General features: G+C 47.9%; 15 protein-coding genes and 2 long non-coding RNA genes across 65 annotated transcripts; 8 read left to right on the forward strand and 9 right to left on the reverse strand.

The window, feature by feature from the left end:
• Positions 1-7,714: 7,714 nt before the first annotated feature.
• DCP1A (decapping mRNA 1A) lies at positions 7,715-46,603 on the forward strand. The gene is made up of 10 exons (XM_063347521.1): positions 7,715-8,504; positions 9,511-9,551; positions 11,369-11,496; positions 20,806-20,872; positions 27,192-27,330; positions 31,556-31,675; positions 35,547-36,311; positions 38,830-38,895; positions 40,868-41,086; positions 42,680-46,603. Exons 1-10 carry the CDS (start codon positions 7,848-7,850, stop codon positions 42,758-42,760), a joined length of 2,283 nt encoding a protein of 760 aa, XP_063203591.1. The 5' UTR covers positions 7,715-7,847; the 3' UTR covers positions 42,761-46,603.
• LOC134521309 (uncharacterized) lies at positions 12,263-56,479 on the reverse strand. Of its 3 annotated transcripts, none has more exons than XR_010072712.1 (5): positions 56,393-56,479; positions 34,659-34,759; positions 24,963-25,082; positions 15,996-16,129; positions 12,263-13,673 (listed from the first exon to the last, which is right to left on the reverse strand). It is a non-coding gene; the product is annotated as an uncharacterized LOC134521309 (long non-coding RNA). The 3 variants fall into 3 exon arrangements; XR_010072710.1 differs by having other exon boundaries at positions 15,996-16,132; XR_010072711.1 differs by lacking the exon at positions 12,263-13,673 and adding an exon at positions 14,978-15,110 and having other exon boundaries at positions 15,996-16,132.
• Positions 56,480-56,594: 115 nt separating this feature from the next.
• On the forward strand, positions 56,595-81,534 carry TKT (transketolase). Its single transcript, XM_063347522.1, has 14 exons — positions 56,595-56,838; positions 62,159-62,276; positions 63,841-63,954; positions 64,804-64,901; positions 66,555-66,746; positions 67,580-67,698; positions 69,388-69,581; positions 70,189-70,353; positions 71,597-71,753; positions 74,915-75,045; positions 76,429-76,512; positions 76,680-76,773; positions 78,431-78,553; positions 81,229-81,534. Exons 1-14 carry the CDS (start codon positions 56,732-56,734, stop codon positions 81,414-81,416), a joined length of 1,884 nt encoding a protein of 627 aa, XP_063203592.1. The 5' UTR covers positions 56,595-56,731; the 3' UTR covers positions 81,417-81,534.
• Positions 81,535-81,645: 111 nt separating this feature from the next.
• On the reverse strand, positions 81,646-113,947 carry TMEM40 (transmembrane protein 40). 26 transcript variants are annotated; one of them, XM_063347543.1, is made up of 16 exons: positions 107,750-113,947; positions 107,085-107,149; positions 106,529-106,606; positions 105,369-105,476; positions 103,788-103,974; positions 95,487-103,276; positions 92,785-92,841; positions 92,067-92,206; positions 91,304-91,457; positions 90,099-90,206; positions 89,674-89,727; positions 88,747-88,782; positions 87,255-87,290; positions 85,779-85,844; positions 85,372-85,443; positions 84,810-85,289 (listed from the first exon to the last, which is right to left on the reverse strand). In XM_063347543.1, the coding sequence occupies exons 7-16, from the start codon at positions 92,831-92,833 to the stop codon at positions 85,087-85,089; spliced, it is 918 nt and encodes a 305-aa protein (XP_063203613.1). In that variant the 5' UTR covers positions 92,834-92,841; positions 95,487-103,276; positions 103,788-103,974; positions 105,369-105,476; positions 106,529-106,606; positions 107,085-107,149; positions 107,750-113,947; the 3' UTR covers positions 84,810-85,086. The 26 variants fall into 26 exon arrangements, with proteins under 26 accessions (XP_063203620.1, XP_063203619.1, XP_063203613.1 ...); XM_063347539.1 differs by having other exon boundaries at positions 107,596-113,947; XM_063347550.1 differs by adding exons at positions 81,646-82,267; positions 84,385-84,447 and having other exon boundaries at positions 85,215-85,289; positions 105,369-113,947.
• Positions 113,948-114,104: 157 nt separating this feature from the next.
• Positions 114,105-114,692, reverse strand: BRK1 (BRICK1 subunit of SCAR/WAVE actin nucleating complex). The gene is made up of 3 exons (XM_063347551.1): positions 114,531-114,692; positions 114,367-114,449; positions 114,105-114,247 (listed from the first exon to the last, which is right to left on the reverse strand). The coding sequence occupies exons 1-3, from the start codon at positions 114,646-114,648 to the stop codon at positions 114,221-114,223; spliced, it is 228 nt and encodes a 75-aa protein (XP_063203621.1). The 5' UTR covers positions 114,649-114,692; the 3' UTR covers positions 114,105-114,220.
• Positions 114,693-114,723: 31 nt separating this feature from the next.
• On the reverse strand, positions 114,724-167,116 carry FANCD2 (FA complementation group D2). Of its 4 annotated transcripts, none has more exons than XM_063347555.1 (44): positions 167,052-167,116; positions 165,625-165,714; positions 164,735-164,866; positions 164,053-164,120; positions 163,109-163,212; positions 162,499-162,562; positions 160,795-160,847; positions 159,537-159,615; positions 158,653-158,777; positions 156,698-156,785; positions 155,609-155,713; positions 154,314-154,414; positions 153,702-153,810; positions 152,942-152,977; positions 152,427-152,570; positions 151,190-151,324; positions 149,954-150,085; positions 147,828-147,935; positions 144,593-144,702; positions 143,070-143,130; positions 142,231-142,356; positions 140,888-140,961; positions 140,654-140,794; positions 139,372-139,472; positions 138,956-139,071; positions 137,496-137,604; positions 135,870-135,968; positions 134,709-134,818; positions 131,803-131,949; positions 130,633-130,749; positions 129,643-129,771; positions 129,330-129,445; positions 128,083-128,196; positions 127,409-127,536; positions 125,915-126,014; positions 123,427-123,549; positions 122,772-122,865; positions 122,143-122,214; positions 120,570-120,608; positions 119,867-119,941; positions 118,662-118,736; positions 115,543-115,689; positions 114,939-115,019; positions 114,724-114,837 (listed from the first exon to the last, which is right to left on the reverse strand). In XM_063347555.1, the coding sequence occupies exons 2-44, from the start codon at positions 165,689-165,691 to the stop codon at positions 114,766-114,768; spliced, it is 4,326 nt and encodes a 1,441-aa protein (XP_063203625.1). In that variant the 5' UTR covers positions 165,692-165,714; positions 167,052-167,116; the 3' UTR covers positions 114,724-114,765. The 4 variants fall into 4 exon arrangements, 3 of the variants coding, with proteins under 3 accessions (XP_063203625.1, XP_063203624.1, XP_063203623.1); XM_063347554.1 differs by having other exon boundaries at positions 165,613-165,714; XM_063347553.1 differs by having other exon boundaries at positions 114,749-115,019; positions 165,613-165,714.
• Positions 167,117-167,152: 36 nt separating this feature from the next.
• Positions 167,153-172,910, forward strand: EMC3 (ER membrane protein complex subunit 3). 2 transcript variants are annotated; one of them, XM_063348310.1, is made up of 8 exons: positions 167,153-167,403; positions 167,567-167,624; positions 168,529-168,622; positions 169,349-169,453; positions 170,130-170,211; positions 170,363-170,442; positions 171,036-171,118; positions 171,651-172,643. In XM_063348310.1, exons 1-8 carry the CDS (start codon positions 167,249-167,251, stop codon positions 171,951-171,953), a joined length of 960 nt encoding a protein of 319 aa, XP_063204380.1. In that variant the 5' UTR covers positions 167,153-167,248; the 3' UTR covers positions 171,954-172,643. The 2 variants fall into 2 exon arrangements, with proteins under 2 accessions (XP_063204380.1, XP_063204381.1); XM_063348311.1 differs by lacking the exon at positions 171,651-172,643 and adding an exon at positions 172,664-172,910 and having other exon boundaries at positions 167,157-167,403.
• Positions 172,911-177,023: 4,113 nt separating this feature from the next.
• On the reverse strand, positions 177,024-223,138 carry USP4 (ubiquitin specific peptidase 4). 10 transcript variants are annotated; one of them, XM_063348454.1, is made up of 22 exons: positions 222,946-223,138; positions 222,686-222,813; positions 222,281-222,411; positions 218,548-218,674; positions 217,226-217,371; positions 216,979-217,040; positions 206,996-207,139; positions 206,229-206,346; positions 203,267-203,440; positions 201,447-201,605; positions 198,946-199,170; positions 196,107-196,190; positions 195,244-195,338; positions 183,569-183,760; positions 182,920-183,002; positions 181,750-181,965; positions 181,600-181,670; positions 180,910-181,025; positions 179,908-180,057; positions 179,112-179,215; positions 177,473-177,561; positions 177,024-177,349 (listed from the first exon to the last, which is right to left on the reverse strand). In XM_063348454.1, exons 1-22 carry the CDS (start codon positions 223,098-223,100, stop codon positions 177,248-177,250), a joined length of 2,871 nt encoding a protein of 956 aa, XP_063204524.1. In that variant the 5' UTR covers positions 223,101-223,138; the 3' UTR covers positions 177,024-177,247. The 10 variants fall into 10 exon arrangements, 6 of the variants coding, with proteins under 6 accessions (XP_063204524.1, XP_063204526.1, XP_063204529.1 ...); XM_063348456.1 differs by lacking the exon at positions 206,996-207,139; XR_010072846.1 differs by lacking the exons at positions 177,024-177,349; positions 177,473-177,561; positions 179,112-179,215; ... (3 more) ...; positions 181,750-181,965; positions 182,920-183,002 and adding an exon at positions 187,111-187,242 and having other exon boundaries at positions 183,623-183,760.
• A 4,584-nt stretch (positions 223,139-227,722) lies between these two features.
• GPX1 (glutathione peroxidase 1) lies at positions 227,723-228,737 on the reverse strand. Its single transcript, XM_063347880.1, has 2 exons — positions 228,465-228,737; positions 227,723-228,356 (listed from the first exon to the last, which is right to left on the reverse strand). The coding sequence occupies exons 1-2, from the start codon at positions 228,699-228,701 to the stop codon at positions 227,991-227,993; spliced, it is 603 nt and encodes a 200-aa protein (XP_063203950.1). The 5' UTR covers positions 228,702-228,737; the 3' UTR covers positions 227,723-227,990.
• A 4,254-nt stretch (positions 228,738-232,991) lies between these two features.
• Positions 232,992-260,502, reverse strand: RHOA (ras homolog family member A). The gene is made up of 5 exons (XM_063348461.1): positions 260,302-260,502; positions 241,338-241,495; positions 238,641-238,761; positions 235,214-235,344; positions 232,992-234,259 (listed from the first exon to the last, which is right to left on the reverse strand). The coding sequence occupies exons 2-5, from the start codon at positions 241,491-241,493 to the stop codon at positions 234,086-234,088; spliced, it is 582 nt and encodes a 193-aa protein (XP_063204531.1). The 5' UTR covers positions 241,494-241,495; positions 260,302-260,502; the 3' UTR covers positions 232,992-234,085.
• Positions 260,503-260,593: 91 nt separating this feature from the next.
• On the forward strand, positions 260,594-270,114 carry LOC134521710 (uncharacterized). Of its 2 annotated transcripts, XR_010072850.1 has the most exons (4): positions 260,594-260,897; positions 262,025-262,098; positions 263,608-263,736; positions 265,332-270,114. It is a non-coding gene; the product is annotated as an uncharacterized LOC134521710 (long non-coding RNA). The 2 variants fall into 2 exon arrangements; XR_010072851.1 differs by lacking the exon at positions 262,025-262,098.
• Positions 270,115-273,584: 3,470 nt separating this feature from the next.
• On the forward strand, positions 273,585-317,086 carry TEX264 (testis expressed 264, ER-phagy receptor). Its single transcript, XM_063348107.1, has 6 exons — positions 273,585-273,700; positions 274,726-274,793; positions 275,968-276,259; positions 282,823-283,044; positions 308,559-308,730; positions 316,234-317,086. The coding sequence occupies exons 3-6, from the start codon at positions 276,002-276,004 to the stop codon at positions 316,545-316,547; spliced, it is 966 nt and encodes a 321-aa protein (XP_063204177.1). The 5' UTR covers positions 273,585-273,700; positions 274,726-274,793; positions 275,968-276,001; the 3' UTR covers positions 316,548-317,086.
• Positions 317,087-319,522: 2,436 nt separating this feature from the next.
• Positions 319,523-331,234, forward strand: GRM2 (glutamate metabotropic receptor 2). The gene is made up of 6 exons (XM_063348118.1): positions 319,523-319,659; positions 322,696-323,311; positions 325,585-326,422; positions 327,164-328,227; positions 329,082-329,256; positions 329,805-331,234. The coding sequence occupies exons 2-6, from the start codon at positions 322,853-322,855 to the stop codon at positions 329,876-329,878; spliced, it is 2,610 nt and encodes an 869-aa protein (XP_063204188.1). The 5' UTR covers positions 319,523-319,659; positions 322,696-322,852; the 3' UTR covers positions 329,879-331,234.
• A 10-nt stretch (positions 331,235-331,244) lies between these two features.
• RRP9 (ribosomal RNA processing 9, U3 small nucleolar RNA binding protein) lies at positions 331,245-334,946 on the reverse strand. Its single transcript, XM_063348119.1, has 15 exons — positions 334,844-334,946; positions 334,622-334,704; positions 334,424-334,542; positions 334,253-334,335; positions 334,104-334,145; positions 333,750-333,876; positions 333,413-333,537; positions 333,071-333,163; positions 332,836-332,936; positions 332,610-332,744; positions 332,368-332,430; positions 332,146-332,291; positions 331,960-332,039; positions 331,763-331,836; positions 331,245-331,668 (listed from the first exon to the last, which is right to left on the reverse strand). The coding sequence occupies exons 1-15, from the start codon at positions 334,913-334,915 to the stop codon at positions 331,563-331,565; spliced, it is 1,449 nt and encodes a 482-aa protein (XP_063204189.1). The 5' UTR covers positions 334,916-334,946; the 3' UTR covers positions 331,245-331,562.
• A 14,288-nt stretch (positions 334,947-349,234) lies between these two features.
• On the forward strand, positions 349,235-352,578 carry NAA80 (N-alpha-acetyltransferase 80, NatH catalytic subunit). The gene is made up of 3 exons (XM_063348013.1): positions 349,235-349,550; positions 350,608-351,355; positions 352,462-352,578. The coding sequence occupies exons 1-2, from the start codon at positions 349,235-349,237 to the stop codon at positions 351,333-351,335; spliced, it is 1,044 nt and encodes a 347-aa protein (XP_063204083.1). The 3' UTR covers positions 351,336-351,355; positions 352,462-352,578.
• LOC134521489 (hyaluronidase-3-like) lies at positions 352,330-356,555 on the forward strand. 7 transcript variants are annotated; one of them, XM_063348006.1, is made up of 6 exons: positions 352,330-353,391; positions 353,479-353,568; positions 354,531-354,645; positions 355,843-355,986; positions 356,070-356,279; positions 356,370-356,555. In XM_063348006.1, exons 1-6 carry the CDS (start codon positions 352,330-352,332, stop codon positions 356,504-356,506), a joined length of 1,758 nt encoding a protein of 585 aa, XP_063204076.1. In that variant the 3' UTR covers positions 356,507-356,555. The 7 variants fall into 7 exon arrangements, 6 of the variants coding, with proteins under 6 accessions (XP_063204076.1, XP_063204078.1, XP_063204074.1 ...); XM_063348008.1 differs by having other exon boundaries at positions 355,846-355,986; XM_063348004.1 differs by having other exon boundaries at positions 356,070-356,555.
• Positions 356,556-357,114: 559 nt separating this feature from the next.
• Positions 357,115-360,874, reverse strand: IFRD2 (interferon related developmental regulator 2). 2 transcript variants are annotated; one of them, XM_063348011.1, is made up of 12 exons: positions 360,784-360,874; positions 360,324-360,440; positions 360,099-360,183; positions 359,841-359,965; positions 359,600-359,757; positions 359,319-359,369; positions 358,836-359,005; positions 358,616-358,721; positions 358,221-358,358; positions 357,942-358,070; positions 357,773-357,868; positions 357,115-357,627 (listed from the first exon to the last, which is right to left on the reverse strand). In XM_063348011.1, exons 1-12 carry the CDS (start codon positions 360,809-360,811, stop codon positions 357,547-357,549), a joined length of 1,284 nt encoding a protein of 427 aa, XP_063204081.1. In that variant the 5' UTR covers positions 360,812-360,874; the 3' UTR covers positions 357,115-357,546. The 2 variants fall into 2 exon arrangements, with proteins under 2 accessions (XP_063204081.1, XP_063204082.1); XM_063348012.1 differs by lacking the exon at positions 359,319-359,369.
• Between the last annotated feature and the right edge of the window lie 79,856 nt (positions 360,875-440,730).

Here is a 440,730-nt window from a genome sequence, read left to right on the forward strand (position 1 = left end):
ATGCTAAGCTCTCTGCTAGTTTGGTTGCAGATTTCCACAGCATTGCCTGTTAATGCCTTCCCCTTGAACCACCCTTCCTACGCCACTCCTCACGTATCTTAACCGCAGGGCTCCCCAGAGGATCTTCATCAGACAGCTTTATGGCTCTCTTCTGAGAGACTACAGCAAAGGAATTCTCCATCAGCCAGAACTTAATTGATGAAAAGAAGCCAAATAAGAGGTTAGGATCCCATCCAGTTTATTTACTTAGTCATGATGTAATTGAGCTTCCCTTTTCGCCAGTATGGTGACTCCTTGCCCCTTTCCTTAGCCTGCCTTCCTTACCCCCTGGAGGAAGGCCACCACATCCCAGGCTGGCTGGGTCTGGGTCTGCGCCAGCATTTCAGTTCAAAGCAGAAACACATTATGTATTCCTGACCGCAGCAATTAGGGGCAGAATCTAGCACACAACAGACATTAAATCCACCTGGTTATGTCGCTCTTGGACATGATGCATCCTGGAGAAAGCTGACAAAGCAAACAACAAGAGATACATGTGCTTACACCAAGAATTAACCGGTGCTGCGTCTGGCTACACGTGCGTATCGTTCAGTTTGCAGCCCAGCCCCAGGAGGCAGATGAGCACCCAGGGAAGGCGTCAGGTGGCAGCGAGGGGCCTGAGGAAACCCACTGTGTGTTCCTGAACCTATTCCTTTGTCACCTGCGGTGTGAGGGTGGCAGCAGTCAATGCAGGTGCTGCCCTCCCCTTCAAACAAGGTCCTGTGATTGATCAGCAATCCGCCAGCCCTACCCTGCCTGAGTGAAACATCGTCACAATGACTTCTGTGGATATTACTCCCCAAAAAAGTATTTCAATGAAATTTATAATGATGAGTAAACACATTGTACTCATTTTATGCCTGGGAAAACAAAGGTACAGAGAGCTGAAGTGGTTTAATAACCTATGAAATGAATGCAGATTTACTGATTCCCATTCCTCTGACACTGGACAACCTAACAAGCACCAAAAGCAGACGAAATTGCCTGGCTGTTTTACATAATATTTGTTCCCAGCCATGCCTGAAAAGTTCTAGAAGCTATTAAGCTATTTACTCTCAGAATTGTGTTGCATCCTCTTCATTAGTGCTGTACCACATCAAGAAAAGCCTATTGAAAAATATACATGTGGTCATAAAAAATTTATCTAAGATGATTGCTATGATATGCATATTTTGCAAGAAGACCAGCTAAAAACATTAAAAAGGAATTCTGAGTTGCTATTTTACAGCAAGGTTTCAGAGATAAAGCAGCATATAAACCCACATTATAAAATTTATGTAATAATCTCAATATGTAAAGGGATAGATAAATAAAAGCATTGAAAGTGGCTCAGGAACCTTAAAAGACAGAAAAGGATGCTTACAAGAAAATAAAAATATATGCACACAATAATGCCTTAAGACTGACATGGTATATTTAAGGTAGATAAAACAAGCATTAAAAATTGTCTGAGTTAAAAACTGCCGTAGTTCTACTAAAGTAGCTTTCTCAAGGTGTCTACTACTGATGCACAATTATTCCTGATGTATTTCTCAGTTCTGTTCAGAGCAGAACCTTGCTAATCTAATTGTCGTTTTTTTTTATCTCTGCAGTCTATAATCCGTACCAGGAGAACAGGCTACTCTGCCTTGTGATAGTAATTGCATATTGGTTTTCCTACTGTTACTGTACCAATAAAACAGAAACTAAATGTAAAATGAAACAAGCAATAGGGAATCCTTGATGGCGCACCTTTGCTTCTGCAGTATTTTGTCCAATTGCTAATTTGCCACAATAGAGATTTGCAATAGACTACATCTCCAGAAATGAAATTAGTACAGTTCTAATATATTCAGTAGCAGGCGTTGCAACTACTGTTGGATAAAATATGAGAAAACTGGCTAAAGATATATGTTCAAAGCCCTGTATGTTACATTAAGTATATAAATCAATAAAAGTCAGGCTGTACACCTACGTCTTAATGTACTTACAGAGGCTGCAATCACTGAAAGGCTTGTATTCAAAAATAAGTTGCATTTAAATTTTTGCCCAAATTTAGCCAGGAAAAACACATTACTGGATATTTATGAAAAATGCACAGTCCCAGGAATAACGTTTTCTCTCTAGTTCTGATTTATGTCAATAATAAACTTCCCTCTTTACTCTGTTCAGTGACAGATTATAACTAAGGGTGAACATGACATAACTGCTGAGCCAAACCTCTGTGCTTTAGTTAAAGAAAGTTAATTTTACCTCTCTAATTCCACTACATACCGTTGTCAGAGAAGAGCTGTCATATTTTGATGCAAATTCCAGCAATTTACATGTTTCAAGCTGGCAGGCAATGTCTTCCTAGGAAAAATTGCCACCCTTCCACAATCCCCTGTGAAACGGCAAACCAGGTTAGAAAGATAGAGCAGATTGGATTACCTGTCTGCGCCAGATCATTGTTTCTAGGAGATAATCCATAAATGATTAATCCTTCTAATGTTCTTGAGCAATGTAAGGAGGGCTGCCTGTGACCTATTTCAACCTTTTGCACTGTTTTTGTGGGAACAGCTTTACTGTATAAATCAAATTGAGTATTTTCAGTCTCTTGGTTTTATTGAATTTTAAGTGTAATTTAATGCCTTTTCTTTGTTCAGTAGTTTTTTAGCATCTCTTAGAAGGACCACAACTGTTAGTAATACTCATGTCCAAAATTGCAGTGAACACATAGATGGCTAAATGTTTTTTTATGTCATTTTCCTCGTACGTTATTAAATTACATTATTTCAGTAATTCACTATTGTTTTTAATGCTTCCTGCTTCACATTTTCTAGAACATTTTGCCAGTTGTACAAGGAGAAAAAAAAAAGAAAAAGTCATCCATTCCTGTTACAGCATCACGACTGCAACTATTACATGAAAAAATGAGACCAAAGTAATTTATCGTTAAATTCAGATTTCAGTATTGCAACATCTGAGAAACTCAGATACTCTGCAAAGTAGTTATGTATTATCTCTGTTTAGGTACAGTACAGAAATAGGAAAAAAATCCCATACCTACAGCTGGGTAAGTCATCAGTCCCAGAACTAGTTTCCTATACCTCGTCACTTCAATGTGATGACCCTCCGAAACCAGGAGTTGCTTTATGCACCAACCTATCCCACGGAGCTTAATTGTTTAGATTACCACCGCTCTGTAACCATTTGGACTGTACACGCTCAAAAAAACCCCAACCCTGTTGACAAAACCCAGGCCAGAAATTGTCGCCTTTGGTGTGAAGAACTGTAGAAACACATAGTTGGCTTATTTCATAATTCTGACTTAAATAATTGACTTGGCAGAAGTGAAGTGGTGCCGCTCTCCTGAGAAAGGTGAGAGAGAAATGATACAACAGTGTAATGGAATAATTACCTGAACTAAAAGGCTCTGCACAGAGGTCAGAACAAGTATCTAAAGGTCGCCCCGACACATATCGTATCACCTGATCCTAAAAAACAACAGGGAAGGAGACACCGTAACGTCCTTCAGTAACTTGTTGTATTGCTTAACAATTCCTACTGATCAGGATTGTTAGGATCCAGCCTAATTACTTTTGCTGCACATTAACCTGATTTCATTTTGTCCCTTTGCCAGCAAGTGTGGAGAACCAATTTCTCTAACAACCTTTTACACATCAAATGTGTACACTGACATGTTCTTTTTTTTTTCTTTCATTTCTCTTTCTTTTGACCCAGCAACACAATAATTTCTTTTGTTTTCTCTTGCAAGGTATGTGATCTACATCTTTTGCCATTCCTCTAGCTTTTTCCCTGGAGTCTCCTCAGTTTGCATACAATTCCTATTTAGTGTATCACTAAGTAGCACATTATTAATTGACAAATTTATCATGGAACTAATTACTAAAAAAACGAAGAAAATTATAGTGGTTGTACATCTGGTGGTATTTTATCCTGATGGCAACGAACAAGTGTTTTAACAAATTTAGTTTTGTAGCCAGGCGAAGACGGATAAAAGGAAACTGATTTGGTGACCAACAGGTACTGCAGAGTATCCAAATTCTAACAGCTCTCAGTTAAAAAGGAAAAATGTTGCTGCCCTATAGCACTGTGATGTATAACAATTTAGAAAACTTTAATTTAAAGGTGGAAAAAGTTTTTACAGCTAAAAATATATATCTGTCACCATGAATATGCAATAAGGTACTTGCGGATGCAGCATTAGTGTGGAAAGAGCATACAGCGAGTTGGAAGACCTATGAAAGGCTTATGATCCACTTGGCACTCCAAAAGAGGAGAATAATTGCCAGGGAAGGTAACTTTCCTTTATGTACATAAATATGGTATAAACTGATGTTGAGTAGCATACAAGGCCATTTTGGTGCTATCCTCAAAAGGTGAGATTTTTACAAATCTCACAAAGAGATGGGTCATAATCTCTAACTGTAGCAGTTTTCAGTTATCCTTCATCAGCCTGGAGACTCACCACAGGAAGAACTAGTTGTACGGTGAAGTACAGCGAGGAGACTCAGTATCAGGAACTGTCAGCCTCACCAATAGCAAAGATCAAATGTGCATCCACAGTAGAGCAAAGAATATGACAAAAGTAAACACTGTAATAAATAATAAGCAAATAAAAATGCTCAAGTAATGCCTCCTGTGAAATAAAATGATTTTTCAAACAAAATGTCAACCCTTGCAAAATTCTAGCATCCCCACAGACACACCCTTGTTGTTTTAACCACTTCAAAATAACAGACAAATCAGCCTCTCATAAAAAAGACAGGCTAAAGATTTGCAGGCTTGCTCAGAGAATTAAAATGCAAAATAACAGTTCATTAAGTTATTGAATAAGGAAGTTTATCATCAGGACAATTTGCCCTAGCTAGGACTAAGCCCAAATAAACAGTCTGTAGAATTACAGCCATTCTTATTGAAATCTAAGGTATAGCTAAAAATGCAATTACTAATAAATAGCCCAAGAATTGCCTGCTATTACAATTCAAGGAAAAACATCCGTAAGCAAACCAATAAAAAGTGTGAAATTTGCAAAACATGTCATGAAACCAGAAACTTCTGACAATTGTTTAAAGTGGAAAACAGCAAAGATAGAATATGAGCTCTATGAGTCACTCAGATTTCCTGGACTCCACTGGACCCGAATTCAACTTTTAGTAATAACAGAAAATGCACTGACTGGGAATGCTTACTGCACTTCTCCATCATCCTAACAGCAGCAATATATTCTTTCCTGATGATATTCAGCTAACAAGGGAAAAGCAAGAAACTGCAGACTAAAGAAGACTATTTCTGTATGAAGTCTGAAAGGAGTGACTGCAGCCCAAACAAACTGTGGGAACAGGTAAGTAATCTGCAGTGTGAAAAACAGGGGCCAGAATACGAGTTTGTATAACGTAACTGCAAACAGCAGAGCAGACATCAACAGACAGACCCAGCCATGCTGTCACAAGCGACTGAAGGCGTAAAAGAGGGTCTTTATTACTTCACCTACCTTAATACTAACATATATCAAGTAGATAATAGTACTTAGGGTAATAAATCATCATATCCCATCTATAAAACCCCATATGAATAACTGAAATATAGAACATAATGTTCTCTTCACTTGTTGAAACACAAATGGAATTTTTCCCACTCGCGGAGAAAACACCAAAAGAGCATTATGCACATCAACCCACTTCTGCCTGGTTCAGTGCAAGAATCAGCAATGGAAGGCGATAGATGAACATTTCCCCAGCAGTAACTGCTGTGTAGGTTCAAGGGAGGACAAAGAGACTTGCAATATACAATAATCACAGAACAAGCCTGAATGGATACAACCAACATTTCAGTTTACACTGAGGTCACAGCTTGTGTCTAAGTATACTATATACTTTGGTGTGCTTCAAGGTGGAGGAAGCAGATGGCAGGCCATATGACTCATTTCTGATATAAAATATTTTATTCCAAGGCAACAACAGCGAAGAAGGGCAGGGAGAACAAATTCACTAAAATGCAGGACTGGAATTAGCAGATGAAGGAGGAAAACAATCCATAACCAGAAACCACCGCTTCTCTTTTTTATCGATGCTCCTCATGTTTCACTTTTAATTCAAGATGAAGTCAAGGAGTTTTCACACTTGAGAAGATCTTGCACAGGAGAAGGCTGTCCTTTGCCAATAAGTTTTTTACTGTGAAAGATACTTTTGCTTTACAGCAATCTCGCAGAAAGGAGCGGTTTGGTGCAGATGTTTAAGATGTCATTTAAAACCAGCTCTTAAAAAAGTTTTTTCTTTCTGTTTCATTTGAGTCCTTACAATGTCAATTGTCTCCTTAGAAAAGATTCTTTTCAAAGTTTACCTTCGTTACGCTATTTTTTCCTAATCTAGAGTGTTACTGAATAATAACTAGACATTTTACATCACAGTATTTTTGGCATCATACTGTCATTCTTTGCCCTTGATGGGAAGTTTTATGTACTTTACTAACAGAAACAGTGAAAACCCAAATTTTATGGATTAGATTGGGCCCTCCTGTGGCATAATCATTAGAAGGGGATGGAAGATTTACAGACCTCTAAGACATTCTCTATTTTTTTATTTATTTTTTTTTACTGATCCTTAGGTCCTGGGATTCAGGGTTGAGTTACCAGGATGAAGTACACAGGAATTTTGTGTCCGGATTACTTTTTTTTTCCTAATAAATGTCTTTGTACTAGAACTGTTTGTCACCAAAACAGGTAAATTAATATTTTTTCCAAAAAGTTTTGCTTTGATAATTTAAAAAATTATATTAAACTTGAACTTTCTGACTGCTGGTCAGAAAGATGTTTTATGGAACCACACAACTGCTGGATCCTTCCTTATGGCTTGTGCATTAAACGTCTGCCATTGTGGGTGAGGACTGTACCCTAAAGCTGTATTAAAATCAGAAGTATGTCCACCTGCGATGGAGAAGAACATGACCTGTGGTAAGACAGAGCTTAGAGGAAATTCTTTATGTTCTCAGAAGGGTCACAAGCTTGTCACAAACATGGTTTTGTTTAGAAATTTACAATCCTGTTTTTTTCCTGTCAGGTAGCACAAAATGCTACAAAGATAATTGAATCTCAGTGATGTTATCTTGGAAATTATTCATGCCTTGGTCCTAATAAATATTCTATACTTTTCCTGTTCTGAAAATCCACTAACGATTAAAAAAAATTGCAGGAAGAAGGCGCAGTGCACTGCATGTTACCCTGTTCTTGTTCCAGCAAACTTAACTATGTACTACATAGAACAGTTGGTATGTTTACGATACCTGAGAAAAATAAAGTATTTAGTTCTAAAATTCTTTAAAAATATTGAAAATTCCACATCCCACTGCAGACTGTGAAATAGTCATATACCAGATAACGATGAACATGTGAACAAACCACATCCCCGCCGAAGTACTGGAAGATAATCCCTCCAGCCTGTGCACTGCACTTCATATGCCGGCCTGCAGTAAACTCAGAGCCTTTGTATTACTAATGTCAGTAAATAAATAATAACAATAAAAATAATGACCTCTTACGGTGTAAACAATACACAGATCTTTAGCTGAATCTGTTCCATTGAAATGAAGCTATTTCTCTTCATGACATGCCTGGATGTGAAGAGACAACTCAGAAGTCAAGCCAGGGTGCCCAGGGCGTAGGTACAGGGCATGGAGCTGGGTAGAGCGGCTGGTGGGGTCCCTTCTTCAACAAAGGACTAGGAGTCCTCTCCTCACGGCATTGTGAGAGCTGAACCGAGGGACAACGTGTCTGACAGAACCCTCCTGGATGGAGCTACACCGGCTGAAGCAGAGGGCAAGCGGCAGAGATGGAGCACAGCGTGGGGGGTATGGCAATGGTCGGGGTCTTTGGATGTTTAGCAGCATGGGAGCGTGGAGGCCATCGCTCGGCTCTGACAGAGCTTGGCCAAACCTTGCAGCTGATGGAGGCACAGCCACTGTCGGTGCCTGGCAGCACCGGGGGACACTCCACAGCCCGGCTGCCACGCGTCCAGTTGAACCCCGTAAAGCTGTTTTTCTGCCCAGCCGCTGGTCTGTGGCTCACGACCCTGTGCCACAAGGCCACTGACCCCTCTGCGGCGGTGGTGCCTGACCGCCACCCCTCAGCCCTGGGACACGCGTGTCGGCAGGGGCCGGGGGCCGCCTCGGGCACCCCAGGGCCGGGGGGCACCGCCAAGGCTCCCCGGCCCAGCCAGGCCCCGGCAGCCTCTGCCGCGGGCGGAACGGCAGGCGCGGGGCTCGGGATTCCGGCCGGCGGCGGGGATGGGTGCGCCGGTGACACGGCGCGGCTGCTTCTTGCCCTCCCCCGCCGGTGGCCGCCGGGATCCAAGATGGAGTCGGTGAGCAGAGCGGGGCAGGAGATCAGCCTGGCGGCCTTGAAGCAGCACGACCCGTACATCACCAGCATCGCCGACGTGACCGGCCAGGTAGCGCTCTACAGCTTCAGCCCGAAGGACAACGAGTGGGTAAGTCCGGAGGAGCGGGTCCGGCTCTACCCGCAGCCGGGCCGGCCCGGCGGGCGGTGCGGCCCCCGGGCGGACCGTTCGCGCCGGGGCCGGGGCCGGGGCCGGGGCCGAGGCGCCGCGCCCCAGCGGCCGCCTGTCCCGGCGCCTCCGCGGGGGGCTGCGGCGCGGGCTGCCCTCGCCCGAGGGGAGCTTTGGGGGCTGGGTGCCTTCCCCCCGCCGAGCTCCGGCCACGGGGGGCGCCTGTGCCGGAGGGGAGGGGAAGAAAGGAGAGGAGAGGACCGGCCCTTGGCGGCCGTGGCTGAGTTGACTTTGTTGGATTATTTTTTTCTGAATTGTAATTTGTGGTTGCTCATGCGTGTGGAAGAGCCCTAAGTGAGGAGGAGTGGGATTTAAGAAGTGTTAGTATTCATCATTGCATTAAAACACAGTTTATGGTCGACAGCCGGTTTTATCGTGAAACTATAAAAACGGAAATAATGTGGAAGTTCTTGTCGAATGCCGTGCTGGGACCGCACACAACTCTGTGCTGGTCACACACACATGGGAAAGGCTGCTTGGAAAATGGAAGTATGAAACAGCTGTGGTCCATGGTTAAATTGTTTTGTCATTGGCTGTGCTGACGTTGCCATCGTGAAATAACAGCTGGGGGAGACAACCCGACTGATGTTTGCCGAGACATGGACTAGCTATATGCAAAATACGGAGCTGTGAGAAAGCTGTTTGGATCTGACTGGTGAGGTTCAGCATAGGAAAGTTATAGAATGCTGTATATCACATCATCAGATTGATAGCATGGGCAGTATCTTCTGGAAATTGATTTAATTACCTTATCTTACTAAGTAAAAATAGATGGTCTCCAAAAATAAGAGATCATCTTTTTAGTTCTATGATGTCAAGCCTCATGGAAAGATAAGGTTATGGTAAATCTCTAGTTAAAGTGCTATGCAGAAGCTACGTAACTGTGTGAACAATTATATCCTTTAAATGCAATTGCTGTCTTTTGTAGGAGAAAACCGACATAGAAGGGACCTTATTTGTATACAAAAGGTAAGGGGTTTCTTGTGGTTTTTTTTCCTTTTTCCTTCCTTAAGAAAACAAACCTCAGGTGGCTTCATGTGTAGCTTTCATACTGGATTTCCTGCATCCATTAAACTCATAATTACTTATTTGTGCAGCTGTTAATGTCTGTGTACTCATTTGAAAAAGAATAAACTCCACACATAGGTGAATAACTCTGTCAAAAGCACTTAAAAGTACTGCTGAAAAATGATAAAACTTGATGAATGCTGCACATGTATCCACACAAAAATCTAATTTATCAAGCTTATTTTGTTAATCCAATAGTTTTTGTTAATATACTGAGTCTATTAAATGCTGTCTTCCTTTGTCTCTGAAAATCCATAAAGTTGATTATGAAAACAATACAGATGACGAATTAAATAATCTGTCCTAACTTAATTTCTGCTGTTTCCTGACAGTTTTGTAAATGGACAAAGTTGCCTAAAAGCTGGAGATCTGTTAGTGCATAGTTTTGAGTGCTACTTGATTTCTTCATCAAATCCATGAAAGAAATTTCCAATTATATTGGATGAGGGAAAAGGGTGTGGGGGAAAACCAGCACATAAAACCAATCATGGATTTAAGTTTTAAATTACAGGAAAATAGATAATTTAGCCATGAAATAATGCTCTGTTGAATGTAAAAAATATAAATAATGCAGACTTAACCCGTCCTGAAACAGACTGTCATAGACTAGGTGATTACAATATTTCATCCTGGCACTGCAAAGGGAATACTAGTAACCAGTTCCTGTCTACTTCGCTTAGCTTCAAGCTTGGAAATACTTAGCATAAGAAAACCCACCAAGCTAAAGCCCAAAAAAACTAAGTGAAAAGCGTTCTTGTGATTAGCTGATTATTTCAAACAAGTTCTGATAGGTACATTAAAAGACTAACTCGTGATGGTAAGGATTGTTTGCCTGCTCCTTAGAAGCTCTTGACAGATTTTGTTGTTGATCATTCGGTAAAGATGTTACAGAATTGTTACTGAAATCTTAACGCTAGTTGATTATATCTGATTTTTTACCCTGCCTTTATCGTGCTGCTGAGTTGATTATATGACTGCTTTCAGGCACAGCTGAGTATGTTGACATGACGTTCATGCACCAAGAGAAAACAGATCTAAAACTATCTTGAACTCTCAGTGCTTGCTTGCCTGATGTTTTGTTTTTCCACCTGGTGTCTAGCAAAAATCTAGGTAATAAAAATTGTTTCACTAAGCAATACAATTCTGAATAATTTAATAGCTAATTTGAGGACACTGGGTTAAGTCTGTATTTTAAGAGTCTCCCTTTAGGAAGAAATTACTGCTTCTGGTTCCCCTATAAGTGTATTTCATGTTATTTAAACTAACATCTCTTTTTATTGCTGCACCTATTTACAGTAAGTTAAATGTTGCTTCGTAAACGGTTTGGTTTTTTTCTCCTCTAATAAAAGATTCTGAAATGCCTCAAAACTATCTCATGTGAAGTGTAGAATGCACTTGCATTTTAATCCTGGACCTGCCCCAGGTTTTCTTTAATAGATTTTTTTTTTTTTGGAGGTATATCTTTGATTCAGCAGTTTAGCAGTGTAGAACTGTAATGTTTATCCTAATCCTACTTTGAGTTAAGTATAGTTTTAAATTGAAATTAGTTGACATGCCAAGAAATGGTGTAGAAGAACAACTACTAGAGCTTCAGGACTGCTAAAGCTTCAGCTAATAAAGCAGTGGGGACTTGAAGATTAATTCATAACTCTGTGTCAGAAAATTGTATACATTGATCAAGGTATTAATCCTTGTCTTTGTTTTAATTGAAACAATAGGTCAGCTTCTCCTTATCATGGTTTTACGATAGTGAATCGACTGAACATGCACAACTTGGTAGAACCAGTAAATAAAGATTTGGAGTTTCAGCTCCATGAACCTTTTCTTCTCTACAGAAATGCTAGCTGTGAGTATGACTTTCTTTAATCCATAGAAACTTCATGTTCTGTTTTGGAACCTAGACCACTTCTGATTACCGTGACGTCTATTTCAAGTATACTGTAATGGGACAGGTTCCAATGAAATGTTTGATGATGTTTTCTGTCTACAGTGCTAGGTTTACTTAAATAGTTGTATTATATTATGATGATCACCTGCTTTCAATAGAAAGAGGATATACTAACAAAGTTCAATATTGCTATGGTTTTTTTTTAATTAAATATCTGATAGGTTTAATCTAAACACATACACAGTGCTATTGCATTAATAAAAAAACTATGAAAGAATAGTGAAGACTGATAGATTTTGAAAGTATTTACCACCAAGAATAGTTCTAAGGACTTCCTCTTTTGCAAATGGGAAAATTAAATATTAATCATTAGCTGCCTGAAGAAGTTGAAAATTGCTCAGCTCTAGGTTGAAGGTTTCTTTCTCCACAGTGGGTTTTGGACTCAGGAGATAGATGTCTACACTAAATTTCCTGGAGTCTAGACTCCAGCAAGTCTGGCTGTTGGGATAATTGTTATACACAGTAGTGAAATAGTAGGCAGTATTTTCTTGCTGCTTTTTGAATTCTAGTAGTGTTTTGGGTCGTCCGTTGAGCTTCAGAGTCCCAGTGTACTGTGTTCCAATTAGGTACATGCTAAAAATCCTGTTACTCCAAAGAGCTCAAAATATAAATTACATAGATCTTAAAAAGAGGAGGAGGAAGTATAAGTGTATATGAAATTCACATTAGGTTAAGTTCGTAAAAAAAGGGTGCCCCACAGATCAGAGGGTCCTTCTGGTACAAAGGCATAATTTTCGTGTCCTCTTTTCTCGGGGAAAGTACTTGAAACTAGTTTGCTGCTGTCTAGTGACAGGTTCCCCTTACTGAATTACTTGGAGGACCTGTGTGCTGTCTGGATACTCCGTCAACACCGTGTCATCTTCCTATCAGAATGTCCCCTTGAATTACAGATTGGAACACTGCTTTGGCTATGCTTCAGTGTACCTAAAAGAACAGTCAAATGTTAATCCTTTCCTGTTTCCCCCTTGGAAAGCCTCTAGGATCTGTGGGGAGTAGGATAGATTCCATTATGGTGACAAAGAACAGCTTAAGGTAGGTGGTCTCCTCTGTTTAATAGTCTTAGCAATCCTTCTGTAAGTGCCATCCAGAGGAAAAAGTCAAAATTTGTCAGTAAGTTGAGAAGTCAAGGAGATTAGGGAAGTAAATAACTGGCAAGAAATTGGGAGAGAGGAAAAATACTGCATTGAGTTGGATGTTTAAGCAGGTTGCTTGGTTTGGAAGAGGAGCTGTAGATGATGGTGGTAGGGGGAGGATGGCTGATGAGGTGGCAACAGAGGAAAGAATTGCAATTGTGAGACTGGTGACATAAGGGAAGCAGGAAGTTGATTCATTCGTTTGTTGGAACTGCTGGTGGTATCAGGAAGCAGGAGCTGCTGTGGAATCACCATGGTGTATTCTAGTGGGAGTGACTAGAGGATTACTTGAAGGAAGCAATCAGAGAAGGCAGGCTGTGTGTGAGTTCATGAGAAACCCCTAGAGCTAATTATATGCCTTTCTCTCATTGATAAAAGCTGCTCTTTTCCTATGGGACACTATTGTGTAAGATCTGCGGGAGGCTCATGGGGCTTAGGATAGAGATGACATAGAAAAGTATGAGGAAGGAATTCATACAAAGGTGAGTGAGGAAAACATTGTAGACTGGATACAGGAAATAATTGTGTTCTGAAGTAATCAAGAAGTGTTGTTTTTTTCCTCTTATATCTTCCCTATTGTCATTTTAAAATACTTTGGTCAGAAACTATAATTTATTTCATCACTCTGTCCTGTCTCCTGGAAGAAGGTGGTAGCATGTCCAGAAACAGTCTACCCTGATTGCAAATTGAAAATGTGCAATGTAGTTGTTAAGTCATTAGTTATTTCCCAGAGTGCCACAAATAAGCAGCAGATCAGTTTTTGTGTGCTCTGCCAGTGTTCATTTTGATCAAACGCAAGCTTAAAAGCATAGAAAACAGCATCTAAGCTTTTTATTCCTTAGGATTTCAGCACTGCTAACACCCTTACGTTTTGCATCTTGTTGTTGTGTTTTGGATTTTCTTCCTCTTATGCAGTTTCACAAATCTTCTGACCTCTGTCCCCTGAATTAGTTAGAAAAGAACAAATTATGTGATTGAAATGTTCAGTGTTAAATCTGTTTGCCTCTATCTGCATAGTATTTGTGAAACTTAAAAAGAAAACCAAACCAAAAAAACCCTTTGGGATTGATTTGAATTTGCAGACGAAGTTCAACATGTATGTATTTCATTTCCGTGGGTAGATCAGGGGATTTTTGTCCAAGTTCTTTTTATGCAGAAAGGTGTCCACTTCTGCTCAGCTGCCTGCTAACATGAAAAAACTTTGCATTTTTGGGACTAATTCAAATAGGAGTTTTAAGCCAATGGTTAATGTAATGTGTACCTCTAATGGCTTAATGTGGAGTTCTTCTGAGAACCTTTAATGACTGCTAGGTTGTGCAAGGAGAAACCACCTCTGGTAGGGAGTGTTGGCAACAGCCCTATTTCTTGTAGAGTAGTGGGGTTGTTTTTTGTATCCTGCTTGAGGAAATCTACTGTGATCATTAGAAACTCTTAACAGTACGATGTCCTGCTAAGACTGCTGAATGATTGAACTGACGATTCCATTTCCTTAGCTTATAGATGAGGAATGGTTCAGACTATCTGATAAAAACCTAAAATCACGTTTATTAATACTGCTGTTTAGCAGAGGCAAACGTATTTTGTGCCTGTATATTTAGGTTGCAGCAGGATCAATGACAAATCGTGGTTTACGCTTCCCCACGGCATGGTAGAAATAGTAGAAGATGATGAAAGCAAAATTATGCTACCACATATTCAGGGAAGGTTCCATGAATCATGTTCAGTTATAAAGATTGTTGACTACTGTTTTATAAACTTCATGTTTTCACTTTGTTATGAGAGTCTGTCTTGACTTGAGAAGATAATAAGGGCAGAGTCCGTTACATATACCAGGGCAGACCTCTGGCATTTCTGTCTTAAATGGCACAAGAGCTGTTCTGAGTGTATCAAGTGACGTACTCCAGTCTGTGCAGAGCTGCTAACAAGTTATACGAGAAACTTTGCAAGCACTATATAAACATTATTTTTGCTTGGCTGGAGGCTATAAGAATGATTTGCCTGTCATGCTAGATCATAATATTTTTGGTGTGTTTTACCATTCTTTCATAGTTTGGTTTGTTCAAATACTTATTTTTAATATACAATAGAATTTTTAGTTTGCTGCCTATCAGAACTTTAATTAAGCTGTAGACATGAGACCCTTTATCCAGTTGCACAAAGGCTTTTTCATGCTCATAGAGCAAGACTGGGTAATTGCCATTTTATTCTCACAGGAAAGGAGCTCTGACTTATCTTTCATAGTTGGGGGGGTTCCCCTGTTTTTGCAGGGTGGGTTATGAAGGGGTCTTTTATGGGTATTCTGGAAGTAGAACAGACCAGGTGATACAGTACCTTTCTTATATCTACCTTTTGTTGTGTTCACTGGGTGAAATGGAAGACCTGTGGGTCAATTTGTTGTTTGTTATTGTGGTTACATGTCAGACGTGCGGAGGCTTACCCACTCACCCACCCCCCCGAAAATAATACCTTTTTAATATTGTAGCTGTTAATGGGGAAATGTTTCCCAGCTCCAGACTTCTCTTTCTCAAAACCATTCTGGCTACATAATATGGGTCAAGCCCCAAAAGAATGTTTAAACACAACATTTTGAGAAAGGCTATGTCTACTTTAAAAGTTGTATATAATATTGCCTGAAAACTTACACCATTTATTCAAGAGGCATCAGATTGTAAAGCAAAAAATGACAGGGGGTGTGACTAAGAAGCTGTGAGACATTGTACCGGTTGCAGTGGTAAATTGGAGAAGAAGGGAAAAAAAAAAAAAGAAAGGTGTTCTACTTTTCATTGTTAAAGAAAGCAAATATCTCTTCCAAATGTGAGCAAATCAAGAGATTAAGTCACTTCCTCTTAATTTCGGTAATGTAACATATTTTAAATTTAGAATTCCTCTTAAAAGGTAGAACTTTTTAGATTGTACTTAATGTGCTCTTTATTATTGACGGGTACATTTGATCCCTGTCTAACTTTCCCTCTGGACACATGCACATTCTTTATGGTATTCAGCGTATTTGTTAGTGAAGCACTGAATCCCATTGACCTGTTTTTTTAATGAACCTAAGCCTGTTTCCTCTTGTCTGTATTTTGTGAAAAGTATGTTAAGCTCTGATTAAAAAAAAATGCACAGTTCTGCTGGTAACAATAATAATAGTCCACTCTAAAAGTTCAATACTTTGAATCTCTAATGTGAGAATTTGGAGCCAATAGTTGATAGTTTGCTTAATAATAGAGGAAAATTAGTCAGAGTTTTAAACAATCGCCAACTTACCTCTTAAAGTCTGCAAGAAGTATTCTTCTTTCTCATTTATAACTTTCCCTCTGTATCGGTGGCGTTGGTCTTGATTAAAAGGCTTTTTAATCCAAGCTAGTTCACTTGGGAGGGCAGGCAGATTGATTTCCATGCTGCTGAAAAGACAGATGCTAAGCATAAAACTTGGGTATTAAAATAAATGGTCCTTGTTTGGTGTGGGGGTTTTTGTTTTGGGTTTTTTTTTCTTGCTTCTTATTCCTGTCCAAGGGTAAAAGTTAATAAAAAATAATGGATTTTGGAGAGGTTTATACATATAAGTGGAAAACTCAATTACGAAGTGCTGTATTCTGGCCTTGTTGTATTATCATTAGACTTGTATTCAGAACAGCAGAAGCAAAACAAGTTGCGTTATTTCAAATGGCTTTCAAAATTCCTTGCAAGAGCTCCTGAGTGGTTTCAAAAAAGGGCATCCTTACTGGTAAGGAAAGTCTCTCATTATCACCTTTGCTCCTGGCTGGCAATGCATTAAGTATGACACATCTCTGCGATTGCTGACGCTGAATGGCTCTCCAGCAAGCGCATTAACCCAGTGGTTTAGTCTGAGATAAGAAAGGAGCCTGTTCTCGATACCTTTATAGCAGCAGCAGCAATGCAAGCCAGGGGGAGGGGAGGAACCTTTGAAAGCTGTTAAGAAGTTCTAAAAATATTTTGTTTGACCTGAAAGATGGCATTGTAACTGGAAGGGGTTTTCCGCTCTGGTTCAGTATTGCAAAGTAGTAATCCCGCTCCTTCCACACAATGCTTTGTCAGATGGCAGTTTGTTAAACTGTTCCTGATCTTGGATGCTGTTTGCCACCTGCTGAATTACTCCAGTGCAACTCCTTGTGGGATCGTGCTGTGAACTGTATTTGTGAAATGGCCTTAGATATTCACAACAATAAGAAAGGGAGGGACTTTTTTTTTATTAATTCTAATGATTTATAAATCTATGTGACAGGCAGGAAAAAATGAATAGTGAATGAGGAATCTTAGTGAAGAAGATATTGAAGCAGAGTGACTGAGGGGAGGTGGCATTTCAGCTAACCTTGCTACTGGACGAAATACGAGCTTTGAGAGAGATTGCTTTATGTGCTTATTGCATTATGCCTTAAACTCTATTTGAAGTGTAAAATGATGCATATACCACATGCAAATGATGCGTATATGTGCTTTCCTTTACAGTAGTGAGATCGGGTTAAATTGATTTCCGTGATTACCTTATGGGATGGGTGTCAAAATACGAGTCTTTCCTTTCCAGAGAGGGTTTGAAAGAGTACTGTCCCCCGCTTCTACTTCTGCTTCATTGTATAGCAGCATCTAAATAGGAGCTGTAAAATAAAACCTTTCTGTCCTCTATCAGCTCTTCCAACTAGTTTAGGTAACTTTTAAACAGATCGTCTTTCTGAACAAGATGGAGCTGTATCTGCCCAAATGGCTAAATTGCCGAAGGCAAGAGAGTTATAGTGTCTGGAATCTCTGAAACTGGCAGTGCTGCTGGGTACCATGTACGCTTCTTCCAGCATAGCGTTCTTGGGCTACAGTTTCATCAATGTTTCAGCAGTTTTGCCTTACTGTGCTGCCCCCAGCTTCTTGTTTCTGCTCTCTCTCTTGTGGTAGGTGGCATGTTTTGAAGCTGATACACAAACAGTATTGAGGAACTGGACTGGACTAAAATCTGTCCAGCTGACATAAGGGACAGGCGTGAGTTGAGGTAGAATGAGTTAACAGCAAATCTGCTTGCTTAAAATGAAAACTGAAGTGAAACTAAGCTTTGGGATGCAATTTCATTTTGTGTTACCAAAGATGAGGCCTCTGTCTCACTGTGGCACTTTTCTATCTCCACTTTTAATTCAGATCCACTAACTGGGCAGCATTGGAACTGCTGATGAAACCATGGGAGCACAATGTAGAAGAGACTAAGACCTTCCTTTTGGTGTTATCTGGCTGTTAGACTTGAGCAGGAAGACTTCCATAATGCTTTTGTTTTCTGAAAAATAGATTTTCTCCCATAGCATTTTCAATCAAGTTTTAGTGATTGATCCAGTCAAGTTTGAAGGGAAGTTGAGCATTATGTTCTTAGATAAATATTTGCGGGTCAGTGATTCTAATAAAAATGATGATGTCAGAGAAGAATGTAGATAAAGATAGCTGACTTCCTTTAATTTTATGAAATCTGCTTTGTCTGTGATATGGGCTACTCGTGACTTAATGTGTGTCAAAATGTAATGTGAATCCAGATGAAAAGTATTGCTGCCGATGATTACAAACTACATCTACTTGATTGCTAAAGATGCTGCCCAGCATTCAATGTACAAAAGCTGGATGGAAAGTGTTAAATTAGGTGGAAAAATGAGTCACTTAATTAAGTGACTTCTGTTGGATGAAGCTCTTCAAAGAACTGCAGTGGGAAGATATGCCATTAGACGTATGAACAGCTAATGTTTACGCTGGGTGTAGTAAAAAGATCACAGATTTGAAAAGAACTGGTAAGTACCAACTCTGTTTTTAATAAAAGGATGGTCATAGCTGAAGTTGCTCGCACGTATGAAAGATATCAAATATAGTAATGCAGTTGGGACACACACACATGCTTCTGGGACAAGGAAGCTGAACTGATAGTACAAATGAGTCCTCTTTTGAAAAGAGGAAGGTAAACATTCCAGCCTGTTGTATCATCTCTAAGTTGGTGCCTGAGTTTACTCGTTCATAATCTGCTTTACATCCTTGTAATACTGTTAATGTTTTGCAGTGACTCTCTATGATTGCTTGCCAGTAGTACAAAGCTGAAAAAAGCCTGATACTCTGTGCACCAAACTGAGATTCGGATCTGCTTCTGGTCTTGTGTAGGCCTGTTTCTGGCAGAATTGAATGTGACTTTAATCAGTTGTCCCATTAAGATACCATTATAGGTTCCTTATCTTCATTTCTTCAGCAAGTATGCTTTTGAAGAAGCTTTCTTCTCTTGGCAGTTTGTCTGATAATGAAGTCAGGGAAAGGAAAGAGCTTTTCTTCAGTGTTAAAATATGGTACGTGACTAAAGAAGTAGCTCAAACTAGAATTGTTTTCAGGTTTCTATGCAGTAGACAATCCAGCTGTATTAAACTGTAAATATTAATAAATACATCATAAGCATTGGCTACATGTATGATATGCCTTTTTTAATTGGCTTATGTCTTTTTGTAAGAAGAAAGTTCCTTAAATTGTGCTGTATTGATTTCTTTATGATTTGAAAAGCTTTGTTGTCTATTACTTAAGCTGTAATTTCTGAAGAAAACAGACACTCAAGTGAATATAGTTGTTATTTACTAAAACTAAAAAAAAGCTGCAAACAAGAACTTCAGCTTATCTTAGGATATTGTTACAGAAGTGAGATGTAGGAATTACTTTTTGAGGGTTTTGGTCCAACACAGCAAGCCCAGGATAACTGGAAGGTCTAGTTTGGTAAATAATTGCCCTCTTTGCCATGGCTTGAAATAATTTTGAGTGGACTTCAGTTGAGATTTTGAGTGTTTTCAGGTGGGGGGAAAAAAGGGGGGGGGGGCAGGATTTCACTTTAAAATAAAAATCTGCATCTGTCTGGAAAAGGCTGTGGGTTTTGGTTGGGTTTTTTTGTGTTTTGGTTTTTTTTTAAAAAAACAAACAGCAAAACCCAAAACAATAAAACATTCCTTTCCTTCACTTTAAGTCATACTTTTATAATCAGTTAGTGATTTCAACTTCGTAAGAACTTCATCATGAGCTGCAACATAAAGGTGAGTTTTAAAATGCTAAAAGTGTCTTTTCAGAAACTAAAATATTTTAATGGTAGCATACATAAAGTGTCCAGTTGCCTTTGCTGTACTTGCGCATTATGCGTTGACAAACTTCGTAGGTGAACCAAAATTTAAAATAACCTGCTTTGTGACTTGGATTAAATACAATTCTGAAGAGTTGTTCAGATTTGTTGTGTTGGCACAACTGTGGGGAGGGACGGTGAGGAGAAGAGTATGTGTGCGGGTAAAAAATGGCTTCTCTGAAGTGGGATTGCTGATGAAGAAATAGTGCGTGGTACTGCTGACTAAATTTCTCTCTCTGGTGGGGTATCTTTGAGCTCAGCGATCAGGCTCTACCTCTGCCAACTTATTCTGAAAGCCAGAATGGGGCTTAGTGTCTTGCTGAGCTGGAAGCCTTTTGCCCTCATTGCTGTGTCCTTGATACCTTCAAAGAGGAGGGTTCAACAGGAATCTAGTTTTAAGCTGCTCCATGAATGGGACAGGATGACTGGAGCTTTGGAACTGCTTCTTTCCTGTACAGTTACTTCTCTTGAGAAAAGAATATGGAGAGGGAGCCTTCCAGAGAGCCTCTGACTGAACCGTCATACTGTAATTCAAACTTCAGTATTTTTGTTGAGCTTCAAAAATTGAAAAATTTACAAATAAATGCTTAAAAAAAAATGGATATTCTTTAGACTAGTTTAAATGGTCAAGTCAGTAATTCAAAACAGAACGTTGCAACTGTAACGAGAAGGAATCTGGTAGTTAAAACTTCTTTTTTCTGCCACTTTTATTTACAAACAGTATCAATGTTTTGTAGTTCTTGCATTTGATCGGACTCAAGTTGTATTTGTGTTTGCACATGTGCCATTTCTGATTATAAATAGTCAGTCACACACAGAACATCTGAGTGGAAATTGATGGTAATTTGTGTGTTACAGATCTAGTGGACTGCTTGTCTCTTGTTTTTTTCCTGTTGATTTCATTTTTGGTTTTTTTAATCTTTGTCTTACACTTACCTTTTCCTTATTTTCAAGTGTCGATTTACAGTATCTGGTTTTACGACAAGAATGACTGTCATCGAATAGCAAAACTCATGGCTAAGTAAGTACTATGGTCTCATTCTGTAATTCTTTTATGCAATACAGAAAAAACCCAACCTATTAAATGTGTTTGGGTTTTTTCTTGCTCTCCTTAAATAGAAAAATACAATGTTCTTGCTGGTGCTGTTTTTTTAGTAATCAAAATATTTGGTTTGGTTTTTAAAAAACTGCAGCATTAAAATTTTCAGTGAAGTGGTAGAAAATTCAGTTGAAGTATTCATTGGCATTCTCCAAAGAAAGCACATACAAACACTGCTTATTTTATGTTTTATTTTGTATAGCGATGCAGGCAAAATATCCTCTGATGTAGAAAGTGTAATTAGGTAAACGATGGCCATGTTTTTTGGTTGGTTTTGTGGTTTGTTTTGTGGTGGGCTGGTTTTTGTTTGGGTTTCTGGGGTTATTTTTAAGGCTTGGTTATTATTCCTGACTAAAGTGAAGAGACTGGAAAATAGTGGGAGAAGTTGGTGGAATCTTACAGAATTAAAGTGATGTTAGAAGAGTAAGCAAAACGATGAAATAATAGGAGCTTGTTGTTGCTAATGTCTGGATTGTTTGATTATTTTTTCTTTTTTTTTTTTTTTCCCCTTCCTTTGGAGATAAAGTTGGTTTATAAAGCTGCTGTGTCAGTTGCTTTTATTTTGTAGTTCCAAGGACTCCTAGAGATGTCATGCAGCAGGAGAACTCATGAAAGTGATCTCAATTTAAATAAACCTTAAAAGACTGTTTGCAGTAACGGGTTTGTTGGTGTTCCAGCTGCTGTCAGTGCAGTCAGCCTGTCTGTGCCGTGGGTGGTTGTGCTGCCCCAGCTGAGGAGGGCTTCAGAGTAGAGTGCCGACGTGTGTGTGGACAACAGAGGTCAAAGGAGGCTGGAACTGGTCGAGTTGGCAATGTGGCATAAATCCTTTAAAACAGGTTGTGATTAGAGGGTGTTCTTGCACCTTTCTGTTTCTTCAGGTGAGGTCCCTTGCAGATCAAGCCAAGACTTTGTACTAACAGAAATTTAGTGATGAGAATGAACTTGAGCAAATCTTCAGTGTTCTTAGAAAAGGAAGGAGCTTGAAGTGTATGCCAGGGTAGTCACATGAGCAAAAACGCAAAATCGCAAAATGCAGATGTACTGCACAGAGTATCTTCTCATCCCTAGTCCTCTGCTTTGCTTTTCTTCACCATCACACTCTACTTTCCTGATCTTTGTTTTCTATTGCATGCTTTAATCGGCACGTCATGTCTTGCTGGATATCTCGAAGACTGGCAGAACTTAATTATATGGAAAATAGTCATTGTGTAGACGTTTTAAGCTGAAGTCTAATTTCTTTTTCTGGGATTTTTGCTTTGGGTTATTTTGGCTTTTCCCCACAGAAGCAATGCAAGACAACACAAATGACAGACTCGAATATCAGGGTCTCTTCCTAAATTCTTATTTTTCTTTCTCTCATCCTGATAACCCTATACAGTTCCCATTTCCCACTTTTTTTCTTTTCTTTCTTTTTTTTCGTCCCCAGCAGTGTTGGACTTTTTGCTGTTATTTGGCTTGTCCAAATGTAAGGCTTAATTATAAGGATTAATGGAAAACAATTGTGTGAAACTGACAAATAAATAAAATGTCTATTGCTTCTCCACTTTATAAACAGAGCATCAGGAGGGCAAGGTCGTTGTTTGGTTTTTTTTTAATGCATGATTAGTGTTCATGGTGGGGAGAGAGCTGAACCCGTCGAACTCTACCATATTCCGATTCTGCCATGCACAGCTACACTGCAGGCCTAAGTGTCATGTGACAGAACTTGAGTTCATTTGATATTAAACTAGTCTAGTCACGGTAGCACAAATGAAGGGCTATAGATAGCTTATGGATCTCTGTAAGTGTAGTCGGGTAACAGACCAGTCCAGCCACGGCTCAGCGGTCCATAAAGCATGTCTACCCTTTCAGTTGCAAATGTAAAATATTCTGGAAATAGCTGTAACCCAGTAGGTTCATGTAAAGTCAGTATGGGAACAATCTAAGCTTTATTGTCATTTCCTTGTCAACTACTGCAGCCGGCTTTTTCTTGGGTCCCTGCCGCCTATATTGCAGCTTTATTAACACACAGAGGCAGAAGTGCCAAAGTCGGTGTTATTGCTTTGCCCCTGGTCATGGTGCAGATACTCACACGCTCTTGTAGCATTTCAGCAGCCTCAGAAGTTTCTGAGATTACAAATTATTTTGGAAGGTCAAAAATATGAAATGTACTTTTTAAATGTTGGAATTTTTTTATGGTAGGTGTTGTGGATTGTGGATTAAAAGTCTCTTTGAAACTGAAATTAGAGTTGATGCATCAAGCAGGCTTTTCGGAACATGTATTGAATTTTGTCACCTAGGACTTACACAAGTGAAACTAGAGAAATCAAATGTGTACATAAAAAAGATTTATAGATTGGACATTGACAGAATACAGACATCTAAATTTTGCTGAGCTGGCTAGGACCTCACTTTAGTATAATTTTTAGTCTTTGCTGCCATTAACTTGGTAAAAAAAGGTGTAAGTGATCTTTGCTAGTCTAAGTAGTGCTAGTAATAAGTCATTCATTAATGGAGTGCTTTTTTCATAACTCTTTTCTTCATTATTAGATTATGGAATGTCTGAATACTTCTAGTTCTTTTTTCCTTTAAAATTGTGTATTGGTTTAGGGGTAACAAAACTATTTGCAGAAGCTGTTTTTGTACTGAGAAAGGTGTTTACTAGAAGGATATTTACTTTTATTTGTTGAAAAAGCACTGTAGAATGAAATCACACTTCATTTGGTACTACATACCTTATAGCTCCCGAATATCTAAAGATCCATACTAAGGAAAATGGAATGAAGGCGTTTTAGTTGCCCATTACTGTAGGATGGAAAAGCTGCATTTCTGAGGCTTTTGTTACAAACTTGATGAAAAGTGAATTGGTGCTATCTTGCTGACATCCATTTCCACAAACGTCAAGCTTTCTCCCCTCCAAAATGGGCAGAAGGCAGTCAGAAGAAAAGTAAAAATGCTGATACTTCTGCATGCCTCTCTACAAGGAGGAGGCTGAAACTGCAGAAATTATTTCATCCTGGGATGCTAGATGTATGTAACAAAAAAGATACTTTCTAATTTAAAAAAAGTAAAATAAAATTGCAACTTAGAGAAGAAAAGCTGCATTTCAGCACATGGTAGCAGGCTCCATCAGGCTTAATTCAGTACATTTTGAAGTAAATATTTATGTTGTCTTTCAAGAGTGTTAATTTTGTTCTACAGTTTTTGTCTTTGTCTTGGGTGCAAATTTGGATTGGCACCATTTCATTGAGGTGGGGTTTTTTGTGTCACTGATAGGAAGGAGTACTGCCTTTATAGTACCTCAGAGCTTCAAAAACATAACCATAAAAGGTTTCAAGGAGATTTGCATTCTCTTTCCTGCTGTTTGACTTGACCTTATTGTGCCAGACTGAGTTAACAAGATTGCAGGCCATCCATTTATATTTTGGTGGCTTATCTTTCAAAGGAAAAGTAAATTAGTGTTCGCAGGCTTTGTAATCACAGACTTCACTTCTCGCATTCTCTCTCTCTCTCCATCTCTCTCCCCCTGCTCCCCCCCCCTTCTGTGAGGTTGTGCCAGGTATATTTTCAATGCTATAACTGCAGATACTCTTATGCAAACTGGCACAGCAGCTACTGTGTCCCCGAAGGAATGTGTGCCTCTTCCCTATCTGATATAATGGAAAGAAACAGCAGGCCTTGCTTAAAAAAGATTTAATCCTGGATTGCACAGAGAGCATGCTCAGTGTACAGATTTGCATTAGTTGACTTTTTCCCCCAGTGAAGGTATTCCATTTACAGAACTGTTTGGTTTTTTTTTTAAGAATTCTAGAATTTTCTGAAATGAAAAAATTTTATGGGAGTCATCAAACCACTAAGTTTAGAAGGAATTAATTTGGGTCAAGTTAAGTCAAGGTGATTGTTTATTAGGGATGAGCTTTATAGAAGTATGACAGAAACTAGGGGTTTTCACATTTCTGTGAAACCATTGCATTCTGGCATGTAAATTTGTAGGGGTTTCTTACTTTTAGGTTAGTTTATAGGCTTATTTTACCTTGTGTCAACAGTCGCACCCAAACTGGCTTCAGGCAGCAAGCTAGAAGTGGGAGAGCATCTCAGAGTTTTGGGAGTATACTGCTTCACAGTTACCCCGTCACCACCGTCTGAATGTAACCTGCACAAGACAGAAGATGGAGGAAGAGCTATTAGACAATTACCTCCATAAGAAGATAACTTAATTGTTATTCTTAAAAAAAAAAAAAGTAAAAAAAATAAACTTTAAAAAGGCAACAAATACTTCATAATGGACAATAGAAAAAAAATATGAAGTGTTTTTCAGAAATCTTTGTGAAACATTTCTGTGAAATGGATGTACTCCTTGAAGATGTTTTCCTATGAGACCAACCAGTACTATTTTAATGGGAAGATGTTTTGTTGAAACCTTCTGGACCAACTAGTTAAGAGCAGGAGGAGGGTCTCAAGACTGGGAGCCTTCGCTTCACCTATCAGGCAGCGCATGGATGACTTCGGCTGTCCTTTAACTGAAGTATTTATTTTTTTTCTGATATGATTATGCTGATGGTTAAAATTTCAGCAGAGTATTCTGGTCCTTTTACCTTGCCCTTTCTCATCCCTAGTTTCAGAGTTGAGTTTAGCGAAGTCCTAAGTCAGGACTGTATGACCACATGTACTGCTAGAACAAAATGTTCTCTCGGGGTGTCGCCATAGAAACATCTGCACCTTATTGAGCTGCTTCAACCACACCAGCGCGTGCTGCAGTTCTTAGAAATTGTCAGAGTGTAGATTGGCCTCCCTGTTCCGAGTTACATTTGCAGGTGATGCTGAGTTACATTTGCAGGTGAACGCCTGCTTACGAACAGAGGAGGCTGTACTAATAATGAGAAGCTGGTTGAATAAGCAGCTTGAATGATTAAAAATTTTCAAAGTCATTTTGAAAGCAGCATTGAATTTTTAAAAGCCGAATCCAACCCTTCTTCAAATAAACACAGCTAAACTCTAGTGAAGTAAAGATACTTGATTGCCAGAAAACTGGGAAGAAACTTCCAAGACTTGAACTATTTTTTTTCCTCAGAAACAGCAATGTAGAGGTGCGTATAAATATGCAATTACTCTACAGTCTATAAAATCTAGAGGTACTCCTGAATCCCAACTGACCGAAGGGAACTGGAGGCTGGAATGATTGACGCTTTCTGTGATTGTTATGATGGCACCTCTTGGCTCCCCCATCAGCTCCACACCATGAGAGTTCTCAAGTGACGTGCCAGCTCCAGAGCTCTGCCCTGTTTACGGTGCTTGTTTTTTCTTAACATATTTGATTAATGCAGGCTTAAAAAAGAAGGGATTACAGGCTGGTGTGTGTTTATTTCAAGAGGATAAGCTTTAGCGCATTGCACAGCCATGTACATCCTGTGAACTGCATATGGATTAGGAGTAGAAATGTATGCAGCCTTTACTTTCATTAATGAAATGTACCAGGTACACAGCATCTTCTTGTGTATCTTAACTGTCTTTTCAACTGACATTTTTTTGGTAGTCGAGGCCGGTAGGGGTGGAGTAGAAGTGGTGAATGAGCCATAGGCACCAAAGGCCAGAGGGAAAGGCGTGTTGTGATGGGAATGGCTACAGGGCAGTTAGAGAAGAACATGGTTTGCCCTTCTTTCCTGAGCCTTCAGTCGGGGAGTAAGGGGTAGCTTGCGCTAAGCCTCCTCGCAGACTGACTCCAGGGACAGCTGGTGTGAGCCAGCTCTCTTCTTTCCCCGTGTCTTTGTTTTGTTTTGTAATTGTCTCATCTTAAATTAGAACTGTTTTGTAATTGATTTTGTTGAATAACATAGCTTGATTTGGTTAAATACAGAAAAAATGCACGTTAGGAAGTAAAGAATAAAAGATGTATTTTGCTCAGTCTGTGGTATGGTACATGAGCTTTTTGTATGACATGTGCTTGAATGTCCACTTACTTTATTGTAAAAATATCTGAATATGACACTTTTACAGAAGGAGTGTTTACTGTAGGCAAACTTTGTGAGAGACAGACTAGTGCTGTCTGGCTTGGAGATAAATTGTACAGACCATTAGATAATTTGACTAGTACAAACTTTGTAGCAAACGAAAACTTGTGTAACTTTGTTCAAACCTGGTAGTTTTTATACAGGCAGAACAAAATGTGTTAATGTGCTGGGAGTACATTTCTCTTTACTGCTTTTCGCAAGATGTTAACTCTAGAAAAAAAATTTAAAATCCTGTTTCTCCTTTCCTGTTATAGAGTGGTAGAACAAGAAGCTCAGAGATCGCAGCAAGTTTCCCAGGACAGAAAAAGTCCCAGCAGAACCAATGGCTGCAATGAAAACAGGCCCATTGACATCCTGGAAATGCTGAGTAAAGCCAAGGATGAATATGAACGAGTAAGGAAATGTCTTGTCTCTTTTTCTTTTTCTTTTTTCTCCCCCTAACCTTATAAGCAAATAAAACCAGTACTTCTACTTCTGAATAAGGGACTTAAGACATCATATGGAGTCCACTGAAATAGCATGCCCTGTGATTTCTGAGAGAGAGATGACAGAGAATAATTCTGATATACAAATTGTCCTGAGGAATACATTCTAACCCAAGATTGCAAAGTAGGCCGCCTAATCCATAATTTAATGGGTCTGTATATTCTTATGTTTGAATTGCTGCCTTCTGCAGAGGGGAGGGGAAATACAGCTTTAAAAACAGATACCTATGATGCAGACAGAACAAAATATTTTTCTAAGTAGGTGCACAGGCTGCTTAATCTCAGTGCTCGTCTGCTGTCTTGTTTTGTGAGATCGCTGTCAAAGGAAATGTGAACAAATAGGTATATGTGTAACACTGCAGAAGAACTACCACTGAACATGTCTGGTTTTGTGATCTTGAAGTTCCATTATTGTAAATGTTCCTTATAGAGGTTGACACTTTAGTTTTTCAGTTTTTTTCCTCAGTACTGAAAGTCACTGGAGGAGATCTGCTATGATTCATGCCATAATCAAGAGTGTTCATTGAGCTGCACACTAAAATGCTTTGGCATGTAGAATAATATAACAGAAGCCCCGAAACTCTGTGATCTATCCCATGTCTGTGGTACAAGCACATATGTACAATGACTTAAGGGAGAAGCGGTAATGTGGGGATTTGCATGTTGCATGAATTCGTAAGTTTTATTTCTGTAATTATTACCTCAGTGGGTGACTCTTTGCCTACTTCTTCATGATTTTCAATTTTTAAAAACGCCTATCTGGAAACTAGTTTTTAATACGTCAGCTGTGTTTTGTTTAAAGAGCAGGTGTGATCTGCCATTGTTTCAGTAGCCTTGTCTTCAGACTGATGTCTTGTTCCCTCTCTCAAGTACACTCTACTGGGAAACAGTCTCTGATTTCAGGCAAGATAGCTTGAATGCTGATCGCGTGCTCCATCTTGAAATGTAGCTTGATAAACCTGTTTTATAACAGTTTCTACTGCTGTGAGAAAATTTTGTCCCTGGGAATAGCAAACAAAAATTGTACCCAACAGCATCTGTCTCTTTATAGTCTCAAAAGAAGTTTTGTGATATTAAAGATTTAGTCATTCAGAACACTTGTAGACTCTATGAAGCATATTTTTAATAGCTGTAGACTAAGTATAACAATACTGTTCCCAGATCCTTCTGTTTCCCAGCTTACTACTTCTGTCCTGTCTATGGGGCGTCTACCCTTTTAATAAATTAACTTATTTCAGAAGGGTGAGTCTGGTATCTTTTGCCAGTACTAAATTTACAAGTTTATATAATGAAGGAGAAGATTAGTTCTCTTAGGACTGTGTAAACTAATTCTTTCCTGAGGACCAAATTCATACATGCGGGACAAATACAAGAGTAATATGTAGGAGATTGAAAAAAATTAACAGATTCTGAACATACATACCTCTCCAAGTATAATAATACAAGAATGTGCAATAGTAACGTAATGTGCGAGGATAACGTTACAGAGCTGTAGTATGGCTTTTGTTGTTGTACTGGTGGGAGAAGAGTTAGCGCATTGGTAGAGAACTTGATTCCTTCCAGAACTTGCTCGTGCAGTAGGTCACAGCAGAGTTCCTTTGAGTACTTGGGATTTGAGTCTTTGTAGGATTACAGATGGTTACAGTGCAACGTGGGATGGGGAGGAAAGAACGAACATGTGGATTAAGCCTTGTATGAGCCAACTTAATTTGTCACTTCCTGATTGAGGGCAGGTGAATGTGACACACGGTAGGATATATTTGACCCAAGCTAGATACTAGTTTCCAAAAAATCAGTAATGTGGTTTTTGAACACTTTCAATACAGATTTTTAAAAAAAAAAAAAGACAACCAAACAAATTGCTTCTGATTCACTGAGCATCAATGCTGTTCGGGGAGAAGGTGTCTGTCCGTGGGCCAGCATTGTGGATGTAGCAGCTTTTGTGAGAGCACAGAAGGAAGCATCAAAACCTGAATGAGTCATCTTTCAATGTTGTGTCAATAAGCCAGGTTTGAAGAAATTGAAGGCTTTTTGGGAAGGGGGGCGGGGGCAGGTAGAAAAGACAACACACACCACAAGAACTCACTGTTTTGGTAGTGCCCTCTTAAGGTGTGATGAAGCCTTTCTCCCTCTTTGTCCTTGCAGTATTGGATAATACACACTTCCAACAGATGGCTCTTAAAAATTACTCAGGAGAGGAGAAGCTGGAATATCCTTTCTAATTTTCAGTTGTTTTTTTCATGTGAGAGTACTGAAAAGCTTTTGCTAGAAACAGAGTTCCTAAGCATCATGGAAGAAGCTCTGTAGACAAGTAAAATCCTGTCAAACAGTCAATGGTATGCAGATTATGTCGTGGACAGTCGATGTCTGTGGTGGCTGTGATACAATAGGGAAATAGGCAGACCAGGGATTGCGGTGGAGCTGCTATATAACTGGGGGGTTTGTGTCGTGATGAGTTGTTGTTTGAGTGTGTGTTTTTTGTTTTTTGATGCTTTTAGAACACTAGTGAAACTAGCATAATTATTGAACTTCCTATTTGTGTGTGCACGTGGACTGTAAACTGAATCTGTTGAGCATAATCCCATTGCCTGCTATGATTGTAGTTATGTAGAAGTTGCCAAATAAACAGAATTGTGTAATATTAATCATGTTTCAAGCAAACTTCTTTGGAGAATGTTCTTTGACCACCTTGGCTTTAGCAAGAAGCCTCTGGCACAGTAATTTTGGATCTCCTTGTAGCCAAGCGATGTCAATGTTAACATGATTAGGTAACCAACTTGTTTTGAAGATGGCTTCTTGAGAGACCTTTTCTGTCTTCATTTAAAAAAAAAAATATTTTATGGTACTCAGTAATTACGCATGAATTTGTATTTAGGAGCAGAAAGTACTTATCTGCCTGGTACATTCCAGATGGATCATACAGTAATCCTTGTGTGCAGCCCACATGAGATTGGCAGAGTGTCAGCATGAGAAGGGGGCAGAGACAGTGAAAAAGAGATTTATGAAGGTCTGAGTGATTTAATCTAGGATTCCAAATCAGTTTAATCCTTCAGGCACTCGCTACATCAAGTCCATATGTGAAAATGAATGAATTTTGAGATTTTGTTTTTTTTAATGAAGTGAATAGATGCTTTTTATAGTGTGGTGGTTTATGTGTGTCTTTCAGTATGAGCATGGAAACACCCTCTAGTGAAAAGAAAACTCTGCTTTGTCTGATTTGGACACAAAAAGTTTTAACCTTCAAGTTAGTGTCTGAAAGTCAGAAAGATGGGAGAAGTTGCTTGTCACCTCTGTCCCTAAATCACAATATATAGTCTTGATTTTGTATTTATTGCTTTCAATTAGAAATTGAAAACAGAAGAATAAATCTCAGATTGTTTTTTAACTTGTTGCGAAAAAGTTAACCCGTACATATTTTGCTGCTGTGAGTAAGTGACCAGAGCAATCGTCATGTTCAGCGATATCACGTGCGTACGGTGTAGTTCTACAGTTTGGATTTTTTTGCTGGTGATTTAAACTGTAATACAACTTCCGTTTTCATTTATGTATACATTTATTAAAGAAGGAAGTCAAATCAATCAGTAAACGTACTGTTTACTGATCAGTAAGCAGACAGCTTGCTCGTATGTTTTTTGCCTCGTTCACAGAAAACCAAAGTAACACCTTGTGAAAATACATGTACATGGTTAACTAAATCTGGTGCAAATAAGTCAGTGACAAGCTGTCTTGCCAGCCATTTGAACAACTTCTGGCAGGATGTTTCCTTTGTTTTGCTTTTTCTAGATTATGTTCTTGATTTAATTAAGTATAGCAAATTTCCTCATTACCAGCTAATGCAGATAAAGGATGTGAAAAGCCTGCCTTTTCTTTTCTTTCTCAGTGAAAAAGTAATAAGCCACTTGGGTGTTTTGTTTTTCTTTTTTTAATAATGAAGAGTAAAAGCTGTATGAATACATGGATGTCTTGGTATGACTTTTACTTCCTGAAATTTGTGAATTCCACAGTGTCTTACAAAAATCAGTACTCTGTACTTTGCCTGTATTTCAGTCAAAGTGCCATCTAAACAGGATTGTAGTAGTGAATAAATGTAGACTTAAAACTCATGTATTTGGTTTTTTTTTTCTTTTTTCCAGAATCAGATCAGTGACTTAAGTATTATATCAAGTTCTGGAATGCAACAAAATGCAAATCCTCCAAAGTTGGAAAGTACAGATCCTTCAGAACAAAAAACTTCATTACAAGTTCAAGAGCAGGTATGTTTCATCCGAACCTGGAAAAGGTGCTGCTTTTTTTTTTTTTCATTTATTACTTTGTTTTGGTACCAAAATATTTTTTTCTTAGAATGCCTGCAGTGTTGTCTGCTGAATGTGTTACTGCTTTAAATAAACTAATGGGTTTCAAGTCTTTTAGGATCCTAAATTCTGTCTTTTGACTTACCATTTAAAAATATGAGGCTATGTTACACTACTGTAAATATTCAAGTATGTTTAAATGGGTCAGCTTGGATTCTGGAAGAAGTCAGTCTGTTGTAATGTGCAGGATGGCCTGCAGAGCTGTGAAGCAAGAAAAATTTACCTCTGCCATATTGTTGGATTAAATATGGCATCAGTTAGCTGTGTACTGTGTTGCAGTCTTTCATACATGAACTCAAGCCCTGTTTTCTCATGTTTGAGGCATTTACTTAAGGTTTATCTGTGCTGCCTTCAAAGCTATAGCTTTGCACTCCTGCTAATTTAAATCAACAGTGAGTACCTAGACAAGAAGTGGGAAGCGCTTCGGTCATGGCAGCACCAAATTCTCTTTGACGTAACTGAAAATGTGTTTATCTGTCTCCTCCCACGCTTCTGCAGCTTGCATTGAACCTCTGCATGTATGGCTGTTTGGTAATGATACAGTCAGCTTGGCTGATTCCTTTATGCTTAGATTATGGAAAAACGCGTGTATGGTTTTGTGTTGGTTTGCTTCAGGGCTTTGTTTTTTGTTGTGGGCAGCAGAGAAGTGGTGTATGGGTTGTGTTTTTTTTACTGTGTTAAGAATTTTTTGATAGTATATTCCTTGAACCACAGGAATATACTACATATATAAAAAAATAGGTATTTGAACCACAGGAAACTTGCTACAAAGTACGTGATATCATCAGTGGGTTGGAATAGTTAGCAATAGTTCAGTGTTTGACTCCTTTTTCTGGTAAGCATTTCTGCACAAGGAAGCTGTAGCTTCATACAAGACTCTTTAGAGATAAATGTGGAGAAAAAAATGAATTCTGCAATAACTAAATTCCCTGTAACACTTAAGTAACTTGGGCCTGCTTACAGTGCCACCCAGCGGGCACGGAAGGGTCGGGAGTGTTCCCCTCGGAAGACGCGCCCCTGAGGGCAGCCGCAAGGCCCCCCTCCCCTCCGTGCCAGGGTTTGCTGTTGTGTTTCTGATGCGATAAACCACCGTGTCTGAAAAACGAAACGATCGATGAAAATGTGTGCAACCTTGCACTTAATATTTGTAAACAAAATGCTTGCTTTGTAGTAGGAGTAGTAAATAATTTCCAGTACAGGCTAGAGCTAGGGCATGAGCAGCAGGAACCCGTTTTAGGGCACGGGGCAGTAACAGTTACTGAACTAAAAGGAGGGGTGGGGGGTTCGCTGGGGTTGTTGGCTGTCCCAGCCCTGTCTGCTCCCTCGGCAGCACCTCTGCTTTTGGATCAGCAGGAGTGATCGACTCGGCTCCGCTGCTGCCTGCCTGGTCTGGAGACCTGGCCGCAGGTTGCCTGAGGCTTTGTTCTAAAAGAAGGTATTTTGTTTTGGGTCACTCCATGTAGACTGTACGCGATCAGCTGAGGTGCCTCACCTGACAGCGCACGGAATTGCAGAACAGAAATCAAGTAACTAGTAAAGGAAAAACTGGGAAGAGAAGATTCTAACAAATTGCTTTGAAGTAATTAAAGAGAAACAGTCGATTTAAAGAGCAGGAGAATTGGCATATTTTAATTCTGTTGAGCTATTTTGAATAATAGCTGCAGAGATATTGGAAAAAATTATTTGGGTAATATAAGTGATAATTCTGTGAAGCTAGTTAACTGGGTTCAAATATATCACATATTTGTTTATTCTTAATCATGTTTTTAATAATGTGGACAACTGGAATGCTGCTGGAAGAACACTCAATTTCAACTGTAAAAATAGATTTTTCATCTAATTGAAACAGGTAACCAGTGAAATCAAAAAATAGCGTACATATGATAAGTATGGTGAGATTCCTAAACCCCATCCAAAATGTCACACTTGTATGTTGCTTCTTTAACTTCACTTAATGCTAAAGATATCACAGATTTGGAAATAAAAATAAATGTCTTCTCTGTGATATTCTGAAGTTCATGTTTTTTATCTTGGCAGTTCAAAATGAAAAACAGTTCTGTCCTTAAATGCTTTTGTGCCAGCGATGGGCAAAACTGAATCGGAACACTGAAATTAAATTTTATAGTGCCAGCTCTGTCTGCTAATTCATGTTTCTGGAGAAACCCTCTGAGCAGCACTCTGTTCCTATCAAGTAAAGTGATCATGTTGCCTTTTTGCAGCCCCTGCTGATAAGGGTCTCCGTAACACACCTAGTTGGTGATACTGTCAAAATACACCTCAGCACAGATGGGACATGCAAAAGGTGTATTTTATACTTCAGGCTGGGAATTAACTTCATGTTTGAGACTGTATCCGTGTAGGGGGCTAATCTGACTCAGATCAGAGCATGGTAGAGATTTCTGTTTATTACTTGAATATTGTAATGTATTAATGAAGGAAAGCTAATCTATTTATCATACTGAAGTGAAAAGCTGAGTTTGAAATGAGATGGAATAGTGATTTTTCTCTTAGTGGAATCTTTACAGCGAAGGACAGGTCTCCAGAACAGTAAGATTAGTGGAGAAATGTAAAAACCACTTTTTAGGAAGAATTCCTAACGTAATTAACAAGGTTTATAAACTATAGAACGCTTCAGCTGCAAAATGAAAGTGTGCGTGACTTTAGGCTAGCTAGAAACGAGTAACAGCAATGTTGGTAGAGATTAGTAACCTGGGCAGAAGTCAGTATGATTTCAAGCTCAAGATTTTTTTGTTAGGCTACTTGTGAAGGTATGGCAGTACAGGTAGCGTACTACTGTTACCTGCGCTAGTAAAATTAGAGCTAGTGTAGCAGTGTCATGGTACAGCAGTTGTCATTGTAAAATGGTGTCTTTGTTTAGACATACCATCAGAATACACGGGAGTTGTGCTGCAGGCCATTCAGTCTTCTGAACAGAATGTTGTATTTCAGTCCAGCTGTTTTACATAACTTCTGGTCCTGTGCAACCTAAAAAAAAAAAAAGGAAAATTTTGAGATTAAGGGTATTCGTAGCTGTTTCTTTTTAGTGAAACATATTTTTAAAGCATATTCAGCGAAATATTAAGAAGATTATATCCTTAAAATCAGATTTTTCTAACAATGTCAGTGCTGTAGGCTAGATCTATGTTTTTGGGAGAGACTAAAGGATTGGTAGATGTAATGGTGTGATACTTTTCAAGGAGATACACGTTTAGGTTTACAGAGATTCCTTTACCTATTGTAAAATCTATTGGATTGTTATTGAAGAGGGTGAGAAGAACAGTCTGGGCACGTATTGCTAGATCAGTTGTGTACCAGTTGTACCTTCAGGTTTCTCTGTTCCTTTCCTATCTTTTAGGCCATTTAATTATTTCCAACTCTCTAAATTCTACGTGGGTTTTGCTCAACGTGTATGTTCAGGGTTTTTCTGGTTGTTCCCTGCCTCCCAAAGTGCCTTGTGTAGTTAGGGCTGATCGATGATGGCAGGTGCCATCTTAATGACAGAATGCAAAGCCTTCCTCCTTCTTTACCGCCAGTGCACAGTCTGTCCATAGAAGGCTGTGGAGAAAAAGGTTACATAGGCAGGATGTTCCTTGTAAATGAAATTGCTTTCAAAATTCCTGTAAACAGGGCACACTTGCTAGCCAAACTGTATTTTTAAATGCATTTGAGCTGGTTGTCTTTCATAGTTTTCTTGAAATTGTAATAGACTGTGTGAAACACACAGTGGTATGTGTATTTCTAAACTGAAAACTTCCTTTTCTCTTCTTTCTAGCCATTTCAGTCAAGGCAGAAGCATCTGACTTTGGAGGAGCTGTTTGGAACCTCTGTACCAAAGGAACAGCCCGCAGCTCCGTATCCCAATCCAGAGAGAATGGAAAAGTTGCAGACTGACACCTCTGCCAGAGACCAGCACAGTTTGCTTTTGCCTTTTTCCTTTGACCAGTCAACAGTAATACAACAATCGCTAGGGAAATCTGAGAGTCCCAGCGTTAAAACCAGTGCCAATCCTTTGAATCAGCAGGAATGTTTAACACCTATGCTAATACCTCCAGCTTCAGTTTCCCAGCCTGATGCAAAAAATGTTTCAAGCTATTCAGTTCGTTTAAGCCCTAATCTTAATTCAGCCTCGACAATGGAAGCTGCCCCTGCTCAGATGCTTCCTGGCCTAAAACAAAACAACAGTATAATGCAAGTTATGCAGCAAGCTGCCAAGCAGATATCCCCACTAGTGAATCAGCCGCCATCCGAAGTGAACCACGGTCCACAAAATCTAATGGCTGGCCAAAGCCAGCTTATAGCACCCTTGACATCAACAAATACGGGAACTGTCTCAAATACATCCCATACAAGTGTTGATCTTCTCCAGAAACTCAGGTTGACCCCACAGCATGACCAAATGCAGCAGCAGTCTCTCACTAAGACTTCCTTAACACCAAACATCTCTGCCTCGGTTGGCCAACTTGCAACACCAGAAAGCTTCAAAGAATCTCACAGTAAGCCATCAACCTTGAACAGCAAGATAATCTCTCCCCTTCAGGTATTCTGTGGGTTTTTAGATCCATGAAGCTTTAAACTGTTTTTAGACTATGTGTATTTTCCCTTGGAAAATGTGCTGTTATGTATTAGCTTTTTAAAAATAATTAAGGACTTCCACTGTGTGATATTGATTGAATTGCTAACTTAGAAATGCAGTTTCATTAGTTTTATATCATTAACATCTGCTATCAGTGACAGACCTGTCTGCAGAGAAGACGTTTTTCAAGCTGGTGCTGTTAGGGCATGAATATGTCTTAAAGTATTCATCTGTGCTTGTGTCAGAAAAATACTGCTAAGAACTGATGATCTGAGGAGGGACAGAAGGTTACAGACTGATCAGAGTTATGAGAGTTGATGCTGGGGAAGTCTAGTCTGTACCTTCTTTGAAGGTACAAAATTAACAATTTCCTTTTTCTGGTTATTTTGCTTTGGATGTTCTCTACTCCTTCAATTTTGACCCCCTTCTGTTGGGAATACTTGTGGGCTACACTGAGATACTGTTAGTTATTTAGTAAAAGGGATCGTAAATTGATTTATTTTGTCTAATTGACTGCCTTGATTTGTTTTATCCTACTATGACTTACAAAGGACCTCTTAAACTGTTTATTTCTTGGAGGAGGACCTATTGTCTATGCCTTAATGTAAGCCAAAGCACTGAATTTGTTTTGAGACACTAGGTGAAAACTGCTGGTCTATAAAGTTAATGCACGTGGCTCTGTGTTATAAATTATTTTCTAATCAATTAGCGTTGCTCTGCTTTATAATTGGCTACTTCAGTAGTAGACACTAATGAATTTGGGTTATTGGATTTCTTTTTTTCTGGAAAGGGAGTGACTTTCTGTAGTGCCTACTTCTCAGGTTATCCAAAGACTTCTCTTTGTGTTGTTGCATTATTATTTTATTTTATTTACATTCATGCAGACTAAGCTAGTGTTTGAGCGTGTCCTCTTGCATCTTTGGTACAGTGATAATGCAAGAATAAAAAATGCCAGAGAAAATTACTTACAGCCATGTCTGTATGAATTTCCTGATGTTTATTACTATCCAGTGCTTGCCACTGGGTTTTAACAAGATCTTTGGTAGCCCTGTCTGAGTCAGCTGCTGCTCTTTGCTATGAATATGGTGATGACTTACTCGTAACAGAGACCTAATCAAAAGCTCAACTCTTCAGCCTGTAACTTGTTCTGAGCATTATTTTAGAATACCCTGTGTTTTTTCAAGTGTTGCTTTTCTGTCCTCAGAAGTTATCCCTGTCTTAATGTTTAAGAAATGGGTGTGTTTTCATTGTGCTGTCTTTCTAGTTAACTTTCAACATCAGTAGATTAGAAATAAGGTTTCTGAGAAGGCTACATGCTAGGATTAATTTACTAACGATTATCTCTCTGAGATGTTTGGACTGATTCGTTTTGCAGAGGGAGGAGGACGTCCAAGTACAGCATGGAGCAGCTATCTTGAACTGTACATTCTGAGCAGTATTTTTCTTCCGTGTACTACTAAACCTTTGTACAGATTTGTCTGAAGATTGTGATATTTTTCAGCTGGCTGGGTTTATGCATAACTGCCCTTGACGGCGTTCATTCAGTGTCTGCTTGATAGTTTTGGGAATCAGCTCTTCATATGCCAGTCTTATGCTCTTTTTTTTTTCCCTTCCACTATGTCTACCTTGTGTATATATTTTCATTAGATAAAATTCTCCATAGTCCAAATATACTCTCAAACTAGCAAAAGACCTCTTAACTTTTGTGTAATTAGACTTTAAGAATTTGATCTTGTGCTTGTTACGGCTTCATAAAGCTAATTTTATTTTTTGTCATTAAGGACTATTGATTCCCTGAGTGTTTTTCACTGCAGTTCAAGTAAGCTAAGGACTGTCTGTTGCAAGGCGTTTTTCCTGTTCTGTGCTGCCAAGAAGTATTCCAAATGGCTATAACAAGCCTTTTCAAGAATGCCATGGGAATTTACTGAAGTACCTTAACTACCTGTCTTTTATTGTGTTTTCTAATATTTTATAATACTTTAATTTTATTATATTATAGTCTTGAAAACTGACTAAAAATGTCTGGATGCTGTTTGTAAAAGTATAAAATACTTCTGAAATTCTAGCAGAAAACAGCATTTCATTTTTGTGGAGGTGATTGGATAAAATGCCTAGAAAAAAATCAACCTTCCTGGCAATTTACCAAACTGATTCTTTTCACTTTGTAGCGTTTGTTTTGTTCCCAGTTTCAGTGTTTTATTGTTTAGATTTTGTTTTTAAATGTAGTAGTGTTTCTTCAGAAGTGTTTTGTTATGGCTTTACAGGTTTGCTGTAATATCAAAAGCGTAAAACATAATTTCTTTTCAAATTTTTTCTCTTTTTCCGACTTCCCCTTGGTTATCTCAGTTTTACAAAATGCTTCAAGTTGCATCTAAAGTATTTTGAAATTTGCATTCTTGTGCTTTCATAAAAAAGCAGAGGACCACCCTGGAAATTGAGCTGTGGTTGCTAACTTGTGACTTATGCTTTCTTTTTAACTTAGACTGTACAACAAAACAAGGAATCGGAAGTATTTCCGCAGCCAAAGACTTTGTCTAAAGCAAGTCAAGTAAGTGAATAAATACTTCTGCTAATTGTTTGTTGGACTCCTTTTAAAAAAAAAAAAAAAAAAGGGTTGGGGGGGAGAGGTTTAAAATTGTGGTAAACAGTTGGTATCTCAAATAGTCATTGCCCGCCGATTGTATTTAAAGTGTTGTTATGACACAGAAACGAGCTGTACTGAAGCCCAGGGGAGTTCCTGTAGACTGCTATGAATGAGTACAATTTTTTTTGTTGTGCGGCGCCTCTTATTGTTGGCGCTGATGCAGAAGTGAGAATACATTTTTGGATCTGCAGCCTTACATTGAGTTCGCACCGTTTGAACTGGTTGGTTTTTTGTCTTGTAAGCAGTCAGTACTATGCTATAACGTTGCAGCAGGGCCTCTTAGCCTTAACCCAACCTTAAGCGCCCCAGAGGCATAAAATGCAATCCTTGCCTTGCTGTCTCTTTCAGTTTTCCTGAGATACCTTGTATTTTATCAAAAAGATACCAAGCAAAAAAAAAATGGAAGATAGGGGAAGAAAAGAATAATAAGCATTTCCTACTGCAAAACTTTCTAATAGCAAGTTTTAGTGATCTAAATACAGATTTAACATTATTAGAGCTGCCTTTGAATAACAGTTCAAAATAATGTCAATGTAAAATTTCAGGTTGCAGGTAAAAAAAATAACTGGTAATAGTCAAGTCTTCAAGAATTGGTTTTAATTGCCTTTTTGTTATATATTCTTTTCAGGATACCATCTGTAATTTAATTCTACTTTTCCTTTACCCACCCCGTCCTTTTTGAAATTTGTGAAATTGCCTCATTCTTGTCCAACTTGCACTAAATAAAAGCAGTTTTAGCAGCATGCTCAGATCTGATTCTGAAGGCAGTAAAAATGGTCCTGCCTAAAGTAAAATGCTGGTTTAGTTACTGGCCTGCTATAAGACAAGCTATACAGTCTGTTTGTGACACGGTTAGTAAATAATTGCCTAAATAAAAGCATTTTACATGGATTTTAGAATTTTAAGAAACATGTGGATGTTGTGTGGGTAAACTGCACTTGTTGCTTTAAACATGTCTTGCTGAAATCCCACGCTGTAAGCCTTCACAGTTTTGACTATAACAATATCAATTTGCTAGTTCTGCTGTTGTTGATGTTGTTACATACACATTAACTTTAGATGGCTTTGCAGGTGTGTTTTCTTCTGAAAATTTTTTGGTTATCCAAGGGGAATTCTTTCTGCTGATGTATCAAACATCTTTACATACCACATTTAGTCTTATTTTCTTTTGAGTGAGGTCGGCTTGGTTATTTTCTTCCTTTTTTTTCTTTCCCCTCATGTTGGTCATTCTGGAAGCCTGAGCAAGATGTAGATTCATACTGAATAATAATTGCAGTTATCAGGAGATTGTCAGAGTTGCTCAAGGCTGACGTTTATTCACATCCACTTTATGCAAATAGAATGTTCCTATACATTTGTGACTTCCCTCACAAGGGAGAATGTACTTAGAATAAGAATATTTTAATGTGCTCCAATACTTTAATTATACTTCATCGGTAATTTTAAATATCTTTGAGATACTTCAAATTATAAGCGTATTTTGTTGGAGACCATAGAAGCAGGGGGGTGGGAAGCAGGACTAGCCTTTCTTTAAACTCCTAAGGAAAATAATAATTTGCAAAACAGCTCCTTTGATTACCTAGCTGAAAAGGTCATCTTTTATTCTATGTATTATATTTCAAAAATTCTGGAAGGTAGTAACCACGTGAGGAGGAAGGGGTCTGCTAATGAAGACTGTTACCTCCTTCATCTTTTTAAATGAGAATTACTTTTGATATTAATCTTTAGGTGTATATTGTTTCATTAAGAGCAGCTCTTCTGTAGTACCTGACTGAATAATGGTGGCTGCTTTTTTTTTATGCTTATCTCTTCAGCCTTTATAACAGTATTCATTCTTAATGAACCCAGTGCTTATTAATTTTCCATTCTTTTACAGGTTGCACCTCCACAGTTTGTTACAGCCACAACTACAGTAACGCCTTCAATCCTCTTGTCTCCTAGTGTTTTTCAGCAATCGGCTACAAAAGCTACTGAAGTGGAGAATAAAGCCAACTCTTCTTCACCTTTAACACTGGGAACAACAGAAATTCAGACTATACCTCCTACTGTTCTCAGTAGGTCTCAGCTTCAAGAAGCACTGATACATCTAATAAAGGTCCTGTCTTTACAGAGCTCGATTTCTGAGGGATGGGGTTCCAAGTACAGTAGCCAGTACTGAGAAATTCTCTGTACCCCTATAACAGCTTTTGCCCCGAAACTTTACAAAAGTTGTTCCTTTCTGTTGGAAGGAGTAGGTTATTCTGAGCTGTACAAATAGTATGGCACAGCTTGCTCCTTTTCCTTGCGAGATGAAGGACTTAAAAGGTGTCTTTTCACATCTGTATGAATTTGTGGACAATGAGGAGAAAGTTGCACTACTAGAAGCCCTGGTATGGGGATACGGGGGGTTGGTTTTGTTGTATTTGTAAGTATTCCTGCTTTTCCAAGGGAAGCTTTCCTGTTTCCAGTTCCCTGGAACTGTTCCTGATCTTTAACTGAAGTATGTGTCTTTGAAATGGAAAATGCAAAATTCTAGTTCTGCTACTTCTAGGGACTAAAAAGTTCAGCTGAATTAAATCTGTGATGGTGAGAGTAGTCATGCAGAGGGATAATTTTGACCTCTAATGTCACGGTGAAGTTGCCATGAATGACAAACAGTTCTTTGTTTAACTCGGGATTCTCTTGCCCTCTCCATGCCGATGTTAGTAGAGCTTACACCCAGAATGCAAGTCTAAAAATAGCAAACAGTATTTTCCTAGCGATAAAGTTGTTGAGACCAAGAACGGCCACTACCAGATCCCATCATCAGCTAGGTTGCCTGTTTTATCTGTGTTGTTCCTTTTTGTGTATTGGTGTGTATGGGTTTTTTTCCTCGTTGAAGACTTAAACTGGCTTACTTGTAAGTCTTGCAACTGAAATCAGCTGCCAGAAGTCTTATTCTCATTAGAGACAGTGCACTGTTTCTCCCCCAGTAGTCTGAAGAACATTGTTGTAGTGACTTTAGAGATCTGATTGGAATATTTGTCACTAATCTTCTCTTTAAATAGGGAGATAGCTGAATGAAGAACAAAGTAGGGATACCCTGCAGTATGGGAGTACTTGCACAGCAGTCCAAGCAGGATACCGAATTTGCTGTGCAGATCTTGTAAAAGAATGTTACATCTTCAAGCTAGATTATTAGATACTGCTTTTGTGAACTTGTCATTTGAAGGAATTAAACTCAGGAAATACTGTCCGTAGGTTACATGAATTCACTTCTCAGTAACGACATGAGAATTCTTGTATAACACACTGCAATCCCTTTCAGACTGGTTTGACAGACAGAAATAACGTTATTTATGGCATTCATGCAGACTTTATTTGGGAGCCTGTACACAGGATGGAATTCTCTGTGTCTAAGACTAAGGTTTAGGCTCTGGAAGGAAGTGAAAATACGTGGCCGTGCCTGACCTAGTGACCCCAGTTCTATTTGTTTAAGCATCCGATGTGCGTAGTGATCTCTTTAGCTGTCTTACCAGCTGCATGCTTCAAAGCCTGTATGTGTCCGAAAAGCACCACCTCCTGTACAAGTACAGAGCTAGTTCCAGTCTCTTAACGCTCAGATAAGTAGCACTATAAGGAATCCTTATGCAGAACTTCAGTGGCATTAAATTAAATTTTTTTTTGCATCTTTTTACTAATTTTTCTAATGTGTTTTTTTTTCCTGCAGAATGATTCCCGTTTTCTCAGCACTATTCATGAAGTCTACTTGCAAGTCCTAACCAAGAATACAGACAACATTAAGCTATAATCAAAGCTAAATCTACTTAAAATATATACATTTTAGAAACAATTATGCCTCGTCTATAAAACTAATATTTTTGTAAAAGAATATTTAGTTTTCAACGTCTTGAATTTGAACCTGTTAGGAAAGACTATTCCTTAAATACTTATGAAAGTAATGTTCTCAGAAGTGATCTAGGTTTTCACTGTGATCATCACCAGCAAACCTTTTGTTTTTATTGGGGAGGGGACTTAAGTTGCATTTGAGCTCTCATTAGCATTAAGCGAATGTGCAAATGCTTGCTCTGGGCTTTCATTCCTAGCTGTATTCACTGTCCAAGGATTACAGACTCAATACAATTTAAACCAGCAAATGCACGGTACAGGACACTACACCACACCAGAACAAAACTCAGCTGGGGGAACCTAGTTCCAGTTTGAAGGACTGAGGAAAAGGAGCAAAATGCCTTGTGATTTAAGTTGGCAGGTGTTGGGGAGGAGCAGATCTGGAATCCAGGCCTTTGGAGCTAAATCTTCAGCAAAAGGTTTAGAAATGTCATTTGCTCAATACATTGACAGTCTCTAGCTAATGCACATAAATTCATCTTTTAAATATTCCATTAATCTTACTTGCTTCTGTGTCACTGGCGTTAAACAGGTATCCAAGAGAGTAAGGCCATTTTCTCTAAAAAGATAAAATTTGAAATATGCAAAATCCTCGGTGATTGCATCAATTTATTTTGTTTAAGCAACAGAGTAGTTCTGTTGCATGTTGAATTTCACTTGTTATGGTTATGAGACCACCACTGGAAGACCCTCTTCCTGTTCATCAGCGTTTGAAATAATTTAAATACTTTGTTTCCCTTTAAGCTTAAGGATGGACCATGTCATAGTTGGCTTTCATTCCTCAGTTGCATTGGAACCGCAGTGTTGGAAACTGTGCAGATGGGGAACAAATGCTTTTCTTCTGTTGCCCTCTCCCCATATTGTTAGTGCACACTTCATAGTCCAGAGTTTATCTAATTAAAATGCTATTGCTTCATATATGTGATTTTAATAATTCACTATTCACTAAAGTAAAAATTTAACTGGATACTTTTCCGTTTGAAGTCAGAAAAATTCTAATTATAGTCTCTTATGCTGCTGTGTTGGTTTACCCATGGCTTGTATTTCTTTGTTAAAGGCATGCAAAGGTAATTAATAAGATTTCAGGTCCCAACTTTTTCCAGCAATAGTAGTTTTAAAGGATGCTTTTCCAGTAGAAGAATTTTGGTTTATTGAGTAAAAAGATAATCTGTAGTGAGTTATGATGCACTACTTCTTTCTTTTCCCTCAAGCACTATTAAAATATGAAGAAAAAATTGTTTGTCTCCTTACAACATATATGTATGTGTATATATCCTAAGGATTAGTTAATGTTGATGTAGGCAAGGTGCATGGTCATTTCATTGGAAAACAGTAATTGAGCTTTAATTGTGACTTGCTCACAAATCAGTATGTTTTATATACAACAAATATTTACATTTTTAGGTATTTGATCTATTTTAGTTTTTTCATAGCTTTTAAGTTGAAAATATACTTTGTTTAGCACTACCTGCCTTCTGAAAAGCTCCTCTCAGCCTTTGACTTCAGCATTTGCAGTTAAAATATATGTATTTTGTTAGAAAAATGTGGAAGATTTGGGGAAAGATGCTAATGTCACGCCTGTTCATCAAGAAATATATTGACTTTAATGGTAGCATTTGAATTCAGCAATATAAACTCAGCCTTGTTAAGGAAGATAAGAGCTTCCTACATAAATTCTAGAGTTATAATACTGTGTATGCACATAAACAAAGAGACTCAAAATAGATCTGAGGTCTAAACTAATTTTTTGTTGGGTTTTCTAGAAAAACTTTCACTAAAAGGGAAAAACCAATGAGCAGTTCTTCTGAACAAAAATTGATAGCCTAAACCAAATAGAGTGTTGCTTTTTATGTGGATTTAGCAAAGACGAAGTCCGTAACTTCTCACTTTTTATGGACAGTTTCCGGTTTCTTCAAAGGAAGATTTGATAGAAGTTTCTAAGCATAGAAATATTGGAAGCCACTCGTGCACATTTGTACTGTTTGCTAAATACAGTCATATCCAAAGATCTGTAGATATGATAGGAAGGAGTTGTATTTTGAGTTGACAAAAGTAATACTGTTTGGAGTAGCAGTGCTGTTAAGAGAGTTTGACTCTACTTTGAATATCCTTAACTTGTTTCCAGCTGTCCAGGAACCCCCGCAAGCAGTTGGCAGATCCTTACTTTGTTTTTGTAGTGTACTAATAGCAATACGTTATTGGTTTACTTCCCCACCCCACCACCCCCAACTTTCAAAATGACTTGGAAGAGAAATAGAGTTGAAATCGTAGTTACTAGGCAGGCATTTTTACACCACGCAGACCTGTTCATCTTGATCACTGGCACGTGTTTGTGCTAACCTCTCTACGTGTAGCCAAGAGACACTGGAACCAACCTAGGTGTCATCCCGTACACCGCAGAGTTACGGTCTGTCATCTGTGACAAGTGCCAGGGTAATGGGTTTAATAGATAAACCTCTAATGGAAAGTTGCATTGTAAAACACAAGCTCAACTTCAGTGTAAAATTTGAATTCTTTTTTTTTTGAAATGTGGACTGTGTTATTTAACAACTCTTTTTCCTGATTATTTTAACTTTTTGTATAAATCTAAAATTACCAGCTTGATTTGTGTTAGCCACGTGTAGGAATAACTAGTGTGTAGCAAGTTACCATGGGTCATCACAGGAAATTACTGTGACCATTTTCAAGTGACTTTTTTTTTGGTAAAACTACTGGCATATTGGGATTTTACCTATTGGTTCTTAGAATTAAAAAGCTATTAGTTGAGACTATACTCCCCAAATTAATTGTGTTCTCTAAGTCTGTGATTTGTGGCTAGCTTTAAGTCACTTTAAAGAAACAAACAAAAAAACAACAAACGAACAAACAAAAAAACCAACAAATCAACCAAACTCAAATGTAATCAAAGACAGTTTTAAAACCTACAGCTGCTGAATTCTTCAGGAAAATCAAAATTCTCAGTTTTGTAGTTAGACTTTATTTGCTGTTATTTAATAATGCAAAGTTTATATGAATGGTGCCTAACAGCTGTTAACTTAGAAGCAGTATATCTTTCCAAATTAAACAAGATTAGCAGAATGATTGAAGTAAGTAAAAAAAAAAAAAAAAAAATCAAATCTTGATTTCATATAAAATGCTTATTTCTCTGTATAAATACTCAATATTTAAACACTCACTGCTGGATGTATCTCATTTTTGCTTGCATTTCTAATTGCTTCATTTTGGTATATTTCAGAAACCCATTCTGCCATGTGTAGTCACTGATATAATTTCTGCAATATTTTTGAGAACAAACTTCAATTTGGCACTTCTTGTTTTTAAAAGTATTTAAATAAATCAGCCACCTTTTCACCAGGTATTTGGGTTGCTTTGTACAGCGTATCTTAACAGGAGGAATGTGTGCAATATATATCACCTCACTTTTGTCTGGCAATGTTACGAAAATGTTAAGATGCAATATCTTCCTTTCACTTCGAGTTGGAAAAATTGCAGTATCTTTAATTTGGTGGTGTATTTATTTTTATCTATTCAGTGTATGGGCATATGGCTAGTTAGGTTTTTTTAATGTACATTATGTGCTTTTAGTAATTTCTGAGTTTTATCACTTTTGTGGATGCACCAGTTGTACCCATTTGCATGTTCTTTCAATATGAAGACCATGGGGAAGAGGGGCTTCAGGAAGGATTTCTGGAAACCAGGAATGAGAATAATTGTAAGTCAATAAACGTAGATACTGCATCATTAATGTTTTTTGGTATGGTATGGATTTTATAGCACCTATGTATGTTTGCAGTTATTAAGTTATTGCATAAATGTTTAAGAATGAGCATTTTTTCATCCAAAATTTTGTATGTTTGCAAATATATTTTTGTAATAAAACTTCAAAACAAATGTTTCAGCACCTCCAAAAAATCTTCCAGTGTTTCTTTTTATTTCTAGAGCTAGTAGCCTGCTAGAAGGGTAAGTTCAGATTTTATTTAGGGTTAATATTTTCCAGGGAAGAAACTCGAACTCCTTAGTTCATACTGGTGGCAAACCCAAATTGCGTTCATTCGTTCACTAAAGAAAATGCAGCATGCTTGCTTGAAGGACAGTTGAGAATAGCATCTGTCAACTTGCAACAGCTTCTGGCCATCCTCTCTATTGCTGTAAGTAGGTTTGCATTTTTAATTTGATAAACAGACCGATTTCCTTTCATGTTAAGAAATGCAGCTGCAAGTTCACTGTCTTATAAGTAACTGTAACTGGGGTTTTTTGCCTGTCCTTATCACTTTTCGTACAGTATCCCCTCTCATCTGTCTAGACATGGCATATGATACTCAATCCAGTGTTGGTCTCTGGTCATAGACTTTGGAAATTGCAGTTGTCCTTTTACTGTATTTGGTTGGTACCATGCAACTGGTCAATCACAGTTTGACAAAGTAAAATAGAGAAGCTGATGAGGAGGAAAACCATAGCAGAAGTTCTGTTGGAATAGATTGTGAAGTTAAACAAAACCTTACATCGAAGTCCTGTAATCATAGCTAGGTGCTTATTCCCACTGCAGTCACCCATAACAGTTAGAGAATGAGACATAGCAAATGTCAGGAGAGGCCACTGAAGTGGCCTCTAGTGTTTGCTGGTCTAGTAGTTAATATTGAACTGGCTCCTCTACTATATACAGAAGATTCTTCTAATAGAAGACTAACATAAAAAACAAGTACAGAAGTCATGGATTTACTGTAAGTTAATTGAGGAAAAAGTGGAAACAGCTAAGGTCTAGAGTCTAAATTCTGTGTTAGATGTGTTGCCTGTTTGGTCAATATCGAGGGAGTATTTTTTTCATTATTGGTGCTGTTAACATTTTGTCTTCTCTGGATCCAGGTATTCCTGGTTACTGTTATTCCTGTGAAGTGCTCCCCTTTGGTTTGGAAATAGGATGCTTCTCGCTATGTGTAGCTGCAGCTAAACCAGGCACTGTACAAAAAATTTATGCAGACCAAAATATTTTTGGCCTTTTCTCACTTGCTAGCGTGTGCTCTACAGTCATGTTTTCCGAGAGCACAAGAGAGCATAAAGTCAGTCCTTAATACGATGGTATTACAGCACTAGATAGAATCAAGGAGTAAGCATTAGGCTTCCTAAAACTCATCCACTAAAATTCAAATTTTATTTGCAGGCTTGCAGAATGAAATAACACAACTGCTTTTTTTAATCAAAGTTTTAGCTCGTGTTCATGGGCCAAATTAAGTGAAGTCAGTGGACTCGTGTATTTGGTAAGGATTCAGTTGCACTTCATTCTCGATATAAAAGATATTGGGGGGTTAACACTAGTACAGAGGATAAGAAACCTGTCATTCATACAACTCTTCTTCATTTATGAACAGGATGCAATCAAATCACTAAATACAGTCTTCAGTATAGCTGAGGTAAATTTCTCTAAGTTTAGTGACCTAATCCAAAATTCAAAAGATTAGGAATCATAACGTATGTTAAACGATTTTGAAAGTTATTTTCAGTGCCCAGTAGTGGAATTCTTTCCTCCTATCTTCACACAATTTCAAGTGTGAATCAGCTTTTTTTTTTGGTCTTCCAGATTTTATGACTTGAGAGATTTACCTTTGAACTGACATACTAATTTAGGAGAGTTAAACTTCAGTGAGAGACCTGTAACTGAAATATGTAAAGTTCGTCTTTGTCAGTTACGCAACAGTCTTTCATGTCCTCTTTGAATCCTTCTTCATACGAGGCTCCTAATTAGGTTCAAAAGGCATTGGGAAAAGAGGGCAGTGAAGAGAGAATATTTTTGTCAGTTGCTGCATTTTTGAAAGAGCGCTTGCAATAAAATGAAAGGGAAAGGACCAGTGAATAGAAGATTCCTGAGAAGTGAACAAGGGAAGGAACAGCAAGAGAGTGTGAATGGGAGTATTGTAGAGATGAGTGTGGCCTGTGACGGTATTTCCTGAGCACAGAAAAATGTAAGTTACAGTTTTGTTTCTGCGCTGCTGTACGTCTTCAGGTATTTCCAAAGCTCAAATGCGGTTTGCCTGTAAGAATCCAGAGTATTTCGCTGTGTATTCAAAAACAGACTGGTTAGGCATGATTTCCCTACTCTAATTCTTGAAGTACCAATACGTAATTTGCCAGGTCTGTTATGGGGTTTTTTAACCTCCAGTTATGAAGCAGCATAATGGAGTTGACTGATTCATAGTGGTACCTAATCTTTATCTTTGCTTTATGGCCTCACAGCTTAAAATCTGCTACATAGAACAAGGCCGCTCATACCTGTTTGCCCTTTTTCTTTCGTTTTAGATAAACCTTTAAAAATATTTCTACCATAACCCATTCTTTAAAATTCAAGAAGCTCCATTTTACAAAATCAACCTTGGGAAATATAACCACAAAGGAATGAGCTTTTACATGCTGGCTGAAATGAAGGCACTTGCCCTGCGGCCTTACTTGAAAACATGCAAGGTATGTGATGTAAATGCAGAAGTTGTGGGGTTTTTTTTCTCCTCATAAATATGTCAAGAAGCTTTAAGGCTATCTACAAAGCAAAGATCTTACAGCCTGTCTCATGGATGCAAAACTCTATGTGGTCTTAATTTAGAAAGCATATGGTTTGCACATCCTGCTTTGTTTCTTGTGGTTCGTAAGAGGGATGGGAAAGGCTTAGCAGGTTATCCATCTGACTTTCTCGTGTAGACTTGAGATTTAGAGATAATGCTAAGTGCCTTCTCTAGTTTACTTTTTAAGCATCAAATAAATTAGCTTCTGTTCCGTGGGGACACAGTTTCCCCCATGTAACAAAATTGCTGTAAAGGAAGCTTCTGCTATCTTAAATTTACCATGAGAATTGAGATACAAGGGTGAAATTAAATCCTACAGGGTTTGGATGTGTACACAAACTGTTGTGGTTTACAGCAAGCCCTGCTCCTGGTGTAAACTTGAAGATGGAAGACACAGGGCATGCATTATAGGGAGAGGTCTCTGCTTTACAATGATTTAAATAGGAAGATCCTGCTGCAACAGAAGCCCTTACAGAAAGCCCAAAGGCTTGGTTAGAAACACCTGCGGCGCTTTTAATAAGGGCTTGAAAATAAACATAAATCAATATTTTGCAGACATGAGGAGAGATGTCTGAAGGAAACTGCTAAAATGAAAGATGTATGTGAAAGTGATGTAGATTGCATGCTACATAGTGACTGAGCGTGGGCCCATGATGTAGCTCCATTTTAGATAAAAAAGACAGCCTGATCTTACTACTACACCTGTACCTGTTCCCATGCAGTACATATTATTATGTCTTGCAATTCTTGAAGCTTAGTTGCACAGAAATTGGAGGGTGCTTTTTTTTTTACTTTAATTTCGTTAGCAGCTGAATAATGTTATTACTGAAGACTAGCTGAACAATCTGTTCAATTGTATAACTGAAGTCACTGTATTTTTGCACATGTGGAGGGATGTGCTGGTGATGCATAATGGCCTGCATAATTAGAGAATGCTTTGGCATAAATCCATCTCATCCATTCTTGAACAGTTCCCTTCTTGAAGGGCTTCTAATGCAGCTGTTCTTTCAAAGGGCAAGAATAGTCAAAGCCTGTCGTGTTGCAGTGAACAAGCTGAAGGAAACTTTGGTTTCTTTCTTTCCACACGTATTACAGCACAAATAAATCCTGCTTTATTTGGTCATTATAGCTGTGTCTCCTACCTTCTTTCTAAATTTATGTAACCTATGAAAGCATTGCTGTTTGAGACATTTCTCTTAGCATGTTATTGATGATAACTTTACTCTTTTGATTTTATCAAATTCAGTTATTTGAATATAGATATTAATTTAAACAGGATCTAAAGTGACTAATAACTTCCCAGCTTGTTTGAAAAGCAAGTGTTATGGAAGTTGGATTATTAAGAACCAAATAGGGAAAGCAAATGTGATGAAGTGACTGTGGAACATTTATGTATTCAATAGATCTTTCAAGTATAGATGCAAGCAAATACTTAAAACTCCTACTACATAAGTATCTTATATTTATGTTAACAGATAAAATTGCAAGAAGTGAAGAATCAGTTTGTAAATTTACAAAAAAATTGTAAATAATAATATTAGCAATTGGTTACATGAAACTAATCCAAATACCCACATGTATTGCTGTATTAGCATTACAAATGTCAATTTAAATATTGTAATTTTGTTGCATTGATAGCAGAAATACTTCCCTAAATATCCTCAAATAGCAGAGCAATTAGCAAAACCAGTCACAGCGAATTCCTTTGACTATGTGAGACATGCAATGATTTGTTTTCTCTCTGATAGACTACATGCTAGATAGGGATAAACAAGTCTCTATAAAACCTGTCTCAACTTATTTGGCTTAACCTGAATGATTTTTCATCTGTCATAAAATTGCCATAAGATTTTGGGAACTGTGCAAATTTTGGTCTGTTTTCCACTCTTTTTACTAGATTATATTTTGTTTAGAGGCAATATAAAAATTACTATGACTTTAAAACTGTTTTTATCCAGCATTTGGCTGCCCATAGCTCAAAATTGGTCTGGTCTGTTATGAAGCTTTCCATAAACATTTTTCCTTTGGCGGATTACTTTGTCAGCTGTATTTGAGGAGAAGGTTACAGTTGAGTTGAACAACGAATATATTCTGTATGTATGTGTCTCTTTCTTGCTCTTATGGACTTCAAAGGTGAATTCATTTCCCTGTCTGGATATTTCTGGATCAGGTGTGGCATGAGAACCTTTCATTTTCCAGGTTGCTGGTTATAGCTGTCTGTAGCCTGCGTAGCAGAGACAACTGCTGTTCCATGGAAACTAAAGGATGTTTAAAGTGTTTTTCATGCTCCAATTGGAACTGCAGAGCTGATCATTATTTCACAGCCTGCTGAATATTCTTTTCACAGGGTGTTTACTTGTGTGCACTTGTGCTTAACTAAAATCACTTGCTATCACTGACAAAAGAACAGAATTTGTTTTGAGTAAGATATGACAGTAGGGACTGAATCTCTGGAAAAGCTGTGGCACCAGATTTGGTCTGAGAATGTACCACATTTCCATACACCAGACTGCAATGATTGGAATTCCAGCTCATAACTTGTCTTTTTTGAGGTACCCTGCAAATGAAATGAGCCCCTGTACACTATACAGAGATGTTCAGGACTGCAAGGTTACAATCCGTGCCAGCAGTGGTCGGCAGATTGCAGTAGTTTGGAGTCTGTACAGTGCTTCAACTGCAACTGCAAGCCCGTTGGTCTCCTCCCATGCCTGTACTTGTTTTCTCTTCTTGCTATTGTTTGTATTTTGTAGGTGCTGACCTACCTAACCACTCAGCGTTCTTACTAGATTTGATTTTTGGAATCTCTTTCAAGAACAGTTTTTAAGGCAAAATTGGGCATATAGCCCCATAGTAGCTCACTGGCTGGATTTCAGCAGTGCTGAGTGCAGGCAGCTCCTGATCTGGTAAACAACGTTGCATCTACTTATGTCAGCAAGGCATTTTTGCAGTATCTCAGCAAATGACAGCCATAGCTCAGCTTCCATGCTTCTACTGCACATAATGCCCTGACTGTGCAATGTGTGGAGGAGGGGATGGAAAAATCCAATTGTCCTGTGTATGTATTTAAGAAGCCATCTAGTCTAGTAGTTAATACTGAAGCTAATGAGATATGATTGTATATACTGAAGCAAGACTGTTTGTCCATTCATTTGCATCATGTTTTAATCATACTGTATGTGGTTCCAGAGGCAAACGCCAAGAATGTGGAAGAAATGTTGACTGTTGTACATGATGTATACCGTGACTTTAGCTATTGCTTTACGGTCCATTACACTTCGTCCAAGTTGCAGAAATAACATGCCACTTCAGTAGATCAAAGTGGAGGCACTGACACAAGGTGGAATTTCATCCTGTGTATGCTTGAGCTGATGTTTTAACAAGATAATACCATAAATAAGCACTCAGTGATGCAGCATGAGGATTCAGGGAAAGGAGGGTAAGTTGTGGGCAGTAATCTGCCAATGACATTACCTAAACTAAGTCTATCTTAAAGTCTTTCTACCCTCCAGATAACAACGAAGGAAACAAAGTAAGTTATGAGCCATAGTAATACTGGTCTTAACTGGATCATCCCCCTTATTTTCTTACAGGAGGGAAAAAAGAAAGCACCATATGTCCAGCCTGAGAAGGCAGTTGATAAGATTGCTGTTGCTGCAGTACACTTGGGAGACAGTTTGTTAGGGACCCATCCTTACAATGAAGAGTCAGGAGTGCATCTTCACTATAATCACAGAGACTTGATCACAGACCTTACTCTTCAGCCAAAGAATGAAATCAGCCTGGACCAATAAAAGCAAAATCGAGGCTATCATCTACTGAATTGGAGGGAAAATGAAGGACACTGACTAAGGAGCAGGGAGTGACCAAATTTCATTTTAGTTGAGTGTTATCTCACTTTGTCACTACTAATGATGTATGCAGAGAGAAACAGTAACAGCCTGTCAATGCTTACATCTTAATCACACTGTATTTACATAAAATATGGAGTAAATTAATCTATGACAAGCAAAAACATAGTATAGAAATTACTGGTTTGTCTGTTTTCATGGTGCCTGCTTCCATTATGAAATTTTTCTACTGTGTTTATAGATACTACTAGCCATCCAGAAGGATGAAGCACCCATATCTCTAAAATAAGCTTTTTGTTTCCTGATGCAAACGTGGTTTTTGGAAGTTTCAGAAACATGCTTTCTGCAGCCGAAACTGGAAGGGTGTACAGCTATGTTTTCTTAATGTATCTTCAGTCAACACTGAATGCTGTGGAGTTCGGCATCATTCCCATTATTTCACTTATGCTTAGCCTCATTTGAATTGATTTCATGCACCTCTTCTAAACTGCAGATTAGGGTAGACCAAGTTGTCCTGTCTAACCTTGCTTAACTGACATGAAGTTATCCGTGTCACTGAGATGATGGTTGAGCCAGCTGTCAATATCTGCCTAAAGAACAGTGTTTATACTGCAGGTGTGATAGAAAAAATGCTATCCACTGCCTAGCACAGCCAATATTTTAACAACTGCTCTTCATTAGTAAGCATGGAGCAGAGCTCATGCTAATAAATGCTGCTGTGCTAACAACTTGGTTCTGTAGCTTCGTCTGTATTAGCAGGTAGGAGATTCCAGTATAGCAGGTCTATAGAGCACATGAGACTGTGCTGGAGACTCAACATCCGCACTATGTGTGTTTTTTGAGTTCTGCTCCAGACTAGCTCTTGTCTGTCCTGTTGGATGGAATGCTCATTAATGGCTGGGGTGTATTAGCTGCGTTCTCAGACTGAATCTTCTGTTTCATCTTTATTTGAAAGGAATCCAGTTAATGAGCTCTGAGACTGCTCTGCAGGGCAAGCCAAAGCACAGTAAGCAAGGATGATCAGCAGACTTGATCCAGGACTGTAATTCTGGCTCAAGCTACTTACCTTCTGACCATACGGCGGCAGACAGAATCAAGTGTGGTGATGCCTTGAGAAGGGTTAAGAGGTAGTGGAAAAGATGCAAGGAAGGACAAAGGAGAAGAGGAAAAGTTGTGTAACTTGCTCGGAGAGGTCGGTAACCCTCACTCATCAAGATTAGACTGATTTTAGGCCAATTTGAGGCTATGGCACAGCCAGATTCCTAGCAAGATATTTGCTAGTATATAGCAAGTATAAGATTCAGTTAAGGATCTTTTATGGGGAACTTAAGGTTTGAACTTACTGTTACTCCAATAGTTAAGGTAGGTTTTATAGTTGAAAATCTGAAAAGGAGGAGCCCTAAATCAGTAATTCTCTTGTACGTGCTACTGCAACTCCTGAGACCTTCCATAGTCCCCCTACTGACCGTATTCCTTTGGGTATTGTAGCTCCAGGAGGACAAAAGAAGTCCATGTATTGTTGAACTAAAGTGGATTTAAACAGGAATATTGTGGAGAAAGTGCTACTAAGAATGGCTGTTGCTTGTCTCCACCATGTCTGACAGTCCTTTTCCGTTTCCTCAGGCAGGACCTCCTTGCTATTATTTTCTACACAACTACCTAATTTCAACTACCCAGTATTATTTAATTTCCAAGTAGCCATTTAGACATAGCATGTTACAGGGCATACGATGTGTCTTTCTGTACCATGAGACAGCAACAGATCTGCACAATGACCCTCAAAGTGCATTAACAACTTCAGTTCTTGGCTTTCTGCTCTAAGGGGGGCATTGGTCTGCCAGTGGAAGCTCTTGGCATTATAGGCCATGTCTTCAGAGTTCCTAAGTTTAAACCAATGCTTATGTGATTCTCATCAGGCTCTTCCGTATCCCAATTTTATTCTCTCTATCACTTCAAAGTGTATTACTGAAATGAAAAGATTTGGGTAACTGCTTTTGCTTCTGCAAAAAAAGAAAATAAAATACTTGGTCTACCTAATTATTTTAAAGTAGAGTACAGAGCAAATGGCAGTTGCAGCAACTAACCTTTGTATAGCGCTCCCTAAAATGAACTCTGCCCTTTGCTACTGTCGAGTTTGGTTGTTTGTCTCTGTTTTTTCCTTTTTCCTGGCATATAGCCTGTGTCCAGCCTAGTTTCTCTTCTGAGGTCCTTTATTAAAAGGATATTTGAAAAGACAACTGATAGACCAGTTTAATAAAACAGTTAAGATAAAGGAATGGTGCCTGCTTTTATTTCTTCCAACAAAGTGGTTAATTTGTGGAAGAAAGTTTTTTATCTTACCTTGCTAAGAGTTTCACGTGTTACTTTCTAGCTGCAATTTGACAAGTGAGCATGGATACTTTGTAAATACAGGTGGCTTCCTTTGTTTCTGAAATCCAAAATCTTCAGACTCTTGAAGGTAAAGGTGTAGGGGTTTTTTACTGTTAGATGGTACGCATTCAGATGATGATAGCACTAGTTTACGAGATGTACCAGTTGATGTTTAAAACAGATTTTAAAAATATATTAGTATTTTTAAATCCTATAATACAGCTTCCCAGACACACTACTAGGGGACAGAACACCAAAATACATGGAGAGTGCAGTAAAGGAATACCAGGTTTCATGAGCAAGATGTGAAGTGTTTGATTTTTATCTTTTTTTTGTTGCTGTTGACATCTGTTTAAACTCCTTTTTTTCAGATTGTGACTTCTAGTGCTACTCGAGCTTTCTAGAACAAATACGAAATATTTAACTTGCCCGGTTCACTCTGTTAGCTTTAATGTCATAGTGTTCAGAATTGCTAGACAAAAATGTATTTCCTGATTGATGGCTGGTGAAGACAACCTTTTATGCAAAAGTCCCTGTATTTGTAAAATTTTTAAGTGTATATTATAGGAATATGAATTACTTCTTGACAGGAAGCCAGATCGGGTAATTCTGTTACTGCTTCTGACGGGAACAGGCCTGACGTGGGAACCCACTGAAATAGTTATCGAACAGGGCAAAAAAACGGTGGAAAAACGCCGCTTACCAGCCCCTTCCTCTCAGCCCGGCGGGCTCCAGCCCCACCCCGCCCTCAGGGCCGCCCCCACTTACCGCCCACGGCTCTGTGAGGGGCCGCCGCGCCGCCCCCGTCTCCCCGCCGAGGGAGGGAAATGGCGCCCACAGCAGCCTCCTGGCGCCGGCAGGGGGAGCCGGCGGCCCCGCCCGCCCCTCCCCTCCTGCGGACGGCGGTGTGCGCGGCCGGGCCCGGCACAGGCGGGAGGCGGGGCGGCCGCCCGCCCGCCCGCTCTCTCTGCCTCTCTCTATCCTCCCTCAGCGCACGGCCCGGCTGAGGCGCGCTGCCCACAGCCCTCGCGGAGCGCCGCCGGCCCAGCCCCAGGTGCCACCGCCGCCCGAGCCCCGCTGCCGCCGCGGCCCTCCCGCTTCGCCCCCATGGAGGATTACCACAAGCCCGACCAGCAGACCCTGCAGGCCCTGAAGGACGCGGCCAACCGGCTCCGCATCAGCTCCATCAAGGCCACGACCGCGGCCGGCTCCGGGTGAGTGAGGCGGGCGGGCTGCCCTGCGGCGAGCCGCGCTCCCGCATCTCGGCTCCTCCATCCGTTCAGCGGCGGGGAGGGGCGGCCCCGCGCTCCCTCAGCCCGTTACCCGCTGCCCGGGGACACACCGGTGTCTCCCGAGGGCAGATCCCTCTCCCCTCACATCCCTCGCTCTCTGCCGAACGCCGAGCGGGCGGGGACGCCGGGGGCCCGCCGGTGCCTCCCGCCGGCGGGCTGAGGCGGGGATGGGGAGGGACGGCACCGCGGGGGTCGCGGCCATATCCCTTGTACCGCCCCCCCCAGGATCCCTTTGGCATGTCGGGGGCTTCGGGCGAAGCCGGCTGGTGTGGAGGTGCTACCTTGGGAAATGGCGGCCGCGGGCGAGGTGTGGGGCTCCCGCCGCCAAAGGCCACCAGGCCCGGCCCGGCCCCGGGGGCGACAGCCGCCCCGCCGCGGGCCACCTTCGGTCTCCGGGGCCGGGGGGTGTTGTGACTGCGGGGAGAGGCCGGGAATGCTAAGTTGATGCAGGACTGAAAACCAAAGAATTTGTGCCTGAGGCGCGAGCGGTTTCTTTTTCATTTCGTGCCCGTCAGTTGGAACTAATTCTGCACAGAATTTCAAGTGAGCCCAAGCGGGATTATCTGTGAAATGCCCGCGGTCTCAAATGGGCAGTTTATTCAGGCCTCTGGACAGGATTTAGTGTAGGCTCTGATGTGTGCAGATTCCAGGGTTATCCTTCCTTTGATGGTGCTTTACCTATGAAAAAAATCACTGCAAACAATCTACTTTTACTCATGTAAAATTAAAGCCATTTTTTTCTGCTTGAATAATACATTTGAGTGCTTCCACATAGAAGTGCTGGCCTTTTTTCTTTTTTTTTTAATATCCTATCTTGTTGCAATTTCCTCCTTTGGACCTCATTGAAACTGGCTGTAGCGTTTAAAAAAAATAAATAAATAAAGTTTGAAGGGATCCTTTGGATGCTGAGGTTTGTGTGGAGAAAGGCGGTGTGCAGGATGTTTTAAAGCTGCTTCTTTGAATTGCCTTACACTTTCCACCCTGTGCCTGGCATGGGCTACCTCACATGGCTGTTCCTCAAAGCATACAGAAACTGAACTTTACTCGTTCCTTTTGCGTACAGCAAATGAAAATGCAGCTTTGGTTCGGCCTGTAAAATGGAGCGTTGGGATACTGGGAACCTCTCAGCTAGCCAGGGGAGTGGGTTTTTACAAAGCCGTAGCTTGTTTGGTCCAGTCTGAAGAGAGAAATGCAGGGTACCCAACAATCATCACTCCTCTAATTCTTGATTTGTTTCAAAGCTGCGGTGTACAGGCAGTATTACAGAAGCCTGTGTGAAATAGTAGGTAAGAAAAATTGTGCTAAATTGACTTCGTAGAGCTTGGGCTTCAGTCTTGAGCTTCTAGTGTGTGTTTTAAGCAAGCCACAGAGATGTATGGTATTTACAGATAAAATTATTTCTCCGTTTTGTCTGATGTGCTGTTAAAGAATAAAGATCTTGCTACAGCCTTTGCTTCTCTTCTCTACAGCTTTGCATGCAGTCCATGAAATTCAATGGTAGAACAGTTTTCCCCACAGTGATGAAGAAACAGTAAAAGTAGTTTTACTCAAGTTTTTTGTTCCTGGTTCATGTATGCTACAATAGTGACTACTTCTTGCACAAAGGCGGTTCATTAATCACAGTGGCTTAAGAATAAGCGCTAGAGTTGTGTAGAGTCTGAAGTTATTACACAACCTGATAATGAGCAGATTATGAAAGATGGGCTCTGGAGGGAAGATTCTGTTGACAAGTCATATATTTTCTTAATTAATAAGGTTTGGTTGCCAAGATGATGGTGTAGTAACATGCCTAAAAGAAAAAGACGTTCAGAGCCTGTTGCAGTGTGAGGCAAATCACATACGTTTCTAAAACAGCTATACGTTATGAATGTGTTTTCTAAAACCTGAGTGAGACAGTAAGGTTTGCTTAAATTGCTGGTACACGCTAAGAATATAGGAAGATGTTTGAATGCAAGTTAAATTTAAATAGAAGGTTACAGTTAATAAAAAAAATGACCTTGTTAAGGAAATTTATGTTTGTTGAAGGTGTAGTTTGTAAAACTGAAGGAAATACTTGCAATAAAAGCACTTCAAACGAAACAGGACCTGCCTACTTCTTTGAAGGAAGTAGTTTCTGTAAACTGTGGCATATATTGCAACAGAACAAGTGGTTCTGTGGTAGAACTGACACACCAATTTTTGCAGTCTTTACTTGTACTAACTTTGGTTAAAGGAAGTGCAGTCTTTGTCTGGACAAGAGCTAAAAGGTCAGGTAATCTGATCCCAAAGATGCTCAAACATATAACTTTGAGTACTTTACCAGCTGTAGTGGAAAAATTCAGTGAACTGAAAAAAAAATTTGTGCTTAAAATGCCTTTGGTGGTGAAAAAATTTGATTAAGTTAGTTGTAAGGATTGAACATAATTGCTTTTGGGTGTGGAAGAAGTTTTTCTTTTAGATAAGTGGTGCAGACACTTTAATCAAAACTGGTAGAGTCTCTTTTGTAGCTAATGATAAATTTCTGCAGTTTTTAAACAGTGCATAACTTCCTAGAATTATTAGATGGTTGAATTCTTAAAGTGGAAGTTGCAAGAGTCTCTTTAAGAGGCGGTTCAGTTTCATAACATGGTATGATCACTTGTTGCAAACTCTTTTCTTTCATTTTTTTAGCTTTTCTCTTTCACTCAGTATGCCATTTTATCATTCCACCACTGTTCTTTTTATTTGAAATATGTAGATGGAACTAATATAAATTGACGTAGAGTAATAAAAAAAAACCCAAAAAACCACAAAACTACGTTGGAGTAATTATTCTACTCTTGAGTCACATGGATCCAGGATTTCAGAGTTCCAATGTACTTTAGTTTGGTTTCCTGCTAACGGGCTATTTTTCAAAGTTTAAGGCAGTTCTTCAGTGGAAGCCATCTGGCAGAGGAGCATGTTAATCAGACCGCCGCCGCAAAGTTCTAGGTTGTTCATCGGTCAGGAACAAAATGCGGAAGACTGTGTGAGAATAGTGGCGATGACTTGCTGTGGGTTTTTTCTCCGCTTGTACAAGTACTCCAAATGCACTCCTTAACGAGGAGTTCTTTTAACTCCTTAGAGTTAAACTTATTTAACTTATAAACTCTCCTTAGAGAACTTATTAGAAAAGTATGAGTTAATAGAAGACCAGTAGCTGTAGTTGAGCTCTATTTAAAGAAAATTGTGTAGTTGATTTTAGAATTATTTCTGAGATCCGATATGTAGTTAAATTTGGGGTGACTTCTGTTAGTAGCAAGTAATTTAATTAACCTGTAGTTTTAACAAGATTCTTTTTTTTCAATTTTCAGGTAATTTATTAAAATTTTCTACCTTTTTTTTTTATTTCCACATGCTACCATTTTAGGTTGTTTAAAACTTTTTTTACCAAGACCAGGAGTTCATAGAAGTATGGTTAAGTATAAAGTTAATAAAATTAAAGGAATGAAAGCTTTAAACAAGCATGTAAGGCTTATAGATTAACTCAAATACATAAATATTTACTAATATGTTTGAACCATGGTTTAAAGCTAATTCTTCTGGTTCCCTGTGTGTGAGTACTTACTAAGGGATGGACACTAACCGTAATTCATATTTTGCTAGTGTTCTGCATGTTCTTCTCTTATTTCAGCACCGGGATGTTGGGAGGGAAGGTTTATTACTACCAGAAGAGAATATTCTGATTAAAGTTCTAGTGAAAGTGTTGTCTAATCCTAACATGCATGGTAAATGTACCTGCGGGAAACGAAATGTGACACTTTCATAGTAAGTTTGTCCTGTTTTACAGTAGGGTCAAATATTTTAAGAGTATTGTTTTAGAGATGAAAAATAAACATTGGTAGAAGAGAAACTGAGATGACACTGCAGGTTATCTTCAAAGCTGGTGCGGATTTCTGCAGCTATGACCTTCTTACTTTTCATCATTCACTTTCCTGTGCTTCAGTAGCAACCACTGATGTAAAGAATGATCCTATTTACACCAGTAAAATCTGAAAAATGCTACTTTCCGCACTCCATAAAGGTTTTTAAAGAGCTTTCTTACACTTTTTAAGCTTTACTGAAAAGCCAAGGCTGATACACTCAAGCGGTCAAGTACTGCCATTCCTTCAAGGTGCATAAGAACTAAAATGATCATTATTTAAATTACATTAATACAGATAAATAAAAGTAATTGTGTGCCCCTCTATTACACTTCAAATGAAATATATTCCTTGTATGGGAATAACTCAATATTTGCCACTTGGAAGTAACCCTTTTCAGGTAACTTTGTATTTTCTTGTACATAACTATGGAATATGGCATAGTGGCTTCTGAAATGGGCCTGTGTATTTCTAAGGCAAGTTATAGTTGAAGTATTAACTTGTGCTACTGTTGAAATTGGTTGCAAAAGTCGTCCCAGATAGTCCACTGAGAGGAACTATCCCAGATACTTATAAATGTTTGATACACCAACTGCTTCAATATTTCAAACCGATAGAGGTGTAAATGTAGAAAATTTTTGTTCCTCTCTTAGTCAAAGATTAAGGAAATTAGTGTTTTACAATGTGTATCTGGGTGTTTACTGGAGACAGTGAATTTCTGTGTCCAGTTTCAGTATAAGATGAAATGCAAGAATTGTATTACTTAATGTCCCCTTGAGAAATCAGAATTCTAGTTCTGTCAATTCTAACAGTAAAAATAAATGTATTTTTAAAATTGTATTCAGATTATATAGCTCTAAATGTTGCAGAACTTTCTGCAAAAATTAATCTTGCGTTACCAATCCCTGCCTATGCAACGCGGCCTGAACAAGTCATGATGGCCACACTTTTAATTTAGTGAATAGTTAAAGTACTGTGGAAACGTGTCTTTGCTTCCTCTGCATCAGTGTGAATTTCTGTGGTCAGATAAATCAGTAGAGTGTGATTTCAGGCACAGGGTCATACTGCTTCCTGTGTGTCACAGTCACTGATTAGGGCGGTGTTCCTTGGCACGAAGAACAACAGCGAGCTCTAAAAGATGTGTCCTTGAGCTGTCACCAGGGTCTATCTTTTAACATCCACTCTAACTAGATAAGAAGGCTCCCTTTGTCTCAAAGTACAACTAATTGGGATAATGGTAGATGAGATGGGTTATCAAAAATACTTAAGGCTGTGTATTTTAATATTGAGGAGTAGGAGACTGGTAAACTGATGTTTTAAAGATACTGTCCTGAGCAATCAATAATGAGAAGTGGTAATCTTGTGTCTGTCTTGACTTGTAGCCACCCTACATCATGTTGCAGTGCAGCAGAGATTATGTCTGTGCTGTTTTTCCATACCATGAGGTACAAAGTGCAAGATCCCAGAAACGCCAGCAACGACCGGTTTGTTCTTTCCAAGGTAAAATCATAACTGTTGTGCTATACTGTTGCAGTCTGCTAGTAAAGAACTGTCTTGTAAATTAAATTGACTTGTCTTCCTTGACTTACTCTTACTTATCCTTGCATCTACACAGAAGTCTGGAAATATTTGAGAGCTTGGAATTTGTCTATTGCAGAAAGACAAATAAAAGCTGTTTGAGTTAAGTTGTAGCATAATTCAAAAATAATTAAAAAGTGTCTATATAATGTGTCTTGATAAGTCTTAACTTCACTATGTTAAGTTGTTCTAATATTAAATAATAAATGTTATTATATTGTCTATAAAATCTATCAAGACATATTAACGTCTGTTTTATTTTGGCATAACCAATTTTCTAACAAGTAAGTCGCAGCTAGCTTTTGTGCCCTAGTTGTTAAATGCAGCCATGCTGTTATGCCTGCAGTCACATCACAATGTGCACTAATTACTGTCAGCTTTTCAGGGAGCGTTATATGAAATAGTTATGGTAGGCTAGTGGGTAGCTTGCATTCCTACTGTGCTAGTACGATATTAAAGTCAGTACTTCTTCTGAAGCCACTGTGGTTCAGAAAACCACAATCTGGACTGGCCATTAGCATTTCTATCCCTTTTCGCATTGTGCCCTTGCAAATCACAGGGACGTTTTGATCATACAATGTAAAGGCAGTTGAGGGGCCTTCAGAAAACATGATGGTGTAAAAAATGGCAAATGAAGTACTCCACACGTAGTGGCTTACAGTAGTGCTGCAGAGCTGATGGTGTATATTCTTGCATTGGCTATAACTGTTGCCACTACTGATTGCCATTCCGAAATAAGTAATTGGATGAGCAGCGACTAGCTAATGCTGAGGTGGTAAAGTAATAAGACAGAGTCGCTTCTTCACAGTTGCTTTGCGTCTCTAACTAATCAGGGTTTCTGTGCAGAGTTGCTAAATGGCTTCAAACCTCTGCATGCTTTTTTGACTCCTAGTGACTCCATGGGTGGAAGATGACTACTGTTCTGCAGTTGTCCAGTTGGACCTGATCGCAGGGATCTGAGTGTATAAAGCTTAAAATTTTGCCTGTTGCCACGCACTGCATCTTACCTTGAATGCATATGTGTTGAAGAAGTTCTATTGGGATAACACTTGCTCATCCATCTGCTTACTGGTTTAGCGAACAGTAGTCTGTTCTTGAAACTGGTACCTAAGCAAATTAATCAGGGGTTTTTTATTTGGATACCAAAATTACTGTTTGGAATTGGACCTGCATGTCTGAGAGAGACCTTCTTACTCTTCTACATCGATTTTCTCGAGGACATCCTAAATAGCCCTTGAGAGTGCTGCATTCTTTCTGTCTTAAGTGTCTGTAGTCAGCTACCTGGAGTGCTCTAAGCAGGGGCATGGGGGACTTGGAAACAAGCATCAGTGTGAAAGTTGCATTGTAAAAGTGTTTTGTAACTTGATCCCTTTTTAGTGGACATAAGAACCTGATTCCAGGGTTTGTCAGCTTTGTAGAATTTTGCCTGTATACTAGGATATTGTGAAACTTGTGCTATACTTAAAATTTATGTTTCTCTCTCTAGGGTCATGCAGCACCAATTTTATATTCTGTTTGGGCAGAGGCTGGCTTTCTACAAGAAGCAGAATTACTGAACTTGAGGAAAATTGATTCTGTCTTAGAAGGACACCCAGTACCAGTGAGTGCTCATAACCTTTGATAAAAGACGGTGTTTTCTGTAAAGCAAGAAGCACGTGTATTTTGCAGAAATTCTTGGTTGCCAGCTACATTACAGGAAAGATAAAGACTTATAAGAAGGATGATGGTATTCATGGCTTCTCGACTGAATCAGTGCCTGCATTTGAATGAGCATGCAAAAATTACCTTTATTGTTGTAGTAAAGTTCCCCTATAGTCCTGTATGTCAGAGAGGTGGTGGAAGCCCCATCCCTGGAAGTTTTTAAGGCCATGCTGGACAGGGCTCTGAGCAACCTGATCTAGTGGGAGGTGTCTCTGCCCATGGCTGGGGGGTTGGAACTAGATGATCTTTAAGGTCCCTTCCAACCCTAACGATTCTATGATTCTATGGTAATATTTTACATTTTAAAAATGTAAAAATGTTTACATAAAGTTCCAGTATGGTTCCAGTCTCATCCTTTATGAAGCTTTGAGGTATTTCAAGAGTTTATATCCAGTTTGGTCACCTCATTGGTCTTTCCGTTCCCAGCCAGTTGTTCCGAATGATTCTTTTTTTACACAAAATCATCAGTTCTTAACTTTTGTCATCCAAGGCATAGCTGAGAAATTCCTGGGCCACAGGTACCGTTCCATCTCAGAGGCCTAGTTGGCTTGTGACGCTGATCATCAAGGTACATGCATTGCAGGGAAGGAAAGGGAACAGGGCAAGATTTGGAGGGACCTGCACTATATTGTTGTGGCTGAGAAGCTGAATTTTGATCTATGTTGAACCATCTCCTAGCACTGGAATTTAGTTCTTCTGTTTCTCAAACCAGGACATTGTAAAATAATTGTTGTCTTTTTGTTATCAGAAACAAGCATTCACTGATGTGGCTACTGGATCCCTTGGTCAGGGTCTTGGTGCAGCATGTGGAATGGCATACACTGGCAAATTCTTTGACAGAGCCAGGTAATTCCATCTTCGTATTTCATGATTGTAGACATTCAATGGGAATATTTGTGAAAGAAATTATATTCTTGTCTCAATCAGGAAAAAAACCACCCCTTCCTTTATTCTCCGTTCCCAAATCTAATTTCAATTTCAGGTTTTAAATGATAGATTACTAGCCTGATAATTATAAAGCCATTACCAGTGAAACTACCAAGGATTTAAAAATTAGCAAGAACAGTGCATATGCGTGTGCTTTTTGTAACCTGACAGCATTGCAAGGCGATGTTCTTGAACAGAGAAGACAGTAAGTTGTTAGAGCAGCCTCTAACTTCCAGAGAGTAATTGATAGCCATTTTGAGACTGGTGTGTGTCCCCTTAGAAGGAAGACACAAAGTAGAGATGCGCCTGTTCAAAGTCAGATGACAAATAATGGAGAACATGTATCTAGATAAGGAGCTGTTATGGTCAATAACAGCAGCATTGAATCATAAAGCAGGGCTTCAAAATGTTATCAGAAAGGCACTCGACTCCATAGAGACCAAAATGACCGCTTCTGCCATTTGTTTTGTGGACAAGAAAAGTAGATGTCTAAAGGCAAATCTGTATGAGGAGGAAAATAGACTGATGGAGTTGATATATTTTATGTGACAGTTCTAGTACATTCGAGGATAGGCTGCCCAGTTAATGTGCCCTACACTTCACTAGCTTGAAATCATTTCTGTGAAAGATGACTTGCTGATTTTAATTGAGTTTAGCAGATGCTACGTGTGGAAAAAATCTAACCAGTGCTTACATGACAGAAGAAAAAGGTGGTCTTGCATACAGTACTGGGGAGCAGCTTATGTGGAAGGAGTTCAGATTTAGCTGAAGGCAGGTGGGATTCAGATCAAAAGTCTGTTATAGCTTAATGTCTAGTAAAAAACAAAATGCTAACAGCCCTCTTGATTATTTTGTTTTAAAATCATATATTTGGAGGCTAATTTACTACTCTTCTTTTAATTTTAATAGGTAATAAATATTTATAAAGCTTTGTCATCCAAAAAAAGAGAGTGGTAATAAAAGAAAAATACAGCCGTGGATCCTACAGAGATTAGGCAGTACTTCTGCTAGTTGAGTTTTACGTAAATAAAAAGCTTCAGTGTTTGGAGAAGTAGTCTACAAAGTCATACCGTGCTGGTTATCCTGAATTCTGAATTTAGTTATGCAACAGACTTTAATCCGTAGTTGAGTTTCTCCTCAATTTATAGTTTCCTGAAACTAAATTATTTGTTGTCCTTCCAGAGAGTATATGGTAAGAATGAGGAAGCAGCCAGTAGCCTTTCGTGCGTCGTTGGTGATCTTGCTGAGTCACAGTGACAGTGTTCAATGGGCCCGTTCATTCAAGCCTTGCAATAGGAGGCTTAAGACCTGATTTTCTTGAGACAAAGGTTTGAAAAGGAGTACAGTATTTCTCATCTTTTTTTTTTTCATGTGTAACAGCTCAAAAGTGTTTTTATTTAATTTGCCTAAGGTTATGTAAGGTTATCTGAGGTGAATGCATTGAGCAATAGGAGTTGAGTTGGTGATAGCAAAAGCGGTGAATTTTCACTATGAATTGTTAGAGGGGCTTTGCTTTTGATTTAATTGTGCTTACACACCAAACAATTATTTTTTTTTAATTTCTTCTTCTAGCTATCGAGTGTATTGCCTGCTTGGAGATGGAGAGTTATCTGAAGGCTCTGTTTGGGAGGCAATGGCCTTTGCTGGGTTTTACAAGCTTGATAATCTCGTTGCTATATTTGATGTTAACCGGCTTGGACAAAGTGACCCTGCTCCTCTGCAGCATCATGTTGAAATTTACCAGAAACGCTGTGAAGCCTTTGGGTATGTGATTGGAAGAAGTTCAGAATAGTCTCCCATTTGAAGCTACGTGTTTTATTTGCTTTTCAGAATTTTTCAGATGAGCTCTCAGTTCTAAAGAATACCATCACCAAGAAGGATGGTCTTTCATAATGCCTGATATTGGTCATCTTTATTTATACAGCAGGAATATTAGAAGTGGCATAATTTTTTGTTTAGGGGAAAAATAAAAGGACTGCTAACTCACATAAATTTGTTAGAGGGTCTTAAAGTGGGTTTTATCACATTAAGTACAGATTTTGTAACTGTTTGTGTAACCAAATGTACTGTCATAGCAAGTAGATCAGAAAAAAGGGCATAGAAGCCATTACTCATAAGATAATTCTTTGTGTATTGGCTTTCATTTGGTTTAGAAATGTATTATTTCTATGTAGATGCAAAAATCGATGATAAAAACCTCTCAGATGCAATAGCAGCCATACAAATTATGATGGTGCATTTTTATTATTTTAATCAACTTTCATTGTCAGTTTTTAAATTGATTTCAACATGGTTGATTTGCTTTTGTGATTAAAAATGACTATTATGTCTGAAGAAATCTAGGATAGCTTACTTATCTGTGGGCTGTGAATTTTGCTAGTAGCTGTTAATCCCCCTGTGTTTCATTTTGCGTTATAAAAAAGGGACTATGATATCTCATGATCTCGAATGCTAGTTCATGCTTCTGGCATATTTTGGGTCTCTTAAAAAGACACTGCACTGGAATGAAGTTAGTATTTGTTATTGTTATTGCTAACTACCGGAGAGTGTCACATGCTAAAGCCCTTTAGAAACAGTTGATCTGTTTGTGTTCTTAGCTGGCATGCTATCATCGTTGATGGACACAGTGTGGAGGAACTTTGCAAAGCCTTTGGCCAGGCCAAACATCAGCCAACGGCTATCATTGCAAAGACTTATAAAGGCAAAGGCATATCAGGTAATAAAACATCTATTACTTTACTTATACATGTGTATATAATAATACGTACGTAATGCTGCAATAAAGTTGCAATCATTAAAAAATACAGTAGTTTAACATTTTATTAGAAAAAAGTTGGTATCCTGTCACCTTTTTGACTTGATCATACTACCATACAATCTGAAAACTCAGAATTTCATGCTATTGTTTTTTTTCTTTTACCTTTTCTTATGGAGGACATTAGATTGATGCTTCATTGGAAGCAGGCAAAGATGTGGCTCTCAGTTCTTCACATTGTCCAGCCAGGTGCGCTTCCATGTTGACTGGGCTTATACAGATCCCCAGTTGCAGAGTAGGATTTCCTCTGCTGTCAGCTGTACTTGAGTTCTTACTCTTGAGAAGGTCTTCTCTAGTCTGGAAGGTGGCTGGGAGCAGGAGGGAACATTGGACCATGTAACTTGGTCTTGAAAATTGCATTAGCAAAAGGGCAACCTTCTTCGCTTGCTCTTGATCCCTAGAATAACAGAGACTACCGTGAGACAGAGAAGGGAGTAGAAGCTCCCTTCACAGAAACTCTCTGCTCCCTGCGCCGCAGACAACTGGGTCTGTGTGTTACCAGCCAGGCAGTATAAATGTATAGAAAATGAGGCAGGATTCTGCATTTACAGTTTTGACAAAGCTGCATGAGACATGGTAGATAAGCTACCTGATCATACTACAGGTTATTTCATATGATCTGATGTGTTATTCATTGAGGTACAGGATACAGTAGTCCATAGAAATTATTTCATAGGTTTAAATTTTGGAGTTCATAGTGCCTCTAAGATCCTTTTGTAGTTTTCACATGGTGTGAAACTTACCTAAATGTCATTGTACCTACACATCTGAGCAGCAGCATGCAGAAAGTCTTTCAAACTCTTTATACTTCTCAAGAAAATGATTTTGGTTCTTGAAAGTGAGATGTGTGCTAGCCACTGAGCATTGTAGCCATAGAAAGGAGTAAACGCATATTCAGTGTTTCAGGGGTTGCCATGATTCCGTTCAGCTACAGCTTTTAGCAGCACTCTGAGGTTTTTTTTCTGACCAGATAAATATTAATAACAGGAGTTAATATCTTCATTCCTTTTCATTGAGTGAGCAAAACCCATTCATTATTCTTAGTCACTTACTCAGTAAAAAGCAGAGTATCAGCCAGAGAGGTGGTTTCGCTGTTAGTGCTGGGTGCACAAAGATAAGAGTCATCAGAAGCTATTAAAATAAAGCTGTAAAACTTCAGGTCTTGTTTGAATTAGACAGCTTGGTTAACTGTTGTTTGAATTTTAGCTGAGTTTGTTTATTTAGACCTAGCTGTTGAAATTTCATGTTAACTGTTCACACTGATTTACTGTTTACTTCTTGTCTCACTTATGGACCAGGTCTTTTTAGGTGCCAATTTAAAACCAATTTCAGTAGAAGATGCTGTAATTCCATCCCTAATTTGGAATATATGGAATTCGACTATTTCTCTTACGTATTTCAACATGTCTGTCTTAATGCAATTGAATACTACTGAAATTTGTTACAGTTGGAATACTAAGGAAGTTCTTCCTTGGAAGACTATACTAAACTGTCATACTCCACTGCACTTTTATCTGTGTAAAATCTGCAGCTAAAAACTTAAATAGTTTTTATATTTTTCTTATTTGTAATGTAATTTTAAATGCATAGGTGTTGAAGATAAGGAAAGCTGGCATGGAAAGCCCCTGCCAAAGAACATGGCTGAACAAGTCATTATGGAAATAGATGACAAAATTCAAAATAAGAAAAAGCTTTCTCCAGCCCTCCCAGAAGAAGATGCACCTATAGTAAATATTAGAAACATTAAGATGCCATCTCCACCAACTTACAAAGTGGGAGAAAAGGTACTCCCTTCCTTTTTCACAGTTTGTCAGGTATCTTCCAAGTGTTAGACTGATTAATGGGTGGCAGGAGGTTTTGTGTTGTCTCTTGCCATGATTTCAGCTACCCATCTCTTCTCTCCTATTTTGACTATCCTGGTAAACACCTACCTCTGTGGTGTGACACAGACATTCAGCTCACTGAGTATTGAAAGGATATATTGAAATATAAAGATTCAAATCACTTTTCTTCATTTCATGATCATTATCAATTATCTGAACTATTTTATGTGTATTTAAAATTAAAGGAACTCCATGAGGTTCAGTGAATTTCCATGATTGAAAAACAAAATTTTCAAAGTTTCCTGGCCAGATTGGTAGGGAGTTGCTGATTTCAGCACACATATGTGTCCTGATGCATCACTGTATTTTTCTTTTTTTGCTTACTCTTCTATGTGTCACTGTTCTCATATGTACTTTTGATACATGTAAATCTTTTTGGTTGAGTTTTGGTTTAGACTTTTTTAGTTGTATGTGCATGCACTCACAGAAAACAAAAAAATGAAAAAAGAACAACCCCACTTCTAGAAACAGAAAGTTCTAACAGTACTGCTTATTTTTCTTTTCCTAGTGGGCTACCCGCAAAGCTTATGGCGTTGCGCTTGCAAAACTGGGCCATGCTAATGATCGAGTGATTGCTTTGGACGGAGATACAAAGAACTCCACCTTCTCAGAGCTTTTTAAGAAAGAACATCCCAGTCGCTACATTGAATGCTACATTGCTGAACAGAACATGGTAACTGGTCTCTTGGTTTTATGAAATACTGGTATTACACAGCAGGATCTGAGACCATTCAGTCTGAGTCTTCATAGAGTGGGGTTTTAATATTTACTTCTTACATGTATTCATGGATATTTACTTTGACTTGCTCACTTCTTAGGGAAAATCTAGGCTATGGCAAAAGCTTACAAATATAATACAACAGGAATGCTTTTAATCATTCTTTCGTAAACTCCCTCTTTTTTTATTTTTGTGGTCATTTTGTCAGCATTTCATCAGAACAGAAGGAGATGGCAACATGTAAACAACAGCAATACTTTCCACAGTGTGATTTAACTCTGAAAAGACTTTTTAGGTTTGGTTGTGGTTTTTTTATCACAGGAAATGGGATGTCACAACATGACAATGAGTTCTACGCTAGACTGGTCTATAAAGATGAGGACAGAGAAACAGTTAATAAATTTAGCCTGATGACAGTTGTACAGAAAGGACTAAAATAATTTGATAACTCATCTGTTTGACTGAGTCTTCAGTTGCCACCTGTATGGGTTCACTGAAGCAAATGAAATTAAAGACACAAATTTAGGTAGGAATTTGTTGTTGTCTTTAATGATTTATAATGATGGACTGTCTCTTGCAAATTTTATAGTAGGGCACTTTCATAAGCTTGAGTGAGGCATTTTGGATTTACATCAGCTTAGGAGAAATTTGCCATGATGAGCAGACTAATTTCTGCGTGAAATAAATGTATGGGGTATTTGTAGCAATAAACAATTTAAGGACCTTGTTCTAATTTCCATCTTGCTGAAGAAAGGCCCTTTTAGTAAATGTCAGTCCAAATAACACAGGTAAATCCATTCTCACTTAGTAACGATAACTTTTGTCTGCTGGAGATAATAGAACCATGTCTTTTGGACTGAGTGTAAGCCTTTGATCCAGGAAAAGAAAGAGGGGGGGATAAGTCTTAAAACTCTGTGAATGGCTGCTTGGAGCAGATGAAAAGAAGCTGCCAGTAAGGATCAACGATAACAGCTAGCTGTTGAGGCAAGGAGCAGAGGAGATGCTGGAGGATAGATACTGAAAGAGTGAGTTGCCTCCTTTCTTTTTTTGGAAAGGACAAAAATTAAGACCAGGATTTGACAGATTTTTAATCTGCATTGAGAGCTTCTTGCCAAAGTTTACAGTAGGAAGTTCCACAGATGATCTCTTGGAGGCAATCGATAAATTCACTGTTCCTGTAAAATCTCCCTCTTTTCAGGTGAGCGTTGCAGTTGGTTGTGCCACTCGTGACAGAACTGTTGCTTTTGCCAGCACCTTTGCTACCTTCTTCACACGGGCATTTGACCAGATCCGTATGGCTGCCATCTCCGAGAGTAACATCAATCTCTGTGGGTCGCACTGTGGTGTTTCTATTGGTAAGTTATCGGTTTGGCCTGATAAAGATCGGACTTTTCCCTACAAGTTTTTCTACTGTACAACTATAGAGTGATATAAAGGGATTGGATTGAAAGTGAGTAGCTTAGATTCCTTTCCATCTTTGTGGTTGGCCGCCTCTGTGATGAGGTTAGTTGTGTAGCTTTGTCTCCCAGTTCCTAAAATGAGAAACTAATGATACTTATTCTTGCAGAGATGCTCTTGTCTGCCAATCTCAAAACCACTTTACAAGGCGTAAATATTTTTGTTTTATTATGCCTTTGAAGAGCACAGATTTGAAATAATTGCTTCAACTTATGTCAGTATTTCTTACTACTGGAGCGGTTGATGTGTTGATTGAAAAAAACCCCAAAGTACTAATGAAACGGGAACTGTGAAGCTCTTATGTAATTCAGGAAATTGGCAATACCTTCTGTGGTCTTTGCTTCCCATCATAACTGTTTGGTACATGTCAGATCATATTGGTGTTTTAATTTTGGTTTGAGGCAGGAAGGGAGTTTTGTTTTTTTAATGAAATGCATAGACATCACCCATGAAAACACGAGCAGACTTGCGTACCAAGAAGAAAAATACCGGTAGACATTCATGCTTGAAAAACCACTAGGTATTTACAGGGGAAAAGAAGGAGAGGGAGAGCTGGTGGGTAGTAAATTAAGGCTCTCTGCATACATCAGTATTTCAGTTGATTTATTAGTTTTGGCTAGCAGTATGGTTTAGAGGAGGGTTGAGTTTTTTTGTTTAAAGCAAAATAGTTATTGACTTGTAATATTGGTAAAGATTTAAAGATGCTTCATAAACGTGTTTAGTCTCATCCAGAACCTCAAGCTTAACTTGCAGCAGTACAGAGTATGCTTTAGTAGTGGAGGCTGTAAGTAGAGTTATATCAGATTATGGCTTGTGTATGTCATTAAGGGAGGGATTCTATTACAAGCCTCTTTCTTTTTAAAATCAGTCCTCCCAACTCATCGTAGTCCCGTTTAAGCCTTTTAGCAAGCAGCAAAGGGTGTTGGTGCAAAAGCCAATTAGCTTTGGTCTTTGCTCATTTAAGAAGATAAAACTCCTTCGGGTTACCTGAATTGTCTCCTAGAACTACACTTGCAAGTTTCAATTTTCAGCACTTGAAATGTTCTGCTGGGAGCTGTGATTGTGAAGTGCATATTTAGATTTATAAAGTTGTTTGAGTTACAAACCTGATTCAGGTCTCAACTCTGATTTTCAAAAAAGAATTTGAACCCAAAGTTTTGCAACCAAGTTGTAAAAGAAAGTAATTCAGATAAATCCTTTATCAGTTAGAAAATTCAATTTTAAATGGAAGGGTATGAATTAAGGGTACTTTCTATTAGAACTGTGGACCTGCACAGGATTCAGAATCCAAAGTGGATCTGTGGTGAAAATTGAAGTTTTACATATGCAGTTCTAGGTAGACCTGGGCTTTTGCTGCATTGAAATTTGACCCATTAAATTCATAAGAAATAATTATCACAATGACCTTCTGAACTTGTACTAAGTTCACTCCTAGACGAATAGTTGCTGATTGACCAAAACGTCTAATGAAACATTAAATATGTTTTCAAGGTCATAAGAGAATAATGGAAAAATCTGTATTTTCCAAACTGAACGTATTGGGAATGAAATCATAGTGTACATGTGTCAAAAATAGAAATATCAGTTGTTTAGACAACCAATTTTGTATTCTAGACAGTTGATACTGTTCATATTAAGCACTCACGCTTTTTTATTAAACTATAAATATAGGTTTTGCAGATGTAATTGTAAATTACTCTCTTCTGTGTTACTGTGTTACTCTAAAACCCCATAAATCAGGATTTTGTAAAGATATGGCCAAACTCAGTTTAGCGCTAGTCTGTAAATTACTAGTATGACCTGGGAATGCAACTTATTGGCACCATGTTAGCAAAAGTAGGACAAGCATGAGTACTCTCTTTAACTTGGGTAAGATTCTGATTCAGGTACCTGTTAATTTTGTTCTTCATAATTTCACTTTTCTTCTGTGTATACATTGTGCGGGTGCATTTTAGGAAAGGAAAATGCCCACCAAGGTCCCACTTATTCAGTCAGAGTGCATACGGATTTAGAAACTGTGATGTTGAGAATTTTTTTCATGTCATGACCGAAAGCTGAGGTGCTCTCTTCTTCCTCATTCATGCTTACTTTATTAGTAATGTATGGTGGCAGAGTTCAATGATTGATTTCTTTAACATGTTTAAAGTTCTTCAGAGTTTTGTGCTGCTCTTATGAAAATACACTCCTTCCTCGTGAACTCGTCCTTCTTGAGTAACAGGTAGAGAGTGCATGTGGGAAGGTGTCTTGCCCTGCTTCTGCTCTGCAGGCTGGGACATGACCGGGTTCCAAACTCTTTGCATGGTTAGGTTGGAAGAGTGCCATTCCCAAAGCACCGTTACATAAGGTCACTGGGGGCGGGGGGTGTTGTGGTGGTTGTTTCTTTAACGGTGGAAAATCATGGTATCCAGCACATGTTCCGGCTAACGATTCTTTCTTATAGATCTCCAGTTTATGCCGTAAGGTGCTTGAGTTGTTAATTTAACAATGCGGATGCCCTATTACTCTTTTAAAGACTTTTTAGAGTACTGAAAAATACATACCCTTCATTTAATCTTGAAGTGAGGCTAAGAATTTGAGAGTGGTTGTACCAAGTGCACTCTCCATTTCTGATGGAAGACATGCAATTCTCCTTTCACATTTCCAGCAGTTTAAATCTGGAGGAACGCTATTGACAAGTACAGATTTTGCTTGTGCAGCCTCAGTACATGTATTCAGTACATGCTCACATATCTTGGGACCCCCTTTCTATATCAGTACCTTTCCTGTTTTGGTTGTCTTCCATTTCTGTTGTTTTATTGTTGTATTTTATTTTCTGTTTTTTCTCTTTAACCCCAGTTCTCTTTCTTTTTAGTCTCTTTCTATCTGTATTTACTGTTTAGATGGTTCCAAGTTTAAGGAGAAGATGATTCTTTTCTCAAGCAGGTAGACTTGCATGTCCTGTGTGTGCCTGATTTTATACCTTTTTTTTTTTCCTGGTTTACATTGAACCTCACTGCTATATTGAGTGATTGTCAAAGTGTGCATTTACTCTTTTTTAACCCTGATTTAATTCTTTTAGGTGAGGATGGGCCATCTCAGATGGGACTGGAGGATCTGTCCATGTTCCGGGCTGTCCCCAATGCCACTGTGTTTTACCCTAGCGATGCTGTAGCCACTGAAAAAGCGGTAGAAATAGCTGCCAACACCAAGGTTTGCATCACAGTATTTCTGAGCCAGAGAATGATTTGTTTATTTTTTTACTTCTTTCACTGCTTCTGGCATGTTTCTTGCATGTCTCTACCCACATAAATGCTTTCAAAGGCTCCAGCATGGCAGGGGAATGTTTTCTTTGCATGGAAAGGTTGCAGGTATTCTGTCCAGGCTAGTGCAGAATGAACACTCTGGAATGCTATGGGCCAGATTTGGGGAGATGTAAATGATTACACAGTGATTGCAGCTTAAGTCTAAATTGGCTCAGAAATAAGGGCAAGTGTAACTCTCTTGTTGGTCTTTAGCAAATTTACAGAAAGTTCACTCCTAGTATGATGTCTCTGGGGTCAAAAATGAAGCTGAATATGGAAAGTTAAATTTATCTAGAGGATTTTTGATCATCAACTGCCTGCACGTGAAAGCTCAGGAGTCACGTCCTCTAGTGATCTAAGACAGTCTGGTTTTGGAGATACTGAGAGCTGGTGCTGAAGCTAGTTGACAGTCTCACTGGTCATCTTCTGCTCCTCTGTTGCCAATGATGGGTTGCAGTTAAATTGCACCGTGGCTAAAGACGACTAGGACTTCCTGTGTGGCTGTGACAGAGTTTCTGATCTCTCTGACCTTCGGCTGATTTGACATAATAATGGTCAAGTGTCATTGGTAGCATTGGGTCAGATCATTTTTTTGATTGGTGGTACTTTTGGCTGTCATAGGAATTTACCTTGAGAAAGGAGCAAATAATCTGAAAAACTTCAGTCTTGCTAGTACAACTCTTAAGTGAAGGAGTGTGCAAATTTGCTGTGTAACAAATATAAGCGATTTGTGAAAAAAAGATTGGGGGGATTGGTAAGGGAAAGGGGTGTTAAGGTAGTGTGAGGGAGAGATGAGATTTAACTACTGGTTGTTACTTCTTTTGGAAGGGCACCTGAACATTAACTGATGGAAAGCATTTTTCCTTGCTTCCAGATGAGCATTTCTTCTTTTGCTTTGAAGTCTCTAGAGTAAAATTCATACATATGTCACAGTTCTACAGTTCTAATTAACTGGAGTAGGATTCTCCATTTCCACAAGAGAACAAAAGGGAAATAAAAATAAAGGTCTTGGAATCAGAAAGGAAATTCTAAGTTATCAGCACACCCTAAGAAGAGGTTAACTGTATTGCAAGATCTGAAACAACCAGCTATTGAAAAAGGACTAATGGGAATTGGGCAGGCGGGGGAGCATAGAAAAGTGTACTTGGCAGAACCAGAAGTAACATAGAAGGGTGAAAACCAGACAAATAGAAAAAGTTGTTTTGCTGTATTTTTTGCATAGGCTCTACAAACTAAAATGTAAATGCCTTTCTGGTTTTTTTAACTTATAACATGTTTACTTCGGAAACAGGGCATTTGTTTCATAAGAACTAGTCGTCCTGAAAATCCTGTCATTTACAACAACAATGAGGACTTCCATATTGGACAGGCAAAGGTAAATATTGCCCAGATAAATACAATCAGAAAAAATATGCAAGGTTCCCCCTTCCCCTCTAAAGCATTCCAATGCCAAAGATTCGATCTTTTTAAGAAAATCACCAGAAATATTAGAAATATCAATAAGATTTATGGTTAAAAATACATGGAAACATTTCCTTGCAGGTGGTTCTGAAGAGTAAGGATGACCAAGTGACTGTGATCGGAGCAGGAGTCACTCTGCATGAGGCTCTGGCTGCAGCAGAGCAGCTGAGAAAAGGTGAGCAGATTATGGTTTGGTGGTTTTTTCCCCTTTTTTATCATTTAACACAGAAAGAAATCAATAGCACTCAGCCTAACTGCTCATGCTTTGTACTGGTAAACATTAATTAAAATGTTACAGACAGCTGGTCACCTGTTAAGCTAATGCAGTGCAACGTAGCATGCATCTGCCAATATTGCCTAATTGAGTAGGTTTTAGTTATCGTAGCAGCGTTAGTGACCATGAAAATTACCAAACTGATCAGATCAAAGTCTCCTTAGAATTGTTAATCTGCCTGAAAGTGCCCTGCAGGCAAAATCTCAGAGGAAGTGTGCGAGAAGCAGGAGTGATCCTTCCCTGGCACGTTGTCTGGGCAGGTTGGGGTACCAGCACAATAGAATGCAATCGGGCTGGGCCCTGTTAACACAACAGAGCTGAGCCACAGCACTGTGCGCTCTACCCAACTGCTGCTGGTATGCAGTGCCTTTGTGTTTTTTTTGAATGAATGTATCAACTTTTAACTAGCGTGGGAGGCAATAATTCTGTGATAGTGCTCAAATGCACTGACATTTCACAGCGTACATAAAAATCCTTCAATGAAATAAGAAGATAAAGAAACCATCAAAAATCCATCTGTGAGCCAGTGGCCTACGCCCAGGAAGAGCTTACAAATAGTAGGAGATAATACAATTAATGCTGCCTGTGGCTTATGGGTAGCTTTGTGTGCTGTGTCTAGGTGGTCAGATATTTTGTCAGGACGCTGAGCCATCAGGTTTAGGACACTCTGAAAGTTGCATTTTCAGAACCGTTGTTATTTTTCTGCATTCACCATGCTTTGTGATACTCTTCTGATCTTGAAGTGTGAATAAACAGCTATGGAGAGATAATCCCTTAGTGAGAGGCAGTGGCTAATACCTAAAATATATTGGCCACTAAAGAGCCTTCTGTCAACATAACATAGGGCTTCTTTGTGTACGGTAAGAGTTGACTCAGTGTTCGGCTAGCCAAGATCAGACAAAACCTCATGTAATTTGCTATTCTTTATAAACAATCGCCATTTGTACATAGCTTTAATAACCAATCTGGGCCTGTCTTGTGATGACAGGACATATTCTGGTTTTGATGCTAAATTTAAGGGTGCCATGATCAGGGCTGGGACAGTTCAAACAGGGAGACCTGATAGGTGGGCAGCCTGCAATGAAGAATTCAGAATGCCTACAGACTGAAAAAGCGGGAGGAGATTGTGCTGGAATTGGCAATAAAGTTAAAGGTAAAATAAAGTTCTGGGAAAGAAATTGTGATTGACGGTCTGAATCAGAAGGATTTCTAGACTAGATTCTGCTCTGGCCCGTGGGAAGGCCAGCTAAATTACTGTTATGCTGACAGGCACTCCTAGTGACCTTGAGTCACTTATCCGAGGCTTTTCTGCCGCAAGAGTTTTGTCTGTGGAATAGGTGGATGTTTCTGTCTCACAAGCTGCACAAAGAAAGAGTATGTACAAAAATTAGGGTTGTTTGGATTCTGTGGTAGACACGCCATAAGTACAGGTAGCTGGGAGTTAGTGTACACAGTTTTCGTAATAACTCTAAAAGATCTCAGGGTGCTGCCTGCACTGCTTGCATTGTCTTGCATTCTCCAAATTCATGTTGCAAATAATTTCATTCTATTTCTGCAGAAAAAATCTTCATCCGTGTGATTGATCCCTTCACTATAAAGCCCCTGGATAAGAAGACAATACTTGAAAATGCAAGAGCGACCAAAGGCAGAATCATCACTGTTGAGGACCATTACCATGAAGGTGAGCTGGGTCCAGGAGGTCACAGCCCGCACAGTTGTTCCCCAGGGGCTGGAAGCTCACAGCTTCTTCTGGCCTGAGAGAGAAGTATGGGACTTGATGCTGTCGTTCAGTTAAAGCAAAAGAGAGGTTTTAGCCTTTTTAATTGTTGTTACAATTAAAAGATGACACTGAGGGTTGAAAGTTTCCTAAGATAGTGGGTTAATCAGGGCTGCCTTTCTGATTAACTTGGCCTTGTGTGCCCTTCTGTATGCTTGGTCTAAGTGAAGTCTGGATTCATTTGTTTCCAGTGAAACTGTAAATTTCTGCTGCGATGCAGTGAATTCTGCACAGGGTGGTCTCAGAATGGCTTTACAGCAGTTGCTCCTTTCAGGGAGCTGTAGAAAGCAAGAAGGTCTCCCCTCAGCCTCCTCTTCTCCAGGCTGAACACCCCCAGCTCCCTCAGCCGCTCCTCACCAGACTCCTGCTCCAGACCCCTCACCAGCTCCGTTGCCCTTCTCTGGATGTGCTCTAGCACCTCAGTGTCTCTCTTGTAGTGAGGGCCCCAAAACCGGACACAGTATTGGACGTGGGGCCTCGCCAGTGCCGAATACGGGGGGAGGGTCACTTCCCTAGTCCTGCTGGCCACACTATTCCTGATACAGGCTGGGGCGCTGGGCACACTGCTGGCTCATATTCAGCTGCTGTCGACCAACACCCCCAGGTCCTTTTCCCCCAGGCAGCTCTCCAGCCACTCTTCCCCATGCCTCTAGTGTTCAAGGGCTTGTTGTGCCCCTACAACAAGCCCTTGCAGGACCCAGCACTTGGCCTTGTTGAACCTCATACCATTGGCCTTGGCCCATCGATCCAGCCTGTCCACATCCCTCTGTAGAGCCTTCCTACCCTCAAGCAGGTCAATACTCCCGCCCAACTTGCTGTCATGTGCAAGCTTACCGAGGGTGCACTCAATCCCCTCGTCTAGGTCATTGATAAAGATATTAAACAGAACTGGCCCCAGTACTGAGCCCTGGGGAGCACCACTTGTGACTGGCCACGAACTGGAGTTAACTCCATAATCTGCTGCCGCTTGCTCTCTGACATGCCTTGTTTGCACAGGTTTTCAGGGGCTTGCCTGTGCAAACGCGTCCCCTGAAGATGAGACCGTATGCAAACAGAGAGCAGCTGTTGTGACCCGCATGTCAGGCTTGCCTCTCTGGGGGGAGATGGAGAGATTAGCAGAGGGGCAGCTGTGATCTATGGCATTAGTAGATATTGTAGATCTCTCCTAATAGAAATTAGTAGATATTATGAGAATATTATCCTACTTTAAGGTGAGCATCACTCTTGCCAGGTATCTGGAGGGAGCTGGTATTACCGTAAGTGCTGGTAGATTTATGTATGTATATAGTATATAGGTTGACCCCAATAGGCAGCTGAACACCATACAGCCGCTCGCACACGTGTGTGTCCCCCAGTCCTAGAGGGGGAAGAGGAAAGGGAAAATAAAAGCAGGAAAACTTGGGGGTTAAGATAACAACAACAACATCAACAATTATTTAATAATAATAAGATCATTATATAACCATATAATATATATATAAAATATATAAATAGATAGTATTTATATTATAGTTTATTATATTATATTATATTATATTATATTATATTATATTATATTAATTACCACCATAAGTGCTGGTTATACCATAGTTTTGTTCCAGACTGTGGATGGTGATGGCATCACTGAGCCTCATAATTTTCTAGCTTATCTTTCAACTATGGACAAATATTACTGTAGATTTGCAAGATGGCAAAGCCATCCCACTCTGAGGTGATGAACACGCAGTTTACACTGGCACAGCTTTCTCTGTGTGATGCAATCAAGGAAGGTCAGGTGCACACGCATCACAAGCCTGAAGGCATTGCAAGCCCACATCAGGCTGCTCTTACCGCCCACATCCATGGAGGTGCCTCTGGCCAGAGGATAAATTTGACTGATTAAATCACACCATGCCCGGGGCTGTGAAACGCCCTGGATACACCCTGCCTGGATGCAGCACCAAGGTGTCTCCTGCCAGGTCTCGGAGCACATGCTCTTGACGCTAGTCCTGGGTTTTCTTCGTCGCTAGTACTCCTGCTTCCAGTGCCTCTCCTGCCGCCACACAGTCCCCGGTTGCATCCTTTGTCCCCGTGACTGATGGTGATTCAGTCTGCGCTGAGCTCTAAGCGAAGGTTGTGAACACACTACGTAACTCAGAGAGGTGCCGAGCGGCGCGTACAGGCATTGTGAAAAGATGGAGCTCTTAAATGCTGGGCGGATTGGTGGGAATTTGGACTTTCAGTGCATTAAATACACTTGCAAATACGTCTCAGCCTAGATATATTTTTAAACCTGGCCCTCGGTGGCTGATGCTGACGTGCTGAGGGTTTCCGCACAGTTCTATGCCCTTTAGAGGTATTTGTCTCTTACCGACAATTTGTAAGTACTTCAGAAATGTCAGGCGGGTTGTCCTCAGAATGCCTTTGAAATAGGGAATTGTTTTCATTTCACAAATGGGCACCTCAGTCATGTGTTGTGATTGATGTTTCTCATAAGCATGTGAATTTGAGGGTTTAATTTGCATGCACCTTTGGATCAGATAGGCATGCGATCTGTATGTTGCCTGTTGAAGCAAACAGACGTCTGTCTCTTCCCGTAGGAGGCATTGGAGAAGCAGTGTGCGCTGCAGTCATGGGGGAGCCTGGAATCACGGTCCATCGCTTGGCTGTATCTCATGTACCTCGCAGCGGGAAGCCAGCTGAGCTCCTGCGGATGTTTGGCATCGATAAAGATGCCATTGTGCAAGCTGTTAAGATGGCAGGGTCCAAATCAAGAAACGCGGAGTAGTTTGAAGCATCTGCTGCTGTGTAACAGAAAGGCAATGTTCAGAGAAGTACTGTAAGTTTAAAGGCAGGCAAAGGTGCTTTATGTAGAGAGTTCTAATAAAAATACCAGCTTAAAAATCTTCTGGTTTTTAATCTCTTTCTTTCTCTCTGGGGTTTTGTGCAGTGAGGGAACACCTGAATGTTTTCAGTCATTGAAAAACCTTTGGGTTATTTAACATTGTGTGGGCAGCAGCGCTTTGCCTGTTGTGTAGCAGGAGCACTTTGCTTTGCGAACCGCCTCCCCTGCTGCGAGCTGTAGCGTGGGAGTGGCTGGGTGTTCACTGGAGGTCTGAGCGGGCTGTGCTTCAGCAGGGAAATGCTAGTCTAGAGTGAATTGAGTCACTTTTGTTCAATGTTTGGTCCACCTTGCTGCTGAAGATTGAAATCGTAGGCATCAGATAGTGAAAAGCAGGAACGTGTGTTGTGGGAGGAGGGTGGCCAGTGCTTCTGCTTCAGTTCCTCCTCTCTGCGTTGCCCCCCAGCCATTTAAAACCAAACACAAGTAAGAAGCAGCCCGTGGGCTGGATAATGTCGAAGAGGCGGGAGATGTACCAGGCCCTGGGGAACCAGCGGAGGCCCAGCAGAGCTGTGGGTGAGCGATGAGCCATGGGCCATGCTGCACTGGGAGAACGGTAGCCCGGTGGGCACAAGCTCTTTTAAGGAGGTTGAAACTCTTCATGGCAACTTGTATCCTGTTTCTGAGTTTCTGACCAGTGCTGCGCAAGGGTGATACATGAGGCCAGAACGAGAGTGTTGCTGTTGGGCAGGAGGCAGGAATGTTTAAAATGCTGAGATGGACTCAAGAAGAAGGATCTGAAAGAAGAGCAGGAAATTCCCAGATACCCGAGAAGAAGCGGCTGAAGGTGTAAGTTGCTTTTTTCCTTAGAACTGACTCTTCTCGCGTGAGCTGCTCTGAGCTGGGGGAGCTGTTTATCTCACGGGGTGGGTTCCACTGGGTGGGTTTTAAATGGTTTGCTATCCATAAACGTTTTGCTTATTTTACCCTGAAGCAGCTTGTGTTTAAGGAAAAAATAAAATGAAAAATTCATTCTGTTGACTGCAGAGTACCAAATTTGAAAACATGTTTAGTACTAAAATATGTTTCTCATCCTGATTATCCCACAAATTACCTTTCAGAAAGATGTTATACAGCAGACGAAACTAAAACTGGCCTAAGCACGACTTTGTTTGCAGACCAACAACACAAAATATACAGTATTTTGGTCTGAGAGAGTATGTCTACAAAGACATGTAAAAAGTACATGTAAATGAGACTATAAACGTTACAAAATAACTTGTATTCATCCTTATTGCCTAATTTAACCCTGACATGTTAGGTGACTGCTGTGCTGCGGTGGTGCAGGCCGCGGGCAATCGCCGGTATTTTTGGATGTGCAAATGGCACTACAGTACACAAGAACACGCAACGCTGGTGCTTAAAATGAAGTACAACTAAAAAGTAAGCTTTCTCATTTTCTTAGCAAGGCTTGAAACTGCTTCTCTCAAACTCCGGGCTGTTTGGGCTAATGGCTTTTAGATCTACATTTCCTTACAATTTCATGTTTTGTAGCTCTCTCTGACTAAGTTGGTGCCATCATCCTTCTATGGGTATGAAGACCTTACATTTTAACTAAAAATCTAAAGGTATTCCCTTTTTTAGCAGTCTGCCTATGATTGCACTAGCCTACATATGTAACGTGTAACATGTTCCTATAAAACGAAAGGAACGTCAAAGTTGCACTTTATTTTACTTGAAGAAGAAAAAACATGTTGGGGGATGGGTCAAATCAAGCACTTTATTTTTCCCCTCAGAAGAAGAGATGAAATTTGCTGCTGTTAATAATCTCATTACTGCACCATTATGTCACTGCGTGTAAAAATCTCACCCAGCTTTCACTGGGTGAAATCATTATACACCCACTATATCGAGTTCTGCCACAACGGATTAATCTGCTCCAGTGCTGTGGCGCTGTTGGGGCTCAGCCGCGAGCCAGCAGCTGGTGTTTGCCTGCTTTGCGGCATCACAAGGGGGGAAGAGGAGGCGGCTCTGTGGCTGCCAAGATTCCTACTGAAACATCCAGAGCCTAATCCAGAACAAGCTGAGGATAATATCGGTCATTTTGTTGATTTTGATTCACCGTAGGCAGACTAATGTGGCTGCACAGGGGAGGGAAGGAGAATGTGTTTATATTTAATGGCATTAAATATAAACCTGCATCTGGAGCTCTTCTGAGCCACCAATTGCTTCAGAAGAAAGAACGGGACCCTGTACCACAGTTCCAGCTTTATTTTTGAGGGGAGGGAATGATCTCTTGCTGTGGTTTAACATTTCAATATTGCACGCTAGCCATTAGGTTTTTATGATTGCCTCATAAAGCAGTTCTTTTAACACCAGATATTCAGACCGCAGGGGTTTGTGGCACTCTCCTGAGTTACTCGTCCTAGGCAGCTTTCCTCATACCTGCAGATGAAAAAAAGACAACTGTCAGGACTACTGTGTTCCAATTGTCACGTAGCTATGCAGCTTTTCGATATTCTTCGTATTTTGTGTTCATGAACATAGATAAACGTGAGCCTGGAGTCTCTCTGAAGACCCAACAAGAGAAACCTACCCCATTCCCTGAGTTTTTAATTGAGCTAAAGAATCCTTATTCAGGCATTGTCAGGAAATACTTAATACCCCATAGAAGGCAGAGTATTAAAAATGTGAAAATGCTCTGCCACATGGAAAGAGGCAAGAATAATTCATATTCAAACCCAAGCAGCTGCAATAGACTGTAGTAAAATATTTATTTTGGTTTGTTTTTTTTTTAATTAAGAAAAGAAGATTGGAAATTGTAATTTAGATAAGCTGGTCTTAAGACTTGACCAAAATGAAGGGCTCAGGAAGGTGCAGGGCACAGGAATGCAGTCAGCAAGATCACTATTACCTGCTGGCCTGAACTTGTCAATCAGAGGAACAAAGCTGTCAAGTACGCTCCGAAGTCGATACACTAATTGTGAAAACAAACAATGTTTTTCAAGTTAAGCTAGACAGCAACAGAAAACATTAAAAAATAGAAAAATGGCAAAACCCAAATGCTGACACTTGCAATATTAATGAACCCAAGGTTACTGTTTAAGCAAGCACTTTGTGATATCATTAATAACAAAGCAGTGACAAGGCACTGTCACAACTGTCACAAGGTCCTGAGAGAACCATCCACAACCTACCAAACACCTTAGCACAAGATTACAAAGGAGAATTCTGTTCTCAGCTGGGAAGCCGTAACTTGCACCTTTCCCACGACATCCCCAGAGATTGCCAAGAGTCTCTTTTTTTTTTTTTTTTTTTTTTTTAAATATTTCCAGTTGGTGCCGCGATCCAGGTTCTGCTGAGAGCTCTTCCTCGGGGTGTTCAGCCACCTCAGTCCCAGGGGAATGAACGGCAGCCCGAGTGCGCAGCACCTCAGAGAGTGGATCTGGGAAGCCGGCCTTGCTGCTAAAATTGTACGTTGTCATGGCAACTCAGCATTCAGCCATTGCTGCAGGAAGAGGTGACGCAGGGACTTGTGATCATGGAGAACAAAAAATGAGTCAGCCCTCTCCCTTCAGTTTATCTCCTGCCAGGCTGTGTAATTGTGAATGAGACGTTACGGGACAGTGATGTGACGAGTTAGGAATCTCAGCGCGAGCAGTTTGATGGACTCGCGTAGTTCATGACTCTGTGACCTTGTGTCCTTCGTGTTGGTACAGAGCCGGCTGCTGTAGATACACTTACCTAGACCAAAGTATATCCCAGTGGTTTCCAGGGAAGCAAAGGTGATTAAACCGATCCCGAGAGAAACAGTCCAATCTAAGACAACAAAATAAATGTTTGGCTTTGTTCATTTTTCTAGTGTGCAATGATTTATCCATCTATCAAAGTCTCGCCTTACCTTTGTAGTAGTAGTAGCAAATTAGTAAAGCTCCAATCGCAAAGCAAAGAATGACAAAATGAAAGAATTCATCTGAAATAGAGAGGGAAAATTAGGTCACAACTGCAGGCACAGCCCTTATGAACGTGCCTTAAGGTACAGTGCATTGCGCAGCAAATAAAGTCCTTTTCCACGAGCTGTCTCATACATTAGACTCAAGTGCAAAACATTTACGCACACAAGTCTTTATGAGAAGCCTTGATAATTTTCATCAAGAAGCCTTGATGCACTTCAACTAAGTGCTCATGTGAAAAAAAACAAAACAAAACAAACCATTTTTTCTGAGCTGGAGATCTTATTCTTGGACTAAGGTACAACAGGGTTGACATCAGTTGAATTTAAAGAAAAAAAAAAAATTAAAAAATTACCATCCTTCCGTATGCCCATCCACCGTACCGTACACTGATGGAGGCGAGTGTTCTCGTCGTCATAGGCTACAAAAAAGAAATATTTTTTATTGCCACGGAACTCTGAAATTAAGGAGTTTTAAGTTTATTTCCCTTTTGTATTTGAAATCAATTCTCATAGCAGAATATATGTAAAACTTTGTTCAAAGGAAAGATCTGCAAGCCTTTCAGAAAGATCAAGTTAGCAATTTTAAAATCATGTCAAAAAGAGCAGGGTTTTTTTACCAAAAAAAAAAAAAAAAAGGATAATCAGATGGTTGCATTTAACAGTACAGAAGTGATTTAGAGCACTCTGGGTCTTTCTGACTAGCCTGGGACAAGCAACAGTCTCAGAGTTACAGCGGGGGAGTAAAGCAGCAGGACAAGGGAGCTTCGGTTTGATTCCCGGGTGCTTTGCACAATCACAGCCCATCACAATAATGTAACCATCGTCATTACTAAGTGTATGAGTACCACCAATCTACTGAAGCCTGCTGATGAAGTATTTCTGCACACACACACCCCTCCTAAATGAAGAACTGTAGCTGACAATTAGTCTCCCATAGATAGCTATACTGATATATAGAAAGAACAGCATAAGAACAAGCTAGATAATTTTAGAGGTTTAAATAAGGAGCATTTTGCTCTATATTAGTTGTGAGCAGAGCTGCCAAATTCTGTTCTTTCTCCGACTGTATTGTCAGAGGTCAGAAAGAGCTGAATATTTTACCAGATTTCCAATGACGTGTTCAAAGCAGAAGGTTTTTTTCCTTTTTTTTTTTGTTGGTCGCTTGAGAAGATCCCCCCAGGCAGTCTGCGGCACATAAGCTTTGGGAGTTGATTCATTGCAAGTTTGAAATGCTGATTTCACTTACTTTGCCTGGCAGTGAATTTAACTTTCTCTAAAGATGTAACAGGAGAGTACTGGAAACGTGCTCCAAATGAGCTACAGCCTTCTGCTATTGTGCTTTTGAACCACGGAGCAACGAAACTTTGCCAAGAAGGTCTGTTCAGGGTCACCTGCTACTGGAGTCACATTTTTGAATTCTGGATTCATTGAGTTCTGGCTTGGCGACAAACTCAGTTATTTGATTATTAATGTTAACATAGCATTGCACTAGTCTGACTCATGACTGTTCCTCTGTGAAGTGGTATGAACGATCTATAGATGTAGAATTTATCAGAACATCAATTCCTACTTGGCAAATGTCTGTCCTGTATTACTCTGCCTCCTGAATGCAGTAGCCCCACCGCAAATTTGTATCACGGAATGATTTGCATAGTATTTCTTCTATTAAAGCATTACAGTGCATTTTAATAACTATTCTCAAACTTTTACTTTTCGATTAGGAAATATCTAGATCTCAAAGAGCTAGTATAGCTATCATCACTAAGCAAAACTCAGTCCTGAAAGTCAGCATCCGTAAGAAAAACTTCTGTTTGCTTGTTTGTATTTACCATCTGCAATGGAATCTTCTTCTCTTCTGATAATCTCTGAAAAGCAACATAATTTTATTATTTCTGATGGTAAAAATACAAATATATTGTTTCCCACCCTTACCAGCACCAGCAAGCATGGTGAGTATTTGCCTATTTGGTGACTTAGTATAGACAAAACAGTACTTGAAAAGTGCCAGGAAATGAAGGAAGTTAAAAGAGCTCAAGAACAGGTAACAATAAAGCTGACTATTCCCATCACTATTCCAGATTCTTTGAAACAGCTGGGCAGTAGGAGATTGATGGCCTCTGTGTTAATGTTCAGTTGCTAGAACTGAAGCTGGAACCAAGCAGAGCTGGGATCGCAAGAGCTGCACGTCTGTGTCACCTGAGCCTGCCCAACGCAGCAGGCGCGGTGTCCTGCACTGCCTAAATATTGTCAGTGTCTCCGTCTGGTGTACTGAAGTAATCCAGAACTGAAGTGACAGAGGCCATGGTGAGAGGTGGGGAGGCCAAATGCCAACTGGAAAAGTACTGTAATCCTCTTTCTGCACCGGGCAATGTGGGGAGAATATCGTATTACAATATATTCCTCTACCCTGCTGTTTTATGGAGCTCCTTGGGGATAGGCAACTCAAAAACCTCCCCTAGCGATTATGCTGCAACTTCTGTCTTCTTCCCAGCTCTGTCCTCAGCTGGGCCGATCCAAGCCACAGCAGCTATTCCCTGCTCCGCAGAAGAGCAGTGCTTGAGCAGGTGTCCTCTCAAAAAGGCCACTCCGCTGGGCCGTCTGCCTCCCACAGCTAACGAATGGGGCGTTAGCCTGGGAGCAGGAGGCATGAGGTCATTAACGCAATCAAGCCACTGAAAATTTCCTGCTCTGGGATTTCTACATCTGTTCTGCTGCTGCTCAGCAGGCGCTGATAAAAGGAAATTTGCCTTTAGACTTGCTGGCTGTTTCAGCCTCTCCACTGGTACCGTTGCTCTGTTTCTTGTCATTTGGCTTTCGCCTGGCATCTTCTGTTGGGGAATGCTCCGTGCTCTGAGCTAAGTGGTGGTGGTGTTCAGAGTGGAGAACCACCGTTCTGCAGAAACCAGGTTCCAGCTCCGTCCCAATCTCGCGTCCCTGTTCAGCAGGAGACAGAGGGCTGCAGGGAACACCGAAAACTGCCTACCTGTCTTAGGAAAGACTGAATAGTTGCCCAATAGAATTGCTAGCTTTCCCCTAAAAAAGGATGACAACTGAGGTGAGCTGATCTTGTGAGAACCTGGCAGGCCTACAAAAAAAAATGGGTTAATCTGCTAGAACACCTTGTACAGGTGCTGTCAGCCAGCCACTATGACAAGCTTGCCACAGAATGTCTGCAGCATGCCCAGGCCCAACACCAGGCTAACTGGAAAGCAATGGATTTACAGCCCGGGGGGTATTTTTTAATATATACACGTGTCAGAAAGAAGAAACTGCAGTTACAGTTTTCCTTCTAGCAGGATAAGGTTGTCTGGGAGCACTTACCTGAATCTCTGTAGGGAACAACCTCTGCTGGTATGCCTAAAATATTATGCAAAGATGATATAGATTAATATCTATAATGAGCATGCATATCGTGCCGCCAGTCCTAGCCCACACAACTCCATTGAAATGAGTGTGGTTGTGTAAAAGTGACAAGGTAGATACCAACTCTAACGCATTAGGGAGGGCAGCTCTGTTGCGGGTTACGCAGTTTGAAAGTGGAAAACATGAATGGATCATTAATCCCCCATATTTCGTCTCTCACAATAGCTGGTGTCAGGTAGAATCGGTTTCCTGTGAGACAAATTAGATCTCCTAATGTCAATTTAAATGAGTTGCTCTTACATCTGGGCCACAATCAATTTAAGACAGTAATTAAATGATTTAAGCCTTAACATTTTTACATCCCTGGTTCTATACCATAAGCTGATAGCTATCTTTGTGTGTTGACACAGCACATTTTCTTCATCTGCGTTGTACTTATTTTCCATTTTTCCTTTGGAAGGAAAGGGAAAACCTTGGGAAGAAGATTCAAGGTGTGGTCCTTGCTGATGATCGCCGGTCAGCGCTGAGGGCTGACGGCAGACCCTGTAAACAGTGGCTGCGGGACATATTTTCAAAGCTCTTGCTGCATTTTGGTGGCAACTGCGCAGACCCAGGCAGCAGGACTTCTCCCACCGCAGTAGATTTTGCTGTTCTCCTGGTTCAACTCTAACCCCAGAGCATGGCTGAGTGTTAGTATTACTTGAGCTTCATATTGTAGGAAATGCCTTTCCTACAGCCAAATTCTGACCCATCCTTTTCCTATGTCTACACACATTAATATACCTTTGTTCAGAAGTCAAACCAAAGAATGCCAGAAATTATCCTTTTTTGGATTTATGTTGGTTGTCCCTAGTAAAAAACAACACTGTTGTCACTTTGTCCTACCTCCAAGTAATTGCCCTTCGGTCTTCTGTCTTCCTAAATCTTCCTCATCACTGTCTGCATAGAGAAAGTGTTTTTTTATCAGATAAAAGAAAAATGTCCCAGCAGTATCAGAAACAAAAGCACTGTAATTGTTTGCTCATAATATGATAATGGCTGTGGGATATGTAGGTAAAAATCAAGGCTTTGAAATGCAAGGATCATTATTAACTGCTTTTGCCTCTGAGCTCTCTTCAAAGCTGGCTGAATAGGAGAAAAAAAATAGCAAATTTTGAAGATGGAATAATTTGTATAAAGGGGTGTAGCGAGACAGCTCTTATTTTAAACACATACTACATCAGCACTGCAAATCTCCTATGTGAATCTCTTATGAACATGCAATCAGACTGAATTATGTGTCAGGGAAAAATAAAATAAAACCTTTTTACCTCGTGTATCTTCATCCGTGAACTCATGGGATGAGCTTTCATCATTTTTTTCCCCTTGTGAAAGCATGAGATTCCTTTCCAATCTCTTCAGGAGTTTCAATTTTTCATCTGTTTTATATGTAGAGAAAAAGATATTAGAAACAACTATTTACATTTTCTCTCTTTTACAATGACAGATTTCACAATGCTTTATTAAAGGTTGTCCGACAGGAAATCAGACCCTTAGTCTTATTTCAGTGGTTTTTTGCACACAAGGAGCGCACAAAGCGTTACAAATGAAAGCATCATGTACACTGCTGTTTAGACTTCCTGCAATGGTTATGGTAGATGCCTAAAGTTTCGAATTCTGGCCTTTAATTTACCCATAATGCTGCCCCTGTGAACATTGCCACTCCCTGAAGCAACAGCAGCTGCAGCTGAGAGCCGCGTTAGCCGGAGAGCAGCTGCTCGCCCTCCCCCGGGCGGTCCCCATCGCCCCGTGCGTTCTGCCGCGGTGCCCGTGCTCACGCCGCGGTGCCAGCACCCTCTTGTGGCACAAAAGCAGAGCCCTCCACGCCAGCCAGGCCAAATCACAGCGGGCTGCTGACTCCCGGGCCAGGCAGCGAGGTGCTCCTGGCTTGCGCATGACTCTTAACAGCTTCAAATTCAGTTTCCTATTGCACAACCGGGAAAACGAGAAGTGCAGTGGAGTCTATTTGCATTTTGCTGCCAGGTTCAGCACCCCGAGCGGCATCCTCTATCCACTCCTCCTAGTTACTACTACATGTGTGGATAGGGTCATTTGCAAAAATATTTTCAGCAGTTCAGCTCAGATTTTTTACTACTATGAGAGCTCAGAGAGTTCCAGGCTGGCTGGGTAACAGTCCATGCAAAAAAGTGTCCTAGGTGTCATCGATCCAGCTAGACAGGAAAAACTGGGGCACCACTTTAAGTAGGAGAAATTTCTTTGGCATCATCATCCCAGGACATCCTCTCTCCTCAAACGAACAAGGTTTTTTTTCCCCAGAAGAAGCCACGTCAAACTAAAGTAAAATACAATCTTTGGCTCCCATTATAGCTACACCTAGCAGTATTTCTAGATATTTTACTTGTTCACTAATGATCACTTCCAAGCATGTATTGGACTTTTCAAACTGGTGACAAGTCCCACTGGCACTGCAAGTAGTTTTAAGAAAATATCTGAAGAACAGCCAGGTAGGACTGACCCTTTCCCTTGGAGCTGGGCAGCTGCCTGTATCCCGCTGGATTGGTTGTCTTCAGCAAGAGGTAAAGAACAGCCATCGCCCGGCCTCCTTTCTTCTCTATGGCTTTCAGGCAGGCTGTACAGCCTCCAGGCAGGACCCTGCAGCTGTTCAGGAGCTGAAAGAAAGGTAAGTAAATAGCAAATACTCCTTCCAATAAAATGTAGCCTGTAAAAACATACCCTGCTATACAAATGAATGTATCTCACCCCATCTGTGGGAAGTGTAATCCCCTGGCCCTACTGTACAAGGGGGAAATCAGGGACAAAGAGTAATGCCGATGATGGGAAGAGAAGGTAAACTCCATTCGGCAACTCGGAGAAGAGCTGTCAACTGAGGAAAAAAACCTGGTGTGTAATAGTTAACTATTTAAAGAGCTGGAGAAATGTAGTTATAGGGTCTGAAAACAGATATGCAATCTCTGCGGTATCTTACAGCAAAATGTCACTAACAATGGTCCTGCCTAGAAAACAGTGAGCTGAACTGATCCTGAGGAATTTACACAAAGCAAATTATTTTTGCACATGGAGAACAATGAAGCAAAAAACAGGGGCCTGGGTCTCATTTATCGAAGCGCCCTTTTACAGCATTTAGCATGTTTTAGACATGTTTCAGCATATCAGATAATTGGACTGCATGTTTTCTCTCCCCAAAGTGTATCAGAGAAGTACGGAAGTATCTGTATAATGATGTCTTACAAAGGATGTATGTTTCTTTAGTAACTTACATTGTTCTTTTCTTCAGTCTTCAGGATAGGTGGGTCAGTGGTGGCTAGATATTTTACAAGTGACTCCCAGAAGGACTGGTTCGTTTTCTCATGATGCTCCAAGTAATTGGCATCAGCAGTAAAAACCCTCTGGAAAATGTCTGGGAAGAGAAACAAGCAAATCCCTGTGCAGCAGCAGAGGTGGGTTGCACAGTAGCGTTCCTGTGGTGCTCCGTGTAGGTGTAGTGACAGGCATCAGATTCCAACATGCTGCCCAACATCAGCATGTTAGCGTATAGGAAAGAGAGTAGAGCTGTACTGTATAAAGCAAGTCAGTCTTCCAGAAATCAGCAGAGAAATACAGATTACTGATGTCTTTGTGATACTATTGTCTCAGTTAGAGAAGCAGGGGGAGTATTCTAGCTGTTTAACGGGTGCCTATTCTGACCATGCTATTTTACAGACAGGCACGAAGACACAAAGGGCTGGATACCAAGGTATTGAGATAGCTCATTAAGCATTTAAATGCACAGCAATATCTCCTTCATGCATCTAAATTCCCACAAGCACATGCCCAAGGCCTGATGAGAAGCTTGTGGAAGAGCTGGGAACTGACTGCTGGTCTCTCTTTTACAAGCAAGGAGACAGAAACAAGTTTCATTGACTCATGACCACTCTAGCAAACACTGTTGTGTAGTGTGAATGAGCTGAAGCTTTGATCTTTGTGTGCTGCCCTTACCTTGCTGTTCTTCAGTAAGATCAGGGAACGGGACATTCAAGTTCTCCATTGCTGGGCCTGTTCAAAAGAGGAGAAAAAGCGTATTTAGAAACAGATCAGTCTGACTTTCTCTATCTTTCTGTCTTACACTTGATGTTCTGCAAACATGGCATCTATCTTGAGGCACTTTAGTTTTGAAATCACTTCTCTGTTGCAATGGGAGTTTCACATCATGATTCATTTACCCTCCTGGGACCCATTCTCGAGAACTCTGAGTGAGTCTTGCTGGGCTGGCCTTTGGTTATTAAGAAAGAACAAAAGTATGATCATCATGAGTAAAACAAAAAGAAGTCCGACTTGATCATTCACATTGTTGTTTTTTTACAACTACCAAGGTGTCTAATTAACTATTTACCACAGAGGTGAGCAACTTAATAGGCCCTGTTCCATTCCATTCCATCTTCCAAACAGAATGATTATTCTGTATCTTTGACACCCTTATACTTAAAAAAATGTACCAATCCGGGGGAATAGCAGAAACAGTTCATAGGAGAGCCCCGCAAGATTTGGAATCCTTGTCTCACAGAAGACTTTGACACTTCAATGTCTGTTCTTCCCATGTTGTCATCTAGAGGAAATTTCCACTAACTTTAGGTTTAGGAATTAAAAATTCTTAGGTGTCGATCCCAGATTTCTTACTAGTATTTACTACGAAAACAAATTCTGACATCCTCAAAATCCAATCTTTCATTTTGTTTTACTAAAATCACCCCAGAAATTTTGTTTTGAGGCTGTTTTATTCTGACAATGCATTTTTTTGTGGTGGCTGTGGTTCTGACAGTTGCCTCCACCTACTGTGGCCCAGGCATCCTGCGTCTTCCCTCATGCAGCATTTCAGCTAAAGCACTCTTGCATTGAGAGGTGCAAAAGAAGATTTTTGGGGAGCCTGAAGTACAGTTTCCGCTATGCAGGACACAATAGGAAAACAGTTTATACACCCACACTTTTTCTTACAATATAACTTAACAATAGCAGATAATACCTTTTATTTAACCACCCAATACACCTGGAAAAACTGGCAAGTTTTTGGTCAAACAAGCTTTGAACTCTATCAGTTAGTCTAATAAGTTTTTATTTCTCCCACCAACCTTGCCTGACTTACAGCCTTTGCCGCTGTAGCTGTGGCAGCAGCACAGTGTGACAGTCGCCAGCGACGTGAGACTGTGAGCACCCGATCGGGAATGCAGGAAACGCATCTGTCCTCTCTGCCCGGGTGAGCAACAGCTGATGTTGAAATACAGGCACCCAGCATACCACACCCTGCATAAACTCATTCTGGACTGCACAATAACAAATGTAATTTCTGTGCAGTTTCGTATCTCCAGCTGTGGTTTTCAGCCTTTTTGAGTATCTTTATTGCCTTCCTATTTACTTAGGTTAAACATTGCAACAGTGTTTGCTTTTGTAACTTAAATCCTTTCAACCTCTCTGTGGACAGCACAGTTGAAATACAAGGCCTAAAGGAACAAAATTACTTTAAATGGCAAAATTTCCTTTCTGATGAATTCAATTTCATAAAAATATTCATTAAAATATCCAAAGATTTTACTGTTGCGTGAAATTGAGGAGGTTTGTCCTTGGTGCTCCTAATACCTAGTGAGGCCACTTTCATCGGCACATTCGAGGTACATTTCATTGGCACATTCGTGTCACTCATCCTGTGACACGAACCTGCTGCAGCAGCTGCCTTATGCCAGCTTTGCATAATCCCAGAGACAAAGCAAGCAGGTAGGCACCAGCAGATCTGTCCCACCACGCACAAAAAAAGAGCAGATGCAACACTGAAGGCAGAGGAGACACCATCCACCTCATTTGGTATCAGAACAATTTACCTTAAAACTGGCCCAAATGACCAGACTGCTCAGCTGCACCAGCAAGAGAGACACATTTGCCTAAAGCACTTACACATCCCGCTCTGATAAGACTTGGATGCTACAAAAGGATCCAGCAGCAGCCAGCATCTTCTCCCATCTCTCTTTCTGTGCCTCCAGCACAGGTAAGCCCAGTCAGTCACCAAGCTTTACACAGTTAAGGAAGTTGGGTACCTAATTTCTCTTAGGCTATGGACAATTAATTCCCCTGTGGCTCTTCTGGAAAGAAAATCAGATCTAAACAAAGGGTAAGTATAGGCATTTAATTATTGTATGTTTTTAAAGTGATTTAGTTGATTATACTCCATAATGAGAGAAGGATGATGATATACTGGCATTTCAGCCTGGCTGTGAGCTCATTGGGGAATGACATGAACAGCAGACCTCATATTGCTTTCCCCACAGTAAATCAGAACTTAATTGCAGTGAGGTCTTTTTAACATCTTAGAATAAAATTTTTGTGCAGACCCAGACTTCTCCTAGTTGTTTAGAAAGTAAGGCTAATAACTGCCATACACAACAACTTTTTGCTTAGCTGCTGAAATATATCCAAGTGAAATTGTTCAAAGGGATAGCAAAACATGTAAATGAAGTAAAATAATGTTGGTTTGGTTTGACTTAAAGACAAAAAACAGGCAATCCTAAACTTTTTTCCTTTGAAACTACTTTTACCTTTCCTTTTAAGTTATGTGCTGACACCAAACCTTGCTAAATTTTTTATTTTAAACACAAACATTAAGTCACTCCCTGCCCTTTTCTCGAACCAACCCAGCCCAGCTTCATAAAGCACACCTGCAAGTCTTAGGCTGGTCCTAGTGGTTGGTTCCACAGGAAGATGTCCTGGAGGCCTGTGGTGAAAGCTGGTCGTTTCTTCCAGCAAGACAACAAAAACTGATCCACGTCGTCTAAGTTTCAAACCGTTCCTAGACCAGACTTCTCTAGTCTCCTCGGGTAATGCCACCTGTGAGATAGTTCTGCTATTCGTCTGCTTGCCTTCCTGCTGTCAAATATAGATGAAATGCAACAGAGAAGCAGCAAAACTCAAAGACTTCTCACTCTTTACAACATTCTTGAACACTGGCAGCTGGAGAGACCCAGCGAGTGTGTGTCACCATGGGGAGGGCAGCTCCCCAGGCTCGGTGTGACCGTCCCCATGGGTGTGAGCAGGGAGCAGGCTCAGCCCGTCTGCCCCTTGCCGCAGCACCGGCTATTCCTCCCTCTCCCGGCTCTCACTGCTAGCCCAGACATGGTGGCCGTGCTGCTGCCAGCCCCACACCCACAAACCCGGGGCCGTTTGCTGCCTGTTTTCCAGCCACACTGGTAAAATGATGGCAGCACTCCTGTATGCGTTTATATACACCATTTGAAATTACCTGGTTTGTATTTCTGCTTACTCACTGTGTGCTCCTCTGTGCGGTCGTTGGAAAGCTCTGAAGGGAAGAAAATGAGCTCATCAGAAGCCAGAAGAGTTCACGTTTGTAGTCTGAGTAGTTAAAGCAAACAAATCTTCCTCGGCACAGAAAATAAGGGGATTGCCACTAGGATTTTATAGAAAAAAAGATATTTAAAAGTTGTGGAAGTCCAGTCAGGAAGACATGGAGGTTACAGGTAAGCCCTGTGCTTTGCCCCCACAGCACCATGACCCCTTGTCAGTGTCTTGATGCCTCGGGGAGCAATAAACAACCAGCCATGTACCAGGAGCCAGGACACAACCCTGAAATGCCCTCAGTCTCAGTCACAAGAAGCTCCCGAACCCCTCCCCGGCGCTCACCTGAGGGCTGTGCGGTGGGTCGGGATCCCAGCGCAGGGTGTGCGCAGCGCTGGCCCCAGCACGCCATGGTGGGCGGGCAGGCGTTGGGGCTGGCGCTGGGGCCTCACGTGGCCTCCCCTGACTCACAGCAAGAGTGGCGGTGGCTCTGCATCGTCCTCTGGCCACCCTCGGTCCCACTCCAGGCGTGACAGGAGGAGCTGTGTGTGTGTTTTCCGTGTCCCTGAGCTCTAGGGAAGGCTGAGAGCCGATCCCACCAGCGTGGGGGTGAGGAGCTGGGCAGCTTCCCAGCCTGCCTCAGGCACCGAGGGGCCTCAGCAGCCCCGACCGGCCAGGACCCGCCAGCCCTCCCCATGGCTGCTCCAGCACAGCCCCTGCTTGGGCTGGAGGCCCGGGCCCGCTTGTCTGGGCTCTCTGGGACACTAAGGGGAGGTCAGGGGCACAGGGATCCCTCTCTGAGGGGAAAAGACTGGGCTCCCATAATGGCGAGTGGGGAGGCTGTGATGGCAGTTTGGAGGCCCAGGCACGCTGCCCTCCTGCCCCGAGCGTACCCAGGCTCAGGGAGGGAGGCACAGGGGGGAAGGCCTGTGCAGCGAGCAAGGAGACGGGTAGTTTTTGTACCACACTCTCAACAGGAAGGGGACATTGCCAGCACAGGGGGTCAGGTCCAGCCTCCTGGGCTGTGGGCCCAGGAAGGGCCCCCGCCATCGTGCCCGAGGCAGGCCCACTGCCCACCTCCCTGTGTCCCAGAGCTGCGGTGTCCTGTGGTGGAGCAGCCGGGTGCTGACAGGGAAGGGAAACCATCCATCACGCCTGCCTCCAGCAATCGGAGAGGGTGCTGCAAAGACAAAGCCAGAGCCATCTCTGCGTTATTGATGTGCTCACCAAGGCACGATAGACTGAGCCATGTTCAAAATCCTCCTCTGCTGTTTGCTCTGCACACAAAGGTGCTGAGGGCTCCTGGGTAGATAAGAGGCACAGCTACCCCTCTGGGGAAAAGGACTCTACACCACCCTGAACAAGTGATAAGCTTGTAAACAGCACAATCTCCTGCAGGTGCTTGGGTTGAATGAGGTGGAGCAGCCTGTGCTGATTGCCAGGAGCCAGCCGGGCTGTGAGGAGCAGTGCTGGCCATTTACTTCCAGGAGGTCCACCCTGCTCGGGCCAGCCCTCAGCCCCCTGGGCATGCTCAACTCCCACAAACTTCCCCACAAGTCTATCATCTGCTTAGTATCAGCCAGGAATCCCAATACCTATGTCAGTTGAAGAAAGAAAATACTAGTAGTTCCTAAGCAAACCTGCCCTGCCTAGCATTTGCTTTCACTATGACCAGGGCTCTCTCCAGTCTCGTCATGCATTTCCACCTTTGCCAGGTACAAAACTTCTCTGGATTTCATAGCTGGAAGTTAGATTTTTATCGAATTAGGTGTGCTTTTCCAGCAACGCACATAATAAGTGAGTGGGTGCAAATCCTCCATTTGTTACACAGTCAAGTGTCATTTGCAGTGCATTGTCTGCTCTTAGAAAGCAACAGGGAGCAGCCTGGGCTGGATCCAGCCTCCAGTCCCCAGTTAGCCTGAGGGAACGGTGGTAAACTGGGGGGTTTCTCTCTGCCTTTTCACAGCAATTGGGTTTGGTAGCTGTAACTCTTATAAATGGCCTCTTGAGTTCTGGTAACAGAAAATATCAGAGATCAGGATGGACAGTCCTGAAAGGCAGAGGTCCTTCAGATCCTTGGGTTGTCCATCAGCAACTTCTCACATACTAGCGACCGCTTGTACGTCCTCACTGCCTGGCTGTGCTCTGGCTCTCCCTCTGTATGGGCTGCTACACGCTCTCGGCCACTCAGGGTACCAATTTACTTTGATTATGGGTTTAATGCTCACTCTTCTCGCAGGAGGAAGAGATACAAACTGTTTCCTTGTAATCCTCACTGCCTTTCTTAGACTAACCTGAAACAAAGCATCCCTCTGTTTGGCTTTGTTTGTCCTTTAGCTGCGGTAAACTCTCTGGTGCTCTCCTCTGAGCCCTTCTCATCCTCCTCTGATGCATGTAACTTCTTCAGCACAACATTAAACTGAAGCCACCTCAGTGTTTTCTGTTTGGGGAGCTGCTCCTTCACCAGCAGACAATGGTTTCTGACCCAGTCAGCCTTCAGCAGAAGGAAACGAGACAGTAGGAAAGGGGGAGGCAGACCTCTCCTGTGCAGGAGAGCAGAAAAAGGAAGCCCAGCTCAGCACCTAACAAACACCAGCTACACTGGTGCTTCTCACTACAGCTGCCCCTGGGTAGATAATTAAGCCTTTCTTATGCCAGTGTCTTGCCTTTGGCCCTTAGTATTGTCACCTAAGGAAGCATTGCAGCTCCTGTGGCCTCCTGAGCTCCTTCTTGGCCTGCTCAGAGGTAACCCAACGTTTTAGTTGCTGGGCTAAAATACAGTTCTGGGTTTGGCTTCATTTCAGTAGGATTTGTGTTACATCCTGATGTAAGAGTTCCTTTTCCTTGGCAAGCATTGCCTCTGGCTAAGCACGATGTTTGGTCACTTGAAAATGTGTGTGAAGAGCAATAGGAGACTGCTAGGGACATTCCAACAGCACCGTGTGTCTATCGATTATACAAGGTGTGGTCATGTTAAGTCATTTATTAAATTAAGCAAACGGTTTCACCCTGGTGCAGTTGGTGCCCGAGGAGGGGGTGTGCAGAGTTGTGTACCGTTCCTCTGCTCTCCTCTCTTCTTCAGGTACTGATGCTTTGGGAGTGACTGGGATGCAGATAGAGAAGGCAATTTATACTTCCTGTAGTAGGTGTGCATTGATTTTCTTCTTTTCCAGTTGTTTTCTTTTGCTTGTTTGCTTGAGGTTGTTTGGGTGTTTTTTTTGAAGCAGGCTGTTTCACTAGTTTTCTGCAAGTGCCTGTTCAAGTGCCTTGTCTCACCTACCCTGACATATTTAATTACATGTAATGTTGAACACTTGAAGCAGCTAATACTCTGCATCTACTTCTGCTGGGAGGCTATTATCTAATTCATTAGAATGCTGTATCATGTATTACATATGTTTATTTTGCCCTTATTTGGGAACTATCTGCTGAGAGAGTTAGGAGAAGGGTGATTCATTCTTTGTACGCTGGGAAAATTGCTTCCAGGAGAGGTTTAGAGACACGAGGCACATGCTGAGCAGCTCGTAAACCTGACACTAATTGGGTCCAGGGTGTGTGCGCGCAGGCGCAGGTTTGTCACACAGGCAGGTTGCATGAGAAATGTAGAAATACTCCTAAACGAGTGTAGGAGGAGCCCAGTGGTGGTACACATTCAGAGTAGTAATTGCTCATTTAGTCATCACATTTCTGACAGATTAAAACACTCCCATGACACTTCTTGCCCTACCCAGACTTTTATCCATGGGGTTGGTTAAATTAGTCCCTTCTGTGTATTTACTTATCTGCTACTTTTTTTTCTCTAAATAAAGTCTGCTTAAACAATTGTGAGACTGTGAAGTACGAGTAACTGAGGAAGGATTACGCTTCGCTGTCAGATGCATTCTGCAGACTACAGCTAGTTTACAGGTACTTTTCTGTTTTTAAACTCTCAACACCTTTGAGAGAGAGAAAGAGAAGAGAAAACAACAAGTAATAGTACAGCCACTGCCCTGACCCCCAGACTATCCCTGAATACCCTCTTATGCTGGGAGATGAAGAGAAAGCAGCTGTTTGCCTTTGGCTGAGGAAGCTGAGGCTTAGCCGTGCAAGTTCTGACAGAATCCTAAGGGAAAGTGGATCACGCTGTACCTTGCTGAGATCTTCTGGAGATCTTTTTTTTCTCATTCTTTATTCTTCTGTGGAATTACTTGCCATAATAACTAATTCGTTCTATTAATATTTCAAACTAATGCAGTCAATTTTTTGCTAAAGCCTATTAAATTTAAGAACATAATTTTTATGTAGAAACACGAGTTTCTTGTTCTACACAGGTTTTTCAGCACCTCTCCTAAACCCCATCAAGAACGAAGCAGAACACTATACTCACCTCTACGCATATTTTTGCTTATTGTTTCCTTAAACTTTTACTTCTAGTCAAAATTACGCTTTCTTCAAATTCATTAGAAGCTTTCTAATCTGATGTGTTGTAGGAAGTGGATAAGGGTGCTATAGCTATAGTCTTATAGTAAAATTTTATTATTTACATTAAAAATCTCCAGTTTCTAATCACGACCGAAACTGTGGCAATAGAGGCTGAAGATGCCCACGATGAAGTTAATGCGTGTTGCAGACTCTATTGACAGACTCTAGAGAAATGTTCTTTGTTTCTCCGTATCACCAATGACAATATTGCTGCTAGCAGGCTCCCCTGCAGATTCTTGTGTCCCACAATTTTTCACTGTTTTGGCCGGGTGTTACGGAGATGCTGAGCAGCTCTCCTGTGCCTTTGTTGACAAGTCGAGTGTGTATAGACTTTGAAATAAATGAGCATCAGATTTTGCTACAGCAGGTCCAGATCCGTGTGGAGCAGCTATTGAGCCACCAGAAGCTCTGTTACGCCAGAGTGCGCATTGCTTAGCTGTGTCACAGGCATACGGACCTGACCCTTAGTATTTTTTGCTGCTCAGAAGGTGGCTGTGGCTGTTCTTGGCAAACGCAGCTCCCAGTTTGGCAAAGGCCAAACGCTCCATGTTTCTGCAGCTCCCCAGAAGGTATTCCTTTTTTCCCTCTGCAAGTGATCATTTCAACATCCGCCCTCTTGTGGGGTCAGAAGTTAGGGGAAAATCCACCAGCCCGTCAGCACTGCTGAACTCCCTGAAAGTCCTTCAGCGTGGACTGAAGCTCTTGTGCAGAAAGGCTGCCATCGCGTGGTCTTGTCCCTGGCCACGGGGACAGGGTGCAGGAGGCTCTTGCCAGCATCCTTGCTCCCACCCTGCCCTCCATATCCCTCTCCGGGGTGATTTTTAGTTTTACTTGGCTCTGCTGATGCAGGCATTGGGTGTCCCAGCCCACTGCAGGGCTGCGACTGCAGCTTGCCGGAACAAGCCCTGCCCAGCCACGGCAGGCTCCTTTGCTGCTGGGCTAGAAAAGGAGAAGCTCTGGCTTTTCTGCCTTTCTGTACATGATGGGGTTAAAGCATAACTGAAGGCCAGCTCAGCCTACTGACTTGCAAAGCAAAAATGTAGTTTCACAGCTCAGACTTCTCGTGGAAATGTGCTGAGTTTCTCAGCACAGAAACACAGTGGCTTAAATGGCAGTCTCTCTTAAAGGCCAGAGACACAAAGGTGGCAGCGCTACTAGATTTGCGTTTCTGCTTCTCTTGTACTTGAAGCTTTTGCCTGAAATGCAAACCCCATCTGGTTTGGCAAGGAGGGAAAGTGGACCTGGGTCTGGCACTTGCTGTACGAGCTATTCCTTTCCTTGACCAGTCTCTAAAACAAAAGTGTCCTGTATTTTTGGAGCTTGGGGTTTCGGCTCAGGAGACACGGTGGTATTAGCATGCGATCATACAGGAAAGGAGTAACTGCTGTAGCAAAGCAGATTCATCGATTGTTCCATCTCATTGTTTTAAGAGTTTCTCCTAGCTGAGGGATGGGTGGTACTAATGTAGGTTGGGTGGAGGAGGAGAGCTGAGCTCTTCCAATCCAGTTCCGGTACTCATCACTAAATATAGAGCTGGTACCGACACAGCACTTCTGGGTTTGCTGTGAAATGTCTGGCATGCACTGGTGTGGATTATTTTTAAAATGTTTTCATGTTTATAGTAGTAGCTTTTGTAGCTGAGCTTTAGCAAACAAAAGAGGGGAGCCAAGGAAACCTGAACCTGGCTCCAGGGCACTACTGGGCAGCAAGGCACTTCCCTGTCCTGTGAACAGTGGCCACAGCCTTAGCAGCACAGCTGAACTCCTACAAATGCTTCAGCCAGCCTTTCAACATGCTGTTCAAGCAGTGGGGTGGCCACCGCTTCATTACTCCCAAGGTAATAAAAGCCTTAATCAGGGAGGGTCGTAGGAGGCTCGGCTCCCAGATGTGGAGATACTCTGCAGCACCCGCAACTGGTGAGATGGCCCATCAAGGACCCATTAATTGGTGAGGAACTTTGTTTTGCCTCCAGTACATTTGCTTGTCAGGCTTGTGTCCCTGAAGACATTCTTGATGGCTTCCCTCTTTTCCTGGGGACCCCATTTGAGGAGGTCCACAGCCAGATGCTGCTGCTGCAATATATGTTCCCTCACTCCATGGATCCACACCAGTCTGTGCGACCAGCCAGGTTGGGCTCCTGTCACTGCCTTCAGCACCAAGCATTGGTCAGGCTGGTGTCACTGACGGTTGCTGGTCACGGCCATGGGCTCCCTCAGACCCTGAGGTCCCCGCTGCTGGTTGGAGGAGCCCTGTGCCTGGCTCCTGCCTGCCAACACCATGGGCATCCATGGCTGCGGCCAGGCGTGAAGCTCAGCCAGTGCTGGTGCCTCACAGGGTTTGCTGTTGGTACCACCTGGACACTTGTGTGACAGCTCTGTCCGTCTTTATTTGGAGAAAAAGGGCTGATCCATGAAGCTGTTGGTTTTATCAGCACACCCCAAGCCCTACCCTGGTGGGGTTGCCTTCAGTCCTTGCCGTAGGGCCAGACCAGCGAGTCCTGAGGGCGGGGAGGCCATTGGGGTGGGGGGGTGCTGGGCTGGTTCCACATCTGCTGCAGGCTGGCTAGGGACGGTCTGGGGGGCGCCGGGCGCCATAGGAGTGTGAGAGCAGTGGCTGCTGGCGTTGGGTCTGGCTCTCTGGGGTGCCAGAGTAACCGCGGGTTCCCAGCTGGGCTCCCGAGGCTGCAGAGAGGAGCCTGTGGAGAGAGGAGGCTGCTGAGGCCCTTGGCTGCAGATGGGACACAGGGACTTTAATCCACAGCACAGTCCAGAGAGGGCAAAGCTCACCACCATGGGCTGAGCTGCTGGAACAACTTGGCTGAGGGGGACACCTACACCTCATGGCACCACGGAGCAGGGGCATTCCTCCAGGCAGGTTCACTAATCAGGAGCGAGCGTTCTAGGGCAGTCTCATCCCCTGCTCTTTCTCATCCTGACCTTGCTTGGCATATGCCTGTCGCTCCTCGGGGCTGCTCTTTTGCAGGCAGGGCCAGTTTGAGCTAACACTGACCCCAGCTAGAGTGGGCTCCTGAGAAGGTGGCCCAGGAATTAAGAGGCAAATTAAAGCATCTGCCAGCAGCAGAAACCTCAGCAAAGTTTTTTGGCCAACCACCAACTTGCCACTCCACAACCAACTGACTAGAAATGCTTCCTGGCTACAAGCAGCCACCTAAGGAAGCAGCAGGGGGTGAAAAATCAGTGACTCACTGTTGTCTCTTCCTCCACTGATGGACTATGACACAGCACAACAGTGTTGCAAATAGCAGGGAAACCACAAGTGCAGCTGTGCTTATCATACAGCGCCTTCACACATCTTCAGCGCAGACAACACCGAAGTAAACACTTGTGGTCTTCTGGGGGTTGGCAACAGTTGTGGATCTCCCATTGACCGCATCTGGAGGAGCAATTTAGGATGTTAGTCCATCCTGTGCACCACTGGTAAACTTGCAGCACATTTGATACAGCCAGGATGTCCTCCTGTTTCCCCCACTGCTGGTGCCTGGAGGCACGCTCCCACACTTTGGAACAGGTTGTCCCACCGAACAAAGCTCAGAAGGCCAGAGGGAGAACGTGTAGGGGAATGCAGCTGCCTGAGCAGTTGCTCCTTCGAGGGACACAGACAAAGCCCATCCCTGCAGCAGGGAGTGCCATTCTGTCACAGAAGGAGCAATACACTTCACTCGTAAGAGAGAAGCAGCAATATATTTATTGATATAAAACAACAATTTAACGAAGCTTGATAGTAAATGTGACAGTGGTTTAACAAGATTCGATTGCAAGGTGCACGTGGTTATTTACTCCATGGAGGACAGGGTCAGACAAAACTGTCAGGGAGACCCTCCCGTTGAGTCCTGAGATTCAGAAAGGACGCCCGGGCTTTCTAAACTCCTTCTCAGAGGAGTCTAGGTGTGCGTGGATCCAATGCTCGTCCCAGATTCGATGAACAGTTTATGTCTAAAGGATTATATATGCACAATCAATCCTTTATATCACCTAGCTAAGGTTTCAAAGTTAGCATGCTATTAGTCACTTGCTGAGGATCTGTGGTGGCAAGGAATCTCTTAATCTCGAGAAGTAACCTTGAGAGGCGTCCCTAACTCAAGGGAAAATCCTGGTGTGCAGCCTGCTGCCCTTCAGGAGAGCTCAACAGGCTCTTCTGGGCTATCCACTATTTATGGAGTAAGATGATTGACCTATAGTCATCTGCACGCCAGCGAGGCATCTGGGTAGGTCCCTGTTGCAGACAGCCTTTGTCTACCATGCTGCCATTCGTTCCCCAGAGTCCAGCGTAAGCTGGGTGCAACCATCACCACCCCCACTGTTGGGGGGAAAGGAGCACACCGCCTCACCGCCCTGACTCTCCCTCCCCTTGGGCCAGCTCCTACACCTTTGTGTAGGCTTTGACAGCACTGCCAAAAAGCAGAGACAACAGGTAAAGCCTTGGCACGGCTCAGGCAGAGGATGGGGAGGTTCCATCTAAGCTCCTGCCCAGTCTGGGAGTCAGGGCCTCAGCTGATGGGAGGGATCCTGCTTTATGCTGCCTTTGTGCCGTGGGCCTCTAGGGACTCACAGCAAGATCTGGGATGCAGCTACAATGGGAGGAACATTCGTGCAAGAGTCACATTTCCCATCATCTGTGGAATGTGGTCCAGATGCCTTGAACCCAAAAGACTTTCAGCTTTGGCTGCTGACATGATGCGCAAGAACGGGCACTGGGTGGGAAGTCTGCTGACACACAGCGATCCTGATAGGATAGGTGACACCAGCTGACCATGGGACAGCAATTACCTAGCATGCCAGTGGCTCGCATCACCTCCCTTTCTTCATCACGGACTGGCAGTGAGTCGTTGCTTCCTTCTGGAAACACCTCCTTTTTCATAGCCTCTTGGTCCGCCTCTTGAGAAAGAAAACAGGACAGTTGGATCAGATGGAACCATTCACCATCAGGGAGAGGGCATCTTCAGGAGACAAGACTTCTCAAAGACATTGATAAAGTTTAGAAAAAAAATGCCTGGGCTTTTGGGGCTGCGCCTAGTCACCACTCCAAACAACAGCCACGCCTGACCTGCTGGGAGACCAGGAAATTGCACATCATCTTCTGGTTCACATTCCACATAGTGCATTTTTGGCAAACTGTAAGGTTATGCTACATGCCTTCCTTCCAAGAGGATGGGAAGAAGCTGCAGCCAAGCCAGCCGGGGAAGTGGCCCTTCCAAGAAGGGCTCCTCCACAAGGCCCTCCGGCCCTGCCCTGTAAACATCAGCAACAGTCACCTTCATCCCATCCCAGCTATCGGGAAACAGACAGGACGTTGAGCACCACCGAAAACACCTGCAGAATCAGCATGTCCACCTGACTTCCAGCACTAGGAAAAGGCAACCAGCATTGCCTGGGACCTCACTCCCCTGCAACTGGCCCAGTGGGCAAGCAGGGCTGCACATGAGCTTAACACAAGTTCAGCATATGCCAGGCCCTCAAATCTGCATACCAACATCTGCACAAACCAGCTCTGAGCCATAATGGTAAAATTGGGGCAGCGGCTGCCTCTGCCATTTGGCATGAGCCACAACTGGCAGCAGAGGCTCTGCACCATCTCTGTGTCTCACCAGCACCTGCCTGCAAGGTGTGAAACCCAGCATCGCTGATGCAAGGCTCTGATCAATCCCTTCCTGCTGCGCAGGCCACAGCGTGTCCAGACATCTATCTAAAACCTCCAGTTGTCAAGTCTGACAGCTAAGGCGGAGTGAAATATACCCACCCTGTCCTCTCTCCAGTTCCTTCAGAATTTCCCCAAGGACTTCAGATGCCTTTGGGGACTTTTTTCCTCCATCGGCCTGAAACTTTACCCCTGTAGTCCCTTAACAAAAACTATTCACTTCAATTTTGCGTGAATAAAATACAGAAAAACAGTGCATATCCTGTGGGGTCAGTAGAGAAAGACTACTCACCCCTGCAACGCCAGACGGGCACTAGTGCAGGATGCAGCCGAGGAGCTGGAAAAGCCTTCTCTACAGGCACACCTGTAGCTAAACAAGTGATAGGACAAGACGAAATGCTTCAAGTTGCGTCAGGGGAGGTTTAGGTTGGATATTAGGAAAAATTTCTTTGCATAAAGGGTTATTAAACTTTGGAACAGACTGCCCAGGGAAGTGGTGGAATCATCATCCCTGGAAGTATTTAAAAGATGGGTAGACATGGTGCTGAGGGACATGGTTTAGTGGCGGACTTGGCAGTGTTAGGTTAATGGTTGGACTTGATCTTAAAGGTCCCTTCCAACCTAGACGATTCTATGGTTCTACAGTTCTAAACACCCAGCGGAAGCCCCTGTCACCTATTGTGATCTACATCGGCAGAAGTGAATCACAGAAGCAGTAAGGGGATCACACAAGGGGAGGGCACACAGGTGCAGGTCTCTGTCCTCACACCTCCAGAGGCGCCCAGCTGGCTGACCTTTGGGCTTTGAGCTGGCAGCTTTTAAAGAGGGAGGAAAAAGCCATGACGTACCCATGCCATCTCCCGCAGCCTGGAAGCCAGCTGGGAAGCTGCATCACCTTCACCTACAGGCACAGCTGCAAACAAGCACAGGACAGAGCAGCTCCCGTGACGCAGTTCAAGATACTTCTTCAGACCAGAGTGGCAGAGAGTGCAATCCAAAGAGGGGATTACTCCATGGCACTCATCTCTCTTCCACTCAGGAGCATGGTGCAAAGAGTTACCGAGTGCCTGTAGCGGCACTGTGCTGAGACAAAACAAACCACACGCAGAGCTGCCGGGATAAAGGACTGCCTGGAGCTCACACCAGCTCTAAAGTCAACCCCAACAAGCCCGCTGTCTTGGCAGCCGGCACCCCAAGCAGCTCAGGCTCTGAGGGGCCAGCAAAGATGGCTTCATAAGGCAAAGCACCCTGGGGCACATCACTGACCCTGACCTGTTGCCTTTTTGCTCTTATCCATGTCTGTACATGTCTGTCACAGAAAGATTAAAAGGTAAATGCTCCTTCCTCCCCCTGACTTACGTGTGAGATTGCTCTCAGGCTGAAGGACAGGAATAGGCGAAGAAGTTGAGAAGCTGTTGACCTTGAGAGGATCTTAAGGAAAATTGCACATGAATAAGCTCTTGCCACATTGTCAATGTTTATTCCTTCAAGGAAAAGGACATTGAGAACTTACCTCCAGGGTGCCCCAAGGGCTCCAAACCAACATCCAGCCGAGACACTGGATAATCATTGCTACCACCCTCATCTAGAAGCAAGCACAAATGAGAAACATTTCCATTGTATGTTGGGATCCAGTGCTGCCTTAGTGAACTGCAGGGACACAAAGCGGGTCAGATAACAGTGTGGGAGCCAGACTTAGGTCAAGCTCGCCAAAGCTGCAGAGAGGCCTGGGGACCTCTTGTCTGGCACCTGCCAGCTCTCCAAACACTCTCTTCAGGCCATGTGCAACACCTCTCGAGGAGCGGATGAACCAACATATGGACCTCCCCACCCCCCTTGCTTTGGGCTTTCTTACCGGGAGAGCTCTCATGCACACAGAGAAAACCCTCATTAAAGCACTGGAGGGAAAAAACATCATCCAGGCTTCCTGGGGAGAAGAGCCTGCTGGCTCGTGAAAGGCTGCACCAGTGCCGCCCGCTTACCTCCTCCCTGTGCTTGCAATGGAGCAGCCCAGACAACCCTGGCGTGCAGGGCCACCAGGAAGAAGACGACAAGGTGGATGTGTCGGATGAGGACCACAGTCCCGTGCGCTCGCACCATGCTGCTGCTGCTGCTGCAGTTGGGGCTGGGGGCTGAGCAATCGGTTCTTGTAGCCAGCGCAGCACCACAGGGCTCTCTGACCCCACAGACGTGTTGGAACCTCAAAGACCTGCTGTGACCTCAGGCCACGCCGACGCTGTGTGGAAACAGTTCTTGGGGCACTCGCGGAGAGCCACCGGAGCACAGCGAGGGGAGCCATGCGCCCAGGGAGGGGAGCACATCCCATCGGGCAGCTCCGTCCAAGGGCTGGGACACAGCCCCACCTGGGGCTGGGCCCACAGCTCTGTCCTGTTTTCTGGGCACTGTCACAGGGGCAGTGAGGAGCTCACAGTCCCCCTGAACAACAGGAATCGACACAAGGGATTTTGGGGCCAATGAGAAGCAGGCAGCCCAACCGCCTAAGACTGAAGGAGCTCTCCCTTGTTGCAGCTGCCTTGGTGTGATGTGTCCAGCCTCAGCCTGTTCGTGCACCAGTTAGCACACAGGCAGCGGCCCGAGAATCACTTTTCTGGCCAGTTAACAAACATGGCACATTCCCTTGGCTTTTGCATGATTCTTCTGTTTGAGCAGGCTAAATCAATTGAAGGCGTTCACCAGGATGTATCGCTTTATGCGGAATTACTGGTTTCCTCTGGTGTTACCAACAGCTCACGAGGCCCAAGAGCGAGGGATTTCAGTCTCAAGAAAAGTGCAAAATCCCCTCCTTAATTGCTGTGGCTCTGCATGAGGGAGGGGGTTGACAGCCCCTGGGGCAACAGCTGCCCGTCCTTCCAATTTAGCGGAAAGAGCAGTTTTCCACAGGAGGGTAGCAGACTGGCTGCCAAGGCCCATGGCCATGTGTTTTCCCCACCACCACAGAAGGATGGATAGTGCCTCCCCAGCACAAAGCACAAGTCCGTAAGGGACAGGTAATATTTGGCCCCGCAGCACCTAACAATATTCCTGGACATCATGGTAACGGCAGAGCTTCAGATGGGGCAAGGTGGACCTAGGTCTCCTCCTCTCCCCTCTCCCTCAACACTGTTTTCTCCAGTCTCACTGGCTGCTTGATGAACAGTAACAGCGTGGGGAGAATGTTTTCCAAATCCTGATCAGAAACATGCCAGTTTTTAGTCAGTTTCAACTGTTGCTTATTACATTCCTTGTGGTAAATTTGAAGAATGTGTGTTTCATCACATCTATATTCATGTCATTAGTGCAATTCTGTTGTTATCAATACAAAAATATTTGCCCTGCTCCCAGATGGCTGCAAAGGAGCAAGGGGAAGGTGTGGGGTGCCAGGATCTGAAAGGGGCTGCTGGCTGCTAGAGAAGCGGGAGCAGTGAACTGCACCCAGCGCTGGCCTGGCTGAGCCCACGAATCCTGCAGGAAGCACAAGGGGATAAATGTGGGGCCTGAGGACACTGTCCCTGCCTACCACCCTGACCAGCCTTCCAGGAGCAACCTGCAAGAAAACCTGCTAAAAATCAGCGCCTCTCCTCTTCCTCATCCCCACTGCTCCCTGGGGTCCCATCCCACCTCCATTCTTCTGGTCTCGCAGGGGGGCTGCAAGTGCTGCGTGGAGGCAGAGCCACAGGAGGGCACAGCACACACTCCCTGGGAAGTGCAGGGAGCCGAGGGACCGCTCCCTGCTCCAGCTGATCCTCCCTCTTGATACAGCCCTTTTCCACTTTTGAGCACACAGGCAATGCCAAGGACGTTGATATTCAATCCTGACTTTTTATGGAACGGGTTTGGTTCTACAACCCCCTTTGTGACCCTGTCAGCGAGGCCAGCTGAGACCTCCCACCACTTTGTCAGTGACATCCCTGCTGGGAGACGGCACGGCCAGGAAGCAGAGAAGCCAAACAGGGGTAACAAGGCATGAGATGCGGGGCTACCTGTTGACACGAGGGCAACACAGGGACAGCCCTGCTGGGCTGAGGCCGGGCCAGCAGCTCAGCTGCACCAACAAAGCTCGCTTGAGTGCAGCACGGTGCGTCCTCCAGCTAAGGTGTGTCTACAAACCTGCCACTGGCCAGACCCTACAGTTGGCAGGACTCTGAGTTTTGGGACAATAATTGTCTAGACTGCAGGGGGAGAGAGGGACAGCGAGGGGCAAGGTAAGCTGGTGGTGTATCTATTCACCCTAAAGCTTCTCTGTGCACTAGGACCAAGTCCCAGGTTCTCATGCTTTGCACAGTTCAGAGCAATATTGCTATCAGCTTTTTGGAAATTGCATACAAAAATCTCAGTGAATCTGGAGACCTTCCATACCCCCATGACCTTCCCAGCCCACCGACCCAGCATGATCAGCAACCACAGGCGGGCAGGGTAAATCTCCTCTTTGTGAGACAAAGTTAGGTGACTTCCACTGCTGCCAGTGCCTTGGCATCAGGATGCAAGCAGACACCATCTTCTGGGATCTTTAAAGTCCAGCTTTGCAAAGCCATTAGGGACCAAGTGCAGCTCTCCCTCAACAACTCAGCTGTGTCCTAACACACTCCTCTCTCGAGATCACCTCAGGTCACTGAATTATTATCAAGTTCAATCACCTGCGACATAAAGGGGATGAAGGTACATTTGACTTCAAAGCTGTTTCCTAAAATCAAAGCTCTGCTAGCGGTGGTACCTAGAGAGCCCAAAGGTTATTTACTAGAAGCTAGAATTATTTGAGAAGTCTGGTCCAATCCATTCATCTTAAAATATGCGCTTTGGATCAGACACTGCAACCTCTATGGGGTATGCAAAGCTTGAATTAGAGCTCTGTTTCTTCTGCTGACACCAGAAAAATGGTGACGCCAAACATAGTATCACCTCGTCTCCTGCCCAAGATCAAAATTCAGTACTACGACTCATTCCCAAACCTTGGAACCGTTAACTCCAATGAGGACTGCAGGATTGCTCCGATGACTCCATGCGATCTGGCTGCCTGTCCAGCAGGCAGCGAGCACTAACAGCCCACTGTCCACCACTTGAGAGTGTGAACCTTTCTCAAGCTACAGCTGCGGCTTAAGCTGTGTCCAGTTCTGGGCTCCCCGGCTCAAGGACAGGGAACTGCTGGAGAGGGTGCAGCAGAGAGCTACCAAGATGATGAGGGGACTGGAACACCTCTCTTATGAAGAAAGGCTGAGGGATTTGTGTCTCTTCAGTCTGGAAAAAAGACGGCTGAGGGGGGATCTTATCAACACTTATAAATGCTTAAAGGGTGGGTGTCAGGAGGATGGGGCCAGGCTCTTTTCAGTGGTGCCCTGTGACAGGACAAGAGGTAACGGGCACAAACTTGACCATGGAAGTTCCACCTCAACATGAGGAGGAACTTCTTTACTTTTGAGGGTGGCAGAGCCCTGGCACAGGCTGCCCAGAGAGGTGGTGGAGTCTCCGATTCTGGAGACGTTCAAACCTGCCTGGATGCGTTCCTGTGCAACCTGCTCTGGGTGACCCTGCTCTGGCAGGGGGTTGGACTAGATGATCTCCAGAGGGCCCTTCCAACCCTATGATTCTAATGAGACTGCCCCATTCTGGCACCTTCATAAGAGGCTTCAAGATGGCCTGCTTTCCAGTTCAGGCTCTGGAAAAAGGTCTCAGACCACCAAAAGGTCTCAGTTACCAATAACCAGAGCTGCAAGGGTGCCCGAGCACCCAGCTCTCTTGGGACAAGTATGCTTTGAGGACATGGAGCACATTGTTATCTCCTGCTATGTTAAATGGTCAGTGAAGAGAACAGCATCACTAACATGGCGTGTAAATCAATCTCCTGATTTAGAATACACAAATCCACTCCAGAAAAGTTTAATGTGCGTTCCTGGGGCATCATATTCTGAAAAAGACACAGTACAAGAAAAAAAAAAAAAAAGAAAAAAGCAAGCAGAATTCCCCAGTCTTTAAAACAATCTGAATGCTTCCAACATATCAAAACTTTGTCTACTACAGGGCTGTACACCACCACAGCAGCTGCTGGAAGAAGCAGTATCAGCCTGAGGAACAGGGGGCTTCTGGTCCTCAGGCTGATACTGCTTCTTCCTCCCAGAGATGGCCTGGAGTAAGCAGCACCCAAACCACAAAGCCTGGCCTAGGGAACCACAGAGACTCCCTGAAAGGGAAAGAAAAAGGGCAGAATTCTGTACCGCAGTGAGCTGCCCACCATCCCTGCTGGGAGATGAACCAGACAGGCTGATCCTTCGGTGCCCAAGCTCTGTGAGAGCACGCATCCCAGGAGGAGTGGTACCCTCCAGAAGACAGATCCCTACACCAAAACTGCTTTGGCCACACTGACTCTGCAGTAACACCTACTTCTGTTAGAAACCCTGGGGTCAGAGGAAAAAGGGAGAACCATTACAACCACCCACCAGGAGAACAGGAAGGGATCCCAGAGAGACATAGCACACTGCTAGTGGGGAACAGGAACATGCAATGGATCTCAAGTGAAGAGGCCAGGCCGGTACAGCCCCGTCCCAGGGATGTCTGTGGTGCCCTCTGTCCCCCATTCAGTCCTCGGGTGAAGGATCTCAGGATAGTGTAGGCAGGGACCTCTAGTGGTCTCTAGCACACCCACCTCCCACCCGCCAACAGTCAAAGCAAGGCTAATTTCAAAGTCAGATCAAGCTGTTCAGGGCCTTGTCCAGACAACTATCAAGTTATCTCCAAGGTCAGAGATCTGAGGACTCCACTCCAGCACACACATAATAACCAGTGCCTGGGCCAAGGCACGCTTTTGATGTACCTGGCAAAGAGAGCAACTGCCTCTGAGGAAAGAGAAGTGCTTTCGCACTACCTACTAATCTTGTCCAACAGCACCATCTCTCATCATTTGATATCACCCCTGAGCGAAAGTACCATGACTCGTGGCTGCTGCACTCCACTGTAAGTTCTGCAGGGTTGCTATGAAGCACTTATTTCCACTGCGACTACGCAGCAGAAGTGGCCAAGCCTCCCAGACGTGCAGCCAACCTGAGAGTGAAGCATAACTGGCTAGGTGAGCTGAGGGAAAGGCTGGAGGAGACTTATCAAAACAATGGAAAACACAGAGCTTCCTATGGAGAACAAAACTGTAAGCTTGGAGGAGGACCTACATTGAGGAGCAACTAGTGATGTCAGACCTGCCAGCCTCAAAAATATAAAGAACTTTAAGTTACCCAGGTGCCCAGTAAACACTGCAGACATCACGTTGCCATCACAAAACAAATAGCTTTCAGTTGGAGAATAATATACTGAGACATTTCAAGCCTGCTGCGAAGCAAGACAACCTTTACTGAGACCAATCCCATGAACTCCCCAATAAACGCTAAGTATGAGCCGTGAGTCTGCAGCTCTAGATGCCCACTGAAAAACTGTGATAAATAAAGGCGTGGTGGGAAGGGAAGAGAGACTTCCTTCTCCTTCCCACCTGCCTCCCTAGAGAGGAGGATAAGCACCTCTTTCTAGGTGCCAGCAAAGGGCTTTCTCCTGTGCACCACGCCAGGTGATCCCACTGTCCCCACACGTCCCTGACAGTGTGCGCACATGAAGGCTGAGACATTCTCCAAACTATTGGGATCACCAGATTTTCCGCTGTGACCCCAGCAAGAGCACAAAGGCCGGTCAAGTGCCTCCTGGAGCTGACAGCAGCCAGGCCTGCCGTCCCTGGAGCGTGTCCCCTCCCATCACAGCCCCCACGCGTGGGGAGGAACGCGGGCCTGAGCTCTGCGGGTCAGGCAGACGGACGGGCAGGCTCTGGACATCCGAGACGGTGGCAGGGAGCCGGGCACCCCGTGGCCCGGCCGCAGGCAGGCAGGCAGAGAGCAAGCGGGGCAGGAGCACAGCGGTTTATTGGCAACACAAGCAGAGGCGGCGGCGGCAGGCCCCGAGCAGGGTGCGGGGCAGCGGTGCTCCGGCGGGGAAAGGGGGGCCCGGGGCCGCACCAGGCCTACGTCAGCGTCTCGCCCTTGGTGACCTGCCGGGAAGAGGAAACGTCTCAGCCGGGGCCAGGGCCGGGGCCGAACCCGAACCCGGGCCTAGCTCCGGCCCCGCCGGTGCTCGCCCCGGCCCCCCTGCCCTCGCCCCGCTGCTCACCCGGGCCTCGATGTACTCGATCCTGCGCTCCAGCGCCGTCAGTTTCTCGTTCAGGGTGGCCAGCCGGGACCGGCACGACATGTCTGCGGGGAGGCGGCAGTGAGACACCGCAGGCGCCCGCCCGGCCCGGCCCAGCCTCCCCACCGCCCCCCGGCCGCCCTCACCGAAGGAGTTGAGGAAGTCCGCGATCTTCTTGATGGAGCTGGTGATCACCTCGATGTACTCGCGGTTGGCCCAGTCCTGATGGATCTCCCGCTGCACCGGGTCCTCCTGCACCGACATGGCCGCCCCCGCCGCCCCGGGGCGCACCGCGCCTGCGCGGGGATACGCACACACCCCCCCCCCCCCCCCCCCCCGCTCCGCGCCTGCGCGCCGCCGGGCCCCGCCGCCGCCGGGCCCTCAGGCCTCCGCGCGGGAAGGGCCCGGCCCGGCCTCCTCCTCCGCCTCGCTGGCCTCCGTGCCGCTGGGCTCCTGCGGGGGAACCGCCGTCAGAGCCGAGTGTGCGCCCCCCTCCACCCGCCTTCCGGCGGGAGTCGCTCCCAAGAGAGCTGCTCTCTTGGCAGCAGGCGTACCTCAGCGGGGCTGTCTGCGGAGCCCTCCTCCTCCTCCTCGGAGTCCCTCTCTGCAGACGCCTGAGACAAAATTTCTTCTCCCTAAGTCAGACGCAAACAGACCCGTACTGAGTGTATGCAAAGCAGCCCATGGGTGCTAGGATGGGATGGAAGAAAGTGGCGTTTTGTTACCATTTTAAATAAAAAGCTTGAGTAAAAGGCTGGTTTTGTTTCAACCATCCTGCTTCTACAGTGAAAGATGAAGAAAACGGCCAGAATTAGCCATTTTAAAAAGCCACACACAAGAGCACATGTGAAGAGATGTTCCGAGGGACCTTCACCTCTTCGTTGCTGTGCAGTGCTGGCCACCGAGCAGAGGAAGGTCCCCCTGCCCATCCATACAAACCATAGAAACTGACCGCTTCAGGCGGACAGCCTCACTGCAAGCAAGCCCTTAACCTTGAAATAAAATGCTTCTTTCTGCTGCACTAGACAGGACTGTAATACATTGAATCTGGCCTCCCAGCTCTACCCACTGACAAGGGCAGAGCTACAGTTGTCTAGGCAGGACAAGCATTGTCCCTGCCCAGGGTTTGCTTGCCCTAGGCAGGACGGTGATCCTCACCTGAAGATCCCGATTTTTAAGGATGCCAACCCAGAACGCCTCCTGGCAGTGGTTGAACGCCAGCATTGCCTTCACTCGGTATACAAATTGCTCCAGTGACTTCTTCAACAACGGCACATGGTTGGTCAGTCCAATGTCTTGGCGAATCTAAATATGAAACAGTAAAACATGAGTATGATCAATTGATTCTTACCTAACCATTCTGTCCATTAAAAAAGCCATTGGTTATACAGGTGGGAGGGGTGGGACATGATCCCCACAAAGCTTGCCCAGGTTATGTCATTTCTTGGCCAAATGCTTTTATAGCTTTTGTTAAAAAACAGAATTCAGTTAAACGTCTTGTCTAAGGCAGCAAAATGATCCCTTGCAACAATCCAAAAAACCATAGCCACTCTGGATAAAAATAGAAGGGGCCTCAGCTTTTTCTCAGGAACCTTAGAGAGGGGCTTGTAACTCCTCTACGTAAGTCAGATGCATTCTGCTGACCCTTGGGAAATTATTTTGAGAATCTGCTTTTCCTTTGCTCCATCATCTCAGCAAGAGGCTGGTACCATTTGCTGTGTTCTCCAAGAACAACGCACAGCTCTTCACGCACAGATCTCACACTGCTGTCATCCTGCTTACGGCAGCCACAGCTTGCTTGCACACGGACATCTGGAAGCTGCATCGCTGCTGGTGGTGTGTGCAGCTGATAGAGTCTGGGTAAGTCCGACTCGCGTACCAGCTATTGCTGGTGAAATAGCAGAGTTATCTCTGGAGGTCAGCAATGGACAATCACACCGTTCCAGTCCAAAGCCAAAAGCAATGCTTCAAGTGGCCAGACTCCAAAACTACCTACCTAGGAAGAGAGATAACTACTTGCTGATAGCCATAAGCTGCAAACTAATGTTGTAGGGAGCTTCGTATCAGGAAATGGCTGAATTCCCAAGCACACAGAAGTAAGAATGAGAAAGGTGGTGAATAAGCCACTGCAATGGCAATCTTTTCTTGCTCAGTGTCTGATGCAATTCCTCTATGCTAGCTACATGGAATGTGTGTGCACTATAAACTCCAAAGCCAGCTTGTCCAGGCCAAAGAAGCACTGGCTTTTGGAGAACTAGAACAGGAGGGAACAGATGGAGTTGCTGTAAGCAAAAACCAGCCGAGGAAGGGCAGCCATGCCAGGTATTCCGTGTGATTTAGCTCCGGGTGAGCATCTCTTCCTGCTAGGCTTGGATCTGCAGTAGAGAATAGAGTCATTGCTAAACCAGAAAACCTGCCAAGAGCCATAAACAATTATTTTGTGCATAAGTATTTTCCTCTTTCATGTGAATACTTGTAACCTTCTTGCATTAAGACACTCTCATTAGCTATACTCTGAAATCAGATCAGCTTCATTTCTTGGAAGAGTCCAATGTGCCTGGGAAGAGGGACACTGCTTTGCTCCATGTTCTGCCGATGACGAATGGGTAACGAAGTACCAACCAACAGCAATCTGTTCTCTTGCCTGGGTAACATGCAGGACCTAGCAGTCATCAGCACTAATCAGAACCAAATCAGGGAAAACCTCACTAATGTCACAATCAACAATCACAGTGCTCCCTGGGTCTTGGAACCTGCCCAACCATCTGCAGGCAGTTCACAGACTTAGCAAAGTACCATGGCATTTGCAAAAATCTGTCTTCAGAAACTGTCCTTATGTCCAGCATTAGATACGCAAACAGAAGAGGAGCTTGGTGTGGAGGAGTAAATGACAAATTCTTAGGAAGTTACAGGTGAAGCTGATTGCTACTGTCTGCTGCGTGATGCTCTAAACTTATTGAGGGAGAGTCGCAAATCTTAAGTAACACTGCATGATACGTCAGTGAGCATCTACCAGTTGTGTATGAAAATGAAATCAAAAGTGGTTTAACAAATGTTGGTGTCAAGTCCTCTTCAAACAGGTATGGAGCATCATTTCATACATTTATTTGCCTAACTTCAGCTGCTGCCTTCTCATTCTTGCAAAAATTATTTGTTGCAGAGCCCTAATTGGATTGCAAAAGATACAAGAGCAGTGGTAAAACATGGGTGTTTGCTAATTGCAGCTATATGCTAGCAGGGGCCGTGGGACACAGCACTTGAAAATGCTAGTGAAGTGCAAAGGCAAACAGGACATTTCACGCTGCAATGATGTTATCCTGTTCACAAGGTTAATTGTGACTTTAAAGTGAGCATGAGGATTTCACTTTCAAACATGAGGACTTTTTAGCATCTCCAGGGTTTGTGCCAGCTTCCAGTTGTCCCCTGTGCTGACAGCTGCAATGACATGTTCTGATCTCCAGCTAGACTTCCACACTCCTGATGTCAGCTTCGGACTAAATCTGTAGCAAATCAAGCTTAGGGAGCCATGCTAATAGGTGGCTTTCTCCCTCCAACTACTTTGGCAAAGTTCCCTTCTTGGACATGTGTTCTGAGCCTCTTAGGAGTCTAACAAGAACGAAGCATACACATGAAGTTCTTTCTAATGGCCTTTTTCCAGGTGATTCTCTTGCAACAAGCACTGGCTGTCCACACTGTAAGCAGGGTGCTAATCCTCTCCTTCCTTTCTGCCCCAGGTCTCCTACAGAGAGACTGGCAGGCTGCGTGTTACCAGCTTCCTCCCCTCCCTTTGCCCTCTTCCCTAAGATAAACTTAACAGTGCCAAAGAGGCACCTCGAGAGGACTTTGAATAAGGTTTTCCCCTTGTCCGCCTCCTGCTGCTGATCCTTCTGACTCACAAGGCTGTTGATCTTTGACAAAGCTTCTCTCCCATGTTATCAGTCTAGCATCTGTAATTTATGCAAGGTCTCTAAGGTCTTAGCTTGTGTCCTCAGAAACACCCTCTTCCAGATGCCAGCAACTAAAGATGTCAAGAACTTCTGTCCTAAAAAAAAGAGTATGCTAACCTGAGCTGACATCCCAGTCAGCCACTTCCAGATCAAATACTGCAACTTTGGGGCCATTAACCAAGGCTATTTCTCCTCCTCTCAGAGTCTTTGCTTGTACAGACTCTACTGGAAGCCTGCAAGTAGAATTTGCCTATGCCCTAGAAAAGCAGTGGAAGGGAAATAAATCATTCTTAGGACAGGAGTTTGTGCTGCAATTAGAACTCATCTTACCTTGGAATGGCCACACATGTGATGAAGTTGTCTGGTACTCAGCTGCAAGGTTTTCAGCAAACTCTGCACATCATCCTGCAATAAATAAGTAGACCAGCAAATCATTCTCAAAGGATTTTTCCATAAGGGAAACAAGAATAATGAAACAGTATTAGTCCTAGCAACCCTTTCAAAGGGTTTTGGGATAGAGATATGATGCATATATGCAGGAAACGTCAGATAAACGGGATGAAGCCACAGGAGACTGTCAGTGTGCTTATAAGTCAAGTAACTGGTAATAGAAGTATGACCACATGTTGTCAGGCCAAGCACTTTGAACTTTTTGAAGCACTTTTGAATCAGAGTTTGGAATGAATGTGTATCAGTGAAAGTGGGGCAATTAAAATCAAGACAGCCTCATCACATCTTGCCTTGAGTACAACTGTCTGAAATAGGGGAACCAGAGGAAAAGTATAAAACACACTGCTAGACTGTGGTAACTGAAATGCATCCAACACGAACTCAGGATATCAATCTTCTTTATTGAACAAATTACATAGCACTTTCTATTGCCCAGTGGCAATGATTAGATATGTTTGATAACCTCATTCCCTCAAACATCCATGAAAACAGATATTACATTTGCAGTAGGAAGGAGTTATCTATCAGAGATGCAAGTTGTGAAGACTAAGCCAAAGAATGAGTCTCACTGTCAAAGCTGGATTGTCTTGCAAGAAAGCTGGGGGAATAAGTGAACTGCTCTTGCTTGTCATGTAGTGCAACAAGGTTGGCCGGTCCATCTGCACTCATGCATGCTGTCTGGCCCAAAGCTCCAAGAATTATTGCAAAGACACCCACGACACTGTCCATCTGGACTGCAAGCCAGTCACCAACCTGACTGCTCACGTGAGCTTCCTACTCCGTGAGTGCCACCTTTGTGGTAATAACTTTTGAAGAGATGGAGGCTGAAAGGGCTTCCTTTGCTAACAGTGAAGCCATCCAACCAGAAGGCTGATGGCAAGTTGGGTAACGGTGATCTGTTTGCTGAGAGCACACTGGATGGGCAAGTAAACTGGGCAGAGCACAGCTGCAGACATTAGGCACGTTTGTCATGAAGTGGCACAAGTGTCATGCCAACACATGACCAGAGAGAGGAATCTGCTTCTAGCAAGCATCAGTCACGCTTCCCAGCTGGTTCCAGACAGTTCTGTCTCTGAAAGACTTACCCTGTGCTTTTTAAAGCTGTAGTCCAGGAGAGGCATGGCAAGCTTCAGAAATGCTTCTACAAAGAGACGGCCGTACTGTAAAAGAATGATAAATATATCAGAAGGCACATTTAAATTCCTTTTCAAAGAACCATCACAAAGTCCAATATGATAATGATACATTCTTCCAAGCTACCCTGGAGGTGGTTCTTGCTTAGTAAAGACTATTCATGTGAAGGCTGTACTGGAATATACAGGATCAGTAAAGGGTCCCACTTTAAACATTGCAAAGAGAGGCAAGGAGAAAAAACTCGCATCATTGTACACATCCCTGGTTTTATTCACTAGCAAACTGGCAATAAAACGGAACTAAACACAAAGTGTTAGAATCTCTGTCCATCTATATGAGTCCTATCCAGAAAAGGGAGAGTTGCAGAGGGACATAACACCTTTCTGAGCTCCAAGGGAGACCTGTCTGCTGTGATGTCTCCTCTCATTTGGAGAGGAGAGAGGAGAAAGGGTCTAAAGTCAGTAAGGCCAATTGCAGCAAATTTGTTATGGTCAAGCCATAAAATAAAGGATTAGTGGAAGACGGTTAAAGGTGTAAGAAACAGTATCTGCTTCTTCCAGAGAGTTCAGTAACCACTCTACTCCACTGGAGGCAGTGATTCAAGAAAGCTGGTACTTAAGCTGCCCTCTTCAGTTATTTTGAATTCTTGCTTACCTTCAGGCAGATGCTGAGTACAGGCCTGCTGTCAAATACCTACTTGGGCGAGAGGAAAAAGAGAGCCAGGTTAGTCCACAAGGCTAAAGGAAACGACATAAGCACAGCAGCCTAGTGAAAACAGCCCTTCGTTACATACCCTTCATTAAAGTGTGAAACCTGTTCTAAGGCCACATCCATTCTCAAGTTTTGAGAGGGAACACCACATAAGAGCGTGAAATGCAGTGGCTGTCAGGCAGAAGTACTTGGCAGGGTGGTTGTTTGGTTATCTAAGGTGCACCTTTTGCAGATGGCACAAAATTATCTGAAGTTCTTAATAATTTGGGACCCAAGAGACCCAAGTCTAGCTGATGGGCAAGTAACCCACATAATGGACAAAACAAAACTGAGATGTACAAAACAATGGATTTTGGAGGAAATAATGAAGCTATTATATTAACAGTGCCAGCTGGCAAAAGACACCAGGTGTCGCTGCACAGGTCACACACAGCTATGGTCCAACAGCAAACAAAGAAATGGAACAGATGGTCTCAGCTCTCTTGAAGGCTTTCTTCTGGTATACAATTGCATATATATTTTTGCCAGTGACCAATCCTATAACTAATTAGTGGACGTTTTAACTGACATAGCACACCGTTGTGAGTGAGAGCTGTGAAGGTACCCTGCTGCTGCTACGGATTGCAAATCAGAACCAGCTGGTCCAGCTCTTCCTTTTATGCTGTCAAAAGGCACCTGGAGCACAGGTGGGGCTCCAGTGAATACTGCTGCATAGAAGAATCCATCTCAATTCACTAGAGCTCATAAGCTGAACTTGAAAAAGCTGAACTTGCCAATTATCATTTTGGGTATGATAAAAGCAAACAGTAATCATCAACCTAAGCAAGGAGAAAAGCGCAGCTGTATCTATCACCTTCTGGCCAAAACATCATCACACTCAGATACACTGAATGCGTCAACTCCAAAACTGATGGAAGGGAATATTTCATCCAGTGGGCTTGGCCTCTAGAGTTCATCACCCAGGCTGACAAGAATTGTCAGCGGATTCAATGGAAGATCACATGTTACCATAAGAGCAAGTGAAGCTGAGAGCTATCAGATAAGCACTGAATGCTTGCAACAGACAGGAATCCAAGTCTCCTGTTCAGAGTATTAGCCTGCCTTGAACTGAGTACATCAGGAGAATGTTTCCTTCTGTCATGTTATTCCAGAGCTACCTGAAGGGTTTCTCCCATCTGCTTCCACAGCTGGCAATGGCCTCTGTCAGACACAAACCACTGTACTAAGGAATTGGCATGTTCGTTTGGTCCTTTTTCTGCACCTCCTTACATCATCCTGTCTTTGTGCAGACTTATTATTTGTGTGAGAACTATGTTAGTAAGATGTGCAGGCTGTAAGAATTAAGTAGTATTGAAGTAAAGCTATATTTATAGATTGTAACTGGTTTTATTTACCACTTCCAAATTGTTCCACTAGTCAGCGATACTTCATGTTTTCCCTTGTACTCATGAACCCGAGTACCCTGGGCTTTGCTGGGAATCTGAAGGTAAAGCCAGAAAAACAACCAGAACCTCACCTTGACCAAGTTAACGAGGATATGGAAATTCCGCACAGCAATGTTCCACCGCAGCAGCTTCTCCAGTTGCACCTAACGGGATGCAAGGGGACAATAACCCAAGATGGTGTATTTCCTCTCACCTTGCTCGATGCCCTCTCAGCATTTGCTGTACACAAAGCATTGTTGAAGACAGAGGAACAAAGCTTCACCACAGACAGATTTATCACAGCAAAATGACTTAATGGCAATTCCAGCCTGATCAGTGCCCATGTGGCTTAAAATGCTAAGAGTTAACAGATTTCCTTGCTCTCAGAGCAGCTCTTGGTTGCAAAATAATTTTGTGCTCCCACACAGGTGTGCAGACCAACTGCACAGCTTAGTTTTTTGCTAATTAATGCCTGTTTTCTGGTTATAGCTTCTGCTGGATTTACTGGATTTTTGACATGGTACAAACCAGAAAAAAAAAAGAACACTACTTATATGTCATCCTATATATCAGTTTTGGCTGATCAGTGAAGCTGTCTGACTGCATTTCCTAGACAAATTTCAGAAGTAGATTCCTTTACAATTTATACATCTTTATTGTACTGTATGGTTTAACTTACGCCTTCTTCCCCTCAAAAAGCGCAGTGCATTCATTTTCCTACCTCAGTTGAGTCTGATGGTTTCCCAGCTGGGATGCTTTTCACTGAACTCTCTAGCTGAGCCATCATTACTCTGAAGAAAACCGGGAATGTCTGTCTGTGGAAAAAGTGAGAGCAAAACTGAAATCCATCTCTGAGCATCTAGATGGGCTTCTTGTCCCCAGAACAATGTGGAAAACTTGAAGATTACCCAGCTAGGCATCCTTCTCAATAGGAAATCATGGGAGATTGACCCTAGAACTCATAACCATGTCTAGCCCAGACTCATTGCCCAGACAGATGGAAAATCCTGGGAAGTCACTACCCCTTCCCCAGTGTGAACCACACATAGACACCACCTGCTTCTTTGTAGCTCTGGGGGATGCACAGCGAAAGGTTTGTAGCTGTGAACATAAGTTGATTTTGGTAGTTCCAAAGTGCAGGAACTTTGGCCATCCTGGTGTAAATTGTGCTTCTGAACTCCACCTTGACATAAAGCTAACCACGTACTAACCTGTTGCGTACTGCCAAAAGAATGTTTACAAATGCCCAGAGTAGTCCACAGCAGTACTAACATGAAACCATAACAAGACCACAAAATAAGAAAATGAAATTATTAAAAAGCAGAAATTGCCATTGTGCATCTCATGAAATTCAAAGTCTCTATTGATATAATTACCTGCTTAGAGTAGGAAAAGTAGAAGAACATCCGTCTTTGGCAGAGTTGATCAGTTCAGGAATACCAACACTGGAGATTTCTTCTATAGCTTTCAAGATGTTATCCGTGTGCTCCAGGTAGACACTAAATCCAGAACCAACTTAGTTAATCAGTAAATATTATGCAGAATAACACAGCAAGTTCTTGAACACTGCCCTACCTGCAACACGTGGCCTAAAATTGTCAAGCTCATTCTTGTGCCAAAGGCAATGATATGTAGGAAACCCGTAGCAATACTTAGAACTGTCCCAGTAAGGTCATTAAAAGCTACCATCATCTGAAACAAACCTGGATTTAATATTTCCGCATTCTTGTATTTAGGAAGGACAGGCTGTGAACAGCAGGAGATGGAGTTGCCCTTTATGTGAGAGAATGGCTGGAATGCATGGAGCTCTGCCTGAGGATGGGTGATGAGCCAACTGAGAGCTTATGGGTAAGGATGAAAGCACCAACCAGTATGGGTGACATTGTAGTGGGTGTCTGCTATAGGCCACCTGGATCAGGAACAAGTAAACGCAGTTTTCTACAGACAGCTAGAAGTAGTTACATCTTTGCAGGCCCTGGTCCTCATGGGGGACTAACCACTAGGACACCTGCTGGAAGGACAACACAGCAGGGCATAAGCAATCCAGGAGGTTCCTGGAGAACATCAATGACAACTTCCTGACACAAGTGACAGAGGAGCTGATGAGGACAGGTGCTCTGCTGGACCTCGCACTTAAAAACAAGGAAGGGCTCCTTGGGGAAGGTCAAAGGCAGCATTGGCTGCAGTGACTGTGAGATGTCGGAGTTCAGTATCCTCAGAGAAGGAAGCAGGACAAATAGCAAGATCATAACCCTCAACTTAAGGAAGGCAGACTTTGGCCTCTTCCTGGATCTTCTTGCCATGGCGCAGGGGCCTAGAGGAAAGAAGGGTCCAAGAAAGCTGTTTGATATGGAAGGATCACCTGCTCCAAGCTCAAGAACAGTCCATCCCAAAGAGCACAAAGTCAAACAAAAATGCCAGGAGGCCGGTATGAAGAAGGAGCTCCTGGCAAAACTCAAACACAAAAAGGAAGCATACAGAAGGTGGCAGCAGAGACAAGTAACCTGAGAGTAACACAGAGGCACTGTCAAAGCATGCAGAGATGTGGGTAGGAAAGCCAAAGCCCATCTGGAGCTGAATCTGTTGAATCTGTCAAGGGGTGCCAAGGGCAATAAGAAGGGCTCGTCTAAGTACACAACTAGAAAAAGGAAGACTAGGGAAAATGTAGGTCCACTGCTGAATGTGGCAGGGTCCTGGTGACACAGGACATGGAAAAAGCTAAGGTACATGTTAAGGAACTGAATGCCTTCATTAACTCAGTCTTTACTAGCAAAACTGGCCTCCAGAAATCCCATGCCCCAGAGTGGGGGAAAGTCTGGAGCAAGGAAGACTTTATGAAAGATGATCATGCTAGGGAAAAGCTAAGCAAGCTGGACATACATAAATCCACAGGCCCTGATGGGATGCTGAGGGACATGGTGGATGTCCTTGTGAGGCTACTCTCAATTATCACGGTGACTGGGAGAAGAGCCTGAGGGCTGAAGGAAAACAAATGTCATTCCTGTCTTCATTAAGGGCAGGAGGAAGGACCCAGGGAACTACAGGCCAGTCAGCCACACCTTGATCCCTGGGAAGGTTGTGGAACAACTATCCTGGAAACCATTTCCAGGCACATGAAGGATAAGAAGGTGATTGGGAGTAGTCAGCATGGATTCACCAAGGGGAAGTCATGCCTGACCAGTCTGATAACCTTCAATGAAATGACTGGCTTGTACATGAGGGGAGAGGAGTGGATATTGTCTACCCTGACTTCTAAGGCTTTCGATACTGTCTCCTGTAAGATCCTCGCAGAGTAGCTGTTGAAGTACGGGCTGGACGAGCAGACAGTGAGGTAGACTGAAAACTGGTTGAACTGCCAAGCTCAGACAGTTTTGTCCAGCATTGTCCCAGGCAGCCTGCTCTAGGTCACCCTGCTGGAGCAGGGGCGTTGGAACAAGGTGACCTCCAGAGGTCCCTTCCAACCTCAACCCTGTGATTTTGTGATTGTATTTCACCTAATACTCAGTCCTGCTCTCCTTGACTTTAGTGACAGCTGATTTGCTTTTGCTTTAGTGCAAACAAAACCAGACACTTTGGTCCAGATCCACACTTACGTGTCTATGTACGCACACATACATATATAGGTGTGTTGATGTATACCGGCAAGCTACAGTCTAGCAAACATGAGGTCCAAATATGCTTTTACAGCCAATGGCTAATAGTTCTTCCTATCACTCACTGCCTTTCCATGCTGTAGAAACAGTGCTTTAGGCCAAACTGTGTAAGTATGAGGGTTATGACTGAGAGGAGTCATTCCTCTGCAGCAACAGTAATTATCAGAAAAAGGGCTTCTCAACGTGCTTGGGACAATGGCTTGAACCTTACCAGAGCAGAGTATGCAGCGCGCTGTTCAACTGGCTGCCCTTCTCTTGTTCTCCACTGGGCTTCACCCATGACTGGCAGAGGAACTGCTTTGCTAAGGAAGCTGTAAAAGATGAGGGATAACTTACTGAAGGAAATAGATCTGTTTCACTTCCCACGTGTTGCAAGAATCCAAGACAATTTCCTTCTTCCATATAAAGGCAGTGTGTCCCAATGGCTTTTTGAAAGCCATTCAATCACAATATCACTACCCCTCAGTATGTCTGAACTTTTTAAAGTCAGAATACATTTTCCCTAAAAAGCAGTAAGACTACAAGACCACAATATATGCACATCCATTGTGTTCCTGGCTGGAATATCTGTTCGCATCAGAACTGCGATCCATCTCAGGCCATTTCTCCCTGACAAACTTACATTAATCATTATTTGTATGGTAGCTCCTACAGTGTGCCAACTATCTGTTTTTAATCAGGGCAATCTGCAACCCTTAGAGAATCCATTTCTAGAAATGGAATTCCAATAACAAGTGATGTGACTTTTTGGCGACAGCGCTATAATAATAAATGTGAACAAGTAAGTTTAAAGTTTACAGATTGTTAAATAAAAACTGCTAACAAACTTGTTTATCTCTTGCACAAATGTTTTAAACCAGGACATTATTAGTTAAAATTGGTTATTCCCTGCCACACTCAGTGGGCAGTTATCCCCATGTGGGACTGTTTAAAATAGTAAAATAACCTCAAAGTATGGAACCTACAGTTCTGAGTGGCCATGGGGATCTGAGAGGCGTCTTACTATGACAAGGTATGGCTGAAAGAGGTGACTGTGGAGTATTTATTTCAGTGTGTGACAAAGCGCGTCTTGTATATTCCCTGCAAGCATGTCTATGCCTTATGTGCCTGAATGCTGTTCCTCTTACAGAACAGATCCTAATCCCCGACAAGAGTTCTCTTAATTGAAAACGTTTGTTGCATGGCATTAAGAACATACAGGGTTTTTTCCCTCTGCCCTCAAACAGCAGCTGTTATTTGCAGTTCATTTCCATAGTTTTCATAAATGAGCTGTCACAGCACACTGAGACATCTGTACCTACGCTAGGAAGTTACATCAGATTAAGTCTATGATCATCTCCATAATCGGTGATTAAACTGGTACCAGAATTGAACAGCAGGCTTGTTCTTAGAACTCTTAAAAGCTGTGAGTTCTAAAGTTTTAGAATTCTAAAAGAACTCTAAAAATCTGATTTTTAAAAACAATTAAGTGAGCTGGAGTCTGCCTTCCTGCATGTGACTAAAGCACAGCAAAACAAATACCAAAGAGGTCCCAATATATTTATTGCTATTACTTTTACTATTGGCTAGGACTGTTCACCCCAGTGAGATTACTAGTATAATACAGGGAAAATCTCTCCCCCAAAAGATACACTCCAGAGACAGAACTCAAGTCTTACAGGCAAAGGACAGCATGTAAACTAATTAGAGATTCTTCACACGTTACCCATTTTCTCTTTCTTCCAGCCAGCCATTGGTTTCTCAGCGATGGCAATCAGGAGCTGAGCGAGGACGAGCGCACAGTGGAAGCTGGGAACACTCTGCTGGAAGTTCAGTAGGTAGTGAAAACTCCCACTGCGGATGACAGGAAAGAGAAAAGGTAAAATCAGTGTAGATAGTCTAATACTTCCTTTTTATTTATGTGTTTCTGGGAGATTACCCTGAGATCCAAGGTCTCCCTAGCCCAGTATTTTGTCTCTGGCAGTGCCCTTCTGAAGAAGGGGTAGTCAACCACTAGTAGATAAAAATTTGGTCACCAAGAAACTTAAGTCCCAGTCACTCTAAGTCAAGCAACAGCTTATACGCTGCTTTTGCCTACTCTTCCCGTTGGCATTTTAACTATCCAGAACACACTCATTCCTTCTGTGAATCCTACTAACCTCCTAGACTCAAATGGCACACAAATGAATGAGATCCATAGATTAAGGCATATTTTATAATCCAGTAGCTCCTTTTCATTAGGTTTGACCACACTGCTGTTCAATTCAATACAAAGCTCTCTGAAGGTAGTATGGTCTTTATGAGAGCTCCCAAACACACATTTACTCATAATGTCCACACAAAACAGGGAAGACTGCTTGAAATTTCTCACTTTCAGAGCTTGGGAAATACTGATTCTACCTTATCAGCTCCTCAAGAAGAAGAAACTCTGTCTCTCCTGGCTTTAGCCTCTCTGCAAGCACCTGGAGAGCGGACCTTAGCAAGTCAGTGTTTTCATGCTGAGAAAAACCATTCCTGAGGGAGAAAAAAAAAAGAAAATCCAGTTAATCATCAGAGAGGTACTGGATGCAAAGCATATCTGGGCATATATTTGCAACAAGAAAAATAAAGAAGCTGGATATGCAAGAAGAACCCTGCAATATGGAAGTTATAAGGGGACACAAAAAACTGAAAACTGATTTTGACAGCAAACTTAGTTCATACACCCTTTATCTTCTCCAGGGATTAGAAAACCTTGTGTACACACAATACTAACTTTTCAGTCAGACTGCAGACCTGGCTAGGAGAGTTCGGGCCATTTCACATAAGCGGAGGTCCATATATACTAAAACAATGCTATGGAGACATGAAAAAAAAAAAGAATGCCTAATGACAGTTGCTGTGCTAATGAGAAAATGACCAATCTGGGAATAGTCAGGAGTGGATCAGGATCCCCGAGGCTCCAGTAGTGGCCAACAGGAGAGGCAGACCTCAGACTTCATACACATTTTTACACAATTATTACATACGTTTTTTTACGTACAAAGGTAAACCACTTTCTGCACACAGATCTAAATTAGGGTTCAGAAAAAATTTCTATGATGCTATCCTGGATTATATTAGCAGATGCAGAGGTCAGATCCAGGCTGCATACGAATTGTTGATTTTGGCATTTATGAATCCATTTCAAGGGTATCAGCAGCACAGGTTTTTCAGCAATGAAATACACATTCATCCTTTCCCATTGGCAAAAGAAATTCTTTCATTGCTCAGGATTCAGGCAGTGACAATTTAGCAAGGGATGACGGGACTTACTGGGTAAGACATTCCAAGATCCATAGGCAGAATGGGAGTTGCACAACTAGGTGTGCCAGTATGCCACTTATGCTGGTCTTGATCCAAACCCACATTGAATTCTAGACAGTTCAGTGTCTCATCGTGCATTCACCGTTAATCACCTACAGTTTTAGTTCAGCTCAGGATCAGGCAAGGAAGGTTGACATAACTGTAAAGTTCTTAAAAGTCTCCAACCACTGCAGTGTGTTATTCTGCATGGCTGACAGGCCATTTGCTGGGTACAAACACTTTAAAGAAAAGGAACAAGACGAGTAAGCAATAAACAGACTACGCTTATTTAGGCAACTATATACTATTTTGTTTAAACTCACCAAGCAAATAGGGAGCGAAAAGTTAGTAACAGCTTTTGGTAACAAGAGGACATCAGCTGGTGCTCCTGGATGTTCGCTCCTGGGTCGTCTTCTACACCCCGATTTTGTCCAACTGCCTTTAATACCAAACGAATAATTAGTGAAATGCTATTCCAAGGAAAGATAATGGCACAAGAATCCTTTTCTGCAAATTCCATGTTTAAAAAAACTGAAGAAAACAAAGCCCCTCTCTTTTTCCTACAAACAAAACCAGGATACCTTTAAAGGTGACAAAAGTCGACAGTTTTTTGAGTCAAAATCGTTGCCTACTGACCTGGAAGTAGTTGTGCATGTTCTCCATGTGATTACACAGTGGCTTTAGTAGCTTGACTACACAGGTAGCGACTTCCTTGGGGGATCTCTGACACAGGTGGGAAAAGCCAATATCCTTGTAGCCTCTTTCCTGCAGTAAACCCAAAAGATTAAAGTCACTTATCAGCCTTACCTGAGAATAACTCTGCTTCAAGCACAGAGACTTGACTTAGACTTAGACTGCTTCTGAGCAGTGCAATTCCTGATGTCATACACTCTCTCAGGAAGAATCACAGAATAAGAAAGTTGGCTTCTAATGAACAACCAGCATCAACTCAGACAAGTGGATAACACTCAATGAAGAGAATAAAACTGATGTGACATATAGCTCTTCTACATTTCACTCAAACACTAAGAGAAAACAGTCTCTGCATATGGGAATTGAGATAGGTAGAAAGACAAGGAGAAAGAACACTGAATGTGATGGAGTCCACGAGGTTGTAGTGAATTTCTCATAGTTTAATGCAATGGGCTGCACATGTTTACCTTCCTCCTGAAGGCATCGGCAAGGAATGCGAGCAGTCACTGCACTCGGGGTGTTCTTCTGAAGACTACATAAAAAGCAAAAACCTGTATCCAGCAGTTTCTGTTGGATGCTGCGGCTATCCGGCCTGCCTAACCTGAGCTGCTTCTAGAACAGCAAAGCCAGTGTTCCCACAGAGGGGTAGGAAAAGGGTCACTTGAATTTTGAGGCTCCAGGGCTTTCCCTCAGTTTATACCCTTTCCCAAGACATGTAGAGAACCAAATGCTACAAACACCAGTGAGGGAAACAGTACAGAAGTCTCTTTTGAAAGAGCAAGTGCTGCTCTGACACACAGCTGGGAGTCAAACTTCCATTTAACTGTTAGATGAAAATAATTCTGAAAAACATTTCTCTCAGGAAAGGCCTGGAGGCCACTGATGTGCCCTGCCTCAGGCAGGTCTAGCCCCATGGGCTGCTGTTGTACTTGCCTTTGGAAAGGGCAGTCTCCTTGTGGAGCCTGGGGTCAGCACGTGTTCCAACTTCCAGCACAGGTCATCCAGAAGGAAGCAAAGTTCAGCAGGCCCCAGCTGCACAACTTCACGAGCCTGCAATTATAAGAACAATCAATCCCAGGACCCAAATGTAATTGTAGTCCCGTGAAGCTCAAGTTCACCCCCTCCATTTCCAGTTACGACTCCTGGCTTAGTTAGCCTCAGGCAGGGACCTGTTTGGTAGATGCTAGGGTTTTATGTCTCCCCCCTGCAGGTATGGGGCGTTGGTTCTGGTTACTCAAAGTGTGAAGCAAACCTGGTGCCCTGAACATAGCTGAGGCGATGTCAGTAACACTTAACTACTGAGAGAGAACTGATTTATATATATTGAAAATAAGCTCCTAAGAATAAAAAGAGGTTTAAGCCCAGAGTCATAAAATTCACCAATTGAGTAATAGTCAAGAAGTAATTTGAAATAATGCCACGTAGCCCAAGAGACTTGTCAGTCTTCCAGTTGGCCTGGGACCTGCAGGCACAGAGACAGTTGTCCATGAAGCAGACCAGGCTGTACTCCAGCCTGCCATCGCCTTTTCACATTTTACTAATCTTACTGTAGCCTAACAAAATTAGACTCCAGGTGGACTCAGATGTGTACAAAGAGAGTAACAAAATTAAGTACTTCTGCTTTCCACATCCATAATAATGCAGTTCTATATAAGCTCACAAATGATAAGGAGGACCCTGCTCACTGAGGGCACACCCATGACACCAGTCCCACATTTGTGTTGAGTTTCTGATCTGCTGATGCCTTGAGACACGTGCCTTTTTGCAACATAGGCTTTACTTAAATGTCATAAGTTCTTTTTCATAGGCAAGCTGCCTCTTACTGTATTTAACATCCTACAGCTTAGTAATTTTTAATATTAAAGTCCCTTCCTTTCCTTTTATGCAACATTTATATTACTTTGTTTTTAATTTTGCTATGCTACATTGTCTGCTGTTCTCAGGAAAGTCCTCTTTATCTCAGTGCCTTGTAGCTCACAGCCTGGACCAACGCATCTTAACATCAATCTTCTGTCCATTTTAACAGAGCAGAAGGAGCCAAGACCGCCGAGAGAGTCAGTCACACACAGCCTTATCAGTATGGTTTCAGGCTGTTCCGCTCACCTCTGTGTGCATCTCTGTGTCCAAGACAGACTTTGTCAGCAGCCCACAGTGGAGTACGGTGAACACTTCGAGGTCTAACTCTCGGAAGTACGGGCGATAGCTCTGCAGCTGTGCCAGAGGATTTCCTGTCTCTCTCTCAGCAGCAGTCTGAAAAGTAAATGGCAGGATTAAGGTTGCAACCTGCAAGGCTATAAGACCTTCTAGCTGAAATCATAGAATCATTCAGGTTGGAAAAGACCCTTGGGATCATCGAGTCCAACCATCAACCCCACTCTACAAAGTTGTCCCCTACACCATATCCCCCAACACCACATCTAAAGGAGTCTCAAACACATCCAGGGATGGTGACTCCACCACCTCCCTGGGCAGCCTCTTCCAGTGTCTGACCACTCTTTCTGGGAAGAATTTTTTCCTAATGTCCAGCCTAAACCTACCCTGCTGCAGCTCGAACCCATTCCCTCTTGTTCTATCGCTAATGACCTGTGAGAAGAGACCAGCACCAACCTCTCTACAGCGTCCTTTCAAGCAGTTGCAGAGAGTGATGAGGTCTCCCCGCAGCCTCCTCTTCCTCAAACTAAACAGTCCCAGCTCCTTCAGTCGCTCCTCATCAGATTTATTCTCCAGGCCCTTCACCAGCTTCGCTGCCCTCCTCTGCACTCGCTCCAGCACCTCGAGATCTCTCTCGTATTGAGGTGCCCAGAACTGGACACAGTGCTCAAGGGGTGGCCTCACCAGTGCTGAGTACAGGGGGACAATCCCCTCCCTCCTTCTGCTGGTCACACTAGTTCTAATACAAGCCAGGATGCCATTGGCCCTCTTGGCCACCCGGGCACACTGCTGGCTCATGTTCAGCCGCTTGTCAATTAGAACCCCCAGGTCCTTTTCTGCCAGGCAGCTCTCCAGCCACACTGCCCCAAGCCTGTAGCAATGCGTGGGGTTGTTGTGGCCCAAGTGCAGGACCTGGCACTTGGCCTTGTTGAAGCTCATACCGTTAGCATTGGCCCATCGGTCCAATCTATCCAAGTCTCTCTGTAGATCCTCCCTATCCTCATGCACATCAACACTCCCGCTTAGCTTCGTGTCATCTGCAAACTTGCTGATGATACACTCTATGTCCTTATCAAGGTCATCAATAAAGATGTTAAACAGAAACCGTCCCAGCACCGAGCCCTGAGGGACACCACTTGTGACCGGCCACCAGCTGGATTTAACTCCATTGACCACCACTCTTTGGGACTGCCCACCCAGCCAGTGCTTGATCCAGCAGATCGTATGCTCATCCAGGCCACAAGCAGCCAATTTTTCCATGAGAATTCTATGGGGAACAGTGTCAAATGCTTTTCGAAAGTCTAGGTAGACAATGTCCACAGCCTTTCCCTTATCCAATAATCTGGTCATCTTGTCATAGAAGGAAATCAGGTTCATCAGGCAGGACCTGCCTTTCATAAACCCACGCTGACTAGGCCTGATCCCCTGCTTGTCCATTATATGAGTTGTGAAATAAAGCTATTTCTTTCACACCGATGTCTATATTTTGTGCCAGATTGAAAAAAATACTAAGAAGAATTCACGATAGCTAGTAGAGAGACAAGCACATAGAATCAGAAGCATTTTCATTTTGGACTGTACAAGTCACTAAAAATTTTCTAGAAAAAAATACTTCGGAAACTGGAATAATCTTTACTATCTCCTTTCTGTGAATCAGTGGGCATTATGAAACTCATTCTGGACTTGGTGAAAGACCAAGCACCATAAGCACCCATAAGCAACACAAAAGATGAAGGCAAATGGTTTTATCTTTGATAAATACCAGGATGGTAAACTACGGGATGGTCTATTGTCTCTGGGTGACAATCTGTAAGTTCTTAGAGATTGGCTCCACACAACCCTGTCACAAGAGCCAATATACATTACATGTGGCTTACAACAGGATTTCTGTATTCTGTCGTCCTGGGCAGGGCACGGTATCTAAGGACTAGTTGGGACCAGCACTCTGGTAAGGTGAGAAAGATTAGACACATTCCTGCCCAAAACTATTTGGGACTTTGTTTATTCCCTGTAACTTAAGTGACTTTGTTATCATATCTGACTCAGTTACATATCTGTACAATGGCAGGGAAGTAGAAGCATATTTGCCTGGCTGAAATTGATAAAATGGACTCTGAATAACATTTATTAGTAACAGTGGTAGAAGTGGGGCTGTCTGGGATGCTTATGAGAACCAGCCCCCAGGATGCTGCCCTGAAGCCAGGCACAATTCCCTGGCTTCTTTCTTTCAGCTAGCACGGATTCTGCATTCCAGACACGATGACAATACTGTAAGAGCTTGTTCAAAAGAACAAGAAATGAAATTCAATAATTCATTTGTTGATAGATTTGGGAAGTAGTTCTTAGCATGTGATGAAAATGGATTTTGAAGATGACTTATCACAAAATCATTGATCAAATACCTCAAGGTAAGTTTGCAAAATGAGCACCTGTGACTGAAGCAGACTAGAAGCAGTGGGAGACACGGTCCTTACCAGGGTTTGTATTTTCCAGATTCATTTCACAATTTCTGACATGAGTCTAGGAATGGCAGGTTATTGCAGTAATTTGAGAGATAGGACGCTGGCTTCATATAGAAAATTTCCATAGTCATAACCAGAGAGTAAACAATAGTATTATTGGTAATCCTGCACATTTGCACTGCCCTGAACCACACTGCCTGTTGGAGAGTGGCTGGCCTCCGCAGCAGGCAATTTTCAAAATTCAGGTGGGAGGTAGGGAACGGAAAGCAGAATTAAACCACTTGACTGTGATTAACTTTTGAAGTTAACAGTCCCTCTCTCAAAGCTTTTATTTATGCTTCTACATCATCTCCCCTAGTCTATCTTTCTTGCAAGCACCCAGGAGCATACACCTACCTTCTCCAGCTCAGAGAGCTCAGTATCAGGCTGGTTTCCCTCAGAACTGTCATCTGCTTGAGAACGATCTGCAGAGCAGGCTTTGCTGCCATCAGCCTTTTTTTTCCTTCCTTAAAGAGAAAAGCAACTTCAGAAACGAAGGCTAAACTGCGCTAAACACTAGACAGCACTTGCAGCCAGGGAAACGGCACAGGCTATACTTTGATCAGCCCTAAGAAAGCATGGAGATGCACAGGTTGTGTGTCATCTGCAGCCAAGATCACGGTCCAAAAGAGAGTCAAATGCGCTTGGGGATCTCCCACAACCAGCTTCTATTTTATAAAAATCACAGTGAGAAATTAAAGCTACTCTCATTGTTCTTACAGTAGTTAAAACATTATGAAGTGATTGCAAAAAAAAAAAAAATGCTTGAACCAAAATTTAATGTTTCTTTCTCAGACAAACTATTGAGAAAGGAAGAGGACCTGGAAAAGGAAGATAAGACACAACCATAGAAGGGACTTGCAGGGATGCCAAGCCAACAGCCAAGTAACACAATGATATAATTGCAATGGTCGTCATCGCTGACAACAGTAGAGAGATTCTGACCTGATGGTAGGGACCTGACACACTATGTAGCAGAGAGATCAAAGAAACTGCATTGATTTCAAGTAATTGCACAGGATGTATTAGACCAAACAGACAGACAATAAGTCACCAGGGTGAGGTGACATTCACACAAGGTCCCCAAAGGAATTAATATGTGACATTTCAGAACCGCTGGTTCCTAAGAGATCAGTTAGGTACAACCTAAAAATCAGGGATTTGCAAGGCAGCTCAAGCCACAGGTTCAGCACCAACCTGGCAAAGGCAGAACAACTTACTGCTGCAGAAAATACTTTGGCAGGTGAAAACGGTCAATGAAAGCCCTGGATTTTCACTGCTAAATGCTAAGCATCAGCTTCCCAAAGGAGACAGACTACCCAACACCTGTTTGGAGTAGGATATTTTTACATCCCCACTTCAGCTGCAACAGGAATTGATCAGATAAGATTTCAAGCTAGATAGACCTTGCCAGGAATTCTGTGTTTTATGCATACACAAGTGCAATGGCTGCAGTGCAATGTGCCAGTCAAACCCCGCATCACATCTGTTTGCTTAAATGTTTTAAACTTTCGTTACCATTCCTTTTTTTCCCTGGACCAACAGCGTTAAGGGACGGTACTGCCTCCAGACCTTCAGAATCAAAAGTAGCTGGTGGTGGGACATAGCCAGGGGTTGCTGAAAGAGCCAAAATGTAGAAATTGTGTTAGTTCAGCTCATGAATGACAAAATACAGGCAAGATACATATCTAGAGGAAGTACCATACGTTGTCCTGGTGATTGTCCCTCTACTCTTATGCATAGCTGTTTTAGCTCTAATTAGCCTTATCATATGTCTGCACTGCACTGGAATTATAGCTCTTTGCATTCCTCCAGCAACGGAGGATAACAAGTGCTCAGCTGTCCTTGGACATCTGCCCATGTTGGTGAAGCTTAAAGGGCTGTTCTAGCACGTCTGAGCCTTTTCTGTGCTGTCTCTTGGAGCAGCAGAAAGGTGTTGAGGCTGCACTTTATTTTAGATGAAGTTGTTCTGTTGGTTTACAAACACAGCTTTTAACAGATAGCTTGTGTAAGGTATGTGGAAGGTGACAGTGTATTCTTCATTGCATTTATCTTCTTAAAGACCTTTTCAATGTGAAAGGAGATAATAAGTAAAGGGGGAAGCCATAAGCAAGAACAGACAGACACAAACCTGGTAGACAAGGGATAATGGAGACAATTTCAAAGACTAAAAGTCTCCAGTTTGTGACTGATGGGCCATTAAGAAACTCCAGACATGGCTTTGGGAAAGGACACCTGGACTTTGTAACTGGTAAGATGGGAGGAAAAAGAGGACCTTTTGGATTTGAGATAGCGTGATGGCAGGGGAGAAGGGTAGAACTATGCAAATTAATGAAGGAATATCCAGGGAAGTGGGGCAGGGATGAACAGAGGGGAATGGGCAGAAACAGTGCGACTGGCAACGAGTAAAGCACTGCTGGTCAGTAGAACTGTCCGATCAGTACACTTGTCTGACTGAACCCTGTGCCTCATCACCGCACTCTGTCCTATCTTCTTATTAAGTACTTTCTTAACTATATTTCAGTGTAATCTCACTATCCTCTGTGTGTGTGTGTGTGTGTGTGTGTGCGCGTGCGCATGCCTCAAGGACTAAATGCCAACTACTGGTAAGACCCGTGTGAGTAAATACTGGGCCAGCAACTAGAGTTGGACCACCCTGGGCCTGCGATGTCAGCAACTAGAGTGAGTGAGGGTCTCAGTGTCAGTAGTCAAAGATGCCATTAGTTCTTGGGAACATCTCTACAGGTCCCATAGACTTTGTACATGGAGCGTGTGAGTGTGCGTGTCTGCTAGCGAGCAGCAAGCTGGAACAGCCAGTGAGGAGGGGACTCGTGGAGTAGATGAGAAGGCCTGGGACCTAGGCAGGCTACCGTGCAGATGGAGGGGCTGTGCCAACACTTGTGGGATTTGCAAATGTTCCTGTGCTTGTGGCTCCCGAGTGGGAACAGTCAAAGAGACGTCGCTGAGGAGGTGATTGAGAAGGCCTCAGACAAATTGAAAACAATAGCTGTCTGTGTATGAACTCTTAGGCTGCTGTAAAAATGCAGTATGTGTTACTCCGTACTTCCTCCATTGACGTTTAAGACAATCCCTTTCACTTCACAGCTGGCGCAGGCCCAGAATATACAAATGTTTCATACTCACCTGCCAAGCATTTTCCCAGCACAGTCTGTAGCTCTGTGATGTTCTGTAATCGAGTCAAAACTTTCCCCTTCATCTCAGCGTCCTGTTGCTGGCAGAAGGCATTTACAACCTAGAGATACAAACCAAACTCACAAACTTAGGGAGATTTGTACCCACTTTTTACTACTTTTTCTTCTCTGAATAGCATTCTCAATTTCTGAATAAGCACACAACACAGCACAAGTGGCCTGTGTGATCAGATCCAGACTGCACGAAGAGAGCTCTTCAGAAGCCCACGAGAACATGGACACAATTGGTGCAATCTAACAAAAGCAAAAGAGCAACACTTACAGATCAAATATTAACTGAAGAGGAATTAGCAGACAGCATATTGTCAGATTCTGTGCAGCTTGTGGCTCTGGAGACCCCTTGGCATTTCCTAGGTCTGCCAGGAAAGAGGCAGTCCTGGGAGAAGAGCAGCAACAGGGAGGACTGGGGATGTGGTATTGCACCAACTCTGACATAGCTCGTGTTATCAGAATAACCCCATCAGGGAACATTCCCGCTGACCATCAATGTTAGCAAATACATGGTCCAAATCTGCTTGAAGGCACTGCATTTCACCCTTCTGTGAGCTCACAGAGTTACAGAACAAAGCAGACAATCACAACTGAGTTCGCAAGGGACCTGTGGAAGTGTTTAGTCCGACACACTGTTCGAAGCAGCATCAACTAAAGAGTTGCTTAGAGCCTTTCCTAGTGGAGCACTGAGCATCTCCAAGAAAGGTGATCCCACAGCTTCTCTGGAGGTAACAGAAGGCCATAGTAAAAGACCATAATACGCGATACGCGCTCCCTTCTGGCTTCTCCTCTCCAGGCTGAACTACCTCTGCTCTACCAGCCTCCTCTCATACACCGTGTGCTGCAGCCCCTCATCAGCCTGGTGGCCTCTGCTGGACTCACTCCGGAATGACAATGAGAGCCCCAGACTGGACACAGTACTGCAGGCAGGGCCTCATACCTGCCAAGCAGAAGGCAACAATCCATGCCCTTGACCAGCTAGTGACTTGCCTGCTCTCCAGCATGGTGAGACTGGCCTTTCTTTCTGATCCTCCCTTCATAGTTTAGACATATATTACCTCAGAGAATAGACATATATATTTGGGGTTTACAGCATCCTCCCTGCAACAGCAAAACTGATTTTCGTACACCAAAATGTGACAGAGTGTACAAACTGCAGCTTAGTAGCAGGTGGAAAACTCGCATCAGCAAGGCAGTCCGTAGAGCCTGCTAGCAGCAGGATAAAGGATAAATGCTAATGAAGAGAAGAACAAGGAGAGATCACCAGGACCTTGCTGGAGAAGGTTTCCAAGAGGCAAGACTCTTCTTCAACAAGAATTGCACCCCCGAAGCCTAAGGTTAGTGTTTTTAAGTGCTACTTCTCAGTGCCACTCCAGAACCTGCTGACAAGGCTCCACTCACCTCACGAAACCAGTTGAGAGCATAGAATAGGAGTGAGCACAGAAATTCCCGTTCCTGCTTGGACAGAGAGTCCAGCTTCCCTTCAGCCTCCAGGTCAGTCAGGTACAGGGGGCAACCTGGGAGAGAGCAGGAAAAGAAGACGTGGGACTGTGTGCGCTACCCATCCTTTGGGCTTTGTGTGGACAAAGTCTCTCACCAAAGCCTGTATCAATTCCAATGGCTATCTGGACTAAGCCTTGTAAGCCACCCAGACAAAGCAATTGTCTCCCCTGCCTCCCTTCCACTTTGTGGGCAAGAGAGCATCTCAGCCTCCTTCACAAACAGCACAATTCTTCCTACAGCTGCAGGAAGTCTTTGCAGACCTGGGACAGGAACAAGTCAGCCAGCCAGACGCTGTAAAGGTCCATTTCCCATACCTAATAAGGCATCAATCTCCTCCAGGCTTCCACTGTTCTGCTCTCCAGTGTAGAGCCTCAGCAATCGAAAACAGGGTGACAGACATATCGGTGACACTACCCTGGGATACAAAAAAAAAAATAAAAAAATTGAGTAGGCCCTGTGTTTTATACACCTCAGAATGGCCATCACTTTTCCATTATGTCCTATGTCCTCCCCATGCCGCCTTGCCTATGCCTGCTATTTTGCTTCTTGCAAGTCCCAGCCACACAGAGCAAAAACGCACTATATGGTTAAAAAATAAAAATAAAAAATTTGTGATCACCAGTTTTCTGGAAAAGCATATAAGGGCAGAAAACCAGCTGTAATGAATAAAAATGGGGTCAGATTTATTTCTAGTAGAAATCGAAGGTGAATAATTCAGAAGGAACTATAAGAAATTATGCAAAACAGAGCTGTGATCAGTGGAGAAACCTCCTTGAACATTTTGTAGCATGCCACTGCTCATATTCTGAGTGAGGAAAATTAACATTTTTCCATGGATGCATGTAAAGTAGCTATATTTTCTTTTATTTTAAAGTGATCACGCCTTTTTTTAAGCACAACTAAAATCTCAACAAAATCTTATGACAATAAATTACATAGGATATGAAGGTGTCAGTTAAAAAAAAGCGCCTTTTATTATTTTTAAATTCGATGTCCTACTGTTTAATTAGACTTTTTTTTTTTTTATCTCTTGCATGCTTCCTGTTCCATTCTCCAAAGACAAGGCCCTTATTTCTCAGTCGAATTTCACTTGTGGCTGCATGTTTGTGGCTTTGCTCTGGAGCACAGTCTATGTTGTCCAAGTATGACTGAAGGTGAGAAAAATCGTGTACTGTTGATGCACGCTAACTCCCTAGTGATTCTCTATTTGAGAATTGTTGCTCAAAATATGAATTTTGCTACCTCAAGGTTGCCTGTCCATCTCCGTATGGCATTCAATATCACCATAACACTAGAAGAAAGAGCTACTATTCTCATGTGACAGATGGGAGACAAGGAAGACGCAGCATGACTTTCCCAAGATCACCTAAACAGCCTGAGCCAGAACAGACTGCCAGTTCCCAAACAGCTTATCCCTCTAGACCTATCTGAATATGTCTAACAGCAAGAGACGGAAGAGAACACTGGAAACCGGAAAATTCTCTGACCAGCTCCTTATCAGGCACTTTGGCAGGCAGGGCTGATAGCAGTGAAGTGCACCAAATGAAAACAATTCCTTTACCTTTGCAGTCATCCCACAATTAAGTGTCAAAATACCTTTTGCTTTGGTTACTCATTCCATCGGTGACCCTGCCAAGCTCACTCTGAGACACCAATGGTAAGAGGTTAATAGCAATCGCTCCCTGACTTTCATCTTCATCCAGATTATACAAGGGCTTCGCTGGGAACAAGAACGAACTGCAAGGAAAGACAAGACAGACAAGCTCTCATTGAGAAACTCAGTTCTCAGTGACAGAAAAATCAAAAATACTTAGCCTGTGATTAGCATACCCCTCCACTGTAGGGCTGAGATCCACCACGAAGTCACACGGAAAGTCCTCCACCAAACTCCTCCCAAACTTGTCCTATAAAGAAAGGAAAAAAAACCTGCTCAGAAAAAAGGCTCAGTGAAGAAAGCTTCAACAGCAGCAGTGGAAAATGCAGAAGATAAGGCCAAGCGAAAGTATCCTGGAACAGTCACAGCAATGAAGCCCACTGCCTGCAAGGACAGCCAAGGCCTGCCTTTAGAGGCAAAGCCAGGAAACATTTCTAAGCATGCACAGCCAACTTCCCTCTCTTTGAACATGGGCTTGTCTACAGGTCCCGCAGTGCTGCAGAGTGGCAGAGCAGCTGGCTGGAAAAGGAAAGCAGCCATGGGAAGTTCTCTGTCCTAAGAGCTGATGGTCAGAATGAAAGGGCTACAAAGCGCTGGCAGGTTTATTTCACGCAATGTGTCCCATGTCTTCACATGCTTACATTGTCAGAAACAATTAAGGGAGAAGTAGTAGATGTGACAGAGTCTGGACAAACAATGAGAAGACACAAAAAAGTCCTCACAAAGGTTGTTAGGAGAACCTTAGCTTGTTTTTGCATTTCAGTCTTGCAAGGAAAAATGAGAAACCCTCCTTCCTTTGCTTTTCCTCCTTGGAGCACTCAGCTGGACCTCAGGAGACTGGCATTTCACAACTCCCTGGTTGCCTTCCCTCGTTCTAACACAATGTTCCTCCTCTCTGTAACCAGCAGATGCAAAAAGGACTTGTGGCACAAAGAGTGATCAGGTCCACAGCAGCCTTCAATGCTTTTCTAGGCCCCAAGATGGCTTGGTACCCTCCTGGTAGGCACAGCACACGTGCAAAAAAGAACCCCCAGCAAGAAGAAAGAGCTGTCCAGTGGCCTTCACAATCCTCTTCCTATTACCATAAATAACTGTGTCTGTTCCAAGTCCTTAGGCATCAGATAATAGTCTGACCAGAAGCCAATTTCAATACTAAGTTTAAAGTTCTTTCAGATTCTACTTTTATCTATGAAACTTAAAAGCATGCTCTGAAATGTCATTTAATTTCCTTTAAAAGGCTTCCCAGTTGTCATGTAAAAGTTCACATAAAGGAAGTTGTTAAAGCACAATGAGGAATCTGCCACAATCACAAAATCCTCTTTCAGCTCTCTCAGCTTTTTTATCTGATCAATCTCTTACAAGAGCCTTAAGCACATCTAGAACACAAAAGAAAAAAACAAAATAGTTCTCAGACTGGAGTGAAATCCTCAAATTGACTCTGTGCTGCCAATGCCTGAAAAACATCATGTTTCTGAAGAATTAATGTAAGTGATTAAGTTCAAACTACTCTGCAACAAACCAGGAGCTGCAAGTCCAAATTCCCCTTCTGCTTCTCGATCAAACTGGCGAGTTCATCATAGTACAGAGCCAAGACCTCTGGTGTTTGCTCACAGCAGAAGCCCACAAGGTCCAGCAAGGTAGAAAGCTGCAAGGAGAGAGAGAGCAGCCTGTAGAAATGGGTAAGGTAAACAGATCCAGCTCAAGCTTTTATCTTGAGTCCCTTTTACATTAATTTACTCTGAGGCATATCCAAAGCTTCATCTCTAGAGTAACAGCCCATGGTGACTTGTTTTGAAAAGACACAGTTTTAAGACAGAACATGGGTCTTTTAAGGTCCTGGCCCTGCTCCGCCATGAAATAACACAAAAGAGCCTGCCCAGGACCACCCTTAAATAAAGTGCCATCCCAGAAGAAGGTTCTTCAACAGGAATTAAGGAAAAAGGCCAAGGCCAGGCCAACCCTGTACAGCAGGCGTACTTTCTCTAGATGGCCTGAAAGGCACAGCTGCCAAGCTGAGAGGGAGGTGAAGGTTGCCTTTGCCTCACTGAAGTGGATTGTCCTGTTTCTTTCCCTTGTGTTTGAAATAACATCTGGATACAAGACTTTCACTAGATGACTGCGTGTCCTGGAGTAGCAGCAAGCAAGACCAATGGGTGCTACCTTAATATAGACCTTTGTTTCTCCAAAACCATTTTTTAATAGATTCTTGGCTCTGCAGCCAATGTTCAAGAATCCCAGGCTCTGTAAAGGTAACTCCCAAACACACATTCTACTTCAGTTAAGACTGTGTTTTCAGTCACACCTCCTTGCTGACCATATCCTCCCTCTCTCCCACACTGCCCCATTCTTGGTACTCACCTGCCCATCGCGCTCACTGTTCGGCTCCGGTCTCTCCAATGAACTACCATCTCCTTCATTTCTGAAAGCAATTGATAACCTTGCTTTTGTTGCACAACACTCAAGAGATGGCAAACACATCACACACACAAGGTTCTCTCTCCAGAAACTGGAGAATTATGTATGAAAAAGATGTTCTTTGGAACACTATTAGGAAAAGACCTGCTGCTGTTTGGGACTCTCGGGACAAGACTTAATGTCTTCTTCAAGGATATGCTTTTTCTAACCTGTTGAAACCTACGCCCTCTAGTCATCCCCTCTTCTGAAAGCCATGGAGCCTCACTTTACCATAAGCCTAATATCTGTAGTTGTACATTAGGACAAATACTTAAAATTCCTCCTGCTTACTTGCAGGGTTCAGAAAGGTACTTTTTCCTCTGATAATTTGGCTTTTTAGTCTGCCTCCTTCAATCTTTTTCTGAGGAATTCAGACAGGATGCCAGTAAGGTACACCACGATCCAATGTGATGCAAAGATATTTCTCAAGCGCCAGCAGACTTTCCCCATGCATTTGGGTCAGACTTGAGTGGGAAGGAATTTCTCTACAGGGAAATTCAAGCAAACAGATTCCCTGGGTATTTACTCCTTTTTTCTGAGGCACAGAACACGCTCCAACTGCTGGGATCATTTGTGTGCACTTTACCCAGCAAACTCCCTGCCACCAAAGGTGCCTTGATGCACTGATGACCCCATGGGTTCTTCTGGTTTTTTTCCCCGCTCTAATTCTTATTTTCTAAATCTCCTCTTGAAATAACTATATTAACCTACCCTATTTAGACTGGAACCAGTGCCTTTAAATTAGTGAGTCTGATGTCAGTGCTATAGCAGCAACCATAATGAAGTCCACTGACTCAGGGCCTGGACCTAAGATGGGCTTTTCTCTTCATGTAATAAACAGCAAAAGCATTTTATTAATAAGCGCAAAATCAGCGTGCTAAATAATGCTTCCCAACATCAGTCAAATTTTATTTTCCAAGTGCTTTAATCTTTGCCACAGCTCTTATCAGGACTTTGCCTGGCTTACGAATTATGTTTATATATTATTTATACAGTACATTGGAAATTGTCACGCCAATGCCCAGCACAGCAATAACAGTCTTTCTCCTTACTTCTCTTTCAGATTTCCCTGTATTCAAACATGGAGCACATCAGGTTATTCAGCCTAGTGTCAGAAGCTGATCTGCAATCAGTCCACCACAGTGTTCGCATTTTTTTCCAAGCAATAGGTCCTGCTGGTGCTAGTCAAGGCATCCATGAATAGGCATTAACAAGAAACTGGGGATGCCTTTGAGATTAGCAGCAGGTGAGGAGTACTGAACAGGTTGTAACACCAAACACCATAGTCTGTAGAAAAGAGTTTTAAGTTCCTGGATTTCACCAAGATGTGCATAAGCTCGAAGGCAATGCCCCTTTTCTTTGTTCCACTCCAGGTTTGGTCTGAACTGAAAGCATGTTAAATTCAGCTTTGCTACATTCTCTCTCACCTTTTTAATGCCACGCTGCCTATCATGGTAACAGCACCAATAATCCCCATTTGTTTGTGATTGGGAACTGTGCTGGAGAGCCATTTCCTGATCACCATGTGCATATCATCCTAAAAAGAAAGATACAGACCACATCACCACAGAGGTACTTGCGTGCATCACTCATAATTCTATTGGCATCATCACGTAATTTCATCTCCAAAAGCTGCTGGGGGATGGTTTATTGGGATTACAGGTTTGCAAAAGAAATGCACATTCTGTGATTTCCTTTATTATGAAAATACTGGTCACAACTCTAGGCAGGCTGCAAACAGCATTAAAAGTAACTCACTTTGACTTTGCTCTAATTACTACACAGAACATGTAGTCGCTACAGGTTTCACCTACAATTAATAGAAGAATATACTAAAAAAGTAGCAGATGATCTTGGAGCTCTTCACACACAAACAGCAGCTGCAGAGCTGCGCTCCAAAACACCATCAACTTCAGAAGGCTGAGGGCTGGAGCAGCTTTTGGTAAAGGTCCAAAGAGACCTGTAGGTAACAGCACACCAGACACCTGGGATGAAGACGTTTCTCATGCTGCCTCCCTTGTGTGTGCCCACACCCTAGGTGTGGGCAGGCATAATTGTAAAGGTTTCTTTGCAGCAGCTCCAAAAACCCACAGTAGGTCTCAATGCAGCATGCTCTATTTCAACAGCTGTGTCAAGCAGCTGCACTTTCCCAAAATGGGCACAAACAGTTTTGAAGACTTCTGGAAGTCTGGACCACTAATAATAGACTAAGAGGTCTCCTGACACTGAGAGCATGAAGTGTACTCAGTCGTAGAAGTGTGATGCTTCAGGAAAGTTGTGAGACCAGTCTTCTGGATGAGAAGTCTAATACTTGACAAAGAGGCAAAGCACAGAAGTGTGTAGCAAATCAGCCACAGGAATCCAAGCTGCACCTGCACTGCTGGCAGAGAAATGCTAATCAAGAAAGCTGTCATCCTGAGAGATGAGGATGGAACAGCTGACCAGAGGCTAAAACAGGACAATCACCAAGTTGTCCAGAATAGTGTCTCTGACAAAGGGATATGGTCTACCTGATCCCTTAAACTGATAAACTGAAGGTGAAAAGACAGAAACATTATCTAAGCAGATAATCATGGTAGAGGGCTGCCAGGTGGGTCCTGACCAAACCTAAGGGACAGCTTAGCTTCCTGATATCTAAAAGTAGGTATGAGGAATTAACTGATTTCAAAGCAGGGATGTAACAATGAATGCACTAAGCAGAAAACCCATTTATTTTAGCCAGTTAGCAACAGTCCTATTGCTAGCTTAAACAGCGACCGCTGTAGAAGAGCAGCACCCCTGTTAGGAGGAGCACGAGTCTCAGACTGCAACGGAGCATGTGTGAGAACTCAGAAGCAGCTTCACAAAAGCAGCAAAGATCTTGCAGCCACTGAAAAACATTATAGAATCCAAACAGCCCTGGTTGTATCGATTCTTATTAACTCTCCCTACTGGTCCTGCAAAGGAGGAGGTTGGCCCGTACAGGGGTTGAAAGCTGCATGGAAGCACAAACCCTGATCAGAGAGAGGTCTTGAGATGGAGGGAATGAAGGTTTGAATTATGCTACGCAAACTGCTACGCAAACTACCAGTGCCAACAAGATCAAACTGGTAGCAGAGGAAAGGATAGTACATTGTTATGCCATCTCTTCTTGACCTTCACTAGGCAAGGTGCCTCTGGAATGACCTATGCAGTGCAAGGACAAATGCCTAATCTGCCTGTAGAGATTCTAGAACTCATGCCTCTTGGACACGGGAAGTACAGTTAACAGAAGCAAAGAGGAATTTGGTTCCCAGGATACTGTTTTCTTTGGTTACCTACCCATGGAGTCTTTGGCATCACAGGGCAGAGTCAAACTGCCAACCTTGGACCCCCACAGTCACAAACTCTCAGCTCAGAATCAATTCTAGAGCTTACAATCCTCCCCTTCTTTTTGCAATTTATGAGGGTGACAGGCAGAACACTTCTTCCTGACAAGTAGTCCTTCTGGGCTGCAAAGTCACCTTGTGCATTGCCAAGGCAATTTTCACAAGTTGCATGTAAGAAAGAAAGACGTGGGGGTACGTGGGGGAAATTACTGAGGAAAGTAGTTCAGAAAGCAGCTAAACCTACCATACAATTGGAAATTTTGGCAGTGAAGATCTCCATCCTAACAGGCTGAGTGGGAAGAAATTACTTCAGACATGCTGTTTTACATGCCATAGACCAATCAGGAAAAGATGAAGAGCAGCTTTCCTTCAGTCTCAAACTAACATGTGCAAACATGCCCACAACTAGAAACTCTGCACGGACTCAAAGACAGACAAACAGTCCTAATTTTGAGGTGCTGAGCTTTACAAATGGGAAGATTTTAAACCCAGACATCTCCATTGTGGAATAAATATCTTTGAGGTATTTCTTTATCTGATCACTGCCACGCTCAAGGAGCCAGAAATGCAGACAAAGGTGCCTGATACCACCTCCATTATGCTGCAACTGAGTCATACAAAGTATCCTATGTAAAATTAATAAGAATTTAGACAGACCAGGTTTGATAGCTTCTTGTGTTTAAACCAGAGGCACAAAAGGTGTAAAGTCTACCACCTCACAGCGGAGTCCTCTGTTCTGCGTAGTTCAGTTCTTCTAACATGAGTGCCTTTGCTGTCTCTGGTGTACAAACATCAAGCAGCTGAATTGAGATGAACATCTCAGGGAAGAAGCTGAACTATGCTTTCTGAATGCTTCCAAGTGATGGAGAAACAAAGCTTCACAAAGAGGCTACTGAATTTACACTTTTGCAAGTCTTCAAGGCTAAGCTAGACAAAGCCACAGCCAACCTGGTATCGTGTTGGTGACAACCTCACTTTGACTGGGAGGTTAGATTAGATTGCCATCAGTCCCCTTCCACCAACGTTTCTATCAACTCTACCCTTCTTAAATGTGCAAGAGAAGAGGACCTCTCCAGAAAAGACGCGAGATATGCAGGCACTGTGATAAGCCCTTGCTATACAGGGTGGAAAATCTGGAGCCACAAACTGGCTTGCAGCCAGCTGGGAAGAAGAGAATTTTAAGCTGAAGGACATCCTGACATCAATCACTGTTCATGGATGAGGCCACTATTTGCACAACACAACCTCTGGAAGTTAATCTAGCAAAAGGGACCAAGGCACAGCCTGAACTCCTTTCTGTTGTGTCTCTGCTTACCTGAATATAGCTTCCTTCTTGCCTCTGGCTGAATGCTAGTGTGCTGAGAATGTAGAAAAGCTTCCGGATCTGGCATGGATTCAGTTTCTGTGTAGAGTCTAAAATGGTCTGTAAGAGAGAAGCCACAAACTAGATCAGATAGACCAAGAATCCCTTTCCATGTTCCAAATAATACACAATTGTCAACTGCAGGGAAGCCAATTAACTTTACCTGTTTTGTACAGGCAGGAAAAAGCTATGTTCAAATTAAATAAACATAAATGCAGAACTATTGCTCTGGCCTCAATTATTGTAGTTTGTTTTATCAGAGGCTGAACAGCAAGAACAGTCTGGCTACCATAAGCACTTTGGGATTGCTCCCATCTCATTAGTGACAGCTATTGATCTTTTATCACAGGTTTGTTCACAGCATTCAAAGTATTTGACAAAATGAACATTACAGGTTTTTGTTAATATTTCAATTACAAGCCCTGTAACAGCCAAGTCATTAACAATTTAGGGGTGGACTCTTCTGTGCTGGCTGGCATCCTCACGATATTTCTTCTTCCAGTGCTTCAGTGAAAACAGTCCAACTGTTTCCCAGAGCCGTGCTAGCTTTCCTACCACTGACATGGCATTTTGCTGCCGTTATGTTTCTCCTACTACCAGCCAACCTCAAGCAGAATTTGGAACGAGGTGTCGAGTTTGACAGGATTAGATAACCACCTTTGCAACCCTCAAGAAAATTCACTCAGTTTTAAGATTAAAAAATAGCCGTTTGGGGAGATGATTTGTGCTAAGATCTGCGTGTTCTCTCTGTGCTGGAGAGGCTCCAGCTCAGTGTCAAATACACCGGGCATCCTCAGCTCTACAGATCTTTTTACAGGTAACTGGCTCGTGTCTCTGTCACCTGTGAGATGCATGCCAAACATGGGACACTGCCAGACCCTGAGGTCGGGCCAGAGCACTGATTAATGTGTTTCACATACAAGCATTGGTAATGCATCAAAGATTGGCCCACAGTGATCTGCCAGCACAAGAACATGCAAACAAGATCAGGAGGAAGATCAACAGGTCTCAGCACGCTGCTGTGACCAAGTATCCCCCATCGCACTTCTGATAATGCATTCAATTACGAGCTGGAGTTTTAGGTTGTCTCTTTCAAGAACTACTTTCAACCCTGAGTCCTTATCACACCCTCCCTCTGCCAGGAGGCAAGTGAATCCCATTTCTTCCTGTTAAACCCATCAAACGTGTGACAGATTGAATTGCAAATTCTTATGGCAGGTCTTCATGCTTTTTTAGCACATTTTAAGCAATTAATTTAAATTTATCAATCAACCAGCTAAACAGCAAAAAGTATACAGCTTTCCCCCAGTGTGTACTTAAACTTACAGAATCCACTGACACCAAGTTGGCATCAAAAAAGTCAGAGAGGTGGGGGGAATACACATACCCATACTCTTCAAGGACTCTTAAAATACAGGATGTCCTTAAGCTACAAATCAGCACAGATGGGGGAGTGTTCAAGACAAGTACTGCTACGTGCTTGCCTTGCTGTTTTGCTCTCTCTCCACTTTTACTACTTTTGGAAACAGGCGACTGGGCAGGCCTGACCCTGCCTGTCACTCGTAGGAGGTAAGAACTCATTTTTTTAATCCCCATTGAGTACTTTCTTCTTTTAAATTTTAGGATTAAGTCTTTTCCCATCCTTGACAGGAGTTTTGCTTTAGGATTCAAATACTGGCTGAAGTACTGTCAGTCTTTCAATGTGGTAGAACAGGCAGTCCACACGGGGGTCAGGTTTTTGTCAAGTATTTTAAATAGCTGATGTTAATAAAGACAGCATTTTCCTTCTGACATAGGTGTCATTCCACACCTACAATTTAAGCATTCGTCAGTTAGAGAAGGGTAACTTTTTTTCTTTGTCTATATCAATTTCCCCTGCCAAAAAATCATACAGTCCTATCTTACAGCTCACCCCTTCATAGTAGATACTTTTCACTTCTGACCACTGCATTTCATGAGACAGATAGCTTTACAAGTACGAGTTGTTCCATTACGCCTATTTCTGAAAAGCACTGACCTATTCTGGAACTGGGGCAAAGTGGTGTAAGGGTCCTGAAACGTCCCCAGAATAGTCATACCTTCAAGCAGCTGGCATAGCGCATCAGAAGGGATGTGTGCAGCATCACCAAATCAGTGAGCACATCCAGAGAAATGTCCAATTCTGCCTCATTTCCACTGCACACGTGAGTCACCAAAGCAGTCACAACCTCCTGAGGAAAAAGCCCCCAGACAAACCACAGTGAAATGTCAACAGAAAAAAGTCTGCTCTGTTCTGCTCCTATAGAATATGTTGATCAAGTACAGATAATCACCCTGAAACTCAACCATATAATTCTAAGTCCCTTCTCAGTTTGCTCCTTAATTCCCAATATCCACAACATTATTTCTCCATGAGCCTGAATTTTATTCAGTTCTAAAAGATCCCATGATTACATAAAGCAGCTCTTCACCAATTTTTTCCTGCCTGCTTGCTAACACTGCTGCAGCTTCTGCTTTTTGCTACCATCACATATGATGATAAAAATCTACTGTATTTTCTTAGGTGCCCAAAACACTGCACCTTACCTAGGAATACACTGCCTCTAACTTCAGCAGTTCCAGCATCCTAATAATTTTTATCACCAGCAGTTCAAAACTGACATTTTTGTTTCAAAAAATCTTTTTAATGGCCTTACTTCAGTTGACTTCTAGACAGGGATCTCTCTCCACTCCCATCCACTGTCTGTGGCTCAGGGTCTTTTCTGTGTCACTAATTGCTAACACAGCCTCTTTTGAAATTCTTAATATCTCCAAATATTGCTAGACTCACTAGGTTGTTGCAGATGACATTGTATGCCTCCATATCTCAGGTTTTTCCCAGTTGCTTTTTTGTTTGTCTATTTGTTAAGTTTGCTGCTCTAAGTAATAGATACAACGCTGGAAACAGTCTTAATTATAAACATACCCTGCCCCCAAAAGTGCAAATACATTCAAAAGCTTGTGCAAGGCTGTCTTCAATCCCTAAATTTTCTGATTTCAACACACCTATAGGAACTTATACTCAGAGCTGAAAGTCTGTGTTTATTTTTTATTTATTACTCTGTGATTATTTCAGAGTATGCAGAAGAAGTCCAAGTTACTCAGAGCTCTGAGAGAAATCTATGTAAACTTTTTCATCACAGTAAGTTATACAAGGAAAGGGAAACAAGTTTCAGCACAAATTATAACAATGCCTTTTTAAAACAGAAGATGCTCAAAATGAATAGGCCATACAGAACAGGAAAATGGATTTATGAATGAAACTCCTAAACCAGATGCCATCCATCACACTATACCTGCTGGCAGTAAGAGTCAAAGGCTGCAAAAGCTTGTTTGTACATGCAGCTGCCAAAGGAGACTATGGCTGGGTGTGCAGAGTGCAGAAAGGTCTGAGCAAGTGCTAGAATCGAAGGGAAGAAGTCCTTGATAACCTGAAATACAGACATCATGAAAGAGGAAATTATTGCTGCTTGTTTTAAACACACTTGGTTCTCTAAAAAAATGTTCTACTGCTTATTCCAAAAGCTTTGTCTAGTTTAGTAGGCGCTTTCCTGCCTTCTCTCTCGCACAAACAAGAAAGAAGATGCTCTGTGATAAGGCACATCATAACGGGTTTCTCCAACCTTCTCTACACAAATGATTTACAGAGTGGTTAAGAAACCAAGCTGCAGAGCTCACAGCAGCATATCCCTTATGGGTGACACCAGGGAAGTCACATTACAGCAAAGTACCACTAAATAAAACCCCCAGGACAGACACATCCTTGGCCTTACTTTAACAGAAGGAATACGCTACATCAAGATACTCAGAAAAATCTAAGTTAACTTTTAAAGTTAGCTTAATTACACAGAGCTCTTACGAACAACAAGCTCTTATTCAGATGAAAAGTGTCCTAATTTACTTTATCTTAACATATTCTGGAAGGGAGTTAAACTAAAAACTGAACTAAACCCACTTATATTCCGAATAAAACGTGCCTACCTAAGACATTATTATAGTTCAATTAATTAATTTTAAATTCATAACTCAGTGTTTCTCAACTGCCCTCTACCTCTGACAAGCAGCACTGTGTCATTTTTTATTGATCTTTTCAGTTTTCTTATAGTAAACGGTAATTTACATTCCATTACATATGCCCGATATATATACACACATATTTAGACCTAGAAACCATTACACTTGAAGAACAGTGCATGTAAACATATGAACTTCTAGAAGTACTGCAGGAGACAACAGCATGTCCGGAACACACAGTAGCGATCTTGGGCTCGACCACATCTCTTAGGCTGAGAGGGTTTGCACACAAATAAAAAGCCCATCCAATTCTGAGGAAAGCTCATCTCTAAAGAAACCACGTGACAGTTACAACAGAGGACGTGCCTTGGGAGATTGCTCAGGGACCAAAAATTTAAGAACAGACGTGTACACAACAGGAACAGTATTAATAATGCAGCACAGGGTTAAATCATCATCTGACAAGATCTTTGAGACATAAAAGAGGAGAGGGAGTTCGAAAGCAGAATCAGCACTGACCAGTGAATGATTTTGGAAGGCATTCTGCATCAGCTGTTCCGGCATGCAGCCCAATCGAATTTTGCTCCTCAGTACTTTCTCTGTTTGCTTTCTGTTCTTGGTGTTTGTAGAATGGATTAGCAGCAAAACTATCAGATCCAGAACCTTTATGAGGAAATAACCACCAGTCATAATGCTGAAAAGATATAAACAGTCCAGACAACTACACACTTTGAAATCAAAGCCAAGAAGAAAAGCAAGAGCTCAAAAAGCTCCGACAGTCGCAACTGTAGAAAAACCTCCCCAGTCCAAGAGGACAGAATTAAAGCAGGATAACTCTGTTACGTGACATTTAGAAGGGATGAATTAAGAATAACAAAGAAAATGGATAGCTGTTGTACTAGGAGCAAGTCAAATATCAAAAGAACCACCCACGCAACAGAAAAATCTCTTAATCTACAACCACGAAGAAAGCCCTTGAAAACACCAGCAGAAGACGACACTCCCAGACACAAGGGCAGTCTCAGAAGTTTTACCTTATGGTCAGATACAGATGTGCTGTTCTCAATAGCCTAAGAGGAAAAAAACAAACAAACAAGAAAGCTGTTATGCTAGAGTACAATACTACATTCCAAAAGCAAATGAGAAAAGGCAGACACCAAAAGAAATACTGCTCACAGATTTCTCTCCCCTACAACATGACAGCTATCAAAGCCAGCAGACTGGATCTTGCCAACAGCAGAGAATCCAGAAGGCACTCAAAGAAACAGCACAAAAATTCAGTTTTAATGAGGACGTTCTCAAATAACATCAGGCTTGAAAAAGGAACTAAGGTACTGAGCAACAAAAGGCTAAGAACAAGAAACAGTCATGGTTTACACAGAAATGCAATTTAAGATTAAGTTTAGCCCAATACTAGTCAATATTGATTTCTTGCTGGACATTTTCAAGCACCTTAAGTCTTCACACAGCTCAGTCTGTGTATACAGGTATACATTTTGCTCTCTTGCAGATAGAAAAAAAAAAAAAAAAAAGATTATTTTTTCCCAAACTCCCTCGTAAACATGCAGAACCAGGTTTATCCTGCATTTCAAGATGTGGGGTCTCTACATTGGAGCCCACGGGCCATCTTGCAAGCACCGTGAAATCAGGAAGAAAGCAGACTCCTGAAAAAGCACTGCTCATTTGGAATACAGAATTAAATTTGCCTTTTGATATCACATTTGATTGCAAGAAAGGCTCACGCTCAACATAGAAGAACAATTGCATAAGGAAACAAGGATTGAAGCACCTTACCTTAATCCAAGCTTCAGAGACATCTTTCTGAAATCTCACAGCTAACTTGATCACATCAAAAAGTAGCTTCACACAATTTTGGCTGGTGGTTACTTGACTCATGGAAGAACTGTAAATGATTAGAAAGGAGGAGACTCAGTCATTGTAAATACTGTAGTAAAAGGAACAAAGCAGCCCAGCAATCATGGCAGTTACTTAAAGCAGCCATTCTCTAGACGGAACACTCTGGCAAGGACAGGGAACGTCAGAAGAGATTTTCAGAAAAGGGTGGAAGCAGAGGTTGCAGAATCAACCAAAGACATACTGGTGGGGACTTAAAACAGATGAACTAGCAGCAGCATTATTATAAATGGAGTTGCATACACCTGTGCAGACATGGATGCAGATGGCTCAAAAGGAACCACACGCACAGCAGGGAAGCTGGCTCCACAAGGATTGACAAATGTGTTATATTAGCACTAAGCAGAATGGAATAAAGATGTCAGCACCTTTACATGGGATAAATTAGGCTCATGTATGTAACCATGTGTGCCAGAGAGAACACATAAAGACGAGACAAAGTTCTCTTATCCCATCTTACCCTTGGAGAATCATGTAAACTGGCTCAAGTACCTGGCCTGGACTTGGCTTTTTAGCTTCTTCTGGGAGCCTAGGATCTGCAGAGGCAGAACACATGATGACAGATCCAAGCTCTTACGAAGATCAGAAATCACCTGTAAAATACAAATCCCAGCACTGTAACATATGAGGAAAGAAAAGGTTGAGGAAAAGAAAACACAATCTCGCACAATAACCTTAAAATTACAAATCAAAACCTCATGTATTTGTAAAGACTTGCAAGCACTTGACCATGCTCCAACTTTTTTTTTTTTCCATACTTAGTAAGTGAACCGGCCACACTTTGTTCTTCACTGTCATGCACATGCATGCAGAAAGCAGAAGAGGATTTCTTAAGAGTTACTCCATGAAATTCCCACCTATATCTGCTCTATGTTGCTGTGAACTAGTTTTATCCTGTTTAACAGGAGAGCAAGATATATAACAGCCACAGGAATTCTGAGGCATGTGAATTTACCAATTTAACTTCTGTCAAATTGTAGTGGATCAGCACAGACTGGGTTGCATGTTATACACATGCTGTTTTCACGGTGGTTTCCCTGAAAGATTTGGGCAGGTCACAATCCACATCTGGCTTAAGCTGAGGCTTTCTTCAAGCATGAAAAAAGCATGTTCAATAGTTCAGCCAGGCTGGCGCAACAAAACACATCTTGTTCATTTAAAAAAATATTCTGAGTATGTTTCCTTAAGTAAAGCAACTTCAAAAACTCAGGGAGCTTACATCTTCGAATGAAACCAGTTCTCCAACAGGAGAACCATCCTCGTAGGGATGTTTCCAAAACATGATTTAGAACAGAACTTGGTGGAGCAAACAAGAAGAGAATTACCAAGTTGCAGTCCCATGTCCATATCCCATTTTGGATATTTCTGGAATTTAAAACCCTTAGAAGGTCTGTACAATGCAAAATTCTTAGATAAAATTCAAAGGATTGAAGTTGCCACCTAACCAGAGTTTTTTCAGTCTAAGAATTTAACTCAAGACAATTTGACTGCTGTCAGTTATTTAAGCCATTTACACCAAAAGAAAAAATAATTCAAAGAACAAATGAGAAAAATCTGCAGTAGCCAGCAGAAAAGAGGAGGTTTCAACTCTCATGCCTGAAAGCAGAGCCAAATCCATGTTAAAAGACAGATATAGTTTCTACATGCACTTTAATTCTTAGCAATATTAAAAATTTTACTTGGACGCATTAAAGCATACACCTCTGTGTGTGAAGCAAGTGCACTCTGTTAAAACACACACTAGATTGGACAACTTATTGGTCTTTAGTATAGAGAAAATACTGTACCTCTGCTGCGTCTGCTGCCTTGACATTATGGAGGATGAATTTTACTACTACAGGTAAATCTTCCAGTTTTACAGAAGGAACAATGGTCATGGCAGACTGCTGCACCTGAGGAGAAAGCAATACTGGATCAGCTGTAAGGCTGTGGTTCACAGAAACTTAGTTATGTTAGTGAGAAGGAATCTTTGGAGGCTTATAGTCCAGCCTTCTGCTCAGAGCAGGGATATTGTCAGCACTAGATCAGACTGGCCTTGGCATTGCTAACCAGGTCTTAAAGATACCCAAGGATGGAAGAAAGCCCCCAAGCCCTGCCACCTCTTTGATAATTTATGTCAGTGCTGCAGACCCTAACTCATTTTTCCAAATGTCCAATCTCAGCCTCCTAGGCTGTAATTCGTGGCCATTGCCCCTTGTCATTTCACTTGGGACTGCCAAGAGCTTGGCTTCATCATTTTTTAACTGGCTTTCAAATGGGAAAAGCATGGGAGAGGTGTAACCTGGTACGCAGCACTAGCCCTTGGGGACTATGTAAAACAGTATTTCATGAACTCAAATGAACCAATTTTATTCTATACTTAAGAAGCCTAACTGCAAGAAGTGCAACAATAAAGCATGTCCAGAAGACCCAAGGCACACCATCTCTTATCCTTTATCAGCATTCTGCAGATAAAAACTATAATCATGCAATTATCTAATCATCAGTCTGCCTTCACATAGAATATAGCAGTCTAGTCTGGTCACTTTTCTCCAAAAGAGAAATAATGACAATAAGCAAGTCTAAGATGGGCAGTAAACATTTACTGCAGCAGGACAAAGTGCTTTTGCATTTGCTAAAACAGTTGTGTTTGAAATTTCTGCATGCATACTGTAACAGCCAGAAAACTTCTCTCTGCTCCTCACTGAACCCCTCATGCATGTTTCCAAAAACAGTTTTAGCTTCTCTGACTCCTTCCCAGTTTCAGCAAGCTTGGGAGTTTTGAAGGCCTATAGGAGTCAGGTTTAGCAAAATACTTTGAATGACCAAACAGCTCTAGCTCTTAGGTTGCCAAGCAGGGGATGGGTTCTGCTCAACTGCTCAGTAAAAGCCCTTACCTCAGCCAGAAGATCTGCATCAAGATCCAGACGAGAAAGGGCATCCAGGATTGGAACTGTTAGCCGTCTGCCCTGTTTTAGTAAGCAGCTGATACACAAGAAAAGAAAACAAAAGATCCTCTTAACAGAGCCACGAATGGATCTTTAGTAAATTGTATGATTCCAGTAGTTTTTGTGGTCACTGCAAAAAAATCTCTGAAACTGACAGCTGGCATTATGGAAAACTTGTTCCCTAAATAATCGCTCCTCTGAACATGCTGAATTGTGATTCCGAGGCTGCTGATTAGAAGCAGATATGAATAATCTACCTTTTTCAAATCTTGTAAAAACGGGGAACATTGACAAAGACCTGGTACAAGCCTCAGGCAAGAACCTGATAATTGGGAGGTCCTGGGTCCGCTATGAATAGAAAAAATTAGTGAGATTGCTGGTATGTGATTTAACCATACACATCACTTGGGCCTGATACCTTCTAGCCACACTTCTGTCCCATGGACAGGCCATCAGCAAAGCGTAATTGAAATTGACACAAAAAACAGGGACTGAACCTGTCTCATGTGCGACCTCCTCCCTAGTCACAGTATTTGCTATTTGCTCTAAGAATTGCGAACGTGATGAAAGGTACAATGGGCCTAACCAGACAATCCATTTAATTCAGCGCCCTTTTTCCATCACTGGTCAATAAGGAACCGACCAAGAATTGGATAAGTATTTACAAATGCTTCCTACAGAAACTGGTCTGGCTTCCAGCAAGCTGTGGTTTGGCATCTTCTTGCCCAAGGGACTGCAGCTGTGTTTAACAGCTTCGTGGACTTTCCTTTCCTGAAATTCATCTAATCATTCTTGGCTGCCATCTAAGTTTCTTCTAAACTTTCTGTAGCAAGAAGTTCTACTTCAATCGTGTTAGTTGAAAAACATGTCATTTTCCATCTCCCTGGTAATTCTATTTATGCTCCCTAATTCATTACAAAAAGCAATGAACACTTTTCCATATCACAAATGACTAGAGGCTATTCAGAACATGGAAATAAATATGTCTTGCTGATACTGTTTAGATTCTCAGCTTTGGAAAAAATACAAGTAGAGAAAACAGAAGTCTGAGGAGTTTGATTAGCATAAAAAAATTAATTGTATGGAGCTTTTTTATCTAGAAGCTGAGCCAGTAAACTGAGAATGGAAACACAAAGCTACAACTACTTTTGAGCGGGTACAAGGAACAGGATGCAGCACTTGCAGGTGTAAGCTGAAATAAAGACCAGGGGTTTGAAAAGACAATTAACACCAGCATAAATGTAAATGATCTGTGTAATGCTAAGAATGAGAAACACTGATGTGAATAATTAAATATAGGGTAAGACTACTATTGTGCAAAATGAATACACTATCAAAAAAGACAGATATACGGGCTAGCTTAAGGTAGTGCTCTCTGGGAGGACAGCTACCGGCATTAGGTCCTCCTGTTCTTTGGGTCAGTAAATACACTTGAGAATCATATATAAAATAGCCAGAAAGTCCTGCTTCATGCACACATTTATTGTGTTGTGGGTTTTTTTCTAATTAATAAAAGCAATGTTGACCCTTACTGTGGTAGAATCCAAGCCAAATCAAAAGCTGTCTATAGTAATATCCAAGGGACTGATCACAGACTGATCCAGCAAAAGTAATGAGTACTTAACTGGATTCTACCTGTATTGTATCCAGGTAGTCAAGAGTTTAATAATTTTTTTGATAAAAGCACTCTTGGAGCATTTAGACCTCTCTTTAAGAGGATGGCAGCCCAAATGAAATATCCTAAGCCAGTGCTCGCCATCCCTGAATGTTACCATTAACAGGAACAGACTGTTCTACTTCAGTCAGGCCTGGTGCAACCTGCATTAATGCATTATGTCCTTTTCTGCTAAGTGCAAAAGGGAAAAAGAAAAACCCAACAAAAAACCCAACAGAATCATCTGTACCTGAGCTCTCTGGCGACCTCACTTTGCTGGGAATCCTCCAGGATCTCAGGTAAACTGGTGATTATATCATGCTGGATTGGTACCGGAGAGACACTAATCATCTGCATTAACTTCTTGACAAGATCCTGCAGACAAGAGGAACACTTGTAAAACGCAGGAGTCTTACTGCAAGCAAGCGGTTCATTAGCACAGCAACAATATTATGCATATAAGGTCACTCCGCAAGACATTTGTCTGGATTTATGCCAATTGTTCCTTAACTCATTGTCCTGTTTAAGTCACGAATCATACTAGAGACTTTTATGGAACAATGTTTTTTTACAGGTAGGACACAACTATCTTGGTGAGCAAAGAAAACTGGGAAACACAAAAGCAAATCTTCTCAGTGTTTAGTGTGACTTCTTGATTCAGTTCATTCTGGGACTCTCTAGTAACAGCCCTCCAGTACAAAGAAATACAAAGAGACTGACTACTGAGTGGCTGAGGGAAAGAAGGAAAAAAACCACCAAAGCAGGAACAGAGAATTCATCCTCAGATGATTGCAAGTATCCAGTATCTCTTGTTAAAATTAAACAAGAGGGGATTGTAACTTCTTGCCAGCAACAGCTTTAAAATGTGGTCACCCATGTGGATACATATGTACAGATACAAATTTATGAAAAATGAGAGAGAGCAAGGGAAGAAGAAAAATAGTAAAAGGCAGTGTTCAAAAGTCACTGAGGGCAATCATAATCAAAGAGAAAGAATTAAACCACTCCTTCAGCATGCGAATATAAAACCAACATCCATTCCCATTAGCATAATAATTGATCTCATCCCACCTGAGAGAAGTTCCAGAAGTTGACTGGAAAAAGCATACATGTGATTGCACCACCAGTACCCACCTGGCTGTCAAGAAGTCTGTCAAGCCATTTAAATTGATTGACGATGAGCCGGGGGAAATTTGTTCCAAAGGTGCCCACGCTGAAACGGCAGAAAGTGAAACACACATTAGTCAGACCTACAGACAGACTCAAAATCTTTGCTGCTGGTCAGCAAGACCATGAGTTGCAATTCAAATTAACCAACTATCAAAAACATATTAGGAAAATATCATTAACACCCCTACAGATTTTAGCACAATCTAGGAAGAACCCTACTTCTTACTTGCTATGCCAACAAAGCAGGGATACTACCAGCCTGTTTCAATACACCACCATGACAGGCTGACAAACCTAGATCTCAATGAGACCATCCTGACAACCTCCTCCTGCTGCAAAATGGACCACTTATTTCTGGTTTTCATTTCCATTTTCAATTGGTCATTAATACAGAAAAAAACCTTCACTTTTCTCACAGCTTGACAGACGAAGGTAACACCATCCATTTCTAAAACTTACTAAAGAGTTCACAGCACAATTATCAGCTTATCACTTTTACACCCAAGACCCTTTAGAATTCTTGGGTGAAAACAATTCAGTCCTTGTGATTGTGTTAAACCCTCCTCTAACAAGATTTCAGTCTGAGACAATTTCTCAGACTTAACCTCTGTACAGCATTTGTACATCCTGCTTGATGCTCAGCACTGAAACAAATACTGCATCAGAAACAGCCTCAGCTTCTTTCCATCCTTTGACCATTCACTAACTCTGTAGCAAGCATCCAGGGCACCAGAAAAAGAGCTGAAGTGTTCAAGTCTTGCCTATGTTCCACCTCAAGATCTCTCACTCTGATAGGATGTTCTACATTCAGAACACTTTCTATTTTCCTTGTTTGAATACAATCTGTATTTTTAGGAGGTCTGCTTGCATCTAGCAGCCTCCTAAGATTCTGCCAGCCACTTTTATCTTTTTTTAAATAAAGCAATACTCCATAGTCCTTCTGCTGAAATACTTCCAAAGCTTGTGCCAGTAGCTACAAAAAGCATAATGAATCATAGGGTATGTCTGTATTTCAGCTTCTATAAATTTGTCTTCTGCTTTATGCACCCACACGTTTAAAGTCATGGTACCTCATAGATAATTTTACACATGTATGAAGAAAAAACAACCAGTGCAAACATCCATTCAGGTAAATTTGAAGTTACAGTTAAAGTCAAACAGCTAGTGATTGTCCAAAATAAAAATTTCATTTCAAGGCAGAGAGAAGACAGTCAATACTCACATGTCAAAAAAGAATTCAGGGATCTTTTCCAACAACAGCGTTATGACAGCAGGCTAGAAAAAAGGCATAAAGACAGTATTAGGATGATGATTTACTGCTTGTGCTGTAGCATTGCCACCAAAACTGATCTTTCACAGAAGATGAAATATGCACACAGAATAAAAGACTCAAAAGGACAAATAAAAATATTTCCTGCATACAAAATCTCTTCCCTAATGCCAGAAAGGAGGGATACAGCCTGCAAGCTGAAAACAACAAATGCCGAGAGTGGTATAAACTATTCATATAAGAAAACAGAAGCAGAGCATACAGGCAAGATGTACAATTCCTCTAGGCCAAATTAAGCTCTCTTTCTCAGACCCACTGGAGTTGCTTTTCACCACATCAGAATCTAAAGCATCAACTTTAGACAAGTTTGAAAATAGTGCCCACGTGCTTTTGCCATTCCCTTTGCAGCTCTAAGCCTTCCCCCATGCAATTCTAAAAACGTATTTAAGACAAGAACTTTTATAACATTTTAATTATAAGAGGATTTAAATCCACAGCTGCTGTCAGGTTTCCCATGCCTCAGTGAGATATCTGTCATCTTCCACTCCATATGCATCTTGATGCAACTTGTATACTACTTAACAGAACTTGTTCTTGCCAGCAGTGCTTTGCAACAAGAAAAAAGTACTTCTGTTCTGTGGTTCTTTTAAGGAGGGCGCATACCAGTTGCCAGAAAGGCCAGAACATGGGGTTCACCTGCAATATAGGACTGAAAGCAGTTGTCTTTGGAGCCACATTGGGAAAGGGGAAGGGAAAATATGCAAGAGAGTGAAGAGAGAACCATACATCATCTTACTGTCCCGACATTTCTTGAACCTAGAGGCTGGTCCTTGTACATTTTCCCCCTTCCTTGGCTTATTCTGTTGCCTCAAGGTAACACAGAGGAAGCAAAGAGAAGACCCACTGTCCTTTCCCTTTTCCATATCTGCTGCTAGCAGCTGCAGAAAGGGGAGATGACTGATTCAAGGGGTAAACAAATCAAGGTCCCTGCTATACCCAAGGAAGTCTTGGAAGGGCCTCTGCCCTTTCATATGGATTGGCTCCATGTAAACCCTTGTTCATGGCTGTAATTTATACGTTTAAAAAATTAGGTTAGAAGGGAACTTTGGAGGTCCAACCCCCTGCTCAAAACAGGGCTAACTATCAAGGTTAGATCAGGTTGCTCAGTGTCTTGCCCTTTTTTGAACGCCTCCAAGATTCAAATTCCTCCAATAATGGAGTTTCCACCACCTCTCTAGCCTTCCTGTTCTAGCACTTAAGGAAGACATTCTCCACAGTGGAAGTGATTATACTCTATCAGAGTGTCTGCTGGTTGACCTGAGCCATCATCTCTCATCCTACCCCGATTCACCTTTGAGAAGAGTCTGGCTCCATTTTCTCTACATCATGCAACTAGATATTTGAAGATCAAAAGATCTCACTTAGTCTTCTCCTCTTAACACTGAACAAACCCAGTTCCCTCTGTCTTTTCCTGTATGCCATGTGCTCCAGGCCCTGAGCATCTTTATGTCCCTAAAGAAACAAGAAATTGGACATTATTCCAGCCTGCAGCCTCATCTTCTTCACAACCAGTTCTATTAATCTTCTACTTACATAAGCAGAAGGATCCCTAAATAAACAAACACCACTGTAAAGAGCAAACTAAGATGTCCATACCTGTAAGACCTTAATTCCAAGAAGCAGTTTAATGAGGCTTTCACAATATGAGTGCACCAGAGTCCTGCAAGATGAAAGATTCCACTACAGTTGTATTAAAAACGTGCGAGGAGAACAGGCTGTAACTCTTCCCATTACTGGTTTGGTTTTTTGAAAAAAAAAAAAAAAACCCACAATACTCTTACAATGACTTATGGTAACGTATGGTGACCCCAGACACACACAAAAATTAAAATTCTGCTTTAGGTCTAAATAAGTTTACTCTCTACATGACCAGTGTGAGCTGGAAATGCAAAAGTCTCTGTGGTTAAGCTTTATCTCCTGGAAAAACTGTCAAGACAGCTGACCTTCACCAGCCTTGGTTCCTGACATAAAATGCCATGGAGCCCAAGGCACGCCATAGGCAGCTAGAAAATTCTGTGACTTAGCACTTTAAACTTATTGCTATTAAATAGCAATGTATTACACTAGCCACTTTTGCTTAAGAAACGAGTCTTACTGTGATTCAGCAGGAGCTATGGTCTTTCCCTCCACTCTGCTCAACATTATGTGACAATTTACTAGAGACCATCTCTGACTGAAGGGTAAGATAAAATACGTTTTCTCTGACCTCGACCCCTCAGTCCGTATGGGAGTGCACGGCAAGAGACAGTTCTTGAACTGGTTTCTGTCCTTGATGTGAGATTCCAAGCCGCTGATAAATTGCTTCACAACCTGCAAAGCAGAGAGAAGTTATCCACTTCCTGAAAAGACACCCTGATCAACTGCTGTCTTTTAGGACACTCTTTGTGAGCAGATAAGAACAGTGAAGAGCTAGCAGACAGACAGAAATTGTGATGGCAGGAATACTGGATAACAAATGAACTCTAGTCTAAACCATTTCCAAGCGGAAACACTGACTCTTCTACAAAATAACTCTAAAGCAACAGTCTCACATTTTGCTTTGATTTAAAAGAGCTTTACTTTTCTTCCAGTTCTGCTGAGACAGCAACATTAATGTGACAAGAGCTGCACCAAAAAAGCATTTGCAGTCAAATCACTGGCCTCAGGACTTTCACGCTGGGCTTGTTGACAGGAGAGGAGCACCACATTGTGGCAGTTTTAATGCTGCCAGGTCCCAGCAACACAAAACCAAACACAGCTTCCACTAGAAAGTTAAGCAAGTGACTTTTCTCCTTTCGGAGTCTTTGTCTATTGAATAATATTGCCAATTAATTACTTTGTCAGGGCATGGCGGCGGAAGTGCAGAACTTTTGCTTGGAATTGTGTGAAACCAACCTTGGAGCATGCACACCAAAGCTTTAACAGAGGCACGCTTTTTTTCTGACTATTCAGATGTAAGAGGTGAGAAGAGACAGACGTGGCAGAAGGACAATGGTACCAAAAGGCTGGAACAGCAACACTGAGAGATTTGGAGAACCCGGACCACAGAAATCCAAGATAAGCTACTGTGTTCCATACTTTTATAGGGGCCTAGCAGCAACATTTGCATCTTTTGCTACATAGCAAACAGTTTTAAAGCTGGCTCCTGCCAAAGCATAGTCTCTTACTTACGCCTGGGTAAGTAGGGTGCTTCTCCAGGGCCAGGCAGAGCTTCTTCTGGAAAGTCATTTGGTCTACAGCTAAGGAGAAAGTTTAAGAAGAAAATAAAGGACCAGACACATTTTATCCATACATCATGTCAACAGCAACACTAAATGCAAGCTCTCAAGCCCATCTACCAATACTTCTGCGTTTGCTCTATTGAGAAGTCCAGTTAGCAAAAGCCTGAATGGTATCACCACTCGTGCCTTCTCTGGTCTGGTCTGAGAGTAGCTAATAGCATTAAAAAGGCTTAATACACACATTCCTGAAGGCCTTGTCTGAGCTGAAAGGCAACATAACATGTTCGTTTTCATGTTTCAGAGCTCCTGCCTCTGTAACTCGACACTGTAGTCACAGATGCAGTCTAATCTTATTCCATATACCTCAAACAATTTTTGGAAGTCTTCTGGCTTAGCCTGTATACACCCAAAGAGCTGGTATAATGAGTTTATGTGATGCCCTGAATACAGCAGAAACTGTGCAATTCAAGAGGTATATGACAAATAAGAGGCCATATGAAGGTTTGCTTGAACTTTGGAACAAGCTGGCTCAAAAATTTTTGCTCTGCAAGTAAAATGCACCTTTACTTTGCACCAGTCATCCTTGCAGGTTCTCAGATACAGAGAGAGCAACTGGAGCAGAGAGAGCATACCTATTTCATTCTGTCCCTCGCCAGCTTTCAATACAATTCCTGATGTTCTAAGGAGCTCTTCAAAGACTCCCTCATTCTCCAGTCCACCATGGGCAGAGTCCTTTTCCTTAGAAATCCGTGACTTCTTTGTTTCTGAGAAAACAAGACATGCTACGTTAAATATATGCTGCAATAAAAATAGCAAGGATATAAACAACTAATTCAAAATTAACCTTCTAGTAAGAAATTGGAGGAAAACAGGAATACGTTTATGGGACCAGACCAACAAACTGTACTGCTATTTGAGAGCAGTCATTAGCTGACTCAGATGCCAATCTGCAGATCCTATAAAGCGTCCCTGCAGCATCACACCAGGAAGGAACGTTTCTTACTCTCCCTTTTTAGTGACAGTTAAAATACATCTTCAGTGGCTTACTCCTGTGAGAGACATATCCACTAACAGACTATGAGTAACGCTAGCGCACATAGTTTCCTCTGGTGTGAAAAACACAAATTTAATATAGGTTCTCCCAGCAGGCCTGTCTCTTACTTATCCACCTCTCTGCTAAAGTGAAAAATAACTATCTTCCCTCCAGCTACATAGAGAAATTACTTTGGTTTGATTTCTAGATAGCAGTTTTGATCAAATGTGATGAATCTGCAGACTCTGAAGGCAGTGAAGCTCAAATGGTAAATACTGATCAAAGGTACGAGAACAGACCGACTGAGAAAAGATATGGCACTGTTTTTAGTGTTCTTGTTTTATTGTGATTTAAAAAGTGTTTAAAGATCAACAGGGTCATTAACAATTAGCATTATCAAAACCGTAATTTTGGCCTTATCCCTGCCTGGGAGCCGCTGCCTCTACCAAAAGGTCTCCATTCCCCATAAGACTATACCTGAGCACCTACTCGGCAAGTCCGCCTTGCAGCTCTCTCCGGAAGCATCAGTTTTTGACAATTTCCTTTTTGAAACCATGGTAACAAAACCTCTGTTGCTGCCTATAAAAATGCAGGAAAAAGACAAGTGAGCAAAGGAGACATTACTTTATGCAGGGATTTTTAAACAAATCTAGAACGTGTTAGTGAATAGTGAAGGGGAATGCTCCAGAAATTGAAACTGCTCAAAGAACAGCAGATTGCTAGTTAACCAGTATCACACCACATTCTTCTGCTGTACCAGTTGAGATTTTAGAGCTTGTTATATTTAAACAGCATAATACATCACTTTTTCTAAAATTCTCATAAAACAAGGCTTGGCTTTTCATTCAGATGCCAGGCACATTAAATGGCAAGTCAAAATGAGTAACTGGGGTCTCAGATGGCATCCACTCGTCTAAACTTGTGATCCTCTCCCCATGCCCAGACAAAGCTACAAAGGATTAGCAATTAGCGTTCATGAGCCCAGCCACGTTAGCCAGCCCCATTCACGTTCCTAACCCGATACATCTGCAGGTTCTGTCAGGACAAAGCTCCATCTGACTCGTCCTCTTTTAGTGGGTGGCAGTGATTAAAAATAAATCAGTAAATCTTGGCTCACCTTTAAAAGTTAAAATTATTTAAAGAAGACACTTGATCACCTCATGCTCAATTTCAACTATTTGGCAGAGGCTATTAAAACGAGTTCCATAAAGTATCATAGAATCATTGAATTGCCTAGGTTGGAAGGGACCTTTAAGATCATTGAGTCCAACCATTAGCGTAACACTAACAAAAAACATCACTAAACCATATCTACCCATCTTTTAAATACCTCCGGGGATGGCGACTCAACCACTTCCCTGGGCAGCCTGTTCCAATGCTTGACAACCCTTTCAGTGTGAAAATTCTTCCTAATATCCAGCCTAAGCCTCCCCTGGTGCAACTTGAGGCCGTTTCCTCTTGTCCCATCGCCTGTTCCTTGGGAGAAGAGACCGACCCCCCCCAGCTCCACCCTCCTTTCAGGGAGCTGTAGAGAGCAAGAAGGTCTCCCCTCAGCCTCCGCTTCTCCAGGCTGAACACCCCCAGCTCCCTCAGCCGCTCCTCACCAGACTCCTGCTCCAGACCCCTCACCAGCTCCGTTGCCCTTCTCTGGATGTGCTCTAGCACCTCAGTGTCTCTCTTGTCGTGAGAGACCCAAAATTGGACACAGTATTGGAGGTGCCGAATACAGCAGGAAAATATCAAAGTGAAAGAATTAAAAAGAAATAAATGTGATGAGCCTCGGGCAGCTCATCAGGAGCCGCGGTGCCGACTGACAGACCGAGGAGGGTCCCCCTCCCCTCCCCTCCCCTCCCCTCCCCTCCCCTCCCCTCCCCTCTCCTCTCCTCTCAGTTCGGGGCTCGGAAAAGGTTCGTCACCTTCAGCTTGCTCTACCCTCCGCCTCCAGGGCCGCGCCGCCGCCCAGCCGCCGCTCGAGCTTCCCGCCGCCGGCGCGCCGTGACGTCCTTCCGGCGGCGGAGGAAGGGCTGGGCCCGGAAACGGAAGTGGAGCCGGGGCCTGGGGGGGCCCGGTGGCGGCCGGAGCCGGGGCCGGGGCCGGTACCGCCACCGCCGCGATGAGCGAGCCCGAGCTGCTGCTGGACTCCAACATCCGGCTATGGGTGGTGCTGCCCATCGTCTTCATCACCTTCTTCGTGGGCATGATCCGGCACTACGTGTCCATCCTCCTCCAGAGCGACAAGAGGCTCACGCAGGAGCAGGTGTCCGACAGGTCAGGGCCGCCGCCGGGACAGTGCTCGCCTCGGCCCCGGCACCCCCGGCCGCCTCGGACCTGCCGCTGCCTCACACCGGCCTCTGCCCGGGCTCCTCCAGCCCGGGGGCGGCGGCAGGCCCGCTCCCGCCGTGCCGCTAATGCCGCATGTCTCTTTTTCCAGCCAAGTCCTGATTCGGAGCAGAGTCCTGCGGGAAAATGGAAAATACATTCCAAAACAGGTAGAATCATTGAATGGTTTGAGTTGGAAGGGGCCTTAAAGATCATCTAGTTCCAGCCCCCTGGTGAGGTCACCTCCCACTAGGCCAGGTTGGAGGTGTAGGGAGATGCGTGAACGGCTTTATGCTTCACAAAGAGGATAGCTCGCAATCGAGCACAAAGCCAGAAGCTGTGTTAGCAGCGCGCCGCGGTTAGAGCTGCTCTCAGGTGTCGGGCACCTTCTGCACAAGTATCCCGTGGGGTCAGACAGTCTGGATGGGGCTTCCCCAGCCCAGAGTAGTGTCCAGAAGTGCAGTGCTTAGGAAACCTGGACACAGGACCAGCGTATGTGTCTTTTCCCTCCCGTTAACATTATCTTTCACTACTTGGTGTTTTAACTGCGTACTACAAATGAAGTCTGCATCCAAACCATCGTGTTTAATATCTGCCAGGAAACATAGGGGGATTTAATAAAAGCTCATGATAACTAGGGAGTCATACAATGTCAGCTATAATGTTTGCTGAACTAAAAATCAGTTGCTTGTATTGGCTCAGTTGCTGACAAATACATATATCATAAAATCTGGAAGTCAGCTGAGGGGAATGAAAATGCCAGATATACTGGTATCAGTGCTGAGCCAGCAAGAACTTTGTACAAAGCACTAAAAGCTCTTTAATTAATGTGGATTCTTCAGAGAATTCTTAGAATTATTTTAAGGGTTTTAGAAAGACAAGAGAGCTGGTACTCTGGATCCAGGGAAACCTGAAAGTGAAGAGCTTTAGAGTGTACAGGCAGTGAAATACCTCTCCAAGAAAGAAGGTTGTGGTATGAATGAGCTCGTAAGATGTCTGCATGTCTGAGCAAGAAATAACACTTCTGTCCTTTAATTTCTTATGGTTTTGGCATCAACTCTTTTTTGTTTGCAGTCTTTCCTGTCCCGGAAGTATTATTTTAATAACCCGGAGGATGGATTTTTTAAGAAAACTAAAAGAAAGGTAGTGCCTCCTTCACCAATGACAGGTATGTTAAAGTACCATAAATATAGCTGGGCAGAAAAACGATAACTTTCTGCCAAGGTAGGAAGGTGAATCAGCTTCGCAAAGAGCTCAGTGAACGTGAGGGAGGGGGTGGGACTGTGCAGCTGGGTATTGGGGAGGAGGGGAGAGTGAGATCCCTCTCTCTGGTAGCAACATGTCAGGTCACTTCATTTTGCTTAACTGCAGCCTCCATCTGCCTGCAGCACCTCACGAGAGCATGACCACCTCAGTGTTGCCAGAAATGGGAAGTCCTGCTCTCACACATGTCCTTTTGTCAGTTTTTTGCACCAGCTCCTGCAGGACCTTCTCTAAACTGGTGTAACTTATTAATGTGGCCAAAGACCTCAGCAGCAAATCAGCTGGATAATTCATTGTCTCTTTTCTACCTAAATCAGCTTACAGAGGGGTCCAGCCAGTTCAGAGATCTGGAGCAAGGGATGGGGTCAGAGACAAAGCAGCTGGGGTCAGGCACAGCAGAGAACACAAGATCCTTTCATCAGCAGCTGCTGCCACCGCCATGCTGGCTGCCCTTGTCATTTTGCAAAGCATTCTACAACAGTAGAAAATAATAGATGGGGGATAGACAGTGGGATAGGGCTGTTATCTCTTATGCAATTTCTTAATTAAAATAGTTGACATTGGTAAAGTAATCTCTTGTTTCCCTTTATTGTGATATGCTGCTACTTTACATCAAATCTTTGAATTGCAGATCCTACCATGTTGACAGATATGATGAAAGGGAATGTAACCAATGTTCTGCCTATGATCCTCATCGGTGGTTGGATCAACATGACGTTTTCAGGATTTGTCACAAGTAAGTGTCTGGAATAACACGGCCCGTGGGTCGGGCCATATCAGAGATTTGCTGCTCTACCTGAAAGCAGTCCATTGGAAGCAGTGTGAATTTGGCTTGCGGCACTGCCGCTATTCACTCCGTGAACTGCATTGATTTGCTTGCCCCATAGCAAAGGAGGGAAAATGTTTTTCAGAGTACCAGCCTGGTCACAAAGAAAATAGCTCTTGTATTCGGGAACAACTGTAGTGGCAAAACCAATACTTAAATTTATTAAAACTGCCTAAACTTCAAGTTAATACTGTAGATTTTCCTCTGAACCTATCCAGGGTTCTGTGGATAATTACTGTGTAATGCAGGGTGTACGCATCGAAAATACTTCCTTAAACGCACGGTTCTGTTTCTTTTTCTTACTGTTTATGTGATAACTCCTTAGTGACAGACATTCTCCTTCACAGTCACTGAAACAATACGTGTGATGGTTCAGCCATCTGATTAAGTTTCAAAAAGTCTTACCATATTAAAATAAATACAGAACTACAGCTTTTTCAAAAGTACCTGTTAACTTGTTATTGTATGCATTGCATTCAGACTAGATTAGGTTTAATAAAAGAACTACCTACTCGCTTTGCCATTTGCTTTGCAATTATCTAGTGTCACTTTGTGAAACTGGGTTTGGTTTTTTTTTCTCCTGCAGCAAAGGTCCCATTTCCTCTGACACTGCGTTTTAAACCAATGTTGCAGCAGGGAATTGAACTGCTCACTTTAGATGCGTCCTGGTAAGCCTGTGGCCTGAGCAAGCAAGGTCGAACATTCCCTTGGAAAATTTTGAATGTGTTAATAACCCTTGAATGGTCTGTGGGTGCTTCTGAAATGAGATCACAAGCCAGCTTTGAACTGAAATCAACCATGCTTGTTCTGATTTATCAGGGTGAGCTCTGCTTCCTGGTACTTCTTGAATGTGTTTGGACTCAGAAGCATTTATACTCTCATCCTGGGCCAAGATAATGGTAAGACGCTGTGATTTCTGTGAGAAAGCTGACGACTTCTTCCGTGGGATGACTCCTGAGGGAGGCTGGGGAAGGATTTCTAAACTTCCAGCCAAAAAGCTCTTGAGAACCTCTCTTACTTCTGTGAGGTTACTGTCCACTGGCCAGGTTGGGCATCACTTGCAGCAAGCACCCAAGTCTTCTGCACCAGGCATTGGCTAACTGCTCATGAACTTGAATGGTAATTAACCCATGCTTTCCTTACCGTCAAAGTGGTGTGCAGAAATTTTGGTCTCAGGCTTGCTTTTATTTCTAGCAAGTATCAGTTTTAAGGAAAGCTGCAATGATTTCTTAATGCTAGATGCGGGGCAGAACAGATACTGTTTCTGGGAGTATTTTCCTCATTTTGTCTGCATATTTTATGTAAATTTTAGCTAAGATGTAGGGGGTGGGAACAAGATGTCTTGCAAGAACTCTTTCTGGCATGTTAGTATCGCATTCTCGGTGTTTTTGCAACGTTCTAGTCTACAGCTAGAAACCAGCCTGGTGGCACTGTGCTCCGAGAAATGCTGTTTAAATGACACAACACCCAACCTCGCATTTATCTTTTGTAGCTGCAGATCAGTCTAGGGTGATGCAAGAACAAATGACGGGGGCGGCAATGGCCATGCCAGCAGACACCAACAAAGCGTTTAAGGTACAGTATTCCCACCTGCACTCCTGCGTGCTGTGAACTTACAGGATTGTAGGCTGTCTGTAACTCGGCCTCTCCCTGTGTCGAGTAAGGGAATTGCTCTGGATTCTTGTAGCTAAGATTAGAGCTGACAAGTGATGAAGGGTATGGAAGTTGCCCTGGGTCTGGCAGAGCCCTAATACCCTGAAGTAAACCTGATTAATTAGTCATCCCTCATACAAAAGCTGAATTCATGTGCCATCTTCTGCTTTTGCGGAGGAAGATTTTTGCTTCCCTTGAGATCTAGCTCCAAAGCAGAACCTGGCTCCCAAAAAGCTACGTTAATAGTGCAGCTGAGCACAAGGCCAGCAGGCACATGATGGAGCTTGAGTAAGAAAATCAAGTGAGTGAGTTAGCTCAACTGAAAATCTGTCAGGGTCTGACTGTGTATTGAAGTTCTCCTAGGCAGGCTCCATAGGCACTTGCTTATTAGACTGCCTCTACCCTAGTTTAAGCGTGAAGGAAAGGTCCTGGTTTCTGCTTTTCTGTACTGCAGCAGAGATTTACCCACACGGAACCAGCTGCCTGGGAAGTGGGGATGGTCTGCTCCCACAGCGTCTGGTGTTCAGTAACCTTCCTGGTTAAACAACCCCACGTCACCCAGCCAGCGGCGCAGGGAGGGAAGAGGGTGGCTGCAGTTTGCAGCTCTGCTGGAGCAGCGACTGTTCTGTCACAGCCGGTCAGCGCTGAGGTGCAATGCCGACCAGAACCACGCGCTCTCCTGGCTCCCGTCCCTCCGCTTCCTTTCTGGTACTGGATATCCAGAGCAGTTTTGCTGTTCAGCCCCGTAGGGACCTAAACCTGGAACATGGTCCCCAGCAGGAACAAAGCAGGAGAAGCGTTCTGGCCAAGAAAAACAAATCTCTTGATGGACGTTGCATGACGTGATTTTTGCAGGCTGTACACAGCTTATTTCACAGTACTTAGTGGAGCAACACTTCATGGAGTAAGAGGGGGAGAAAGAGATTTGTATTCATGGGTGGTGGAAAACGAGTAGTGGGGGAGATAATTCACATATTTATGATGAAATTCTGTTCTTAGGTCTTGGGGTGCTACAAACACCTGGCTTAATGAATTAATAAACTCTGCAGCTGCAGGGAGGTTGTTGGTTGCCTAATGAGGCGCATCATGTCTGTGATCAGTTGCAAAATTTTTGGCCTATAACTGTTTTTTATCAAATGTCTCTGAACTAAAGAATTAAGTAACCACAAAGCACTTGACCCCCCAAACAGAACAGACAGCTGTTTTCAAATAAATGCACTATTCTAGAAAGTTAGAGGGTTTTCAAAAAGCAAATAATGTAATTTTTCTAATTTCGATGATGTACATATATTGACCAACATCTAATACGCAATTAAGCATAGAACACTGATGTCAGAGTTGACAGGATTGCCAGGTTTTTAATGGAACTTGGGTTTTGTTTCAGTTTTAAGGGAAGCGCTGTTTTGTGTAGTTCTTAACTACCTTAATACTATGTTGCTTTCCTTTCTCTGATTATTATTGATGCAGACGGAATGGGAAGCTTTAGAACTGACAGATCATCAGTGGGCCTTAGAAGATGTGGAAGAAGAGCTCATGGCAAAAGACCTCCACTTTGAAGGCATGTTTAAGGAAGAGCTTCAGACCTCCATCTTCTGAATTTGAGAATACGCTTTTGTCTCTTCTTGTAAAAGTAATTTGAAAAGAAATGTTACTTAAAACTATATAATGTATTTTAGCAAGGCTGAGAATAAAAGAAAACACACCATGTTCAGAACTGCAGTTACCTAACTCTGATTTGAGCCAAAGGCTCTTGGTGTGGGTTTCTAGCTGAAGCTCTGTTTCTCGTCCTGGGAAATGTATGCTGGAGGGAAGACCTAAAACTTCTAGTTCTAGTACACAAACAGAAAGTGGTGGTTGTCCTTCCTCTTTATACTTTTTTTTTTCCTGTTACAATAATCAGGGTTTGAATCTTTCTCAGGAGAAGACAAAAGCAAGAGGGAGATACTCACCGCTTGCCCAAGGCAAAGCATGGGACAGCTCACCTTCCTCGCATATCCAGGCCTGCACCAAGGCTCCCCACTGCTGCAAAATCCCAACTGCTTTCCTCTGACCTGGTCAGCCTGCTGGTGGACACACGGGTGGTCACAGGAGCAACTTCTGGCCCCCTCTTGGCTGTTTTTGTTCCTGGGCAGAGCAGCTCCTCAGCGGTCTTTGGGCAGTGGGGAGCCAGAATTGGTATTTCTATGCCGAGGTAGCAAGCACACAGACTATTCCCCGTTAATCTAATCCTTCCCAAATCCATTTCCGTTTATTAGCACCTCAGACTGCCTGCAGAGCCCCTCCTGCCTGCCACCCTCAGCAGGAGGCACAGCTAGCAAGGATGCCTGGCTGTTCCCTGAGGTCCCCATCCAGTTATTTGCTGTGCCAGGTGGGGAACATACTCGGCTCGTTTTAAGCCTCCTGCGTGAGCATCTTCCTGCGCTGTAGAGAACAGGGAGCAACTGCTCCCACCTTGTCCTTCTGCAGGAGCTCCTCACGTCTCTCTCGCCCAGGGTGAAAAGTCCTAACCCAGGGAAACACTTCCATACTCTGTAGCTCTTATTCCCCCCCCCCTCAGTTTTTATTCTGAGCCCTTTTTTTCAGGGTGAAATTGCACGCCTTCATCCAGGCAGGAGCTAAGCCAGGACCGAGACAGAGCCCGTTTTCTGTTCTTACCAAAATCATCTTCCCTCTGAACAGAAGCCTTAGCTCAGAGATGGTCTTCTCTGCCTCAGAGACCTCTTTCCTGAACGCAAGTAACAGCGCTTCACTGACAACACAACCAGGGTTTCAGGTTATTTCCCCCCCGCTTTTGCAATGGGGAATTTCATCTCGCTTCATGCCCTCGGCGTTCTTGCACAAGCCACTCCTGCAGGCCTGCGCACAGGCTACCCAAACACCTCCGCATCCCAAAGCTGCCACTTTGCTTTCCCTCCTTCCCGCGAGGGGTTTCAGGCCATGCTCTGGGGGTCAGCATTTCACAGGGAAGCTCAGCACCTGCTCTTCTACAGCCAGGCTCTTCCAGCCCTCCCTCAGGCTCCTCCACTGTTACACTGTAATGGCGACGTGAAGACTTCAAACCTTCCTACGGGGGCTCCACAGCCTGCCTTGACCTGCGAGATTTTGACAAGCGCCAGATTCCTAGCACGCGCACTGATGCAAAACCTACACAAGCCTGTTGCATTTAACTTCCTCAGTCTTTTCCAGCCTGCTCTCGGATACTTGTTCAAGGTTACCTTGAGGAGGAAATTGCAGTGACTGCAGGGCAACTATTTCAGTGTCAGAGCCACAAACAGCCCCGATCCCCTGGAGAAAGCAGGCAGAAGGAAGGCCAGGAGCACACCCCCCCCGAGATCCATGGAGGAAGAGGAACAACAAGGAAGCCGTAGCTGAGGCTGCCCAGCACCACAGAAAGGCAAGGACAGGTTTCACTACAGCACCAGGTATCAGCAACACACAGGCGAGAAAAGGCAACCCTGGAGCAAGCAGGAACTCTCAGGTGTATGGAGCGGTGCAAGAAAGGGCTGCTCTTCTCCCAAATCCCCACTGGCAGAGCAGGGGCTGGCTCTGCAGGACTCACCCTCCCCAGCCAAAAAAAAGCTCCTGGAGCCCCAGGCCTCCCCACAACCAGCAGTCTCAAGTCACATAACAAAAGCTGAAAATACAACAAAACCCAGTTTCAGTGCAAACCACTCTTTAATTTTCCTCTTTGTACAATAGAGCCAGCCACTTACAAAGTGCTAGTCTAAAACCCAGGTCTGGTATTACAGCACACACACAGCCCAGAGGCAGAGAAAGCAAGAGCTGGGCCACTTCTGCAGTACAACAGTGTGTTCAGCATCTGAGCATCGGAGATTTAGTCCCACTGATGCTTTTCTCAGCGTCAGCACAGGCAGGCAGGCAAGGAGGAGAACAAAGGCTATTTCAGACTGATTTTTTTTCCTTTTAAAAGGACCTTTTACTCCCCTCCCTTTCCCCTCTTCCCCATTTCGGAATGTCCACACAATTTTCTTTCAGTGTAAAATGAACAAAAAAATGCTGATCAGAGTAGTTCAGTGCAGTGCTACAGCTTAAAACTTGCTTTTTGGATGCTCCCCTCAGTAACGAGGAGGGGGGGAAAAAAAATTATTAAGAGACATAAAAATCCCAAACATCCCCAAAACCATAACAGCAGAAACAATTCACATCTCAAAATTCAAATTTCAATGGTTTAAAAGTAGAATTCTGCAGAAGGGGATCACAGCACCAGCGTGCCAGCTAGCGTCAGCCCTCCCTCCCCCCATCGCCTGCCAGGGCCCCGGCCAAGGCCCCCGGCGCTGCCCTCCCTGCCCATTGCTCCCAGCGGGACAAGGCAGCGGCCACCGGCAGGGCTTTTGTTGGGCTGTGGCACAGCAGAAGTGCAGGGATGGGCACACAACAATTTCCTACAGGGCTTGTTGCCGAGAGCTGTGGAAAGGGAAGTGAGCTGGCGTATTTGGGATTAAATGGATGACCACTGTTACGCTGAGCGTCAGAACATAAGGTTACGGTCAGCAATGAAGCCAGAGGGACTGTGCACAGAGGACCAAGTGGCTGCAAGCACGCATTCCAGGGGGGAAAGCGGGGCAGTAGCCTGTCTTAGCCTTTTGTTCTGCCAATGCACTTGGCTACAAGAAGGAAAACCCCTCCTGTTTGGTTCAACACCTTGAGCTAGATCTTTCCCTAAAACACACAGACTAAGGCTCTAGATTTTTCCCATGGAAGATCAGTTCTCCACTGAGGACGGACCAGATCTAGTGCTCACAGGAGTCCTCCTTCAACAAGAAAGCTGGATAAGTCCTACAAGTAACACAGTCAGTAAAGGAGGACAGAGGGAAGAGCATTTGCCAGCTATGCTGAAAAGATGGAGCAGAACTACTGAACAGCTATGGCAAAGAGACCTTGGACAGGCCCAGCGCACCTGCAGCCTCGCAGAAGATGATGGGGTGGGGGATCTGAAGGGCAACACTCAAGGGAGGAGGACAAAGGCTGAAAGAGCAGTCCAAAAAAAAAAAAAAAAGACAAGAGAAAAGGCTAAAAACCTCAAGCAATCCTTTGAATTGGGCTGTCATCCTTACAGGTGACAGCTCTGGGGACGCAGTGCTGAGCTTTACTAAACAAAAAGCTCTAAGGAGCCACATAAATGAGGAAAAAAGGATAAAAACGCTGCCACTGCACAAACCATAGGAGAAATGGTGGAGGCAGAAAAGCGCTTATGAGCGGCCTAGAAGTGAGGCGTGTAGGAGGTGGATGGAGAGGACAAGAAATCACCAACCTCACGGATGATTGTTTTCTCTGCAGAAGAATGGGAGCCAGAACAGCTTTATCCTGCGTCGCTGCGCGGACCAGCCTGCACGCATTACATCCACACAGGCAGGTAGGATTCGCTTCTGGTGAATTTCCTACATTACAAGATTCAGTGTTCACGTGACAAAGGCTGAGTCAAAACTGCTCAGAAGAGTCTCAAATGCATCGGTGAAAGGATACGACAGAGAAAGATCTGCTGCGCAGCAATGGGGACAAAGTACAACGGCACAGACAGCAACACACAAGCCAGGTATACAAAGATTTGAAGTCAGCTTCCAGAAAAGATGCAGCAAGCCTCCCTGACACAGGCAGGGCCCAACAGCAACACCAGAGGGCTGGCAAGAAGCCCCCATGCCGATTCACAGAATCATACCCACCGCCTTCCTCCACGGGCCCCGCAAGGCTCAGCTGTGACCTGGCCTCCAGCTCAGGCTGTGCTCTCCCGGCCCCAGCTACAACCCTCGGTCCAAGACCCACAGCCCCAGCTCAGCCCCAACCCCTGCCTCTAGCCACACAGCTCAACCAGATTTTAAAAAGAACTTTATTGAAGCTCCAATATATATTATTTTTGGCCTCTAAATACCCAAGTGTCAGCACCTACTCCTGGCTCTCCAGTGCTATTCTGCAACCCCCCAGCACTGAATCTTTCAGTGCTAGATTTTCTGCTTGACTCCTACAGAAGGAAGAAAAATTTTCAGATGCCTCAGGCATGGCTTTAGAAGAGCAGCCGAGTGCTGGAGGTGATGTTTAGTTGGTATCCATGCCGTCGCACTCTTCTTGGGGAGGAGACGGGGCCGTATGTTCCTCACCGTTTCGGCGCTGATAAAACAGCACATACGCAGCTTTTGTCTATCAAACAAAGAAGAAAACCATCTGAAACAATCCACACAACTTGGCTGGAAATATAACACCCAAAGCGGGGAACCGTGCTTTCAGCACAAACGCAGGTTTAGCCTCAGGCCCAATACTCACCACTATTTGGTCTTCTGAAGCCACCGATACACTGCTGTCATCAAAGTAGTACCACTTGTCATTCACTTTGTTCTTTGCGTAGGCAGTGTCTGTCAGAAGAAACTGCCGCTCAGTACTCCAAGGAAGGCCAGTAGGTAACACCACGCCAGCTGCGCTGCCCTAGCGACGCTCAAGGCTCAAACTGAGCGTGCACAGGAGGCCAGGAGCTACCTTTGACATTAACTGCCCCAAACCTAGTTCACCAACACACACATCTTGTGGAGCATGACAGCTGGTCCAGCTAGCCTAAAACCATGTCCCACATACCAGACTTACCCCAGTATCTGAGACACTGGACAAAGAAACTTAGGAAAAAAATTATAGCTTTCTCTTCACCCTCCTTGAGCCAGAGCTTTCCCAAACACACAGTTTAAGACTCTGCATTTTCATATGAAAGAGAAGTTTTCTGTTCATGATGGATATGATCCAGTGCTTGCAAGAGTCCTCATTCAATAAGGAAGTTGGACTAAAGTCCTGCAGTCTCTTCCAACCAAGACTTCTGTGACTAAGATCTCCAATCTCAAAACATATCTGCCTTCAGCTAATGCTATCCTACAGTGACATACTACGAGTGATGCACATATACTGCCAAATGGGAGTTCATCCTCCTCTCATAGTAAAATGCTTCTGGGTGGCTCTAGAAGTGTCACCTACAGCATGGATCTGCACAGACACCTGACAGAGGGAACTCCACTTACAGATGCATTTCTTCCATGCTGCAACAAAACCAGTAACAGAAAATACAGTCTTGCCATATATAACAAAGGGTGTTTTTTTTCCTGATGCCATGACATTTTCCCTGCTACATAAGCCCTTGCTGGTGCAAAGGTGGAGACATTCTACCGCAAGCTAACGCCAGCTGTGCAACCAAGGCTTGTTTTAGAAAAAGTCTGGAACAAAGGAAAATGAAAGGAAAAAAAAATCTGCTTTGAAGTGCTATTGCAGCAAACAGAATTCAGGGATAGGAAATGCAGAAAGGCACTAGACCCAGCTTCCATGACAAGGTATGCCCTCTGCTCTGTCTTCCTGGCCTATGGGCAACTGCTGCTTGTCAGACCTTGTCTCACCCCCACTGAGGGAGTCTGGCAAGCTCCTGCTTGGCTGGCTCGACTGCTGTCAGTCTCTGCTCTGCAGCTGTAATGCTGCGCCCACACTGGACTATCAGTTGCCCTCTGGCATGCTGCAGGGCAAGAAGCTGAGTCTTGGAGCTGAGCTGACAGCTTACACCAAAGACTCTCCCCAGCACTCTGCAGTAAGGAACGCCTTTCCACAATTTCATGTTCGGTATTGAAAAGTCTTGACTCCACTCATCAGCTGGGGAACACCATCGCACCCTCTAATGACTGCTAACTAAGGTCCCACAGGCAACAGAGTTAGACCTTGGGTAGCTGCAAACTACACAAACTGGCTGGCTGCTCTGCAAATCCTAACAGGAAGGACATTGCCTTCCAATATGATACTCATCTGCAGACAGAACACAGGTAAGTTTTGGACTAGACAACCTTGGTGAGGGCTGCTGCAGGTCTCCAACGCACACAGCCCTCCCATGGGCCCTCTGCCTGTATGTCCTTGCGTACAAAGAACAGAAGCGGTTACTCACAGTGGCCTACGCCCATGGCTCCATAGTGATTGGAAACTGCAATGAGGTCATACACGTATGAGCCTGCTCTTGGGTCGCAGACAAACTCGGACATGTTTAAACCCCTGGAAGGAAATCCAAAAGTATCAGTACACCACTTTCTAAGAAGTGATGCATGACACCAGTGAAGCTCTGCAGCACTGGTGGAGGAGCACTGCACTCTGCTGCTCAACAGCTGGATGTTGTTAGTGTAAAGACCAGACACATTACCCCTCCCACACAGGGCAGGTCCTTGTAAACACAGGCACTGCCAGAAGATTTAGAGGGAGGTGCTGAATAGAAGAGTTCAGAGTGTCCCTGTGTAGGCACGAAAAGCGTAGTCGTAAGGGATACGCTTCATCCTGCGGCAGGATGCTGACAAGCAGAAGCAGAGGAACGAGGCAGGCTTTCACCTTGTACTTGTGCAATCAGTACAAGTGCAGCTCTGCCTAAGAAATTTGCTAAATTCTCTGTAGAAGTTCTCTTGGTTCAGCAGAATGACAAAGTTTTAACCTAACTGCAGAAGAAACAGTACCTACTAGTAATCAGTGTTCTTTCAGATGTGTAGAATCTATTAAGGTTAAGATTAACAAAAAAAAAAAACACCCCAAACCCCCAACCAACTCAACTCAAGCCTGCTGTCTTGCAGTTCAAACCCAGAAGACAGAGCTGTTGCAGTTACAGCTCTAATAACAAGCCCACCCAGCAGTATCATCAGAAGTAGATTTCTCTTGACCAGCTTCTTCAAGCTCTTCCTAGCCTGAGGGAAGAATCCTACCTGATGGGGAATTCCACAACAGTGTCAAGTTTGTCCCTCCAGTATCTGCTGTACGAGAAGCGTTTTAAATGCACTACCAAAATCCTGGGCAAAGACCACAAGTCAAACTTCTTTGTGGCCTGTTGATGCTTCTTACAGTTAGGGCAGTACCTGAGGAAAGAGTGACAAACAAGGAAATGAATGACGACATTAAAAGAAAAGCTTCTGGCCTTCTATTAAAAGATGCCTCAACAGCACAGTACAGTCCCTGCCTTATCAAAGGCGTCTTGGCTGTGGAATACGCAGGTGAACACGCTTCTCAGAGGTTTCCAAACTGCAACTTCCTTTCACTTTATAGCCAAAATGACCTATGGCAAGTGCATTAACTGAACGGTGTAAGAAGATTAATTTTTCTTTTCAGATTAAAAAAAAGTTTTAAAGATTCCATTCTTCTTTATTATCTCCTGTTGCAACTGTTACCTGTTTGAGCTGCAAATGCATCTATAGCATGTAATTGGAAATCAATAATAAACAATCACCTACTACACTATAAGTTACTTTCTTATACAGCTAGCAAACAACTCCCAAAGATCTTCTGCACACACAGTAATCACATTTCGGTCACTTAGGATCCCCTGTACCCTCTGCATTAGGCATTTTCAGTAGGAATTCTTCAGGAGTGGCTCAGGATTAAACCTTAAGGCAGCCACATGCTTTCACTCTTTATTACAACAACTGCTTCTTCTGACACTGTCCGGAAGACAGACATATGCTGAGGAACTAAAAATAGCCTCATCTTTGGAAGCTACAAGCCCCATGGCCACTTTTTTTTTTTAAATAAAGGCAGGAAAGAAATACTTTTTATTAACACGTCTGCAGGCTATTTATTGAGTCAATGACTTAACACAGAACTGACAGACTTCTCACAGACGAAGACAAAAGGACAGACCTGGGAAATTATCAGAATCCCACGACAAATATCGTGAACTCAAGTAGTTAAATGGGGCAGGCAGAGCCTCTTACCACGGGTCATGTTCACCAAGCGTTTCCATAGTAGTGAAGAGCTCTATGCAGTCTCTGAGGGCTACAATAGCCTTCTTTTTCTGTGGTTGTAGCATACTTTCATGTTTTTCAAATGCCTAGCGAAAGAGATGCGTGCTTTATTCAATTCCATGTAGTCTTTAATCCTTGGCATCACAAGAAGGAACATGCTCACCTTTCACCACGCTGCCTGTTTCTGCCCACCCCCTTCCCCACCCACACAATCAACTCAAGCTTCCAGCCACTCCTTTCTTGTGTTACAAACAGTCCATAAGAGAAAAATATATGTTCTTACTTCAAAGTTGGTGGGTTTGGGGTTTTTGCAGAAGAGTAACAACAGGTTATTCTGTTACAAAACGCAATCCAGCAGACCTCTTACAAAAAGAATACCGAGCTTTTTACTAGGCACTATGAATTCTGTTTCAAGTTTTCTTTTGAGTTTTGGAAGTTTGTTTTGTTTGAAAACATCTGCTTTTCAGAACACACTGGAAACAGTTCAGCAATTATAGATCTACAGACCTCATCACTAAAGGATTTTAAGTAAACATATCTAGTGCTGGTGACTCCAATTTTTATGAGGGGAGCTACACCTACATTTCACCACTTAGTGTAATCTTTTAAGTACCACGTAAGTTTACGTATAGATTACTTATGAAAAGAGCATACTACAACCTGTGCCTCCTGTTCATCAAAAAGTAGCCTCCGCGTATCAGAATCCCAGTCAATAGCAAGTGCAGAAAAAGCTACAAGAAAGACAAAACATTTATTGCAAAGGTGTTAAGGGGAAGGAAGAAAAAAAAAAGATACCAAGACAATAATTACCATTCAGCTTTAAGATTTTCCCTTCTACAATGGTGTTTATCTCAGAGGTTCCAGAGGAATTCACGAGGCTAAAAGTGAAATGCTGCTTCTTGCAAGGCTGCAGGTCTCTTGCTGGCTCGATCTGCATACAACCCTCAGAGTGGCAGGGATCAACCTCTGCCAGCTTTTCCTTGCCTTCCTGTCCACCATCCTGATGCTCCATCTCTTCAATGTCACCTGGCAAAATTTAAAACAAGCACAATATTGAAGAGCTTCAGTGAAAGTTTAGACTGACACCTCATACGGACAGCCCTTTGCATGAGCCTGTTATGTCACACACTGATTACTCAGAAAGTAATGAAAAGACACACAGAAAAAGAAGTCTCTGCATGCTAACTGCAACACCTGAAGTTGTATTTTTTCCTTTAGCAGATGCCAGGTAATGTGGTGGGTTTTATATCCTAATATCAGACCTGATGGAGAGTGCTCAGTACACAGAAGGTTAATAATTGCACTTTGTGACAGCACACCCTAATAAACATCCCAAGAGAGAATCAGCAAGGTTGCAGCTGGGTGTCTTCACAGAAGGCAATGTTTAAGTCTCCAGGAAATTTATTTTCATTCTTTGGGAAAAACAGGCAGATTCTTTTTCCCCATTTAACTTGTTCCAGTTGTTACTCTCACAGCAGCATAAGTGAATGATTTCAAAGAGGAAAGGGAAACATACATTTGCCATCAGTGTCAAAAGCTTCCCTGTAAGCATCTAACCTAGAAATGAGACCTCGTGATTCTAGGTCCATGAACAGAAAATACCATTTCCACTTTATTTCTCCAGAACTTGTCTTTGTGACCTAACGGGCCTGTTTTCATCACCAAAGAGTATATTCGTAAAGGAGTTGCCTCTGGAGGGAGGCACCTGAACACCTAAGCAAGGACTTCCCTAACATCAGTCAAGATGAACGCACATCACACTTTGTTCTCCTGCTTACACACATCTGACCTCCCTTGGAAGGAAAACGGTCTACAAGAATTCTCACCATCACATGCAGAAGTCCCATGCAATAGCATGGTGTAACCATTGTGAAAAAACAACCTGCTAGAGCTTAAGCCAAATACACACAGCACAAACCAAAGGCTCATAAAAGGCTTTAAGTGCTGAAAAGCTTTCAGCCAATTTTGAAAGGACTTTACCTTCAACCACACCATTGGAGCCATTGCAGGTTCCCTTGCAGGGTGTAGAGTATTCTTCCACCAAAGGGAGTTTCACATAGCGGCTAAACAGAGAGAACATGTTTATCACACAATTGTGTCGAAGCTGTACATCGGAACAGCAGCAGCACCCCTCTCCATCATCAGTTCTTGCCATCCAATCCCCCTCAGCAAACCAGAATCCACCCTGTACAGCACCATTTACAGGCCACGAGCTCTCAAAATGAGTCAAACAATTCAGTAAGTCTCGACTCTCACTGCTTGTTCCAAGTTTTACTGGCAGTAGATGGAAAAGGAAAAAATAAGTTACGGTGGCCCCATCTAAGAGCCCTGAGAACGTGGCCTGAGTTCTGCTCCTGACCCATTTTGCAACACCAAGCAGGTAGCTTCCCTTGTGACCACCACCACCACTATCTTACAGCCGTCTTTTACAGAGCCCAAAAAAATCAGGACCCTGAAGTGTCCCTGGGGCCTTCAGACACTAATGCAATGCAAATCCTGGTTTATACACCACACACAAATCAAGGAAAACTCTTCCCTTTAACAAGGGTGCAGCAATCCCATTACAGTGTAATCGAGTAAGTGACCACTAGAACTTTGCATGGGATTGAAAGGTACAGTCATGACTTACCTGATCTGCTCCAAAACCACACTGTACAAGTGATCCACAGTGAGCTTGTGTTTCGGCACAGATATTAATAGGGGCTGACCAAAGAGTATGGTCCCTGAAGTATTGCTGGATTGCCTCATTGTCTTTTCCCGAAAGTAAACAGAGAGAGTAACATACTCCGAGCCATCCTCACTTGGCTTGCAAACTTCATATCTGTTCGAAAGACAGGTATTTCCACGGGTTATTTCCACTGCCAAGAAGCACAGCAGGTAGAACCAATATGAACTCAGTCCAACAAGTCTCTCCACCGGGTCCTCCTGAGAAGGACAAAAAGGGGTTGTACTCTGTCTTCATGCTACAGACAGGCAGTTTCCTGAACACTTCTCATGGCACACAATAGGACAGGATACATACCTACCACCGACTCGACTGCCACCTTCCCTCTATTTACTCCTAATTCACATCCCTATTACCACTCACCTCTCAAGACATTACCCTGACAACTACATGTTGCCTCAACCAGATCATGGCGTCAGTGAAAAATACTAAACGCACTTTGAAATACCTCAGACAGTGTTTGTTCCCTCTGGAGAAAGAAACCCTCTTAATACCTTGGGTCGTGCATTCTCTTGTACAGTTAATGGCCTGAGCTCACATCACTAAGCAGCCAACATTTCAGAAAACAAAGAGTCTGGAAACATCTGCTTCACAGAAAAATCCAAGGTCAGTAAACACACAAGAAAAACATTCTGAAAGAAAACAAAACCTCTCTGGAGAACAGCGAGAAGACTGAGACACAGCTTGTGCCACTGGGCAAAACAGCAAATGAGATATTCACAGATGTCAGAGTCAAAAAGAAACCACGTGGTCCAATGCTATCACAGTGTTCGCTCATGATACGGATTTCATGACTATTCATTACAAGAGATTCATTTTCAGGAATGCCAAGTCACACTGCTCTTTAGTTTGGTGAGTCACCTCTCCCAGACTTATCTTAAAACTGAAAGAGAAAGAAAGACTTAATCAAAGACGTCACTACGCAGAATGATCAAGACCACAATCATGTATCTGAACGTACCAACTCTTCACAACTTTAGACAAGCTACTCCCCTTCTCTCAAGAGCCACGAAACGAGATATTTTTTTTTTATTCCTGCATTCAAAACATCCCTGTCAAATAGGGAGGACAACAAATTTCAGAGTTGTAGTTCTGCTCTTAAATAAAAAGGGATCCCAGATTGGGGTCTGCACTGAGTCAGTAGAGTACACAAAGAAAATTATCCTCCCAGAGGATCTCATCCCAGCCCACCAAGAGCATTAGAGACCAGAGTCAGCATAAGACAGTCCAATGCAAATGGCTGTTGAGGTTGTCTATGCTGTCAGTGCTATTCAGCTGGACACCAGCACTGGATACAGTTTGCACCTTCTAAAGTTTCCTGAGAAATAGCACCACAAAGAGATGAATTATTTTACTTAACACTGTTTAAATAACAAAAGACCATACTCAGTTCCAGAACATCATCTGCGATTAACTCCAGGTCCTATGAGGCCCTTAGACTGCATTCCTATAAAACAGATCAGTACACGACATGAACGTATTCCTCACGCCACCTACACTGCTCTGCAAGCAGCAGTTACTGCAGCCCCCATTTATACTCCACCCTCATGCACGTCCTGAACAAAGCCCTGCCCATGCGACGGAACAGAGAGGACAGAAAGAAAAAGCTAAGTATTACCCATACACAGGTGTCATCCATCACAAACAGCCAGCATGCTGTACCTCTATAACACTCTGCAAAAAAGCATCTCACACACTTTTCACTGAAAAATAACGAATTTGGTTAGTCAGGTGCCCCTCTACCCAATCCACCTCAGAACAGCGTTTACGTACTAGTATTAGAGGCAGACAGAATCAGGAGCTGTCATTTCCCAAATCTCTACAGCAAGAGCCATCCCTTCCCCCCCAAAAAAAAATACTAATCTAAGATAAAATACTTTATCTATAGTTTAAGGAAGGCTATGGAGCTGATACCAGGAATTACTGGTCAATAAAGTGTACTTATGTATCTTATAATTTAATTGAAATAATAGAAGATAAAGATGATGCTACACCAGACAACACAACAGTTTTAGAAGTCAGAAGTTCAGAAGCTTAGCTGCTACCACACTGTCAGATATTGGCTGGCTGCCTTTGCAATTCACGACAACTCTGAAAATTGTCTGAAAACAGCTAAGCAACAGGGTAAGACTTAACCAGTCTTCATCAGCATTATGAAGGCTTCAGGTCTGTCGTTATAATTCAGAAAGGAGGCAGTGAGCAATGAAGGAGGTCACTTTTGTTCCCTTGCAAACTTAAGTTAAGCAAGAGCACAGGGGCATGACAAGCTACAGAAAGACAAGGCAGATCTACATGAAAGGGCACCGAAAGCAAAAAAATATTCTGAGCTAAACACAAGGCTAATATATATGTTGTACGTTATTGAAATATTCCCTCACAAGTGCTGGGATCTATGATATTAATTCCAGCTGGAAAACACTATGTGGATCACAAGTCAGTCTATAGGAACAACCAAGAAAAGAAGTACATTTTGTAAAAGAACAGAGAAGGGTAGAAAAAAAAAATGCCATTGCAGAAGCCGACAAACATGCATCTAAACAGGATTGCTACTGCACAGCAATGCAGAGATGCTGTTGTGCAATTACAATAGGTTCAAAAGCTGACAATAAGAATGAACAGAGGACTGGAAAAAAACAGAGTGAAAATGCCGCGCACATTCTGATCTCTTCAAAGAAGTGGAAATATTCCTAATCTGTTTGCTTTCTTTCATAATACCAGAACATACAGAAACAAGTAAACCGAGAGGTAAGAAACTGCAAATGTAACTTTTCCAGACAATGGGCAGTTTGCCTTGTAGCAGCTGGTCATCGGATGTTGCCAGCCTTACAGAAAAGTAAGATTAAATAGGATGAGGGAATTCAACCAGCAAGATTTTTCCTAAAGCTTTAAAAAATACAAGCTCATTTTGAAAAGGACATAACCTCTCATTTCAAACAAACACCAATTTCAGCAAGTGAGAACAAACTTCCGAGGTAAGTCTGCTACAAGATCTCACACATCTTAAGTGTTTCATATAAAACCACTAGACTAGCCGGTTTGCTGACCTAACTGACTCAGTTCAATAACTGCGGTAGCCTCAGTCACGTTAACCAACCTGACATTTCTGCAGCCAATTATGGTTTAAGACCATGAACTCATCTAAATAAAAGACACAGCATGTTGTAAGAGAAGGCAGAAAACACAGTATGTATGTCAAACTAAATATATCTTATTCAAATACGCACACTTTTATAGGTTAAAGGTGACCTGCAAATCAATTTGTGAAACTTTTATCAACGTAAACAAGACATACTATATTATATGCCCCATTAGCCAGGCTAAGAGAACAGGAGTATCTAGTTTATCCATCAAAACATTTTTCTTCTTAGGTCTTAAGAACTAAGAAGAAATACTAAGAGTGATACCCTTGAAATGAGCTGTGGAGTTTGTTTTCAAGTCGTACTTACCTGACCCCTCGTAGGCCGGCTCCAAGCTCCAGCGGGATCCCTGGGTGATGCGATATCACCAGCATGGTGCATGTGTGGGTGTTACATTGGAGCGGGAGCCGGAGGTCCTAGCGGGGCTGGACTTCACCGAACCTAAGAAAAAGAAATAGTAAGCATTTCGGTTATGTGCTGAATGCGTTCTCTGCTTAGCCTGGAGAATGAGAGCATTCAGCACAAACATTGAGCTAACATCGTCAAATTGATTTGCAGACCACCTTTACGTCAGTGACTTTTGATCACTTGCCACAGATCTCCCTGTCCTTTCACAGAACAACATGCCTCCAGAGAAACACTTACAATGCTGTGAGAAGCGGGCTAGGCCCGCCGTTCTATGGCTGCACCGCGCCTACACATCGTGCCAGCGGTCTTGCTTCAAGTCTTACACCAACCTCCTTTATTTCTGTAAGCATCTTGCCTCTTCTCTGATGCTAAATATTAACACAGCTCCCATCAGGGCTACACCATGTTTCCAAGCTTGTCACAGTAAGAAAGAGATGAGCGCAAAGCCTCATGAAAGAATGGGCTTGGAGAATTCTAGCCCCAAATCCTCCTCCCCTTTCAGGTGACCTGGAGAAGACAACGCATAGTTTTGTCCTTTTGTGTAAAAGGAGCCAGGTTTGCTTTGGAATGCATATGAGAGTTACATGAAGTCACTTAAATACCTAGAAGCCCAGTAACATTCACATTTCTTCTTTTTGAAGTTTTACTATCAGAGGGCACAACAGGCAAGGTACAAGAACGGATGAGCCAGAAATTGAGGAGATGAAAGGGAAAAATATATCTTAGCGACTCCCCCACCCCCCCCAGTTACTGTCCATCCAGCTTAAATTCCAATTCTTCCCACTGCTCCCTGCCCCCCGCCCCAAGATTCAGCATCTCCCACCACTTTAATGGGACAGGAAAATTCACAATGCATGTCTCAAGATGTCCCAGGTGCTCAGTAAAATAAAAAAATATCACAGAAGGCTCAACATGTCTTCCCTCATATCCCTACAGTGGAAACAGAAAAAAATACAGCTTTTTCAACCACTGAAATCACCTAAAACAGGTGCAAGCTCAGTAATCTATACATCCCACATATTGTACATTTCACAAGTATTCATCAACAGTACAGTCTTGACTACAATATCTGTGCCTGACAACCACATCCTCTGTCAAGCAAATATAAGAAAAACAATAACATACATTCCAGCTACACTACTCCCACTGCAATGTGTTGTACAAGTTCCTGCTCAGTGATGCTTACAACTGAAGTGTTTCATGGAAATCAATATTCTGCTCAGTAACCAACCAACACAGAATCTAAATCCACAGCTGAGGCTTAAAAGATATTGGTGTCAAAAGTAAGACAACAGTACAAAAGTACTGACTTCTTTCTTTTTTCTTTTCAAAATGGCATCCGCGCTGGGGCTCAGACCTCCTAAAGCATTAGATTCTTCCTTGAATTTTGAACCGAGTCGTGTGTTGCTAGCTGGCTAGTGGACAATACTCTAAAATCAGAAGTCTGTGGAACCAACAGGGACATTGTCAAATGCAGACCCAGGTTTGACTATCGCTTTCAGCAAAGTAAACCTGGCGAAATACTGCGAGACTGACCATATATGTTTAAATTTTTCAGTCCTAAGCCAACTTAAGGTGATGCTAAGAGATGTACAGAAGGCAAGAACTGCCAGGTTAAGTTACTACAAGACCCTAAGGTTTCAGAACCATTGAAACAACTGCTTTCTGTTACAAAAGACCATCACTTAGGTGGTAGCCAGCAACGTCAATTGCTATGCCAAGAAAAGTATGTGTACAAAGTAATTTGAGCAAATCACTCTCCAGTTAGCAGAAAGGAACGGCCTGCTCCTCCTGCTCCAGCTCTCCAGCAAGCCCACCCAGAACAGATGCAACCTACTAACCCAGCAAAATCAAAGGTGGAAGACCTGCTGGACTCTGAGCAAAGACCTGTTCACAGCAGGACAAGGACAGCAAGGAACAGAGGAACAATTTGGTGCCAGCTGCTTATGAAATCAAGAGCCTGGGGGCCTTGTAACCCCTCCATACTACATGCTTGTTCTCTGCACTCTCACACTCCAGCAAACAGCCACAGACGATTACTAACACAACCTTGGTTTGCTTCCACCAGCAGACGGGAGGAATACTTTTGAGGTGAGGAAACTGTTACACAATTAAAACGATTATTTTAACACTAGCATGGAAGGGTGCTGTCTTCAGTTTATCACAGCTTCTCTCGTAATTCTCTTAGACTGTCTATCAGGAAGGAACGGAAAGACCTGTGAGCGCCTCCAAATTCAAAAACTAGGCAGCAAAATCCTTCAGGAAAACACCTCAAAAAAATCAACAGGATCTACTGCGCAGTTTGCAACTTTAAAATACAAGTTTGGAGATTGTACACGTGAGAAACCCATTTCTGAATATGCTGCACTGATTTAACTCTATTTTGAATTGCTTACTTCTTTGGACTTCATTTTCTATCCAGTGAAAGAAACTTTGTCTAACTTCAATTACTTAAAACATATTAACGAGATGTATGCATTAGAATTTGCCAACAGGGAAGGCCTGCCACTGGATGTTACGGGAAAACAACTGGAGTACTGTGTCCAGTTTTGGGCTCCCCAGTTCAAGAGGGACAGGGAACTACTGGAGCGGGTCCAGCGTAGGGCAACCAAGATGATTATGGGACTGGAGCACCTCCCTTATAAGGAAAGGCTGAAAGAGCTGGGACTCTTTAGCCTGGAGAAGAGAAGGTTGAGGGGGGACCTGATTAATGTTTACAAGTATCTAAAGGGTGGGTTTAAGGAGGACGGAGCCAGGCTCTTTTCAACGGTTCCCAGCGACAGGACAAGGGGCAATGGGCACAAGCTAGAACATAGGAAGTTCCGTTCAAATACACGGAAAAAACTTCTTTACAGTGCGGGTGACAGAGCACTGGAACAGGCTGCCCAGGGAGGGTGTGGAGTCCCCTTCTCTGGAGATTTTCAAGCCCCGCCTGGATGCAGCCCTGAGGGATGTGCTTTAGGCAATCCTGCTTTAGCAGGGGAGCTGGACTAGATGATCTCTAGAGGTCCCTTCCAACTCTGAAGATTCCGTGATCCCGTGATATGATCAGTATATAAAAGGGATGAGTATGCGCCGGGATCAATAAAACATGAATTAGGAAAGAGTTTGAGTACATGAGACAGCAAATATCATGTTAGTTTAAATACAAAAGATTTTTTGATTCTAGAAAACATCTCTTATTTAAACACAAATTATGAGCTAACGGTCCTCGGTCATATCCCAGTTGCATATTATACATCAATGCTTCTAGGCTAACATTTACCCTGCAGAAGGTACCATGACTACCAGATATCCCTATTTTTCCCAGCTGATAGCTGACACACCTCTCACTTCCCTTTGCTGCGCTGTGAGCACAGTATCCTGAAATGATGCAGATTTTCTATTCGATTTCTAACATAACTAACACTATTAAAAACCTCATCTCTTCTGTTACTTCTAGAATAGAAGCTGATATGTTTCAGTGTTACTACACAAGTGAGTAAAACAAGTCTTAGGAAAAATTATGTTTTCAAAACATGGCAGGCGAGCAGCTTCCAGAGGGTTTCCTTCTTGCTTATAAATCAATTGCTATTTTGTCAGCCCAAGTTAACGCTCTAGAAACTCTTCTTAGAAGTTTATTTTGTGACAATATCCGGTATAAATGTCTTCTTTAGTTCGTCTTATTTCAATTGTCAATTTTGGGTGAAAAGACTGTCACCGTAAAACATTACACGGTAATACTTCCTAATGAAAGGCAGCTGCTCCCCTTCATTAGTTGATACAGTTTTCTTTCAGGAACAGAAGAGACATACATTAGTCAGTGTAACTAGTGGTACACCCCACAACTACATCACCAGTCAGCACCAGAGGATCTTTTCCAAGCTAAACATTTCGTGGACTACGCAGGCATACAGAGCCATCCCTCAAGTCGTAAGAAGCAAGTCTTTTCCTGTCACCTCTCTAAAGAGCTCACCTTAATTTAAAGCCAAAAGAACAAAATGCTTGTTAGTGGGCACTCAGTCTTCTTCACTTACTTTGGGGAAATAAAATATCTCTTAACTATATGTTACTTCAGTTACATATTTTTAGTTTTAAGTGGAAGCAAGTTCGTTCTTTAAAAGGGGAAGATTTTAAAGACTTAAGACGTTTTTTGAAATATTTTTTATTCCTCCATTTAATAAACAGCAAGACATTTGCCTGTAATCTAAAGAGGTACCTAAGTTGCTGGGGTATCAGAAACTCCTGAAGTTACCAGCAGCAATCTGACCATACAACCACCAGGCTGCCACATTCACCAGCCATGCATCACACAGCATCTTCAGGAAGGCAGCCAGTCCGGATCCGACACATTACTGTTGATAACTCCTGCCAGAAACATGAGAACTGGGACTACAGCTTGAGGAGCACTTGAGAAGTTTGTTTAGCCCGCCCCTGCCCCACTCTTGAGCCACTTCCAGGCATACACCAGGCCAGCGGTGTGCAGAGCAACACAGCACTCCACACTGGACAAGAGAACGGTTATTTTAACACTGCCCTGTACCTGACCCACGTTACCTTCTAGTTCCACGGTTACATCAACCCAGCTAAGGTGCAGGAACAAATGCTGGGCACTGACATATTACGTTTTCATGCTAAAACCATAAAAAGCAGGAAATTTTAGGAACATTAAACCAGTTAGGGTAGAAGGAACAAGTTAACCAGCGAACACAGGAGAAGTGAATGCGGCTGCTCCTGCTCTGGTTTCGGAGAAGAGGCCCACAAAGAGAGCGGACATTGCAGCACCGGGATCCAGCCCCAAGACAAGTAGCGGTGGCAGATGCAAGTCAGAGTAGCATTTGCTTCTGAGCAAAAAAAGCAAGCAAAAAGGGAAGTCCCAGCACTGAAGGAAAACATACAAGGGCCAGCGCAACAGCTCAAAGTGCCGGCATGGGGTTGTGTGCAGGAGTCCTCTCTAGCAGGCATAAAGTCATCCTTTCTGCAAGAAGCAGAAGGCAGAGATGCACCTCCATGGCTACAAGTACATTCTCCAATGGAAAACAAGTTTTGAAGCCAGCAGGACAAAAAGATTCACATGACTCTCAAAGTTATGCACTTTTTTTAGCAATGATATACCAAGCCCAAACAGCCAATATTACCCCTCCAAAAGCAACTCAGATAATCATCACCATTTTAGACTAAGATTTGGAAAGCCTGAGGAAAAAAAAAAAAACAAACAACCATAAACACAAACCAAAACCAAAGACCTTATACAAGCCAGTTTCAACTTAACAAAGAGTTTCAATTCACAGACATTTCCAAGTATTCCTCAGACCATAATAATAAAAAAAGAAACCAAAAAACATTTCCTGTAAGTAAAAATCATAATTTCTTAGAAAGATACTAGAAACACATAACACATGCAGTAACAAAAGAAAAAGCAAGCCTTCAGCATATCCTCAATGTCATCAGTTTGCCAGAGCCTGATGAGACCAAAAAAAAAAAAAAAAAAAAAAAATCGAACACAGCTAGTCTTAAATTCAACCAAGTCCCTTCAGTGACAATTTTCAAAGTTTCTCCAAGCGCTCTGGGAGAACACTCTCACAGCCTGTTCACCTCGGGCTCTACAAGCAAGTAACAGCAAAAGGGTAAAAATCCCCAAAGAATCACTCAAACCAGCAGTTCCTAAATCCCAAGCTAAATCCACCCTGATCAGTCCCACCTTGTCCTAATCTTAACACAAAACTCATGAGCAGGTCCAGAGGAGGGCCACAAAGATGACCCGAGGGCTGGAGCACCTCTCCTAGGAAGACAGGCTGAGAGAGTTGGGGTTGTTCAGCCTGGAGAAGAGAAGGCTCTCGGAAGGCCTTATAGCCCCTTCCAGTATCTGAAGGCAGCCTACGAGAACTGGAGAAGGACTTTTTACAAGGGCACATGGTGATAGTAATGGCTTCAAATTGGAAGAGGGGAGATTTAAATCAGATATCAGGAAGAAATTTTTCATTATGAGGGTGGTGAGGCACTGGAACAGGTTGCCCAGAGAAGCTTTGGATGCCCCATCCCTGGAGGGGTTCAAGGCCAGGCTGGATGGGGCTTGGAGCAGCCTGGTCTAGTGGAAGGTGTCCCTGCCCAGGGCAGGGGGTTGGAACGAGATGGTCTTTAAGGTCCCTTCCAACCCAAACCATTCTGTGATTCTGTGACATACAGTCAATCCCTCCTTTCACACACACTTCAGCAGATATTAAGACCTTAACAGATGGAAACAGAGTGGAATTTAAGAACATTCACACTACTATTACCATTTCTCAAATGATTTAATTAAGCCTTAGAACACCTAAGAGTGGACTTTTTATAATCAAAGTAAGCAGACTGTCCACAATAAAAGTAATTATTCATTTGCCTTTAAATAAGAAGTTTTGCTTTTCATGAGCAACTGTTTCTCTATTGCATTTTTGAGACAAGACTCCCTTTCAATAGAAGAATGCTGTTTTTTAGCTGTAGGTTAGAATATTACTTTACATATCTTTTTCCTGGCAGCATCACCCATTAAAGGGAGTTCCTATGAGCAGCTTTCTCCTAATTCTTGCCCTGCTGTCTGGCTGCTTGCTCTTGCCCCACAGTGCTGAAAACATCTTAGAGGGTGTGCATGGAAAAACAGGATTCACAAGACTTCCTCCTGCTACCTCCCCTCTTCCTTGGAGGGCTATTTTTAACCCAGGTCAGTTCACTCACTGTGACTCACAGCATCACCTCTTTCACAGTTGCATCTGCGCATAAAAGAAGTGGTGACTGCAAAGGAAAATACACACGGAGCCACAGTTCAGCCAATGCTTCCCTCCCGCCCCGGAGCCAACCTGATTCAGAGACAGTTGTTTTCTGTAGAGGGATATGCAACATGTTATGCCTGTGGAAAAGTGGGAGTTTTTTGTAATTATCATTGTAATATCATGCTGCTTGTTTTTTCAACATTACTAGCTTTGGAGACAGACTTACAAACTAACACTTTACAATACGCTCACAAAACATATTTCGCAGAAGCCAAGTGTCCTTCCCAGGCATCCTAACTCACCATACCTTTAGCTGCAATTGAAGACGACAACATGACAAGAACTTTCAGAAAAACTCAGACATTCCATCTCAGCAATGAGGTCACGACAGATGGCACGACAGAACAGCACCAAGCAGCACGTCACAGCACCCCACTCAGTGAAAGGTACACACTGCACCAGAGTGTGTTAGTGCAGGACTTCACACTGGCACAACCATTTTACGGAAGCAAGATCCTAGCACTGGAATATTCTCACATGAGGAAGACAAGACTTGTGCTGAAGGGCTGGATTTGACCTCACAAGCCCCACATTCAGTTGCGAGCCTCAAAGTCCACTTTGCACTTCATGGTGCAATATTTTTCATTTTCCAGCTGCAATAGAGGAACACGACTTTTGCTCTCCTTACCAGATTTCACAGATGACTGGAGACATCTCATCCACCACATGTATGTAGAACATTAAGCCCAACCAAATCCTCAGCTTCGCTGAAGTCCCTCACAACCACAGTTAAGACACAAATAGCGTAAGCGCCAGTCAAGGGTCTATCAAGAACCCCCAGTCATGGTTAGCGGGGGGCTATAACAACTATGATGGTTTCTGGAAAAGGAGAGTACAACAGCTTAGACTTTGTGCTACCCTAATAACAGCTCCAAGGCTTTTGGCTGATTTGGAACATCAGAACACTAAGCTTGAGCTTGCCTAAAAATGCCAGTGAAAGTGTAACTGTAAACCAGAAAGAGATTATAATCTCTGAAATAGGCTTGTAGAAAGTTCCAAACTACAGAACACTGATGAAAAAGTTCATTGTTACCCAGCGCCAGTGTCAGGCAAACACCTACTAAACACCGCACATGCTGATCTGCTGCTAGAAGTGCTGCATTACTGCTAGGTCATGCAAAAGGTCTACAGGAAGGCTTAGGTTTTGAGAGGGGAGAAAAAAAATAGAGTGATTGGGTTTTATATCCTGAAACCAAAGCAAATGTTTTGCAGTATTCTTCGCATCATGGCATCTTCCCACTTTACTCACACAAAGATGTCGTCTTTTGGCATGATATGATTTAAACCTTCATCCATTTGGAATATTTTGTGGAATCGATGATTATACACGTCTGTCACCACCATCTAGAACAGCAAGTGATATTTGCAAAAACATTATAATAAAAGTTTACATAAATTTAGGCAAACTAACTTTAAATTCAAGCAACAGTTTATTCCTATTCTTTTTTTACCAAAATTTTCAGCACACCAACATCAGCACTATTTTCTCTAACAGCACCCAGCAGCTAATAAGCTGTATTTGTTAAGACGGATGAGAAAAACAAAGCAAATAAACTGATTTTACAGAGGTACTGAGGAGGTGCAATTCCAACAGCTGCAAGTCAGCCTGGTGGAGACAACAGCACAGATCCCAACAGAGTGGCAACAGGCTAGGATTTCAGGCACAGATCACTCATGTCTATAGTTAACTAAAATTGATTGAAGTGCTACACTGGCATCCTGAAAATACCCCACCAACTACAAAACCATTCCCTCTTGAAAAGCTCACCTGATCCCTCTGTTATTAAAAGGATGTCCAAGAAGAGGAGGACCCAAAAGAGACACTGAACATCTCTCAGTACTAAGAAACTACACTATCAGAAGTGTTGGGGGTGAGGGCTAGCTTTCTGCCCTTTCTCTTAAACCTCTCTACTGCAACGGAAGTATCAGAATAAACACAGATTGTTTCATGCATCTTTTTGTCTTGCAGTCAAAGAACAGCTTTCAACCTCATTAGGGTATTGCCACTATTCCATTAAGTTCCAGCTTATCACCCATCGAGAAGCTAAGTCACCAAAATCCGTCACGAACAACAAACATTTATACAAATTACTGTGCTGCATTTATCCTTACGTTTTCTGCAGGAACACCAGAGAGTTTGGAGAGTGATTCACACAGATCCGAGATGGCCCCCATCATCGGCACCACAACCCGGTACTAGAAACAAAGATAACATCACGCTTACACCAGGCAAAATAAACCCATGCAAGGCAAAGAGCAAGAAAATGGAAATAAAGCCTTTAGTTTATAGGAGTTCTGCTGAAGTTAAGGTCACAGCTACACACTTCAAGGTCTTTGGGATCTCAGCTCTACCTTACAAAGCAGGGATTCAGAGGGAATGAAAGACCCTTAAACAGATAGCCTGCTTTGATGAGGCTCAGCAATAGTAAAATCCACAAAAAAAAAATTAAAAAAAATAATCACCAGACAGAGCAGCTTGCTCAAAACATAAAATTGCTGTTCCTTTACGTGATAAAAACATCCTAGAGTCATTCCCTCCAATGCTTCTGGAGGTCAAGTCAGAAGTCTTGACAGACAGGAAGGCAAATGTGTGTGTAGACTGCATATGAGGACAGACCCTCCTGAGAAATCCGACCACTCAAACCTTCATTTGACGCGCACTGTCACCAATACAGGCTGTAGTTTACTTCTTTTAAGAGCTCTGTTCTGGACATGCCCTCAGACTGAAACAAATTCCCAGAGCTCACCCAGAATAGGACACACTGTGTATTACACCGCACAGGGGCTGGCTGGCAGGGAATTACTTTCCTTATAACACCCTGTATGGTGACACATTTTGGATTTGTGGCTAAAACAGTGCTGGTATCACACTGACGTTTTCAGCCACTGCTGAGCAGTGCTTGTGCAGCGTCAAGGCGCTCTCTTTGTCCCCACCATGCCCCATCAGCAGGTGGGCTGGGCAAGAAGCTGGAAGGGGACACAGCCAGGACAGCTGTCCTGAACTGCCCAAATGGCTATTCCATACTATATAAAGTGATGCTCAGCAATAAAAATTGTGGTAGAGAAAGAAAGGGCGGTTTTGGCTTTCAAGGTTACTGCTCAGACACTGGCTGGACACTGGTCTGCTCGTGGGAAGTGGAAAGTGATCTCCTTTGTACCAGCTGTATCATTGTCCCCAGCTCCCCACTTTTCCTTCACCTATTAAACCATCTTTATCTCAGCCAACAGGTTTTCTTGCTTTTGTTCTTTCTAGTCTCTCCTCAATCCTGCTAGGAAGAGGGCAGGGGGGAGCAAGCAGGAGGCTGTGAGGGTCCTTGGCTGCTGGCCTGGGTCAGTGCACCACTTATATTAAGCTACAAAAAGTATGAGGGGCACCATCAAGAAATCTCTCACACTCCTGCACGGGAATATGTTGTAAGTCAGTGGGAATGCTCTGCCTCTGATGCTAAGGATGTGATAACCCATTGGTTCCACTTCGAGTTCTCTGAACGCTTCCCTGAAGACAGGTCTATGAGCTTTTAACATGGCCAAGTAACGTTTTGCAACCAGGAACGTGCATGGATGCAGTAATACAGATGCACCAGAACACAAGCATCTACAGTTTGGTTTAACCTAGCATCCTTCCTCCACCAAGTAATCAGTACCATATGTTTCAGAGAAGGATTCAAAAGGCACTACAGGTTATAGATAGGCACACATTCAGAGAGAATTATGTGGAACATAATGCCCTGAGTAAAAGGAGTTATGTATATTCACCAGGATCTTCTCAGTTGCACTATCCATCCGCATATTCCACTGTGGCCATCAGAGGCTTTCAGTTCACTTTCTCTTAGCACAACCCATATGGCAGCGACACAATCCCTCCTTGTGTCACACACCAGAGGGGAGCAGGGACGCACACCTCTGGCTTCCCAAGTGGGAGATCACAAAAGGCAAAGAAATGCTCACAGGGAGGCTGAAGGTGGAATGTAGAACATGCACGTGGCCAACTCATCTAAAAGAGCTCCAGGTAGCAGAAGTTCTGTTAATCTTGATTATTTAAAGTAGAAAAACTTATCTTTTCAGTCTCTATGCTATTGGCAATCTTGCTTGTTTTCTCAATGAATCCCTTCTCTGTTCTTGCCCTTAATAAAGTCTTGGTGACAAGAACAAGTGTAGCTGTCCTTGATTTCACAGTTGTACAAAGAGCAGGATAATTTATTGTAAATTCAGCATGCATCCTTCTCCACTGTACCTACCACCCCCCTCAAACTAACAGCGTACATACAAAGCATAAGTTTAGCATCTGTAGTTATAATCCACAGCACATGCAAATATTGCCAATCAGCGCCTCCAGAACTGCATCAGGGCATCTAATCACTCTGCTTGGGCCTCTTGACATGCATGGCAAGCACAAAGTTTAAGTACATCTGTGCCCACCCACAGGCCCATCTGAAAATAAAAGTGGCAGGAAAGAGGGGGAGAGAGAATTTAAAAAAAAAAAAAAGAAATCAGTCTATCTTAGAATTGAGAGGTTTAAAAGCAATCAAGTTGTTTTTCATTTTTTTCAAGAGGGATTGTTTTTCATTTATGTCTGAAATTCAGAGGCCTTAGTCATTTAGGTTAAGTTTCACCTTTCAATTTTCCAGGGTGACACAAGGTAAGCACAACACTGTAAACACATTACTGCTTTCAGGGAGCAGTACATCACACACAGCTAACCTCATCACAGGAAGAGGGAAGCCAATTCCAGCTGACCCGTGACCATAGTTTCACAAACCAACATTTTACAAAGCTACTTGGATTTCACGTGTTCGGTTCCCAGTTTTAACATTAAAAAAAAAAACCCCATCCTACCTCACTCAAAGGGGGACATCAATGTCCTTCAGATTACTTGAAAAGTCTCAACTTTAAAACCTAAGAGAAAGACTCAGATGACTTACAAGAAATTCATGTCTTCAACATGCCTCACCTGGACAGGTCGATGCTGTGGGTCTGCATATACCAGGGTAACTTCCATGAGACGATCTCTCCTCAAGGGCAGTGGAAGGGTTAAGTAACAGAAGGGATCAAAGGTCACAGAAACCTTGGAGCATTTGGGACAAACAAGGGTAGATTTGAAAAGACCGTGAAAAATATCCACAATGATAGAATCATTCCTCAGCCTGTGATTCTCCCAGGCCTCTTTTGCCACCTCCTATAAAAAGAAAAAAAAGTTATAAGTTATTTCTTGCAAACCCTTCCATAGCATGGCAAGCACAGGGATCAAAGAAAACTCGGAAGATTGATACTGACAGGTGAATTTCCCAGAAAGGTGGGGGGGTTACTAGTGCATCTAACATTACACACTGGGATTTCTTCTCAGTGAAACTATGGCCTTGCATCAAGTATACATCTGTTTTAGTGGAGTCACTTGGTCAGGTATTCCTTGGTGCATGCAATGCCAGAAGCATGAACGGAGCCGAGGGCACAGCGACAGGGTCACATGCTGCTCTTCGGGACAGCGAGCTGCTAGCAAGATATGCTCCGCTCTCCTCCACGAGGAATGGACTGCTGCCCCCCGCTTTTGAGAGACAACTGCAGTTGCGGCTTCCCAGAAAAAAAGTAGAGCGCTTTTTCTTCCTGGAAAATGATGGTCCATGTCTCACAACAAAAGTATAAAAGGAGACAAGTTACAATCCCTTGAAGAGTTTCACAATACAACTTACAAACTCCTTATCTAATGGCATCTGGTAACTGGCATCTGTCTATTCAATGCAATCAGAGGCTCTTCTTCGCATGAGGCTTTTAGTTTATGGTATAATACCATATATTTTTATATGCATATATCTCAAGTGAAATAAGTGCCATAGATACACACTCACTGCAATGCTAATGTCACTAACCAGGATGCTGAGATGGGAACAGAGTAACTAGCTCCAACAACTGCAGTGATATGGATGCAGGACAGAAACACATGTGCGTCTCCTACATCAGGAGGAGGGAAGTACCTAAACAAAATGAAGGCATGCTGGGCATCCTTTCCATCCCAGTTATCAGCATTTCTTGGCGACAAAAAAAAAGATTAAATATACTACTTCTTGTAGTATTGCCACCTGCACTGTATTATGCAAGAAAAGGCAAAAGACATGAAATCATTGCCTGTTAAGAGGAAAAACAACTAGTCATAAACACTTCCTAAAAATAATTATTGCATCTGGCTTTTAGAGGCTCCTAAAGCATTTTTCCACCTGATGTATTTACTGTAGACTCTGCATGTGTCAGTATGTTGCAGCTGTTTGTATTGTGACAAGAGGTAAAAGCTTGATCAGGAGAGTTTGAGTCCACTTAGGGAAAGACGTGTCACTATTATGTGTCTCCTTTTAACATGAGCATGGTGTTTGCCAACTTCAGAGGAAAAACAAAGTGTCTGCAAGGGGCTCACGTTATCAGTGTTGACTGGGAAACAGAGGATAGGGAAAAGGCAGGACGAAAAAATGAAGAGACTTTTCTGTCCCATCAGGAAAATGGCAAAAGATAATTACTTTTCTCTACTTAGAGTAGGTAACTGAAGCCCAAGGTGTATAAATTCAAATTTACATTAAATAAAATTTAAAGTTTCTTTTTAAATTTTGAATTTAAATATCAGTATGCTCACTTCCATGACACCAGAAAGAAGAAAAATCAAGTCAAGACTCTCCAATGATGTAGGTAGCTCACCAAACACTAGGAATTCATTGAGATACATGATTGTACCAAGTCACTTACACCTTGGTCCTCTCTTTGCCTTGACCAGTGCTTTCATGCACCCTATCCAGCCTGGTTTTAAATCTAGCTCATGAACTACATTTGTCTAGAGGCCACGAGGGAGCACACATGAGAAGTCTGGCCTAGAAGCTCATTTTATTTGACACTCTGCTGTCTACCAGTGGGACACTGGAATGGCTGTTTGCAACCCCATGCCCAGGGCACGTGTTCAGATCCTTATCTGAGGGGGACCCCAGCACCTCCACGTGAGAACGCCCCCAGTCCCACCAAAGTTCACATGCCTGCACAGTAAGGACTCTCCTCAAACTGATGCAAAAAGCTGCATCTCAGTCTACCTGGAGGAAGAAGGTGGGCCTGAGTAGTCAGGAGGAAAGGTTACAGTAGTAACTACAGCCTACTTTTGGGTAGCTGTTATGCCACAAGATAAAATTCCTTCCTTTCCACTGCAGAACCACGTCAGTGTTGTGCCATAAGCACATCTTCCTGCACACCAGTACAAGAACAGACATCCTGCTGTAAAGGCGGAGCAACAGCAATGTGTCACGAGGTGTCACTAAGAGTCAGCCAGGCCAAAAAGCATGACAGGGTTCTCTCCTCCCAGGTACACTGCTTTGTAGGGAGAGTGTTTGTGTGACCTGTGAGGAGGAAGGCCAGGAAGTGTCACAAAACCCAATTAAACTCCCTCAGAAGCGCTACCCGTCCTACCCTTAAGTAATGGCACCATACCGAATCAGGTCTGCCATTGGCATCCTTCAGCTCCAAATAGGGCTTCTTCTTCACTCTGTTCAAATCCTCATGCAAGCCATCTAGAAGAAAAGCCAAGAGCTCCTGGGAATCTTGCTGCTGGTATCCTGAAAACTGAGGAGCAAATCGGCCAACCTGTGTCTGAAACACGAAGGCAAGAGTCAGAGGGGTTGAGCATGACCTATGCATAAAAGACAGGACCAAAAATACTCCCTCTGGCTTTTGCAGAGATCAACTCCATGCTACCTTATGTATCTGCCTGATGCATTTTGTACTTTAATTTCTCTTTCAGTAACCTACAGTTCCCACAATGAAGACTTGCTATAAGGTAGCATCTTCAAGCAGGTGGACTGCAAGACCGAAAATGCTTGCAGAAGATGCTTATGAACTAACAAAACTGGCTTAAAACCAAGATTGAAATCTTTGCCACAGTAATCTCTAGCTATTCTAAAAATTGTGATACGAAGCTATGAAACATAACAGCCAGAGTTAGTGAGAGCCAGAAACAGCACACCCAGATCCAGCCTCTTACTTCACAAGTACTATCTCGCAACACTGCCATTTATCACTCCTGCTTCTAAAAAAAAAAAAAAACCAACATAAAAGCCCACACAATTAGCCGAAGGAGTGGTCAGTCCTAGCAATCACCACTAGTTCTCATGGCTTGCAGAATTAGGCTTAGTACATTTTAACCACTCAAGACAACTGCAAGGGAACCCAAACTGCAGGGCTGTTTATGTTATGGAGATAGTTAACACTGTCACTAAATCAGCAACAATTTTTAGAAAAATCACGATACTGCACTAGGAAATAAAGAGTAATTCCTATTTCAGTCTTAAACAAGAGCAGTCCCCATTAAGAGACTTTTATTGATGTCCACTGCAGATTCATATTATTTCCCCCGAACAGAGGTTTACAGAACAACTTTAATAGCAGTGGATGATGTGCCAGCAACTCCAAGTCACAGAAATCAAGCAACATATTGTTGTTTCAGAACTACCTATGACTCTACAGAGGACAGATTTGTGTAGTCCGTAGGACTTTTGCTCCAGGTCTCAAACGCATTTACCCTCAACTTCAAGACTGTCCCACGCAAAACCTGAACAGCAACAGGAAGCACATTTACATTAATACCAGGTCATTGCTTATTTCACACATTCGGGATGTTGCTCTTCTCATTGTGCTGAGATTGCACTACCTAAGCAAACTCCTAGTGTTCCCTGGATGTTTTAATTACTTTGTTCTGCACTGGAGAATTCTGCATTATATTTAAAATAAAAGACACAGTTACAATTTCTCTATGGATTCGTACACAACTGCTACATTACAGTATTTCAGGTGAAAGCAGCTCTTCATACTGAAGCACTGGGAACATTAAACCAATCAATAACGTTATAGGCAAGGGGATGCATTTTTGGTCACCACTTTGTAATTTCATTTTCTTTAAATTTATAATCTGCACACCTTTCCTCTCTGATTAAAGTTCACAGCTGGCAATTCACATGACCTCGCCTAGCTTTGTAGCAAAGATCATTCTGATGCACCTGTAACCAGCTCTCAGGCTGGAAGGTCATTTACTAAGGCAGGCATTTAACACTACGAGCAGTGACCAATTCCAGGGTATGACACTAGCCCCAGCAACTTCTTCCCTGCACCCCACAGAGCATTTACACAAAACATGAAACAACGCTGAAGCAATTCTGTCATTTCAGCTTTCACAACACCAAAATAAGTGGAAGGCATATTATCTTTCACTGTTTCTTCTGTCAAAGCGCTATGCTACAAGAACATTGAGTACTTACTTTAAACATACGTGGGGCCACATGAGACTGCCTGCCAGACCAGATCTGTTTAATGAGCTCTGCATAGGCTTCCGCAATTTCTCCTCTCATTCCCAGTGGATTGTTCTGATTTATTTCAGCTTCATATTTATCTTCCAGGAAATAGTCAGTCAGAGGAGGGGTATTGCTCAGACACTGAAAAAGCATTAAGAAAGCAAATTTACTGCACAAGACAATAAATCTGTGTGACAATGAAATAACAAACCCAGCTTTCACATCAGAACACGTACTAAGCTATTAACAAAACTGCTGAGATTGAATTTGAGTACGTATTTAGTAAAAAAAAAAATAAAAACCTGTTGGGAGGGTGGGATACTGTGACCATTTCAACTCAGAGCATGGTTGAAATAAAAAAGACACACCATCAAATACCACAGCCTTCAGAAGACTAACAGCTTGTTTCTGAAACATGATTTATCTTGCAGGTGCCACACTAACTTCCCTTCTATACAGTGTATTTACCCCCAGGTGTAAGCTTCCCCTCTGGAGCAGTTTCTGCTGGTATATCTAGCTTGAGGCATAAGGCACACTGGTCTGCGGCTCCTTGGTTGTCCTTCAGAATTTCTTTAAAACTGGCATCACACTTGTCACCTCCCATTCCTTTGTTGCAGAATAATTTAAAGTATTCATTTAAAGTTACTGTATTTAATAGTTCAGGAAAGCAAACAGCAAACAACATTCTGGAAAAAAACACTTTTGGAAGAGAGCTGCTCTTAGTATTATGTCCCTCCACGTTTTGTTAATTTGTTCTGTGACTTCCACTGACACTTCAATTTGAGTAGAGTCTTTTAGTGTAAGCATAGAGTGGTGTAGGTTGGAAAAGACCTTTAGTCCAACCATTAACCTAATGCTGAAGTCTGACAAGAAAACAAGCCTGCAAATGCCAGAAGAGTAAAGACTACAGTCACAGTTCTGCCAATACTCACCAATTCTATAATTAATCTAATGTACACATGACTGAGGTGGTAAGGTAGGCTACCCTACCAATGCATTACATAGAAGTCTGCACAGAACAGGTCAGGAAGGTCTTTAGAAATGTCACCTTAACATTCTCAAGTCTACATCCCATATTCGCTGTCTAACCTCAAAATCCTAATATAAGGGAGAGTATGAGAGGTCCTTGTTCCTCCTTGAGGTGAAACACAAGCTATACATTGTCCTACAAAGAACCAAATGCCACTAAAAACAATCGCCATCAAAAAGTTAGCAAAGTTTAAAGGCAGGAAGGATACCACTCCATATCTCTTCTCCCATTTATATACTTATTATCAGTGTATCATGGTAATGATATACATCCTGGGAAATCACCATGAACCTCAGGACACAAGTAAAGCTAGCACAGGAAGTAGTTTCCTTAATTCAGTAATTCAAAGACTCAAAGTTTATAGCAAGAAGTGACAGTCTGATAAGTAAGGCAAGACTTGGATGCGTGAACAAAAAAAAGAACCAAATCTGAGATATGATCAAAATTACCAGGGCTTCAAGGCACAGCAGTATCGAGAAAATATTAAGCTGGGCTCTTTCTGAATGCCAGAGATTTCAGGTCACGTAGCAGATGCCTGTACAGTGCTACACCAGCTGGGTGCAGGTACACAGATCTCCCAGCGGTTATACATGGCAACCTGGAGAGGGTCAGGAAAGGGTAGTCCTGTCCTTTACCCAACTCCACCTCCACTGCCTTGATGTGTACCTCGTGGAATTTGTTTCCTACCAAATTTTTCCAGCTCCAATGCCCAGGTGTTAAGTGTCTTTCTCCATGCAAATGACATTAAGTGCTTAAAGCCTGTTATCGTTTGACACCAGCCTCTCACTGGGAGGCTATTGCTGACAAACTTCTAAGAAGTTCCAAAAATTAAGGCAGAAAATTGCATTTGAAAGACTGATGTCTAAAAAGTTAAAGCCTAATGGTAAATACAAGAAAAAAAAGTAATTGGTCCATAATATGACTAGTTTGCATGAAAAATTAAGATTGAAGTATGTTTGGATTAAGTTACTTTGGCAACAGAAATCGATTTTAAGAGTTCTCTCTTAGTTATAAAGTTAAAGAAAACATAATATGGTTTAAGGTTACCATGACACAACTGAAAATAGACATCGAACAAAAAAGCGAGGCAATCCAAGTTTATTGTGGTACCCTAAATACCACATGCCTAATGCTTTATAGTTATTTTAAGACCTGTTCTAGCTTTCAAAGCTACCAGAGTGACAGAAGTCATTACATAGTGCTTGTAACACCCTAGAAGTTTGCCCATTGCTTAAATCAAAGTTCATACAAGTTGGCTCGTATTTTGTTCCTATTTCTTAGCAACCAACTATCCCTAACAAGTTTCTGCGTATTTTAAGATGAACCAAATAAACCTAAGAGATAATAAATATACTAATAATTATTAGCTTTGCATAATTGTTGGCAACCTTAACACCCCACACAATGACTCTGAATCCTCCCAGTGGCTTTTCATACTCTTAATTTTTCAAGAACCTTTAAACATGGACCCCAGAACTGCATGCAGTGACCTGCTCATGTCACTTACGCGGCCCACACAAGTCAAAACATCCTCCACATCAGCCCATTTTTGTCAGAGCACAGCACTGAGACCCTACATTACAGTTCGGCATCTGTTTCGTATGACTTCCCCCATAGCCTTTTCAGAAGTCATGTATTTCAGATCCAGTCCTTAATACTGTACTATGTTTCATAGTACTAACGTAATACGCATAAGCCAAACTAAACAGGAACTGATTTTTTTGTTTGCGGTTTGTTGGTTTTGTTTGTTGTTTGGTTTTGGTTTTTTTTTTTATTCCAGGTGCAGTCTCCTAATTGAATCACATTAAAACATGCTTTTCTTTCCACAGATTTTAATCCACAGTCTCTGCGAGACTGTTCTTTTATTTAATTCTAAAGAGGGCTCTTTCCAATTCTTACCTGTAACGCAGAATTCATGAAGCAGGTATTTCCAAGGTTACTGAGTCCACAGAGTCCAGGCTGTGACAGGGAAGCATTGTCCCTGCAGTTGTAAGAGTTACAGACAAACCCAGAACCTCTGGAAGAAAGACAACACAGTGAACTCCACAGTGAGTTTACTGAGTCTCAATACTGTTTAAGAATCAAATAAGAGTCAAAAAACTGTTTCAAGAAATTCTTTAACCAGCCTACATGTTTCTGCTGCTCCATAGTGGCTAATACTGAATACCAGGAATATGAAGTATATGTGTTAGCTTTGGAAACACTAATCATTACACAGTCTATTATTAATTTATGGCTCATTACACAGTAATTTCCTCTGTCTACAAGTACACAGCACACTACTGCAGCAATAGTCTATTTAAGTCTATATGATACATTGCAAGACCTAATAACAAAATTATGATTTCTACCTGGAAAGGCTTCTTCTACATTGGCAGATGGAGAGAAAAGAAATATAATCCCTTCCCTCATACCCCCAATTCCCTCAGGCAATGCTAAATGACTAAAAATCAGTAGTTAGTAAGCTCTGGAACATGTGCTACTTTTGCAGGTGAGCAAGGAATAGCAGAACGCAGTGGTTTCAAAAGCAAAGTCTGATACACAGGTACACAAGAGTAGCAGAACTCCTCATAGGGCACCATCACACTCCTTTTTCATACAGGCAAGGATGCACAGGATTATTCACACAAAGGACGAAGAAACAAAAAGAACATTCCTGCTCTTACCCCCTGCCCAGGTGGGAGCTGTTCAGTCCATAGGAGTTACTGCTATCACCGTTAGTAATGACAGAAGTGGCAGACATTGAGGAATAAGAACTTGCTGATGATTTTGAAGAGGTAGTAAAGTTTCTGCTAGTTGCAGTGCTTGATCTGGGAGAAAGGAAAAAGAAGTAGAAACAGTGCTACTACTTTCTTCACCCCCAGCCCCACCTCCCACAAAACTCCAAGGACTTGCCACATCACAGTTAGTTCCCACACACAGAATTTACTGTTTTGACCTGTGTGATGACACTTCCAAACACTTGACTGGAACAGAAGCCTCAGACAAAAGTATCAGAAGCAGGAGTAACAATTTTTGCTTAAAGCAGAATCTGGGTCCCAGACTGAAATAAGCAGGCAATTTGGATAGCATGAGTGACAGGGAAGCAAGCTTCAAGTTGAAACAAGCAAGCAAAAAAAAAAAGATTCCCAATCTTAAGACCACAAAACACTGGCCCACATTAAAAGTGACAAAGTCATTCCTTCCCTATTTGAAACCTAAATCATCTACTCAAAAAGAACGTTAATTAGTAAGATAACCAGTGGGGGCATAAGACCGTTTGTTACAGAGCCTAGTTGATACAACTACATTGCTTGGAGGCAAGACACACTGCCACGTATGTGCAGCGCACACAGCAATCCTCAGCATTTTGAGACTGAAGATACTGAAATAAATGAAAAAAGTACCTAAGCTTCAAATCTCACTGGCTGTTAATCCCAGGCTATTGTACACTACTACTTTCCTGGTCCAGAAAAGAACCAGAACACAATGTGACAAAAGACCAACAAGCCACCAAAATTCAGCAATGTTCTGTCATAGACAGCTTTGGCTCCATAAAGAAAGCAAACCCACAAGGTAGTACTACATAAATAAGCTTGAAGAAAATATTTTTATACTGATTCATTTCTCTATAGCAAGAGCTAACTGGGAAATAGTCTATTCTCTCCATCTTTGCCCAAATAAACATGCAAAACTGAATGCAAAAAGGTGCACAACACCAACAACCACACAACAGTGTCTAATACACCCAAAGCACAGCAAGTGCCAGCAGAGGACAGAGCCCTCAGGCTTTAGCTTATTCTTGTATCTCTTTTAATATGGCCCTGATCCTTCAGTGATACAACTAAAAATGCATATTGAAAGCTGAGATGCTACTAAGAAAAGAGTCTTGGCAAACCGCTGTGAAGCAAAAACTAAAAGACAAAGAACTGCCTCCCCTTGACCATTGTGGCATGAACAGCTGCACAGCCTTACCAGTTTGGAAATATAATAGCAGTAAAACAAATACAGAAGAAAACAAGTTATGACAGGAGCTTCCAGATAAAAACGCAAACCCCAAACACAGTTTAAATCTGAAGCATGCTAAAAAATACCCAACCCACCAGCCAGCACAACCAAAAAGTATACTGGAAAGTATACAAGAATGAGCAGATCTACGGAAATAACTAAGACAACCATTTCTGTGACAACACACACCCTTCTGGTCATTACATGCTGGAGGTGGAACTTCTCAAGATTACCTGGACACAAAGATAAGATCAATGAGAGAACAAGAGGGTCTAGACTAACACAAGAATTATCAGACTCATGCTCCACATGCAGGAGTTTTGAGGGCCAAGAATAAAATAATTAAGCTAACAATAGCCTGTAAATCCACTAAGAACACATTTTCAAAAGTCTGAAGTAGAAGTGAATTATTTAGAAGCAAAGAAGGGCAATCTAGAAAATGCTAGACTTGAAAATGTGGCATCTCTACTTGACATGTTTGACCTCAGTAAGAGTATAGAATAAGAAGCTCGGAAAATAATACGAAGAAAATCTAACAGGAAGAAAAGAACAGGAGGATAACCTCTTAAGGGATTTCAAAGTTTCCAATAGAAGCATAGAGGCAGTGCATAAGGAAGAGTCAGATGGCAACTGAAGAGTTCCAAGAAGTACTTCAGTAGTATCCTACGCACATAATAAAGCTAAGAACTATGGGGGAAGACTAAACATGGATCAGAAAACAGAGATAAGAGACAAGTCACAGAGTGGGAAAAGGTCTACATACAAAGTCATCAAGGATCTTGAGTAAATTCCTGTTAGAAAATTGGGAAGAATCATGTAAGAAGTAAAACAACGAAAGAGAGACCAACAGCTTTCCAAGTGTGGAGAGAAATAAAAGAAAAATAAAATAGACTTGGGAAGATAAAAAATTCTAAGCACTCCTACATTTTACAAGTTACTCATCTTTCTGTAATAACCAAAGACAGACTGAGGATTTACTAAGCACAGCTGCTCCCCCTCATTTCACGAGACAGTCACAAAGGTAGCTATGATTCCAGGTGAAAGGCACAGATAGCGGCTAAGAAAAATGTTTTTCTCTGAAATCTTCCCATTTGAAACCCAGGAAGCTACTGTTAATGATCCCACAACACTGCAGGCTCTCAAGGAGACAGCCTCATTTGCACAGAGAGGTGACAACAGAAGTCCTGGATGCCAAGCATTTATCCCCAATGCCCCAAAAAGGGTTTCCGTGGAACATGCAGACTTTGACTAGTCCAAGCCACTTGCCCCCTCCACTGCTGTCTCACACAGTACGTGACTTCTGCTCCCTTGGAAATGGAGGCCCCAACACCTTGCTCTGAAGTAAGAGATTAACATTATTTCTTCTTTAAAGTTTATTACTTAGAATCTTCCAAAATATTCTGGCCTACTCAGTGGATTGCCACTGAATGTACTCTCAGTTTGCTTAGTTTGCTCTCTGTAGGCACAACAAACTCCGGACTGGAAGGTGCCACGCCAACACAGCTTCCCTTTCATCACCACTGCAATGTTTCTGACAGGCATAAATACATTCAGTCACATTTCATCAACAAAATCTACACAGGAGTACGCTATAGCAAAGAAAGACTTCATCTAACCATGTAACAGTTCAGGGACTCTAGAAAATAATTTCGCAGGTTTGAGGATGAGACTGCGTGGTATGACTGCGGAATCAGTCCTCCTGCTTCAGCACAGTTTGAGTCTCTCAAGATAACTCCTGTCTGAGCTAAAATACATCTTCTAGAGAAATCTACCATCATGGTTTCACAGTGGCCAGCAACAGCCAGTCCAGCAGACCACAGCTGAACTGTTCCAATGATCAATATCCCTTACAATCAGAAGAAACTTGCATTTCATTTGCAGCATGTCGTCATCTGGATATTGGTTTGTGCTCACCTCCATCTGCTGCCTGTAGCTCTTCAATTTCTACTTCTCATAACCCACTGAAGCTTTTAAATGTTAAAATAAACTTTTAAATTTCTCACTGATATGATACTTTAACTTCTAAGTCTTCTAGCACAAAAATCGTTAGTTTTTCAACAATTCACTTGGCTCCTTCTGAAATGCCTCATTAGTCTACTTTGCAAGTTTGTTGACAACCTCACAAGACATGATCATTCCACGTGCAGCTTTATTACTGTGTGTCCTGGTTCCGGCGGGGATAGGGTTAATTTTTCCTGGTATTCCATGCCATGTGAGCCATGCCCATCCTGAGCTGCCGGGGGAGTCCCCGCTTGGAGCGGGGGGTCGGTGAGCGGCAGGGAGCGGCGGTCCCGTAATCGTGTTCGTATATTCCTCTATCCGTGTTACTGTTGTTGTTTGCCTGTTCCCTTTGCTGTTCTGTTAAACTGCCTTTGTCTCAACCCAAGAGTCTTGCCTTTTCTTCTGATTCTTCCTGTATTAGGAAGGCCCGAGCGAGCGGCATGTGGTTCTTTGTTGCCGTCTGAGGCTAAACCACGACACTGTGCTAGTTATCAAAAGTCTTCTGTTGCACACTCAGCATTTCCCTGCTGAACCAGAGGCTGTTTGTTTGGTTTTGCCTCAAGGTTGCTACAGAAGCCCACATTCAGGAGACTGAACCAGGACAGGATCGTGTTCCCACGGAGTCCAGCATGTATTTTGGACTCATGTTGTTCATCCACACACACAACTACATGCTTCACAGTACTGATGCACGTTGCCCCCTGACTGAGGATTAAAGACAGCCTTTTCACATCTTGCCACACGTTTCAAAACCCCACATAAATGGCAAGTGAGGAAGAATCTGGAGACTAGCAACATAAAGAGGACAAAGTTAGATTAATCTAGCACAGAAACTGTGAGGCCATATGGTTGATAAGTAGAAAAACTCCTAAGCTGAATAGCCTGAAAAAATATTTTAAGAGGCTTTCAAGTGGTTGGAAAACAGAGATAGAAAAAGTATTTCAGTTCAGTCGAGGCTACCTTCAGAGTATGCAGTAGAATTAGTCCTACTCCTTTAAACCACCAATATGAAACAAAATTAAAAATATTTTGTCAAAGTAGGAAAAGCTAGACCTTGTATTTAACTGGCAAAGCAGAGGCCATAATAGATTTTCATTTAGAAAGTTCTTACATGCAAAAGCCTCCTAACTTATCTTACATAATCAATGCTAGTCTGAAAGCATCTGCTGCAGACTCAAGCACTTGAAAGTCACATAATAAAGATCTGCCCACAGAATGTTTAGCCCAGTTGCTGAAGGGGTCCTCTGAAATCATCAACAGACAAGGAAGTGGGGGAAGGAGATCAGTTTTAAATACGAAAGGGCATTTAGTTACAGTATTAGGTACCTATGAAACACGTATCAGCCACTGAGGTCTTAAAACTGCACAGTAATTTCTGGCATGTAACATCACTGAATGTTATATCAGGTTGAAGAGATGCCTAAATCAAGACAGAGTAGTTGAGAAAAGCCACATGTTACAAGATGGGTGAATCAAGCAACAACTCCTCCAGTATTTTACTGAGGAGAGTACCGGGTGGAAGTCCACCACGCGCCACCCATAAATAGAGGATCGGGAAGAGGAAACAGCAAGAAGACTCCAGCAGCAACCAAAGAACCAAAAGGTATTTCCCTGCTGCATATTGCAAAGGGAGGCAGGCAGCTACCAGGCACATGCTAAATACATCTTCACTCCTGTTTTCAAAAGCAATACCTGATGGAAGAGGTGCTATTTTTATAGATCCGACACAATTTCTTGTTTGCTTGTGCTAAGAAAACAATACCCAGGATAAAAGAGTGTGTGCTAGGACTGAGCTGGAACTCTCCTAGCTCTGATTTTGGGAGTCTTACAAGTAACAATTAAAGAGGACTAAGTTCCACAGAGTCATTGGTATAATCTCCCTTCAGAAACAAAGTATGCCTCCAACTCTGAAATTCCTAAACTATAATCCATTCCCTCTTCTAAAACCTTGTCTAGTAGTAAAAGCAGTTTCAGACTACAACAAGAAAATACTTTGTTCCTTGGGGAGCAAACTAACAAACAGCAGTGGCCAGGAATATACCACCCAAGGACTGCTGTGGAGTTTAAGAGCATTTTTCTGTAAAACGTCAGCCAGCTTGATGGCAGGGGAAACACACAGAAGGCTGTCAAACACGTGGAGAAGCGGTTTCCCCTGGTAAGAGCCAGGGCCTCTGACAAGCAGCAAACAGTGGGGAGAAATAGCTACGACAGAGACACCCACCCCACACAGTCACCGTGCACACACATATTCTGCAAATAGCGAGTGATACGAACTCCCAGCTTTCCAAGGCCTCTTTTGGCATGCAGGCAGGCATGCAGATGCTCACTGTTGCTCTACATCCCATTTGTTTATGCCCTCAAAACTCTAAATAAGGAAAAACTTTCTCATAAGCTTTTAGGATTAACGTGATGTGGCCCAAAGATCTCCAAATATAAAGTTCTTCACGGTCTTGGCTAAACAGCTTTTTCTCCAGCTGAGAAACAGAATACTGGAGCAAAATATTTGCCTGAGACAGGATTAAAATTTGGAGTTACTCAGCTCTCTTCTAAACCACACCTCAGCACAGAGCATTCACAGTTCCTGATGACACTAGATGCACCTAGGAGTCCAATTCTTCAGAACTTCAAAATGCAAGTTTATTTAGAAAGTATGACAGCTTATCAACATTACAGACTTGCTTAGCCTCACGAAAGAGCAGAACAGGTTTTCAGGGTGATAGTCTCACTTATCCTTTGCCATGCTGTTAATGCAGCTCCCAACTCACTTCTGCTTCCAGCTTTGGCTTCCAAAAAGCATTAGTTTTTTCCTACAGACAAGAACCCGCTTTACTAGCAAATTACCTTTTGTAGTATTAATACAAATACCCTGAACGCCTCATCAGTGAGCAGGATAAGACACTCACACTCTTCTGGGCTGGGAGCTCTCTACCTTCTCTCTGGCTACTCTTCTCTCCTCCGTCCTCTCTCACCAGTTCTGTCCAGTTCAATTGCTCACAATCACCCACAGATTTCACATGTATAAACAGTCCCTATGACTTTGCACTAAACTCATTAATCTGGAGTCTTAAACATGTAATATTGATTTAATGCAACACGTGTATGCACACACACGACCATGGAAAGACAAACGGCCTCCCAACTCAATAATGAGATTGGAACTCTGTGCTCCAGGTTAGTGAGTCTTTTACCAGCTCCCAGAAACAGTTAAAATGCTGGCAACATTTAATTGCAGTACAGACACCTAATGTTTCCATAGCAAAAGAAAAAAATTTAAGAAGATCATCTCAGAACAGACTAAGTCCCAGAGTACACTTTCACTTGAGGTTTGTATGCTGAGATATCTGGGAAATAAAAGAACATGGTTAAACAAGCAGCTGTTTTTTTTAATTATACAGAAAAGCTTTATTAATGATTTATTAAATTATCTCTCTCCAAGGGAAAAAAATATCCATGTTGCTCCAAGATTAACTTATGTAAAAGACTCAACCTGAGATTAACAAAAAAAAAGATCTTTGCACTGTGCTTTCCTAGATTTCAACTTCATAGGGAGGTGGAATTTAGACAGTGTATTCAAAACTAAATGAAATACAAAACTACCCTTAATAAATTAATGTCTTGAAAAAAATCAAGAATTCTCAATAGAACATGAGAGCTAACTGGAGAATATTCAAACATCGAATAAAGTACAAAACACAGAGTATTAAATATTTATGCATTTATATGAAGATACACTAAAAAAGGGAAGGAAACCAAATAAACTTCAGAATTGTGACTGATGTGAAGGAAAGCACAGGGTAAATAGGTAAATATATTCAAGAAAAGTTAAATTTAGCTTATTCACTAAGAATATATCAGATAACAAAAGAATAGAGCTTCACAATTTCTTTTTTAAATATAAATCCCTTACAAATAGATAAAAAACTTTGTGAAATAACCCTTGAAAGTGCAGCAGAAAGAAAATATCTACAAATGATCCAGCCTACACTGTCACCAACCCACTCACATTTGACAGGGAGTCATGACACGCAACAGAGGAAGCACCACAATGCAGAAAAGTCACTCCAGAGTGCCAACATATATTCAACATAAATACCTAGACTCAGCCATCTCGGGAACACTCTCAGCTGCAGGCTACTGGAAGACAGCAGTATACCGTGGCAGATGTGTTGCTAATTATGCCCTCTTCTTATAGAGAACTTTTTTTTACCCCTTCTACATACGTCTGCTACTGCCCACAGTACGAGGCAGGCTACTGAACACACCTGGTCCACATCCAGTATAGTGTTCCTCATTATTCTCAACAGTATGACTAACATTCATAAGCAGTTTGGGGGTTATCAAGGCAACTGCTGTACAATATTAGTAGCTCAAAGACATAAAATGGCATAGAAAACATGAATGAATCTAACAGGAAAACACTCACTGCTCATTATCTTTTGTTATCGTATGTCTATGAAAGAGTAAGGTCTCAACTTTTTCCTCTACCCATTTCAAACACAGAAAGAATTTTAAAGACCGATCTTTCTACCTGACTTGCCTTACACGACACAGCCACCTTTGGCGTAGGAAGGCATGATGTTAGTCCAGCAGGGCTCATCATAACCCAAAGACATTAAAGCGTGCTGCTTTCCTGAGAGATAGCCTTTGGCCCAGCCACACAAAGAGGTCCTTCTCATTTGGTCAGCGGTTTGTGCGCTGATCAGCACACACCAACATCAGTCCTGAAGAGGAGGGGCAGTCCAGCTTCCTCTTCCCCTCCTTGTCTTCCCAAACAGTGTTTTTGAACAAACAGTTATTATGCATTTAACCTACAAGACTAAATAAGGACATAAGAGCTAGAGTGCAGAACCTCCTAAACCAATACACCCAACTGTATAAGGAAGACGTTATGTGGAATATACATGCTTAGTTTCTTAATTAACAGAGATAAGGGCAAAGAAATAGTTAGCCGAGACAAAGCACAACAGAACAGATAATCCTACCTGTATATGACATATTACAATTCTTTCAGCCACCATTATCAGCATTAAGTCAAACAATTTTACGAGTTCTACATTATAATAAGCAAATCTTTATTTCTACATCATTAGAAAATATTAATCTGCATACTGATAACCATTTTCATTCAAATATCACTAAATGTTAATTAAAACTCTTCACCTATCAGATAATCTGCTGAAAAGAAAAGATTTGAGCCCTGGGAATGCTACAGGGCTCCTTTTTAGCTTGCTTCTCATCAAAACAAAAGGTTATGATCTGGTCTTGCACAGCTGCCTCTCTAATACCGTCAACCAGTACTCGATTATATACACGATATGAATGTTTAGATGCTTTTCACATTGCGCTCTTACAGAAAGTTCATTATACTCCTATGAACATTCTCCTGATCCATCTACCCAGTATTATATCTCAGTAAAGAATTGTTTCAAAATAGGTTTCACTGACCTATTTGATCCATTCATCAAGTTTAACACTAGTAAGATCTTGATCTCGAGTGAGATCACTTGGCAGCAAGTTCTATAAGTCAACTGTATTGTAGGTAAAACAATTTCTTTATCAGTATCTAGTCTGATGGTCTACTCACGGGAAAATGAGCAGGCCATCAGACTAGCAAAATCACAGAATTTTACATTCTGTAGTATGACGTGGTAAGAGCAGTTCCTTATCATTGCATGCAACTTCCATTCTACACCATTCACTCTATACATACAATATTTCATCAAGTGGTGCTCCCCAGGGCTCAGTACTGGGGCCAGTTCTGTTTAATATCTTTATCAATGACCTAGACGAGGGGATTGAGTGCACCCTCGGTAAGCTTGCACATGACAGCAAGTTGGGCGGGAGTATTGACCTGCTTGAGGGTAGGAAGGCTCTGCAGAGGGATGTGGACAGGCTGGATCGATGGGCCAAGGCCAATGGTATGAGGTTCAACAAGGCCAAGTGCTGGGTCCTGCAAGGGCTTGTTGTAGGGGCACAACAAGCCCTTGAACACTACAGGCATGGGGAAGAGTGGCTGGAGAGCTGCCTGGGGGAAAAGGACCTGGGGGTGTTGGTCGACAGCAGCTGAATATGATGATCCTGTGATTCTATAAGCCTTCCTCTTACCATCTCTTCTCTAAATTAGATAGTAGAGAGAGACTGTCAATATTTAGAGGCCTTGATAATTGTCTTTGGCAGCAGTGGGGGTTGCTTCGCTATTTCTATACCCTTTTTAAGGAGGAACTACCAGAAGTCTGAGCATTCACTACTGGCAGCTTTGGAAATATACTGCAAGATCCTTTTTGTTCTACAATGGTAGAAGACAGATTTCGCGCCCCCCCCCCACTGTGCAGTCTGCAAAGGTAGCTTTTTAAGTAGACTAGCTCAACATAAATAGAACTTCCGTCTCCCAAGCACTACAGAAACCTAAGCTATTTAATCCTTACACAACCTATTTGAAATGGGCTTTAAAAACAGAAGACTGTTGCCAAGAAACAGAAACCAGCAGCAGAACCACTGAAGAATATTTATACTCAAGCTTTTTCTCCCCTTCAAAATACCCAAAACAAAGAAATCCACAATAGCCAGTGATAACCAGGCTTTCACAGAGAATGTGTGGTCACTAAAACCAAGCAAACAAGCTAGACAAAACAGCAGAAAACTTTAGAAGATGCTTGCTTACTTTGCCAGGAAATGCTGTCCAGGCCACGTGCCATCTTCATTTTTCACTTCTATTAGAACAACCTGAAAGAGTATTCAGGTAATAAAGAAAGGTAACTGCAAGTCTGCTACACATTTTTCAAAATCATTAACAAATCACATTTTTAATTTTTGCTCAAAGTACATAAAAGCAAGTAAAAAAAATTACATATCAGAGGAAGCAGTACATGAGAATCTAAAGAAAAAAAAAAAAGAGTTAAGCCGCTTACCTGACCCTGATAGAGCCCTGCATCTTGCACAGTGCTATCCAGCTTGCTGAGCTGCTCGTAAGTGTTACTTGTATACCTGTTCCATAACCTAGTTTCCTTCTCAGCTGGGATATTAAATAGTTTTCTCATTTCTTTCTCGATGGTAGCTGTTCCGGAGGAAAAAAACACCAAAATTCATAAAACATGTGTACTTTTGAAAAAAAAAAATAACAAGCTAGACATTCAGCAAGGAGTTATATCATTGATACTACAAGATTCTTTGAGAAAATGTATCATTGAAGTTACAATTGCTTATATAGCTTGTCTAATATTTAGTCTGAAAGAACGAAAAACTCCTGTTTTCAGTATGTATTTGCCTGTCAAGTCCACAAACTAATAATGAGACACATTGAGAAGTTTCTGCCCAAAGGACAACTTTTGAGAAACAGTCATCATTTGAAAACATAGGTTCAAGAAGGAAGTGTTTTCAGTTACTATTGTCAGGCCATGCATCAGGGAACTGGAAAAAAAGAAAAAAGCGTCTTTATGGACATATATGACAGCTGACATTCAGCATTTTTACACAGGAAAATATAGCCATGACACACAGAGAGAGAAATAAATCGAGATGGGTCAAATTTCAGGAAGAACAGAAATGTAGAAGAGCCATTAGGATGATGTCTAAAAATATCAACATGCTAGGAAGAAGGAATCATAGCAGAACCAGAGACAGAACTGCTTTACGTGAGTGACATGGATGTTCATTCAGGACATGAGTTAGTCAACAATGTGCTCCTCAAAGCTCTTAACCACAACTCCCCATGTCGCACACAGAATTCTGTGGCTGGCAGAAACTCGGGAGGTTCCTGGTCCAATGACTCAAAGCAGGGTCAACACTGAATTCAGACCAGGCTGCTTGGGGCTTATCCAATCAGATGTTCAAGGAAGGAGATTTCCCCCGCCCCTCTGGGCCCTGTTCAAATGTCTAGCTCTCCTAATAGGGAAAATGTTTTCATTATATTCAGTTGGAATCTGTCCTGTTTCAATTTATGACTATTGTCTGTTTTGTTTTCTTGCTTTGTGACTCAGTAAATAGCCTGACTCCATGTTCCCAGCAACCTCCTCACAGGTGCTACCAGGTCCCTACAAAGTCTTCTCCAGGCTAAACGCAGCTTCCCCAGCCTCTTCTCACACATCACATGCTCCAACCCCAACTGTCTCGTTGGTATCCACTAGAATTGTTCCAGTTTATCAACATCATTCTTGCTCTGGAGGGCACAAAATACCTCCTGAGGTAGCATCGGAGCAGAGCTTCATCACAGTAGCATCAGAGAGCTACTTACCAACAGTATCTGCTTTGCTAAAGTGGCAGCTAATTACATTGTCAGGATCACTGCTCTCGCACAGCTTCAGCTCAAGAAGATAAACTTCAACCTTATAGTGCTTCACAAACAGACCATATTCCACTACCTGCAAACAGAAGGCAGATGTGATAAACAAAATAACACAAAGTTAAAATACTGAGCAGTCCTCCATAAGGTAAACTCGTCTAAATATTTTAAGTCTTTAGAAGTCTTGCAAGTTAAGCCATAAATTGAACACTGACTTGCTCTCAAGTCCAGATTCAGTCACAACCTCAGTCAGCTTGTTTTGGGGTTTTGTTTTGATTTTAAAGCATAAGAAATCCCAGTGCTTTCCTTCCACAGTGTAAAGTTCCAAAGGTCCATCATTATAGCTGAACTGATAGTGCCAGCTAATTACCCAGGAAAAATATTTGATCACACAATCAGAGTGCTCTAGAAAAAAAAAAAATATCTTTTGCCTCTAGTCTTTGGCTAAGGTTTACAAAAAAAAGAAACAAGCCTGGAACACTGGAGCAAAATCCTTTCTATTAGAAGAGAGTAAGACAAAGCATTAATTATTTTTCTGCATGGTATACAGAATCTGCTTCATTATGCTCTCCTTGCAAAAACAGATTAATATGTCAGAACTTGTTTTGATGACACTGCTTTATTCCAGAGACATTTTCAAATCAATTTCGCATCTGAGAGAATACTCCAACAGGTACATCTACCCACCCCACTAGCTTTCAGCATATTTTTAGAAAGGTATTCTGTAAGACTAGACACTGCTCTTCACCTACAGATCTTAAACATATTATGCCAGAAAGAAAAGCACATTTCAGAAACCAGTTATGATACAACTATGAAGTAACTGGAGAAAAAAATGAACAAAACAAAAAACACACCTCAACTCCCTCCACAGTTCTTTGCAGCTATAAAGTCTATGAAATTGAGATCATGTTTTATTGAACCAGCAGGTATAATTTTTAAAAGTAACAGTGTTTAAGAGGCATTTGGACAACGCCCTTAATAATTTCCTTTGACTTTCGGTCAGCCCTGTAGTGGTCAGGCAGCTAGACTAGACAATCGTTCTAGATCACTTACAACTGAAATATTCTATTCGTGTGACACCAGACTTGCTACGATCTACGCATGTAACATTTTACAGAAAAAAAACTTTAACCAGCTTTGGAAAGAAATGAAGAATTAAGACTAAGACTTATTGTGAGAATTTGGCCAAGTTATGCTTCCCTCTTCTGAACTTTTATAGGGTTGTATTAAATATGCAAGGTGTTTTAAAGGTAAGTAATTAACAAATATGTTTGGAAAGATCTTCAGTGTTTTGTTGTTACAACAGAAAGAGAAAGTAGAAGTCCCTGTTTAAATAGCTTCTTGACAGGCAAATCAGACCGCACCCCCCACCCCCAAAGAATGCAAAGGAACCAATTCACAAGTTCTCTATCTCTTTTTTAGAAGGAATTTCACGAAGTGGGACTTCCTGTTCTCCAACATTCTATAGTTAGAAACAAATAAATAAGAACCGTATTCAGAAATGGAGGAACTCTTTCCAAGAAGAGGTTTCTGATCAGATCACCCTGTGCATTAGGACAGATGAACGGCAAGAAGAGTCTTTAATCGCCTGCAGATGTCTTTTAAACAGCATCTGATCAGCTCACTTGCTCTCTGAACAAAATCCACCAACGTAAAACTCAGGCCATCCCACTGGATGGCAATCTGACCACAACATGCATTCAACCATGGAGGAAGCGCATTTTTTGCATTTTGCAAATTAATACACTTCACAGTGGGACTCTATAGAAGACTGCCTGAAAACCTGGTTTGAGATTATCAAAAGAAACCTGAACCACAAATAAATCTAATCTAATCCTCCTGTGCTTGTCCCTGATCACCAAGCACATACACCAGCTTGTAAAACTGCAAAGATGCCTGAAAATTACTTCCCAAATCCTACTTTTATGGATATTTTGATGTACGAATTACAGTTGATCCAGCTTTAGGAAAAGGATTAAAGCATTCAAGGAGCACAAGTTTAAGTGCTTTACTTCCAATGCTATCTGGAGAATACTGTAACTAGATACTGACCACGTTCTGCTCAGGTGCAGTGCCGCAGCTTGAGTGCCCCACTCACCTTTCACTTTATATTTTTTTTATAAGAGGCTGTAACATCCCACAAACCTAGTATTCTGCTGTATTTCAACATTTTTTTAGATGTAAAAATGCACTTCTGTTACCAGGTTAATAGTAAACAGAGACTGAAACTCTCATAGTAATTCAAAACTTAAAAGACTAATTTTTTTTAACTGGACCACAATAACTCAGCATCTTCTGTCTGTAAAAGAGCATTATCTCTATGCTCTAGCCCTCACTAGAGTGTTGAAGAGTGGCACCTGATATCCCAAGAAAAGAAGGCTCATACGGTTAAGCCTGTCACCAAAGCATTTCCCCCAACAACTTTCGAACCTCTTGTCCAACTTCTGAATTTCTCAGAAAAGGGAGTGTCTCCTAACACGCCAGCTTTGTGAAAGCAGTTCACCAGTTCATGAACAAATGCTTCCTCACTCAGGGAGGCACTGATCAGTAATACTTCCAGTTTTTCCTCTCAGTATAGACTTTCTATTCCTCAAGAAATTAACCGTTTCTAGTAAAAACACACCTCCTTTATATGCTATAATTCATTTCCACTCCCCCTGCTTCTGCTTTACACGGGAGTTCTGTCTACTCAGCAGAGTGAACCTGGGATCATTTATGCTTCCTGAAGATGTCAGAATTTCTTGTTACGTACAGTTTCTAACCCACACTGAATGACAATGTTCCAGTACCACTAATGAGGATAAGTGGGTCTGCAAGACAGGGATCTTATTTCCTTTTACTGTTCTGGTGCTACACTTTTTCCTGGGTCTTGCATACCTTAAGGCCGCCCTCATTGTAACATAGTGCCAATTAAACTTAAGCAATACTAATTCTGTACATTATATCAACACTCTTTGTTTGGTATAGTGATTAGTCTTTATGAAGCCCACAGACTGGCACTGCTCAATTTAAGCAGTGCAAAACCCCAACACTAAAATAAAAACAAAAACACTTTTACCCATAAAGAGGCATCTCATAGATTTCAAAAAAGCAATTTGCAAATTTCGCCTTCCAAAACAGATTATATACTCAGAATCCATTTATGAATGCATTTGCCAAACAAAAATAAGACTTACAGAACAAAACCACAAATATATCTCTTCTCATGATCTTAGAATCACAGAATTTTGGAAAAGAAAACAAGACTCACCTTAAACTCCAGAGGAAGCCCCTAAGCCACTGGTACTAAAAGACAATTTATTCCAATGCCTCATTCTGTCCCAGAAGATTGTAAAGCTTGACTGACAACTCACATTTTTCAACAAAGCATAAACTATTCCATGCAACACAAAAGCACTGCACCAGTCCAGCCATAACATAACAAGTTCACCAGAACAAGGTTCACGGTTCTCACCCCATATAATCCATCAACTCAGAATCAGTCAAGATTCAGGCATTTTAACTGTAATACTGGAAGGCCATTCTTTCAGACAACAAGGCAAAAAGACCTCATGTTATTATCTTCAAGGAACTGCCAAGGATCCTGTCATAACTCATATCTAGCAAAATAAACATTGTCTAAGTTCAGTAGAAATAAGATAATGAAACCAGGCTGAAAAGAACTTGGTTCACGCATACTTACTTTTCTCACAATAGGCTGTTGTCCATCCATGCAGCCATACCACGTTACTAGTTTATTCCAGGCTTCGGTGGGAACCAATACATAATCCAGCTCATCAATGAGGTGTTCTTTTAAACTCTGAGTTTCTGGATCTAAAAGGGAGATGTAAGAAAGCATGGCATCAAACAGAACCCCTTCTTTTCAAGGCCAATACACGTAACACCATGACCCTGAGACACACCAACACTCCTACGGGTAAGCAGACGCCGCGCCGGGACGGCCGCAGGTCTCCTCCCGGAACACAGGGCTCCAAAAGCGAAAGCTGCACGACGAGACGACCGCATAAGGGAGCCGCTCCCCCGCGGCCAGGCTGCGACCCGAGGGCCAGGCCCCGCCGCCCGAGCCCCGCTCCCCGCCGCCACTCACCGCCGAAGAGACCCGAGTTGTCGATGGGCCCGGGGAAGAGGCTGGGATCGCCGGCGCCGAACATATCCCAGCTGTCGAAGCCTACGTACTTCTTCCACTGCTTGAACCACCGGCTGTCCACCAGGTACCTGCAACACACGGCACCAGGCGGCGCGGCCCCCTCAGCGGCGGCCCGGCGCGGAGCGGCCCGGCCCGCTCCCACAGGCCCCACCGCCCGCAGGGGAGGGGGACGGAGGGGAGGACCGGCCGGCCGCGCTCACCAAGATTCTCCCGGCCTCAGGGCCGTGGCCAGCAGCGGCCCCAGCTCAGCCCGTTGCACCGTCGTCTCCGGCCGCGCCCCGCCGCCGCCACCCTCGGCCGCCGCCATGTCGGTGCGCAAGCCCCGTCGCGGGCGGATGTCGGCCCGCGTACGCATGCGCACTGGGTGGGCCTGCCCACGCTGGCCCCGCCCCGCCCGCGCGCCCTCTGACGTGGTGGGCGGGGCCGCGCGCGCGGGGCGGGCACCATGGCGGCGGGCGCCATCTTGTAGTGGCCTCTGGGGGGCGGAGGGGCGGCAAGCAGTTGGGGTTGGGGAGTGGCAGGGCGGAGGGAGGCCTTGGAGCAAGTCTGTGGGGTATCGAGGTGCGGGGGGCCTCGTCTTGGCGAGGGGGATGGATGGTCCGCGTCCCCGAGGTGGCTCCGTGGCCATGAGGGTCGCCCCTGAGCGGCCTCCTCCAAAGCAGGCGGCAGAGGCGTGTGGTGTGGACGGTGTGGGTTCAGTGCTCTGTTTTCTCCCGTAACTGAGCGGGTGGAGCCCTCTGGTCAGGGCGTTGGCTGGGGAAGGAGACTTCAAATTGTTAGGGGAATAAAGAGGAGGAGGGGTATGAGTAACCGCCTGGGGAGCGCTCAGGGGTTTGAAAGTGTCTCTGGAAATAACCTCTCAAGAAGTGATTTAGGTGTTTGTCTCTCAAGTAGCATGTCCTGTGATGTTTAGGGAGCCTGACCTTGAGAAGTCGGAAGACTGCGAAGGATTCAGATGATGATTCGGAGAATTAAAAACCTGCTTTAAACTGTTACACCGTATAACTCCATTTAGCTCACAGAAAAAAAGGGGCAGGGGGTGATGTGCTGGGGCCGTGACTGTCTGTGCAGGGGAGTGCTTTCCTGGGGGCAGGGGGGCTCTGCCTCACACCTGGCAGCACTGCGACTATCCAGGGAAAAATGCCAAAGGCCTGTTATTTTTTTTTTCCCCTGATAATAGGGCAAGTCCATCCAGTTAACACTGAAAAAGAAGACCATTTTCTTCTTCCATCAAGAGTTGAGTCCTGTTACTTCTATTTTTCTCAAAGGCTGGGGCCGCTTTAGGCTTCGAGAAACTAATACACCCTGTTGTGGCAAGACTGGGTGTGTTTTTAAAATGAGTCAGCTATTCTGAGATAATGCTTAGGTGGCTGACCTCACTCTGCTAATGAATTACCTGCTTCTAATAAAAAGTGCAGTAAACAATTAAAATGGTCTCATTCAAAGCTTTCTGATTCAGTGCTAGGAAATTACATTATTACAGTTTCGCCATAGATAGGGTTGTCTGTGTTCTCCTGTCTCTCCAAGCAATTTCCGTTCAGCCACGCGGCTTCCTGCCCTTGTCTCCAGCTGAACCCGATGGCTGGTCATGGCGAGAGGGGCACCAACATGAGACCAGTGTCCTGAATTGGTCAACACCAGTTTAAATTGACTTGAGATCCTGGATTGTATTTCTTTCTCACTGTACTGAGGTTCTGACTCGGCCCCACTAATATTAATGAATTAAATGTTGCTGTCTCTGTAAAGTACAGAATCGTTCATATATTCATAGATCTGAAGGTTGGAAAAAACTATTATATCACCTAGGCGGTTCTTCAGTATGAAAAGGACCATAAGATTTGCCACTTAGTCCTCTGTGGAGTTTAGGACCTCATAAATAAACTCACAGTTAATGTATTTTGTATTTCAATATAATAATTAAAGGGGATTGATCATTAAATTATTAAATATCAATAAAATGAATACAAATAAACCATATTAATAAATATTAGTAAACTTAATGAAATTAATAACAAATAATATGATAATTAATTTTTAAATAGCCGAAAGAACCTTCAACAGGCTGAGTAAAAGGTCTCAGGCTCCGCTTGATGGCATTTCTGTTGAGTAGACACTTCTGAACACCGCGTTTCATCAGCCATGATTTCAGGAGATGTGCTAGGGAATGGTGGGCGGAACACCAGGGAACCCAGGAGAGGGAGACGGGGCAGGAAGGATAATTTACCTTGCAGCTACTTAACACTCCTGACAGCAACAAATATCTGAACTTGTTTAAACATTTAAGAAATTAATGGCAACTACCAGCAGCTAAGGGCAGGAGGGAATCATTCCGAGGGGGGAGAAGTTGGGGCAAACATTCTCTAGAAAGGGGGGAATATGTGGGACTCTGATACGTAGAAGAATGGAAAAGCAGGGTGAGCACCAACAGAGGGATTAACTGTTTGCAGTAAAAGTGCAGAAGTAGAAAAAAATCGAAAGAGCGTAGAAGTGCAGATGTGACAGACAGGGGATGTTGAAAGGACAACGTCCTCAAACCACAGACGCATCCAAGTGTGCTAAAGTAGTATTTATTTTAAGGTTTCCTACTGAGTCGGTCTGTTTCTCCCTGAAATTACAGAAATAGACTAGTGCCATGTTATAATCCCTGAGGATTCTTCAGGTCTACCCTCAGCGCAGAGCTGCTACCTGTAGTGAAACGTCTTCTTCCCCTCTGGTCGCACCACCAAGTAACGTTGGGTGCGAGAGCCTGCGTGGGGACCGTGCTCTTCTGCCGGTGTTCCAAGGCTTCCAGCCCGCAGGCTGCCCTCCCCAGCACTGCCCACTTTACCCCAGAAGCCAGCTGCTCTGGGGAACGCTGGAACGAGATGGGGAATGACAAGACTGGGAGGCTTTTATCTACACTGCTGAGTTCCTGCTGGTGTGCTTACACTGGGATCATTCGTTTTCCTGCTGGCATGGCTGATTTTCATCCTGGAATCTTGTCGCTGTCCTGCTGGCGTGGCTGTATCTGTTCTGGAGCTGCTGCTTTGTTTTTTCTGCCAGCACAGCCCCAGTAGCCGGAAGGTAAATAAATCCCTTGCCCATTAGCACTGAATAAGCACCAGCAGGCTCAGCGAGAGACCCTTTATGGCAGGGCTGGCATTGGAACAGCGGCAGGTTTAGGCTCTGCTCCCCCGCAGTGGTGGGGCTCAGCGGGGGCCGCAGGCTGATAAGGAACAGGCAAAGCAAAGGAGGTTGCGCTCAAATGGCTGAAGTTTGGTGAGTCGGGATTGAGGAAGTGCCGCAGCTCATGTCGAGAAACGGTTTTTCAATGCAGTGAGTTCCTGCTGCCCATGATCCTCCGCATATTTCAACATCCTGCCTTAATGAGGGAAGTAGATTTAACTGAAAAATAATCCCCCAAATCAAGCAGCTTCTGCTCCGAAGCTGAAATAGCTACTGAAAACATCCTGTTTTTTTCCACCGAGCTGCACTGGAAGTGAAGAAATAGCCCGTTGAGGATTGTGCAATCAGAGTTCAAAGTGGATGACTCAGGGGTAGCAGGGTGGAGCCGGCCGTAGGTTTTGCTCCACTGTCTCAGGTCAGCCCGGAGGGGCCTTCAGCGTAGGTACAGTAACAAAGCAACCAGCGCATTGGTGAGAGGATATGAACAGGAAAAAAAAAAAAACAAAACAAAAAATCACATCCCGAGTGTTTTTAACTATGAAAACAGTGCACTAGTGCTTGAAAGTGCTTTACCTTCCCTTTTTGAAAGCCTGTGGTTCTAGTCTGTGTTGGTACTCCCCACTCCAGCACCAAGTTTATACACAGTGCTGCGAGGCCTCATGAGGGGTGACTTGTAATGAAAATGTGCTCACAGAGCCATTTAGGGAGGGAAAGTTTACCTGCAGAAGGACCTGAGCCACTGGGCAGTACGATGACAGGTGAAATTTGTCACAGGCTCATAGTTCCCTGGGGGAAACCAATCCCAATTCCAGCCGTTCAGCAGTAGGCTGTAAATCCATGGTCGCTGCGCAGGAACAACATGTCGGGATTATTGTAACCACGCCATAAAATACCTGTCAGCTCCACGGTTGGCAGGAGTCAAAAAAGTGTTAGGGAAGGAATAAAAAGAAGAAAATACTGCCTGAGCCTTGGTGCACCCACATGTGGAGTGTCATGTGCAATTCCTGTGTCCAAAGGGCAACAAGGAGACTCTGAGGCAAGGCACAGTTTCCGTGGGAGAAGTGGCTGAACAGGCTGGAATTCCACACTGGGAACACAAAAGAACTGGTTCTTTGTGTGATTCCCTGCATTGCAAGGTGTTGGGGATGCACAATGGCGATACAGGCTTCATGTAGGACGGGGGGAGTATGTAGAGATCCGTGTTGGACTACCACCGATGCAAAGTGGGAGGGCCAGGAGACAGCTGGGCCAGCAAGGGGGCAGCGGCTCTGGGACAAGGAGGGGAACGGCAGGCGCTGCTCCTGCGCTAGTTCCCCCCGGGCACGCACCGATGGAGGCCAGATAACGAGATGGGTCCATCCCCAAGCCCTCTGCCGCAGCAGCCCAGGCTGCTGACCTGCTTATCTACCTGCCTGTCGCGGCCTGTTGTTGGTAGCCAAGCTGGGAGTTCATCAGCCAGCATAAAATCACCCCCTGGCCGTGTGCCACCGTGTCTTTCCTCTGCAGGCAAAGTGAGGGCCAGTAATTAGTTTGGCAAGGTATTTCTGTTCTGGGAAGGTTTTTCTGTTCCCACTCTGCCCAGCTCGTTAGGCGCAGGGTAAGACGCAGCAATGATTCACAGTGTGTGGAGCTCGCAAATGCTCTTTGCCCATCGCCTGCCCTGGGATCGCGTTCCAATTTCAGCCTGACTGCACTATCACGCCTGAGTGGTTTGAGTCAGCCCCTGCCAGCACCCACATGAGCTGATGAAGGGGTAACGTGGCCACCATGTTTCACCCAACTCGCCCGGATTTAACACACCACAGCCCTAAAGAAGGTACACATTAATATTGTTTTTATTCAGAGAATCACAGTAAGCTACTGAGACTCATGGCTGCTTTCCCCCGCATAGTTTCCCAAACATCCACATGCAACTTTTGAAAACATCAAGTACACTTCAAGAATTTGGAAGATGCACCACCATAAGCAAAACCTGCACGAGACGTTGGGATTTCTGCCAGAGGAGCAAGCCCCCTGCGAGAAAACCAGGCAGGAGCTGAGCAGGAAGCGAGGGGGGCTGGGCAGCGCACGCTGCGGTGCTTTATTCGAGAGCATTTTTGGGAACCTTCTGCAGAAGCAATTCGATATCATCCTGGATCTTGATGGTTTCGAAGTGCCGGCTGTAGCGCTTGAAGGGCACGCCGTCGGGGCCGATAAGGAACTTCTCAAAGTTCCAGGAGATGTCGTTGCGGCAGACGGGGGACCAGATGATGTACTGGGGGTTGGTCATCAGCGAGGAGGGGTCGTCGTGCGGGAAGGGCAGCGCCTCTTTCAGGAAGGTGAAGAGGGGGTGCGCGTTCTTCCCGTTCACCTCGCACTTCTCGAACATGATGAAATTGGGCTTGTACCCGTTGCCGGGACGGACGTGCTCCAGCGAGAGCAGGATCTCCTCGTTGGTGGCATTTTCCTAGGGAAACAAACCCAAAACGGCCCCGGGAAAAGCCCGTGAGCGCCCAGCCGGGACGGAGCGCTCGTCCCCGGCCCGCGTCCCCGCGTCCCCCGCCGCCCGCCCTACCTGGTGTCCGAACTGGTTGCAGGGGAAGCCGAGGACCTGCAGCCCGCGGGGCCCGTACCGCCGCTGCAGCTCGTTGAGCTGCAGGAAGTCGCGGGTGGTGGTGCCTCAGAGCGACGCCACGTTGGCCACCAGCAGCACCTTCCCGCGCAGCGAGCCCAGCGACAGCGGCTCCGCCGCGCCCAGCGGCCGCGCCGCCAGCGCCGCCAGCGCCGCCGCGCCCGCTCCCGCCGCCGCCATGGCCAGCTCTGCCCGCGCGGCCGCCCCGGCCCCGCCGCGCTCCGCCCCGGCCCCGCCCCCGCCGCGCTTCCTCCCCCGCGGCGGGCGGGCCCGCCCCCGCCCCCGCCCCCGCCCCCGCCCCCGCCCCAGCCCCAGCCCCAGCCCCAGCCCCAGCCCCAGCCCCAGCCCCAGCCCCAGCCCCCGCCCCCGCCCCCGCCCCAGCCCCAGCCCCAGCCCCCGCCCCCGCCCCCGCCCCCGCCCCCGCCCCAGCCCCAGCCCCAGCCCCAGCCCGTTTCCCGTCGTCGCGGGAAGGTTTAGCGTTCCGTCTGGCCGGAGCTGGGGGACGCGCTCGTCCGCAGGTAACACGCGGGGGGAGGCGTCGCCGACTACAGAAACACCAGCAAAACACCAGGTGGTCCCAGGAGCCAAAACCTGTGAGGTGACAAGGCCACCAGCGCGCAGAGATAGAGCTCCGGGGGCTGGCAGCATCCTCCTAGGGCACTGCTGCCAACAGGAGCGGCTTTTGGGGCAGAAATGCATCCAGCTTCGGAGCCCTCAGCACGAGAAGGACACGGACCTGTCGGAAAGGGCCTAGAAGAGGGCCACGAAGATGACCCGAGGGCTGGAGCACCTCTCCTGGGAAGACAGGCTGAGAGAGTTGGGGTTGTTCAGCCTGGAGAAGAGAAGGCTCTCGGAAGGCCTTATAGCCCCTTCCAGTATCTGAAGGCGGCCTACTTTCCTCCAGAAAGCTGGAGAGGGACTTTTTACAAGGGCATGTAGTGATAGGACGAGGGGTAATGGCTTCAAACCAGAAGAGGGGAGATTTAGATGAGATATCAGGAAGAAATATTTCACTCTGAGGGCGCTGAGCCCCTGGCCCGGGTTGCCCAGAGAAGCTGTGGCTGCCCCATCCCTGGAGGGGTTCAAGGCCAGGTTGGACGGGGCTTGGAGCAACCTGGGCTGGTGGGAGGTGTCCCTGCCCAGGGCGGGGGGTTGGAGATAGATGGTCTTTAAGGTCCCTTCCAACCCAAACCATTGTATGAGTTTCTGCACCAGGAGGAGAAACAGGAGATAGCCTGAACCCACAATGGTCCAGGAGGGGCCACAAATTCAGTCTCCTTTTATAATTTTTCCACCTGTTTGGAGGCTGACAAAGCCTCCCTTTACTTCAGCGGTTGCTTTCCCCCATCCCTGGCTTTTCCATTTCTCTCCTTACTGCTTGGGTCTGCTGCAGGGAGGTTTAAATCACACAGTAGGGACTGCTCTTCCCATGGCTCTGGGGCAGCCCCAGGCAGGCTGCGTTGATGCTGCCTGTACCCAGGCCTGGCAGTGTGGCCCAGCCGCTCCTCCAGGGCTCTTTGTGCTGAAACCTCACCCTCCTCCAGAGCACGCTGTGACGAGGCATGTCCAGCGTCAGTCCTCGGTGATGTCCATGGGTTGGACCAGCAGGGACCGTGGGGCAGCAGAGCTGGGCAGGCACCAAGAGCAAGGGCCCCAGCTTCCCACAGCTCCCTGGGGGGGCAGGGAGCCCGTCTGAGGCTCCCGCCAGTGTTTGTGCCGAGGGAGCTCCATCCCCAGCAGCCCTGAGGTCAGACAGCTGCTTATCAGCCCTGGCCCCCAGCCGAGGCAGCGGGGGGTGCGCGCAGGGCCCCCCTCTGCTGCTGTCTGCTCTCTGTCGTGCTTGGGAGCGGGGACTGGTCACAAACACCATCTGCCACTGACGGGCCACCACATAACACTGCATCTCTGGTCTGGATTCCCAGGTGACGGCGGGATCTGGGGGTTTTGCTCTGGGCCACTGTTGGCACCTGCCCCCCCCGACTGAGAACTGGAATCGTTCCTGGCCGTGGTGAGCTTTGGGGACTTGCCCGTTATCTTGCAGTTTTTGCAGTGTGTTGCAGCACTGATAGCAGGAGCCACCCCAGATCAGATCAGCCAGGAAGCGGCTGAGGGGACGGGCAGAGGCACTGACCCATGTTTGCTCCAGAGTAAATTGACGGTTACAGTCCACGCAGGCTCCTCACCCGCGTCTCGGGCACAGCCAGACATGGCGGCTCAAAGAGGAGGAATTTCTCTTCCGGGGTGACCTCTAGGGCGGTGCCACAGAGGCATCTCTCTGCTGCCGCTTTTGCCGCTTGCTCGGGCTGGCACCTTCGGTCCTCAGGCTGCACCTGGGGGTTTCATCTGAAGCAGGGAGTTTCCCTCTGGGGCCCTGCCCATGGCAGACAGGAGCAGGTCAGGCTTTCCCTTCCTCGATGAGTGAGCTTTAAGGAAACAGAGTGAGTTGAACATCCTTGTTGGCTCAGAGCTACGCCCTGTGCTTGGCCACATTCTGCGGAGCTGAACCTGGATCCAGAGGAGTGCCAGGAGCTGCTGAGGGACTAGATGGGCTCCCTTTTTGAGATGTTGTGACAAGGGACAGTTGTCCTACGAGGCCAGAAGGCTGCTGTTTAACAACAACAATGGTGAGTAATCACAAAGTTCACAAACACACTTTCTGGCCTCCTGCTCACATCTCCCCGCTCCTAGTGCCAAACTCCCCCCTTGACCTGGGGGCTGGGTCTTGGCTCCTGGCTTTTCCCCTGCCCCTTTCTCAGCTCCGTGCCTGGCTGGATCACTCACCACGAGCACTGAGCTCTCGTTTCCCAAGCCTGGTCTGGCCGTCTGTGTCCTCAGCTTCATCCAGAACAAAGGTGACCTCCAGAGGTGACAGGAACCCGAAAGGAAGCAGGCTGCCAGCCCTCGAAAGCAGGAAGGAGCACAGGAGCAGGAGTCAGATGAGGACAGCTAACGTAATCTGCTCTGATGCCAGTGGTGTAAGGGACAAGGAGACGGAGCTGGAGCTTCTGGTCACAAGTGGGAGACACTGACTTTCCAACGTGTCTGAACTTGGAGGAAGGCCAGGGCTGGAAACCTAATGCCTGCGGGTGGACAAGACAGAGGAGATGGAGAGGTGGTGCCGTAGGTTAACGAGACCTGAAAAAAATTAATCACTTCTGGGTGGAAGTGCATCAGCAGATACACAACCCGCGAGCTGGGTCTGAGGAACATGCAGACCTTATTCAAAACCCCTGGGGCTGAAGAGCCGCTCTGTAACTGTGGCCATGGGGAACTGCAACCCAGCAGCTCTGCAAGGCTGAAAGCCCCCAATTTTGCTCAGCTGCAACCACCCCTCAAACTGCCCAACAACAACAAATGACCCCAAGAAAAGGGAAGCGCAGAGGAGTGAGCAACAGGGCAGAGCACGACATCCTGGCGGGCAGCCCCGCAGCTGGGAAATTCCTGCTCTGTCCAACCCCGTCACCTCCGCGCGGGTGAACAGGCACCCAGGAGGGGAGCGGGGGCTGGTGCCACCACCGCCGCCAGGCCCCAGCGTGAAGCCACAGACACTTCATGCTGGGCTGTCTGTGGCTGCAGAGGGAGGACAAGGACCAGGGGTACAGGGCACTCCCACAGCCTCAGGCCAGGTTCGTTTCTCCTTTGTTGCAGGAAAAGGAATCAGGAACATTGTCCAAAAATTAAAAAAAAAAATAAAAATGTGACACTGGCACTTTTTAGGACATAATTTGGATGCAGCTAGGTGCTCACTTACGTGGATTGTCATCAGCAACTGGGCCCCCTCCTCCTGCCCAGCCCCACGGGCAGAGGCTCTCGAGCCCCACAGCAGCTGCTGTAAATACCAGTGGAAGCGCGGCGATGCTCACGGCTCTTCCCTGTCATTTTTCACCCCGGAGAGCCACAATCTGCTCTCCAGTGTGGGTGCAGCACAATGGCCCAAACCTCGAGCCCATCTCTTGTTGCAGCCCTTGAGGGCATCCCTCAGGAAAAGGGCAGGTTACGTTGCAAAGGTGCTGCCGTGCAGTCTCACACACGCTCCAGTGCAGCGTGGGGCAGACGACAGCGCCAAGCAGCACACTTCTGTGGCAACACTGCCATCTTCTCCTCCCTTCTTCCTATGCTCCCCTCCTACAGAGCCTCCTCCTGCTCGTCTCTTCCCACACTCAACAGCAACAAATTCAACCCAACCGCTATCTCTCATCTGGTTTGAGCATCAAAAGCAGCTCCTGGGAAGCTTTGCCACCCACGGCAGGGGCCAGGCAGGGCCAGGGACTCCACCTCTGCTCTGCTGAAGTGTTCAGAAACCGCCGTGAGCAGCGGATGGGTACCACTTGCTGGGAAACAAAAGTAAGTTATTAAAGCACTTGCAACTGCTCAGCGAATCCTATCACAGCCATATCAAAAATGGTATTTCCGATTCAGGCTGTCAGACGCTGGGCCAAAAACCCAGAGTGAGGAATACAGACACCAGGATACAGGGAGCTTAGAAAACTGCCTTTATTCTATTAGTTGTTGGAAAAATGAAAATACAGAAAGAGTTTAGTTGGCTGCAGAACAGCAAGAATTTCACAGGTTAGGAGTCTGATCACTACATGGTAACCAAACTTACACAAAAAGTTTCATTTTTTGTTTTTCTTAGTTTTAAACTGGGTCCAGCAATGAACTTAAGGCAACTGAACAGTTCAGAAGCTTTGAGTGTGAGCAGGCTGTCTTTTCTCATCCCTACAGCATGTCATGGAAAAAACTCCTGGGTGTGCAGACCACTCAAATCATTCAAATGGGTCAGACTCTTACAAATGAACAGGGGAAGAGGATCAGCTGCTTTCCATCGGACTTTATTTTCAAATACAGTTTCTTAAAAAACCCAGAACACCTTAACGCAGAGGTTACAAGTAACAGTATTAGGAAATCCAATTATACAAAAAATACTACATCTAAGCTGGGGTAAATAGATTTATTTTTGGTAACATACATTTAAACTGGCACTAATTACACAGTAACTAAAAGGTAACTAACATGAAACCACAGAACCCTCACTTTTCCTTAGCTGAATGGGACTTGGTCATTTCAGAGTGATCACATTTTCAAACTAATGTTTTACACCACTGAGCCATGAAAATCAGATCTTCCTAAATGTGATAGCACTGAAGCTACGCTCGACTCCACATACAGCCACGTAACTGTTGTACTCAATTAGAATAGGACGTTAGTTATAAAGTAGTTACAGACCAATCCTCTGTGTTGACAGCTTTTTCTCTTTCTAGAGAGAAGAAAGAAGATAGAGAATTGTCTTCAATTAGCGCCTGGCATATCCTGTGAGTGCAGAAAAGGTTTGTTAGAGGAATGTTGAGGTTAACCTTGGGTGCACAGATGAATTTGATGCAGATTGTTATAAAAATCATGGTTGGCTTCTAAATACTGGTAGCAAGATGACTCGATTTTTAAATCTCTTAAGTAAATTATAGATAATGAAAAAGGCCAGTAATCATACACTAAGATTAATAAACAGCACTTCAAAATTACTCAAGTGCAGGGTGCTGCTTTGGCCATCTTCCTCTGGCCACGCTTTATACGAGAAGGCACCCGGACTTTTTCTTGCCACGCCGGGCTTGCAAAGCAGCTCTAGTGGCCATTTCAAAAACCTCCCTCACACCGTCTTTGGTCTTTGCCGAACACTCCATATACCCAAATGCACCAATGCGGTTTGCCATATCTCTTCCTTCTTCGGGTTTGACAGGCTCCTGTAACAGCGCAAAAGCAACAGGTCAGCTCAACCCGAAGCCACACCGATGCGCACCCCCATCTTCTCTTCCCCACCCACGCAAAGGGCTATCTGGATCAAATGCACATAATTAATAATTCACTGCTCCCCTGAGATCGACCCTTTAAATTACAAAGGCAATTTTAAAATAAAACGTGGTTATTTTCTCAAGATGCAGCATGCATCTCGGCCTGGATTAGAGAGGTATATTCGCATACTGCACCAGTGCTTGAGGACACGATCAGTCTTCTAACACCTCTGAGCTTAAATGCTGCAAGACCCTTTGAAACTTGAACAAAAGAGTGCTTATTTCAGAGGAAACATTTATGCAACTCTTTGCCACAAAAGCCTATGAATAAATCCCAAAATTAATGCCTCAGTATTTGTATAAAAACAAATATTATGCAACAGGAGCAAAAATTCCAGGACCGAGCGGAGTCTCTGCAGTCCCATACCCAAGCTGGGGGTTTCAGACACGATCTGAAAATGAAACCCAGTGACAGGCTCAGGAAGGAGCTACAGCACCTGTGGTTATCACCTCAAAACACCTACTAATCAAACCGTTTCCTTTCACATCCTGAGCATACAAAATAAAGAACAACTTGAGTGTGCGTGCACTCCATGTGTTGCTGTCTCCTAATTAATCCCTTTCAGAGATCCAGCTCTCCAGCACGCAGAGCATCTGACTGTTAGTAACCCAATATAGCCATTTTCATTGTTGAGAACGCCTTTTTTCTAAAAATTAAATCTCCAAATATAAAAAAAGAAACACTCAATTAAAGGCAGTATATACTTTGTGGTTTCTGTCGCGGGTAAGCATTCATTATGCAGCCCATAGGAAGCTGGCAGCAAGCTGCGGGTGCCCATTTAATGCTCTGGTGCAACCACTGTTCGCTTCCTTCAGTTAGTGTAAGACTATCAAAAAGGAACCTGCCTGCTTCATTTTGGCCAGCTCTCGTCTTGTGTGCTCGTCATTCCTCAGGTCCTTCTTGTTTCCTACCAAGATGATAGGCACGTTGGGGCAGAAATGCTTCACCTCCGGGGTCCACTTCTCTGGGATGTTTTCTGAAAGAATAAAAATAAAAATAAGAAAATAGAATTACATCTGTACTGAAACGCACTTCTGTGAAGAGTTTTATTTTAAAGCTTTCACCAGCTGCCTGAGTAGTTTTAGCTTGCTAATCCACACTGACGCCCTTTTTTCTAGTCTTAATTTGGGAAGCAAATAGACCTGTTTTAATATTACCAAAAAAGACGAGTGTTTCCACAATAACTTTTAAGGCTGAAGGACACCTAAACTCTGGGCTCCTCTACATCTCTCAGTGGCTACTTGACAAGTGTTAGCGTAAGGTACTTCAAAGAACAGCATGCAGAATTCTGAAGTAGAGAGTTACGGAAAATTTTGCTTCAGGAGAAACACTTCATTTATTTCCAGAAGCTAAAGATGGGCACAACCCTGAAGTGTAAATTTTTACATCACTTCTTCCTTTTAAAAAGCAACATCAAACAACCACTGCAAACTCTCCCGTTAACTGTAGCAGAAATGTTGTTCTATGCACTAATTACAGACGCACAGAAACAAAGACTTCGTCTAAGTCATTTGCAGATTTGCCATTTCTCCCTATCTGCAGCAAATGAATTTGCACTTATATACAAGAAACTTTTTCCTCCTAATATAACTTCCCTACATGACTTTTATTTAAATGGAGCTGTGTATGGAAGACTTGAGGGCTTCTGAAAGCAGAACCTCGATAAATTCTATATAGCAGAAAGTTGAACAGCCCAAAGCATTCAGCTTTGCTTTCCGCAGCTCTGACATCTGAGATTCACTGGTGGATGTACCTGCAGGCTACATAACCCTTTTTATCTTCATGAAATTCCATTCAGCTTTTGAAGAGACGTTCACTGTTATGGCATTGTTTTCTCGCTTGAAAGAACAACTTGACAGGCATCTTGAAGCCAGTTTTTGCACTACAGCCAAACCAGCAATTCTGCAGCCGCACCTGGCGTGCTCAGGGCGTGCAGGGCCCTGGACACTGCACAGCTGAGGAGCCGCCTGGCACTTCACGGCTCCCCCCACTGCTCCGAGGGACACAGGCGCCCCGATACTGGTGAGCAGGACGCGAGGAAAAAATAGCCAAGATCAGAATTGACTTAATTAAGCCCATCTCCCCCTGCCTCCAGGGTTCAGTAACCCATCTTGTTTCCAGGAGGTGAGGTCCATTGTTGGCTCTCCAGCCGCCCGGGCAGTAGCACAGGCAGGAGAAGTGAGCACGGCTCAAACCTCGGACGTAGCTGTTAACAGCCACACCGGGCATGACCACAGCACCGCTGCCAGCTAAACCTCAAAGCGTTTTGGAAGGAGACAAAGACAATGAAAGATGTCTCTAAACACAGCATCAGGTGGAAGTGATGAAGAGAGAGATCAGGATTTCCCAGATACCAAGCTGGCATTGATTTTTCTAAAAAGACGCTTTCACACCCAACGACCACTACCCTTCAGAGGCAAGGCACGAAATGAGACTGAGCAGCTATCAAACATTACCCCAGTCAGACCTTAACGCCACTGGAACATCTTAAGGAATGTTCTGTTTGCTCATTTAGTCAAACCTCCTGTGAATTGTGGCAGGAATGGTATTTTTCAACCATTGTGACAGCTCCATTCAGGACTAATCCTTCCATTAACTGCATTTCTGTGCTTCCTGCATCCTTTGTGTCTCGTTCTTGTTTCTCTCTAATATACAACTCTGGCAGGCAGGGTTCATCCGTAAGATAGAGCAGAGGCGTAGTAAAAAAGCCTCCCTCAGGAGAGCTAGCAGTGAGTGTGATCATCCTGGCAGCAGAAAACTCCAAAGGATTCAGTGGGTTAATACATTTAAGAGAGAGCTGGTCTCCCATTTATGAGCACCAGTTGAAATAATTTGACACCTGTCATCAACAGACAAAGCAGAGGGATCTCCCACTTTTCCTGGCTCAGAGCCGCCCAATGCATGGACATAGTTTTGACCAGGTACAAACAAGTACCAGTCGGTCACTGCACAGAAGGTTCTTGTCAGAGTGCAGCTGGTCATAAACACACACAGAATCCATGTGCCTGAAGATCTAACTTAACATCATCTGCATTCCAACAAGAAACCTCACAAATAGCCACTAGTGAACAAATCCCACTAGTGAGAAGCAGATAAGGGAATTTTTACAGAAATGCACTTGCTTAATAAAGTGCTACTACTATGTATTTATTTAGGAGACCACACTGGATGGATGGAGTCATTACTATTTTAAAGGGACAGAAACCAAACCCCCAGAGACAGTGACTCTTAGGAATAAAAGTACCTCTATCTCCTGGCTCCTTACCCTCTTCAAAAACATTTTTGTGAGATCAAAGACGTCGATATCTACGCATTAGATTTATAAATCAATCAGTGAAGATTTCAGTCTTGGACTGCACACAGAAGAGGTGCCCATCTAATACACAGAATTTTGAAACGTATGTTTTTGGAGCTCAGAAATCATAAATAAGGCAACTCTTTTCTTCTCTTTTCTCCACGAGAAGCAGATGTCAGTCACTGGAAAGCAGGCTAGGAGAGTATCAGTCTCCAGCCTTCAATGATTTCCACCAGTGCGAGAGCCCCCCTCCAGAGTGGTTCTAGCCCATGTTTTGAAATCACCAAGCAGGGAGCAAAAAAACCCCAGGCTATTTGGGACCAATAACTCTGAGCATTTCAAGCTGATCTCCCTTGAATAAATGGGGAGGAGGGGGAGGAAGGGATGAAAACACAAAGCTAGCTTTCTCATTTACAGAGAAAGGACCTTACTCTATTTTCATAGATATAGTGTGGTCTTGAGTGTATAAGAACCTGCAGTTTTCAAGGAGAAATAAAAAAAGTAAAATAAAATCCAACCTTGGGTGGGCCATGCTACTCAGTGGACACTTTATGTACCCACAGGGCTCCTGGACACAGGAGGGTGCAGCCACAGCCTTCCTGCTTGCTCGGGTCACCAAGGCAGCACCTCCCAAGGGACGGGCACACCAGGACGTGCCTTGGCCCAGCAGACAACGTTGCCGGGGTGAGGGTGCTGATCTGGGCCAGGGAGCTGCCTCCCTCCTAAGTGTTGCTCGAACTATGCAGCAGAGCCCTGGGTAAACGCAGTGTGCTGACGAGGCTTTCAAAATGCCACTTGGCATGGCTGAACAACACAGGTTCCTTTAAGATCTTAATTTTTGAGAACTATAAATGAATTTTGAAACTAGGAATGATCTCAATCATTACAGCACAGGAAAATAAATTTTACAGCCTGATTTCCAAGGGGAATACAGCGACACAGAGCCGTAGTTCTCATTCAGTTAGTGATCTACTTACCTAAACTATCAGGACTATCAATTGAAAAACACATAAGTATAACATCAGTATCTGGATAAGAAAGCGGTCTAAGTCGGTCATAGTCTTCTTGTCCTGCTGTATCCCACAAAGCCAACTCAACCTGCAGAGAAAGATCAAGGCAGTTAGCCAGATCACCAGGCAAGTTTTGATTCAGAAGCTAGTAACCCACGAGTAGCACGTAAAATATTTAACTTAACACCACTCAAAAGGAGCAGACTACAAGACAAACCGCTTTGACAGGAGAACTATTACATTCCATAACTCCAAAAATCAACTGATTGCAGCTTATGAGACTTCTTTATATCAACGACCAGTGTCAATTCTCTGAAAGGACATAAAAACTATCAGCAGAAAAGCAAGACAGAAGAATTGATGGGAATGGGCTCCAAAGGGCTGGGAATCTCTGTGATAAGCATTCCAGCAATACTAGTTTTCAGTGAAAGTAGACTAAGTATATGCTTTTTAGGATTATGCACATTCTCAACTGGTTTACAGCAGGAACTATAATAAAGCTCTTGAGGTATACTCTTGCTTGAGATTCTCTGATGCATCTGCCTCTGCAACGGAGTGGGTTCCTCCTTCTTTAAACTCTTATGTTCAAAAATTCCAGGAAAAAAGTCCACAGCAACTCAGATAAAGACAAATGGGCAGAACCAGAACCCAAATGTGAGCCTGAACGTGTAATGCAACAGTTCAGTTAAATTGTGAAGATACAACACATCAAAAAGCTTTAGTTGCACACATATACAAAAAAATTCTTCCATATTTCAGTCAGAAATACTCCTCCTCTCAGAGTCACCTCTGAATTTACAAATGTGAATTTTGTGGCAAACGTTCATATTTTTTTTTTTTACACGTATGTCTGTTAAGGGTTCCCTCACATGACACTGGAATCAGCTCCTTTGCTCTACCTAAAAAAAAACCCCTGCATCTCGTACCATTGCTGTTTTGTCTTCACATGGCTTCTGAACATTTCTGGTAATGCTTTTCTAGGAAGACAGAGGCTGTCAAACAGAACAGTCTGAAGTACTGCTCTCCTACAAACTTTTGTAATCAAGTTGTCAGAAGACAAAGTGCTCAGATAAAGTATGTCATTTCGTTACAAAAAAAATTCAGCTGACATTTCCACAACAGAAAATGCACTGCTCAAGCTGCTCATGCAAGTTTTATTTAGATACCGGCTGCATACAGCTGATAGGGCATGACTCTCTGTTCAACCCATTTAAAGATGCAGAGATTCAGACAGAGGGGAACAACTGACTAGGTGATAAGAGAGAGAAATGGATATCATACATATTTTAAACAATAGTCCTTAGAGTCTAAGATACAATACAGAAACTGCAGAAACTGTCACCTTGGGGGAAAACATGCTCTAATATTAGTCTAAAAGTACAAGGTTTTTTACCCATCCATATAATGGGAGAGAAAAGCTCTTTTTAGACTCAAATAGCACGAACTGTCACGACCAAAATCACAAACAATCCCTGCCTGTAACATGATTAGGAAATCAAATGTAATACAAAGCCCAAAATTAGCTCATAAAGTTTTTGTTTAAATCGGTATCAAAACTGAGCAGTTTCAATCAATCTGTCACTGCATCTGAACCAGAACTGACTGAAAGATGTTCTGACTGTAGCTGAACCCAGAGCAAGGGCACATGTTGCAGCAAGGGGCGAGACAGGGAAGCTCAACACCATCAGCACCAAAAACATACTTGGCATGAGAGCCCACGGCACTCGGGTCAGCTCTGCCTGGTTACGGTAACAAAACAGACATATGCCATGGCTGCCTAAAAGGGTTTGAAAATAGTTGAGCTTTCAAAGTGCAAAGTTGCTGCTTCGTGTGCTTCCGGAGGACCCTGGAAAGTGACAATTTTACACATCACACACTGCCTTGTGTGACGTAAATGCAGAAGGCACCCTATCCAGTGTCCAGAGAGCAGCCTTCTGAAAACTGCCTCTTAGAGCAGTTGTCTGGCACGTTTGCTCGTTTGAAAAACCAAGGACTCAGAGGTCACACAGACTGAAAAATGTATTTTCAAAATATTTAAAACTAAGAGGAAATATTTTAATTATTAGTTTACTGAACTACAAACTAAAAATGAAGCTCAGGGAGCTTTGGGTACGCTTGGCTACTAAGAATTCACCTGTTCTTCAGTCAGGTAGGACAGATGATGCTGATGTACACTACAAAAACCCCTTTGAAGCCTGTCAGTCATCTCTTCTGAAGAGGATCCTGCATGTTGCCAGGAATGAGTATGAAAAAAGACTCTCCAGGAACTAGTCTTTGTTAATCACAATACCAGGTGCCTATCAAAACAGGGATTCCACTACGCAATTCCAAAGACTAGTAGCACGGTGTCCTCAACATGTAGAGGCGTCTTTGAATTGCTCCACCCCCTCCCACCTACTGTAACATTTTACTTGAAATAACTGTATGTTTTTTAGAGTCTCAACTTGTGTAAGGTCAGAAATAGTCTGGTTAAACAGACACTAGATATAAGCAGGTTCTAGCAAGGCTAATATTTTTTCCACAGGAACATGTCTAATATTTAAAAATATACTTACAACATAAGCATGTGTACTAACCACTTATTAAAGAAGTGTGGTGGAGATCTCCACGCTATTCTGAATAAATGCACGTTCACTGTGACTTGTTACAGAAGTGTACACATACCTGCTTTCCATCCACTTCGATATCTGCTACATAATTTTCAAAGACAGTGGGAACGTACACTTCAGGGAACTGGTCTTTGCTAAATACAATCAGCAGACAGGTCTTTCCACAGGCACCATCACCCACTATAACCAGCTTTTTTCGAATGGCTGCCATAGCTGCAAAACAAAATGACAACTTATTAATTCTTCCGCTGCAGCTTTTAACTGAGATGCTAATAATTAACAACCACTAAGTTTCCAATTAATAAGAACTTTTGAATTGGGTCTACATGCCCATTAGAGACACAGACAGGTATTTGGAATCACAGAAGTTCAAATTCCCATCTGTTTGAGAAAAACATTCCCCAGGACTTGACAACACACTGGTGAGACACCGGGTGCAAGACTAATAGAAAGGAGAGGAGAGCAGCCTGGGTTAGCATTTCTTTACCTATTCTAAAGGTTGGGATAGAAACGTCCAGAGGTAGCGAGTGAGCAAGCAGCACTGTCCTAGAGCACCTCCTGAAAAGTGTCTTTTAGGTAACCGAGTAAGAGAAGCTTCAATTTGAGGGAAGTAACGTTTTCTTGTCACGCCGAGTTGTCTCAACTACAAAGTGCCAGAAGCTGTGTGGAAGTCAGCTGGCCTGCGGAGCACCCGGCTGCCACGTCAGAGCACCAACAGAAGGATCTCAAGGTACCCAGCCTGGCCCTCGAATTACAACCACCACGCTGCAACGGATTTTGGAAGTATGCATCCCACTCCTCAATCCACTTTCCTGGACGTCGCTGTTATCAGGTTATTTCGCCTGTTATCAGCTTACCTTAAGTAAAGGGGACACACCGAGGGAGACACCACCATGATGCTCCACACAGCTCCCCGCTGTTCAATATATCGATATTGGCAACACAGAAACCAGTGTGAACAGTGAGCTGTAAGTTTGTTAACGATATGAAGTTATTACAGATAGTTCACTGTAAATATATATCTAATAATGCACACAAGGAGAAAAATTGTCCAAACTTCAAATTTGATGACATGGGGGTCTAAGCTGATGGTTACATTTCATGAGAAATATATCAGCTCAAGTATCAAGCCCCTGGAAACATGAACTTACCAAGCTCCTGGAAACGTAGCAGTCAAAAAGAACAAAATGAAATAGCAGGAACTGCTAGGAAGGGACCAGAGCAATGATAACGACCACTGTACAAATCCATGGCTTGCTCACATGCAACTTTGGCCTCAGAAAGATGTTATGAAATCTTGAATAGGTTTAGTGAAAGCCTAGAGTCAGGGTAGGACTGAAAGAGATGATTGTGCTGGATTTGGCAAATTTCTGCAAAGTAACAAATGGCCCAAATAGTATGGATAGGTATTGATTGTTCATCATCACTTCCCACAAACGAATGCGAGGTGGTAATACAAAGATAGCAGAAAAGGTTTCAAGCCCACCAGAAGGCAATGGGCCTTGGGAACTCCAACAAGAAACTTATACAGGCCTAACGGAGACGGGGCAAGTACACGGAAGAAGCCTCCTACGTGTGTTAAAGAATGCAGAAACCACATCTCTCAGAAAATCTCCACAGTAAAACTACTTTGAGGCTGAGAGAGTACTTTGGGAAGCACTATATATGTGCCTGCTTTCTTCTTTCTTTTCCCTAGGCATTTATTTGTGACCACTGCAGGAACAGGCCAGAGATTTAGGGAGGGGCCTGGCTACAAGGGCCTGGAATGAGGACAGCGCCATAACTACTTTCTTCTCCATAACATGAAGGCACTCCAGGGGAAGCCGCTTAGTCATCCTGTGAAGCTTCCTGGCAACGGAGCAAACAGTAACGCCACCATAATACCTACCATTGCATGACCAAAATACCACAGAGGGAGCACCCTTGTGAGTTAATTTTTGCCATGACAATCCCAGTACAAAGCTCTATGAGGATGACCTGGGCTGCTGGCGAGGGGAGAAGGTCTCACAGAAGAGAATTAAAAGACACAGCAAAAATGTTTTCTCCTTTCTGCCTCTTCTCTTGCCTTGTGAAATTAAATAAAAAGGTAAAACAAACCATCTAAAAGCAATCTGTAGTACTATGAGACAGTGAAGAAGCAGTGGATATTACAGAGGTTCTATACTTCTGCTCCAGGTGCAGAGAAGGGACCATTTCAGCCCATCAAGCAGCAAGGGCTCAAGGACTTACAGACCACAGCTTTGTCAGACACAACTGCTCCAGTAATCCAAATCTATCTCTAAAATGAGCTTCTGTCACCTTCTGAATATATATGTATACACACTCAAGTGTATACATCCCCCCATCCCCCCCACCTTTGGGATTTGGTGTTATTTTTACATTTGTGGAAGGTTTAAAATGATCCAAGCTTTAAAAAGGTTTTTTCTTTCAGTGGTTTTGGACAGTTTTGAATACTTTCTAGCAATGGTAATATTTGATTTTTACAGAACTGGAAATCATCTGTCCTTTGTACTAAGTCAAGATCAACTGCTTACGAGCTCTACCTACTGTCAGTTTTATCTAATCTGTCCTTAAAAACTGTAATGCTGAGTCCTACAAAAGCTCTGAAGGAAGGTTTACTCCTGTGCTCCACAATATTTACTATGAGAAAATTTCCCCCAATGTGTATCCTCAGCCTTCTTTGATGTAATATAAGCCCGCTACTGTTTATCCTATTTGTCACGGGCATAGGATAATAGATTATTCCCTTTCCCGCGTGCAGTTGAGAATACATGCCTTCATTTAGTCTTCTCTTCAGGCAAAACAATTCCAGTTTATTCAAGCCTTCTCTGTAAATCGTATTTCCTAGACTTTCCTGTTGCTCCCTTCTGGGCGCAGTCCAATTGGCATAAATTTACCAAAGCACGGAGACCAAAAGCTGAATCCAGTATTTCACCTAGGGCTTTACCAAAATTAATGAGAGACGAAGGATTATTTTATTGATCTTCCAGGATATACTGTTGCTTAAACACCATACTGGAAGTATATGTTTGTTTTGGTTTGGTTTTTTTTCCTCCCCAGAAGACAACACTGTTGATACACCCAGCTTTTAACTCATTATAACTCCCACATTTTTTTCATTAGGACTGCTACATAGTAAGTTGCTCTCTGTTCACACAGCTGAATGTTCTACTGTCATGCCTTTATTTATCCTTCCGCTGGCTGATGTTTTATTCTACCTCCAAGTTCCAGTTCTGTCCTCCAGCTTAATCATAGCCTCTCTCAGATGCAAGTTTAATAATTATGATTCCCAGATAATTATCTAGGCCATTGATGAAACCACACTGGAGACAAAACAGGTAGATGACGGAATGGGATAACCCGTCCTTCCTCAGTACCCTCCCTCCTCCTCCCGTCTGTGCTAGCGGCTGGGGCTGTGGCCCTTGATCACTTGTGTTACCTGCAATAGCACCTAGGTTAGGGGACCTTTTTTGTATCACCTATGGATAACTGTCTTTTACTGTGGATTTTCAGATCAGCTCTTCCTTTATCTTCCTCTAAATACTTCCGTCACTCTAGAAATTTTTTTTTAAAGTGTCCCTTGACAGTTGAATCTCATTTTATGCTTTGGCCTTCTACATACTTATGCCTAAAGTCTACAAGAAAACTGCAATTCTGTAAAAAAGCCATTGTTTAATGTAGTGCTTTCTATAAACCCTCCCCCAAAAAAAACCAACAACGCAGCTTGAACATTATATATAAAAAAAAATTCAGGAGTTTTATTTGAATATCTTTTTCCTGAAAAAGAGATATTCACAAAACTCTCCCTGCCTGAATCTTCCCTGAGATCTGTTGACATTATTTGGACCTAACGTGAAAGACCACTCTGTCAATCACGGTGCCCTTCAGCTTCCCTCCAGCTGCCGAGGATCCACCCCATGAGACTCTCCCCTGCTCACAGTCCTTTATGTGCAGGTCGGTCACCAGGACATCTCAAACCTCCTCAACAGTCCCTTCCATCTAGTACATCGAACATCTAGGTAATTAAAACTCCCTCAACACCAACTTCTAGAGGATCCTGCCACGATGCTCACAAAAAGCCTTATCTTTCTTGGTGACCTGTGGCATCCTCATTTTTTTTACTTTAGTTTCACCTTCCAGAGCATTACCACAGAAGAATTCCCTCTGCATAATGTCCTTGGAAAAAATGCATTGTATAAAATTCAATTCAGGATGGATGCAAAGATGACCACTTAAATCTTTGAAGCTTCCACTTGCCTCCAAAGTCCTAGGAGTTACTTTAGATTTGCTTACCTCAATCGTTCCCCTGGGCATCCAGCACGGGCTGAGGCTACTTTGTTTGTGGACCTCAACAAATTTTCAGAAACAGCTCAAATTATAAATGCTGGGTAGACAGAGACACCGCAGGATGTCAGGTCTGATCACTGGATAGAGCCCTCCATCAACCTTGGAAGGAAGTCACCAAACATCACAACTGCTGGTTTCTTCCCGACATCAGTGGTTACAGACTTTACAGTTTTATGGTACTTGAAGTTTCTTCTCTACTGGTGAGGTTGAACCCTTACTCGCAGCCTGAACAATATACTTCACTTCTATTCAACACGTGGATGTTCAAGGATGGAACACTGCTGTTGGGCCTGCACCCAACTTTCTTCTTGTAACAGATTCATCTTGTCTGTATCGCTGAAGGTCTCCATGCATATGGAAATTGTTCTAGTGGTGCCACCTGTCCAAAACCCCCAATTTGTTCTTCAAATTTTAGCAGATATTTGGCCACAGGAACAGCACCTTGTAATCCATGCACAAAGCATATTTACAATACTAATTTCCTAATTTAGAGGATTCAGTGTGCAGATCATCTTTTAGCTAATTATTTGTAGTTAAAATAAATACATTCCTATCCAGTGGGTAGCTATAAGGGATTTTGAGGTCTGGCAAATACTCAGAAAAGCAACATCTCCATAGCACAACAGAGAAAAAAACCTGACTGCTTAGAACAGAGCTACATCTTAGTGTTGCATATCACAAGGACAACACATTCACAGCAGTTGGGTCTCTCTGCTGCATTTTGACATGCTCTGGTTTTCTTAATCAACTATTCTGAAGCCTGGAAATACATGAAATTTGGACGAGCAGGGTGTTTTGAAAAGAATCAAAAAGCACTTTGCTAGCAATTTTCATTTTAGGTGTACGGTACCTACATTAGGTGCAAGTTAGTATTAGCTGCAGTACTGCCTGTCACCAGTGAGTATGTGTCTACATTTAGAGGTAAAAAAAACTATACAAGCTACCTAAGAGGATATTACAAATAGACCAAATCCAAGCTGCCACTACCTCACTGTAACTGAACACATTCATCCTTTTATGCAATGCATAGAGCAGGGACAGACCAATAAATACAGAAAGCTGCTGGAACAGCATCACTGATGATGCAGACAGAACATTGGTCAAGAAATATTCTATCCCAATTGGTGTAACGAAATGGCTGCAGTGATGATCTAGGGGAATCTGTGCCGTTTTCTGCAGCAAGACGACAGATCTGCAATTTTTCCTACTCTTAAATGAGCCACTCCTCCCACCTTTGCATTTATAGGATTCTTAAAACAAGCTAGTCTGCTAGATTGGAAGTGGAAACTCTCACAATATGACACCAGTGACTCATCTGAATGGAAGAAATTAAATTATGACATTTCCTCCACCTAGGCCAGTGCCTTTCACAGGTATTACAAGAGCTTTAGACATCGTTTACTCAATCCCACTAACATCACAGGAGGTTACAACACAAGGAGCTCCTGTTTGCTGAGTTGCCACACTAATATCCTTGTTACGTGAGGCTGCTATTTCTAAGTGCAGTGAGGCTCCAAGACTCAGGCAGCATAAAACCCTGCTTGTTAAGAGAATCTAGCAAATACTGCAGAAGAATGAGAAATAGGGAAAATATTCTTGTCCTTGTTTTAAATGTACTCCCCCCCTAAGTATTATTGTTTACTGCAATGGAATTTGCCTCTTCACTTCAGCACGCTATTTATTTTTCCAAGGAACAACATTTCCAGTGCCTCCTTTCCTGCAAATCCCAAGGCCACACAGCACGAGTGAGGACCACAGAATCACAGAATGGTTCTGGTTGGAAGGAACCCAAACATCTAGTTCCAACCCCCATGCCCTGGGCAGGGACACCTCCCACTATATCAGGTTGCCAAAGCCCCATCCAGCCTGGCCTTGAACACTTCCAGGGACAGGGCATCCACAACTTCCCTGGGCAACCTGTTCCAGTGCCTCACCACCCTTACAGTAAAGAATTTCTTCCTAATATACAATCTAAATCTACCCTCTTTCAGTTTGAAACTGTGGACATGCTGTTGATATTCTGAAGTTGGATAAGCTGGTAACAAACATGGCAGGTTTGCCTGTTTAGCTCTGGATCTCATCCTGGAGAAAGTAATAAGGTGGAAGAAACAGACTTTTACCATCGCATAGGTATCCCGACTAGATTTCATGTCAATTACCAATCAACTACTACCAACTTTATATTGCCTGCTATGTCATTTGGGCAAATCCTTTGTATAAAGTTTGTCAAAAAAGATCTGGATTACTGCATATGTTAGCAAGAACTCAGCAGAAGCAGTTCAGCAGGACCATTAATGATGTTTCTGATGTTGAGGGGAAAACACCTTTTAAATTCTTTCTCACCTAATCTTGCTGAAGTCCTTAAAACCAAAATTTTGGAAAGCAAGGGTTTTGAAATCTTGTAAAGACTGCTTTGCTGCTAACTCCTCCACACTCAGCAATTGAACAGTTGGCCATCGAGCGAATTATAGCCTGGGACTCTTCTCACTTGCGTCATTTCCCCCTTCATTCAGTCAGCCCTGCCCTGGGGTCATCAGGAGGAACATGAGCAAGGCTCAGGGACCAGAAGACCAAACCTGCTCAAGCATCCCCCATCCCGACTAGCCAAGCCCTGCCCTCTACCTACCACAGGGGAGAACTGCCTCTGCGCCAGGACCTGAATTTACTCTTAAAATATTCAACTTTTATTCAAGTTTGAGGGGGAGGAGGAATGAGTTTCCCCAAAGACTGCAGTGATGAAGACAACATGGATGAGCGTGCTTTTCCCACAGTTTTCTTCTGGCTGTTCAGCAAGGTCTGGCATCAAAACTGAGAACTACCTGAATCTCAAAACAGTTTGGAGCAGAAAGCAGATGAGCCCAAAAGCAAACAGGTCTGCTTTTAGGGCAACTGTATACAGATAGTGAAGAAACTGAGACTGAATATGGAGCATTTGGGTGGGGGAAATGGTCCAAAGACTGTGAGCAGAGAATAGGGAGTGGGCAGGCAAACAAGCCAGGAGGATGGCAGAAGGACGTAACCACTCAAATCCATCCTCCTCTAGAGCAGAATTCAGGATTCCCACATCTCCCAGCTGTTTAGTTGCCAATAGGAGGCAAGCTTCTCAACCTTATCCTCCACTAAAGTCCTAGTGGAAAATGTCAGCAACTATACGTTTTGTAATATTTTTTTTGCCACGACGCTTTTCATTAGTGAAAGTATGTATAAACAATATCAGAAACACTGCAGTTTACTAACGAAATGCTATTCGTGCTACCTCGAATCAGCTCCTTTGAGCATACATAAGCCTATGTGTGCTATCATGCTGGTTTTTTTTCCCCACATAACCCATACATGATGGGCTATGCTCTTAAATAGCAATAGTTGTGAAGTAAAGGAAACTATGACCCCAATTCACCTCTTACAGGAGTTGCAAAACGGGTAGCAAACAGCCATGGAACTGCAATAACAGTAAAAAAAAACCCAACAAACCACAACCAAAAAAACAACTACCACGAGAAAAAGTGATTTGATCACATACAGGAGTTAAGATATAACCCATGCTTCTGCTACAACGTTCCTAAAAGATCGTGGAAAAACTACATACATCAAAACTTGCTGCAAGTGACCACTTATTTATTGTCTTTATTTCTGAAGACACCCAGAATAGAATTCATCTGTACAGCTGCACTGAAAGGAAAGCCAGATGAACTCCATGCTCAGAGTGACCACACTCATTTGGTACCACGTACAACTTGAAATCAAGTATTACTGGGGTAGAAATACAGTTCAATTACAAGCCATTGGAATACAAACACTAAAAACACGAATGCAGTCACCACTATGAAGGAGACAGTCAACACATCTTATTTCAGTTATTGAAATTTACTTAATTCTGTGCAAATTTGCCTGTGGACACTTGCATTCATAAATTGATAAGCCAAATTATTTAAAGCGTTGCTAACAAGGCCTTTGGGAAACAACTATATATTCCTTGCAGCATCCAGCACATAAAGCAGTTTGACAGTACTGCAAAACAGACCTATTTCCAACTACAGCGCTATGTGGGAGCAGTTGGTAAGAAAAAGATATCTGCTGGGTTTTTTTTGGAGGGTTATATATGAAATTTAACACTTCAAAAAGTCACAAAGCTGGCAAAGCACAGGGCAGGCTACTGATGTTGCACATTAAGTGTAATCCACAGTGAAACAGAAGATTTCTATGATAAGATAGAAACACAATTGAAAAAATGACACAGGAGGTCAGTGTAGTATCCAATGGGATTAAAATACTGGACAGAGGTCCTTCAGGAAGGTCCTTGGACAGGGTGAACAGAGCATTCGGCTTTCTACTCGCAGTTTATTCAGACTGTGTTAACCATGCTCAAGTCTGGCAAGTTTTACTAGTGTAGGAAAAGTGCTCTGCAAAGATAGCTGTACATTTCCAGAGCCAGCTTTATATGGGGAGCAGTATGGCTGTGTTACAACCTTAGCTAATAAACCTCACCAGGTCTCAGCTAACTCCACAAATAACCAGCTCAAGCCTCTTTGTACCACATCACCAGAAGCAGGAGCAGCGTCAGCTTAACTGCATTAGGTCTTAACAACATTGGTTCAGTGCCAGCCCTGGTGAACCCTTAATGACCGATGAATTTTATACAGTCATCAAGAGTTATCCAAAAGTACAAAACTGGTGTTTAATAAGCAATACATTTCAGTTAAGCAAAGAAGTGTGTTGTTTATGCCGCCTCTAAGATGGCTGGGACAGGGCAGGAGATACTTCATCCAGCATAAAGCCTGCCAGCGCAAAGTTTTTGAGGAAACCTGAATCGGCAGGCAGTACTAGATCCGTGTTGTGTGTCATGTGGACACAGTACGTCTAATCTGATATATCATGTGAAGCCTCAAAGCTGGATTCATCCTATCAAATTACAGCCTTTGCCCTTGCCTTCCTCTTCAGGATAAATCCTGTATGACAACATACAATTCATCTGACTCTCAGAGAAGAAAATTGCTTTGGATTCTGATAATTTTTCTCGATTTCTAACCACCACAGGAAAGAGCAAAACATTTTGCTTTACTCTCCTTCCCCGTACTTTACCCGTGCTTTACAGGAACGACGCCTCAGCACAATCAAACACTCCAAGGAGAAGACAAATGATCTTTTGCTAAAACACCCAAGCCATAACCTGTGCAACCCTCTATACCTGGCACTGTGTCCCGCAAGCATCTCCAGCACGGACACTGACCAGGGGACCAACTTGTCCCTGCAGCTAAACTTATATTTGCTACATCTAGAGACTCATACACCACCTCTCACTACACGTCTACACACACATAAAACCAGATATATTGCCTTGGGACTTCAGTCTCTCCACCTCAGCATCTGGCATTCAGGACCGGCTTAGGAGTGGATTCCTACACAAAAGCATAAGAGGAAAAAGAACCAAGAAGCCTCCCCCTCCATGCTCTCTGTCCTCCAACCATTTTCAGCTCAGGAGCTTCTTCGGTCAGACATTGTTCCCATGAATTTGGTAACCTCAAACAGATTTCTCTTCCATGAGTTTGTACAGACTCCCTTTGAACCCATGTAAACTTCCAGCACTCACAACATCCTGTTGGAGGGAGTTCCCACAGCTTAATTACACATTGTGTGTAAAGCCACTTCCTTCAAATTCAAGATTGTCCCTATTAATTTCTTTTACTGCCTCCTAACTCCGAAATGGAAAGCGAATGAACATTTACCTCACTCACCCTCTTTCTGCTTCTCACACAACAGACTTTCCAGACTGAAGCATCCTAGCACAGAGTTGTGTTTGGTTTTGTTTTTTTTTTAATACCTTTACACCTTTGACAGTAGCATCTGGATATCTACCAGCTGTCTGCTCCTAGCGTGAGGAGTAACAAAGTGGCAGAGGTGTCTCGGTGAAGTGCCTCAGCCAGGAGGGCCCTTGGAAGCCCACGTACCTTCCCGTCCCATGCCGTCCATCGCAGCCCTAAAGGCAGCGGGGCCACTGCTGCGTCCCAGAGAGCGCCGCGCTTTGACAAGCGTGTGCTGCTCTATCCCCTCGCACCGTACCAGAGAAACACACCCCGAGCTGTGTTTCAAGTGCAAACACGCTGCTGCTTGGTCGTTCCCGGTAGGCGTTTCACTCCTTGCATTAACTCAAGTGCAGATGATCTTGACTTTAAAACAGGCGATAACAGAGAATCCCCTGCCATGCTTCTTGCTCCAGCAGTTAAGTTACATTTTCTGCATTAGCGATCCGGTTTTATTTGTCACTTCCTCATTTACTTGGCCTCTGCAAATTTCTTCATACCGTTATTTTGTGTTTTTTCCAGGTGACTGGTAAGAAATACAGCCCAAGAGGTAACTCCTTCATGTTCTCACTAAGCACAGATTCACTGGAGTCTCCGCTTGCCTTTTAAAGCTGTCCTCTTTCTACTAAATTTAATAGGAACCGTATTGATTTTGTACTGGCTTCGTTTCTCACTGAAAATGACGTGCAATTACTGTCAAGTGCTAACCGAAGGCTAAGATGAACACCTGTACTTAAGAACCAAACTGAAACAATTAACACTAATTGTTTCTATTTCCCCCAGTCCGGGTTGAGTGACATTGCCTTAATTCTTTCCTGAACGCTTCGTTACTTATTCCATTATTGTACCTGGGATTGATGTTTTACTCTGATGGGATTATAATCATTAAGGTTGTCCTACTTCTCTTCATTATTACTGCATATTAGCATCCTTTCAAACTCCTTTAACTGCTGCAGTATGTAAAGAGCTTTCTGGAAAAAAAAAATTATATAAAACCCCCCTATTTTCAGGCCACAGATCTTCAGAGCCGAATTATATATATCAAAACAGAGGTGTCAATTACCAAATCTGGCCAGATTAGGCATACAATACCATTCAACTTTTTTTTTTTTTTTTAAATTTAAAGAGCTAATCAAAATACCTGATTACAGGGAAGTTCCCTGTGTACAGACAAATAACTGGCAAAAGATAGGAAACTAGACAGAAAGAGATGCTCAGCTCTCACAGAAGACCAACCTGCACAGCTCGACATTCCTAAATGACCTGAAAAAGCGAGGAAAAGTAGCAATACAACAAAATTTACTGATGATGCCAAGATCTTCAGGTAATAAAGGCAAGGGCTTACTGTGATGATTTTCAGAACCTTAACAGACCCTGTGCCCAAGCAATAAAATTTGAGATAGATAAATGTGAAGTGATACACAAGGTAAAAACCAGATTCAGCTTCCTCTATGAAACGATGGACCAGGAACTGATCTCTGCTAATCAAGGGCAATATTTTAGGGTTATATAGTTAACTCCTTTAAAATACATGCTCGACACTCTGAAGAGCTAAAAAAAAATTAAATAAATTAAAACGCCAGTATTAAGAACTAGGAAAAAATGGACAAACCAGAAATCATTAAGCTGATGTAGGAACCTACAAGCCCACCTGCGTTTTTTGACTCTGTGTGCAGTTGTGATCCTCCCCGTGTCAAAAGGCTGTAAAGGAACTGGAAATGACTCAAAGCAGGGCAGCCCGGATGATTAAACTATAGAACAGTGTCCCTGTGAAGAACAACCATGGCAGAACTGGAAAAAGGGCGATCTGGAAGAGATGCAACTAAGGAAGAAAACGACTACGGACACTTCTCTAATAGGATCCTAAGCAGCAGTGAGAAAGGCTGGGGCCTGAGCGTTCAGTCCTTGCAAGGACAAGGGCACACGGGACGAGCCAGGCTCAAAGCAAAGGCAGGCCTCGCCTCGCAGCAGGGCACATAGCAAGGCTTCGCTCCTTCTACCACATTTCAACTTTTTAGATCCATAATTTCTTAGTCATAGGTTTCTCTTCAAACTCCTTTTTTCTCCTAGTTACTTTTCATGCTTTTGAGCTTCTGTTTTGTATTTTCTACTTTTGGTTTCTACTTTTCTCCTATTTCATCTGTAGGGCTTTCTTGCATTGTTTTTTAACTGCAAACAAAACAGATGCTTTCATTTCCTTTCCAAGTCAGGCTATTTAATTAGCTTTCAACACTTGATTGGGGAAAAATATCGCAAAAGGAGGTTCCTGAAACATCTTTTTTAAGCCAAAAATTGTTAAAAACTAAAACAGCAATATGTGCAAGCAAACCCCTCTGTTTTAGCATTGTCACCCTGCATCCTGTTTTGCAAACACCAAGCTTAGCAAGAAGGTCCTCCTAGTCTACTGCAAGTTTCCTTTGTTCTTGACTATCTGCAAAGTTCACCCCTACGCTGTTCACCTCCCTATTTCTATATAATTAGTAAATTAACACCACTTCAGAACTCAGGGAAGAGATGACTAATTCCATCACTTCTCCCCTGCCTTACTCTACCGTGACAAGTCCGTCTCCAAGGCTGAAGGCAAAGCTGGGACAACGGGGGCAGAAAGTAGTATTTTGTCCTCAGGACCTGTGGCTGCCATTGCTGTCCTTCCACACTCACTTAACATTCTTGTTACTTTGCCCCTACTGACCAGATCTTTGTTATCTGCAGGTATGATGACTTATCAGAGCACTTCTCTTATGCAATACCGAGTCCCAAGATTACTTTACACAAAATGAGATTAGAGCTTAATATTGAGGTAATTATAGCAGATCTGTGGATTTCCACTCATGCAATCTGCAAAACGCTTTGCATTTGTGATTTTTTTTTTTTCCTTGGTATCCTCTCTGCCCAGGCACCTCCAGCACGTCAAAGAGAACTTGGGGCACCCACATGCTGACCAAGGCAGGTTCTGCTTGCGTGAGATTGCTGTCTTTAGGCACCCACCACTGCCCCGCAGCTGGCAGCAGAAGCATGTATGGATAAGAGATACTAACACAATCTTCCAGACAACCATCTTTTTGTACCCATAGCTGACACTCTCACCTGTGCTCCCCCACTGCTCCCACCACAAGACATCGGTTGAGATTGCACCGGTTCAGATCAAACACCCGTCAAGTCCAGCACCCTGCCTGACACACGCAGGGTTCTCAGATGACTGAGTAAAAGAAGGAGCAAAGGCATTGATACTTCTGCAAGTGTATTTTCTCAGTTTCCAGCTTGGCGGTATTCTTAGTTTTGTTAATCTCTGTGCTCAACAGCCCATTTGATAGCATTTTCTTCTGTTATTTAATCTGTTTGATTCTGAAGTCATGTAAATCATTGTCATTCAAAGCACTTCGTGGCGCTGCACTCTGCGGTCTCAGTACCGACTGCAGGAAAAGCACCGTTGGTTTTGATCTGGACCAGACTGTGGTCAGTCATGTCTCTGCCAAGCTGAAGGGTTCAAATCTTTTTAAGCATCCCTTGTATGGAATCCATTCCTTATCCCTGATCATTCTTCTCAGCCTCCTCCTTGCTTTTCCAGTTGCACTGTATCTCAAAGTCCATCTTGCTTTGTGCAAAATCACAGCAATCGGCATGCTAAGAACTGAGAGCCATGATGCTATCCCTCTGTTTTCTTCTTTATTCCTTGCCCCAAAGCCCCAGTGATCATATGATCACTCTGGAACACTAAACTTCCATTTTCACAGAATTATGACAAGGTCTTTCTCGTAAGTAGCAATAATTAACCTTCACCCCAACGGTGCATAAACTAAGATTTTTTTTTTTTCCTCCCCAACTTTGCATTTATCTGGAACAAATTTCATTTGACATTTTACTGCCTGTAATTTGGTGTCAGAAAGCTGAGCTGCAGTTCTTCTTAGTCAGCTCTTGTCTTTTCTTCCCTTACTACTTAACACCTTTCTCACCAGATCATTTATGAGTATGCTGAACAATACAGGTGCAACACAGATGCCTATTCTTCTCTTGTCCCAAACTTCCCTTCTCTGTGCTTGTCAAGTCATTCAAAAACTCCAGTAAATTTAAGCAGTGCTGTTTCCTTTGCAAAAGCCATGTTGACATTCTCCCACCATAAGTCCATCTGTTTACATTTTTTTTTAGAATTTATTTTTAAAACAGGCATTGAACTCCGTGATCTCCTGCTGAGCTATCTTTAAGAACTGCTACCACGTAAGCCAACTTCCTACTTCTCTGGCTTCAAGGTATTAAGTGAGAAGTTACATAGCATAATTAATAATTCCGTCATCTCATCCCTGAGTTTCCTTTGGAACCCTTGGGCAAGCACCATCTGGTCTTGGCATTTTGCAACTATATTTATCATTTTGCTCTAAACACTTATTTGCTGACACTTCAAGCAGAGACAGATCTTCCAATGAGTCCTGTTCCCCATAAAGAGAATTTCTGGCATAGGAACCTCTTTGGACTCCTGCACAGTAAATAGGAATACACATAAGTCATTTAGCTTTCTACTGATGGCTTCATCATCAAACATTTCTTTCACTTCTTCATCATCTACTGGCCCTCCAGACTCCAGCACCCTTCTTGCTTCTCATGTACCTGGAAAAGATTTTTTTTTTTTTTTTTTGCTATTAGTATGATGTTGCTCAGAGTCTTTCTGGCAGGTCCTTGTATTTTTCATCTGACTTGCTAGAGTCCACGTTCTTATTTACTTTTCTAGTCATCTTCATGACTTGAACTTTCTGAAGGCTGTATTCTTATTTCTAATACTTTCTTTATCCCAAACTGCATGCTCATTCTCATCTGTCAACATTCCACAGTATAATTTAAAATCCTCCCAACAACATTTTCAATTTGAAGCGCAGAAGCCTAGTTCTGCTGTGGTTTACATGGAACTCAGCCTTTCCAAACAGCTTTTGGACTGAGGTTCAAAAAATGAGCCAATTCACTTTGTCAGTACCAAGTCAAGATCCTACTGTAAGACAGCCTTCTCACCTCACATGATTTCTACAGAGCAGGCAGAGGGTGACGAACAAAGAGCCTCCAGGTGTAAAATATAAGAAAAATGAAATGTTAGCAAGGAATGCAAACAGAGATAACTGGTACTTGGAGAGCTGCTAGTTTTTTCAAACCACTGACACACGCAAAGACAACCTTCCTTAAAACTGTGAAGATGAAGAGGAGGAATCACTTTGTACACATCCACACTAGAGATCTGCTCCAAATGTGGCAGTTCAATCAGTCAGTACAGGGTCAGGTGAGACAGGACTATTTATTGTTGCAAAGCACTGCTAATTAACTGAGCAAAGAGATTGAATTCAGCCCTGTTTCTGATTAAAAACAACAAAAAAAAACCCCAAACAAAACCCCCACAACTGTCAGAGCTTGAGGAAAGAAAGACCTCATGTTCATTGTGGGTGTACTGCCCAATTTTCCTCGGTATATTAGTGGCTCTCCATCTGTTCCTTCTACTAGGGACCTTGGTCATGAAGGCTGATCGGAGAAAGACAGTGAACCTTGTTCTGATTAGTTTAATTAGATGATTCACTTACGGAGGACTGGCTGTTAGTTGTGTGTACGCAACAGTGGATGGCGACTATCTTAATTAAAAGGTGGTCTATGGATGCCTTAGTTCTTTTACTGTCTCAAATGCCTTTCTCAAGTGAAAACACGGTGATAGGAAAATGACAGAAAAGAGGACAGACAGATCAGAGTTGCTCTACCAACTTCAATTATGCTTTTGGTAGCTTTTGTTCACAGTTCAGAATGAGGTGGGAACAGAGATGACATCAAGACCAGAAGGCACCCGGACACCTAACAATGGTGTAAAATGGCTTAAAGCAACGATAATTTAACCAGCGTACTGGAGGCAGTCTTTTGAGATATTTGTGCTTACTTTTGAGATGAACCCAAAAGTAGTAAGCAGCTACTTCTTTCTACATAGCTATTTATACAGTGCCCAGTGTCACAGGAGAGGGACCACACCAACAGGCAAAGAGCAGAGGACTTTCATTGTGCGTTCAGGTGTGCGCAGGTGCACTGCTCTATCCCTGGGAATGAAGGTAAGCAGCCATTAGGTGCATTTATTTTGCACAGCACTCTTCTGTATTATAGGGTTTCACCCTCACTACTTGTTTACTAGAACAGACTCATCACAGATCAATTCAGATGTAAAGGGCATGCTGGCTAGCCTTATCGACGTGCTAACTTCCTCAAACTCACTGATAAAACTTTTCCTCCACATTAGCTAAACTGCATTTGAACATAAGTCGTAAGACAACAGAGCAGTGCACGAGAGTTTAAACGGATGTGGAATAACACGTGAGCCAGATTAGAGTTTAGTATAAATGGTAGAAGATAGTTTCTGAGCGGAGACTTGGAAAAAACCTAATGATATCACAGCAGCCGGGAATCAAATGTTTCAGAGAGATTGCATGAGAAGATAAAATAGGCTAGTGAGGAAGTAGGAGCTAAGCTCAGAAATTTCTAGGGCTGAGTGGACCACAGAAATGGTGTAAAGAGGAGCCATCAGGGTTCGGGGCAATGTAAATATGTTGCAAGAAAAAAGGCAAAGTGTAAGATGTAGGAAAAACAAGACTTACCTAAAAAAAAGAGGAAAGGCGACAATATTTCTAAGCGCCTCCAAACTATCAAATTGTTTTTATTTGGAATTTACTTATCTGAAGAGCCATCGCTAGCCCTACATCCTGGTGGCAGTTAAGATCATTTAGGATGTTTTTACTGTCAATTCCTGGCTCGGAGAACTCCCCGCCTCTGGCGCTCAATTGCAGTGGCACTCAGCCAGAACATGAGTTTGGTGAACGAGGAGGGATAATATAAGAGTTGCTCGGTTGAGCTCTCCGACTGAATTTCTTTTGCCCCTTGTGTGAAGGTGCATTTATGTCTTGAGAAATTATTAAAAAAAAAACCCACCCAAACCAACAAGCACATATTCTAGTGTTAAATGACACAAATCGCCCATTAAAATTAATTTATGTCAAGCATTTATGCTGAATATGCTGTTAGGCATTCCAGTGAACTAATTAAAATGAAATAAGGCTAATGGCAATTTTTCTTTTTTTAAACGTGCAACCTTGGTCCAAATCGGAGCCAGAATTAGTCTGCCTATTTGAAAAAGAAATGCTAGCGCTGTGCGGCTGGAGAGCTGGGTAAGGGCAGAAAAGGGCAGGAGGAGGGCACACAGGTGCATTTGGAGCGCCTTCAACAGAAAGTAAGTATTTTCATGAACAATGTTTTCAGGAAGGGAGAGACTTCATATCTCCCTACTGAAAAAAAATTCCAAAATGAAGCTACTGGAGAAACCAATACTTTGAGTCACAAACAACGTTTAGGACAAGAAAAACTAATTTTTGAGATTTCTGAGATAAAAATTAGAAAATGTTTTAAAAATCCACGTAGACAGCAGAATAGTTACGTAGTCTAAGCTCTGTGGGAAAAACCAGGAACAACTAATCCAACATTCCCTAGGCAGGTCCTAGGATTCGGTTTTCTCCAAATCCTGCATCACATACAGAAAGGGCGGGTGGGAACCACTGCCCATGAAGGGTTCCCTGCCACAAACAGGTGAGCTCTACCGGGAGAGAAACAAAAGCTGGATATGAGGCAGCAACGGAAAACAAACAAACACACACCCCCCCCCACCCCCCCATCCCCCGCCCCCCCCCACCGCTCCAGACACCTCGCAGAGACAGACTTCAAGGGATATCTAAGTAGTTAAGGCATCGTTTGACTGGGAACAATACTTTGTCCTGAGTCTGTAACAACTTTAACTCCATAAACCTCTGTAATAAGTTTCTTGGGGTTTTTTTTAGACCCACAGACAACTGAAGTAGTCCCGGGGCTCCTCTCGCCCCTGCAGGAATGGCTTTCCTGGCAAAAAAAGGTTTAGGCAGCGTTTAATTTTAAGCTGGGCAATTTTCAGTCTAAGGCAAGGCTGTCATGGCACACGAAGCCGATCGTGCTAACGGTCCGTTTGAACCCCGAACCGAGCTCTTTTTGCTACACACTTGTCCGCGTGCCCTCGGCCTGCTGAGGCTGTACCGGCTCCGGTAAAAAAAACTAAAACAAAACACAAAACAAACGAACAAACCCCCCTCAATTAAAAGTTTTCAGTTAGGCTCCGAAAGGCGGTTTCTCCGCTGGCCAGAAGTTTGAACGCCGACGCGACCCGGGAGGGACTGCGGGATTTCCGCGGCGCTGGCGCCCCCGGGCCGGCGGGGGGCGCGGGGTGTGTGTGGGGGGGTAACCCCCGGGGCGACCCACGCGCGGCGGCGCGGCCCCGGCTCACCCCCACCGCCCGGCTCCGCGCGTCGGCGCCTCCCGCGCGCCCGGGTGACGTCACCACAACAAGCTGCCAGTCAGCCGGGTCACCCCCACCGCCCGGTGCCCACTCGTGTCACACCCCGTGGCGGCGGGGGGGAGAGCGCCGCCTCCGCGCCGCCTCCAGCGGAGCTGGCGGGAGCGGGGTCCCCGCCGCGGCCCAGGCGCCGAGGGCGAGGCGCGGGCGGCTCCAGTAGGGGAGCCGCCGGGGCCGCGCCCCTCCCTCCCCTCCCCCGCTCTCGCCGCCCGGAAAAGGCCCCGTTACCGGCCCCGGAAACCCGGGGGCTCTCAGAGGGGCGGCCGCACACGCCCTCCCCTTTTGTGCGCGCGATGCCGCCCGGACGCGGCGGCGGCGAGAGGCTCGGCCGGGCCCGTCCGCCCCCGCCCGCAGGCTGCGGCGGGCGGGCCCCACCCGGCGGCGGTGGCGGCGCCGCGAAGGGAGGGAGTGTGGGGAAAGCCGGTGAGCCGCCCCCCCCCCCCCCCATACGGCGGAAAGTCCCGTCCCGTCCCGTCCCGTCCCCTCTCCGGTACCTGCGGCCTAGCGCTGGGTCTCACTCCCGCCGCTTCCTGCTCCACAGGCCCCGAGCTCGAGCGGCGGCGAACGGAAACGGGCGGGGCGGGGGCGTGCGCGCTCACCGGCCCGGCGCGACGCGGCGCTGCGCTTCCCTCACACCGGCACCGCCCCGCCCGCGCGCGCGCACGCGTTCCCCCTCTCTCTCCCCCCCGCGCCCCGCCCTACGGCCAATCGGGGGCGGCCCGGGCGCAGGGGATGCCGGGAAGGGGCGCTATAAAAGCCCGGGTGCTATTTACGCCGCGCGGGGTGGGTTGTTGCGCTTGCGCCGTGCGGGTGGGTGCTGCTGCCGCCGCTGAGGGCCCGAGAGTCAGCCGCCCGCTCTCCCTCCCCCCCGAGGCCGCCTCTGGTGGAGGCGAGGTGTGGGAAAGTGTGTGTGCGCTTCCTCTGTGTGTCTTCCACCCGTGGGGCTCGCTTGGGGCCCAGCAGTGTGTGCCCTGCGGGCAGCCCTCCCCATTGGATGTGGCTCTCTAGCTGGGCCTTGCTAGGCCAGGGGAAGTCGGCTGTGGGTGGTGGTGTGGTATCACGGTGCTGCGTTTGTCCCCTGGCCTTTCAGGTGAGGTTCTTGGGGCTGGGAGGTTGTTCCCAGTTTTTTCTCGTTGAGCAGGTAAGCTCCGCTAGTGACAAAAACTGAGTGGAGCTGCAGGAAGCTGAGGAGCTGTTGGGCAATGAGTGCAGGAGAGAGCTGGAAGTCTGCACCATATCTTGCTGCCAGGATCATCTGAGCATGCCTTTGGCTTGTGTGATGGGAAGGACTGTCCTTATCTTGGGATGCAGAGCCCCTGAGGTTGATGCAGTGCCACCTTTGTGCCCTGGAGGAAGGGTGCTGTGACATCTGTTGCCTTTTTCCCTCTTTGCCCACATGAGAAGGTTGAACAGGTGTAGCTGGCCTTAGGGGACTCAGGCATTGCTTCGTGTATGGAGGGGATTGATGACAGTCAGCCTGTGCATGTCCCTCTCAAAAGTTCTGTTGTGCAATAGGCATGGTAGCCTTTAGCTGGCATTTGGGGATAGCCAACTTAATCCAGGTTCCCTTGAGGGAAACTGAGTGCTGTGCCAATCCTGGTATGTGATCCTGTTAATAGGTGCCTTTTCCCATCCCCATTCCCTCCTCACTTGATGGCATTTGCATTGCTGGCTAACTTTAGACTGACCTTTTTATGGACTACTCTCTGGTGTCTGTAGAGGAAGGAACTGCTTAACACCTGTCAGTGAGCCTGTCTCTGGGACTAGCTCGCTCTGAAGCATTTTGAGGAAGCTGACTTTCATAAGCAAACATTTGATACAGACTGATAAGTGGTTTTAATGTGTACAGCTTGGTACTGATACTCGACAGACAGTTGACAGCGTTCATGGTCATGAGGTCCTGTGATAGTTTGTCCCGTGGGGTGACTGGTACACCTCCACCTCTGATGTTACAGGAACGTTGAGACAGAAGTTCACTTGTCTTAAGTCAGTAGTGAAATTACCTATGTGGTTTGGGCACCAGCATGGTGGGGCTCTAACCACAAATCAGATATTCCTAGGTTCTTTTCATAATCTTTTTTAAAATTATTATTACTGTCTGATAGAGATCCTTGTGGGCTACTTCTTTTTTTATGATCCATTGGGAAGTCTGACCTTTGTTTACAAAACACTGTTGGGTGTTTTGATCATGGTATGTGTGTGCTCCTTTTCCTGCAGCAGTATCTCCTTGCCCAAGGCAGAGAGCTCTTTGTATTTGGATGGGTCTATGGCCCCAGGTCCTGTTCTCTCAGGTGAGCACTGTTCAAGTGGACATCATGTTAATCAAAGTGCTTCAGGAGCCGCTTTGTTCCAATTTGGTAAATAGATAGCTTTTAATGGATCAGAGCTTTGATTTTGATGAAGATGGTAGCCAACAAGCTCTACAACTGGCTATGTGGATCCTCAGGCTAACTCTCTCTGTAAACCATGCCTTTTGAAGGTGTCTGTAGTGCCAGCTTGCCACATTCTCTTCTCTTTGTCTCATCTGTGTGTCACGGTTCAAAACAAAGTCTTCATCCTGACTTTTATGTTACAGCCAGGACCCCACTAGGTGTTAGCTTCAAGGATGAGAAGGTAGTAGAGAAATGTAGCTCTTCTCACATGGCATGTGGAGACTTCATTTGTGAGTTAAAGCAACATATTCTGAAACAGTTTGATCATAAATGTCTCTTTTTTTCTCCAGTTTATTTTTTGCCAAGATAAGACTCCATACAGGGGAAAAAAGTTTCTTAACTGATAGCCAGGAACAGCTGAAACATCTGAGAATATCTTTTGCAGATATTTTTATTACAGAGATACCTTTTGCAATCAATTCCACTGAAGTCAGGCAGTCTCTGAAGTGTGTTTATAGCTATCAGAAAAAGCAACAAAAACTGTGAGGAAATAATAGGAAGCATTAACTGATAAGATTTTTTTTTTCCTTAGGGAGTATAACATGGGTTATGTTTTTAGTCAAGCTGCACACTTGATTGAAGAGTAAACGTAGGTTTTGTGTCAGGAAACGAGGAGAACACCACAGCATGACATTATTCAGCAGAAGTCCTCTGTAACTTACCAGCTCAAATGTTTTCTGTTAGTTAATTGTATCATAATTTGCTTTTATAAATTTTTTTCTAGATACCGTTCCCAGTTTCCTGCTTACCAACATAATATGATGGCATGTGAATGTTGTCTCTGATTTAGAATTACAAGCTGAGCAGCATTGAAGCATCTGTCTACCCCCTGGAAAGTATATTTGTATGGTGGTGGTGTGTGTTGTTTGGTTTTTTTAAGGAAAAAAAATGAATCCCCAACACTTACCTTTCCAAGCTGATCTGGATATCCAGCACCTCTTAAAGTCACAAACTTTCATCTGAACCTAGGCTGCTCAGATTCAGAAAGGATGAAAATTAGCAGGTCAAACCCACTCCAGACACGTTAAGTGTCTTCCCAGGTTCCTCATATGTGGCCTAATTAAGCAAATAGGAAGTGTCCCAGTGGTGCCAGTATAAAAAAATGTAAAAGCAGTAGAGTCCAAACCAAAGGGAGATCTATTTCTTCCATTTAGGACATCAGTATTCCTCTCTCCCCAGTCTACACTGCATTTAGGCCAAGTGCAGGTGTTGATGAAGTCATTTTTTGACCTGTCTCACAAGTAAAGAAGCCTGAAGGGCAAGTTGTCTGTCTGAAGTCCTAAAGGAAGTGGCCACCTTGAAATCCAGTCCTCTAGCATCCTCCTTCCCTGTTGCTGTAGCAATTAACTCACTTGTGTCTCTCCACAGGTGCCAGCTTGCAGATGAGCTCCAGTGCTCTGGACAGGGGAATTTCACAGAACAGGGAACTTCCCTTCCTCAGGGAGAGGGAAAGCCAAAGCCTCTGATTTGCAGAGGGGGAGCAGAAGCTCAAAAAAGGTGCTGGCCTTTAGTCAAATACAGGGTCTTAGCCATGGTTGGAGAAATTAAGCCTATGAGCCCCTGCTGATTGCAGTTGAAGTGTATGAGACTGGCACAGGTTTGCTTGTGCCATAGGCACCTCCTGGGTGGCATTGGTCAGGCTTCCCTGGCCCAGGGAGCAGCGAGCGCTGCTGCAGGACTGCTGGAGGAGAAAGCAGCTCTCTGTTTCTGCCAAGAGAAAGCCTGGTACAGAAACTATCGAGGTTCAGAGGAACATAGGCCTTCCAAGAACAGCTTGGGTCTCAAAGCTTATCCCCTGCCTCCCCAGATGGACCAAGTGCTCCTTAAAATCCTACAGCAAAGCAACCAGAAATCTTTGCTTTCTATACTCCTTGTCTGAGTGTGGGATCCTCCTGGTCCCCTCATTGTGAAGGTGATTTATTACCTGAACTGAAAGTTTCTCACATCCCTACCAGGGAATGTGTATCCACAAGTCTGCCTCTTGGAGACCCTGGCTGGCTCTTGGGCATGACTGCTCCAGACAGTAGTGACTTTCACAAGCTCACCCCTTAATCCTAGTGTGACCCACCTTCTCCTCTCTCACAAACAGGGCACAAGCAGCTCCTTATGTTCTGAAAACCTTTCATATATTTCACTGTAATTTTCTTCTTGTTGCAAGTCATTTATTTTTCTGTGCAATTCTTTTAACTTGTGTCTCAGTTGAAAGCCGCTTTGAATTTCAATTCACAATTATTTAGCTTCTTTCACACCAACATAGCACCTTTGCTTTAAGCTTGTATGGGGCTTTAAGTGCACGGTAGCTGCTGTGGCAACAAAATGCAATGAAAGTAAGTTTACCATGTGGTTATGTGCGGAGAGACTTAATTAAAAACACTAGCAGAAAAAGCTACAGTTTGACTAGCAGGCAGCAAGCAAGACCAATGAAGTTCAGTTTATGCTCAAAGACCAAATTTATCCAGAACTTTGAGATTTTTAAATGGACAAAATTTAGAGATTTTTTAGTAGCATCCAGCAATAACTCTACTATACAGAAATTGTAATGCTTTGCAAAACATCAGAATATAGAATAGAAAAGGAATAGAAGTTTTCAGTTGTACGATAAGGCATTTAATATTAACTCTTTTTGTGCAGTTTAAGATAATCAGATTGTTTTCTTCCTGTTTTCTAAATTTAGAAATATTTGGAAGAGCTCTAGTGAATTATACTGTGAGAAAGTGAAATAAAACCAGTTTCCCTTCTTAGTTCTGGAGGGTATACTGAACAGAATATATTGATGCAACTTGAAAAAATTAGATTTCCCCACCATTTTACTAGTATTTCAAAAATCTGTTTTTCTGTTGAGTGCCTTCCCTCCCCCCAGTTCTGGTTTTATTTCAAGAAACAGCAAAAAAGCCCTTAAATATTTGCCCCATTCTAGATACAGACTCTGTGTGTGGCACAAATGTACAGCACATGCGACTCTCCATTTATAGGCTAGGCTGGCTTGTCAGCAGAAGGAACACATCAGGGATAACATCCTACTGGGACTAAATTTTCATACTTTATTTCAGCCTGCCATTAAATGCTCAGTAAATCCACTATTTTCCTTACAGGCAGGATGGAAGGATTGACAGACACCCCCCCAGAGTGAAACGTGCTGCAGCTGAGCAGCAAGGACAGACCTGCCGGTGACCTACAAGAACCTGCAGTGCCTCTGCTCCACTCCCTTCCTGCCCTCTGCTGCTGCGCTCTGGAGAAGCCAAATCACAGAAGGATCAGAGCAGGACACCTGGTGTGTGCTTATACAGTTGGAAGGGGAAGGAAGTCCTGGCCATGCCCTGCTGCTGGCTGTAAGGCTCATCCAAAATCGTCTGCAGCAGGGCAGGATGAGAACTGAAGCTTTAGTAACGCTTGGTGCATTTGGCTGGGGGGTCCTGTACCACCAGGAAACTGTCCTGGAGACTGCCGCTACCTACATGCAAAAAATGAGAGAAAATGCATAATATCCACCATTATTCAAGTTCCCTGCTCCCAAGTGACACGAACACAGACTTTTAGGCTGCTTTTAGTGCCTTCTGACAGAGGAGAGAGCTGTCAGCTCACCATTGAACTGCTCAGCAAGCAGAGGTGCCCACCTGCGAGCTGGTTAAGCTGTCTGCCTGGCCCACTGAAGGAAGAAGTTATGCCTGACTTGCAGGAGGTGGATGCTAACCTGAAAAGCACTTAAATGTTTTGCTTTAACTGTATGTATGGGGTGTTTTGTGTCCCTGTACAATGCAAACCACAAGAACTTGTGCGTGGGGACAGTGGGAGTAGGTCTGAGCAGCTCTTCAAAGGTGGCATGTTTGGCAGTGGGGTATTCCACTTCTTGTTGCTGCAGTGACGCGCCCCTCCGTTGCACCAAGAGCCACTGGAAAACTGTAGCCTGCGCAATACCTTTCCACTAATAGCTAGAGACAGAGCACCCTCCTCTGTGTCCAGACGATTAAAGCAGCCCTTTTATCTGGGATACCTGCCAGGCAGGAGAAAAAGGAAAAAGCTAGGTCAAACTGGTCTGAGATTGCTCAAGCCAAGGTGGACTGGTCTGAAGTGGAGTAAAAACCTGATCTCATCTGCTATTTCTCCTGGTCCGACTCGTCAGTAGCCTTCTTCCCTCAGCCGGTAGCAGTGTGACAAGGTATGGCTTAATTACAATGCTGAAATAAAAATCATTTCTTCATTAGATGTTGCTTTATGGTGGCATCAGTCGTCTTCTGTCCAGCTGCTCATGGCAGAGCTCCAAGCAAGCTGAATCGTGCTGGTTTGGCAGGTATATGGGGTGGTGGTGGTTTGAGCGCGCAGCTGGGCAGAATGGGGCTCTGAGTCAGAAGCTCCTGGTGACGTTGCTAAATTCAATTTGCCACAAAGGTCTTTTTCTACTTCATACTGGAGCTGTCTTTATGCAGTCTTTCTGCCTTCAGAAATATGGCTCAGGCCCAATTCTTGCGAGTCATATGCATTCATTCGTTAGCCGTTGGAAAAAGGCAAGTGAGGAAAAAGCGGTGGCCGTGTTACATATTTGTGGACTGGTTTCCACCACGCTTGTCTTCTGACAGCAGTTAGGTGACAAAGATTGAAAGTCAAGACAGCCTGTCTTCCTACCCAGGATACTGAGCTTCATTTCTCCAGCCATGGAGATAATCCCTGCGTCAGATGACTTCACTTTAAATTGTAGCGAAACCCTGAACTGATGATTTGGGAGCACACAGTGCCTGTTGTGGTTCTGATTTTGGAGTGTTGCTTTGTGCCCAAGAAAGATGGATTGTTACTTGGCTAAGGCTAAATGAGGAAGTAATATCAAATGTTATATGAAACAGAATCTCTTTTCAGCCCCATTCAGTCCTTCAAACCCTGTTCATCTTTCCCCTGGTGCTAGAAATCAGCAGCCTTTCCTCCACCTCAGCTTAATGCTAATGGTTCTGAGCTGATCTGAATGAATGGTAAATCTTGTGTGTCTTCTACAGCGGTAACTGACTCACATCAGCTCACTTGATCACTTATTCCAGGAAAATAACACTCAAATTTGCCACAGAACTGTCCCTGAGACACTGAAATATTTGTGAATTCAAAGCTTTTGCAACTCAGAATGGCAATTTCTGGAAGTTTTCCTTTAAAATTGTTCATATTGAAATGTGGGGATTGTATGAAGAGCCTTGGTAGACTTCAGTTTGAGAGTTTGAAATTGATCACTTGGACAAACAGGAGCCCTTGCTCCAGGCAACTTTTCTCAGATTAATGTAGAATAGTACAAAAACCTCCCTAAGAAAAATCAAGGCATAAGCCTGGGACTTAATCTCTCCATTTCATGATGAGGGTTTTTTTCAGGAAAGGGCTGTATCTATCTGGAAAAAATGTCTTTTCCCGGTGATGGACTTAATTCCCCTCTCGTATGGGAGGAGCAAAAGTTTCACAGTGAAATGGGAAAAAGGCTTGCTTTTAGGCTTCTGAGTTTTGGCACAAGTCCCTGTGGGATGTGTGTCACTGGCCCTCCCCAGCCTCTGGCATTTCATCACAAAAATAGGACCTTTGCTGGTACTGGAGTGAACAGAGAAAAACACAGGGATGTGCTCAGGGCAAGGAGGAACAAAATGGATGTCCCGTGTGGATGGCTCTGTGTTAACAACCACGGTGTACCTCTGTCATGTCAATATACTTGGTAAGGCCATATATGCCAGGGCTGAAGACCCTCCTGCTCTCTCAAAACTTCAGAGGGACTCCGTAAGGCTAGCTCAGATGTGGCTAGACTGACCCCTGAATGGCAGCAAGGAACAGTTAAATCTCAGAACTGCCTCATAAACTTCTAAAATCTTGGGAAATTGACTTACCTGCAGAAGCCAAAGACAAAATACAATGTTGAGCCAAAATATCATTTTGTTATTTGGAGATTCACCTCAACTCAATTTCTGACTTTACAGATTAGAGCAGCAGTTTCTGAAAAACAGCCTGGTCAGAAAAGCTGCCAGCTTTCAGCAGAAAATGTGCTTTAGCAGTTTATATGCTTTCTGCTCGATTGGTCCCTTATGCTGAGGCTGTTCTGCACTCAAGTGTCACAAAATACTTCTGACAAGCTGTGACACATTTGTCCACCATTGCTCCTCTCTCATTTCTCTGGACTGCGTCTCAGTCCTTACCCTCTTCTGGCTTTGTCTATTAAGACTGCAACAAAACCCAGCAATTCTGAGCTGTGATCTGCACCCCAGGTAGATTTTTTTTTTCCAGCAGTCAACAAAATGGCTGGAATTCTCTCAGTTTTCCTTAGATATCCCTGCCTGAGTTAGTTGTCTAGATTCCTAGTGTAGAAAGGCAGAGATGAAACTGAGGCATGGCTTACCTTAGCCTAAAATAGGAATAGGTGCCTACAGAGAATTTTGGCCTGGAGGGGCCTTTGTGACTGAACTGGAACCAATGCAGCTGCACTGTAACCTACATCCATGGTCTACCTAAAACTCATTGATTGATGCCAGTCCCAGCTCGTGCAGCTGGATGGGAAGAAGCTTGTTCAAGTCTCGCTGTTACTGGTTTCATCCCTGAAGAGCGCAGGTATCTTGTATGGAGGTCTCCAGTTTAGAATTACAGATTGGTTGAGGTGGGAAGGGACCTCTGCAGGTCATCTTATCCAACCCCCATGCTCCAGCAGGGTCACCCAGAGCTAATTTTCCAGGACCATGTCCAGATGGCTTTTGAATATCTCCAAGGATGAAGACTTCACAACTTCCCTGGGCAACCTGTGCCAGCACTTGGTCACTCTCACAGTAAAAAAAAAGTGTGTGTGGATGTTCAGAGGGAACCCATTGCCCCTTCTCCTGTCACTGGGTACCACTGAAAAGAACCTTGCTCCATCCTCTTTGCACCCTCCCTTCACGTATTTATTACACATTGGTAAGATCTCCCTCAGCGTCTCAGGTCTGAACAGTCACAGTCTCTCAGCCTCTCCTCATAGGAGAGATGCTCCAGTCCCTTAATGACATTAGTGGCCCTTCGCTCGTGAAGTATTTTTTCAAGACAGTTTTTTGCCAGGAAGGAGATGAAAATCTCAAAACAAAAATGTCTTTCAACTTTAAATTTGGAGCTGTCATTGTAATGTAATTCTTTACACAGCTGCTAGAGAGGTTTTTAAAAGCGCTATTTACACTTGTGCATTAAAAACAGGAGCACAACATGGCTATAAGAAATTAATTTTCTGATTTTGAAGCTAGCAATTAAGATTGGGACAAATGTTCATGTTTGTTGTTCCTTCTGCAGTCGCTCTTGTAAAACTAAAGGAGAACCATTGACATGAAAAGCTCTGTTGGTGTCATTACCGCTGGGCTGCTTTGTTGTGTGGAACGTCAGCTCCTCTCTGGTTAGAATGCAATTGTGTAAGGCTCTTAAAATCCTGTTGAAATCCCTGAAGCCTGTTAGGGGATCCCTCATTAAAAATGCTGGATGACAGTCTAAAGTGTCACTTGCTGTAGAGACTGAGGTTGTTGACAAGACTGCATTAAACCCAGCACTTTTTGCAAGCACAGTTTGTAAACCCAGAGAGACAGAGCGTAGCGTGTTCGTGCTTCCCTCCTTGTTCCTGTCTGTCTGGAAAATGGAAAAACACTCTGGGTAAAATATCTCATGTTTGCAGCGAGAAAAAAAAATCTAAACTTAATCTAGACTTCATGTACAAGAGAGGAGGCTGAAAAAAAAGACAGAAAAGCCTGGTTTGTGGATGTGTATTCTTCTGTACCTTAAAGACAACGTAACATCATCCTCAGGATGAAGAAGGAAGTATGTGATTGCTGCTAAAATAATGAAAGTTGAAGGCATACCACGGGAGGAGAAATTAAGAGATTATTTCAATGTAAATGTCCCTATAAAATAAGTTTTTCACCAGGAAAAGATGTGTATAGCCCTGTTCTTTATGTGTGTGTGATACACTGTAGTAGGAGGTACAAATATTCACAGCACAGGTAAAGGGAGATACTCCCCTCTGGATTGAACACAAACATCTTTATCTGTGAAAAGTATTGCTACTGATTTGAGGAGAACAGAACACGGCGGTAGAGAAGAGATCCCTTCTGAGGACTGGCCCCTGCCTGGCATCACAGGAGGAATTTGACCAGACCTGTTTGGTCGTGAGTCAAAGTTGTGCACTCTAGTTCCACTACCAGAGCTATTGAAATTTAAACCAAGATTTTGATCTCGGTTTAAAATGATTTTCAGGAGAGTTCAAGATGAATAATGCATCCTGCCAGACTCATAAGGGATCTTTTATTCACAGAAAATCAAAGTGATGTACAAATGTGATTGCTGGCCTTGGGGAGGTGAGTCTGAATGTCTGCTTATCATTCACAGTAGTTACCAGAGATGATGTGACATCTGAAAGGAAGAGATGAAAGCTCCATCACAATTTGTTAAATAAAAACCACCTCACTATCTCGCTAAATAGCTGTTAATCAGAGGTGCGGAATTCTAATCTGCTGATCAGTGCTTTGATAGCAAAAGGAAGAGCTCATAAGCTATGACCTACAAAAGTTTTTCTTCCATAACTTCATGAAAGTTTCCTTGTAGTATCCATGGAAATTTCCCATGACAGAAGTCAGGATTAAGACAAAGGGCCTAGCAAAATACCTGGAGTAATCTGTCTAATTCTGTGCATTCCTCTTTTAAAATATGAAGTCAAAATGGAATAAGTATAGAAAAGGGGAATGGAGAATGATTTGTAAGAACACAAATTTTTTTTTTTTTAATTTATCCCAGCAAAATAAAAGCCATAATAATGAGATGGTTCCCCCTAAAGTAATAAAACTCACCAGAGACTGAAGTCAGTGCACACACAAGAAAAGACAGGTACACGCTAGTTCTAAATAAAAGTGTATTGGGAACCTTCTACTCACCCCCATGTCTCCAGAGGAAGTGTTTGGAAATATTGCGGGGAGCCGGACAGGTGGGACCGTGCAAGGCCAGCCTGCCCACATCTGCTCCTGCTCACAGCCCACCTCTGTTGCTGTCTGCCGCTGGGAGAGAATTAAATGAGAATGGGCTGATCTGCATACACCATCAGAGACGCGTGTGGCCCAGCACCGCCCGAACAAGTCTGCTGGGACCAAGTGTCCACCATATTGGTCACCCAGGACCCCTGCTGGAGAGCTGGCCCGTCCGGCTGGCACCGTCAGAGGCCAGCGGTGGGTGTGCGGTGTGGCTGAGCAGTGCTGAGCAGGTGAGGACAACTTGGGAGCCCACCAGAGAGCTCATGTTTTACATCCTTCCGCCTCGAGGTAGTTTGAGCAAAGGTATGAAGCTGTTAAATGAGACCTGAATTTTAGCGTTTGCTGTTGTAATGGGAAAAGGTTTGTGTTAAGTATTAGATGTGTGCCGAGTTAAATAACTGCAAGGCTGGAGGAAAGAGAAGCATCTGATGGCCAGAGCTGGCAGTTAAAGAGCTTTTGAGTTCTGTTCCTCTTCCTGCCAGTGATTCACAGCACAGCTCCAGACGAGACACGTAACCAAGCTGAAATATTTTCTTCCAGCTGCAAAAGAGCTGTAACACCAAATAGAAGGAGGGCCTCTGAGGTTTAACTAATTGCGGTTTACAGAAAGGCTTGAGATCCTCACTAGGAAGCTGCTGGAGAAAGGCAAGTATTAGAGTATTTCAAACTACTGTTCATAAATGAGCTCTTTGGCTTCACATGGGTGAAAAGCAGTGCCTAGAACTGCCGGTGCAAACAGCCCCGACAAAGGGGGTTGGGACATATGTGGGAAACGGATGTGAAACCACAGCAGGAGAGACGGCAGCAAACTCTGCTGCTTCTTGTCGCTGTGTCTGGAGGTGGCTCGGTTATTGGAGGTGGTGGGTTATTGGGTGTACCAGCAAACTTTCCCTGCTAAGAGGGCTGAAGAGGCTGGAGAAAGCTTGGTGTAGAGGGAGGTGTGAAGATTGCTTTTATACAGGGGGAAGAAAAGGAGGAAATTATGTCTCAGTCCTTCTAGCCTGTCTCTCTTGAAGGAGGAGCAAGAGGTGGGAAGGCTGCTTGCTCCTCTTGGGTACTGTGCTTGGTGCCACTCCTTGGAAAGAAATGGGGGCCTGAGGAGTTGTCTGAGAAGCAGCAAAGGCTGAGGGCTGAGCACTGGCGCTCTGTGGTGCTGCGTCCTCTGTGTGGGAGCTGCAGGACGGGGCATGCTCCCGAGGGTGTCCCGAAGTGGGAGCAGGCTGTGAAGCTGCCTCGTAACAGTTGTCCGAGCACATCAGAGCTTGGGGTGGCGAGAGGCGTGCAAGATGGTGGTGCTCCTGACGAGCTCCTGGTCTGGCTGAAGTTTTGTTGGTCTTCAGCAACTAGTTAATGTGGTTGCCCTCTGGGTGATAAAGCCCAGCTGATGGAAGGGAAAGCGGTGAGCCTCCTGGCCGCTGCTGCGGAGTGCCCCACACCTGCACCAGGCTGAGGGAGGGACAAACGAGCCGAGAACATCTGGCCCAAGCCCCAAAACCCTTGAATGAAACAAACACCTAACTCTTTCTTATCTCTCCTGGTGCTCCCCCTTGTTGGCTGGTGCCATCCATGCCCACTGAGCTCTCGGCTGGTTTTCCCTCCAGCTGGGCAGTGGGAAAGCCCGAACATGGGCAGAGGCCACGCTGTTTCTGCCAGGCTGCCACAGCCCCTGCGACATTCCTGTGGGAACCTGCGAGCTCAAAACCCTCTCCGGGTTTGGTGCGAAGGGCCCTGACGCTGAAGAGCAGCTCTGCCCACTGCCCCGACCGGCCAGGCCTGTGGTCAGGGCCATGACGTGTGGCCGGTGCCTCCTCCAGCGCTGCAGCACCTGCGTATCCAGCGCCTGAGGGACCGAGACCATTGACCGGCGGCTCTGGCTGTTACGGAGCCCAAAGCCTGGGGCAGGTCATCCAGCAGGGACGCGTGCCGCACTGCCGCAGCCCTGGCACAGGAGAAGCTGGAGTACATATCGTCGTCGTTTACCGTTCACGTCCAGCTGTACGTGAGGGGAGAGCTGGTCTTGCCGCTGGGCCTCGGGGGCAAGATGGGCTGCGGGCCTGCAGGCCCTGCACCCACAGCCCTCCTGCCCCGCGCAGTGAGGGGCTCCCGGACCGTGGGTGTCCTGGGAAGGGCCGGGGGGCGGCCGGGAGCGGGGCCTGGCCGGGCCCCGCCGCACCGACAGGGAGCGCCTCGGACCCCGCTCGGCGGGGGTGTGCCCTACTGCCGCCCGCCAGGGGGCGCGCTCAACCCCCCAGGGCGCTCCCGCAGTCCCAGCAGGGCCAGCCCCGCCCCCCCGCCGGAGGCCCCGCCCCTTTCCTCTCTCCGCCAGTGGCAGGGCCCAGCGCCCCGCCCCGCCCGCTGCCCCGCCCCGCCCCGCCCCGGTGTCCGCGCGCAGCCGCCGCTGCCGGCGGCGGGGCGGTCCCGGCGGGGCGGGGCCAGCGAGGCGCCGGGATTGCTCCGGCCCGGCCGTCACCGGCGAGCCCCGGGTGAGGAGCGTAGGGACCCGCCGCGATCCCTCCGGCCGTTACCGGGGCGGGGGGGGCGTCTCTGCGTGGGGGGCGGTGTCGGGGCCGGGCAGACCAGCACCGCTCCGTTCCGGTCCCCCCCGCCCCAGGCCGCGGCCTGCTTGGAGCCGGTGGGCGCCGGCCGGGCCCGGCGGCGGCTCGGCGGGTCCCTCCCCGCTCCGGCGGCGGGAGTCGCAGCCGGTGGCTGCGCTGGTGGTGAGGGCGCCGCTCGCCGCCAGGCAGGGCCGGGAGCCGCGGGTCCGGGCAGGCAGGGCCGGGTGCCTCCCGCTGCCGGCACTTGGGGCCGCTCGGGTCAAACCCTCCCCTCCGCACGGGCACCGGAGTGAAACGGCCTCCGGGCTGGGCAGGGGCCGGGAGAGCTCTGCTCCTGCTGCCCGTGAGGAGGGCAGGTGGGAAAGGGCCCGTGCCTGCTACCGGCAGGAAACGAGCCACGGGAACCGGGAAGAATAGCCCAAAATACCCTCTTCTCCCCTGGGGCTGGCCGTCTCCAGGGCCCTCGGGCTGGCTGTTGGCAGCTCAGGGAGAATCGCCAAAACCGTGATTTGAAGTAATAAATCTGTGTTGGCTATAGGGAGGAGGTGAGGCGCTGCTGGGAGTCGGGATGGATGTATAGCTCCAGCCAGGCTATGGGTCCGGGAGCGCTCGGCTGCGAGGTCCCCTGGGAGCAGCACCCGCTGCGGCTTGGGTGTCCCGGGTGAGCCCGGGGTGGGATGCGCCAGCAGAGGCAGCTGCAGGACGTTGCCCTCCTTCACCATTCCGTCCCAATTTCCATGTTTCTCAGTGCCCGTGCATTCACCCGTAGAGTTTTGGGAAGAAATCTCAGCCTGCGGGGTCCTGTGGGAGAAGGTGTTCCTCAGGACACCCCTCCTCTGGGGAGCAGGTCAGAGCCGACGGGGCGCCATTCTGGTGCTCTGCCGTCACTCTGTTTTGCTTTTGACCTCGTGAGTTTGAAAGGAAGCAATGATATTTATTTTTTCCTGCTGCAGCGCGGCGGATCCCACACCCCTGTGGGGCAGATGTCGTGAACCGTTTCTGGGCTGAGCTGGTTTTTCAGGTGAGTAGGGCCATGGCGCGATCCAGTCCCCAGCCTGGTGGTGCCAGGAGCGGTGCCGGCTCTACAGGGCTTGGTCTGGCTAAACCGCTCCTCGACGGGGTCGAGCAGAGCAGAGCTGCCTGCAGTTCCTACCAGGATGTGGCTTTTTCTCTTGCCATAAAGCTGAGCGAGCAGCAGCTGCTGTGAGCAACTTTTTTTTGGACAAAGTGTGTTTATAACACGGAGGTAAAAGTGAGTTGTTTACTTCAATCTTCGCTTTCAAACCTAGCTCCGGTCAAAGTCCCAGGGCAGCATCGCAGCCAATCCTTGTGATCAGAGCTGTGTTTCAAGGGAGAATAAAACACAAACAACTCTCCTGCGCTGGGTTGGGTTGCGACTCCCCAGAGCAGTTGCACTTGGTGGGTGAAAACAAGCAGGAGGCGTTCGCCAGGCTGCTGGGTCCCACAGTCAGCGCGAGAGAGAAAAGGCAGCAAACAAAACAGGAAGCCTTGGTTGGGGTTATAAGAACTCATTTAGGTTAAAAAAAGCCATCTAAAAGGAATACCAGTAATTTGTTCCACCTAAGTGTGTTGGGGATGCTTTTTCTAGCATCTTCAGCTTCCCCTGAGCCTCTCTGGGTACTTGGATCTGGATGCAGGGCTCAGCTCTGAACCAGCGTGGTCCTTGTTTGGGTCATTAAAGGCCTGGGCTTCTAGACTTTTTGACAAAGGGGATGCCCTGGTCACCATGTTGGGTCTGGTATCTAGAAATGATAAATTATTTTATTACGGTCCCCTGATCCTTAGCCCAGTGCTGTCTATCTGTTGATTTGTTGAGTGATGCAGGCTCCTGAGGTAGTTTTCAGTCTCTCCTGGACGCGAGGCTGAACGTGAACAGTGTGGCTGGTTCTGGGGAGATGGGGATGATGCCTCTCCATCCTCCCTCCTAACCACCTCATTCCCAAGAGGTGCTGAAGCAGTATAATTTGTACCTGGTGACCAATTGGAACAGGCTGATGCAACATGGGACTAATATACAGGAGGTTTCTAGGGGATTTCCACTGTCTTTGAGCTTCACACATAAGAGGAGTTGGAAGGGGGTGTCTTTAGCTGCAAATAAATAGCTTTAGAGAGCAATTGCTTATCCAAGTGCTAGCTTAACTCCCCTCCTTTTTCTTCTCTCCTCTCGCCACTAGTCCATCAGGAAACCTGGAGCACCAAGTGTCCATCATGTCTGACTGGGTGCTCCTTGGGCTGATCGCGGCGCTGGTCGTGCTGCTGCTGCTGACTGTCTTCGGTTTCGTTGTCTACTCGGGGCTCTTCACGGAGGTGGTTGTGAGTGCTGGCTCCCCGCCTCTCGGCAGCATCACGCTGGCCTACAAGTTCAGGGTAGGCCCGTATGGGGAATCTGGGCAGCTCTTCACGGACGGCTGCAGCATCTCTTCAAAGCTCTGCTCCATCGGCGTCTACTACGACAACCCTCACACGGTAAGGTGTGCCCGGTGGGGCTGGCAAGCTGTTGTGGTTAGCACCGTTTTCCCGGCTCGGGATGCTTCCTGACTCTATTTCAGGCACTTGAAGCTCATCTCATCCTGTAGATGTGCACTGAGGTTCACAAGTTTTCCCAGATCTGCAGAGGATGCTCTGTGGGGAAAGGCGGCTGAAAGCAGATGGTTTTTTGGATAATCCTGGAGGGCATTGGCTGAGTGAATCTTGCTATCTTCTGATAGCTCCTGCTGAACAAGTTATCAGCAGGAAAACGGATCTGGTTATGGAGCAGAGGCCAACGTCTATGACCCCAAGGTGAGGCATTCCTTGGCAGATCTCCTGGCTGCAGGAAGTGCAGCTGAGGCTCCTTCTGGACTTGCACCTTTGTGTTTCAAAGCAGATGGTCTCTTCAGCTTCCTATGTCCTCATCCATACTCCTTCTCTTGTTTCTAGTGCTCTCATGTATTTTGGAGCTTCCCTGTAGTCCTTGCATCCCCTGAGAGTTCTTACTGAAACCTCAGGTGGTGCATGCTGAGGGCTCCTGTCTGATGAAACAGTTACTCCATGATGCTCTTCAGGCTGAGGGGTGAGCAGAAAGTGCACTGCCTGATGGCTGCCAGCCAGAGCTGAGTACTCCAGCGGGTACAGTCCAGGACAAGGAGCAGGCAAAAGTGCACCAGAACTTGCTGGGGGGTGAGGAGCCTGGCTGCTGATGCTCGGTGGCACTGGGGTCTCCGGATGATGGCATGTGGGCATTTGTCCGCAGCAGACAGCCTGGCTACCCGGTAATTCTGCAGTAGCTAGTGTGACTGTGAAGGAATGCTGTGGGGGGGAGGGATGGCGGGGTGGCCTGAAGCGCTCTGTGTGTGCTTGGGCACGTGTGCTGGGGGCTGGCGTGGGGCACGGTGCTTGGGCTGATAGCATTCGCCCAGGGCTTCTGCTCTGGGGGAGACTGGCCCTGCTTTAGGAACCCTCATGGCCCGTGTACTAGCATCGTTGCTTGCACAATGGTGTTCCCAAGGGTTGGACCAGCTTAGAGGGAACTCGTACGTGAAAACGTAGTGCTGAGCGGCTCCTTGGAGCGCTGTGGCAGGAAGGTATCGGAGGCGAGAAAACACTAAGTTGATTGTGCTCAGCAGAGCCTGGTGCACTCAAACACTTTGTGTCTTTTTATCCTGTGACAAGCTGACTTATCTTTACCTTCCAGTTTTTGCTTCTGGATCATGGGAGACAGAGAAGAGCCTCCCTGCAGTGCCTCTTCCTGGCCTGGGAAGGAGGGTGGCGGGGAGGACGTGTCCTCTCCATGATGAGCCAGACAGAGGCAGGGTTCCGCTAGATGTGCTTGAAGACTTTTGTCCACAAAAAGTGTTGTGTTTGGAGTGGGTGAGGGATGGGAGCCATGGGGTGAGGATAAGTGTTGGGGGAATTGGCCACTAATTTGTGTCCTTGTCCTCGTGTCGAGGTCCTCCTCTGGAATTGAGAGCCCTGGTTTTACTGCGTCTTCCCTCAGTGTCTCTGGGGGCAGAGCTGGGCAGCTGGTGCTGTCAGAAGGGCTCAGCGTCCGTGCTTGGTGCTGCCCTGCTCCAGGGATGTCATGTGGGCATGCCTGTCGTTGCCCTGCAGACCTTCTGCTTGGGCGCTGTGCCTTGCCTCTCTGTTTGCCAAAGCACGGACTAGTGAAAGCTTTTACTGCTGGGGCCCACAGATCCTGATAAGGATATTTGTGACTCCTGCCATGGCAGGCACAGGGAGTGGTTTCCCTGGCAGCACCAGGCGAGGCTGGGAAGGAGCGGCTCCTACGTGACCCTGGAAAGTTGGGGTGTCCGTGCAGGATGAAGCTGCCTCCTCTTTCTGGTCCTGTCTCTTTTCTCCTCTTCCCTGCAGTTGTTGTGTCTCTGCCCTTACCCTGCAGTTGGAGCAGGCAGTGGAGCTGCAGAATGTGTTTCTGTGTCTCCGGTGGCCATCCAGGGTTTTGGAAGCCATCTGTTTCTCCTTTTGCAGTTGGACCTCTCATGAGGGGAAGACCTTCTCTGCCAGCATGGCTGAATGGCACCCGGTGGCCAAGGAGGCCCGTCTTGGTGTCAGTGACTGGGGGAGGTTTCTCTGGATTCAGGGCTCATCTGGTGGAGGCAGCTCTTGGTCTGTTGTGGTCAAGGCGCTCTGGGACCTCTGCCTGGTGGCCTAGCTGGTGCCCAGTCTGGACTACAGCATGCTCCTGGATCTGGAGACCCTCTTCCCTCCACCGCTGCTGAGGGGTCTGTACTTGCTTGCCCATGGACTGGCCACTGATCTGGTGTGGGGTGTGGGTGCCTTCAGCTGGTGTGCGAGAGGAGCTCCTTGCACAGGGCAGGATACTGTGGGGAGCTACAATTCATGGTGAGTCCCTCGCGAAGGATGGTAGTGAATTCATGTGGGTCTCTAGATGTTATGGAGGGTGTGTGGCCCCAAGTCTGTGCGTCAGGCTGGGAGATCCTGGTGGTGATGCTGGGGATTTGCTTCCCTCTTGGAGCCTGCTGGACAGGTGGTGCTCTAGGATGGGCACAGCGAGGGCTCTGGGTGCTGCACACGTGTGGAGTGAGCCTGGAGGGTGCTGGAAGCTCTCGAGGACCAACAAAGCCTATAATGCATCTCTGTGTCCAGCCATCCCAAGCTCTGGAGGCCATGCAGTTGGCTGTTGTGACGGGAACCTAACCTGCCCTCAAAGGCTTGGCAGGCAGCCCTGCAGACCTTGCCCTTCTCTGGAAGGGCTGTCTTTGCTCATGACATTGGGCAGGTGACATCAACCCTAGCCTCCTGCCTCCATAGGCACAGTAGTGGCTGGGGCACAGCAGGGCCGTGCAGGATGTAGCTGTGGTGCCTGGGGCTCCGTACGGCAGCAGGAGCCTCCTCTCGCCTGACACCCCTGAGCATGCCATCAGACCTGGGTTCTACCAGAGGAGCTGGAGTGCTGGTGGGACCTTCTCCAGGCTGATCTGTGGCTCCTGAATTGGTTGATCTGCGTGTCACTGACAGGCAGGCCAGGCCAGGTAGGGTGCTGGGAGTGAGGATGTCCTTGGGCAGAGGGCTGCCTTGCCTCTGAGCAGGTAAAGAAGGGGCCAGTTTTGTGTAGATCGCTTGGTGGGCAGCTGCAATGCTCGTGCCTGGTGTGCTGGCTCAGGCACTGAACACCCCGACGTCCTTTGGGATGCCCCTGTGTGCTTGTACCTGCTGTAGCCATGGTGGCACGGAACAGGAGATGGGGTGCACTGCTGGCTTCTCATTCCTGGAGGTCCAGTGAGGTGGGATTGGTCACCCAGGCTGCCTTTCCCCTGGGAGGAGGAGATGATCTCCTCCTCTTCCTCCTCATTCTCAGTGCTCTCCTGACCTCAGTGAAGCATCCTCTGGCAGAGGTTGGTCCGCCCAGAGCTGGCCACCTACCACAAATGTTGACTTGTCACCGAAAATAGACCTTTTGTCATCAGGCAGCAGAACGTGCTCGCTGACCGCTGTGTCCTGTGGTGTCCCTGGCTGAGTGCCGGTGGGCTCTGGCCAGACAGTCGCCTGGAGCCTGGCTCTCGGCCACCGGCTCCTGGGGGGTTTGGTGCCCACGGGGCTGTGGCAGGAAGGGGTTGATGACCTGCAGGTGTCAGTGCGGCATTTGCTGTGCTGGTGGACTCTTGGGCAAAGGAGGCTCTTGTGAGGAGAGAGGACGGGAATGCCAGAGTTGGGGAGCAGTGGCTGTGTGCTGGCTCTCAGCCCGGAGTGGGGCTGGGGGGGTCCTGTGGCCTGGAGCCTGTGGGCTGCCTCGGGGTCACACCGCACCTCAGGGTGGCCGCTGTCACTGGCATCCCCGGGCTCCCTGCTGGCTCCTGGCTCTCCAGCATTCACACAAGGATGCTCCCTGAGTGCTGCCAAGCCGCTGCCAGCAATGTTTTATGTGTTTTAATGGACAAGATTAATATTAATTTGCACTTTTTTTTCTTTTTCCTTTTTATTTAATATTTAGCAGCCCAGAGGACTTCTCCCTCCTTCTCCCACCTCTGCCAGGAACAAAAATAACTTGTCAGCAAGGACTGGATGTGGCAGACGTGTTTGTGCTCAGCTCCACCCAAGCGCTTCTGCTCATATTCAGCTGTAGGCACGTGCTAGGGCCTTTCGCCTGCAGTGCACATGTTCGTGTGCTCAGACACCGGCCTGTGCCCAAGCGTTGGATGGATGAGGCCAAAACGCTTTCTGAATGCAGGAATGGGTTTTGCTCCCATAGGCAAAGCTGTAGATGAATAGGTTAACTAATTGTTTCTAGAACTTCTCTGTTGGGGTGCCTGAGGGAGCAGAGGCCACCCCAAAAGGATGAATTTGTTAGGGAAAAGGCTGGTTTTAACCAGATTGTTTCCTTCCCTCCCTTAAGACAGGCTTTGCCAGGCAGGGGAAGAAGCAAATCTGCCTTGCTGCTGCCCTTGAGAAAGTGGCTGCGGGGCTGCATGCTATGAAAACGAAAGTTAAAAGGAGAAGGGAGGCAGCAAACGCGCCTGGCCCCAGTGATGCTGCCCGCTCTGTTGATTGCTCTGGGGCTGGGGGTGGGCTGTCTTTGCTCAGGATGCAGGTGGAGATGGCGTGTTTAAAGGAATTTTATCTAGATTTCCCTTATCTCTTTGCTTCATCTGGACCTTTCCCCTTGGATGCCTTTTACTGCTGCCTCTTGCTGTCTTTGGGGTGGATCTGCTTCTCCTTCCCATCCTCAAAGCAGCGATGCTCGGCCCAGCCCTGTCTGCAGCTCCCTCTTGCAGCACAGGAGGGCAAGAGCGAGCCGTCAGGCACGTCGGTCCCCAGCCTGATGGCTGCTGCTGCTTCTGACACCCTGTTTTCTTCCTTCCTATTTACATCTGCTTGTGTTTCCCCTCCAGGATGGTCCTGCCGTGCAGCATTAAAGGGTGTTTAAGAGAAAGGGAGGACAAGCAGTGCGATGTGGGTAGTTATGCTGCAGGAGAAGGCGTTGGTGAGCACAGGCAGAGTCAGGGATGAGACTGGGGACAGCAGAGTGGAGATCCCCTTGGGGGAATCCTTGGGGGGCACGTGGGGATGGGAAGTGGTAACACACTGGCCTTGTGTGCACCCTCTCTGCCTCCCGTCATCCCCACGAGAGCTTTGTGATGCCAGTGCTTGCAGCGTGTCTGTCTGTCTTGCTGCTGCTGTCGGGCATCCTGACTGGTCCTGGTGAGTTTTGCTGCCTTGTGTGGTGGGTGTTTGGAGACTTTGGTTCTTCAGCCCTCACCAGAAGAGGGTGGCAGAAGGTGGCCAGACTTGTGCGTCTGCCGCTCTTGGGTGCTGGCTGCTGCATTGTCTCACTATCCAGCAGGCTTGACAGCAAGTGGCAGGGAAGCACGAGCACTTGGATGATTCCCCCTTACTTGGTGCCTCCTCTGCCCCCTGGGCTCCTTTCTTAGGCCAGTGTGCCCTGGGGGCAGGAGCCTTGTCTCTGCCTGCTGGCTCCTTCCAGCATCTCTTTGGGGGTGGAAAGGACAGCAGCTCTGCTGGGGACAAAGGAGGGAGCTGGGCTCCGATCTCAGCGGTAGGAAGGCACATCATGCCCTTAGGTGGTATCGGCGGGAGTTGCTGGGCTCTCCTGTCCCCTGCTATGTTCCTGCCTCGTGCCATGGGCAAACATGAACTCGAGTGGTGGGATTTTGTTAAAAACCAGAAATGAAACTGTGGCCTGGGTCAACTTTGGTGTGGAGATGCCAGAGTCCTGTGGGCCGTCACTGTACCGGGAGCAGAGCCTTGAGCACCCCCCTTGCTGGGCTGGGAGCCCCACAGTATCCTGTCTTAATGGGAGGCATCCCCAGATCTGGAAAGAGAGCATGTTTTATGTTTTGCATGTTGTTGGGGCCCAGGATGCAAGGAGGTGTGTTTCTCTTTGTGTTGCTACAGAGAGCTTGGTGACTGCACGCAAGTTTTATGTGCCTCAGTTTCCCCACTCCTAAAACTGTGCCAGACTGAGCATGCCTGCTTAGGTGAGACCTGGCAGCCTCTGGATTTCATTCTGACTTAGTGCTGGTGGCCCATGCTGGTGGGCTGCGTGTCCGGATGACTGCTGGGGGCAGGTGCCCCTGCAGGGTGATCTCCTTGGGGCTGGGATGGAGGCAAGCTGGCAGGTTGTGGTTGCATCTCTTTTTAGCTCCACTTTGGAGTCGCAGGGATGTCCTGCAGATGGGGACAGCGACGATGATGTCTCAACAGTTGGATCTCTCATGGCGGGGTCAGGAGAGACACTTTCTGCAGTGGCTGTCACGCGGGGTGGGTTTGGGTGAGCAGCCCAGTGGGGTTTAGTTCTTCTCTGCTGCAAGTCCCTCTGCTCCCCAAGGAGGGGAGCAGTACCTTCCACACTGGGCTGTGAGCTTAGGCTGGGGGGACAGTTTGGGCCTGGATCAGTCTTGGTTAGGGCAGATGGTTTGGTGTGCCTGATCGTGCTGGGCCATAGCATTTACCCTGGTTCTTGGTGGTCTCCTGCCTCCATGCTCAGCAGGTTGGGATTTTGGCAGGTCTTAAACCTCTCTCTTCTGATGCTGTCTGTCTCCCTCAATCAGGTGGCTCCGGAGAAGTGCCGCTTTGCCATAGGCCGAATCCTGAGCGAGGGAGATGCAAAGCCATCAGAAGAGCAGATCAAGCGGTTCCAGAAGTATGGCTTCAAGATCTTCTCCTTCCCTGCTCCCAGCCATGTGGTTATGGCCACCTTCCCATTCACTACACCGTTGTCCATCCATCTAGCAGTTAACCGTGTCCACCCAGCCCTTGACACCTACATCAAGGTAAGAAAGTGTGGCATGAAGAGCATTGCACGTGTTTGGTGGACTGTCAGAGGCTTCTCTTGCTGACAGCTGATGGGGCTGCTCCGACATGTCATCTCTTGATCTCTTCCCTTGGGCACTACCATCAAGATCTGCTCCTTTTGCAATCTGGCAGGTAGTTCCCCAGCAGGGATGTCCTCCCATTCGCTCTGAAGGCGCAGGGGTGTCTTTGCTGTTTTGTGCTTACGAGAAGCAAGTTCTCATCTGACAACTTGCTGCTTTTCTCCTTAACGCAGAGATAAAAGTTGGTTTTCCCCTTGAGCGTCTTGCTTGTTGTTAGGATCTGGCAGGTATGTGCCCCTTCGGTGTAACGCATCGTGCCATGAAACTTCTGTTTCAAGTGGCAGCCTCACCCGCGGGGCAGCTGTCTTCCACAGGAGTGGGAGGAGAAGTTAGAAACTTTCTTCTGGCCCATGGGCTTATGAAGACTTTCAAACAATACATTGAAATTTGTGGCCCTTGGCCCTGGCTGGGCAGCTGGCTGCTGTTGGCTGTGTTCGCCCTTGCCCCTGAGCGGAGCAGGTGGCCATCCCCTCTGTTTCTGGTCTTTTTGAAGCCGGCTCTGCTGCCTTGCTCTGGCTGCCAGACCAGCTGTGGCAAGGGTGTTCCCAGGCAGCACATCTGACACACACCTCCAGATGCAGGCTTTCCAGAGAGCAAGGGTGGTCCTGGCCAGCCGGGCGATGGAGGGAAGGGATGGTCCCTCCTGGAGGGGGAGGATGCTGGGGAGGGCCCAGCGCTCAGCCCCTGGCTTATCTGACTGTCGAGTTCTGCTGCTTTTGTTTGTTCGTGTTGAAATGCACTATTTATAAACTTGCTTTTCCTGGCAAAACTCCCAGCCCTGTGGGTGAACCGTGTGAATCCCTCCAGCCTGCGCTGTGCCGCAGGGTGGCTGCCTGCGTACCAACCCCAGAACGTCAGGTGGGGGCTCTCTGCTGACCCGCTTGTCCGCCCTGGCCTTAGGCACGTGCGGGCTGGTACCAGCAGAAGATGCATTAACACCAGCAGTGGGTGAGACTGTTGCTGCTCGTCCCTTCCCCGTGCTGGGGAGCTGGTGGAGAGCAGAACCATTTCCTCGTTCTCATCTTCTCGCTCCATCCTCTCTATGTCTCTTCCTGGAGCTCTTCCAGCTGTTTTGGCGCGGGGGGTACCGGGCACTGCTGCCAGCCCTGCAGCGGACGTGTGGGCGTGCGGGGAGGGGGCTGGCGTGGGTGGGAGCATCAGGTTGGCTGCGGCAGCGCTCAGCGACGTGGGGCTGACGCTGCCTTACTTGGGGAAAGGTCCCGGCAAGTGCATCTGTCGCATGAGAGACAGGAGTTGTTAGAGCTAAAATGGGAACCACGGGTTGTTCTGGGAGCACCTGGCAGCATTTAATGGGAGCGGACGATTTCAAATTAAAATAAATAACTGAAATCGCATGGAAATGCAGCACCCAGGGATGCGTGCGGAGGGAGGGGACAACAGCATGTGTGTCAGGGTGCGTGCCTGCATCCGTCCCCAAGTCCCGCAGCAGAGCGTGGCCCCTCTGCCTGTGTTAGACTGACCGTGGGGATGCAGGCAGGGAGGCGATGGGTTGCCTGGCTGGCATGGGGCAGGGGCGGTGGGTGCTGCTGGTCCCTGCACACTGCACAGTGGGGATGCCCTGGCTCTCTCTGACGTGGTGTGGGGGACTTTGGAGGCTGTTTGTAGCCATGCCAGCAGCATCCCTGACGCTTCTCCCTTGGGCTGGACCGCCCTGGGGCTGGGCTGACACTTCCTGGGGTGGAGGGATGGGGCGGGAGCGGGGGGAAACTTTCATGGAAACAGGTGACCTGTGCCCGTTGGTGGTGGGAATGGGGGTTGCCATGGAGACAGCTTCTCCAAATAGCATCCTTCATCCCACCCCCGGCACCCGGCTCCCTTAAGCAACCCGAGACAGCAGTGAGACAGAGATTTGCTTTATTTATTTATTTCACGCTGTGCCTGCCTTGAGAAGAGTGCTGTTAATGAGAGCTGGGGGTCAGGCCCATCAAACGTGCAGGTTCCCCGCCGCCCTCCCATCCCGGCAGCAGCAGGGAGGAAGCGGGTGGGATGGCAAAAGCCAGGAGCCATGAAAGGGGGCTCAGCAGTAGAGATGAAACAACGGCTCCCGTGGAGAGAGGGCATTATCTGAAGTGGAGGGAGGATGGCATGGCCGCCTAGTCATAGGAAGGAGGTGTGGGAGAGCAGGGGATGGAGAGGGAGGTGGAGGAGGCAGGGAGAGGGGTGGAAGGTGGGGAGTGAGGGTGGAGAAGGCTTTAGAGACGCTGAAGAATAGGGGAGGGGAATGGGAAGAGAAGGGGACTGGAGGAGATGTGTGCGGTAAAGAAGCTGAGGGTCTGGGGACCGGTTGAGGGAGCAGGACAGCGAGATGTGGTGGGGAAGTCTGGGGCAGAGCTGGAGGGTGGCCCTCTAGGGTCCTTCCTGCAGCATCCCCTGAGGTTAACTGCTGGGGATGTTGGGCCCCCGAGACCAAAGGCTGGTGGACGTGGAGCAGGAGAGTGGCTCCCTCTGGACTCGCTGGTGCTGTGCTGAAGTTACTGGGGATGTCCATGGCTCGGGTTTCCCGAGCAGTGCGGGTGCAGTAGTGCTGGCTTTCAGCAGCCTGGGCTTTGTGTGTCCCAGCCTGATGCTGCTTCAGAAGAGTAAAAATAAAATTGATAACAATAATTAAAAAAATAAATAGGATGGCGGAATCTCTTTTTGTTAGAGACGGAAGGGAGACGGACTGGCATGGAGCAGGAGGCGCTGTGGTCAGGCTGACCTTGCAGCATGCCTCCTCACTTCCCTGGCTCTCATGGGGCTCAGGAGCTGGCGTTTCCATGACTCTTTCAGGAACTGTGGGGAAATGGATGCAGCCGTCCATGGTAGGTAAGAGGACATCCTTCCCCTGGGATGGCAGGCTGGTGGCAGCAGCGACTTGCTGGCTAGAATTGCCTTTGGAGATGCCCAGGAGAGCCTGCTGGCTCGCTGCTCCGAGCATGGGTTATTTAAGGCATAGACTGGGGTTATTTAGTGTCCCTAGAAAGCATTTCTTCCCTAATAGCTCCTGCCGATGCCTCTCCCAGCTGCCAGGCAGGTATGCCCCACTTTCCCAGGGCGTACACTCCTGCCCCACGCCAGAGCTGCCGGTCAGACCCATCAGTCCCAACTCCTGGATGCAAAGGAGAGCTCCTGCAAAGCTCTTCCCTGGTGGAGACCCTTTCTGACAGCTCTGGGAGCGGGTTATTCCCTTGTAACCTCCGACCATTTCAAGGAGTTTTTATTCTGGCTTGGGTGTAATGAGCTCTCCACGGCGGGCTGTGTGTGCCTGCATTTCTCTGCATCTGTGCTGGCATTTAGCGGACACTGCCAGGCAGGTGGGCTTGGATCTCCCAAACCCGGGGCTCCTCTGGCAGCCAGAGGGGTGGCTAATTGCCTCTGAGACGGAGCTGGCAAGTGTCTCCCACTGCAGCCCTAGAAGTGACTGGCTCAACCTGGCCTCTTTCCGTGGGGTTTTGGGTCAGTTTTATGTTCTCTCCAGCCGAGGAGGATGTGGAAGTGGAAGGACAAAGGAGAGCGATGCCAGCATCATCCTGGCTGCCTTGTATCCTGCCCTGAACCAGAGCATGAGCTGACTGGCTCCAAACTTGGACAAGCTGGGGTTTAGTCTCTTTATCTGGTCTTGAAAAGGCATCCTAGAATCATAGAATGGTTCAGGTTGGAAGGGACCTTAAAGACCATCTAGTTCCAACCCCCTGCCATGGGCAGGGACACCTCCGACTAGACCAGGTTGCTCAAAGCCCTATCCAGCCTGGTCTTGGACCTCCAAATTTCACCAAAAAACCTATTCTTTTCCTTTCCCATGGCTCTGTACTACAACGTTCCTCCATGGGCTTGTGAATCACTGCTTTGCAGTGCACATCTCAAGCAGCAGTGGCCGGCATGGGCTCTGTGATGCCAGGAAGGATTTGGGAAGCTATCAGGTTGTCTCCTGCTTGGCACAGGATGCCACGGTCGTCTGCACCTTGGCCCCCCATCTATGGGAAGCTGAGGCAGGGTGCTTGGCAGAGTGCTCTGTAAGGTGCTAGAAGGACATGGTTTGCTCCTGTTTACAGCCAGCGAAACATGTTATTCCTTAGGCCGCTGGCTTAGAGAGAGCTGTGCTCCGCTTCTCAGCTATGGCAGTTTAGGATGCAGTCACCTCTTGCCTCTCTCTTTGATAAACTAAATATACAGAGCTTGTAAAGTCTTCCACTGGCATATTTTCCAGTATTTTCTGGATTTTCCAATCTTAATTCTGGGATCCTTTTTTGGACCTGTTTTCATCTTAGAAAGTTCTTTGACTTGTCAGTAGCACAAATGGATGCTTTATTTCAGCAATGGTCTTATTGCTGTGGTGCACAGACCTCTGGGGGAGATTTTGTCCCCTGCCACGGACCCCCCCATCATGGGTTTGTTCTGAGCCAGCTAACAGTGACTTCAGACATGTGCCACTGTCCTTTGGAGTTGTAGTTTCTTGATTAAAAATGGGAAATGGTACCAAGTCCTATGTCTTCCCTCTGTTCGAATGAGTGACATGAGCACTGGTTTATTTATCAGTCAAGCCTGCGATCCCCGTAAAAATAAATCACATTTGACAACAGGATCTGACAGCTGTAAGCATGTGTTGGTTGGCATTAATTATGCCAGTCTCCTTTGCTTCCTGGTGATCTGGTCCGGTTGCAGCCATCCATTTATTTTGCTGTGGCTCAGTCTTTGCCTGACCAGCCTGTGCTTGCCCAAGTCAGCTATTTCCCATTTTCAATACTGGCAGGTACAGGCTGCTGTCTCTCCTGGGACTTCCTAGCATCTCCAGCTGGCCAGAGATCACCCTTTGACAGGCAGACGGCTTGTCACCTGGGACTTCAGCATGTATTAAATGTACGTTATCTGGACCGGTGAGCCGTGTGTTATATCTTCCCATGGAAGAGCAAACATTTCACCCGCGTCCTCTGCCTGTGTTGTCTGGCTTTGTCCTAAATCCATCGCAGAAATACTCGCTGAACACTCCTTTCTCCTTGGTGCCACCGAGGTTTCCCCCAGCTGATGTGTCCGGGATCTGTGCCATCCTTCAGACTCTCCTCCGCTACCCAGTGGGCCTGAACGGCTTCTTAATGTGAACCGCTTTCTATCTATGGGGAATTGGGAACCTCCACGTGGTCCTTTGGGGCAGCTAAGCTTCGCTGCCCAGCGCCCTTCTGAGTATGGCCGCACCTCGTCTTTCCATCGTGCTCCCCTCACCGCACTGCTGTGGCCGCTGGCTTTGCTTGGGTCTGTTGACATCGCTTTTCTCAGAGTTGTTATAAATGACAGTCTGTCGAACTGTGTTCCCATCCCAGTTTGTGATTTAAAGGTGAAACCGTGGAGCGATCTTTTTGCTTGGCTGTGTCAGGGGTCTGGGGTTGGCAGCTGGTAAAACACTTGCAAAGAGGGCTCAATTATTGGGATGTTTTTCCACTTAAATTCTTTCTCCTGGCTGATTTAGTTGTGTTTATTTTGGGGTCTGTGAATGAAGCCTTTTTAAATACCAGCTTGTTGTGTGTGAGCGGTCCAGGCTGCAATCTGCGTGTGTGCGTGAGACTGGATCACAGCAGCATCTCCGGCCTGAGGTTTTCCTCTGGGGGTCTAGGAAGTACTGTAGATGCCCAGCCCTCTCTGCTGGTGCTGTTCCTCAACCGTAGCTTTGCTTGTCTTCCTGAACTCCTTTGGTCTTCTGTGAGCTCTGGGGACCACAGGCTGAAGACCACTGCCCAAGGATGTCCATCTTCCCAGGGAGGATAAGGAGCAGGATACCTTTACCCAGAACTTATCACCACCAACTGGGGACTTTGCTGCCCTCAGTGTCTCATCATGTGGGTCTGGAAGGACTCATGCAGATGATCTCTTCCCTCCTTGCATCAGTGGGTCACCGCGCAGAATATGCCTGTGACTTTCTGGGAGAGGGGACTCTCCATCCTCCTCCTTCCCATTTCCTGTGCCCCAAGGTGACAATGGGGATCTGTTTGTGGATGCTTTGAGAGAGGTTTGGGGTGCCGGGGAGAGAGGTGGTGCCTCAGCTGCCTGGCTAGGTGGGATGACCTTCAGTTTAAGCCCACATGCACTTGAATATAGGTCTGTAGAGTTCCCAGGAAGGCAGGAGGTTGTCTGATGTTGCTGTTAAGAGATCCTCGTGCATCAAATAAAAACGGGCGGGGGGGGGGGGGGGGGATGGGCAGAAAAAGCCCTTGAGAGTCATAGAGTATTTGACGTGCTAATTTATATTGATGGCAGAGACGAGACTAGAGCTGACAGCATGACAGGCTGCTGGGCCCTGGGCTGGCAGGGGCTTGGCGTAAGGATATGGACTCTGGGGGAAGTGTTTTGGGAGCCATTGCATGTGTCTGCACGGGTACCAAGCCAGGCTGTAGGTCGGGTCACGTGTGGCTTATGCACTGCAGATGGACCTCGCTACCACCCGGTGCCCGCTGGTTGTGTACCTGGGGGCAGTGGTTGTCCCTTGGATACCTCCGGTGGGGGTGTAGCCACAGACCAGTAACATCTCCAGTGGGTGGTACTTGGTTGGGGTGGGGAGGTGGCTGATGGTGGGAAACCCTGGGGAGGTGTGGATGCTCAGGGTGGGTGGTGCAGATAGACTCCTGCTGAAGGGTGAGAGTTTTTACCTTTCTGGATTTTTCTTGCTTTTGTCGTTTTTTTGACCTCAGCATTATGGCCTCACTCAAGGTGGGGAATTGATGACAAACCATCCCACTGGTGATAGCCATCCAGCAGCAGGGTTTGGAAATGAGGGCGAAGAAACAAGTCCCATCCTACTTATATTCCCCTCTTAGAAACAAAACACAACTCAAATGCTGCTCTGGCTTGGTTTATCCTATGACCAAGGAAGCCCTCAACGGTGTTGTCTTCATTGTCTGTCACTCATATCCGTGAGTGCTACATAGTGGATTGAGTCTTTCTTCTCCTTTAGGAACGCCATGGGGCTTGGGGGTGTGTTGGGTGTTTGCAGTCTGCTCTCCCAAAGGAGGCATGGGGGATGTCTCTTCCAACCTGTCATGTGCTGCTGAGGTCTTCTGCCACTGCTCATGGCCACAGGAAAAGAAGAAGGGAGAGCAGGAGAGGGCAGTATCAGAGATGGCTTTGGGCAAGTGTTTCTGGTTGACTCAGGGCTGGTGGGCGTTGGGGTTTGTGGTGTTGTGTGTACATTCCATCATTCTCCCTCCTCTCACCTTGACTTTAACACACTTACTGGCATCAGAAACAGAAAGAGGTGATTTTTGGGGTTTTTTTTTTATGTCAATAGATGAGATTTTGGCCTTATCTTGTTTTTGGGGAAAACAGTTTAAGGATGGGCGTCCCAGCAAGCTACAAGTCTCTCCTTACCCACCCCTGGTTCCCCACCAGCCTGGTTGATGTTGAGGATGAGTGCCGGAGTAGCTTGGCCAGCAGTGTTAGAGGACACCCTTGGCTGGTGTGTGCTCTCGGCCAGGAGCTCATGAAGCTCTTGATCTTGGTCTGGGCGGGAGGAGCAGGCAAGGGGTGGGCACTGCAATGCTCCACCCCGAACCTCTCTGGGTAGTGACATGCAACTGCAGGAGCTGGAGAGGGACCCGGAGGTGTCCCTACATGGGCTTGGTGCCTTCACAGGCACGTTTGTCTCCTGCTGACCTGCACTGACAGCTGGTTTTCAGTGGTCCCTCTCCAGCGAGGCCACCCGCTCCCTGCTGGTTGGCAACCCCCAGCTGCATGTCACATCACATCAGTTGGTGCGTTCGCAGCGACTTTTATTTATTAAATATTTTAAGTGACAGAACCCTCCGAAGAAGTTTCAGTCCTGCAAGTGACCTCGCCTTCAGCACTGTGCAGGGGAGCAGGCAGGGGAGGGCAGGACGCCCAGGAGGTCAGGCTGGGGAGCAGAGCCAGGTGGAAGGGGTTTTCGGTGGGCAATGTCATTTAATGCTGTAGGGACCCTTGGACCCAGCTCGGGGTTGGATGGTGTGGCAGAGCGGGTCTGTTTAACCGGTGTCTGCAGGGAGACGTGCTCCTCCTGTGCCGCTAATGGAACATATGGGGATCCGGGGCTCTGCGTCACGTCTCCTGCCACTCACAGCAGGCATCCCTGCTTTCCCACTTCTCCAGAGGAATTTGGCAGCCCCAGGCCACTACTCAGCTGCTGTCAGTTTTTCCCCGCTCCTTGCGGGCGAGCAGTGACTTAACGCTGGCCGTGCTTCATGTCCAGAGCTGGGCGCTGCCCTGATGGAGCCGTTGGGGCCGATTTGTGCCAGGCATGCCGGTGTGTGTGCCGGTGCTGTACCTGCTGCTCCGCTGCCTCGTGCTCGGGAGTGCCTTTGCCTCTTGGAAGCATGGCTCCTGTTTCGTCTCTGCTGTTCGGCTACATGGGAGCGGGTGTAAAACCGCAGCTCTGGCGGCATCGCTGCTTTGAGCAGAAAAGAGGTTTTCTGGCCAGTTTTGAGCTTCGGTAGTTACAAAGGCTCCTTCCCTGGCTCTGCAGCTTGTCTCACGTGTGAAATCACCCAGTTTTCCCCCAACTTTGTGTTGGCTCCATGCAAGTGTCTGCCCCAGCAGCAGGCAGAGGACTCCTGGTTGCAAGGAAGTGGCTGGCGTGGGACACAGGCTCCTGGCCACCATGGCCTCCCCAGTTCTAATTGATCAAAGAATGGGAACAGCCTAGGTTGGAAGGGACCTTGAAAGATCTTCTGGTCCAGCCTTTCATGGGAAAGGGAGCCTGGATGAGGTTATCTAGCACCTAATTGCATCTTGAAAGCCTCCAGCAATGGGGACTCCACCGCAGCCCTGGGGAGGTTGTTCCAGCTGGTGGCTCAGCCCTGGGTCTCTGCCACCGCAGGTGCTTTCCTGTGACAATACAGCATTTTGATCCTACTGCCATCCCAGCTCCTTTTCCAGGAGCATTTCCAAAGGAGAGCAAACTTCAAGTGCCTGCCTTCCCATGCATGCTAAACCATGCGGGCATCCCTGGTGGCCCGATGGCCGAAAGCCTGGCCGAGTGCTGCCTGCCAGCCAGTGGTCCTGCTGGGATGGAATTCATCCCAGGAGGGAGCGAGAAGCCACCTTGTTCTCCTGGCCACCAATTTGGAAAGCTGGGGCTCGCAGCCTCGTAACAACTTACCCAGCCTTGCAAAATTGTCACAGAGATGAATCTGCTCAGACACAAAGGTTTGCTCCCACCTTCGCCTTTGCAGCGAGGATTAATGATCACGGAGGAAGCTGGGGATATTTCGTATGGCTGTCCAAGGAAGAGAAAGAACCGAAATGGTTTGCCTTGGGCAAGGAGGGAGAGTAAAATACTACAGTGCTTTTCTGTCAGATCTCTTTATCGACTCAGTCTGTACGTGTGCTCTCCACGGATGTATTTATAGAGAATCCCAGAGGATGCAGTCGGCTCAAAAGGTTTTCTTTGTCAGGCGTTGGAAATGGGTCCGGTGCTCTCAAGCAGCAACACAGTCCCAAACCTTGGGGTCTTCCCTCCTTACCAGCTAGTCAATTAATTTGAGGATGAAATTGATTTCCCTCTCTGCAATTATTTTACCAGGTTCCTAATGATTTTTTTCTGGGCTGGTTCTTCCCCGTAGCCCTCCGAGCCAGACCTTGCCAGCTGTGCCAGGCTGGAGAAACAGCAAAATGAACCCGATCAAATGCGAAACAGCTTCTTAGAAATACTGCTCTTTTCCAGCAAACGCTGTTGGCCCAGTTTCCCTGCATGTGAAGCTCCCACTTTGAAACCTGTGGAGCAGGGAGATAATACATTTGAAAGCAGTGGCATTTTTACCCCCAGAAAAGGGACCATTGTGCTATGACTAACTTGCACTTTTTTCAATGCTAGTTAAATGTAGGAAAGGCCTCGCTTCGGGGAGAGCAGGAGAAAGAAAACACTTCTCTTCCGCATCAAGTCAAAATATGGATGGATGAGTCGCGAGGTTGGGTGGTGATCAGATCACAGGGATGAAAGAACAAAATTGGTTCTCGCTCCTTCCTGTGCCAAGAGCTTACGTGCTGCAGACGGGGCGCTGGCTTTGGGGCTGCGTTGGTGTCTGTGGCACCGATGGCAAGGCGGCTGAGCCCAGCTGTTTGCTCTGAACCAGAGGGTCACACTGAAAGTCCCTTAGGGTCTCTTCTTTTGACAGGGCTATGTGTATCTATCTGACCCTGTCATCGCTGCCTGCCTGCAGCAGCTGCTGCCCTTCGGATGCTGTTGGAGTTGATGCTGCCGCGTGCTGGTGGCCTCGGGCAGAGGCAGCAGGCTGGAGGTGTCCTGAGCTGCCAGTCCTTGTGACCATGGAGCTGCTCTCATCTTGGGGAGGCTTTCACGGGCTCAGTCTGTGCTCTTCCTCTGTTTCTGCTGTTGCCTGGTGGCCGTCACTCTGCCCACACCTGTAGGGACTCACAACAGGGTACGGAGAGGTGCAATGGTTTGGTGCAGACCTACGTACAACCAATATGTCCCATCCTGCTTTGAGGAGCAAACACTTGGTGCTGGACTTAAGTTGTCCCGACAGGCTATGGAAAATCACGCTGCCAAATCCTGGCCTTCTTGAACTCCTCTGGATTTGCCAGGACTGGCTTCATCTTTGTGGTCTCCAGCTGCCTCTGCCATTGCAGGGCTCTGGAACAGCTTGCACCCTGGTCTGTGAGCTCCTTGAAAGAGGAAGGTCGAGCTGTGCTTAATTCTTGGCTTGCAGGCTTTTGGAGAGTGCCTGGGATCCCTCAGCTCCGGGACTCCTTTTGTCCTGTTTCTTTTCCAGCATGTGGCAGCTTATTCCAGCCTCTCTACTTCAGCCAAAGTGGGGAAAATTGAAGCCTTTAATAGAAATGTTGGCAGTCTGTAACTCCAGCACCCGTGTGCAGAGCTGGCAGGGATGACTCCAGGTTAGACGCAGCCCGAGGCAGCTGATGGAGATCTGCAGCCTGCTGGGGATGTCCAGGCTTCCTGTGCTGCTTCCCCTGCTCAATCCCGGGCAAGTGGCAAGCTGTGGTGAACCTCTTCGCCTTTGTGGCCAGCAGGCACCTCTCCTCTTCACCCGATTGCACAGGAGCGAGAAAAGGGACAGCGGGGGTTCATTCCCCTGCTGTTAGACCACAGCAGGCAGAGGAGGCAGCAGCTCCCTGGGGACCGGCTCAGGGATGAGTCAGTGCTTCTCCTTTGTCACCTGTGAGCTGACTTCTCTCAGCTTCTCTTCTGTGGTGTCTGGCGTTGGTAAGAGACCGAAGGTACCTGTTACCTCGAGAGTGGGTCAGCGCTTGATGGACCAGCGCCTCTGTGTGTGCTAAGGCAGCATCCCATTTCTTTGTCCCCAACGCACCCAACGTTTGCCTTTCCTGGGCTCCTCGAAGCTGTGGTGAGCGTGAGGAGGTGGAGGCTCATGCCTGGCTTGAGCAGATGCATTTCTGCTGGATGTTCTCCCTTAGGTAGGGTGCCTCTGCCCTGCCAGGGCTGGTAGGAGGTCAGGGGCTGTAATGTGAAAAAGGATGTGCCTCCAGCACGGAGGAGGAGAAGAAACCTGCCTAAGAGGGGAGATGATGATGGAGAGCCACCTCTCCTTCTGGGTAGCAGAGAGAAACTAGAAAGGGGTTTCTGTGCTGACTTGGAGCAGAGCCTACGTACAGCTTTTGGGACAGGTGCAGATTCCCACAGCTGCCATATCTGCTTTCTCCAAAACTCACCTCTTAGGAGGGTTCAAAATATAGATCTGAGGAAGGCTTTTGGTGCCTTTCAGGATTGTGAGAGCAGCAGGGAGCCTGAGCTCCGCTCCAGCTTGCACCCAGGCAGCATCCGAGGGGTGCTGCCTGCCAGCCCCTCCAAGAGAGCTGGGAGTCCTGAGCCGGCACGGAGGGGGGAGGGACTGGCAGCCAGCCTCCTCTGGAGCTGGGACGGCAAAACGGAGGCACTGGGGCCACAAAATGAAGTCACTGGTGGGGCTTGGGGTGTGCTTGTCTTCCAGGCCACTGACATCTGGATTTTGCACATCTACGTTTTGCATGGCTGCGTTCCTCCTAAAGCTCAGTGAGGCTCTGCTGGTCTGAGGCTGAGCTCCAAATTAAATGACACAGATGGTATGGCTTTACATTTCAAAGGGTCTGAGGGAGCGGGAGGATGTCTGGGAGTTTCTGGTGCTATGGAGTAATTGAGGTGATTTTTTTTTTTTGGCGGCTTGTATGATGACCACCGGGTGCTCGCTCTGTAGATGGATGGTTTTACCTGTTCATCTTCTGCTAATGGGAGGAATTATAATAACCCTGCAGGGATGAAGGGGGGGCGACGGAGCCGACTGCGGCAGGGAGAGGCAGGTTTGTAACCGCTTTGCATCCCTGACTGGCTGCTTACCACAGGGATGACTTGTGGATGGGCACATGTTCGCATCGCAGGACCCCTGGAAACTTCTGCTTCTGTCCCCCATTTCCACACACCACCGATCAGAAGATCTCCTGGTGTATTTAAAGCTGTTATAGTGTCTGTTTCCCTTATCTTTGCAGCTCTGCAGGGTGGATCCTAAGGCAAAAGTGCTTCTTGAAGGTCAAGGACAGGCCTTTAAGGCATCTGGGAGAGTGGTTGGTCTGGGAATCCCTGTCCCAGCGCGGTGCTGGGGGCTGTTGTTTTTCGGATGAAATCTGAAGGTGTGTCCTGGCCCCATGTGGATGAAGGGGATGCGCTGTGGCTGTTCACAGAGCAGACCTGTCCGCGGCTGCCTGCCAGCTTCATGCATTTGCTGCCGGGCTCTGTTCCCCTCCATGGGGTTGTAAGGCACCCTGGCGAGGATGGATGGAGGGAGGGAAAACATGGCCTCATTCCCACTGTGGACACGGGCATTTTCTCGCTGCCACTGGATGGCCAGTTCCTCTCAGCTGCTCCTCTGGGTTTTATTTCTGCCAGGAGCTGATGGCAGCTCCTTGACATGAAGAAAGGTAGATATCTATCATCTGCTGTGGCCAGCTGCTCTTCTTTTCACGCTGTGCATATTCACAGCTTGGGGTAGCATCCGCCCAGCGGTACAGTAACCAGACTGTGAGTTGGCAAAAGCTTATCAAGAGGTCAGTGTCAGAGAAAGACTTGCTCTGGTACGTCTCTGCTGAGTGTTCAGGAGATGAGCAAAGCGGAAGTGTCTACTTCGGCTGCAGGAGCTGCCTGATGCTGTGGGCTCGCAGCAGAGGAGAGCAGCCATCGGTTCCTCTCTGTTCTTGCATCCTCCTCCTCCTCTCTCACATGCTTCTCTAGGTGCCATGTTAACTTCTTCCTCCCTTGCTTGGTTCTTGCCTCCCTGAGAAGCCCTCGCCTGCATCTCCCACCAGTTACTCTGCAAAGCTGTGTCTCCTATCAGGAACTGCCATGGGACTCGTTGCATCAGCTCAGCTCTAGCTTTGTGCTGTGCTGTGCGGCACGGGCCCAGCGTCCAAGCCCCTCCTCTCTTGCTAGCCTGGACCCAGCAGCCTTCCTGGGATGGGGCTGCAGCGGTGCAGTCAGAGCCTGCTCCCTGCCCGTGACAAACTGCAGCTGGTTAGGGAAGGGAAGATGGGGACAGAGATGCAGAGATGCTTCCCCAGAGTCCTCCCCATCCTCCAGATACCCAGAGCTTGAGGGTGAGCACCATGGCGCTGGGAAGAGGAGGAACTGATGGGGATCCAGGGCAGCTCTGCTGGCTGCAGTGTTGGCTCGTGTGCTGCTGTCGATGATGTTACACAGGGCTGCACGTAGTTTGGGGTACCCGGGAGAGTGGAGCAGTGGTGGAGATGGGGAAGTTGCTCCCTGTCAGGGAAAGACCTGAAAAGCTGAGCAGCGCAGTGCATATCTGGAGCTTTCCCAGCTCATGCAGCACCTCTGGGAGCGTATGGGACCTGGAAAGCTGCAGGCTTGTGGAAGGGCAGAGTCAGGCTGGGCTCTGTCCTCGCTTAACTCGCTTCGATTTCAACTCCTGATTGATCTGCACAATCAAACTCACAATCCTGTGCTGGCGGAGGAGCAGTCACCAGACTGCAAAGGTCGCTGAAAGCAGCTGCTGCCCTCCCCTGCTGCCTCCATTGCCGGCAGAAGAGCCTGGCTTTGGAGGCGCTTGGCTTGTGTCCCCGCCAGCACCGCCAGCCTTTGCCTCCCCACATGCTCCAGCACACAGCAGCGAGCTCGGCAGGCACTCTCCTCTCTCCACCAAGTAATGAGCCCCCCGGGACCCTGTGCCCGGGTCCCTGGTGTGCTGAAGAGGAGGAGGAGGAGGATGTGAGGGCAGGCACCTAGCCCCACCTTGCCTCCCCGTGCCTGCTCTGGGGTGGCTGGAGAGGTCAGTCAGCACCTGCCGCCGCCGAAATGGCATGTCCTGGCTGGAGGGTGTCTGGAGGTGTCCTGAGGTCCCTGATGGATTTACCTGGTGCCATTTGTTTGCCTCCTTTACCCCCTCCTCGCCTCTGCCTGCGTTTCCACCTCCTCCCGTGCGGCAGGCAGCCTGCTGTCTTTTTGCCTTTTTGCTTTCTACCCGCCAGCGCTGTTTGTTTGCGCTGGGGATTTCCTCGGGCAAATCGTTACTGCCGGCGGTGTGCGGTGGCTGGAGGCTCTGGGGCCTTCATTAGCCAAGCTCACTGGCGGGAGTTGTCACCACGCTGGGGTTCGCCAGGGTCGCTGGCTCTCTGCCCTTTGCCTCACAGGATCGCTGGCTTTTTGGGGTAGAGGTGCAAGCTCTTGGACGTGGGGATTTGAAGGCGACTTTCCTGGAAGCCTGCGGGGAAATGTCTCTTATTCGTTTGTAAAAATTCAGAAAGGTGCTTGTCCTGGGCTCTGGCTTGCTTTTAAAACACAGGGACGTCTGTCCCCAGGGCAAGAGAAGGAGACGCAGGAGCAGGAGGAGCAGTGAACTGAAGGTGAGTGAGTGGTGGCCTGTGGGCAGGTGTCCTGCAGTGGAGAGCCCAGGAGGGATCCCTGCCACCCGAGGCAAGCCTGGGCCTCCCTGAGCAGGAGGTCAAACAGTCGTCCTCCACTGTTGCCTGCACTTAGCCGATAGCTTGGAAGATCCTCCTGTCCTGGAAACTTGCTTTCTGCCATCAGATTTGCCAATGTGCTGTACTGGTGACATGCTGATGGGCGTCATGATCATCTTACCTGTTCCTCCTCAGCAAACCAGGCTGAAACCTGCTCGATCTTCTTTGGTGGCCTTTCTTGCCTTCTAAATGAGGCCAATAAGCCTGACATGAAGTCCCCATCAGTGGGGAGGGAAGGGCTATTTTGTCTGGGAATCAGATGGTTGCCTCCTGGCTTTGCTTCGGGCTGCCGGTGGCTTTATCTATGCAAGTTCAGCAAGGTTAGGTTCTTCAGCTTTCTCAGCTGCGAAGGGATGGTGTGAGGCTGAGCTTAGCTCATCGTGAAATATATTCCATGAAGCCTCGGAGCCGGGGGCGTTGCAGAAAGACAAGGTTGTTCAAGGAGGTAGGAAGCGATGGGGGGTATTTATTCCACTGTGACATTTTCTTCCTGGGGCCATTAATGTGACATGTGTCCTGAGTTTGTCCTGTTGACAAGCTGCAGGAGAGCAACTGGAGATGCTTACAATCCCAGGAGGATGGCTTGTGGAGCTGAAGAACAAGAGGAAAGGGTTGAGGTTTGGGAGGGATGGACCGGACCTTGGCTCAGGAGACCAAGAGCTCCCATATGCTGTGGACACCAGGCACTCCTGCCTCTGCTCCATCTCTGTTGCTTTGGTTTTGCCACACCAGGGTTTCAGCATAGGACCCGTTATGAGTGAGGACGTGTGTGTGAGAAGGTTGGGAAGGACAAGCCTCCACTGAACGTCCCTGTTGCAGAAGGGCAGGTACTCAAGCTAGTGGTGGCCCAGGGGATAAAGACATCAAGGTGGATTGGGAATGTCCACCTGGATGAGGAGCCCTCCAGGTTCTCAGCTGTGAGTTAGCCGTGGAAGAAGATCTCTCACCACAAGAAACAACCTGTTGTTGGGTGTCTCGGGGAGGAGTTGTGCTCTAGGTTAGGGCTTACTCTCCCTGCGAGCAGCCTAGCGAAGAACCCATGTTTCAAAGAGACTCTTTTTACCTGCATGGTGCCCCGTGTTGGGTGGGAGGCTGCAGTGCGGTGGGGTGCCTGGCCAAGGTGGGACAGGCAGGAGAACGTCTTGGGCAATGATTCCTTTCCTGAAAGGCCCTGCCTTGACAAGAGACAGAGAAATCGCCACAGCTGCTGCTCCTGGCAGCCTCGCCGAGGCAACAGAGCAGGGAAAGTGATTTAGCATCGCTCCAGTCATCCGTGATGGCAGAGATCATTGCATCAACCTCTTCAACTTTGTGATTAATGCTGAAAAAGCATCCTCTGAGGGCTGGAAGGAGAGCGTGGGTCCCCAGAGACCTGCACTCCGAAGCAGAGGCAGCCCTTTCCAGCTGTGGTCCTCCTGTCCTGCAGTCTCATCTGCCTCCTTTTGTGTGTGGCTGTTGATGTGCTCCCGTAGCAATGGAGTTCCTAGGGATGGGGAGGAGAAAATATGCGGATTTACATGGATTTCTTGTCTTATAATGAAAATCCAGTGTTTGAGCTTTCCGAGTGGTTAAAACCAAAGTTCCCGTCAGAGGGCTTGTGTGTGGCAGTGATGGGAAAGGAGGAGGAGAGGAAGGGATGCAGTTGGGGTTGGGTAGGAGGAAGAGCATGAGAATATATAGTGGAGCTCTGGGAAGCTGGTGAGAACCATCTCCCCAGCTGGCTTTGCTTACCTGTGGCAGGTACAGGAGCAAGGGAGAATGTGGGGACATGGAAAGCACTGAGTTTTTAGGAAAATTAATTTTTTTTTTAATGACAAAGTTTGCTTTGCTTCTTAAACTGTCTGCTCCAGGACTAATTACTACCAAATAACTGTGACACCGGGGGGGACCCAAGCCCCATGAATTGTGTGTGTTTGCACCATCTGCTCCTTATTCTGCAGGTGACATTCCCATAGTTGGGGGCAGTAAAGTATGTCCCTGGAAGTACACGGACTAGCGTACCTGAGCATGTCTGGGCTGGCAACCTTGTCCAGGGCTTGTCCTTCCCTCACGCCAGTGGCTCTGGCTGCCTGTGGCTACTTTTTGAAAGGTTTTGTCTCTCTGGGACTTGCTGCCCAGCTCAGCTCTGAAGATGGGGGATGCTCCTGGATGTGCTGCAGGATTTCTCTTGCAGCTCAAGTGTGTGCTGGAAGGGGAGGAGGTCCGGAGCACGTCTGCACCTGCAGCGAGGCAGGGCTGGAGCTTCCTCCCTTTTGCTGGAGGACGGGAAGGAATCTCAATCTCCATCCCAGGGAAGAGAAAAGTGTTCACAACATTCACAGCAGCTTCCAGCAGCGACCTGGGAGCCTGTGTCTGGTCTCCATCAACCCTCCCAGGGTGCTGGGACCTCCCGTAGCCACCAGCCCAGCCAGGCTCATTCCTTTGCCCCTTGGTTCTGCCTGACAGCTGCCGCTTTGCAGCTCCCGTGGCTCCTCTGGGGCAGGAGCAGCTGGGTGGTTCATCCCTGGGAAGCGCAGGCAGGCAGGCAAGGTGTAAATTGCATGGCGGGCTGCCTTTGCCAAGGTGAAAATGAAAAACTCTCTCTCCCAGCTATCGAGCCTGGCGTTTCGCGGCTCCCACGGTCCAAATGCACTCCCTCTCACCATGACGGAGGCAATCTCGGGGGCTGATTGTCACCTGCCTGTCCCAAAGCCACCACACTGCTGTGTCGGCAGGGCAGTGTCCTGGTTGCAGGCAGATTCCTGGTTCCCTGCTGCGGGAAGCGGGGGAAGGATGCTAGGATAGGGAGGGATGCTGATGGGCGCGATAGGTGCTAATTGCCAGGTGCTGTATTTTGCTGTCTGGAGGATTTGCTCTCCTTTGGCGAGACCATTTTCCGCTGCTGTAGTGCTGGTGGTGCCGCTCGTTTTTCCTGCTGGCTGACGGAAATGGCCTTTTCTTGATTGCAATAATATCACCTTCTGTTTCTGAAACACCTCACAGCCTGGAGGATTTGAAAGTAAAGTGCACGTGCGTGGGAGCAGTCTCACCACCTCTGAAATGTGAGTTTCTCCAGGCTGGGAAGCAGCAGCTGTTTCGCAGCCCTTGGCAGGCTGGTGTTGAGTGCTGTGCCGAGTGCTGGAGCTGGCTCTGAGCGCTGGCCACACCAGGAGGCAGGGCCTGCCGGCTCCACCTGCACCCAGCTTGAGCCTGGACGCGTTCCTGTGCAACCTGCTCTAGGTGACCCTGCTCTGGCAGGGGGTTGGACTGGATGATCTCCAGAGGGCCCTTCCAATCCTGTGAGCTGCAAGCTGAGATGTTGGGGGTTCCTTGATGCTTGAGGTATTACTGGTGTAAAGAACATCTGCCTGCCAATCCCTCCAGCAGCTTGTCCTCCCTTCTGCCCAAACCATCTCGTGGGCCAATGGTCCCTCCCTAGCCCCTGCCAGACTCCTGCCCCTCAGCAGGCAGCCCTTGGGCACCCAGGCTTCATCCTGATCTCCTATGGTCAGGCTGCGTCTTGGCCAGAGAAGCTGTGGTTCTCACAGAAGTGAGGACCAGAATCACAGAAGGGTTTGGGTTGGAAGAGACCTTCAAAGATCACCCAGTCCTGCCCTCCTGCCATGGGCAGGGACATCTTGCACTAGATGAGGTTGCTCAAAGCCCCATGCAGTTGGTTGAGCACCTCCAGGAATGAGGCATCCACAGCTTCTCTCGGCAACCTGGTCCAGTGTCTCACCACCCTCACCATAAAACATTTCTCCCTTATGTCTAATCTAAACCTGCTCTGTTTCTGATTAAAACCATCGCCCCTTGTCCTCTTGCTACATACCCTGGTAAAAAGTCTCTCTCCATCTTTCTTACAAGCCCCCTTTATATATTGAAAGGTCCCCCCAGAGCCTTATCTTCTCCAAGCTGAACTACGCCGACTCTCTCAGCCTTTCTCCATAGCAGAGGTGTTCCAGCCCCTGAACCGTTTCTGTGGCCTCCTCTGGACCTGCCCTGCCACGTCCGCGGCTGTCTTGTGCTGGGGACCCCAGAACTGGAGGCAGCGCTCCCGGTGGGGTCTCACGGAGCAGAGCAGAGGGGGAGCACCCCCTCCCTCAGCCTGCTGGCCACGCTGCTTGTAGTGCAGCCCAGCAGACACTCGGCTTTCTGGGCTGCAAGTGCACATTGAAACCAAGTTTGTAACCTGGGGAGGAAGGGGTGCCTTTATTTTTCTTGCTGTCATCAACTCAGACTTGGGCCCAAAGCAGTGGTTAACCTCAAGCTGCTGTCTGGGCAAGGAGAAATGGAAACAGGGACATCCCCGGTCTGGGTCTGGGATGGCGGGGTGGCTCAGCAAGGAGTCTGTTCCCTGGCTGAACTGGGAGAGTGCCGAAGGCTGCTGGATGCTGTGCAAACTGCATTGCAAAGCATCTCTGCACTACCTAGCACCCGTGGTCTAAGATAAGCTGGGATGACACACCGAGCGTGGAGCGTGTGAGGAAGCGAGGAGGATGTGGCACACAGCGCGCTCCCTCCGGTCCTAGCTGGTGGCTCAGTTTCAGCTCTAATTTTAGCAACTGATTTTAGGGCCCTTCAGCTCCACGTGGTTTTGTTGTTTCTTTAAAATCCCTGGGACTGAAGCATCCGACCCCTTCACCAGGAGGAGGAGAGGATGGATGCCTCCAGCTGGAAGCAAGACGTGGGGGAGTGGTGCTGCCTGGGCAGATGGGAGGGGGCTGGCGGGTCCCCTGGGGGTCCCCCTGCACTCTGCCGAGTGCCAGCTGACTTGCTGGCACTAACCAGAGCAGCCTAAGTGCTGGTGGCACGGGCGAGAGGAGGCTCGTGGCAGTGAGGGTGTGATGATGCTCTGGCTGGCTGGGGGGATGCTGGTGAGGCCCCCCCAGTGAGCAGCAACCCCCAGCGATGGGCACAAGCCCCCCATATGTTCGCACCCACCATCTGTTCCTCCTCCAGGTGCGATGGCGTAATAAATGGAGGGAGGGGAGTTCCTTTGCATCCCCCCCGCTCCCCCCCCAGGGCAGGAGCCAGACTCCCCGTCACTGGCATTTAGTGAATCATACTTGAGGCTGCTGGTCCGATTCAGTAGCAGTGCAGACCTGGCTGTAACCTGGCGTCGGGCTGACCCCACTCTCCAGCTGCTTACGGAAAACCCCCTCATGTGGCTGGCGTCGCTCTGGGGTCGCTGCAGGATGGGGATGGAGTCAGCCCTGTGCACCCCGTAGCCTTCTGCTCAGCTGCGAAGGTGGTGGCACATCCCATCGCCGTAAGAGCAGAGGCGAGTGGCAGCACTGGGCACACTGTGCTGAAATGATGTTCTGACAGCCCCTGGTAAGCAGCTCACAGCTTCTTGAGTCTCCTGGTGAAGGCTTGGGCCACGTACTCATTGGCTACTCTGGGGAGTCGCTCTCTAGGCTGGGACCACGAGGAGAGAAGTCGATGCTCAGGCTGGATCCTGCCCCATCCCGTTCCCTGTTGCTGGCAGGCTCTGGCCTGTCCCAGCTTTTCGGCAGTGCCCAGCAGCGGATCCCCGAAGGGTGCATCCCTGGCCGGTGGCAGAGGGCACAGCTCAGGGGCCTGCCTGGGGACCCTAAGATAGAAGAGGGGGCCGTCTGCTGGGTGACTGCAGGAGCTGCTGGCATGGCTTAGCCATCACCCCAGAGCCGTGCCAGGAGGTCTTGGTGGTGCGTCAGGTGGGCTGTGGGGCTGGAGGGCTTGTGGCCAGAAGCGGGGCAAGGACAGCAGCTGCTTCCCCACCGCCTTCCTAGTGACCCTAGAAGTGTTTTGGGGCAGACGGTGGGTTCAGCTGGAGCCTGAGCACCAGCATGCCCGGGCATGGCACGGATCCTGAGAGCATCTGCAAGGCTCATTTGTTGGTCTCCTAACGAGCTGAATTCTTCCAGCAGTGGGAGATGAAGCAGATCCTGTTGGTGGCATTTGAATTCCTGAGCCGATGAGCCTGACAGAGTGACAAAGCTGGTCCCCGCTGTGCCCCAGCTCACCTTCGCTTCCCGGCAGGCGCCGAGGGGCACAGCATGGTGCGAGCACCCTGCCACCTCCTTCCGTTTTGGCACGATTCTGCTGGGATTTTAATGACTGCAGATCATGTCTCAGCTACCTCATCACATGTCTCACAGCCCTGGGACTGCTCTCCTGCCTGCCCGTGGAAGCCGGGGCATCCTCCCTCCGGGATACCGTGCCCAAGCCATTCCGTGGGCAGTCAATGGGGTCTATTCCTTAATGGATGAGTGGGGAGAGGAAAATTTGTGCTGCCAAGGAGGTGCCACCTCCTGCTGCTGGGGTAGGTCTCCTGAAATGCTGGTTTGGTGTATAATCCTTGTCCTTCCTGATGCAGGAGGCTGGGGGATGCTCTGTTCCTAGAGGGATGAGGCCAACCTGGAGAAAGTCCAAGAGGGAATCAGGGGTGGTGGGTGATTTGGAAACAACCCAGGGGTAAAGATTGTGTTGTTTCCAATTGGGAAACAATTGGACAGGGTGTTATTTCACCTGGGAAAGAGGAGTGCAAGAGTCTTTCTCTAGATAAATCCTTGTTCCCAAGAGAGGGTGAGCAGCACCCCACCATGGCCCTCAGATGGGCCAAGAAGGAGTTGGCTCCATGGGAAGCAGCGGGTCTGACATAGCAGGAGTATGCCGGAGCTGCTGTGCGTGTCAGGACTGAACTGGTGGGCTCTGGATGCACTGGCCTTTGCTGTGTATGCGTAGCTTGACTGTATGGATTACACACAATAAATCCTGTGCTTTGGGTCCTGCATAGAAATAAGCCTTGTGCGCTGCGCTGCCGCCTCCATCTTCGCTGGCCTTAGGAAGGGCGAGCTGCCGGTGGAGGCTGGGAAGGGAGGTGGCACAGCATGACCTTGTGAAGGGACGAGCCCCCTTCCCTGCCCTACTTACCGGGTCCTGCTGTCCTAGCCAGAAGCCTGGCGCCGACACCATCGGCATCCCACTGTTGGCCTCTCGCTGAGCTCCTCCACCCGTGTGAGACTGCATTTGATTTGACTCGAGGGCTCTGCCTTGCAAACTCCACGTCCACCTTGCTGCTCCATCTGTTGGCCTAGCTGCACAGTTAGCAAGGGGCTTCCTCCTCAGCTGCACGCTGCGTTATTGCCTGTTGAGCCTCTCTCTTGTTTTGCCATGTTGTTGAGCCTTCGCTAATTCGCTCTCTGCTTACGCCTTCGTCTTTGGACTCTGCTCTCCAGTCTCTCTGGGTTGTTTCTTTCCCTGGCGGCAGCCTTGCAGCCTTCCTCTCCACTGGGGTAATCCTAAAAGCGCGCTGTCCTGTGCTGCCTCCCACCTCTTGGTTGCATTTTGCTGGACCTCTGTCTCTGCCTGCCTCCTGAGCTCCTTTGGGATGATCACAGGGGCGATCTCCCTTGCATCCCCTTTGGATGATCCCCTTATCCATTTCTTTGGATAATCCCATTATCCATTTCTGTTCTCTTTGCTTCCCACCTCATTGCCTCTGCCCTTTCAAGTCTTTATGCAGCCTCACCGCTTTGGTCCCAGCCTGGACAGGACAGTGTTCCCAACTGCCACCTCCCTGCTGCTTCGTGGGGACGTTGTCCTCTCCTGAGCCTGGCTGCTGGTGCTGAGCTCTGCAGCAGCGCTGCCAGGAGCTGGGTTGCTCCGGGAAGAAGCGCAGAAGCAGAGGCCAGCTCGCTAGCCTGGCTCCCAGCTTCATTTGTACAGGCATGAATTGGGACCACCAGGCTCTGGTATCCCTCCATTTCCTTTTGAGGAAAACCCTGGATGAATTGGGAAGGAGGCAAGTATTAGGCATCGTTGTAGCTGTCCGTAACAAAGCAGGCGTTGGTATTGACAGTGAGCGTCCAGCCACTTCAGCGTCATTGCACCAACCTGGTCCACGGCCATGGGCTTTGGCTGCAGGGCACCTGGGCTCTTCTGGCTTCAGGGGACATCCTGGCAGGGAGGAGCATCCTCCTCTCTCTTATAGGATAATCCTTGAGTGCGAAGCAGCATTTGTCTCAAGAGCCAGTCCGGGACCCTGCTCTTCATACAGGTGTGCATTTTTATTCCTTAAAAAGCCACAATTCCCACATGTTGTGTGCGTGGAGGAGGCATTGTTTGTGCTTTGGGGGAGTCACTACTATAGCTGTGTAATTGGAAGGGGAGTTGTAGCAGCCTAGATAAATTGTAGGGAGAGGGTATGTCCCTGATCCACACTTTAGGAATCCCAGGGTGGGCTTTGGGAAGTCAACTTGGGATGTCTTGGAGGCTGGACTGGAGCCCTGAGGTTTTAGACTGTTTAGAGGCCTCACATGAATTTAGTGAAGGTCTTTTTGCTTAAGGATCCTTTTGAGTTGTCCCCGCCTGCATTTAGTGGTGGAGGGCCAGCTCCAAAATGGATGCATCCAAAAAACCTGTGAATCTTGGAGATACCCGTCTCTGGTATGTGTTGCAGTAACCTAAAATAACGAATGGAGCTGAAGATTGGCTGATGGGCTGGTGGTTGGTAGAGCAAGGGGCAGAGCGGCGGGGAGGACTCTTGTCTGCGTTGTCGCTGAAAAAGCAGGAGTGATATGAGCCGCCTCTGCTGTGCTGCTAAAAACAGCCTGTCTTGTTTTTATTTAATACAGTTTTGATCTGCGAGTGTTAGTGTTTCACCTGCCTGCGAGTGGGAACTCCGGGCTCCATGCACCTTGGAAGCCTGCCTGCATCCCTGTGCGTCCCTGCGGCACGGGGCTTGTGAATGTGGTTCCTCCTCGGTAGGAGGAGGGACTCTGCTGAAATCCAGGCTCGAAGGCATTGGGATGGGACGGGTGAAGCTTCTGCTGGGGTTTGTGTTTCTGCTGCTGTGGTGCCACTGGGTAAACTGGGGGTCTGCAGAGCCAGCTCCTGCGGTCTTTCTTGGGAAAATAGACCCCAAAATGCCTCATCTGGGGTTTTCTCCCTGTCTTCCTTGCGCAGCATCCGGCCAGCATGGAGGTGGCTCTGCAGGTGGCCTTGCTGACAGTGCCGGGGAGAGGGTCAGCGTTGGCTCCTGTCTGCTGTGGATTCTGCCCGGTGCTTGAATTTGGCTGGGCAATAAATGATTCGAAATCAGCTTGGTCCATCCCCAGGGGTGAAGAGGGTCAGGAATGAACAGGGTTTTGTAAGGTCATGATTGATGCGTCCATAGGGCTCGTCCTTGGAGAGGGGCCAGCCCTGGCTTCAGAGAGCCCTGGGTGGGTGGGGATGCTGCCGGAGGATGTCTGGGCAAGCCGTGCCAGGGGGGACGTGGCAGGAAGGAGGATGAGGATAGTTGAGGCAGGGAGGAAGAATAGGATCATTGGGTCAGGGAGGAAGAGAAGGATAGTCAGGACAAGGAGGAAGAGGTGGATAGTCAGGGCAGGGAGAAAGAGGAGGATAATCAAGGTGCTTGCGGGGTTAAATAAAAGATGTCAGTGATTTGAAAAGGGGAAAGAAAGAAAAAGAAAGAGAGAAAGAGAGAAAGAAAGAGAGAAAGAAAGAGAGAAAGAAAGAAAGAAAGAAAGAAAGAAAGAAAGAAAGAAAGAAAGAAAGAAAGAAAGAAAGAAAGAAAGAAAGAAAGAAAGAATGAAAGAAAGAAAGAAAGAAAGAAAGAAAGAAAGAAAGAAAGAAAGAAAGAAAGAAAGAAAGAAAGAAAGAGAAAAAACACTGAAGAGGCACTCTCCCTTCTCACCCGGCTTTTAATCAGCCGCCCCCTCTTGCCAGCGAGCAGCTGGCGGGCGGGCGGGCGAGGAGGGGGTGGCAAAGGGGTCCAGCTGCTCCTCGGCCCGGTCCCGGCACCCCGAGAATCCCTGCAGCCCCATCTCGGCGTGGGCCGGGGGCACAGCCTGGGGGGACATGGCCCCCGTCATGGGTCCCTGGTGGTCTGGAGTGGGGCTGAGGTCTTGGAGCGTGCTGCCGGGGGGAGATGGGGCGAGGAAGAGCAGGAGGGGGAGTTGTCTGAAATGCCAGGGATTCATCTCCCACTCCCCCTGCCCTCGCTGTTCTGAAAGGAGCTGCTTGAGCAGCTCTGGATTATATTAATTAGCGGAGAAGTGCTACGCCTGCTCATGGGGCTGTGCTGCCAGGAGGAACCGGAGACTTGGCAGGTCCATGTGAAGCAGCTGCCGGGCTCCCCAAAACCCCTCGCTCCATCCCAAAATGAGCACACCAAACCCGAGGCTGAGCTGGGGGAGCTGAGTCTCCCCAGGGCTTTGGCATCTCCTCCTTGAGCCTGGCCGGCTGCTCACCCCCGGGGCCGAACCCGCTGGCCCCCTGGCACGTGGGGGGCTGTGGTGATGGGGAAAGCATCACTGCAGTTTCGGGAGGGGACCCACAGCTCCTCGCTGGGCCCCATGTCTGTGGGCAAAGCGAGTCAGTCTGCGACGCTGCCAAGCTGGCAGGCCCACGTGGTGGGGGGCTGCTGGGGTAGGGGGCGAGGGTACATCTCTCACTGGTGGTCACTTGCTGTCTTTCAGGAGAGGAAGCTGTGCGCCCACCCCCGGATCGAGATCTACAAGGAAGACCGCATCTACTTCGTGTGTCCCCTCGCTCGCCAAGGGGACTTCTACGTGCCTGAAATGAAAGAACTGGAGAGGAAGAGCAGGGCTGCTGCAGTCGAGGCTGAGGATGCCCAGACAGACATCACAGGTATCCCTGGCTTGTGCATGGGCTCTGTCTTCCATCGGCATCAGCCCTCCCAAAGGTGGGGGTCCCAGTGTTCCCGGTGCTGCCCCCTGAGCAGGCAGAGAGGGGCTGACCTGCGCCCACCAGGCGCCCAACCACTGAGTCTCAGCACACCTTGTCCCCTCACCCCAGGCTGAGGTAGGATCTCGTCCCCGAGGTGTCACGCTGTGCCTCAGGGAGTACCCAGTCACCTCTGCGGCGTCGGGGCAAGGGCCAAGCTGCCGCCGAGCCACCAGCCCACTGTTGTCAGAGCAGAGCTGTATCTCGCAGCTTTTGGTTGCAGCTGGGCTTGTTTTTCTCCTTGTCATATACATCTTCCTTGATCTCATCTTCATCTGTTACATATTGGGATTGCGGAGAGCTTAAATACCAGGTTGCTGTAGCTGGTGGTGGAGTTACCCGATAGCATCTGCTCAGCGAGATCTGTTGGAGCCTGGATGTATTCATACAGGAAGGGACCACAATGGCCGTAGGCGCAGAACAGCAGTGCTATAGTAACCCAAAATGCTAGTTGCCATTGCCGGCCCATGTGCTCACATGTCTGCAAGATGCAGGAGCCGGCTAGCCGAGCATCCCTGGGCGCTGGACGGCATGGCTGAGCCGGCTGCTGGCGGGGGCAACCACCTCCTCCCGCCCTGCAGGTCGCCCGTGCTTGTGTAACAGGCATGAAAAAACCATGACGGCTCTCCTCGACTCCTGGGGAGTTTGGTCGTTTGTTTTAACACATCTTCAGGTTTGGATTGCTTTAATTCTTAATCGCGTGCGGCGTAAAAGCAAGCCTGGGAATTGCTTTCTGGGAGCTCTGTCCATTTAGCGCTGTAATGAAGAGTAAATGGAGCAGTTTTCCAGCGCTTCGAGGTCCCGTGCTCACTCGGTTCTTTGCATTTTTGTCTGCCTTGTGTCGAGGCGGCTGCTTTGGGCACCGGCCTGGGTTGGCCAAAGGCACCCCCCTGCAGCCCACTCACTCCAGCAGCTTCCCATGGTTGTCCCTTAGTTTTGGAGAGGGATGACAGAACCTGTGTGAGCAAAAGCTGCTTCAGGTTGGTGGCTTCAGCAGCTGTGTGTGCTCCTTTCTGCACCACTCAGAAGGTGCAGGCCCCGCAGCACAGCCAGGGGATGCTCGGTGCAGCTGCTGCCCTGCGCCCCAGCTGTCTCCGTGCTTTCCCTGGGATGCCGCTGCCGGTGCTCCACTGTGGGGGGTGCCGTGCCCTGCGGGAAGAAACATTGGGAAGGTTTTTCCAATTCTAGACAGCAAGTGGTGTTGGACTTTTTCATGTGAGAGACCCCTGCCCCAGACCAGGCTCCCCGGCAGCAGCTCTGGGCAGCTCCTCTGCCACCCCTCCCCTTCCAGTCGCATAGATGGGCTTTTGTAGGTGCAATCTGATGTGGTGCCATCTGCTGAGTCTGCACAAAGACAGCTTAAAATAATAATAGCTGTGAGAGGTTGGCCTTGACTAAAGAGTTGAGCTTGGATGTCACCACTGCAGTCACTATTGCTGCTGGGCACGGCAGAAGAACTAGGTCTGGTGGGGCATCACATCCTTGCTCCAGTCATCAGAGAGGGCCAAGGACGTGGCAAGCCTTCGGGCTGCTTGTGCTGCTCCTGCCTGAGGATCTCGGAGGTCCCCATGATCTGCGGCATCCCCGTAATGTCACAGTGCCCTGGGCCAGCACAACTGCTGTCATCTGGGGAGGGTGGCACCCTGTGGGGAGGTCCTGGGCTCGTGCAAAGGGAGATGGTGCCTGGTGAGCATCCTTGTCCCACTGCCACTGGCCTGCTGATGCTGGGGACTTGGTCTGCAGCTGGTGGTACTGCCCCAGCTGCAGTGCTTGAGTGGCCTTCGGGCTGACCCTGCTTCAGCTGCAAGGTCAAAGTCGGGAGCCAAGGTGGGAGGTGGCCACTGGCCTCCTCAGGCTCCACATCTCGCTGCCAAAGTCCCACGTGGGTTTTCTGAGCCTCGGTGCGAGAGGAGATCCTGCTAGAGGGGGCAGCCAGCAGATCTCCTCTCTGCCCAGCCGCTCAATGGAGATGCCTTGAAGATGTCACCTTGAAGATGACACCTTGAAGACAATGCCTTGAAGATGATGCCTTATGGATTGAGAGTGGTCCTCCCTTCCCAAGTATTTTCTCTGCTGGGATCTGTGCAGCCACCTCTGAGTTGGAGGAAGAGAAAGCCACAATCTCTTTTCCCATCCTGTTTTTCTCCCTTCTTCCTTGAGGAAACGCCCAAGGGAGATGCCTCAACAGGCATGAGGGCCATAAGATCTTCATGACCCTGCAGATCCTGGAGTGTCTGTGACAGCTTTCCAGCTTGCTTCTGCCGGCTGGACAGAGGGTGCAGCAACATCCCTGTTTGCTTTTCAGTACGGTCCCGCCTCAACCACGATTGCGTGGATTTGGGTTATTTCTTGGTCCACCCCAGCTCTGCCAGTGTTTCAAGTGGTCCTGCCCCAGTGGAGGCTCGGGCCGTGCTGGGATGCTCCTGGGAGGGTGGGAGAGGGTGGTGGTCCCTGCTGGTGGCACTCGGCTCCTCTGGCCGTGCCTGAGCTGCGCAAATCCCGATGCAGGGCTCTGATACCCTGCTGCCTCACAGGGCGAGCGGGGGAACTGGGGGGTGCTGAGGCCCTTTTCCTCTCCCTGCAGCAGCTGAGGATGCTCTACGTGCAGCAGCTTTGGGCTCTCACTCCTGATGTGGCAGCAGATGAAGCCATCTCTTCCCCTCCCCCCTCCCAAAACACCGAAATAACAGCAATGAGCATGCGATTTCAGAGCGAGCATCGTATTTAGTAACGCTCTGTGTGGACGCGGCACCTTTCGGTCATGGCTCACAAAACTACCCGCCAGCAGCTGTATTACACTTCCCTTGAATTAAAGACTTCAGGAGTTCCTGGCGTAAGGCGCTGCCGTTCCTCCTCACCTGTCAGTGTGGCTGGTGCCAGGCAGAACCGAGTGACTTGGATTTGCAAGAACAGCTTGGATTTGTTTTCCTGAGCCTCCTGACCTTGGAGTACAGCTCTCCATTCAGGCTGTCATCTGCTGTCCTCCTTGCTCCTGGGCTCTCCCTGCAAGGCAGCGCTGGGTGCTGCGGCTCCGAGTGAAGCCAGTGGCCATAAAGGCTGCAGGACGTGGTCCAGGGTCTCTGCTTTCGGTGCTGGCAGCTCCGCCGAGGACGAACACACTTGGCACACATAGAAGGGGCCAGGGGCTGCAGCTGCCTCTGCACCAACTCTGTCCCTTCTTCACCATCGTCAGGGTTATCGGAAAGACAGGAAGCATTTTTGGAAGGCGGCTGACGGGTCTCCAGGGGGCCAATGTCAATCACGATTAGTTGTTTTGTACTTAATTATTTTCCGGGGCTTTGGCATCAGTGCAGCGCTCAGTGGGCCCTCGCTGCCGGCTCACTCTGGGCAGCGTGCTCTCCAGTGTGACCCCGCTGCGGCGTGCAGAAGGTGAAAGCAAACAAAAGCAGCCTCGCGCGACACGGGCTTGCTGGCATGAACACAGATGGTTTCTAAGCACATGGCTCTGCCCGGAGTCTCAGGTACTGGTTTTCCTGGAGCTGAGCCTGTCCAGCAATGTCTGGGTGCCACCGATGGCATCACCCGCTGAGCCCCAGTGCCGCGGGGGACACCTTCCCTGGTGTGCTCTGCCTCATCCCCGCTTCCTTCCCTCCTCCGAAGAGCCCTGCCCGTTCTGCCTGCCTGTTCCTCCCGAGAAGGGTCTCAGCAGGCAGCTCCTGCCATGCCTTCCTGCCGGTCTGCCTGCCCCAGCCCCTCTCCTGATGGCTGTGTGCGAGCTCCGGCAAGCGTGGAGAAGCTGTGCCCCTCCTGGCAGCGCATTGATCTATTATTTAGTGACAGAGGCGATGAATATTTGATCGAACAAGAGGAAGGAGAGGGCCCGGTTGTACTAAGAGGGGAGCGATGCTTGGGCATCAGTGTCCCGCTGGGGCGATGTGGGAGGAGAGACGGTCCTCCTTCCTGGGGGGATTTGGGGATGCCAGTACCTGGGGTGGCACAGGGCTGAGCTGCCCGGGGGGGACGGCTCCCCGCCGGGCTCGTTAGCAGCGTGGGGCTAGTGGTTCCCATTGCAGCCATCTCTGGCTGGTATCTCAGTGTTGGCTGCTTGGCTTCCCTTCTTAGGTGGCCTTTGAGGGGCTCCTCAACACCCCAGTGTGACTTCACCCCGGGCTGTGCCTTTTTTCCCAAATTAAAACTTCCTGGGTTCCATGTTCCTGCTGAGTGAAGGTGTAGCAGGATGGCTACGCTGTCCTTGAGGGAGCAGAATGCAGGCGGGGGGGTTCCACAGCACAGCTGGCACCTCAACGCATGACAGAGGGAAAAGCCATGCTGGATCCAGCTGCTGGGCTGGATCCTGGTGCAGGGACCAGCCTTGGGAAGTGGGATGCAGGGGATGGGCAGCAGCTCATTCGGGGACCAAGCAAGGTGCCTGGGGCAAGATGGAGAAGTGGACATGAGGGCTGCTGGAAACCTCCATGCTCGTGATGTGAGAGCTGAACTCCTCCTCGCCCACAAGGCACCTTCCAACGAGGCTTTGGTGGCCCTCTTGGAGCCCTGCCGCGCTCCCCGCCTGGCCTCTCTGGGCTCTGCTGGGACAGATGGGGGGTTCCTGCCATGTCCCCCTGCCAGAGCTGACCCCACGCCATCCCTAGCAGCAGCAGCTCCGTCTCTCAGTCCTGCCCGCCCTGGCCATCCGTCCCCAGCCAGGCTGGGTGGCCGTGCCAGAGCCAGCCTTGTCCTGCGCAGAGCAGAGCGAGGATGCTGAAATGGGCAAATTTGCCAGCTGAGGCTGCTCAAACATGATCAGAAGTGACAGAGCGGTGAAAAAGTGCCTGGCTGAAAGGAAACAGGACTCGATTTAATGTCACCCTTGGAGCGAGGGAGAGGGAGGCGGCTGCTGGGGGTGAGGACAGTGGTGATTTCCCGTGGTGGCAGCTTCATCCCCATCTTCCCCTTCCTGAGCCTCTGCTCCACTCCTCGAGAGCTCCTTTGCTTTGTGGCATGGAGTGATGTGGTGGCTTCCCAGCCAAAACGGCTCCTGAGGCGATGCGGAGGCATGCTGTGCAGGCAGGGCACGGCGCGGGGGGTCGGGGTCACTCTTGTCCTTGGTTTCAGAGGGACGTGAGATGACCACGAATGATGTGAGCTGTCATGAAGCCATGGCGGGAATGTGTCCGTATCACCTCAGGCCACCAATTTGGCCAAATTGGATTTTTTTTTTTTTTTCAGATCTCCGCTAGAGATCTTGCAAACCCTTAATTGGCTTCAAGGCTCAGGGTCGGCGTGCTCCCCTCCGTCCCCTGCAGCTCTCCATCTTCCCGGAGGCTACCTGCTGACCCACTGCCCTGCCACAGTCCTGCCAGGTGGGATGGCATCTCCTGGCTTTCTGCTGCCCGCTTGGTCACTGCTGCCCCTTCGTTGAGCGCCTCACCAGCAGCATGCAGAACATCCTTTTTAACTTAGAGTAAATGTAATTTCCATGTCGAGGCGCTCTGTGATGCTGCAGCAAAGGCAGTGCGTGTCAGCGGGCGACGGTTCTTTTCTCTTTTTCATGGGGGTGATCACCAGGCCCTGCTTGGGTGGGCAACCGAGGGCTCAGCTTGGGCCAGATGCCAAAGGAGTTGAATGCCATGGACAAGGCAAGAGGCTGGAGGCTCAGGCTCCTCTCTGGGCACCCGCCAGGCGGGATGAAGCCAATACGCCATCCAGGCGGGATGAAGACAATACGCCATCCAGGCGGGATGAAGCTGCATCGGTGAGTCTTTCCCGGCCGCTCCCCATCCTGCTACCGCAGCTCGGTCCTCTCTGAACAGCCCTTGCTCAGCCGGCAGGACTGTGGGATGATGCTGCTCAGAAGACAGAGGACTGCCATTTACAAGCAGTTCTGCTGGCAACTGCCCAGGCCAGGAAGAAAAATAGCAAGAAAAAGGGATTTAAGGGTGTTTGGAAGGAAAATTCCCTCCCTGGCGTCTCTCCTCCAGGAGACTGGTGGCTGCTGCGCAGCTGGAGGAAGGTGATCAGCCCAGCTCTGGGCACCCCGGCTGCGGGGGCCTGGGGAGGCTGGAGATGCCTGCGGGAGCCCCATGCTGGTGGCTGGGGATGGGGCCATGCCGGCAGGACCCAGCATGGAGGAGAGGGCTCTCCTGTTCCACCTGTGAGCCCCTCCGTGGCTGTCACCACCCTCTTTGCAACTTCCCGGCCCCGCTGGTGGCAAGCCGTGGTCCTCCGCTGGAGCTGCTGCCGAGCGGGGTTCTCCTCCTGGTTTCCCTCCTGATGTGGGACATGATCCTCGACAAGGGCATGGATGGAGCCCCCGGGGGAGTGGGGGTGCCGGGACGTGGCTGAGCTCGGCACATACTTCCCATCGGCGCGAGGCAGGCGGGGAGAAGGTGGAGTGGGGAGGGCCGTGATGGAGGAGCCTGCCCAGAGTTAGCTGCCGCTGTCGTAATTAACAGCGTGGATCTGTGATGGTGTAATCAGCGACGTGGATCTGTGATGTCATAATTAACCATGTGGATCTGTGATGTCATAATTAACAATGATTAATGTTTTATAGGAGTGTTTTGTCTCCCGGCTGGTTGCTCTGGCAACAGCACCGAGCTGCTGGTCTCAATCTGACACGCTCCTCTCGTTGTCGACTCCTTAATTGTGTTGTCAACCGAGCTAACGAGGCAGGGATCTGGGGAGGGGGCGGTGGGCCCAGGGGTCTGCCCGGGCAGGCAGGGGCAGCCCCCGGGGGGGCTGTGCCATGAGAGGGGCTGTGGGCTGGCAGGCAGGTGACATGGAGAAGGGCCGAGTGAGCTGGGAAGGCTCCCCCCATCCTCTGGCACCCTGAGTCCCATCTGCCGTTGCCCTGCATGCCTTCGCACTGACGCCGGAGCTGATGCCGGGAGCGGGTTGTAGGGGGTGATGAAGGCAGCGTTAGGATGCCCTGGCATCAGGCTGGACGTACAACCGCCTCTGACGGCGGCACATCTGAGGACCTGCAGTGTGCCACCATCCCCTTGGGCGCTCAAGCAATGCTGCAGCTCCCTGTCACCCTCGCAGCACAGCGTCCAGCTCCTCTCCTCGTTCCTGGTGCCATGCCAGGGGCAGGTTGTCCACCAGCTCCCAGGCCGGGCATTCTCCTCAGGGAAGGGCTTGCCAGGTCCTTGGTGTGTGCAGGGAGAGCAGCAGTGGGGCCAGGGCACGGCTGGGAAGCCAGGGGTTGTTTGGGCTAGTTGGGGGGTGCCCTGATTTCAGGGAGCTGCTTGAGTCCAGCTCCTGCTTGTCTTGGCCCAGTCGCTTCTCAAAGGCACAGGAGGTGACAAGAGGTAGGGGCTCGTCTCCTCCGTGGCCTGATGCCTCTGAGGTTTCTGGTGGCTTCAAAGGCTGTGGCACCCCATCTCCATCCCCACCACCTCCTTCCCGCAGCGCTCACTCCCTCCCCTTCTCTCTCCATCCCAGGGGCTGACACCATGAGTGAGACGAGCTCCATCAGCATGGAGGCCACAACCGACAGCAGAGACACCTCGGTGGCCACCTCCATCCTGCTGCCCTTCCCAGCCAGCCGTGGCCGGGAGGAGGCGGACAACCGCAGCGAGCACAGCTACAGCGAGTCGGGAGCCAGCGGCTCCTCCTTCGAGGAGCTGGACCTGGAGGTCACCGGGGACGGGGAGGGAGCCCCAGGTCTGCTGCCCGATGTGGGCTACGCAGGCAGCCAAGAGGCCACGGACAAGTGGACCAAGGAGCCCATCGCTGCTGAGAGAGGAGAAGAGTGAAGCGGAGACCTGGCTGCCTCGCCTCCCGCCAGGGTCTGAGTTACTGGGAACTGGTTGCCTTTCCCACCTCCTTCCTCTCCGGCCAAGGGACTTCGGTCGCTGATTGCCCCCGGGACCCACTCTCCCTCTTTGCAGAAAGGGTGTTTGATGGTTTCGGGGACGCCGGGAGGCGGGGGGGTCACCTGCAGCACTCGGCGGCACGGGGTAGGTGCAGGCTTGGGGGTGGGCAGCGAAATGCATTTGCCGTTTGTGTGTCTCTAGATGCATCGCAAATTCCTCACAGGCGTTTCGGGGGGGTGGTCGTGGGATGGCACCCCCTCATCTGTGCCAGTGCCCCCTCTTACCCACCGCTTCTCTCTGCGGCACCACTGTGTGTTTTCTAGCACCAAAGAGCTGTGGGTAGGGTCAGTTGGGTTTGTCCCCCCTCTTCTCTTCCCCTTGCTGAAAAATGGAAACATCCCATGTAAAGCTGGTCCTCCTGGCACTGCCACCGGCGCTTTTGGGGTCTGTAATAAAGTGGATGCTTTTCCTCACCGGTGGCCGGTGGCATTGCTGACTGCCTCTTGGCCAATCGCGCCGTCCTGCCCCGTGGTGGGGAGTGGGCTGTGGCTGGGGCTGCTGGGCTGCCCCCCATGTCCCGACCAAGCTGGGGAGCTGCCTGAGGGCTCTGCGTCCCCCCTGCTCAGCTCACTCCTGCCCGGGCAACCCAGCAGGGCTGCGGGGACCATCCCCAGCTTCTGCAGGCTGCAGGGGGAGCAGGAAAAGGTCGGGGGGGGCAGGAAAAGGCCGGCATGGCATTTCTCCAGCCCTCCCTGGTTCTCTGCCCACCCTGGGATGGAGGGAGGTGGTGTCCCTGCTCGTCTTGGGAACCTGCTGAAAAGCCAGGTCCCCGGGCTGCTGGTGGGCCTGGCACTGCTGTGCTCCTGTGGTGGGGGGACCTGCGCAGTGCCTCGCATCTGCCTGGTCCAGCAGCCAAGGGGTGCAGGCAGGGAGGGATGCCCATGCTAGTCCCAGTTCCCAGTCCCCCAGACAGGGATGAGGGAACAGCCTGGACATCACCGCTATGGTGCCCCGGGAAGATGCCAGGGGCTGGAGCACCTCGCCAGGCTGGCAGAGCTCAGCCCCTTCCCTATCCCAGTGCCACCAACAGCCCAGGGCTTGTTCCTTGCCAGTTGGATGTGGCAGCCCAAAACCAGGTCTTGGGGTGGGGGGACAAGAATCAGGGGAGGCCTGGCTGTCCCTCCACAGTGGGGACGTGTCCTCCCTGGCTTGGAAAGGTCATGATTAGTCCTGAGCCAGTGATTGACATGAGGTTGTTCATAAATATTTTGTGTTCTGAGTGATAAAATATTAAACTCCTCCAGCCCACATGGAAAAATATTGCTCTTCCCGGTGTTTATCTTTGTTGCGGTTATTACAAAACTGCCAAGCCCCCTGAAACATTTATGCTTGGCTGAGGCTCGGGACAGGGGGGGACTGGAGCCAGGCAGCGGATCTTAATGCCACTTGGCCCCTAACCCCACGGAAGATGGGGGCTGGGGGGGCTTTGCTATCGTCCCTCTGCTGTCAGCAGAGCCGAAGCAGCAGCCGGCAGGATGCAGCCAGCGCCGGGGCGCGTGTGAGGCTCATGCCAGGTCCTGTCTGCCAGGGAAGAAGCGGGACCTTGGCAGTGCCAGTATCCTTTGGCACAGCATGGCATGTCTCCAGCCCTCCCTGGTTCTCTGCTCCCCCCGGCCAGCAGTGCTGAGGTCCCCCAGCCCAGGCACCCTCCTCTCCCCGGTGTCCTGCTCCGTCTGTGCTAACAGTCTTGGGAGGAGACGGGACGGTGGGGACTGGGGTCCTGGTGCTGTGTGTCCCCAGGAGGGACCTTGCCACGGAGGTCCTGGGTTATCCCCCCCAAATCAGGACTGCTGGGGGGGGTGGACACACACAGAGTGGGTCTGACTCTTGATGCAGTGCCCTAACCCGCAGCCTGCAAGCACCGCAGCTGGCAGTGGGGAAACAGGCAGGAGGTGGTGAGGCAGTTGCTTGGGGTGGTGCCCCAGAGGCATCCCTGGCCCCTGCCCATCCCTGCAGCTCCTGTGTCATCCACGGTCCCATTCCTGTCTCCATGTCACGGAGATCTCTGGGACAGCCAGGCTGCCAGCACAGGATTGATGGGGACGCGTGGCAGGATCCTGGGCAGCCGAATGGCTCCAGAAAGGGTTTGTGCAAGTGGTGAAGATACAGAACACTAAATCCAGCTGCTGCCTCTGCCTTCAGAGGAGGCATCTCAGGGAGCATCCATTGTCTGAAGCCTTCCCCCAGCTTGGTGCTTGGGCCGACGGTGAGTGCCAGGGGCTGCGAGGAGTGCAGGGGCCAGTGGGGTGATGTTGGTCCCCTGGGTTCCCCCCCAAGGGCTTGGGGAGCAGGGGACAGGCTGGGTGGGGGGCTGTGCCGGGCAGGGGGTAGAAAAGGCCCCAGGGGGCACCAGGTTGTGGCTGTGGAGCTGGAGCTGGGGCTGGGACCCCTCTCACTGAGCTGAGACTGAGGTGGGGGCTTCGGGGCTGGGGGAGCGGGCGCTGAGCTGTGCCTGCCAGGTCTGCCAGGGGACCTGGTCCTGCCTCTGCCCAGCCTGCATCTGGCCATCCCTTGCCTGTGTCCTGCCTTCCATGCCTGTGTCCTGCCTGGATCTGGCCGTGTCCTGCCCGTGTCCCACCTTCCCTGGCTGTGTCCTGCCTGGTCTGCTTGTGTCCTGCATGTGTCCTCCTGGATCTGGCCGTGTCCCCCCGTGTCCTGCCTTCCCTGGATGTGTCCTCCTGGATCCGGCCACGTACCCCCCGGCTTTGCCCAAGACCTTCCAGGCTTTGCCCAAGACCTTCCAGCCTCCCCGCCTTGCCGGTGCCCTGCCCGGCTCGGCGGTGCCGGGGGCGGGCGGGGCGGCCCCGGGGGTGCCGCTGCCCCGGGGCCGGGCCGGGCCGGGCGGGGGGCGGAGCGGCTCCGCTGGGCTGGGGCTGGCGGAGTGTCAGAGGCGGTGGCGAGAGGCGGCGGCAGCCGCAGCTCCGAGGCAGCCGCGGCACCGGCACCGGCACCGGCTCCGGCTCCGGCTCCCGGCGCAGCCCGCCGGGCCCAGGTAAGGGCTGCGGTCCCACTCCGGCGCTCCCGGCCGCGCCCGTCCCCGTGGCCTCGGGTCGCGCCGTGCCCCGCCGGCGTCCCCAGAGCGCCGGTGCCCGCGGTGGAGGGGCACGGCGACCGGCGATACCCCGCAGCCGTCGGGGGCCGCGGCACGGCGGGGCTCGGCGGCCGGTGCCCGGAGCCGGGGCTGCCGGAGCTGCGGGAGGGGAGCCGAGCTCGGGCACCGGCACCGGCTGGGCCGGGGGTGCCGGCGGGGCGGGGGCACCGGGGCCGGTCCCGCCGGCTCCCCCCTGGCCGGCGCAAGACGCGGGGCCGCGGGGCTCCGGGAGAAGGGCTCGGGGGGTCCGCGTCCCCCCGCTGCCCCGGCAGCACCGACCCCCTGCAGCGGGCACCCAGCGGGACCCCGCCGCTGCAGCCCCCGCCCCGGCCCCGGCAGGGGCTGCCCGCGGTCACCGGGACGGGGGAGCGGGGGTGACCGCCCGGCACGGCGGGGACAAGCCGTCCCCGCCCCGGCTGCCGCCCCTCGGGTCCCTCCTTCCGCTGTCCCCGGCCGGGGAGGGCAGTGGCTCGGGGGAGGGGGGCTGCCGCGGCAGCCGGAGCCCAGGGTGGGTTTGAGACGGGATTTGGGGACGGACGGCCGAGCCCGTGACCCCAGTCCCCTGGCGGGCTGCGGTGGGGCGGGCAGCTCCCTCCTCTCCCACCTCGCTGCCGGGGTGCAGGGGCCAGGGCTGTGTCATCTCCTCTTGCCTTCGCCTCCCCGACCCCCTGCTCTCCCACCAGGCTGGGCAAGAGCAGCCCAATGGCCGTGGTGGTGGGGGTGATGGGGCAAGTGTCCAGGGGAAGGTGCTTTGGCTTCCCCAGGGCTCGCAGGCTGTGGGGCAGAATGGAGGTGCAGGGGTCCCAGCAGAGCTCGGTGGTTGTAGGACCTCCAGGGGACCGTGGTGGGAGGTGACGATGGTGGCTTGTGCAAGCTGGGCTCACCCTGCACCCTCCCAGCACGGCTGCTCTCACCCACGCCCCATGCCACCCCTACGGGTGCTGGTGTCGGAGAGGGTCAGGTCTCTTGGCAGGGGCTGGGTGGGAAGCGCCGAGGACACGTAGGAGCAATGGCACCTTCTCACCCATCCTACTCACCCATGGTTTCAGGAGGGTAGGCTGCCAGCAGCCGGCAGGAGCCTTCCAGCCCTACTGTGTCTGTTGGGCTGGACTTGCCTCTTCCCTGACGGGTGTTTTGCTTCCCAAGATGTTCCCATGGGGCTGTCCTCCCCCCGGCACCATGCCAGCCCAGCTGAGTAGCTGTGGGGATGGCCACAGTCCTGCTCACAGCATCCCTTGGGGCTCGCTGCGAGGTGGGTGATGGTTTGCCCTTTTGGGAGAGCTTTGCATGAAGGTGACTTTTGTCTGGTGGGTCCCACCGGCTGCCCCAGAAGAGACAGACCCAAAGGAGATGGGCTTCTGGTGCTGCTGGATCCCTGTGCCGGGCTCAGCCTGCCCCCGATGGGCTCCATCAATAATAATCCGTGTGCCTGTGGCCTCTTTCCTTCTTGAGGAAACCCTGGGTCCCTCAAAAGCATTCACTGCCTGAAATCAGGCAGGGAGCTTTCCTCAGCCTCTCCCCCAAACTCCTTCAAATTGGCGGGGTTGGGTAGGAGATGCCCTGAGGCGGCTGAGGGCTCATCACAGGCAGGCAGCACCTGGGGACAGGCACTTTGGAGTGTGCAGGAGGAGGTCTGCATGCATCTCACTACCCCACCCTGTTGTCCCCTGTGCCACACTGCTGCCCGCATCCCCCTGGGCGTCACCACCAGCTCCAGCTGCTTGCCGGAGGGCTTCTCCGGCCATGGGCATCACCTGTGCGGGGGCACCATGGGGGGCTCCTACCTGGGGAGAATGGCCTTGGTACTGGTTGTGGGGGGCTGCAGAGGGGTCAGCACTCTCCAGCATCGCCCTCCCACCCTGTGCGCCCCTGCAAGCCCTGCTCTGCTGGGCTGCGTGTGAGCCCTGGGACCCACCGCGGCACCAGCAGCTCCCCGTGCTGGAGCAACCTGAGGTTTCTGGGCTGCCGGGGGGTCTTCTTCTCCCACAGCCCCTGAAATGCTGGCCCTGCGGGATTTCAGCAGTCGGCTTCAAATGGGAAACAAATCTCTCTCGTGGTTTGGGAAAAGACAACTGATCTCTGAAGGGACTGCATCTCCTGCCAAAAAAAGGCCTGTCTGCTGCAAAAGCCTTTGATTCCCCCGCGCCTCCGTGCTTTCTGCAGAGGGAGTCAGCAAACCTGGCTCTTACTTTTACTGAAATCTCTGAATTTAGTATACGGGGAAGGAAGGGGCGGTGGTGAGAGAACAGGCTCTGAAGCACCGTGGCTGACAGATCCTGCCCTGTGCATTGCTGCGGGAAGGATGAAGCCGGCAGTGCATCCCTGCTCCAGCCCAGGTGCCACAGGCAGCGCCAAGGGTAGCGCCGGGCGGGTGGGCTCCGGGGAGGGTATGGGGTGGGGATTAAATACTGCTGTGGGCACAGTGGGCTCACAGCCGGCCGCTTTTGGCAGTGCTCTTGGCTGGAGGTTGGAAGCCATTGGCACCCTAATGCTGCTGCCTGGGTCGGGGGCTCAGCTCAGAGACGGCGTTGGCTTTCCCTGCCCTGGGTGACAATCCCTGGCTCCTCCCTCCTGCCCTGATAATTTAGGGGCCGGCAAGCTGCCCCCCGGTACCCCCTCTGCCCGGTGCTGCTGACAGAGCCAGCTCTGCCTTCCCCCTGCCTGTGCCAGTGCATCCCAGGAGCGCTGGGTGGGGGGACAGGTCCCTGTGCCCCATTTGTCTCCTGGGGCCCGTGTCACTCACTGGCATCGTGGTGGTCCCAATTTTTTGCCGGAGCTGTCGCATCCGCTCAGCTCACCCTTCTGCGGGGGCTCCTTTCTACAGGCACTGCAGGTGGGGGGACACAGGCAGGCTTGTGCCCTTGCTCGCCGGTGGGGATGGTCCCCAGCTTGCCTTGCACCCTGCAGACCCAGTGGCTTTTCTCTTCCCTTTTCCAGGTGCCGAGGGCTCTGCTGGGGCAGCACGACGCCCCTCCTGCCAACGCCACGCCACCACCTGCCACCCGATGCCTGGGGACTGCCTGCCCTTGCCTTGACGGGTGACAAGGGGTGACACGGGGTGGCACAGGACCCCTGGCCGGCGCCGGTGCACCCCATGGCGGTCCCCTTGGCCGCCTGGCTGTGGCTGATGCGCCTGGCCACCTGCCTGGCTGCCGGGCACGGCATGGCTGGAAAGAAGGAGATCAGCACGGACGGGGACCTGGTGATCGGGGGCCTCTTCCCTGTCCATGAGAAAGGAGTGGGGACCGAAGACTGTGGCAAGATCAATGAGCACCGGGGCATCCAGCGCCTGGAGGCCATGCTCTTCGCCCTGGACGAGATCAACAAGGACGGGAGCATCCTGCCAGGGGTGAAGCTGGGCGCCCACATCCTCGACACCTGCTCCAAGGACACCTACGCCCTCGAGCAGTCCCTCGACTTTGTCCGCGCCTCCCTCACCAGGGTAGACGGCTCCGAGCACATCTGCCCTGATGGCTCCTACGCTATCCATGATGATGTGCCCACTGCCATCACCGGTGTCATCGGGGGCTCCTACAGCGATGTTTCCATCCAGGTACCACCCCCAGCAAGAGGGGCTTGGATGGGGCTGGGGGGATGGCAGAAATGGAGGTGGGGGTAAAACCCTGGTGGCAGTGTTTTGCCACTTGGCAGCATTTTGCCAATGCTGCTGCCAATGCAGCACAGGGATGCTCTCACATCCCTCGTGGTGATGCTGTGCCCCTTTCTGCAACAGGGAGGGAATGCCGGCCTGGCACCTGAGAGAGCCATCTCTCTGCCACTGTGGGGTGGCTGCAGCCCTGATGGTGACCGGAGTCCCTCAGAGGCTGTGGGGAGTCCCCCACCCACCATAAGCCATGGGAGCCAAGCCAGTGGATCTGTCCTATGTGGGGACGGGGGTTTATTCCCCTCCTGGGGTCATGGTGGCAAGCACAACTCCTTGGCCCGGGATGATCTTGATGCTCAGGTCCATGTCCTTGGTGTCACCACGCGGCCACGTCCCTTGCCACCACCAGTGGGCCTGGATGGTGCAAGCTGCCTCCTGGCATCACCAGTCTCAGTCCCTGGCCTGGCACATCCTGGCATGGGACTGGAGCAGGATGCTGTCCCTCTCTCACCTGACATGCTGCCCGTGCCTGCAGGCACTGCTCCTCCCATCAATGGGTGACGGCATGATGCCACCAGGCCTGGATGTGGCAGGTACTGCGGGTGGCCACCTCCAGCACCCAGTGGACCTGCTGCCCCCACCACAAGGCCTGCGTGACCACACCTGTGCCATGTTTGTCCCTGCCCCCTCTGGCCAGCAGAGTGCTGGGGTTGGGGGGGAGCTGCTGCAGTGCCCTGGCACCCAGTGGGTGGCTGTCCCACCACGGTGCAGGAGCAGGGTTTGGCTCACCTACAGCCCTGGGGGTCCTGTCCCCCATGGGATGGGTGAGTGGCCAGGCCCAGGGACACCCCTCGGGGCATGGCGGTGACACTCCTGATGTCAGAATGGCGCAGGGGACACTGTGGTGGGGGTGTGGGGACATCGATCCCGGCAGGCAGAGCTGCGCACTGTGGGGGGGCACCATCCCTTCTGCCCCCCCCAAACCCATCCCTCGAGGTGTTGCCAGCTGCGAGGGGCACCCGCCTCGCAGGGGCTCAGCCACAGGGGTGGGCACAGGGGGCTACTGCCTCCACATCCCCAGTGATCCCATGGGAACGGGCACCTCGAGCCTCGAACCCGGCTGTCACCCTGGGTGGGCTGCAGCTCCCTCTCCAAAACCGTGGCTCTGCAGACCCAGGGGCCGGCTTTGGCAGGGAGAAGAGCATCCCCCGAGGATGCAGGCAGCCGGAGGGGCCAGCCGAGTCCTGGGGGCTGCCAGTGGGCTACACGCTCGCTAAGATTTAATGAGTCCCCTGGGTGTGTCAAACCACGGGTGCTGCTCCCCGGGGGTCCCCGCATCCCCCTGGCCATGAGGTGGAGGAAACCAGGGCTGGGCGATGGAGGCACCACCTCGGTCCGGCCCATGTGGGGGCTTGTCCCTTCCCTTGCTGGAGGACCTGGGGTGTCCCCATGGCCAGGGGGACACCGTCCGGACCCCAGGCGGCGCGGGCAGCCTGTGCTGGGGCAGCATGGCGGGCTGGCAGCTCCCGTTGTGTTGTGTGGCGAGGCCAGGCAGCGGCATTGCTGCGCTTGGGGGCCTTCTTGCCATTAGGGGACTTTGTCATGGAGAACATTCGTCCAACATTAATTAAGCTGCGTGTCTTGCCTGGGGAGCAGTGAGATGTGGGCAGGCTCACCGTCCCCACTGGCGTGCCCGAGCCCCTCCCCTTGCTGCTCCAAGAGCCTGGGTTTTTAACAACCTCATTAGTGGGGTTTTTTTCCCCTTTGAAGCTAACGAGGGCTTCAGCCGAGCAGCTGGAAGGTGCCGGTCTTGCTGGGGTTCCCAATGCGGGATGTGCAGGCACCAGTCCCCAGGCCCAGCTCCGCAGCCGCCCCAGCTTTCTCCTTGCCCATGAGCATTTCCCACAGGTCACCCATGGGGGGGGTTCTGCTTTTGCCATGAATCCATTTATCCCCTCCCCAGGCCCGGATTTCAGAGGGGAAATGAAATGCTAAAAAAAAATAAAAGAAATGAGCGCTTGTGAGGGCTCAGGCCACCCTGTGAATGTGGCGTCCCTCCATCCCTCCACCAACCAGGACCTCCAGGCTGGGGGACTGCTCATCAGCCCCACAGTCGTGCTTGGGAGCACCATGCAACACCTGGTGTTGGGCAGGGGTTCTCCAGTGGGAATGTCCCTCGCTGGGCCACGTCTTCAGGTGCTCACGTCTCCTCCTCCACGCAGGTAGCCAACCTTCTGCGGCTCTTCCAGATCCCACAGATCAGTTACGCCTCTACCAGTGCCAAACTCAGCGATAAGTCCCGTTACGACTACTTCGCCCGCACCGTCCCGCCAGACTTCTACCAAGCCAAAGCCATGGCGGAGATCCTCCGCTTTTTCAACTGGACCTACGTCTCCACCGTGGCCTCAGAAGGCGACTATGGGGAGACGGGGATCGAGGCCTTTGAGCAAGAAGCCCGCATGCGCAACATCTGCATCGCCACCTCAGAGAAGGTGGGACGCTCCATGAACAAGAAGACCTACGATGGGGTGGTCCGGGCTCTGCTGCAGAAGCCCAATGCCAGAGTGGTTGTGCTGTTCACCCGAAGTGAAGATGCCCGGGAGCTGCTGGCAGCTGCCCAGAGAGTCAATGTGTCCTTCACATGGGTGGCCAGCGATGGGTGGGGAGCCCTGGAGAGCGTGGTGGCTGGGAGCGAAGCGGTGGCAGAGGGAGCCATCACCATTGAGCTGGCAGCCTACCCCATTAAAGAGTTTGCTGCCTACTTCCGTAATCTCAACCCCTACAATAACAGCCGAAATCCCTGGTTTCGGGAGTTTTGGGAGCAGAAGTTCAAGTGCAGCTTCCACACGCAGGACTGTAGCCAGTACTCCCTAAAGACAGGCAAGTTTGAGCCAGAGTCCAAGATCACATTTGTGATCAACGCAGTTTATGCCATGGCTCACTCTCTCCACAACATGCACCAGGCACTATGCCCCAATGTCACCAAGCTCTGCGACGCCATGAAGCCCGTCAATGGCAAGAGGTTCTACAAGGACTTTATGCTCAATGTTAATTTTGATGGTGAGTCCAGAGATGGAGATGGGGTTTGGCTGCCTAACTGGAAAGGGATGGGTAGGAGGCATGAGGCAGGGATGGCAGGGAGGAGGAAGACGACCCAGATTTGACCCAAACCCCCCAGTTGCTCCAGCCTGCCCACACCTGGGGACCCCTGTGCCATGGGCTGTGGTTGTCCCAGGATGCCAACAGCCCACCATCACCCTCAGGAGGCAATCCAGGACTTCTATCCCCAGTGTGGAGAAGCTGGTGACCAACTCGATCCTGCTAGAGCTGGGTGGGACCAGCCCCACAGGGGCCCCTCCAGGAACGTGGGACCTTGGAGACCTCACTTGCAAGTGCCATGATTTATTCACATTTTGGGGATTAAACTGGAGGGAGACCATTGAGCAGGGACCTACATAGTTTGGGGTGAATTAGAAGTGTGTCCTCTGAGACTGGGGCCAAGCGCAGCTACTCAGGTGTCATCGAGAGCCATGGCGGCTGCAAAATCCACCTCTCTGTCCCTGCAGAGCTGTCTGGGGCTGCCGAGCTCTAAGGCACGTGGGGAGGTAGGTCTCCACTGTTGCTTTCCTGCTCCTAATGTGTGCATAGGCAGCAAGTGTGAGAGAGAAGGCAGGGAACAGGTTAGACATTTGCCTATGGTCATGGTGGGATGTGATGCTTTGATGGAGCCCTGCTGCCACACCGGGAGTGAGCGCTCTCCTGCCCCACGGCAGTCACCATCTCTCCTTCTCCTCCCTCCAGCCCCGTTCAGGCCAGCAGACACCAAGAGTGTTGTTCGATTTGACCGCTACGGTGATGGGATTGGGCGCTACAACATCTTCAACTATCACCGCATGTATGGGCGGTATCGGTATCAGAAGGTGGGCTACTGGGCTGAGGGGCTCACCCTCAACACCAGCCTCATCCCGTGGGCTGAGACCTCCATCCCTGTGTCCCAGTGCAGCGACCCCTGCAAGAAGAATGAGATAAAGAGCATGCAGCCCGGCGACATATGCTGCTGGATCTGCATCCCCTGCCAGCCCTACGAGTACTTGCTGGATGAGTTCACCTGCATGGACTGTGGTCTCGGTTACTGGCCCAACGAGACCCTGAATGGCTGCTATGAGTTGCCCCAAGAGTACATCCGCTGGAAAGATGTCTGGGCCATTGGCCCCGTCACTATCTCTTGCCTGGGTTTTATCTCCACCCTCTTTGTTTTTGGAGTCTTCATGAAGAACAATGACACCCCCATTGTGAAGGCCTCTGGCCGGGAGCTCTGCTACATCCTCTTGACTGGGGTCCTCATGTGCTACAGCATGACCTTTATCTTCATCGCGAAGCCCTCCACCGAGGTGTGCACACTCCGTCGTCTGGGGCTGGGCACATCCTTTGCTGTCTGCTATTCAGCACTCTTGACCAAGACGAATCGCATCGCCAGGATCTTCAGTGGGGTGAAGGAGGGGGTCCAGCGCCCCCGGTTCATAAGCCCCACATCGCAGGTGGTCATCTGCATGGCCCTCATCTCTTGCCAGCTGATCATTGTCATTATCTGGCTGCTGGTGGAGACCCCTGGCACAGGCAAGGAGACTGAGCCTGACAAGAGGTACATTGTCACCCTCAAGTGCAACAACCGCGACTCCAACATGCTCATTTCGCTCACCTACAACGTCCTCTTGATTGTCCTCTGCACGGTCTATGCCTTCAAGACACGGAAATGCCCCGAAAACTTCAATGAGGCCAAGTTCATCGGGTTCACCATGTACACGACCTGCATCATCTGGCTGGCCTTCCTGCCCATCTTCTACGTGACTTCCAGCGACTACAGAGTACGAGCCTGAGTTTTGGGGGAGGCTTTAACAGGGCTTGATCTGAGTGGTCTTGGTGATTTGGGCCCCACAGGGTTTGGGGCTAGGAGATGTGTGGGCCAAGGGAAGGGTCTTTGGCCATGGACCTGGTGACAGTCACCTCTGCATTGGGGCTTTCATGACCAAGTGAAGGGTGGCTGAAGGGGGCAATGAGTCCTGGGGACAAGACCCCCATCCTTGACAGACTGTTTGCTGGAGTGATGATGGGAAAGGGCCCTGAGACCTCCAGAGACCCCTGCGATCTGACCATGGAGGAGTCATTGCCATCCTTCAGCCTCGCCACGCAGAGGCACAAGACAGCCCCTGGCCCATCCCAACATCCCCCCCATCAGGGCCTGAACGTCAACCCACATCCAGCATGGTCCCTGGGGAGCCAAGCAGTGCCAGGGAATGGGGAGCATGGGGTGCACCTGGCAACACCTCAAACCCCTGGCAAGGGCTCCCAGACACGTTGGAGGACTCAGTGGGGGCAGCTGCAGTCAGGAACTTCCAGAGACGACCAGGATCCCTCGGTGGGAGTGGGAGGTGCAGGGCTCTGGCCCTGGGCATTGCCCCAAGGCAGCATGTTGGCCAGACTGGGGGTGCTGCTCTGGGTGTACCCACTTTCAGGGGCAGCATCGCCCCATCAGGGCAGTGGGTCTCCAGCGGGTCCACCCTGATGGAGAGACCTGGTGTGGGGTGAGATGTGCCTGTGGGGTGCAGGCAGGTCCCTCTGCCCGGTGGGGGTGGACGGTGCCACAGTGAGGGCTTCATCCTGCCCCGCTTGGGGCAGAGGGCTGGTGGCAGGAGTACCTGACGCCCACTCCTGTCTGCAGGTCCAGACCACCACCATGTGCATCTCAGTGAGCCTCAGTGGCACCGTGGTCCTTGGCTGCCTCTTCACCCCCAAGCTCCACATCATACTCTTCCAGCCACAGAAGAACGTGGCCAGCCACCGCGTGGGCACCACTCGGTTCAGCGTGGCGGCCGCCAGCTCCAGCCAGTCCCATGGTGAGCATGGTGGGGTTGGGAAGGGCTGGGGGCGGCACACCCTTCCTGGGGTGGGGGGGAGGGTAGTGGAAAGAGCACCACAGCATGGGCTCCTGAAGGAAAGCGGTGTGCAGAGTATGACATGACTGAAAATGGGGGGAATGGAGGATACTGTGTCCCCCGTGGCTCATCCCTGTCCCTTGTCCCTATTCTTCATTTCCCATGGCTGCAAGCCCCAAGGCTGCAGCACAACCTGCCGGGGGGGAGTACTTCTCATGGCGGCCCATCGTTGCCCCAAGGGGACATGGCCAACCAAAGACGCTACACCCCAGCCCTGGGGGAGTCACAGCCACTCTAGGCACCCTCCACCCCAGCCCTGGGGGATGTGGCCACCCTGGGCACCTGTCACCCCAACCCCGAGGGATTCAGCTGCCCCAGGTGCCTGTCACCACCCTGGGCACCCTCCACCCCAGCCCCTGGGGATGCAGCTCCCTGCACACCCATCACCCACTGCAGTGGGATGCCCTGGGGGGGGTGCTGCCGTCCCTAACTGCTGCCTTCCTGTCCAGGCTCGGCCTCACAGTACGTGCCCACGGTGTGCAACGGCCGCGAGGTGGTGGACTCCACGACATCGTCCTTGTGAAGGGCCAGGGGAGGCCAGGCCATGGTGGTGCTGCTGCTCCTGTGGCACCCGGATCCGTCCCCAGGGAGAGCAGCGCCCATGGCACAGCCCGCTCGGGCGCCGGAGGCAGCCGGGAGGCTCAGCCCCTGCTCCGGCACCAGCTACACATCCCACACGCTGGGTCACGGTACGTGTCACCCATCCCCTGCACCGAGCCACCTTACACATCCCTTGTCCCCAGCACTGAGCCGTGGTGTACCACCCTCTGTCCCTGCACTGAGACATGGTCAACGTCCCCCCCAGGTCCCTTGCACTGAGCCGTGGTGAACATCCCCAGCCCTTCAACTGAGCTGCGGTGCACAAACCCCCCATCACCTGCACTGAGCCATAGTGCACGTCTCCTGTGTCACCTGCAGTGGTGCACATTCCCCCATCCCCTGCCCTGAGCCCTTCTACATGACCCCTGTCCCTTGCACCAGGCCATGGTCCAAGTTCCCCCGTCCCTTGCACTGCAGAGGTGCACGTCATTCCCTGTCACCTGCACTGAGCCATGGTGCATCTCCCCCCCATCTCTTGCACTGAGCCGTGGTGCACGTCCCTCTGTCCTTTGCACCGAGCCGTTGTGCGTGTCCCGTCGCCTGCACTGAGCCATTGTGCACATTCCTCCATCCCCTGCACTGAGCCCTGCTACACGTCCCCATGCACCTTGCACCAGGCCATACTCCAGGTCCCCCTGTCCCTTGCACCGTGCCAAGGTGCACGTCATCCCCCGACACCTGCACTGAGCCATGGTGAATGTCCCCCCCATCCCTTGCACTGAGCCATAGTGCACAGCCCCTGGCCCCCGAACTGAGCTGTGCTGCACATTCCCCAGCCCCTGCACCGGCCGTGGTGCAAGTCCCCCCATCCCTCGCACCAAGCCGTGGTGCCCAAGCCGGCATCCTCTTGCCCAGCTGCACTGAGTCACGCTTCGCTTGCACCAAGCCACGCCGCACTTCCCTCCACGCCGAGCCTTGTGCCGGCACATGCTGCCCTTGCCCCACCGCCCACCCCCCTTTCCTGGTGCAGGGCCTTTCACGTCCCGCCCTGTGCCAAGCTGTGCCCCGTGTCCCCCCTCCCTGGGCCAGCGGAGCACCCCCCTCCAGGCCCTTTGCACAGTTTCACCTTTTCCTCCTTGTTTTCGGCCCCAGGAAAGCTGCTGAGCACTGCCACTGCTGGGCTGGGCCCAAGCCCCCTCAATCCCTCCCCTTGCTGTGCATAGTGCTTCTCACCCCCTCGTGAGACGGGGCAGCAGCGGGGGCAAATAAATACCCACTGCCCCCCAGCCTCTGCAAAGCCCAGGGGGGTCTGGCGGGCGAGTAACAGGACCCAGGTATTTGAGCCCAACAAAGTTTTTAAGAGTAGATTTTTTTTTGTGAGAAACAGTGTGATTTTTTTTTTGTAATTTATGTAAATAAAGTGGTTTTGTTTTTTGTTTTTTTTTTAAATAGACTCTTCCAGAGCTCAGGTCCGGCCGAACCTGAGGGAAAGGGGGCAGACCCTCGCAGAGGGCAGAGCCATGTCATGATACGGGAGCCAGCAGGGGGTGGGGGCCATGCGACACGCCCTGCTCCCGTCCTGCCGTCCGCAGGAAGGTGGGACACGAAGGACACGGGATGCAGCTCCAGGGACAGGGTTTTACTGACCCAGCTCTGGGGCTGGGGGGCTAGGAGCCATCGGGGGCTTTGGGGCTGGGGGCTGCATCCCTCTGCCTCAGGGGGATGATGCAGACGCTGTTTTTGGCTTTTTTGATTCTCCACCACCGGCCAAGCCTGTAGATGAGAGAGATGAGGGTCACCCACCACCAAGCACTGCAGGAGGGGGGTTGCTGCACCCCGGGGAAGCACCGGGGAGGGGGAACGGTACCGGTGCTCCTGCCCGACACCAGCCACCAGGAAGTCACCAGCTGACGAGAACTTGAGGCTGTTGACAAAACCCACCTGGAAGGGAGAGGGCAGAGGTGAGGGGCTCCTGCGGCCTCCTCCCACTGCCCAGGGAGAGCCCCCAGTGAGGAATCTCCCCACCAGCCCCACTTCTGCATCCCTAGCCTCCCCCCTCCATACCAAGGGGATGTCCCAGAGGGGCTCCAGCTTCCGAAATCCCTCGCTGCACTTCCAGAGCTTCACGCTGGCATTGTGGGAGCCTGGGACAGAGAGAGGAGACTGCCGTGCACCCCGACCTGGGGAAGGGAGCAGGACAACGCCCCCAACACACCCCCAAACCCCTGCTCCAAAGCCGCTGACACCCACCTGTAGCCAGGAGGTCACTGTTGCGCAGGGGGGCCACCGCGGAGATCCAGTATGGCTCCTGCAGGCCCTGGGAATCCTTCATGCCGTGGGCCTGCCGGGCCAGTGCCAGTGGCTTCTTCTTTGTCAGCCCCCACAGGGCTACGGACCTGCCAGGAAGGGGGGTGAGGGGGCCATGTGGGCACTCCCTGCCCGCCCCACGCACCACCCCAGCCCCCTGCTCACCCATCATCAGCGCCCGACACCATGTGCTCCTCGTTGATGAGCTGGATACAGTCGATGGAGCCCCTGCGAAGGGAAAGGGCAACTCCCGTCAGTTCAGAGTGTGCTTTGGGATCCTGTTTGGGAGACAAGGGCTCACCAGGACGTCAGCATCCTCAGGGTGCTGGCAGGTTCCTGGCGATGCCTGCACCCATACGGCGCTGCCCCAGCCATACCCACAGCCCCCTCTCCTGCCCCAGACCTACTGGTGGCCGTAAAACACGAGCTGCGACTCCTCAGGGATCTTCCAGAGCCGCACGGTGCCGTCCCGTCCCCCTGCCGTCACGCAGCACTCCCGGCTCAGGCTGTCCAGCCCCGTGATGACATCCTGGTGCCCAAACCTGGAGGGGGAGATGATAAAGAGCTGCAGTGGGCACGGCCCTCTGCCACATCGCTTCCCCCAGTGCGGTCTGTCCCCCCGCCAAGTCTTACAGGGTCTCCACGTATGCATTCTCCGCCACATCCCAGACCTTGACGCTGCGGTCGTGGGAGGCACTGTACAGCTGGTGCGTGCCCTTCCGGAAGGACAAGCCCTGCGGACGGACAGACAGACGGACACAGGGGCAGGGGTGAGGGGCACCGAGGAGGACGGTGCCACCTGGCCCTGCAGGCAGGAGGATGGTGCCGCATGGCCCTGCAGGCACTGCAGCCAATGCCCCCAACTCACTGAGACGGCGTCGTGATGCCCGGTGAAGATGTGCAGGCGCTTGCATGTGGCTGTGTCCCAGATCATGATCAGCTTGTTCCGGTCTCCTGTAGCCTGGCAGAACACAGGGGGTGCCCGAGACCTGCCCCTTGGGGACCCACGGCCTGCCCCAGCCTCCGCTCCCACCCCACATGCTCTGGGGGGTCCCAGGGACCTGTTCTTGACTCTGGTGGGGGTAGGGGCTGCTTTAACCCAGCAAGGTATATTTGAGCATGAGACACTGCTCCCCAGGACCGCAGGAGGAGACACGCCCCACCACCACCTCTCTGCCCCACGCGGCAGCGCCAGCCCCCTCTCCCGTACCAGGTACTTGCCATCCGATGAGATGGCCATGCAGAGGATGTGGGATGCATGCCCCATGTTCTGCTCCTCCGTGCCCTTCTTCCCCCCGGGTACCACACACAGCCTCTTCCCGCTCTCCACCTCCCCTGCAGAAAAGGCACCGCCATCACCCGCTGTGAGCCTCCCACTACTCTGGAAAATGCTAACAAGCCCCCCCACAGAGCCCAAAACGATGGATGTCCACATCCTGGAGGGGCTGGGGGCCAAGCCACCTCCACAGGCACCCGCGGCCCTGCTGCTGCGGGGTCCCCGCAGGGTCTTGGCTGGGGGAACAGCCAGTCGCTGCCCCAACACTTGCATTTGATGACGGTGCCGTCCTTGGAAGCAGAAAAGATGAACCTGTCATCCGGAGAGATGACCAGGCAGGTGACAGGCAGCTGGTGCCCCCGCAGCACGCGGATGCTGGCCGGATCCGGAGGCTGCACCTGCAGGAAGAGCAGGATGTGAGCTGGGCCGCCCCTTCCCCAGGCACAGCAGTACCCCAGCAACACACCCTCCCCTCTCCATGGCGCCAGCAGCTGGCACCCCAGCCAGGAGAAGGCCCCTGGTCCCGTAGCCACATGGCGACTCAGGGTGCCAGCCGTGGCTGTGCCTAAGTGACCCTCAAAGCCAGCACTTGTGGTCCAGCAGCCCCCCAGCACTGGGCACTTACGTCTTTGGCGACCAGGCGCTGGAGCTGGCCCTTCTGCTCGAGCTGGGGAAGAAGCGGGGGTTCAGCGGAGGCAGCCCCGGCCCCGCAGAGGGGGGCAGAGCCCGCCGCCGCCACCGGGATCGGGGGGAGGCGTCCGCCTGCCCGCTTACCACGTCCTCCCTCAGCCGGTCGCCGATGAGATCCGCCGGGTAGGCCGCCTCCTCCTCCGCCTCCTCCGCCGCCCGCTCCTCCTCTGCGGCAGACATAGGGTGTGAGGGCCGGCCTCAGCGCCCGGGGCCGCTCCGCCGGGGCTCCGGCACCGGGGGCCGGGCGGGACTCACCGTACTGGCGGAGCTCCTCCAGGTACTGCTTGGCCAAGCGCAGCTTCTTCTCCTGCGGCGTCTCGTCTATCTCCTCCTCCGCCGCCGCCGCCTCCTGCCGCCGCCGGCCCAACGACGGGCTGCGGGGACACGCGTGAGCACCGGGACCGGGACCACCACCCCCACCGGTACCGCTACCCGCCCCGCCGCAGCCCTTACATCTCCGTTTCGGAGTCACTGGACACCTCCTCATCGACGGGCCGGCCGGCCGCCGCCCGCGGCCTCCCCTCGGCTCCCGGAACCTGGGGGACGCACCGGATAATCAACGGGACGCACGCGGTGACACCCGCCGGAGCGATCCCGCCGGAGCAGCCCCTCCTCGCCCCCAGACCGACCCGACCCGACCCGACCCGACCCGACCCATCCCGTCCCAGCCCTCACCGCCGCCCGCGGCCGCCGCCGTCCCGCCGCCACCCCCTTGGCCTTGGCCCTCCTGCCGCCCGCCGCCGCCATGCTGCCACCGCACGTGGTGCCTGCCCCGCCGCCCGCGGGCGGGCAGACCACGCCCCCGACCGCGCCTATTGGCTGCGAGCAGCCAGGCGCCCCCGCCTCCCTGCGGCCACGCCCCTCCCCTTCCCCGGAAGCGCGCTCCCGCCCCGCCCTGCTGTCCCCTGGGTGACGCCAACCACATGCCCCGCCCCCTTGGCGCCAAAGCCACGCCCCCTCAGCGTCGGACACGTCCCTCGGCGCCAAGCCACGCCCCCTCGGCGCGGCTCCACCGCAGGGGTCCGTCCCTGTCCCGGTGCCGGGAGGGTGCCGGGGGTGGCGGGGCTGGGGCCCCCCGTGGGCTTTAGGGGGCAACAGGGGGTCCCAGGGACCCGTCCTTGGCCACGCCAGGGGTAGCGGGTGTCTGCTGGGAAGGGGGGATGCGGGAGGGCCTGTCCTGGTCGTGCTCAAAAGGGCTAAAATCCGCTTTTGTGCTGAAAATTCCTGTCTGCGCATTGAGTCTCTTTTCTCTCTGGCACCTGGGGAGGTGTGGAAGGACAGCGGGAACACCCTCTGGCCTGGTTGGGCTCCCTTCCCCAGGGATAAGCAGCCAGAGTGTCACCACGTGTGCCCGGAGCATCCTGGAGGGCTGTGGAGTGCCAGGGGGGTCTGGTTTGCCCCTGGGACACAGCTCAAAGGTGCCACTCCAGAGGGCTTGGTTTCACCGTGTGACCTCTTGTGAATTCTGACATCCCAGGGCAGTGGGCAGGAGTGGTTGCAGGGCCGGTGGGGATGGGTGGTGCGGTGAAGGAGGTAGAGCTGTCCTTGCTGCTTGGGACATGGAGGGGACAATGCTGCTGGAGCCAGAGCAGCAGTGGCTTTGTAGTTCCCAGACTCGACCATGTCAGCCCAGGGCAGCGCCAGCTCCTCAGATGGTGGGAGGCAGAAAAAGTGATTTACGCCAGCATGGCGCTGGAGAGGGGAGGGGCGGTGTCCTGGTTTGAGGTAAAACAAACTCATTTTCTTTTCAGTAATTTTGCTTTTCAGTTAAGCCTCTTATAACTGTCCGAAATCAACGACATATTTTTCAGACAGTATCCGTTTCTGGCAGATAAGGCCTGATGTTTACAGTGAATACCAAGGGATGGGATGCAGAGAGGTTCCTGCTTATACTTATTGCTGTAACAGCCAGTTCCAGAGGTAACTCTGCTATTTGCCCTGTTGGAGGGTCAGAGGTGGAAAAGCGTAGAGGGGTCGCTCCTGCAGGGAGGAGTGGACAGGACAGGGGACCCAAAACTGACCAACGGGGGTATTCCACCCCATCTGCCCCATGCTCGGTATAAAGCTGGGGGATCAAAGCGGTCAGCCTCTTTCTTCAATGGCCGGCATCCTCTGGAGGAGGATTCTGTCTGTTCATCCGGCTTTGCTCACGATATAAGCGTTCCTGAATCCAGGTCTGAGTTCAGCTCGCATCTGTCACTGAGTCCAGCCTGGGACTCTTCCAGTGCTGGTGATGTGATCGTCATCCTGGGAGCTTGATACAGTTTTGCGTATATTTTGTTATTTCCTTATTAATATTATTATCTTTAAATTATTTTATTATTAATATTTAATTAAAGTAATTTCTTTTCAACTCATAAGTCTCTCTCATTCTCCTCTCACTTGGGAGAGGATTTAGAGAGCATCCATTGTTTGTTTAAGTGGCGAGTTCATCCCAAAGCATGACAGGGACCTTCAGTTTCAACTTCGGCTTTTGCCTCAGCCTCTGGCTTGGGCTTCTCCTTCACCTCGCCTAGCAGAGCAGCTGTGACTTTGTGGCCCAGACGCAGTGCGTAGGCAAGGCGTTGCCCTGGACCACTGTCCTGCCACTCTCCAGAGGATGCCGGCTCCTCCAGGGCTGAGGTCTCTTTCCTGTTAGGTGTGGGGGCAAGGAGACAGCCCAGCCTGCAGAGTGTCCCAGGGCTTGGGCTGCTGCTTTGTCTGTGCCTCAGCAGAGTCCTCACTGGGGGCTGAGTGCCACCTCAGCCATGCCCTCGTCAGCTGTAAGTTCAGCCATTGAAGGCTAAACCTCGACTTCAGCCTTTCTTGTTTGAGGATGAGGACCGTCTGAGTCGCCAGGGAAGAGACCACGGGGCTGGCATCTTTCCTTGTGTCTTCAAGGACTGTGGGGACAAAGCAGCAGAGGTGAGGTGACAGCCCTGTGTCCCCTTCAGGCAGGGCACGTTGCACCCCATGATTCCCAGGGCCAACAGGGAGCTGTGGGGCAGAAGACTCATCTGGAGGCCTCCAGAAACACCCCTGTCCCCACAGCCCAGGCTGGCTGGGGAGCTCCGTGCCGGGGTCCTTCCTCCTCCCCACTGCCCTCACTCACCCTCTATGATGTTCTCCATCTCCTTGTGCTCATTCATCTGCCGTCCGATGAGCCCTGAGGGGACATAGCGTATCAGGGACCCCGCTGCCTGTTGGGGACCTCACTGCCCATCATAGAATCATAGGGTTGGAAGGGACCTCTGGAGATCATCCCGTCCAACCCCCTTCCAGAGCAGGGTCACCCAGAGCAGGTTGCACAGGAACGCGTCCAGGCAGGTTTTGAATGTCTCCAGAGTCGGAGACTCCACCACCTCTCTGGGCAGCCTGTGCCAGGGCTCTGCCACCCTCAAAGTAAAGAAATTCCTCCTCATGTTTAGGTGGAACTTCCGATGCTCAAGTTTGTGCCCTTTACCTCTTGTCCTGTCGCTGGGCACCACTGAAAAGAGCCTGGCCCCATCCTCCTGACACCCACCCTTTAAGCATTTATAAGTGTTGATAAGATCCCCCCTCAGCCATCTTTTTTCCAGACTGAAGAGACACAAATCCCTCAGCCTTTCTTCATAAGAGAGGTGTTCGAGTCCCCTCATCATCTTGGTAGCTCTCTGCTGCACCCTCTCCAGCAGTTCCCTGTCCTTCTTGAGCCGGGGAGCCCAAAACTGGACACAGCGCTCCAGGTGCGGCCTCACCAGGGCAGAGTAGAGGGGGAGGATGATCTCCCTCGGCCTGCTGGCCACACTCTTCTTGATGCACCCCAGGATGCCATTGGCCTTCTTGGCCACAAGGCCTATTGCTGGCTCATGGGCACCCTGTTGTCCCCCAGGACTCCCAGGTCCTTTCCCACAGAGCTGCTCTCCAGTGGGTCACCCCGAAACCTGTCCTGGTGCATGGGGTTATTCCTCCCCAGGTGCCGCACCCTACACTTGCCCTTATGGAATTTCATAAGATTCCTCTCTGCCCAGATCTCCAGCCTGTCCAGGTCTCTCTGGATGGCAGCACAGCCTTCCGGTGTGTCAGCCAACCCCCCAGCTTTGTGTCATCAGCAAACTTGCTGAGGGTGCACTCTATCCCCTCATCCAGGTCATTGATGAATACATTGAAGAGGACTGGACCCAGTACTGACCCCTGGGGAACACCACTCGTCACTGACCTCCAACTAGACTCTGTGCCCCTAATCACGACCCTCTGAGCTCTGTCTTTCAAACAGTTATCTATCCACCTTACTGTCCATTCATCAAGCCCACATTTCCTAAGCTTCCCTATGAGGATGCTGTGGGAGACTGTGTTGAACGCCTTGCTTAAGACAAGGTAGACCACATCTACTGCCCTCCCCTCATCTATCCATCCAGTCATGCCATCATAGAAGGCTATCAGATTAGTCAGACATGATTTCCCCTTGGTGAATCCATGTTGAGTACTTCTGATAGCTTTCTTTTCTTCCACATGCCTTGAGATGACGCCCAGAACGAGCTGTTCCATCATCTTTCCAGGGATGGAGGTGAGGCTGACTGGCCTGTAGTTCCCCGGCTCCTCCTTCTTGCCTTTTTTGAAGACTGGAGCGACGCTGGCTTTCCTCCAGTCCTCAGGCACCTCGCCTGTTCTCCAGGCCCTTTCAAAGATGATGGAGAGCGGCCCAGCAATGACTTCCACCAGCTCCCTCAGCACTCTCGGGTGCTTCCCATCAGGGCCCATGGACTTGTGAATATCTAATTGATCTCATTGATCCCTCACTTGATCCTCCTCAACCCAAGGGAAGTCTTCGTCTTTCTCCATTACTTCCCCCAATGCCTGGGACTCCTGAGGGCTGGGCCGAGCAGTAAAGACCGAAGCAAAGAAGGCATTCAGTAACTCCGCCTTCTCCGCATCCTCCATCACCATGGCTCCTGTTTCATTCAAAAGTGGGCCCACAACTTCTCTGGTCTTCCTTTTGCTTCCAATATACTTGTAGAAGCCCTTCCTGTTGAGCTTGACATCCCTAACCAGGTTTAATTCCAAGGCGGCCTTGGCTCTCCTCGTTTCATCCCTGCCACCCAGCCTGCCCGGCCGCACAGACACCAGGGAGGGCTAAGCCCGGGGTGCAGCATGGAGGAAGGGATGGATGAGCCTCCTGCCAGCCCCACCTGTGCAGGCAGGGGTGGGAGGGGGTGAAGGGGTGTCCCACAGGACACCCTGTGCGCCAGGACACAGGGACCCTGGGAGAGGGAGGGACCCCAGGGCTCGTGGCTCACCGATGAACCTAACAGCCTCCCGCCGCAGGGACTCCTGCAGGCTCTTTAGGTAGGGCTGGCTCTGATGCAGGTAGTCCTTGGCCTTGCTCCTGTTCCTGGCCAGCTGGAGAGAGGAGAAGGGCACAGGGCTGGCACAGAGCTGCCCCCCGGTCGGGCCGCCCCCTGCCCAGGACCCCCCTTTTTCCCTCCAGTGGGACGTTCCCAGCTCCTCGCCGTGTGGCATCGGGGTTCGGAGGGAGCAGAGGGCTCCCTGGGGACGCTGGGGTGCCATCCTGGTGGCAGGGTCCCCTTTGGGACCCTGAGGGTGAGGACAGCCTGGAGCAGAGGGTGCTGCGGGAGGGTGCATGCAGCCATGGGGGCACAGCCCTCCGTCCCCCGCACTGGGCATGGGGCAGGGCTCGCCCAGGGCAGATGCCGCGGAGGCTGGGGCTGGGCTTACCAGGCACTCGCAGATCCTCCATACCTGCGCCGTCTCATCCAGCTGCGCCAGCTGCCTCCACTTCAGGAAACGGCTGGCGCTGCAGAGGGCTTTCTGGGAGGCCTGGTGAGAAGCAGAAATGCCACAACCCTCACCACCACCAGGACCCCATGTCCCCTCTCTCAGCAGATCCCAGAGCCTGTCCCGACCTGTGCAGGGAAGGCGCACCAGCTGGGGACTGATACTGCCATGAGGTGCAGCACCCCAGGGGAAGATAAAGGCAGCCATCCTCTATGGCTGGAAGCCCGTCGGGGCTTCAGTGTTTTGGCCTTGGTGGCCCCAGGCTGCTGTGGAGCTGTAGCTCAGTCTCTGGGGCTGCAGGGACTCGTGCCATGGGCTGTGCAGAGGGAACTGGGTGGGAAAAGGATCCACCTCCCCATCCATCCAGGCAGCAGGAGGAGAAAGGCAGCTGTGGGCAGGGAGGGGCGTTCTGCCTGGTCCTAGGAACCCAGCAAGCTAGACCTCATGGTGACACACATTTGAAGGGTCCAGTGTCAGCATTGCCCTGCCCACAGGACCGGTCGGGTTGGGAATCCTACCTTAGCCACGCTCTTGTCCTGGTCATGCATGTGAAGGAGCAGTGGCAGCAGGCTGTCCCACACCTTCTTCTTCATTTGCTTCTTTTCAGCGCCCACCACGAGCCCCATCGTGTCTTGGAACAGACGGATGGAGAGCTCTCGCACGGTGTCTGACTCCTGGGGGAGGAGGGGAGGAGGACCTCAGCACCAAGCCCATGGCAAGCAAGCAAGGGGCTGACATAGAGACGAACATCCCCAAAATGGATGCAGGCAGCCCTGCTCCAAAAGGGAGTGAGCTGTGGCATGCAGAAGGTCTGCCCAGGGGGGCTGGTGTCCCCAGGGCTGCGGGCTGGAGAGGGAGACCCTGCAGAGGGATGGGGGATGCTGCCAGGGCCAGGGTGTGCATCGGTGGGGCTCAGCACACCCACCACAGTCCTGCCACCATCATCCCCCCATGGCAGGAGGGGTGAGTCCATGTGGAGGGTTTGGCATGCAGCACAGCCAAGGGCAGCGATGGGGTCTGGGGGCGGTGGGGCAGAGCATCCCTCTTGCAGAGCACGGGGGCTGCAGTGGGAGGCACGAATAGAGGTGCCCGGTGCAGGGGGCATGGGGCTCTCCCCCACCCTTACATCTTCAAAGAGCGTCCGGAGCTTGTCAGCCAGCGCCAGGGCAGTGAGGCTGGACTCCTTCCTCTCCAGCAGACAGAGCATGTTGCCAAGCACGGGCAGGGCCACAGCGCTGGCATCACTGTCAGCATCCTGCAGCAGGTCCATGATGTGTGGCAGCAGGACCAGGGTTCTCCTTGCCTGTGGGAAACACACCACCTCCTTTTTTGTAAAGCAGCGACCAATCGCAGAGGGGAGAACACTCTCCAGGACCACTGGCCTCCCTGCTGGCTTCTCGGCAGGCAGCGTCGATTACAAACAGGGCTCACCGGCATAGCCATGAGAAGAGCAGGGTGCAGAGTGGGAGGACAGAGCTCTTTTCCAGCCCCTCGTCTGTCCTCTTCTCCACCAACCCCCCTGGGCAGGCTGGTGGGCAACTAGCACTGCCTGGAAAGCTGCCTGAGCTGTCAGCAGACCCCACCATGTCTGCTGTGTTTCACCCTGGGGCTCAGCACCCCACGGCCAGTCTCTGGAGACCCTGAGATGCTCAGGCTGGTGGCTCTGCTGCTGGCATTCCTGCTGGGACATCCTGACAGTGGGAGCCTGTTCCCACTGGCACTGCTGCCTCTCTCCTTGCATGGGGCAGAGGGCTGGGGAGGTGTGAGAGCTGCCAGCAGCCAGCTCAGCTCCTGATGCCCAGAAAAGACCAAGCCACCGCTGGGCTGCTGTCCCGGCTGTCCCAGCTGTCCCCTACTCACCGTGCTGGGCCTCTTGGTGAGCTTGAGGATGGCCCTGAGCACCAGGCTGGGCATCCCCAGGCACTGGCTCTGCAGATACATGGGGAAGATTTCCAGGGCACGGTCCACATCTTCACTGAGGCTGGTGCAGCCCAGCATCTGAAAAACATGCAGCGGGAGCTGGCGAGGTGCAGTGATGGCTCTGACCATCAGCTCTGGGCAAGGATGCCGGGACAAGACTAAGTCCAGACGGAGGTGGCAGGGATTGCAGAGTGGCCCCGTGCCCCACACCACACCACACTGGTTGCTCGCCTGCTCCTCCATGGTACCAGCTGGAGCCCACCCACTGCCCCAGCTCCTCCCGCAGTGGTGGGCATGGGAGAACTGAGCTTCAGAGGGAGCTTGGAGAGGTACCATCAGGCTCACCTCAGTGAGGAAGACCATGGCGACCATCTCCCAGGTATGGCCCTCCACACTGAGGAGCTCTGCCAGATGGCAGAAGATGGTGTAGCACAGGGGTCTTGGGGTCTCCATCATCTCCCTGCAGGGGGAAGGAGGCACTGTCAGGCCCAAGCCAGATGGGCACATCTCCCTGGGGTTTGCACCTGCCTGGACGTCACCAGTGTGGCCTGGGGTGCCTGGTCCCCAAGGTGGGGGGAGAAAAGGCTCTCACCTGGCCAAAATGCTCACTCCCATGAGGTGGGTGTGGGCTCTGAGCAGGGCATCCCAGCCACCCTGCGCCTCGATGGCCAGCACCTGCCTCTCAAAACCCATGACGCAGAGCAGCACTCTGATAGAATTCACTGCAGACCTGCACAAGGAGAAATGGCCAGCTCCCACCGGGATCCTCGTCTTGGCTCCAGGTGGCTGGTAGGGATGAGAGGCCAGGGATGGAACACCTGATGGGAGTGAGCTGATACTGTTGATGCTCCTTCCAGAAGATCTGCACCTCCTGCAGTGTCAGCTCCGTGGTGAATGACACTTGAAAAAGCAGTGCCAGGAAAAGCTGGGGGAAAATCGCATCCACCTCCCGCAAGCAAGTGGGCTGCAGAAGGATCTCGTTTATCGTCCTGGTTGCCTGCAGAAGACACCCAGACACTGAGATGTCCATGCGCCCCTGGGGAGGTCAAGGTTTGTGTTGGCCAGGGAAGGGGGGTGGGGGCTCCGGACAGCTGAGAGCAGCTCCAGAGGTCAGCAAGGCCTCATTCAGCAACTCACGGCCACGGAGAGGATGCGTGGGTTGTCCTTGGAGGAGGTGGAGGTCTTGCGCAGCGGCTGGTTCATCAGCATGCTGACCAGCTCCTGCAGCACCTTCTTCGCAGCCTGGGGCTTGGAGAACATTATCTTCCACATGGCCATGGCGACACTGTGGAGACCCGGGGCTCTGTCAGTGGGGACACCCTGGAGGATGGCCGGGCTGACATCCCTCAGGAGGGTGTTAGGGCCCCTCTCCCACTGTGAGAGGAGCCTCAAAGGCTGGTGGGTTCTGTACTGTGTGCACGTTGGGGAGCACTGCAGCAGGCTGGCCACGACCTCAGCGGGGTGTTTGTTCGTCAGCACCAGCAGGGCCCTGTTCAGGCTGTTGTGGGCTACCGCCGCCGTGATGGAGGGCAAGTTTCCATAGATGGTCCACACAATGGTCAGCACCTGGAGGGAAGACAGTGGGGATGTCAGCAGGGTGAGTGCGGCCATTTCCCCAGCTCCCACTGGGAGCTGCTTCTGTTCCTGTTGTGGTATGCCGGCTTGAGATTGCACCAGTGCTGGCCAGTGACCAGGGAGGAACGGTCCCCTGGTGGGCTGGAGCATCAGCTGTGCCACCCACGGGCTACTCACCTGCCTCGGCTGGAAGGCAGGGTCCTCCACAAGGATGTCCACCATGTAGGCGGCTGCGCTGATGCTGTAGATACTTGGGGATCTGAAGCTCTTGATGGCTATGAGGATGATGTCTACCTGGTCTGTGGGCTGGAGGTATTTCGTGAACTTCTGCAGGATGAAAGAAAAGAGGGGAGATTTGTCACCTAGAGCGTCACCCAGAGAATCTTGGCTGTGCAGTGAGAGCAGGATGCAGAGTCAGGCTGCGCCGGGGAGGAGACCGAAGGTGGGGGTCAGGGTCCCGCGGGGAACCGAAGCTCACTGGGGTTTGCCTAACCCCTGCTCAGGAACAGTGTGAGCCCCTGCCATCCCCATGCGTCAGATGTCCCTTCACTCATGCTGCCCCCCTGACCAGGAGCCGAAGGCCCTTCTTACCAAGAAGATTTTGATGGCACGGCCACTTCGCGAATGGTGCCAGGACTGCTTCCTTGGCCAGTCCTCCTGGAGCTTCAGCTGCCCTTTGTTGTGCAGCCTGGGACACCTGCCTGGGGAGGAACAAAACCGGGGTGCTCAGAGAGAGGGTGCAGAGCTGGAGATGCAGTCTGAGAGCACTGGGCAGAAAAGGCGCTGGCAAAGAAAGAGGGCACCAGGACAGGTCCAGGGAGCAGATACCCCAGGATGGCCCAGGGCTATTGTGAGCAGGAGTGATGGGAAATGGCTTTTCAGACTGCAGGAAGGTTGGTTCAGGCTTTCTCTTGTTAAGGAGAGTGGCCGCTGGCTGCCCATGCCTGAGGGGACCCCGCCTGACGCGGCTTCTCTTACTTAGCTGCTGCATGATGAAGGTGTGCAGGTGATGGAGAGCTTCTGCAGCCTCGTGGCGGGTCCCCCTGTCCTTGCAGGTGCAGCAGAGGGTGAGGTGCCCCACCAGCTTCCCCAGCATCACAAACTGATGTGTCTCGGAGCACTGATGTCCGGGGTCAGTGGCTTGTACAAAGCAGGGGCAGATCTGGGGGAAGAGAGGGAGCCCAGGCACAAGCTGAGCCCCAGCTGCTCCCAGGGCAGCCAGGCAGCAGCCCGGAGCAGGGCAGGACTGCTGGACCCGGGTTCCTAGGAGACAGCACGGACAGGACAGGGGCAGGACAAAGACCCCAGCTCCCAACCTCCTGCTGATTGGGTGCCCAGCTCCCCCAGGAGGTGCTGGGGCTCAGCGACACAGGGATGGGGGGACTGGGGCTGCCCAGAGTGGGAGCTTGGTACCTGTGGCAGGGAATAGGTGGTGATGAAGTTGGCCAGCCTGGCAATCCGCGCCATGGCCCTCTCCTCTACCACTTCTGGCTGGGAACTGGTGAAGGGCAGCAGGAGCTGGGAGGAGAAAAGCTGCTGGTATGCCAGGGAGGTGGCATGGCACAGCACAGCCGGGCTTGCTCCGGGGCCATGCCTGGGATGGGGCATGCGTGCTTCTTGCCCCTTGGCAGCAACCTGATGAAGCCAGGCAGGTCGCCGCATCCCTCTGCTGCTGCCTCTGCTGCGTTCTACTCACTCTCCCCCTAAAAACGTCCCTCCGCCCCCCATCCAAGGCTTTGACCACCTCTCTGGGAACCTGTGGTGGGGCCTGTGGGTTATGGCCTGTGGTGAAGCCGGAGGGGGAAAGCCCCAGGGCTGGGCTCCCCTTGCCAGACAGGCAGGTCCACCCGGGAGGGAGTGTGGGGCAGAAGGGGCAGTGGGGAAGGCTGCATGGTGGGCTGGGGTGGGAGGAGAAGGGGCTCTGGCAGCAGCCAGGAGGAAGGGGGCTGGTGGGGAGTCATGGCAGGGAAGGAGGGATGTTCCCTGGCTCCCTCCTTGCACCAGGTGCTGGGGGGGACACACACCGCTCAAGCTGGGGGGGGTTGCTGCCCATGGGCACCCTGTACCAAGGCCAGACCTGGAAGATGTTCTGCAGCTCCATGGTGCTGAGGGTGCCGGCGCTGCACACCAGCGACTGCAGCATGCTGTCCAATGCGGCCAGGGTCTGTGGGGGGCACACAGTGTTGTGGGCAGCCCTGGAAGCCTGGGCGGGGCAGGGGCAGCTGTGGCCCTTCGGTGCCCAGGAAAGGATCTCAGGGTGGGGGAGCGGCATACCTTGGAGTAGAGGTAAGCATTGGGGCCCTGGGTGTCCTGCGGGGGCAGGTGGAAGACGCTGCAGAAGCAGGTGTGGAGGATGCTGTTCTTCTTCTCCTGCAGAAGCAGCTTCACTCTACTGCAGGGACAGAGAGGTGCTCTTCAGACCCGGCAAGGAGGAGGCAGACCCCAGTGCTGGAAACCTGGGCTGATCCCCGTGCCGTCGGGGACACTTCAACCCCCCTGATGACACTGAGACTTGACTTTGCAGGGAAAATCCCAGGGCACCCCCTGCCCTGCTCCCTGCCTCCCTCTCAGACCTGGGACTGGGATGCCCCACCTGGACGGGTACTGTTGGGGCCACCCAGCAACAGGGCAGCCAAGCTGGGGGCTGAGGCAGGTACCTCATGGAGATGATGGCCAGCATGGCTTGCTGCCGCACTGTGGTGCTCAGCTGGTCAGGGGGCTCCTCTTGCAGCAGTGCCTGGGGAGCACAGGGTGGGGCAGGTCAGGACGGGGCAGTCTCCTTTGCCCAGCAAGAGCCTGCGGGGCTGTCAGAGCCCAGGTGCCCCAATCCTGGCACCCCCTTCCCACCCAGCACCCAGTGGTCCCAAGCCCGGTGGTGGGAAGGGCTGTGCCCATCACAGGGCCACAGGCTGGCTGAGGGACCTGCAAACCTCATTGGGTCCAAGCCCCGGCTCCATCTGGGCCACCCAGGTGGCTTTGGAGCATCTCCAAGGATGGAGTCCCAGAGCAGCACTCATCCCGGCCGAGCCTCCTCCTGCCGCTGCCCCCTGCCCCTGCCTCGGCCTGGCTGGCCGTCCCCTCACCTCGATGACCTCCACCACCTCCTGCTGGCAGAAGTAAAGCATGCTCCACTCGGTGGAGTCCATGCTGCTGGTGCTGCAGATGGTGCAGACGGAGGCCAGGAACTCCAGCTTCTGTGCCTCTTCCTGCCAGCCAGGAAGGGGACAGATGGGAAGACAAGCATCAGGGGGGACAGCACAGCCCCCAGCACCTTCTGAGCATGGGATGGGGGCAGGAAGACTGGCCAAGGGACATGGGTGCAGCCTTGTAGAAGTGGCCATGGGTACCTTTGGTCTGCTGCTGAGGGAGGCTCGGATGATGTCCAGGCTTTTCTTTTCCTCCCTGTACGCAGCCAAGGTGGAAGGGCACGGATCTGGGCAGGAGAGAGCAGGCAGGGCTGGGAGGGGCGGCAAGGGGCAGGGAACATCTGACTCCTCTGCCCAGCTCCTGGGGATGTCACCAGCCCTGGGCTCAAGGCTGGGACACTTGTGTCCCCTTTGCACCTCAGGGGCAAGGGCAAGATGCTGGAGGGCAGCACGGGGAGGAGATCCTGGTGTGCCCGGGTGAGGGACACGCTGGCACTGGGGATGCCATGTTGGGAGCCCTGATGGCAGCCTGGCTGGAGATGTGGGGCAGGGCAGGGCAGGGTGGGCAGCCCCCTGCCCCTAGTGCCCACACACTCACCCACAAGCAGCAGCTGGACCTCACACGTCTCATTGGGCTTCGCCCAGGAGCTGGGAGCTGGGCGGGCTCCTTCCTTCTCCTCCCAGGCCCGCCTGGGGCAGCTGGGGGGTCTCCTCTCCATCCTGCAGGAGGGAGGGAGGGATGGAAGGGGTGAGGGGAACAGGGACCACCCGGGGCTGATCTGTCAGGGCAGTGGAACAGCGGTGGTAACACTTGGGGAGCTCCTTGTTTCCACGCTGTCCCAACGCTGTCCTCCCAGACACTGTGGGGCCAGGGTTGGGTGACAATGATGTCACAAAGCACCCCAAAGTCACACCCCCAGCCCCCTTCTTCCCCAAGACCCCTCTTCTCACTGGGGGACAGGACTGATTCCCTCTTCCTCCTCTCCCATGATGGGGCTGGGGCTCATCTGTACTGGGGTTGTTCCTCTTGTTGCAGGGACCCCTCTGTCCCCCATCCCCTCTGTCCTGGAGCCTGATGCCACCCCTACAAGTGGCTGTGTTGAGCTGGGGAGCCGCCCCCAGCCCCACCAAGGCTCTTCCCTCTCCCACATGAGGCCATGGGGCTCCCCTCGCTCGAATGCTGGTGGCCACAGTGGGATGCTAGCAGCCCGCCCCTGCGCTCAGCCGCAGGGACCCACCACTGCTGGAGTTGGCCAGGTGCCCCGCTGTCCGGGCTTGAGCCACACAGGATTAATTTCTCTTTCAGTAACTTTACTTTTGAGTAATGCTAAGGGAAAACTGCATTTTTAGACTAGTGTCTGAATTTGTGAAAGTATTTACTTTATAGCCAGCTTTGGTGTGTGGCTGTCAAGGTCTTGGTGTTTTTGAGCTACCCAGGTGTGAGGAGGAGGAGGAGGACCCGAGCTGGGTCAGGTTTTGAAGGTTTCCTGAAGGGTTTTCTCTCTCTCCCTTGATGCTGCCATCCCCAGAACCCCTTGCCCTGCTGCTGGACCCCTGAGCCCGTCCCTTCCTCCCGAAGCTGCAGTGTCCCACATTTACTGTCACTGCTGGGTGCGCACAGCTTTCTGCTGGTGGGATGGGCTGGGTGTCCTCGTATATTTCATGCAGGTTTCGGGACCAATATTGGCTCTTTATGTCGATTATTTAGCCTTGTTCTATTAAACCCGTTTATACTTCAGCCCTCGGGTTTCCTTCTTTTTCCCCTTACAGGGCAGGGAGGGCTCACCAGGCGACAGAACAGTGTCTAAACGACATTAAGTCGCCGCGGCTCCTTCAAACCCCAACCCCTGGTTGCCGTTGCCGGGGCGGCAGGGCCGGGTTCCACCCGCCCTCGGCTGGTACCAGGGAGGGGGGACGCCCCCGCTCCCCCGCCCGTGCGGCCGCGGGTCGGCGGCGCCCCGGGGGCGGTGCGGCCGGGGACGGGGTGCGTGTGGCCGGGCGGGAGCGGGGCGAGAGGCCGGCTGGCGGCCGGGGACGGCGGGGCCCGCCACGACGGCGGTACCAGCCATCGCGCCCCGCGCCGCACTGCGCATGCGCACAGGCGGTGGGCGGGCCTCCGCCCGCCAGGGGGCGCGCTTCCTGCGGCCGGGGCGGAAGTGAGCGCTGGAGGGCGGAAGTGGCGCAGGCGGCGGGGCTGGCGGAGCGGTACGGGCGAGCCGGGCCGGGGAGCGGGGAGGGGAAAAGGGGAGGAAGAGAGGGGTCATGGTGGGTCAGTGGTGTGTGGGCGATGGGGTCAATGATGGGGTCCGGTGATGGGTCTTGGTGGGTCACTGCTGGGGTCAATGATGATGTCAATGGTGGGTCAATGATGGAGTCAGTGATGGAGTCAATGATGGGTCATGATGGGTCAGTGGTGGATCTTCCTGGGTCAGTGCTGGGGTCAATAGGTCGTTCAATGATGGGTCAGTGATGGGGTCAGTGATGAGTTTTGATGGGGTAGTGCTGGGTCAGTGCTGGGGTCAATGATGGGTCATGATGGATCGATGATAGGGTCAATGGTGGGTCAATGATGGGGTCAGTGATGGGACCAATGATGTGTCATGATGGGTCAGTGGTGGGGTCAATGATGGGTAGGTGATAGGTCAATGATGGGGTCAGTGATGGATCAGTGATGGATTGGGGTCCACGTGTTCAGGAGGTGCAGCCATGCAGTGGTGACAGTGATCAGCTGGGTCGTGCTGTTCAGGTTTGTGCACCACTTGTGGGTGCAGTGTTGTTTAGAGTGATGGAGGGGGTGCAGGCAGGGTGGGCACCCTGTGTGGGGGAGCAGTCTGGTTTGTGTGCTGGCGGGGGTGGGCCCTGGACAAACGTGTCATTCACACCAGGGAAGCAGAACCAGGCACTGCGGTTGGCCATGAGCCTGGGTTGCTTCCTGCCGCGCTACCGCGCAGACACTGAGAGCGCAGGAGCCGGCAGCAGCAGGCAGGGTGAGTGTGAGCATGGTGTGTATGAGCAGGGTGCGTGTGAGCAGGGTGTGTGGCAGGTACGGTGTGCAGCAGCGAGGGTGGGCAGCCCTGTACTCCTGGAGAGGGGCTGGAGAGGGGCAGGCATGGTGGGCAAACTGGGTACTGGGGTGGGGGAAGCTTGGCAGGGAGCTGCAGGCAGAAGCAGGCAGGAAGGCAGGTGTTGGGGGGCTTCTCCCTCCACTCAGGGCCCCCTCCGAGTGCAGAGGGGTGCTGGCAGGGTCCCAGCATGGGTTTGCTGGAGAGACAGAAGGAAAAGCTTCACCAGCCTGGGGGTGTCAGTGGGGCCTTGGGGTGCTGCCTGGCCTCTGAAGTGGGGGAGTGCAGGCTGTGCTGGGAGTCAGGGGTCTTGGAGCTGGGGGAGTGACTCTGGGTGGCACCCCAAGGGTGTGGGGGGCAGGGCTGGGCCCTCCACCCCCAGAGGGGGAAGCAGAGCAGTTTGCTCAACCCCAGCTTGTAAGCCAGCACGGCAGTTCCTCCTGCCTGCTGCCTGCGGCTTCTCCTTCTCAAGGGGAACAGCCACCAGGCCGGGAGAGGGATCCCCACCGCTCACTGGTTGCGGCAGAGGCTCCTGGTCCCTTGGGGGCTGGCATGGCCCCCTGAGCCCCTGCACTGGTGCGGCATGACTGGGATCTGCTCAGCTCCATGGTGCTGCAGCCCTCTCTCGCAGGTTGGGGACACATGCGTGACAAGCTGGCTGGTCTCAGGCAGGTGTTCAGGTGGCAGGAGCTGGTGGCAGGTCTGGGGAGGGGGCAAGGCCAGCCTTGTGCCTCCTGCCCCTGCCCCTCCACTGGCTCAGCGATGCCAGACCTGCCCGTGGGTCTCATGGCATGTGTGTCTGGAGCCGGCACCGTGTGCTGCTTTTCTGCCATGGTGCCATCATTCAACCTCGGACCTGCTGCTGACCCCCGTGATCCAATCCAGCTGTGCCACCAGGGAGTCACGCCTGTGCCGGGACTGAGGGAACACATGGTCTGTCCCCCGCCGCCTCTAAGCTGTCGCCTGCTTGGTCTCCCATCAGTGAGAAGAATGGGCTCTGTGTCGGAGGAGCTCAGCCTGGTCCCCCTGCACCAGAGGCCGGAGCTGCTGGAGGCCTGCGCCAAGCTGCTGGGCGAGGAGTGGGGGAAGAGCCGGGCGTCGCGGCTCCACACGCTCCAGCGCTCCTCAGATGCCTTCCCCGCCTGCCTGCTGCTGCTGCGGAGCCAGGGCCGCGCCGAGGGTCCTGCTGCCAGGGAGGGTCCCTGCCAGCTCGTGGGCCATGTCCGGCTCTCCCGTGTAGCTGGCCGTCCCCGCGACCTCTTCGTGGAGAGCGTGGTGGTGGCCCGGGCACTGCGGGGCCAGGGCTACGGGCGGCGGCTGATGGAGGCCACCGAGCGGTGGGCCCGGGCCCGGGGCTTCCACTGCCTGCACCTCACCACCCATGATAAGCAGCATTTCTACGCCCACCTGGGCTACGCCCTGGGCGAGCCGGTGCAGAGCGTGGCCTTCCTTAGCCCTGCCATACCTGCTGAGGTGCTGCGGCTCTTCTCCACCATTCCTGGCACTGCCACCGCCACCATCACCAGGCCAAGGGTGCCCTCCACCCCCCCGCCTCCCCTCCCGCCTCCTGCTGCCCCCCCGCCACCCCCACCGCCCACTGTAGTCTGGGCAAGGGGGGTGCTGGCCGAGAGCAGTGGAGAGAGCCTCCTGGAGACCCCCCACCGCGATGCCAAAGGGCTGCCCATCTTCTGGATGAAGAAGGACATATGAGGGGCTGGGACCCTGAGCCGGTGATTAAAAGTGGCACGGACGGGGGCTGCCTGCCCTGGCGCTGCCTGACTGCCTGCCGTTCTTTGGGACTGGCACCAGCTCCCCACTTTCCCCTGGCCCCGCTGCCGGCGTGAGGTGGTTCCCACACCCTGCCCTGTTCGGGCACGCTGGCTCCGCTCCCACCTGGCCCCCGGGTCACCTGGCCGGAGCCCTGGGACCACCAATGTGGCAGGGAGCCAGGCCCACCCCAGGCTGTGGGCTTGGGACTGGTCCCAGGAGCACCACCCAGTCCCACCAGTGCGACTCGCTAGGGGGCAGCTGGGGTTGACGGCATGCCGCGTCTGCCATTGCGGCTGAGCAGCCTGGGGAAACCGGGGCACACAATGGCTGGAGGGGCACTGTGGGGAGCAGGGCAGGACAGTGTGGGCTGCAAGGTCCCCTGCCTTGCACCATGACGGGGCCAGGTGGCCCGGCCCCCCCAGGCAGCTGGTGGCAGCAAGGGCCGGAGGCACCGTAGCGGGAAGGTCATGGAGAGCAGCTGGGCCCTGCGCCGGGGGGGATTAGCGCTGTCCTTGCTGTGTCACGCAGCCCTCGCGCCCATCCCCTTACTAATCCCCTTGCCCCAGGCGGCTGGCTGGCACCAGGCAGGGGCACCCGGCCCCCTCCAGCTCTTGCCTGAGCTGGGAGACACAGAGCTGCCCCTCTGGCTCCACCATGCATCTCGGGGGGCTCAGCCCTTTGTCAGGGTGCCTGGCATGGCTCGGCCCTGATACAAAATGGGGAAGAAGGGGTCACAGTGCCGGTCACCATGAGCTGGCGGGGAAACTGAGGCACAGGAGGTCAGCAGTTTGCAGTGCCACAGCAGAGTCATGCCATGGCTGGGGCCCTGGGCAGTGGGGCACAGCAGGCACAGGTGCCTGCTGGCAGCGGTGAGGCAGGAGGTGTCTGAAACACCCAAGTTTGCTGAATTCCGTGGGATTTTGGGGTGGGCAGCATGTGCCTGTGGGGCAGCCCAGCCCCCATGGCTGATCCCAGGGCACCACAGGCTGGGGTGGCAGCGCTGGCATGGCTGGGGTGCCTGCTGCACCCCACCACCTCATGTCCCACCGCTCTCCTTTCCCCACAGGGTGCCAGGCCCACGGGCAGCCGGCGACACAGGATGGTGCTGGCGCTGGTGCTGTGGGCCTGCCTGGTGCTGGCCACGGCCGGCGGGGAGAGCCCAGCACCGGAGCCCCTGGCAGGTGGCCAGCCCTTTGCCGTGGTGTGGAACATCCCCACCGGCCGCTGCCAGCGCCGCTTTGGTGTGGGGCTGCCCCTCGGTGACTATGGCATCATGGAGAACCAGGACAGCCACTTCGCCGGCCAGAACATCACCATCTTCTACAAGAACAAGTTTGGGCTGTACCCCTACCTGTCACGGCAGGGCGTCCCCCGCAATGGGGGCATCCCCCAGCGCATCCCCCTTGATGCCCACCTTGCCAGGGTGGCCAGGGACATTGACCACCTCCTGCGCCCCACTTTCCATGGCCTGGCCGTGGTGGACTGGGAGGAGTGGAGGCCCCTCTGGGCCCAAAACTGGGGGGCCAAGAGGATTTACCGGGTGGCCTCGGAGCAGTGGGTGCGGGACCGGCACGGCCTCCTGCCGGTGCAGCGGCGGCTAAAGCTGGCCCGGCAGGAGTTTGAGCAGGCGGCGCAGGCTCTGATGGAGGAGACGCTTCTGCTGGGCCGGACCCTGCGCCCGGGGGGACTTTGGGGTTTCTACCGCTTCCCTGACTGCTTCAACACCAACTGGGCCAAGGAGGCCAACTACACCGGGCAGTGCCGGCTGGTGGAGGTGCGGCGGAACAACCAGCTGGGCTGGCTCTGGGCTGCCTCCTCCGCCCTCTACCCCAGCATCTACCTGCCGCTGGCGCTGCCACCTGCCCTGCGCCGCCGGTACGTGCACCACCGCCTGCGCGAGGCCCTGCGGGTGGCCAACTTTGGGGCCAACGGCCTCCTGCCCGTGGTTGCCTACTCCCGCCTCTCCTTCCGCCGCTCACCCCAATTTCTGGAGCTGGTAAGTGCCACAGGCCTGGGGTGGTGGGCATGCCGGCGCATGTCTTGTGCCCCCCAGCTTGGTAATGTCTCTCTCTGTCCCCGGCAGGCTGACCTGGTGCACACCATCGGGGAGAGTGCAGCGCTGGGTGCAGCTGGACTTGTGCTCTGGGGAGACATGTCATACTCCCGCTCGGCTGTGAGTACGGCCCCTCGTTGCACCAGCACCAGAGCCGGCACGTGGTGGGCAGCAGGAGGTGGCACAGGCATGGGACATACGGGATGGCCACATCCCCTGTGCTCACCAGGGAAGGGTGGCCGGAGGGACCCCAGTGCCAGGGCGGGTTCTGACTGGTGCTTCCCCCCCCAGGAGAGCTGTGTCAGCCTGCGCCACTACCTTGTGTCCACCCTGGGTCCCTACGTGGCCAACGTGACGGCAGCAGCCTGGGAGTGCAGCTACGGGCAGTGCCATGGGCACGGGCGCTGCGTGCGCCGGCAGCCCCACGACCTGGGCAGCCTCCTGCACCTTGGCCCCGGCACCAGCCCGACGGCTGCTTTCCGCTGCCACTGCTACCGCGGCTGGGCCGGCGAGGGCTGTGCCCAGCGAGTCAAGCCCGGCCCTGCCACCTCCTGCCTATCGCCCACCCATGATCACAGCTTCTACGGGCACAACAACCTCCCGCCCGCTGACACCTGCCTACCACGGGGCACGTGGGGCTGGTGACCAGGGTCGGGGACCGCAATGGTCCCCAACCCCAGCAGCGCTGCTGCCTGGGGCTGCCTATGGTCTCGCTAACTTAAATAAATCCTTCTGGGACAGCTGTCCTTGCAGGTAAATCTGGGGGGGCTCCATGGTACCCGCAGGCTGGGCACAATTGCCATTGCTGCCAGGAGGCAGCAGAGACCCCAGTTTGGCTCCAGCTGGGCCCACCTGTGCCTCAGTTTCCCCATGCAGGCTCTGCCCTGCGGTCACCCCTATCCCATGGTGACCTGGCAGCCCCTTTACGCTGGGAAGGGGACACGGGGCACTGCCATAGGCTGCTCTCCCTTCGCCACACTGGCACCGTGCTGCCGGCAGCCCTGACCACGCCGCTGGTCCCCCTCCTCCCCACGGCTATTTTTACTCCCCCTCAACCGTGTTTCTCACTGTCCTATTTTAAGCGGCGCAGTTGGCACACTAGGATCCCAGTGCCCAGCTCCCGGGGGCCCCACACCGCTTTGCTGCCCACTCACGCCGCCCAGGCGCAGGGAGCCATGCCCAGGGAGGCTGGAGAAGGTAGGCTGGGGAGTGGGCTGGGGGCTGGCGGGGGCCCTGGCACCCCGGGGGGACCGGGTGGCACGGGGCGGCACAGGGCCGTGGGGTTGGGATGGAAACAGCGGCCAAACCCTGCCCTCCACTGCAGGGGCTGTGGGCAGAGATGCCTGCCCCAGGGAAGAAGGGGGTCTTGGAGGGCTGTGGGCGCAGGCAGCAGGGTTTGGGGAGGGGGCAGACAGGTGGCTGGCAGAGACCCCTGCACCAAACCTACATGGCCAGCAGTGCCCCCAACTGTGGGGAGCAGATGCAGGGGTGATGGGGGTACCCGTGGGTCAGCCCCCAGCCAAGGGCAGGGCCCTGGGGAGGCTCTGGGGGTACCCTGGGCACCAGCTGAGGACCCCCAGCCCTGATGCCTGCCAGCCCTGCTGGCGGCACGCACCACCCTGATGGCAGCGGTGCGGCGCCACACTGCCCTGCAACATGCTGCTGACCCCGGGAGGGATTGGGAGCGGGCACGGTGCCACTCTGCCCTGCTCCACTGCTGGCACAGCACCCGGGCCCTGCCCACTACTGAAAAACATGCAAACACCCAGAAAAAAATCCTTTCCCTCTGCCCCAGCGTAGGCATGGCCACTTCCCGGGAGGGTGACAGAGCCATGCCTGCTCCCCAAAAGCCCTCTTGCTCCCATGGGGAACATGCCCACCTGGATGGTGGACAGCAGGACCCCCTGGTACAGCATGTGCCCCACATCTCCATCCCTGCATCCCTAAGCAGCGCGTGAGCACGGTGCCCATGGGGCAAGCCAAGCCATGCCGCAGACCAGAGCCGGCACTGCCCTGGCCCTGCCCGACGGCTCCCAGCTGGCCCGGGGAGCCCCAGACAGCCCTGCGCTACCTGAGCTACCCAGGCTGGGGGGATGGCACATTCCTGCCCCCAAGCCAGGGCCAGATTCCAGCCCCACTAATGAGGTTCTGGGATCGTGGCCACCAGGTGCCCGCTAACTGCTCCGATGACAGCGTTGGGACTGGGGGGTTGCAGCCAGTGCTTGCCCGCCAGCAGCCGCAGGGCTGTGCCAAGGGAACACTGGCGTTGGCTGCCCACCCCAGCACAGCACAGGGCTGGAGTCAAAGCCAGGGTCAGCTCCAGGAGGGGTCTGGTCACCACAGGGGTGCCCAGGGCAGGCAGGGCCCACGCTCACGCTCTGCCTCTGCTCCCAGCAGACAGCATGGGAAAGGCCGAGGGTGCAGCGCCCGCAGAACCTGGGGACCCTGACAGCAACGAGCCTGGAACCATCAGCCTGCGCCCCGTGGAGTCCATCAGCGACCTGCACTGGGCCTCAGGCGGGCACAAGGGTGTAGAGGGTGAGAGCAGGGTCAGAGGGGCCCATGCCAGACCCGGCCATGCCTGGGGCTGGGCTCTGACTCCTTCTCTTCCTTGCCCACAGGCAACGGCCCGGCTCCCTCCCACAGCCTGCACCGGCTCCCACCTCGCCCCACGTCCCCCAGGCCCCTGCCACTCCTGCCCACCCTGCGCCCCATGCCCGCTGCTGGCCCCTGCCCCTGCCTTGGCCCCGGCCACCCCCTGCTCCTGGCCCTGCTGGGGCTCCTGGCACTGGCGAGCCTGGTCCTGGCCACGCTGGCCGTCTACTTGAGTGGTAGGTGGCACTGGGGGGGTGCGTGCACCAGGGGGACTGTGGGAGCGCCAGGCCACCCCTCCCCAGCGTGTCCCCATCCTCTCCCTGCAGTCCTGCAGAGCCAGTCGGTGCGGGCGCTGGCCCAGTGGCTAGAGAGCCAGGAGGACGCCGTGCGCCAGCTGCGGGTAGCCAGCAGGCAGCTCTGGGCTCGCCTCAACGCCAGTGCTGAGCCCGGTGGGCACCGCTGACCTGCTCCCGGCCCTGCCACGGGCACCGGGCCACCACAGCAAGGGGCACCGAAGGGCGGGAGGGGGGAGTGGGCAGCTCTACCCACGCCTCCATCCTGCTCAGACCTGGCAGCATTGCCGCACGGGGCGCAGGGGGTGGGGGGGACAATGCTGGCCCCCACCTGAAGCTGTGAGAGAAAGAATCAGGGCTGCAAGGACTGGCACACACCCCAGTGACAGCCCTTCCTCTTCACAACAAGGCACAAGGCACCCTCCAATTAGCCTTTTAATTACCTCCTGTAATCAAAGTCTTAGAAAACCACCACCATAGACACATTCCCAGAGTGACAAGCACTCCCAGCTGGCGTGGCCCCCTGCCTGCCCAGGCAGCGGCCCCTGAGGCTGCATGGGCAGCACCAGGACTCGCCCGCTGTGCCACCCCCCTGTAATTAATTTTCCACAAGAGGACTATTTCATATAAAGCATTTGGCTGGAAAAGGGCTCAGAGCGGGCAGCTGGCAGGGCTGGGCAGCGACTGCCACCCCACGCTGCTCTGCCACCACCCCTGGGTGCCAGACCGGCTGCGGGGAGGCAGGGGCTGTGCCCAGCGTGGTAAGGGGGAGCCGGGGGAGCACTCCTGCCCTAGGCACTGACACGAGGGCCAGCTGCCCTGCAGCCCTGCGTGGCTCTGCCCTCCCACCCAGCCCTTCAGGCTGTGCCAGGCCACCCCAGTGCCCCCATGGGACTGGGGAGGAGGGACATGAGCCCTGCCTGTGAAAGGGGCTGCAGGAGCCCTGTGAGACCCCCCTCCCACCGTGCCACACAGAGCCCCAGCCACAGAGTGGGCACACAGCAGCATGCCACCCCTCCCACTCTTCTTTTATCCTTCTTTTTTGTTTTTGGTTAAAAAAATAAAAGAGGGGGCAGCCCCTGGCGGGGCAGCTCCAGGCATTAAATACTCTGCTGTACATGAATAAAAGCCCGAGGGCTGGGGGCACCTGCCCCTCACAGTGCTGGGTCTGGAGTCCAGGTGGGCTGGGGGCTCTGCCCCCCTCTGCCCGTCACAGCACGTCCGCCCGCTTGTCCCGCACCCGGCTCCGGGCTTTCGTGCGGGCTTTGAAGGCAGCCGAGTTGTAGAGGTGCTGGGAGTGGAGGGAAGGAGATACGGGTTAGGGACTGCCCCTCTGCCCACCTCCCCACTGGTGCCCACCACACTCAGGCGCTTGGCTGAAGCCCACCGTGGCACGGGAGGGGACTGCGGGCACACACCTGTGTGGAGACACTCACCTTCTCGAAGCGGGAGACCTTGCTGGCTTTCAGAGCGGCCGCATCCAGCACCAAGGGGGGCCCGAGGCCGAAGATCTCCCGTAGCAGCTCGTTGTTCTGTGGAAGCAGGGGCCTGTCAGCACCCACTGGCACCAGCCCAGCACCCCCAGTGCAGCCGCCCAGACCCTACCTGGAGGTGGTGGCAGATACCGGAGCCCAGCACCTCTTTAAAGGCTTGGTAGGTCCTCTGGCGTGCCCAGCTGTCCAGGTACATGCACTCCAGGCCAAATCGGATCGTCTCCTCCTGGTACTCCCCGCTCTGAGTGGAGAGAGGAGCACCAGCAATAATCTGGGTGCCAGCCCTGTGCATCCCCTGGCTCTCACAGAGAGAGGGGGAATCGCCAGGCAGCTGGGCAGCAGCTGCACAGCCAGGGGTTCGGCAGGGAAGGGCACTGCCAGCCTCCGGTACCTCGATGAAGCGCAGGATGTCCCGGAAGATGGAGCGCTGCTTCCTTCGGTCTGTCTTGGCTCGGTACTTGTTACTCTCAGTAGCCAGAACCTTGAGTTGGGCACACAGGAACTCTGTATCTTGGTGGCACAAGTCTTCCTGCCAAAAAAACAGGGGGGTTTGAAGAGGATGCAGCTCTGAGCACTGCTCACCGCTGCCATCACCAGGACAGTGCTGGGGGATCACTGGGGCCAGACCCTCTGCCTGGGCACCCACTGGTGACACCAGCCTGGAGCGTCCCAATGACATCAGTGCCAGCTCAGCAGGGCAAGGGGAGGGTGCCCACGCCAGCAGCTCCCTGCTGCTCTGCTGCCTACCCACCCGCTACCACCTACCGCCGCAGTGCCCCGCCGTACCTCCATGTCCTGGGCCAGCTCGAAGACCAGTGCGATGGTTTCCCCGGCCAGGATGCGCAGCGCGACACTGCTGCTGGACAGCAGTGGGGGCAGCTTCAGCCAGCAACTGGGACAGGAAGGCAGGAGTGCAGTCAGGGGGGTCAGGTACCACTCCAGGGGCTCCCCCCTCTGCAGCTGTCTGCCCCATAGCAGCCCCTGCACCCCACCAAGCCCCACTCACTTGTCCAAGACACTCTTGATGTGGGAGGGGGGACAGATGGTGAGGAGCAGGGACCACGACTGGAGTGCGCTGCAGTGTAGAGGGCCATGCTGGGCGGGTGCTGAGCCCCCCTCGCCTGCACTGGGGGAGCTGAAAATGCCCTCCAAGCAGGACAGGCATGAGACCAGGTCCTGGAGGGGGGAAACCTGACCGTCAGACCACAGCTGCCAGGAAGTTGCTGAAGTGAAGCCGTGCACTGGGGACTGAAGGGGACCCATCCATCACAGGGGCACCAGGAGCTCTCCAGGGCAAGGGGGACTCCTCCACCCATGACACCCCATCTCTGCAAGGTGGGCGTCCCCACTCAGCTCAGCTCCATACTGCCCAGGGAAGGGGCCTGGACTGTCACTGATATCCCTGTGCCCCTTCCCCAGCTCAGCTCCAAGGTGCCCTGGCACCATAGGCCCTCTGGCAGGGGTACAGATGACACCCAGGCGCAGTTACCTTGAGGTCAGCCGCAGCAATGTAGCAACACATGCCCAGGGCCGTGGCACACTGGCGAGACACGTGGGGAAAAGGCAGTCAGAGGAGGCAGTGTTGGGCCAGATCCAGCACCCTCCCAAGGGGAAGCGGGGTCAGGGTGCCCCTGCTTTACCCCACAGCTCCCCACAGCACCCAATCCTGCTGCCCTCCCGTGACTGCAGGGGCCCCCAAGGCATCGCCTGGGCTCTCCCCACCACTGAGTTCCCCACCCCACACCCAAGAGGAAAGGGGCCAGGCCTTACGCTCTGCCGGGCGCCAGTGCTGGCCGTGCTGTCTGTCAGGACACTGACAAGCAGGGGCTTCAGGCTGCGAAACACCTCTTCCCCCTCCGGGCCAGAGCCCATCTGGAGGCAGAGGAGGGTGAGGACAGTGCCTGCCAGCGCCTGTTCCTCCCCTTTACCTGTGGGCAGCATGAGAGACCTCCCTTAGAGACTGGGCACCGGCCCTGCCACCCCCAGTCCCAGTGCCTGCCTGCGCCCAGACCTTTCTTGAGACACTTCTCCAGGCAGTCAGTGAGCGTGAGGCGGCGCTCCAGCAGGAACTCGGAGAGGGTTTTGGAGGAGAAGGCCAGGCGCAGACTCTGCAGTGCCGCCTGCCGTGTCTTGGCACTGCGAGAGACCACAGGAGGTCATGGGGTGGGGTGGCCCGGGACAAGGCATGGTCCTGCCTGTGGCTGGCAGTGACGGTAGGTACGGGGCAGCGGGCCAGGCATGCCCACGGGGGGTGACAGCCGCTCCTCACCTCTTGTCCAGGAGGTTGTCTACTTGCTCCTTCAGCCTGTCCTCCACCTCCTCCTCCTGGCCTTGCTCAGCCGCCGCCTCGCTCCCTGCCCGGGTGGCACCCACGTCACACCAGTGCCCGGGCGCGAAGGTTAGGGCAGGACCCACGGGTGGGGGACGCAGCAGCAGCACCGCCACTCGTGGGGGACACACAGAGGCAGACAGGGACGCAGCCCCTGGGGCTCACCTGCGGCCTCCTCGGCGGGGCTGGCCCCCTCGCTGGCGCTGCTGCAGTGGCTCAGCACCTCGCTGCCGGCCTCCTCATCGCTGGCGGGCGAGCCCGCCCGGGCGCTGCCGGGGACACCTGCGGATGGGGGCGGGGGGCGGCGACAGGCTCCTGTCAGTCCGGCCGCAGGGGGGAGAGGCGGCGCGGGCGTCACTAAGCCGGAGGCCCGAGGCCTACGCGGGCCATGGGGCCTGCGAGGGCTCTAAGGCCCGTGCGGGCCCCCGCGCCCCACTGCGGGAGGGCAGGACAGGACAGAGCAGGGCAGGGCGGTGCGGTGCGGTGCGGCCCGGCCCGGCCCGGCCCGGCGGCCCCCGCATCCCTGTAGCCCCGCTGCGGCCTCCCCGGTCCCTCCCGGCCCCTCCGCCCCCCACCCCGGGTCCACCGCCTTCCCGCCCTGCACCGCGCCCGGGCCCCCACTCACGGCGCGCGGCTCGGCGGGAGCGCGGCATGGCCGGCGCGCGCGGGCCACACACTCCGCCCCTGGCGGGAGGCACCGCCCCTGGGGCCGCCCACGGACACGCCCCCGCCACGCCCCAGCCGCGCGGCCCCCTGGGAGCGCCCGTCACCTTCTGCGCATGCGCCGTGTGGGGAGCGGGGGCCGGCGCTGCGTTCCTCTTCCTGTCTCGTCCCGGTCCGTCGCCCCGTCCCGGTTCCTCACCCCATCCCTGTCCCGACCTCGACCCTGTCCCGTGCCGGTTCCCGTCCCCATCCCTCACTCCGTCCCTGCTCCTGTCCCCGTCCCTGACCTGGGGAAGGAGTTATGTTCTCTCATCTCTTTCCCCCCGCAGCCCCCGGAGCAGCCGCCGGGACGGAGCTGAGCCCTGGAGCGTGGGGAGAGGTGGGTCGGGACCCCCAGAGCCCCTTTTGGGGTGGGGGGGGTGGCCTTTTTCCCCCTCCCGGGAGGGGGCTGAGTGCTGCTCCCTGGGTCCCCCCTGGACCCTCCCTAACCCTGGCTGGGTGAAGCCCCCTGCTTTGAACCCAGGGCTGTGGGGAATCCCCTTGGTGTGAGCCCCTGTGGAGTTATTACTAAAATGATCAAAAAATAAGAGCATTGTTCACATATTAAGGAAAGGTATAAAATCAAAACGTTTCTAGGGTAGAATATAGCTGTAGCTGGGATGGGAAGAATCTGTGATTCCCTGTACAATAGTGCTTGCAAAGCAACATGGGGGGCAAAGTGGAATGGAGAGTCCGCAGTCTCTTCCTGTGAAAATCCAGCAGATATGGGAACGGGATGGTCCTATGGAACAGATAAGCTGCATATTTACTACTCTGAGCCAACAGTCTGTCGAATTTTGATGAAATGCTGTCCTTTGTGCGAACTTTGCTCATTATGATGTCGTCATAATGCCAAAACACACCTCTGTCCCGAAGGCTACCCGCCTCCCAGGTGCGACCGCTCCTCCTGGAGTCTCTGCCCTGAATTTTTTGTAAACTCCACCTTTAAATGTGAGGCGAGAGAATTTTACACCAGTCATAATGAAGGTATTTATGACTAGAGTCACTCAAACTCCACCTTGAAGGTTAAAAATAGTATAAAAATAGCCCAAGAAAGGGGGGATATGAGGGAAGACACCATTGTGAACAAGTCAAGGAGGACTCCATCACAGACTGCCTTTGACTTCCAGGAACAGTCAACGGGCTGAGCCTTTCTTCTCCCTCGTAGGGACGACTGTGGGTAAGACTTGGACTATACCGCGTGCTTCGTCGGGAAACTTAGAAATCCCTATAGAGAGTCTTTTCCCTATATTTGTAGCCAGGCTGTATTGTTTATAACTTTGTTGTGTGTTTTGTGTAATTAACAAGACTTTTATTTGCACGTGCTTTGCAGACAGTGTATTTATCACCGGCAACCATAAAAACCTATATATCTGTTGCTTAAATAAACTGCACTAAGTAGCTGATTGTTTCGGTTTCTCATTGAACGTGGCCAAAGAGAGTGGCCGTGTTAGTTCATGAGCACGACTAGACTGAAGGTGCAGTCCACTATTAGTGTATCCAGATTGTAACAGCTGCATGTATTAAACGCGACTGGGCTGATCGTGGTGAATTGGGCATCCCTCAGAATTTAAACCCAGCCGCACCTGGCCTCCCACCTGGGTGAGGAGTGTTAGAACGCAAGGGGGTTTATTTTCTGCCAAAACCGTTTTGCCCGTTAACGCAACAGCCCCCTGTGCCCGGGGTGGGGGGGTCCCCACGGTGTTCCCCCCCTGCCACGCTGGGTGCAGGGAGACTCCAGGCACCCAGTGAGGGGGGATGACACTTTTTTATTTTCCAGGTGTTTGTGCCGGAGCAGCAACAGTGGCGGGTGCGCTATTGTCCCTGCAGGTGCGTGGGGCGCAGTCCTGGGCCCCCTTGCCCCAGGGTGCGGGGGGTCAGGGGAAGGGATTGGTGGCCAGTGAGGCGAGCTCGAGGAGGGGCTCGGTGGTGGGGCTGGCGCTGTGGTGGCCGTCCTGGAATTTGATGTGCAGTTCTGCGATGGGGGATGTTGGGAATCCGCTCGATGATGAAGGGGGTGGGCGCCTTCTGTGTCGGGGAGGTGTTTCCTGCTTTGGGAGGGGACGACACAGAGAGGATTAATTATTCCCTGGGGGATGTTATTTTCCAGTAAGGTGTGCCTGGGGAAGGGGGCCTTGTGGTGCCATTATTCCCTTTCCGGCCAGCTCTGGGGGGATGTTTCAAGGTGTGGGTGTTTTCCAGCTCAGCAGGTGTGGGGAGGAGGAGGAGGGAGACCCAGGCCCTGGCCCCTGGATGATTTTGTCCCAGGCAGGGCCCCATTTCCCTGGCACTGAGGAAGTCTGAGGCGTTTTCTCTGTGGGACGGCTGCCCCCCTGGGAAGTCATTGGCCCGGTGCAGGAGCCCTGAGGCCTTTGCTTCCTCCCGCAGGGTCCGGGTCTGACTCTTGCTGGTGTCTTTGATAGTGGTGTGGGGCTCCATGCTGGTTTTTTTTGTTAATAATGTGACTGATAGAGTATTAGCCTGTGGAAAGTGTTTCTATTTGGAGTGTTTTGGTGCAGTGGTTGTTGCCCTTGGCTGGGTCGGGGAGAGTCCCCAGCTTGTGGGTGCCTCAAGGCTTACCTTGCCCCCCCAGATGCCTCCCAGTCTGCCCCGTGTGTGGCCGTGTTGCCCCCCTTGCCATGGTGGGTGGGTGGGTGGGCCTGGACGCCCTGGTGATTTGCGGGGGTTCCTATCCTTGTGGGGTGTTGAACTGTTGTTTTGTTTTCCAGGTGACTGGTGTGGTGAGTGTTTGGTGTTGTTTTGGCCTTTTTCCCTTGGGTGGGGGCTCAGGAGGGCTGTCTCAAGTGTTTGAGATTTTTTTTTTTTTTTTTTGAGTGGGAGGGTGAGCACCAACATCAAGCTGTGACTGTGTGTGGGGTGGGACCCTTCCCTGGGTGGCGGCGTAAGGGCGGGAGGGGGCCCTTTGGGCTTCAGGGTCCCCCTCAGTCGGGGTCTGGGGAGCCCCTTTAGGCTTCAGGGCCCCCCTGGGTGGGGGTAAAATGGGGGGGGGCCCTTATGAGTGAGGTCCCTGTGTGTGGGTAGGAAGAAGGGGGGGAGTGGGGAATGCCTTAGTGCTGGGGGGATCCCTTGTGCCTGGGGACTGTTTTTTGCTCTGTGTGTGTGTGCTTCTTGCTGTGCCCCCCTCCCCTCCCCATCCCAGTTAGGGTGGAAGAATGCAGCACTTAAAAGAATTCCTGGGGGGTCCTGGGCCCCCCACCTTCCCCGTCCCAGGCAGGGATGCTTTAATCCACTTCCGAAACCCGCTCTGCTCTCAGTGCCACCGTACCATTACGCCTGGGAGCTGCCTCCACAGCCCCCATCCCCGAGAGCAGGACCCGACACCTCCTCACCCCCTGCCCAGAGCACTGAAATCCCCTGGGGCACAGGTGGGCATCTGCAGGAACAACACTACCTCGGGGAAAGAGAAGAGATCTGTACCCCTTTCTAGGCCAAAACTAAAGCTGGGAGGAACAAAAGCACTAAACGCAAGCTCCTGCCCAGACCACAACCAGCAAGGAGAGCGGCTTTCTCTGAAGGGCTCCGAGTTGCTTTCCAGGTTTTCATGGCATTGGGCTGACCCTTCCCTCTACGACCATCACGTAGGAGCACACATAAACACACAGCCATTTGCTCAGAGACAAGGCACGATGCTGGTGCCCACAACCACCTCCCCGGGGTGACCCCAGCTCCCATCTCCTCCACTGCTGGCACGCTCCCCTCACCGGACTGTGCTTCCAAGCAAGGATTTGCCACTAGAAACCACAGCGGCTCTGGCCACAACAAGTTCCCCCGGCAGCTCTGGCCATTAAGAGATGCTGCAAACACCGGCAGTGGCAAAAAACTAATGGAAACCAGCTGACAACAGTGTCTGAGCTGATTCACCTGCTCATTTTACCCAGGAAAGCACGTTATGGCATTAGGTGATACTAACACCTGCCCACTCATAACAACACCGGCCCTACCAAAAGCCAACTTTTTTAAGCTGTCCGTGCCAAAAATCCACCAAAGAGCCACCCTGGGAGGACACTGGCATTGTCCTTCTCTAACAACGACCACGTCTATGGCCAACCAGAGCCACGCCGACACCCTGAGCCATGCCAGACACACAGCTACCACTAACACCAAGCTGCCCGAGCCCGATTTTCACCTCTTAGAGCCACCGATGGATGGCGAGGGCTTGGCTGTCCCCTCCGCAGGGGTCACAGCAGCACAAACCGAAGGGCTGCGAGCATCCACCTGGTCCCTGAGCATCCCGAGGCGTGTGGCCAAGGCTTACCTTGTCTCTTCAGCGAGGAGGTGACGGCTGGCTTCTTCAGGCTGCTTCTCCTGGCGTTGCCATGAGCTGGGTCTTGTGCCAGGAGGGGGCTGGCTGCCTGTGCCCCTGAGGAATTGGTTCAAAGAGCATCAGTGCACAAGTCCCGGGGGTCCGTGGGCACCCCATGCGGGATGGGATGGAGAAATCCCCTCTCTCCTTAGAGCGGGCTGTCACCACAGCTCTTAACGTCACTAACAATCGTTAAAAGACCCACCGGACTCAGGGCAGGAGTGTGCCCAACACCCAGAGCTGCTCCGAAAGCTCCCACCGGCACTGGACACGAGTCCAGCAGGTCATGGCGGGGCTGCCCCTCCTGCTGGACAATGGCTTTTGGCTTTGGCCCGCGTCTGCCCCCCACATTTCTGTGGGACCCTCGTGGGATCCCCCCCACCCCCTGAGAGCCCCCCAGGATCTCCTGGGACCCCTCGTGCCCCCCAGGGTTCCCTGGAGACTTCTGGGACCCCTCCAGGACCCTCTGGAGCCCTCTGGGTCGCTCTGACACCTGCTCTAGGATCCCCTAGAGCCCCCCAGAGCCTTCTGGGACCCACTGGAGCCCGCCCCCGGTATCCTCCACATCCCCCTGGGACCCTTCTGCGACCTCCCCCCAACCCCATGAGAGCCCCTCAGAGTCCTCCAGGACCCCCTGGGACCCTTTGTCTTCCCCCAGGGCTCTCTGGGACCCTTGTGGGACCCCCCACATTCCCCCAGGACTCCTTGTAGCCCCCTGGGACCCTCACACACCCTCTCCAGCACCCCACAGATCGCCTCCAGGATGCCCCAGAGACCTCTGGGACCACCTGGAGTGCCTCCTGCTACCCCCCCACATCCTGTTGGGAACCCCCACACCTCCTGAGAGCGCCCCCGGTGCCTTCCAGGATCCCCTGGAGCCCCCTGGGACCCTCCTACACCCCCTCCCCGGAGCCCTCCAGGACCCCACGGACCCCTCATATTCCCCCAGGACTCTCTGGAGCCTTCTGGGACCCCCTACGTTCCCCCTGGGACCCTCACACACATCCCCCAGAACACTCCAGAGTCCCCTGGGTCCCCCCAGGACACCCCAGCACCCTCTGGGACCCCCTGGAGTCCCCCCCGGTCCCCCCCACATCCCACTGGGACCCCCATGACACCTGCTTCCCCCACCCAGGGGACACTAGCTCCTGCCAAATGCTCTGGGAGCACCGGAGCCCGACAGAGCATCTCAGCAAAGGAGAGATGAGTGAGTGAGAGAGGAACCGAGCAGGGACCCCCTGGATGCGGAGAGGAGGATAAAGGAGCTGCGGAGCAGAGACCGACAAGGGCTTTGATGGGATGAGAGAGGGGAAGGGAGATGAAGTGCCACAAGGTGCCCTGGCGATGGAGGAAGGTATTTGCTCTAAAGCTTTAAAAAGAGGCAACTGAATGTAACAGGTTCCACCCCCCCACCCCCCTCCCCAATATTTAGACGGCGTGCTCTGAAGTACTTTATTTCTGTCTGGCTTTCAGTGGCGCGTTTCCCCGGCAGCCCAGTGGCATCTCTCTCGGGCAGTGCCACTGTCCAGATGTCCCTCCTCATTGCGTAACACACAGAAAACCTTGTAGTCCAATTATAACTATGTACTTTGGAGAGGGAGAGTGTTATGGTATCAATTTGCAACTGTGCAAGTGAAATTAGTGCCAGAGCAAAGTCAAATACTTTTATAATGTGTTTTTATTTGGTGTATATAAACCTAACACTCACCTTTTCAACAAAAGGGAAGGGACAAGGCATTTCCCAACACCAGTGAGAAGGTTTACTGTTGCACTAAGAACGTGTTCAAAATGGTAGCAATTAGACTTAATCCTGACTTTAAGAGTTGAGCTGGCGCTGGCTTTTGCAGGCTGTGCTGTGTTTGGAGCTGAGCTGCTTCCCCAGAATCCTCTTGTAGCTCAGCTCCTGTCCTGTCCCTCTGACGGAATTCCTCTACTCCCTTCCGGGCTATTTTTTAAAATGCTGAGCTATAATTGGGGATTTTTGTTTTCCAGGTGCCTCGTCGTAGGCGCCTCGTGCTGCTCGAGAGATGCCCCAGCCCAGGTTTGCAGCCGGTGGCGGAGCCTCCCTGAGGGGAAGGGGCCAGCCCTGGGTCTGGGTGTTTTGGGCATTTTTTTGGGGTGAATAGAAGGATGTCTGTGTGTCTCAGGGTTGCGATGATGTCATTTGGGGGTACCTCGATGTCATTGGGGCAGCGATGATGCAGCGGAGGAGCAGGTGAGTGGGGGACGTGGGGTTACGTGAGGGTGTCCCAAAAGAGGTGGTTCACAGCCCCAAAACGTCTGAAAATCTTGGGATGCATTAAAAAATGTGAAAACTTGTAACTACGGGCGTGAGGCATTGAAATAGAGAACAATCTCTCATTTATATATGAGAAATATATATATTGAGAAATAATATTATGTATGTAAAATAAGTTCAAAATAAAAACCTCTATGTCTAAGGATTCTATGATTCTGTGCTTCTGTGTTATACAAAAGATCCTAGAACATAAAAATATTTTAAAAAAATGTATTTATAAAGAGATATTAGTGTCAAAATAGATGTGTAAGCAGACAGTCTAAATAGATACTCTGTATCATAAATGTTAACGTGTAAGTCTAAGCAGATTTTCCATATAAGTGCAAACAGGTGATATAAATTCCCTAAATAAATAATGTGTAAATAACTAAGGGGGTGCTGCCGCCCGGCGGCTGAAGGATGGTCCTGCAGGTGTGCGCTCCTCCGTGCGCTGTGGCCCCGCCCCCGGTCCGCCTTGGACCCGCCCCCGGCGGCGCTGTGCGTTGGTTCCGCGGCTTCGCGGAGGTCGGTCTCGAGAGCGCGGCGGCCGGAGGGCGAACCAGGACCGCCGGGACTACGTCGAGCTGCCCGCCGCCTCGAGCGGGATCGGTGCAGCCCGCCCGGCCTCGAGAGCGGCCGTCGGCGCTCCAGTATCGGCTCTTACGCGTTACCGCGCCCCCGGCAGTGCCCGGCAGTTTTCCGGGTGTCTATTTCCATGGCCCCTCAGTCAGCCGACGCGCCTCTCTATGGCCCTTTAGTCCTCCAGGGCGCCGCTCAGTCAGCCGACGCGCCTCTCTATGGCCCTTTAGTCCTCCAGGAGGCCGCTCAGTCAGCCGACGCGCCTCTCTATGGCACTTTAGTCCTCCAGGGCGCCGCTCAGTCAGCCGACGCGCCTCTCTATGGCCCTTTAGTCCTCCAGGGCGCCGCTCAGTCAGCCGACGCGCCTCTCTATGGCACTTTAGTCCTCCAGGGCGCCGCTCAGTCAGCCGACGCGCCTCTCTATGGCCCTTTAGTCCTCCACGGCGCCGCTCAGTCAGCCGACGCGCCTCTCTATGGCACTTTAGTCCTCCAGGGCGCCGCTCAGTCCTCCCACGCGCCTCTCTATGGCCCTTTAGTCCTCCAGGAGGCCGCTCAGTCAGCCGACGCGCCTCTCTATGGCCCTTTAGTCCTCCAGGGCGCCGCTCAGTCAGCCGACGCGCCTCTCTATGGCCCTTTAGTCCTCCACGGCGCCGCTCAGTCAGCCGACGCGCCTCTCTATGGCCCTTTAGTCCTCCAGGGCGCCGCTCAGTCAGCCGACGCGCCTCTCTATGGCCCTTTAGTCCTCCAGGGCGCCGCTCAGTCAGCCGACGCGCCTCTCTATGGCACTTTAGTCCTCCAGGGCGCCGCTCAGTCAGCCGACGCGCCTCTCTATGGCCCTTTAGTCCTCCAGGGCGCCGCTCACTCAGCCGACGCGCCTCTCTATGGCACTTTAGTCCTCCAGGGCGCCGCTCAGTCAGCCGACGCGCCTCTCTATGGCCCTTTAGTCCTCCAGGGCGCCGCTCAGTCAGCCGACGCGCCTCTCTATGGCCCTTTAGTCCTCCAGGAGGCCGCTCAGTCAGCCGACGCGCCTCTCTATGGCCCTTTAGTCCTCCAGGGCGCCGCTCAGTCAGCCGACGCGCCTCTCTATGGCCCTTTAGTCCTCCAGGGCGCCGCTCAGTCAGCCGACGCGCCTCTCTGTGGCCCTTTAGTCCTCCAGGGCGCCGCTCAGTCAGCCGACGCGCCTCTCTATGGCCCTTTAGTCCTCCAGGGCGCCGCTCAGTCAGCCGACGCGCCTCTCTATGGCCCTTTAGTCCTCCAGGAGCCCGAAAGTGCCTGCTCAGTCCTCCCACGCGTGTCTCTATATCACTTTAGTCCTCCAGTAACCCTCTCAGTCCTCCCACGCGCCTCTCTATGCCACTTTAGTCCTCCAGTACACCCCTCAGTTGGCCGACGCGCCTCTCCATGGCGATTTAGTCCTCCAGGAGCCCGGAACTGCCCGCTCAATCCTCCCACGCGCCTCTCTGTGGCACTTTAGTCCTCCAGGACGCCCCCCAGTTGGCCGAGGTGCCTCTCTATGGCGATTTAGTCCTCCAGGATCCAGAAAGTGCTCATCAGTCTTCTGGAAATCACCTGCTTCCAGCACTCTTCTAAAACCATAAAACACAATTAACAATTAACCACGAAAATATCTGAAGATCGCAAAAATAATGTGACGCCTGCAGAACTCTCTTCTCTACAGCAACAAGTAGACAGAACTCAACAGCGGTAAGAGAATCACCAGAGGCAAGTGCCCAATAGAAATAAAAATGACTGTTGCTTTGCCTGCTGGGAACTTAAGGCATAAGAAAAGGAGCTGCTGCTCCCGTCGCCACCTTTTTGTCTTCTGGGGCGTTGTCCCTGCCCATTTCTCCAGGGGATTGTGGGAAGGGCAGTGGGCGGGGCCCAATGGCAGTGGGCGGGGCCCGGGGTATATGAGCCACAGGCTCGGCTCAGGAGCTTGTTCTGCTGCTGGGCTCCTCTGGGGTTGGTGCTCTGCTGGTCCTTCACTTGGCTGCAGCTTTGGGGCAGGCATGTTTTGGTATTTAGGGAGGCAGAGGTAAGAAGGCTGAGCTAAGACTTTCAGGACCAGTACACATCCTGCCACCTGTATAGTAGAAAGTTGACTGGTATGCAGCTTTTTTGTTTCCTTTTTTTCAGGTCAGTAACTTTGTGATGAGTGTTTAGGGGATGCCCAGGTGGTTTAATAGTGTGCTTTTCTTTATTCTAGGAGTGCTGCATTTTCCTAGAATTCCTGACTTTATTGAAGATGGGCCTGTGGTTTTTTCCACCGGTTTTGCAGTATGCTGTGTGAGTTGCTGATCTTGTTTCACTTAATTGGGTTGATGATGAGATTATGTTGTAGGGGTTAGGGTGAGCATTTTGTATGCATCTGCATATTGTACTTTAGCACTTCTCAAGAAAGCAGCAGGGATGTAAGGCATAGTGTCATTCAGGGTATGGCATGGCTCATCACCTTTCCCCCTTGCCCAAATAGTGCCGTGGTGTCCCTAGAGTTTTTGCAGCTTGCAGCAGGCCCCTCGTAGATTGTGTCAGGGCATTACTTATTTTGTGGGTCTATAGCAGAGCCCAGAGTCTGTGGGAAGACAGAAGATAGGAGGTGCCTGCTGAACACAGGGCATGGCTCAGAAGAGCAGCTCCTGAGGAGTGGCTGACACAGGGGTTTCAGTGTTGCAAACATAGAATGGGAGCTGTCAAGAAGTGGGGGTCCTTCCCTGACAGTTGAGGAGAAGAGGTTTCTAAAAGTTTTGGTGCTGGGGGTTGGCTAGGAAATGGAGGCAGGTTCATCAGTCTTTGTCATATTGGTTTTGCATTTGGATTTGGGTGTCAAGAGGGTCTGGTCTGTTCTAGTCCCTTGCATTTGAGGTGAGCTGGATAGTATTGAGGAGGAGCATAGCACTGGTGATTTCACAGAAATACAATGGTAATTTTGTGTTTGTTGGTATCTTAGGTGTCATAAATAATTGTTGCTGCAGCCTCTGACTCTGGAATCGGTGTGAAACAGGTGAGCGGATTGCCATGGCACCTCTGAGGAGGAGGGTGCCGTAGAAGAGGTTGGCCTCTACTATCAGGGTGGTCACTGCTGGAGCCACAGTTTCTTTTTGTTTTACAGATGAAGAGGAACCTGGTGATTGCAGGAACACATCAGTTAGCTGTTTGTTGTGGGGTTTTTGTCAAGGATGAATTCAGACCCCTGGCTGTCTGAAAGCGAAGTAGAGGCACAGGTGCTGGAGGGGGGCCAAGGTTGACAGGTTCAGGGAGGAGTTTTCAAGTCAGGGTAGAGCAGAGGGCTATCCAGGAGGAGTCTCCTCTGAGTAGGTAAAGGGAGTGGGTTACTCTTCAGCACAAAGCTAGTGTGTGCTGGGCAGGGCAGTTCTGGCCTGTGTCTGTTGTTGTGTAGTTTGTGTGCTCTGTCTTCTGTGTCTTGGACTTTCCTTAGGTTTTGATATCCTCGTTTCTCTTTGCACTCAAGGGGCACAGCATGTGCCTTGGGCAGCCCCTGTAGAGTCTCGAATGCCTGTGCTAATTGGCAGAGCACCCAATGGGCACTTCTTGCATAACAATTTTAAAGTGCAGATTGGACTTGCCTCTTGGAAGTTTCTGGATGGTCCTCTTCTGCAGCATCGTTCGTGGCTGCATGAGCAGCTCTGTTCTCTGAGCTATAGCAGCTCTAGCCATCTGCTTTTATGAACTGGGATTTCTTCCCTGCATCCTTACATTCTCAGGTCTTGAAGCCAGGCTTCCTGCACATATGTCATCTCCATTTTGACAGGAACTTCTTGGAATGGGCTGTTACATTTGACTCTCTTATGATTTTTATGACTTTACCACAGAGCCTCCTCACGTCCGTGCTGTGGCCATCGGTCTTCTTGACCAACAGCGTCTCTTGTCTGAAAGTCATTCTTCTTGTGGAGAGTTCTCTCTCATCTTGGAGTCACGTTGTTGTCTATAGTGCTGTGTGGTGTTGGGCTGCACGTGGGTGTGTTTGGCGTGGTGCTGCCCTGCCTGGGGGTGTAGAGTCAGGGGTAGGTGGAACAGCAGTAAGAGTCTGTGGGTAATATGTTGATCTGCCAAGACTGTTTAGCCAAAGGTTGTACAGTCATCTGGGATCACGCAGCCATTGGCAGGGACAGTCATTTCCATAGTGTTTTATGGGGATGATTGGAGCCTCCTGGGAGGGCCTGTTTGGCAGTAGTGAAGCAGATTGAAGGTGTTAAGGCTTGTATGTGTGGGGATTAACGTTGGGTCCAATTTTTTTTAATGGCAGGCTGTAGTTGGAGCCTAGATGATATTCCTAAATGGAAACAAGACCTCTGGAATTGTTCAGCTACTGATCAACATCTGGGTGACTTGTTTACTATTTTTTTCAGATGCAGAGGGACAAGATGTGCACCAAAGAGTCATGGAGAAGGCAAGTGGAACCCTATAAGAAGGTGGGTCAGTTCACGGTGCTGGAGGGAAGATGTGACTGGTGGCTATGTCATTATATTATGGCTTGGTGGTGGGGTGTGGGTTTTTTTTTCATTTTGAAGGTATGAAGTGAGGAGTAAAGCAGGATATTGGCACCGGATGTGACTCTCGGGCAAGGCGGTCAATGAATAGTGGGCTGAAACAGCAGTTCTTCTCAGATGTTATATTGTGGGTGAAGTTTTTAGTGTCCGTTGTGTCTGTTTTCCAGGTAGTCTGTAAGCCTCAAAGCAGCAGCCCAAAACCATGGAGGGCAGGTGGGTGAGAGGCCAGGGTAAAGGAGTAGGAGACAGGAATGGCTGTAGGCAGGCTGAGGTGTCGGGCAGTATGTCAGCATATGTCTTTTGGTTCGCTTTTTTTTTTTTCAGGTGCAGGACGCAGGCTCAGAGGGACTAAGCCGCATGCTGATGAGCGTGCTGAGAAAGTGAGGCAGTTGTGGGCCACATTGGTGTCTTAATAGTGAAGTATTATACGGCAACCTGGTTAATTATTTATCTTCTGGTTTTGCAGGTGCCCTGTGAGCCATCTTTGGAAGTGGATGAGCATTAGAGGTGAGCCGAGGCAGCAGTGAGGAGGAGCTTGTGGCTGGTGATTTCTCACATGTGCAACAGTAATTTTGTTTCTTGGTATCTCAAGCAATGATGGCCACAGCATTTGACTCTGGAAGGAGCAGGTGAGTGGAATCCCATTGTGCTTTTGAGGAAGGGGAAATTGTGGAAGAGGTTGGCGGTGGCCTCTCTGAAACTTCTTGCTGTCACTGTTTGGTTTTCTTTAATTGTAGATGATGATGATGAACCTGGTGACTACAGGAATGTCCCAGACAGTCGATGTGCTCTGTGTGTGTGTCCTGGTTCCGGTGGGGATAGGGTTAATTTTCCCTGGTATTCCATGCCATGTGAGCCACGCCCACCCTGAGCTGCCGGGGGAGGGGGCAGGAAGTTGCTGCTTAAAAGCCGGCTGGGGCGTCCCTGGTCTGGCCGGTCGGCGAGCGGAGCGGCGGGGAGCGGCGGTTCCGTAATCGCGTTTGTATATTCCCCTATCCGTGTTGTTGTTGTTGTTTGCCTGTTCCCTTTGCTGTTCTGTTAAACTGCCTTTGTCCCAACCCAAGAGTCTTGCCTTTTCTTACGATCCTTCCTGTATTAGGAAGGCACATGCGAGCGGCACGTGGTTCTTTGTTGCCATCTGAGGCTAAACCACGACAGTCCTTTTTGGCGCCCAACGTGGGGCTTGAAGGGTTGAGATAACGACAGAATCCAACTAGAACGTGGAAAAAACGGTTTTGGTTTTTTTTTTTTTTTGTATGCATTTATTTTATTAGGTAAGTAGTCACTGGTCATCATGTTGCTTAGTTTGTTCTCATGGCTGTGTTACATAAATTCCTATATGGCTTATGTACTCCCTGCGATGCTGTTTACCATGTCTGGAAGAGGGATGAGGATTATCATTCTCTGTCCTGTGCGATATCTGTTTATGATATGATAACATCACTGTTCAGACGGCTATTTTGGGGTGTTTATGTGGTTTTGTTGTCCTGTCCGTACATTGGACACTGTCTCTCAGAATTTGTTAATAGTTTCCCCAGCCCTTTTGCCTCCCTTTTCTCCTTCGGGTCAGGTATGACAGCTTTTGAGAATCTTGAATATCCTTGGGATACTCAAACTAGTGTGTTCCTAGTGCTATGTCTCCTGAATACGTTCCAGGTCTTGTTTAGGGTTAAGCAACTATTTAAGACTACCACCCGGAGATCTGCTCCGAGGCTGGATAGTCAGGGGTGGCATGGCATGTGGGAGAGCATGGGCAGGTACCTAGAGAACTACTCACCTCCAATGGTCTGGGACTTCACCCCTGAACAATTACAGGACCCTGATAAAGTGGTAGAATATTTGAAGGGAAAATGCTGTGGCTATTCTAGAGAGGCACAACTCACCGCGCTGTGCTGGGCCCTGGCCAGTATCTACCAGGCACTGCTCAGAATTATGCAGCACCCTCAAGGGGAAGAGATGGAAACCAGACCGGCAGCCCCTGCGGCGGACACTGCGGCGGCGGCAGCCCCTGCGGCGGACACTGCGGCGGCGGCAGCCCCTGCGGCGGACACTGCGGCGGCGGCGGACACTGCGGCTGCGGCAGTCCCCGCGGCGGACACTGCCACTGAACCAGGGAACCAACCCGTGCCGGTATCAGTTGCCCCCATACAGAAGAAGTACACAAAGAAATCAGTTCGCTTAGTAAGAGATGATGATGAACCAGGGCCATCACGAGAGCAGGAGGAAGAGGCAGAACCAGAGATAATTACTCGATCCCTATCCTCGAGTGAGCTGCGGGATATGCGAAAAGATTTCAGCCGACTTTCAGGCGAGCACATTGTCACCTGGCTGCTCCGGTGCTGGGATAATGGGGCCAGTAGCCTGGAATTAGAGGGTAGGGAGGCCAGGCAGCTGGGATCCCTGTCTAGGGAAGGCCGCATTGACAAGGCGATTGGGAAAAAGACCCAAGACCTCAGCCTCTGGAAACGACTCCTGTTAGGCGTGAGGGAGAGGTACCCCTTCAGTGAGGATGTTGTATGTCAGCCAAGCAAGTGGACTACCATGGAAAGAGGTATCCAGTACCTGAGAGAATTAGCCATGCGGGAGATGATTTATTATGACTTGGACAATGCCGACTTACCCACAGACCCTGATGAGGTGCGATGCACAAGGCCCATGTGGCGGAAGTTTGTACGGAGCGCACCATCGTCATATGCCAACTCACTGGCAGTAATGGAATGGAAAGGTGAAGAGGGACCAACGGTGGATGAGGTAGCTGGCCGGCTCCGGCGATATGAAGAAAGTCTCTCTTCCCCCCTTGTCTCAGCTGTGGAGAAACTGTCGCGGAAGGTCCAGCAACTTGAAGAGAATATGTTCTACTCCCCACCTGCACGGGCCAGCATCTCAGCTATTAGAAGCAGGCATTTCCCCACTCAAGAGAGAGAGTACAGAGGGTACACACCACGAGGCACCCTGTGGTTCTACCTGCAGGACCACGGAGAGGACATGAGGAAGTGGGATGGACGACCTACTTCGATCCTGCGGACACGGGTACAGGAGTTGCAAGGAAGGACAACCACAAAAGGGGATCCCTCCAGGAAAAGTGCCGCCCCAGTTTCCAGTGGGCCGTTCCCCAGACAAAGCAGAAGGCCTGATCTTGCTTCTGATCCTCTTGAAGGAACTTCCAAGTCATTTCTGCAAGAAGTGAGTAATGGATACTATGACGAGTATTAGGGGGGCCCTGCCTCCGGCCAGGTGGAGGAAAGGGACAACCGGGTTTATTGGACGGTGTGGATTCGATGGCCTGGCACATCAGACCCACAGGAGTATAAGGCTCTAGTGGACACGGGTGCGCAGTGTACTTTAATACCATCAAGCTATAGAGGGGCAGAACCCATTTGTATTTCTGGGGTGACAGGGGGATCCCAAGAGTTGACTGTACTGGAGGCAGAAGTGAGCCTAACTGGGAATGAGTGGCAAAAGCATCCCATTGTGACTGGCCCAGAGGCTCCATGCATTCTTGGTATAGATTACCTCAGGAGAGGGTATTTTAAGGACCCAAAAGGGTACCGCTGGGCCTTTGGCATAGCTGCTTTGGAGACAGAGGAAGTTAAACAGTTGTCTGCCTTGCCTGGTCTCTCGGAGGATTCTTCTGTTGTGGGGTTGTTGAGGGTCGAAGAACAACAGGTGCTGATTGCTACCACAACGGTGCATCGGCGGCAGTATCGCACTAACCGAGACTCTCTGATTCCCATCCATGAGCTGATTCGTCAACTAGAGGTTCAAGGAGTGATCAGCAAGACTCGCTCCCCCTTCAACAGTCCCATATGGCCGGTGCGAAAATCTAATGGAGAGTGGAGGCTAACTGTAGACTATTGTGGTCTGAATGAAGTCACGCCACCGCTGAGTGCTGCCGTGCCGGACATGCTAGAACTGCAGTACGAACTGGAGTCCAAGGCAGCCAAGTGGTATGCCACGATTGATATAGCGAATGCATTCTTCTCAATCCCTTTGGCAGCAGAGTGCAGGCCACAGTTTGCTTTCACTTGGAGGGGCGTCCAATACACCTGGAATCGACTGCCCCAGGGGTGGAAACACAGCCCCACCATTTGCCATGGACTGATCCAGACTGCACTGGAACAGGGTGAAGCTCCAGAACATCTGCAGTACATTGATGACATCATTGTATGGGGAAACACAGCAGAAGAAGTTTTTGAGAAAGGGAGTAAAATAGTCCAAATCCTTCTGAATGCTGGTTTTGCTATAAAGCGAAGTAAGGTCAAGGGACCTGCGCAGGAGATCCAGTTTTTAGGAATAAAATGGCAAGATGGACGCCGTCAGATTCCAATGGATGTGATCAACAAAATAGCAGCTATGTCTCCACCAACTAGTAAAAAGGAAACACAAGCTTTCTTAGGTATTGTGGGTTTTTGGAGAATGCATATCCCAGATTACAGTCTAATTGTAAGCCCTCTGTATCAAGTAACCTGGAAGAAGAATGATTTTAAATGGGGTCCTGAGCAACGACAAGCTTTTGAACAAATCAAACAGGAAATAGTCCATGCAGTGGCCCTGGGGCCAGTCCGGGCAGGACAAGATGTTAAAAATGTGCTCTATACCGCAGCCGGGGAGAACGGCCCTACCTGGAGCCTCTGGCAGAAAGCACCAGGGGAGACTCGAGGTCGACCCCTAGGGTTTTGGAGTCGTGGATACAGAGGATCCGAAGCCCGCTACACTCCAACAGAAAAAGAGATATTGGCAGCATATGAAGGGGTTCGAGCTGCTTCGGAAGTAGTTGGTACAGAAGCACAGCTCCTCTTAGCACCTCGACTGCCGGTGCTGGGTTGGATGTTCAAAGAAAGGGTCCCAACCACACATCATGCAACCGATGCTACATGGAGTAAGTGGATTGCACTGATCACGCAGCGAACTCGAATGGGAAACCCCAGTCACCCAGGAATTCTGGAAGTGATCATGGACTGGCCAGAAGGCAAGGATTTCGGAATGTCACCAGAGGAGGAGGTGACGTGTGCAGAAGAGGCCCCATCATATAATAAACTGCCAGAAAATGAGAAGAAATATGCCCTGTTCACTGATGGGTCCTGCCGTATTGTGGGAAAGCATCGAAAGTGGAAGGCTGCTGTGTGGAGTCCTACACGACAAGTTGCAGAAGTCAGTGAAGGACAAGGTGAATCGAGCCAGTTTGCAGAGGTGAAGGCTATTCAGCTGGCTTTGGACATTGCTGAGCGAGAAAAATGGCCAGTACTTTATCTCTACACTGACTCATGGATGGTGGCAAATGCTCTGTGGGGGTGGCTACAGCAGTGGAAGCAGGGCAACTGGCAGCGCAGAGGCAAACCCATCTGGGCTGCTGACCTATGGCAAGATATTGCTGCCCGGATAGAGAATCTGGTTGTGAAAGTACGCCATGTAGACGCCCATGTACCGAAGAATCGGGCCACGGAGGAACATCAGAACAACCAGCAGGTGGATCGGGCCGCTAGGATTGAAGTGGCTCAGGTGGATCTGGACTGGCAACGTAAGGGTGAACTATTCATAGCTCGGTGGGCCCATGACTCCTCAGGCCATCAAGGGAGAGATGCGACATATAGATGGGCTCGTGACCGAGGGGTGGACTTGACCATGGATGCTATTGCACAGGTCATCCATGAATGTGAGACATGCACTGCGATCAAACAAGCCAAGCGTTTGAAGCCTCTTTGGTATGGAGGGCGATGGCTGAAATACAAATACGGGGAGGCCTGGCAGATTGATTATATTACACTGCCACAAACCCATCAAGGCAAGCGCTATGTGCTCACAATGGTGGAAGCAACCACTGGATGGCTGGAAACATACCCTGTGCCCCATGCCACTGCCCGGAACACTATCCTGGGCCTTGAAAAGCAAGTCCTGTGGCGACATGGTACCCCAGAGAGAACTGAGTCGGACAACGGGACTCATTTCCGAAATAGCCTCATAGACACCTGGGCCAAAGAGCATGGTATCGAGTGGGTGTATCATATCCCCTATCACGCACCAGCCTCTGGGAAGATAGAACGATACAATGGACTGTTAAAAACTACACTGAGAGCAATGGGTGGTGGGACTTTCAAACACTGGGATACACATTTAGCAAAGGCTACCTGGCTAGTTAACACCAGGGGATCTACCAATCGGGCTGGCCCTGCCCAATCAAAACTTCCACGTACTGTAGAAGGGGATAAAGTCCCCGTAGTGCACATGAAGAATATGCTAGGGAAGACAGTCTGGGTTAGTCCTGCCTCAGGCAAAGGCAAACCCATCCGTGGGATTGCTTTTGCCCAAGGACCTGGGTGCACTTGGTGGGTGATGCGGAAGGATGGGGAAGTCCGATGTGTACCTCATGGGGATCTGATTTTGGGTGAGAATAGCCAATGAATCAGATTGTGTGCTGTTAATTGCTAAGTAACACTGTCACTGTATGTCCTCATTGCTATAATTGCTATCAGTTGTACTACAAGTAAGACACAGGGATGATGGGATAAGAACTGATCTCAGCAGCTGGCGCCCAGCAGTTTCCTCAAGATCTACATCTTCAGCCCACGGACCGCGTGCATGAGCCACACCGGGTGCACCAGTCACAAGCTCCGGAAAATATAGCATGCAACAGACCAGCACCACCCAGCATCTCACCTGCCCTGAGAGACTGTTCTAACAGATGGAGCCCAAAGCCGTGGATTAAAAGAACTCAACGGACACTTTGGAGGGATGGCCCATAAACTAAGGGCATTATATGTGTGTACATATATATATATATATATATATATATATATATATATATATAACAGTGGAAAGTGGTGGCAATTCATTGGAACCTGCTGGGCATGGCATAGATTGTATGGAATAAGGGGTGGATAATGTCCTGGTTCCGGTGGGGATAGGGTTAATTTTCCCTGGTATTCCATGCCATGTGAGCCACGCCCACCCTGAGCTGCCGGGGGAGGGGGCAGGAAGTTGCTGCTTAAAAGCCGGCTGGGGCGTCCCGGGTCTGGCCGGTCGGCAAGCGGAGCGGCGGGGAGCGGCGGTTCCCTAATCGCGTTTGTATATTCCCCTATCCGTGTTGTTGTTGTTGTTTGCCTGTTCCCTTTGCTGTTCTGTTAAACTGCCTTTGTCCCAACCCAAGAGTCTTGCCTTTTCTTACGATCCTTCCTGTATTAGGAAGGCACGTGCGAGCGGCACGTGGTTCTTTGTTGCCATCTGAGGCTAAACCACGACAGTGTGTGTTTTTTTTTTTTTTTTTTCTGTTGACATCGGATTTAAGACCTCCAGCCCTCTGAAAGCTAAGTTGAGTGGCCAGGGTTGGGGAGGGGCTGGAAGAGGAGAAGTTTGTCATTTGCAGGGAGGCATCTTAAAGTTAGAGAAGGGCAGAGGGCTGTCCTGGAGCCATCCCCTTTGGGCAGGTAAAGTGAACGGGTTAGTCTTCAGCATAATGGTAGCATGAGCCGGGCAGGGCGGTTCCAGCCTGCATCTGTTGTGTTGTTTGTGTGGTCTGTCTTCTGTGTCCTAAACCTTCCTTGGGTCTCGATGCTCTCTTTACACTTGAGGAGCACAGCCTGTACTTCAGGCACCATCCCAAGAGTCCTGAATGCCAGCACTCATTGGCACTGCCCTAGTCAGGCCCCACTTTTCTTGCATTATAAGCTTAAACAGTGGATCGGCCTTGCATCTCGGAAGTTTCTGGGTGGTCCTCAACTGCAGCATTGTTCCCGGCTGCGTGAGCAGCTCTGTTCTCTAGCCATCCATTTTCAGTGACTGGGACTTCTTCCCTGCATCCTTAAGTTCTTAGGTCTTGAAGCCAGGCTTCCTGCACGTACATCTCAGTTTGAGTCACTTGTTGTCCTGGACCATTACATTGTACTCATTTCTTGGGGTTTCCCTAGAGCCTTCTCGTGTCACCATTGTGGTCTTGCAGGTCTTCTTGCCCGACAGTCGCTTATGTTGGTGTCATCCTTCTTGCTGAGAGTTTTCCCTCTTTTGTGAGGTTTGTAGTGTTCTGTGTAATGTTGGTCTGTGCTTGTGTGTGTTTGGCTCAAAGCTGCTCTGCCTGGTCATGTAAACTCTGGGGTAGGTGGAACATCAATAAGAGTCTATGGTTAGTTTGTTGATCTACCTAGACTGTTGAGGCAAAGGTGGTACAGTCAACTCCCATCAAGTAGCCATCAGCAGGGTGTGTGGGCAGCTCTTTAATTAATGGGGTTGTTTTGGGATGAGCAGAGCTATGTGGGAGGGGCTGTTCAGCAGTAGTGAAGCAGACTGCATCACGAAGATGTTAAGGCTGCTTTGTGTGGGGTGTAATGTTTGTATGTTGTGGTTTTTTTTAATGTCAGGCTGTAATTGTACTCCAGATGGTATTTCTAAGGCAAAACAAGACCTTTTTGAGGGTGTGCACATGTCACATGGGGTTCCCCCTAAAAGACGCAGCTCACAGCCCAAAAAATGCCTGAAAATTCATGTGGGGAATGTGTGTTTAATAAAACCTGTATATATGGGTATGAGGCATTGAAATAAAGAACAATTTCTCATTTTTATACATATTGAAAAATATGAGTGTATGTATATAAAAAGGAGTTCAAAATAAAAACCTGTATCTACTATATTATATAAAGGATTTTATCGTATTAAAAGATCTGTCTCATAGCCAATTTTTGCCTTCATGGTTCTCTCTCTGTCTCGCTCCCTGTTGCTTCCTCCGTAGCCCATAGCTGTTTTCTTTCCCCTGTGGCTCCCTTTCCCTGTTTTTTTTCACCCCCCCCTTCTCTGCACTGTAGTAGATTGCTGTTGCATTGGGTTTAAGTGACAAGGTTTTGTTGGCTGAGTTGCGGGGGGCAGGGGCTGCAGGGGTGGGTTCTGTGAGAAGACCATGTTGGGTGCAGCCAGCTCAGAGAGGGACCTGCCGTTGGTCAAAGCTGAGCCCATCAGCAACACTGGCCAGGAGTGGAGCAGAGAGTCCCTGCAACACGTGGCGGCCCTGCTGTTGGAGTGGAAAAAGAGTGTGAGGAGGAAGGAGCAGCAGAGACAATGCGAGATGAACTGACCACAATCCCAACTCCCTGACACCTCCATTGTCCGGGGGTACGATGTAGGGAAGTCATGAGTGAAGATGATCCCAGAAAAAGAGAGGGGTGGTGGGAAGGTGTTTTTTCAAATTTGTTCTTATTTCTTGTTATTTGATTGACAATAAGTGAATTTCCCCAAGTTGAGTCTGTTGTTCTTGTGGCTATGAGCGATCTCTTTGTCCTTCTCTCAACCTACAAGCTTTTTCATTTTAACTTCTCCCCTTGTCTCGTTGAGGAAGGGCAATGATAGAGAGGCTGGGTGGGTACCCAGGGGCCAGCCAAGGTCAATCCACCACAGATTACTTCTATTAAGCTTTGTGTCCTTGTCTTTTAATACTTGACTATGTTTCTTTTACCCAATCTCTTTTGAAACTTTATTTCTCTCTTTCCATCCCTTTCTTTTAAATTCTTGCTTAGGTTTGTTGAGCCCAGTTCGTTTTTAAAATTTTCTTGCTACTTTTCCCTCTCTCTGTCTCCCCAAATTAATTTTAATTTCTTTCCCATGTTCTTGTACCCTGTCGCTTTTCATAATTCTCTTCCTCGATCTCTTTCTATGCACTTCTGCATACCTATCTTTTAAGTCTTCGGTAGGCTTCTCATATCCTATGCCTTTCAAAATTTTGTGTCTATATCTCCTCCTAGCCATCTCCCTGCCTATAATTCCCAATTCTCCCCTCTATTTTCAGCACACTGTAACTTTTTTCATTTTTTTTCTGCATCTGCCTGTCATTTTTTTGCTTATGTTTCTTGTACCCAGTCGCTTCTCAAAATTTTCTTTCAATGTGTACTTCTGCCAGGGTCCCTGTTTCTATTTTGTATTTCTTGATCATATTTCTTTTCCCCTGCTCCTGTGTGTTGTCTCGTCTTATCCTGCTGGTTACTTCCACCTCTCTCCCCTGGTCCCCATCTGTCTCATTTATTTCTCTATCTCTTGTGGTTTTTTTGCTTTTTTCTTCCCTTCTGTCCCTCTGTCCTGCCGCCTTTGGGCACTAAGCCTTGTAGCCAACTCACTGCTGGGATTTCCTGGGCACATTAAGTAATAAACACTTCCTGCCTCCTCTGTGCCCCTGGAGGCACTTGCTGCCCCCAGGGTGCAGAGCTCATTGCTGGGGACAGGCTCAGGGGAGGGGGTGATGTGCTGTGGGGTTTTGGCAATGGCCCCTCTTCCCAGTGGGCTCCAGCTGGGGCTGAGGCAGCCCAGGTGAGACCCATGAGGGGAGGATGGGCTGGGCCAGGCTCAGGTTCAGCCAGTGAGGCTGAGGTCACAGCTGGCTCTGCTGTGCTGAGGGGCCTGCCTGGGCACAGCTGCCTGCTGGAGCTGGCTGAAGAGTGACACAAAGGGGATTCCACAGGCATGTGCCTCCAGGAAGGCACAGACGGTTCCCACAGCAAGGAAGGATCCCTCCCAGCCATCCCCGACAGAGCGCACCACCAGCACAGAGCGCCAGGAGCTCACTGCCTGTCCTCTGCACGTGTGAGCCACTGTGCCTCTGGGATGCCTCATGGGAGAAGAGCATCGAGGCACCCACCACCCGCTCCTAGGCAGGCAAGGGTCAGGCTGCCAGCACCACCGAGGAGCAAGGGGCAGAGAGAGAAGCCTCTGGGCCATGAAGGTCTCCCACCTGCGCTAGGAGCTGTGGTGAGTCACATGCCCTCTCATGTGTGTCCAGGCCCTTCCCTGCCATGCTTCTCATGATCTCTGCCTGTGTCCTTGCCTGTCCTAGACTCTGGCTCCCCAAAAGTTTTTGCTCTTCTGCCAATGCCACCCTGTACTCCTTCCCCTTTTCCGTTTCCTTTCTGTGCCTCTGCCTTCCCAGCTCCCCATCTGCTATTATTTCATTCTTCCCACACTGCCTTCTTCACTATTGCTTGTGAAAATTGCATTTGTAGGTCTCCCTCTACCCAGTGACCCATCTCTATTTCCAGTGACTCCCTCTGCTCCACCCTTCATCCCTCTTCCATTGTCTGTCTGTGGCTGTTGGTCCAACTCTATCTCCTGCTATTTAACTTTCTAACTACCTGTACGGCCAGTGCCCCGTTGCTTTCCAAATTTTCTTTCTGTGTCTCCACTTACGCAGGTTCCCGTCTGCGTTTTTTAATTCTTCTTGCTTGTCCTCTACTTTGTTACTTTTAACATTTTGTTTCATTGTCTTTATTTATTCAGGTTGCTGACCCTATTTTTTTCTCCCTCTTTTCTTAATCTGTTTGGTTTTTAAATTTTCTTACTATGTCAACTTTTATCCAGTTTGCCATCCTCACCTTTTAATTTTTCCTGCCTTTCTCTTACCACCTCACTTTAAAAATTCTCTGTCTACTTTTATGAAGCTGCCAATACCGATTTTTCTTTGTTCTGCATTGGTTTTGTACTTCGTTGCCTGTAAACATTTTTATTTAGTTTGCTGTCCCTATGTTTTTATCTTTTTTCCTTTCTTTCCATAACCACTCTTGCTTTTAAAAGGTTCTTTCTGTCCACTTTTATCTCATTCACTGGGTATATTTTAAATTTTTTTATTTCATTAATGCAGAGCCTTTTTAGAATTTTCTTTCTACATCTCCATTACACTTTGCATTCCATATTTCCTAGTTATTTCCTTTTGTTTCCCCAGTCCCCATCACTTCTTAAATTCCTTACTTTTATCCTGTTTGTTATCTTTATTGCTTATCTTTTCTTTTATTTCTTGTCTTTTCTTACTGACGTCGCATTTAAAAGTTTCTTTCTACATCTGTTTTTGTTCGCCATCCCTATTTAGTAATATTTCTCTTTATTTACCCTACAAGCTAGCACTTTTTAACTGATCTTACTATGCCTACTTTTGTTCCCTTTGCTGTCATTTTAAAATTATTTATTGTCTTTCCTTAGTGCTGTTGCTTTTTAATTTTTCCTTCTACATCTCCGATTTAGTTTGCCATTGTTATTTTGTAATTTGTTTCCTTGCTTCTTTAATCATGGATGCTCTTAAGATTTTCTGTCTACATTTATCTCCTTTGCTGTCTTTAGTTTTAATTATTTCTTGTCTTTCCTTAGCACATTCTGGTTTTTGATTTTCTTTCTACACGTTTTGAGTTCACTGTTTCTATCTTTTAATTTTTTTCCTTATTTTCTTAATCCCTGTTACTTATAAAATTATGTTTGAGCTCTTTCCCTCAGAAACCCGTCCTCAGGTTTGTTTGTGCCTCAGAGCCCTCCTATCATCCTCTGCGCCACCTAGGATGCTTCCATTTGGTCACCGGCCTCCTGAGGACATCTGTACTCCATTGCAATCCCCCCCGGACTTCCTCCTCATGTTCCTGTACCACCTTTGGTCTCTCTGGCCCATTCAGGACCCCTCTCATGGTGTCACAACCGCTATAGATGCCTTCAGGGTTGCCCTCAGTACATCTTCATCTTTGTCGTGGACCTCGCACACCCCTCTCTTTCCCTCAGAAGGCTTACCGACTCCATATCTGTGAGCCGGTGTCCAACACTGAAGTTTTGCTTAGCATAAGCACCTAGACTGGTGAAGCCTTACCTGCAAGATGTAACCCAGCAACATAGCAAACTTTGGCTGAATTCCTTCTTAGTCCTAGAAGGATGGATAGTAGTTTTGTTTTACTTTGATACATTTTAACTTAACTAACACAATGAAATTGTATAAGTAACACTAAGGAAGATTATATGCTTAACACTATGAACTACAGTGACCGTTATGATCAAAGGAAAGGGAACTCTAATTCTTGGAAATGAAGAAAGGGACCATTCTATCCTGAGTCAGCAGAAGGAGGATAAAATACAGGTGCAGATGTGACAAAGAGGTCACAAAACCCAGGTCAGAAGGTGTCCTGGTTCTGGCGGGGATAGGGTTAATTTTTCCTGGTATTCCATGCCATGTGAGCCATGCCCACCCTGAGCTGCCAGGGGAGGGGGCAGGAAGTCACCGTTTGGGAGCAGGCTGGGGCGTCCCAGGGTCTGGTTGGTGAGCGGCGGTTCCGTAATCGTGTTTGTATATTTCTCTATCCGTGTTATTGTTGTTTTTTTCTTGTTCCCTTTGCTGTTCTGTTAAACTGCCTTTGTCTCAACCCAAGAGTCTTGCCTTTTTCTTCTGATTCTTCCTGTATTGGGAAGGCCCGAGCGAGCAGCACAGGGTTCTTTGTTGCTGTCTGAGGCTAAACCACGACAGTCCTTTTTGGTGCCCAATGTGGGGCTCGAAAGGTTGAGGTAACAACAGAATCCAACTAGAGCTTGGAAAAATGAATTTCTTATACGCATTTATTTTATTAGGTAAATAGTTGCTGGTCATCATGTTGCTTGGTTTGTTCTCATGGCTGTGTTATGTGAATTCCTATATGGTTTATGTACTCCCTGCAATGCTGTTTATCGGGTCTGGAAAAGGGATGAGGATTATCATTCTGCTGTTCTGTGAGATATCTGTTTATGATATGATAACATCACTGTTCAGACAGCTATTTTGGGGTGTTTATGTGGTTTTGCTGTCCTGTCTGTACATTGGGCACTGTCTCTCAGAATTTATTAATAATTACATCCAGTCTGTGGGGGAAACAGGGGGGGACGCTTTCCCCAGCTCTTTTGCCTCCCTCTTCTCCTTCAGGTCAGGTATGACAGCTTTGAGAATTTTGAATATCCTTGGGATACTCAAACCAGCCTGGTCCTATTGTTATGTCTGTTGAATGTGTTCCAGGTGCTGTTTAAGGTTAAACAGCTATTTAAGACTACCACCTGGAGATCTGTTCCGAGGCTGGATAGTCAGGGGTGGCACGGCATGTGGGAGAGCATGGGCAGGTACCTAGAGAACTACTCACCTCCAATGGTCTGTGACTTCACCCCTGAACAATTACAGGACGCTGATAAAGTGGTAGAATATTTGAAGGGAAAATGCTGTGGCTATTCTAGAGAGGCACAACTCACCGCACTGTGCTGGGCCCTGGCCAGTATCTATCAGGCACTGCTCAGTATTATGCAGTACCCTCAAGGGGAAGAGATGGAAACCAGACCAGCAGCTACTGCAACCCCTGCGACAGCCACCGTGGCTACTGCAACCCCTGCGACAGCCACTGCCGCTGAACCAGGGAACCAACCCATGCCAGTATCAGTTGCCCCCATACAGAAGAAGTAGTACACAAAGAAATCAGTTCGCTTAGTAAAAGATGATGATGAACCAGTGTCATCACGAGAGCAGGAGGAAGAGGCAGAACCAGAGATAATTACTCGATCCCTATCCTCGAGTGAGCTGCGGGATATGCGAAAAGATTTTAGCTGACTTTCAGGTGAGCACATTGTCACCTGGCTGCTCCGGTGCTGGGATAATGGAGCCAGTAGCCTGGAATTAGAGGGTAGGGAAGCCAGGCAGCTGGGATCCCTGTCTAGGGAAGGCCGCATTGACAAGGCAATTGGGAAGAAGACCCAAGCCCTCAGCCTCTGGAAACGACTCCCGTCAGGTATGAGGGAGAGGTACCCCTTCAGCGAGGATGTTGTATGTCAACCAAGCAAGTGGAGTACCATGGAAAGAGGTATCCAGTACCTAAGAGAATTAGCCATGCGGGAGATGATTTATTATGACTCGGACAATGCAGACTTACCCACAGACCCTGATGAGGTGCAGTGCACAAGGCCCACGTGGCGGAAGTTTGTACGGAGCGCACCATCGTCATATGCCAACTCACTGGCAGTAATGGAATGGAAAGGTGAAGAGGGACCAATGGTGGATGAGGTGGCTGGCCGGCTCCGGCGATATGAAGAAAGTCTCTCTTCCCGCCTTGTCTCAGCTGTGGAGAAACTGTCACGGAAGGTCTAGCAACTTGAAGAGAATATGTCCTACTCCCCACCTGTACGGGCCAGCATCTCAGCTATTAGAAGCAGGCATTTCCCCACTCAAGAGAGAGAGTACAGAGGGTACGCACCACGAGGCACCCTGTGGTTCTACCTGCGGGACCACGGAGAGGACATGAGGAAGTGGGATGGACAACCTACTTCGACCCTGTGGACACAGGTACAGGAGTTGCAAGGAAGGACAACCACAAAAGGGGATCCCTCCAGGAAAAGTGCCGCCCCAGTTTCCAGTGGGCCATTCCCCAGACAGAGCAGAAGGCCTGATCTTGCTTCTGATCCTCTTGAAGGAACTTCCAAGTAATTTCTGCAAGAAGTGAGTAATGGATACTATGACCAGTATTAGAGGGGCCCTGCCTCCGGCCAGGTGGAGGAAAGGGACAACTGGGTTTATTGGACGGTGTGGATTCGATGGCCTGGCACATCAGACCCACAGGAGTATAAGGCTCTAGTGGACACGGGTGCACAGTGTACTTTAATACCATCAAGCTATAGAGGGGCAGAACCCATTTGTATTTCTGGGGTGACAGGGGGAACCCAAGAGTTGACTGTACTGGAGGCGGAAGTGAGCCTAACTGGGAATGAGTGGCAAAAACATCCCATTGTGACTGGCCCCGAGGCTCCATGCATCCTTGGCATAGATTACCTCAGGAGAGGGTATTTTAAGGACCCAAAAGGGTACCGCTGGGCCTTTGGCATAGCTGCCTTGGAGACGGAGGAAGTTAAACAGTTGTCTACCTTGCCTGGTCTCTCAGAGGACTCTTCTGTTGTGGGGTTGTTGAGGGTAGAAGAACAGCAGGTGCCAATTGCTACCACAACGGTGCATCGGCGGCAATATCGCACTAACCAAGACTCTCTGATTCCCATCCATAACCTGATCCATCAACTAGAGGTTCAAGGAGTGATCAGCAAGATTCGCTCGCCCTTTAACAGTCCCATATGGCCGGTGCGAAAATCTAATGGAGAGTGGAGGCTAACTGTAGACTATTGTGGTCTGAATGAAGTCACGCCACCGCTGAGTGCTGCCGTGCCGGACATGCTAGAACTCCAGTACAAACTGGAGTCCAAGGCAGCCAAGTGGTATGCCACGATTGATATAGCGAATGCATTATTCTCAATCCCTTTGGCAGCAGAGTGCAGGCCACAGTTTGCTTTCACTCGGAGGGGCGTCCAATACACCTGGAATCGACTGCCCCAGGAGTGGAAACACAGCCCCACCATTTGGCATGGACTGGTCCAGACTGCACTGGAGCAGGGTGAAGCTCCAGAACATCTGCAATACATTGATGACATCACTGTGTGGGGAAACACAGCAGAAGAAGTTTTTGAGAAAGGGAGTAAAATAGTCCAAATCCTTCTGAAAGCTAGTTTTGCCATAAAATGAAGTAAGGTCAAGGGACCTGCGCAGGAGATCCAGTTTTTAGGAATAAAATGGCAAGATGGACGCCGTCAGATTCCAATGGATGTGATCAACAAAATAGCAGCTATGTCTCCACCAACTAGTAAAAAGGAAACACAAGCTTTCTTAGGCATTGTGGGTTTTTGGAGAATGCATATCCCAGATTACAGTCTAATTGTAAGCCCTCTGTATCAAGTAACCCGGAAGAATGACTTTAAATGGGGTCCTGAGCAACGACAAGCTTTTGAACAAATCAAACAGGAAATAGTCCATGCAGTGGCCCTGGGGCCAGTCTGGGCAGGACAAGATGTTAAAAATGTGCTTTACACCGCAGCTGGGGAGAACGGCCCTACCTGGAGCCTCTGGCAGAAAGCACCAGGAGAGACTCGAGGTCGACCCCTAGGGTTTTGGAGTCGGGGATACAGAGGATCCAAAGCCCGCTACACTCCAACAGAAAAAGAGATATTGGCAGCATATGAAGGGGTTCGAGCTGCTTCGGAAGTAGTTGGTACAGAAGCACAGCTCCTCTTAGCACCTCGGCTGCCAGTGCTTGGATGGATGTTCAAAGAAAGGGTCCCCAGCACACATCATGCAACCGATGCTACATGGAGTAAGTGGACCGCACTGCTCACACGGCGAACTCGAATGGGAAACCGCAGTCGCCCAGGAATTCTGGAAGTGATCATGGACTGGCCAGAAGGCAAGGATTTCGGAATGTCACCAGAGGAGGAGGTGACGCATGCAGAAGCGGCCCCATCATATAATAAACTGCCAGAAAATGAGAAGAAATATGCCATGTTCACTAATGGCTCCTGCCGGATTGTGGGAAAGCATCGAAAGTGGAAGGCTGCTGTGTGGAGTCCTACACGACAAGTTGCAGAAGTCAGTGAAGGACAAGGTGAATCAAGCCAGTTTGCAGAGGTGAAAGCCATTCAGCTGGCTTTGGACATTGCTGAGCGAGAAAAATGGCCAGTACTTTATCTCTACACTGACTCATGGATGGTGGCAAATGCTCTGTGGGGGTGGCTACAGCAGTGGAAGCAGGGAAATTGGCAGCACAGAGGCAAACCCATCTGGGCTGCTGACCTATGGCAAGATATTGCTGCCCGGATAGAGAATCTGGTTGTGAAAGTACGCCACATAGACGCCCATGTACCAAAGAATCAGGCCACGGAGGAACATCAGAACAACCAGCAGGTGGATCGGGCCGCTAGGATTGAAGTGGCTCAGGTGGATCTGTACTGGCAACATAAGGGTGAACTATTCATAGCTCGGTGGGCCCATGACTCCTCAGGCCATCAAGGAAGAGATGCGACATATAGATGGGCTCGTGACCGAGGGGTGGACTTGACCATGGACACTATTGCACAGGTCATCCATGAATGTGAGACATGCACTGCGATCAAACAAGCCAAGCGTTTGAAGCCTCTTTGGTATGGAGGGCGATGGCTGAAATATAAATATGGGGAGGCCTGGCAGATTGATTATATCACACTGCCACAAACCCGTCAAGGCAAGCGCTATGTGCTCACAATGGTGGAAGCAACCACTGGATGGCTGGAAACATACCCTGTGCCCCATGCCACTGCCCGGAACACTATCCTGGGCCTTGAAAAGCAAGTCCTGTGGCGACATGGTACCCCAGAGAGAATTCAGTCGGACAACGGAACTCATTTCTGAAACAGATTCCGAAACTTAGTTCAACGGAGTTGAGTTCAACTCAGTTCAACGGAGTTCAGACAACGGAACTCAGTTCCGAAATGGCTGGGAGAAGTCTCAAGATCGCGAGCTCTTGTCCTCGTGGGGGACTTCAATTTGCCGGACATCTGCTGGGAATACAATACAGCAGGGAGGGAACAGTCTAGAAGGTTCCTGGAATGTACTGGGGATAGCTTCCTGACACAGCTAGTGAGAGAGCCAACTAGGGAAGGTGCCCTGCTGGATCTGTTGTTTGTAAATAGGGAAGGTCTTGTGGGGGATGTGAAGGTTGGAGGCTGTCTTGGGAACAGTGACCATGAAATGATAGAGTTTTCGATTTTGCGAGAAGCAAGGAGGGGGGTCAGCAGAACTGCTACCTTGGACTTCCGGAGGGCGGACTTTGGGCTTTTCAGGAGCCTGGTTGACAAAGTCCCCTGGGAGGCAGTCCTCCAGGGCAAAGGAGCCCAGGAAGCCTGGATGATTTTCAAGAAGGAAGTCTTAAAGGCGCAGGAGCAGGCTGTCCCCATGTGCCAGAAGACAAGCCGTCGGGGAAAAAGGCCGGCCTGGCTAAACAGGGAGCTAGTGCTGCAACTTACGGAAAAAAAGAGGATCTACGGCCTCTGGAAGGAAGGGCAGGCCACTCAAGACGACTACAAAGAGGTAGTGAAGCTATGTAGGGAAAAAATCAGGAGGGCCAAAGCCCAGCTAGAACTAAACCTGGCTTCTGTTGTCAAGGACAACAAAAAAGTTTCTATAAATATATTAGCAATAAGAAGAGGACTAAGGATTATCTCTGTCCTCTAGTAGATGGGGCCGGCAACATAGTGACCAAGGATGAGGAAAAGGCTGAGGTACTTAATGAAGTCTTTGCCTCAGTCTTCAGCAGTAGGACCAGTTGTTCCCTGAGTACCCAGACCCCTGAGCTAGAAGACAGGGATGGGGAGCAGAATGAAGCCCCCGTAATCCAAAGGGAAACGGTGAGGGACCTGCTCAAATCTATGGGGCCGGATGGGATCCACCCAAGGGTATTGAAAGAGCTGGCGGAAGTGCTCGCCAGGCCACTTTGCATCATTTATGAGCAGCCCTGGACAACCGGGGAGGTCCCAGCTGACTGGAGGTTAGCAAATGTGACACCCATCCACAAGAAGGGCCGGAAGGAGGATCCGGGGAACTACAGGCCAGTCAGTCTGACCTCGGTGCCTGGGAAGGTCATGGAACAGATCCTCCTCAGTGCCATTACACGGCACATGCAGGAGAACAGGGTGATCAGGCCCAGTCAGCATGGGTTTGTGAAGGGCAGGTCATGCCTATCAAACCTAATATCCTTCTATGATAAGGTGACCCACTTAGTGGATGAGGGAAAAGCTGTGGATGTTATCTACTTGGATTTTTGCAAAGCTTTTGACACCGTTTCCCACAGCATTCTCCTGGAGAAACTGGCTGCACATGGCCTGGACAGGTGTACTCTTCGCTGGGTAAAAAACTGGCTGGATGGCCGTGCCCAGAGAGTGGTGGTAAATGGAGTTAAATCCAATTGGTGTCCGGTCACAAGTGGTGTCCCCCAGGGCTCGGTGCTGGGGCCGGTTCTCTTTAATATCTTTATCAATGATCTGGATGAAGGGATTGAATGCACCCTCAGTAAGTTCGCAGATGACACTAAACTGGGCGGGCGTGTTGATCTGCTTGAGGGTAGGTTGGCTCTGCAGAGGGATCTGGACAGGCTGGACCGATGGGCTGAGACCAATGGTATGAGGTTCAACAAGGCCAAGTGCCGGGTCCTGCACTTGGGTCACAACAACCCCATGCGACGCTACAGGATTGGGGCAGAGTGGCTCGAAAGCTGCCTGGCAGAAAAGGACCTGGGGGTGTTGGTTGACAGCCGGCTGAATATGAGCCAGCAGTGTGCCCAGGTGGCCAAGAAGGCCAACAGCACCCTAGCCTGTATCAGGAATAGTGTGGTGAGCCGGACTAGGGAAGTGATCATCCCCCTGTACTCGGCACTGGTGAGGCCCCACCTCGAGTACTGCGTTCAGTTTTGGGCCCCTCGCTACAAGAGGGACATTGAGGTGTTGGAGCGTGTCCAGAGAAGGGCTACAAAGCTGGTGAGGGGTCTGGAGGACAAACCTTATGAAGAACGACTGAGGGAGCTGGGGTTGTTTAGCCTGGAGAAGAGGAGGCTGAGGGGAGACCTTATCATCCTCTACAACTACCTTAAAGGAGGTTGTAGAGAGATGGGGGCTGACCTCTTCTCCCTGGTGACAAGTGATTGGACGAGAGGAAACGGGTTCAGGTTACGTCAGGGGAGGTTTAGATTGGATATTAGGAAACATTTCTTCACTGAAAGGGTTATTAAACATTGGAATAGGCTGCCCAGGGAGGTGGTGGATTCACCATCCCTGGAGGTGTTTAAAAAAAGGGTAGATGGGGCACTTAGGGACATGGTTTAGAAGCAGCTTTTGTCAGGGTAGGTTAAAGGTTGGACTCGACGATCTTAAAGGTCCCTTCCAACCTCAGCAATTCTATGATTCTAACAGCCTCATAGACACTTGCGCCAAAGAGCATGGTATCGAGTGGGTATATCACATCCCCTATCACGCACCAGCCTCTGGGAAGATAGAACGATACAATGGATTGTTAAAAACTACACTGAGAGCAATGGGTGGTGGGACTTTAAAACATTGGGATACACATCTAGTGAAAGCTACCTGGCTAGTTAACACCAGGGGATCTACCAATCGGGCTGGCCCTGCCCAATCAAAACTTCCACGTACTGTAGAAGGGGATAAAGTCCCCGTAGTGCACATGAAGAATATGCTAGGGAAGACAGTCTGGGTTAGTCCTGCCTCAGGCAAAGGCCGACCCATCCGTGGGATTGCTTTTGCCCAAGGACCTGGGTGCACTTGGTGGGTGATGCGGAAGGATGGGGAAGTCCGATGTGTACCTCATGGGGATCTGATTTTGGGTGAGAATAGCCAATGAATCAAATTGTGTGTTGTTAATTGCTAAGTAACACTGTCACTGTATGTCCTCATTACTATAATTGCTATCAGTTGTACTACGAGTAAGGCACAGGGATGATGGGATAAGAACTGACCTCAGCAGCTGGCGCCCAGCAACTTCCTCAAGATCTACATCTTCAGCCCACGGACTGTGTGCATGAGCCACACCGGGTGCACCAGTCACAAGCTCCGAAAAATACAGCATGCAACAGACAGCACCACCCAGCATCTCACCTGCCCTGAGAGACTGTTCTAACAGACAGAGCCCAAAGCCATGGATTAAAAGAACTCAACGGACACTTTGGAGGGATGGCCCATAAACTAAGGGCATTATATCTGCATGAATATATGTGTGTATATATATATGACAGGGGAAAGTGGTGGCAATTCATTGGAACCTGTAAGATCTGCGCATGGCATAGACAGTATGGAATAAAGGGTGGACAATGTCCTGGTTCTGGTGGGGATAGGGTTAACTTTTCCTGGTATTCCATGCCATGTGAGCCATGCCCACCCTGAGCTGCCGGGGGAGGGGGCAGGAAGTCACCGTTTGGGAGCAGGCTGGGGCATCCCGGGGTCTGGTCGGTGAGCTGTGGGGAGCAGCGGTTCCGTAATCATGTTTGTATATTCCTCTATCCGTGTTATTGTTGTTCTTTGCTTGTTCCCTTTGCTGTTCTGTTAAACTGCCTTTGTCTCAACCCAAGAGTCTTGCCTTTTTCTTCTGATTCTTCCTGTATTGGGAAGGCCCGAGCGAGCGGCACGTGGTTCTTTGTTGCTGTCTGAGGCTAAACCACGACAGAAGGTAAAAGCATTTGCACCAAAACTCCAGTCATCAAAGAGGACACGTAACGGCTGAACAATTTTATCAGAGATGAGACACACGCTTGTCATGTGAACAGGGGCACAAACTGCTTACGTCATAGATTTTGAGGCTTTACAAAGCACAGGAAAAGTATTGAGGGGGTCCCTCTTCTGAGGTACGCAGCTCAAGCCATATTAAACGGACTCTGACGGAACCCGGGTCCGAATTGTCCTTTACAGTTGGAGGCTAAGACTGGATCCAGCCGCACCTGGACTCCTCTCCGAGAAGGAGTTTAGAAAGCAAGGGGGTCCAGTCTGAACCTTGCTGCTCGTCAGGAGGGTCTTCCCGGGCTCTTCTTCAACACCCAGCCCCATTCTTCTGTCTTCTCCTCCTTCTAGTCCTGCCTCTATTAGTTCCCTGGCCTCCAAGGCAACATTTACTCAGTTCAGATTCCCCCTGGATTTAATCATCACGCTTCCTATCATTTTTCTGTCTCTCCGGCTCCATCGGGACTTTTCTTCTCCTGGTCATGATGCCCCCCAGGAGTTTCCTGGCCCTCCGCATCCATCTCGTAGCATTTTAGGTGGGTCCATCTTTGAGTTGTAGAGCTCTCATTTGTTCCTCTATGCTACCTAGGATTCCTGTGTTCAGTCCCCAGCCACATAGGAACATCCATACTCCCCTCAGATGATCATCCGAGTTCCTCCTTGTCCTCCCCAGCCTTCTTTTGTCTACCCGCCCCGCTCGATGCCTCTCCACCGTCACAAAGCTTCCCAAGACCTTCCTCAAACTCCACAGCCTCTCCTAGCATTTTACCTCCCTATGTCTTTTGTTCCATCAGAGCCTCTCGTCTTTCTTTGCTACATGGCGCCCCGTCATGTTTCTCTCTGCCATCGAGGGCATCTCCGTTCAGTTCCTCTCTCATTCATTCATGTAGTTTGCCTAGACCCCCTCCCAAGACTCCTAAGCCCTCGCTGCGTCTCTGAGCCTTCTTTTCCTACCCTGCCCTCTCATAATGCCCCTGCTTTCTAAAGCTGCGTCCTCCGAGTCCTTTCTCATACCCCACAGCACTGTCAGCACTTCAGCTCCCTTTTGATTTTGTTTTTTTTTGCGCTCTTCAGAGTGCCCTTAACTTCCTCTTTGCTGTTTAGGATGCCTTCATTCTGTCCCCGGCCCCCTAACGTCATCTGTACTTTGTCAAAATCCCCTTCAGAGTTCTGCCTTGTTATCTCTGAGGCTTACTGGTACTCTCCCGCTCCCATCGCCGAGCTCTCATGAGACATCCCCTATGCCCCAGAGCCCTGTTTTAGTCCCAGAGGGCACTTTGAACCCCTCTTTTCCCCTCAGAACCTTTCCAGAGTCCACAACCATTAACCCCATCAGTCTTTTGGTCCTCTCATCTTTTTGGTGCACTTGCAGTCTGTCCCCTGAGGGCAACCATATTTTGCTCAGTTCCCTTTTGAGCTCATCATATCCTAAGACATCTTTGGTTTCTCTGGCCCCTTTGGGACCTCTCTAATCTCTCTGACAAGGCCTCTCATTCTGCCAGAGCCTTTTCCAAAATCATCTCTGTGCTCTAGAGAAGTCTGTTTGGTTTCTGCATTATATTATGTTTCTATTTTGTATCTGGTACCCCAACAATGTCTATTGTAGGCTCGGATCTTTTCTTAGCCTTTATATACTTCTATCAATATATCTGCCATGATTATTTTTGTTGCCTTTTACAACTTATTTTTGTTCTAGCTACTTAGATGTTAATTAATGTACTTAATGCAGTTTCAGGCACATTACTTATATTTCCATGCTTTTTTGTTGCTTTCTGTCTTTTGTGACTGAAGTAGCACTGTTGAGTAAGTAAGTCAAAAATATCATCAATATGACTCAAAATTGCTGCTAATTTAGAGTAAATAACTTATTTTGCAGAGGAAGATATTGTTGAGAATGTTTTCTAATGGAATCTGATTCTGTTTTGTCATTCAGTTCCATCCAGAATACAGTTCTGGCAGAAGCTCAGTAACACGCATGGTCTTACTAGAAACAAAGAATAAGCCCATAGTAGTATGTTGAGATTTTTTTTTAAATGATACTCCAGTACATAAGTTGTGGTGGTTTTTTTCTATGTATGTTCCACAAAAAAACCAATCTAATTGCCTACCTGGTCATGTTGTTGATGCAATAGATAGAGTTGTAGTAAAACAGCAGGTATCTCTTCTTCTAGTAAAGGTCACTCTCCTTCTTTGCCACCTCACACACTGTAAACTTAAGGCAAATAACAAAACATGCTGCTCCTCTGGGCACTTTTATGCTTCTGCGGGGTTGGCCCTGCCCTTTACCCAGAGGATTGTGGGAAGGGCAGTGGGCGGGGCCCGGGGTATACAAGCCACAACCTCGGCTCAGGAGCTCATTGTGCTGCTGGGCTTTCCCAGGGTGAGAGGTCTGTGGTTTGTTAAGTAAAGTGCAGCTTTGGAGCTTTTTCAGCTGTTTGGGTAGCTCTCTTTTAATATTAAGACTAGTATAGGTAAGAAATTAGAGGTAAGACTTTTCAACTGATATAAGGCTTAATGCTATATATAGTAGAAAATGGACTTGTATGTTGCTTTTCTTGTGTGGTTTTTTTTTTTCAGAACAGTGGTTTTGCGATAAGCATTTAGTGTGGCTAGGTAGTTTAATAGTACGTCTCTTTTCTTTTGTTACTCCAGGTGCTGCGTGTCTTACTGTAATTCCTCACTTTGTTGAAGATAGAATTCTGTTTTTATTCTAGTTTTTACAACACTCTCTTAGTAATTGTTTTTATTAACCTTAATTGGGCCAGTTATGAGATTATTGAGTGGGAGTTAAGATGAATGTTTTGTATGTGTATATACATTGGATTTTAGCACTTTGAGGAAGCGGCAGGGATGTAAGGTGTGTTGCCTTTCAGGGTATGGGACAGCTCATTGTCTTCCCCGGTGGTATGCAGAGTATCATGGTGGCCCTAGAGCTGTTGTGGCTTGCGGCAGGCCCCTGGTAGATCATATCAGGGCTTCACTGAGTTCATGGATTTGTAGCAGAGCCCGGAGTCTGTAGTAATACACAAGATAGTAGGTGACTACTGAACACAGGGCAGGGCTTGGAAGAGCAGCTCCCAAGGAGTGACTGATGCAGGGGCTCAAGCCAGCCAACAGAGGGCAGGAGCTGTCAGGAAGAAGTGGGGTTCTTTCTTTGATGGCTGAGGAGAAGAGAAGGGGTTTCTAAAGTTTTGGCTCTGGGGGATGGCTGGGAAAGGGAGGCGGGTTCACGATTCTGTCTTAGACAGGTTTTGCAGTTGGGTTTGGGTGTTGATGGGGTCTGGTCTGTTCTAGCCTCTCACATTTGAAGTGAGCCCAATAGTAGCGAGGATGAGCACAGAACTGGTGATTTCACAGAAGCGTATTGGTAACATTGTGTTTCTTGGTATCCTAGCTGCCATAAATAATTGTCACTGCAGCTTTGGCCTCCAGAATCAGTGTGGAGCAGGCGAGCGGAATGCCACGGCGTTTGGGAGGATGCGGGTGTTGTGGAAGAGGTTGGCATCTCCTCTCAAGATGCTTATTGCTGATGCTGTGGTTGCTTTGGGGATTCATGTTTTTTTTTTCCTTTTGCAGAGGAAGAGGAGGAAGCTGGTGACTGCAGGAAGATATCGGATGGCTGTTTTTTGTGGATTGCGTCAAGGATGGATTCTGACCCCTGGCCATCCACAAGCTAAGTTGAGAGACTGGTGCCCGAGCGGGGCCAAGGGGATGAGGTTGACAGTCGCTGAAAGGGGTCTTTGAAGTTAGCATAGTGGCGAGGGCTGTCCCGGGGCACAGTCCCCTTTGGGCAGGTAAAGGAAATGGCTTACTGTTCAGCATGATGCTAGTGCATCCCGGGCAGGGCAGTTCCAGCCTGTGTCTGTTGTCATGTCATTTGTGTGGTCTGTGTTCTGCGTCTTAGACCTTTCTTGGGTCATGAGGTCATCTTTAAGCTCTGGGAGCACAGCATAGTGCCTCAGGTGCCATCCCTACAGTCTTGAATGCCTGCACCTGTGGGCGTAGCACCAATCATCTGCTGCTCTTCTTGTGTTACATGCCTAAAGTGTAGATCGGTCTTGCAGGGAAGAAGTCCTAGTTGTGTAAGTGGGTCATTTGGAAAGTTCTGAGATGCATCATTATGTTCTTAGGTCTTGAAGCCAGGCTTCCTGTGCATATGTCCGCTCAGTTTTGAAAGTCACTTCTTGTCTTGGGCCATGTCATTCTACCCATTTCCTGGGGCTTCTCTAGAGCCTCCTCATGTCACCATCAGGGGCACGCAGGCCTTCTTCCCCAATGGTGACTTCCATTTAGGTGCGTTCTTCTTGATGAGATTTTTTCTTTCATAAGTGTCACTTTTCCTGCTGAGAGTTTTCCCTCATTTTGGAGACACATTTCTTGTAGTGTTCTGTGCAGTGTTTGGCTCGTGCATATATGTGTGTTTGGCTCGGGGCTGCCCTGCCTGGGTGTGTAGTGTCAGGAGTAGGAGGTGTAGCAATAAGAGGCTGTGGTTAATATGTTGATCTGCTTAGACTGAGGTAAAGGTTTTTGTAGTCATCAGCAGGCTGTGTGGACAGGTTCTTCATTAATCTTTTACGGGAAGAGCAGAGCTATGTGGGAGGGGTTGTTCAATAGTGAAGGAGATTGCATCTCAAAGATGTCAAGGCTGTTTTGTGTGGTGCTTAAAGTTAATGGGGTTTTTAATGTTAGGCTGTAGTTACAGCCAAGGTGGTATTTCTAAATAGGAAGAAGAATTTCAGTGTTATGAAGGTATTGATCTGCATCCAGCTGACTGGTTTGATATATCAGATGCATGAGGGACAAGCTGTGCAGAACGACATAGGAGAGCCGAGGGGAGCATAATAACAAAGGGGGTCAGTGGGTGGTATTAAAGTGAAGATGGGATGTGTGGATCTATGACTGCAGTATGGTAATGTATTTTTTCAGTTTGGAGCTTGAAGCGATATTGGATTTGGCTGCCAGGGTTGACTAGGGCAAGGTAAGCGATGGGATGAAGTTGCAGTTATTTTTTCAGGTGTTGTATTGTGGGTCAAGTTTTAAGCAACCTGTTTGATGTGGATTTTACAGGTGGTGTGCAAGCCTTCAGGCAGCAACCCAAACTGACGGAGGATGGGCCGGCAAGCTGTCAAGGTAAAGGGGCGGGAGAAGGGAATCGGTGCATGCAGGCTATGGATTTGGGCAGTATCTCAGCATGTACTGTCTTGCTTGGGTTTTTGCAGGTGCCCCACCCAGGCTCAGAGGGGTGATGCCACATGCTGATAAGGGACTCAAACAGGTCAGGTGGTTTTAGTACAATCGGTGTCCAGCAGCTCAGTGGAGTGCTTGTTTTTGGTTTTCAGGTATGTGTGGGCAGCCTATGGAACCGGATGAGTGTTTGAGGTGAGTGGGGTAGTAGAGAGCAGGTGCAGGGGGCTGGTGATTACTTTAAGTGCAATGATTATTTTCTCTGTCTTGGTCTCTTAGATGGCACAACCAAAGATAGCCTGTGGGGGGCAGTGAAAAGGGAATGTTGGTGAGCATGGTTCTAAACATGCTCAAGTGACTTAGAGGTCACTCTAAGGGTGGGGTGTAGAAAAAGATTTGTATCTTAAGTGGTATTCAGTCTTCTGTGCTTAACAAGTAGAACACCTGTTGACTTATAAGAGGCCTGTTGTAGGCTCAGAAGCACCCTAAGAACACACTTGAGACCCCTGCTCTGCTGTGGGAAAGACTGAAGCACATAGACCAGTGAAAACAGGGTGGTTGGCAATCAGCTAGCATCAGCTGAGCTCTGCGGCACCTACAGCGTCGCTTGCGGGCCTTTGCCCAGGTGTCGCTTTTGGCATTCCTTTGTTGATGATGTAACAAAACCACATTTATTCTTTGCAGTTTTTCTGTTGTTTTGTGGTTGTTAATGTGTCCTGCCTCTGCCAGCTCAGACACAGCTGCAGCATCTGACTTTGGAGTTTGCACAGTGCAAGCGAGCAGAAGGCCAGAACCTTCAGAGGAGCGGGTTGTTGGAGGAAGGGTCCGTGTTGGCTGATGCGTTGTTGACTGACCGCCCTGTTGCGTGTAGACTCTTTTGTAGATGACGAAGAACCTGACAGCTGAAGGGTTCATCCTGTTGGCCGATTGTGGTTTTCTTTGTTGAGGATGGAGTCAGACTCCCCGCTCCCCAAAAGGTAAGTTGAGGGACCACCACTGGATCGGGGTCAGGGGAGGGAGGGGACAAGGATGGCAATTGCAGGGAGAGGTTTCAAAGTCAGCATAGAGCAGAGGCATTTCCAGGGGTGGTCCCCTCGTGGCAGCTAAAGGGAGCGGGTTAGTCTTCGGCATGATGCTAGGTTGCGCCGGGCAGGGCAGTTCCAGCCTGTGTCTGTTGTTGTGTAGTTGGTGTGGTCTGTCTTCTGTGTTTTAGACCTTCCTGGATTCTCCGTGTCCTTGTTGCCCTTTGTGCTGAAGGGCAACAGCATGCACCTCGGTCACAGCCCCTAGGGTCTCAAATGTCGGTACATATTGGCAGAGCATCAATCGGGCAAAGCTTTTTTTCATTGCATTACAAGCTTAAATGATGGATCGCTCTAGAGTCTGGGAAGTTTCCAGTCGGTCCTCTTTTGCAGAGTTGTTCCCGGTTGCATGAGCAGTTCTTCTCTCTAAGCGGTCCATTTTCAGGGACTTCTGGGATTTCTGCTGTGCGTCATTACGTTCTTAGGTCTCGAAGTCAGGCTTCCTGCGCACACATCCTCTCATTTTAGAGAGTCTCTTCTTATCACGGACCCTGACATTCTACACTTGGTTTCAGGGAGTTCTGTAGAGCCTCTTCACATCACCATCAGGGACCCGCAGGTCTTCTTGCCCGACGGTGACTTCCATCCTGGTGTCATTCTTCTTGCAGAGAGCTTTCTCTCATCTCTGCGGCACACTTTTTATAGTATTCTGTGTAGCGTTGGTCTGTGCTTGTGTGCGTTTGGTTTGGAACCGGCCTGCCCAGGGATGTAGAATAAGGGGTAGGCTGAACAGCGGTAAGAGTCTACGGTTAGTATGTGGATCTGCCTAGACTGAGGCCAGGGCGGTACAGTCGCCTCAGCTGGAGTAGACATCAGCATGTTGTACGGACATGACTTAGAGTAATGTTTCATGGGGAAGAGCAGAGATGTGTGGGAGGGGCTGATCAGCAGTACCGAAGGAGACTGCATTTCAAAGATGTCAAGGGCGCTTTGTGTGGGCCTTAAATTCAGTGGGGTTTTTAATGGTAGGCTGCAGTTGGAGCTGAGATAGTATTTCTAAATTGGAACAAGATTTTTTGTATTACGAAGGTATCGCTCTGCATTCAGGTTATTAGTTTGATATTGCTTATCAGAAGCATGAGGGACAAGCTGTATCGGGCAACGTAGGAGAGCCGCGCGGTAAGAAGGTGGGTCGGTGTGTGGTCTGAGAGGGGCGATGCGCTCGGTGGTTCTATGACTACACTGTGGTATCCTATTTTTTTGATTTGAAGCAATGGGCAATATTCGATATGGGCACAGGGGCTGAGCGGGGCAAGGTGAGTAGCACTGGGTAGGGCTGAAGTCACAGTTCTCTTTCAGGTGTTGTATTGTGGGCAAAGTTCTAAAAGTCCTTTGGTTCTGTCTTACAGGGGGTGTGCAAGCCTCAGGGTGGCAGCCCCACAGTATGGAGGCCAGGTGGACTAGCGGGCAAGGTAAAGGAGTGGGGTATAAGAACTATTGCACTCAGGCTGAGGTTTTTGGCAGTATCTCAGCTCGTGCCTTCTGTTTGGGTGTGTTTTTTTTTTTTTTTTTTGTCAGGTGCGGCACGCAGGCTCAGAGGGGCACAGCCACATGGGGATGAGCGGGCCAAGCAGGTGAGGCAGGTGTGAGCCATGTCAGTGTCTCATAGTGAAGTAGTATATGGTGACTCGGTTAAGAATTTAACGTTTGGTTTTGTAGGGGCTCTGCACGCCATCTTTTGGAATTAGAGAAGCATTTGAGGTGAGCCGGGGCAGTAGCGAGGAGGATCACGGGGCCAGTCACTACTCAAAGTGCAATGCTAATTTTGGTATCTAATGTTAATTTCTTGGTATCTCAGGTGCTAGGAGCTGAGATGGCCACAGTATCAGACTCTGCAGTGTGCTGGTGAGCAGAATGCCGTTACACTTTTGAGGAAGGGGGAGTTGTGGAAGAGGTCAGCGTTGACTTCTGTGATACTTCTTGCCAGCACTGTTTAGTGTGGTTGCTTTTTTTATTATTTCAGATGAAGAGGAACCTGGTGACTGCAAGAAAGTCCCAGATAGCTGACGCATCATTCTTTCATTGACAGCGGCTTTGGACCCCCGGCCCTCTGAAAGCTAAGTGGAGGGGCCAGGGCTAGGGAAGGACCTGGAGGAAGCGGACGAGGTTGACAATTGCAGGGATGGGTTTTAAAGTTAGCGTAGGGCAGAGGGACATCTGGGAACGGTCCCCTTTGGGCAGATAAAGGGAGCGGGTTAGTCTTTGGCATGATGCTACGTTGCGCCGGGCAGGGTGGTTCTAGCCTGTGTCTGTGTAGTTTTGTTGCCTCTTCTGTGTCTTAAACCTTTCAGTCTTGATGTCCTCTTAACACTCAAGGGGCAAGGCATGCACCTCGGGCACCATCCGTAGACTCTCAAATGCCTGTATTTAGGCGCTGATTTTCTCGAGTTACAAGCTTAAAGCGTGGATCGGTCTTCTGCGATGGAAAACTCTGAGCGGTTCTCACTTGCAGTTTTGTTCCCAGCTGCATGAGCAGTTCTGCCTTCTAGCAGTCCATTTTCAGGGACTGGGTTTTTAGCCCTGCATCCTTAATTTCTTAGGTCTTGAAGGCAGGCTTCCCAGGCCTACATCTTCTCAGTTTTGATAGTTGTTTCTTGTCACAGGCTATGATCTACACATTTTCTGGGGCTTCCGCGGAGCCTCCTCAAGTCACATTTACAGTCCTGCAGGTCGTCTTGCCTGATAATGACTTCTATTCAGGTGTCATCCTTCTTGCTGAGAGTTTTCTCTCATGTTTGAGATGCGTTCCATGTACTGTCGGTTTGTGCGTGCGTGTGTGTTCTGGCTCTGAGCCACCCTGCCCAGGGGCGTAGCGTCAGGGGTAGCTGCAGTAGCGATGAGAATTTACTGTTAATACGTGGATCTGCCTAGACTGTTGAAGCAAAGGTGGTATGGTCATTCCAGCTGGAGTAGCCATCAGCAGGTTGTGCGGAAAGTTGTTTCATTAGTGTTCTTTGGGAAAAGCAGAGCTATGTAGGCAGGGCTATTCAGCAGTAGCAGAGGAGTAGGGATCTCAAAGTTATTAAGGCTGCTTTGGGTGGGTTGTAATGTTTGTGGTTTTTTTTTTTTTTACTGGCATGCTGTCTTTGCACTCTAGATGGTATTCTTAAGTAGAAACAAGACCTTTGGAACTGTTAAGCTATTGATGTGTGTCTGGGTAATGTGTTTCTTATTGTTGTTTTTCAGATGCAGAGGGACAAGCTGTGTAGGAGGAGAGCGGAGTAGCAAAAGAAGGTGGGTCGGTGTGTGGTATTAGAGAGAAGATGCAACCAGTGTTTCTGTGACACTAGGGTTTTTTTAAGTTTGAGGTTGCAAAGCCATGTGCAAATGTCCTGGTTTGAGGTTAATCTGAATGAAAATTTTCTAGCTATACTTGATAGCTCAGCTTCTAATTGCATTCCTTGAGATTCACAGCTTATTTTTTAGATGGTATGTGCTTCTAGCAGATAAGGTCGGACTCTTACAGTGAATACCAAGGAATGGTTTGCAGAGAGGCTCATGGCTCCTCCAGCGGACTCCATGCCTTGCAGCGGTCGACCTGGCCCCTTTCCCCGGTGGTTGTGGGAAGAGCGGTGGGGGGTGCCTGGGGTACATAAACCATGGCCTCTGCTGGGGCAGCTCATTCTTCTGCTGGGCTTCTCCAGGGTCAGAGCTCTGCTGGTCCTTCCATCGATTGCAGCTTTGGAGATGGCTCAGGTCCACATTTGAGGCAAGCCAGATAGTATCAAGGAGGAGCATGGGACTGGTGATTTGGCAGAAACACAGTGGTAATGTTGTGTTTCTTGGTATCTTAGGTTCCATAAATAATTGTTGCTGCAGCCTCGGACTCTGGAATCGGTGCAGAGCAGGCAAGCAAAATGCCACGATGTTTGGGAGGATGAGGATGTTGTGGAAGAGGTTGGCATTTCCTCTCAAGATGCTTACAGCTGGTGCTGTGGTTGCTTTTGGATTTTTGTTTTTTCTTTTGCAGAGGAAGAGGAGACACCTGGTGACCACAGGAATATATCAGATAGCTGTTTTCTGTGGATTGCATGAAGGATGGATTCGGACCCCTGACCCTCCGAAAGATAAGTTGAGAGACCAGTGCTGGAGAGGGGCCAAGGGGATGAGGTTGACGGTTGCAAAAAGGGGTCTTTGAAGTTAGGATAGCAGAGAGGGCTGTCCTGGAGCACAGTCTCATTTGGGCAGGTAAAGGATGCAGGTTACTGTTCAGCATGATGCTAGCACATCCCAGGCAGGGCAGTTCCAGCCTGTGTCTGTTGTGTTGTTCATGTGTTCTGTGTCTTAGAGCTTTCTTGGGTCTCGAGGTCATCTTTAAGCTCAAGGAGCATGGCGTGGCGCCTCAGGCACCATTCCTAGGGTCTTGAACACCTGCTCCTGTGGTCATAGCACCAGTCGGGTGCTGCTCTTCTTGTGTTACACACTTAAAGCGTAGATCGGTCTTGCGTCTCGGAAGCTTCTGGATGGCCCACTTCCACAACTGGGACTTCTTCCCTACATCATTACGTTCTTAGGTCTTGAAGCCAGGCTTCCTGAGCATACATTTTATCAGTCTTGACAGTCCCTTCTTATCACAGACATTGACGTTCTGCACTTTGTTTCAGGGGGTTTCATAGACCGTCTTCACATCATCGTCATGGTCCCCTAGGTCTTCTTGCCCAACGGTGACCTCAGTCTGGATGTCATCGTTTTTGCTGAGAGTTTTCTCTCATCTTTGTGGTGTGTTTTTAGCATTCTGTGTAGCGTCGGTCTGAGACTGTGTGTGTTTGGCCTGGAGCCTTGCTGCTTGGGCGTGTAGAGTCCAGGGCAGGCAGAATAGTGATGAGAGTCTATAGTACACATGCAGATCTGTCAAGAAGAAGTGGGGCTCCTTCCCTGATGGCTCAGGGAGAAGAGAAGGGGTTTCTAAAGTTTTGGTACTGGGGGATGGCTAGGAAAGGGGTGTGGGTTCACGAGTCTCTCAGACAGGCTTTGGGTGTTGATGGGGTCTGGTCTGTTCTAGCCTCTTGCATTTGAGGTGAGTCAGATAGTAGCAAGGAGGAGCACAGAACTGGTGATTTCATAGAAATGCAATGGTAACGTTGTGTTTCTTGGTATCTTAGGTGCTATGAATCATTGTTGCTGCAGCTTTGGCCTCCGGAATTGGTGTGGAGCAGGCGAGTGGAACGCCATGGTGTTTGGGAGGATGCGGGTGTTGTGGAAGAGGTTGGTATTTCCTCTCAAGATGCTTATTGCTGGTGCTGTGGTTGCTTTTGAGATTTTCTTTTTTTTTTTCCTTTTGCAGAGGAAGAGGAGGAACTTGGTGACTGCAGGAAGATATCAGATAGCTGTTTTTTGTGGATTGCATCAAGGATGGATTCTGACCCCCAGCCATCTGAAAGATAAGTTGAGAGACCGGTGCCCGAGAGGGGCCAAGGGGATGAGGTTGACAGTTGCAAAAAGGAGTCTTTGAAGTTAGTGTAGTGGTGAGGGCTGTCCCTGGGCACAGTCTCATTTGGGCAGGTAAAGGATGCGGGTTACTGTTCAGCGTGACGCTAGCATGTCCCAGGCAGGGTGGTTCCAGGTTGTTTCTGTTGTTGTGTCGTTCGTGTGGTCTGTGTTCTGCGTTGTAGACCTTTATTGGGTCTTGAGGTCACCTTTAAGCTCAAGGAGCATGGTGTGGCACCTCGGGTGCCCTCCCTAGGGTCTTGAACACCTGCAGCTGTGGGCATAGCACCGATCATCTGCCTCTCTTCTTGCATTAGAAACTTAAGGTGTAGATCAGTCTTGCGTCTCGGAAGCTTCTGGATGGCCCACTTCTGCGACTGGGGCTTCTTCCCTACATCATTACGTTCTTAGGTCTTGAAGCCAGGCTTCCTGAGCATACATTTTATCAGTCTTGACAGTCCCTTCTTATCACAGATGATGACGTTCTACACTGTTTCAGGGGCTTCCATAGAGCCTCTTCACATTACCACCATGGTCTCCAGGTCTTCTTGCTCGACAATGACTTCAGCCTGGGTGTCATCCTCCTTGCTGAGAGTTTTCTCTCATCTTTGAGGCGCATTGTTTTTAGCATTCTGTATAGTGGTCTGTGACTGTGTGTGTGTCTGGCTTGGAGCCCCCCCTGCCCAGGTGTGCAGAGCTCAGGGTAGGCAGAATAGTGATGAGAGTCTATAGTTAATATGCAGATCTGTTGAGACTGAGGCAAAGGTTGGGTAGTCATCTTGAACTGATTAGCTCTCAGTAGGTTGTGTGGATGGGTGTTTCATTAATGGGTGTTGGCGTAAGCAGAGCCAAGTCAGAGAGGCTGTTTATAGTTAGTGAAGGAGATACTATCTCAAAGGTGGTAAGGCTGCTTTGTGTGGGGTGTGATGTTTATGGTCTGGCTTTTTTTTTTGATGGCAGGCTGTAGTTGGACCTAGTTGAACAGGGTTTCTAAGTAGAAACAAGACCTTTGGAATTAAGCTACTGCTCTGCATCAGGGTAATGTTTGAATATTGTGTCTCTTTTTTTTTTTTTAGACGCAGAAAGATGAGATGGGCAGAGCGACGCAGGGGAACTGAGAGGAGTGTAGTATGAAGGTAGCTCAGCACGAGGTATTAAAGGGAAGATCTGACTGGTGGCTCCATGAATACAATTGGGCACTAATTCTTATTTTTCATGTGAATGTGAGGGTGCGTAGCCATGTGCTAATGTGCTGGACTGAGGTACAACAGAACAAGTTTTCCTTTCAGTAATTCTACTTTTCAGGTAAGTCTCTTCCAACTAACTGAACTGTCTCTAAAATAACGACATATTTTTCAGGTAGTATCCACTTCCAGAGTGCAAAGACCTTATATTTACACTTAATGCGAAGGGATGCCATGCAGAGAGGCTCTTGCTTATACTTATTGCTATAACAGCGCAGCTCAGCTAACTTTTATATATGCCCTGTTGGAGGGTTGGAAGCAGAAAAGCGTAGAGGGGTCGTAGCCACAGTGGAGAGAAGACAGGAACGGTGACCCGAATCTGGCTGATGGGTTATTGCATCCCATCCTCATCATGCTCAGTATAAAAGCAGAGGGATCGGAGGGGTTGGTACATTTCCTTCAGCAGGTGGCGTCCGAGGACTCCTCTGTCTGTTCGGCATCCTTTGATCCCGACCTGTGCACTTACGCAATCAGATCCAGAATCCGGTTCCAATCCGTCGCCAAGTCTGATCTCGGACTTTGCCCGTGCCTGCTGGTGAAGTGATGGTCATTCTGGCAGCTCGATACCGGCTTGTGTATATATTCTATCTATTTTATTGTTTTCCTGTTATTGTTGTCTCTCCTTGGTATTACTTTTCCGTCTATATTTCATTATGAAAGAGCTCAGATTCATTTTCAGTTCCTAAGTCTTCCTCACATTCTTTCCTTCCTCAGGAGAGAAGTTAAAAGGTAGCATATGTCACTTGGTTTAATGCCCAGCCTAAGCTGCAACAGCAATGACAGATAGGGCAGTGGAGGAGACTTGGCTGAGGAGAGTGGCAGCCTAGAGCATTGGTTCTTTCTCAGCTGCTGTATTACAGGCGGCACACAAGCCTCTGCTTGCACTCTGTCCATTGGTCCTATCCAGAACATAGTTCTGGCAGAAGTCGGGTAATATGTGGGGTCTCAGAAGTGACGTGTGACCCCCGCTAGCACTGTGGGTTTTCTTTTAGAAGGAAACTAAAGGACACTGTATCTTGATAAAAACGGGGTTATTTGGCTTAGTGATCTATGTGCCTATGGAGGTTAGGTTGATGTCTTTCTCTTTCTGTCTATGCCCTGCAAAAGTTTAAGTTTACTTACCTACCGGGCCCTGTTGCTGACACAATTGGTGCAGTTGTAATAAAAGAGCACATATTGTCATTTCCTCTAAGGGTCGCTTTCTCTGTTTTGGTGTTTTCCATGCTGTAATTTTCAGGCCTGTGAGGAAAGGAGCAGCCGCTCCTCTGGCAGGCTCTATGCCTTGTTGCCGCAACCCCTGTTCCAGGTGCTGGTGGGAAGGGCTGTGGGCAGGGCCCAGACTACATAAACCACAGCCTCTGCTGGGGCAGCTCATTCTTCTGCTAGGCTTCTCTAGGGTCAGAGCTCTGCCCGTCTTTCTGTTGCTTGCAGCTTTGGAGGCGGCTCAGCTACTTGGGCGGAGATGTTATCCCATTTAGAGAATCGGAGGTAAGAAGCTGGAGGTGGTAAGACCATCAGGACCAGGTGAGGTTTGGCAGCATGTATAGTAGAGAGCGGCCTCGTGTGCTGCTTCTCTTCCTTGTGGTTTTTCAGGTCAGTCACATTGTAATGAGCATTCAGGGGCGGTGAGATGGTTTAAGGGCATGGTTTTCTCTTTTCCAGGCATGGTGCATTTTCCTGGAATCCCTGACTGTATTGAAGATGGAACTTTCTTGTTTGTTTATTTTGTTTTCCCCACTGGTTTTGCCATATCCCAGGTAAGACGCCAATAGAATTTTTTCTCAATCGGGCAGATGATGAGATTACTTTGCAGGGACTGGGTGAGTGTCTTGTCTGCAGCCGTAGATGGAGTTTTCGTATTTCTCAGGAAAGCAGCAGGGAAGTAAGGCATAACGTATTTCAGGATATGGGGTGCCTCGTCGCCTTCCCGCACGGTGCGCAGGGTTTTGCCATGTCCCTGGAGCCACTGCGGCTTGCGGCAGGCCCCTGGTGTAGGTCGAGTCAGGGCTTCACTGACTCTGTGGGTCTGTAGCAGAGCCTGGAGTCTGTGGGAAGACAGAAGATAGGAGGTGGTGGCAGAACGCAGGGAGAGGCTGGGAAAAGTGGCTCCCGAGAAGCGTCCAACGCTGGGTGTTTGGGCTGGCAAATAAAGGGTGGGAGCTGTGGGGAAGAAGTGGGGCTCCTTCCCTGGCAGCTCAGGGAGAAGAGAAGGGGTTTCTAAGGTTTTCGCACAGGGGGAGGGCTAGAAAATGGAGCTGGGTTCGTGAGTCCTTCTCAGACAGGTTTTGCAGATGGGTTCGGGTGTCATCGGAGCCTGGTGTGTTCTAGGCTCTCGCATTTGAGGCAAGCTGGATAGTATTGAGGAGGAGCACGGGACTGGTGGTTTGGCAGTAGCACAATGGTAATGTTGTGTTTCTTAGTATCTTAGGTGCTGTGAATAACTGTTGCCGCAGTGTCAGACTCTGGAACTGGCGCTGAGCGTGCGAGCAGAATGCCTTGGCGTTCATGAGGCTGAGGGTGTTGTGGAAGAGGTTGGTATCTCCTCTCAGGATGATTATTGCTGGTGCTGTGGCTGCTTTTGGGATAACTTTTTTTTTTCTTTTGCAGAGGAAGAGGAGGAAGCTGGTGACCACAGGAACGTATTGGATGGCTGTTTTCTGTGGACTGCCTCAAGGATGGATTCGGACCCCTGACCCTCCACAAGTTAAGTTGAGAGACTGGCGCCCGAGAGGGGACAAGGTTGAGAATTGCAAAAAGGTGCCTTTGAAGTTGGCATAGGGGAGAGGTTTGTCCTGGAGCGCAGTCTCCTTTAGGCATGTAAGGGATGCAGCTTACTGTTTGGCATTCCTGGGCAGGGCGGTTCCAGCCTGTGTGTGTTGTTGTGTCATTTGTGTGGTCTGTGTTCTGTGTCTTAGAGCTTTCTCAGGTCTCAAGGTCATCTTTAAGCTCCAGGAGCACAGCATGGCGCCTCAGGCGCCCTCCCTAGGGTCTCAAACACCCGCACCCATGGGCATAGCACCATTCGGCTGCCGCTCTTCTTGCGTTAGAAGCCTAAAGCTTGCATTGGTCTTGCATCTTGGAAGTTTCTGGATGACCCACTTCCACAACTGGGACTTCTTCCCTATGTCATTGTGTTCTTAGGTCTTGAAGCCAGTCTTTCTGTGCATACATCTTATCAGCCTTGCCAGTCCCTTCTTATAACAGATGATGATGTTCTATGCTTTGTTTCAGGGGCTTCCATAGAGCCTCGTCACATCACCACCACGGTCTCCAGGTTTTTTTGCCTGACAGTGGCTTCCATCTGGGTGTCATCCTTCTTGCAGAGAGCTTTCTCTCATCCTTGAGGCACGTTGTTTTTAGTGTTCTGTGTAGTGTTGGTCTGTGATTGTGTGTGTGTGTGTGTGTGTGTGTGTGTGTGTGTGGCTTGGAGCCCCCCTGCCCGGAAGTGTAGAGTCCAGGGCAGGCAGAATAGTGACAAGAGTCTATAGTTAATATGTGGATCTGCCAATACTGACGTAACAGTTGGGTAGTCATCTGGAATTGATTTGCTCTCAGTAGGTTGGGTGCGTGGATGTTTCATTAGTGGGTGTAGGCGTAAGCAGAGCCAAGTCAGAGAGGCTGTTCACAGTTAGTGAAGGAGATACTATCTCAAAGATGTTCAGGCTGCTTTGTGTGAGGTGTAATGTTTGTGGGCTTTCTTCTTTTTATGGCAGGCTGTAGTTGAATCTGATTGAACAGTGTTCCGAAGTAGAAAGAAGACCTTTGGAATTAAGCTATTGCTCTGCATCAGGGTAATGTTTGATGTGGTTTTTTTTTCTCTTTTTAGATACAGAGAGACGAGATGTGCGGGGTGACGCAGGGGAGCTGAGAGGAGTGCTGTATGGAGGTGGCTTGGCACGTGGTATTAAAGGGAAGATGTGACTGGCACCTCTATGAATCCAATTGAGTGCTTCTTTTTTTTTTTCATGTGAATGTGAGGTTGCGTAGCCATGTGTGAATGTGCTGGTCTGAGGTACAACAGAGCCAGTTTTCCTTTCAGTAATTTTACTTTTCAGGTAAGTCTCTTCTAACTGAACTCTCTGAAGATAATGACGTATTTTTCAGGTACCATCAGCTTCCAAAGTGCTAAGACCTCATATTTACACTTAATGCCAAGGGATGCTATGCGGAGAGGCTCTTGCTTATACTTATTGCTGTAACAACCTGTGTCAGGTAACTGTGTGCACCATGTTGGAGGGTCGGAAGTGGAAGAGCATAGAGGGGTCGCACCCACGGTGAAGAACGTACCAGACTGGTGAACCGTATCCGACCGACAGTGTATTTCATCCCATCCTCATCATGCTCAGTATAAAAGCTAGAGGGATCGAAGGGTCAGTACCTTTCCTTCAATGTCCAGCGTCTGAGGACTCCTCTGTCCATTTGTCATCCTTTCATCCCGATTCATGCGTTTGTGCCACCAGATCCGGACTCCAGTTCCCATCCATTGCTGACTCCAGTCTCGGACTTTCCCCATGCCTGCCAGTGAAGTGATGGTCATCCTGGGAGCTTGATACCGCGTTGTGTCTATATGGTATATATTTCCTTGTTTTCTTGTTACTGTTATCTTTTGTTGGTATTATTTTTCCGTTAATATTTCATTATGGTTCAGTTTCATTTTCAATCCATAAATCCCTCTCATTCTTTTCTCCCTTGGGAGAAGCTGAAAGGGAGCATCTGTTGCTTGTTTTTAATGCCCAGCCTAAACTGTGACAGCAATGACAGGTAGGGCACCCGAGCGGACTCGGGCGAGGTGACCAGCAGCCCAAAGTGTCAGTTCTTTCTCAGCCACTGTATTACAGGCAGCGTACAAGCCTCTGCTTGTGCTCTGACTGTTGGTCCTATCTAGAATACAGTTCTGGCAGAAGTTGGGTAATATGCGTGGTCTCGCTAGAAGTGCTGTATAACCCATTGTGGGGTTTCTTTTACAAGGAAGCTAAAGCACATTGAGTCTTGTTAAAAATATTGTTGTTGTGCTTAATGATCTGCTTTCCTATGTAGGTTAGCATGACATGTGTATCTATCTATGCCCTGCAAAAGTTCAAGTTTACTTCTCTACACGGTCCCGTTGCTGATGCAACTGATGTAGTTGTAGTAAAAGAGCACGTATTGTCACTTCCCGTAAGGGCTGCTTTCTCCGTTTTGGTGTTTTGCACACTGTAATCTTCAAGCATGTGAGAAAAGGAGCAGCCACTCCTCTCGCAGACTTTATGCCTTCTGGTGGTGGGCCAGGCCCCTTTCCCTGGTGATGGTGGGAAGGGCGGTGGGGGGGGCTGGGGTACACAAACCACGGCCTCTGCCACCAGGCTTCTCCAGGGTCAGAACTCTGCCGGTCCTTCCATTGATTGCAGCTTTGGAGGCATTTCAGCTACTGGGGCAGAGATGTTGTCCCATTCAGAGAATCGGTTGTAAGACTTTCAGGACCAGGTGAGGTTCAGCAGTGTGTGTAGTAGAGAGCGGTCTTGTATGCTGTTTCTCTTCCTTGTGCTTTTTCAGGGCAGTCATGTTGTAATGAGTGTTCAGAGGTAGCGAGATGGTTTAACAGTATGACTTCTTTATTCTAGGTGCGGTGTGTTTTCCTGGAATCCCTGACTGTATTGAAGATGGAACTTATTTGTGTTTGTTTTTTTTTTTTTTCCACTGGTTTTGCTGTATCCCAGGTAAGATGCCAATAGAATTTGTATCAATGGGGCAGATGAGATTACTTTGCAGGGCCTGGGTGAGCATCTTGTCTGCAGCTGTAGATGGATTTTTCACATTTCTCAGGAAAGGAAGAGGGATGTAAGGTATAATGTCTTTCAGGGTGTGGGATGGCTTGTCGCCTTTCCCCACAGCATGCAGGGTACGGCATTCAGGAGGGTGACGGTGTTGTGGAGGCGGCGTCTCCTCTCAGGATGCTTATTGCTCGTGCTGTGGATGCTTTTGGGATTACTTTTTTTCTTCTCCTTTTGGAGAGGAAGAGGAGGAAGCTGGTGACCGCAGGAATGTATTGGATGGCTGGTTTTTGCGGACTGCATCAAGGATGGATTTGGATGCCACCTGGGCATCCAAAAGTTAAGTTGAGAGTTAGGCACCGGAGAGGGGCCGAGGTGGACAATTGCAAAATGGGGTCTTTGATGTTAGCGTAGCGGTGAGGGCTGTCCCGGGGCACAGTCATATTTGGGAAGGTGAAGCATGTGGCTTACTGTTCAGTGTGATGCTGGTGCGTCCCGGGCAGGGCAGTTTCAGCCTGTGTGTGTTGTCGTGTCGTTTGTGTGGTCTGTGTTCTGCATCTTAGCCCTTTCTCAGGTCTCGAGGTCATCTTTAAGCTCAATGAGCATGGCGTGAGGACTCGGGCATCATCCTTAGGGTCTCGAATGCTCGGATCCGTGGGCATAGCGCCATTCGGCGGCTGCTCTTCTTGCATTAGAAGCTTTAGGCATGTATCAGCCTTGTGTCTTGGAATTTTCCTGACGGCCCACTTCTGCGACTGGGACTTCTTCCCTGCCTTGTTACATTCTTAGGTCTTGAAGCCAGGCTTCCTGCGCATACATCTTGTTGGGCTCAACAATCCCTTCTTATCGGGGACTGTGAAGTTCTATGCTTTGTTTCAGGGGGTTCCGTAGAGCCTCTTCACCTCATCACCACCACAGTCCCTCAGGTCTTCTTGCCCGATGGTGACTTTGGTCCTGGTGTCATTCTTCTTGCTGAGAGTTTTCTCTCGTCTCTTCAGGCGTGTCTTTCATGGTGTTCTTAACAGTGTTGGTCTGCGACTGTGTGTGTTTGGCTTGGGGCTGCCCTGCCCAGGTGCTTAGTGTCCAGGGTAGGCAGAATCAGGATGAGACTCTCTAGTGAATAAGAGGATCTGCCTAGACCCAGGCAAAGGTTGTATAGTCCTCTCAAATCGATTAGCTCTCAGGAGGCTGTGTGGCTGGGTGTTTCATTAGTGGGCGCTGGCATAAGCGGAGCTAATTTGGAGAGGGTGTTCACGGTTAGTGAAGGAGACAGTATCTCAAAGACGGTAAGGCTGTGTTCTGTGGGGTTTCATTTTTGCGGGCTTACTTTTTTTTGGATGGCAGTTGGACTTAGGTGTACTTAGTTGGACTTAGGTGAACAGGGTTCTTAAGTAGAAACAAGACCTTTGGAATTAAGCTACTGCTCCACGTTAGGGTAATGTGTGATATTATTGGTGTTTTTTTTCAGATGCAGAGAGATGAGATGGACAGGGCGATGCAGGGGAGCCAACAGGAGTGCGGCACAAAGGTGGCTCGGCACGAGGTAATAAAGGGAGGATGTGACCGGTGGCTCCATGAATACATTTGGTCAGTTCTTCTTTTTTTTAATTTGCATTTGAGATTATGTAGCCATGTGTGGGTCTGAGGTACAACAGAACCAGTGTTTGCTTCAGTAATTTTACTTTGCAGGTAAGTCTCTTCCAATGAACTGATCTCTCTGAAAATAATGATCTATTTCTCAGGTAGTGTCCGCCTTCAGAGCACCAACACCTTGTATTTACTCTTAGTGCGAAGGGATGCCGTGCAGAGAGGCTCTTGCTTATACTTATTGCTGTAACAGTGCAGCTCAGCTAACTTTTATATATGCCCTGTTGGAGGGTCGGAAGCAGAAAAGCATAGAGGGGTCGTACCCAAGGTGAAGAGTAGATGGGACCGGTGACCCGAACCTGACTGATGGGGTATTGCATTCCATCGTCATCACGCTCAGTATAAAAGCAGAGGGATTGGAGGGGTCAGTGCCTTTCCTTCAGCGGCTGGTGTCCGAGGACTCCTCTGTCCAACAGGGTTTGATCCCGATCCGTGCAGTTATGCAACCAGATCCAGAATCTGGTTCCAATCCATTGCCAAGTCCGGTCTTGGACTTTGCCCGTGCCTGCTGGTGAAGCGATGGTCATCCTGGGAGCCTGATACTGGCTTGTGTATACATTTTATCTGTTTCACTTTTTTCCTGTTATTGTTGTCTCTCCTCAGTATTACTTTTCTGTTTATATTTCATTATGAAAGAGTTCAGTTTCTCTTTCAGTTCCTAAGTCTTCCTCACATTCTTTCCTTCCTCATGAGAGAAATAAAAGAGAGCATCTGTCACTTGTTTTAATGCCCAGCCTAAACTGCGACAGCAATGATGGTTAGGGCACCGGAGCGGACTTGGCCAAGGAGAGCGGCAGCCCCAAGCCTCGGTTCTTTCTCAGCCACTGCATTACAGGCAGCGTACAAGCTTCTGCTTGCGCTCTGTCTGTCGGTCCTATCCAGAACATAGTTCTGGCAGAAGTCGTCTAATACGCGGTGTCTCGCTAGAAGTGATGTATGACCCCACTAACATTGTGGGTTTTCTTTTACAAGGAAACTGAAGGCATGGTGTTTTCTTTAAAAACATGGTTATCAGGCTTAATGATCTACTTGCCTATGGAGGTTAGGATGATGTCTTTTTTCTTTCTATGTCCTGAAAAAGTTTAATTAAGTTTACATACCTACCGGGCCCCGTTGCTGACACAATCGGCGTCATGGTAGTAAAAGAGCACATATTGTCACTTCCTTTAAGGGTCGCTTTCTCTGTTTTGGTGTTTTGCATGCTGTAACTTTCAGGCCTGTGAGAAAAGGCAGCTCCTCTGGCAGGCTCTATGCCTTGTAGAGGTCAGCCAGGCCCCTCTCCCAGCTGATAGTGGGAAAGGCAGTGGGCGGGGCCCGGGCTATATAACCCACAGCCTCTGCTGGGGCAGCTCATTCTGCTGCTGGGCTTCTCTAGGGTCAGAGCTCTGCCCATCTTTCTGTTGCTCACAGCTTTGGAGGTGGCTCAGCTACTTGGGCGGAGATGTTATCCCATTTAGAGAACCGCAGGTAAGAAGTTGGAGGTGGTTCTACCTTAAGGACCAGGTGAGGTTTTGTAGCAGGTATAGTAGAGAGGGGTGTTGTATACTGCTTCTCTTTCTTGTGGTTTTTCAGGTCAGTCATGTTATAACGAGTGTTTTGGGGGCAGCGAGATGGTTTAAGGGTATAGTTTTCTCTTTTCCAGGCATGGCGTATTTTCCTGGAATCCCTGGCTGTATTGAAGATGGACCTTTCTTGGGGAGGTTGTTTTTGTTTTTTTTTTTTTTTTCCACCGGCTTTGCCGTATCCTGGGTCAGACGCCGATAGAATTTTTTCTCAATCGGGTAGATGATGAGATTACTACGCAGGGACCAGGTGAGCATCTTGTCTGCAGCCGTAGATTGAGTTTTCACATTTCTCAGGAAAGCAGCAGGGATATAAGGCATAACATCTTTCAGGATGTAGGGCGCCTGTTCACTTCCCCCACAGTGCGCAGGGTACCGCCGTGTCCCTGGAGCCCTTGCGGCAGGCCCCTGGTGTAGGTCGGGTCAGGGCTTAGCTGACTCTGTGGGTCTGCAGCAGAGCCCAGAGTCTATGGGAAGACAGAAGATAGGAGCTGATGGTGTGGCGGTTTGGCAGAAGCACAGTGGTAATGTTGTGTTTCTTGGTCTCTTAAGTGCTGTGAATAACTATCACTGCAGCCTCAGACTCTGGAATTGGCGCAGATCAGGCGAGCAGAATGCCACGGCGTTCGTGAGGCTGAGGGTGTCGTGCAAGAGGTTGGCATCTCCTCTCAGGATGCTTATTGCTGGTGCTGTGGCTGCCTCTGGGATTATTTTTTTCTTTTCCTTTTGCAGAGGAAGAGGAGGAACCTGGTGACTGCGGAAATGTACTGGATGGCTGGTTTTTGCGGACCGCGTCGAAGAAGGATTCAGATGCCTGGCCCTCCGAAAGCTAAGTTGAGAGTCAGGCGCCGGAGAGGGGCCGTGGTGGACAATTGCCAAATGGGGTCTCTGACGTTAGCGTAGTGGCAAGGGCTGTCACGGGGCACAGTCATATTTGGGAAGGTAAAGGATGTTGCTTATTGTTCAGTGTGATGCTAGTGTGTCCTGGGCAGGGCAGTTTCAGCCTGTGCGTGTTGTCATGTCGTTCATGTGGTCTGCGTTGTGTATCTTAGCCCTTTCTTGGGTCTCGAGATCACTTTGAGCTCCAGGAGCACGACGTGGGGCTCTAGGCTTCATCCTTAGGGTCTCGAACGCTCGGGCCTGTGGGCGTAGCACCACTCGGCTGCCGCTCTTCTTGCATTAGCATCTTAAAGCGTGCATCGGTCTTGTGTCTCGGAAGTTTCCGGACGGCCCACTTCCGCAACTGGGATTTCTTCCCTGCCTTGTTACGTTCTTAGGTCTTGAAGCCGGGCTTCCTGCATGTCCATCTTATTGGGCTCGACAGTCCATTCTTATTACGTACCATCACGTTCTGTAGTTTGTTTCTGGGGGTTCCATAGAGCGTCTTCACATTGACATCATCACGATCCCCCAGATTTTCTTGCACAACGGTGACTTTGGTCCCCGTGTCATCTTTCTTGCTGAGAGTTTTTTCTCTCATCTTTGAGGCGCGTTGTTCGTAGCATTCTGTGTAGTGTCTGTCTGTAACTGTGAGTGTTTGGCTTGGAGCTGCCCTGCCCAGGTGCGTAGCGTCCAGGGTGGGCAGAATTGTGTGGAGAGTCTATATGTAGTACATGAATTTATGTAGATCGGGGCAAAGGTGTTAGAGTTATCTCAGGGTAGCCGTTGGGAGGCTGTGTAGATACGTCTTCTGTTTTCTTTGGAAAGAGCAGAGGCATGTTGGAAAGGCAATACAGCAGCAGTGAAGAAGAGTTCATGTGGAAGAGGGTATGGCTGCTTTTTTTTGCGGATTTTTTTTGTAATTTTCTTTGTGTACGGTTGTATTTGGACCTTAGATGGTATTTGTAAAAAGGTGCAAGACTTCTTGTTGTTATGACTCTATTGCTCTACCTCAAGGTGATTTCTCTGATGTTGTTCTTGCAGATGCAACAGGACAAGCTTGGCAGGGCAGCGTAGAAGAGGAGAGCAATGTAAGAAGGTGAGTCAGCACATGGTATTAGAGAGAAGATGTGGCTTTGAGTACTATATGAATTGGTTCTTTTCAATTTGAAGTTTTGAAGCAATGAATGACACGGGATCTGGGGACGGGGATGAGTCAGTCAGGTCAGCAGCGGCGGGTGGGCTGAAGTATCACATCTTCCTCAGAGGGAGCAACTTTCAAGTTTTAAGCTGTAAAAGGTGGTTTGCAAGCCTTCAGGTTGCATGCCTTGGGAGGATGGTCAGGCAAGGTGAGGGAGCAGGAAATGGGAATAGGTGCGTACGTGTTAAGGTTTTGGGCGGTATGTCAGCATGCGTTTCTTTGGTTGGTGTGACACGCAGGGTCAGAAGGGCGATGCTGCGCGCCTACTGAATAGTCCCAGCAAGTGAGGCAGTTGTGGACACGTTGGTTTCTAATAGCCCAGTACTACATTGCAGCTCAGTGGAGTGTTTGTCTTTGGTTTTGCAGGTGCTGCACGCCTCTGGAGCCGGATGAGTGTTGGAGGTGAGCTGGGTAGTAGAGAGGTGGCGCATGGGGGTGGTGGTTTCCTGTAAGCTCAACAGTAACATTGTGCGTCCTAGGTGTTTTAGGTGCCAGAACCAGAGAGTGCCGCAAAGTCTGAATCCGGAATCCATGCAGAGCAGGTGAGCAGAAGGGTACGGCGCATCTGATGCGGGGGATATTGCAGTACACCAGTGTTGACGGACACAATGGTGGCTGATGGCACCATTTTGTGCAAATCGTGGTTCCATTGTTTGTTTTTGCAGATGATGAAGAGGAAACCCAGCAACTCCAGGATGAATCAATTTGATGTGTGGTAACTTTTTTTTTTCTTGTCGAGCAGGGCTCCAGAGTCCCAGCCCTCAGCAAAGTTGAGGTACCAGCAGCGGAGCTTCCTTGGGGAGGGGAGGGGACAGGGTGGGAAATAGCAGCGAGGCATTTAAAAGTTAGCATAGTGCCCTAGGCTTTCCAGGAGCCGTGCCCTTTGGGCACATAAGCGGAGCCGTAATTGTCCTGAACGTGTGTGAAACTATCTTGCATTGCACTGCCTTGTATTGTGTTTAGTCTGGAATTGTATTGCCCTGTAGTGTTCTCATCTGCAGTCTCAGATGGTTTAGCATGGTAATGCCCATATTCCGTTATGTCTTGCACACGTCTTGCTCGGTTATTGTCTTGACAGCCATCTGAGACTGTCATGTTGTACCGTTTGCCACATTGTTACTTTGATGGATTGTTCTGCATCTGTCTGTATTGCGTTGCCGGGCTCTGTGTTGGTTTTGAGTTGCGTTGCTCTGTAACTGTCTTGACTGCTGTCTGAGACTGTCTTGCATTGTATGTATTTTTTGTTTTGTGTTGTATTGTGTATTCGAACTAGTATTGCATTGCCTGCCTCTGTATCGGTCTTGTATTGTAGTGCCCCATAGTTGTCTTGACTGGCACGTCGGACTGCGTTGCATCGTATAGTTCTGTATTTTGTGTGGCTTTCCATCAGTCTGTACTTTAAATTGTATCACTTTGGCTGCCTGTATCTCGGTTTCGTGTCGTATCGCTTAGTCATTATCTTGACTGCCATCTGAGATGATCAGGCATGGTAACCTTCCATGTTTTGTTTTGAATCGCATGGTTGCGTATTTGAACCTCTATTGCGTTGCCTGGCCATGTTTTGGTTTTGCAGCATATGGCTTTGTCATTGTCTTGACAGCCATCTGATATATTCTGTCATCAGTCCGCATGGTACTAAGGATTATTTTTTTATTTGGTTGTTCTTCCTTTGACCACGTATTGCATTGTTCTGCCCTGTATCACAGTATGTCTCAAATCGTTTTGGTCTGTCGCTGTTTTGACTGTCACGTGAGACACTCTGGCATTGTATCCTTAAGTATTTTGTTGTGTATTTGAAGGCTGTGTATTTGAAATTGTATTGCATTGTTTGGTGCTATTTCAGTTTTGTATCACATCACTCTATTTTCCTTAATCGCCATCTGAAACCATCTCGCACGGTATTGTTCCGTATGTTGTTTCTTTAACAGATTGTTTTGTACATGACCATATATTGCGTTGTCGGGCAGGGCATTGTTCTTGCATTATATCGCTCTGTAATTTCCCCGATGGCCGTCTGGGATGGTTTTGCAGGGTACCGCCCTGTATCGCGTTTCATCTTGTGTTGTATTGCCCCATAATCGTCTCGACTGCCATCTCAGGCTGTCTGCCATTGTAATCTCTGTATTGCAGGTTTTTTGATTCATCGTTCTTAAGTTACCCTATGTATTTTATCGTATTGCCCTGTATTGTGTTACGTCTTGCATGGTATTGCTCTGCATATATCTTGACTGCCATCTGAGACCGTGGAGTTGTACTGTTCGATATCTTGTTTCTGGAACGGATTGTTTTGTATCTGACCACATTTTGCATTGCCGGGCAGCGTGTTGTTTTTGCATTACGTTGCTCAGTAATTTCCTTGACTGCCATTTGAGATGGTCTTGCGTCATACGCTTAAGAATTCGGTTCCGTTTTTTATATTCTTGTATATTTGAAATAGTATTGCTCCGCCTGGCTCAGTATCGGTTTTGCATCGTGTTGCTCCGTCACGCTCTTGACTGCTATGTGATCTATTCTGGCATTGTACCACACCGTATTGCGTGGTTTTTTTTAATCGGTTGTTCTTTGACTGTGTAATGCCTTGTACCGCCCTCTATTGTGTTACGTCTTGCATTATATTGCCCCGTCATAGCCTTGACTGCCTTCTGATCTGTTTGGGCCTCATACCACACTGTATTGTGGGTTTTTTAATCGGTTGTCCTTCATTTGGCTTTCTAACGCCTCATACCGCCCTGTGTTGTGTAACATCTCACATTATATTGCCCCATTTTAGTCTTGACTGCATTCTGATCTACTCTGGCATCGCACCACACTGTATTGTGTGTTTTTTTTTTTTTTAATTGGTTCTTCTTTAGTTGACTGTGTAATGCCTTGTACTGCCCTGTATTGTGTTACTTCTCGCATTATAGTGCTGTCATTGTCTTGATTGCCTTCTGATCTTTTCGGGTATTACAGTTGAACGTATGCTGGGTTTTTTAATCGGTTGTTCTTCATTTGGCTGCATGGTGCCTTGTTACCACCTGGTATGGTGCTGCATCTTGCATCGTATCGCCCTGTCATTGTCTCGATGGTCATTTTTAACGTTCTGTCCTAGGACTGCGCTATATTGTGAATTCTTTCATGGGTTGTTGTTTCTTTGACTGTATCGCCTGGTAGGGCCCCGTATCGCGTTACGTCTTGCCTTGTATTGCTCTGTCATTGTGGTGACTGACATCTGATATATTCTACCATTGTATGGCACTGTACCGTCAATTCTTTCACTGCCTGTTCTGCATTTGATTGTATGTTGCCTTGTACTGCCCTGTGTAAGGTTCGATCTTGCATTGTATTGCCCTGTCATTGTCTTGCCAGTTATTTTAGACTGTCTGGCACAGTATTGTGCAATTTTGAACCGGTTGTTCTGTATTTGACAGCTGTTGCGATGTCATCCCCCTTTTTCACCCAGGCTGCTGCTTAAGCTAAAACGACCAGCAGGAGTTGCTACGAGTGGCACTTGAACTTTTGGGTATGGCTGGCAACAGAGTCAAAACACTAAGTCAGTTAGCTTACTGTATAACTCGCGGACAGACCAAGAGCCCTTTGAGCTTTCTTGCAAGGCAGCGGCCTGTTCGCCATCATTTCCCGGGGACGCTCACTTAAGGTTCTGATCTTCGAGGCTGAGAGATGCCTTGCCACAACAGATTCTGGGTAAGTGACTAGCATGCCAGACTTCACAATCTTAGCCGAGCGATATAAAGGGTTTGATCACACAGATATGATCCTTTAAGTGGTAAACCGTTGCCCAAGTCCGGGGCAGAGATCGGATCCAGCCGCACCTAGACTCCTCTCTGAGAAGGAGTTTAGAAAGCAAGGGGGTCCTTTCCGAGCCTCGTGACTCAACGGGGAGGGGTCTCCCTGACAGCTCGTCTGACCCTGGCCCCTAGGCAGGAAATAATCTGGGGTATGTGGCGATGGAATCTGGTAAAGTGCCATCACATGCGCTGCTACCTTTGTTGAATCACTGCTGTTATGTTTGTAAATGTTTCTCTACCTCTCTCTTAGGAGTGAATTTTATCACCGCGCCCGCCACAACTGCATATTGCCTGTGTTACGTCTTGCATTGTGTTGCCCTGTCGTCTTGACGGTCACGTTAGAGAATCTGTGCTAGGACTGGACTGTATTGTGATGTCTTTCATGGGTTCTTATGTGGCTGTGTATTGCCTCGTACTGCCCCGTGTGGTGTTACGTCTTCCATTGTATCGCTCTGTTGTCTTGATTGTCATCTGATGTATTCTGCTATTGTATGCCACCATATTGTCACTTCCTTCATCAGCTGTTTTTTATTTGACGGTTTATTGCATTGTACTGCCATGTACGCTGTTACGTCTCGCATTGTATTGTCCTGTCACTGTCGTGTTTGTGGTTTTAGATGTTGCATTAAAAATTTCAGTCCACTGCAGTCCTACAAGTGGCTGTTTTTTATTTGACTGTGTATTCGTTAAAAAGTTCGCAACCCTATACAGTCCTATAACTGTTTGCTGTTTATTTGACCAGGTATTGGGTTGTACTGACGCGTACAATGTTATGTCTTGCGTTGTATTGCCCTGTCATTGTTTCATTTGTGATTTTTAGATGTTGCATTAAAAAATTCACAATACAGTGCCATGCTATAATTTGCTGGTCTTTGACTGCGTATTGCCTGGTTTTGCCCACTATACTGTTATGTCTTGCATTCTATTGACACGTAGTCTGGATTGTCATTTCACAGATTGCGTTAAAAGATTCATAATGCGGTGCAGTCCTATAACTGGTTGTTGTTTATATGACCGCGTATTGGATTGTACTGTCTGGTGTGGTGCTACGTCTCGCATTCTATAGTCCTGTCACTGTATTTATTGTCAGTTTAGAGATCGTGTTAAAAAAATTCTCAGTACCATGCAGTCCTATAATCAGTTGCTTTTATTTCACTGTGTATCAGATTGTACCGCCCGGTATATTGTTAGGTCTTGCATTGTATTGCTCTGGAACCGTCTTGATTGATATCTGAAATATTCTGTCATCGTAATGAACTGTACTGTCAGTTACATAATTGGTTGTTCTCTATGTGACTGCCTATTGCATTATACTGCCCCCTATAATGTTAAGTCTTGGATTCTATCGCTCAGTTTTATCAACCGCCATCTGCGACCGGGATTGCAGCACACTCGTCCGTGGGTTTTCAATCGGCGGTTCATTATTTGACTACATCTTGTGTCGTCCTGCCCGGTATCATGTGTTGTCTTGAATTGTATTGCCCTGTAATCACCCTGACTATCTGATCTGTTCTGGTATGTACTGCTCCATATTCCGTTGTTTTTTTTTTTTTAAAAGTTTGTTCTTGATTTGGCTGCGTATTGCCTTGTAGCGCCCTGTATCATGCTGCATCTTGCATTGCGTTGCCCTGTCATTCTCTTCACTGTCATTGTAGACGCTCTTGGATAGTAGCCATCTGTATCGTGGGGGTTTCACCGGGTGTTCGTTCTTTGACCATGTATTGCTGTGTTACCGCCTTTGTGTTGGGTCTCGAATCGTGTTGCCGCGTCATTGTTTTGACTGCCATCTGATGCATCTTAGCATTATACTGTCCTCTATTGTCTTACGTTGTGCATTGTATTGCTCTGTCGTTATCTTGCCTGCTGTCTCATATCCGTTGGCATTGTCACGCACAGTATTGTGGGTCCCTTCGTCGGTTGTATATTTGACTGACTATTGCACTGTACTGCGCTGTCTAATGTTACGTCTCGGATTCTGTAGCCGCCCGCTTTTTTCCCCTCTTCCGCCCCTTTTTTCCCCTCCCTTTTTTCCACTCTTCCCACAGCCGCCCGCTTTTTTTCGTCTCTCCCCACTGCCGCCCCCCTGCCCCCCCTTTTTCCCACTGCCGCCCCCCTGCCCCCCCTTTTTCCCACTGCCGCCCCCCTGCCCCCCCTTTTTCCCACTGCCGCCCCCCTGCCCCCCCTTTTTTCCACTGCCGCCCCCCTGCCCCCCTCTTCCGCCCCTCTGTCACCCATTTGTTTCTTCCTCTTCCTCCTTAGCCCCCTTTTTTTCCTCTTCTGCCCCTTTTTCCCCTTTTGTTTCTTCTACTCTTCCCACAGCCGCCCCCTTTTTTTCCTCTTCTGCCCCTTTTCCCCCACTTGTTTCTTCTACTCTTCCCACAGCCCCCCCGGTTTTTCTCTCCCCTTCCTCCCCAGCCCCCTTTTTTCTTCTCTTCCCACTGCTGCCCCCTTTTTTACCTTTTCTGCCCCTTCCCCCCCCCCTTTTTTCTTCTCTCCCCACTGCTGCCCCCTTTTTTACCTTTTCTGGCCCTTACCCCCCCTTTTTTTTTTCTTCCGCCCCCCTGCCCCGTTTTTTCCCTTTCTGCCCCCATACCCCTCTTCTTCTTCCTTTTCCTACAGCTGCCCCCTTTTTTCCTCTCTCCCTACAGCCACCCCCTTTCCCCCCCTTTTTACCTCTTCCACATCTCTGTCCCCCATTTGTTTCTTCTCCTCTTCCCACAGCCCCCCCTTTTTTCTACTCTTCTCACAGCCGCCCATCGTATTTTTCCTCCTCTTCCTCCTCAGCCCCCTTTTTTCTTCTCTTCTGCCCCTTTTCCCCCTGTTTCTTTCCTCTTCTGCCCCTTCCCCACCCTTTTTTCCTCTTCCGCCCCTTCCCCCCTTTTTTCTCTCCCCAAGGCTGCCCCCTTGTTTACCTCTTCCGCTCCTCTGCCCCTTTTTTCCTCTTTTGACACCCTGCCCCTTTTTTCCCTTTCTGCTCTCCTGCCCCCTTTTTTCTTCCCTCCTTTTCCCCACAGCCGCCCCCTTTTTTTTCTTCCCTCCTTTTCCCCACAGCCGCCCCCTTTTTTTTCTTCCCTCCTTTTCCCCACAGCCGCCCCCTTTTTTTTCTTCCCTCCTTTTCCCCACAGCCGCCCCCTTTTTTTTCTTCCCTCCTTTTCCCCACAGCCGCCCCCTTTTTTTTCTTCCCTCCTTTTCCCCACAGCCGCCCCCTTTTTTTTCTTCCCTCCTTTTCCCCACAGCCGCCCCCTTTTTTTTCTTCCCTCCTTTTCCCCACAGCCGCCCCCTTTTTTTTCTTCCCTCCTTTTCCCCACAGCCGCCCCCTTTTTTTTCTTCCCTCCTTTTCCCCACAGCCGCCCCCTTTTTTTTCTTCCCTCCTTTTCCCCACAGCCGCCCCCTTTTTTTTCTTCCCTCCTTTTCCCCACAGCCGCCCCCTTTTTTTTCTTCCCTCCTTTTCCCCACAGCCGCCCCCTTTTTTTTCTTCCCTCCTTTTCCCCACAGCCGCCCCCTTTTTTTTCTTCCCTCCTTTTCCCCACAGCCGCCCCCTTTTTTTCCCATTCCGCCGCTTTTCCCCTGCCTTTTTTCCGTCTTCTGCCCCTTCCCCCCTCTTTATCCTTTTCCGCCCCTTTTCCCCCGTTTTTTCCGTCTTTCGCCACCCTGCCCCCCTTTTTCTGCCTCTTCCCACAGCCGCCCCCTTTTTTTCCCCTCTTTCTTTCCTCTTCCGCCCCTTTTCCCCCGTTTTATCTTCTATCCCTAAGGCAGCCCCCTTTTTTACCTCTTCCGCACCTCTTCCCCCCTTTTTCTTCCTTCCCCACAGCCGCCCCCTTTTTTCCTCTTTCCCTCCTCTGCCCCTTTTCCCCCGTTTTATCTTCTATCCCTAAGGCAGCCCCCTTTTTTACCTCTTCCGCACCTCTTCCCCCCTTTTTCTTCCTTCCCCACAGCCGCCCCCTTTTTTCCTCTTTCACTCCTCTGCCCCTGTTTTTTTTCTACTCTTCCCACATCTGCCCCATTTTTTTTTCTAATCTTCCCAAGGCCAGTCCCTTTTTTTCCCATTTTGCCCCTTTCCCCCTCCCTTTTTTCCATCTTCTACCCCTTCCCCCCTTCTTTTTCCTTTTCCGCCCCTTGCCCCCCTTTCTTTCCTCTTCCACCCCTTTTTCCCCCCTTTTTTCTTCTCTCCCCACAGCCGCCCCCTTTTTTACCTCTTCTGCCCCTCAGCCCCTTCTTTCTTCTCTTCCCCCACCGCCCCCCTTCTTTCCTTCTTTTCTCCCCCCTGCTCCCCTTTACTTCCCTTCCCCCGCCGTCCCCTTTTTCCTTCTCTTCTGCACAGGCGCCCCCTTTTTTCCTCTCTTCCAAACGGCTGCCCCTACTTTTTTCCTCTTCCTTCCCAGCCCCCTTTTTCTTCTCTTACCCCCTCTACCTCACTATATTTTCCTCTTCCACCCCTCTATCCCCCTTTTTTCCTCTTCTGCTTTTCTGTCCCCCTTTTGTTTCTTCTTCCTTCCCACAGTCCCCTCTTTTTTTCTCTCCCCTTCCCACAGCCCCCCCTTTTTTCTACTATTCCCACAGCTGCCTGTCGTTTTTATCCTCCTCTTCCTCCCCAGCCCCCTTTTTTTCTTCTCTTCCCACTGCTGCCCCCTTTTTTCCTCTTCCGCCCCTTCCCCCCTTCTTTCCTCTTCTGCAGCTTTCCCCCCCTTTTTTCTTCTTTCCCCACAGCCGCCCCCTTTTTTACCTTTTCTGGCCCTCGGCCCCCTCTTTTTTTTTTCCTCTTCTGCCCCCCTGCCCTGTTTTTTCCCTTTCCGCCCCCATGCCCCTCTCTTTCTTCCTTTTCCTACAGCCGCCCCCTTTTTTCCTCTCTCCCCACAGCCGCCCCCTTTTTTCCTCTCTCCCCACAGCCGCCCCCTTTTTTCCTCTCTCCCCACAGCCGCCCCCTTTTTTCCTCTCTCCCCACAGCCGCCCCCTTTTTTCCTCTCTCCCCACAGCCGCCCCCTTTTTTCCTCTCTCCCCACAGCCGCCCCCTTTTTTCCTCTCTCCCCACAGCCGCCTCCTTTTTTCTACTCTCCCCACAGCCGCCCCCTTTTTTCTACTCTCCCCACAGCCGCCCCCTTTTTTCTACTCTCCCCACAGCCGCCCCCTTTTTTCTACTCTCCCCACAGCCGCCCCCTTTTTTCTACTCTCCCCACAGCCGCCCCCTTTTTTCTACTCTCCCGCCCCTTTTCCCCCCTTTTTTCTACTCTCTCTAGGGCCGCCCCCTTTTTGTTCTTCTCTGCCGCCCCGTTCCCCTACTTTTTTCTTCTCTGCCGCACCCCTGCCCCTTTTTTCCTCCTTTACCCACAGCCGCCCCCTTTTTGTTCTTCTCTGCCGCCCCGTTCCCCTACTTTTTTCTTCTCTTCCGCACCCCTGCCCCTTTTTTCCTCCTGTCCCCACAGCCGCCCCCTTTTTGTTCTTCTCTGCCGCCCCGTTCCCCTACTTTTTTCTTCTCTTCCGCACCCCTGCCCCTTTTTTCCTCCTGTCCCCACAGCCGCCCCCTTTTTGTTCTTCTCTGCCGCCCCGTTCCCCTACTTTTTTCTTCTCTTCCGCACCCCTGCCCCTTTTTTCCTCCTGTCCCCACAGCCGCCCCCTTTTTGTTCTTCTCTTCTGCACCCCTGCCCCTTTTTTCCTCCTGTCCCCACAGCCGCCCCCTTTTTGTTCTTCTCTTCTGCACCCCTGCCCCTTTTTTCCTGCTGTCCCCACAGCCGCCCCCTTTTTGTTCTTATCTTCTGCACCCCTGCCCCTTTTTTCCTCCTGTCCCCACAGCCGCCCCCTTTTTGTTCTTCTCTGCCGCCCCGTTCCCCTACTTTTTTCTTCTCGGCCGCCCCCCTGCCCCCCTTTTCTTCCCCTTCCCTTCCCCGCGGCCGCCCCCCTGCCCCCCTTTTCTTTCTCTTCCCTTCCCCGCGGCCGCCCCCCTGCCCCCCTTTTCTTTCTCTTCCCTTCCCCGCGGCCGCCCCCCTGCCCCCCTTTTCTTTCTCTTCCCTTCCCCGCGGCCGCCCCCCTGCCCCCCTTTTTTTTCCCCACATTTGCCCCTATCTTTATATCTCTTCCGAACGGCCGCCCCTATCTTTATATCTCTTCCGAACGGCCGCCCCTATCTTTATATCTCTTCCGAACGGCTGCCCCTATCTTTATATCTCTTCCGAACGGCTGCCCCTATTTTTTTCCCCTTCTTTCCCAGACCCCTTTTTTCTTCTCTTCTCATTGCTGCCCCCCTTTTTTCTCTTACTCCCTCTACCCCACTTTATTTTCCTCTTCCGCTTCTCCGTCCCCCTTTTTTTTCTTCTTCCTTCCCAGCCGCCCCCTTTTTTCTCTTCTCTTCCTCACGGCTGTGCCCCTTTTTTACTCTTACCCCCTCTAGCCTACTTTTTTCCTCTTCTGCCCTTCTGTCCCCCTTTTTTTTTTCTCTTCCCTTCCCCAAAGCTGCCCCCCCTTTTTTCCCCTTCCCCAAAGCTGCCCCCCTTTTTTTCTCTTTCCCCGGCAGCCCCCTTTTTTCCTTATTTTTGCCCCCATGCCCCCTCTTTTTCTTTTCTTCCCGTCCAGCCCCCTCTTTTTTCTTTTCTTCCCCCACCACCCCCTTTTCTTCTTCTCTTCCCCACAGCCGACCCCTTTCCCCCCCTTTTTTCATCTTCTGCCCCTTTCCCCCCCTTTTATCCCTCTTCCGCCCCATTTCCCCTCCCTTTTTTCTTATGTCCCCAAGGCTGCCCCCTTTTTTATCTCTTCTGCCCCCCTGACCCCCTCTTTCTTCCTTTCCCCACAGCCACCCCCTTTTTTTTCTTCTCTCCCCCCTGCCCCCCCTTTTTTCCCTCTTCCGCCCCCCTGCCCCCCCTTTTTTCCCTCTTCCGCCCCCCTGCCCCCCCTTTTTTCCCTCTTCCGCCCCCCTGCCCCCCCTTTTTTCCCTCTTCCGCCCCCCTGCCCCCCCTTTTTTCCCTCTTCCGCCCCCCTGCCCCCCCTTTTTTCCCTCTTCCGCCCCCCTGCCCCCCCTTTTTTCCCTCTTCCGCCCCCCTGCCCCCCCTTTTTTCCCTCTTCCGCCCCCCTGCCCCCCCTTTTTTCCCTCTTCCGCCCCCCTGCCCCCCCTTTTTTCCCTCTTCCGCCCCCCTGCCCCCCCTTTTTTCCCTCTTCCGCCCCCCTGCCCCCCCTTTTTTCCCTCTTCCGCCCCCCTGCCCCCCCTTTTTTCCCTCTTCCGCCCCCCTGCCCCCCCTTTTTTCCCTCTTCCGCCCCCCTGCCCCCCCCTTTTTTCCCTCTTCAGCCCCCCTGCCCCTTTTTGCTTCCTTTCTGCCCTCTTTTTCTTCCTTTCCCCACATCCACCCCCTTTTTTTCTTCTCTCCCCACTGCCGCCTCCTTTTTTCCTCTTCTGCCCCTTTCCCCCTTTTTTTCCTCTCCGTCCCTCTCCCCCCTTTTTTCTCTTCCCCTGCCACCCCCTCTTTTCCTTCTTTTTGCCCCCTGCTCCCCTTCTTTTCTTCCTGTCCAGCCCCCTTTTTTTCTTTTCTTACCCCACCGCCCCCTTTTCTTCTTCTCTTCCGAACGGCCGCCCCTATTTTTTTCCTCTCTTCCGAACGGCCGCCCCTACTTTTTTCCCCTTCCTTCTCAGCCCCCTTTTTTCTTCTCTTCTCATTACTGCCCCCCTTTTTTGCTCTCACCTCCTCTACCCCACTTTATTTTCCTCTTCCGCCCCTCTGTCCCCCTTTTTTTCGTTTTCCTTCCCAGCTGCCCCTTTTTCTCTTCTCTTCCTCACGCCCGTGCTCCTTTTTTCTCTTACCCCCTCTAGCCCACTTTTTTCCTCTTCCGCCCTTCTGTCCTCCATTTTTTTCTCTTCCCTTCCCCAAAGCCGCCTCCCTTTTTTCTCTTCCTTTCCCCAAAGCCGCCCCCTTTTTTCTCTTCCCCCGCTGCCCCCTCTTTTCCTTGTTTTTGCCTCCCTGCTCCCCTTTTTTCCTTCTTCCCGTCCAGCCCCCTCTTTTTCTTTTATTCCCGTCCAGCCCCCTCTTTTTCTTTTATTCCCGTCCAGCCCCCTCTTTTTCTTTTATTCCCGTCCAGCCCCCTCTTTTTCTTTTATTCCCGTCCAGCCCCCTCTTTTTCTTTTATTCCCGTCCAGCCCCCTCTTTTTCTTTTATTCCCGTCCAGCCCCCTCTTTTTCTTTTATTCCCGTCCAGCCCCCTCTTTTTCTTTTATTCCCGTCCAGCCCCCTCTTTTTCTTTTATTCCCGTCCAGCCCCCTCTTTTTCTTTTATTCCCGTCCAGCCCCCTCTTTTTTCGCCCCTTCCCCCTTCTTTCCTTCTTTTTACCCCCCTACTCCCCTTTTTCTTTTCTTCCCCTGCCACCCACTTTTCTTCTTCTCGTCCTCACGGCTGCCCTCTTTTCTTTTCCTCTTTCTTCCCAGCCCCTTTTTACTTGTGTTCCAAACGGCCGCCCCCCTTTATTTTCTCTTCTGCCCTTTTGTCCCCCTTTTGTTTCTTCCTCCTTCCCACAGACCCCCGGTTTTCCTCTCCCCTTCCCCCAGCACCCCCCCTTTTTTCTCCCCTTCCCACAGCCGCCTGTTGTTTTTCTCCTTCCGCCCCTTTTCCCCGCCTGTTTTTCTTCCCTTCCCCTCTGCCCCCCTTTTTTTTACTCTTCCCACAGCCGCATGTCGTTTTTTTCCTCCTCTTCCTCCCCAGCCTTCTTTCCCTCTTCCACCCCTTTCCCCCCCTTTTTTCTTCTCTCCCCAAGGCCGCCCCCTTTTTTCCTCTTCCACCCCTGTGCCCTTTTTTTCTTCCTTTCTGCCCCCCTGCCCCCTTATTCTTCCTTTCCCCACAGCCACCCCCTTTTTCTCTTCCGCCCCTCTGCCGCCCGTCTCTTTTTCTCTTCTTCCGCCCCTCTGCCGCCCGTCTTTTTTTCCTCCTCTTCCTCCCCAACCCCCTTTTTCTTCTGTTCCGCCCCTCTGCCCTCCCTTTTTTCTACTCTTCCCACAACCGCCCCCCCTTTTTTCTACTCTTCCCACAACCGCCCCCTCTTTTTTCTACTCTTCCCACAACCGCCCCCCCTTTTTTCTACTCTTCCCACAGCTGCCCCCCCTTTTTTCTACTCTTCCCACAGCTGCCCCCCCTTTTTTCTACTCTTCCCACAGCTGCCCGTTGTTTTTTTCCTCTTACTCCCCAGCCCCCTTTTTCTTCTCTTCCCACTGCTTCCCCCCCGTTTTTCTCCTCCGCCCCTTCCCCCCTGTTTTTTTTCTTCTCTCCCCACAGCTGCCTCCTGTTTTTTTTACTCTTCTGCTCCTCTGCCCTCCTTTTTTCTTCTCTTCCCACAGCAGCCCCCTTTTTTCTTACCCCCACTGCCCGTCTTTTTTTTTCCTCCTCTTCCTCCCCAGCCCCCCTTTTTTGTCTTCCCACTGCCACCCACTTTTTTTATCCTCTTCCGCCCCTCTGTCCCCCTTTTTTTTCTTTTTCCTTCCCAGCTGCCCCTTTTTCTCTTCTCTTCCTCACGCCCGTGCGCCTTTTTTCTCTTACCCCCTCTAGCCCACTTTTTTTCCTCTTCCGCCCTTCTGTCCTCCATTTTTTTCTCTTCCTTTCCCCAAAGCCGCCTCCCTTTTTTCTCTTCCTTTCCCCAAAGCCGCCTCCCTTTTTTCTCTTCCCCCGCTACCCCCGTCTTTTCCTTGTTTTTGCCTCCCTGCTCCCCTTTTTCTCTTCTTCTTGTCCAGCCCCCTCTTTTTTTCTCTTCTGCCCCTTCCCCCTTCTTTCCTTCTTTTTACCCCCCTACTCCCCTTTTTCTTTTCTTCCCCTGCCACCCACTTTTCTTCTTCTCGTCCTCACGGCTGCCCTCTTTTCTTTTCCTCTTTCTTCCCAGCCCCTTTTTATTTGTCTTCCAAACGGCCGCCCCCCTTTATTTTCTCTTCCGCCCTTTTGTCCCCCTTTTGTTTCTTCCCTCTTCCCACAGACCCCCGGTTTGTTTCTCCCCTTCCCATAGCACCCCGCCTTTTTCTTCCTCCGCCCCTTTTCCCCGCCCCCTTTTTCTTCCTCCGCCCCTTTTCCCCGCCCCCTTTTTCTTCCTCCGCCCCTTTTCCCCGCCCCCTTTTTTTACTCTTCCCACAGCCGCATGTCGTTTTTTTCCTCCTCTTCCTCCCCAGCCTTCTTTCCCTCTTCCACCCCTTTCCCCCCCTTTTTTCTTCTCTCCCCAAGGCCGCCCCCTTTTTTCCTCTTCCACCCCTGTGCCCCTTTTTTCTTCCTTTCTGCCCCCCTGCCCCCCTTATTCTTCCTTTCCCCACAGCCACCCCTTTTTTTTCTTCTCGCCCCATAGCCACCCCCTTTTTTCCTCCTCTTCCACCCCACAGCCACCCCCTTTTTTCTTCTGTTCTGCTCCTCTGCCCTCCCTTTTTTCCTCTTCTGCCCCTCTGCCCACCCTCTTTTTCTTCTCTCCCCACAGCCGCCCCCCTTTTTTCCTCTTCCGCCCCTCTGCCCCCCTTTTTTTTCTACTCTTCCCATAGCTGCGCGTTTTTTTCCTTCTCTTACTCCCCAGCCCCCTTTTTCTTCTCTTCCCACTGCTGCCCCCCCTTTTTTCTCTTCCGCCCCTTCCCCCCCTGTTTTTTTCTCTTCCGCCCCTTTCACCCCGTTTTTTCCTTCTCTCCCCACAGCTGCCCTCCTTTTTTCTTCTCTCCCCACAGCTGCTTCCTGTTTTTTTACTCTTCTGCTCCTCTGCCCTCCTTTTTTCTTCTCTTCCCACAGCAGCCCCCTTTTTTCTTACCCCCGCTGCCCGTCTTTTTTTTCCTCCTCTTCCTCCCCAGCCCCCCTTTTTTGTCTTCCCACTGCCATCCACTTTTTTATCCTCTCTGCCCCTCTGCCCCCCTTTTTTCTCTTCCCTTCCCTATAGCCGCCCCCTTTTTTCTTCTCTTCCCACTGCCACCCCCTTTTTTCTTCTCTTACCCCCTCTGCCCCACTTTTATTTTGCTGTTCAGCCTGTCTGCCCCCCTTTTTTCCTCTTTTGCCCAGCTGCCCCCTTTTTTCCTTCTCTTCCCCCGCCAGCTGCCCCCTTTTTTCCTTCTCTTCCCCCGCCAGCTGCCCCCTTTTTTCCTTCTCTTCCCCCGCCAGCTGCCCCCTTTTTTCCTTCTCTTCCCCCGCCAGCTGCCCCCTTTTTTCCTTCTCTTCCCCCGCCAGCTGCCCCCTTTTTTCCTTCTCTTCCCCCGCCAGCTGCCCCCTTTTTTCCTTCTCTTCCCCCGCCAGCTGCCCCCTTTTTTCCTTCTCTTCCCCCGCCAGCTGCCCCCTTTTTTCCTTCTCTTCCCCCTGCTCCTCTTTTTTTTTTCTTTTTGCCATCCAGCCTACCTTCTTTTTTCTTGTCTTCCCCCCCGGCCGCCCTCTCTTTTTTTTTTTTTCTTGTCTTCCCCCCCGGCCGCCCCTCTGTTTTTTCTTGTCCTCCCCCCCGCCGCCCCCTTTTTTTCCTTCTCTAGCCCCGCCAGTCCCCTTTTTTCCTTCTTCCCCCCCCTTTGCTCCCGCTTTTTTTCTTTTCCTCGTCCTCCCCAACCCCCCTTTTTCTTCATCTCTTTTCCTGCCAGCCCCCTTTTTTTGCTTCTTTTGCTCCCCTGCTCCCCTTTTTCTTTTGCTCCCCTGCTCCCCTTTTTTTCTTTTCTTCCTGCCCAGCCCCCTTTTTCTTCGTCTTCTCCGCCGCCACCCCCTTTTTTTCTTCTCTGCCCACTGCCGCCCCCTTGTTTTTTTCCTCTTATTCACTCTGCCCCCCTTGTTTTTTTCCTCTTATTCACTCTGCCCCCCTTTTTTTTTCTCCGCCGCCTCCGGTTGCTGTTTGAGCTATAACCATCAGTGGAAGCTGTTATGAGTGTTACTTCTACTTTGGGGGATGGCTCACAATACAAGTCCAAGTCTGTCTCCAGTGGGGACCTACATATTTTCTTCCAATGCTAATGTGACTAGAAGTTAATTAGCTTACTCTATCAATAATGGCCAGCCCAAGAGCCCTTTTCTGCTCCCCTGCATGGCAGTGGCCTGTATTGCCGTGTCATTCTCTTCACTGGCATTTTAGACACTCTGGGATTGTCCCCATATGTATTTGGAGGGTTTTATCGGTTGATCTTCTTCAGCGTGCATTGCCTAGTTACCGCCTTGTGCTGTGTTGTGTCTTGCATTGCATCGCCCTGTCGTCGTTCTGACTGCTATCTGATATATTTTGTCATTGCAGTGCCCTGTATTGTGTTACATTTTGTCTTGTACTGCTCTGTCATTCTCCTGGCTGCTGTCCTGCATATATTGGCATTGTCCTGCACTGCATTATGGGTTATTTAATGGGTTGTTTATTTTTGACTGTGTATTGTACTGTACCACCCTGTATTGTGTTATGTCTCACATTGCATTGCCCTGTCATAATCTGGACTGCCGTCTCATTTATTTTTGTGTTGTCCCACCACGGCGTTGTGGGTTTTTTAATCGGTTGGTATTTATTTGATTGCATACAGCATCGTATGGCACTGTGTAATGTTGCGTCTTCAATTCTGCCACCCTGTAAGTGTCTCGATTGCCACCCAAGACCGTTTGGAATCGTACTGTTCTTTATTGTTGGGTTTCGATTGGTCATTCTTACTTTATTCTGTATTGCATTGTACCTCCCTACATACTGTCACGTCTTGCATTTTATTACCCTGTCATTGTCTGGACTGTCATTTGAGACTCTCTGGGATTTTACAGCACTGCATTGTGGGCGGATTTGATCCGTTGCTCTATATTTAACTTGTTATTGCTTTGTCCTGCCCTTTATTTTCTGATATGTTGCATTGTATTTCCCTGTGACTGTCCCGAGAGCCATCCGATACATTCTAGCATTGACAGGCACCATATCGCAAGCTTCTTAATCAGTTGTACTTTGTGTGCCCGCGTACCGACTTGGACTGGCCTGTATGGTGTTCTGTCTCAAATGTTACTCCTCTGTAACTGCCTTTCCTGCCACCTGAGACTGTGTTTGATTGTACTGCGCTGTATTGTGGTTTTTCTTTAATTAGTGCTGTATTGCATTGTGTATTCCCTTGTACTGTTCAGTATTGTGTTACATATTCCTTTGTATAAGCGTGTCACGGTTTTGACTGTCTTTTGTGACATTCTGTCATAGTACTGCGCTGTAATGTCAGTTTTTTGTTTGGTCATTCCTTATTTGATTGCGTATTGGCCTTGAACTGCCCTGTATAATGTTATGTCTTGCATTGCGTTGCTCTGTCATTGTCTTAACTGTCACTGTAGACATCGTGTCCTAGGACTGGAATGTATTGTGGGTATTTTAACAGGCTGTTATTTATTTGACTGTGTTATGGTGTTATGCCTGCTATTATGTCTAGCTTTGTATTGCCTGCTCACTGACTGTCATTTCAGACTGTCTGGGATTATATTGAACTGTGTTGTTAATTTTTTCATCGGCTGTTTTGTATGTGACTTGGTATTACCCTGTTCTGCCCTGTATACTGTTATGTGTTGCATTGTATTGCCCTGTCAGTGTCTAGATTGTCATTTTAGAGATTGTGTCATAGCATTGCACTGTATTGCGGTTATTTTAATCGGCCATTCTTGATTTGACTGCATATTGACTTGTCCTGCCTGCTATACCGTTATGTCTTGCACGGTATTGCTATGGTATTGTTTTTACTGTCGTCTTAGACATTGTGTCATAGGACTGCACCATATTGTGAATTTTTTCATCGGCTGTTTTTTTTTTTTTAAACGACCGCGTATTGCTGTGTACTGCTCCTGTATAGCCTTACGTCTTGCGTTGTATCGCACTGTCATCGCGTGGACTGTTCAATTCAGATTGTCTACGATTAACAAAATTCACAATGCAGTGCAGTATGTTGACTGTTAGTTATTTGACTGCGTATTGCCTTGTAGCGCCCTGTATACCGTGATATCTTGCATTCTATTGTTTTGTCATTGTCTTGACTGACATTTTAGACATGGTGTCATAGCGTTGCATTCTATTGTGGGTATCGGCTGTTATTCATTTGGCCACGTATTGCCTCGTGCTGCCCTGTATTGTGGTATGTATAGCATCGTGTTGCTCTGTGATTGTCTTGACTGTCTTTTTAGACAATCTGTCATAGGACTGCACCATATTGTTAGTATTTTATGTGCTTGGTTTTTTTGCCCGCGTATTGCCTTGTACCACTGTATAGCGTGATATCTGTATTGCAGTGCCTCATCATTGTATCGATCGTCATTTTAGACATTGTGTCATAGGACTGTGTTGCATTGTTGGTATTTTAATGGGTTGCTTTTCATTAAGCTGCGTATTGCCTTGTACTGCCCTGTGTCACGTCATGTCTTGTATCATATGGCCGTATCATTGTATCGATTGTCATTTCAGACCATCTGCAAGTGTAGTGCCCTATACAGTTAAATTTTGAATCTGCTGTTATTTATTTGACTGTTTATTGCCTTCTGTTGCTCTGTATAATGCGGTGTCTTGCATTGTAGTATTGTCCTGTCATTGTATCGATTTGTCATTTTAGATGTTGTGTCATAGGACTCAATTGTATTGTGGGTATTGTAATTGACTGTTATTTATTTGAACGTGTCTTGTCTTGTACTTCCCTGTATTGTGTTATGACTTGTCTTTCATTGCTCTGTCCTTGTTTTGACGGTCATTCTTAACGTGTTGTCATAGGACTGCAATGTATTGCGAATTTTTTAGCGTTTTTTTTATTTGACCGGGTATTGCCTTGCAGCGCCCTGTATACTGTCACGTCTTGCATTGTAATTCTTTGTCATTGTCTTGGCTTATTTCAGACCGCCTGGGATTGTACTTCACAGTCTTGTCAATTTTTGAATCAGCTGTTCTTTATTTGACCACACATTGGCTTGTACCGCCCTGTATGCTGTAATGTCTTCTGTTGTATCGCCCTGTCATTTTCTTGACCGTCATTTCCGAGTTCCCGGGATTGTACCGGAGCGTATTGTCAATTTTTGAGTCCCATGTTATTTATTTGTCTGCATATTGCTTTGCGCTGCCCGGTATACCGTAATGCCTTGCATTGTATTGTCCTGTCATTGTCTCGATTGTAACTTTAGAGATCGTGTCATAGTGCTGCACTGTATTGTGTGTTTTAATTGTCTGTTCTTTGGCCGCATATTGCCTTGTGCTGCCCAATATACCGTTACATCTTGCATCGTATCGCCTTGTCACTGTCTCGATTTGTTATTTTAGACAATGTATCATAGGACTGCACTGTATTGTTACTATATTATTTGGTGGCTGTTTTTTTGACCGTGTATTGCGCTGTACCGCTCCGTACAATGTGACGTCTTGCGTCGTATCACCATGTCACGGTCTCAATCATCCTTTTAGACCTCGTCTCATAGCGCTACAGTGTTGTGTATTTGTTAGCATGCCATTCTTTATTTGATTGCATGTTGGCTTTTACTGCCCCATGTACTGTTATGTCTCGCATTGTATCGCCCTGTCATTTTCCTGACTGTCACTTCAGAGCGTCTGGGATCGTACAGTAATGTACTGTTAATTTTGCAAACAATTGTTCTTTGTTTGCCCCAGTGATGGCTTTTACTACCTTGTATACTGGTAGGCCTTGCATTGTATCACAGTGTCACGGTCTTGGCTGTAATTTTAAATATTGTGTCATTGTCCTGCACTGTTTTGTGGGCATTTTAATCGGCTCTAATTTATTTCGCTGCCTATCGCCTCGTACTGCCCTGTATTGTGGTACGTCTTACATTGTATTGCCCCGTGATTGTATCGGTTGTTATTTTAGGCACTCTGTCATAGGACTGCACCGTATCATGGCTATTTTACTTGGTTGTTGTTTATTTGAGCATGTATTGCCTTGTACTGCCCCGTATCATGTTACGCCTAGCATTGTATTGCTCTGCCGTTGTCTTGACCGACATCTGATGGCTTCTGCCAGCATACGTCCCGGAGTCGTCAAATCTTTCATCGGCCACTCTTTATTGGACCGTGTGTAGCAGCGTACCGTCATGTACAGTGTTACGTCTTGCGTCGCATTGCTCTGCCTTTGTCTTGCTTGTCAGCGGAACCTGTCTGTGAATGTACTGCACCATATTGGGAATTTGTTAGTCGATTGTTAGTTATTTGACACTGTTGTGATGTGATGTCCCCTTGTCCCTAATACTTCTGACATTGAGGTCGTATGTGGAGTTGAGTCCTGCCTTAGCAAAGGCATGCAGAGCCAAATGAAAGAATAAAAAAGCCCCAGCCAGTGGATTCCCCCCGGCCCTGGTAGGGCTCCGGGCGGGGTTTTGTCAGGCAGGGATATTCAGGAGCCCCCCGTGAGCAGCGCTCCTGGGGAGCGAAGCCCGCGGGGGGGGGACGGCATCTGGCAGTAGGTGGTCAGAGGCAGGCAGGAGCCGAGAGCGGTGGGTGTTTTGTGTGGTTGTTGAGAGAGCGGTGTGCGTGGTGCTTGTGTTTTGGTGGTGGTGTTGCCTCGCAGGTCATACGTGGAGTTGAGCCTTGTTTACTGAAGGCACGCAGAGCCAAATGAAAGAATAAAAAAGCCCCAGCCGGGGGATTTTTTTTTTCCCCTCCCCTGGCTGGGGTTTTTTTCCCCCGGTCCCGGCCCCTCTGCGAGGCGACAGTCGTCGCCAAAGTTTGGGCGGAGGTGGGGCTCCGGGCGGGGTTTTGTCAGGCAGGGACATTCAGGAGCCCCCCGTGAGCAGCGCTCCTGGGGAGCGAAGCCCGCGGGGGGGGGACGGCATCTGGCAGTAGGTGGTCAGAGGCAGGCAGGAGCAGAGAGCGGTGGGTGTTTTGTGTGGTTGTTGAGAGAGCGGTGTGCGTGGTGCTTGTGTTTTGGTGGTGGTGTTGCCTCGCAGGTCATACGTGGAGTTGAGCCTTGTTTACTGAAGGCACGCAGAGCCAAATGAAAGAATAAAAAAGCCCCAGCCGGGGGATTTTTTTTTTCCCCTCCCCTGGCTGGGGTTTTTTTCCCCCGGTCCCGGCCCCTCTGCGAGGCGACAGTCGTCGCCAAAGTTTGGGCGGAGGTGGGGCTCCGGGCGGGGTTTTGTCAGGCAGGGACATTCAGGAGCCCCCCGTGAGCAGCGCTCCTGGGGAGCGAAGCCCGCGGGGGGGGGACGGCATCTGGCAGTAGGTGGTCAGAGGCAGGCAGGAGCAGAGAGCGGTGGGTGTTTTGTGTGGTTGTTGAGAGAGCGGTGTGCGTGGTGCTTGTGTTTTGGTGGTGGTGTTGCCTCGCAGGTCATACGTGGAGTTGAGCCTTGTTTACTGAAGGCACGCAGAGCCAAATGAAAGAATAAAAAAGCCCCAGCCGGGGGATTTTTTTTTTCCCCTCCCCTGGCTGGGGTTTTTTTCCCCCGGTCCCGGCCCCTCTGCGAGGCGACAGTCGTCGCCAAAGTTTGGGCGGAGGTGGGGCTCCGGGCGGGGTTTTGTCAGGCAGGGACATTCAGGAGCCCCCCGTGAGCAGCGCTCCTGGGGAGCGAAGCCCGCGGGGGGGGGACGGCATCTGGCAGTAGGTGGTCAGAGGCAGGCAGGAGCCGAGAGCGGTGGGTGTTTTGTGTGGTTGTTGAGAGAGCGGTGTGCGTGGTGCTTGTGTTTTGGTGGTGGTGTTGCCTCGCAGGTCATACGTGGAGTTGAGCCTTGTTTACTGAAGGCACGCAGAGCCAAATGAAAGAATAAAAAAGCCCCAGCCGGGGGATTTTTTTTTTCCCCTCCCCTGGCTGGGGTTTTTTTTCCCCCGGTCCCGGCCCCTCTGCGAGGCGACAGTCGTCGCCAAAGTTTGGGCGGAGGTGGGGCTCTGGGCGGGGTTTTGTCAGGCAGGGACATTCAGGAGCCCCCCGTGAGCAGCGCTCCTGGGGAGCGAAGCCCGCGGGGGGGGGGACGGCATCTGGCAGTAGGTGGTCAGAGGCAGGCAGGAGCCGAGAGCGGTGGGTGTTTTGTGTGGTTGTTGAGAGAGTGGTGTGTTTGGAATGTGTGAAGGCTAGCATGCTTCTGGTTTGGTTGCACCAAAAAAAGAAAGATGTAAGGTGTGATATCTTTTGATGAGATGATGGCTTATAGTGATATGTCAGTAGAATTTACAAGGGTAGCAGATAATTTCAGTGTTGATGTGGAAACAGAGCTGATAGTGGCGGGGTGGGCGGAAGCTAGAAGTAGTTGTGTTAAGAACAGTTCTTATTTGGAGTGTACAGGTACTTGTAGAAATTGTTGTAAATGATCAGGTAAGTTCCATCATGGTGTAGGAGGGAGCCTGGACAAGGTGTAGGTAAATGTAGCTGTGGATAGGTTCCAGGAAAGTCAGGGTTTTAGGTGTTAATAAGTAGTCAACTGGTAGATTTGGCTGTGCTGAGGTATTGGTGTTAAACTTACTCAAAGGTAATTACAGAAGCATAGACTGCTAATAGGACCCAATTAGTGATGAACCTGAACATTGATTGCAATGAGCTAATAGGGGGAAGTGAAATATGTTTAGGCTGTATTCTGAGGGAAATATCACACTAAGCCATAAAGCAGGGGAGCTGCTACACGTGTGGTGAAATTCTGTGTATGGGGGCAAGAGCTAGATCTGGTAGGTAAACTACACCTTAATAGTCGCGTTGTGGTTTGTGCAGGGCTTGCTAGCC

Source organism: Chroicocephalus ridibundus, chromosome 10 (genome assembly GCF_963924245.1).
Source record: "Chroicocephalus ridibundus chromosome 10, bChrRid1.1, whole genome shotgun sequence".
Taxonomy (NCBI): Eukaryota; Metazoa; Chordata; class Aves; order Charadriiformes; family Laridae; genus Chroicocephalus; species Chroicocephalus ridibundus.

Coding starts and splice junctions, on each gene's coding strand:
- TEX264 (XM_063348107.1), top strand. CDS start 276,002: ATGTCTGACTGGGTGCTCCTTGGGCTGATCGCGGCGCTGGTCGTGCTG. Junction 283,045..308,558: donor CCCTTGACACCTACATCAAG/GTAAGAAAGTGT, acceptor GCTGTCTTTCAG/GAGAGGAAGCTGTGCGCCCA. Junction 308,731..316,233: donor TGCCCAGACAGACATCACAG/GTATCCCTGGCT, acceptor TCTCCATCCCAG/GGGCTGACACCATGAGTGAG.
- LOC134521489 (XM_063348004.1), top strand. CDS start 352,330: ATGTGCCTGTGGGGCAGCCCAGCCCCCATGGCTGATCCCAGGGCACCA. Junction 354,646..355,842: donor GCCCAGGGAGGCTGGAGAAG/GTAGGCTGGGGA, acceptor CTCTGCTCCCAG/CAGACAGCATGGGAAAGGCC. Junction 355,987..356,069: donor CGGGCACAAGGGTGTAGAGG/GTGAGAGCAGGG, acceptor CCTTGCCCACAG/GCAACGGCCCGGCTCCCTCC.
- TMEM40 (XM_063347548.1), bottom strand. CDS start 92,833: ATGGAGAACTTGAATGTCCCGTTCCCTGATCTTACTGAAGAACAGCAA. Junction 92,207..92,784: donor TCTTACTGAAGAACAGCAAG/GTAAGGGCAGCA, acceptor TTCTCTTCCCAG/ACATTTTCCAGAGGGTTTTT. Junction 90,207..91,303: donor GCCCAGCTCCAAGGGAAAGG/GTCAGTCCTACC, acceptor CATATAAAACAG/ATGAAAAATTGAAACTCCTG.
- FANCD2 (XM_063347553.1), bottom strand. CDS start 165,691: ATGGTTTCAAAAAGGAAATTGTCAAAAACTGATGCTTCCGGAGAGAGC. Junction 143,131..144,592: donor GGCAGCGTGGCATTAAAAAG/GTGAGAGAGAAT, acceptor AATTGCTTTCAG/AAATGAAGGAGATGGTAGTT. Junction 118,737..119,866: donor ACAGCTTTAAAAAGCACAGG/GTAAGTCTTTCA, acceptor TATTTATTGCAG/GATGATGTGCAGAGTTTGCT.
- IFRD2 (XM_063348011.1), bottom strand. CDS start 360,811: ATGCCGCGCTCCCGCCGAGCCGCGCGCC. Junction 359,758..359,840: donor GGAGAAGTGTCTCAAGAAAG/GTCTGGGCGCAG, acceptor TGCTGCCCACAG/GTAAAGGGGAGGAACAGGCG. Junction 359,370..359,599: donor GCACTGGCGCCCGGCAGAGC/GTAAGGCCTGGC, acceptor GTGTCTCGCCAG/TGTGCCACGGCCCTGGGCAT.
- RHOA (XM_063348461.1), bottom strand. CDS start 241,493: ATGGCAGCCATTCGAAAAAAGCTGGTTATAGTGGGTGATGGTGCCTGT. Junction 238,762..241,337: donor TCGAAGTGGATGGAAAGCAG/GTATGTGTACAC, acceptor CTTTCTCTGCAG/GTTGAGTTGGCTTTGTGGGA. Junction 235,345..238,640: donor TGATAGTCCTGATAGTTTAG/GTAAGTAGATCA, acceptor TTATTCTTTCAG/AAAACATCCCAGAGAAGTGG.
- RRP9 (XM_063348119.1), bottom strand. CDS start 334,915: ATGGCGGCGGCGGGCGGCAGGAGGGCCAAGGCCAAGGGGGTGGCGGCG. Junction 333,877..334,103: donor AGCGCCTGGTCGCCAAAGAC/GTAAGTGCCCAG, acceptor CTCTTCCTGCAG/GTGCAGCCTCCGGATCCGGC. Junction 332,292..332,367: donor GTGTCGGGCGCTGATGATGG/GTGAGCAGGGGG, acceptor CCTTCCTGGCAG/GTCCGTAGCCCTGTGGGGGC.
- TKT (XM_063347522.1), top strand. CDS start 56,732: ATGGAGGATTACCACAAGCCCGACCAGCAGACCCTGCAGGCCCTGAAG. Junction 67,699..69,387: donor TAAAGGCAAAGGCATATCAG/GTAATAAAACAT, acceptor TTAAATGCATAG/GTGTTGAAGATAAGGAAAGC. Junction 78,554..81,228: donor TGAGGACCATTACCATGAAG/GTGAGCTGGGTC, acceptor CTCTTCCCGTAG/GAGGCATTGGAGAAGCAGTG.
- EMC3 (XM_063348310.1), top strand. CDS start 167,249: ATGAGCGAGCCCGAGCTGCTGCTGGACTCCAACATCCGGCTATGGGTG. Junction 169,454..170,129: donor GTTTTCAGGATTTGTCACAA/GTAAGTGTCTGG, acceptor TTTCTCCTGCAG/CAAAGGTCCCATTTCCTCTG. Junction 170,212..170,362: donor CTCACTTTAGATGCGTCCTG/GTAAGCCTGTGG, acceptor CTGATTTATCAG/GGTGAGCTCTGCTTCCTGGT.
- DCP1A (XM_063347521.1), top strand. CDS start 7,848: ATGGAGCACAGCGTGGGGGGTATGGCAATGGTCGGGGTCTTTGGATGT. Junction 11,497..20,805: donor TCTCTACAGAAATGCTAGCT/GTGAGTATGACT, acceptor CTTATTTTCAAG/TGTCGATTTACAGTATCTGG. Junction 36,312..38,829: donor AGATAATCTCTCCCCTTCAG/GTATTCTGTGGG, acceptor TTTTTAACTTAG/ACTGTACAACAAAACAAGGA.
- USP4 (XM_063348454.1), bottom strand. CDS start 223,100: ATGCGTACGCGGGCCGACATCCGCCCGCGACGGGGCTTGCGCACCGAC. Junction 201,606..203,266: donor TGGCCCCACGTATGTTTAAA/GTAAGTACTCAA, acceptor TTCGTGTTTCAG/ACACAGGTTGGCCGATTTGC. Junction 183,003..183,568: donor GTGGTTTTGGAGCAGATCAG/GTAAGTCATGAC, acceptor CTCTCTGTTTAG/CCGCTATGTGAAACTCCCTT.
- NAA80 (XM_063348013.1), top strand. CDS start 349,235: ATGGATTGGGGTCCACGTGTTCAGGAGGTGCAGCCATGCAGTGGTGAC. Junction 349,551..350,607: donor AGCCGGCAGCAGCAGGCAGG/GTGAGTGTGAGC, acceptor GTCTCCCATCAG/TGAGAAGAATGGGCTCTGTG.
- GRM2 (XM_063348118.1), top strand. CDS start 322,853: ATGGCGGTCCCCTTGGCCGCCTGGCTGTGGCTGATGCGCCTGGCCACC. Junction 323,312..325,584: donor ACAGCGATGTTTCCATCCAG/GTACCACCCCCA, acceptor TCCTCCACGCAG/GTAGCCAACCTTCTGCGGCT. Junction 328,228..329,081: donor TGACTTCCAGCGACTACAGA/GTACGAGCCTGA, acceptor TCCTGTCTGCAG/GTCCAGACCACCACCATGTG.
- BRK1 (XM_063347551.1), bottom strand. CDS start 114,648: ATGTCGGTGCAGGAGGACCCGGTGCAGCGGGAGATCCATCAGGACTGG. Junction 114,450..114,530: donor GGACTTCCTCAACTCCTTCG/GTGAGGGCGGCC, acceptor GCCTCCCCGCAG/ACATGTCGTGCCGGTCCCGG. Junction 114,248..114,366: donor TCGAGTACATCGAGGCCCGG/GTGAGCAGCGGG, acceptor TCTTCCCGGCAG/GTCACCAAGGGCGAGACGCT.